We start from the raw sequence: 509,548 nt of genomic DNA on the forward strand, positions 1-509,548 counted from the left end.
GCTGTAGCTCTGATTCGACCCCTACCCTGGGAACTTCCATATGCCAAAAGCGCAGACCTAAAAAGCAAAAAATAAATAATTTTTAAAATAAATACAATGGGATATTATTCAGCTGTTAAAAAAAGGAATAAAATCAGAGTTCCCGTCGTGGCACAGTGGTTAACGAATCCGACTAGGAACCATGAGGTTGCGGGTTCTATCTCTGGCCTTGCTCAGTGGGTTAAGGATCTGGCATTGCTGTGAGCTGTGGTGTAGGCTGCAGTCGTGGCTGGGATCTGGCATTGCTGTGGCTCTGGCGTAGGCCAGTGGCTACAGCTCCGATTCGACCCCTAGCCTGGGAACCTCCATATGCCGCGGGAAGTGGCCCAAGAAATGGCAAAAAGACCAAAAAAATTTTTTTAAATTTTTAAAAAGAATAAAATAATGCCACTTATAACAACATGGATAGACCTAGAGATTATCATACTAAATGAAGCAAGCCAAAGACAAATATATGATATTGCTTATGTGTGGAATCTTAAAAAAAATTATATAAATGCACTTATATACATAACAGAAACAGATACAGATCTAGAAACAGATATAAAAACATTTATGGTTACCAAAGGGGAAAGGGAGAGGGAGGGATAAACTAGGCATTTGGGATTAACATATACACACTACTATACATAAAACAGATAAACAACAAGGACTGACTATATAGCACAGGGAATTATACTCAGTGTTTTGCAATAATCTAAAAGAGAAAGAATCTGAAAAAGAATATATATATATGTGAATGTGAGTATAACTAAATCATTTTGCTGTACACCTGAAACTAACACATTATAAACCAACTGCACTTCAATTTTTTAAAAAAGAAAGATGTTTCTTTGTTCTAAAAATCTTCTATTGGCTTTTTCCCTCAAAGAGGTACCCCTTCCCTTCATAGCCCTCATCCCCTAATACCTTCACTCTTCTTCCATTCCAACCACACTGGTCTCCAAGTTGTTCCTCAAACCTCCCTGGCATGCTCTGTCCCATAAGTTTTTCACTTGCTAGTCCCTCTACTGAGTTCATTTCTCTTCCCTTCTTGTTCCTTCAGGTCTTTACTTCTTCCTGAGGCTTTTCCTGACTGATCTATCTAAAATCTTACCCCACACACACCTACACCTTTCAGCTTTCATATCCCAGTTCCTTGCTTTTCTCAACAGCTATTACTAACTTTCTTTCTTTCTTTCTTTCTACACATGTTATTTTGTTTGTTTTCTGTAACACTCAGTGTAAGTTCCATGAAAGGAGGTTTTGATTTGATTTGTTCACTGCTCTATCCAAGCAGCTAGAGCAGTGCTGGGCATATAGTAGGTGTTTAATAAATATTTGTTGAACAATTTGTTGAAATGCTATCATGTCACTGTTTTATTCAAAACACTTCAGTGATGTCCTATGGCTAATAACAAGGTTCTCAAACCTTTTGGTCTCAGGATTGCCTTCACGCTCTTAAAAGTTATTGAGGACTCCAAAGAACCTTTGTTTATGTGGATTATATCTATTGACAATTACCACACTAGAAATCAAAGTTGAGAAATTTTAAAATATTTACATATTAATTTATTTTAAATAATAATAAATGTGTGAATATCGATAACATTTTAATGAAAAATAACCACATTTTTCAAAACCAAAAAAAAAAATTTAGCAAGAATGATATTGTTTTACAGTCTTGAAAACCTATTTAAAGTCTGATGTAATACAAGGTAGTTCTACTCTCATATCTATTTCTGCAGTCAATCTGTCATGACATGTCATGAAGCCTCTGCACAACCACATAGTCCACTCATGAGAAAATGAGAGTCAAAAAGAAAAATATAATGTCTGAGTATTATTAGGAAAATAGTTTTGATCCCCTAGACCCACTAAAAGGGTCAGAACCACGCTTGAGAAGTGCTGGCCTAGAGCATGAAGGAGTCCACAAATTCCTTCACATGACATTAACATCTATCCATGCCTTTGTACACACAGTTTCCTTCCCACTCTATATAGCACACTCATCCAAGGCCCATCTCACCTCCTTCCATCTCTAGACAGTTGTTCCCTCCTCTCTACCCCCAGAATATTTTTCTATTCTCTCTTATAGCATATATTATGGTATTTTCTTGCTGTTCATTTAAGCGTCTATCTTCCCAATGGATTATCTTTCTAAAGAAAGCAACTATAACCTAATCTCCTTTATATCCCCTGCCCAGATAGCACCCAAAAGATATTTAATAAATATTTGTGGAATAAAGAAATAAGAAAGATGATGAAGAAAGAGAAGGCTGGCTCCAGTTTCCCTACAGGGAGCTCTGGCACTGATATAATTAATGCTTCTTGATAAGATTACCAACACCTCTTTTATAACATCTGCTCCATTAACTATGTAGTTTACAAACTGAATCCCAACCGTTCATGCGGTCTTCCTCATAAAGTGGAGAGGGCAGGGTCATTAGTTTTATTTTACAAATGAGGAAACCAAGGTCAAAGAGATGAAATGATTTGCCCCAAAGTTCACAACAAATTACTGACAGTCAATATTCTGGTATCTGAATCTAAGTTCAGGGCTTTTTCCATGAAAAAAGGGAAAAGGGAAGTCAGTGCCCTAGTGATTCCATCTTAGAGTGTTACTAAAGCCTCTAAACCTCTTCTTGGGCTGGCTTCACAATGCTCTCTAGACCTTTCCTTAGGGTTACATTTTATTAGTATCCATTTGCTTATACCAACCTCTCCCTTCTTTATCATAAATTACCTACTACAGCTCACATCCACCATCCTTGCTAACTGTCTCATGGACCACTTTAGCCCTACCTCCTCATTAGCAGTTCAACAAGCATCTGGCATTAGGAGTAAGGAGATGAATAGGACAGATCTTGTCCTTAAGATGCCCAGTCCAGTCTGTTCCTTTTCACTCCTTGGATGTACTGTTTCCTCCTTCTGGAATATACTCTCTCCCAAATCTTTTAACTTTGAGCAGTTTGTTGCTCTTTCCTCAATGTTTCCATAACACTTTGTTCCCATCTCTGTCATAATTTATAATATGTAACCAAAATGACTTGCTTATGTCTGGCTGCCTCCTAGACTGTTAGCTGTTCAATGGGTGTATGCAGTCTTCAGTCTCTGTGAGCTCCCTGACACCTCCAACCCCTCTCCCTCTGCTTGAAATGCTCCTCCTCCTTCCCATATATTCCACAACCCTGATTCCTCAATCTTTTTGACCACTCTTTAGATTAAATATATATGTCTCAGCAGAGGGCCTTTAAGCTCTTGCTCTTTTCAAATCCAATTTTTCAGTTTCAAGCTATCATATTGACCTGGATATCTCCAAAATATCTATTCTCCACCCTCTTCTGAACTCATTGCTATACCCATCTCGGGGAATTTGTGGTCACTTCGGTCTCAGGGGGTGTGAAGTCAAACTCCTTTTCGAGTCCCTCAAGCCAGTTCCTCCTTATGACAACTCCATTTTTGTGAAGAAACCACCACCCATCTTTCTAGACGTGTCATTACTCCAAACTCCTTTCCCTCTTCTTTTTTGCCTGATGTCTCTTAAATCAGTCCCTTCCCTAACCCCCGATAACCATCCTAGAAAAAAAAAAAAAAGGGTTCTGAAGTCAGATCGCTTCAGCTCGGCCATTTATAAGTCATGCCAATTTGGCAAAGTTTTTCAGAGATTTCATTTCCTCATCGTAAATTGGGGATGATAATAGCATCTTTCATAGGGTTTATTTATGAGGATTAAGTGAGATATAATACAGTAAAGGGCTTAGCCCAGTGCTTTTTACATAGTGGACATTTAACAAAGGCTAATTATTTTCATCATTATTTCTCTGTACCTAGATTGCTGCAGTAATCTCCCAAATAATCTCTCTGCCTCCTCTGGTCATTATTTTGTACACTGGGAGGGGAACAAATATGGACCATCTATTAAATGTCAAGTAAGTCATCCTTACAGCAACCTTATGTAGTGATAGCAGGATCTTTTTTTTTTTATAAAAATGGGACAGAGCCAAGATTTGAACATAGGTGTGACTCTAAAGCCTGTTCCCTTTCCATACCTCCAAATTGCCGGGTAATCATAAAACACCAATTTCCACCCACTATCCTGCTCAAAAGAAGAAAAAAGAAAGAAAAAAAAAAGGCCACTTTCAAACACTACCACTTTTATGTCCCTTCAGAATATAATACAAATTCACTTTCCTAGGATTTACAGTCCTGTACTCCTTCCCTATGTCCCAGAACTTTTCTATAGGAACCTTGTGCTTCAGAGAAAGGGATCTTGCCCCAGACACCTGTTGTACACCCTCACCTTCCTGTATCATGCCCTTTCCATCCCTCTTCCATTGTTTCAGTCTAGGCTTTCCTTTAAGACCTAGCTAGAGTTGTCCCACGCCCCAAACCTCGATAATGCTTGTCCTGACCGTCTCAGGCCTCTATCAAGTCTCCTCTGACCCCAGAGCACCTGCCCCTATGCTTTTTGACACTCCGTGTTTGCCGGCCTGTGACTCTTTGCACTTACGTTTTCTCACCAAGCTGTAAACCTCTCCACGTCAGGGCATCAGTCTTTTGTTTGTTTGTTTGTTTGTTGTTTTTTTGGAGAGGGGATTGTTTGTTTTTCTTTGTATCTCAAGTAGCCCAGTGTCCTACATATATAAAGTGTTCAATAAGTATGGGTTGTTTTGGATGAAAGATGATTTTCCCAACTGGTTGATCTCTCTCTCTCTGGGGCTGAGAAAACGAGCTTCACCTTAATTTCACCTAATGCGTCCAGGGCAATCCCCCTGAAACTCTCCAGGGGATTATTCTTTAGTTTCTCAACCCCCTGCTCTCCCTTCTCCGTGGCTACCCTCTCAGCCCCTCTCCTCCAGGCTGTTTCTTTAGCTCATTCCCTCCAGCCTTGCCATTACCCCATGGCAGCTCTTCACACCCCGCCCCCATCTCCTGCTATGTGCCCCCTCACCCCCTCTCCCCCAGGACTATGCCCTTGGCCTCGGACCTCCAACCCGGGATATCCTCCCCTCACAGCCGAGACGTGATTCTATTTCCAAGACTATTTATTTAGCCTCTTCCCCCTCTCTCAGGGCTGCCCCTCGGGCCCCCTTCCTCCAGTTCCACCCCTTTGGACCCTGCCTCCAAAAGCAGTTCTTCTGGCCTCTGCGACCCCCGCCGCAGCGCCGCTCCTCGGCCTGTGTCCCAGGGCTGCCTGACAGCCGCCAGCCCGGCGGGTCTGGCCTGGGTGCTGCCCCCGCGCCCCTGGCCGCCCCCAGCCGGGGCGGGGCGCGCGGAGGCGGGGGCGCGCTGGCGGCCGAGGCGGCAGCGGCGGCGAAGACAGGCGGGCCGGGCGCGTGTCCGCGGCGCGGTGACTCGGCGGCTCCGCAGCCGCTGCAGCGGGAGGACCCGGCCGGAGCCGCCGCCGCCGCCGCCATCGCAGCCGGGCGGCCGGGCCCCGCCGCCGGGATGCCGAAGAGCCGGGGCGGCTGCGCCGCGCCGGGGCAGCAGCCAGCGGGCCTGGCCCCGCGCTGGAGCCGCTGGCGGGCCCCGGGGCGGCTGCTGCTGCTGCTGCCCGCGCTCTGCTGCCTCCCGGGCGCCGCGCGAGCGGCGGCGGCGGCGGCGGCGGGGGCCGGGAACCGGGCGGCGCGGGCGGCCGAGACGGAGGCGCCCTTCGTTGGGCAGGTGGGGCTGGCGCGCGGGGCCAGGGCGCGGGCTCGGGGCCTCCGGGCAGGGTGGGGGGCGGCGCCGGGGCCAGGCCTGGGCCGGGCAGCGCCAGAAGCCGGGGGTGGGGGGCGGAGGGGGTGCGCCGAGGGTCTGCTCCTGGGGTCCGGGCCAGCGGTCCAGGGCGGGGCGGGAGCTAGGAAGGGCCGCGTCAGGCCCCGGCCCCCCCACCCCCCCGCCGGAGCCGCTTCAGCACCGCGGACAGGGGCAGCGGGCGGGGGCGGAGCGGGAGGGTCTGGATTGTTGTGGCGGTGGTGGGGTGGGTGGCCTGCATGACTATGTGTGAGGGAAACCGTACGACGCCTGGGAGTAAATAGTAAGCGCAGCCAGTCTGTTGTGGGTTGGAAGAAGAAACCGAGGATGCTCAAGCTGGAGAGGAGAGGGTGGGGGGAGGGGGCGGGAGACGGGGGAAGGATTCGATCACTGTCTTCATATCTGAAGGGCTGTCACGTGGAGGAAGGATAGACTTGCTCTGCGTGGCCCCACAGGACAGAACTAGGGCCGACAGGGGTGGGGGTAGCGGTTGCAAGAAAGCAAATTTCGCTCAATATACGCAGAAGTTTGTAACAATCGGAGCTGCTCAACCAGCTTGGGAGGCGGTGAGCTGCTCATCACAGCCATGTGCAGGCAAAAGCTCTAGGAGGGGATTGGATGGATAAATGCATAATACCTGCATGGATACAAGCATAATAATAATAATGCCAGCTAGCATTTACTGAACACTCACTGTGTGCCAGGCCTGGTGCTAAATGTTATATGAATTATCTGGTTTAATCCTTGTAACTATAATTCTAATTATTTTCTTCATTTTTACAGATGAGGATACAGACTCAGAGAATTAAGTAACTTGTCCAAGGTCACACAGCTAGTGAGTGATGGAGTTGAGATTCTAACCTAGGCAGGCCAAGTCCAGTCTCCACATTTTTAACTATGACATTATTCCAAGTCACACAATGGGAGAGGATTTGGTAATGTTTCTGGTCTCTTCCAACCTACAGGTCTGCAATTCTGATAAGCGATGTTGGGACAGTGGGTTTTTTTGGCTGAGGAATATCAGAGTGATTGCCTGGTTATCCTAAGAGATGGAGAGTGCTTGTTGAAACTGTTCAGAAGAATCTTAATTGGGCATGGGACTCAGAGAGTCTGAAATCTTGTGCAAAATTGTGTTTGTATGTGCAATTATGTTTTTCTAGGAGAGAATCTCCAAGAGGTACATAATCCCCCCAAATTGGGGTATGTCAAAAGTCTCTAGTCCTGAAGTAATTGTTTTCCAAAGGCCTTATAATTGCTGTTGATTTTAGTGAAAACTTTCCCTATCCTGTGTGTGTTTTCAGCTTTATTTCGTCTCAAAATAATGCTTTTCATGAGTTTATACCCTACACAAAGCAGGATTCCTTTACTCTTCCTAAGTGCACAGGGTGAGGTGGAAAGACCCTAGCCTGAGATTTAGAAGGTCTGGGCTGCTAATCCTACCTTGGCTCCTGGTGGCTTCTGTGACCTTGAGCTATTTCCTTGTCCTCTCTAGACTTGAATTTTACCATCTCCAATATAGAGAGGGAGAGATGATCTCAACTCCGAAACTCTTTTATTCCTATGATATTTCAAGCATTAAGAGAAAGCTATTTGGGAGTTGTTATTGTGGCACAACGGAAACGAATCTGACTAGGAACCATGAGGTTGTGGGTTCGATCCCTGGCCTCGCTCAGTGGGTTAAGGATCTGGCATTGCTGTGAGCTGTTAGGTTTAGGTTGCAGACTCAGCTCAGATCCTGTGTTGCTGTGGCTATGGCATAGGCTGGTAGCTGTAGTTCTGATTCGACCCCTAGCCTGATTCAGACTCCACATGCGCAGTATGAAAGCTATTTGGTTGACTATGTTAGGATTTGGAGAGAAGGTTATGCTACCCACTCCTTATGCTTATCAGTTTTATAAGCTTTGATTATTCCACCTCCCTTAGCCTTTGTCTTTTCATACTTACATTTCCCTCTAATAAGCCACCTCTGGAACAACCACGTTCATCCTCTGGGTCATTTTCATTGCCCTTTTCTGGATATCCTTGGGCATGAAATTTCACTAGGTAAACCTGACCAGTGTCCCCACATGTGGGACCTTGCAGTCTTACACAAAGGAGGATGATTTCCTGTCTGGTTTTCGGGTCCCTCCCTGCTTTTGCCTGTCCTTTTATCAGCCTTCCTGACCCCAACATATTAGGACACTGCCTTTAGGAAACAATCTGCAGGAGCTCCCCGATCCCTTTCCTCGGTCAAAACTGATAGCCTGGAACATAACACCCTATCCGTGGATTATTTTTACCAGGGTACATTGTTACCTTACATTCCCCACGTTGACGCTTATCTGCCATTTTGCATCCCACTCAGTACTTTCCTTCAGCTCACTCTGCTTCAGCAGAGCATCTCCCTACCTGAAAGGGCTCAATATGATCTGCAGTCTTGAAATTTTCACTTTGCTCTACTTCTTCTGAATCACTTATAAAAAATTTAAATCAGGCAAGTCCCAGCATGGTCTCTTGGGGCCCCCTGCATTCTTAATCTCCTTTCATTTAGAAAAGTGACCAGCTTCACCTATTTATTTTCATCTATTTATTTATTGCCTGCTATTGGTTACTTCCTTCTATTGTTTTCTATCTCCGAGTTCCTCTGGCCCTGATAAAAACATCACCCTCAGTTCCATGATGACTCTATTTTCAATTGCTAATATGTTGTCCAAATCTTTCTGAAAGATAATTACATCCACTGCTTCTCTAGACAATTTGCACCTTATTCTCCCCTCATTGAATACTAGTGGATCACATAATTGAAACCTTATAGAAATATGGTTGCTTTTCAGTCAGCAGATAGTGTTGCTTGCTCCTCTCTCTATCTTTAAAGGCCTCTGGAGTCTGACCCCACCCTACCTCCTCACCAGAAGGCTGCCTGCTCATCCATACACATCCTTACTCCAAACAAGCTCTTCTCTCCTTTACCCTAAAACAAACTACCCATGTTTCCCTGGACATTTACACATGCTGCTTGCATCTGCACCTCCACCCGTCCATCTGCCTCCTTTCTTAAAGTTCCTGCTCAAGCCCTGTGTCTCCAGGAAACTTTCCCTGACGTCTCTAGACATTTATTTCTTTCTTTTCAAGGAATCATTCTGAGGTAGCTCCAGCCAGTTTGTCATTTAGTTTTTTTTAATAACTATTAGTTGAGGGGGGAAATGTTGTAGTTCTTAGGCAGGGCCTTCCCCAACCAAACAAAGTGCTTTATGCTTTTCAATCTGGCACAACCCCCAACTCTCAGTGTTCTTTGTTAGTTACTCAGTAAGCATCCAGTGATTATTCTTTATCCTTTTTGACAAAAAGGTACATGGATCTGAAATAGAGGTTCATGGCCATGCAGTAAAACCCTTCTCAGGAATAAGACTCATTGCCCCTCTTGTCCTTCCTTCAGTGAAAGTAGGGATTATTCCTTTTGGCTGTGGTTCTACAGTTACACCCTTGTGTTCTTTCATAACTCCTTAGGTAGGCTATCATCTAGTGGTAGTGACACACAATATTAAGAGGTGGCCATGACCTTAGAGATCACCAAGTAAGCACACAGCAGTACTTAACAGATAGTTCTTGAATTGCTGCAAGTTGCCCAAGGTCACTAGCCTGATAGTAGGTGACTGAGAACTAGAACTTTTCCCTGGTCTCCTGACTTCTTAGTGGAAAGCATTTTCGCTATTTTGGGCTTTGATTTCATAATTCTGATCTTTTTTTACTAAAAGACAAAGCCAGAAAGAAATTCATTCACTCTTTTCCTTTCTTGAGTCTTTCTTTTGCATTTTGCACATCAGGAGGTCCCACTGATTCTCTAATTAGCTTCCTGCATTTGGTTTATTTAAAGTATCTCTTTCTCTTGTTACTAGCTGAGTAGAATGCCCCTCAAATATGTTTTTGACCCTCCTAAGTCCCACCTTGAAGCCGAGGAAGATCAGTATAGGCAGAAAGAGACAAGCCAGTCAGCACAGCCCACATGAGCGTGTGAGCCTGACTCCAGGACCCGGGGATTCTAGACCAGTTTTGAAGGGTCTGCTCTGGACAGATGGAGAAGATTCTTCAGTTTGCACCTGTAGTCAAGGAAAGTTAGAGGCCTGAATGAGTCTAGGGCTCGGGAAGGCCTATTAAGTGCTAACAGATTCCCAAGCCAAAAATGTATTTCAGTGTGTCATGACCGCCAATATATCTTCATTCTTGTCTGAAAAAAAAAAATATTCTCACTGTTTGGAAGTTCTTCCTTTTACCTAACCTGAGTCTAATCTGCTGTATTTTAAATGCTTTCCCTCTTATTCTTACTGTGTTTTCCCCTATCACTTTAATAGCTTCATATTTGTAACGTGCTTTGCACCTTTCAGACACTTTCATGTGCATGGCCCCACTTGATCCTGGCAACAACACCATGAGGGAGATAGGGAAGATACTGTCCTTATTTTATAGAGGAGCAAACAGAGACTCAGAGAGATGATGTGACTTGTCCACACCTTGTCCAGGGACCCACATGTAGCTAATAAATAGTAAAGCAAGGACCAGAAGCTGAATTTCCTATCCTAGATCTGAGGTTTCCCCTCAATACTTAAACAGTCCTATTCTGTATTACTGTATTAGCCTTTTAGCCAGTCTTTTTTACTTTCAGGTATATCCCACTCCAGTCATTAAAAGAGGTCACTTCAGAGCAAATAAAAGAAAATCATACTTGTACCAAAGAGATTAATCTTAGGAAATACCTAGCCTTATGATAAGTATAGTTTAAACTCAAAACCAAAGGAACTAATTCTTAATACACTGTAGCCAGTGACTCCTCAGGACCTAGCACAGTGCCTGGCACATTCTAGAGGCTTAATAAATATTTTTAAATAGATTGTATTGTCTATGTCCCTCACCAACTTCTTTGAATAGTACTTGGCATACAAAAGTCAGTGCATGTTTTGGAAAAGAACAACTGTATACTAGCAGTTTAAAAAGATCTGGGGGAGCAAGGGGGAGTTGATGAGGTTGGGAAGTCAGAGAATGTTCTAGGAAGAAGGTAGTATCAAAAATGAACTTTTGAAGGAGGAAAAGGACAAAGAACAGTGAGTGGGGCAGTCCAGGCAGAGGAAAAACATGAACTAAGACTCCACAAAAGTACAGGGCATATTTAGGAAACAGTAGAGAATTTGATGTGCCTGAGGCCTTGACTTATTCTATTTCCAGTAAGAGTGTTTGAGAAGAGGCTGGAAAGGAAGGCTGAGAGCAGATTGTGAAACTGGCTTTTATCCAAAGGCTGAAGGAAGTCATGAACAGTTTCTGAGCAGAGAAGTGACCTGCTCAGAGCTGTGTTGAGGAGGTGGAGGCTCCCAGGCCTGTTTCCAAGTTGCTCTGGGGACTGGCCCCTGCTCCAGGTACAATTAGCTTTCATAGTACAACTTGGGTCTGTGTACCTGTTTTAGCGTGTGGATAAAAACTGTGCATCCCAGCTCTGCCCCCCGCCCCCACCCCCACCCCCAACAGATTTTGGAACAAATCATTTGGTTCCACTGGACCTCAGAATTGATTTCATTTAAGTCCTTTCCTCGTCTTTCTTCATCACTATTTCTGATTCATTTTTTTTAAGATTTTTCTTTTTTCTATTACAGTAGACTTACAGTGTTCTGTCAATTTCTCACATCATCCTCCATCATATTCATTATAAAGGGCAACTTTGAACTAGGCTTTGATGATCTATAGGATAGCAGCAAATACATATACAAAAGCACATGTACAAAAGATAATGTTTCTCAAAGATCAGACACATTGTTATAACAAAGTAGGTAGAGAAAAGCAAGGCAGAGTTATTAACAACTTTGTTAGCAATAATACTTTTAACTCACTTCTGTACCACAAACACACGCACACCGTTCTCTGTGCCCTAAAAGCAATGGACCAGAAAGAGCCATCCTTAACCTCCCCTTCTCTTTACCTGTCTCAATAGAATCAGCCACCAACCCTAGCAGTTCCACCACCTGAACAGCTCTTCCCTGAGGCCACTTCTCTCCACCACCACTGCCTCCACTTTAGTCTAAACTTCCATCATGTTTCATCTGGATTCCAGAAACTGCCCACCCGATCAGTTTCTCTTGTCTGCCTCTAATCCTTCTTCTCACAGCAGACAGATTGACCTTTTAAAAATAAATCTACACAGGGGTCAATTATATCTGAAGCAAATATGGCAAAAGCCAAGATTTAACAAAGCCAGTTGATGATTATCCAAGGGTTTTTAAAAAATTCTTCTTGTACCTTTTTGAATTCTTGCAATATTTACATTAAAACTTTCTTTTAAATAAAAAAAAATCTGATCATGTGACTCCCACCCTCAACTTGCCTAAAATGGCTTTTAGAATAAAGGCTAAACTAATTATGACTATACTATGGCCACTTCTCTTAATTTTTATCATGGAAAAATTTCAAACACACATGAAAGTAGAATGAATAGCATGATGAAGCCTCTTGTACCTGTGTGACCAAGACCTCCCCACCTCTCTGCTCCTTTCCATACCACTTGTTCAGTAACTCCAGCCAACCTGGCTTTCTCTCTCTTTTCCTAAGATACAGGCTCTCTCCCATCTCAGGAATTCAATGAGATACTCTTTTAACTAGGTTGCTCATTTTTTGACCTTGACCCTTACCTCTTCTCCTCAAATACAGGTCTCAGCTGAGATGTCACATCCTCTGGAGGCCATCCCTGACATCACAGCCTAGATTTTCTGTCACACACTTTTTTTCACAACACCTTCTCCTTTGCCTTCATTCCGCTTATTGCCATTGGAATGACACCATTATTCTTTCCATGTCTATCTCCCCTCCGGGCTGTGAGTTCCATGATGAAGAGTTCAGTGGGAGTGATGGGCACAGAGACCACTCCTACTATCAAAGATGCTATAACAATGAGAGCACAGAGGAAGTCCATTTAACCCTAGGTAGTGCTCCCAGGTGAAGTGGCCTTCATGGTGCATTTTGAAGGATATCTAATAATTTGCCAGGGAGAGGCCAATATCCATGTGGGAAAGGCCTGCTAGGGAGGGGGGATGAAAAAAGGCACAGAGGAAAGAATTTGCAGGATGTGTTCAGACCACAACGATTCAGTAGCTAGAGGAGGGGATACTTGGGATGGGCAGTAGAAAAGTAGGACATACAAGGCAGAGGATAAGGCTAGAAGGGTATACTGGCACTGGTTTGTGAGGCTTGTTGACTGCTGTGCTGAGGAGCTTGGACCTTAAGGCTGGTGTCGAGGAACCAGAAGGGCAGCTCCAACTCAATCCAATGAAGCTAAATTAATAGAACTTTATATAAGTACTTGGAAGTTATCTAGTTCAGCCATCTGCCTGTTTCAGCAGAGAAACTAAGGCCAGACCATGATATTTTTATTCCTTTTTCCCTTTCCTTAACTCATCAATAGGTCAAGCCAGAAAATGATGGCTGATTTACAGGAAGGCACTGGAAGGGGCGAGGAAGACTAGGACTTCTCACTTCTCAGAGAGTGAATGATGAGAACATAGCCACACTCCTGGCCATGGGAGGAAGCCTCCCCAGAACTGGAAAACTCAGCCCAATGCTGACCCAAAACCCCAAATGTGCCACCTCCCTGGGCATGGTCTTGGCTGTGGTGGCCTCTTGGGAGTGGGCCAAGGACATTGTGTAGAGTGCCAGGGAATTCCCGCTAATGCACTTACCACCCACTCAAGAGATGGTGGCAGCCAAGAGGCAACGCTGCGCCATTAAGGTGTTTGTCAAGAAGCTAAGTTGGGCGTTGTGGGCGATCCTCAGGGCCCTTTTTAGACTCACTGTAAGTGAAAAAAACAAAAACACAGCATTTAGAGGCAAACCAGAGCTAGCGTGGAAGGTATAGCATGACAGAGAGAACCCTCCCTAGAGGCAGCCACACTAGCCTCAGTTTTCAGCTCCTGCACCAACTTGCTCTGTGATTTTGGATACGTTATTTCTCCTTGAGTTTTATTTTTCTCATCTGCAAAATAAGCTTGTCAAATTGGATGATCTGTAAGTATTTGTGGATGGGTGCATTTTCTAGATCCTTGCATCGTTAAGCCTTCAAATTTGAAGTACTAAAGAATTAGTTATAGGAGTTTCTGTCGTGGTGCAATGGGATCAGCGGTGTCTCTGCAGCTCCAGGACACAGGCTCAATTCCTGACCCAGTGCAGTGGGATCTGGCACTCCCACAGCTGCAACATAGGTCACGACTGGGGCTCAGATCTGATCCCTGGCCTGGGAACTCCATATGCCTCGGGGCAGCCAAAAAAGAGAAAAATAGTAGCAAGCAAGGCTAGGACCAGTGACAAGGTTGTGTGGGTAGAGGAGGAAGCAGGGTTTTGGTGGGACAGAAGTTGGAGGGAACTACCACAGTGATAAGGCTGTTCTCTGAGGAGTCACCAAAGAGACACAGTGATTTGGTCTGGTAGCAATGACCAAAGGTGTGGGTGAATGTGGGGGCAAAAATGCAGACAAAAATATTGTGAGAACACTTATTATGTGCTGGGATTCGTGAAATGCTTTACATGTATCTGTTAGCTTCTTATTGCTACTGAAACAGATTACTGAAACAAACTTAGTGGCCTATAACCACACAAATGTGTTGTCTTACAGTTCTGAAATTTATCATTTCTTTTGTTAAATTTTTTTATTATAGTTGATTTACAGTGTTCTGTCAATTTCTGCTGTACAGCAAAGTGCCCTAGTTATACATATACACACATTCTTTTTCTCACATTATCCTCCATCATGTTCCATCACAAGTGACTGGATATAGTTCTCTTTTTTTTTGGTCTTTTTGTCCTTTTTTTAGGGCCACACCTGCAGCATAGGTTCCCAGGCTAGGGGTCTAATCGGAGCTGTAGCATCCAGCCTACGCCAGAGCCACAGCAACACCAGATCTGCAACCTACACCACAAATCACAGCAACGCCAGATCCTTAACCCACTGAGCAAGACCAAGGATCAAACCCACAACCTCATAGTTCTTAGTCGGATTCATTTCTGCTGTGCCACGATGGGAACTCCCATGGATACAGTTCTCTGTGCTATAGAGCAGGATCTCATTGCTTATAATCGTTTCTTATTTAATATCACCTTACAGTCTTAAGTTTGAAATGGGATTTAATGTGACTAAAATCAGGATGTCAGCAGGGCTTCATTATTTTTGGAGGCTCCGGGGGAGAATTCATACCTTACCTTTTCCAGCTTCTAGAGGCTGTCCACATTTCTTGGCTCATGCTCCCATTTCAAAAATGACATCACTCTGACATCTCCTTCCTCTGACCCACCTCTTATAAAGATTACATTGAGCCCACCTGGGTGGTAATCCAGGTTACTTCCCCCAACCTGAAGATCCTTAACTTAATCACAACTGTAAAGTTGTCTTTGTTACATAAGGTAACATGGTCATAAGTTTTGGGAACTAGGATGTGGACATCTTTGAAGGGTCATTATTTTAGCTATTACAGTGCATCAGTGCATCATCTAAGTGAGTCCTCCTAACAACCCTTCTTTTAGAATCCTCCATGTAGCAGATGATGGAAAATAATAGCTTAAAGAAGTCAGGTCATTTACTCAAGGACACTCAGCTGGAAGGAGCAAAGTTAAGAGATATTTGGCATGTGGTGGTACCTTGGTCCCAAGTCTTTTCAGGTACCACCCCACCCACCTCCCAAGTGTATAGGGACTAGAGTCTCACTGTCTGGAGGACACTGAGAACCAGGCAGGGAATCTGAGGTCCTGAGACACAGATCAGGGTCCTTGGAATCTCAGTTCCCTGAATGCCAGACAGGGAAACTGAGGCCAAGACCCACTTGTAAGGACTAATATGGCAAGGAAAAAGGAAGGGTGATTTTGGGCCACACTTAATGCCAGTATGCAGTGAGACAATGTGATGTCCAGTGTTGTAGTCATAGTTGCTGATGGGCCATTTGCACAAGTTAGGACTGGCCAAGGAGACAGGTAGGTGAAGGACCCAGGGCTGAGAGCAGAGCCAAGGCACAGAGGGCAGGGGCTGGCTCTTGAGCCAACTTTAAAATAGAAGGCTTTTCCAAATGAGCAACATGCTTCCTGTCCTAGTAAATCAGAGGTGATGTCCAACATAACATGCCCATTTCCTCGTGGCAGAGGGTCATCCCTCCCAGCAGTCCTTACTGAGGTGGTGCTCAAACTTTAGTAGAGAAGAGAACAGAATCACCTTAGATGCTTGGGGTTTTGTTGTTGTTGTTGTTTTCTCTTTCGGCCGCCCCATGACATATGGAGCTCCTGGGCCGGGGATCTGATCCAAGCCACAGTTGGGACCTACACTGCAACTGTGGCAATGCTGGATCCTTAACCCACTGTGCAGGGCAGGGACCCACATCCCAGTGCTCCAGAGACACTGCAGATCCCTTTGCACCACAGCAGGAACTCCAGCTGCTTGTTTTTATTTCATTTTATTAATTTATTTATTTACTGCTTTTTAGGGCCATACTCATGGCATATGGAGGTTCCCAGGCTAGGGGTCAAATCAGAACTACAGCTGCTGACCTATGCCACAGCCACAGCAGCGTGGGGTCTGAGCTGTGTCTGGGGCCTACACGACAGCTCACGGCAGTGCCGAATCCTTAACCCACTGGGCAAGAGCAAGGATCAAACCTCACCTCATGGTTCCTAGTTGGATTCATTTCCACTGCACCATGACGGGAAGTCCTCCAGCTGCTTATTTTTAAATGAGCAGATTCCCAGTTACCAACCTCAGAGAGTCTGATTTTGTAGGTCTCAGCTCAGGTTTGGGAATGTGTACTTTGAACAAGCTCCTCAGATGATTCGAGGTTGACAGCCATGATGCACAAGGACTGCGCACTGAGAAATACTCAGTGTTCAGGGCTGTAGTGCTGTGAGGTGTTTAGAGTTGTTTGCCACCCATCAGGAAAATAGCAGTGATTATTATTGCTATCTTTTACTGAATGCATCATGCCACATATTATGTTATTTGATCTTCACAAGTGTTCCATGGGGTACATGCTGATGACATGATGCAGATGGTCATGTAACAAGTAAATGGGAGAATTAGGATTTGACCCCAGCACGGTCTGTCTCCAGAGTGTACACTCTTAACCATAACCCTAAATATTCTCTCAAGATAGCTCCTCACAGCTCACCACACCCCATGGGAAGCCCGTTCATGTCCTCTTGGTCAAAGTAGGACACCAGCTCTCCTTCTGAGCCTCATCCTAGGAGGCTACTGACTGTTAGGTCTGTGCTTTCCCTAAAATGCTGAGTTTAGGGTTGCAAGGACCCTTAGAGAATAACCAAGGCAGCCCTATATGGCAATCCTTTTATAATAATGGTTCTCAACATGGGACGGTGCGCCCACCCTCAAGAGAACTTTTGGGCAATGTTTGGAGACATTTCTAGTTGTCACAGCTGAGGAGGTGGTGCTGCTGGCATCTAGTTGTAGAAGCCAGGGATGCCGCTAAATGTCCTACAGTGCACAGGACAGCCCCCATCCCCCAACAGAATTATCTGGCCCAAAAAGCAATAGTATAGAGTCAGGTCCAGAAACCCTGTGCTATAGCAAAGTCTGATTCTCCCTCAGCACTTCAACTTGTATTCATTCAATAAACAGGTATCTATGCCACGCCCTGTGTTAGGTGTGGGGGCACAGTGGTAAAGAAGACACAGTGTGGGCCCTGCCCTCAGGTGCTGTGTAGTCCAGGAGATGAAGCAAGAAATTCCACGTGATCGCAACACTTGTGATAAGGATGTACAAATCAACATATTTACCAAACAGAAACAGACTCACGGCCTTCAAAAACAAACTTATGGTTACCAAAAGGGGAGAAAGGTGAGGGGGAGGGATGGGTTGGGAGTTAGAGACTGGCTATGCACACTACTGTATATGGAGTGGATGGACAACAGGGACCTGCTGTAGAGCACAGGGAACTCTGCCCAATATTCTGTGATAGTCTATATGGGAAAAGAATCTGAAAAAGAAGGGATATGTGTAAATGTATAACTGATTCACAGTGCTATACAGCAGAAATTAACACATTATACAACAACTATTCTTCAATAACATTTTTAAAAATGAAAAAAAAAATTGTGATAAGAAGAGTTAAGTGCTGACCGGGGATGTAGGAGGAACTCCTGAGTTAAGGGGTCAAGGAAGGCTTCCCCAGAGAAAGAGAGAGGAGCATAATCTAGACAGAAGGAACTATGTATGTCAGGGTCTGGAAGAATTAGAGCACACTAGAACCCAGAGCGCTAGATGGGGAATGGTACATGAGGTTGCAGGGGTAGTCAAGGCCCACATCACGAAGCCTCTTAATCCTTTTTAAAGTACCGAGGTATTCCACAGAAAAGAAACTCATGGACTTGGAGAACAGACTTGTAGTTGCCAAGGGGGAGGGGGAGGGAATGGGATGGACTGGGAATCTGGGCTTAATAGATGCAAACTATTACATTTGGAGTGGCTAAGCAATGAGATCCTGCTGTGTAGCACTGGAAACTCTATCTAGTCACTTGGGATGGAGCATGATGGAGGATAATGTGAGAAAAAGAATGTATATATGTATGTGGGACTGGGTCACTTTGCTATACAGTAGAAAATTGACAGAACACCGTAAACCATCTATAATGGAAAAAAATAAAAATTGTTTCTAAAAAGTTTAAAAAATAAAAAGTACCAAGGTGTAACTGACATACAAAAAGCTGCACATATTTGATACACACAAGTGAATGAGTTTGCAGATAAGTACGCACCTGTGAAACCATTACCACAATCTATGCCATAAACAAATCCATCCCCTCCTAAAGCTTCCTCCTACCCTCGTTATTTCTATCACCACCACCATCATCGTCATCATCATCTTGTGCTAAGAACACTTAGGATCTGCCCTTTTAGCAATTGTTTTAAGTATTTAATGCAGTATTGTTAACTACAGCCACTATGCTGTACAGTAGTTCTCCAGGACTTATTAATCTTGTATAACTGAAACTTTGTACCTTTTGACTAATACCTCCTGTTTCTCCCTCCCTCAAAAGCTCTTGAGGGAAGGCCCTCGAAGTTGCCTGAGGGTATCTGCACTTTCTCATCCCTCTTCCTGGAACTCCCGCCTCTCCTTCAGGTCTCTTTGCTCAGATGTCACTTTAATGGAGACCTTCAATGGAGTCCAATTTTATAGAGACATAAATCATGCTCTATTTCCTTACCTGACTTTATTTTTCAGAGCACCCTTTACCAAATTCATCTGTTAGACTGTAGCCAGAAAGTAACTAGAGTCTTTTTGTTCACTGCTACATCCCAGAGCCCAGCACACAGTGCCTGGAACACAGTAGTGGGTCCTCCGCAAATACTTATTCAATGAATAGACCGAAACAGGTTTGAGGAGTTCCCACTGTAGCTCAGCGGAAATAAATCTGACTAGCATCCATGAGGACGAAGGTTCGCTCCCTGGCCTTGCTCAGTAGCTTAAGGATCTGGTGTTGCCATGAGCTGTGGTGTAGGTTGCAGACGCAGCTTGGATCTGGTGTTGCTGTGGCTGTGGTGTATGCCAGTGGCTACAGCTCCAATTCAACCCCTGGCCTGGAAACCTCCATATGCCACGGATATGGCCCTAAAAAGACAAAAAAAGAAAGAAAGGAAGAAAGAAAGAAGGAAGGAAGGAAGGAAGGAAGAAAGGAGAAAGAAAAAGAAAGAAAGAGGAGTTCCCGGGAGTTCCTGTCGTGGCACAGTGGTTAACGAATCCGACTAGGAACCATGAGGTTTCGGGTTCGATCCCTGGCCTTGCTCAGTGGGTTAACGATCCGGCGTTGCCGTGAGCTGTGGTGTGGGTTGCAGAAGCGGCTCGGATCCCGAATTGCTGTGGTTCTGGCATAGGCTGGTGGCTACGGCTCCGATTCGACCCCTAGCCTGGGAACCTCCATATGCCGCAGGAGAGGCCCAAGAAATAGCAAAAAGACAAAAAAAAAAAAAAAAAAAAAAAAAGGAAGAGGTTTGATATTTAGGAAGTTGAACCAATAGTTTTTGGTAAAAGATGATGTGGGTCAAAGCGAGGGAGGAGACATAGGTCATATGAAGCTTCTGGTTTAATAGCTGGGTAGGCACTGGGACCATAGCCTGGCATAGAAATCAAAGCAGAAGGGTATTGGGAGTTCCCATTGTGGTGCAGCGCATCTGACTAGTATCCATAAGGATGCGGGTTCAATCCCTGGCTTTGCTAAGTGGGTCAGGGATCCAGCGTTGCCTTGAGCTGTGGTGTAGGTTGCAGTTACTGCTCGGATCCCACGTTGCTGTGGCTGTGATGTAGGCCAGCAGCTGCAGGTCTGATTCGACCCCTAGCCTGGGAACCTCCATGTGCCTTGAGTGTGGCCCTAAAAAAAAAAAAAAAAAAAAAAAAAAAAAAAAAAGAAGCAGAAGGGTGTTGAGCTCACCGTGATCCCAGAAAGGAAAAAGGATGCCTGTGCAATGGTCTGACAGTGGGGAATGCCTGGTTTCAGATATAACTGGGTTTGAATCCCACCACTTATTAGCTTTGTGGCTCTGGATGATTACTTCTCTGAACCTCGGTTTCTTCATCTGCAAGTTGGGGATCCTAATTCCTCCCTTGTGGGGTTTTGCATTCTAGAGGCCTGGCACTGTGCCAGGTATATGGTAGCTATTATCAGTTACTATAATTAGAACATCTCTGTTAAAAGTTCTCTCTCTCTCTCTTTTTAGGGCTGCTCCCTCAGCATATGGAAGTTCCCAGGCTAGGGGCAGAATCGAAGCTATAGCTGCCAGCCTATGCCCTCACAGCAATGCCAGATCCTTAACCCACTGACTGAGGCCAGGGATCTAACCCATGTCCTCATGGATATTAGTCAGATTTGTTAGCACTGAGCCACGACAGGAACTCCAAAAGTTCTCTCTTCTAATGAGTCAAGATCTATGTCCTGTGATCTCCTGGGCTGGTCTTAGTTTGGCCCTCTGTGCAACCAGAATAAGTCTCCTTCATCCATAGCCATTTGGCTTTTTGAAGATGGTCATGTCTGCAGCATCCCTCCCTTCTCCAGCCTAAACATCCCTCATCTTTCCTCATGGGTCATGGTGCCTATGAGAGGCTCCCTCACTCTCCTGGCCACTCTCCCTTAGTCATGCTCTAGTTTGTCACTGTCCCTCTGCATAGACAACCTCTAGAACTGGACTTGGACCTCTATGCATGTTGAGGTCAATGCCTTGTTCCTGTTACTCACATTGTCACCCTAGATTATTTTATGACCTCAGCTACCCAAACTCTTTGATTCTTTTTTTTTTTCCTTTTTGTCTTTTTAGGGCCACCACCCAAGGTGGCATATGGAAGTTCCCAGGCTAGGGGTTGAATCAGAGCAGTAGCTGCTGGCCTACACCACAGCCACAGCAAAGCCAGATCTGAGCCAAGTCTTCAACCTACACCACAACTCACGGAAATGCGGGATCCTTAACCCACTGAGCAAGGCCAGAGATCGAACCTGAGTCCTCATGGATACTAGTCAGGTTTGTTCCCTCTGAGCCACAACAGGAACTCCTGATTCTTTCTCATTCTGGTCCTTGTTTCCCAATTTGACCCCTGCCTGCCTGTCCCTTCCTTCTTTGAAGACTTCTCTGGCCTTTCTGACAAAATCTCCTGACCCACTTCATTCCTGACCAAACACCAGATCCTCATCATTCTCCCATGCCTTCTTCAGACCTATGCGGTCTAGTTTGGGCTCACACCCAACCAATGCTGCCCAACACCTCCAGGAGACCACACTGTTTAACTGATCCATCTCTCCCCTCCCCCATGGCCATCTCTGTTTTCCGAGAGCAAACGGCAAGCACCACCAGTTGCTTTTGCTTCTTGCCGCCTCCATTGACACTTCTAATCTCACCACCGCCTCTGCTGTCTGCCGCTCCCTTCCCTCTTCGGGCCACATTTTTTTCTCCTTGTTATTCTCCCCTCTCTCCTTTGCCTGCCACTATTGCTGAACCGCTCAGCTTTGGCTTCTGGGAACCAAAATCCCGCCCTCTAGCCAGCGGACCAATCAGGATGTGTTGTCTGTGATCTCTACATCTTCGGTTCAGCCCAGCTATTTTGGTCCACCCCACCCCACCCCCATTCTGAGATCTTTCTCACTTTCCTCTGGCTTTACACCTCTTTCAGCACTTAAAGCGTGACAGACATATTAGAATTGGTTAACTGAGCTATAAAGGTTAGATTTCTGATGAGGCTGGTGATTGATTAATGGATCCAGGTGTGAAAAGAAGAAAGGTAGGTCATTCTGTTTAAAACTGAATGGGGCTTTTTTTCCTTTAGTGGATTTTATTTACTTATTTATTTATTTTCAGGTGGGACAATGGAATCTAATGCCTCATCAAGCAAAGGAGGCAAACCGCAATAGACTAAATTTCAGCAAAAAAAAAAAAAATTTCAGCCTCTAATAGATACCAAGGATTGTGCTTGGTGCTTTCATGTGGATTACTCATTAAACCTTCCCAAGATGAAATCCCTTCCTTGGTACCCTGACAGTGCCACTTAGACCAACTGTTCATTCATTCAGTATTTATTATGCCAGGCACTGTGCTAAGCACTGTAGCAGATACAAAAATAAATGACAGTCTCTGTTCCTTGGGAACTCAATCTAGTGGGGAAACCATATCAACCAATAGGTATGATACACCATGGTAGTTGGGTTTAGAGTGATAGAGAAGTAAAACACTGCAGGTGTGAAGAAGGCAAGGTTTACAAAGATGCATTTGCTCACATGCATAAAGAGAATGGGCTTTGTCAGCAGCAGGGACAGGCTGGAAGTGTGAAAGGGCGGGGGATGTTTTAGACTTGGTGTGACTCGGGGGTAGAAGACTTGCCACATCAGGAACTTCTGCCCAGAGAAGTTGGAGGTTTGCCTGGGTCATGGAGCAAGTGAATGGAAGAGACAAGTTTAAACAGTAGAAATTAGAACTATGGTCCCTAATTCATAGTCCTTAGCCTCCCACCCTGTAACACACATACACAGACACACACATACACATGCACACATACAACCTAGGTCCAATCTCGATGCCCTGTTCCCTGGCTTGGAGCTGTCTTTAACCATCCCCCTCCCTCTTTCCCTCTCAGGGGTTGGCCCCTGAGCTGAGGATATTCCCCAGTGAACCTGGGAGGAAAGCAGAACCCAGAGAAGGCTGATCCATTCCAATGTTTTGTCCTGACCTAGACATTTGCCTAGGACCTGAGTTCTTAGAGCCTAACTCCTGAGAATCCTCAGATAGACTCAGTGACTTCATAATGGATCCTGATTGGCTTTGAGATGCTCTTTGCTTGAGTATCCAAAAAGGGAGCTGAGTAAACCAGGTTCCCCTTTACTGAGTAGGAGCTGCTTTCAATGCCCCAAAGTTTTAGAAAGCTGGAGTGAGTTTATGCCAAAAATTCCCTGTCTCCTATCTCCTACCCTAAGTAGTATGGAGGGCAGAATTAAATTCCATACTAGCTTGGAGGTAGGTGCTCAAAAAATACCTGTTGGTTGACTGGTTTGTCAGAAGTATCTGTTCAAAGTTCACCAGCTATTTCCCAAATGCCATATTTCATCCCAGGTGGATTTTTAGAGAACTAAGAGAATCCACAGATAGGGAGGAAATGGATTTTAGATTTGGACCCCACCACCTTTTGGAAAGGCTTAAGGCAACTTACATATTGAAACAATGTTTTTAACTGAGACTTTTAAGGATGAAACATAACTTGGTGGTCAGAAATGTAAAAAAAAGTAATAGCTGCTTCCAAGGAGCACCATGCTCACCACTATACTAAAAATTTGGCTGAAAGATTCCTGGCAGAAAGGCCAAAAAGAAAACCACTGGGTTACCCAGTGTGCATGTTCTGAAATCAGAATGCATACAGAATCTCCTGTAGGGAAACCATTTTCCTCAAGCTAAAGTTTGATAGAAAGTGATTGTGACTGGTCCCAATAAAACTAAGTGACAGGGCGAAGAGAAAGTAGTTCAAGTCAGCTGTCATCTCTCTGCACGCAGGGCTCCCAGCGCTGGGGGAGAGATGGTCATGCCCGTAGGTCACCTAATAGCAAGCAGACTTGACTGCGGCAGAACTAATCCCCTCCCTGGGACCCACGAGGACTGGCTCTTGGTCCAGGGGGAAAGTGGGAGGATAGGATGACTAGATTTCAAAAGGCAGAGAAGGAGTCAAAGACCATGTTTTCTGCCTTGATTTTACAAAAGATAACAGAGACACCATCCCAAGGAACAACAAACAAATCATTTTTGAGCAATTATATGTCAGGTATATTCAATCATTTCCTCTTGACAGTCCTGTGGAGGAGGTTATTGTTTACATTTTACAAATAAGGAAACTAAAGTTCCGTTTGTCCCAAATCCCACAGCCAGCAGGTGGTGAAATCAGGATTTGATCTCAGGCCCGAGTGCCTCTTCCCCACTATACTACCCTGTGTATTCAATCCAACAATTCTCCAATGAAGTTTCCATAAATAAAGAATGTAGTGTGGCCTTCTGGCTGTGAGGGGCTGAGGAATACAGGGCAGAGACTTAATGCTTTGATAACATAACTGACCTGGGAATAGAAGCAGGAGCACCTGGATGAATGGATGGGTAACTTGTCACGTGCTCCTGTGACATCCGTTTCCAGATGTTCTACTTGAGCTTTTTGGCTGGTTTGAGACCACAGTCAAGTCACAAGTGATTCTCTGTGATTCGTCTACTTTGTGAACTTTGCTAAGTGATGTATCTCCACTTCCCTCCTTTCCAGTCCTCCATGCTCATCACCACACTCCTCTTCCCCAAGTTCCAGACTTTTTTTTTAGGGCTGCACCCGTGGCATATGGAAGTTCCCAGGCTCAAGGTTGAATTGGAGCTACGGCTGCCAGCCTACACTACAGCCACAGCAATGCAGGATCTGAGCCACATCTGTGACCTACACCACAGCTCCTGGCAACACCAGATCCTTAACTTACCGAGTGAGGCCAGGGATCAAATCCGCATCTCACGGGTACTAGCCGAGTTCATTTCTGCTGCACCATGATGGGAACTCCTGTTCCAGCCATTTTAAATGCCTCTCAGAATATGCCATGCTCTCCAACACTTTCAGGCAATTGCATGTGCTGCATTCTTCAAGCCTTAGCTCAGTTTTCATCTCTACTTAGAAGCCTCCCCTGAGTTCTCCTTGCTCCCCATCCCCACCCCACCATGTGGATAAGACACCTCTCCTTTGTGCTCCCATGGAGCCCTCTATACACTTGATTTTTAGTGCTAATATTTTCATGATGGGTTACTTGTCGGTCTGTGAGCTCCCTATTCGTCCCTGTATACCCAGAGCCTCGCACAGTGCCTAGCAGGTAGTAAGCACTCAATAATACTTGTTAAATGGGCACAGTGAACAGCTACTGTGTGTCAGGCACTTCCTGGGCACCAGATAGAAAGAGATGAGTAAAACACAGAGTCTTCTCTTGAGGAACTTGGAGTCTGATACGTAAAGTAATGATTAGAGCCCAATATTATAAGAGGTATACTGTCTATCACAAGGGATTTAGGGAGCACAGAAGAGGAAGAAAATAACAGGCTGGGGAGTGAGGCAAGTCTTCCAGAGGGAGTAATTTATAGACTGAACCTTAAAATAATGAAAGATTTTTGCCAGACTCAGAAGTATGCCAGGCAGAGGGGGAAACCTACAAAGGCATGAAAGAGATTCAGTGTTTGGGGAAGGACAAGAAGTATTGAAATCCTGTGCCAAAATTTAGAAGGAAAAACATGTTTTAGATCTCCAACCTGAAAGAGATAAGGTTGTCATTCTGTTGTGGATATTTTAAGACTTTATTATTCTATTTTGTTTTTAATCAGTCAGATGGATTCCATCACAAGGCGATAAAGATGTAATAGCCACATTGGGTGAAATAAATAATAACTTATTTATAGTTTCTGATCTGCCTCCTTCCAAAAATGGTTTGGTTTGACTTGTTGTAACAGACACATCCACTATAAGACTGTTGATATAGAAACATGAACAAAACTATGGATAGGAAGGGCAGAGTTCCTACTGTGGCTTAGTGATAACGAACCCGACTATCCATGAGGACGTGGGTTTGATCCCTGGCCTCATTCAGTGGGTTAAGGATCCGGCGTTGCCATGAACTGTGGCGTAGGTTGCAGACTCAGCTCAGAGCTGGTGTTTTGTGGCTGTGGCTGTGGCTGGCAGCTGCAGCTCCAATTTGACCCCTAGCCTGGGAACTTCCATATGCCACAGTGCGGCCCTAAAAAGAAAGAGGAAAAAAATCATATATGGGAAGGCCATAGTACAGCTTTCCAAGATCTTTTTTCTTCATTAGCTCATTTGATCTTCAAGATAATCCTCTGAAGATGGGCAGCACGTTCAAGTGTGGTGTAGAGACCAGCGGGTAGGTGTTCTCCTTACAGGACATGCTTGTGGAATCCACAGGCACACGGGTGTTTTCCCCATTCTCCAATCAATGCCACGGGTATTTCCTCAGGTTTCCATCTCTTATGCTTGTGGGCAGAAATGATCATCTTTATTTTTTCTGTCCAGATTCACTATTTGAACTTCTTCACCCAAGCTACTTTCAGATTCTCTTGCCCTTTTAAAGTTTTTCTCTTCTTTTAAAAAAATTTTAATTTTTTTTTTTTTTTAAGGGCCGCAACTGTGGCATATGGAAGTTCCCAGACAAGGGGTTGAATCAGAGCTGCAGCTGCCAGCCTACACACAGCCATAGTAATGCCACATCTGGGCCTCTTCTGCAACCTCCACCACAGATCACAGCAACGCTAGATCCTTAACCCACTGAGCAAGGCCAGGGATTGCACCTGCATCCTCAGAAACACTATGTTGGGTTCTTAACCCGCTGAGCCACAACGGGAACTCCATCTTCTTTAAAAAAAAAAAAAATGTCTCCATGCATAAAACTTAGAAAAGCACAGAAAAAGAAGTCCTCCATGATACTATAACAAAATGTATTAACATCCTTTTTCTATTAAAAAATTTCTGACATTATTTCAGACTTCCAACAAGTTTTTAAGAGTAGAACAAGAATTCCTGGATACCTTTCACCCAGATTCCCCAACTCTTAACATTTTGCTACATTTTTTTTCCCTCTCTCTCTCCTTTCCCTCTCTGTGTATATAGTTTTTTTTCCTGAATCTGTTTAGGAAAACGTTACAGACATCATACACCCTTATGTAAGCTGGAATACTTCATGCGTATTTCCTAAAAACAAAAAATTTTCTTACTTAACCATATTATTGTTTTTTAGCCTTCTAGGCTTTATTCTATGCATGTATTTAAGTATTTATATTTAAATTAAATAATACATTGTTTTGCTTATTTTGTTTATATTTATTTATAGTGGCTTGCTTTTTTTTTTTTTGGAGGAATTAGCAATAAAGATTGTATAATCTCACGCCAGTTAATATTCTACAACATGAGTCTTTAGCAGACTCTGACTTGGATCGCAGTGGATTTCTGGGTGGCAGAGCATTTTAACAGGCTGCTCTACGTTCAGAGAAGGAACTGTTCTTGTGTTTTTGCATGTGTACTCATATATCAGTAGAAACCATGGAATCAATGGTAAAGAGACAGGATAGTGGAAAGCCTGGAATGCAATTAATCTTTATTCTGTAGTCAGTAGAGATCCAATGAAAGGTTTATAGCAGAAGAGTAAGCCAACAAGAGCCTTGTTTTCTGGAGGTTAATTTGACAGCGTTTGTAGGAGGAACTGAAGGAGGAAGAAATCAGAGAATGAGTCCAACATTCCCTCGGGTAAAACAATCCCTAGTTCAAGGGCAAGTTTCTGCCCAGGTAGAACAGAGGCTTCTCCAACATAATGCATCTTTCTTTCACATGTCTTTCAGAACTGGTTAAAGTCCTATGGCTATCTGCTGCCCTATGATTCACGGGCATCGGCGTTGCACTCAGGGAAGGCCTTACAGTCAGCCGTCGCCACTATGCAGCAGTTTTACGGAATCCCAGTCACCGGTGTGTTGGATCAGACAACAATCGAGTAAGATTTGCATAGGACATTGTACCTTTGAACTTTCCAGACTTTCATTTGGGTTCACATTTGTCATAGCCACGTCTGTATACGATGCCCATCCTACCTTCCTGCCTTTTACTCCTGCAACCCTGGAGGGCATACCCCAAGGGGCCCTTTCCTATGTAAGCTGGGGATGTGCTCTGCTGAAAACTTGCTGTGTGACCCTGGACAAGACTCCTAACCCTTCGCATCCTGTTTCCTTAACAGCGCGATAAGGGATTTGGTTATAGATGGTCTTAAATCTCCTCTGACTCTGATGACTTGTGGGGCTGTGAGTCATCTCCATGGAATTCCCTCAGATGTATGTGTCTCACTTGATATAGAACTCTAGAATGATAATGAGTTGGCAAGTCTTGTTCCACTTTTCTTATTTATCAAGTATTTGCTGAATACCTGTGTGTGCCAGGCACTGGACTTGGTCCTTGGATCCCTCCCCTCCAGAGACTCACCATTTAGTGAAAAACACCATCCCATCATCAAAAAAGTCTACAAATAATAAATGCTGTAGAGGGTATGGAGAAAAAGGAACCCCTCCTACATGATTAGTGGGAATGTAAATTGGTACAGCCACTATGGAGCACATTCCTTTAAAAAATTAAAGAGAGCTACCATATGATCCAGCAGTCCCACTCTTAGGCATATAACTGGAGAAAACCACAATTTGAAAAGACATATGCACCCCAGTGTTCACTGCAGCACTATTTACAATAGCTAAAACATGGAAGCAACCTAAATGTCCATCAACAGATGATGGATAAAGAAGATATGGTGCATACATATAATAGAATATGACTCAGCCATAATAATACCATTTGCAGCAATGTGGATGGACCTAGAGATTATCATACTAAGTAAAGCAAGCCAGACAAAGACAAATATAACATGATATCACTTAATATGTGGAATCTAAAAAAAAAAAAGATACAAATGAACTTACATGCAAAACAGAAACAGACCCACAAACACAGATAACAAACTATGGTTACCAAAGGGGAAAGTGGAGGAAGGGGTAAATTAGGGGGTTGGTATTAACATATACACACTACTATAGGGAGTTCCTGTTGTGACTCAAGGGAAACGTATCCAACTAGGAACCATGAGGTTTCGGGTTCAATCCCTGGCCTTGCTCAGTGGGTTAAGGATAGGGCATTGCTGTGAGCTGTGGTGTAGGTCACAGAAGCAGCTCCGATCCAGCATTGCTATGGTGTAGCCATATAGCTGTAGCTCCAATTTGACCCCTAGCCTGGGAACCTCCATTTGCCTTGCGTGTGGCTCTAAAAAGCACACACACACACAAAAGTGACTATACACTACTATATATATAATAGATAACAAGGACCTATTGTATACTGCAGGGAACGATACTCAGTATTTTGTAATAACCTATAACACAAAATAATCTGAAAAAGGAATATATACATGTATATAGGTGTGTGTGTATATATATATATATATATGAATGAATCACTTTGCTGTACAACTGAAACTAACACAACATTGTAAATCAAATATACTTCAATTTAAAAAATAAATAAATAAAAACTCCATCATCTAACTCCTCCAGTCTAGAACTCAGAAGGAAACACTGAGTTTTGGGCAGACACTTAGATAGTACATCTGCCTGCTTCTATGATGTTGCAAGTACAGCGGATTCCTTAGCCCTGTGGCCTCACGGGTGAGCTGGTGAGAGCGAGCCCAAGCACCTCTCAGAGCCGAGGTTATTTGGAGGGCTTTGTGCAAGGCCTCATGGCAGCGCATCCTGGGGCGGGAGTGCTGGTGTCTCTGCTGAGGCACCACCTGGCCTTGGGTTTTGCTTGGTTCCAAAAAGCCCCAGGCCAGTTGGATAGGGTTCAGAGAGTGGCAGGTGGCGGGGAGAGGGGGAGGCAGAGGGAGGGAGGAGAATGGCATTTCCCACTTGCCTTTCTGCCCCTGCCTCTGAGCTCATGCTTAACCCTAGACCTAAGCAGGGAAGGTGTTTGAGGCTAGAACTTAGAGACCTTAGTTTCAGCTCCAGTTTCAGCTGTGACATTGGACAGACCTGGTCTCTCCCAGGGACCCTTCCAGATCTAGCTGAGCCTTGCTATAGTAGAGGTGGCTCCTGGTTCTCTTCCCAGAGACCATCAGTGAAAGGAAGTAGATGAGTACCTTAAAGTATAATTTTTTGAGTGTCTACCTTGGGGAATGTCACACACTATTCACTCCTTCATTCATTCAACAAACATAGTTCCTCTAATCCAACCTTGTGCTAAGCACGAAAAAACAAACAGACAAAAAAGCTCCAGCTTTTGTTAAATTGCATTAATAGTTCATTTATTCTTTCAGTGAAGTTCCAGTCCTGCCTCACTGTTTGCTATATTTTGCCTGTCACTCAATTTATCTGGGTATCTTTTCCCTCCCTGTAAAATGGAGATCAATAATTTCTGATTACCTCACATAGTTGTTTTGAAAATCAATTTTTTTTCAAAAAAAAAGAAAATGAACACTGTGAAAATTATACATGTTTCTACCAATGCATATTTTTGTTATTGGTATGGCTTTTATTATTGATTTCTGAGTGTAGACACTTTACGAGCATACAAAAAATGAGTAAGACCTGGTTAAATCCCTCAAGGGGCTTTTAATATTTGGTTAAAAGAGTCTCTGTCTCCTTTTCTCTCTATGGCCAAGGGCAACTGCTTTCAACAACTGCAAATGAGGTCAGACTGTTTTCCTTTCCAGCGATTTCAATCTATAGTTGAGTGGGCTGGTCGTTAGGGCAGCACAGAGACATAAAATGCAAAGATGGCCCTTCCAGTCAGCCGTGATCTTTTAAATCTCCTACCCTGGCCCCTATTTTATGTCTCCAGTGAAGTTTCAGGCTTACTGTTCCCTAGTGCAACTTAACCTGACAACAAACAGTTAGCAGGATTTACAGAGTTCCAGGCACTGGGCTGGCTTCTAAGGACACAACAGTGAATATGACACAGTTCCTGTCCTCTAAGAATTTACTATTTATTAAAGGCAATAGGCTAATAGATTCCAAATCACAATATAGTAGGGTAAGTGCTGTGGGCAATTACACTCCAAGTCCTGCAGTTGTTCAGCTACTTTATGAACACCTACAGCGCCAGGGAATTTGTCCTCTGCTATGCCTCTCTACCGTGGGATAGTTCCCATTCATTCAACAAATCATTCTTGAACACCTTCTGTGTTGGGCACTGTGCTGGCACTGGGGATCCAGGCAAGGTTCCTATCCTTGTGGAGCTTCGACTCCAGTAAGAGAGACAAAGAATAAATAAAAAGCTAGAGTTCCCATCGTGCGTCAACAGTAATGAACCCAGCTAAGTATCCATAAGGACGCAGGTTTGATCCCTGGCCCCACCCAGTGGGTTAAGGATCTGATGTTGCCATGAGCTGTGCTGCAGGTCACAGATGCAACTTGGACCTGGCGTCACTGAGGCTGTGGTACAGCCTGGCAGCTGCAGCTCCAATTCGACCCCTGGCCTGGAAACCTCTAAAGCAGGGAGTAAAGGGATGGAATTTCGTTTATGGAGCATTTTCACCTAAACCCCTTCCTTGGGGGCTCTCCACAAGCTAAGACCAGCAGGAAAGATAATTCCCATTTCTATTTTCAGTGTTGCTGATGAGGAAACTGAGGCTCACACTGCCCAGGCACCTCTGATTAGGGACGGAGCTGGAATTATCAAACCCGTCCTCTGACTCCCAATCCGTCATGCAGCAGGGCTTCTCCATATTCGTTTAGAAGGGAGCGACCTAATAAATCCATCCGTGGATCTTGTTGCTGGAGGGGACCCTATCATAGCCAGGGGCCCCGCCTTTGGGTTGAGTGTGCACGTGGCGTTCAGCCTGGGACAGGGCAAGGCGGGGGGTGGGGGGGAGGGGCTGTGCAGTGCCTTCTAAGAGTGTTCAGTGACCACAGTGTTTGTGTGTGCATGTGTCCTCTCTCTGCCCAGGTGGATGAAGAAGCCTCGATGCGGGGTCCCTGACCATCCGCACTTGAGCCGCAGGCGGAGGAACAAGCGCTACGCCCTGACGGGACAGAAGTGGAGGCAGAAGCACATCACTTACAGGTGCCTTGACTCCTGTGCCTCCTCCCGGGCTCTGGCTTCACCCTCACTATGTTTTCTCCTGGCCTGAGTTTCTGAGGCTCATACTGTAGGTGGCTCTGAGATCAAGGCCAGGCTCTGAAAGCCTATGACTTGTTCCTCCCTGTGGCGTCCAGAGGATGCCGTGTCTCCAACTTCAGGTTTATTTGGTCATGGGCTATGTTGTTTAGATTCCTGTTGTTTTTAGTTACGGAAAGTAGGGGTACGGCTTGTTCAGTAACTTTCACCTGAGATAAAGAACCATGGCTGAACTCATCCTCCCTATGACTGCTTGCCAAACCCCACTCCCTCTGATCTGGACCACTTCCCCACTTAGCCTGATGGACTTCAGCCAAGATTCCTGGCACAGAGTTCCAGTAGTTTCTTAAGGAGTATAAAGACCTGGGAACCCAAGAGCAACAGTGTCATTCCTTGACTCTCTGGGGAATCCAAGAGCAAAGCAGGAAGCCCAACAGGTGACCAAAGGCAGAGACGATGGAACCCATCACGGCAGATACAGACATCAGGATTCAGAAGGGGTGGGGCCGGGACCAGGCACAGAGCAGGCTCAGGTGGGCCCTAGTCAGCACCTCTCATGTCTCTGATTCTATCTCAGGTGGATCCCCCTGGGTTCAGGAGCAGGATCTAAGACAGAGATCCTTACTTAGAGTTGAACCAAGGGCTCTCTCGCTCACAAGCGATAGAGACCAGAATAGGATTTTTTTTTTTTTTTTCCGGAAATCTGACAAGAGAAGGGAACTTAAGAATCTGGGTTAGAAACTGGATAGACTCTTAGAGTCTGCTAAAGAGGTAGAGTAGGTCAAAAGAAAGAAGAGCTATAATATAAGAAAAGAGTGGATATATCTGTATGACTGAGTTACTTTGCTGTACGGCAGAAATTGGCACAACATAGTATATCAACTATACATAAATAAATAAATAAATAAAAGAAGAACTGGCTTCTAACCCATCTCTTAGCTTAACTTCTACCACACAACCTCTCCGGGCTTCAGGTTTCTTACTTATAGAATGGGTGACTAGCCCTTGCCCCGGTTGTTCATGAGGCAGAGCAGGAAGAAGTGGTGATGCCCCCTTGTCAAGAACCATGCATCATCCATATGGTAACCTTAAATAGATACACCAAGAACTGACCCAGTCAGATGCCACCCTACCCCAGCCTCTAGGTAGACAAACAGTAGTAGTTGGTGCCAAAAATAATTTTTTGCCACACTTGTGGCATATAGAAGTTTCTGGGCCAGGGATCGAATCTGAGCCACAGCTACAACAACACAGGACCCTTAACCCACTGCAGGACCAAGGATCAAACCCATGCCACTGCAAAGACACTGCACCAGATCCTTAATCCACTGTACCACAGCAGGAACTCCAGTGCCAAATATTTTTTAAGGGACATTTCACTTAAATTCCCCACTGTTTAAATGTTTTTATAATTTTTATAAGTGTACATGTTTTATGCCTCGGGAGAAAAAAAATTAAAATTTAGAAAATGTCATGCACGGACAATTTTTTTCTACAAATTCGACATGAACTTTTTCGGAGATCAAATATAAAACACTAGATAAAAGACAGGGTTGGGGACTGAGAGCCTTGCCTACCCAGCCTCTTCTTCAATCCCTGGGATACCTCACAGAATTCTAGGACTCAGAATTTGAAGATCACTGGCCCACATGGCCTCTGATGTTCCTTTCAGCTCTGCTAGTCTCTGATTCTCTGTCTATTCCTCCCTGTTGGTCCTCTCCTCTCTCACCAGCATTCACAACTACACCCCAAAGGTGGGTGAGCTAGACACGCGGAAAGCTATTCGCCAGGCTTTCGATGTGTGGCAGAAGGTGACCCCGCTGACCTTTGAAGAGGTGCCATACCACGAAATCAAAAGTGACCGGAAGGAGGCCGACATCATGATCTTCTTTGCTTCTGGCTTCCATGGCGACAGCTCCCCATTTGATGGAGAAGGGGGATTCCTGGCTCATGCCTACTTCCCTGGCCCAGGGATTGGTGGAGACACTCACTTTGACTCAGACGAGCCATGGACATTAGGAAATGCCAACCATGACGGTAAGGCTATGAGGGGACGGGGGTCAGCTCTAGGTTGCTTGACTGTCAGGGAAAGAAGCCTTGAGGAAGAGCTTGAGTTCCCTGGATTCTAGGGCTTCTTGTCCAAGAACTAAGAACCTAACTAAGAGGGTGGGAACTGTGGTCTGCAACATATTCAACACTTGATCCATCAGGGTCAGGGCCAGGGCCAGGGTCAGGGAGATGAGTCATATCCTCAGCTAATGGTCTGATTGGACTGAGTCAGGAAGAGAGGTTAGGCCATGAATAAGAAGATAAAGTTGATCCATCAGAGGCTGAAGAAAAAGCTTAAAAAGCCATTAAAGCTGAAAGTGGTAGGCTCTGGCCAGACTGATGAGGGCTTCAAAGGCCATTTTGTGGGAAGATGTGACTCTCTCCCTTATGTCAACCTCACGGGTGAATAACAGGCCCCATAATAACTCCAGCATCCTCTGTGCAGGAACACTACTCTTCAGGTTACAAGAGCTCCTACCAGTACTTACTCACAAGGCACCTGCTTAGTAAGCAGGCAAGTGGACATCATCATGCCCACTTCTAAGATGAAGAGTTTGAGGCTCAAATGGCATAGCTGATAGCTGGGCCTCAAACTGTAATTCAACCACCTGGCATGTGATGGGGTGAACTGGTGAATCGTTCATCCTCAGCCTCCTCATCTGTAAGAGGAGGAGCTGGATTAGGGGACTTCTAAGGCCCCTCCAACTCTAATGTAACATGGAGACAGATGTCTACATAGGTAACCCTGTTACAAGGCAGACTATAGTGAAGGATGTAGTAGAAGTACCAAGAAAATGCAGCAGGAGTCTAGAGGAGAGAGGGACAGAGGATTTTATTCTAGTCTATTTTAGGTTATAATAGATTAGAATTAGTATGTTAATATTCTAAGGCCCATGTCAAGTGTTTTCCACATATTATATAATATGTATATGTTATTATTATCCCCATTTTACAGATAGGTAAATGGAGGGATAACAAAACAGTAAGGAACCCACAGTTGGTGAATGCTGACATAAGGCTTCAATCCTGGGCATTATAACTCCAGAGTCCATATGCTTGGCCACCATGCCGTTTCCATGGCTCTCAAACTTCAGGGCACACTAGAATCGCTGAGAAACCTTAAGAATGCAGATTCCAGCCTCCAGGCCACTAACCTCTTGCCATTCTTATTCTCTAGGTCTGGGGTCAGACCTGAGAATCTGCACATAGTCTAGTAATTTCCCAAGTGCTTCTGATACAGGCATTCCATTACTTTGAGAAACACTGTCTTAATACCCAGGGTTTCCCTAACCTGCCTGATCATTAGGAATCAACTGGGGGAGTTCCTGCTATGGCACAGTAAGTTAAAGGATCTGGCATTGCCCCAGCTGTGGCTCAGATTCCATCCATGGCCAGAGAACTTCCATATGCTGAAGATGTGGCCATTAAAAAAAAAAAAAAAGAATAGACCAGGGTTCTTGTTGCAAACATGGATTCTAGGCCCTTCCCCTGGAGATTCTCAAGCTTAGGCAAGTTTGGGAAAACTAGGCATTATCTTTCCTTGGCAATGCTTCAGGCTGAGAACAGATTTTATTTATTTTTTTGCTTTTTAGGGTCGCACCTACAGCATATGGAAGTCCCCAGGCTAGGGGTTGAATCAGAGCTGCAGCTGCTGGTCTACTCCACAGCCACAGTAATGCCAGACCCGAGGCAAGTTTGTGACCTACACCACAGCTCACAGCAACACTGGATCCTTAACCCACTAAACGAAACCAGGGATCGAGCCCACATCCTCATGGATACTAGTTGGATTCATTTCCACTGAGTCACAAAGGGAACTTCCTGAGAACAGATTTTAAAGGCCCACTTCACAGAGACTGTGTCTGCTCTCTGTAGATAAGGACTGCCTGCTTGGGAACATTTCATATCATTGTATGGATCATTTATCTCGACTCTTGGCCTGTCTGTCAAAGGGAGGTTCAGGAGGTGGTTTGGCCAAGGCGCAGCCTAGGCAAAGTTGCAAAACTGCTAAATTTCTCTTTGCCCCCTGCCCTCTTCTTTGGTCCCCTTCCCTACATCCAGCTCCATTTCTTCAGCCCCAGAATCCCTTCCCTTATGTCCTGGATGTGTTTCCTGGCTTTCTGAACACCTATACTTGGTCTTATTCTTGGATCAGTGTCAATGAATGGCGGTCTGTGCTAACTGATAACGTATGAGGAGAAGAGAACTAACATTTCTGAGCCCCTGTTGTGTGCCAGGCTCTGTGAGCTGATAACAGTCACAGCCCTGATAGAGATAAATGATTTATGAAAAGCTGGTTGCGCTGGGAAGACACTCCTCCTCTTCCCTGCCCCTCCCAACCCTGGGTGTGCACTTCCCACAACTGTTCCTTGCTAGTGGAGACCTTGGGCCAGTCTCAATATCCAGGCACCCTCTCATCTGTCCCACCCCCTCCTGACGAATGACTGACAATTTGGATAGAAATTCCAAGATAGCTCATGTCTTCTTTGGACGAGAGTCAGGACTTTGTTCTGGAAAACCATGCATGAACTAACTATCCAGATGCAGCTCATAACCACAGCAACAGCCTCTACGCACTGGAATGAGAGGTGGCCCTAGGACAGCTTTTGCAAGGAGATTCAGAATTGATTGAGCACCTGTATGTTATCTCATTCCATTTCCACATAAACTCAGCAAGAGCATGAGCGCAGCCTCCTGGGAACTTTTTGTTTGTCGGTTTTCTTCTCTAAATTTCCATTACAGAAAATATCAAAATCTCAAAGTAGGGAGAATAATCATATGAACCCCCCAGGCACCTATCACCCTGTTTCAGCAATTATCAACATCATATCAGTTCTACCTCATGTACCCTCCTCCCACCACCTTTATTTTTTGATCATGTATTTTATTTTTTTAGGGCCGTGCCCACGGCATATGGAAGTTCCCAGGCTCTGGGTCGAATCGGAGCTGTAGCTGCAGGCCTGCACCACAGCCACAGCAACTCAGGATCCAAACCAACTCTGCAACCCACACCACAACTCACGGAAATGCTAGATTCTTAACCCACTGAGCAGGGCCAGGGATCGAATCCAAGTCCTCATGGATACCAGTCGGGTTCATTACCGCTGAGCCACAATGGCAACTCTCAGGTGATGTATTTTATTTTTATTTTTTATTTTTTGGTCTTTTTGTCTTTTAGGGTTGCACTTGCAGCATATGGAGGTTCCCAGGCTAGAGGTCAAGTCGGAGCTGTAGCCGCCAGCCTACACAACAGCCATAGCAACTCAGAATCTGAGCTTCATCTGTAACCTACACCACAGCTCACGGCAATGCCGGATCGTTAACCCACTGAGTGAGGCCAGGGATCAAACCTGCGTCTTCATGAATGCTAGTCGGGCTCGCTAGTCATGTATTTTAAAGAAAATTCCAGGCACAACATCATCTCACCAGTAAATACTTTAGCACATACCCCTAAAAGATTACTTTTAACACAACCACAAACTCATTATCAAGCCGACAAAATTCACAATATTTTCTTAAAATCTAATACCCAGTTTGTGTTCATTTGCCCAAATTACCCCAAAGATGTCTTCTACAGTTGTTTGCCTGCATCAGGATCCAAACAGCATCCACACATCATTCATGGATTCGTCTCTTAAGGCTTTTTCCACTTATAACAGTCACCTTGCTTCTCCTCCTCTCGACCCCGCCATGTTTGTTGAAGAAACCGGTCGCTTTTTCTGAGTATAGTCATTAGACTTGACAAGATTCAAGTTCACTTTTAACATGTCGCTCTTACCCATACATCCTGACTATTGATAATTAGATCTAAAGGCCTGACTAGATTCACTTTTTTGGCAAGAATGCTTCCTAGGTGGGCTGGTCCTCCCACTGCATCACACTGGGAAGCGCGTGTGAGGCAGCCTGTCCCACTTTTAAGTGTTTAGGTTGAGTGGTTGGTTCAGGTGTGTCAGCCTGCCCCCAACATTATAAAATTCACCTGGGGAACTTTTATTTTTAAACAGCTTGCCTAAGCCCTAACCCCAAACTTCTGAATCAGAATATCCTCCACCTGTGTGCTTAAAAGACTCTCCTGGAGAAGCACTGGAATGCAAAGGCGATTCTGATTCTCCACCTCTTTGGAGTCTATGTAAAGAGCCATCTGGCCCACCACCCCTTCCACCTGATTTCGGGGAGACCTCCAGGCACCCTCGGTCCTCATCGCTTTCCAGGGAGTCAAGCAGTGAAGTCAGCAGAATTCATTTAGCTCTGCTGGGGAGGGACCCCAGCCCTGGGCAAGGTGACAAGACAGAAAGAGTCATCAAGACCAGCCCTTCACAGGGGAGAGTCCTTCCACAGTTACTTTAGTGTCTCCTCCTGGGAGCTAGACCCAGCAGGGTAGTGAGGAAAGGAAAGTTCTGAGCCAAGTTCACATAGGAAGTGGCAGAAGAATAGAGAAGGAAACCAACATAACAGAAAGTTCCCAGGAAATTGTGCTCAATCCCTGGCTGAGTGTAATGTGGAAATTAAACAAGATAACATACAGGCACTCAATTAATCTTGAATGTCCTTCCAGAAGTGTCCTAGAGCCATTCCAGTTCATAGGGGTCTATGGCTGTGGTTATGAGCTGCATCCGGATTGTTCATGCTTGGTTTTTCCAGAGCAAAGTCCTAACTCATCCAAAGAAGACATTAACTTTCTCAAACTTAGGACTCTGAATTTTTAACAGTTGCCTCTGTTGGTTCTGCAGCAGATGGTCCAAAGACCACACCTGGGAAAAAGACTGAACATCTGGCACTGTTCTGTCATGGCTGCTGCCACCCTTATCTTGACCAACAGGGAGCTTTCCCTCAAGGAGCTCATAGTCCTGGGGCAGTAGAGAGTGTGCGCTCCCGGCTGAGATATAGGTTGGAAAGCCATCAGTGCCAGAAAGATGGTTCAGATATACTGCTGGGAGAGTGTGAAGGAAGCACTCACTGCCAGTTAGGGAAATCAAGGAAGACTTCCTGGAGGATGTGGCACTGAGCTGAACTTTGAAGAAGTAAGGCTGTTCCAGGTGGAGGAGACAGCACTGGCAAAAGAACAGAGGCAAAAGGAAATGCTATAACCTTTTGAGGGGGTTACAGGAATCAATGAGATGGAACTCACTGAAAATGGAGGTCCCAAGAGAAGCGAATGGAGCAGACAAGTTTCCACTGAGTAGCCAAGCAGACTGTTGGGTGCTTGCTAGGAGGCCCAAGGACTTGAGCTCCCAGCTCAAAGGAACGCTCCCTATTGAGGATGCTAGCCTTTCACACACCACTCAGCATGACCCTGCTAATTAACTGTGATAGTTCTATGCCTGGAGGCGATGTGAGTGCTTTAGGTACCTCTCCTCATTAATCTTCACCCCATTCTTATGATGAAGATACAATTATTCCCTTCATTTTACCGAGGAAGAGATTTAAAATGTCACACTGCTAAGGCATGACAGAGCCGGGATTCATGGCAGTCTAGCTCCCAGGGACCACACTTCTGACCACTCTGCCTCTCTGCCCCTAGTGGCCTCCTGCCCACTGAGCACGGGTCTTCTCCAGCCCTCTGCTTTCCCCTCACTCCAGGGAGTTCTCCTGCCCCTCCCCAGAGTAGCCCCCACTTATCAGGTCTCTTAGGCTTCTGTGCAGTAGGATGCCAACTCCCCAGCTCTCTGCCTTTTGGTCCCTAGAACAAACCCACAGGCCCCCTTCCTTCAAGGGCTTACTCCTGTTCTCCACAGAGATGCAACATTGAGGCTAACAGAGTAAAAGACACAGGCTGAGGACAAATATTTTGAGCTTTGCCAGGTGCTCAGCCCTAGCTCCCTGGTTCTCCACTGAGATCCCTGTCGATCCCTGAAGAAGGGTCTGTTCAGGAGACATAGGCCTGAACAGCTTGTCCTGGGTCGCAGAACAGGCCAGGAGCAGAGCCAGGACTGGACCCCGGGAAGCGGAGCTGCCTTCCGCTGGCTCAAGCAGCCGCCTTTGTTTGGGATGGAGCTCAGAGATGAGCTCACCCTTCCCTGCTGCCAGAGGGACCAGGACCTGAGGAAGGAACTGGGGGCGGCCTGGCCTCCTTATGCCAGCTTGCCCTGCCCCAGCAGAAGGCCAGCCCCAAGCTCTTGGCCAACCTTGCACTGGTCCTGCCCATCCCCCCTACACTGAAGGCACTGGTTGTGTCAGCCGAGCAAGCTGCAGGCATGCACCTGTGCGACCAGGTCTGCCCCTCAGGGCTCTTCTCTCTTCCCAAGACCTTAGCCAGGAGGGCCACACACAATTCCAGCCTTACCTGGCCCCATGGGGCCCTCAGCCGGGTTGGGTAGGACAGTTTTGCCTGTGACAATGGGGCTGGGAGTGGGCGTTAGGACTTCTGACCACCTCCTTGGCTCCTGGCAGCCTCCCCTGTACTTTGAGGTGGCAGGAATGGACTGAGACATGCTTTAGGGCTGGGCAGTGGAGGCAGGGCTCAGAGGGCCTTCAAATGCCAGAGGTCAAGGCAAACAGAAATCTATGATGGGACATACCAGAGTCAGGACTGTTGATTCAACAGCCTGACCAATCCTCCGCCCCTTGCATTTCTTTCCCAAAGCCAGGGTTACTTAATCCCCCCAATATCAGGCCTTGCCCTGTCCCAGGCCAGATCCAGAAGCTCAGGGGAGTTTCCAGAAGCTCGGAGAGTTTCTAGAAGCTCAGGCTTTAAGAGGATCTGGTTGGAGTTCCCATCGTGGCTCAGTGGTAACGAACCCAACTAGTATCTATGAGGACACGGGTTCAATCCCTGGTCTTGATCAGTTGGTTAAGGATCCAGCATTGCCATGAGCTGTGGTATGGGTCACAGACTTGGCTCAGGTCCTGCATTGCTACGGCTATGGCGTAGGCCGGCAGCTATAGCTCCAAGTCCACCCCTAGCCTGGGAACTTCCATATGCTGCGGGTACAGCCCTAAAAAGACCAAAAAAAGAGGATCTGGTGGCTGGAACTTCAAAGGCCTTGTGCTTCCTTTCTGGTGAATAGGTTTGTTTTAGTCCCCAAGCTTCTGTCTTATGCAAGGTAACAGCAGCAGCTGCACAGTGTCACGCCATTAATACCTACTGTCTTAGCCAATCCTCACACAGCCCTGTGAGGCAGGTGTGATTTCCCCATGGAACAGATGAGGAAACTGAGGCTCAGGGGGTAGACCTTCTGGCCAAATTCACAAAGCTGGTGGGGGGAGAGCTGGAAATGAACGAGGCCTGTCTTGTTCAAGGGCCCAGGCTCATGACTCCTATGACATGTGGCTGCCTCGGGATCCCGTGTCCCACTTTCAGCACCTGGACTTTGTTTTCACTCACATTTGAATCCGTGCCTTGGTCTTGGCCTTCGTTCAGTTCTTTCAGGACTGAGAGATGCCGCACGGCCGAGGCCCCGCCTGCCCCTGGGTCTCTGAAGATGACCACCAGCCCGCCACCCCCAGGATTCCCCTCTGCCCATCCCACTCCCTCCGCCTTGGTGCAGACCCTCATACTGGCATCCAGACAGACCCTAGTTATCTCCCTGCCTCTGGTCTCATCACCCTCTAATCCCTCCTCCCACTGCAGCCAGAGTGATTTCATCGTGTCACCACCCCCACTCCTGCTTAAACTCCCCACTGGTCAAAGAGCCAATCCAGATTTCTTTGCATGGCATCACAAGCCCTGCCTGCCAGCCTGGCTGACCTCATCTCCCTCTGGCCTTCCCCTCCTGCTTTGTTCCAGAGCCAAGTGGAATGAAACCGCGTGTCCCTGGATCTTGTTTACAGCATTCCCTCTGCCAGGAACGCCACCCTCAACCCGCTTCCTCTCCTACCCACTGAGTCCATTCTCCCAACTCATTGCTTATCTTTCGCAACCCAACTGAAGGCTCACCTTGATGAAGCTTTCCCTGAACATTTTCCTTCAAATTTTAATGGCTCCTCCCTGTGTGGAATCCTCTCTACCATTACTGACAGCTACTGAAGTGCCTGGAACACTAATTTCACTTAGTTTGTGTCTCTGTCCCTATCTGCCACTATATGGAGAGTTCTAGAAGGCAGGGATGTGTCTGATTTCTCTAAATGTCCCCGGCACAGGGCCTGGCACAAAGCTTTTGCTCGCATTTGCTGAAGTAAAGGACTAACTGGATGACACCTAAGTGGGTACCTCCCCCTCCCCTTCTCCACAGGGAATGACCTCTTCCTGGTGGCTGTGCATGAGCTGGGCCACGCGCTGGGACTGGAGCACTCCAATGACCCCAGCGCCATCATGGCACCCTTCTACCAGTACATGGAGACACACAACTTCAAGCTGCCTCAGGACGATCTCCAGGGCATCCAGAAGATCTACGGTGTGTGGCAGGGCAGACGGGCCACCGTTCCTTCCCTGGGGCTGGGCCATGACTGCCTGCCTGGGCGGGGAGGGGGCAGCTGCTCTGTCTCTGACCTCTGTCTGACCTTTAGAGACCTCTGATGTCTTTGCTTAAGCAGAGGGGGCAAGGCTGCTTACCCACACACACACATTTGGGTAACCTGGCAGGGCAGGTCTGAGCTGCAACTGGGAGAGACACCCGCTCCCTCTTCTCTATCCACCTCACCTTCCACACACCTCCTCTCACCTCCTGGGTTCACGTCAAGGGGTCCAACCTCTAGCTAAGAGATTCACGTATCTGCCTGAGTAATATGATACAATGCGATGGATATTATTACCAGAGCTTTTTTCTTAAACGCGAAAAGAGAAACTAGGTTGATATATCTTGATAAGATATGAGAAGGCTGCTACCCCGTTCTCAGTTCATAGTTCTGCAGGAAGTTCTTGTTTTTGTCAAGTCACTTGTGAGGGGAAGACCAGTTTACTTGAGCACATGCATGTCCACATAGCATGGCCCCCCCATGTGCAGCATGGGAGGAGGACCTCACAGAGGAGGTGGCCCCACCCAGAGCCTGGAGGATGGACAGGATATCCACAGGTGAAGCAGTGGAGGACTAGACTGGAAAGGGGGATGGAGGGGTGGGAACTGGAAGCTATTTTGAAAATGAAATGCACTGTATTTACTGACAGATTACAAATGAGTGTCAGGAGAAGGACTGCCCCAAAGTTCTTGGCTTTTGTAATTGTAGAGCAGCAGATTGACCTCTGTAGCTCAGAGATACAGGCTGGGATATTGATTTGGGATCTTTGGTGTCCTAAGGTAGTCATAGCAACATGCGGCTATTAAAATTTTAACTTCTATCAATTAGAAATAAAAGTTCAGGAGTTCCCGTCGTGGCTCAGTGGTTAACAAATCTGACTAGGAACCATGAGGTTGCGGGTTCGATCCCTGGCCTTGCTCAGTGGGTTGAAGATCCGGTGTTGCCGTGAGCTATGGTGTGGGTCACAGATGCGGCTCGGATCCCACATTGCTGTGGCTCTGGCGTAGGCCGGTGGCTATAGCTCTGATAGGACCCCTAGCCTGGGAGCCTCCATATGCAGCGGGAACGGCCCTCAAAAGGCAAAAAGGCAAAAAAAAAAAAAAAAAAAAAAAAGAAAGAAAAGTTTAGATCTGCCACACTAATAACTAGTTGCTCATTTCAAGTACTCAGTAGCCACATTGGCTAGAGGCTACGTATGGGACAGTGCAGATATAGAACATTTATGTCATCACAGAACATCCTATCAGAGCAATGTTCCAACAGAGAGTCTTTAAAGCCATGAACTTGGATGAGATCACATAGGTAGCAATTCTCAACTTGGCTGCCCATAGAATCACCTTGGGATTTCAATTTTTAAAAATACTGGAAAAAAAAAATTTTGGAGTTCCCGTAGTGGCGCAGTGGTTAACAAATCTGACTAGGAACCATGAGGTTGCAGACTGGATCCCTGGCCTTGCTCAGTAGGTTAAGGATCCAGCATTGCAGTGAGCTGTGGTGTAGGTCACAGATGCGGCTCAGATCTGGCGTTGCTGTGGCTGTGAAGTAGGCTGGTAGCTACAGCTCTGATTCAACCCCTAGCTGGGGAACCTCCATATGCTGAAGGTACAACCCTAAAAAGACAAAAGCCAAAACAAAAAATAAATACTGATACCCAGCCTTCACCCCCAGAGATGTGCTTTTAATTGGTCTGGGATGCCTTCTGAACATTGGGGGGATCCCCAGGTGATCCTAATATGCAGCCCAAGTTGAGAAGCCCTGATCTAGGAAGCAAAATAGAGAAGAGAGGAGAAGAGGACCCAGGGGCAGGCCAACCTTTAGAGCTGGGAGCAGCAACCTTTAGAGCAGCAAAGGAGACTGAGAAGAGTAAGAAAGAAGAGCCCAAGAGAGTAAGAAAACCAAGAGGGTGCAGGGTTTTGAAGAGAGAAAGCATTTCAAGGAAAGGGTTTCTATGATCTTACCACTCAAAGTGTGGGCCTCAGGCCAGCAACTTTGACATCACCTGAGAGTTCAAGGAAATGCAGAATTGCAAGCCCCATCCCAGACCCTCTGAGTCACAATCTGCATTTTTATCAAGACCCCTGGATAATGCATATGGACATCAAAGTTTGAGTCAAGTAACTGCTGGATTTGGCAACACAGGTCACTGGTGATCCTGACAGCAGTTTCAGTGGGTGACAACAGGGCAGAGGCCCTGCTGGAACAGGATACAGAATGACATCGAGGAATTCCCACTGTGGTGCAGTGGTAACGAAACTGACTAGTATCTATGAGGATGTGGGTTTGATCTCTGGCCTTGCTCAGTGGGTTAAGGATCCAGTGTTGCTTATGGATGTGGTGTAGGCCGGCAGCTGCAGCTCCGATTTGGACCCCTAGCCTGGGAACTTCCATAGCTGAAGGTGCAGCCCTAAAAAGACAAAAAAAAAAAAAAAAAAAAAAGAAGAAGAAGAATGAAGGGACAAGTACAGGACACTGAGCCTAAGAAGGGATGAAAGATGAGAGTTCTACTTCTTTTTTTGCTTTTTAGGGCTGCAGCCTTGGCATATAGAGGTTCCCAAGCTAGGGGTCAAAGTGGAGCTGCAGCTGCCGGCCTACAACATAGCCACAGCAACTCGGGATCTGAGCCGAGTCTGTGACCTACACCATAGCCCACCACAACACTGGATCCTTAACCCACTGAGCAAGGCCAGGGCTCAAACTCGTACTAGTTGGGCTTGTTACCCCCACTGAGCCATTAGGAACTTCTGAGAGTTCCTACTTAATGGCTATTTTCATCTATTTTTTTTTTCAAAGATCAGGAGAGTAAGAAAAGGGAGAGGGGACAGGATGTCTGGAGTGACAGACTTGTCTCAGAGCTTCCAGGGTGATGATGAGGCAATGGCAGTGGGAGGCAGGGAATGGCTGCCCCCCATCTAAGATGCAGCCCCTCTCTCCAGGGCCCCCCGCCGAGCCCCTGGAGCCCACAAGGCCCCTCCCCACGCTCCCCGTCCGCAGGATCCACTCACCGTCTGAGAGGAAGCATGAGCGCCAGCCCAGGCCCCCTCGGCCGCCCCTCGGGGACCGGCCAGCTTCACCGGGTGCCAAACCCAACATCTGTGACGGCAACTTCAACACAGTAGCCCTCTTCCGGGGTGAAATGTTTGTGTTTAAGGTAGGACCTGGGTGCTCCCCTCCCATAGGGCGGGAGAAAGCTGGTGGGATTAGGCCTGCTCTGGGGCCTGGATGGGAGCTGGCCCAACGGAGTGTCTTCCTGGTACCTCTGGGTGAATGGACTTGTTTCCAAGAAGGAGGAGGGAAGACTGGTGACTCTACCGCTTCCCAGGGATTAACACTGGGGGGAAGTGCTAGAGGCCACCTTCTGGTCTGTGACTTTGAGCAAGTCACCTCCCTTGTGTGGACCTCAGTTTCTCCATCTGAAAGCTGGGGGGTCATTTCTCTAACGAAGGGTGTATGAAGATCAAATGAGTCAGGGCTGAAAGATGGCAGCCTGGAGTACTAACTGGGCAGTGGTGGCTGAATCTGTCTCCAGATCCTTCCAGGGCTGAGAGGCTGGTTCTGAGGAGTGCCTGACTGAGCTGGCCAGGCTGCATCTTGTCCCCTGTCCCGTTCCTGCCCCTCTAGCCATAGGCTGAGTGGGTGGCAGCCTGCTAGGTATGTTGCAGTTGGGGCCTCAGGGAAGCAGACTCTGAGACAGTGTTTGGAAGGCAGGATTTTGACTAGGGAGCACCTTTGGGATCCATATCTGTGGGAAGGAGGGTGGGGCAGCAGGACTGGGCAGCAGGAGTAGATAAGCAGCAACCAAACCCCCTGAAGACCCCAGCTACCCCCACAGGGAGTTCTGGAGCTAGAATGGTCCGTCAGAGTTGTCCCATGTTGGGCCCCAAGTGGTTCATTCAGTCCCTGGATGAGGAAAGGCATGACCTTGGGGGAGCTCTCTGAAGCTGAGACCATCCCAGGGAGGCTGATGGTTGAAAACTGTCTGTTGACCACACTCCCAGCCACCAGGGCAAGAAGCCCTCCACCTAAGGCAACCTGCACAGCATGTCTCCGTCACACTGGATGGTTGTGGAGGGCTGCCCCACCCCCCTTGTGGAATTCTCCCCAGTAAGCTTTGAGCTCTGACCAAGCATCAGGCAACAGGGGTCAGCCCCAGTCCCACTCTCACGGAGTGGCTCTAGGAAGGTCACTTGGCCTTCCTTAAGACTCTGTGCATCTCAGATCTACTTGAAAGGAGTTGTGAAAGTCAAAATAAGGTTTAAAAAACTGGATGTGAAAGTACTTTGTAAAACACTTTTTTGAGGGGGAAAAAAAAAAAGCAGCCCTTTTCTAGCTTTCGTACCATCCTTTACATATCACATTCATCCTTCTGCACCCTTGGATCCTCCAATTGAATGGTTCCTTGACAAGTATGGGTTTTCTCATTCCCATTTACACCTAAGAATATTGAGGTCCGGGGAGGTTACAGGCCTCACCCTGACTGCCTACCAATCAGGGCTGCATAAGGCACCATTTGAGAAGCAGCGCTTTTCCCACTCTTAGCCTATTAACCTATCATTTACTCAACATCAACTATGTGCCCGGTACTGTTCAGGGACTTCACCTCTAATCTCTCATCTGATCCCCCATTATGACCCCCATTTGCAGGTGAGGCTCTTTAACGTCTGTGCCCGAGTTTATGCAGCTGTTAAGTGGAGGACACTGAATGTACACCTGGAGCTTGGAGGAATCACCATGGCTTGCTTCTCAGGTCCTTGCCCTGCTGGATGGAGCCAGCCATGGGGAGGGCTCTCTGCTCAGGCTCAATGGCCACCCCCTGCTTCCCACGAGCCTGGGAAGCGGCCTCACCAATGTCAGTGACTCTCCGCTGCCCTCATGTGGTCATCCTAGGCCCCAGCATCATTCCTCCCAGCTCCCCCACACCTCTGCCGCCCACCCACCAGGCCGGTCTGCTGTCTGCTGTCTCTGTCTCATGGCCCCTCTGGAAGCAAGAGTCATGGGGAGCCCTACATGAACAGAGCTGATGAGCATCCTGTCTTCCTCATAGGGCTTTGAAAGTTAGAAGCAGTAAATGGACAAGCTTCACGGAGGGTTGTAAGGCTGGGCCCAGGGGCAGGTGTTGGGTTGTTGGGCCCCTGGGATGAGATCACTAGGTTTAAAGTCTATGCCTCTTTCTCTCCTTGCCTTAACCCTCAGGATCGCTGGTTCTGGCGCCTGCGCAATAACCGGGTGCAGGAAGGCTACCCTATGCAGATCGAACAGTTCTGGAAGGGCCTGCCTGCCCGAATAGATGCAGCCTATGAAAGGGCCGATGGAAGATTTGTTTTCTTCAAAGGTAATGTGGCCTGTTCAGAGGGCTGGTTCCCTGCCCTTCTCAGGACCCCTTTTTTCTACCTGTAAACTGGGGTGGGACCCCTTTTTACCACCTGTAAACTCTAGCCCTAACAGAAACACTGACATCTGCCAGGGCAGATTCCTGCAGGCAGGGAGATGAAGTCAAAGAGTGACTGTTGAGGTCTGTATGTGCCAAAGTTGGTGGAGTGACAAGTCTCACTCATACAAGGTAAAGAAAGGATGATACCAACAACTGAAGACCATCCAGTGCTCCATGGAAGGCCATGCTGTCAGTTCTATAAGGCCTTGAGGGAGGAGGTCACACAGGCTTGAGAGGTCAGGGAAGGTGGAAGAGGAGCTGGGTGTCCACCCTGTGCTAGGTTGTTTCACTTTGATTATCTTGACCTGGGCCAGGCCTCAGAAAGGTAAGATACAGATAGCTAGTGAGAAGCAAGGAACGCATTCTGAGGAGAAGGAACAGCATAGACAAAAGAGTAGTTCAAAGGGCTTTAGAAGACCCAGCAGGCAGCAGTGGAGCCTGATGAGATAGCTGTGAGAGTGTCCTGGAAAGGTGATTTGGCGGATAGTCTTGGGGAGCCTTGGCTGCCTGGCCAGACTGTGGTCTTGATCCATGAGGGCAAGGCTGGAAGTTCACTGTTTGTTTCTGAGCAGCACAGAGCCTGAGGCAGAGGCAGGGAGGCCATTTCTGAGATGGTTGCTTGGAGTTAAGGAGAGGGATGTCTGTAAGGTACAGACCAGGGAGGCAGCAAAGCTAGATTTAAAAAGCCTTCTGAGAGGCTGAGTGCTGAGAGGAGAGGAAAAGAGAGGGTCAAATGTGATGTCTCCATCATGGCCACCCTGGGAGGCAGAAAGGCAGTGATGGAGGGAGCCCCCTGTGGTGAAGATGAAGAACTCCAGAACCTCACGTGGAAATGCCCAGAAGCCAGTGGGTGATCAGAGTCCGGGGAGAGTGGCTGTGGGCCGCAGCCTCAGAGTTGGGGTATCATTAGTGGAAGATGGGAGAAGTACTAGTTTGTGTGAAGCCACGAGAAGCTGAGGTCATCTGGAGAAGAGAAAGGAGCAAGTCACCTGAAAGGAGAGAGGGTGGGGCATGGAGCCTGGGCAGCATGGGGCAAGTTGTCCAGGATCTGAGACTGGATTCTGGCTTCTTGCCCCCTAAACTCTGCCTGGGCCAAGGGCCCTCGGACTCCCCCCACCAAAGGGATCAAGAAGGCCTAGGGCTGCTTCTCCCAGACATTCTGGCTCCATGAATGACTTCAGTCCCAGGAGATGATGGGCAAGCAGCTCTAACCACAACCCCTGGTGCTGAATGACTGGGGAATGCTAATCCTGGGCTCCTCTTGGCCACAGGTGACAAGTACTGGGTGTTTAAAGAGGTGACGGTGGAGCCTGGGTACCCCCACAGCCTGGGGGAGCTGGGCAGCTGTCTGCCCCGAGAAGGCATTGACACGGCTCTGCGCTGGGAACCTGTGGGCAAGACCTACTTTTTCAAAGGCGAGCGGTACTGGCGCTACAGCGAGGAGCGGCGGGCTACAGACCCTGGCTATCCCAAGCCCATCACGGTGTGGAAGGGCATCCCACAGGCTCCCCAAGGGGCCTTCATCAGCAAGGAAGGATGTACGTGAGCACCCACCCAGGTTGGGCGGCGGGGGGGTCTCATTTCATGTGGGTCTCATCAGGTGTACACTCAGGATACCCAGGTTTGAGAAACACCATCTGGTGGTAAAGACAATTGCTTCATATCAACCCACGTTCATACAGTAAATTAATCCTCTCTTACCAGCTGCCAAGTCACAATTTCTCATCTGCAGGGATGATGTGCAATTGAGAGATGTTTTCATAGATTGATTTCATTCCCTCAGACAGCATCTGTCAGTGGTCCCAGGTGTATGCTAGGAGTTCCTCGAGTTATCAAATCTGAAATGATGGATATGGTGGTTCAAAGGTGCCTTTTCACCAGGCTTGAAGATAAAAGAAGACTTTTTGTGAGACATTCTGAAACTCCTCTTGGGGGCCAGGCTGACTCACAGCCTCTCTCCCCACCAGACTAGAAACTTCTCAAGAAGAGGGGCTAAGACTTGCCAGGTACAGAGTGGGTATCCATGAATGTTTATTGAATCCACCTCCACTGATCTGGTCAAAAGCACAGACTCTGGAACCAGCCAGGCTGGTCTCATATCCCACCTCCACTACTTACTATGAGTTGGGCAAACTCAGTTTCTTCATCTATAAAATGGGAATAATAATGGTACCTATCTCATAGGGTTTTATGAGGATTAAGTAAGATAAATTATGCAGAGCACTTCGCTCATGCCATTTAATTTTTAGCTGTTATCACCATCATCATTTTGTTAGTATGTCTTAGTTTGTGTGGAGTCATTCACGCACTCCATGATAATTACTGAGAGACAACTTGTGTGGCAGGGCTGGGATGAAGCTTGGAACAAGATTTGCATTGCATCCCTGGCTCTCAAGGCAAAAAAATAAGATGGCAACAAATGCAATAAGGGAAAGCATGTGTGAGAGAGCATCTAGGCAGAGGACTGTTAGAGAGGGTCGTCAGGAAGGGCTCTCCAAGGAGACTGGTAAGAAAGGTATCTGCCATAGGGCAGAGCGGCTCTTTGCTGGCTCTCCTGTTACCTTATGCTTTACCCACATGGTCTCACTTTCTGGGAAGCCTCAGAGACAGGTGACATCAAGAACTTGAGCCAATCAAAACCCCAGCCAGGGGAGCCAGCCAATAGGAGAGTCAGACTGATTCACTTTACATCAGTGGACTGGCTGGGCCGATAAGGCTACTGCGGGGAGCCTTGTGGTGGCTGCCAAGCCCTGCTGCCTCCTTTCCTTTTAGCCCCTCCCCCCAGCAGGGTCCCAGCGACTCAGCAATCCATGTTGTGAAGTCACATGTGCCAAGCCAAAAAAAGCTGTGATAACTGCAAAGAGGTGGTGTCCGCTGATGACAGGAGAAATCTTGCTCCTAGCCTCCCTTGGCCCAGGAGCTGGCTCAGCCCTGGAGCTATGGAGACAGTGTCGGCCAAACTCTAAGTTGGCTTGATCTGACTCAGGCGGGGGGGGGGGGGGGGTGTTATGGGCACAGTATGACAGACCTTTGACCCCAGGCTGAGAAGGGTCCTGTCTGTGGCTTCCCAGCACCTTTGAGAGGACAGGGTGGGCTGCTCCAAGTCCTGGGTGCCTCTCTGCAGCTGGCCAGGTCACACTCCATGACCAGCCACACTATTTTCAGGATGTGCCAAGCACTGCCTGCTTCCCACCACCTCATGTGCCCAACTGTTTCAGAGCCTCTCTTTGCTCCTCCAGGGTGAGAGAGACGCCCCTCCTCCACACTGCCACAGAACCCTATGCCCTCTCATGCTGGCCCAGAGTGGGTGCAGGGAAGTGTCTGGAGTGGTGATGCTGGGCTGTGTTTCTACAGATTATACCTACTTCTACAAGGGCCGGGACTACTGGAAATTTGACAACCAGAAACTGAGTGTGGAGCCAGGCTACCCACGCAACATCCTGCGTGACTGGATGGGCTGCAACCAGAAGGAGGTGGAGCGGCGCAAGGAGCGGCGGCTGCCCCAGGACGACGTGGACATCATGGTGACCATCAATGACGTGCCAGGCTCTGTGAATGCGGTGGCTGTGGTCATCCCCTGCATCCTGTCCCTCTGCATCCTGGTGCTGGTCTACACCATCTTCCAGTTCAAGAACAAGGCAGGCCCTCAACCTGTCACCTACTATAAGCGGCCAGTCCAGGAGTGGGTGTGAGCAGCCCGGGGCCCTCTGTCCACTCGGTCTGGCCAGCCAGGCCCTTCCTCACCAGGGTCTGAGGGGCAGCTCTGGCCACTGCTCACCAGGGCCAGCAGGGCCCTAGGCTAGGGGTCATGTAGCTGAAGCGGTAGTACGTGGGCCTAGGCTGAGCGTGGGGCAGGGAGTGATGGCGGCTGTGCCCCAGGGTGGGTGTCTGGCACCCAGTTGCCAGCCTTCTGTCCTGGGTAAACTGCTCCCTACTCAAGGGAATAGGCCAGGCCCCATCAAGAGGCAGGGACCATGCCAGGAGGAGGCCCTGCAGTCACTGAGTCCTTGAGGCACCACAGCTCCTACCTGGCTGGACCCAGCACCTTCTGTGGGAAGCCAGTACTAGTGCTCCCAGCCCCATGTGGGAGATGCCACCAGTCCTGGTCCCTCATTGCCAACACCTGCTGGTCAGATGTCCTCCCAACCCCACCCCACTGTCCTCCAAGGCTACAGGACCCCTGCTGCAGACACAGTGGGCAACGAGCCTGGGTTTCCCTGCTGGCAACAGCAGATCCCTCAGGAAACCTGCTCCACGCGTCAGGGTCTCCTCTGAGACCCAGGATTTAGGGTCACATGCTGCAGGCAGGGCTGTGGCCCAGCTGGGTCTTAAAGGACCCAGCTGTCACATCGTGAATATTTCAATGTCCTGTCACTATTGTTTAAAGTCCCATTCTGCAAAGGCTGCTTGAGGCTTTAGGTGAATTAGAGGTGACTGTCTTGGTGATGAGGCCAGCCCTTCCCCCCAACGATAAGGACCAAGGTGCTGTTAAGGCCATTCTAGTGCCCAGACACCCAGGAGCTGGGCCCTGCTACTGAGGCTAAATTAGGGCTGGAGCAGGAGCTGACCTCACCTCAGGAGGCTGATTTGAGTGTGTAGCTGTCCACTCTCCTGTCCCTCCCCATTTCCCCAGTCCCCATCCCTGCTCCAGCTGGTGGCTTGTGGCCTCAGGGCTCAGCCTGACTAGTTTAGGTGAGAAAGAAATGGCTCCAGGCCAACACTCTCATGGCCTTGGCATAAGGGGCCCAGAGCAGCCTTCTGAAGTGCTTAAGCCCACACCATTAGCTACCCTAACACCAACTCAATCCCTCAGCCCAGAAGCAGTGTTTATACCATGAGCTCAGCCCTTCCTAACCCAGCTCTTTGGGCCCATCATCCTGCACTGCTATTTGGAAAAGGGCACCTTCAACTGGTAAAGGCCCCAAGCCTAGGGGCCTGGCCTTCACTGTCTCTGGTAGGAATTCCTAGGGCTCAACTTGCCTCACTCCAACCTGGTAAGAGGCAGCCCTGTGTGTCACTAAGGAGCTGTAGCCAAGATCGGGGGTTCAACGATGTCTACTGGCTCTCTGCCAAATCCAAGAGGAGGTGTCAGTCTTCAGGATGCTGGCAGGGCCTCTGAGCCTACATGGGCCTTGTCCCCACCCTGCTGCCTCTGGGCTTTGGGTCCACTTAACCTGTAGCAGACAGGGACTCTGGGAGCTGTCTTGAGCAAAATCTCTCTTGTCCCAGAGGCACCTATATGGGTCCACTGTGTTCCCTGTCATCATCCTTCTGTTTTTTTTCTCATTTTGGCCAAGGGCGGGCTCCCTGGGGCGGGTGGGGAACAACTGCAGAGATATTAGTGATTCATAGGTTTGTACAGTGTTTTATACTTTGCAAAGCACTTTATTAGCTCACCCCTGTTCACTCACATGTAACTCATGTAGGCCCTGGGAGCCAGGGCTAACTCTCACTGTGCCCTCAAATGCAGCACAGAGAGGCTGTTACTTGCCCTGGCCATCCAGTGAGCCAGCTGGGCCTTGGGTCCCCACCCGTGGACCCCTCTAAGGTCCAAGATGAGATCAGAAGTGTCTCTTTTATCCATCTTTTCTTGGCCTCCCTTCTCCCCTTCCTGGTTCCTCTCCACTCCTCAGGTTGGTGCTCTCACTTCTTGAAAGTTCTAGGCCCCCCAGGCTCCCCACTGGCTCCTGGTACTACTGAGGTCAGCTGAGAAAGAGCAGGAGATGGAGGCAGGCAGCCCAGGCTGCAGATGTGAGGGATGCAGGGCCAGGCCCAGAAGGGCTCAGCCTGGAGGCTTCCAATCATGGATTCTCCTGCCATGTAGTCATCTGTTTGTCCATCATCCCAGGACAGGGCAGACAGACAGAGGGGCAAAGCACTGGGGGCCCCAGAGCCCAGCTTCCCCTCAGTCTGGGGAACATCACAGCATTTCAGTGTCAGTCACATTTTAAACTGATCAGCCTTTGTATAATGTTTTTTAAATCATTTCTAAATAAAACAAAAATACAGAGTATGTCGTTTCCCTGGGATGTGGGAACAAGGATCAGGGTTCTGAGAGTGGACTTAAGAAACTTCTGAGAGTCAGGGCACTTTGGGGAGTTTGGAAGCTACCCCACACATGTCATCTGCCAGCCTAAAAATGAAATGCACCCTCTCTCCAAAAGGCTGGCCCTGGAGGCCCTCTGTTACGGGGTCCTAGGAATACAGCCTGATAATGCCAGGGTGGCACCCAGGATGGTGGAGCAACTTCCCCCAGGAGACACATGGGTAGGGTCACGGTCACAAGGTCTTTTCCGAAGTCAAGGTGCATGGTGCCACAACCAGGGACAAAAGCAAGAGCCCAGTTCTTGGCAATAAGGGACAGAAAGGGTGAGGTTAGGTCAGCAGCCTTGGGGTCTTCATACCAAGAGCCCTGGCCTGATTCTGGATGCCAGTGAAGGGAAAGGCTAACCAGGACGCAGTCGTGTGGAGAGACTGTGGAGTGAGGATGTGCACGAAGGTCTTCGCGGGTTTGGGTGCAGGCTGAAAAGCGAACAAATTCAGGGTAGCAGAAGGGGCCAGAGACAAGACTGTGCCCCATGGCGAGGCTGCAGAAGCTTCCTTCCAGTCCCCTCCAGTCCCCCGACTCGACTCTCCGCAAGTCTCCGAGGTGGGGGGAAGGTGAGGAAAGACAAGGACCTGAGAGGGGCCTGACCAGGCGAGGCGAGCCAGACGACAGGAGGCGGCGAGTCAGTCAGTACCAGGAGGTGCAGGCTATGAGGAAGCGCACGTCGTCCAGCGGCCCCCAGGGGCTGGGCTCGGGCTGGGGCTGTCCAGGGCCCTCAGGCGCCGCGGGCTGGAGCTCGGGCTGGGGCTGGGGCTCGGGCTGGGGCTGGGGCTGCGCCGGCTCCGCGGTGCCCAAGCCGCTGCTCAGCTGAGCGCCCATGTTCTGCATGAGGAGAACCCCGTGAGGTGCGCGGCCGGCCGTACACCACCCCGGCCGCAAGCCGGCGGCTCCCCGCCCGGGCCCGCCCCTACCTCACACAGCCAGAGCAGGTTCTGCGGATACCAGCGGTAACCTCCGCCCACGTCGCGCCTGCGCAGACGCCCGGAGGGATTGGCGTCGCGACGTCACCACGCACGGGCCCCGCCCTCGGGGACGAAAAGTTTCAGGGCACAGGGGCGGGGCCCAACAAACCCGGCCCCACCCGCCAGCATCCGGCCAGACCTGCCCCAGAGTCCCTGGGCCCCGCCTCGCGAGAACAAGGAAACACTGGACGCCGCTCCAACCAGCCCTGCTGAGGAAAGGGCTTGCCGAGACTGGTCTGAGATGGTCCTGGGCGCCTAGGAGCCAGGCCAGCAACCTCCACCCACCCTGGCTCAAAGCTAGGTGCCCCAGAACAGCTCAGGAGCCTCACACCGTCCTAAGAGAGAGGTGAAACAGATTCTCGTCCTTTGAAGAATGTGCGCACTTCACCTCACCTCAAGTATGAGGCTGAAGTTGTGTGGAAAATCAAAGAATTACAGGGGAGAATACTTCTTCCTCTTGCTCTGGGATGAAGCCACTCATTTAATGAGAGGGGAGTGGGAGACTACAGAACTAAGGAGTGTATGTGCTTCCTACCCCGCTTTCCCCTTGAACAATGACGGGGGAGCTGAATGCGGGCAGAGGTTCCCCAAACAACACATTCAGAATGGTCAGAGGAAACTGCCCTTTAATGGGGTGGCACAGGACAAAAGAGCTCTCAACCAGAAGCCACAGGACCTGCCAGCCAGCATGATGTGGCAGATTTTTACATTAGCTATAGATTCAAGAGATGGGCACAGGTGAAGGGCTGGGCATCCAGCCACGAGTCCAAGTGAGCTCTCTGCCACTGCCCTGCCAGCATCCAAGACAGACTGGGTGGGACGTGAAGAAGGAGCCCAAGTCCAGGGCCTGGAGCCAGGGAACAGCATGGAAGGTGACTCAGGTGAGGCTAGAGAGAGAGGAAGGAGCATTGTCAGTAGGTGCTTCACAGAGCATACCTCACCCTCCACTCTCAATGTGCTTCCCTCCACCCTCACCCCAGGACCTCTGCTTCCGCTCAGCCCAGAAAAGCCACACTCAGAGCCCCTTCCAGATTCCACTGCTCCCATGAGTCACAAGTCTAGAACTCTCAGTGTTTAAAAAGTAAAAGTGACTTCTCCACTCAGGTGGGTCAACTCAATAACTTCCACAAACCCTTACTGATCACAAATCAGAGCCTCACAGGTCAAGTCCAACAGCCATTAGACAAGGGAACAAAGGGGCTCAAAAGAGAGGAAAGGACATGCCCAGGCCACAAATTCCCCATCGGCAGGGTTTGGGGCCAGGACATTCTTCCTGAAGGTGATAATCATGCATATGATTATAAAAATGAAGTATGGGAGTTCCCATTGTGGCACAGCAGAAATGAATCTGACCAGGAACTATGAGGTTGCAAGTTCAATCCCTGGCCTTGCTCTGTGGGTGAAGGATCTGACATTGCTGTAAGCTGTGGTGGCTAGGATCTGGCGTGGCTGTGACTCTGGCGTAGGCTGGCAGCTGTAGCTCTGATTGGACCCCTGGACTCCATATGCCACAAGTGTAGCCCTAAAAAGCAATAAATAAATAAATAAATAAAACAATTTAAAAAATGATGTATTTCTAATTGCCTACCTGACACCTTCCTTGTGAGGTCTCCTGGGCACCTCAAACTCAACAGTTTCAAAACCAAAATAAGCTAAGGAGTTTTTGTCTCTTCTTTTCCAAAACCAATTTTTTTCAAGATTTTTTTATTTTTTATTTATTTATATTTTTAATTTTTTGTCTTTTTTTCAGGGTCGCACCTGTAGCATACGGAAGTTCCCAGGCTATCGGTCAGATTGGAGAGGTAGCTGCCAGCCCACACCACAGCCACAGCAATGCCAGATTCTTAACCGACTGAGCAAGGCTAGGGATCAAAACCCACATCCTCATGGATACCAGTCAGGTTCGTTACCCCTGAGCTACAAAGGGAGCTCCTCCAATACCTACTTCTTTACCTATCTAACTGCAATGCTGACCAGTGCTGCTGACTGTAGGCAATTCTGCCTGGCAGCCTCTAAAGTTTCACCATTAAATGCAACACTTGCTGTAGGTTTGAGTAGGTACCAATTATCAAATTATACAAATTTCTTTCTGTTCTTAGGTTGCTAAGAAGTTTTTGTTGTTGTTGTTCTGTTCTTTAATTAAATAGTTAATTGTGAAAGTACTGTTTTCTTATGAGATTCCAAGTCCCAAAAAGGGAGGATTTATTTTATTCATCACATCATACTGTCTGGCACATAGTAGGTGCTCAAAAAAGAAGCTGTTGAGCAAATGACAAAACCACTGGTACCATTTTCCTGCTCAGACCCTTTCACCTGCTCTCCAGTGCTGACAGCAGAGCTTGTCAATGTGGTCTCCAAACTGCCCCCACCAGAATCACCCAGGGAAGATTATTAAAACAACCATACCTGGCTGGGTCCCACTCCAGACTAAGAGAATCTGTCTGCGGAGTGATGCCAGGAATCTACCCTAACAAGTATCCCAACATAGACCAGAGGACAAAAAACAAGTCTACAGTCAAAACTTTCTGACATGGACATTCAGAGTCCACAACACTCTGGGAATAAAACCTTTCCCCTTCACACCTTTCACACTTCCCCATCTCTGGGTCTGTCTGAAGTGCTTCCTCACCCTATCTTTGCATATCCAATTATCTTCTCATTCCCTGAAGCCCCGATCAAATGATCTGCCCTCCACAAAACCTTCCTGGATTCCACAAAGTGTCTCATGGGAACTTCTGAAGCCATGTAAGGCACCAGATATTTCATCTTTGAAGTGGCTATGTGGCCACTACATCTTTTTTTTTTTTTTTTTTTGTCTTTTTGTCTTTTTGTTGTTGTTGTTGTTGCTATTTCTTGGGCCGCTCCCGAGGCATATGGAGGTTCCCAGGCTAGGGGTCCAATCGGAGCTGTAGCCACCGGCCTATGCCAGAGCCACAGCAACGCGGGATCCGAGCCGCGTCTGCAACCTACACTACAGCTCACGGCAACGCCGGATCGTTAACCCACTGAGCAAGGGCAGGGATCGAACCCGCAACCTCATGGTTCCTAGTCGGATTCGTTAACCACTGCGCCACGACGGGAACTCCTGGCCACTACATCTTCTCTTACCTGCTGCACTGAGTCCCTCAGAGCCATGATGTAGCACAAAGTTGCCTAACTATCCCACATGGAGCCTTGTCCATAGGGGTCAATGACCATCAGGCTACTAAATGAATGAAGGAGAGAAAATGAAGGGAAATTTTGTCCCTGGTAAGAAAGGAGTCACTTTCTTACTACTACTGGCCACTTGCTCTACTTTGGAGTTTCTATCCTATGCCTTGAGAAGGAGCCTAAATGGAGCGGTGGGGGTGGGGGGAATGCTAAATATCCAGCACCTGCTGCTCTTCCAAAGGAAGAGCTTCTAGAGCCCACCACCCCAATATCTCCAGGGTTAAGGCCAAGAACCTGCTTTTGTTTTGAATCCACATAAGTCCAGATGACTATGATTTTGATGCCATCCTCACAACCCTGAGTTCCTTAGGCACCTAGGGTCGCCTCAGTTTCTAAAAGCAGCCTTCCCTCCTTCCCTCAAAAAAGCTCTCTTCTGTCTACTGGCTGGAAACACCAACACATAGGATGATACAAACTACAAAACAACGTGGTCAGTTATAAAATAAGACAGACAGAGAGGGGATACACTGAACCAGAGTCTTCAGAGATGGGGATAGGCAGATACCCAGCACTGCTTGCTAACTATACCCTGTGCCTGCTCAGCAGTGTGCAGAGGTGGCCTCACATGCAGAAGAAATTACCAGTACTAATACAGCGTGGCTCCCGTTACAGGCAGCATCTCCCTCCCCTCCTCTCAAAAGGAGAGGCCCATATACCTGTCAATGAGGGAATCCCGCATGCTGGTAGCAATTGTGCTAGGCTGGGCTTCGTTCAGCTTGAAGACACTCTCCACCACTGACAGCTCTGTGCTGGTTGTGTCCAGGCCACAGAAGGCACACCAGTCATTCACCACCATCCCAGCAGCGATCACCTCGCTGCCTCGGTTCACAGTGCCCGCCTGCCAAGGGACAGCTCAGTGTGAATCTCAGCACCAACAGCCAGTCTCTCCCCTGCTTTATGAGGATACTCACCAAACCCTGCTCCCTGACCCTCAGCCCCAACCCCAAACTGTGACAGGTAATAACCCAGATTCCTGAATACTGGGCAAAAGGGGTCTGCTCCAGCAGAAGACAGGGGCCAGAGAATAGGAATGCTTACCACAAGGGGGACCTGAAGGAGAGAGGACAGCTCATCCTGGTCTTCGATTGAAGTCTTGGGATGCACCAGCCCGCCCTGATTGCTGAAGACACAGTAGCTTCCTACCAGCACCTGATCAGCCACTGTCTGCCTGAAGACTTCAACCCTGAGCACATCAGCCAGGATTTCTTCTGTTTCCTGTCAGCCAAAGGTGCAGTGCTTGGGCTAAGAACAAGCTGATCAAAGAACCCAGGGCCTCCACACCCAGATCCACCCAGGGTGTGACTCCCTAAGCTTCATTCCTCTGCCAGGTAGCTGCATGTGGAAGCTCGCCCGGAAAAAGGAGGGAATACAACTTGGAGCAGAGTCTAGGCCAGCTATGGAGTGTCTAATATCCACACATGCCCGAAGAGCCAGAGGCTGGTCTCCACATGACCCTCCTTCCCTCTAACCCACATTCAAGAGTCACCTTGCAGGACCAGATGGATTAATTTCCCTGACTCTGAAAGGATTAATACCCTCCTTAGCTTCTTCCTGACACTGATCACAATATTCCAAAGAGTGCCTGAACTGCAGGAGCCCAGATATAAAAAGAGACTGCAAGAGAGACCCCTAATTCCTGCCTGATAGGCAAAAACAGTGGCTAACCACTGTCTATGCTAATAGCCTGTGACTCTGGGCCAAACTGGGCTGCCTCACCCTGTCCAAGTCTGGGTGGACTAAGGCCACGTAGTCGTTGCAGGTGGTGACATTGCCCAGGGCTGAGAGCCGTTCTTCTACCCGCCGGATCTGCACTGAATCCGGGAGGCAATTGCGAATGTGTTGCAGCTCCTGATCGGTGGTGTTGTTGGGCACCAGGAGACCATGCCTGTTCCCTGGAGAGACCCATATTAAGAGGGATGAGGCAAGGATGGACCATGAATACAAAAGAAGCCTGCTGAGCCCCAAGGAATCTGCCCAGAGTCAGTGGCCTAGGAGAGAGGACAATCTAATCTTCCCTCACACTAGGTGTGGAACTGGGTGATTCACCAGGCTTCTTTGAGTCTTAGCTTCCTCATCAGTCAAATTAGATCATTAATTCCTACCTCTCAGGATCTTCGTTAAAAAGGAATGAAACAAGTGTAAAAGTGAAACCCCTTAATGTTATTGGTGATTACTATGATCCAGAAGCCCCTTTGCCAGGGATGGCCCCTGATCTTTTGGCACTTAAGCCTGGTCTGGCCCGGGCCTGAGGGATTCTGCAATCTCCGGCGATAATAGATGAAAGCCTGGAAATCCCCGGGTCACTAAGGGTCCCTTCTAGGGAGGCGCTGGGAAGCTCCACGCCCTCCCTCGGCGTCTTCCATCCGGCTTACCCACACACATGCGGCCGATGATGCGGCAGCCGGCGATGGACGCGTGAACCACGGGAATGGTATCGGCCAGCTCTCCCTCGAATACACTGTAGAGACATGAGCTCGGTGGGCACAGGAGCCTAAGGGCCTGAGCCCTCCCTCTGCCGCAGCCCCCGACTCCAAGCACTTTTCCCCGCCACCCACCCATACAATACCCGCGGGCCCGGACTCCCTTCCTACGCACCTGTAGAAGTTCTCTGATCCTCCGATGGCCACCAGGCAGTAGGTGTTAGTAAGTTTGGCAAAGCAGCCGATCTCACAGTTGTTCTCGAACGACGCTCGGACCGCCATGAGGCCTAAGGGTTGGGGGGACGGGAGTTCAGGCGCGGCGGATCCTCTCCCGGGTCCAGCCCCTGGCCGCTGCGCGTCAGGCCCGCCGCGCCCCTCCCTGGCCGTCTCGGGCCCTCAGACCTTGGGTCCCGCCCACCGCGCCCCTCCAAACTCTTCCGCCCCGAATCTTTGGGCCCCCACCGCTCACGACGCAGGGCGGCCCGAGCTGAGCCTTCGGTCTCTCGCCACAACCGCTCACCAGGTAAACGCAATCTCCACACGCGACAGCAGTCCTCCCCAACCCTCCTTAGGTCCCCGTTTCCGCCTCAACCCTAGGAGACTTCCGAGAGAGCGCGGCACACCCAGCCACGCATGCGGCCACTCTAGCTCTGGCCTCCGAGCGGACTCTATGGTTGCAAGTAATAGGATTGCGACCCCACCTGGCCCCGCCTCCAACAAAGCTCGCATTCATTCATTTGCTCATTCTATCAGGAGCTAGGTAGAAAGTACGTCCGGACCAATGCTGGTTGGACGTGAGGCCTCAGAATGGAGGAGTTGGGAGTTCCCGTTGTGGCTCAGCGGGTTAAGAACACGCCTAGTATCCACGACGATGAAGGTTCAATCCCTGACCTCGTCGCTCAGTGGGTTAAATGATCCGGAGTCGCCTCAAAGTGAAGATCGCAGCAGGGGGGCTCCGGATCTGGTGTGGCTGTGGCATAGGCTGGCAGCTGTAGCTCCAATTCGACCTCTAGACAGGAATTTTCATATGCGGCAGGTGCGGCCCTTAAAAAAAAAAAAAAAAAAAAGGATGTCTTCCAGAAGATGGGTTGTTTGATGAAAGTATTTATTGAAGTAAAGTCTGTGGAGGAAGAGCAGGTGTGGGGAGGTGAGGGATAGAATGAAGTGCGGGACAGATATTCAGGCCTGATCTGGAACCCTGGAGAGACTGAAAGGCTGAGATTTGGGACTGAAGCCTGGGGTGGATGAGGAAACTCATGGAAAACGTGTCCACTAGGCAGAAGTGAGACCTGAGGCCGCGACAGAGGCTGAGGAAGGAGGTGCGGCCAGAGAAGTAAAGGAAACCATTGCAGGGGGGAGGATGGATAAAGCAGTGTCAGGGAGGACCCAGAATGGGCAAGGGTGTGGGGGCTGATGAGCTCCCACTATGTGCCCCTAGCACGTGCTTAATCACACAAAGCAGCCACTTTCTGCTCCCCCTCCCCCCCCCTTACCCCACCCCTCCCCACTTCATAGAAGGTAGCTATCAGGAGACCTGCTCTGGTGGACTGGAGGGCATGAATTTGGCCCACATTTTATAGAATCTGCAAAAGCCCCAGAGTCTCTCAGAATGTCACTCACAGAGAAGGCATAGGGAAGCTTGGAGCCCCTATCCTCCCCCCACCCCACCCCCAGCCGTCTGCAGCCATCCACTCTCCTCCATCTGGGAGCCCTCCTTGGATGATGCCCTTCCCCAGTCCCCAGCCTGCAGTTTTATAACTACGCCTTCCTCAGGATACACTAGGCTGCGACTGGGTCATAGCATGTCCACTTTTATTGATTTGTATCACATATACAGTCCCCGGCAGGTGGCAAGCTCAGGAAAAGGACCCTATCTGAGGGAGCCTATATTTCTAGGGACACTCAGCAAAATGGTGTGTGTGTGTGTGTGTGTGTGTGTGTGTGTGTGTGTGTGTGTCAGACTCTGAGTATCCACGACCTCCCCATCCTCCCCAGTTCATCTCAGACCCACTCCCTCAGTCCTCTCCCAGGCCTCTCTTCACCTGGTTACTTCTACCAGGAGTTCTGCTAACCCTCACCTCCATCTGTCCAAATTCTTCCCACCCTGCAAGGCTTGGCTCAAAAGCTGCCTCTTCTAAGAAACTTTCTCACCACTCCATCATCACCACTACTCTTTGCCCTCCTTTCTCTACCACCTTCTGTCACTGGTTAGCTTTTAATTAGTTACAGCTCTGTCTTGCTCACCAATGGTTTATGCATTTAATCCTTGTCTCCCAGGGACTGAATCTGATGCTTTTGTCAGCCTTATGGTATGACAGCATAGGACTGGATACACAGCTTACAAAGAGACACTGGTTGGTGCATGCACGCTTGTTTGTGTGTGTGGTTATGTGCATATTTATGGTCGATGGATCCCGAATGATCTATGGTGTGCACGGAATGTAGCCATTTATTTAGCCGAATGGCATTTACTGAGTACCTATAACTAGAATCCTGAGTGTTTTGGTTTATTGCAGGGACTGCATTGGTGGGTGTGCAGTTTGTGGCTGTGCATCCTGTCAGTGTGCTGTATATATTGTGCAGGCATTTGGAGGTATCTCTATGGTATATGGATTTCAAGTGCATGGGGACATGTGAACTGTTGATATTGTGTGTCCTGTCTCTGCAGAAACACAGTCATAAGAAATTAAGAGTCAGAGACACAGGTTTGAGCCCCTGCCACTTACCTGGACCTGATTCCAAGTAAGTCATCAAACTGGCTGGGTCTCAGCCTCCATATTTATTTATAATATAGGGAAGATAATACTTATGATCCTAGAATTGTATAACTACTAGATGTCTATCTTGTCGGGTGTTGTGAGGATGAAGGATAAGATGTAATGATGTGATGTGCCCAGCATAGTGACAAATGGCAGGTGCCAAGTAACCGTGGCTTCTGTTTCCCTGTGTGTGTGCATGTGCGTGTGGGCAAGAATCCTGAGCTGAGGGAATAGCTAACCTGGGCTTCTAGATTCCCTCTCCTCCCCATACAGCCCCTGCCCAAGCTCCTACCCATGATTCTGGGACCTGAGCAAAACTAGAGTTTCAGTAGATGGAGGACAGTTAGGTCCTTTCTAGGAGCAGGACTAGGACTCAAAGCGGCTTCGGAGCAGCTTGAACTTGGACTTGTTGTACTTAGTGATGAGGTCCAGTTTGCTGTGGCCCAGGGTCAACCGTTTCTCATTCTCAGACAGGCCGTTGCTATTGCCATTGTGATGGCCACCTGTGGGGCCCCGTAGGAGGCCAGGCTCAGGTCCCTGCCTGGTGCCCTGCAATTGATGATACTTGGTGATGAGGTCCAGCTTGCTGTGGCCCAGAGTCAGCCGCTTCTCATCCCCAGAGTCCACTCCAGCCTTTCGAGCAGGGCTTGGTCTGGGGACATCATTGGGCCCAGGACCCTCGCCCCGGAATGGGCCAAACTTTGTGATGAGGTCCAGGTGGCTGTGGCCCAGGGTCTGTCGTCGCTCGTCTGGACCCTGCTTGCCCGTCCTGGCTGAGGAGTTGGCTTCTGGGGTTACTCTGGAGTCCCCAGCCTTGGAGGACTGTACCAGGAGGTCCAATTGGCCATGGCTGTGGTTTGGGGACAGTCTCTTGTCCTCTGAGGTCTGATGGCCAGGTCGGGGGTCACCTGACTCAGGGACACCCCCAGCACCCTGGGCCTGGGGCAGAAGATCCAGCTGGTTGTATCTCTGATTTGGGGCCAACCGCCTGTCCTCTAGGACCTGCTCACCAGGACACAGGTAACCTGAGTTGGGGGTCGCCCCAGAATCAGGGCCTCCTGCCTCTCGTCCTCTGGAGAAGGGGACGAGAAGATCCAGCCGGCCATGGCTCTGACTCAGAGACACCTTATTCTCCTCTACTGCCTCCAGGGCTGAGCCTGGTACCCAGCGGCCTCGTGGGGGGCTAGGTTCCTGGCTACCTGGGACCCCGTTCTCTGGGAGTCGGGACAGAGGTGGGACAGCCCGGGGAAACAGGAGGAGGGGACGAGGGCGAACAAGCAGAGGTGACCCCCCTGCCAGATTCACGGGGCTAGTGCTATCGTGGTTGAGGGCAGGGGAGGACTGGGACCATGGGAACGCCCCCAGCTTGCCCAGGTTGGCCCTGTAGGGCCCTAGGAGGGGGCCATGGTTAGCGTCTGACAGCTGGCGTTGCAGGGCTGGCTGGCCATTGGCCTCACAGTGGGCAGAGCCCAGGGATGAGGATCCCATACCCGTGTCACTGCTGCCACCGCCTCCTGGCAGAGCGAGAAAGGAGGAGTGGCCTACGTGAGGGGAGCGCTTGATGCTACTGAGGCTGGTGCTGGAGGGCGACGAGGATGTGCTGGGAATGCCAGGCCTGAAGGCCAGGGCCACTGGGCGAGGGCACGGTGCCCTGGGAGAGAGGGCATCTTCGCCTCCACAGAAGCCCTCCACGGGCCTTGACTCGGCATAAAGACAGCGGAACTCCCGGTCAAAGTCTTCCACGATGCGGCCCCTCAGCTGTAGCACCATGCTAGTGTGGGCCTGACTGCAAAGCCAGGTGAAGCTGGGGGCAGAGGGTCAAGGTCAGGAGGCAAAGTGCAGGACCAGGGGGCTAGGCAGGCGTCACAACCAGGGGAGCAAGACAAAACCACCACCACCATGAGGGCCCATGTGAGGGGGCAGAGCTCTGACTTCAGAGTGTGTGCCAGCTCTAGCTCAGCTTAGTCCACTTGGGCATGCAGTTTCCCATCTCGATCTCAGCTTCCCCATCTGTAAAATGGACCAAGGTTCCCTGAAGTCCCTCCAATTCCAAGGTGCAAGAGTTATTTTCTATGTCAAGGGCATTAAAGCAATCCTTCCACAGAGTAAGCTCCTCCAGGGCCTCATCTGGAGCTGTCTTTCTCCCTACAGTATCCTCCAAGTCCAGCACCATGCCTGACACACTGCAGCCACTCAGTCCATCTTAGAAAGGATAGAGGAAGGAAGGAAGGAAAGCTCAAAGCTGCCAGATCCCAGGTGCTCACGCCAGCCAGTGGCCCAGCCCCAGACACACACCCCATCCCTGTTCTACCCACTTACCTGTAGCTGCCCGCCACCACCTGCTCACAGTCAATGATGATGAACTTCTCCAGGGTCTGTCCCGTGAAGCGGCGGCCTGCCTTGCTGCAGTATGTGTCCCCACACGTGCTCCGCACACGCATGTTCTGGCCCGAGGAGGGAGGGAGGTGGAGGTGACCTTGAGAGAATGGGGCTCAAGCCATGTCTAAAATCCCATGGGCTCTGACCAAAAATGGCTAAGATAACGTGGCCCCACACTCCCATTGATCCCCCCTCAGTGCTCATGGACCACACAACTGAATCTTCTACCCTCTCTGACTCCCCACCCACCCCCTGGTTCCTGCCCCCGACCCTCGCTGACCGGCAGGTGCCCTCCATTGAGGTCCATCTTGTAGCACATCTCCAGGAAGTGCCTCAGGTGCTCCTGAGCCAGGAGCAGGTAGACGGGGACACCACGCCGGCTTGAGGCCTCCATGAGGTCACAGAGAAGTTCCATATCGGTGAATATGTCCATCACCACAGCTATCACCTAGGAAGGAGGGGCGGAGCTCAGCCTAGGGCCCGGGGCTGGAGCCCAGGAAAAGAGCTTGGGACTGAAAAGCAGCAGGTCAGAGCCTGTGAGAACATCTGAATTTGGAGGGCTTTTGGTGGGGATCCAGCCTGGGGAGGTTATTTTTGTTTTTGTTTTTTTTTTAGGGGCTGCACCTGCACTATATGGAAATTCCTGGGCCAGGGGTCAAATCAGAGCTGCAGCTGCTGGCCATAGCCACAGCAACTCTGGATGAGTTGCAGCTGTGGCTTACACTGCAGCTTGTGGCAAAGCCAGGTCCTTAAACCCCGGGGCAAGGCCAGAGTTGGAACCTGCATCCTCATGGATGCTTTGTCGGGTTCTTAACCCACTGAGCCACAATGGGAACTCCTAGCCCAGGGGTTCTTGGCTTAGAAATAAGGAGATTTCACTGTCTTGAAGCCCAAGAATTGTTTGAAAGTTTTAGTGTGCACTTTTCTGAGGATGCTTTTTTACCTGTCATCAGATTCTCAAAGATGTCTGTGGATCAACTGCACTAGTCTAAAGCTCTGCTCTACATCTGGGGAACCTGAGGACCAGCGGGGGAGGAAGACTCAGAAGCAGAACCCAGATCCGATTCCCAGTGCAGCTCTTCACACTCCCCCCAATGACTCTACCTGGAGCTCCAGCCAGGGACTATCTGACGGAGGCTCACTTCCCAAGGATCAGAGCTGCAGGTCAGTTACTGGGGGTCTTCAGTGCCCTTTGCCAGACCCACCTCAGTTTCCCACAGAGCTGCAGAGTTTGGCGTGCCATCTTCCACCCAGAGACTCCCTCACTCCCACCCACGCTCAGTTGAGGTGCTGGGACTGGCGACCTCCCTTATGTCATGGGTCGCCTCAGAGAAGCCCTGAAAACCCCCTAGTGCAGCCAAGCCCCTGACCACCTCTTCTTCCCATTGCACTGTCCACCACGAGCCCCTCCTCTCCCAGTCCCGGCTGAGAAGCAGGAGGTGCAGAGCCACACACTCCAGCTCTGGAGCCAGACAGAAATGGGCTCGAACCTGCACTCTGCTACTACTTCCTAACTATCTGGCCTTGGGTGGGTTGCTTCACCTCTGGGATCCTCAACTTCCTAGTCTGTTAAATGCAGATGATGCTAGCTGCCTCACAGATAGTAGGGAATTGAATGTGAAAATACTCGACACACAATGGAAGCTCAATAAATGTTTTTTTTTTTCTGCTGCCTCCTTCGCAAACAAGGACATTGGGCTGCAGGGAGAGGAAGCACTTCCTGAGATCACTCTGAGGGCCAGTGACAGCCCAGAGTGAAAGCCTAGTCCTGGCTTGGAGTGGAGGGTCTAGATGGGAGCTGGGAAGCCAAGGCACTGAGGGATGCCCTCGTCCATGGCACAGGCCTGGCCCGGGGGGTGAGTGGGGGGACAAGGACAGATCAAAGGGACAGGAGTGATGACAGCAGCCACTTCACTAATAACCCCATTCCCAGTGCCAATCAGGTCTGGCCCTCCCCTGCCTGGGGCATAGGGAGGCTTGCCTGGGCAGCTCTGGTGGTACCAGTGAGATCCCAGCCCCTAGCATTTGCAGCAGGTGCTCTTTGGGCTGCTCCCCAAGCAAGGGCCCTGAGTCTAACCTGGGGTTGTCTGATCCATTCTGCTGCCTCCTGAATCAGAGGTCAGGGATCCAGGAGTGCTAGCCTGTGACTGGAACCTTCTCAGACACCAACACTCCTACCTGCTCTCCTGCTTCTCTTTTTCCTGAGCTCTCGCTCCCTTTCCCTGGGCCCAGTCAGCAGCCTCCACTCCTCTTTCCTTTGGGTACAGAGCTAAAAGCTCAGCCCTCAAGGCCACGCTGAGGCCCAGGCACCAGTGCCCCTTCCCCTGCTTCAGGCCCAGCTGGAGATACAGTGGGAAAGGGGTGAGGTGTGGTTGGGACCATGTATCAGGAGGCAGGATTGTGCCTGGGGTCCAGGGCCTGAATCTAGACTCCTCTCCCTGAGCCCTGGGTTCTGTTTTAACAACTGACTGGACCTCCTTGAGTAAGTCCTAGCCCCTCTCTGGCTTCAGTCTGCTCCCCTCAAAGTCAAGGGGATGGCTCAGATGTTCACCAAGGTTAGGGTTCCCAGCCTGGTCTTTAGGCTTTTTGAGAATCTGATGAAGGCCAAGGACCTTCTCCCAAGAAAGAGGATCCTGCTCTGCAGTGAGCACCACTTTGCATGCATTTTCAGGGTGTTTGCGGGATCCTTGGGGCCCATCCCCTCTTCTATGCTTATCATAATGTCCTTGATTGCCAAGGGGTTACCAAGGTAAAAACACATGCCCACCCTCTAGAAGCCTGTGATCTGCTAGGAGGCAAGGGTTCTCATCCCAGTGCTGCCCTCAGCTGCTGCATGGCCTTGGGCTGGTCTCTAGCCTTCCCTGGGCCTCGATTTCTACATCTGTGAAATGAGTGTCTCAAGAGATGAGGCCCTTACCGTGCGGGCCTGGCTGAAGAGGAAACGCAGAAGGTCCTTGATGCTCTTGGCCTTGTCCCGCTGGAAGTGGACCACAGCCTGGGTGGGGCTAAAGCCTGTGGCCTGTGGAACCTCTGGCCAGCCCAAGTCCAGGTCTGGGGGGTCTGTGTCGGACGCCATGGGGAAGTAAGTGCCCGAGGTGACTTCGGAGAGCAGGCTGAGGCGGTCAGGCCCCGAGGCCTCTGGTCCCTGGGCCTCGCTGAGCTCTGGGCCCCCACGCACATGGCTGGTCATGTAGTCCATGTCCAGAGCACTCAGGAAGGGCAGCTCCCGCTCCTCGGAGATGACCCGCAGGTAGGCAGCTTCGCCCCGTTCCAGGAGGGCGTCGGCCGCCAGCCGGGCCGCCTCACTGTGCTGCAGCACCAGGGGTGAGCTCTCCCGCCACCAGGGCCGCTTCAGCTCCTCCACTCGGCCCCGCAGGGGCCCCGCCATGCCCTCAGCACCCAGACCCCCAGGCCCTGGGCCTCTGAATATGTCTGCCCACCGGCTCCCCTCACCCTCCAGCAGGCTCCATGGTCTTGCACCCTGGGCTGCCGGCAGCAGGAAGATTCCAGCAGAACAGCCTCCTGCCGGCCTGCTGTGTGTGTGGCAGGGCCCGCAGCCTGTTGTTACCCTAAGTCAGAGCCATGCTCCGCCCCATTGCCCCTGGCCTCTGGAACCTGTCGGGTCAGCCTCACCTGTCTGCCTGCTGTTGGGACTCGCCCGTCCAGGGAAATAGCAGGCCCTTAGCACATACTCCTTCCCCCCCGCCTGCTCTGCCCCACCCCGGCACCACCTGCCCCATCCCCACCAGGCTCCTCGCAAGTTTCCTCCAAACCCTGACCTTCCAGAGTCCCAGTGAAAAATGCTCTTCAGATGGCTGTGTTCCCAACAGCCCTAACTCCAGGGAAGCTCTTGATCTGCGGCCAGACCCCAGTCTTCCCCGCCTCCTCAGGAGTCGAGTATTAAATGGTTAGTGAGAAAGCTTTTTGAGAGGATGGGGGTAAGGGACTTCAAGCTCTGGAGGCAGACAGGGCAGGCAAGCTTCTGTTCTCTGCCCCCAACAAGGGCCTTAGTCCCAGAGTCCTCAGGAGCATGGGTGGGGAGGCTTCGTGCTGGAGAGGAGTCAGCAGATGGCAGCTGGTGAGGAAGGGAGGCCAGGCAGAAGTGGTCACAAGGGTGTATGGTGCCAGCCTGAGGCACCACCTTTCTATGGAGGGACAAGTTCCAATGAGGATGACGGGGACAGCAGGAGACCTTGCTTAGTACTGACTGCACTTGCTCTAGCTGGCCTGTGATCCTGTTCAGACCAGACCCGGGTTTCTCTATGCCCATAGAGCTTCACACGAGGCTCAACATATGCACAGAGGAGGCGAGAGGGGGGTGTGGTTGGAGGCTCCCTGCATCAAGCTGGGCCCTGGGAGTAAAGCGAGTGAAGCTAGGGCTGGGGCACCTGGAAGTGATGGGCTCAGGACAGGCAGGGGAGAGCCGTGGGCCGAGAGCAAAAAGGCTGGGCCACTCCATCCCACCCCAGGGGCAGGGGCAGACACCAGAGCACCAGGTACTCTAAGAAGGCCCATCCCTGGGGTGAGGGGCAGGGGTGTGTGAGTAAGCAGAGCGAGACGGTGGGAGGGAAATGAGCTGTGGGGTAGCCAAGGTGGCAGGGCCTTTATCTCTGGATTTGTTAAGGGGGAGAACAGGACTTTATCTGGGTCAGGGAAGCATTCCTGGGAGGGGAGGCAGGCATGTTTCTATGTGGCTCAGTTCCTGTGTTTATCCCTTAGTTCATATATGTCTACCTAACGGTACATACTTTGGGTTCCTTTTAAAAATTATTTTTAGCAGTTCCTGTTGTGGCTCAGTGGGTTAAGAACCCAGGTAATATCCATGAGGATGCAGGTTCGATCCCTGGCCTTGATCAGTGGATTAAGGCATCCAGCGTTGCCGTGAGCTGTGGTGTAGGTTGCAGACATGGCTCAGATCTGGCATTGCTGTGGCTGTGGTGTAGGATGACACCAGATCCTTAACCTGCTGAGCCACCGGAGAACTCCTGTTTATGTGTTCTCGTGTATGTGTCTGGGTGCATATCTATTTGCATGCATGAGCATCTGGGCAGCAGGAGTAGTCTTTGACCCTAACTTTGGACTGTGGTACTAGGCATCCATGCAAAGGAGTTCAACTGAGAGGGGCAGGGATGTAAAGACTGAGCTGAAAAGGGCTCCAAGGGATCCCTGATATCCTGATAATAAAAGCATGTAAGTCAAATTAGATCCCCCAGGCTCCCTATGGGCTGAGTGGGTGAAGGGCAATGGGAGGGTGGATGGTACATCCTAGCCTTGGGTCTGGGCCTAGGGGTGGGGGCCCAGGGTGATGGGAGCCATACAGAGAACAAAGCCCAGCCCCTGGCTGCACTGTGTCAGGCATAGGCCCTTAATAACTGTTATTAGGAGGAAGAAAAATATTTTCTTGTCCAAGAGGTGTGTCAGGCGCCTGCCTGGCATCATTCTGCCATCCTGGGGGCCACTTAGCCTTGTCTCTTCTCTCCTACAAGCCAAGAGGCGCCTGGGCCGGTGACTGTCATGTGGGGGTTGTGGGAGCAGAGGCTGGGCTGCAGCAAGCTGCACTGATGGCAACACTGCTGCACACTTTTACGTGGCACCTCTGGGTCAGGGGAGATGAGATTCCTGGGAGCAGCAGCCAGGGGTAGGTGGGGAGCCTGAGGGGAGCCTTGAATCAAGGCAAAGTGACCTAAGAACTAGACACAGAGGCAGGTAAGGAGGCTGCCTCAAGCGGGGTATTCCAGGATGAGAAAGATTTCTGGACAAGAGTGGCAAGCTGGGTGTTGCAGGCTGGAGGCCCAGAGGGGCAAGCTGGGTGTTGCAGGCTGGAGGCCCAGAGGGGCAAAGGCATACTTCTGAAAGAGTTGGGAGCGGTGGTGCAGGGAAAGGCCATCTGGAATCATGGTCTGGAAAGGGCCGGGCTGAGACACAGAGGTTGGCCAGATCCCTAGAGTGCTATTTTAGGGTAACTTAGGAAGCAGTCCCCCGGGAGAGAGTGGCCCGAAGCCCCAGACCCCTGGGAACAACCCAGGTGGTGTGGCCTGCTGTTCTTGAGCACCACACAGGCCTTCGGGAGGCCACACTGGCTCTGGCACTTAAGGCGTGTGTCGAACAATCACAACTGAGTCACAATGGCTTAATCTTCTTCACCAGGTTGTTGTAAGGGTACGTGGACTACTCCATGTCAGGTGCCTTAGGAAGACAAGCTCAGTACGTGCTGAATTCAGGGCTTTTCCGGACAGGAAAGGACAGGGGCGCAGTGAGAGCCTGATGGCAAACGAAGCAGCACAGGAGGAGCTCCTCTTGGTCAGTCTCTGGCCGCTTCCAGACCAAAGGCCGGTCCTGAAGGTGAACATGGCCCCGGGCCATGTCTGGAGCATGGCTCTGAGATTTGGCCGTATTCCAGCTCACGGGAGCCTCCAGCAAGCAGGATCACAAAGTAAGGAGCTGGGCACCCTATCCTGGAAAGGTGGCTGTGTCTGGGTCCAGGAGACACTGTGATGTTGGGGTCTCCCCCACCCCCAACCTTCCCTCCACCCCCTCTACCCATCCATCCACCTTGTCCCATCCCACAGTGGGAGACCTGTCCCCACTCCCTAGTTACCAAAAGGGGAGGGAATTCCCACTACACTCTCCTGAGGGGAAGTGTGAGAGGACTGCTCTCTCTCCGGCTCCATGCTCCCCAGGGGAGGGGAATGGCTTGTCAGGTGGCTTAAGGAAGCAGCTGGGCTCAAATATTTCTGGGTTTCTCTCTGTTCCGCTGTAGGCAAAAGTAGCATATTCTCCACTGATCTACATCCTAAAATTTCAGAGGAGATTCTGCCCCTACAAGGGAGACAGGTCTGCTCTTTTTTTGGGGGGTGAGGGTACATGTTTAGTTTGGGGAGTAATATCCTCCATTTGGCCAGAGAGCAAAAGCTATATTCTCCAATCAGCTTTATCAGAAATAAAAATAAGACTGGTAAAGCCACCATTCTGATGTCCATCTGTCTATCCCTTGTGTCATTTCTTAATTTATTCTGAACTTGGGAAGGGAAGATATCTTACCTACTCATCTCTTAAGCGCCCAACATTACTGATCCAGCCATGCCCTCCCCTTCCGCTCTGTCCATCCAATCCACCCAACCTGTAGCTAATGCCTACCTTAGGCCAGCACCATGGTCCAAAGATGAGTAAGACTTAGTCTCTGCCCTGGAGGAACTCACAGTTTAGTGGGAAAGGTAGACTCATAAGTAATTATAAGCCACATGTTAAGCCAAAGTATAAACCAATTGCTTGGGGTTTAGAGTTCATGAGCCATTCTGGAATCTTAGAGGAGCCATGTCCCAGCCTCCATCCCCAATTAGAGTACAGCCCTTGGCAGGCTCTTTCTCAGATGGTGACTGGGAGGTGAAACAGCTGTTTCTGGCCGCAGGGAGAGAGAAAAAGAGGGAAGAAGCCAACACAGTCAATGGTTCTAGTTCCCGGCTGTGAGACCTTGAGTGAGGCTCTCAAGGCTGCAGCCTCCTATCTGTAAAGCAAGAGTGCTGGGCTGGAGGTCTCCAACCCCTTCCAGTACTCACATTGTAATCTATCACATGTGACATTACAGGTCAGGGCTTGAAAGATTCCTTTCCTGGAAACTTCCCAGCCATGATCCCCAAGACCTTTCCTCTCCTCAACAGAAAGACGGAGGACCTGGGCAGGGTCTGAGCCCTGGGTTCAGCAGCATGGCTCAAGGGAAGTCCCCTGGAAGCCACGGAAAACTTTTGTGATGAGTGGGTAGGAGATCATGGCCAGGGCCTGAGGTCTGGCCTACCCCTCCCTGAGGCCAAACACATGGAGCAGGAGGGCAATGCACAGTGGGAGGCAGGCGGGGGAAGAGGCTGGAAGGGAGGCAGAATCAGGCCAGCAAGTAGAGGGCTGCACCCAAGGAAAGAGTTCAGACACTCTGGGACTGTCATGCTCTCAGCCCATGGACCTGCCAGCTTGCCTTCCTCCCCCTTCGCCCCAGTGACCATCAACTCTAGGTGCCCGGCATCAAGGCAGTATAAGCACTCCCTTCGCTCTCGGCCCTCACCCCAGCCATCACTTGCCCCCGTTCTGTCCTCCAACCTCTTGGTCTCAGGAAAGGGTTCCCTCCTCCCCTCCAGTCAGGCCCTTGTCCTCAAGACCAGGCTTCCACTTCCAGAGGGATCTAACAATAATTCCTCACATTTGTGGCAAGTTTCCTACTCCACTCATTGCTTTATGTTTAATCAGACTCCTCCCCACCCCTACCAACATCTTCAGTTTTTTCCCTGTGTTCTCCCAACCCCTGCCAGATTTTCTCCATTTCTTCTCATCTAGGCACCTCCCAAGATACCACATCTGCTGCCATACCCTGCTCTCATCTTGCTCCTGGAAGCCTAAAGCCCTTAAGCTTCACCACTTGCTCCTCAGCCCCTGAGCTCTGTAGCATTAAGAGCCCCCCCACCCCTTCTGGAAGCTCTCCTCTCCCCTGGCTTCTACCCGATTCCACCTCCTGTGCTGGTTCCCGCTCTTCCTACCCCACACACCACCCCACCCCACCCCAGTATAAGCTTTCTCCCACACCCACCCTGATGCCTGGTCTACCCTCCCCATTTCACCTTTGGGAACTCATCTAGCTTCATGGTTTCAGGTATCCCTTCTATTCCCAAGGCAAGGCCAAAGTCCTTGGCCCAGAGGTCCTAATCATCCCCTGAGGTCCAGACCTGCCTCCTCGGTGGCATCTTCCACCAGACCAGCTCCCCATACAGATACAACCAATATGCACCAAAGCAATGGTGTGGAGCTCAGAAGACACGAGACTGTTCAGCTTTCTATGAAGTGGTTTCTCCTTAGTGGATGTAAGTGCATGATGGAGGCAGCAGCTCTTCCTGTCTTTCCCAGGATACTATAATTAGCACTCAAAAAACCCACAATACGGGAGTTCCCATTGTGGCTCAGAGGGCTAAGAACCCAACTAGTACCCATGACAATGCAGATTCAATCCATGGCCTCACTCAGTGGGTTAAGAATCTGGCGCTGCTGCAGGCTGCTGCATACGTAGGTCACAGACATGGCTCAGATCCCATGTTGCTGTGGCTGAGACACAGGCCTGCAGCTGCAGCTCAGACTTGACCCCTAGCCTGGGAGTTTCCATATGCCACAGGTACGGCCCTAAAAAGAAAACACAATCACAATACAAGGAGGATTTTTCCTTTCAAGTCTCCTCTTGACACCAATTATCTTCCTGCTCCCAGGAGAGCTCTGGACGGCTCTTCCTTCAGATTCCACATTCAACGAGGCACTGGGTCCTGATGATTTGTTTTCCCTGCAATATCTCTGAGGTCTGAATTTCCTTTGAATTCCTACAACCTCCCCAGGCTCTCAGGCCTTAGAAGGCTGTTATCCCTTGCTGGCTGCACCCATCTGCCCTGGACCTCACGGTGCCTCTTCACTCCCAACCCTGCCAGATGCAGCATTACCCAGGTCACCCTGCATCGTGGCCCCACTGGATCTCGATAACTTTCTTCTCTTGGCGACTGACTCAGCAGGTCCACCTGAGTCTGAAGTTTCCTGCTCTGTGCCGCAGATCTCACTTCCTGTTTTTCTTTCTACCTACCTTGCCCATCCTTTATGTCCCAATTCCCTTCAATGCTTCCCTGAACCTTGAACCTGAACCCCCTTGTTCTGATTTTTCCTGTTAGTGTGTGTATGTGCCCACAGAAGCCCAAATGGCTGCAACACTGCTTTAGGTTTCCTTCTACATTTTTTTTTTTTCTTTTTAGGGCTGCAGCTACAGCATATTGGAAATTCCCAGGCTAGGGGTCGAATCGAAGCTGCAGCTGTGGGTTTATGCCACAGCCACAGCAATGCTAGATTCGTACCGTGTCTGTGACCTACACCACAGCTTGTGGCAATACCAGATCTTTAACCCACTGAGTGAGATCAGGGATCGAACCCACATCCTCATGGATACTAGTTTGGTTCATAACCTGCTGAGCCACAATGGCAACTCCTCTTTTTACTTTTTAATGGAGCACAACTGACCCTTTTCCCACCTAGTACTCTTTCCTGGAACTAAAAGCACAGAACCACCTGAGTCTACATGCAGGGAAAATCTGGGCCTTTCTGAGCTTCAGTCTTCAACAAGTAACATGAGCTTATAAATAACTTACCTCACAGAAGTATCACTCAGGATTCAATGAGGTATTAAGTGAAAATACTAAGCAGTGTCTGGCACAGAAGAGAAATGCAAAACATACTGGCTGAATTGTGACCTGGGCTTTAACCTCAGCTTGATGTAAGACAGCAGTATGTATGTATGTATGTATGTATTTTAGGGCCACACCCATGGCATATGGAGGTTCCCAGGCTAGGGGTCTAATTGGAGCTGTAGCTGCTGGCCTATACCACAGCCACAGCAATGCAGGATCCAAGCCACATCTGCAACCTACACCACAGCTCCCCGGCAATGCCAGATCCTTAACCCACCGAGAAAGGCCAGGGATCAAACCTGCCTCCTCATGGATGCTAGTCAGATTCCTTAATCGCTGAGCCACAACAGGAACTCCAAGACAACAGTATTTATGACTCTTAAAATTTTAGGCGAGGAGTTCCCATTGTAGCTCAGCAGGTCAAGAACCTGACACAGTCTCCATGAAGATGCGGGTTCAATTTCTGGCTTGGCTCAGTGGGTTAAGGATCCAGCATTGCTTTAAGCTGCAGTGTAGTCACAGATGTGACTTGGATCTGGTGTTGCTGTGGCTGTGGTGTAGGTCTTAGGTGCAGCTCCAATTCGACCCATGGCCCAGGAACTTCCATAGGCTGCAGGTGCAGCAGTAAAAAGAAAAACAAAAAATTTAGGCAAAACTGAAATTTGCTATGTTGTCCTGTGTTTCTCATTTTAAAACCCTATAATATAAATATACATTATATATACAAATACAATAATCTCTGAAGAGTAAAAATGTTTGCTTCTTCTGAATAAGTATAATTCCTTTTATGTGACCTAAACTTAAACCTTTCCCATTTCTTCCTTTGGCTTCCAGGAAGCTCAGAGAAAGGTTTTACACTCAATTGCACTCAAGTATAGTCAGTTTCCTCGCTGACCTGCAGGAGGCAGTGTGGGGTGGGGAGAGAGCAAGGGCCTGGGGCAGGGGCTGGAAGATGTGGGCTGGAGCACTCTAGGCCCCTTTCACCCTGGGTAAACCTCCAGGCGTCTCTGAGCCGCAGTCCCCTCTCCTGGGTAAGGGGATAAGTCCGAGGAGAACAATGCCTATTTAACAGGACTGCTGTGAGACTACATACACATGAGGTCATATTATAAATTGCCAAAAAAGTCATAGGAAAGTTGGTTATTAGCAGCCTAGGTTTTCAAACATGAAAACCCCTCTCTCCACTTCCAATACTTACTTCTTATCCTTTGAACTCTGTTTTAATTGTTTTGCAGCTGTTAACGCTTAAGTCTCTTAATTTACTGTGATCCTTTGTGGAAGTTCACAGAGTACAAAAAATGACAAAATTATTCTTAGAGAGCAATCACCCTGAGGGCAAGAAATCACATCTTTCACTTGTTCTGTAGAATAACAATTTACAATAAAAAGCAATTAGCTATAGAAAGAACATTTGGTTTTCATTTTTACACAAAGGTCAAAGGAATTGCTTTTTTTTTTTTTGCTTTTGCTTTTTAGGGCTGCACTCATGGCATATGGAGGTTCCCAGGCTAGGGGTCTAACTGGAGCTGGAGCTGCCGGCCACAGCCACGCCAGATCCAAGCAGCATCTGTGACCTACACCACAGCTCACGGCAATGCTGGATCTCAACCCACTGAGCAAAGCCAGGGATCGAACCCGTAACCTCATGGTTCCTAGTCAGATATGTTTCCACTGAGCCACGATGGGACCTCCCAGAGGAATTGTTAAAGTAAGCAGAACTATAGAAGAGACTGAGAGAAAGATACAGAAAGGGGCTTTTTATTGGGCTTGTATGGATACTGATGATTTAGTTACTGATTCTTTTTTTTATCAAAGGTTATGCCAATGCCTACTATGGTCCAGGCCCCCTGCTGGATGTTAGCAAAACAAAAGTGACCAATCCAAACACCAGCATCCAAAAGGCAGGCACAGTGCAGGATGGCGGATGGATATATAAAAAAATGTTCCACCAGAGAACACTGCCTGAGGCAGACAAGAGAGAGGGTACTTGAGGACATGGGAATTCTTTAGTCAGAAGAGGATTCTAGGTAGATAAACACAAAGAAGAGTCTCTTCAGGTAAACCCATGTGGCTCAGTTTGCTCAGAGAAGAAATAGGTTAGAGACACAAAAACAAGTCGGGGTTAAACAAAGAGCCTCGCAACATCTGAGGAGCCTGGATTTCATCTTGAAGCGGGGAGGGGAGGGTGTGTAGTCAGTGAAAGATGCCCCCGGCCAGGAAGTGAAGGCTTTGGAACATCACAGACATTAACAGGTCAGTGTGGCTCCAGAGATTCCCATCATGGTTCAGCAGTAACTAACCCAACTAGTATCCATGAAGATGCGGGTTCGATCCCTAGCTTTGCTCAGTGGGTTAAGGATCCAGTGTTGCCATGAGCTGTGGTGTAGGTCACAGATGAGGCTCGGATCCCATGTTGCTATGGCTGCGGCTGCAGCTCTGATTTGACCCCTGGCCTGGGAAGCTCCATATGCCAGGGTGTGGCCCTAAAAAGACAAAAAAGAAATAAATGCTCCATATGACAGGCTGCAGTGTTTTTGATGACTACTCACCTTATGGAGACAGCACTTGGCTGTGCAGGTGGGGACCATCTGCTGCTGGAGGTACGCATTTAGGGCCCATACAGACATAGGCCAAAAGGGATGACGAGAAGGAGAGCTACGTTCTGGACCAGGGCTGGACTAAATGACCTTTAAAGTTTCTTCTGAATTTGAGATTCCACGATTCTAAAGTAAGCCCAGTAGCTAAACTGATGCTGCGGGCTGAGATCTGTGGTTGGGGAGCTGCCCTGGGTAGCAAATGGGTTAAGGCTCAAATAACTTTTATATATAAATTAATGTGTAGAGTTGGGAGCCAAAATCTGTTCCATTAATTTTTCCATCCATTCCAGGAGCAGTTAGGTACACACTGTAAAGTTTATTTTGGTGCACGGTATACTTCACTCCATTAAAAATAAATTAATCAGCAAATTCCTGCCTGGCTCAGCTCTGGTTTATGTAAATAGTGCCCAGCTGTAATGAGTTACAAGGTGTTATTATCTCACATACACAGAGGAGGCTTCACTCTAGAGCTCCGCGTGCAACAAAAGCATCTTAAATAAACTCAGAGAAGGCGGTTTGGTTTTGTAATGTTTTCACAGAAGTGGGATATACCTCACCCATATAGAGTTTCTTTATATGACTCATTTTATTGCAAGTTAAATGAAGGAAGTTTGATGTGGGGGGAGGAAGGGCAAAATGGTCCTCTGCCCCCTTCTTCAATTTAAAGAAAATCCCCCAAGAGATGACCTGTACTCACAGGGAGGAGGGGACTGGTCCCCAAGAGCTCAGACCAGGATGGCTCTTGCAGCACCTGCTCCAGGAGCTGGGAAGGGGGTAGAAGGCTGGGCATGGGGCTGGGTCCTGGGATCATACCACTAAGTCAGGAAGAATGTTCTCCTCTTCTCCCCACTATAGTATATAAGGGGGAGCCAAGAGAGGAAAGATGGCATGGGCCTCACCCCGTTCAACAGCAGGCTGTGCCTTGGCCAGAACGGCGACATCTCCATGAAATGGAGGCAAATTAGCAGCAGAGACCCACCTGGCCCTCACCCTCTCCCTGTCTCTAAGTGAGCTAGGCGGTGCGCCTCAGCTCAAGGCATCCACCATCGCAGGGAGGTTTCTAAAAGACCAGGGAATAAAGAGCTATAGCAGAGATAAGTCTCTGTTTCTTTTAATGGCCAACTCAACCCAATGGTTCAAAGCCAGAGGACAGAGAGGGTTACCCGTCTTGATTCAGCAGTGTTACGAACTGCTCTCAGGCCACAGTGGGCCCTTGGGGGTGGGGTGGGGGTCCCCCCTTTCCAACCTACCCTCATTCCCTTCTGTGGCTTTTGGGGAAAACAGTCAATCACATAGTCCTGGAGGGGACTTGGGGAGTATGTGCTGGGAAGCTCTTGCTCAGGGCTTCTGCTGAGGGAGAGGACACTCCAGTACAGCTCAGGGTTCTCCCAGCACTGTATCCTGCTAGATCAGACTCCCTGGCATACTAAGAGGAAAATCAACACAAATGGGGCCAGGTATTTGACAGATGCTGTTCAAAGGTCAGTTCAGGCCACTTTCTGCAGGATCCTGCGCCAAACAGGCACCTCTCTTCTGGCAGTTCCTCAAAGCTAGCTGGCCAGCTTTTCAGCAGGACCCCGCATCAAAGACCCTCGTCGTTATAAGTTGGGGAATGGGGCTTCAGGACGCTCTGAGGATTTTTCTCCACTAGAGGGCGCCAGCTCACCTCCCCTGTCAGAAGCAGATCCTCACCATTCATAGAGTCCAGGTACTGTATCTGCAACCAGGAGAACAGGAGAGGAGGGACAAGGGCAGGGCAGACATGAGGTGGGATAAGGAACCAGTCTCCCAGAGGAGCCTCTCATGGGTTGGGGGCATGAGGGGTTTCTGACCATCCCAACTCCCAGACCCGGGAGGGTCTATGATTTCTCAGATTATTTCACTTAAGGGAGTTTGAAGAAACAAGTCACTGGGAAAGCTTCCCCAGACTTTTTTTTTTCCCCAAGAATTTCCCATTGTGCCTAGGAATGGACAAACACACAAGCCTGACTTTCTGGACTGTTAAGAACTTTCTAGGGAGGGGATATATGTCCTTGGGGTAGGGGTGTGTGTGTGTGTCTGTCTGTCTGTCTGTCCGTCCATTCCGGGTAGTGATGTTACCCAAGATAAGCCAATCCCCTTCTCTGAGGTTTAGTTCCCTTGTCTGAGAAAGGGGACAGTAACAGTAACTGCACCCCATAGGACTTAAGTACACTGTTGGCCACTGGAACTTTAAAAAAAATATACATGTCTCTACTGTCCTCTAGTGGGCCCTGACCCCATGGTTAGTGGGCCCCAGCTGCACCCCTCTGGGATGGCCGGGAGAGTTTATACCCCTGAACAAGGTGGAGGGGACACCTGTGATCCAATGAGTGGCCAGGTCTTAGGTGATAAAAGCCATCTCTGGGAGAATTCCCAGGCTCCTGCTAAGAAGGAGGGCAACAGATTGAGAAGTGCTTTCAAGAACAGGCAAAATCTAGGCTGAGATCTAGGGATCAGAGCAGCAGTCAGCACTGGATTCAGAAAGATGGGGCACCATTTGGGGGTGAGAAGGCAACTGCAGGGGAAAGGGGAGGTAGCAGGAATCCTCTGATTGACTCCCTCTGCCAAGAATTCCTTCACTTCCACTGCTCCATTTTCAGGCTGCTGACCCTCAAACTCATCCCCAGTCTCTGGCATCCACCTCAGCTCTGGATCACCACAGGCCCAGCTGTCTTCCAGTGCAAGGAGATCAACTGACTCTTTTTCTTCGCTAAAATCCACTCCCCTTTCCAATTACGCCATTTCTGCTCTTAATGCCACCACTCTGCCCATCCCCTGGGTTGGTATCTCAATATAATCAGATTGCTCAAGACACCTATCAGACCAACTAGCATCATGGCACGGGATTCACTTGCTCAGAGTTAGCCCCTCCTTTCTTTAGTCCCCACAGCACTGTTCCTGTCTGGATAGAATCACAGACCGACTTATTCCAGGGTTAGCCTTGTGCCTCACTGGCCTCCTTGCCAAATCATGAGCTGGATCCTTGAGGCCAGGACTGGGTCTTACTAATTTCTGCTATTTCAACAGAGTGGCTGGCATAGGAGGTACTCAAAAGGTTTGCTGACAGAACTGGGTCCCCTTCAAAACTTGCAGCTTCCCTAAAAGTCCCATCACTGTTGTCCTATCGCCTTCCTCTCACTGGGGCAATATGGGACTTCTTCAGGCCCTCAGAGAGGTCCCGGCTTGCCCTGGTCGTGGCCCCTGGCACAAGCCCACCACAGAAGATGGAAAAGTTGGGCTGGTCTCTCAGAAAACACAGCATTTGCTTTGCCAATTGCTACTCCTGTCTGAGGGCGAGTCCAGTCAACAGTGTGAGTCTCAGAATTCTCTGTGGGTGGGGTCCTCTGGCCACAGTGCCTTCTTCCCGGCTCTGGCAGATTTGAAAAATGGTCAAACAGAAGTCCTGGCTTCTGGGGTTCTCTGCCCTCTGGGTCTGAAGAGCCCTAGTATGTGGTTTTTCCAGTAATCAACAAGCTGGTGCTGCGGGCCCTGTGTTCTCCCGGGAGCCAGAGCCTGGCCTTCCGTTTCCAGGCTGTTGGAGGCTTGAAGGCCGTGGGCACAGGTGAGTAAGAATAACTGTGAGGTGAGGCCCCTTCTGCTCCAGGGGCCAAGCCCATGAAGCAAAGGTGTGACTCATGGGACAGCCTGAACTGATGAGCTGTCTGGGGCAGCTGAGGCCTCTAGTGGCCACATGAATCACCTGGCTTAGGGTTCTAGGCCAGCTGTGCAAAATGGCTCATGAGAGACCCTGGAAAAGCCTGTATGTGCCTCTTCCCTGCCATTTAGCTCACTCATCTCTAAAGTATGGAGTTCCCATCAATATATCATCAAGGGGCAGAGAACAGGAGTGAGTTCTCCACGGGCTTGAAGAAAACTATGCAGTTAAGCAGTCCTCACCCAGACTTCCTCTCAGAAACTTTGGTGTCAGGGAGCCCTGGGCAGCCAGAAGGGTGAAGAATGAAGTGAGGGACCCTGCCTGACTACAAAGAGCACCCACTGGGAAGAGACTTATGGGATGTTGTGGAATGATGCCTGGAGCCCAATCCTGTTAGAAGCCAGGAGCCAGGAACAAACTCCTGGGGCTCAAAGTGGGTACACAAAGGGGGCTACAGTGGCTGCTCTGTACCCCATGCAGACTATGTGCCTAGGACCTAGGATAGCACTGGGCACACAGCAGGCAGTGAAGGGACGACTACAGGTTTATGGAAGCAGGAGACAGCTCAGTGCCCTTTATTCTTCTCTTCCTGCTCCCCGACCCCTGGCCTGGCTCATGGCTGGAGCCACAGAGGTTGAGCTTCATCAGTGCCCACTGCTGATGTAATTTGGTCAGAACTCCCTCAGGCTGGGGCTCTGGGAACTCAACCTTTCATGATCCTTTGAAAGGCCAGTATTCTCAGACCTCAGGAAGGCCCTGATGTCCAGGAAACTCTGGAGGGGAGTGGAGGGACTGCTCACCTGCTTCCTCACATACTCCACCAACAATTCAAGCTGTCGAGGGTCTTCACATTTCTGGTTGAAGAAGGTTCTCCAGAGGGCAGCAGCCAGCCCACGATCATCTGAAAGGATCCCCTGGAACAGAGAGCACAACAACTGGTTTTCTGGGGAGTGTGGCAGCACCATGACACAGACGCTGGGGATAATGTGAACATGCTAGCAACCACAGAATCAGTTCAGAGGGACCTTACAGACACCATGAGAGGGAAGTGGGGCAGCCACTCCATAGAGCTGGAAGGGATCTTCAGAGAGCATCTGTTCCAACCTGTTCATTTTTTTTTTTTAACAGTACTCAAATTTTATTTTTACTTTGCTTTTGCTTTTTTAATAATTTTAATTTTTTTCATTATAGCTGGTTTACAGTGTTCTGTCAATTTTCTACTGCACAGCAAGGTGACCCAATCACACATACATGTATACATTCTTTTTTCTCACATTATCACGCTCCGTCACAAGCGACTAGACATAGTTCCCAGTGCTATACAGCAGGATCCCACTGCTTATACATTTCAAAGGCAATAGTTTCCATCTATTAACCCCAAATTCCTAGTCCATTCCACTCCCTCCCCCTCCCCCTTGGCAACCACAAGTCTGTTCTCCATGTCCATGATTTTCTTTTCTGTGGAAAGGTGCACTTGTGCCATATATTAGATTCCAGATATAAGTGATGTCATATGGTATTTGTCTTTCTCTTTTTTTTCTTTTCTTTTCTTTTTTTTTTTGTTTTTGGTCTTTTTGCCATTTCTTGGGCTGTTCTCGCGGCATATGGAGGTTCCCAGGATAGGCCACCGGCCTACACCAGAGCCACAGCAACGCAGGATCCGAGCAACCTACACCACAGCTCATGGCAACGCCAGAAACTTAACCCACTGAGCAAGGGCAGGGATCGAACCCGCAACCTCATGGTTCCTAGTCGGATTCATTAACCACTGTGCCACGACGGGAACAACTGTCTTTCTCTTTCTGACTTCACTTAGTATGAGAGTCTCTAGTTCCACCCATGTTGCTGCAAATGGCATTAGTATTCCACTGTGTATATATACCACATCTTCGTAATCCAATCATCTGTCAATGGACATTTAGATTGTCTCCACGTCTTGGCTATTGTGAATAGTGCTGGAATGAACATGAGGGTGCATATGTCTTTTTTAAGGAAAGTTTTGTCTGGATATATGCCCAAGAGTGGGATTGCTGGGTCATATGGTAGTTCTATGTATAGTTTTCTAAGGTACCTTCATACTGTTTTCATAGTGGTTGTATATTTTTACTTTGTATTATGGCATATTAGAAATTTATACAAAAGCCTAGAGATAAGCAAAGTGACACTTTTTTGCTTTAGGCTTTTTTTTTTTGGTCTTTTTAGGGCCTCACCCGTGGCATCCAACCCATTCATTTTATACAGAGGAAGAATGTGGGACCCAGAGGGGCCAAGTGACTGGATAATAAGGTTGATGCCGAGCTGCAGCGGATGTCTGATGGACCCTCCTGAGCCATGCCTCCCCCTACTGCACTGTCCAGGCTCAGGCAACACTTGAGAGGCCAAGAAAAGAAATGGTAACAGCAGTGCTTACATTGCTGTCCACAAGAAATGGGCTTAGAGTATTTTTAGTGTGTATATGTAAGTATGTATACATATTTTTTTTTCTTTTTGGCCACACCCATGGATGGCATAAGGAAATTCCTGGCCCAGGGATCAAACCCATGCCAATGCAACAACCCGAGCAACAGCAGTGACAACATTGGACCCTTAACCTGCTGCACCACAACAAAACTCTGTGTATACTTTTTTCTCAGGAACAGAATTGAGTGTGGATTGTGCCTTCTCTCCTGGTTGGAGGACACACATCTGCAAGGCAGCAAGCTCTTTAGGGAAGCGAGCCCGGTACCTTGGCCTCACTGTTGCCCAGCACTGAGCTGGCTATGGCTGGCTCAACCTCTCCCTAAGTGAGAAATGGGCTGTTCGGCAGCACTGCCATGGGCAGAGGGAGTACTCAGAGCCTGCGTGGGTGCTGAACACTGTCTGGCTGGGCACAGAGGAGTGAGAGCTCTGTTGGGAGGCCCAAATATCACAGAGACCTGAGTCATGGACTAGGGCCACATTCTAGCCTGGAGCTCTAGGGAGGGAGAAGGTAGGGTTCTTGCTTCCTGGGCAAGGGTAACTAAAGGGAAAGGCCTTGAGAAGAGCTCTGTCCAGGTGCCAAGGTGGTGTGTGGAACCAAAGTGCTGACTGGGGCTTGGAAGTCAGAAGGCTGGATCAGGTCGTAGCCCTGCCACTACCAAGCTCAGAGATGGGGAGCAATTTACCACACCGCGTCTCAACCCTCTCATCTATGAAACAGTTTAAAATGCCTGCCCTAGGGAGTTCCCAGCGTGGCTCAGCAGTAATGAACCCGACTAGGATCCATGAGGATGTGAGTTCGATCCCTGGCCTGGCTCAGTGGCTTGGGGATCTGGCATTGCCATGAGCTGTGGTGTGGGTCACAGATGCTGCTTGGATCCTGCAGTGCTGTGGCTGTGGCAGAAGCCAGTAGCTCTGATTCAATCCCTAGCCTGGGAACTTCCACCTGCTATGGATGTGGCCCTAAAAAGCAAAGCAAAAAAAAAAAAAAAAAAGCCTGCCCTATTTACATCATCTTAGCATTATAAGAGGTAACATAAAGGTATTTTGTTAAGTGTAACATGTCAGGTACAAAGGTTAAGAGCTTGTTTTGGCATGCAACTGTGAATATAGTTGAAACAACACTGGGATCTAGGGAACAGACCACCTGAGTTCAAATGGCAGCTCTGTCATTTAATAGCTGTGTGGCCTTTGGAGAACTACTAGCCCTTCCTGAGCCTCAGTTTCTCATAACCTAAACAACATAAGAATACCTATTTCACAGAGCTGTGAGAATGAAGAGATGATGGCCATTACAGGCTAAGTGGTAAATCATTACACAAAGGCCCAGGATCACTTTATTCGATGTCATGTTGTGGGCTGGCCTCCAGGGCACTGCGGTACTTGAGGTCTGGCTTGAGGTCTGTTGCCAGGAAGGGCCATGTCCAGTATGGGGTACTGACAGTTTGCTGGAAAAACATTACCCCTGTCCCAAATGTCCCTCCTAAATGCCCCTCCAATTCCACAGCTTAAGAGACTATCCTGGCACAATGGCTGAGTCAGGAAAACCAGCTTCCTCTGGCAGATGGGGCAGGAGCCAAGGACAAGCTCAGGCACATCACCGTTCTCCAAGCTATTTGCTAACACAACAGCCTGCCTGTGTCTGAAGTGCCCTGGGCACATGCCGGAGTGCTGCTGGCAGCGACTCATATGTGCTACACGAGAAGGAATAGGAGTGGGAGGGAGGGTTATGAGGACTTAGAAAATGAGCCCAGAGCACAGGAAAGCAAAAGCCTTGGGAGCCACAAATAGGCTTGGCGATGGGTGAGACGGCTGGGAAGGGGCAAGTCCGTAATCAGGCAGGAGGCAAAGGATGGCTCAGGACACAGATTAACAGTGATAACAACCTGACTGTTCCTGACTGTCAAGTTCCTTCACACATCTGGCTCCCATGACTACCTATGGCAGGAAGAACAGATATTATTACCCTCACTGGAAAGATAAGCACACTGAGGCTTAGCGCTTCTCTGGCTACCTGGGGGTAGGATTAGAACCAGAATGCATGGTGAGGTCGAAGGATGGTGCTTGACTAGCTCTGGTTAGGAGGCAGTACCTGGCACAGAATGGGAGTGCAATATGAAGGGCTGAATAAATCCACAAGCCAATTCAGCCTTCTCTCCACCATACTGCTAGTAAATCGGTGAAAACAAATGGGAGACTGGTCTGAGAGATGAAGCAGCAAAGAAAAAAGGGTACCTAGGAGCCAAAATTTAGTTTGTACAGCAATTTCCCCATAATCTACTAGGACGCCTACTTGTTTTCCCTCACGATACCAAAAAAAAAAAAAAAAAAAAAAAAGCATCCTTCAGGAAATTAAGACATGTCTAGAGTAACTGAGAGGAAGCCAAAGGGACTGTCCTGGCCCTACAGAACCCTGGCTATAATTAAGGGTTTAAAGTGGTAGAGTCTCAATGAGGTACCACTTCACATCAGTCAGAATGGCCATGATTAATAAATCTACAGATAACAAATGCTAGAGAAGGTATGGAGAAAAGGGAGCCCTCCTACACTGTTGGTGGGAATGTAAACCAGAACAACCACTATGGAAAACAGTATGGAAGTTCCTCAGAAAACTAAATACAGAACTACCATACGATCCAGCAACACCACTCCTGGGCATATATCCACACGAAACTATAATTGAAAAAGGGACATGCACCCGTATGTTCATGGCAGCACTATTCACAATAGCCAAGACACAGAAACAGCCTAAATGTCCACTGATAGATGAAAGAATGTGAAGGAATTCTCATCGTGGCTTAGTGGTTAATGAACTGACTAGTAACCATGAGGACATGGGTTCAATCCCGGGCCTTGCTCAGTGGGTTAAGGATCCGGTGTTGCTGTGAGCTGTGGTTTAGGTCGCAGACACTGCTCGGATCCCATGATGCTACAATTCCGATTTAGCCCTTAGACTGGGAGCCTCCATATGCTGTGGGTGCGGTCCTAAAAGAGACAGACAGACAGACACACACACACACACACACACACACACACACACACACACACAGACGATGTGATACATATATACATTGGAATACTACTCAGCCATAAAAAGGATGAAACAATGCCATTTGCAGCAACATGGACACAACTAGAGATTTTCATACTAAGTGAAGTAAGTCAGAAAGAGAAAGACAAATACCATACCATATCATTTATGTGTGGAATCTAAAATATTGCATAAATGAACCTATCTAAAAAATAGAAACAGACTCACAGACATAGACAACAGACTTGTGGTTACCAATAGGGAAAGGGGAGAGAGTGGGATGGAATGGGAGTTTGGGGTTAGTAGATCCAAACTATTACTTTTATTTATTTTTTTATTTTTTTGTCTTTTTGCTATTTCTTGGGCTGCTCCCACGGCATATGGAGGTTCCCAGGCTAGGGGTCAAATCGGAGCTGTAGCCGCCGGCCTACGTCAGAGCCACAGCAACGCAGAATCCGAGTCGCGTCTGCAACCTACACCACAGCTCACGGCAACGCTGGATCATTAACCCACTGAGCAAGGGCAGGGACCGAACCCGCAACCTCATCGTTCCTAGTCGGATTCGTTGACCACTGCGCCACGACGGGAACTCCACAAACTATTACTTTCAGAATGGATGGGCAATGAGGTCCTACTGTATTGCACAAGGAACTATATTCAGTCTCTTGAGATGGACCATGATGGAAGATAACATAAGAGAGGGAATGTATATGTGTGCATGTGTATGTGTATGTGAATGTATATGATACAGTCACTCCGCTATACAGCAGGAAAAGGCACAACACTGTAAATCAACTATACTTCAATAAAACTTTAAAAAATGAAAAAAAAAAAAATAAAGTGGTAGAGTCTCACTCAGTGAAGGCTGATTTGACACCACAATGCGCTTAGCATGATGCTAAGTACACAGAATGACAGTGATATGGTCACAGCTCACAGGCAGCTTGCAATCTAGTTGAACGGACAAAGCTAGTATACATCAAAGAACAGCACAGAATTAAATCCTGAAGAAAGAAGTTCCTGTCGTGGCGCAGCGGGAACAAATCTGACTAGTAACCATGAGGTTGTAGGTTCCATTCTTGGCCTCACTCAGTGGGTTAAAGATCTGGCACTGCCTTGAGCTGTGGTGTAGGTCTCAGGTGCGGCTCAGATCCTGATGTGATGTAGGCAGGCAGATGGAGCTCCAATTCAACCCCTAGCCTGGGAACTTTCATATGCCGCAGGTGCGGCCCTAAAAGAGAAAAAAAAAAAGTTTGGAGTTACAATTGTGGCTCAGCAGAAACAAATCTGACTAGCATCCATAAAGACACAGGTTCGATCCCTGGACTCACTCAGTGGATTAAGGATCTGGCGTTGCCATGAGCTGTGGTATATAGGTTGCTCAGATCCTGAGTTACTATGGCTGTGGTGAAGGCTGGCAGCTACAGCTCCGATTTGACCCCTAGCCTGGGAACCTCCATATGCCATGGGTGCAGCCCTAAAAAGACCAAAAAAAAAAAAAAAAAAAAAAGGAGTTCCCATCATGGCTTAGCAGAAACAAACCTGACTAGTATCCATGAAGACTCAGGTTGATCCCTGGTCTTGCTCAGTGGGTTAAGGATCCAAGCATTGCCGTGGTGTAGGTTGCAGACGTGGCTTGGATCTGGCGTTGCTGTGGCTGTGGCTGGCAGCTACAGCTCAATTTGACCCCTAGCCTGGGAACCACCATTTGCCGTGGGTGCAGCCCTAAAATGACTAAATAAATAAATAAATAAATCCTGGAGAATGAGCAAATGCCAATCTGTACAGGGTGACTCTGAGGAATAGTCAACACATGGTTGGCTCCTCACTCCTCAGACTTAGCTTCTGTGACAACTCTTCAGAGACCTTACCAGTCCACACTAAGCACATCCCCGTTACTCTCTATCACTGCGCTCTACACATAATTAGGTATTTATTTGCTTATTGACTTGTTTACTGCTGCCTCCCAATTAAAAGATAAATTCTGCTGAGAATAGAATCAGATTATGTCTTTTTTTTTTTTTTTTTTTGCTTTTTAGGGCCACACCTGCGGCATACGGAGGTTCCCAGGTGAGGCGTCCAAATGGAGCTGTAGCTGCTGGCCTACGCCACAGCCACAGCAATGTGGGATCCGGGCCTATACCATGGCTCATGGCAACGTTGGATCCTTAACCGACTGAGCAAGGCCAGGGATTGAACCCGCAACCTCATGGTTCCTAGTTGGATTCATTTCCTCTGTGCCACAACGGGAACTCCCAGACTATGTTTGTCTTATTCATCAATATATTCCCAGTGCATCGCATGTGGCAGGCACTTAATAAATACCTATTAAATGGATGGATAGATGCTAAGATTCAGAGTGAAAAACACAGACCTAGAGAGGTCAGGGAAAGCTTTGTGGAGAAGGGAGCCTTAAGAATGGAGACTATTTGGAAAGCTACAGGACATTTATCAAGAGAGAATATCAGTTCACTAAACATATACAAAGAGAGTGCTTACAAAGTGCCAGGCCCTGAAAGCTCAGATCCAAGGCTGACTCAGCTACTGGGCCCCACCTCCTTCTCCAGGACAGCCCCAATCAGACAGGGCATATCTGTGGGGCGGTGAGGTAGAGAGTCTCACGCAGAAAGAAGGCTACACAACGGAGGGCAATGGGAGATAAAGGTGGATAGGATATGTCACAAATGGGGACAGTTTACAGAAGGCCTGGGAGTAACACGGAGGAATTTGAACCTAATGTAGCAGAAAACAGCAAAGTCCCAAAAGTGCACAATCCAAGCAAGATTCTAGGAAAAGGGTGCCACAGAATAGCACTGTCCAATCGAACTTTCTGTGACGGTGGAAATGTTCTAGAGCTGCACTGTCCAATACAGCAGCCCCAGCCACACACAATTATATGAGCACCAGTGTGACTGAAGAACTGAATTTTCAATTTTCATGAACTTAAATCAAAATAATCATGTGTGGCTAGTATTGGCCAGCACAGCTCTAGAACCTTGTGACTCCCTTCTGGTGTGGTCGCTGCACCCCATTACTTGCAGCTTGTTGGCAATGCAGAATCACAAGCCTCACCCTGGAGTTGCTGGGTCTGAATGTGATTTTTACCTAAGTCTCCAGATGATCTGCATGCACATTTTAAAACAGAGAAACTGTTCTAGAACTAAACATTAAAATTACTTGGGGAATTTTTACAACTACAGATGCCCACTTATATTAATTATATCAGAACCTTTGGAGGGAGGGCCCCAAATAGTGGTATTTCTAAAGCATCCCAGGTAATGAGTACATTTCCTAAACTTTCCCACTCTGAAAATTCACCTGGGTGCTTGTTGAAATACAGGCCCTACCCCTACTGAACTGGGATCTTTAGTGCAGTGCTTGATAACTAGATTTAAAAAGCACCCCAGATGGCTCCTGTGCTCCGGTACGTTTGAAAAATGGCTCTGCCAAGATGGACTGGGATGGGAGGACAGAAGAGTTCAGAACACCTTTATTAATACTGGTGAAAGGAATCAACTGAGCCATCTGCCATAATGTCTGCAGGCAAACACTAACAGAGAGAAAATGATATTTCTTCAATTCTAAGCCTTATTCTTTTTTATACTGTAAGGTGTCTGAAATCAGGATGTATCCAAGTTAACAGTTGATAAATAGATTTAAGCAGTGTTTCTCAATTCCCATCCCACTCCCACAAAGCTCATGTTAAATTAATGTGTGTGGTATGCAACCTTAATTGCTCTCTTACAATTGAGGATTAAAGCTGAGGAAACTTCAATCTTAACTAGTCCTATGACCCTCAGCAAATATTTAACTTAGCTCATATCCTGGTTTTAACTATTATCTTCAGGCTGATAACATTTCCTCTAGCCTGAACTCTAGTTTCTTTCTTTCTTTTTCTTTTTTTTTTTTTTGCTTTTTAGGGCCACACCTGTGTCATATGGAGATTCCCAGGCTAGGGGTTCAATCAGAGCTACGGGGGCTGGCCTATGCCACAGCAATGCAGGATCCAAGCCTCGTCTGTGATCTACACCACAGCTCATGGCAACACCGGATCTTTAAGCCAATGAGCAAGGCCAAGGATCAAACCCGCAACCTCATGGTTCCTAGTTGGATTCACTTCTGCTGCGCCACAACGGGAATTCTTCTAGTTTCTTATTTTCATCCTTTACTCATTTCTTCCCTTCCTCACTCTTCACCTACCATGTGCCAAGCACCATGCTAGGCAAGAGAAATACAAACACAGTGCTCCAAGTGCTGTGGAGTCAGGAAGGCCAGGAGGAGTTGAGCCCATTTCCCAAAAGGGATGCCACTCAAATGCATATTTGTAATTAAAAATGGTAAAACTTATGCTATTTAAATTTTACAGTTAAAAATGTAAAACTTATTTAAATTTTACAATTAAAAAAAGAGATCGATCTAAATGTTCTGATACAAGATACCCAAGAGGGAGTTCCCGTCGTGGCGCAGTGGTTAACGAATCCGACTAGGAACCATGAGGTTTCGGGTTCGGTCCCTGCCCTTGCTCAGTGGGTTAATGATCCGGCGTTGCCGTGAGCTGTGGTGTAGGTTGCAGACGCGGCTCGGATCCCGCGTTGCTGGGGCTCTGGCGTAGGCCGGTGGCTGCAGCTCCGATTGGACCCCTAGCCTGGGTACCTCCATATGCCGTGGGAGCGGCCCAAGAAATAGCAACAACAACAAAAAGACAAAAAGACAAAAAAAAAAAAAAAAAAAAAAAGATACCCAAGATATACTTCTCTGTGAAAAAAGCAAGTTGCAGAATAGTAAATGTAGTGTAACTCTCATTTGTATAAAGGAAATAAATATACAGGTGCTTGTATGTGCACAGGTAACATCTGTAAGGACACCCAGCACACTGTTAACAAAGTTCTCCTCTCGGGCAGGGAATTGGGCAGGAGGGGGAAAAGGCTTTCTATTTTCTCCTTCAACCATTTACACACAGTTTCATGAGTTTTTAAGATAAGTATGTATTGTTTTTTAATCATTAAAGCCCCCAAAGGTGTGTGAATTGTCTGGCAGACCATGCTGCTGAGGTGAGCATGTCTTCCTCTCTCTGGAGGCATGAGAGGCTGAGACAGTGACTGATTTGCCTTCGTCCCTCCATTCAGCACCCACAAGCACTCAATACATGCTGATTAGCTGAATGATCTGACAGTAGTATATATAGTGCTTTCTTTTTCAAGTACTAGGCAAACTGCTGGGCACACTCATTCCAGTTGCTGAGTCAACGAAGATGAAGAAATAAATACTAAACCATAATGGCAAGCAGTGACAATGGTCCCCGACGCCGCTCTCAGAGATTCTCATCAAAAGCCTTTGTTGGGGGAGGCCACTGTTCTGCCTAAGGCTTAATGAATAATCTTACCTCATCATAGCCCAAGATTGCTGCATAGAAATTATTTGTCATAAGCATCATGTTCTTCTTCAGGATATAGGAATTAACCTACAGAAACAAAATGACAAAAGCAAAAGTATAAAAGAAAGGAAAAAAACCCAAAAGTACGACTATTGGCTCTTAGCTGTCAAAGACACTTAGCAGAACAGAGAGAGGGTCCCTAACAGATTAAACTGCCAGTCCATCCTAATTTCCCTGATCTGTCAGGATTCTCCCCAATTTGACAACTTCTTTTAAATTTTGGTCCCAAGTTATACAAAGCAGTAACTCAGTTTTATGAACTGAGCCCAAACTACACGTCAGGCTTTGTGCTAGATCTTATGACCACAAAGTAAGAGAAACGTTTCTTAACTGCAGGAGCGAACAGTTTAGTAAAAACAGACATGTAAAAAATAATCACGTTGCAATGTGTTGCCTCAAATTCTATCCCCAAAGTGGTGAGTGATAATGAATTTTAGTACAAATGCTCTGGGAGGGTGCTGGGAAGAGCTCTCTAGGAGGTAATGTTTAAGTGGACCTCTGAGGAAGAGGAGTCTGATGAGAGAGTCGGGGGAGGAAAGAGACATTCTGGACACAAGGAATCAGTTGCACAAAGGTGCATAGGCAGGAAAGAAAACAGGGAGAGCCAGGGAGGACGAATGGATGGGAACACTGGAAAGGTAGGTTAGAAGCAGGTTAGGAAATGTCTTAAGGGCTACTCAAAGGGGCTTGTTGGAGTGAAGGACAAAAGAAGGAAGTGGTCAGAGGTGGGAAGAGGAGGAAGAGAGGCAGGGCTGTGAAGAAATGGAGGAGAAAGGTGGACCCCTGAGGCTGTGGAGGAGGGGAGAATAAGATGGGCTAAAGTGTAAGGCTGTTAATTTAACAGACTGTTGTACAAATGCAGTGCCAGTGAGACTGTTGCGACTCGGTTAGAACTCCTCTCAGAGAAGAGCCAGGTGTGCCTTCAGAACTTAGAGTGCAGTTTATGGCACCTTCAACTGCATAAACTTTGACCTCTAAGAATATGCTTGAGGAAAAGGGTCCATGTTTCATTCCTCCCCGGGATCCTAGTAGAAAACCTTGTATAATGTGTAATACATAGAAAGGATTCATTGACCACTAAAACGGACAAGTTTTAGAAACCACCCAACGTCATTTGGAACTTCACACGGAAAATAAGATTTGTGCTTAATAACCATGAACACTGCCCACAATCATCTCCGTTTACTGAGTACCTGTTATGGGCCAGGTGCTTTATGGACATCATCTCCTCTGTCACCAGAACTTAAGTAGATATGCTACAGTCACGTTTTTATAGACACGGAAAAACTGAAACTCAGAGAGGTGAAGTGACTTGCTCTAGATCCCACAGCAAATTAGTGATAAAGCTGAGATTAGCATCCAGGTCAGTTTGAATCCAAAGTCCATGTTCCTGACATTCCATCAGGCTCTTGCCTCCAGGAAGATATTTCACTTTGGATCATAAATCAAATACTGAATGATTTCATCCTGGGCTTCATAACTGGTCTCTGAAGAAGGGCAGATAAGAATAGTGAAAGGATCTGGATTTGATCAGAAAAGAGGTTGAAGTCATAATTCTGCTGTATAGGATGCAATCTTGGGCAAGTTAAGTAATCTGAGTCTATATTCTTGTCTTTTTTTTTTTTTCCTTTTCTTTTTATGGCTGCACCTGTAGCATATAGCAGTTCCTGGGCTAGGGGTTGAACTGCAGCTACAGCTGCTGGCCTATGCCACAGCCACAACATGGGATCCGAGCCGAGTCTGCAACCTACACCACAACTCATGGCTACGCTGGACCCTTAACCCACTGAGCCAGGCCAGGGATCAAACCTGCATCCTCATGGATACTGGTTGGGTTCTTAACCCACTGAGCCACAAGGGAACTCCCTATGTTCTTATCTTGTAAATGCCCTACAAAGAGGGCTGACCTGAAGAGCAAATGAATTAGCATGCATTCTGCTTCTATTCTGTTTTATTCTATTCTATTCTCCTTCCCTCCTTCCTTTCTTCCTTCTTTCCTTCCTTCCTTCCTTCCTTCCACAATGTATGCCGAAAGCCTTGGCAAGCTGCAAAGTGCTCTGCAAATGCAAAAGGAATTATGAGTAATACCTTCTGGTTTGTTTATATAAAACTAAACCTAGCTCCAATACTTTATAGTCATGGACAATTTTCAAAAAGGAAGAGAGAATTGTGAGGCTCAAGACTGGAAAATGTGAGATTGGATGCAGTGGTTTTGCAATCCATGACCTTTCCCACCTCACCTTCACCCCAGGCCAAAATAGCCATCCGTCCTTTGTGTTCCCAGAGCTCTCTGCCCACCCTTCTCTTGGGGGCACAACTTAGTTTAGGGTTGCTTTTGTACCTGTCTCTCTCACTAGTCTGTGAGTTGCTCAAAAGTCACAAGGAATTCTGATTAACCTTAGCAACCCCAGCACCTAGGCCAGGGCTTGGCCAGAGCAGGGTTTCAGACTGGCATGCCGATGATCGAATCCTCACAAGGGCTTGAGTGCCACAACATGGCATCCTTCTGTTTGATGCTTTTTTTTTTTTTTTTGCCGCCAAGTACCTTCCATGTTTCTGAAATTTCAGAAATGCCAAACTTCTCACTGTACCATCTTCCAGAATGGGCTAATAAGGTAAAGGAAGAGTCAAGAAACAAATCAGAGTTAGAGTTAATTCCTCTGTAATGAGAGGATGGGATGACTACCCAGACTTGTTGATATCCGTTTGGGAGCTCTCCCTACACTCATACTAGCTATTCTCCTAACTGTGCAAGACGAACCACAGCCATAAAGAGATGACATTAGAGAGGTCAAGCCAAAGGCAGCATGACATCAAACCAGTAAGCTTCAGAGCTGGAAGAGCCCTCAGCCATCACCTAGCTCATCCCTTTGAAGGAAGGATGAACTGAGACTCAAACACATCAAGTGTCAGAGCCAGAGTTAGAACCTGTTTTGGGAGGAGTGCTTTCCCTACTTCACCATGTGCAGGACATTTCCAGAGGCCACCCCCACATGCATCTGCAAATTTCAGTTCTTGCTTTCCAACAAGGTTTATTTACACACAAACATACTTTCTCCTCTTGGGATGCACCTGCATTTGGCTGGCTAGTGCCCAGGAAGAATGGAGAGCAGAAGCAGAATTCCTTATTAGCAGGATCCTCTGCCTCCTGGTCCTGAATTCTAACTCCAGTGACCTGTAGGCTGCCTCCTCACCTCTAGCTGAGTGACGGCAAGCTGCCACAGCTAGGAATGGTTTTCAGATATCATCATCCAGGCTGGATTAGATCATGAAAAGGGCCCTTCCTGGAAGAGAGTGGAAGCTCTATCAGTACAGACACATGATCTGTAGGCAACAGGTGAGGGTAAGTGAGAGCAGCTTCCTGAACCACTGGACTCGCCCTGAAGGGCCCTCCTGGCCAGCCCAGCAGCTGAGGGGAGCTGGATAGGCCTTCTGGTGAACCTCTGTTGGGATTTTATTCCCTCACACTTCTGTTTGCTGGTGTGCAGCTTCTGTGTCTGCACTGCCAGACCACTCCATAGGGAGAACCCTGCCCGTGAGTACAAAGATGGACAAACCAGATGAGAAACCTTCTCTAGTTAGTGTTGGGTTTTTCTCTTATTAAACTCTTATCCTTTCCATAATGCTTTGCTTTTTATAAAAACCCATACATATAGCACCACCACAAGGAAAAGGTTCCTTTTATATCAGTTACTCATATTTTCCCATTTATTTAAGCTATTAAAATTCATGCAGATATTTTATAAGCCATCAGGATTTGGTGACTGGTATTACTGAATGTTTAATAATAAACTAAACAGAAGAAATCAGAGGGTTAAATGATGACTGCAATTCCTGTAATGACTTAATTAAATTTTTATTGAGTACATAAACTATGATGTCATTTCTAGCCAACCATGGGTCTGCTTTCCTAGCATGTCACAGGGTGGGAGCACTCAATAGGAGGCTAGGCTAAATGAGCAGCAAGTCTCAGCTGAAATGGGGAGGGGAGCAAGGCTCATGTAACACACTCAATAAATTATCCGTTCATTTTTAAACAAAGTCCATGAGTTATAATATATTTGCCATGCACTTTTTATGACATAATAAAAATGTTACCTTAAGGATTACTTAACACATACTACAAATGTTATAGCAGAGGCAGGCACAAGGGGCAAAGAAAACAAACATGAGCAGGCCAGGGACGGGTCCTGGAGTTTACGTCCCAGGGGGAACAGCAGAGTATATTAAAAAAGGGAATGCAAAGATGGGGGTGAGGGGGATGCAAGAGTTCAGGGTTACTAATCAGCAGATTAATGAATGAGACAACCAGAAGGAACCCCAGTAAAGCAGTAATGAATCTTGCAAGGCACATGTTTAATTAGTGTAGTATTCTCAAGGAAGAATATTTGCTTTAAAGATATGCCAGTTCATTTGAGGCCATTTCACTGCCCTCCTTCCCCTTTTCCCATTGCTACTCTTAAAGACGTTTATGTGACTGCTTAACAGAGCAACCCGAATATGTGGAAGGAGGGACTGATGGAGGATCAAGTTTAAACTCCTCCATGAGTTCTACAAGCTTCTTCGTGATCTGTTCTTGGTTGTCCTTCCTGTCTCCCCACTTTTATCTTACCTTCAGTCAGAGTAAACTGTGTGAAATTTCCACACACATGTCATGCTCTCCTATAGCTCTGAAGCGTGCTGCTGCCAGGAATCCGTCTCCCTTCTTTATCCACTGGGATGCTAACTCCTCCTTATCCTCTAAGACTTAGCTTACAAATTATTTCTTCTGAAAAGCCTCCTCTCTCCCCAGACTACAGGTCCTACAAAGTGATTCAGAAAAAGGTCCCATAATTCACTGTTTACCATGTGCCAAGAACTATGCTAAGAGAGTTATACACATACGAGCTCACTTAATGCTTCCCAGAGACTCTACAAGATAGGTTTTATTACTATCCCCACTTTGGAGAAGAGGAAACTGATGTTTGGGAAGGTTAAGGTTATACAGCTAGGGAATAGTGGGTCAAGATGAGACTACAGAGCAGTTGACTCCAATGCTTATCTCTGTCAGAACAAATACCATACACAATGTGGCTGCCCTCTTGTATGGCCAACACCTCAGGTTGCCCATAGAGGCAGGGCTAAATGTTAACATGGTCTTGATAAACACAACTCGGGTATTTCCAATTCCAATGGTAGCTAGAGATGGGCTACCAGATGAGTCATCAATAGCCAATTACTAATATATCAGACATCCCTAGTGTAAGCTAAGCCCCACTGCTGGATAAACTGGGGGGGGGGAGGTGTAGTTATGGTGTAGAAGGGGAGAATGGAAGAAGGTTGGTATGGGCAACATGAAAACTGATAAGCATGAAGGTAAGAATAAACTTTAAGGCTGTGGAGACAAAGCTGCTACTGGTAGCAGGCTAATACAAAAATTTGTTGGAATGAATGATAAAGGGTGCCTAGAGTTGCTGACTAAAGCATAAGGAATATATCAAATTTACCATAACAAAGTACAAAAAGGTGGCAGGGCAGGTTTTAGTTGTCTTTCTAGTGGTTAGTAGTGACATCCTCAACACTTTGAAATATCAACAGCATGAGCTACAGTCATTGCACAGTAACAGGCTAATGTGCACTGAACATCAGCAAGTCTATTTAAATTTAATGTTAGAAATGAGCTCACTGTGCAATATTATGTGAAATACATAGATACAGGTGAAAGCACAGAGAAGGGCACATGGAGAGACCAAATCTACATGTGTGCATGTAACTCACTTACCTGCATTATGACTAAAAGATCTAGGGAGGATCTTTTTAGCAAAGATCATAAGATGTAACAGATAAGACTCTGCGTGTGCATATGTGAATGTGTGCACACACATGTGCACACATGTATGCATTAGGCAGGCCCCAAAAGAACTGTGTTAAAACCAAGAAGAAAAGAAAATATGAAAAGATAGACAATCTTTTTCCTTCTTGAGAAAATGATGTCAACATTTGAGTAAATCATGTTCCTGATGTGATGAAAAGCCAAGCTAAACAAGGCATGAGATAATCCTTACATCTCATTTTAATACGTCACTTCAAACTTAACACACTAAGGAGGCTTGCTACATTGAACCTCCTCCTAAAATATTCTTCCTTATGTTTACTTATTTATTTGTTTTTAAAGTCCCAGTTTTACTGCTTGGTATCTGAATATTCAAGATCTACATAGCCTGATAATGTCCTGAAAAAGAAGGTACACAGCTTTCAATTACTTAACCTTAAATTTCTGAATGGTTACTGGACCCTTTTCCCTAGGCTTGGAAAAGAGCAAAACAAGAGATGGCTGTTTTTGGAAATTACAGTCATTTACCCTCTTGACAAGTCATTCAAATACACCAGTAAGCCCATAATCACCTTGAAAAGAAGCTCATGAGGTGCATTAAGTTCCTAGGAAGATCACACTATCATGCCGTTTTAATTTTCCTTCATGTCAAGACATACAGATAAGAGGGAGATAGCTATAACCTATTCTAATTTCTGAAGTGTTTGATTGTATACCATAGGGCAAGTCTTATGAACACTCCAGAGGTGTTGACAGTGGCTTCAAAGAAGGGCTGTTTTAACAACAGAACTGATGGCACAAAGTCTGAAAGGAAGCAATACCAGAGGGGTCTCCAATGAAAATCTGTACTGCTAATAATTATGAAAGTGGTGGCAGTAATGGTGAATATACATCACATTTGATTTGATAATGTTTTCATGCATGATTTTATTTGTGTGCCTCACAACCATAATAACTTTGTCCTCCAAGAGCTCATAGCATAACTGGTGCTCCAATTCTATAAACAAGGAAACAGAAGCTTGAAAATGTTAAGTAATTTGCCGCAAAGTTACACCCTGATGTGTGCTAGCAGTGCTGGAACTTTTATCTCAGACAGCTGGTACCTAGTAGCTGGTACCTCTAGTATTTTCTCTACACAGTCACAGCTTACTGCTTCTGATAAGTCATATCAGATGGAGAACTGGAGTTCCCTGGTGGCCTAGGGATTAAGGATCTGGTGTTGTCACTGCTGTTGCTGCTGTGGCACAGGTTCAATTCCTGACCCAGGAACTTCTGCATGCGGTGTGGCCAAACCAAAAAAAAAAAGAATCACAGAAGCAAAAAGCTAAAATTGTTGATTTTAGTAATTTGGAAAACAAAAAATGGAAATGACTTTAAATTACTGAAAATTCACTAACACCTACCCTTCTGAAACTATTCCAAAAAATTGCATAGGAAGGGACACTCCCAAACTCATTCTATGAGGCCACCATCACCCTGATACAAAAGCCAGACAAAGAAAATTATAGGCCAATTTCACTGATGAACATAGATGCAAAAATCCTCAACAAAATACTAGCAAATCAAATCCAACAATACATGAAAAGGATTGCACATCATGACCAAGTGGGATTTATCCCAGGGATGCAAGGATTCTTCAATAATTGCAAATCAATCAGTGTGATACACATTAACAAACTGAAGAATAAAAACCATATGATCCTGTCAATAGATGCAGAAAAAGCCTTTGACAAAATCCAACACACCCATTTCTGATAAAAACCCTTCAGAAAGTGGGCATAACGGGAACCTACCTCAACATAATAAAGGCCATATATGACAAAACCACAGCGAACATCATTCCCAATGGTGAAAAGCTGAAAGAATTCCTGCTGAGATTAGGAACAAGACAAGGATGTCCACTCTCACCACTACTCTTCAACATAGTTCTGGAAGTCCTGGCCACGGCAATCAGAGAAGTAAAATAAAAGGAATCCAAATTGCAAAGGAAGAAGTAAAACTATCACTGTTTGCAGATGATATGATACTACACCTAGAGAATCTTAAAGACTCTACCAGAATAGACTCTATCTATTCATCAATGAATCTGGCAAAGTCACAGGATACAAAATTAATACACAGAAATTGACTGCATTTCTATATACTAACAATGAAAGATCAGAAAAAGAAATTAGGGAAGCAATTCCATTTACTATCACATCAAAAAGAATACAATACTTAGGAATAAACCTATCTAAAGAGACAAAAGACCTATACTCTGAAAACTATAAGACGCCAAGGAAAGAAATCAAAGATGACACAAAGAGATGGAAAGACATACCACACTCTTGGATTGGAAGAATAAATTTATCAAAATGACTATACTACCCAAGGCAATCTACAGATTCAATGCAATCCCTATCAAATTACCAAGGACATTTTTCACAGAATTAAAACAAAATATTTTAAAGTTTGTTTGGAAGCACCAAAGACCAGAATAGCCAAAGACATCCTGAAAAAGAAAAATGGAGCTCGAGGAATCAGGCTCCCGGACTTCAGACTATACTACAAGGCAATAATCATCAAAACTGTATGGTAGGAGTTCCCGTCGTGGCGCAGTGGTTAACGAATCCAACTAGGAACCATGAGGTTGCGGGTTCGGTCCCTGCCCCTGCTCAGTGGGTTAAGGATCCAGTGTTGCCGTGAGCTGTGGTGTAGGTTGCAGACGTGGCTCGGATCCCGCACTGCTGTGGCTCTGGCGTAGGCTGGTGGCTACAGCTCCAATTGGACCCCTAGCCTGGGAACCTCCATATGCCGCAGGAGCGGCCCAAAAAAATAGCAAAAAGACAAAAAAAAAAAAACAAAACTGTATGGTACTGGCACAAAGACAGAAATATAGATCAGTGGAACAGGACAGAAAGCCCAGAATTAAACCCACGCACCTACAGTCAACTAATCTATGACAAAGGAGGCAAGAATATATGATGAAGAAAAGACAGCCCCTTCAATAAGTGGTGCTGGGAAAATTGGACAGCCACATGTAAAAGAATGAAATAGATCACTTCCTAACACCATACACAAAAATACACTCAAATTAAAGACCTAGATATAAGACCAGACACTATAAAACTCTTAGAGGAAAACACAGGCCAAACACTCTCTGACATGAACAACAGCAACATCTTCTCAGACCCACCTCCTAGAGTAAGGACAATAAAAACAAAAATAAACAAATGGGACTTAATTAAACTTAAAAGTTTCTGCACAGCAAAGGAAACCCTACACAAAACAAAAAGACAACCCACAGGAAGGGAGAAAATATTTGCAAACGAATCAACTAACAAGGGATTAATCTCCAAAATTTATAAACACCTTCTGCAGCTCATTCCAAAAATACAAACAAACCCACCAAAAAAGGGCAGAAGATCTATACAGACAATTCTTCAAAGACATACAGATGGCCAAAAAAACACATGAATAGAAGTTCAACATCACTAACTATTAGAGAAATGCAAATCAAAACCACTAAGTACCACCTTAACATCGGCCAGAATGGCCATCACCAAAAAGACTACAAACAGTAAGTGGTGGAGAGGGTGTAGAGAAAAGGGAACCCTATTACACTGTTGGTGAGAATGTAAATTGGTGCAACCACTGTGGAAAACAGTATGGAGATTCCTCAGAAAACTAAAAATAGAATTACCATTTGATCCAGCAATCCCACTCCTGGGCATCTATCCAGAGAAAACCATGACTTGAAAAGACAGATGTACTCCAATGTTCATTGCAGCACTACATACAATAGCCAGGACATGGAAACAGTCTAAATGTCCATCGACAGAGGAGTGGATCAAGAAGACGTGGTACATATACACAAAGGAATATTACTCAGCCATTAAAAGGAACGAAATAATGGCATTTGCAGCAACATGGGTGGGCCTAGAAATTTCCATGCTAAGAGAAGTCAGTCAGACAATGAGACACCAACATCTAATGCTATCACTTACATGTGGAATCTAAACAAAGGACACAATGAACTTCTTCTGCAGAACAGATACTGACTCACAGACTTTGAAAAACTTATGGTTTCCAAAAGAGGCAGGTTGGGGGGTGGGGGGATGCACTGAGGGTTTGGGATGGAAATGCTATAAAATTTGGTTGTGATGATCGTTGTACAACCAAAAATGTAATAAAATTCACTGAGTGATAACAAATAAAAATTAAAAAATAAAGTGTTGAAAAATCATCCTAGAAACAAAATGAAATTCAGCAAGATCAAATGCACAGTAGCATAAGTAGACCTAAATAAATAAACAAATAAAAGGATGAAGGAAGGGCCTAACTAGGTAGTCATAATTAAGACCTAGGAAAATAATCCCTGATCATGAGCTGATAAATGAGAAATGCAAAAAGGTAATAATAAATGGACATATAAAAAGAAACACAATATACAAAGGTCATAAAGCTTTCTTTCCTCTATTAGTGTAATAGTCAAGAGTCTTTGTTTTAGCTACAGTACTTAAAAGAATATGAAGAAACCAGAGAAATTTCAATGAAGAATGTCAGATGGGAATGACCACATTGGGTTTGCACTGGTCACAAGCCAGGACAGCAGGTTTTATGGCCAACAAAAACACTCAGAGGCCATTTCATGGGTTGGCCTGGTTGCTTACACCATCAACCTCAATGGATCAGTAGATCTTGGAAGTATTCTAATTTTGTCTGAGGTGAAAATCACTCTCTCTGAATCCCTTCCTTAGAAAGCCTTCCTACTTGCTCCCAACTCCAGATGAGTTAGTAGGCTGCTTATCCTGGAAACTTGTCCCCCCACACAGAAATAGTCTACTCAGATTCTTGTTTCCGAGTAGAAACATCTAAAGATAAAAGATAGCTAAAACTGGATCATCCCAAAGAGACCACCAAATTCCTATTACTAACCCTAGGGTCCCTGACCTTCCTTGTATCTTTCCTTCCTAAGGCCTCTTTTCCATTCTGGGAGCCTTAGTTAGCCTCCAATAAATTCCTTTGTCTGCTTAAATTAGCTGTAGTGTCTGTGACTTGCAATCAGTGGATATAGTGTCATTTATAAACTCAATAAAACTTCTCCACAATGATACAACATTAGTTAAAATTTGTCAAATGCCTACCATGAGCAACTGTATTAAAAACTTTGTGTTATCTCTTTAATCTTCACAATAATCCTAAAAAGGGAGTGTTATTGTCCTCATTTTATAGAAAAAGAATCACTTCGTTTTCTGTGAAGTCTTTCAAGCTCTCCTAAGCTTGCTGCTTTTTCCTTCATGTGGTTTTCAATATTTACACCAGGAAGACTTACTGTGTTATTTTAATAATCTGTTTACAAGTTGCTCCCTCAACTCACACTGCATTAGACTGTGAGCTCCTTGAGGGCAAAGACCGTACAATACTCAGCAAGTGTCTGTAGAATGAATCAATGTAATATTTCCTGTCATAGTTATCTCTTATATTATTGATGCCATGCACTTGTACAAATCGTTAAGAAGCTCCCTGAGCAACTGTGTATACATGCTCCTGCTGTTTTCAAACACAACTCTACTCTAGCCTGAGGAGGCCCAACTTCTGTCCTTTCAGTCTGTCTTCACATGACCTCTGAAACTCCACACCCCTCTCAAAGCAATCCCTTCCACTGAAACAAGTTTCAAGATCATTTCTATTTCCACTGCTACCATCTGCTAGAGTTCTAGATTTGGAGTCAAAATACATACGCAAGCAGTTTAAGGTAAAAAGGAGAGATTCTCATTGAAAAGAAGAGCTTCGCGACTGTCAGGATAAGAAAATATGAAGTTGGCAACGGAAGTTTTCCTCTCACTGGTCAGTCTAACAAGATAATAGCCAAGACTCTCTGACATGAACAGATTACACATTAACAGACCTTTGATCCTTGACTGCTCTGTAACAAATGCTATGGAAGACTTTCTAAGAAGTGCTTTTCTGCTTACATTTCCAAGTTTAAAAAAGGACTGATGCCCTGCAAATAAGTGCCAATACATTAAAGTTTAAATCAGGCTTTGGCTTTCTGTCATTAAACATAAGATTTAGAAAGTTGAAAACAGTTTAATTTATTAGGGGTCACTAATGGCCAATAAGCAAGATAGAACTAATCAGCAAGACAATTATCTTAAGTACAAACAAAGGATAATTCCATTAACACCTACTAGGATGGCTATAATTAAAAAAAAAAAAAAGGAAAATAACAAGCATTGGTGAGGATATAGAAAAACTGCAACCTTCATGCACTGCTAGTGGGAATGTAAAATAGTACAGCCACTATGGAAATTTGTATGGTGATTTCTCAAAAGGTTAAACATAGGGAGTTCCTGTCATGGCGCAGCAGAAACAAACTGACTAGGAGCCATGAGGTTTCAGGTTCTATCCCTGGCCTCGCCTCAGTGGGTTAAGGATCTGGTGTTGCTGTGAGCTGTGGTGTAGGTCGAGGACATGGCTCGGATCCTGAATTGCTGTGGCTGTAATGTAGGCTGGCAGCTGTAGCTCTGATTAGACCCCTAGCCTGGGAACCTCCATATGCCGCGGGTATGGCCCTAAAAAGCAAAAAAAAAAAAAAAAAAAAAAAAGATTACACATAGAACTATTCTATGATCCAGTAATTCCACTCCTAAGTATATATTCAAAAGAACTGAAAGGTGAGACTGGAACAGACATTTGTATACTAATGTTCATATCAGCATTATTTATAGTAGCCAAAAGATAGAAACAAAGTGTCATTAACAGATGAACAGATAAACAATACGTGGTATAAACATTCAAGGGAATATTTATTCAGTCCTAAAAAGGAACAAAATTTTGATATGTAAAGAGTTCTAAGCACAGCTGCGTAGACAGATTTGCCATTGTTGTTTTACTGAAGTATAGTTGATTTAGAAAGTTGTGTTTCAGGTGTACAGTAAAACGATACATACAAAGTATAGCAAAGAACATATATATATATTTTCAGATTCTTTCCCATTGTAGGTTATTATAAGATATTAAATATAGTTCCCAGCACTACTGGACAAATTTTTTTTTTTTTTTTGTCTTTTTGCCTTTTCTTGGGCCGCTCCCATGGCATATGGAGGTTCCCAGGCTAGGGGCTGAATTGGAGCTGTAGTTGCCAGCCTACGCCAGAGCCACAGCAACGCGGGATCCGAACCGCGTCTGCAACCTACACCACAGCTCACGGCAACGCCAGATCCTTAACCCACTGAGCAAGGGCAGGGATTGAACCCGAAACCTCATGGTTCCTAGTCGAATACGTTAACCACTGCGCCACGACAGGAACTCCTGGACAAATTTGTTTTTTAAAAGTACAAACCATTCTTCCTCTTTCTGACATCTCTCCTTGCCGTCACAATGGTGTGCATGAATGCCCTGGCTGATGCCCTCAGGAACATCAACACTGCCAAAAGGAGAGGCCAATGCCAGGTTCTTATTAGGCCATGCCCCAAAGTCATCGTCAGGTTTCTAACTGTCATGATGAAGCATGGTTACACTGGCGAATTTGAAATCATTGATGATCCTAGAGCTGGGAAAATTGTGAACCTCACAGGCAGACTAAATAGGTATGGAATTATCAGCCCCAGGTTTGATGTGCAACTCGAAGATCTAGAAAAATGGCAGAATAACCTGCTCCCATCCCGTCAGTTTGGGTTCATTGTACTTACAACCTCATTCAGCTGGCATCATGGACCATGAAAAAGCAAGAGGAAAACACACAGGAGGGAAAATCCTTGGAATCTTTTTCTAGGGATGTAATACATATATGCAAATGAAAAGTACAAACCATAAAGTTGAGTGAAGGACCAGAGGCAGGAATGTCAGAGAAGGCTGCTGCAATGGCTCAGGTAAGGGTTGGTAAGAAACTGAGTTACTGTAAGTGGCAAAGGAAATAAAGAGGAAAAAGCCCAGCATGATCACAGGATTTGATTACCAAGTGAATGTGGAAGAGAAAGTGAGGCCATGGCTTGCACAGAATCAGACCTCACTGAATGCTTGCTGAAAAAAACAATGCAACCATTATAAGCAATCGCAAGTTGATGACTTTCTGACCCTGGCAGCACTAAGCGTAGACAACCAGTCTTGTAGGGTTTTAGCAATCACGGTGCCCTCAATGTCTCCTCTGTTGTGGTAATGGAAAATCTTACTTGGACAAGATGTAATATGAGCAAGATGTGTATTTAGCTTGAGCCCGGCAGGCGTCTCCAGTGGAGCAGCAGTATAGCACACCAGGGCCTAGGAGCCCAAGCCCCTTTCCCAGTAATGTGTTCACGACATGTCAGTGGCCATCATTCCTCTGGGTCCTCTGCATTCTACCTGTAGCTATGAGGTCTGATTTCAGTTAGGAAAATGATGCCGACACACCTAGGTTTCCAGAGATACTTGCACGCTCCCAGTTGCACCCTGGACCTCACGGTTGCATCTGTAAGTGCAGAAAAGCTGCAGGCACAACTTTGCTTTTTAAATGATTTTTCTATTAAATTTAGGCAGACTGTGGACAGTGGAAAACTACAGGATGCTTGTTCTCCATCAACATTAGCCACCTCTAATGTACAAGCCAAAGAGTTGAAAACGGCTAATTAGCAAGTTAGAGGTTCTTTGCTAATGGAGCCTGGCACTGTCACTTGTTCTGGTGCTAAGGATTTAAACAACCTAGAGGACCTACAGGCAACAGTGAGCTCAATGACCCCCGCCAGAGTCCTTTCCTACTAGTTCCAGAAGAGACATCATGTTGCCTGGACAGCAGCATCTTCTCAGAGGATCCAAAAATCTAGCCCCTTCCCATCCTGAGATTCCTAGTCCTTTTATCAAAGAGTCCTGTCCTCTGCAGTAATGGGCAGCAAAAGAGACTGGATCCCCTAATTAATGGAATCATACATGTTAACTGGTGGATCCAGCTGGGCAAAGGAGGTCAAACCAAAGTCTACAGCCCTGAACAGTAAAGTGGACATGTCCATTGCTCTGTATGGATCAGAGAATGCATGTTTTTCACTGTTGTTTCCTTACTGCTTACTGTTCAGAACCATACAATTTTCAAAATACTGACCCTGTGGCAATCTGAGTAAGAAGCTGTTCCCTGATGTAGAGATGAGGAAACAAGGCTCAGAAAAGTCAGATGACTGGACTAATTATCACTCAGCTCATAAATGCTCAAGATGCTCACAGAAACAAGGTGTTCTTTCTCCTAGTCCAAGGTTCTTTTATCTTAAGACTCAAACAGGAGTGACTCAAAGACTCAAAAAGGAATTTTGTGGAGTTCCTTTTGTGGCTCAGCAGGAAACAAACCCAACTAGTATCCATGAGGATGCGGGTTCGATCACTGGCCTTGCTCCGTGGGTTAGGGATCCAGCATTGCAGTGAACTGTGATGTAGTCACAGACATGGCTTGGATCTGGCGTTGCTGTGGCTGTGGTGAAGTTCCCAGACCCCTAGCCTGAGAACTTCCATATGCTGAAGGTATGGCCCTTAAAAAAGCAAAAACAAACAAACAAAAACGTCAAACAGAATTGCCTTTCAGATGATAGCTTATAGAATTCTGTAAAAGTATCCTGGGAATGGCTGGGCCTGGATTCTGGGCAGGAGTGATAAGATCACTCCTGTTCAAGCAATGAGGAAGCCAAGAGGGAGGCAAGGAGTAACATTCAGAAACCCCCTGAAAATGGAACGGACACTTGGCCTTAGGAGCTCTGAGAGAGATCTCATCTCTACAGGGCAATTCTTTTCACCCTCTTTTGTCCTGTATAATGTTCTTAAAAGGATAAGCATTTTACAAAGGAAAAAGAAAACCCCTATTGGAACACTTATCTGTTAAAGAGATGCTCTGTCTAGTGATCCGTATACAAGTCCCACTCAGACCTAAGAAATGCTCTGAAACCTAAGTTCTGGGCCCAAGCAGCTCTATTTCTCCACCTTGTGACTCTGGAGTCTTGTTTTTTCCATCCAAACTATGCGAAATTGCCTTTCTTTTTTCTTTTTACGTTACCACATGAGATAAAAATGCTAGCAGTAAAGTTTATAGCAGCAAATAGCTATCTCAGTCCCAGGTACTATTCAAAGAGTCTCACACGTGATAACTCATTTAAGGCCCACAATAAAGGAGGTAATACAGCTATCCCTATTTCACAGAGAGAAAACCGAGATTAACACAGAGATTAAAGATCTTGCCCAAGGTCACATAGCTGGGGAGGGACCTGAGCCCAAACAATCTGGCTAAAGTGTCCAAGTGCTCTCACCACTGTGATACTGCCTTGGAAGGGAGGTGACAAACCCAACCAACTCCTCCACCTGAGGCAAGGGCCTGGCAGTGTCCCCCCTCCCTTCAGCACCTGGAGGCTGCCTATGTCCTGTGCCATCCTGCTAGCACTCTCACCCCTGCTCTGGGACAGGTTCTCTAGGAAGTCTCAGCAAAAACAAAACAAAACCCAGGTGAACTCTATCTTACTTGTTCATCTATTTGGTTTGGAACTTAACCTACAAAAGATTCAACTTCATTTTTCTTCTTGGCATAGACTAGATCATAAACCCTGTAACATCATTTCTCTAAGGTATACTCTTCACCAACGGCACTTAAGGATTGGCATGTGGTGAGAGACCAACATGTTCCTTGAAAAAAAATAATAAATGAGTGAAAACAATCCTTCATAGAGCCACGCAAATTAATGCTGCTGGACATAGTGGGAAAAAGAATTCAGTAATGCCATCATCATCCAACAAATGTATATTTGTGCTAGCCATGCACCAAGCACTGTTTTAGGAGTTAAGGCTACAGCAACAAACAAGAGGCAATTCCTGAACTCCTGGAGCTTACATTCTAAGAAGGGAGGAGGGGTCACAGTAAGCAAAATAAAATATATGATGTTAGATAGTAATTTCGTGTCATCACCCTAATCCTGTCATTCAAGGTCCCTAAGACGAGAACTGCCTGTGTGTAGTGTAATAGATGTGAGGATACATTTGGAGCCTGCTGTTGCTAAAAGTTGGTAAGCACTGATGTGAGGTAGGAGAAACTACTCAAGGACAGAACCAGGGCTGTTTGATGGAAGCTTTACTATATAAATTCCTGGAGGACAAGGCCAAATGGTCCCATCAGTATCCCCAACACAACGCAGGTACTAAGTGAACACTTCATGATGGTGCAGGGCATCTGGGTACTGTACGGAAGGGAGAAAGGGAATCCCCATGCCTCCACATGGATCACTCTGCTTTGCACCATCTTGCCAGATGAGAAAGAGTCAAGGGGATAGTTGAGGAAAATTAATCAAGAATATATTATTCCGAATATACTTTACCTAGCACAAATGTCTCAATACCTGTGTCAATTCTTGAAAGGATTATCTTTAATTCATTCTTCTCTTCCCCTTGAAGCTTCTTGCAATCCAACAAAATTACTTGTTAAATATATCAAGGGCAGAAGCATTTCCTGTGTACTTAGAAAGTGCCTTGCTCTGAGCTGAGCCCTAAGGAGGTTACTCAAGGATGCCCCATGACCCTTATACTTAAAAAATTTATAATCATACTGGTAGAAGAAGACACAAATGTTAATCTGGATGCATTAGGAAAGATTACAAGAGAAGACAGCAGAACATGGACAGGCAGAAACTGGAAGAAAAGCTGGGCAGACATAAGACATAAAATGATGGTGAAGGACAAGGAGCCTTCTCCTTGTCCTTCACTGGTTAAGGGGTATGGTGCACATCTATCATGCAGTGGGGAGCCCTTGTGGGTTTCTGTGTGATGAGTATTTGACATAAGTAGTGTTACAAAAGATGAGCAAGGCTGTTAAATGATTTGCATGATGGATCTAGGATGAAGAGAGTCAAGGGGGGGTGGTGACCACTGAAGGAGCAGACAGTGAATTTAGGTGAAATGTGGGGACCAGTTCTGAGGGTAGGACAACTGAAGTCCTGATAGCGGTTGTTTTAAAGAAGGGCCCCTTGTAGTTCTTCCTGCTCCTTTGAACACCAGAGATATCACACCTACGACACATATGGCTGACACTCAGAAAAGATCAGCTAAAACAATGGCAATCGACATGGAGGAAAAAAGTTCCTGCTTTGCAGCTAGGTCTCTGCAGCTCTAACCAACCCCATAGGATCATTCAGCCAGCACTTCAGGGGAACAATCGGGAAGAAGAGTGTTATAGCTCTCTCACCAACGGATCCAGAAATACTCACAACACACCCAGGGCAGCTGCAATCAATAAAGAGCTCCTCTGTATCCTGGGTCTGATCTCTTGGCTTCCAGAACTTTTTTACATAGCAATCCTGACTTTAGCAGAGCCACTGCCCTCTAGTAGTGTCCAGTGCAGGGATAAATCCACAGGGGAAAAGAGCAGACAGCTGCCTATTCTGTGGTAGGATACGAAGTGAAGGGCAATATCAGTCTTGCCTTACTCCAAGAGCTCCTCATGGCACCACTGCAACCACTCATTCCACACATGCTATTTACAAAAAGCTTCCATTCAAATGCAATGTCATCTGGGACCATTAGAACATTCTTTCTATTAGCATTCATCGACAATTTGGTGTTAAAGTTTATCAGATAAGGCAGTAGTAGGGAGCTGATTCTAATGAGTTAAGAATAGACTGAGGAGTTCCCGTTGTGTCTCAGCAGTTAACAAAACTGACTGGCATCCATGAGGACGCAGGTTCAATCCCTGGCCTCGTTCAGTGGGTTAAGGATCTGACGTTGCCATGAGCTGTGGGGTAGGTTGCAGATGAGGCTCGGATCCCGTGTTGCTGTGGCCCTGGTGTAGGATGCCGGCTATAGCTCCGAGTGGACGCCTAGCCTGGGAACCTCCATATGCTGCTGGCGCGGCCCTAAAAAGACAAAAAAAAAAAAAAAAAAAAAAGACTGAGTTCACTCACTCATCCACCAACACTTGATAAAGGCCTATTATGTACTAAGCACTGCACTAGACACAGGAACACTGACCTTAAGAAAGACCAAAAGAGGTTTGTAAGATAGGAAGACAAAAATGGATGAGTAGGGTAGCTCTAGGGAACAGCAAAGTTGGTAGAATGATGGCAAAGGTGATGATATAATATAATGAAAAGAGCAATTGAATGAATCAGCAGTGAATTTTAATTTTTGCCCTGTTACTAATATGTGACACTGAATAAGCCATTTTTCTCTCCAGGACCAAGTGTCCTCAACTGGAAAAGATTAAATTAGGATTATTCTTGTGGAGAGTTCTCATCGTAGCTCAGTGGTAACGATTGCAACTAGTGTCCATGAGGACGCAGGTTCAACCCCTAGCCTCGTTCAGTGTGTTAAGAATCTGGCATTGCTGTGAGCTGTGGCGTAGGTGGCAGACACAGTTCAGATCCCGTGTTGCAGTGGCTGTGGCATAGCCAGCAGCTGCAGCTCAGATTCAATCCCTAGCCTGGGAACTTCCATATGCCATGGGTATGGCCCTAAAAAGGCAGAAAGTATTATCCTTTGGTTGTCAAAATTCTGGGGGATTGCCAGGCACTGAAGTGGCACAAAATATAAACACTGACTGCTTAGCAGTTCTGATCAGCCCAAGCAATCTGGACTTCCCTAAGCCTCTGGGGGTCATCACCAAGTGGGATTCTTCTGACGTCCACATCTACCCACTGCTTCAAACCAGACAACTCTAGCACAATCTGAACCCTGCATTTGTCCCCAAACCACTCTAGTCTCTTTGAGCTAAGGATATTAGGGACAGAGCCAGTTCTTCCAGAGCTACAGGGCAAATTACTATTTACTCTTATAAATCTATCCCAGGTCAGAAAATTCTTTTTCTTTCTTTCTTTCTTTCTTTTTTTTTTTTTTTTTTTTTTTTTTTTTTGCTTTTTAGGGCCACACCCTCTGCATATGGAGGTTCCCAGGTTAGGGGTCTAATTGGAGCTGTAGCTGCTGGCCTATGCCACAGCCACAGCAACACAAGATCTGAGTCGAGTCTGTGACTTATACCACAGCTCTCGGCAATGCTGATCCTTAACCCACTGAGCGAGGCCAGGGATCAAACCTGCATCCTCATGAATACTAGTCCGATTTGTTTCCACTGCACCACAACAGAAACTCCAAAAATTCTTATCTCAGAGATTTTTTTTTTTTTTCCCCTGAGCTGGAAGGGTCCTTAGAAATAATTTGGTCCAGGCTCTTCATCTGAATCTGATTAGTGGTAGAACCAAGTTTAATTCCCTGCCCTTGTAGCTCCAAGACCAGTGAGTGGTTTTTCAACTCTCCCATCCTCTGTTTCCTCTAGAGGGAGGATCCTCTTTGGCAGGCAACTCAGCTGGAGGACCAAAACCACAGTAGATGATAAACATCTTCTGTCTTTGAAAGAGAAGAGGTATAGCCATAAACAAATGCGTTCAAAAGACCAAAGAAAGTAGAGTTCATTTGAAATCTGAAGAATTTTAGCAAAAGGGCATAGGACAAGGATGAAAAGCAGTAGAGTGGGGACCCTTAGAATTCCACTGAACGCTTAATGGGAATTGTCTCTTACTTGTCCCATAAGCAGGTACAAAAGACAAGCCTGCTGATTCTTAACCCCAGCGGCTAAACTACCCAAGGCCCAGAAAAGGGGCAACACACACAGTTTACACCTTTTATTATTCTGATAGAAATTTCTCTCCAGGGAGCAGAAAGGGGTCAAAAGTCCAAAACCAAAATTATATATCTTTATAAGTCAGAGCAAAGAAGCATTACAGCAGACAGTTATTATTAAAAAAAAAAAAAAAGAAGAAAAGAAAAAAAAAAGCCTCAGTGAACAGAGCAGAGTAGGAGGTGTTAGAAAACTCACTCCCAGTAATTTATTTGCTGGGAACCACAAAGGGCTTTCCCAAGAACAGCAAAAACACCATTAATTTCCCCAGTACCTTCCTTTCAAAGGACTCCAAACACTTCACACATATCGTTTTAAACTGTCCTCAAAGGCTCCAAAATAAGGGGTTACTATTTCCCTAGGTTCAGATGGAGAAACTAAAACATTCATGCCAGCCCTGTATACCCAAGTCATCCTAACAGATTCAGCCAACATCAACTGAGTGTCTGCTATATGCACGTGACCCATGCCAGGCAGACTGGCGATTCAAAGACAAAAGACATGATCTCCATCCTCCAGAAAGTCAGAATCCAGTGAGGCATGACAAGTGTGTACATAAATCCTTTTGAAATAGGGCAGCCTATGCCAACTAAGTGTTATAGAAAAGGTTCAAATTCAGTGCCCATTTTATCAAATGACTAAAATGTGCCATATACTGTGCCAAGTCTTTACTAACATCATATTAAGTCACATACTGTGTGGCTTAGAGAGAAAGAGATAAGAGGTAAAGAGACTTGCCCACAGTTTCAAGACCATACTATGGCAGAGCAGGATTAGCACTCAGGTCTGTCTGGCTCCAAAAGCCCCTATGATGGGAGCCAACTGCTTGGGAAAATGGCCTTTGGACAATTTAGCAGAGAGTGCGCACTCCTTAGAGGGAAAGAACGGAACACAGGAGCCATCACTGGGTTGCTGGGGAAATGGCCTGTTTCCTCAGCCCAAAACTGCATATACATGTGCTAATCTGGATTTTCCATCATAGGACTGTTCTTGTGGGTCAAGAAGCCAAAGGCAAGTGTCTTTTAGAAAGGAACAGAGCTCTCTCTGGGCAAAGAAGTGTTGCAATGTCCTGAGCACTTCATGTTCTGTTGGAGGGCACTGAAAGTGGATCCAGGAGTTCCCATCATGGCTCGGCAGTAACAAACCCAACTAGTATCCATAAGGACACGGGTTCCATCCCTGGCCTTGTTCAGTGTGTTAAGGGTCCAGTGCTGCCATGAGCTGAGGTACAGGCTGCAGACAAGGACTGGATCTGACGTTGCTGTGGCTGTGGCATCGGCTGGTAGCAACAGCTCCAATTGGACCTGTAGCCGGGGAATTTCCATATGCCACAAGTGTGGCTCCAAAAAGACAAAAAAAAAAAAAAGAAAGAAAAGAATAGAAAAATGCATCCAGGCCAGAGGGTGCATGATCTCCTGGCTAGCTGGCTGTGACAGAAAGTCAACAGCCTGTGGGAGCAGGGCCTGGTAGTCACAGTATACATGCTAGCAGAGCATCCTTTTCTCAGAGCTGGAATGGAACTCCTGCAGGGGAAGAAGTCTGCTGGTGACGGCTCGGCAGAGCTCACCTGGTGGGGGTAACCTTTGCCTCTTTTGCCAAGGAACAAAGATAGTGCCAGACTTGGAAAAAGAAGAGCTTATGGGACAGCAGGCTACTGCCCCTAGACCAGACAGATTACAGAGAGCAGAGTCACCCCTGGGGAATCCCTGGGTCTTAGCAAGGGCCAGGTTAATATATATTATACATATAAAAAACCTCTACCTTAAGCCTCTGGGACATGAAGCAGATGGGGGAAAGAGAAGGCCCTCCAAACTCTGGGAGCAAAGTTGAGCCTGGACTAAGGAAGTCCAGTCTCCAGTCTGCAGTCTTCCCATTTAATATGCATGATCTTTCTGCAACTGTTTTCAAATCTTGATCTCAACCTAACAAAGCAACAACAAAAATGCTTTGATGGGTAAAAGTGAAATAGTTAAGTAATAACGTGTCTGTCAGAAAAGGAGGATAATGAATAATTACATCAAAATATCTACATAAGGGAAGCTCTCTGTACTTTCTGGAAGTCATGGCAATGGGAAAGCAGGATTGTTACACCATTCTCATTGTTAAATAAAGAACCACAGAAGTTCATCAGGGCAGGGAAAGTCGTTAATTCTAAATGCAGAGAGGCTCATATACACACGAGTGAATGTGTATGTGCACACACGCTTATACCATTTCTCTTTCCAACAGGAACAGGGCAAACAGCTCTCCAGAGCCCTGCTGCCTCTCTGACACCACACTACCGCTGCATGCAATGAAGTACTTCAACAGTTAAAACATTTTTGTGCCAATATTTTAAGAGTGCAGAAGGTTCCAAATTACATGTAAAATAAACAATGCCAGACTGTGAAAACTCTTGGCTGCAACGTTCTGTGATGTTAACAAGAGTTTCTTTATTACTGTAACCTTTCAGAAGTGAATAAAAATTATTTCTCTGCCCTAGTTTTGCCCTCCAGTAAAAAGGAAGAGAACAGTGACCATGGAAAGAGCTGTACAATGACCTCTCATGACGGCTAGGAGGCTGGGAAGGAGGCAGTTTAAAACACAAAGCCTTCCATATATGTTTCTAGTCAAAGGTTAGAATTTACATTGTGCTATACTGATCATATTGTAAAATTTTACATTCTTGATGTTTTTATGTAACTAAAACCTTTAGGTGGATGAAAGGGCATCTGCAAGAGACCAACTAAGCTACTCCTATGGAGAAAACCCAAATCTTCATCAAGACTCCTTAACCATTCAGTGAATCTCTGTACTCAGAAATTGAGTCTGAGGTGCCCTTAAAAATCGGAAGATCTATGGGTGGCTAGGACTTGTTGGAGGCACAGAAAGATCTCAAAATGGAGCTAGTCTAGATAATCTGTTTTTACCATTGCAGGAAAAGGAGGGAAAAAGTCCCCAAAGGCAAACATGCTTGTGTCCTCTCACACCTTTCTGCCTTTACCCACAATGTTCCTCTGCCCAGAATGTTCTTGTCTAGCAAACATTTATCTGAAAAGATACAACCTAAATGTCATCTACCCCAAGCTTTTCTCCTCTGGGCAGAGCAATTTTTAAACATCATGATCTCTTACAATTATAATCACCTGTCTGTACGTTTGTCTTCTCCTACTAGACTGAGGAGTCAGGGACAGTATCTTTGTCATCTTTGTATCTCTAGTACCGAGTAGAATACCTAGAAATTAGCAGACCCCAATAAAATGGATGGGTAGATGGGTAGAACCTTGTTTGCGTCTGGGAACAGAAATCAGACAGAGAATGATGAACTGCTAAAAAAACAGAACACAAGCTCTGGGATTTCACACAAGGCTAGCTTTTCAGACTTTCACAGAGTTGCAGGACGTTAATTCTGGAAGAGAATTTAGAAATCATCTAGCTCTCCTCCCCAGAGAGGTGAGATGACATGACTTACTCAAGCTCACCCAGAGAGTGGCTGGGCTGGCCAGAACTCCTGCTGTTATACCACACCGTCCCTTCTCTTTCATTTCTTTCTTTCTTTTTTTTTTTTTTTGTTGTTGTTGTTGTTGTTGCTATTTCTTGGGCCGCTCCCGCGGCATATGGAGGTTACCAGGCTAGGGGTCCAATCGGAGCTGTAGCCACCGGCCTACGCCAGAACCACAGCAACGCAGGATCCGAGCCGCCTCTGCAGCCTACCCCACAGCTCACGGCAACGCTGGATCGTTAACCCACTGAGCAAGGGCAGGGACCGAACCCGCAACCTCATGGTTCCTAGTCAGATTCGTTAACCACTGCGCCACGACGGGAACTCCCCTCTTTCATTTCTAAAACTTTAAGTATAAATATTTATTTGGCAATAAGATGAGCAATATGGTTAAGACTACAGATTATGAGAATGTTATTGCATTATAAGCAAATGAACAAGGGATATCACACTAGGAATTCAAATTTGAAATAAAATACAATATTAGAGGAGCTCCAGTGTAGCTCAGGGAGTTAAGGATCCAGTGGTGTCACTCAACGGCCCCGGTCACTGCTATGGAGCGAATTCAATCCCTGGCCCGGGAACTTCCACATGCCCCAAAACCAACTAACAAACAAAAACCCAAAAAGCCAATATCTGAGTTACTCAAAAAACTAAACAGCATACTATATGACCCGGTAATTCCACCGTTAGGTATATACTCAAAAGAACTGAAAACAAATGTTCAGATAAAAACCTACACATGAATGTTCACAGTAGCATTACTCAAAAATGTCAAAAATGGAAATAGCCTGAATGTCAGTAATAGAATGATGGATAATAAAATGTGGTATATCCATACAATGGATTATTCATAAAAAGTAATAAAGTACTGAAACATTCTATAACATGGATGAACCCTGCAAACACTATGCTAAGTAAAAGGAACCAGACACAAAAGGTCACATATTATATGACTGCATTTATATGGAATGCCCAGAATAGGTAAATTCATAGAGATAGAAAGCAGAGTAGCAGTTGCCACGGGCTGAGGGGAGGAGCAATGAGAGTGACTGCTAATGGGCATGGGGTTTCTTTTCGAGGTGATGAAAATGTTCTGGAATTAGACAGTGGTGATGACTGCAGAACACTGTACATTTACTAAAAAGCACATTCAAGGAGTTCCCATTGTGGCTCAGCAGTTAACAAACCAGACTAGTATCTATGAGGACACAGGTTCGATCCCTGGCCTTGCTCTGTGGGTTACAGATCCAGTGTTGTAATGAGATGTGATATAGGTCACAGATGCAGCTCGGATTCTGTGTTACTGTGGCTGTGGTGTAATCCAGCAGCTACAGCTCTGATTTAACCCCTAGCCTGGGAACCTCCATATGCTGTGGGTGTGGCCCTAAAAAGACCAAAAAAAAAAAAAGCACATTCAAAATGGTGAATTTTGGGAGTTCCCGTCGTGGCGCAGTAGTTAACGAATCCGACTAGGAACCATGAGGTTGCGGGTTTGGTCCCTGCCCTTGCTCAGTGGGTTAATGATCCGGCATTGCCGTGAGCTGTGGTGTAGGTTGCAGAGGCAGCTCGGATCCTGCGTTGCTGTGGCTCTGGCGTAGGCCGGTGGTTACAGCTCCGATTGGACCCCTAGCCTGGGAACCTCCATATGCCTCGGGAGCGGCCCAAGAAATAGCAAAAAGACAAAAAAAAAAAAAAAAAAAAGGTGAATTTTATGCACATGAAATTATGTCTTTTGGGGTGGGGGGCAAGCCTGTGGTATGTGGAAGTTCCTGGGCCAGGGATCAAACCTGCACTACAGCAGTGACCAGAGCCAAGCAGTGACAACACTGGATCCTTAGCCACTAGGCCACCAGGGAAATCCTAGTTTTCACTTTTGAACTAAGCAGAATGAAAAATCTTAAGCAATGGTGGGAATGGGAAAAAGCTGTCCCCTTATCCAACATGCTGGCCTCATTTTAATTTATCTTAAGCCCACCTTTCTGCCTTTTCACCAGACCCCTCCCCCTCATGCCCTTCTCTAGGAACACATCTAGGTGTCTCCTGAATTCATTTATTGGGTTTGCCACGCACAGCATAATACTGCCTTTGTTAGGCCTCTCCGAGCACAGTGTTCAGTCTCAGTGTTCCTCTACTCTTAAAAAAACATAACCAAGGAGTCTCTGAAAAATAATTGTAAAATCAGCGAAGTTAAATTCAGACGATGTGGAGACATTCAGACTCTAAATGCTGGAAAAAGAAACAAATTCGCAACATTGTTAGCATTCTCATCTGTTTTTTTTCCCCCTTAATCTCTATCAGTTCTGTTGAGAAGGAAACCTCTGCTGTATTGGATTAGAAATACTGAATAAAAGGGCCTCAGGCTTGGGACTGCACTGAAGAAATGGAATGCCTCTAGATTCACAAAGAGCTATCAATTTGGTCTTTGGTAATAAGACAGGGGAGAAGGAACTTGCTATGAGGTTGATTTCTACCCTCCACCACAGAGATATATATCATCCTATAGCAAAGTAGACGCTGGACTGGGAACCAGCATATCCTAGCATTGGTTCTCATTCTGCTGTTTCCTAATTGCATGATCTTGGGCAAATCAATTAACTTCTCTGGGACTCCAGTTCCCCCCACAGAAGTGAGAGAGTGGGAACAAATCTATAGCCCTTAACTTGAGACGTGTATCAAAAATCTTCTGGGGAGGTTTTTCAAAATACACACATCTAAAAAAAAAAAATAAAAAAAAAATACACACATCTGAGCACCTTCAGATTAAGAGAATTCTCTGAGGCTGCTAGTCTAATATTCTAAGGTTCAGCTACCCTATAAAGCGGATTAAAACTATAAATGATGGGAGAGTCAGGGAACCCATGTGTCAGGGCTGGGAAGAATGAACCTTTTTTTGGGGGGGGGGGATGAGTAAGAGAAACTGAAATCATTCATTAGGAGTTCCCGCTGTGTGGAGTTCCCATCATGGCTCAGTGGTTAACGAATCCGACTAGAAACCATGAGGTTGCAAGTTCCATCCCTGGCCTCCCTCGGTGGGTTAAGGATCCAGCATTGCCATGCGCGGTGTAGGCTGCAGACTCGGCTTGGATCCTCCATTGCTGTGGCTGTGGCGTAGGCCAGAGCTACAGCTCTAATTAGACCCCGAGCCTGGGAACCTCCACATGCCGTGAGTGCTGCCCTAGAAAATACAAAAAGACAAAAAAAAAAAAAAAAAGAGTTCCTGCTGTGGCACAATGGAATTGGTAACATCTTGGGAGCACTGGGACATAGGTTTGATCCCCAGCCTCGCACAGTGGATCAAGGATCCCATGTTACCACAGCTGCGGCTTAGGTCAAGACTGCGGCTTGGATCTGATCCCTGGCCTGGGAGCTCCATATGCCATGGGGCAGCCAAAAGGGGAAAAGAAAAAAAAGAAAGAAATCATTCATTTACTCAGCATTTGGAAGACAGTGCTGGCCAGACACTAACAGAAGCAAGTACATATGCTCACTCCACCAAGTATATGAGTGGTGACTACATTAGGCACTCTGTATAAGACACTATGAATCCTAAGATCCTTACCCCACTTAATGGGCATGACCTACACAAACCCATAATTACGGTGCAGGATGATATCTCAGAAATCTGCGCAAAGTGCTGCAGGAATAGAGATAGGGGAATAGCCAAGAATACTATTATTACTGTGAAAAGCTTCTTGGAAGAGGTACTATCCAGCTTATCTTCTAGTGCCATGAGCAGGGGAGACACACGGTGAAGACCACTTCAGAGAGAGAGAACTGCATGAAAAAAAGCACAGAAGCATAAAGGAACATGAAATACTATAGCAAAAGTGAAAATGAGTGGAACAGGTGTGCGCGCGTGCGGGCACACACACATGCTTGAGCATGAACATCTGAGTATTAGAAACGCTTGTTGGAAATTAGATTAGAGAAGTAGGCTGAGGCCAGAATGCAAAGGCCCTTCTCCCAATTTTTCACTTTGAAAAGCTTCAAACTTGTTTTTTTAACAAAGATGTAAGAGTAATACAACAAAAACTTGTATGAACTTTAGATTCACGATTGTTACTATTTTGTGACATTTGCTTTCTCTCTATCCATTCACATGGACTCTTTTCTTTTGCTAAATCATTTGAAGCTATCTAAACAATTTCACCCCTAAATACTTCATCTATCTTCTAAGAACAAGAACATTCTCCAATATAACTATGAAGGGTTCTACACGCCACTGCTAGGAAGCTTGAATTTTGACCCTCGGTGATCAAGACAGAGGAGGGACTTAGAAAGAAAAGCAGCCTGGGGAGTTCCCACTGTGGTGCAGTGGGTGCAGAATTGACTACAGCGGCTCATGTTGCTGTGGGGGTGTGGGTTCAATTCCTAGCCCAGTGCAGTGGGTTAAAGGATCCAGCGTTACCACAGATGTGGCAAGAGGTCAGAGCTGCAGCTCGGATTCAACCCCTGGCCTGGGAACTTTCATATGCTGTGGGTGTGGCCATTCAAAAAGAAAAAAAGAGGAGTTCCCGTCGTGGCGCAGTGGTTAACAAATCCGACTAGGAACCATGAGGTCGCGGGTTCAGTCCCTGCCCTTGCTCAGTGGGTTAACATCTGGCGTTGCCGTGAGCTGTGGTGTAGGTTGCAGACGCGGCTCGGATCCCGCGTTACTGTGGCTCTGGCATAGGCCGGTGGCTACAGCTCCGATTCAACCCCTAGCCTGGGAACCTCCATATGCCGTGGAAGCAGCCCAAGAGATAGCAACAACAACAACAACAACAACAACAAAAAGACAAAAGACAAAAAAAAAAAAAAGAAATAAAAGGGTTCCCGTTGCGGCACAAAGGAAATGAATCTGATAAGCATCCATGAGGATGCAGGTTTGATCCCTGGCCTCACTCAGTGGGTTAGGGATCCAGTGTTGCTGTGGCTGTGGTATAAAGAAAGAAAGAAAGAAAAGAAAAGCAGTTTATATGGTGGCAGAGTTCAGCAGTGGGGGAAAGTCCAGAAACTAGTTAGGAGGCCAGGTACAATAAAGGTAAAATGACGGGGACTGGCATGAGGCAATGGAACTGAGGAGAGGATACAATACAGAGATATTTGGGGAAGAAAAATGATAAGACAACTAAATGAAGAGGATGAGGCAGTAGTTGAGGACAACTCTAAGAATTCTAGCTTGAGGGACACTGGATTGGTGGTGATGACATCAGAAGTGAGAGGAGGTCCCACTATGGCGCAGCAGGATTGGTGGCATCTTGGAGGCACCCTTGGGACGAGGGTTTGATCCCTATCTGGCACAGTGGGTTAAGGATCCGGTGTTGCCGGGAGCTTCGACTTAGGTCAAGACTTCAGCTCAGACCTACCTGATCCCTGGCCCAGGAGCTCCATATGCCGTGGGGGTGGGGTGGGGGGAGTGAGACAGAAAACACAGGAAGAACAGGTTCCTGGAGCTCTTCATCCCGTCTCCTGAGTGAGATTTATCTGGGAGTAGCATGAGCGACCCCTGAGAGGTGTGGAAAATGGCTTTAGCCTTGCCTGATGCACACAGCTCTAAGCAGTATTACAACTAAGGTACAAAAGACATCGAATGGGCAAGATACCCAGAGAGATTGGAGGCAAAAGAAAAGGATTCGGGTGGAGAGGTAAACAGTTCTGAAATGATGACCTGAGCTGGGAATACTTAGCTCGAGGAGTACGTAAGAAGGTATTAGGGAAAGGCAGGACTATGCCAGTGCACTGAGGCAGTCGGGGCTTTGAAAAATAGAATTAGGTCACTGTTTCTCCTACAGAAATTCCATGAGGTAAACTGAAGATAGAAAAACAGGATCAAATTCACTTATTTATTTGGTCAAAGCACATTCATTGAATGCTTACTAAACACAAAGCTCCACTGAGGCATGGTAGAAGTACAAAGACAAACAAGTAGGAGAGTTCCTACTGTGGCAAGGTGGGTTAAGGATCCAGCATTCCTGCAGCTGTGGCTTGGATTGGATCCCTGGCCTGGGAACTTCCATATGCAGCGAGGGCGGCCGAAAAAGAGAAAAAAAAAAAAAAAAAAAACCCAAAAAACAAACAAACAAAAAAAGGAACTCGACCTCAGGAAACTCATAATCTATAACTGAAGGTAAAATGACCACGAGAGAGATAAATGACCATTGTGCACAGGTAGCAGTTTCATGCTTTATTTAATTTCAAATACAGAACAGTTTATAACTTCTCCCTCTTTTTTTTGGGGGGGGGGGGCACATGTGCAACATATGGAAGTTACCAGGCTAGGGGTTGAATCGGAGCTGTATCTGCTGCCTGCGTCACAGCAACACAGGATCTGGGCTGTGTCTGCAACCTATACCACACCTAAAGGCAACACCGGATCCTTAACCCACTGAGCGAGGCCAGGGATCAAATCCGTATCCTCTTGGATATTAGTCAGGTTTGTAACCACTGAGCCACAACAGGAACTCCCTACAACTTCTCTTGCAGGGACACTCCCTAGACTGAAGTGAATCCAGTATGCCACTCAAAAGGACAGGTGACCTGAGCCAGCAAACTGGCATTCTAGTTGTATGCACCTAGGCTTCCAGTCAGTTAGAAAACCACTTAAAGCACACCCTCCATGCACTCTTGCTACCTCACAAGGTCTGAGGATAGGAAACTTATGTAGAGGATGGAATGCATCTAGTCTAGGGGTACAATCTTCAGGTGGTCCTGCTTAAGTTCATGAGCCAATTTCAAAATTGAATTGCTCTGCCTTCTAAAAATTTAGCCTTCTCTCCCCTAATAAATAAGTATCTACCCCAACAACTTAGGACATTTTAAAAACGTTCAACAGAACAGTTGATATTGGAAAACAAACATGTATTCTTATTTTAAAGGTTTCGAGCCCAGGGGATTGCTCTGTATTTACACTCCATCATTCATATTACTGGCCACAAAAATTATACCCTAAGGTGGTTCTTGCCTTTTAAAACAAAACCTTTAGGGAGTTCCCAATGTGGCCCAGTGGTTTATGAACCTGACTAGTATCCACAAGGATGTAGGTCTGATCCCTGGCCTCGCTCAGTGGGTTAAGGGTCTGGTATTGCTGTGAGCTGTGGCGAAGGTCACAGATGCGCTCGGATCAAACTTTTGGCCGTCAGTTTTAATTCTGGCCTAGGGATACAAAATATAGCAAAAAATTTTACTTCATGGTAAAACAGGAGTTTGAGTGAAGATTTTTGTAGGGGGAGAGAGGGATGGGAATGAAATTACAGAGGCCTGGAAGGAAATTTCCAGAAAAACTAAGGTACGTGAAATTCTTATTTCTACTGTCTTTTATAGATTTAAAGCCTTTTCTGGTTTAAAAATGTAAAGTACCTTACGTATAAATGGTTTTTTTTTGATCAAATAATTCCACTAGAAGATGAGGAAGCATGGACAAAGAGAAACTGAGTAGAGATAATTTCTCATTTCTTTGTCTTCCAATATTTTAGAATAATGGGCAAATAAATATCCTCAGAATAAAAAGAACAGCTCTCCATCCCACTTTTTCCAACACTTATAATGGGCTTCAGAAACATCCTCTTTCCTCAGATACTTACTGGGCACACATTCAGCCAAGGAGCAAGGAGAGGCATTTTAGAGAACACAAAGAGGGATGCAGGTGATCCCACCCCCAGGAATTTACCCAGAAGGGGCCAATACACATGAATGACGGTGATATAAAATAGAGACAGGAAGATCCAGAAGGGTCCAGATAAACTATGAAGGTGCTCACAGCGAAGGAAAACCGAGATCGGCTTCCAATTTGACAGGGAAAGATGTGAAGGAATCGGGGCTGGCGTGTTGGAGCAATCTAGGTGTGTACACCGCATGAGGAAAGACACAAGACAGGAAGAGCAGGACATTCAGCTTGGCTGCAGTGAAAATATGTGAAGCAAGGAATGAATGTTATGTTCACTGAGTGTTTACTATGCGCCAGGCGCATGTGCCAGAGGTTTCTCATATTTAAGGTTCAAGAAGAGCTGGGGAAATGAGTTTGGAAAGGTGGTCTGGAGTATGATCACAGAGGACCTTGCAAAGCAAAACGCTGGTTCTGAAAAGCAAAGCAGAATCTCACAAAGGAGTCCGGCTCAGCCCACAGCTCCTCCACCTCTTCCTAGGCCCTCTGCACCATTCCATCAAGCAGCTCTGCTACAGAGAGAGCAGGAGACTCTGGGACAGGAGATTCATCCTTATGCTGGAAGGATGCTAGCAAGAAATCATCTGACATCCTGCTGAGTCAACTGGCATGCCAGGGACCACTGATGAAGATAAACTTGCAATTTCTTAACTAAAGGCCATTCCCACCCCCTCCCACCTTGACTCCATGGTTTGGAAAGCTTAAACCTGCTCATTGTAAGCCACAAGGTGGAGATGTCTGGCAGGGCAGAACTGAGAGGAAGTCATTTAGCCAGCCTAAGGTTACCATTAACACTTTGAGCCGCTGCCTTGAGCTAATTTTTGTGTTTGTTTTTTAAGTTTGGTTGAAATGTCACAAATGGAAAAATTAAGTAAAGCGCTGGGTTAGCCACAAGACTGGACACACCTGGCTGCAAACCCAGCAAAAGAAACTTACTTCATTAGTAGGAAAGGCAGAAAGTGAAATTTACATCTGAAATCTGCCTGCACCAGGAGAAAGCTCTGAGGCCAAAGGCGCTGTCTGTTTTTACAGCTGTGTCAAGTCTTAGTTCTCTACTCTTAGCAACACTCAGGAGTGAGGCAAGGGCCCAAGGAAAAATGGTCTCCAACCTCTTCAGCTGCAACTCAGCTCACAAAGGTTTTTAAGAACCAGTTAATGAAATAAAACAAGACCAGATGAGGTGATATAATCAACTTTATTTCCACAGCTAATTTATATGTTTAAATCCTAAATAATGTTTTTGTAAAGTCAGAACACTCTAAATTATTGACGTGATTTTGTAACCTCAAATTTAACACTTGCTTTTTATACCAGCTTCACTGATGATATATGAGACTGACTTATTTTTCACAATAGTTGGGCTCCTAAAAAGCTAGTAAAAAGCAAATTTTTGTAAAGTGAAAAATTTCCCACTGAATGAGACTGGAACTCAAATTTCAAAGGATTTCTTGATCCAAATTTCTAATGTGTCATTAATTCACATTCTCAATCTCCCCTACACCAATCCACTCGAGTAATGGCCTCTAAGAATTCTTTGGCATGAGAAAAATCACCACTACGTTGATCAGTCTTATAAATTCTACTTTTTATAGGAGTTTTCTTAAAGATGTACACCTGGGATGCCAAGTAACACAGAAATAGATTTGCAAATTACCACCTTCACATCATAGGTTTTCAAAACTGAAAAGAAACTTGGAAATCATGTAGCCACTCACCCCAAGTTTTACTTTGTTTCTTTAAAACCAAGAAATTGAAACACAGAGGAGAAGATTTGCCAGGCAGGGTCAAAACCAGGCCAGCCTGGCTCCTTCTGTCTGTTACTTTTCTCCAGACCAATCTTCCTATTCTTTAGGCTATACACACACCAAAAACTGAGGTCCCCTTCACACATACACACAGACACATGCGTGCATGCGCACACGCACAATCACACAACTTAGAAGTGGTTAACACATAATTTTCTTGCTTGTATAAAGGGTGTCTGTTTATACCATGAGATTAGAATGGGAGGATCAAGTCAATTATAATAGAAACGCAATAATACTAATTCACAAACTCTTTTAAATTTCTATTTTAAATCATATTTATAGTCTGTGTAACTAAACTGAACCTTGGCATTTCTCTTCATCAAGGCAAATTTAAGAGTCTTCACTTTGGGATAATTACGGATCACCTAAAACCTTGCTACTCAAAGTGCGGCTGCCTCTTCCTCAGCCTGTCCCTCACTCTCACCTTCAGGTATCACCTGAGGTTTTTTAGAAGTGTACTCTCTGGAGTTCCCATCGTGGCACAGTGGTTAACGAATCCAACTAGGAACCATGAAGTTGCGGGTTTGATCCCTGGCCTTGCTCAGTGGGTTAAGGATCCGGCGTTGCCATGAGCTGTGGTGTAGGTTGCAGACGCGGCTCGGATCCCGAGTTGCTGTGGCCCTGGCTTAGGCTGGTGGCTACAGCTCTGATTAGACCCCTAGCCTGGGAACCTCCATATGCCGAGGGAAGCGGCCCAAGAAATGGCAAAAAGACAAAAAAAAACCAAAAAACAAAAAATGGAAGTGTACTCTCTGGCCCCACCCCAAACCTACTGAATCAGAATTTATATTTTAGGAGTTCCTGTTGTGGCTCAGTGGTTAACGAACCCGACTAGTATATGTGAGGACTCGGGTTCGATCCCTGGCCTCACGCAGTGGGTTAAGGATCTGGCGTTGCCATGAGCTATGGTGTAAGTCGCAAACTCGGCTCAAATCCTGCATTGCTGTGGCTGTGTTGTAGGCGGGCAGTTGTAGCTCTGATTGGACCCCTAGCCTGGGAACCTCCATATGCCATGGGGGTGGTCCTAAAAGGCAAAAAAAAAAAAAAAAAAAAAAAAAGAATTTGTATTTTAACAAGATCCCTGAGTGAACTGTAGGAACATTACAGTTTGAGAAATGATGATCTAACACACTCCTCTATAAGACAGCACCTTATCTGGAATAACTCATATAGAAAAAAATGGCTGGATAAAATGGAAGGAAAAAAAGGAAAGGCTAATCCCTACAGGACTGCATTGATGTACACTTGGACAAGAGAACGAAACAAGTATGATCTCTCTCACAAGGAAGCTGGCTTTAAAACAATTTCAGAGGCTGAAGTTCAATTTATTTATCCATTCAACAAGTATTTATTCATCTAATGTGTACTGTGTAAACAAAAAACTGTGGATAAGACAGGTTTCCTGCCCTTATAAAGCATATGGTCAAGTAGACGAGTAAAGTAACAAAGGAGAAGGTTCAAAGTGTTGAAAATTGTGATTTGGCTGTGGCGTAGGTCGGCAGCTGTAGCTCCGATTAGACCCCTAGCCTGGGAACCTCCATATGCCATGGGTGTGGCCCTAAAAAGACAAAAAAAGAAAGAAAATTGTGATGGAAATATATACACATAGGCCCAAAAGGAAATTCATTTGGGAGTGAAGCAAAAGGTTCCTGTGTTCCAGGAGTCGGCAATAAGCTCTTCAGGCTGGGGAGAGCTGTGGCCCACATGGCTCTAGAAGTCCAACTTCCAGCAAAGTTTAGGCAACAGTGATATGGCTAACTAATAGAAGAGCTACTGTGTAACTGTGTGACAGGGAGCCAAGGTTTTGGCTGGCTAGTGGTATGACTGGTCATCATTAAATGGGATGGTTTGAGACTGCCAGCACTACCCTATATCCACTGTGTGCTGCGACAGAGTTGGGTTGTAAGTACTTAAGGACACGTGGAACACTCAGATGGAGGAATAGCTCAAAGGCTGCTGATCCCACTCTGGACAGCTAAATATCAGTAAGGCATGACAGCGAGAAAAAAGGAAGAAAGAAGCAGAGTACAATTTCTAAGACAGGTGAATACTGACTCCAAAACAGATGATGATGACAATTATGACGATGATAATGATGACGACGGCAGCTAAAACTCTGAAATACGCTATCGTCTTCTCAGAAAGAACAGAAATGCTTCTGGTCTGTTGTTCCAGAGAAAGCCATGTAAATGATAATGAAGCTATGTAAAGGTGAACCCACATCTACTGTACTTTCTCCTTTTTTTTTTTTTCTTTTAGGGCTGCACAAGCAGCATATGGTAGTTTCCAGGCATACGGAAGTTTGAATTGAAGCTGCAGCTGCCAGCCTGTGCCACATCCACAGCAACATAGGATTCAAGCCGGGTCTGCGACCTATACAATAGCTCATAGCAACACCAGATCCCTGATTCATTGAGTAAGGCGAGGGATCAAAGCCACATCCCCATGGATACTAGTGAGATTTGTTTCTGCTACACTATGACAGGAACTCCCTACTGTAGTTTCTATACACACAGTTCGTCCAAAGACATGAGAATCTGAAGATACCTTCAACCCAGATTCTCGGCATCATGATTTATTTTTAAAGATTAAAAATTTACACACAGAGTAAGCACAAGATACCATTACACAATAACATAGGAAGTATGTGAAAATAATCATAGTAAGTAAAAACAAAACATGGGAGACGATCTTCCACTTAATTCTCATGTAGCACGTAAAGATCTCCAAGACATATTGTTGAGTAAAAAAAAAAAAAGTTGCATTTAAGTATATAGAAGATGATATGATATATAATAAAATATATACGCTAAATCAATATTACTTATTTTCTATAGATAACATGGGAAAGTCTTAAAAGATATACACTAAAGTGGAACCAGTGGGAGTTCCTGTCGTGGCGTAGTGGTTAACGAATCCCACTAGGACCCATGAGGTTTCGGGTTCAATCTCTGGCCTTGCTCAGTGGGTTAAGGATCCGGCGTTGCCATGAGTTATGGTGTAGGTTGCAGACACGGCTTGGATCCCACGTTGCTGTGGCTCTGGTGTAGGCCGGCAGCTACAGCTCCAATTCAGCCCCTAGCCTGGGAACCTCCATATGCTACGGGTGCCGCCTTAGAAAAGACAAAAGACAAATAAATAAATAAATAAAGTGATTATTTCTTGAAACAAGGTAACTGGCCAGGATCGAGACTGATGATTAAAGGGATTTCAGCCTTAATGAAAACATTCTGAATTTTAAAAACAATTATAAAGTAAAAACACAGCTAAGGAGTTCCCATCATGGTACAGCAGAAATGAACCTAACTAGTATCCATGAGGACACAGGTTCAATCCCTGGCCTCGTTCAGTGGGTGAAGAATCCGGCACTGCCATAAACTGTGGTATAGGTCACAGACGCGGCTCGGATCCTGTGCTGCTGTGGCTGTGGTGTAGGCCGGTGGCTACAGCTCCGATTTGACCCCTAGCCTGGGAACCTCCATGTGTCGCAAGTGCAGCCCTTTAAAAAAAAAAAAAAAAAAAAAAAAAAGCCAAGATGGAAAACAGTGTGTACAGTATAAGCCCATCTGTGTTATGTTAAAAGAATACATTTATACATTTGTATTTGTATAGAAAACAACTAGAAGAATATACATTAACTATTAACAGGAGTTGAATTGGGGAAAAGACCCTTTTACTGGTTTTTTACTGGAGTTCCTGTTGTGGTGCAGCAGAAACGAACCCGACTAGTATCCATGAGGATGCAGGTTTAATCCCTGACCTTGCTCAGTGGGTCGGGGAAATGGCATTGCCCTGAGCTGTAGTGTGGGTCACGATCCGTGTTGCTATGGCTGTGGTGTAGGCCAGCAGCTGTAGCTCCGATTCAACCTCAAGCCTGGGAACTTCCATATGCTGTGGGTGTGGCCCTAAAAAGCCCCCCCAAAAATAAATAAATAAAAGCTTTTTACTGTTTGATTTCTGTTGTATGAACATGTGTGACTTTTATAATACATTTACATTTTACTTACTCCTCAGTCTATAGGGATAAATTTGCTCTGTAATGAAAGAAGCCAAGCTAAACCCATTTTGTGACGCTGTCTGATGGTTCTGCTTTAGGTGTTCCCCAAGCTGGGAGGCAATGATATGGGGAAAAGCAAGGAACTACAATCTACTAAAACACAGTCTAGATATACAAATTGTACAACATATACAAAGGAAGAGATTGCTATTTATATAACCAACTGTCCTAATGTTTTGGTTTTGGTTTTTTATTGTCATCACAATCTATGTTTTATACACACACACACACACACACACACACTCCTTTCTCAGGTTATTAAAGGTACCAGTGCACCTTTTTAGTAGATACCTTTCCAAAGTATTCTAGGTTGTCATTGATCAAGGAGCTTGTTTTTAAGTTCCTGAGGACAATGCAGCCCCATGTCAGGGTCTTTCCAGCCAAATTCATTGTGAATTGACACACTGGATTGGTGTCAGAGGCATAAGTGTCTTAAAACTGGATTATTATTGTTATTATTTGATTTCATAATTTGCCAAATCCATCTCTCCTATCACCATGACTTGGTCTTAATAATCCCATCTCTGTACACAGGATGGCCTCACACTGACAAACCATGATAATGTGTCTGGAGCACGTCAGTCTCCACAGGGGCAGAAGTGACTCTAGCCAAATTACCACCAGACATCAGGCCATTCTAAAACAAATAAAACTTCAACTAAAGTCAGGCAACCCCTCATTAGAGTCTTCCAGGACCAGAATCTGACAGCACTCACTTACCCCCATGATTCTGCCACGCTGTTCAACATCCTCCCACATAAAATGAACTATGATACGACACATGTATTTCCCACTCCGGCCTTCTTGCTTCATTCGGACTAGACACATCCTGCAAGGGAAGAAGACATAGAGTCATTGGCTGTTTGCATTTTTCACATTACACAGTTCTACTGAAGGTCAGCTCATCTGAGTGATTTTTATCAAAGGGCACAGAATTTAAAAACTGGAAGTGATTTAAAAAAATACTTTTATTGAGATATAATATAGATACTGAAAAGTACATAAATCTTAAGTGTACAGCTTGATGAATTTTTCCATATAATATACACCCGTGTAACCACCACCCAGATCAAGATACAGATTATTTAGAGCACCTAAGAAGATCCTCATACATGAAAGGGACTACTTTTGGTTGTTTAAAGATAAACAAGTCTGCGGAGTTCCTGCTGTGGTGCAATGGGTTAGGAATCTGAATTCAGTAGCTCAGGTTGCTGCAGAGGCACAGGTTCAATCCCTGGCCTGGTGTAGTGGGTTAAAGGATCCAGTGTTGCTACAGCTATGGCAGAGGTCACAGGTGTGGCTCGGATTCAATCCCTGGCCCAGGAACTTCCATATGCCTTGGGTGCAGCAGAAAAAAAAAAAGATAACCAAGTCTGAATCTTTCATTTCTCTGATGAAAATAAGACTTCTAAAGACAGAAAGGAGTTCCTGTCATAGCTCAGCTGTTTTCCACCCCTGGCCGTGCTCAGTGGGTTAAGGATCTGGCGTTGCCATGAGCTGTGGTGTAGTCTCAGATGCAGCTCAGATCCCACGTTGCTGTGGCTGTGGTGTAGGCCAGCAGCTATAGCTTCAATTGGACCCTAGTCTGGGAACCTCCATATGCCACAGGTGCAGACCTAAAAAAAAAAAGCAAAGAAAGAAAGTAGGAGTTCTCTTGTGGCATAGCAGCTCTGGCCACTGCTGTGGTGCAGGTCTGATTAATCCCTATCCTGGGAACTTCCGCATACCACCGGTGGGGCCGAAAAAAAGAGGAGAGCAATTTGCCCAACACCATACAGCAGTCTGTAAAGGTGGGTATAGTACTGTGCTGTCCAATATGAAAGCACTAGGTACATGTGACTACTGAGCACTTTAACTGTGGCTAGTTCAAACTGAGATGTGGTATAAGCTTAAGATTTCAAAGATTTAGTTCAAGGAAAAAGAATACAAATATCTCAAAATTTTCATATTGCTTACATGTTGAAATATTATCAGTATTGAGTTAAAGAAAACCTTATTAAAATTAGTTTCATATTTTTCTTTTTACTTTTTTAAATGGAGCTAGTAGAACTTTTAAATTAAATATGTGATGTGCATTATATTTCTGTTGGGTGGCCCTTATTCAGAATATAGGTCACAGAAAGTAGTATGATTTCATCTGTGTAGTTGTCAAAGGAATGTAATTTCCTCATTAGAATGTAAGTTCCATTGAGGGCAAAGATCAAGTCTGGGTCTTTGTTTTTACCACTGCATATCTCAAGTATAGCATAAACTCAACAGCTATTTGCTGAAAAGATAAACGAACAAAACATTTCAGGGCCAAGTTTAAGATTCTTCCCCCTACACCGCGTTGTCTCTAATCAGTCCAGAAAGCTCTGTGCTTAAGATCTTATATTAAGAACATAAGAATTATATTACATTTTATTAACAAATGCAATATTATATTTAATTATATATATGAATATAAGCAGGGTCACCAACTTTCCAAGCTAGTTCCTAATTTCATTTTTACAACCATTCATATTTCTATTATCTCTTGTCAAATAGTTAATAATTATGCAGCTACAAAAGGACTACTCATCTAAAAGACAATTCCTTCCATAATTATGGAAAATTTGGTCTAAACTGACAATTCTATCTCTATACTCAATTAAGCCTGCCCATTTATTTTTTCTAAATTTTTTTAATCTTACGGTCGCACCTGTGGCATTTCAAAGTTTAAACTGACAATTCTATCTCTATACTCAAGCCTGCCCATTTAATTTTTCTAAATTTTTTTATCTTACGGTCACACCTGTGGCATATCAAAGTTCCCAGGCCAGGGACTGAATCCAAGCCATAGCTATAACCTATGCCATGCCATAGCTGTGGCAACACTGGAACTTTTAACCCACTGTACCAGGATAGGGATCAAACCCACACCTCTGCAGTGATCCAAGCTGCTGCAGTTGGATTCTTAACCCACTGCACCACAGCAGGAATTTCAAGCCTGACTATTTAAATCTGCTAGCAATAGCATGGTCCAATGGAAGGATTCGAGCCTGACTACCTCAACATCTCTATTAATGACTAAGATGGAAAAAAGAAAACATACTTAACAAATTTGTAGATTGCAAGAAGCTGAGCAGGAAGACAAATATGTTGGATGACCCAACCATGAACCAAAAATACTTCAACAGGCTGTATCAGTGGGCTAAATCTAACAGGGATAAATCCAAGGTCTTGCACTTGTGTCTAAAAGAACTGCTGTAGACATACAGGACAGGTGAGTCAGGTCTGTGCGTGGAAAAGCCCTGTAGGGTTAAGTCGACAGTATACAATCAAGGGGGGTCAAGAGGGTGATAATGTTGCCCCCAAAATTAATGTGATTTTTAGATACAGTAATGCAAATATAATATGTTCACAGACAAAGCGAAATTTTCTTTGTTCTATTCAGCACAGGTCAGACTCTACTTGGGATACTGTCCACAGTTTTGAACATCATATTTTAAAGAGACAAGAGGAAGAGATGAAAGATCAGAAGATATTTAACCTGGAGAACATGATAGTTGCCTTAAATATTGTAGAAAAGTGATGAGACTCTTTGTCCAAGAGGTAGAATCAGAACCAATGAATGGGTCACAGAGGAAGAAAGAACTACTCAATGCTGAATGTTGAAAGTAAAAACTTTTTAACAGGGAGTTTCTGAAAATTCGGATAATGGAATGGATGACCTCAAAAAGTAGAGAATCTGCAACTTGGCTATCTGACAGAAGGTTGACTACATGATCTCTAAAGTCCCTTCCAACCTTGGGATTTGCTGATGCTGTGATTCTAAATTTGTAACCTCTGAACTTAGTTAGTGCCTAAAAAATAACACTTTTGTGACAATAAGAAAACAGGTCATGGAAAAAGATTTGGCTACTTTATATCATATAGGCTATATTCCAAGGCAGAAACAAACTGGGCAAAGTTCAACAGTCCTTTTTCATAAGATTTTTCTTAAACTTAACCAAATCACTCATGTCAGCCTCTCCACCTGAAAAGACGCTGTGTGTTTTGATGCTTAAGCGTTGTCAGAGGCCAATTCATCAACAGCAATAGTGAGGTAATGGAATTCTTCATTTATATGAAAATTCTGTAGTTTGTTAATACACCTGCCCTTGGAGGTTTAAAAGGCACAGAGTTTCTCAGACCATAAACTTACTAACTATATCAACATGGACTGAAGTGTTTTTTGCTTCAGAGCAGTTTGTTCTATAGCCCTTAAAGATAACAGTCAAATGGTTAACTGAGTTGAAAAGGTAAAATAAATTGAAGACACTTTCAAGATGCTGACCTCACACTTAATTCACTTATTGAATTATATTTGCATTACTGTATCTAAAAATCACATAGAGTTCCTACTATGTGGAGACTAGAATGATGGTTAACAAGAGTCCACCATCCAAGAAGCAGTTAGTCTCCCTAGGGAAGAAAAGAGCCCTAAAAGAGAATGCAGTAAGTGTGCCAAGAGGAACATAAGAGCAATGGAGTTTGAGAGGATTACTTTTGGCTGAGTGGGATCAGAGAAAGCTTCATGGAAAATGAAACACTTTCCTGGGGCTTGGAAAGATGAGCTGAAGTTGGGCAGGTAAAAGATAAAGAGAATTTCCAGCAGGTGGAACATTATGAGCAAGACAGGGCTCAGCACATGTAAGGGAAGAATGAATACTTAGATTTTGTGCAAGGGCAGGTATAGGAAACAAAGAAAGATGTCAGAAAGGTCATGAAGGGCTTTAAAATGTCAGGCTAAAAGGACTTCACTCAGTAGAAGGAGAGCTACTGAATGTCTTTCAGGAAGAAGGGGTGTAATGAGATCGACGCCTTGGCTTTAAGAACAGATGAGTCTCTCAGAAGTTAACCCTTTCTCCCCAGCCTCATCCAGTAATTAAATATTAGTGTCACCAAGGCTGGAAAAATGACAAATTTGGTGAATATTTACTTTAGTGGAACTATAGTATTCACAATAGTCTGATCCAAAAATTTAAATTCAGTGTACATCTGTCTTTTGAGAGAAAATGCAATAGCAGAGTTTGCTATAACCCGCACCTAATTTTGCTGAGACTAAGAATTCAGAAAATAGGGAGGTCCTGTCGTGGTGCAATGGAAACAAATCCAACTAGAAACCATGAGGTTGCGGGTTCGACCCCTGGCTTCGCTCAGCGGGTTAACGATCCCGAATTGCCGTGAGCTGTGGTGTAGGTTGCAGACTCGGCTCAGATCTGGTGTTGCTGTGGCTGTGGCATAGGCTGGCAGCTACAGCTCCGATTAGACCCCTAGCCTGGGAACTTCCATGAAGCAGGTGCAGCCCTAAAAAGACAAAAAAAAAAAAAAAAAAAAAATCAGAAAATATAGATTCAAGCCTGCTAAATGAAGGGAGGGCAAATGCTGATTACTCCTAAAACACTGTACCTAATTAGTTCAGTAGACAATGAATAGAAAACACTTTCAAATATAAAGTTCTACAGTAATTTTCATCACACATAGTTAAAGTTATAAAATCACAACAGTTTTCTCATCAATAGAAGTATGCTGAAGATTCCCATGAGTTCTGCTAGGAAAATAAGATTCTGGTCCATAGGGCTGTCCATTCATCCACCGTCACAAAATTCAGCTAACTAAAAGCTCAACTATTTCTGCCCTGATTTTGTGAATCGAATTCTCTAAGTAGTGATGGAACATGATGGAGGATAATGTGAGAAAAAGAATATATATATATATATATATATATTCATATGAATTTACATATATATTCGTATATATATGACTGGGTCACTTTGCTGCATAGCAGAAATTGACAGAATATTGTAAGTCAACTGTAATAGAAAAAAACAAAAAATCTTACAAAAAATAAATATATTTTTAAAATTCTCTGGGTAGTTAGAGACAGAAAAGTCATCTTGTTGTGAAGAGCTTTTGCGTTTGTCCTCTTCAAGGAAAAAGCTTAGCTGAAGGCTGGGGCTCCCATCTTAAGACAGTCAGCTGCCTTCACACCAAAAGTGAAGGTCAATTCTTACGGCAGCTAACCTTGAAGCCTACATGTTCTGTCCACCCCTTTCTTTGTTTAGTAACTGTTTTGAATAGATAACACATGCACATGGTAAAAAAAAAAAAAACAACAAACCTAAGTCTCCTTCCTATCCACATCCCCCAACCACCAGATTCTTCTAAGGTAACCACAGTTAGTAGTATCCTAGGAATCCCTCCCCATGTAATCTATACACACACAAGCTTATGCACCATGAACTCTTTTTACATCAATAGCAGCTTCCCTTTTCTCCCCATTTTTCATGGTAGCATTCTACACACACTTTTCTTACACTGAAAAAGCAATCCACTACAGAAGGATAGAGGTGGAGAAATCTCAACTCTAACTCTGTTTTTCATCCACAGATACTACAGTCACCCCAGTGAAACCTTTTTTAGGATAATAGAATTCTAGTAATTTATTTAGCAATTATTTGGATAATGTCTGATCTAGGCTGAATTCAGCTTATCTGGCAATTTTTCCTATTTTAGTATGACTAAGAAATAGGAAGAAACCAAAAAAAAAAAAAAAAAAAAAAGAGTCCTTTAATAGCAAAAATGGATAAGTTCTATAATTAACAGCTAACACAACTATGTGCCAAGCACTGTGCTAAGTCATTCAGATGCATTATTTAATTTACTCCTTATAACAACTATACACTTTATACTGGTGTTCTTACTGTCCCCACTTTATTAGTTGAGAAGACTGAGTCTTAAAGAAGTTAACTTGCCCAGAGTTAAAAAGCTTACTAAGTGTCAAAACTGAGATCTGAACCCTGATAATCTGATCCCAGAGTTATACTGTTTTTCTACCTCTATAATGACTAGAAAAAAATCTTCCAGAATCCATTTACTCTGTTTTTCATTTAATCCTCACAAGGGCAACAGCTAAGTTTCAAAACTAGCATCTTATTAGAAATAAGATATCAGAAGGGAAAGGACTGGCTAACCTGAGTCCTCCAACAGCAACAGCAAATAGTTACTGCTGGCAACCTAAAAGGAAAGAACCTAAAAATGTACTTAAACACAAAAAAAAGCAGTTCCACAGGGAGGGTATAGCTACCCAGTGCAACTAAAATAAGAAGCCTGGCAAATTACAGCTAAGAGTTATCAGAACCTCCTGAATGATCCAGAAAAGGTTAAAATATATCGGAAGGTGAAAAAAAAAAAAAAATGAGTGAAACAAGTTCAAAATGGTAAACGAGAATAAAAAAAAAATGTGATGGTCCTGGTACCTACTACAAAATAAAGCTAACACTTGTCACAGACTCTGACCATACTTGAGTCATTAAGTAAACTTCTGCAATTGAGAATACTAGGTTTTATAAATAAAAGAACAGGACAGTTCTACTTCAGTTTACATCATGAATGCATTCCTCATAATAAATTATTAAATTAAATGTTGAAAGGTCAAATTACATTTTGCTACTGAATAAACTTCATAATTTCAGAGCTCTGTTCTGTGGGGGGACAGGAAGTGGGGAGGGGAGACTTCCATGCTAAAATATAATAAAAACTACCCTTAAGAATGCAAAATAAACTTTAAAAAGAGAATATTCCTTTCAAACCTAAAACTGCTCTAAAAAAATAAAGTCTATTTTTAAAAAAATTTTAAGAGACAATCTATAATTTAAAGATTCTTGTGTTAAATAATTTAATCACTCATTAGAAGTAAAAGTACCTACTCTGAGTATAGACTTAATCTATGCATAAACTATTCTCTGTTTAAGAGCAACTCCAACTGCCCCTCCTGAGGTTGATGATGTTCTTAAACCCACAATTTATTATTGAGGTGTTAAGCTTCACAGTACTATCCATGTCTCTCAGTGATTCCAGTGCCTCATAAATAATACGGATCTCTTTTACATATAAGGAAAGCAAATAACCCAGTTAGTAAAGGAAAGGAAAACAGAAAGCCCTAGTCTGATGGCTCCCTAACATCTCTAAAGGCAAGCAGAGACAAGGGAAAAGGGAAAAAAGACTTGCTCCCTAGGAGTCTCAAAATAAAAATGGGCTAAGATGAAAACGCTGTCTTGCGGCAAAGAGTAATGAGGATTACTATCATTTATTATGTCCTCTAAGACTTGTCACTGTAAATATATCTGCATTCATTCACCTGTCAATGTATATAACTATCCATCTAGTGTAACTGTCCCCATTTCACAGGAAAGAAAACTGACACTCTGAGAAGGTCAGGTAACTTAAGGTTGAAGAAGAGAAGAGAGGAGCTGGAATGAGGCCAGGCCTCCCACTCTGTCCCCCAAACCAAGGTTCTCCCAGGGCAGTGTCAGTGTTGACTGTTTCTCCCATTCTGGGCAGCACAGCTCCCAAAGCCTCTTGGTCCTAGCTCAGACAAGGAGGAACACTGCCTGCAGAGTGCAAGAGAAGGAGAGTTTCCTAGCCACGCTTTCCTCCTCTCTACCTAAATCTGGGAGGGAAGAATTCTTGTTATTTCTAACGCTGACCTCCTGCCATGAACTGGCAGCAACCAGCATCCTGTCTCGCTTGCTCTGTTTGGGCCTTCCGACAACGCCAGTTGTGTGTTGGCTTGTTTCTCCCTCAAGGTAGTTTATAAGCTGCTCAGAGAGAATATGATTATGAATTCAGTGAAAACCAGTGGGCACTCGGGCAGGTTTGTCACTCTGGCTGCTATGAAGGAATTCCAAAGGGACTTTCACGTAGCTTGTTTCCCTTACTCCACCACCAGCTGAGGCCAAGAAAGCAGAGCCTACATGGCCACACTCAAGTTTCAGCAGTGTGCTAATGAATGAGTTTATTTATTTGTGAGCTGGCATGCTGGCCCTTTCCTGGGGCTGTGTACATGGCCATCTCCACCTGGTTTCCTAAACTCCCTCCCCATGAAGCCTAACCTTTATGTGGGGAGCATGGGGGCCACAGGACAGTCTGTGGGCAAACAGACAAGTGGGGCGAGGCACTTCCTGAAGCCCTCTCACCTGACAGTGAGCCTCCTCCAAGAGCTACACCTGGCCTGCGGCCTGCCTGTCAGATCCACTATAAAGAACAAGCTCCTGGGTAGCAGGTACTAGTGCTCTTAGGTTATGCAATGTCGGTAAAACGATGCTGCAGAGGCCTTTGGTTTGGGCAAAAAGCTAACCGTGTGGGTGTTTAAACAGAGCAAATCTGGCTGGTGAAGGTAGAGAGAGGATGTGCACATGGCCAGGGCTCACCATATATAGCAGGTCTGGAGCTGCTGGAATCCGGCATGAACTCGAAAGCCCTACAGCTACATCAAAACTGCTGTGGCGGTTTTAAAGAGCCCTCTTGCAAAAGGCCGAGAGTGTCTGCCAGGGCAGTTCTCTGGCTGGACTGAGACTGGAACCAGTCTGTTGTCCAAAAGACAACCCTTCCACCTCCACACTTTACCTCCTTCTCTTCTTTCCCAGAGGCTTCTTCCCTTAGTCTTAAAAAAAACGTCCCAGTGTTCCCCCATCTTAAAATAAAAAACAAAACAAAATGCTTCCTCCCACCATCCTGTTTCTCCCTGTAACGATCATCCTCTCATCTTTCCTTCTCACTTGGGACGTCTTAAAAAGTAGTTTACAATTAATTCTTCCTCTCCTATTAACTCCCCAAGACCCCATGTCCTCTGGTTCTGGACCCCAGAGTGCCAATGCAACTGCTTTCCTTGACCATCTCCAGGCTGCCCCCTCTTCCCTGTGCTCCCATAAGATCTGTCTGTCTGTTTATCAAACAAAGCACTTATCACCCTGTGTTATGTTCAGAAAGTTTACTTGGTGCCTCCACTCTTTCATATAGTTGGTGGTCAGTGCTATGCAGTTCAAATTCAGGTCAAGAGACTCCCATCCCATGAAGGGGACATGCAGGAAGGAAGCAAAGTGTCGCAGATGGAGCAGTTCACACAGTCAGCTTTGGATTTGGGTCTCGGATCCTCCATTGCTGATAAAGAGGCCTGTGACAAATCCTTTAAAATTACCAAAATCATCTCTCCATTTATAAAACGAGGGAGCTGGACTAGAACTGCAGCTTTTACACTGTGCTCTGAGTTTCCGGGAAGCTACATAAGGGTCTCTTACCAGTGGGCATGTTGGGAGACCTGAAATGAGCAAGGTAGCCCCACCTCTCCAACCCAAATAGCAATCCTTTTATCTATTCATACATTGTGGCTTAGCATAAAATCTCTTTTTTTAAAAGGGCTCTGCTGGTAAAAAGATTGAAAACCATGAGGTCTCTCTGCCTGTAATGCCTTTTAATGCTTTTTTTTTTTTAGCTGCCCCCATGGCATGCAGAAGTTCCCAGGCCAGGGACTGAACCGGTGCCACAGCAGTGACAACGCTGAATCCTTAACCCTCTAGCCCACCAGGGAACTCCCTGCGATGCTTTTCATCCACTCTTTGACTTGTTAACTTCTACTAGCCATTCAGGTGTCAGTTTAAATGTCACCTCTTCAGTGAAACCCTCCCTGAATGACCACCCCCCAACTAAATTATGTATGCCTCTTTTCCCACAGAGCCCTATCACTTACTCTTCTAGCATCTACCCCAATTGTATTTTATCAATGATTTGTTTAATGTCTCTCTCCCATACTCTGAGCCCTATGAGGGAGGGAACAAATGTGCTGCATACAGTAAATTCAATTAGAAAATCAAAGCTACAATTTTATGGATTTATATTCAAGAATAAGCAGGTTCTTAACTAAGTAATAAATAGTATTAACTAATATTAAACATCATTAGCATTAATCAATAATTATGTAATTAGTTACTTGGTAGTTTTAGTTACCAATGAGGAAGGAACTTAATACTTTGAGTTAGCTAGACTCATACTTAAATTTCCTTTCCACCATGTATTAATTCTGTGGGCAGGCTCTTTGACTTTTCTAAATCTCTGATCCCTCATATGTAAGTGGAAATAAAGCAGTTTTTTGGTTTTTGTTTTTTAGGGCTGCACCTCCATCATATAAAGGTTCTCCCCAGCTAGGGGTCAAATCAGAGCTGCAACTGCCAGCCTACACCACAGACACAGGAAAATGGGATCCAAGCTGCATCTGCAAACTACACCACAGCTCACAGCAATGATAGATCCTTAACCCACTGAGCAAGGCCAGGGATTGAACCTGTGTCCTCATGGATACCAGTCAGATTTGTTTCTGCTGAGCCACTACAGTAACTCCGGAAATAAAGTAGTTATGAGAATGTGTGAGCCAACATATGTAAACAAAGTTGTAAAGGACCTAGTAGTTATTATAATTTATGATATATCTGACTTTAAAATAATTTTTAAAAATATAAACTGCATTTTCCTCTCCACTCTACCTCCATCTTAGGCACATTCTTTTTTTTTTTTTTTTTGGCCTTTTTATTGCCACACCCATAGCATATGAGGTATCCCAGGCTAGTGGTCAAAGCCGAGCTCCAGCTGCCAGCCCACACCATAGCCACAGCAACACGGGATCCAAGCCGTGTCTGCAACCTACACCACAGCTCATGGCAATGCCGGATCCTTAATGTACTGAGCAAGGCCAGGAATCAAATCCACGTCCTCACGGATACTAGTTGGGTTCGTTACTGCTGAGCCACAATGGGAACTCTGTCATAGGCATATTTGAATTTTACTTGTTTCACCCCATTTTCTAAAATTAATTTCTGCATCTATAAAAAACTAGTGTTCCATGACAAATTTTAAAACGGAGGTCCCTACAAATCTATGAATACTTAGAACACCAACATAAATTCCACCTCTATATAGCTTACTAGCCAGGGAACTTAAGTAAGTAAACTCACTTAAGGAAACTTAGTAGAAGCACAGCTTTGGTACTCTCATCTGACCAACAGGCAGTGGCCAGGATCCTTCCAATTGCCACAGGAGCCAAGTCAGATCTGAGGCCATAGATAATTTATTTAATCAACATTTAATCAATGTAAACTAGAGTAAGACATGGGACTGAAGGGAAGAAATATATCATTTTCCAAAAGGATAATAAAAATAATTCTTGCTCTCAATAAATTCACCATCCACAAGAAGACTGATACATATACAGCAAAATATAAAAATGTTGTGTGATGAGTGCTAAAACAGAGGTATCCAAAACATTAAGGGAACACAGAAGAACTAAGTCTGCCTTCAGAGGGAAGGGAAGGTGTCAAAGAAGAAATGAGACCTGAGTAGGATACTGAATGAAAACAGATGCAGATACTGAATGAAAAACAGGAGTCTGTCAGGTAGAGAGGAAGGAGAGGGCTTTCTAGGCAGCTTTTCTGAAATTTCTATTACACTGTTTAATCTTTTCTTGCAGGGAAGGGCATGATGGTGGTAGTGTACTTAGAACAGCACCAGATGAGAGAAGTAAAGGGCGCATATTTGGTGGGATATGAATGCCATACTAGGAAACATACTTTATCCTGAGAATAATGGAGAATATTAAAGAGACAGAGAGAGAGAGAGAGAAAGAGAGAGGGAAGGAGAGAGAGAGAGAAAGTGTGTGTGTGTGTGTGTATTAATCCAATTTGTTTTAAGAAGACTGGCATAGGAAGAGGCAAGCTGGAGGCCAAACACCTCAGCTGCCATAGTGATTACTGATCTTGTTTAGCAAAGACAAAGGACACACAATCACAGCAGCTGTAAGCTCACAAGACTACATAACTGATAAGGGCGTTCTAGGAACTGGAGGGGTCCCAGTCTTAAATCCCAATACACACATACACACAAAAACTTGGGAACTAGAAAAAGCAGACAGGATAAGGGAAACATCAACACCTCCTCCAGGGACTAACAGGATATGAGAAATCCTGTCCCTATTCTAACAGCCAACAGGGAGTCATCACCTTTGGGAACCCAAACAAGCTTTCTGGAAAGTCCACTGCCAGGGTGTGTTAGTTTTTGCAATTTTCTTTCTTTTCTTTCTCTTTTTCTTTCTCTCTTTCTTTTTTTGAGGTGGAGCATTCTTTCTATTTTTAAGACTGCTTTCTAAGCCTTCCCACCTCTCCCTCACACTACCACCCACAGTAGCTATTTCAACCCTACACATTTCTAGCAAGATCACTGAGCCCTGCAACACTGGATTTGCCTATTCCTCAGTTACCCTCCTAGAGTGTCAGGCTAAGAGAATAGGATTAGGAGAACACAGCTTTTCTGCTGACTTGGGGTGGTTCCATTATTCCCCCATCTCCTAGAAGACAGTTTCCCCAATTTTTCTTGGAAGATGACAGCACAACTGGACACTAAACTACCTTTCTGGTGATCCTTTCCACTCCATTCCTCCACAAACCTGCCCTGGACACCTCAGACAACTTGGCTGCCCCAAATTCTCCATGTTCCTGTACAGGTTCTATGTGTTGTTCCTAATATTCCCTCAACCTAAAATGCCCTCTTTTTCTCCATCAGAAATTGTACTCACCCTTCATGGTGCATCTCAAATGTCACCTCTACCAGAGAGCAACTCTACCCAATACTACACTCATCCACTAAATGTGGATTTAGTCACACCTCCTTGTCCTCCCATAGCATCTGCTTGAACCTTGGGCATAGCACTTCTGTTACTGTCATCCACTGCAGGCAACTATACTGTGCTTGTTTTCTACTAGACTGTTTCCTGAAGGGGCACGCCACATCATATCCTTCTCTTCAGTGCTCCCCAGTCCTTAACATAAAGTAGATCCTCAATCAGAGTTTGCTGATTCAAGCTAAAAAGCCACCGATTCATCCCACCAAATCCTGCAGATCATGAAAACCAAGGAGGAAGGACAGAGGGGAGACTGAGCGTCGACTGAAAGCAGACAGCCCCCCTTGTCCCACTTCACTGGTGGTGGTACCCTTCAACCTCAGCAAAGAAGGCTTAGGAGGCACCTTTGGAAATGGTGGCTAACTTGAAAGAACTACAAGGAGTTTCAGGGTTCTCCCAGCTGCCATTAGTCAGGTATTGACCTTGGGATGTGGTCACAAGGATTATATTCTTTATTTTGCCATCCACTCCCTCTAACACTCTGATACCTCTGGCTAGTGGGCAATAAAGAGTCTTTCATACAAGCTCTGAATATTATCTTTGAGCTCCTCTGGGAACAGCCTAGCCTCCTTCAACCCTCCCACCTTTCCAGTGAGTAATTCCACAGCGCCACCTCTGCAATCCTCTCCTCCTAAAAAAGCAGTTTTCCAATCAGTACATCCAGCTTCCTCCTCCCTGAACCTTTTCCTAACCTTCGCCATTCAGACAGACGGAAGCTTGACTAAAAGAAGGTACTTTTCAAAGAACAGGTAGCACTAGTAACGGTGTTGATAGTTGCCTTTCTCTATGATCCCGCAGGCACTGCTTATTCAGATTTATTATAGAATTTAGCCATTCCAATTTATAACCATTAAACACATCTTATCTCCCTCACCAGACTGTGAGCTTCTCGACAGAGTTTACTGACTGCCCAGGACACAGTGTACACTCAATAAACTACCGGCTTGACTAAAAAATAACACAAAATAACTGCCACCGTAGGCCTCTGAGCCAATCTCACTGACTATGTGAGTTCAGAAGAAATACTTCAGAGGTGATCAAAACCAAAAAGTCTTTATATAGTAGTCAGCCCTGTGATGCAAAGCTCAGCTGAAGGCAGTCTCAAACAAGGAGTCTTTTGACAGGGCAACCATTCCCCACGTTCCTCAGATGCTATGGTCAAAGTAGTAAACTTAGTTCTCCAGAATTTACTTTCCCAAGATCTGGCAGTTCAATAAATACATTCCCCAGCCCCCACTTCAACGTCTCTCCTATATCCTTCTGACCTTTAATACTGTGTAACATTAGATGAAAAATTGATTTTTTTTGGCTACTTAATTTCCCCTGAAGAAAAAATATACTGTTTAAGGTGTTAGATATTTTTACATGCAACAAACCTGGCATGAATCTAACCTGTATGCACATTTTAGAGGTACAGACGTAAATGTCAGTGCTATAATTTGTTATAGGTTTCTGATGACCAGCAATGAAAATGACCACGGATGCTCACAATTCAAACCACTTTTACGTAAATGTGAACTTTCCTAAAACAGCCAAGGGAGAGAACTTTCCACCCAAGCTCACAGGGTCTCTTAGAGATACTGATAGCATTGTCCACCGGGTTAGGTGTTCTTTGAGAAAACCCTACAAATATTAGTTTCTTTCTGGGACTATGCTTTGACCTTTAATAAAAATGTGCTACAAGACACCAGTTATTAAAATGAAAGGAACAGTTTTTAATGCCTGAACAACTGCCATTTCATATAATCAGCCCTGCTGAAGGCTATACCTTAACAAGTCAGCAGTGTTTTAAAAAATATATATTTGGTGACTTCACTTAAATTGCTCACTTACCAGACGTGAAGCAGAGTTATAAGAAACCATGAATTGAATGTATCAGGCATCTGACACCCTAGAAAATAACAATAAAGTATAAATATGTGAGGGTTTAGAAGAGGAATACGGACTATATTTGAAATATTGGTAGGAATTTGTTCAACTAAAATACATGGCAGTCACAATGCTCTCTGCTTATACTATCATAGAGAGGGCCAGTGGAACCACAAGGCAAACCCATTGGTTGACAGGGTAATGAATAAAGTCAGACAACCAGCCTTCTAGTTCTAGCCCTGTTATCACTTTGCTGTGTGGCCTTGGGCAAAGCCCTTCTCTTCTCTGAGCCTCCGTTTTCTCACTTTGTACAATGTGGCCTGAATGATCTCTATGATTCAACATCCACGTGATTCAATGTGATTTTTCCCTTCTCGGTCTCAAATTCTTTTGCAAAGACACCAGAAAAGGCAGACACCACCTTGCCTACCCCACTTAAATATAGGCTTTTTTTCACTTGAGCCCTGCTGATCAATCTAAGTTCTTCTAGTTTCCTTTTCCTGTTTCCTTTCTTTAAGGTGACCCAATGTGCTACAAACATGCGTATGCTAAATGATACAACCAAACTAAATGATCAGGAGAAAGAAGCAGAACTCTAGGGAGCTGCAGTTCAATAAGGAAGCAGATCATACCTAACGAAAGACCCTTCACCACCCCCAGAAATGACAAAACCAGGTAAGGCTTCTCCTTGGTCTAAGAGACTGAAATTGGGTCCATGCTTAGACACCCAAACCTCTCAGTTTTCAGATCTCTAAGAAATGCCTCTGGCTAGATGAGGGGTCCCCCACCCCAATGAATAAGCCCTCCTTATTACATGACAGAAGGAAAAGCCAGAGCAAGAGGATAAAGAAAAAAGAGAATCAGTGGGAAACTTGGGCCCTTGGAGTAGAATCTGTCCTTTAGAGCAATGACTCAAGAAAGAAATTAGAAATTTTTGAAGCAAACAATGAAGTATACAATGTATGAAATGATAACAAATAGGGGCCACTAAGAGAGAAAACCCAGGGCAGAACTCCTGTGAGGTATACTGGCAACGCCAACAATAAGACAGAGCTAAAATTCATTGCGGGCCCATTATGTTCCAGACATTATAATAGGTACTTCACATGCATGAGCTCCATGAATCCTCCCAACATGCTTATGAGATGGGTATTGATATTATCCCCATTTGACAGGTGAGAAACTGACTTGGAGAGGTCATGACAACTGCCCAAGGTCACACAGCTATGAAATAAGATATCTGGGATCAAATTCAGATCGGCTTGATTCCATACACTGTGATGGAATCTCAAACTGCCTCTCTAATACTAGTATCAGAAACTAATATTTGCTAAGGCCCATACTTCTCATCAGGTCCACTGTTAGTCATGTCAATCCATTATCTCAATTAATCCTTACTTTAACCCTGAAGGAAAACATTACAATCCTCATTTTAGAGATAAGGCTCAAAAAGGCTAAGTAGCTTGTGGGCAGCCACAATATTAAAAAGCCAGTGGCCGGACTGGGGTTTAAGTCCAAGTCTGTCACAAAGTGACACCAAAATATTCTAGTGAGCTTATTGGGAGGTACCCAGCAGCTGTCAAGTGGACTTCCTCTTGGATCCCAGCAGGAGGGAGGTGAAGGCTGGCCTGGCCAGCCATTCAGCTATTAAGACACATGCCATCTGAGAATGGGCCAACCACCCTCCACCTAGAACAAGAATAGCCATGAGAAACTCTCAAGCCCGGATCTGAAGTTGGGTCTTTTTTGGATGCTAGAACAAAACATTAAAAAGAAAAGTTTTCTTGGAAGTCTGTCTTTCAATCTGGAAAATGAAATTTGGCTGCTTCTAAAGGACAATCTGTTCAATTGCTACCTCTACATCAAAGCTCCTCAGCAGCCTCCAGGAGCCTTTCCAATTTTCTCAAAGAGGGAATCAGTTCTTGGGCTGGAAAGCACAGACAGACAGGCCAGCAACTGGACTTGGGTCATAATTTTCCCTCTGGGGGTCAGCTCAGGGCTGAGGATGGGAAGAGAGATGGCATATGACTGACTCCCTATACCCACCAGGGTCAGAACAGAAACCCATGAGGTAAAGCCCTAAAAAACAAAACCACTGAATGTCTGACTGCAAGCAACTCAACAACACAGCCAATTCTTTAGCTTAATGTAATGTATTTAAACACTTCAAAGTTAAAAACTGCTATAAGGGTCTTGCCATGATCACACTCATGCTCCAATACACACTCAGTGCATTATTTTCTGAAGCTAGGCATTTTTTTCCTCAACACTAAATTGGATAAAATTAAATAATTCATTACTGTTATGGGGCAGCAGTATTAACATAGTTATTTATTTAATATAGACTCTGGGGTCAGACATCCTGACTCAAATCTTAACTCTACCTTCTACTTAATATGTAACTCTGGGTAAAGTTACTTTCTCTCTCAGTGCCTCAGTTTTCCTCTCTTTATAAACGGGAGAATAAGAGAATTTACCTCACAAGGTTTTGTGAAGATTAAATGAGATAAGGACTATAGAATGTTTAGCAAAGTAGTTGGTATTTAATAGGTACTTAATCAATATTCACTATTGTTGTTTTTTGGTGAATTATTTAAACACTAGGGTTTAAATTATTTGTGAAAAAACTCACCATTTAAAACTGTATCAATAAAATGACGAACCTCAATCTCTTTTTTCGTTCAAGTTTTAAAAAATACCTTTATCATAAATTTTCACAAAGATGACACATTCGATAGCTAAGTATTAGTAGCTAAAAAAGAGAAATGCAGAATCTCAATCTTAAAATTTATCTATTAAGGAGCCTCCTCTCCAAGGTATGATCTCTTAAGGGCTAAAAACAAAGCAGTTTACAGACAACAGTGTGGAATGAAATATAATTTATAGATTGGTTAGCCACCTCTGCCCAAAGGCTCTTATAACAGGACTAATCTCCAAAGGACGAGTTGGCAAACACTGCGTGCTCACAGAGGGTACACTCATTTATGCCATAAAGACATCATCAGGACATGTTGGAAACAGCAGTGGGCTGCTAAGATATCTCATTAGTCAGAATCCCCAATATCTAGATCTCTGGATCAAGAGCTCTGAATGCTTTGGCTCTGAGATGACAGAGAATCTATAACTTTGGAATTTTATGAGGGCTTGTCCAAGAGGCTGATAGGCATATTATTTACTGAGTAAAGAACTCAATCTTCATGAAATACCATTGGCCTCACTTTTGTTGGAATAGTAAGAATGACATTGACCAGCCACCTGAGGCTCTCTATCCTTTTAAAAAGTTACTGAATTCTCAGGACTATAAATGCTAAACTCTAAAATACCTAAAATCCAAGGGAGCAACAGCTATTTTAAAGACGTAATCTTGGGAGTTCCTGCTGTGGTGCAACGGGACTGGTGGTATCTTGGGACACAGGTTCGATCCCCAGCCCTGAGCAGTGGGTTAAGGATATGGAGTTGCCACAGTTGTGGCTTAGGTTGCAATTATGGCTCAGATCTGATCCCTGGCCTGGGAGCTCCATATGCCACGGGGCAGCCAAAAAGAAAAAGAAAAAAAAAAGATGTTAATTTTATTTCGCTCCTAGGTTTTTGCAACAATAACAAGAAAAAAAGATGTAATCTTGGGAAGCAATATAAATACATTCCCCAAACCTGTCTTGGCCTTTAGAATCCAAGATGCAAGTCAGGCTCATTATTTTATAGATAATCTTTATCTGCCTCTAAATGGTACTTTGCAGCTTTGCTCCCTCTTTTATTCACTAGCCACAGTTTGGAACCACTCTGGTTTGATGCTGACATTTAACCTCGCCACAAAGACAAAGATGGACCACAATGGAGCATAATACAAATGAACATGTTATAGTCTAAAAAGCAAATCTCAAAGTGAGTCTTAGAAAACCTGAAGTAAGGGAGTTCCCACCGTGGCTAAGCAGAAACGAATCCAACTAGCATCCATGAGGACTCGGTTCGATCTCTGGCCTCGCTTAGTGGGTCGGGGATCTGGCATTGCAGCAAGCTGCAGTATAGGCAGCAGAGGCAGCTGGGATTCCGAGTTGCTATGGTTGTGGTACAGGCCAGTAGCTATAGCTCCAATTCGACACCTAACCTGGGAACTTCCATATGCTGTGGGTTCGGCCCTAAAAAGCGAAAAAAAAAAAGGAAGAAAACCTCGGAGTTCCTTTTGTGGCTCAGTGGTTAATGAATCCAACTAGGAACCATGAGGTTGCGGGTTTGATCCCTGGCCTTGCTCAGTGGGTTAAGGATCCAGCGTTGCCGTGAGCTGTGGTGTAGGTCGCAGACGTGGCCCGGATCCCACATTGCTGTGGCTTTGGCATAGGCCGATGGCTACGGCTCCGACTCGACCCCTAGCCTGGGAACTTCCATATGCCGCGGAAGCAGCCCCAGAAAAGACGAAGACAAAAAAAAAAGAAAACCTCAAGTAAGACTGCTGTCACTAAAAATGTTCTACCTCCCCCAGGTAACTACATCAAAGGGCAAAGATAGGACAAAGCTCACTGAGTTGTACACACTTTTTATATATAAACATCAGGTAGCAATACTAATAGAACATCTCATAGAGAGAGAGTTCATTTAAAATTATAAAATACAAGGAGTTTCCATTGTGGCTTAGCAGTAACAAACCCAACTAGTATTCATGAGGATATGGGTTTGATCCCTGACCTTGCTCAGTGGATTAAGAATCTGGCATTGCCATGAGCTGTGGTGTAGGTAGCAGATGCAGCTCAGATCCCACACTGCTGTGGCTGTGGTGTAGGCCGGCAGCTGCAGCTCAGATTTGACACCTCGCCTACAAACTTCCTATGCTGTGGGGGTGGCCCTAAAAAGAACAAAATAAAAAAACTTAAAAAAAAATTTTTTTTAAATAAATTTTTTTTTTTTTTTTTGGTCTTTTTGCCTTTTCTCGGGCTGCTCCTGAGGCATATGGAGGTTCCCAGGCTGGGGGTCTAATCGGAGCTGTGGCTGCTGGGCTACAGCAGAGCCATGCGTCTGCGACCTACACCAGTTCATGGCAATGCCGGATTCTTAACCCACTGAGCAAGGCCAGGGATTGAACCCGCAACCTCATGGTTCCTAGTTGGATTCATTAACCACTGAGCCACAACGGGAACTCCTAAAAAATAAAATTATAAATAAAAAAATATTAAGATGAGTTACGATTTCTGTTTGCAGTTACATTCATTCACAGGAAGTACATCAGAGTAGAAAAATTCCTGGACTTTAAGCCAGATGACACTGGATCAATGCTTGACTAAGGAACTTTGAGCAAGTTACTTTTAGCCTCATTAAGTTTGAATTGTTTCCGAAAACAAAACAAAAATGAAAATAAGAATATATACCCTTCCTATATCACATATTTTTTAACTCCTAAATGAGACAAATGTTAAAATATACCATGTAAATGTGAATTATTAAAACAAATTTTAATAAACTTTTATTTTTATAAAGTTTACAACAGATTATAAATTGAAAAATGATATATTAACATAAATATGTAATAATTGTCTAATTATTCAATACTATAATATTAACTCAAGAATCTTTAATAAGAGGATTGGTTAAACAAAGATAGCTAGTAAACATCCTTTCAAAATAATTACAATAAAAAAACAGAAAATAATTATAATAAATTTATGAGTTATTTAATATTAAATAGATGTCTAGGATGAGGTTTTAAAAAGATATGATGAAAAATACCTAAGCACATGGATTCAAGAAACCATTTTAAAAAATTCAGCTACTGGAGTTCCCGTGGTGGCGCAGGGGAAACGAATATGACTAGGAACCATGAGGTTGCGGTTTTGATCCCTGGCCTCCCTCAGTGGGTTACGGATCTGGCGCTGCCATGAACTGTGGTGTAGGTCGCAGATGTGGCTCAGATCTGGTGTTGCTGTGGCTGTGGCGTAGGCTGGAGGCTATAGCTTCAATTAGACCCCTAGCCTGGGAACCTCCATATGCTGTAGGTGTGGCCCTAAAAAGGACAAAAGACAAAAAAAAAAAAAAAAATTCAGCTACTAATATTAATAGTTTCTTCATCAGGTACAGAGAGAACACTTTCTCCTTTTAGGGTGATTTCTCCTAAAATAAGAAATTGTTAGAGATTAAAAAGAAGCAGATGGGAGTTCCTATTGTGGCTCAGCACTAAAGAACCCAACTAGTATCCACAAAGATGTGGGTTTGATCCCTGGCCTCACTCAATGGGCTAAGGATCCAGCGCTGCTGTGAACTGTGGTGCAGGTTGCAGACGAGGCTCGGATCCTGCCATTGCTGTGGCTGTGGTGTAGGCTGGCAGTTGTAGCTCTGATTCAACCCTTAGCCTAGGAACTTTCACATGCTGCACATGCGGCCCTAAAAAGGAGAAAAAGAAAAAAAAAAAAAAAAAAAAGAAACGTTTTCTTTCCGCACGATAAATAAAAAATGGAAGATAGATACTAAATTAGGATTATAACTCAGCATAGTATTTTCAATTTAAAATACTGATCTGCTGAAATAGTAAAATCAACAAAACAACTTGTATTTGTTTTTTTTTAATAATTTTATTGGAGTGTAGTTGACTTTGAGCATTTGGTTTTAAAAAACAAAATAATTATTAAATAATCAAAACTGTATCTCATTCTTCATTGTTGTTAACATAAAATATATAATTATTTGCTATCCATGAAAAATGTCATGTATATATAGTTAAGTGTTTGTTGTTTTGAGAATAATGACTATTAACACAGATGAGCACAGCACACATTTCCTTTCAAAATCTGTGGAACTAGAAACAACTTAAGCTTTCCCAATGACTTTATAAGTATCTGTTTTAACTGACTCTGTTTATAACTACAACAGTTTATGCCATTAAAATGAATATTGTATCAATACAGACAACTGCTAGTGATGATCTAAACTAGTAAAACACTTTCAGAAAGCAATTTATCAATGAGATATAAATAATAAAATTATATGTGACTTCTGGTGCAACAGACCTTTAACAGAAAGAATAAAAATCATGAGGTATATTCCAAGATTAACTGAAATAATTTCTTCTTTTTTTTTCTTTTTAGGGCCATGGCATATGGAAGTTCCAAGGCTAGGAGGCAAATCAGAGATATAGCTGCCGGCCATAGCCACAGTAACTCGGGATCCAAGCCACATCTGCAACCTATACCACAGCTCACAGCAATGCTGGATCCTTAACCCACTGAGCAAGGCCAGGGATTGAACCAGAGTCCTCATGGATACTAGCCAAGTTCATTACTGCTGAGCCATGATGGGAACTCCAGAAACAGTTATAAACTAGAAATAAAAGAGGAATGATTGGCCAGAAGCTCATGTAAAAATTCCACAGCTGTGGCTGTGGTGTAGGCTGGCATTTGCAGCGCCAATGAGACCCCTAGCCTGGGAACCTCCATATGCTGAGGGTGTGGTCCTAAAAAGCAAAAAAAAAAAAAAAAAAAAAAAAATTATAGGTAAGGAATTCCCACTGTGGCTCAGCAGGTTACAAATCCAACTAGTATCCATGAGGACACGGGTTCAATCCATGACCTCGTTCAGTGGGCTCAGGATCTGGCGTTGCCTTCAGCTGTGGTGTAGGTCATAGATGAGGCTCAGATCCCAAGTTTCTGTGGCTCTGGCATAGCCCGGCACCTGCAGCTCCAATTTCACCCCTAGCCTGGGAACTTACATATGCTGCAGGTGCTGCAGAAGTAAAACAGCATATGTTTACTATATGAGTACACTTATGTAAAAAGATGAATGCATGATGAGGGGGATGATAATGCCAAAGCACTGAACAATTTTTACGTTTTTTTTTTTTTTTCCAAACTTGTCAAAATGTCTTATTTGAAGGGTCATTTTGGCTTTTGTTTATTCGAAGAGAAAAATAAGCAGCTTTTCTTATATATTCTGTACAGGAAAAACTGTCTTAGCAGTACTTTAAAAAAAAACTATCCTACCAAGACACACAAAAATGAAAAGTAGAAATTCATGTTTCTTTTCAAAACTATCAAAAACAGGAGTCCCCGTCGTGGCTCAGTGGTTAAGGAATCCGACTAGGAACCATGAGGTTTCAGGTTCGATCCCTGGCCTCGCTCAATGGGTTAAGGATCTGACGTTGCCATGAGCTGTGGTGTAGGCCACAGATGTGGCTTGGATCTGGCGTTGCTGTGGCTCTGGTGTAGGCCGGCGGCTACAGCTCCGATTAGACCCCTAGCCTGGGAACCTCCATGTGCCATAGGTGCAGCCCTAGAAAAGACAAAAAGACAAAAAAAAAAAAAAAAACAAAGAAAGAAAGAAAGAAAAATATCAAAAACAGTAACTTACTTAGAAAGAATTCCTCAAAGTCAGTTTTCTCCACACAGCTAGTGTACATGCGCAGGGCCGCAATCTTAATCTTCTAGACAAAGAGAATAAAACCAAACTCAAGACATGACCAAGTGAATATTCTAGTGCATTAAATGCAGGTCACGAACTCATATTTTTTCAAATAGAAGGAGGGGTCCAAGCCCATCTCTAGGCAAATTTAATAGCTAAACCAACACAGATATTTCTTCCTTTTCTTTTTCTCTTTTTTTTTTACATTTATTTTTTAAATTTTTTGGGCCATGCCCACAGCATGTGGAAGTTCCCAGGCCAGGGATCAAAGCCAAGTCACAGCAGTGACAATGCTGAATCCTTAACCACTAAGCCATCAAGGAACACCAATATTTCTTTATTTTCTTAAAGCTAGCCATTCACGGACTTAATATTACCATCAAAACATCAACAATATTTAGATGAAATCTCTCCTTTAATTCAACCCACTGTACCACATTTGAGCCTCAAACCACCACTCAGAATGATCCACATTAATTCTTTTTTTTGGCCATACTCAAAAAAAAACTGTTTTAGCAGTACTTTAAAAAAAAACTATCCTACCAAGACACACAAAAATGAAAAGTAGAAATTCATGTTTCTTTTCAAAACTATCAAAAACAGGAGTCCCCGTCGTGGCTCAGTGGTTAAGGAATCCGACTAGGAACCATGAGGTTTCAGGTTCGATCCCTGGCCTGCAGAGGTTCCCAGGCCAGGGATCAAACCTGCATGCAGAGGTTCCCAGGCCAGGGATCAAACCTGCAGCACAGCAGTGACCTGAGCCACAGCAGTTACAACACCGGATCCCCACCCACTAAGCCACTGGGAAACTCCACATGTTAATTCTTTATAATCTGAAACCCTTTATATTAAAAAATTACTTATTCTCCTGACCAAAATCAAACGAACAAAATAAACCCCTCAATCCTTCCATCTTTCCTCAAAAGCACTAATATCTGTTCTGTAAATCTTCGTGTGTGTGAGTGTGTGTGTGTGAAGGGAGGGGGCCATTTTTCCCTATATTTTCCCTTTGATTAATAGAATACTACATTTATAAATAATAGTTTCTAATGAATGTAAAATATAGTAAAAGGATCAACCTTTTGCTAGTCACTGAAACACTAAGTATTCTCTTAGAATCTTGATCTAAGTGGTGGTTTTAATTTATTCACTGAGCCGTATACTTAAGATTTGTATATTTTAGGAGTTCCCGTTGTGGCGCAGTGGTTAACGAATCTGACTAGGAACCATGAGGTTGCGGGTTCAATCCCTGGCCTTGCTCAGTGGGTTAAGGATCCAGCGTTGCTGTGAGCTGTGGTGTAGGTTGCAGACGCTCCTTTGGATCTGGTGTTGCTGTGGCTGTGGCATAGGCTGGAGGCTACAGCTCCAATTAGACCCCTAGCCTGGGAACTTCCATATGCCACGGGAGCAGCCCTAGAAAAGGCAAAAAGACAAACAAACAAACAAAAAAAAAAGATTTGTATATTTTATTTTATGAACATTATGCCTTCATAAAATTAAATCTAAAAATGAAAAATAAATTCTTATGAGTTGAACTGTAGATATGAAGACCAACTCAGTCCTAAAGGAACAAGAATTTCTAGACTTTCAAAATATTTCCTTAAGGATACAATTAAACTAGTCCATCACAAAAGGCTTATAGAAGCTTTTTACTTAAAATGACAGAGAAAAGTACTCAAAGAGAATAACACAACAACTGAAGAAAAACCAATCTAGAATTTTAGTAGAGCTGTTATTAAAGTTCAAAATCACCAAGAATATACTATATCCAATACTATATAATATTCATATTTCAGTTTCTGATGGCAGAAATACCTGTAATACGTCATATGGGGGGGGCAAACAGAACATATAACAAATGGAAACCATATATACTTATATGTGCAGTAATCAGCATTAGAAGCCCATATTTTTTTAATAATCATTTTCACTTTTTCCATTATAGCTGGTTTAGTGTTTTGCCAATTTTCTAGTGCACAGCAAGGTGACCCAGTCACACATACATGTATAAGTTTTTTTCATCACATTATCATGCTCCATCATAAGTGACTAGATATGGTTCCCAGTGCTATACAGCAGGATCTCATTACTAAAAGCCCATATGCGAACAAAAGCCATGGCAAGACACTAAAAAAGAAGAGCAAATTAAACCTACAAGCAGAGTTCCTGTTGTGGCGCAGCAGAAACGAATCCGACTAGGAACCATGAGGTTGCAGGTTCGATCCCTGGCCTTGCTCAGTGGGTTAAGGACCCAGCATTGCTGTGAGCTGTGGTGTGGGTCACAGACACAGCTAGCATCTGGCATTGCTGTGGCTGTGGCTCTGGTGCAGGCCAGTGGCTATAGCTCCAATTAGACCCCTAGCCCAGGAACCTCCAAATGCCGTGGGTGCAGCCTTAAAAAGACAAAAAAAAAAAAAAAAAAAAAAACTAAAAGCAAGCAGAAAGGATGATATATAAAGATAAGAGCAGATATCAATGAAATTGAAAAGAGAAAAATAACAGAAAAGCAAAGAAGCCAAAGCTGGTTCTTTGAAAATATCAATAAAATTGATGAAACTTTAGTAGAACTTATCCAGGAATAAAAAGAAAAAACGGAGAAGATAAAAATTACCACTATCAGGAATCAGAGAGGAAAAGGAACTTCACTACACAGCCTGAGGATATTAACAGGATAATAAGGGAATACTGTGAAAAACTTTAGGCCAATAAATTTGATTACTTAGATGAAACGGACAAATTCATTTAAGGATACTAATTACCACAGCTCACTGGAATAAATAAAGAACATGAATAATCCTATCTCTATTTTTAAAATTGGATTTGTGGTTAAAAACCTTCCCCAAAAGAAATCTCCAGGCTTAATGGCTTTACTAGTGAATTCTATCAAATATCTAACAATACCAAATCTACATAAACTCTTCCAGAAAAATAGAGGAAAGATACTTCCCAGTTCATTCTATGAGCCGACATTACCCTGATATCAAAACCAAAGTCATCAGAAGAAAGCAAAAACTGCAGAACCATAGCCTTCAATGAGCACAGATGCAAAATTCCTTAACTAAATACAACAAATTGAATCCAATGCCAATATTTTAAAAGGAAAAAATATCAGGATCAACTGGGATTTATCCCAGGAATGCAAACTTGATTCAATATTCACAAATCAACCAGTGTAATTCACCATATCAGCAGTCTAAAAAAGAAGCATGTTTAACTTTTTAATACCTGCAGTTCTGGGAAGCACTGGTTTGTACCATCATCAAACAAATGATGTCATTACCCTAATGCTTTGGCCTTGATAGGCCTATTCCTATCCTTGAAACGGAGAGCTGAGGACCTCTGTAAGGTCTTCATTTCAGTCAACAATTTATTAAGCACCTAATTCAGTGCCCAACACTGATCTGGACACTAGAAATACAGTAGTAAACAAAGCACTTAAAAACTACTTTCATAGATCTTAAGGCCTAGTACCACTATAGATACCTTTATAATTTTTAAGTAAAATTCCTAATGGCCTATGAGTTCATTTGCTGTTGTTGTTAACTCGTAATTTCCTTTAGGTCCTTATATATAGTATTCTAGGTTCATAATTAATCACTCTGCCTAAGGAAAGGCAAACTTGCCTCTAAAGCCCAAATCTTTCCTTGAGAAAGAGGTTTTCCCCCACAACACGTTCATGAAGCATTCATTACAAATAATGAAGACCTCATCAGACTGGCCAGTGTATTTATACAGTGCTCATACTGTGGCAATCAGGAGTATTTTATAGTTCCTCACTTTTCCTGCAGCAAAGCCAAACCTTTATACTTGGGTGAGCCATTTTCCTGGACAAATCTCTAAAGCAAGTCCCTTAAGACCATCACACAAGGACTGGAAATAACAACTCGGGGAAAGAACCTCTTCATGCATTAATATAATTTAAGGAGGTAGATGGACTAAATTTCTACCCAGACAATACAAACCGTTCTGGTCCTCAGATGACTTCATGTTTATTTCATTCTAACTTTGGAAGACTTCATGGGTCTACCTGACTAAAACACAAGCACCTAAGACAGCTTTAGGAAATGAAAATAAGCTCTCCCACTAACTGATGCATTTTGTACCATCTTACAAGATGAAAAATGAATCTAGTAAAAGGCTTGCACTAACAGCTGTGTGAGAACTGGAAGGGGCTTGAAGTCATTTGAACTTTCTATTCTGTACCAGAATTCCTTCTACAGCACTCTTGATTCACAGTCAGCTACATGGGCCCCTGTTCAAACAAGGCCAATGGCCTTGTGAGGCTACCTACTCCATTGGAGGACAACTCTTCTTAGATTTTTGTTATAGTGAACATAAACCTGCTTCATGTAACATTCATTAAATATCATCTACACACTGGAAGGCCTCAGATTAAGTCTCTCCATTTTTTTTTTTTTAACATTTGTCCCTCAAATATCTGAGAACCAGCATGTCTTCTCTTTCCCAGCCAAACCATCCCTATTTCCTTCAACCACTCTTCATTCACCACAGTTTCTGAAGCCTTTACAAGCCTCGCATTTTCTGAATGCGTTCCAGTTTGTCAGTGTCCTTCAGACCAGGAGTGACTTTTTGGCTTGACGCTTATCTGGAAACTGCCTATTCAATGACATGTGGCTGAATCTGCTAAATGTTATCTGTATTTTACCTGATATTGCTCCATAAAGATAAGTGAAAAAAGAATGGTTATTTCAGGACAGTCAAATAGCTAAGGAAAAGCTGTATCTAAATTCCTAATTATGGATCTAGAAGAAAAATGGAACTACACATGAGAACATTACATAAAAAGATGGAGGAAAGATGCTGCTAAGGTGGAGAGACAGCATTACTCCCTAATGAAAGACATGTGAAAACACAAAATTCAAAGATTTCTGCTAGTGCAATCCAATACAACTGTCTGCCATAGATTTCTGAGTCAAGATTTGCTGAAAAGGACCCACGATCTTTCAAAATGGAAAGTTACACCTACATTTTCCCACCCAAATTACACTAGAATGTCATACTTTGATGTTTTGATGTCACAAATTTAAAAATGAAGGTTACAGAAAGTAGACACCGCCACATCACAAAATATTTTTTAAATGCAAATATTAGGGACTTAGTTGAGATCACAAGGGAACCAAGAAAAATCAGAGACTAACTTAAACTAAAGTGAAGAAATTTTCCTGATGATTTAGTAATCCTTCAAATGGTAGCCAACTTTCCCTCTGGAATCATAAAAATACAGACGAGACAAAGCATATGGAAGCAACCAAGTGGAACTCAACCATCAAGAAATGAATAAAACAGAAATATTTTTCTTTTCTTTCTTTCTGCTCTCATTTCCCTTTCCTTTTAATTAATTTCTAACTTTCAAACAAAACACCTACTTTAAGTTTTAAATCCAAATACCACAAACCCATTTTTTAATAGAGGAAAAGATTCCAATGAATAAATTACAAATATACCAGGGGTTATGATTTGTCAAAGAATCATGATGTAAAAAAAAGATAACTTTAATGAACATAACCAATATTTCATTAATGATTAAGGAGGCACTTCATAGCTATAGAGCCTTAAGAACATCACTTCAACCTATTATGTGTGTTATCTTCTATAATTTCAAAGCCCCTTATAAACAAAATACTTGTGGAAATACTGTTCAATTTATGTAAAAGGGAAATTATAAAGAGAAGCCTATATTTGCTACAATGAGAATTGTTGGGAAGAGAGCCAGACAATATAAGAAGAAACTAAAAGTGAAGTCCATAATAAAACTGAAATTCTAATTTGAATCCAACTTGTTAAAATGGTGTAACTGGAATAATTTAGTCATTTTGGGCAAAGCTATGATGTTTTCTAGAAAAGTCTTCCCTACTGCTTTGTGTTGGTTTGCTTTAAAATATAACGTATGACATAGGTTTATTCAACATTCTAGCAACCTTGAAAAGTATTAAAAAAGTACTTTTGCAATAATTGTAGGTAATAGCAGTACTAGGAGATAAGAACTCAATGACTGGTTTTTATTACTTTAATTGGTTAGAGGCATTGTTATAAATAAGTTCGGGGCAGTAGTACCTGATGCAGGGAGGACATTTGTTCATTTACAGCAAGTACTATATAACAGATAACATGCCAGGCCAAGACTTGATTAGGAATGGCACAGAAAATAGCCCACCATAAAATGAATTATAACAAATCACAGAATTTATTAATTAATTTTAATTTTAAAAGTGCTTATTAGTAAAAATTTTAAAGAAAGTCAATATAATGACCTAGGGGAAATCACTTACAAAGCATAGAGCATAATGTTTCCTTAAGAATATCAGGATATTTGGCCCATCTAACCACTTAGAACTCATCTATATGGCATATCATGTAGCAAGGGCCTGGAAAGACCAGACTTTTTTTTTTTTTTTTTTTTTTGCTTTTTAGGGCCACACGTGAGGCATATGGAAGCTCCCAGGCTCGGGCTCAAATTGGAGCTGCAGCTGCTGGTCTACACCACAGCCATAGCAACCTGGGATCCAAGCCATGTCTAGGACGTACACCATAGCTCACAGCAATGCCAGATCCTTAACCCACAGAGCAAGGCCAGAGATAGAAACCACACCCTGTGGATACTAGTCAGGTTTGTTACCGCTGAGTCACAACAGGAATTTACTGGATTACCTACTATGAGATACTCCTAAGGAATCCGATTAAGGGAGCAGAAGGAGTATTTCAGCCCCACACACTACACAGATCTGACTTGGAACAGGGAGGTGGGGAGGGGGGCCAAGGGGACAACAACATATTTTGACACTCTCAAAATAACATATGAATTTCACAAAAAGCAAGGCAGAAACTTTAGAACATATTCTATGAGGAGTAGAAAGCATAGCTCAAAAAAAGTGAGAAAAACTTAAAAGCCTTTACCCATTTACTGTATTTCAAAGGTCCAGTGAATCCCATGGCTTCTATTATCTTTGTAAAGGCACCAACTTTCTCCTCAACAGGCTGTGAGGAGTCCTTGGTAGTAGAAAGCTTTTTAACCAAAAAGAAGAGAAACAAAATTAGTTGCAATTTTTTTTAAAGAATGCTTTTACTTCTCATTAGGTCTAAGGACATTTTTTATTGCTTAGATTTTTTTTTTCACCTAGAACTTTTAATTCTTATTTTTTTTTTCCAGTAAGTACCTTATCACTCAGTATAAACACATCTGGAACCTTAACAGATGTCCTCCAAATTTCAGAGCAGACATACCCACCTCACTGATCACATGCCCATGAACCCATGTCTAAGAAATGATAGATCTGGGGTATCAGAACAAAAGTTCTATGGAAAAGAGTACTTTAAAAAGTAAATTTTGGAGTTCCCTTCGTGGCTCAATGGTTAACAAACCCGACTAGGATCCATAAGGACAAGGATTTGATCCCTGACCTCACTCAGTGGGTTAAGGATCCAGGGTTGCCATGAGCTGTGGTATAAGTCACAGAGGTGGCTCAGATCCTGCATTGTTATGGCTGTGGTGTAGGTTGGCAGCTGTAGCACCTATTTGACTCCTAGCTTGGGAATTTCCATATGCCTCGAATGCGGCCCTAAAAAGCAAAAAAAAAAAAAAAAAAAAAAAAATTAATTGTGACCCCAAACTCCCAAAGAACAATTCATAGAAGAGAAATACTCTATTGTTTATTAACATCACAGAAACAAAAAAATACTGCCTGAAAGCAGTCAAAATCCTATAAAAATTGGAAATCCTATAAAACTGGATTGTGATGATCATCGTACAACTATAAATGTAATAAACTGAGTAATAAAAAAAAATAATAATAAAAGTAATTCAAAGCCATAATCAACCAAAGCAGCACTGAATATTATTTATTTATTTATGTAAAATTTTACTGGAGTATAGTTGACTAGAAGCTTTGGCTCTTCTATTTTTAAGGCATCTATTATTTATTTATTTATTTATTTATATTTGGCCATACCTGTGGCATTTGGAAGTTTCCAGGCCAGAGATCAAACCCACACCACAGTAGTCAGTGACCCAAATCAAATCTCTACAGTGACAGCACCGTCTCCTTAACCCACTACACCACATTCCTTGGTAGTTGTTTTTATTACTCAATGAATTTATTATATTTGTAGATGTACAATGATCATCACAATCCAATTTTATAGGATTTCCATCTTACAATCCCAGCGCATCCTCCCACCCCCCCCAACTGTCTTCTTTGGAAACCATAAGTTTTTCAAAGTCTGTGAGTCAGTATCTGTTCTGCAAAGAAGTTCAGTCTGTCCTTTTCTCAGATTCCACATGTCAGTGAAAGCATTTGATGTTGGTGTCTCATTGTCTGACTGACTTCACTTAGCGTGATAGTTTCTAGGTCCACCCATGTTGCTAAAAATACTGGTATTCCGTTCCTTTTAATGGCTGGGTAATATTCCACTGTGCATATGTACCACATCTTCTTGATCCACTCCTCTGTCGATGGACATCTAGGTTGTTTCCATGTCTTGGCTACTGAAAATAGTGCTGCAATGAACATCGGAGTACATGTGTCTTTTCGAGTCATGGTTTTCTCTGGATAGATGCCCAGGAGTGGAATTGCTGGATCAAATGGTAGTTCCATTTTTAGTTTTCTGAGGAATCTCCATACTGTTTTCCTCAGTGGTTGCACCAACTTACATTCCCACCAACAGTGTACTAGGGTTCCTTTTTCTCCACACCCTCTCCAGCACTTATTGCTTGTAGTCTTTTTGATGATGGCCATTCTGGCTGGTGTAAGGTGGTACCTCATCGTGGTTTTGATTTGCATTTCTCTAATAATGAGTGATGCTGAACATCTTTTCATGTGTTTCTCGGCCATCTGTATGTCTTCTTTGGAGAACTGTCTGTTTAGACCTTCTGCCCATTTTGTGATGGGCTTGTTTGTTTGTTTTTTTGTATGGAGCGGTAGAAGGTGTTTATAAATTTTGGAGATTAATCCCTTGTCAGTCGATTCAGTTGCAAAGATTTTCTCCCATTCTGTGGGTTGTCTTTTTGTGTTGTTTAGGGTTTCCTTTGCTGTGCAGAAACTTTTAAGTTTGATCAGGTCCCATTTGTTATTTTTGTTTTTATTGTCAGTACTCTAAGAGGTGGATCTGAGAAGATGTTGCTGTCATTTACGTCGGAGAGTGTTTGGCCCATGTTTTCCTCGAAAAGTTTTATAGTGTCTGGTCTTATATCTAGGTCTTTAATCCATTTTGAGTGTACTTTTGTGTATGGTGTTAGGGAGTGTTCTAATTTCATTCTTTTCCATGTGGCTGTCCAGTTTTCCCAGCAACACTTACTGAACAAGCTACCTTTTCTCCATTGTATATTCTTGTCTCCTTTGTCAAAGATTAGTTGGCTGTAGGTGCACTATACCACATTTCTGAATGTTTTTAAACTCCTGTATTTTTTAGTATAACAAATTTTATTAATGACTACAGAAGATAAAAGTTTTTCAATATACAAGTAAAACTCAAAGAAAACCCTTTTTTTTTTTTTTTTGCTTTTTAGGGCCGCACCTGTGGCATGTGGAGGTTCCCAGGCTGGGGCTGAATTGGAGCTGCAGCTTCTGGCCTATGCCACAGCCATGCCAGATCAGAGCTCCATCTGTGACCTATACCCCAGCTCACGGCAATGTAACCCATTAGCAGGGCCAGGGATTGAACCCGCATCCTCATGGATACTAGTCTGCTTCTTAACCTGCTGAGCCATAACGGGAACTCCAAAAAGCCTATGCTAATGCTAAGCCTCTCCAAATGAAGGCAAGCTATACAACCATAAAGAAATTCTCCAGAAGTTAAATATTACTTTATCTTTACATATAAAAAAAAAAAACCCATAACGTTTTTCTCTAAAGTGTTTTCAAGCAAAAGAGTGCATGCGATCAAAAGTCTTATTCCAATATATAGTTGGTCTTTCTCTTCATATCCTTGTGACCTTGGGCAAGTCGTTATATTTCCCTGAACCTCACCTTCCGCCTTCGATAAAATTTCTTGCCTCATCCAGCTAACAATTTTGCTGAGTTTCAAATAAGAACACTTGTGTGAAAGCACTTTATAGACATAAAAAGAACCTGTAAGTCTCACCTTATTTGTGGTGTGATACTTCCTACTCAGCTGAACATCTACTCCAGGAATCTGTTCTGATCCACCACATGCTAGGGCCTGGCTCATCTGGGGCCACTAGGGGATTAAAAACAAAACAAAATAGATATAAGCAACACTGAGCATTCACTTAGAGGGTTAATATGAGCAGAGCTGCTTCAAAAAATAAAAACTATAGAATCTATCCAACCTTGCTTAACCCAGCTCCTGATGATATGATCACTAAGAGGTTCCAAAATGGGCACCTAGCATGGTGTCTGGTACATGCTCAATAAACAGCTATTGAATACCTGAATAAATAAAGAATACAAAGTACCTTTCACTAAATAGGTACTCAATAAATAGTACTAGCCTCCATCATCACCATCATCATCATTATTAACATCATCAAAATTGTCTTTCTTCTATGTTCACACTGCATTTGAAAGCACTTTGGCAATATAATGCCCATTAGTTACAATTATCATGTGCCAGGCACTATATAGGTGCTTCACATATAGTATATTACATAATCCTCACCATAATCCTATCGGGTTAGTATTATTATAATGAAGACCAATCAAACACAGTTTGATACCTAAGGAAAAAAACAATATACAAGAGACCCTCAGATAACATTATTCACAAGAGTGAAAAACAAGGGAATAAGTCTAATAAGAAAGAAGACAGTTAATTAAACTAAGGTACTCAATGGGAAATCAAGTAGTCAGATTTTTAACAGATTTTTGGGGACCACACCCACAGCATGTAGAAGTTCCCAGGCCAGGCACTGAACCTGTGCCACAGCAGTGACCTGAGCCACTACAGTGACAGTGCTAGATCCTTAACCTGCTGTGCTACAAGAGAACTCCTACTAGGTTTTATTTTTAAAAGAAGTTTTAGGTTCACACCAAAAATGAGCAGAAAGTACGGACAGCTGCCATATACCCCATCCCACACATTCACAACATCTTCCACTATCTGTATCCCCAACAGAGAGGTACATTTTGTTATAGCGGATGAACCAACACTGACACAACATTATTACCTAAAGTCCATAGTTTGCATTAAGGATTATTATTTTTAGCAACATGGAAACACACTTATAATACATATAAAATTATGAGTAAAAACATGAATGCATACGGGCAAGTCTAAAAAGGAACACACAGAAAGGAAAGAGATACTTTGTTATGTTAGTAGAATTATGGAAGAGTTTCAAGAATCGAGTTTCCAAACTCTCAGTAATGCTGATTCCTTTACAGTATAAAGGGATGGGGAAGAAGCAGGAAGAGAGTTCAACTCTGAAAGAGATGAGACACATGAAACAAAAACAAATTTTTAATTTAATCCCAATGAAGGAAAAAATAGAATTTCTAATTGTGGGTAGCTACTGTTTACTTTTCTTTCCAAACAAGGATATTAAAAGATTAGTTAGGATTCTTCTGGTCAGTCCCAAGGACGCTTATGCTTTAATTCATAAGTATCAAGCAAGCTTTGTGACACAGAGACTAAACACAGAACATCTCCCATTACATCACATATATCAATGTAATGGTCCACTAAAACATGAAGCACTTAAACAGGTTCAAACACAACTAACGGCAGTTTAAATGGGCTATGCTGTGGGGTGAGTTCTATTAGGTGACATGATCTTTTTCTTCTCCTAGAGCTCCTGGAGTAACCAATGGATTCCTTATGCAGCTGTCTCACCAATTCCTGTATTTCTGTCCTATCATTCATTATTCATGGGTTAACATCGAACACTATATTGAACTACTCAAGTACCTAGGTATCTAGTACCAAGGGCAACAGCTAGTTTCCCCCTACCTAAACATATCTATAACCATACACATTTACTTTTTTGTACTATCCATTCCCGATCTTGCCCCCCCCAAAAAAAGATTCCCTTGACCCTTAAAAACATTAGTTTTTTACTGTTTAAATCTAAAAGATATCAAATAACTTCCTGTGAAAGACAGAAAAAGACCCAAAATATTTAAATGTCACTTTTTCGAAGAGGCCTTTTCTAATCATTTTATCTAAAATAGTTTCTTATCATCCCATTATTTTCTATCATAGCTGTAGTCTGTTCATTTCATTCACAGTACTCACTACAATGTGCAATTATATGTTCATTTACATACATACTTATTTTCTATCTCCACCACCAAAAATATCCATGAGGGTAGGAACTAGGTATATTACCGGAATCAAGTACGGTGCATTATACAGAGGAAAAACTCAAAATATTTTTTCAATGAACGAACCCAACTATTTGCATAGTTATTTCTTATTATATCTTTCTTTTTTTTTTTTTTTTTTTTTTTTTTTGTCTTTTGTCTTTGTTGTTGTTGTTGTTGCTATTTCTTGGGCCGCTCCCGCGGCATATGGAGTTTCCCAGGCTAGGGGTTGAATCGGAGCTGTAGCCACTGGCCTACGCCAGAGCCACAGCAACGCGGGATCCGAGCCGCGTCTGCAACCTACACCACAGCTCACGGCAACGCCGGATCGTTAACCCACTGAGCAAGGGCAGGGACCGAACCCGCAACCTCATGGTTCCTAGTCGGATTCGTTAACCACTGCGCCACGACGGGAACTCCTTATTATATCTTTCTTATTCTTATCCACAACATGCCATGCATACATTTTTCATTTATCCAACCTTTATTAAATACCCACAATATACTGGCCCTTGTGCCAGGTTTTAAGATAAAAGATAATCCCTGATCTGATAGAGCTTATAATCTTGTGGATAAGAGAAAGAAATCTCACCATACAAGAAACAAAACCAAATGTCACATTTAAAAATGTTTAGAGACCAACTACCAAACACACATACACACACACAGAATGTTAGAAAGAGTTGTTCCAGAAAAATCCAATGGTAAACTCTTTTGTGGGCAGCCCCTCATTATAAGAAATATTAAGATATCACCCTTATTTTTTGCTTCCAAAAAGGTTCTGCAGAGTTCCCTGGTAGCGCAGCAGGCTAAGGATCCTGCACTGTCACTGGTGAGGACTGGGTTGCTGCTGTGGCACAAGTTCCATCCCTGGCCCAGGAATTTCCGCATGCCTCAGCTCGGGTGGGCATGGCCAAAAAAGGAAAAGGAAAAAAAAAAAAAAAAAAAAGCTTCCAAGAGTGAAAAGACCTCCCTGATGTGGAAGGAAGGAAGGAAGAAAGAAAGGAAGGAAAGAGAGAAAGAGAAAGGAAAGGGAAAAGGAGGAAAGAAGGGAAGAACTCAAGAAATTCTTAAAACACTATATGTGTCTGGTCTTTTTAACAAAACTATAAGCTCCACCAGGGCACAGTCTATCTTACACTTCTTTTATTTTCTGTCCCATTGCTCAACACCATTCTGGGCATGAAGTCGGCAGTCAATAAAAACTAGGTGGTTTTTTTTTTTTTTTTTTTTAATAGAAGGACAATCTGGAGAAGGTCCAGAAAAGAACCTCGGGAGTGATCAAAGAGATGAATAAAAGGTCCTAGTGGAAAGGTTAAAATGAATTGAGGTTGTTTAGCTTGGAGAAAAAGCAAGTGAAGAACTAAGGAGTAACTTAGAATAACAACACTTGAGCTGGAAGGAATCTCAGAGATCTTCTAAGTCCAACCTTTTCCTTTCACAGATGAGGAAACTAAGACCCAGGGAGAGGTTGTAACTTGCTTAAGGTAGTTTTAGGACAAAAAAAGTTTTTAGGTTTCAATTTACAAGGTGAGGAGAAAATTTACCCAAGTAGTATGAACATAAATAACAACAAAAATATCAGCTACAATTTGATGAAGATCTCCCATATGCCCAGCACCTAAATGTTTGCTATTTTACTCATGTTATCTCACAAAATCTTAATATTCTTTTAATGAGGGGCTGCCCACAAAAGAGTGTACCATTTGATTTTTCTGGAACAGCTCTTCAAAACTTGTATTATACATTATAGTTTACACATCTCATTTCACATAATAATTCATATTTTATTTGGTTTTAAAACAAATTTAGAGATAGGCAGAGCTGGAACTTCTGACTCTTTTTCTCTTTCCGTAAGACCATGTTTCTTTCTCACCTCTGCCTTTTCACTCACCTTCTCTACCCTACCCACTTTTTTGTTTTTGTCTTTTTTAGGGCCACGGCCATGGCAGATGGAGGTTCCCAGGCTAGAGGATGAATCAGAGCTATAGCTGCTGGCCTGCACCATAGCCACACCACATACAAGCTGTATCAGTGATCTACACCACAGCTCACGGCAACTCTAGATCCTTAACCCACTGAGTGAGGCCAGGGATCAAACCTTCCCCCTCATGGGTGCTAGTCAGATTCGTTTCCACTGAGCCACATCAGCGGGAGCGCCTACCTTGCCCGCTTTTTAAGGCTTATCCATCATCTCTTTTCTAATGGCTCCAGGTCTTTTCTATGTCTAAATTTCAGTTGTTTATTGAAGTATAATAAAAATACAAAAAAGGCGTAAGTCATGAATATATAGCTTAATGAATTACTCCAAAGTAAACATAACCAGCACCCAGATCAAGAAATAGGACCCCAGAGTTCCCGTTGTGACTCAGTGGTTAACGAATCCGACTAGGAACCATGAGGTTGTGGGTTCGATCCCTGGCCTTGCTCAATGGGTTAAGGATCCGGCGTTGCCGTGAGCTGTGGTGTAGGTTGCAGACGCAGTTCGGATCCCACGTTGCTGTGGTTCTGGCGTAGGCTGGTGTCTACAGCTCCGATTCGACCCCTAGCCTGGGAACCTCCATATGCCGCAGGAGTAGCCCTAGAAATGACAAAAAAAAAAAAAAAAAAGAAAGAAAGAAAGAAAGAAAAGAAATAGGACCCTGGAAGATCTTTGATCACCTTCTAGTCACTATCCCTCATCAAGGTTGACCACAGTCTTCACTTTAATCAGCAGAGAATAGTTTTATCTTTTTTTTTTTTTTTTTTAAAGACAAGGTGTTTTGTTTTGTTTTGTTAGGGCCTCACTTGCAGCACATGGAAGTTACCAGGCTAGGGATCCATCTGTGAGGTGAGGGATCGAACCCGCATCCTCATGGATACTAGTTGGGTTCGTTACCGCTGAGCCACAACGGGAACTATTTTACCTTTTAAACATATAGTATGTAATCGCTTGTTTTTGTCTGCTTTCATTCAACTTTGTTTTAGAAGTTCATCTTTGTTATTCTGTAGTAATAGTTTGTTCAAAATGTTATCTCTATTTTTGTTGTTGTTGTTGTTCGGTGGGTCCGAAGCCAACCCTTGTTTTATTAAAATGTGTACAGGGGGAGTTCCTGTCATGGCTCAGTGGTTAGCGAATCCGACTAGGAACAATGAGGTTGCAGGTTCGATCCCTGGTCTTTCTCAGTGGCTTAAGGATCCGGCATTGCCATGAGCTGTGGTGTAGGTTGCAGACGCGGCTCGGATCCTGCATTGCTTTGGCTGTGGTGTAGGCCGCTGGCTACAGCTCCAATTAGACCCCTAGCCTGGGAACCTCCATATGCCGTGGGAACGGCCCTAGAAAAGGCAAAAAGAAAAAAAAAAAGTGTGCAGGGGATAGGAGAGGGCAAGGACCACGTCGTGTTGTGGCAGTGACAGTGTGTGCAGACACCAGCATCATAGCCAGGCTCTACCTTCTGGGGCTGTCCTACAGGCAGCTCTTGGGAACTAGGTCTGGCTGGAGCCTGGGAAGAGACCAGATGAAGCCAGTCTTGACCAGAGTTGGCCATGGCAGTCACACCACCGAAGGAGGCATGGAGAAGGCCACTGGGTCCATTGAACAGTGAGGATTTTTTTCACTGTTCATATTGTCTATTTTGAAGACACTGAATTCTTACATGTGGCTCTGGTGTCTTCCAAATGGTCCCCGCAGGCAGGGAGGCAGTGGCTTACCAGAAAGTAAGCTCTCTGCACCTTCCACTGGTTTTGAAATCAGAAGCCCTGGTGCAGCCAAATTCACAGGCAGAAGCAGACTTCAGGTCCAAACTACCTCGGACAACACACACATATGGGCAACACACAACAACCTTGCGAAGTTGATACTATTTTTTTCCCATTTTAGTCATAAGAACACTCAGCCTCAAAGAAGTAAAGTTCATTAAAGGGTAAAATATATTTAGACCTATCTTCTCTTCCCTGTATCTTGCTGCTTTAAGAAAAACTGAGTAGAGTTTAGTAACAGGCTTATGCATACTTAGCACCCAGATCTTAATTTCTAAATATTCCAAGTACCATTATTCAATAAAAGGAACCAGAGAAAGCACTGACTCTAGGGCTAGGTTCGATCCCTGGCCTTATCTGGTGGGTTAAGAATCCAGCATTGCTGTGAGCTGTGGTGTAGTTCACAGACGTGGCTCGGATCTGGCATTGCTGTGGCTGTGGCATAGGCCAGTAGCTACAGCTCTGATTGAACCCCTAGCCTGGGAACCTCCACATGCTGCAGATGTGGCCATCAAAAGCAAAAAAAGCCAAAAAAAAAAAAAAAAAAAAAAAACCCTCCTGGGCATCTATCCAGAGAAAACCACAACTTGAAAAGACTCATGTACTCCAATGTTCACTGCAGCACTATTTACAATAGCCAAAACACTATTTACAATAGCCAAGAAGCAACCTAAATGTCCATCAACAGAGGAGTGGATAAAGAAGATGTGGTACATACATATCACAATGGAATATTGCTCAGCCATTAAAAGGAAAGAAATAACAGCATTTGCAGCAACATGGATGGACCTAGAATTTATCATGCTAAGTGAAGTCAGTCAGACAGTGAGACATCAGCATCAAATGCTATCACTTACATCTGGAACCTAAAAAAAAGACACAATGAACTTTGCGGAGCAGATACTGACTCACAGACTTTGAAAAACTTATGTTTTCCAAATGAGACAGGTTTAGGGGTATGGGAAGTGCACTGGGGGTTTGGAATGGAAATGCTATAAAATTTGGTTGTGATGATCGTTGTACAATTATAAATGTAATAAAATTCATTAAGTAATACAAAAAAAAATTTTTTTTTTTTTTTTTGTCTTTTTGCCATTTCTTGGGCCGCTCCCGCGGCATATGGAGGTTTCCAGACTACGGGTCTAATAGGAGCTGTAACTGCCAGCCTACACCAGAGCCACAGCAACGCGGGATCCGAGCCGCATCTGCAACCTATACCACAGCTCATGGCAAGGCCAGATCCTTAACCCACTGAGCAAGGGCAGGGATCGAACCCACAACCTCATGGTTCTTAGTTGGATTTGTTAACCACTGCGCCACGACGGGAACTCCCAAAAAAAAATCTTTTAAAAAGCATGTAGAAAGGAACTTGAAGGAGTTCCCAATAACCAAAACATGGGACAATATGATTAACAAAATAAATAATGAGACTAATGGAGAATGAGTCACAGAACAAACTAAACATCCATTAACTCATACTAATACAAATGAATAATTGAATAAATAAACAAATGGAAGTACTTGCTGTGGCACAACAGGATCAGTAGGGCACAGGTTCAATCCCCAGCCCAGGACAGTGGGTTAAAGGATCTGGCATTCCCACAGCTGGCCCAGGAACTCTATATGCCACCAGGCAGCCAGAAAAGGGGTAAAAAATGAATAAATAAATAAATGGAGATGAAGTGACTACTCTTCCTTACAGCAGAATTCCAATCAATAAATGCAGTAGGGGAGTGCCCGTCGTGGCGCAGTGGTTAACGAATCTGACTAGGAACGATGAGGTTGCGGGTTTGATCCCTGGCCTCGCTCAGTGGGTTAAGGATCCGTTGCTGTGAGCTGTGGTGTAGGTCGCAGACGAGGCTCAGATCCCGCATTGCTGTGGCTCTGGCACAGGCCAGTGGCTACAGCTCTGATTAGACCCCTAGCCTGGGAACCTCCATATGCCGCAGAAGCGGCCCTAGAAAAGGCAAAAAAAGACAAAAAATAAAAAATAAAATAAATAAATAAATGCAGTAGGTAATGATGTCATTAGACAATGACTATTAAGCAAGCTTCACAGTAATGACTGCTAGTGCAGTCAGGAATCAACAGAACTACCACATGATACAGCAATTCTACTTCTGAGAGGAGAGAATTCTACCACTAGCCTACCAATGCCCACCATAAAAAAAAAAAAAAATTCAAAACAGGATCTTGAAGAGCTTCCTGCACACTTATGTTCACTGCAACACTATTCACAAAAAAGCAAATATGGAAGCAACCCAAATGCCCACTCACAAAAGAATGGATTAAAAAACTGTGATATATAGATACAATGGAATATTTTACAGACTTAAAGAACTCCTGTCATATGCTATATAACACAAATAAACTTTGAGGACATCATGGAGAGCAAAATAGGTCACAAAAGGACAAATACTATATGGTTCCACTCATATGCAGTATTAAAGTATTCAAAATCATAGAAAAAGAAAGGAAGGTGGTTGCCAACGGTGGGGGGAGAATTTTTAATGGGTATATATTTTCAGCTTTGGAAGATGAAAAAGCTCTATAACAATGTGGATATATTTTATACTATTGAACTGGATACTTAAAAATGGTGGTAACTTTAAGGTTATGTGGGGGTTTTTTTTACCATAACTTTAAAATAATTAATACGGAGTTGCTGTTGTGGTGCAGTGGTTAACGAATCCGACTAGGAACCATGCGGTTGCGGGTTCAATCCCTGGCTCACTCAGTGGGTTAAGGATCTGTGTTCCATGAGCTGTGGTGTGGGTCGCAGATGCAGCTCGGATCTGGTGTTGCTGTGGCTGTGGGGCAGGCTGGCAGCTGCAGCTCCGATTAGACCCCTAGCCTAGGAACCTCCATATGCCGCGGGTGCGGCCCTAAAATAATAAAAATAAAAAATAAAATAAAATAATTAATATGTATCATTAAAAAAAGAACCATCAATGGATATTAAAAGTAATGAGCAAAAGTATGATAAGAAACAGGATTATTTGCATAGTTTCAAAGTATCTTCTTAAAAGATACTTGCTGATTGCAAAACGGATAACAGTAACTTTATAGTACGGAAACTTGACAAACACCAATTTAATAACCAAGTGATCGAGGTTAACATCACCAGTAATAAGACATACTGTCATCATGTTTCCCCTGATATGATGCACCGAGAAGGAAACAGTATCACTTCTGCCAAAAATGCATAGCCTCAATCTAATTTTAAGAGAATGTTAGATGAATCCAAATTGAGAGACCAAAAAAAAGGAACATTAATGGGAAAAAAGGTAAACTAGAATGTGGTTTATAGATTAGTTAATAGTATTACATTAATGTTCATTCCTGGCTTCAGTAAGTGCACTCAGGTTACATAAGATGTTAACATTAGAGGAAACCAGATGAAGGGTACATGGAAATGTTACTATTTTCAAAACTTTTCTTTAAGTTTAAATTCTTTCAAAATTAAAAAAAAAATTAAGTAAACTCATCAAAGTATAACAGAACTTCAAGAGGTTATTTAGAAAAGACAGAGATGAGAGTCCAATGACCCTAGCCTTTTGAAAATGTTAACAGGATTATAGCATTGGACATTAAACTAGAGATCATCTGATACTTACCATTCACCCAGTGAAGGCTACTTCTATGTCATAACCCAACAGTCTTCCAACCATTGCTTGAGTATTTCCAGCAAGAGTAAATTTACTTTGTCAAAATACAGCCAACACATCCCATTACAGCACAATTCTAGTTAACACAAAATTCTTCCTCATTCTGAGCCAAATCTGCCTCCTTGTCAGACATGTACCTGAGAATGTCATTCTGAGGCAGAGTTTTCCAACCAGGAGAACTCAAAGATGGGAAGATGTGCCGGTGAAGTAAGGTCAATATGACAAAATGTTCAGTTTATTTACCTTGGTTAAAATTATACCTTGCCAGCATGAGATGAACAACTCTAAGTTATTTACACGGATGCTTTGCTATAATATTCTCCCAGAGCCTAATACAGTACCTGGAACATATTAGGTACTCAAGAAGTGTTTACTGATTCAAGGGATGAGGCACAAGTTAGAGACTGATATAATGAGTTCTCCCTCCACCATCTCTGTATATATTATTTACAAATGATTTAGAACTATAGGATAAATTTTATCAAAATTTTCCAATGCACACAAAAAATAATAGAATACGGCCCAACTCTGAAAAGAAATAGTTACATGACGACCTAAAGTAGATGCCCTTTCTGCACAAGCATATTCTACATTTATTCAACATTCATTTAGTGCCAGACTTAGTGAGAAGCCCAGGAAACACAGGGGACAAACAACACATGTCCTCAGAACGGCAAGGCTTATACATTAGTTGGAGGTGATTACTCAAATATTTGAAAATATTTATATAAATAAATTATGTAATTAATATATATAACTATCAAAATAATTTTTCATTGCACTAAATATGAAAAAGTTAATGGCTACAAAAGGAATTCATTTATATTGGGAACAAAAATAAATTCCCAGTAGATAAATGGAGAAGTGATGTAAGCATACAATTTTTACAAACCAGGATACAACAGAGAACACAGAAAAATGTTTAACCCTGATGAAGAAATGCAAAGCAAGACAACGCAACATTTTCTACCCAATTAGTTTAAATTTTCTACCAATTAGTTTAAATGTTTCTAAAAAAAAAAAAACACTCAATTTGGTGTTGGACAGCTGCATGGAAATCAATGAAGTTATTAGAACACACCCTCACACCATACACAAACACACAAACTCAAAAGGGCTTAAAGACTTAAATATAAGACAAGACACCATAAAACTCCTAGAACACAGCATAAGCAAAACATTCTCTGACAGAAATCATACCAATGTTTTTTTAGGTTAGTCTCCCAAGGCAATAGAAATAAAAGCAAAAACAAACAAATGGGACCCAATCAAACTTATAAGCTTTTGCACAGCAAAGGAAACCATAAACAAAACAGAAAGACAGACTACAGACTGAGAGAAAATATTTGCAAATGATGTGACTGACAACACATCATTCATTTCTGAAACATACAAGCAGCTCATACAAGTCAATAACAAAAAACAACCCCATCAAAAAATGGGCAGAAGACCTAAATAGACATTTCTCCAAAGAAGACATACAGATGGCCAATAGACATATGAAAATATGCTCATCATTGCTAATTATTAGAGAAATGCAAATCAAAACGACAATAAGGAACCACCTCACACCAGTCAGAAAAGTCTACAAAATACATCATTAAAAAGTCTACAAATAGGACCTCCTGTTGTGACTCAGCGGGTTAAGAATCTGACCAGTACCCATGAGGATGCGGATTCGATCCCTGGCCTTGCTCGGTGAGTTAAGGATACAGCCTTGCTGCCAGCTACAGTGTAGATGGCAGATGCAACTTGGATCCCATGTTGCTGTGGCATAGGCCAGCAGCTGCAGCTCCAATTCAACCCCTAGCCTGGGAACTTCTATATGCCATGGGTGCAGTTATAAAAAGGAAAAAAAAAGAGAAAAAGAAAAAGTCTACAAATAACAAATGCTAGAGAAGTTTTAGATGAAAGAGAATCCTCCTACACTGTTGGTGGGAATGTAAATTGATGTAGCCATTACTGAAAACAGTATGCAGGTTCCTCAAAAAACTAAAAATAGAGTTGCTATATGACCCAACAATCCCATTCCTGGGCATATATCCAGACAAAACTATAATTTGAAAAGACACATGTACTCCTATGTTCATAGCAGCACTACTTACAACAGTCAAGACATGGAAACAATCTAAATGACCATCAACAGATGAATGGATAAAAAAGATGTGGTACATATATGCAATGGAATACTACTCAGCCATTAAAAAGAATGAAATAATGACATCTGCAGCAACATGGATGGACCTAGAGATACGCATGCAAAGTAAAGTAAGTCAGAAAGAGAAATACCATATGATATTATTTACATGTGGAATTTAAATACAACATAAATCAATGAAACCTCAACTTAAGATATAAAGAAAAGACCTGTGGTTCCCAAGGGGGAGAGGGTAGTGGGGGAGTAAGTGATTGGGAGTTTGGGTTTAGCAGAGGCAAACTACTATATATAGGATGGATAAACAACAAGGTCTTACTGTGTAGCACAGGGAGCTATATTCAATATCCTGTGACAAACTATAATGGAAAAGAATATCTTTTTTAAAAAGAACGTGTATGTGCACATATATATATATATATATATATATACATACACACATATGCGTCACTTTGCTGTACAGTGTAACAACTTTGTAAATCAACTCTACTTCAATAAAAAAAATTTTTAAATACCCAATTTACGGAGGTAAAGATGAAAAACTAGTTATATATACCTTGCTTGTGGCAGTATAAATTAAAACAATGTTTTGGAAAACTGTTCATACCCTTTGATGTAGGGTATGCCTTCTAGGGTTATTATTAATAAATAAGAAAAATAAGAAAAACCCCATATAACAAGAAAACAGTAACCAAATTAAAGTCTATAATGGCAAAAAAATTGGAAATAATTTTAACATGAACAAAGACTAAATAAATAGAAAAACATACAGCCATTTCAAAAATTAATTATGAAATCTATCTCACAACATGAATAATGTCTGCTCTAATAAGTGAAAAAGTATCAGAACATAAAATTCTGTGGACATTTGTTAAGGTACCTAAGGAAACAATTTGTATACACATACACACTTTAAGGACTGGAAAAGAACCAGCAGATGCTTTTGGGTTTGAAGTCATGGGTGATTTTTATTTCCTTTACTATTAAATTATTTGTACAATTAGCAAAAATTATGAGAAAAAACTCTCAAGTGGGTTCAAAGTAAACTACATTATAATGAATCATGTGATCGATGGTAAACTAAGGCCTCAAATAATTGTTCCTTGGATTTTATGTTCATAAAAAAGCAAAAGAAACATTTCTTATCCCAAATAAAAGTGGCACAAAGTGGCTACAAAAAGAAAATGAAGAAAGGTTAACTCTGATGAATATCTGGAAACACTCCCAACAGTAAAAATCATCAGACTGTAGCATGGTATCCTAGGCTAAGTTCCACTGCTGGGGTATTTAGAAGCAACACCCTAAACACCATACTGTAGGAATCAGTTCTGAACTGACACCACAGAGATCCAGAATTTGTCTCATGAGGTTTTTCCATCACACAATTCGGTTGGCTAATCTATAAATACATGACATTTACACATACACACTAGCGGTTTTTTTCATACCAAGCAAAGAAACAACAAATCTTACCTGGGAAGTACCAGACAGAGACCTGCTCCACTGTCCCTGTGTAGGAGACACAAGTACCAATCGGCTGCATACTGGAACCCACTGGGAGATGCTAATCCGGTTCCTCTAGAGGAAGAAGAAAATATTTTATCAGGAATCCATATCAGACTCTTTATGTGGAAGGCAAAGAGTGCATCTAAGTTTAGAATTTCTGCCAGAACAGGGCACATGAAAGGAGAATTTCTAAAAATAGGACCAAGACCAAGCCTTCCCATGCTCATCTCTCCAAGGATAAAATGTACTCCTGGCTACTGCAGACTAAAAGAATTCTGGTAATAGCTGACTCAGGCAGGAGGACATGAGTTCCCTCTCAAGAGAGTAACAAAATAAACCTACTTCAGGCATTTTACAACTAGATTATCATTTAAATTAGAGTTTGCAAATCCTTTTCATAAACACTGATTATCTGCTCTTCATAGAATCCCTTCATAGTAAACAGTACCAGGATTACCACTATCCCCAAAAGGATGAAGAAACTAGTGCTGAAATTTTCAGGGTGGGAAAACATGCTTGGGGAACTTGATTTCCAAGACAGAGGGAAATTAAACGGCTGTTAGAGCTGACTGAGGTCCAGTTTTTCCCTCCGACATTAACTGACCTTGAAAAGTCTCTGGACCAAAGTGAAAGGCTAGGCTGGAGAAAGGAGGAGCTCTATCTTGCTAAATGAGAAGCCTGCTTTATTTTATGAACCTGAAATATATTGTACTGTATAAATGGCATCCATCGACACAGCACTGGAAATCTCTATTCTAGGAACCAACTCTGGGGAATCCATGGGTTTCGTTCACTTGGCCTGCAGACTATAGGTCTACCTAATGCAGACTGGATATACAAATTGTTTGAAAACACTTTGCCAAGCATCAACTACAATACTAGAACTCAAAAATCTGGATTCCAGTTTAAACTCAGCTACTTAATATAATCTTTAAAGGTAAGTAAACCTCTACGATGCTCAGTGTCCTCTTAACAATTACTAGTAACACTTAGAAGCACTTACAATGTGCCAGGCACTTTTCTAGGTACTTTACATACATGAATTCATTTAAATCTTATAATCACCATCCAATGACTTAGGTATATTGTTATTATTCCATGTATATGGATAAAGAAAAGAACATATGAATAGGATAAGTAAATTCCCAAGGTTACACAGTTAATAAATGGCCCGGTTAAGATTTGAATCCAGGCAGCCCAACTCATGTATCCATCCATGCTCATTTATGGGATGAAAGGGTAAAGGAAACATCTCCAAAGTCTCTTCTAGCTCCAACACTCTATGACCTAGTCTTGAATCAATTAAAATATAGCATAATACTATGGAAAAAGTCCTATACTTGGAATCAGAAAGCACTGAGTTGACTCTTGGCTCTGCTGTTGGTAAACTACGAATCTTTGTTGCCTCTTTTATAAAATAAATAAAAACCCCTACCTCTCAGGATTTTAAGAGAAAAAAATTAGCAAATGTACCCTGCAACTCAATACATACTAAGTTGCATCTGAATCTCCATTTCCTTCCTGACTAGGCAGGAAGGGCTGGAGGTAAGGTGGAGAAAAGTGTTAAGAATTTTAAACCTAAAGAAGCTTTCTTTTTTTTTTTTTTTTTTGCCCTTGCTAGGGCCACTTCCGCAGCATATGAAGATTCCCAGGCTAGGGGTCTAATCGGAGCCGTAGACACCTGCCTCCGCCAGAGCCACAGCAACGCGAGATCTGAGCCGTGTCTGCAACCTACACCACAGCTCACGGCAACGCCAGATCCTTAACTCACTGAGCAAGGCCAGAGATCAAACCCGCAACTTCATGGTTCTTAGTCGGATTCATTAACCACTGCGCCACGACGGGAACTCCAAAACCTAGAAAAGCTTTCTAAAATGTCTCACAGGGAGTTCCCTTGGTGGTGCAGTGGAAACTAATCCAACTAGAATCCATGAGGATGTGGGTTCAGTCCCTGGTCTCGCTCAGTGGGTTGGGGATCCAGCATTGCCTTGAGCTGCAGTGTAGGTCACAGACGCAGCTCGGATCTGGTGTTGCTGTGGCTGTGGCGTAGGCCGGAGGCTACAGCTCCAATTAGACCCCCTAGCCTAGGAACCTCCAAATGCTGCAGGTACAGCCCTAAAAAAAAAAATAATTAATTAATTGTCTCAAGGTTCTAAAATTGTGTAACTGTTTTCTAAGAGACTACTCACAGCAACTTATGTTTCAAGTGAAAAGAAAAGCTTGAAAATAGGATTTTATTTCAGCTCAAGTCTGACCTGTTGAGATTGTTTTCAACTGAGATTGATTTACTGGCTTTTGTTTACTAATAGCTGACAGATTTACCAGAATTGTTCAATGTCAGATGTTCCTTTCCTAAACACGTAAATATGTGATAAGATCAAATTTCAGCAGATTCCGGCCCAAAAAGGGGCAAGAAAAAAGGTAAGAGGAAATTACAAGTAGGAACAATGCAAACTTCTAGAAGATTTTCTTAAGAATTTCATCATATTTTTTCCAACATCAATAAAATTTGTCTTTGTAATATTTGACTCTACCTGGCCTCATGCCAATACTTCTTATTAGAAGAAAGGAGCAATCAGCTCTGTTCTTTCCTTCTTCAATCCTACAACAACAATTCTTTGTCCAAACCCTTAATTGAAACTGAGGTGTAGCAAAAAAAGTATTTGAATCTCAAGCCTGCCATTAAATAATTGTTACTAGTTACTCAATACTCTGGACCTCTGTTTTCCCTTATGTAAAAGCGGGAATAATAAAAGCTACCTCACAGAAGTGTCCCAAGGATCATCTGTAAAGGCACTTCAATAACAGTAAAACACACACATACACACACTCAAAGGCTTCATTAACTGTTAACAATTGTTACTGAATTATGTAATAAGCTCCTCCTTCCCCAGCAAACTGTCACAGCAGCAAGAGCAATTTACTTGAAATACTGTTTTTGAATCTTTCTCAAAAGCTTGCAATGCCTCCGAGTGCCTCTGTAGTCAAACATAAACACCTGGGAGTTCCCGTTGTGGCACAGCAGAAAAGAATCCGACTAGGAATCATAAGGTTTCGGGTTTGATTCCTGGCCTCACTCAGTCGGTTAAGGATTTAGTGTTGCTGCGAGCTGTGGTGTAGGTCACAGACACAGCTCAGATCCTGAGTTGTTGTGGCTCTGGCATAGGCCGGCAGCTGTAGCTCTGATTCCATTCCTAGCTTGGGAACCTCCATATGCCACAAATGCAGCCATAAAAAGCAAAATTAATTAATTAATTAAACACCTGTCTTTACCAACTGAAATTCTCTAGACCCATCAATACATTTACATACCCTGCCTTGCATTCTCCACAGAGCAGTCCCAAAACCTGACTCATTTTCTCTGGTTTGGGAATTACTGCTCCTCTCCACACAAGCTAATCCTCTTGTAATCAGTTCCTCTGGGACTCTCTTCCTCACTCCTACCCAAACCATGAGCTCTCATTTGCTTCGATAAATCTCCCAAGATTCCAGTTCTGGCTCTACTGACTCTACCTGGTCCTTTTTCCTTCCCAACTCTCCCAACACTTCATTTACAAATATAAATCTGTAGAAGCACTTATCATCCTCTTAAATGCACTAATATATTAGGCCTGTAACAATTAGCAAACTTCAATTCTACAAAGTTCAGAAAAAATTTATAGTCATTTCCAGCAGTTAAAATTATTGCTTTAATTTAGGATAAAATATACACCATCACTAAGTGGGAACTGGTTTTAGCATCGTTTTTGCCTCTTCAACACTTCAAAATTTTAAAGATTGGTTCTATGTTTTTATTTCTCGTACATACTGTAAATCACAGGTGATTTTACATTATATTTCAAAATATTCTGACATATCAGCTCTTTTTGTGAATATGCTTTATATTTTTCTTTTTTTTTTTTGGTGTGTGGGGGGTGCCCGCACCCATGCCATGTGGGAGTTCCCAGGCTACAGGTGGAATCAGAGCCGCAGCTACCAGCCTACGCCACAGACACAGCAACACCAGACCCTTAACCCTCTGAGTGAGGCCAGGATTTGAAGCCGCATCCTCATGGATACTAGTGGGGTTCTTAACCTGCTAAGCCACAACAAGAACTCCTCAACAGTCCACTAACTAGACTGTTTCTTCATGAGGTTTTTAAGATAACGTAGTATTTTCCTTGGGTCACTTGTAAGCTGGAAAAGGCCTTACAAGTAGTCAATTCTCCTATTCCCCATAGTTCTGTTTTGCAAAATGACTAAAAACACTGAGTTATCAAATACTGAACCACTGTTCCTGGGGAAAATACATGGTTAGGGTCCTGTAAGCCTCTGATCACATTTTCATCAACCAATCAATACATGACCTTGTTTTATTGTGTTGCTGTTTAAAAGACACCTTATTTAATATGTTCTATTGATTTATTAACAATGAACTCACAGCCAATAGCACTATAACACACTCCTGAACAAAACTTACCTAACACACAAATTTTTCCACAAGAAACATCACAGCCTTCTTGCACTTAGCAACACTAGACAGCACTTCGGCACTATACTTAGGGGCTATTTTAAATTGGGAAATCACAAACAAAAGCACAAAAATGCAAAAAACATGACACTACATAGACCATGAGAAGGATACTTGTTTATAGTATAGAAGCTGAAACAAGAACTCAAAGTATCATCTCAGCCAGGAATATGCATGTTGCAGTTCAAATTTTCACTCCTCTGCATACGTCCACAAATGACTGCAAAAGCACCATGAGTACTGATTTGGGGATTATAAATAAATTTTAGCAAATATGTGAATTCTCAAATCAGAATATGTGAATAAAGAAGATTGACAACAGTAACCAAATTTTCTACTCTATAATTCTCCAGTGCTATCTATATTCTGAATGTCACTGATGCTAATTCAATTCTATGGTCCAAAGGACAAACACGACTACAGGTTACAAAACTACATGCTACAAATCGATACTTATACAGATAGGAGGAGCAAGAGACTGTTCAACCATTCCTTCGATAAATACTAAATTTTCTGGCTCTTCCTACTTTGTTAGAGATGTCTAATGAGCTTTCAAAAAAATGATTACATATAGGAAGGATTTGAGCAAACAGTAAATAAGGATGATGGGTCACATTTCAGAGAAAAGAATTAACAAATACGAAAAGGCAGAAGGACAGAATAAACCCAGTGTTACTGGGTTGGATTTAGAGTATGAGTTTTTAATATATAAAGAAATCAATGTATGTGTGTTTATGTATATGTATACACATACATAGATTTGCTACTCCTGTACTGATAGGACCTGGAAGCAATGACCCCCACCCCCCACACCTAGCTGCAATGACTACATGTAGCATCTATACTTGGTTTCTAAATAGTAATATTCACTAAAAGGAACTAGCCTTCTCTGGAGAAAAGTTGACTCCTGAATGGGGCTGAAGCCCCTCAAATCTTATTCACAAAGGTTTGGCATTATTTTATTTACCTGGCAGTTCCTTAGAAAACTCCATTTGTCTTGGAACTCAGCTAGAATGAAAACCATTTTCCCCAGGAGCTCCCCAGGAGCACTGGTTGAAAACAGATAGGTGGCAATTGTTTAATTTTGTAGCTGCCTGAAGCAGTGGACAGGTAATATTTGGGGAAAATAATAGGCTAACCAAAAATTTAAAAGGAAAAGCAGGGGAATAAGATATTCATAGGGGGTTTGAAAAGCTCCGACATACTCCTGGGAATCTGAAGGTCATGAAGATGCACAGGGCTGTGTATATGCCAAGAATAGAAAAGACCTGAGACTGCCCTAAGCTCTCATCTCTGGTTGCCCTTGAGGCTCTGCATAAGCAAGAAGTGAAAGATAAGGCAGAACTTCAAATAACTGGCAGAATGTGGAAAGCAAGCCCCAAAATGCACACAGAGCCCTTCAACAAAAACTGAGACTCACTGGTTCCAGGCATTTAAGGAAATGTTCATTCAATCATTATCTGACCACTAATCTAACTAGGCAGAGACACAACAAAGAATATATACTTTGCAGAACTAATTTAGAGTAGTCACTAAATTCAGAGTTGCCACATTATATTACTTAAAATGTTCAGTTTTCGGTTCCTATTGTGCTCAGCAGGTTAGGAACCCAACTAGTATCCATGAAGATGCAGGTTCAATTCCTGGCCTCAATCAGTGGGTTAAAAGATCCAGCTTTGCCATGAGCTGGGGTGTAGGCTGCAGACAAGGCTCAGATCTGGCATTGCTATGGCTGTGGTGCAGGCCGGCAGCTGCAGCTCCAACTTGTAGCCCAGAAACTTTCATATGCCATGAGTGTGGCCATTAAAAAAAAAAAAGTTCAGTTTTCAATTTATGAAACATGTAAGAAAACAAAAAAGCATGGTCCGTGGTCCGTGATCTATATAACAGGGAAAAAAAATCAACAGAAACTGTCCCTGAGGAAGCACAGATATTAGACAAACTAGACAAAGACTTTTGAACCAGCTATTTAAAATGTTTAAGATCTAAAGGAAACCATGTCTAAGAACCATAGCAAAGTATGAGAACGGTATCTCACTGAATAAGGAATACTATTAAAGAGAGAAATTATACCATAAAACAATCAGAAATTCTGGAGATGAAAAGAGCAATAAATAAAATGAACATTTCTCTAGGGGAGTTTAACAGTAGATTTGGGCAAAAAAAAAGAATCAGTGACCTTGGAGTTCCTATAGTGGCACAGCAGAAGCAAATCTGACTGAGAACAATGAGGTTGTGGGTTCAACTCCTGGCCTCGGCCCAGAGGGCTGGGGATCCAGTGTTGCCAGGAGCTGTGGTGTAGGTTGCAGATGTGGCTCGGATCTGACATTGCTGTGGCTCTGGGGTAGGCCAGCAGCAACAGCCCGGATTAGACTCCTAGCCTGGGAATCTCCATATGCCACAGCTGCGGCCCTAAAAAGACAAAACACAAAAAAAAAAAAAAAAAAAAAAAAATCAGTGACTTTGAAGATAGGTCAACTGAGGTATCCAGCCCAAGAAATACAAAGGAAAAAAAAAAAATGAAGAAAATTTAACAGAGCCTCAGAAACCTTCCATCAAATGTACCTATACCATCAAATGTACCAACATAGGTTTAATGGGAGTCTCAAATAGAGAGGAAAGAAACAAAGGAACAGAAAAGATGTGTTAAGAAATACTAGCAGAAGACATCTAAAATTTGATTAAAAAAAATTAATCTATAAATCCAAAAGTTCAACTAACTCCTAACAGGAAAAATTCAGAGAGATCCACAAATAAAAATATCATAGTCAAGCTGTAGAAAGACAAAGATAAAAGAATCTTGAGGAGTTCCCATCGTGGCGCAATGGAAACGAATCCAGCTAGGAACCATGAGATTGCGGGTTTGATCCCTGGCCTCCCTCAGTGAGCTAACATTGCCGTGAGCTGTGGTATAGGTCACAGACACGGCTGGGATCTGGCATTGCTGTGGCTGTGGCGTAGGCCGGAGGCTACAGCTCCAATTAGACCCCTAGCCTAGGAACTTCCATATGCTTCGGGTGCAGCCCTAAAAAGGACAAAAAGACTAAAAAAAAAAAGGCAGAATCTTGAAAGCAGTAAGAGAAGGGATTCATCATGTATAAGAGACCCTCAATAACATTAACAGCTGTATTTCTCCTCAGAAACCATGAAGGCTAGAAGGCAGTGGAATGAAATACTCAAAATGCTGGGGGAGGGGGCAGGGGAAGGAATGGCCAATAAGAATTTTATACTCAACAAAATTAACACTCAAATGTAAAGGGAAAATTAAGGCTTTCTGGATAAACAAAAACAGAATCTGTCAATAGAAGACCTTCCCTACATCAAAAACTAAAGGGAGAACTTCAGGGTAAAATGAGACTTTTTTGTTTTGTGGTGGGTTTGATTTTGGTTTTTTTTGTTTTTTTTTTTCAGCCACACCCATAACATATGGAAGTTCTGGGGCCAGGTATCAAATCTAAGCTGGAACTGCAACCTACACCACAGCTGCAGCAACACTGGATCCTTAACCCACTGCTCCAGACCAGGGATCAAACTGGTGTCTTCACAAAGACAAGCCGGATCATTAACTCACTATACCACAACAGGAAACCCTGAAATTAGACCTTCGACAGTACAGACACTCAAATCCACATGAAGAAATAAAGTGCACCGGTAATAGTTAACTATTTGAATAAATTAAAAATACAGAATAGGGAGTTCCCGTCATGGCTCAGCAGTAACGAACCTGACTAGTATCCATGAGAACAAGGGTTCAATCTCTGGCCTTGCTCCATGGGTTAAAGATCCGGCGATGCTGTGAGCTGTGATGTATATCACAGATGCAGCTCAGATCCTGAATTGCTGTAGCTGTGGTGTAGGTCGGCAGCTGCAGCTCTGATTCGACCCCTAGCCTGGGAACTTCCATATGCCGTACCTGAGGCCCCAAAAAGCAAAGAAAAAAAAAACCCTGTATAAATTTGCTGCCTATAATTATTTTTTATTTTTAATTTAAAAGACAATTGCACTGGGAGTTCCCGTCATGGCGCAGGGGTTAACGAATCTAACTAGGAACCATGAGGTTGCGAGTTCAATCCCTGGCCTTGCTCAGTGGTTAAGGACCCGGCATTGCCATGAGCTGTGCTGTAGGTTGCAGACGTGGCTCGGATCCCACATTGCTGTGGTTCTGGCGTAGGCCTGCGGCTGTGGCTCCAATTCGACCCCTAGCCTGGGAACCTCCATATGCCACAGGAGTGGCCCAAAAAATAGCAAAAAGACAAAAACAAACAAAAAATAAAAATAAAAGACAACTGCACAAAGAAATAATCATTAATCTATATTGAAAGATATTCAATGTATAAAGAGGTAATCTGAATGACAATAACGGCACAAAGGAAGAAGGAAGCAATAAAGCAATATAGGATCAAAATTTTGATATACTATTGAAACCACAGTGGTATTTTTCAAATTAATTATTATAAATTAAGATGTTAATTGTAGTCCCCAGGGCACATTCTAAGAAAATAACAAAAAATATATTAAAACCTTACATCATACATAAACATTAACTCAAAATGGATCAAAGACATAAAACTATGAAACTCTCAAAAGAAAACATAAAGGAAACGTTTCATGACTTTAGATTTGGCAATGATTTTTCTGGATATAACACCAAAAGCAGAGGCAATAAAAAATAGTTAAGTTGGACTTCATCAAAATTAAAACCTTTTGTGCATCAAAGAATACTATCAAAAAAGTGATAAGGGACAGATTACAGGATATATAAAGAACCTCTATAACTCAACAAAAAAACAAACTTGATTAGGAAAACAGATAAAGAACTCAAATAGACGTTTCTCCAAAGATATACATAATGGACAATAAGCAAAGGAAATAAACACCACTAATCATTAGAGAAATACAAATCAAAACTATGAGATCATCATTCACATCCACTAAGATTATGGGGAAAAAAAACGCAACAGAAAATAACAAGTGTCAGAGCTCCCACTGTAGCTCATTGAGCTAAGAACCCGACTAGGAGTTCCTGCTGTGGCTCAGCAGTAACAAATATGACTAGTATCCATGACAAGGGCTCAATTCCTGGCCTCAGGATCAAAAGGTTAAGTATGTGGCATTGCCATGAGCTGTGGTATAGGTTGCAGATGCAGCTCAGATCCAACCCCTAGCCTGGCAACTTCCATATGCTGCATGCATAGCCCAAAAAAGAAAAAAAGGAAAAAAGAAAAAATGAACCCTACTAGTATCTGTGAGAATGTCGGTTTGATTCCTGGCCTTGCTCAGTGGGTAAAGGATCTGGCATTACTGTGGCTGTGGTGTAGGCCAGCAGCGGCAGCTCTGATTCAACCCCTCGTCTGGGAACTTCCATATGCAGCAGGTGTAGCCCTAAAAAGAAAAAGAAAAAAAAAAAAGAAAATAACAAGTGTTGGCAAAGATGTGAAGAAAATAAAAGCCTTGTGCTTTACTGGTAGAAATGTAAAATGATGCAACTGTTGTGAAAAGCAGAATGATGACTGCTCAAAAACTAGGAGTTCCCAGAGCTCCCTCGTGGCTTAGCAGGTTAAAGAGCCAGCATTGTCACTGCTGTGGCTCTGGTTACAGCTATGGCAATGGTTCAATCACTGGCCCAGGAATTTCTGCTGCTGCAACCAAAATAAAAAATAAAAAATTAGGAGTTCCTGGTGGCCAAGCAGGTTAAGGATCCAGTGTTGTCACTGCTGTGGTGCAGGTTTGATCCCTGGCCTGGGAACCTCTGCATGCCATGGCCTCATACAAAAAAAAAAAATTAATCATAGAACTGCCATATGATCCAATAATTCTACTTCTGAGCACATGCCCAAAAGAAGTGATAACAGGGACTAGAACAAATATTTCTACACCCATGTTCATGGTAGCACTATTTCATAATCGCCAAAAGGTATCCATCAACAGATGAATGAATAAACAAAACGTGGTATATGCATACAATAGAATATTATTCCTCCTTTAAAAAGGAAATTTTGACACACTACAACATGTATGAAACTTGAGACCATTAAGTGAAATAAACCAGTCGCAAAAGGACCAAAACTATATGATTCCAGTTATACAAAGTACCCAGAGTGGCCAAAATTTTAAGACAGAAAGAATGGTGGTTGTGCAGAGCTAAGTAGAGTGGGGCATAGGGATTTATCTTTTAATAGGTACAGAGTTTCATTTTTGCAAATGAAGGGAGTTCTGTGGATGATGGTCATGATGAAAGCAAAACAATGTGAATGTACTTAATACCACTGAAAATCACTTAAAATGGTAAATTATGCTATGTGTATTCTACTACCATTTTTTTCTACTACGATTTTTTTAAAATCCAGTATGGCTTTCTGCAATTTCTACTATTTCCAAAGAAAAGCAAAAATTATTACCAGTGCCCAAGATGGCTCATAAACCATAAGAAAGTCTCATAGCACTGTTCAAATGTCCTATTCCTATGCTAGAGCTACTCAGCAATATCAGTATTTTAGTTCAGTCCTCCTTCCCAAACTCATCAGGAGAAGGGTAAAAACTGGTCAAAAAGACAGAAGGCAAAAGGGGAGACTAATGAGACTGTTTCAGGAATACTACCTCTCAGTGGTTCAATTTTCTTATCTGCAAAATGGGGTAATAATAGCCTACATTTTCAAAGGGCCGTCATAAGGATTAAATAAGCTCGCAAATGCACTTCCCATGGGAAGTGCCCTATAAATGCTGGCTATCAATATTACTGCTCAAGAAATCCCAAAGTTTTATTTCAACTACAGCCTCTATTTCAGCTCTTTTCTGAACACCAAATCTACAGCTGCAAAAACAAGAAAATGAACAAAAATCTCCAGCTAGATTGTCTCAGTTAAGAAGCCCCCCCCCCCTTTTTTTGCTTTTTTAGGGCCACATCTGTGGCATATGGAAGTTCCCAGGCTAGGGGTTGAATCAGAGCTACAGCTGCCAGCCTAAGCCACAGCCAGAGCAAGGAGGGATCCGGCAATGCCAGATCCTTAACCCCGTGAGTAAGGCCAGGGATAGAACCTGAGCCTTCACGGATACTAGTTGGGTTCGTGACTGCTGAGCCACAATGGAAACTTCTCATCCTCAATTTTAAAAATTTAGGGAACTATACTCAGTATCTTGTAATAATCTATATGGGAAAAAAAATCTGAAAAAGTATAGATATTTATGTATAACTGAATCACTGCTGTATACCTGAAACAAACACAACATTGTAAATCAACCATATTTTAAAAAATAAAAATAAAAAAGCTGGAGTTCCCGTCGTGGCGCAGTGGTTAACGAATCCGACTAGGAACCATGAGGTTGTGGGTTCGATCCCTGGCCTTGCTCAATGGGTTAACGATCCGGCGTTGCCGTGAGCTGTGGTGTAGGTTGCAGACACGGCTCGGATCCCACGTTGCTGTGGCTCTGGCGTAGGCCAGTGGCTACAGCTCCGATTCAACCCCTAGCCTGGGAACCTCCATATGCCGCGGGAGCGGCCCAAGAAATAGCAACAACAACAACAACAAAACAACAACAAAAAAGACAAAAGACAAATAAATAAATAAATAAATAAAATAAAAAAAAATAAAAAAGCTAATAAAGCATGAATAACTAAAAACTAAAAATTTAAATCAGGAAAAGAGTAAATGCATCCAAAAAAAAAAAAAAACTTTAAAAATAAACCTTCCCTTTGTTTAAAATACTTAAATGGACCCCTCTGCCTCAAGATAAATCTCCAACTCCTAACCGTAATATGTAAGGCAACACTTCTGTCTTTTTCCCACAAGTGCCCCTCAGCCAAAGAGATTTACTTACAGCTCTTTGGTTGTTTAACACAATAGTATAAGCTAATGCTTCTCCTCTATGCCCTTTCTCCTCTCCCCCATCTAATGTTCTCTCATTTAGTTCAAACATCTCCCTGATGAATGCTTGTCCTCAGGCTGGGTTAGGTATCTTTCTACTCCGCTACCACAACAACTGGTTCAGGCTCCTATCACAGAATTTCAAGAACTGTAGTGGTAGTTTTCTTTTCTGTCTCTATTAGATTATAAACATGAGAATAAGGTCTATGTTTTTCATTTCACAGTCCCTTGGAGAGTTCCTAGAATGCAGTAAACACTCAACATAGTTGCTCAATTAAAGGGAAGGGAAGGAGTTCCAGCTATGGCACAGTGGGTTAAGGACTCGAAGTTGTCTCTGTAAGGATGAGGGTTCGACCCCTGGTCTCGCTCAGTGAGTTAAGGAACCTCGTGGTCACAGACGCAGCTCAGATCTGGTGTTACTGTATCTGTGGCATAAGCTCCAGCTGTGGCTCTGATTCAGTCCCTGGCCCAGAAACTTACATATGCCACAGGTGCAGCCATTAAAAAAAAAAAATTGGACTACAGCAGCTCAGGTTGCTATGGAGGCACAGGCTCTGGTTTGATCCCTGGCTCAGTGCAGTGGGTTAAAGGATCCAACACTGCCATAGCCATGCCGTAAGTCACAGCTATAGCTCAGATTCAATCCCTGGCCGCAGGTGAGGCTGTAAAAATGTTAAATAAATAAATAAATAAAGGGAAAAAAGTATTTAAAATGTCGTTTGTATAAACTCTTTCTCTGATCAACCCTATCAAACTTACCCTTAAGAAAATCTGAGGCTCAGAGAAGTTAGCTGATTTGCTCAAGGCCACACCCATTGTAAGTAATGGGGCCTAGCTTTCAAACAAGACTCTTTTGACTCCTAGACAGGTGCATTTTCCTCTATTTGTGAATTCCTCACAGTGCCTACCCCAAATGCCTCTTTAGCATAGCTGATTAATAAATATCTGCTTTCATGTTTACTGTCACTCTCTAGTTCTAAGGGAATTTCTGTTGCTTTGCCACACATTATATTGCAACATATAAGAAGACTTTGAAGAATTACAGTATACAGTATAAAGTGAAAGTGACTTTCCTTATCTAAACTTGTTTTTTTACCTAAAAAGATGACTGGGAAGAGATAAAGAAGAAAAATTAAAAATTCAACTAATAGAAGACAATTAGAGAAGAGGTTTCTATGGATGCTACCACCTAGGAAGAAATGAACCTACAACCCTCCACATGCTGAATAGCAAAAAGATTTAAGATAGCTGGGGCACCCACAAACTTCCAAGATGAATCAATGTATTCATTTCAGGCCTATAGCCCAATAAAATTCTCATCTTTCCCACCCATATACCCATCTTAAAAACACTCAGGACATCCTATCTGCCATTTTCTCAGCAGTCCTCAGATCTGAATCAATTTCTGCCCTGGCATCCACAACCACTTCCGCCAAGTGGAATCTTTCCATAGATGTCAGGAGCTACTCTTCATACATTTACTAAGCAACAATAGAGGGCTCTGCACTGTGCTAGGCTGACAAGGAATACAAGAAGTAAAATCTTATATCTATGCAAACCATACATAAAAACATTTAAAATAAAAGTTTCTAATATCACAACTCAAAAGATAGCTACAGGCAGGACTAGTCAGTGACTGCTATAAAAAAAAAATGTCCTTGACCCAGTTTTTGAAAGACTTGATAAAATTATAAACCTTCCCATCCCTCCATGATTAGGAACCAAACTCTGTAATGTCCTTTTTTCTGTTGCCTCTTTCGTTCTCTTTAATTCTTATAAGTCACAATCTGCTAGAAGGATCATGACTGAATCTCAAGAAGTGCAGTACCTTCCCATATGGGTGTTAATTAGTGGAGCCTTCCTCACTTATATCGTTTATTCCTGCAACAAATATTTTACGGAACATCTAGATGTGCCAGACACTATGCTAGGCAAAGTAAAAACGGCAGATATGACCCCAGTTCTCAATCCAATAGTTTCTAATAGTATTCCACTTAACTGTACGGTAAAGTGCTAGATACCCGATCTCTGAAACAAACCCAGAGAACCTCAGAATCCGAAGGACCTGCACATTTACGTCCTTGTTTTGCCCATGGCGACTCTGATGTCAAAAAGTTACTTGCCCAAGGTCATCCTGTGCATTAGTGACAGAATAGGAACTAGAACCCAGGTCTCCCAAAACTCCAGTCAGTGCCCCACGCGCTGCCTCTCTCCCTGAGGGGAAGCCGCCACAGGTGGTGACCGAAGAAAAGCAAACTTGAACAAATTTAGGTCCGAGGTCACTCCTCGCCCTTCTCCAAAGAGGGGAAAGCCACGGCCGAACCAATGGTAGTGGGAGATGGGAAGCTGCCTCAGTTTCCCCGAAGACAGGCGGCCGCGCATTCTCGCTACGGCACAGGATCCGCGCCTGCATTTCCATCTACTTGCTCTCGCCCGGCCCTCTCCGACTCCAACCCCGGGGCCCGGAAGGCGGCAGCGCAAAATAACTCCTTCACTCACAAGGACTCGCACCAGCAACGCCATGTTTCTCGACAACCATTTCCGGGTGAAGGGTGGGCTTCCGGAGTCCCAGCTGCCGCCACCCCTTCACTAGTTTGCCTTTTCGCCGGCGCGTGCAGGACAAGGGCAGCGCAGGCGCACAGAGGGCTCTGCGCACTCGAGCGCGCGCTTTCCCCGCTTGCAGGAGGAGGCAGGGCACCCGAGCGCGGCCGACCGTCAGAACCTGCGCGCGCGTCCCCCGCTGAAATCTCTGTCGGACACGTCACAGAGGCTTAAATTATGTACGCACAACCCTCTGCTGCGGGCTTTTCATAGTTCACTCCTTAACCCCACACTTCATCCAGTCTCAATCCTCAGCACCGCCTTGTCGGAGTCCCTGTTCCCCAAGACTATACCCACGATTTCCCCCCTTTTCACTGGCGGCTGAAAAAAACAGGATCTTGGGGAAATCCCAGGATTTAAGGGCTCCCTGCTAGGAGCCTGCGCCAGAGGAAGAACACAGGACACAGAGGAGTCCTGAAAGTCAGGGGTAAAGGGCGGTCACATGCTGACCCGAGACCTGAAGAAGGAACTTCAGGAGTTTCTGGTTGGTCGGTTGTGATTGGGGGCATCTTTGAGTATTGATAGAACAAGAACATTAGTATGAAGATGAGGATACAAAAGAAAGACTCAAGGGCGCAGGGAGTTTCCACAGGAGGTCTCAGGAGCAAATGGCCTTGGCTAGAGGCCTTGGGATCATTGCATCCCAAGAGCAGTAGAGGAGAGAGGGTTGTCAGTGCTTCTGGGGTAACTGGGAGCAGAAAGGCAAGATGTTGAAAGACTTCCTTTGGGGGGGAGGGCTCTTTTTAATGATTTTTATTTTTTTGTATTATACCTGGTTTACAGTGTTCTGTCAATTTTCTACTGTACAGCAAGGTGACCCAGTTACACATACATATATACATTCTTTTTTCTCATATTATCATGCCCCATCAAAAGTGACTGGATATAGTTTCCAGTGCTACACAGCAGGATCTCATTGCTTATCCATTCCAAAGGCAATAGTTTGCAACAATTAACCCCAAATTCCCAGTCCATCCCACTCCCTCCCTCTCCCCAAGACTTCCTTTTCATTCAGTCAGCATAGCCTATTGAAAGTCCACTATGTGCTGGACATAAGACGGGTGTGGATATTGGCTTCCGGAAGTTCATAGAGTGCTGGGCACACAAAATTCCGGTAAGCCAATGAAAAAAATAAAATAATTTTAAAATGTGGTAAGTGCTACGACGGAAACAACAAAGAGCTAAACTAAAGAATAACATGGGGGGAGTTCCCCTTGTGGCTCAGTGGTTAACGAATCCGACTAGGAACCATGAGGTTTCGGGTTCCATCCCTGGCCTCGCTCAGTGGGTTAAGGATCTGGCCTTGCCGTCGGCTGTGTAGGTCACAGATGCTGCTCAGATTGTGCACTGCTGTGGCTGTGGCATAGACTGGCAGTTGTAGCTCCAATTAGACCCTAGCCTGGGAAACCTCCATATGCTGTGGCTGCAGGCCTAAAAAGCCAGGTAAGGCCTCTCTGAGGAGGTGACATCTAAATTGAGATACAAAGGACAAGAAGAGCTAGCCATAGGAAAGTGTTTCTGAACGTGTTTATCTATCAGCAAATACTGGAAGGAGAGAGGGAAAAGAAGATTCCAGGACAAGAGTCCTGAGATGAGAAAAACAAAGCTTTGTTTTAAGAATCCAAAGAGGAACTGTGTGACCTTGAAATTAATCTTACTTTGAGTTCCTATCATGGCTCAGCAGTTAAGGAACCCAACCAGCATCCATGAGCCTCACTCAGTGGGTTCAGGATCCAGCAGTGCAGTGAGCTGTGGTATAGGTTGCAGACTTGGCTTGGATCCCTCGTTGCTGTTGCTGTGACATAGGTCAGCGGCTACAGCTCTGATTTTTTTTTTTTTTCTTTTTTTAGGGCCGCACCCACGGCATATGGAGGTTTCCAGGTCAGGGGTCCAATCAGAGCTGTGGCCGCCAGCCTATGCCAAAGCCAGAGCCACAGCAACTTGGGATCCAAGCCCTGTCTGCAACCTACACCACAGCTCACGGCAACACTGGATCCTCAACCCACTGAGCAAGGCCAGGGATCAAACTCGCATCGTCATGGATGCTAGCCAGGTTCATTAACCACTGAGCCGCAACAGGAACTCCCTACAGCTTTAATTTGATCCCTAGCCTGGGAACCTCCATATGCCATGGGTGCAGCCTTAAAAGACAAAAAAAAATAAAAGAAATTAATCTTAATTTAAAGAGATCAGTAAGATGGATAGGCAGAGACTAAATTTTGTGAGGACTTCTAGATGATGTCTAGATTTACTTATTTTTTCTAAGTATTGTAGGAAGCCATCGGAGGACATTAATCAAGGGAGGGCTAACTGGTTCATGTTTAAGACATGAACTTTGACTACTATATATAGAATGGATCAAAGAAGGTGACGTGAAAATGGAAGACCAATTAGTAGACTGATGGTCTCCTGATATTCATGATTTTAATATATAGATTTAGTTTGGTCTTTATACAGAAAATTAAAGATTTCCCTCATTCATCTTCCATATGAAGAATTTTATAAGCCAAAATAAGTTGCTTTCTCCCACTCAAGTGGACAGCTTATAAGTGCAGTATTGAAAAACAATGCTGTAGTGCTCCTACACATAAGTTGGGACAAGAGGCATCATACATTAAAAAGGGATAACAGCAACATTCTTGTTAATGATTCAAAAGCAAATACAGAAGTTCCCTTGCGGTGCAGCAGGTCAAGGATTCAGCATTGCTACAGCTGTGGCTCAGGTCACAATTGCATCAAGGAATCGATCCCGGTCCCAGGAATTGGGCCACAAATACAGCCCAAAAAAAAGAAAAAAAAAAAAAAAGGAAGCAAGTTTGATACAAAAACTATTCAAATTTAAGACCAGGGAAATAATTAACACAAGAGATGATGAACCAAGATGGGGGAGAAAAAAGATTGAAAAGATTGATACCCAATTTTTTTTCGAGTGGTTTTTTTTTTTGGTTTGTTTGTTTTGTTTTGTTTTGTTTTGTTTTTTGTCTCTTTAGGGCTGCATTCGCAGGTGCCCAGGCTAGGGGTTAAATCAGAGCTATACCTGCTAGCCTATGACACAGCCACAGCAATGCAGGATCCGAGCATGTCTGTGACCTACACCACAGCTCATGGCAACACCAGATCCTTAACCCACTGAGTAAGGCCAGGGATCAAACCTGCGTCCTAATGGATGCTAGTCATATTCATTTCCCCTGAGCCTCAACAGGAACCCCCTCTATTTTCTCTATTAACTAAGTGGGAAAGTTTTTCTTCTCAGAGGAATGTAGATGGTATAAGAGTGTAGCTTAGAAGAGAGAATAAAGTTTAACATTTAATGGAGAATAAAGAAGAAGGCCAGATTCAGCATTGCCACAGCTGTGACATAAGTTGCAGCTGTCGTTCGGATTCCATCCCTGGCCTGGGAACTTCCATATGCTTCAGGTGCAGCCAAAAAAAAAAAAAAGGAAAAGAAAAGGGGGCCAGTGAAATATAGAGGATCTAATTGAAGTCATAAATTTCATTAATTTTAAATTAAAAGATGATATGATTATACTCTCTTCTAAAATTTAGCATGTTCCAGGAGTTCCTGTCATGGCTCAGCAGGTTGAGAACCCTATTAGTATCCATGAGGATGTGGGTTCAATCCCCGGGTTCGCTCAGTGAGTTAAAGATCTGATGTTACTGTGAGCTGTGGTGTAGGTCGCAGACACGGCTTGGACTCAAGTTGCTGTGGCTGGAGTGAAGGCCAGCAACTGCAGCTCCGATTGGACCCCTGGCCCAGGAACTTCCTTATGCTGCAGGTGCTGCCCTAAAAAGAAAATAATCATAATAAAATCTAGCATGTTACAGATAAAGCTAAAGTCCTTTTGACCATCACCTTGAGTCCCAACCTTCCACCCTCTCCAGAATTGAATTTCCTTCCAGATCTTTTTTAATGCGTTAACGTACATACACATTTCCCTTAGAAAAATTATATCATTCTGGTTGGTGTGGGTTTCTTTTCTTTTTTTTACTTAATTGATGACATACTTATGCTTCTTTTTGCTGCTTCCTTCTTTTTACTCAAGTTTCTTTTTTCAATCGATTTGTTGCTCTCTGTATATCTTCCTTTTAATAGGTGTTCTATCATATGATATAGATGGCATATAATTTGTTTCCTTTTGTTGTTGTTCTTGTGACCAATATTTCCAAAAATATTCTTGTATACTTGGGAGTTCCCATCGTGGCTCATCGGAATCGCATCTGACTAGCATTCATGAGGATACAGGTTCGATTCCTGGCCTTGCTCAATGGGTTAAGGATCTGGTGTTGCCGTGAGCTATGGTGTAGGTTGCAAATGTGGCTCAGATCCTGAGTTGCTATGACTGTGGCATAGGCGGACAGCTGTAACTCTGATTCCACCCCTAGCCTGGGAACCTCCATAAGCCGCAGGGGCAACCCTAAAAACAAAAAAAAAAAACAAAACAAAACAAAAAAAAAGGGAAATATTGTACACTTAAGAGCAAATATTTTAATGGCACCAATCTAATTATGTGTGATTTTTCTTCAGAATCATTTACTAGCCTGGGATTAGCAGAGGAAAGTGTTGATAGTTGGATTCAATAAAGGATTTTTTTTCCAGATCATAGAATGGATGTCATCAGTGCAAAGAAGGTGATAATATTCTCAATAAAAAGTTTCAAGTGAGTTCCCAGGTACCTCAGTGAGTTAAGGATCTGGCATTATCACTGTCGTAGCTCTGAACTGCTGTGGCAGGGGTTCAATCCCTGGCCCAGGAACTCTCACCTGCTGCAGGTGTGGCCAAAAAAAGAAAAAGATTCAAGTGACAGGCTAGGAAATCTATACAGTAAAGGATATAAAGAGAGGAAGAGGCTGTTAGGAAAGAAAAGGGGAGCAAATGAGTAAAAGAAAATGTCATGAGAAAAATTGAAAGCTTAAAGGGTAAGAAATTGTGGTCAGATTTTTTAATTTAAGGTTTTAGGATTAGAAGTGTTCTGAATAGTGACAAAGTGGAGGGGTTTCACTTTGGAGGAAAGTGGCTGAAGCAAAGTAGATGTGAAAAACCTGGAATGGAGGCCCTCAAAGAACTGAGAGCCCATGACTTAGGATGGGTCACTTAGAATGATGGGTACTTAGAATTATGGCTAGATTTGGAATGAAGAGACATATTCTATGTTGTGACACCAATTTCTACAGTAAACAAAGGGTATTCATGAGGTTGGTAGTACCTTAAACATATAGCATAAGCCTTAAAGGAGCAGCAGGTAGAGGGGTAATGACTTGAAAGTGATACTGGAAATCAGGTGGATAAGACTCTAACTACCAGTCTATACACTGATTATGGAATAAGAACAATCAGCATCCCAGAGGAGGAAGGCTACAGGGCAAGTAAAACTCAGAGTGAAAATCCAGGTTTCAGTTAAGACAGAAGAATGAACTTTGTGGGAACAGGCTGAGGGTATAGACAAGTTTGTCTATTGTGGGACCTGTAGGGGTTGCAGGTTCCCTAAGATCCTCACAGTCCTCCTCCTCCTGCTCCTTGGCCTCAACCCCCGGGGGCAGCTTGGCTTCTCTCCATGCCAGGGCTCATCAGCTTCTTGTTCCCCAAACACTCAGCCTAAAGCCCCAGCCTTCTCCATGTTCTCCCAATGTTCCCTCTCCATCTATTTCATTTTTCTCTTTACACTGCTTCTACCCTTCAGAGTTCCCATACTTCCTTATAGACCCCATATTAAAATTTAGTTACCCATTGAAGAAATGTATTTGCTTTTTGAAGTAGGTGGAGCCCTGGGCTGTCCCCTCCTTGTTCCTGACTCACCACTGTTTGCTCTCGCCAAGGAACAAGTCGGTCAGGAAGCTGCACAGCCACGGCTTTTAAAGATACCCAAAAGACTCCTGTGGAGCCGGAGGTGGCGATTCACTGGAATAGAATCACCCTTACCAGCCACAGTGTGAAGACTTTGGAGCAGTTATGTGCTAACCTGATCAGAGGTGCAAAGGAAAAGAATCTCAAAGTGAAAGGACTAGTTTGGATACCTACCAAGACTCTGAGAGTAATTACAAGGAAAACTGCATGCGATGAAAATCCTAAGACTTGGGATCATTTTCAGATGAGGGCCCGCAAGTGACTCATTGACCTGCACGGTCCTTCTGAGGTTGTTCAAAAGATCACATCCATCAGTATAGATCCAGGAGTAGAGGTTGAAGTCACAACTACAGATGCTTAAGTCTGCCTTTTTAATAAATTGATACCCAATAGTTTAAAAAAAATTTTAATAAAGCTACATATTTGGAGTTCCCGTTGTGGGTCAGCAGACACAAATCTGACTAGCATCCATGAGGATGCAGGTTCAATCCCTGGCCTTGGTCAGTGGGTTAAGGATCTGGCATTGCTGTGAGCTGTGGTATAGGTCGAAGATGCGGCTCGGATCCTGCATTACTGTGACTCTGGTGTAGGCCAGCAGCTGCAGCTCTGATTCAACCCCTAGCCTGGGAACCTCCACATGCCACAGGTGCAGCCCTAAATAGATAGAAAGAAAGAAAGAAAGAAGGTAGAAAGAAAGAAAGGAAGGAAGGAAGGAAGGAAGGGAGAGAGAGAGATGGAGGGAGGGAGGGAGGGAAGGAGGGAAGGAAGGAAGGGAAAAAAGAAAAGAAAGAAAGAGGATATTTGCTGAGTATTTACCAAAATCCAGGCTCAGATACGAAAATACAGTAGAGAATGAAAATTCCTGCCTTCATGGAGTTTGTATTCCAGTGAAGAAAAACAAACAATAGGTAATAACTATAAGCTAATGTCAGGTAATGGTAAATGCTAAACAAGACAGGAATAAAAAGTGATAGGGGAGGTGTTTTTTAAAATAGGATGGTTAGGTAAAGCCTCATTGAATTTGTTGAGAAATGTGAATAAAATGAGAAAGTGACCCATGTAAATATCTTGGGAAAGAGCATGCCAGGCAGAGAGAACAGCAGGTGCAAAGGTCCCAATAGGAGAGAATGCTTGGTGTTTCCATGGAAGAGCAAGAAATGTATCATTGGCTGGAACCAAATGAATAAAGAAGAGTATGGCAAGGGATGAAGTTGACAAGGTGGCCCTAGAGGCCAGATCATGGAGGACCTTATTGGCCATGATAAAGACTTTGGATTCTGTTCTAAGTATGTGCTGGTATAGGTGTAGAAAAATCACTGGAAAGATGCACTAGAAACTGGTAATGGTAGTTATGGCTGCCAATTCTAAGGAGGAGGGCTGGGGGACTAGGAGTTCAGGTCTGGATGACAGACATAGTTTTCACTACATCGTTTTTGTCTTGTTCGAAGTTTATACTGTATCTATATAATTACCTTTAAAATTGAAATAAAATGTATCACTCTCAGCATCTTATTCTGAAAAAAATTCATTCATTGGTTTTATGGAAAACACAAAGTAGAACTTGGTCCTTGCCCTCAAGTATATTATGGCTGTGGGAGTATAATACATAGTCATAAACTTTTTAAAAGACAACGCAGGAGTTCCCATCATGGCTCAGCGGTTACCGAACCCAACTAGGATCCATGAGGATGCATGTTCAACCCCTAGCCTCACTCAGTGGATTAAGGATCCTGCCTTGCTGTGGCTGTTGCTCCAATTTGACCCCTAGCCTGGGAACCTCCATATGCTGTGGGTGCGGCCCTAAAAAAAAAAAAAATAAAAAATAAAAAAATAAAAAGCTAAACTATAAAACTCTTAGAAGACGTAAGAGTAAATCTTCCTCACCTGTGTTAGGCAAAGCCTTTGTAGATAAAACATCAAAAGCACAAATAAGGATTTCCCGTTGTGGCTCAGTGGTTAATGAATTTAAATAGGAACCACGAGGTTGCAGGTTCAATCCCTGGCCTTACGCAGTGGGTTAAGGATCCAGCATTGTCGTGAACTGTGGTGTAGGTCGCAGACATGGCTTGGATCCAGAGGTACCGTGGCTCTGGCATAGGTCAATGGCTGCAGCTCCAATTCAGCCCCAGCCTGGGAACCTCCACATGCCACAGGTGCGGCCCTAGAAAAGACAAAAAAAAAAAAGAAAAAAGCACAAATAACAAAAGAAAAAATATATAAATTGGACTACAGAAAAATTTAAACTTTTTTGTTGCAAAAGATAGATAGCATTAAGAAAGTGAAAGGATTCAATAAGTAGTGCTGGGAAAACTGGACAGCCACATGGAAAAGAATGAAATTAGAACACTCCCTAACACCATACACAAAAGTACACTCAAAATGGATTAAAGACCTAGATATAAGACCAGACACTATAAAACTTTTCGAGGAAAACATGGGCCAAACACTCTCCGACGTAAATGACAACAACATCTTCTCAGATCCACCTCTTAGAGTACTGACAATAAAAACAAAAATAACAAATGGGACCTGATCAAACTTAAAAGTTTCTGCACAGCAAAGGAAACCCTAAACAACACAAAAAGACAACCCACAGAATGGGAGAAAATCTTTGCAACTGAATCGACTGACAAGGGATTAATCTCCAAAATTTATAAACACCTTCTACCGCTCCATACAAACAAACAAACAAACAAGCCCATCGCAAAATGGGCAGAAGATCTAAACAGACAGTTCTCCAAAGAAGACACACAGATGGCCGAGAAACACATGAAAAGATGTTCAGCATCACTCATTATTAGAGAAATGCAAATCAAAACCACGATGAGGTACCACCTTACACCAGCCAGAATGGCCATCATCAAAAAGACTACAAGCAATAAGTGCTGGAGAGGGTGTGGAGAAAAAGGAACCCTAGTACACTGTTGGTGGGAATGTAAGTTGGTGCAACCACTGAGGAAAACAGTATGGAGATTCCTCAGAAAACTAAAAATGGAACTACCATTTGATCCAGCAATTCCACTCCTGGGCATCTATCCAGAGAAAACCATGACTCGAAAAGACACATGTACTCCGATGTTCATTGCAGCACTATTTTCAGTAGCCAAGACATGGAAACAACCTAGATGTCCATCGACAGAGGAGTGGATCAAGAAGATGTGGTACATATGCACAGTGGAATATTACCCAGCCATTAAAAGGAACGAAATACCAGTATTTTTAGCAACATGGGTGGACCTAGAAACTATCACGCTAAGTGAAGTCAGTCAGACAATGAGACACCAGCATCAAATGCTTTCACTGACATGTGGAATCTGAGAAAAGGACAGACTGAACTTCTTTGCAGAACAGATACTGACTCACAGACTTTGAAAAACTTATGGTCTCCAAAGGAGACAGTTTGGGGCGGGTGGGGGGATGCGCTGGGATTGTGAGATGGAAATCCTATAAAATTGGATTGTGATGATCATTGTACAACCATAAATGTTATAAATTCGAGGAATAAAAATTTTTTTAAAGGAAAATAAAAAGATACAGAATGGGAGAAAATATCCACAAGTCGTATATCTGACAAGGGACTTGTATTCAAAATACACAAACAACTCTATAACCCAGTAATAACAAGTAAACATCCAATCAAAAATAGGAAAACGAGGAGTTCCCATCATGGCGCAGCAGAAACAAATCCGACTAGGAACAATGAGGTTTCAAAAGAGAAGTACAAAAGAGGCTGTGAACTCAATAGACTCAACTGAACATAATATGGGTGCCTAAGTACAAATACAAATGTGGGAATTTCCGTTGTGGCGCAGCGGAAATGAATCCAACTAGGAAACTTGAGGTTGCAAGTTCAATCCCTGGCCTCACTCAGTGGGTTAAGGATCAGGCGTTGCCGTAAGCTGCAGCGTAGGTCACAGACACAGCTTGGATTTGGTGTTGCTGTGGCTCTGGTGTAGGCTGGCAGCTACAGCTCCAACTGGCCCCCTAGCCTGGGAACCTCCATATGCCAAGGGTGCGGCCCTAAACAGACAAAAACAAAAACAAAACAAAACAAAAAGCAAAAAAAGGAAAACAATTTGAATAAACATTTCCGAAAAGAAGGTATGCAAATGGCCAACAAGCTAATAAAAAGATGATCAACATCATTAGTCATTAGGGAAACACACGCAATGAGATACCACTTCACAAGCCTGCTAGATGGCTATAATCAAGCAGACATATAACACAAAGTGCCGGCAAGGATGAGGGAAAACTGGATCCCGCATATATTGCTGACGGGAATTTAAAATTGTATAGTTGGGGGAAAAAATGTAATTGTAATGTATACATGTAAGGATAACCTGACCCCCTTGCTGTACAGTGGGAAAATAAAAAAATTATTTTAAAAAAATTGTATAGCTGCTTTGCAAACTGGTCTGACTGTTCCTCAAAATGAGGAACATGGAGTTACCATACGACCCAGTGATTCCTTTCCTAGGTATACATTTAAGAAAAATTAAAGCATACCCACACAAAAACTTGTATATGTATGTTCATCACAGCATTATTGAACCTAAATATCCTCCAAGTGATGAAATGGATAAATAAAATATATTTTATCCAATAAATGGATTATTATTCTCCAATAACAAGGAATGAACTACTGATATACTATAACATGGATGACACTTGAAAACATTATGTTAAGTGAAAGAAGTTGATCACATGAGGCTCATACTGTAAGAGTATGATTCCATCTCTATGAAGGGTCCAGTCACACAGTCCCATGGTCAATCTCATGACCAGAATTGTTTTAGTTCTGAAATTTTTTCTTTCTTTTTTGGCCACCACTTGGCATATGAAGTTCCCAGGCCAGGGATCAGATCCTAGCTGCAGTTACAAGGTACACTCCAGCTGCAGCAACGCCAGATCCTTAACTACTGTGCAGGGCGGAGGGGGCGGGGGTAGGGGGGAATGATTGAACCTGAATCCCAGTGCTGCAGAGACAACACTGATCCCATTTCACCACAGCAGGAACTCTTGAAATTTTTGATTTATTCCATTTTGAGTTCTCACAGTCCTTTTTGTTTGTTTGTTTGTTTTTTTAGGGCCGCACCCACGGCATATGGAGGTTCCCAGCATATGGAGGTTCCCAGGCTAGGGGTCCAATTGGATCTGTAGCCACCGGCCTACGCCATAGCCACAGCAACTCAGGATCTGAGCCACGTCTTCAACCTACACCACAGCTCAGGGCAACTCCAGATCCTTAACCCACTGAGCGAGGCCAAGGATCGAACCCGCAGCCTCATGGTTCCTAGTCAGATTCGTTAACCACTGAGCCACGACAGGAACTCCACACCATCCTATTTTTTTTCCATTCACTCCTGGTACACTTGTCATTCTAACCAGTTGAGACTTCCAGGCTTTTTCTGTCAACACTTTCCTCTCTCTCCTTCTATCTAAATCAGACCATACAACCTGTCACTTTGTCTCTTACCAATACTAACTTCCTTGCTCAAATGTCTTTCTATTCCACCCACCTAGGAAGACCCCATGCTTGTAATTGCCCATTTATTCCATGCCTGTGTCAAGATTACCAAGTACAATTAGAGAAAATCATGCAAGGAGAATATTGGTACCACCAAATATGGTTACCAACCTTTATTAGGCTCTACTCTGACTCCCTTCTCCAAAACTACTGTTTATAACTATATTAAGTTCCTAGGGCTTCCATAACAAAAACCTACAAACCGGATGGCTTAAAACAATGGAAATGTTTGTCTCACAGTTCTGGAAACTAGAAGTCCAAAGTCAAAGTATTAAAAAAAAATATGGGAGTTCCCGTCATGGCGCAGTGGTTAACGAATCCAACTAGGAACCATGAGGTTTCAGGTTCAATCCCTGGCCTTGCTCAGTGGGATCCGGCGTTGCCGTGAGCTGTGGTGTAGGTTGCAGAGGCGGCTTGGATCCCACGTTGCTGTGGCTCTGGCGTAGGCTGACAGCCACAGCTCCGATTAGACCCCTAGCCTGGCAACCTCCATATGCCGTGGGAGCGGCCCAAGAAATGGCAAAAAGACAAAAAAATAATAAAAAATTAAATATTAAAAAAAATTTTAAAAAACACAAGTCAAAGTTGATGAGAATATGCACTGTCTGAAGGCTCTGGAGGAGGAGGATATTTCCTTTCCTCTTCTGGTCATTGCCAGTAATCCTTGGTGTTTCTTGGTTTACAGCTTGCATAACTCCAAACTCTGCTTGTGAGCACATGGTCTCTCCTTTTGTGCCTGCATCTGAGTCTCTTCTCACCTTATAAAGATTCCAGTCATGTTGGATTAGAGTCCATTGTAATGATCTTATCTTTTCTTTTTCTTTCTTTTTTTTTTTTTTTTTTTTTTTTTTTTTTTTTTTTTTTTGGTCATGCCTATAGCATACGGAAGTTCCTGGGCCAGTGGTCAAACCTGCACCTCAGCAGCCATCCAAGCCACTTCAGTAACAACCCAAGATCCTCCACCCCTTAGATCTCTTCTAATGACCAAGATATAATCTTAACTTGATTACATCTGTGAAGATCCTTCTTCCAAATAAAGCTATATTCGCAGGTTAGGGGGGAAGGAGGTTTGGACTTTAACTTATCTTTTTGAAGGATATAATTCAATCCATAACAGGAACCTGTTCCACATTCCTTGACTCTGGTCCCTTCCTACTGTCTCCGAACAGATAGCCTCACCTCCTGCTTCACAGAGAAAACAGAAATTAGAAGCCATCAGATGAAACAACTTCCCATCACCAAATTAATAAACCTGCCTTTATCATGTGCTTGTATCCTTTCTATCTTTTTATCATTTCATGGAAAAATTGCTGTTTTTCCTATTTAAAGCTGACTTCATAATAGTTCTTCAAAAGGTGACGTCCTCTCAAACTCTGCCGCTCCTTCTCTGCTATCTTGTTTCCTTGTTGTTGAATGGCACTCCGTCCCCCTAAGTCACCCAGCCAAAAAAAAGCACAGGATTCACCCTTGACTCTGCTTCTCCCTCACTCTCTCCATCCCAACCCTCCTCAAGTCCTGCTAACAGAGCAGAACCACAGTTTCCTTGGGTTTGTATAGGACATGTCTATTAATAAACCCCACATTTGTATTTGCTTTGTTTTGTTTTGCCTTTTGAGGGCTACACCCGTGGCATATGGAGGTTCCCAGGCTAGGGGTCTAATCAGAGCTGTTGCCACCAGCCTACACCACAGCCACAGCGATGCGGGATCTGAGCTGCATCTACAACCTACACCACAGCTCACAGCAACGCCTAATCCTTAACCCACTGAGCGAGGCCAGGGATGGAACCCATATCCTCATGGATACTAGTCGGATTCATTTCTGCTGCACCACAACAGGAACTCTCACATTTGTATTTGTACTTAGGCACCCACATTATATTCAGTTGAGTCTATTGAGTTCACAGCCTCCTACGACACTATCTCTTTTCCTATCTGAAGTTGTGAAATCATTCTTCTTCACATCTTGCACTTGTATGGGTGGTTTCATGCGTTCTGATGTGTAATTTGACTCTCCCTGGTTTTATTTCATTTTCTTTGATTTAGCCTATTATGTTACCATCTTAGTGTCCTTTGGGATTTTTGTTTTCTCCTTCATTCATGAATGGAACTTGAGGGCATGGTCATTGCAAGAAAAGAGTATTCATGTTAAGTGCTAAGCACAGTACCTGGCATATAATAAGCCCTCAATAAACATTGTAGTTATTATTATTATCTTAAGACTCAGTACAGTGTTTGGGCCATAGTAGACTCTCGATAAATATCTATTGGCTAATAAATGAAAAGATGGATCAACGACAGATGGAAAGAAAGAATATCCCCTCTCCTGTATCCCAAACACATTAAATTTATTATTATTATCCCTCTTTTACAGTCAGAGAAAATGAGGCTCAGAGAGGTTAAGTAACTTGCTCAAAGTCACTCAGTCGTAGAGCTAGAACTAGAACCCAGATCTGACTCCTAACCATATATGACTAATCCTTCTCTACTCTGCATCTTCACATCTGTATTCAGATCAGAAGACGTAGCTATGAAATCCGAGTGAAGTCTAAGAGGCTTCCCAAGATTGTGTGTTTCAAGCCCTAGAAAAGTTGATTCTCCTGCTTGTGGCCCTGGGACACAGTGGTGTAGAAGGGGCCAAAAGATGGCATCAGAGCCCTGGGGGGGGCCTCACCTCTTTCCTCTCCTCTGGGCCTCCCATTTTCCCTGCTCTAAGCTATATGCTTAGTTATTTCTCCATAGGAACTAACACTACTCTGTAGCCCCAAGGAGATACTTTTAAGACCAGTGAGCCAAGCCCAGGGAAAATACTTGCCAAGACTGGGGTCTGTGGTATTGGGGGTCCAGAAAAGTAGCGAGAGAGCTACAAAGAAGACTGAGAATGTCCGGAGACCTGCAGGTACCTCTCCGGATTGTCGGCTTCCTCATCTGTGAAAATGGAGGAGGATGGAGATAATATTCCTTGCTCTATCTACTTCACAAGACTGTTTAAAGCACAATAATGATAACAGCTAACATTTATTGAGTGCTCCCTCTGTGCCAGCTACTTACTGTGTTGTGTGTCTTTCGTATCCTCACAATTAGCCCTATGAAATAAGTTCACCTGTACAATTTCATAGTATAACATGATATGATGTGTTATAATATGATAACATAATATGAGATTGTTCAGCCTTTCCTCCTCTTCCACCCCCCCAAAAAAATTGAGGAAATCCAGGTTTGTGGAATTAGGCTTACTGCCCAAGGCCTCTAAGTGACAAATCTTGAAATTTGAAACTTGCCTGCCTTTTGAGCCCGCCAGAGCTGTGAGACCACAGCTGAGAGAGTGTTTGTGAACCCTAAAGAGTGATATGTCTTGTCCCCTTTGGCTCAAGAATATCCTCTACAAGGATGCTGCTTGTTATGATTGGGACTGGAAGTAGGTACCTGGTGGAGGCAGTTGGACAGATCAGATGATTAGAGTGGAAGAACTGTTCCCATCAATGATCTGACTGGCTCCCCATAGTCTGGCTGGGAAATGCAGGCAGGTACACATTCTGAGCGGTTCTTTGTGAGAGAGTTTCTAGAACAGATAAAAATGGGAGGGGAGCTCCTAAGGCATCAAGCCAGAGCCACAACAGTCAGTTCAGCTCCTGGGCCTTCAGCAGGAAGAGCACCATGGCTGAGATGCCATGAAGCTCTCTGATGGGGGAAGGAAGGGAGAGCTCCGATCCGTCAGACTTTCTAAGAAACTGGGGATGTCCGGCCTAGGAGATCAGTGCATGTGGGAGCTGGCCCCGCCTGCGACCCCTTCATCCCCTGCCTCTGTGGTCTTGGGTGTCCAGCCCCTCTGCTTCCATACTGTTCTCCCTGTATCCATAGCCCACTGCTTGGCTTCCCCGGTACTTCCCTTCCAGACATTCTCCTGTTACACACACCAGAACCCTGTCTGCCGTGGCTGCTCCTTTGTTTACTTCCAGAGTTCTCAGGCCTGCCACCAGCCAAACACAACGAAACCTGGCCAGGGAAGGCTGGGCTCCAGGCTCAGGTTGGCCCCTCAGGGAGAGGGAATGGCCTCCAAGCTAGGGAGGCATCTCAAAAGGTAGGCTGCCCCCTGCGCTGGGCTCTTGCTTTGGGTCCTGACAGCCTGGGTTTCAGGCCTAGAGGGAAGGGCCACAGGATCTGCCCATGGCTGGGCAGGAAGCCTCGCTGTTGAAACAGCTTTGGCTAGGAGCCCTGGGAATCAAAGACCCAGCTGGAGAGAGGTGGGGAAAATTTTGAGGCCCGCTGGGTGGGAAACAGAGGCCTAGGCTCTCTTCTCCTGGTCCTCCTTCTCTTCATCCAGGCAGAACCAGGTCCCAAGCCCTTGGCATGAGGACCCAGGTGCCCAAATTTCCCTACCAGGGGGCTGTGTTCCCCTCCCAAGGGTCCATGCCTCACTCTTTCCCAAAGGTCCTAGTGGAAAAAGGAAGTGGGCATTTACTCTGGACCAAGCCCCAAACAGGAAACACTGTCAGGAGATATCTGGCATTGGTGTACCTAAGGTCGGTAAAGTCAGTGGGGACATTCCTCATCTGATGTGTAATTATGTATGTATCTAATGTATAATGTAAAGGGATCGGGCTCCAACTGTTTCTAGAGCAGGGGTGAAGCGGTAGGACATGTGCCCAGCTGGAAGATAGCAGGGCCATGTGAGGAACAGTGGTCAGTGCCAAAAAGGAGATGTCCCCAAATGGGAGGAGGAGCTCCGTGGCAGCCCAGGTTCCCCAGTGAGAGGCAGAGGGCCCTTTAAATGGTCACCAGTTGATTCTGCGGTATGAGGTGAGGAGGATATGGATGAATGAAGTGGGGTGATTTTTTTTTTTTGTCTTTTTGTCTTTTAAGGGCCGCACCCACAGCACATGTAGGTTCCCAGGCTAGGGGTACAATCATAGCTCCAGCTGCCAGCCTATGGCACAGCAATGCCAGATCTGAGCCATGTCTGCGAACTACACCATAGCTCACGGCAATGCCGAATCCCTAACCCACTGAGTGAGACCAGAGATCGAACCTGCAACCTTGTGGTTCCTAGTCGGATTCGCTTCTGCTGTGCCATGACGGGAACTCCTGATGTGATTTTTTTTAATAAAAAAAAATATTTTAATTAAAAAAATTTTTAATAAAAAAAAATTTTTTTTTAGGGTCACACCTGCAGCATATGGAAGTTCCTGGGCTAGGGGTGGAATCAGAGCTGCAGCTGCTGGCCTACACCACAGCCACAGCAACACCAGATCTTTAAGCCACTGAGTGGGGCCAGGGAGCAAACCTGCATCTTGCATAGTAGGGTTCCTTACCACTGAACCACAACGGGAACTCCCGAGTATGATTTTAGAGCACATGAAATCTCCAATTGCGTTCCCATTTAGGAATCCATTTTGGAAACAGCAGACTTGACTAAGGAATGTCAGAAAAGAAACCTAACTCTGTTTCCAGGCCCCAATGGAGCTGATGGAGCTCTAGACCAAAAATGGGAATGGGGTTAGAGGTAGCACTGGCCCTGCTCAGTCTGTGCTTTCTGACCCCTTCTGCTTCAGGCAGCCCTCTTCCCCTCTCTGGGCCAGCCATTCTTTGAAGGGTCACTGGGTCCCCTGGGATAAATAAGAAATCTCCACGATTTTAGGCACAGTTTTGCTTTTTATCTCATCAATGTACATTTTAATCTAACAGTCTAATAGCCTCACCCTCCTCACCCCTGCCCAAGCCCTCTTCCCCTCTTTCCCACAGCATCGCATCTGCCCCAGGGGCAGAAAGTCACCAGGCACAATGGCAATTCAAGGAGGAGGTGGCTCGTGTGGATTTCCCAAGGAGAGCCCTCTCCGGGGAGTCCAGAGGTCAAGAAGGCCCGGGAAGGAGAAGGGCAGATTCTCATTGGAAAACAAAGTCTCCTGGGTCTCAGTCCCATTCAGAGTCTGGCTCCCTGGGCCTGTCCCCATCAGTCAGAGCAGCAGAAGGGCAGAAATCCTCAGAGAGGGGGACTTGTGGATAGAAAGGGACTTTTGAGCCAAGTCCCCTTCAGAGAGTGAGCAAGGATGTTGAAATCCCTTTTCATGCAGGCTTTGTAGATGTTCCTGGCTGTAGCTTCCCAACCCCCCTGTGATTCCAGAAGCGTGGGGAGGGGCTCCTGTGACCAGCACCCTGGGGATGTGCCACCCAGGAAGACAGAGGCTACCTGCAGCCACAAGACTCCACGACCATGTCCTCATACTGCTTATAGACCACATTGTTGGCAGAGTCAATGAAGAGGATGCTGATGGGGCTCAGCCGCGTGGGCACACAGCAGGTGGGTGGCGTGGACTCAGGGTCCATGGAGTTCATTAGGGTCTGGATGACCGCATGGTTCGTGGGCTCCAAGTGGGAGCGCAAGGGGAACTCGCATAGCCCCTCGCAATGGAAGGCTTCATACTCAAGGGGAGCGATAATCCAGTCATCCCAGCCCATGTCCTTGAAGTTGACGTGCAGCGCCTTCCGACTGCAGCGGGCCTTGGGGTTCTTGCTGGGCCGCTTGCCCTGGCGCGTGGCTAGTGGGGCCCGCCGTTTTCGCCGCTGGCTGAACAGGTACTCATACACGGTCTTATCATCCTGGCCAGAGCGGGCCTTAATTTCATTAAAGAACAGGTCTCGTTTCTTGGTGCGGCCAAACACCAAGAACAGGGCCTTCTCGTGGACCTGCCGGGCAGCCCGGTCAAAGCCCAGGCCACGGAGGTCCACGGCCCGGCCCCGTTCCCAGGCCTCCAGCTCCAGGCACAGCTGGGCTGAGTTCTTAAAGTTTCGGAAGAGCTTCCAGATGTCGAACACCTCCCAGCCAGATCCATCCAGGCCTGGCACAGAGCGCACATCCAGCAAGGCTGCCGGCTGTCGGCCGCTGGGGCAGCTGGACAGCTTCAGCTGGGCAGCCCGCCCGATGCCGGGGGCCACTGGCTTGGCCGTGTCTGAGGGCTTCTTCCGCAAGATCCGAAGCTCGGCCGCTAGCAGCCCATCCTTCTCCAGGGCGCTAATGTCAAACACGTACCTTTGCTTCCTGACTGCAGGACCTCGGTCATCTAGAGAGAACACCCAGAAGTCATTCCCTACAACCTCACCAGAGGGCTGGTCACCTCAAGGTTTCAGGGGAGGGCCACAGCTTTCTCCCCACTCCCAGAGCTTTCTTTAACCTCTTTCCCACTCTGACAGAAGCCAAGACCTAAACCACTGAGAGCCTTTTTCAAAATAAGGGAGCTTCCTATGCAGCCAGCCAAGTAGAACTGTTCATCTGTAGATGTGGCTATGGCTGATTCGATTGACTCTGGGTGTTTGAGTCAATGCCATGCATAGCAGAGGTCCATCAGCCTTAGAACTGCCTTCTATCTATCCTTCTCCCATCTGTTATCTATTATGATGTCTCTCTGGTAAGATAGGTGGGGTGCGCATCATAATGAACCCTGTTTTTCCAGAGAACCTGACGCTCAAAGAAGTTAGGTAACTTGCTCAAGGTCACCCAACTGGGAAAAAGTAGAGTTGGAATGCCAGCCTAGACCTTTTTATACCTGATCCTGAGCTGTTTCTGCTATATCATATCTTAAAGAAGATTTTTGTGTTCTTTTTTTTTTTTTTTTTTTTTTTTTTTTGTCTTTTGTCTTTTGGTCTGTTGTTGTTGTTGTTGCTGTTGTTGCTATTTCTTGGGCCGCTCCCGCGGCATATGGAGGTTCCCAGGCTAGGGGTTGAATCGGAGCTGTAGCCACCAGCCTACGCCAGAGCCACAGCAACGCGGGATCCGAGCCGCGTCTGCGACCTACACCACAGCTCACGGCAACGCCGGATCGTTAACCCACTGAGCAAGGGCAGGGACCGAACCCGCGACCTCATGGTTCCTAGTCGGATTCGTTAACCACTGCGCCACGACGGGAACTCCATGTGTTCTTGTTTTACAGATGAGGCACAGAAAGGGGGGTGACTTGCCCAAGGTCACACAGCAAGTTCACAACAAAGCTGGTCTCCAACCCAATCTTCCTGGCTTCCCTGTGTAATGATTTTGTTCCAAATGTTTCTTCCTCTACTGGGTGTGTGACTATGTGTGTATGTGAGTGACTGTGTGTGTGTGTGTGTGATTGGGTTCACATGTGAGTATGAAAAGTAATGTATATTTAAGTGACATGTTACATGCATGTATGATTGGACTGGTGTGAATATTTGAAGGGTATGTATGTATATGTGTATGTATATACATAAGAAGATTCCATGTATATATGTAAGGTATGTGTGTGCATTTGTACATGTGTGTATGATTCAGCAAGTATGTACAAATACAGGGCTGTATGTGTGTACAAGCTCAGTAGTTTGTCTGAATCAGCACGCCCTTCTTCCTAAATGCCAATTCGCCATTGGGAAGCATTCGTAATATTGCTCTAGAAGGTGACTAATTAGGCCTTTAAACTCCCCATCTCCCCCTCTCCAAGCTCCCTTAGAGCTGGGGGCCACAAGGACTTATTTTACGATTCCCCAAGGGGTCACAGCTTTCTCTGGCTGGGCAGGCAGCCAGGTCACCTCCCCCACCTCAGCCAGACCTGCTGCCTCTGTGCCTCCCCCACCCTCTGTCATTCCCCCACAGGCCAGCTCTAATGAGGAGCCTCCTCCACTCTCTGACCCCTCCCCCACCCTGCCAGCCAAGGTCCTAAGACTCACAGAACAGAGCATACGGGCTGCAAGCAACCCTAGCAATCAGGTCCACCTCCCTCTTCACGCTTATGGAGAAACCGAGGCCCTGAGAGGAGAAGGGCCTTGCTGAGATCACACAGCAAGTTGAGAGAAAAAAACCAAGACAGTAATGCTAGGTGGGCAGAGGGAGAGGGGAACAAATAGTCTCCTGGGTTCATTTTAACACGATCTGTACTTAAGGCAGGACATAAAGTTCTTGTATTTGAAGGGCTCTCAGAAAACACCCAGTTCAACCTCCACAGAGTTGTACTGATGGGGAAACTGAGACCCCAAAGGGAAAAGGGGCTTTCCCTAGGTCACCCTAGGTCTATTGTCCACCTGCCCCCCTCCCCAAATATCTAAATGACATTCCATAACTCTAAGATGCCTCATTTACTATGTCCACCTCTCCTGCCTTCTCTGCCCCCTAGGAAGTCAAAGTTGCAGAACCATGGGTATCTGAGATTAATTTCTCTCTCTGCCATTCAAGAAAACTACAAAACCCTGCAGCCTGGAAAGTCTGGCCAACCCACGTAAGAACAGAGCATGACCTGGTAATCAAGAATCTTAGAGTCTAGTCCCCAACTCTGTCTCATCTCCTTCCCAGGCTCCAGAACCCCCCTCTGCACCTTTGAGGGATGGCACTGGGTGCCCTCCAGCACTCTGTGCCAGCAGCCTGGGACCTGGTGTGTGTGAGATACCCCCCCAGGCCAGGTGCACACACCATCTCCCACCAGTGCAGTGTCAGGGCTCTGAAAGCCCCCTCCACGCATGCAGATGCCCCTCCCTCTGAGCCATGCCCCTGCCACCCCGCCCCCCTCACCTTGCCCTTTGTCAATAAAGCTGGTGATGGTGTTGGCCAGGCCAGCCTCCAACTTCACGCTGCTGTTGCCTCCCTTCCTGTCAGCATCGGACAGCGTCCTGTACAGCGAGAGCATGTACTCGTGGGGCGTGATGGGGGGCGGGCGGAACGGCTCCTTGGGCTCTCGAGGGGACCCAGGCTCTCTGGCCTTCTTCAGCAGGAAGGGACTAGGGACAGATCCTGCCTTTTGGGGTGCCTTACCCCCAGGAAGCTGTCCTTTGGGGGTCACAGTCCGCGTTGCAGCCTGCCTTGTCTGGGGAGGGTGTCCTGGCTTGGGTTCAAGGCCACCGGATCTGGGGGGCAGCTTTTTGGGTTCATCCTTCTTGGGCTGTGTCAGGCCTCCTGTCTGCCCGGTGCCCCCCTTTGCCCTGGCATTGGTGGCCCCCCCACCATAGCTGTGACCCCCTGGCCTGAAGATGTTCTGGGCCAGAGGGGGCCTCTCCTTGGCTTCTGCTTTGGCCAATCCTGGCCTGGCCCCCTGGGGTCTCTGGCCCAAGTCAGGGGCACCCAAGACAGTGCAGATGAATTCCAGGTCCAGCCAAGCCAGGTGCCAAAGCAAGAAAGTGAGGAGTTTGGGGAGTCTCATCCTCTGGCCAGCCGCTGAATGACACCAAAGAGAACAGCGACAGCAGCGAAGGTGCCTCTGGTTTGGCAGGAAAAACCATGAAAGGAGTGGACCCTCAAAAGTAGCGGCAGCAGCAGTAGCAGCAGAAGGAAAGGCTTTCTCCTCAGTCTGAGACTCTTGAAGTCTGCCGGGCGTGTGTTTGTATCCAGTCCCATAGTGGAAATGCTCTCGTATCCAGACGTGCACCGTCTCCAGTCAGCAGCTGAAAATAACTCGTTCTTGAAAGGAGAAAGCCGACCGCCCCCTTTCTCCTGCACAACTGACTGAGGGCTTGAAGGAGCCTTGTATAAGGCTGAGGGATTTTTCCAAGAAGGAAGAATGGCGTAATGCTGCCTGTGTGCTCCAGTTTTTTTTTTTTTTTTTTTTTTTTTTTTAAGTTTTGAATCCTTTCCAGTGAAAATACTTCTCTCTCTCTCTCTCTCTCTCTCTCTCTCTCTCTCACACACACACACACACACACACACACACACACACACGCCTGCAGGTGCTCAGAAAAATCTTTTACAAACCTGAGCTCAGGAATTGGAAACGGAATTCCAACCCAAACCAATTTAATTACTCTCTGATGTCATGCTGTCTAAACTCATTTAAGTGCGATATATTTATGTGAAAAAAAATCACCGCTGCCCTCTGAGGCCATGGCTCACGGGGGCTCTTGGCACGGAGCCTCATGGGGGGATTCTAGGCTTAGGGGGCCTCTCAGACCCACGGAACAGACTCAAAGGTCTTCACCTCCACCTCATGGGGCAGCCCACCCCACCTTCCTGAGGAGAGATGCTGAGGAATGAACTCAAAGATCTTAAGCCCCAGAAGCATGAGGAGTGTGGGTTTTCAGTTAAGTCCTTGGGGTGTTTTTAAAGCAGTTTCAACCTTTGCGTCTAGTCTGGGACCTGATTTGTTGTTGGGGGGGGGCAGCACAGATGGCAGCATTTACACACAGTTTCTTTTATTTTAATAAACTTGTGGTGACCCAGAGACAGAAAAATATCAGTACCCACTGCACCCCTCCTAAATGCCATTGACTGAGCTCAGATGGTTTCTTTGGACTTGTGGGGGGGGTGCCACCCCTGAGCCCACTCCTTGGATGGAGGCAGGTCAGAGTGTACCTCATTACCACCCCAGCAAAGACAGACTCAGTTTTGTTGGGAGGGAACTGGCTAAGACCCCAGCCTGGGGCAGCAGCGGCCCCTGCAGGAAGCTAGAAGAATGATTTCCCACACGATGCTTTTCTGATAGCTTGGGAAGAAGTCTGAATTCCAGCTGGACTCGTGAGAGAAAACTATTCCCTTTACCTGTTCCCTCCTTTCACTCCCACAACTGGAGGAAGTCTTCCTCATCCCAAGAGGTTCAGCTGAAAAATTGCCTCCTCCCAGAAGCCTTCCCTGAGCCCCTGACGGAGCCAATGACCCCTTCTTGAACATTTCGATACATTTGTCCCACTGTGGAGGGGTATAGCACGGGTAGAAGCAGTAGTCAAACAGCTTTCCTTCTTTTTATTTTATCATTTTTTTTCTTTTTAAGGCCAAACCTGTGGCATATGGAAGTTCCTGGCTAGGGGTCAAATTGGAGCTGTAGCTGCGGCATACACCACAGCTGTGGTGATGCCAGACCCAAGCCACATCTGCAATCTACTCCTCAGCTTGTGGTGACACAGGATCCTTAACCCACCGAGCGAGGCCAGGGATCGAACCTGCATCCTCATGGATACTAGTCAGGTTCGTTATTGCTGAGCCGCAACGGGGACCCCCAAGTGATATGTTTTAATACAAAAATGGGGTTTTTTTAATTTTTTTTTTTTAGTTTCCATGAGGATTTGGGTTTTATCCCTGGCTCAGTGGATTAAGGATCCAGAGTTGCCACAAGCTGCCAAGTAGTTTGCAGATGCGGCTGGAAACCGGTGTTGCTGTGGCTGTGGCATAGGCCAGCAGCTGCAGCTCTGATTTGACCCCTAGACTGGGAACTTCCAAATGCCACAGGTGTGGCTGTTAAATTTTAAAAAAAGTGGCAACTCCTCTCCACCATGAAGCCTTCCTTCATCTACCAGGAAATACACATTCCTGAATTGCCGTATCTCATTTTCTGTGTCCCTCTCCACTTTGGCAGCTCAAGGACTACCCAGTTCTACCACTGTGCCCCACTCAGTCATGAACACAGTTCATTTCTTCTACTTGGTGTACTTTTTTCATATTTAAAAATCATAACCTAATTCCTTATAACAGTAGTAATTTATGTATATGCCTGTCTCCCCCATTAGATTATGACTAGACCGGCACCATATTTATCTTTCAATTATTCCCAAGGCTGGGCACACGGCCCAGTATATAGCAGGTTCTTAATATGTGTCGTATGGATGAATGAATCTCTAACTGGCCTTTATAGGCAAAAGCCATTACTTTCTTTCTTCCCTTTTTTTTTTAAATGGCCACACCTGTGGCACATGGAGGTTTCCAGGCCAGGGACTGAATCCAAGCCACACCTGCTGGATCCACTGTGCCAGGCTAGGGATCAAAACTGCACTTCTGTAGTGATCAGAGCTACTGCCGTCAGATTCTTAACCCACTGTACCACAGTGGGAACTCTGAAAGTCCTCATTTTCTACTTTAAGGAATAGTTACTTGTCAACACATTGTGCCTTCCCTGCTGGACTCTGAGTTCCTTAAAGGGAGGGATTCTGTCTTGCCACCTATTAGGGACTTTGTAAGTTTGAATGAGTGAATAAGTGAAGAGATGAATAAATCAAATAATCAAGACATTCCTTAACATGGTTTGATAAAGAGTAAGGGCTCTGGAGACCAACAGGCCTGGTTTTGAATTCTGAATTCTAGTTCTGCTATATGGCTTAGTGCATCATGTGCTTTTTGGAAGCTTCCTTTCTCTTTATTTCTTTTTTTGTTTGTTTGGGGGTTGCACTGGAGGCAAATGGAGGTTCCCAGGCTATTGGAGCTGCAACTACTGGCCTACACCACAACCACTGGCCTACGCCAGATCCAAGCGGTGTCTGAAACCAACACCACAGCTCACAGCAATGCCAGATCCTTAACCCACTAAGCAAGGCCAGGGATTGAACCTGCGTCCTCATGGATACTAGTCAGATTTGTTTCCACTGAGCCACAACGGGAACTACTCTTTGGAAGCTTCTAAATTTCTCTGAAACTCTGAACAGGAATCATGACAGTACCTACCTCACAATTGACAGTAGCTATTCAATGAAATAAATTATAAATAGTGATCTGCGGAGTTCCTGCTTTGGCTCAGTGGAAATGAACCTGACTAGTATCCATGAGGACACTGCATTTTTATCTTTTTTGTCTTCGAAATAACCCTATGATAAAGGTACTCTTAGCACCCTGATTTTGCAGGTGAAGAAATTGAGGTTCGGAAAGGTTAAATTACTTTTGAAGCTTAATTCCTGCTCTGACACAATTTATACCAAAGAATCCTAACCTGGCTTCTAGAAATACAAGAAGTGAAAGGGTGGTAGGAGCAATTATGGTATTCTTGGCTTTCAGTCAAGGTCTCATCCAATGGGCTGGGACTTCGGGGACATGGAGGAGTCTCAGAGCAGGGCTATTATTTGAGGACCAGGGAACTACAGAAATGGGGTGGGAGTGGGGACAGGGGACTCTGAGCTTGCTTAGAAGGCCCTCTCCAGGGAGGAGCCCAGGGGACTGGCCTGGCTCTCACTATAAAGGTGACTAATCGCTTCAGTCCCCTCTGGTAATTGCAACCAGATGGCTGCCGCTGGCAGCGCTTCAGTCCCAACATGTTTAATTATGGGGACGCAGAGTCCCTCGGTTCCCTATGTCCCCCTACCTCCCCCTCTCCTGTCAGCAATATTAATGTCAAACTCGAGGTAGAGGATGGGAGTCTTGGGAAGCCACTGGCACAGAAATAATCTTTATAGGCCCTTCTACCATGGAGAGCCTTTAACTTTTATACATGTTTCCCTCTTCGTCTCATTGCCACTCCACACAACATCCTCTGAAAGTCAGTAGGACAGAGTATTATTTATACCCATTTCACAGGTGAGCAGTGAACTGAATAACCATCATTATAATCATTATTCTTTGCTTTTTTTTTTTTTTTTTTGTCTTTTTTGCCTTTTCTAGGGCCGCTCCCGCAGCATATGGAGGTTCCCAGGCTAGGAGTCGAATCGGAGCTGTAGCCACTGGCCTACACTACAGCCACATCAACACGGGATCCGAGCTGTGTTTGCAGCCTACACCACAGCTCACGGCAACACTGGATCCCCAACCCACTGAGCAAGGCCAGGGACTGAACCTGCAACCTCATGGTTCCTAGTCGGATTCATTAACCACTGCACCACGACAGGAACTCCTCTTTGCTTTTTTCAAGCACTTAGCAATTTTTAATTTAATTTAATTTATTTATTTTTGGCTTTTTAGGGCCGCACCCGTGGCATGTGGAGGTTTCCAGGCTAAGGGCTGAATCAGAGCTGCAGCTGCCGACCTACACCACATTCACAGGAATGCAGGATCCAAGCCGTGTCTGCAACCTACGCCACAGCTCATGGCAATGGTGGGTCATTAACCCACTGAGCAAGGCCAGGGATCACACCTGCATCCTCACGATTAGTATTTGGATTCATTCCGCTGTGCCACAGTGGGAACTAATTTTCAATTTTCAAAGTGACTTCAGGAGTTCCCACTGTGGCTTAGCAGAAACAGGTTGGACCAGCAACTGTGGTATAGCTTACCACAGCCTAAGCAAGCTATGGTATAGGTTGCAGATGCAGCTCAGATCTGGTATTGCTGTGGCTTGGCATAGGCTGGCAGCTACAGCTTGGATTCGACCCCTAGCCTGGGAACCACCATATGCCAAGGATGCAGCCCTAAAAAAAAAAAAAAAAGACAAAATGGCTTCATACTCTTTATGCTATCTAAATCTCTTATTTCTCATGGAATTCCCATTGTGGTTCATTGGGTTAAGAACCCAACATAGAATCCATGAGGATGTGGGTTCAATCCCTGGCCTCAATCTCTGAGTTAAGGACCCCACATGGCTATAAGCTGCGGCATAGATTGCAGATGTAGCTTGGATCTGGTGTGGCTGTGGTGTAGGCCAGGAGCTGCAGCTCCAAACTGACTCCTAGCTGGGAACTTCCACATGCCGCAGGTGTGGCCCTAAAGAGAAAAAAGAAGTCTTTTATTGGAGTCAGTTCTGCACAGCACAATGGCTAAGAGCATGGGTTGCAGGATCAAACCACTTTGGTTTGCATCCTGGCTCAGCCACTAACCAATTGGATGACCTTGGGTATTCATTCACTTATGTACTTAATTATCCATCAACTACTGGATGTCTACCATGTGTTACATCCTGGGCCTGAGCACTGGATGTCTAGAAGTGGATAAGACTACCACACCTGTGCTCACATTCTGGTAGAAGAGATAGACGAGCAAATAAATGTATAATTTCAGAGAATTCTAAGTGCTGTGAAGAAAAATTAATCAAGTTCAAAGAACTGTCTACTTTAGACAGGAAGGTCTCTTTTAGGAGGTGATGTTCGAGCAGAGATGCAGGTGTAGTAAGAGAATGAGCCACACAAAGTCTGAGAAAAGATTGTTCCTGGTGGAGGAAAATGCAAAGCCCCTGAGGCATGAATGTGCTTGGCATATCTGAGGACCCGTGAGAGGTTGGTGCCACTGAAACAGAGTGAGCGTGGGGAGAGTGATAGGAGATGAGATTACATCATGCTGGGACCACACTGAGAATGGCCTTGCAAGCCAGAGAAAGGAAGTTGGATTTTATTTTTAGTGCAGTGGAAAGCCCAATGGAGAGTTTTAAGCAGATTTGTCTAACTTGAAACACAATGATTAAGAACTGGGCTACATTGGAGTTCCCTTGTGGCTCAGCAGGTTAAAGATCCAGCACTGCCACTGCAGTGGCTCTGGTAATTGCTGTGGCGCAGGTTTGAGCCCTGCCCCCGGAACTTCTGCATGCCATGGGTGCAGCCAGAAAAAAAAAGTCTGGAGAGAACTGGGCTAGCTGCCTTCAAACCCTTGATCGCCCAGCTGTGTTATCTCAGGCTAATTGTTTAACCCATCTATGCCTCAGTTTCTTCATATATAAGGTGAGGTTAATAATATACCTACCTCATAGAGTTGTTGTGAATTTTTATTGTAAGTTCCTAGAACAGTGTCTCATGCATAGTAAACACTACCTAAATGTTACCAACTATTTATATCTTTTAAAAAAATAACTTCTCTGATCCTGTTTCTTTACCTGTAAAATTAGGATAAAAATATCTGATTCACAAATTGCTTATAAGAAATAAATGTATTTATATATGGAGAGCACCTTTCTTTCAGTGACAGCATATAGTAGATGCTCTATAAACTATGGTTTTAAAAAAAATTCAGTTGTTAGTATTTTTCTTGTTCGGAAATGAGGAAATTGAGTCTTGAAGGAATTAAGTGATTGACACAAGGTCACATAGCCAGAAATGATCAAGGTGGGACTCAACCCAAGCACATGACTCTGAATCCAGGGCTCTTCCTCAAAGCAAGAAAGAATAGATCTTTCCTGGCATCACCTTATAGGAAAGGCATTGGCTGGGAGGACAGCCCAGAGTCCCTAGCCCTCTCCTCTGTGCTTCTTATAATCTGTAGGGCCGGGACCATCCCCATCCAGGGAGCCCAAAGAGCCCCAGCAAGAGCAGAGCCACCTAATGCTCCCTACAATCATCATTCCGGTTTGTATTGTTTAAACATCCCAGGAGCTATGACGCCTCTGGGATCTCCTCCACTGAGCTCTCAATGGCTCCCCCAGCTGAGCTTCTCAGGAACTGTACCTTGTCAGGTGGATCCATCCCACTCCTTGCAGATACTATAATCTGGAAATTGTGTGGCTGTATGTTTTTTTTTTTTTTTTTGTCTGTTGCAGGTGTGGTACGCAAACAAAGTAACCAAACATTTTCACTTTTATTCTTTAATATATTTTTATTTTAAAAGTGTTTTTAAAAATTTTGGAGTTCCCATCATGGCTCAGTGGTTAACAAATCCGACTAGGAACCATAAGTTTGTGGGTTCGATCCCTGGTGTTGCTCAGTAGGTTAAGGATCCGGTGTTGCCATGAGCTGTGGTGTAGGTTGCAGATGCGGCTCGGATCCTGCGTTGCTGTGGCTCTGGCATAGGCCAGTGGCTACAGCTCCAATTCAACCCCTAGCCTGGGAACCTCCATATGCCGCAGGAGCGGCCGAAGAAATGGCAAAAAGACCAAAAAAAAAAAAAAAAGTATTTAAAACATTTTAAAAAGTAATGCATATTATGGAGTTCCCTGGTGGCTCTGTGGCTTGGGTCACTGCTGTGGCGTGGGGTTGATCCCTGGCCTGGGAACTTCCTCATGCTGTGGGTGCAGCCAAAAAAAAAAAAAAAAAAGGTTGCATATTAGAGGGAAAAGTTATACAAATTTACAATGAAAAAAACCACAAACAGTACAAGAGAATATACAGGAAGTCCCCCTCCTTCCCACCCCAGACCCCCAGTCTTCCAGTCCATCTCAGACACGACCACTCTCGTCAGTATTCTGGATGATTTTCTATGCACTATAAGCTTTGAAAAATACTTTTTATTGAAGTATGGTATCTGCACTGAATATATTTTAATTACAAAATTAAATCATGCTCATTGTAAAAAAATAAAATTGAAAAAATACCAGATTTTATTAAATTAAAAGAGGCTGCTCCCCAATCTGTCTCCCTAGGGATAACCACTAGGGTTAACAGTTTGGGACCTGGAAAACATTGTCATTCTTGAGCTCAGAGACCTCAGATCCTTCCACTCCTCCCTCCCTTCATTTAATTTTATCTCCAACTTTGCACGTAAAAACTCTAATAGGTAGGTATTATTATCCCCATTTGTAGCTGAGGAATTTGAGGCTCAGAGAGGGGATGTGGGTTGCTCAAGACACAAGGCAGATTCAGGAGTTCAAACCTAGGTGAGTATGTCTGCCCCCAAGACTAATGTCTTTCTACCATGTTCCCCACCTGGTTCCTGTCCAGATTCATAGAGTTTAGGTTGCTGTGTGACATGAGGCACAAATAGAATCTCAGGTTAGAATAAAATTAAGGGCTTATTCTTTGAGGAAAGAGAGGACCTGGTCCTATGGGAGCCATCCCTGAGCATCCTTTTACTGCCCAAGCCCTGAAGAGGAGTGAACAAATGCCACCCACTTCAGGAAATGTCAAGCTTGGGTGAGTTCACACTTTGAGTTTGACTTGGTCAGTGGGAAAGGGGAAGGACTGGAATAAGACCTGCCCACTGTGACAGGGTCAGGGCCAGGGGAGTGGAATACCCAGCTGGTGGAGGGGATTGTATTGTTGTCCAATTATCCAATCTAAGGAGACTCATAAAATCCAACCAAGTGGGAGAATCAGCAAGAGTGCCCAGAGGAAATCCCTAGCATTCCCCAAACATCCATGCTTTTGCACATCATTGTTCCATGCATACTGTTTGGAGTGCCCTTCTTGCTTTTGTCAGCTCTGCAGATTTATCCTTCATAATCAGGTTATAATGTCACCTCTATGAAGCCACCACTCCCTCTTCATAGAACTTACCACCTTATAGGTGAGTGAAATTTACACTTTCCCACCTGCCTCCACATGAGTCTGTCGACTAAGGCTGTAGGCAAGGTCCATGAGTTATTGTTCTTTGGGTCTCTCCAGTCACTACTAGCACAGGATTTGACACATAGTAGGTGCTCAACCAATACCTGTTAAATAATAAATGAATGGACTCTGATGGAAAGCAGCAAGTTTTCACAATCTACTACAAGATGCTATATTCTTTTTTTTTCTTTCTTTCTTTTTTTGGCCATCCCTCAAGTTAACGAGGGATCAGATCAGAGCCACAGTCTCAACCTAAGCCACAGATGTAGCAACACCAGATCCTTAACCCACTGTGCCAGGCCAGGATCGAACCTGCATCCCAGTGCTCCCAAGATGCCGCCAATCCCTTTGCACCACAGCGGGAACTCCAAGATGCTATATTCTTTTTGTGCCTCCAGCTCTGCTTCAGAGAGTTAGCCTGCAGTAAGAAAGATGGGAATGATTGTTTTTGTTTGTTTTCAATTTTTCTTGTCTGTCATCCTCAGCTCACTTCAGTTGCTCAGGGTGTTGACATGGAGAGGAAGATAGAGAAAGGTGTGGGAAACGTCTCCTCTAAATTAGTATCATGGCTGGCTTCGTGCTTTCTGAGTTTAGCAGATGTTTATAGCTATTCCTGTCCATCAACAAAGCATCATGGAGTGCATTTATGGGTTCTTCAGGGGTTCCCTGCTGGGCCCCTCTCCTGCGCTCCCCCTAGCAAAAGCATCTCTATTGCCAATAGTCATCTGTCTTCTTACTTCTGGAGTCCCTTTACACCTCTAGAAGGCCCTACTGACCAGGACCCACGATGGGCTTATGCAGGCTCTCTTCCTTTCACTTAGTCCACATCTGGCCTACAGAAAACATTCCCTGACAGATTCTGGGAGAGCAGGACAATCTCAACATAGCAGCGCTCTCCTGGGTCCACCATCAAAGCAGTTATCAGGCTTGTTTCTTGCTGATAGACTTCCTGGACAGGAGATAGATCCAGTCATGCTCCCAGAGTGCAATGGGGTCAGATTTGGCACCTCAAATCCTCCTGGAATGCCCCTCTCCTGGTCACTTGGCTTCGGCAGTTAAATCTTCCCCAAGAAGATATGGGGGAGGGGTGTCTCATAATCAGAAATATCTCCACACAAATTCTTTATCCTCCATTCTCTTGAAATCATAGATAAAGGATTTAGGACTTAAAACAGATATTGGGCTATTAAAACATAACATATACAATTTTTTTTTCTTTTTAGGGCCACACCCAAGGCATATGGAAGTTTCTAGGCAAGGGGTTGAATCAGAGCTACAGCTGCCGGCCTATTCCACAGCCACAGCAATGCCAGATCTGAGTCGTGTTTGTGACTTACACCACAGCTCATGGTAACACCAGATCTCCAGCCCACTGAGTGAGGCCAAGGATCAAACCCACATCCTCATGGATACTAGTCGGGTTTGTTACCTCTGAGCCACAGCAGGAACTCCCTGTACATAATTTTAAAAAGAAAGTCAGTCAGTCCAGGCAACCTCTTGACGTGGGGCAGGGGGAATATGTATAAATAATGAGCAACCCTGGGATGTGGGATCCACATTATAGTCCTGGAACAGGGTTAGGATATAAAGCATGTTCCCAAACATGGAATTTAGGATGTAAAAAAAGAATCCCAGTTCACCTGAAGGGGAACAGTGCTGGTTTTCTTTCAACTGACCTGTTGTCTCTCCCTCCAATGCAGCCTCCTTTGAGGCCTTCTCCCCACTCTAGTCTGGTTTGAACATGGCCAGACTCTAATTGTGGCTAGATTGTCTTTTCCCAAAGAATTCTTGGGTCCCAAGCAATTCAAGGGATGGATATGAACACCCTTTGGTTTGTCTCAAGTGTCCCTGGTACGTCATAGGCTGTTTGAAGGCTGATGTACTTTCAGAGCCTACAGAACCTCTGGGGGGAATGTTACCCACTCTCAGGCATCAGCTAACTGCAGTTTCTGCTCTGGCCCAGACAAAATACCCAGTACTGGGTATTTTTCTGGCGTATAGTTGACTTACAATGTTGTATTAGTTTCAGGTGTAGAGCAAGGTGATTAAGTTATACATATTCATATATCCATTCTTTCTTCCCATCTAGCTTATTACAGCATATTGAGTATATTTTATTATGCTTTAATACAATTTCCAACTTGCTGTTAATACATAGTATTATTATCTAATACTAATACATATAAATAAATGTTTGCTGGGTGAATGAATAAATGAATGAGGATATGTATTAATGAATTATTTTTACTAAGATTAAAGATTCCTGTTTGGTTTTAATCACCTTCTATTCCATTTGCCCTTTGTTGATATGTCTTGATAGTCTGAAACCTATGTTTATTCCTCTTTGTCTTAAAATGTATTGCGCAGTATGTAGATGGATTTTATGTCCTTAACCTTTGTAATACTGGGGCTGATTTCATTCAGCCCATGGATGATTTTTTTTTTCTTTTCTTTTCTTTTTAGGGCTGATCCTGCATCACATGGAATTTCCTGGGCTAGGGGCTGAATCAGAGCTGCAGCTACCAGCCCATACCACAGCCACAGCAACTTGGGATTAAAGAGCCCCATCTGTGATCCACACCACAGCTTGCGGGAATACAGGATCCTTAACCCACTGAATGAGGCCAGGAATCAAACTCACATCCTTGTGGATCTCAACTGGGTTTTTAAGCTGCTGAGCCCCAACAAGAACTCCATGGAGACTTATTTGGCACCTAATATGTGTCAGGTTCTATGTTAAATGCTAAGTCAGACATAGTCTTCTAGCCTCAGGAAACTTAAATTTTAGAGAGGGAGAAAGATAACAGGTAAACCAAAAAAAAAAAAAAAAAGTAGGAAATACTATAAAAAGAGCACTGTGATAGAAAATGATAGGGTATTACTGTAAATAGCATGGTCAGGGAAGACCTAACTGATTTGAGACCTGAAAGAGAGGAAGTTATCAGCTAATCCAAGAGCTCTGGCAAAACTGGCCTAGGAGATGGCAAAGCATCTGCAAAAGCCCTGAGGTTGGTGTGGGTAACATTCCAAATACTGCAGTGACTATTCTTGCACACAACCTGTCAGGGGACCATCTTCTTGGGGTGGATTCCCACACAACTGAGTCTTTGTATCTTTTTTCTCTGTCCAATGTCCTGGATGTTTTTTCTTCTCTTTCAAGATAGTTTGCTTTTCAGATTCATTGTCCTCCCTCCCTGCCAACTTACTATTTTTTTTTTCCCTCAAGGTAACTATTAAGAATTTATTTTGGGAGTTCCTGCTGTGGCACAGCAGCAACGAATCCGACTAGGAACCATGAGGTTGTGGGTTTGATCTCTGGCCTCGCTCAGTGGGTTAGGGATCAGATTAGACCCCTAGACTGGGAAACTTCACATGCAGGGGTGAGTGGGGCCCTCAAAAGACCCCCCCCCAAAGAAAGAACTTTTGTTCTTTTAGGAGAAAAGATACAATATAGCTCTTATTGAAGTGCTCCCTTCTCAGGTTCCCTTTGGCTGTGCATTGCCTGTTTCACTCCTACTACCCATCAATCCATCCGTTCACTCAGCACTTACTGAGCACCTATTTTGTACCAGCCTTTGTGCTGGGTGCTAGAGATACACAAACTTATGCTATGCTTCTCAAAATGTGTTCCCAATGCATCATAATCACTCAGGGTATTTGCTGGAAGACACATTCCTGGGCTCCATGCCTGGTTTACTGACTCTCCATGGGTGGAATCCAAAAGTCTACATTTTGGAGTTCCTGTTGTGGCTCAGTGGTTAACAAACCCAACTAGTATCCACGAAGACTCAGGTTTGATCCCTGGCCTTGCTCAGTGGGTTAAGGATCCAGTGTTACCATTAACTGTGGGATCAGTTGCAGAGGAGGCTCTGATCCAGTGTGTCTGTGGCTGTGGGTGTAGGCTGGCAGCTACAGCTCCAATTCGACCCCCAGCCTGGAAACCCCATATGCCACGGGTGTGGCCCTAAAAAGACAAAAAACAAACAAAAAAACTCTACATTTTAAGAAATACCCGTTATTGTTTTTTAATCCCAATTTTTTTGTCTTTTTTTTGGGGGGGGTCCCAGCCGCGTTGTCGAGGTACACCACAGCTCAGGGCAACGCGGGACACTTAACCCACTGATCGAGGCCAGGAATCAAACCCGCATCCTCGTAGATACCAGTCAGGTTCTTTACCTCTGAGCCACTACGGGAACACCCCAACTCAAATTTTATTTTTTAATTTTTATTTATTTTTTTGGCCGCACCCAGGGCATATGGAAGTTATTGGACCAGGGATAGAAACCGGGCCAAAGCAGCAACTTAAGCGACTGCAGTGACAACGACAAATCCTTAAACCGCTGCACAAGAGACTCTCCAACTAAAATTTGAGAACCAAGGAGTGGAAAAGAATGGCAGGTAAATAAAATTTACAGCTCTAAAAAAGTGCATTGATAATCCATGTGCAAAACACGCTCTAGAGTCCTCTAGAGAGAGTCAGGCTTATTCAGAAAATTATATAAACTGTAGCTCTCCAGTGGGATGCAGGACATTCAGGCAGTCTCCGGTGCAAAGTGTATTCAAATGACATTAAGTAATTATATTATGAATGTTGAGTAGCCTGAAGCTACTTGGAGTTTCGGAGATTGAAGCTGAGTTTTGCCGCGACCAGGAGCCAGTTTCCTTCAGCACGTAGTTAATTGTACTCAGGTTTGGGAGTGGAGCATTGCGCAGGCGCATCTAGAACGAGGCGACCACACACATGCGCCGTATGTAACCTCGAAGCCAAAAGGGATACGATTGAGGGCAAGTGTTTTCTGTTACCGAAACTTCCTTTGCTCAAATAAGCAACCCTGGATGTCTCCATTTCGGGCGAGGAAATCTAACGTCTCTTAACATAATCCCTTCTTTTCTTCTGGGCCACTCTTGTAAAACAGCTGCCAGTACTCAACATGGCGAGAGGCCCCTAAGGCGATGCAGTCCTCTCTGGAGCGCCGGCTGGAGCGGCAGGGCTCTCCGAAAGGGCGGGAGTTTGGGGGGCGGGGCCTGCGCCCCAGCCACTCCGTGAGCCCCCGCCCCGCCTCCCCCGCCCGGCCTCAGCTGCAGCTTCACCGACTCCCGCGCTGAGGAGCACCCTGGGAACCTGCGGGAGCGGAGCGTGGTGAGGAAGGGCCTCAGGGGCGGGCGGGAGGTACCCGTGTTAACGGTCCAAGGCCCAGCGACTAGGGTGCTCCTGGGAATCCCATTCGGGCAGCGGCCTCCGGTTTCCCAGAAGAAACTCAGAGGCCCAAAAGAGGCTGGGTCCTGTTCTGGGGCTCTGGCCCCTGGCCTCCGCGTCCTGCTGTTGCTACCGCTCTGGGCTCCAGACCTTGCAGAAAGGGAGCTTCCCGACCCTGGGGTTGTCAGGATAAGGCGCTGCGCTCTCCTGCGCGTCCCGCTCCAGGCTCCCAGGATTTCGCGACTTCCTCTGCCCTTGGGGCTTTGCATGTGACTGTCCGAAAGTCCGGTCCTACCCGCCGCCCCACTCTGGAACTCTCATTCTTCGGGACCCAACTTAAGTATCACTTTTTCAGAAACCTTACCTCGTCGCTTTCTGAAGGCGCCGTAAGCTCACTGCTGGGTTTTTGCACTCTGCGCATAGTTACTTTTCCTGCTCCTCTTTGGCAGCCGTGCACTTGTTGGGGCGTTATGCCTTCCGCTTTTCATCCCTCTCCCAGGATCTAGCACGTGATGATGATAATAATATAGCTCGCATTTACTGAATAGTCACTAAATGCATTACACATAAAGGCCCATTTAATCCTCACAGCAATTCCACAAGGCGGGTTCTGTAGGCGTGAAGAAACTAAGGCACTCAGATCAATTTCCTGGAGTCCCACAACTGTTAAGCTGGTGGAGCCGGGATACAAATTCTAGACTCTCTGTCCCCAGAACATGTGATAATCCCTAGATTGCCCTAAGGTTTGGTAAATGTCTGTTGAATTGGAGTTCCCACCGTGGCTCAATGGAATTGAATCTGACTAGCATCCATGAGGACGCAGGTTTGATCACTGGCCTCACTCAGTGAGTTAAGGATCCGGTGTTGCTGTGAGCTGTGGTGTAGGTTGCAGACACAGCTCGGATCCTGCTTTGCTCTGGCTGTGGTGTAGGCCAGCAGCTAAGGTTCTGATTCGACCCCTAGCCTGGGAATCTCTATATGCCTCAGTTGCGGCCCTAAAAAGACACACTCACAAAAAAAGTCTGCTGAATTTTTACATTAGGCCCATGAGTTATGGAGGCCAGGATTACGATGCACATGAGAAGGCTTGGAAAGAAGAATGGATGTCCCCAAATATACAGTGAGTTCATGACTCTGCGGCTGGCCCTCTGTCCTTTCAGTCACACTCTACCTTTCTTTGGTCCTTTTCCGTCAGAGAGGTGCAGACTTAGACCTCATCATTTCACAACTTAGAAAGTGTCCCTCACAGAGCTGTGATTTCATATCTCATGATTTAGGAGACAGCATAATGTAACGGAGAGGGCATAGAATTTGGAACCAGACTGGGGTTCAGTCTTTGCTCTGCTACTGTTGAGTTATATCCCTTACATTTTTTGGAGCCTGTTTTCTTGTGTAAAATGAAGGCAATAATTTCATCTCAAAGGGTTTTTTTTTATGAAGATATCAAATAATTGTGTGAAGTGTGCCATACAAACTACATGATCTGGGTTTTGTTTGTTTCTGTTTTGTTTTACCTTTTAGAAGGTTATAGAACTGTCAGTTTGTTATAGCTCATGTTGCCTAATGGTCTAATATTCATTCATTCATTCGTCAAATATCTAATGAGTACCAGTTATAATACCAGGCACTGTTTTAGGAGCTGAGAATACAGCAGTCAATAAAACAGTATTCTTGCACTTGGGAAATGTATATTGTGTGAGATATATTATACATAATACTCAGGAAGGGACAGATAAAGTATGTAAGGTAAATAGGAAAATAGTAGAGTGTGAGGAGGGGTGGCGGTATTTTATATTGGGTGGTTAGGGAACAGCTTACTGAGAAGGTGACATTTGAACAGAGACCTGAAGGTGGCAAGGGAGTAAATCATGAGGATAATTGGAAGAAGAGGACCTGGATGAGTGTATGGCTTAATGTGTTCCAGACACATCCAGCAAGGAGGGCTGTGTGACTGGAAGGATATGAGCGAAGGGGAGAGGCGTAAGGAACGGAATTAAAACAATCAGAAGCTGGGATCAAACAATTAGGATCTGGTAAGCCAATACAGTGATTTTGTCTTTAACTCTTGATTAGCCACTGGAGGGTTCTGAGTGGCATAATCTGTCACTGTTTTAAAAGAATCACTCTTGACTATTCCAAGAAAAAATAAATTTCAGAGGCAATGTGGAAGTATTGCTACCACCGTGGAAGCTTTTGCAGTTGTCTAGGTGTATTATTGCTATACAAAGAATTACCCCTAAATTTGGCAGCTTGAAACAACAATCGTTGATTGTCTTCTAAAGTTGTGGGTCAGAAATCTGGGAGCAGTTCAGCAGTTCAAAAGTTGAACTGCTGTTTCTTAGGCTTAGGATCTCTCAGGAGACTGCAGTCAAACTGATGGCTGGTCTACTCCCAAGATGGTTCCTTACCCCTGGGCCTCTTCATAGGGCTGCCTGAGTGTCCTCAGGACACAGCAGAGAGAGAGAGAGAGTGGGGAGAGAGCCAGAGCTAGAGGGAAAGCAGGCCATTTATGACCTTGTCTTGGAGTCATTTCTACTTTATCCAGCTCTGTTAACTTTATACCAGTTCTCACTCAAGGAGAGAGAATTAGTTAGGCTCCACTAATTCTTGAAAGGAGGTGTATCAAAGAATGTGGACATACTTTAAAGCCGCCACACCAGGCAAGAGAGTGACTTGGCTTGGGATGATGGTGGGTGTGGGTCAAAAGTGATAGAAACTGGTAGTGGCTATAGGATTTGCTGCTGGATTGGTCATAGGGTGTTGGAGAAGGGAGCAAGTATAACTGTAAGGCTTTTGGCTTGAACATCCAGAAGGATGGGATTGATTTCGTCATTTTTGTCTTTTTTTTACCATTTCTTGGGCCGCTCCTATGGCATATGGAGGTTCCCGGGCTAGGGGTCTAATCGGAGCTGTAGCCACTGGCCTATGCCAGAGCCACAGCAACTCGGGATCCAAGCTGTGTCTGCAACCTACACCACAGCTCACGGCAACACCGGATCCTTAGCCCACTGAGCAAGGCCAGGGATTGAACCCGCAACCTCATAGTTCCTAATCAGATTCGTTAACCACTGAGCCACGACGGGAACTCCAGGATGGGATTGATTTCAGAGAGACAGCAGTGAGTGATGGCTTGAAGGGAGATCTTAATTCTCTGCTCAGGAATTGAACCTGGGCAGCTTGGAAGAAAACTAGGAATCCTAGCCACTAGACCAACTAGAGGCTGAAAGCAGAATTGCCCTGATTCTTGCCCCCTGTCGAAAGCAAGAATGTTTCAAGGAGGCAAAGTCTGTAAGAACAGGTATAGAGTTCATACACAGTATAAAGTGTAGGCGAGCACACAGAGAAGTAGTCTGCCTCTCTAAGGCAGAAGTAAAGCAGTAATATACACCCAAAGGAGAAGTGAGAGTGCAGGTGTCCCCTTGAATGAGGAGCACACCAGAAAGGTGATTTAAGTCACTTATTCACCATGCTGTACAGTAGGAAAAAAATAATGTATTGGGGAAATAAAAATAAATAAATGGGGGGGGGAGTCACTTATACAGGACAGATCTTCCAGGTCTTTGTCTTCCTTTGGCCAGTTATCTTATTTTATTTTTTACACCTGACCAAATCCAGGATCCTCCTGAATCTGCATGCACATCTTTTGGCCAAGATGGATTCCAAAGCAAAGCATGGTGGGAAGGTTATTTAGACTTATGGCCTGGCACCCCCTCCCTTTTTGAGCCAGAGGGTCTCCCTGACCCTGAGAATGGGGAGTACGTGACCTCTTTTGATGCTGTCATTACCATTGTTTAACAAGTTCACAGGAGACAAGTACCAGTTATTTGCCTTGTGCCCGTGGTTATTTCCATCTTGAAATATAGATAGTGGCTGGTTGCAAATGTCTATCCTGGAGTCCATCTATCTCCTGCTTCAGAATTACCATTTATTGAATCAGAGGACCAAGAGTTCACTTTTGGACAAGCTAACTTTTGAGAAAGTACACATCTATGTGGAGAATTTAAATAAATGTTTGGATTTAGTAGGGAAGTGTGATGTTCCAGAGGGAAGTGTGGGCTGGAGATAGAAAACTGGGAATCATGGGTGTATGGGTGCAATTTTAAGCCATGAAACTAGGAGATTAATGTAGGTGAAGCAGTCTGAAGCCTGAGCCCAAAATTCAGATGATGGTGGAGAGAGGGGGAGCCTTGGAAGGAGGAGGAGAGAGAGATACCCACATATGATTTTTTTTTGCTTTTTAGGGCTGCACCTGAGGCACATGGAGGTTCCCAGGCTAGGGGATGAATTGGAGCTATAGCCCCTGGCCTACACCACAGCCATAGCAACTCGGGATCTGAGCCGACCTACACCACAGCTCACGGCAACAACAGATCCTTTACCCATTGAGTGAGGCCAGGGATTGAACCCGCATCTTCATGAATCCTAGTTGGGTTCTTTAACCGCTGAGCCACGAAGGGAACTCCCCCACATGTGACATTTTTATAAGGAACCGTATACTTTTTTTTTTTTCCCCTGGAATAAGAAACAGAAATGGTCTCTGTATGGAGTTCCTGCCGTGGCTCAGAGGTTAACGAACCCAACTAGTGTCCATGAGGTGGCAGGTTCGATCCCTGGCCTTGTTCAGTAGATAAAGGATACGGTGTTGCTGTGAACTGTGGTGTAGGCCAGCAGCTACAGCTCTTGATTCAGCCCCTAGCCTGGGAACGAACCTCCATATGCCACAGGTGTGCCCCTAAAAAGACAGACAGACAGAAAGAAAGAAAGGAAGGAAGGAAGGGAGAGAAAGAAAGAAATTGTCTCTCTAGACATAGAGAGTTTTTTACTCAGGAAATAAAATGTTTGTGCCCTCAAGTGTTTTTCCTTTTTTTGCTTCCAGTGCAAGTTTTGTTTAATAATAGCAGTCCTCATCTTAGTCCTTGCAACATTTACACTTCTACTCCAATTTTAGGTGGTGTTGCTTTTATTTTAAATTTGTTTAAATACTCCTTTTAGAGGAATTTGGATGAGAAGAGACTATAATTTATGTCACTCCTCTGTCACTCTCCATCCTAGGTCCTGAGATTTCTGCCCTTCCCAGGCTGGTTCCTAGCAAAAGTAGGATGTCAGTTTTGTTCATTTCTGTACTGTGGCTGGCTACCTGATACTGAACTGGATGGAATTTCTGAGTGTTTATGGGATGAATTAACATATAAAAGAAGTGAATCTTTTTCCTTTCCCTGCGGCAATGTTAACCTCTGTTCAGTGGTTTACAATTTATAAAGTACAGCTGACATCCATTATCTCATTTGAATGCAATCCCGTCTGTTACCTTTTGCGGATCACTGACCTTTTCCTTTGCTGAGGGACATTGAAACCTCTCTTTCTTTTGGAGTTGTGCTAGTTTATTTATTCTCTGGGTGATCTGACAGTGTGTTAATAAAAGGTGGTGAACGGTGTCCTGAGGGAGCTCAGAACTAAATCTCAATTTCAGAAAAATTCCTGATGTGTTTTTTTCTCTATTCCTTCCATCTTTTTATTCCTGTTTTAGTGAATTTCCTTTTGGAGTTTGAATCATAAAACAATTCAAATCATTTTTAAAATAAACTTTTTTTTAGGACAGTTTTAGATGTGTGGAAAAATTGCACAGTACAGGGTTCCTATATATCCTGCACCCAGTTTCCCCTGTTAGTAACATCTCCCAATAGTGTGGTACATTTGCTACAATTTCGAATCTTTTTTTTTTTTGCCATTTCTTGGGCCGCTTCCGTGGCATATGGAGGTTCCCAGGCTAGGGGTCGAATCTGAGCTGCAGCCACCGGCCTACGCCAGAGCCACAGCAACGCAGGATCCGAGCCGCGTCTGCAACCTACACCACAGCTCACGGCAACGCCAGATCCTTAACCCACTGAGCAAGGGCAGGGACCGAACCCACAACCTCATGGTTCCTAGTTGGATTCGTTAACCACTGCGCCACGACGGGAACTCCTCGAATCATTTTTTGAGGTAAATGGGGCATACAAGTAAAATATAAACAAAATGAAATCACTTCATCTCTGTAAGCCTCAGTTTCCTGATCTATAAAAATGAGAGGGTTGGACTAAATTTTTTAATTAATTTATTTTTTGTCTTTTTAAGGCCGCACCCATGGCATATGGAGGTTTCCAGGCTAGGGGTCAAATTGGAGCTTTAGCCACAGGCCTACGCCACAGCCACAGCAATGCCAGATCTGAGCCACGTCTGCGACCTACACAACAGCTCATAGCAACGCCAGATCCTTTAACCCATTGAGCAAAGCCAGGGATTAAACCTGCATCCGTATGGATACTAGTCAGATTTCATTGCCACTGAGCCATGACAAGAATGCCCTAAATTTTTAAATAGCTCTAAAATTTTTAAATTCTCTGCTAAATTAAAATAATATTATTGTTTTGGTTTTTTTTGTGCTTTTTTTTTTTTTTTTTTGGTCTTTTTGTTTTTGGTTTTTAGGGCTGATTTGGAGGCATATGAAAATTCCCAGGCTAGGGGCTGAATCAGAGCTAGCTACACTGCCGGCTCTACGACAGAGCCAAGCAACTCGAGATCCCAGCCTTATCTGTGACCTACACTACAGCTCATGGCAACATCGGATCCTTAACCTGCTGATTGAGGCCAGGGATCAAACCCACATCCTCATGGATCCTAGTCAGGTTCATTAACCACTGAGCCATAAAGGGAACTCCCAAAATAATTATATAATTCTTATATAATTCCATTTCTTTACTGAAGTGTTACTATCACTTTCTTAAATAAGGTATACACATTAACAGCAGCCTTATTCTAATAAAAGGTTTTAGGAGTTACCATTGTGGCTCAGCAGGTTAAGAACCTGACTAGTATCCATGAGGATGCAGGTTCGATCCCTGGCTTCCCTCAGTGGGTTAAGGATAGGCATTGTTGCAAGCTGTGGCCTCGGTCGCAGTACACAGCTTGAATCTGGCGTTGCTTTGGCTGTGGTGTAGGCCAGTACCTGCAGCTCAGATTCAACCTCTAGCCTGGGAACTTCCATATGCCAGAGATGCAGTCATAAAAAAAAAAAAAAAAGGATATAATATGAGAATTCTAGGAACTATGGGAGGGCTGCCTACATAGTAGATTAGTATAATATACATAAATATAATATATGGTTACAAATATATATTAAATATAATGTATAATATTATCATACTAAATTGAATTACATGAAATTATCATTTTATAGGTTAGAAAAATGGAAATAATGGCAATTTCATAAGGTTTAACATAATGCTTTGGGGGTAGGGATCTGAAGGTAGGTTAGAGAATCTGGGGTTTCTGAGACTCTGCAAAAGCCTATCCCGACCCTCACAGTTTTAGGAGAGAACAGACTCTTCAGGTCTCTTGAAGCAACAACTCAGAGCTATCTAGTTAGCAGTGTTGGCAGTGGGAGCTGTTTCCCAGAAGGTTTGTGCCTCCGACCGGAGGAGGGGGATTGAGCCAGCATTTCAGAGCTGTGGTGATTTGGGTGACACAGCCTTGGTGGAAAGGAAAGGCATAAAGGGAGGACGTTGGAGTACTGACCCAGTGGATCAGCCAGGAAGAGGCAGCCTGGGGTGTTGGTGCCAGTAAGCCTTTACTGGGGCCACTCCACTCTTCCTACTTTATGCCCTTTCCTTACTGAGTACAAACTGCAAACCCAGGTATCTTCAGCTACCCAGGAGGTAATATAAATTAGTTTTCCTCTGTAATTCTGTTAAAAACAATAGCATAGGAGTTCTCTTTGTGGCACGGCGGAAGTGAACCTGACTAGGAACCATGTGGTTGTAGGTTTGATCCCTGGCCTCACTCTGTGGATTGAGGATCCGGCATTGCCGTGAGCTGTGGTGTAGGTCACAGACGCAGCTCAGATCTGATGTTGCTGTGGCTGTGGTGTAGGCTGGCAGCTGTAGCTTCAGTTAGACCCTTAGCTTGGGAACCTCCATATGCTGCAGGTGAGGCCCTTTAAAAAAAAAAAAAAAAAAAAAAAAACCCAACAGCACAAGTACAATGACATGACAAGTGAAATCTGCTATCTAAGAGAGGGAGAGGCTAGCCCCGGGGGGGGGGGGGGGGGGAGCCCTAGACTGAGGTGAAGTGGTGAGCGCATGCCCTATCTAAAGTGGGTGGACGGTTTCACTGCAGCTGGTTGTTGCCTTGTAGCAATGTGGGTCAAGGGTCACTAGATCTCTTGATTTTCCAAAGGAGTCAGAAATAAGAATTTTTATGTTCTCCCAATGGTAAATGTTTGCGCCTGACTTAAATTCTTAAAAATCATTGTGTATTGGAGTTCCCTGGTGGCCTAGCAGTTAAGGATGTGGCGTCACTGCTGTGGTGTGGGTTTGATCCCTGGCCCAGGAACTTCTGCATGCCATGGGCACAGCCAAGAAGCAAAAAACAAACAAACGAAAAACAAAAACATTATATAGGCAGCAATGATTGAGAAGAGCCAGCAGTCCACATGTGTAACCATGGCCAAGGGTTTAGATCTGCCAAAAGTGTGGCCCAATGCATTCCTTATCATTGTTGCCAACCTGCTAGTGACCAAAATGAGTAAAATGCATTAGTCAGCTCCTGCCTTTGAGGGACTCATAGATTAGTGGAGAAGATAGACAAAGAGTAATGATAAGATGTAATATAGGTATTCTCTATATAAAATATTAAATGTATATCTATGGCTATGAAAGTGATGAATTAATCCTAGATACATCTGAGAGGACATGATAGAAAGTGGCATTTGAGCCAGGTTGTAGGGGATCAGCAGTTAGGTGCATTAAAGGGATATGGGGCCCCTGAAACTCCCGCTGTATGTGCATATGTTATATTTGCATTTGCTGTATATGCCATTTTCTTCAGCTTGTGAATGACTCATGCTGCCAGGGAGGCAGCTCTCTAATAGACCATTTTCTTGTAGGTAATTGGAAATAAAGATATTCCTCACCCCTGCCGGTGGGTGGCTCAGGGTTGATAAAATGGGAGACATCTAACCTTCTGCCTCCCCCTAGGTTATCCTGTGTTTTAGAGGCCTAAGAAACTCAGAGGCCGTGGAGCTGGGTGCCCTCATTTTTGGATGAGGAGCCTGAAAGGGAAATGGCATGCTTGAGGTCATAGAGCCCACTAGAAGCAGAGCTTGGATGAGCACCCCCAACTTTTGCCTCCCCATCTCCTGGGTACCTCTGAAGTCACTGGTTAGGCTGGCCTCCCCCACCTGCTCCCATTGTCCTATCCTGGCCCAGTTCCTGGTAGGTGAAGAGGGCAGCCATCCTGCTGAAGCTGGTTCCTTCCCTCTCTTTTGGATCCCCTGCCCGAAAGGCCTGCTGCTCTATCAGAGAGTCAAATTACTTGTATTCAAATCTCTAGTCAACTAAATGCCAGCTGTATGAACTCAAATTGTTTAATCTTTCTGATTTCTTTTTTGCTTTTTTTTTTTTTTTTTTTTTTTTTTAGGGCTTCACCTGTGGCATATGGAAGTTCCCAGGCTAGGGGTCAAATCAGAGCTGCAGCTGCCGGCCTACACCACAGCCACAGCAACACCAGATCCAAGCTGCATCTGTGACATATACCACAGGTCGTGGCAATGCCAGATCCTTAAACCCACTGAGTGAGGCCAGGGATCAAACTGGCATCCTCGTGGATACTAGTTGGGTTCGTAACCTGCTGAGCCACAGTGGGAACTCCCACCTTTCTGATTTCTTAACTGAGGTTTCACCTTTGTAAGCCTCAGCATCATCCATATATAAAGAGCTATACTAGTACCTACACTGAAGTGTGATAGGAGGGCATTGGAGGGTTTCATGATTCTTTTTTTTTTTTTTCTTTGTTCTATAAGTAGTCATCATTTTTTTTTTTTTCTCTTTTGTCTTTTGAGGGCCACACCTGAGGCATATGGAGGGTCACAGGCTAGGGGTCAAATCGGAGCTGCAGCTGCCAGCCCACACCGCAGCTCACAGCAACATCAGATCCTTAACCCATTGAGCAATGCCAGGGACAGAACCTACAACCTCATGGTTACTAGTCGTGTTTGTCAACCACTGAGCCACAGCGGGAACTCCGGTGTCATAATTCTTGTGATGCCAGAATGACATCGTGTGTGTAAAGCACTTAGCAAAGTGACTTATACATAACTTAACAAGTGGTAACTATGATGACGATAGTTCACATCGTTCACAGCCCCCCAGGTTAGGTTAAAAGCCCTTCTGTTGTCTTCCCTTACCATCCTGCAGTGTCTCTATTATTACTGCACAGACCACATTGTATTGTAATTATGTCTCTTTCCCCTGCTAACCCAAAAGCACCTTCAGTGATTCAGTCAACAAATGTTAGAGTTCCCTTCATGGCTCAGCAGTTAATGAACCTGACTAGTATCCATGAGGACATGGGTTCAGTCCTTGGCCCTGCTCACTGAGTTAAGGATCCAGCATTGCTGTGAGCTGTGGTATAGGTCGCAGGCATGTCTCAGATCCAGCATTGCTGTGGCTGTGGCTAGGCTGACGGCTTCAGCTCTGACTCGACTACTAGCCTGGGAACCTCTAAGGCGCGGGTGTGCCCCTGAAAAGACAAAAAAAAAAAAAAAAAGTTTATTGAGCACTATGCCAGGCACTAGGGATGCAGTGGAAAACTCTTGGTCTAGCGCGGAGTTCCAGAAGGCATGCCAGGAAACACTAGTCCTGTGCGCTTGTCTCACGGTCTAATAAATTGGAGAAAGATGCTCATCATAGCTCCCCTTTAGCAATTAGGTCCATCTTAGCCTTTTAAAAGCTCTGAGGGGTCCTGTGGTAAAGGAACCTATTTACCTGTCCAGGCCAGCTTTGCCAGACCTAATGAGTGTTTACTGAATAAATGTGAGTCATCTAGACAGTTCTTTCAACTCCACTGTGTGCTTTGGTCCCCAGCTCCAGAGGAGGTCCAAGGGACAACAATGATTCGTGACCCTGCTGGAAGCAAACAGCCTCTGGCTACATAAGGGCCTGTGGGCTTACTGTCTGGTTCCTCCATGGAGACAGGCCGCCCCAGGCTGAACAACATGAAGCCCCAACCACTGCAGCTGGTGCTAGAGGAGCAAGTGCTGGCGCTGCAGCAGCAGATGGCAGAGAACCAAGCAGCCTCCTGGCGGAAGCTGAAGAGCTCCCAAGAGGCACAGCAGAGGCAAGCAACCCTTGTGAGGAAGCTGCAGGCCAAGGTGAGGCAGCTGCCCTTTCAGGAGGGAGAAAGAGACCACGTGGAGCTGGGGGCCGAAGAGGGCAGGAATGTCCTAATAAAGAGTTCTCCTTTGCTGCTCACAACTTCTCCGTGAACTACTCTGGCATCCCTTTCCATGATGACCTTCACAAGGGTTAGTTGTCTAGGTTTGCTCTCCCAAGTCTAGAGCTAGGACTTGACCCTGGGTGTTCTGGTTCCAAAGCCCATGAACTTACTTCTCCTGCGTAAGAGTTTTATAGAATGTATTAAATGTCCACATGGAAACCGTGAGATGTTATGGCCTCACCTCATTATCACCCAGTCCCTCATTCACAGCAGGTTTGCCCACAACCCTTGGGGCCTTTGCTTTGGGCTGTTTGCATCTGCCTGCTTACTGCCATGATCTCTGTTTCTCTTAGGTGTTGCAGTACCGGAGCTGGAGCCAAGAGCTGGAGAAGCGGCTGGAAGCCACTGGGGTGAGTGGGGCTGTTCTGTGCTCCTCCTGAGCTCCTCCTGAGGGCTTGTTTGCTGACTGAGGGAGGCTGGGGTATGATAAGGTGAGGCTTGGTAGCAGTCTGTCTTTGTCAGCCCTTGAGAGCTTTATCACACAGATACCTTCATCAGACCTAACTATTCCTAGCCTGTCATATTCCAACCCTTGGCTCTCTAATGCCACTTTAGGAGACTTAATATTATCACATTGGAAATGATGTGGAATCCAAGGGAGGAGATGCATTTTTCCTCCAGAAGGTGTCAGTGTTTATCTGTCATAGAGAGATATTGCACCCTTGCAGGCCTGGAAGAAGAGTGTGTTCATGGCAGAGGGATTTCTTTGTGCTATTGGCTACATAGAACTGGCTTTCAAAGACCCATCTGCCTTTGTTCCAGCTCCCTCTCAGCACCTTCTCACATTACTCTTGGAAGAGTTCTCTCAGAGGAAGGAGAGGAGCAAGACTACTCCATACCATCCATTCTCTGTAGTCCAGGCATCCTTAGGCATTATCATAGAATTATGTCACTTAATCTGCGAAGCAGCTTTCCCAGGGGAATGATACCACCTTCACTTTGCAGCTGAAGACTTTGCAGCTCAGAGAAGTTATAACTTCCCAAGGTCCAAAAAGTAACGTGGTAGAAGCCAAGGCCATTAGTGAAAGCTGTATCATATACTTCTCAGGTTGAAAGTTCTTTTTTTTTGTCTTTTGTCCTTTTAGGGCCACACCTGTGGCACATGGAGGTTTCCAGGCTAGGGGTCTAATTGGAGCTGTTGCTGCTGGCCTACGCCAGAGCCACAGCAATGCCAGATCCAAGCTGCATCTGTGACCTATACCACAGCTCACGGCAACACTGGATCCTTAACCCACTGAGCGAGGCCAGGGATCAAACCCGCAACCTCATGGTTCCTAGTCAGATTAATTTCCACTGCGCCATCATGGAAACTCCAGGTTGAAAGTTCTTTTCACTACCAAATGCTGTCTTTCAAGAGAAGTCCCTGGTTCACTTTGGGAGAGAGGGATTGAGGAGAGAGGCAGATTGCCAAGAAGGAGGACAAAGAACATGGGCTGCTATAGAGATGGTATCAGGGAGTTGGTCTGCAGGGTGTTCTCTTTGGAGGTAAATTAGGCTTGTTTTTGTCTGGTTAAGGCACCAATCCCTCAGAGGTGGGAAAATGTGGAGGAGCCAAACCTGGAACAGCTGCTAATCCGATTGGAGGAGGAGCAACAGAGGTGATGGGCCCCAACTTTCTGGCCTGGGTAGTTGGCTGGCGGGTGGAGAAGGTCCATGGGAAACCTCTGTCTTGAGGGCTAATGTGCATTAGAACGAAGGACTTCAGCCTTCAGTTCCTGGCAATGGAAAGTTCCAGTGGTTGTCGTCTTATTCCAAGAGGTCCAAGTGTTGGCTCAGACCTTTATTTTGTACTTGCTCCTATCCCTTCCCAGTGCAGGTGTGAGAGTCTAGCAGAGGTGAACACCCAGCTTCGGCTGCACATGGAAAAAGCTGACGTGGTGAATAAAGCGCTTCGGGAAGATGTGGAAAAATTGACAGTAGACTGGAGCCAGGCCCGGGATGAGCTAATGAGGAAGGAGAGCCAGTGGCAGATGGAGCAGGAGGTAAGAGAAGCAGGGGCTGGGAACAGTGAGAGGAGGACTTGCACTCTGGGCACTGCCCTGGTCAGTGCTGGAAGGGGTTAACTTCAGGACTTGGATGGAAACCTAACTGTTGTTAAAGTCTCTGGCTGCGCTCACCACTTGATACTGGCAGCTCTGCCCTGCTTGGGCTGTCAGCTTACTTCTGTTTTTACCTGCCCAGTCGAGGTTTTGCTAGCAGGTAGCGTGACACCAAGCCACTCTGTTCCTGCATAAGGACTAGCTTAGATTTCAGATGGATCTTAAGATTTATTGCCCTCCCTCCTGGAAGTCTGCGATTGAGATGCTAAGGAGGTAACTATTGAAATTGAATGAGGAAGAAATTTTTAGAACCCAGTTAAAGGAAACTAATGTTTCCTGAGCCTTTGCTCTGGGAGGATATTATGCTGGGTGATTTACATATATCATTTAATCCTCATTTTATAGTCTGTGGTAACGTTGGTAATAGCTACCATTTGTTGAGCAGCTATTGTTTATCCTTTTCTGATCTAGCTCGAGGAAGGCCATATATCATCTCAGTCCCTTTGACCTATTGAATCCCACTGCTGACCTTATTAAACACCTCAGCACCAGCTGAATATAGACTCCCATTCATAAAGTATCCCTGTAAGCCCCTCCTTCCTTTCCCCAAGAGTCGGGAGGAATCCAAGACTCCTGTGTTGGCCAAAGATGTCCTCTGCCCTTTGATATGACCTGGGTTTCTGAACATACAGTTCTTCAAGGGCTACCTGAAAGGGGAGCATGGTCGCCTTCTCAGTCTATGGCGGGAGGTGGTGACCTTCCGACGTCACTTTCTGGAAATGAAGTCAGCCACTGACAGGTCAGTGTGGGGATAAGATGGGAGGCAGTTTGCCCCTACCCATTCTAGACTTAGGGCGGTGGGCTGCTGTAGAAGGGGGGATCAGGCTGTGGGGAGAAGGCAAAGGTGGAAGATGTGGTGGGGAGGGATAGTTTTATTGGATTCAAATGATTTTTCCTAGACCTGTTCCTCAGGCCTCACTGGGCCTGACCTCCGCACTCCCTTCTCTGGTGCCTATTGGAATCTGCTCTTTCCTTGCTTGTTCTCAGAGACCTGATGGAGCTCAAGGCTGAGCACGTGAAGCTCTCTGGGTCCCTGTTGACCTGTTGTCTGCGCTTGACTGTGGGAGCACCACAGGCCCGGGAATCCACTGGATCTGGGAGGCTGAATGGGAGTGAACCATCCCAGCTGATGCTGCTACTGTCTAAGACCCAGGAGCTGGAGAAGGAAGCCCATAAAAGGAGCCAGGAGTTAATACAGCTTAAGAGTCAAGGGGATCTGGAGAAGGCTGAGCTTCAGGATCGGTGAGATGGGCTGGGTCCTAGGAAGGGAAAGCTGAGGGAAAGGTGCCTCCCCTAGGGAGTTCGAGATAGTTGGGGGAGGGGGAGGATATGCAGATCATTCCTTCCACAGAGGGGAAGGGGATGTGCCAGAGAGAGTCGACTAATTTGAAACCCAGTGCCACAGTTGGGGCCACGTCTGCCCTCTGCCCTCAGACTCTCTTACAGCTCATTTTCTCTCCTGGTGACTTACAGAGCTGGCTGTCAATCTATCAATACCAAACTACGGAATTCCCCTTGTGGCACAATGGAAATGAACCCAACTAGTATCCATGACGATGCGGGTTTGATCCCTGGTCCTGCTCATTGGGTTAAGGATCTAGTGTTGCCATGAACTATGGTGTAGGTCACAGATGCGACTCGGATCCCACATTGCTGGGGCTCTGATGTAGGCTGGCAGCTGCAGCTCCGATTCAGCCCCTAGCCTGGGAACTTCCATATGCTGCACCTGCAGCCCTTAACAAAACAAAACAAAACAAATACCAAATTACTTGCCATTACCAGACGAGCCAAGTTCTTGCATGCCTCCCTCTGTTCTCTCTGCAGTATCCTCAAAGGCATAGTTCAAACATCACTTCTCTTTTGACCTCGATAACCTGTTAAATTACAATGTATGGTCTTTTAGGTCAGAAGACCAATGCTTGTTACAACATTGATCTCATCGATTATTTAGTTTTGGGGTATTTTTGTTTGTTTCTTGGTTAGCTTTGGTTCTTGTTTTTTTTTTTGATAAAGTAATTTTTAAACAATAAGAAGAGTAAAGATTTTAAGTAAAGCTCCATTTGAATCTCAGGGCAAAGGTCAGTTTTTACCCCATGGCTAGGGTTGTGTCACCACCTGTTGGTGGCGTAGTTGAGTTGCAGGGGTTTTTTGGTTTTGTCTTGTCTTTTTGTCTTTTTTAGGGCCACACCCATGGCATATGGAGGTTCCCAGGCTAGGGGTCTAACCACAGCTGTAGCTGCTGGCCTACACCAGAGCCACAGCAACGCCAGATCTGAGCCACGTCTGCGACCTACACCACAGCTCATGGCAACACCCGATCCTTAACCCACTGAACAAGGCCAGGGATTGAACCTGAAACCTCATGGTTCCTAGTCGGATTCATTTCTGCTGCGCCACAACAGGAACTCCATGTTGCAATTTGTCTTATTTGGGTTGTGAAGGTGCTGGGAAGCACAAGGACAGAGACCATGTCTTAGTAATTTTGTGTCCTAGTGTTTTGTACTTCACCTGCCATATAGTAGACACTCAATAAATGTTTATTGAATGATACAATAGTTAAATGAATGACCATACAGAGGATTAAGGCATCTGCAGCTCCGATTCAGCCCCTAGCCTGGGAACTTCCATATGCTGCATCTGTGGCCTCTTGAAGATGATACAGAATAAAATTAGGACTTTGAAACAAAAGATTAAGCTCCTAAATGACCTTCATTCAAGAAGTATTTATTTAGCTAACCACACAACACCAGGTACTGAGCTCTGGGATATGTTGTTAGGTGATAAAGATGTCTGGTGATTTCCCTGAACTTTGAGGTTAATTTTAGGGAGGTTGACTGTAATCTCTCCCAAATTGCCCCTCCTTTTTTCCCATCAGTCAGAATCTTGGGCTGGAGGGACATTGGGACTATCCCATGTGGCAATTCTGATATTCTTATTGGCTTCAGGATGCTTGACTTCAAGATCAAGCGGGGCCTGGAAGGGCCTGGGCCAGGGCTTTCCTTCAGCTCTCGGGCCCCCAAACACGTGTTCCAGCCCTGAGATGTGGTAAATCCCTGCATGTGTCTGAGTGGCTTTTGGATTCCCCACCCCGAATTCAAGGCTATAATGTCATGTTTTCAGGGAGTGCAGGGGTTGGGGGTGCCCAAGGGACTTTGGGGAGGCTGCAGTGGGGATGTCTGTATTGGGGCAGGGTGTGCTGCCCAGTAGCTCTGTCCACATCAGTGGGTGCCCCGGTGACCCTGCTGTGCTCTTCTCTCCAGGGTGACCGAGCTTTCTGCTCTGCTGACCCAGTCTCAGAAGCAGAATGAAGATTATGAAAAGATGGTAAAGGCTCTGAGAGAGACAATGAAGATCCTGGTACATGATCCTTTGTTCTGGGGAGGAGTCGGGTGTGGGCCTGTAGCTTCCTGTCCTCTATGGATAGAAAGTGCAGGATACCAGTTAAATATTCCCTTGATGAAATCTCCCTAAAGCTAAAGGGTAAATTTTGGTTGAATCTGAAAATTAATGAATTCATCCATTTGTTCATTTAATAAACATTAGCTGTCTACTCTCCCTACCGTATTCCTGGGGGAGCTTCCAAGGTGCACATGTGCAGTGGGCCCTCCTCCGAGACGGTGGGACACACATGAAGAGGCACCCTGGCGAAGCAGGCGGGGATGTGTAGAAAGGACTCAAAACCTAGTCATATGGGAAACAACTGAGGAGCATGGTGATGGAGAAGAAGGGGCTTGGGAGACATGATAGCTGCCTTCACATAACAGAAGGGCTGACACTGGGGAAGAGGTTGGCTTATTTAATGTTCCCCAGGGGAGTGCAAGCACTGCCAGTGACTAGAAACTACAAGGTGGTAGAGCTTGGCTACAGCTAGAGCTGTGTGGTAAACAGTCCGTCTTGTGAAGGAGTGAGGTTAGTGTCACTGGCTTAACATCTGCCAAGATATTATCAAAGGGATTTTCTAAGGTTGGATGTTAGAACCTCTGGCTTGATTCCATGTTTCCTTCCAAATGTCCTGGGATTTTCAGATCTCTGATTTTGGGTGAGTCCTGCACCCCTATCCATATGCACATGCCTAGTCTTCTCATCCAAGCTGGGATCAGCTGGGAGCCAGACTTGCTTACACCTTTGTGATTCCTTTTTGTTCAGGAATTTGCAGGCCCTACATAATGTAAATGAGTAAAATCGATTCAGCTGTAAGAATCGTGGTTTTCCAGTGGTTTCATATTTAGTTTTCGCTATAGCAGAAGACACAATCTCAACAGCAAGGAAACAGGAGTAGTGGGGACTGCAGGACCCTGAAGAATATATGTCCCATCTGGAGGAAGCATCCACTGTTCAACTTCAGTAAATTACTGCCGTGTAGGAATGGTGGCTGGTGTGGCCCATTTGTTAAGTTTTTAAGCCAGAAATTCAGATTTTTATGAATTTTTATGAATTTCATAAAATCTCTCAATTTACAAATGTTGGTTCAAATTTTGCATAGGCAAAACTAAAACATAGCTGCAGGTCTGCATCTTCTGGCCTTCACTAGCACAGTAAAGTAGGAAGAAGAGGAGGTCTTGAGAGTTTGAGTTTATTGCTGGCCTTGGGACTAGAGGTTTCTCTGGCTTAGCCTTAGGTCTCAAGCATCAATTTGATGTTCTGAGACAGCAGCCATCCTTTATCCCATGATAGCTCACATTTAATGAGCATTTGCTTTGTGCCAGACACTGTGTTAAGTAATTGACATGACATTTTTTCATTCAAGCCTCAAACAAATCTGTGGAGTAGTTGCTATTAATTATTCCCGTTTTGAAGAGAAAGAGGCTCAAAGGAGTTGCCTAAAGTTACCAAGCTAGTTAGTGATAGAGCACAATTTCTAATCTAGGCCGTCCACTTTGGAGCTCTTAATCCCTTAATCTGAACTCTTAATCACCACCTCACATTGTCTTCAGAGTCCTGGGACAGCATCAGTATTCACATGTGGTCAAGGGAAAAGTGGGGTTGACAGAGGAGACAGAATGAGAATCCAGTTGATTTGGGGTATAGAATGATAAATTACCTTCTGAGAGTTTGGCTCATAGGTTCTATTTTGTTTCTTGTGCAGGAGGCAAATCATGCAGAGTTAATGGAACATGAGGCATCTCTTAGTAGGAATGCCCAAGAGGAGAGGCTGTCTTTACAGCAAGTGATCAAGGATATAACCCAGGTACTGGGGACCCACGGTCATGCCCCATTCCTCCCCAGACTGTCACGTCCTCCCAGATGTGCCTGGAGGAGTTTGGGTTTCTGAGGATGAGTTCTGAGTCTTTGGAGATAGGAACCCTAAGGGGTAGCTAACCGTAAGATAGCAGGCCCTCTCTTACTGCCAGCTGCACGTCTCAGGCCAGCAGCTGGATTCTGGTCTTTGTTACCTCAGTAGCCTCTTCCTTCATTTATTCATGGAGTGTTCAAGAGGTACTCTAGCCTTGTCACTTTTCCTGGGTTTGGATGAGGTGAAGCATTGAAGGAACCCATTTTTTTTGCTCCTCCCCATACCCTCATCCCCCGCCCCTGGGAGAGAGGACCTGAGAAAGAAAACATCACATTTCTCCAGGCTGGAGTTGTTAGTCTTCTGATTGGATCCTAGGCCTTGGTCAGTAGGAGGGTGACCCTGCTGTGTTGGGTTTCAGGCCATGGTAGAAGAAGGGGACCATATGGCCCAAGGCTCTGGTCACGAGCACTCCTTGGACTTGGATCCTAGTGGCTTCTTCTCCCAGTTTGATTCCCAGCAGCCAGACAAGGCCCTCACTCTGGTGCGTTCTGTGTTGACTCAGAGACGCCAGGCTGTGCAGGTGAGAACCCCAGCACTCCTCTTCAGCCACAGGGATGAGTGTCTAGACTGCCTCGTGCCCTAGGCGCCCTCCCAGCCTAGACTGCCCCTTTTGCTACATGGACCAGTCATGAAGTCTTTTGTCAACACCCGGAAGTGCCCCCTAGAATCTCTGCATCTGCACAGTTGTGCTGGTGGCTCCACTTTGCAGGCAGTCTTTACCTAGCACCATACAAAGAGGGGCTCTGGGAGAGTGGGGGTGAATGTTCCCCAATTCTAAAGAGCCCGACCACACTTACCAACAACCCCCCTCCCCCAGTTGTACATTTGAAGATGATGGACGCTGAGACTTTGGGAGCCACAGAAACCAGTTATCTCTCATGCCACAACTCTACTGGCCACAACTCTATTCAAAGCTTACCCTTGTTGCACCAGCACCCAACCCCCTTGGCCCAGCCCTACTTTCAGGTTTCTGCCTTCCTTCCTTTGCCCTGACTTGTTCTCCACCTCACTTCTGTTACTGTCCCTATGCAGGACCTAAAGCAGCAGCTTTCAGGCTGTCAGGAAGCTGTGAGCTCCTTGCAGCAGCAGCATCATCAGTGGGAAGAAGAGGGTGAGGCCTTGAGACAGCGGCTGCAGAAGCTCACCGGGGAGCGGGACACCCTGGCAGGGCAGACTGTGGGCCTGCAGGGGGAGGTGGACTCTCTGAGCAGGTGAGCGGGGGCTGCTCATCCCACCCTTCCTCCCAGGCTCAGTCCTCACTTGGCCGTCTACCCATCCCATTCGTGTGTTTGGTTGGCTGACCCTGTTCCTCTCGAGACTCAGGGCTGCTCAGAGCCATCTTGCTTTGTGTTCTGTTTGTTCCTGCTCACTCAGTTTTGGGTCTTTGCAGTGATTAAAAAACAGTTTCCTGCTCAAAGGGAAGATCAGATATTCAAAGGAAACAGACACTCCTCTCCTTTGACCCTGTGATGTGTGCTTCCAAGAAGGATTTAAAATCCTTCCAAGGTTCTAAGGTTTCTGCTCACCTCTGAGCTCCTTCTTCCAGGGAGCGAGAGCTCCTGCAAAAGACCAGGGAGGAGCTGCAGCAGCAGCTGGAGGTGCTGGAGCAGGAGGCCTGGCGACTACGGAGGACAAACATGGAGCTTCAGCTGCAGGGCGACTCTGCTCAGGGCGAGAAGGAGGAGCAGCAGGAGGAGCTGCACCTGGCTGTCCGAGAACGGGAGCGCCTGTAGGTGTGACCAGCCCCCTCCTCACTCAGGCTTGATCTTCCCCTCCACACCCTTCCCTCTGAGCCCCTTCTCTTAGAAAGTGGAATAAATTGAAGCCTGGCATGTGGTGGGTTCAGATTAGCTGACTACTCCATCCTTTGCAGAAAGATGAATACAGAAGGTTCATCCAGCTTTGCCAAGCACAGAAGGTCTGATGGGCTCTGGGGAATACAGAAATAAGATACAGGCCCTGATCTCAAGCGGTTTGCAGTCTAATGGGGAAGACAGACGAATAAACTGTGGCCATATGAACTATGAGCAAAATAGAACTTCAATCTAGGTCCTCTGAGAGAACAGGCATCACAGTTAATTATTGAAAGCTTCATGGGAGATGGGGGAACCATTGGGCTGGGCCTTGACATGTTTTGATCGGTAGAGTGGGATAAGGGCTAAAGGAACAGATTAGCAAAAAAAAAGGAGGCAGAAATGTTCATGGCATGCTCAGAGGAGGCTGGGCTGGCCAAAGGGCAGGATTTAACCTGGGAAGTATGGAAGATGAACTGGTCAAGAAAAGGAATTCCAGAGTAAAGAGACCCAGTTAATCTGTAAATTCCTCAACATGATAACATAGAAAAGGCAAGGAATTTAAGGCTGGGCAAAAACTTGGTTTAAATTATGGCTCTGGGGAGTTCTCTTGTAGCTCAGTGGGTTAAGGATCTGGCAATGTCACTGCAGTGGCTTGGGTCACTGCAGTGACATAGGTTCAGTCCTTGGCCTGGGAACATCCACGAGCTGTGGGCATGTTACAAAAAAATATATATATATATGTTTTTGCCACTTGGACAGATTATTTGTACAAAGGGGATGATAATATTTACTCTGAAAGGGTCATTGAGATTAAAGCAGTGTTTTGCAAATACCAGCACAGAGCCTTGGCATATGGTAGGTCTTCAGTAACTGGTAGCAGGGACTGTATCTTCTTGCCTTTGGTACATCCCCTCCTCTCCTGTTCTCTAGCTCCTTGCACCTAATAGGCACAAAGAATAGAATATTGAGAACCACTATAAGGATCATCACTTGTGCAAGGAATGGTCTCCCCAAGAAAAAGAATAGGCAATCCACAAAGATGATTTTCTGTTTTCAAATTTAATTTAAGTTGATAATACATTTATTAATATTTATATGACTTTCAAATCAGACTCTTTTAAAAGGTATACTCAGAGAAATCTCATGGAATTCCCGTCATGGCTCAGTGGTTAACGAATCCGACTAGGAACCATGAGGTTGTGGGTTTGATCCCTGGCCTTGCTCAGTGGGTTAAGGATCTGGCATTGCCGTGAGCTGTGGTGTAGGTTGCAGAACGCAGCTCGGATCCTGTGTTGCTGTGGCTCTGGCATAGGCCAGTGGCTACGGCTCTGATTTGACCCCTAGCCTGGGAACCTCCATATGCTGCGGGAGCGGCTCAAGAAAAGGCAAAAAGACAAAAACAAAAACAAAACTCAGTCCCCTCTTGCTTCTGTGGATAACCATTTAAATTCATTTCTTATTAATTTTTCCAGTGCTGCTTTAAGCAAATATGTACACATACTCTTATTTACCCCAATTTCTATCATAAAAGGTAGTGCACTGCATATACTGTTCTGCACCTTGCTTTTTTCATGTTCTATGTCTTGGAGATCTTTCCTTATCAGTTTTTAGAGATCTTTCTTCATTCTTCTGCTTTATAAAGGCAATTATATTCCTGTTATCTTTTGGGGTGTGGCCACTACCTGAGATTTCCTCAAGCCCCCTCTCTTTCCCATCTTAGTCAGGAGATGCTGGCGAGCCTGGAAGCCAAACAGTCAGAATCTCTCAGTGAACTGATCACCCTTCGGGAAGCCCTGGAGTCTAGTCGCCTAGAAGGGGAGTTGCTGAGGCAAGAGCAAACAGAAGTGACTGCTGTGCTAGCAAAGGTGCGTGGGCCTTGCCTTCCTGGCTGGGTGGGCGGGTGGCTCAGAGATTTGTATTTCTAGGAAAAGGGCATGCAGCCTGCCTCATTCTTCATCCTGCAAGCTGTGGCCCTTCCTGCCTCTTCCCTCACTTCTGCTTTGGGGTTCTGTTCCTCCCAACTGACTTTCTATATTGGAATTAGAATGGTTTACATTCCTTTTTTTTTTTTTTTGGCTGCACCCACAGTTCGTGGATGTTCCCAGGCCAGGGATCATACCCTTGCCACAGCAGCAACCCAAGCCACTATAGTCACAATGCTGGATCCTTAACCTACTGCAACCCAAGGGAACTCCCTAGAATGGTTTTCTAAAGTATAAATCTGGTTATATCAATCGCTTTTCTAAAACCATTCAGTGGTGTCCCAGCTCCTTGGTGCCACATTCCACCTGCTCAAAACTGTTTCTAGCTTCCTCTTCCCTCCAGATTCCTGTCTTAATAAACTCTTAACTCTTAATAAACCTTCACTCCTGCCACACAGCACTAATTGCATTCTCAGTTCTACCTCCTCTTTTGTGACTTTTAATACTTTGACCACCTCTTTCCTCTTCTTTTAACCACGCAATGTTCCTTATCCCTCGGTGCCCAACTGAAGTGTCAGCTCTCCTATCAGGCATTTTGGATTTTCCCAAACTGAATTAATGCTTTCTTTGAGGTCCCAGGGCACTTTGTGCCTACATTGTCTATGGTATTGTTATAGTTGTAGAAGTTTATACATCCTGATGTCTGTACCTCTGTACTGAGTTCCTCTTTTATGCCTCAATGAATGAATGAATGAAGAGGAGAGTTGTTTAGAATGTAAGGGAAGAGGTGTTCCCGCTATGGTGGAACAGGATCGGCGGTATCTCAAGAGCACAGTGACACAGGTTCAATCCCTGGCCCAGCACAGTAGGTTAAGGATCTGGCGTTGCCGCAGCTGCAGCATAGGTGGCAATGGCAACTGCAGCTCGGATCTGATCCCTGGCCTGGAAACTCCATATGCTGTAGGGTGGCTGAAAAAGACCAAAGACTGTAAAGGAAGGAATGAAGTATTAGCTGATCTCTGTACAAGGGAAGCAGCAGGTGTTGGGAATGTGAGCTGCTCACTGTTGCAGGAAAACTGGAAAAGGAAACTCTTTAACCCTCTTGTTTTTAGGCAGAACAGTCTATTGTGGAGCTGTCAAGTTCTGAGAACAGCCTGAAGGCTGAGGTAGCTGATCTTCGGGCTGCAGCTGTCAAGCTCAGTGCCTTAAATGAGGCTTTGGCCTTAGATAAAGTTGGACTGAACCAGCAGCTTCTCCAGGTGAGCAAAGATTTCTCTGATCCACTGGGTAGGGCTGAACTCCAACCAAGGGCAAGCAGTGACAGACAAAGCTAATGCCTATGACAAGGAAGAGTTCTTCAGTGGATCAGCATGAGACAGATCAGCTCCCAAATGTAGTCCTGGAATGAGTGAAAGGAACGTTTACAGTACAGAATACAGCAGAGACTATAAGACCTAGGTTCAGCCATTAAAAATAGACCCCTGGTGGAGTTCCCTGGTAGCTCAGCAGGTTAATGATCTGGCCTTGTCACTGTAGTAGCTCTGGTCGCTGCTGTGACGTGGGTTCAATCCTTGACCAGAACTTCCGTATGCCACACATGTGACCAAAAAAAAAAAAAAAATAGACCCCTTTTACATCTGCAGCAGAACCACCTTTGGGCTTTAAGGTAAGATCATCAGGACTAGGAAGAAGGCCCATGGCCTCTAGAAGGAAGGACATGGTTTTTAATCCTATTGTTTGAGATACCAGCAACCACCAGAAAAGGATCTGCTAAAGAGCCTAAATCTCAAAGAATCTCCCCTAGAGTTTGCAAATTTAACATGTCTCTTCACTACCCTTCCTCCCTTGAGCCCCAGAAATAATCTATGTTCCCTTACACAGAATTCTGAGGACAGGATTTTGCCTTTTTTACCTGTTCCCAGCATCAACCCATCTAGTACTTGGAATAAAGGTCCTAGACCGAATGAGTGCTCAGTCCCCATCTCTTATAAGCACTCCCATGTTTATCTTTGAGCAGATGATGTCTCACTTGTATTTCCCTCTCAGCACTTCATCTCTAAACTGTAACCCTTTGCCTTTGATGCCCTTCCCTTTTTGGCCAGTAGTTAGAACAGCAGAACCAGTCTGTGTGCAGCAGGATGGAGGCAGCAGAGCAGGCAAGAAGCGCTTTGCAGGTGGGCCTGGCAGAGGTGGAGAGGAGCAGGGAAGCGCTGTGGGAAAAGAACACTTACCTGGAGGCTCAGCTGCAAAAAGCAGAGGCGGCCAGGGCTGAGCTGCAGGCAGATCTCAGGGGCGTCCAGGAAGAGAAGGAAGAAATTCAAGAGAAACTAAGCGAGGTGAGAAGACAAAACTGCTACTGTCCCATTGAAGTATAAGGCATGCTCACTGTCAAAAATGAAAATACTAGGAGTTCCCGTCGTGGCACAGAGGTTAATGACTCCGACTAGGAACCATGAGGTTGTGGGTTCGGTCCCTGCCCTTGCTCAGTGGGTTAATGATCTGGCGTTGCCGTGAACTGTGGTGTAGGTTGCAGATGCGGCTCAGATCCCGCGTTGCTGTGGCTCTGGTGTAGGGCGGAGACTACAGCTCTGATTAGACCCCTAACCTGGGAACCTCCATATGCCGCGGGAGCGGCCCAAGAAATAGCAAAAAGACGGAAAAAAAAAAAAAAAGAATTAAAAAAATAAATGAAAATACTATAGAGATGATTCAGAAAGGGGAACATCTTACTTCCTAGAAATGACTAGTTTGGGTATATTTTCCGGTTTTTTGAACTCCTGGAGGAATCCTCCAGATTCCCTACTGCTTCACATCCATCAGTTTGAATTAGATGCCTCTCCTATGCTCTGATAGTACCTTATGTTTTTTCAACTACCACAGTCTTTATGCCGTATTTATGTTTACATGTCTCTACCATTAGATCGAACGCTCCTTGAAGGCAAGGCTATTTCTTACTAGTTTTTATTCCTCCAGTTTTTAGCACAATGTCTAACACATAACAGGGGATTCACCAAGTTTTTTCTGAACCAGTGACCCAAACTTCTCATGCTCTAAGAGTTACACATAACTAATCTCCCGTCTCAGAGTCCCTTTCTCAGGGCCCCAATCACTTTCTTCGTGGTATTGTGTATGTGTCTTGCTTCTCCTTAAGACTAAAAGCTCCTTAGAGGTAGATCTCTTGCTGTTTCTGGGGCAGGGGGCTCTATGGGTTGGTCAGAGAAATGGATAAATGGCACTTCATATGCATAGACAATGCTCAGGGCTCTGAGATTTGAAATGCTGGGATTAGAATTTCTGAAGAGCCAGTGGCCCTACTCTGGGGATGGCAGCCCTGGGAGCGGGAGTTGGGGGGGGTCCTGCCTCTGCTCTGTATCTCATCAATTACTTCCCCTCAGGCACATCACCAGCAGGAGGCAGTCTCAGTTCAGATGGAGCAGCTGCGTCAGGAGGCAAAGCGGCAGGAAGAGGTGCTCGCCCGGGAAGTCCAGGAGAAGGAGGCTCTGGTGCGGGAAAAGGCGGCTCTTGAAGTGCGGCTGCAGGCTGTGGAGCGGGACCGGCAGGACCTCTCTGAACAACTGCTGGGGCTCAGGTAGAGCCAGACCCAGTTTCACCAGGGGCAGAGAGAGCTTTGCAAGGCAAAGGGTAGCCAGCTTAGTTCCCTGCCCAGAGTATATGGGTTCTAAATGAGTTATGAATGTGTAATTGCCCCATTAACTTCTCTGGATGGCCAGTAGTTAGAACCCACCTCCTCTTAAGGAAGGGTAAGGGGCTTCTTGGGTAAGAACTCTCCTGATTCCTGAACCTGACAGCTCGGCCAAGGAGCTTCTGGAGAACAGTCTGTTTGAGGCCCAGCAACAGAATTCTCTGATAGAAGTCACCAAGGGGCAGCTGGAGGTCCAGATTCAAACTATCACTCAAGCCAAGGAGGTAATCCAAGGTGAGACCCGACCTGGGATGGGCACACTTCATCCGTGGGGATGTCAAAAGCCAGGGAGACAGTGGGAAGCTATTGGAGCCAGGCCCAGGGCTTCTGAGATGGGAGTTACTCATGAGAGAGGAGAGAAAGGAGTGAAAGGTGGAGAGCAGAGGCTCAGAGATCAGATCCTGTCCCTGGTGTCTTAGGGGAAGTGAGGTGCCTACAGCTGGAACTGGATACTGAACGGAGCCGGGCAGAACAGGAGCGGGATGCTGCAACCAAACAGCTGGCCCAGGCTGAGCAAGAGGGGCAGACCGCCCTGCAGCAGCAGAAGTCAGCCCATGAGGAGGAAGTGAAGGGGCTCCAGGAAAAATGGGTAGGTAGTGGATGTGGCCAGGAGATGGGAGAGACAGACCTGGCCTCCTGTCAGTGAGTGCTCCACCTGTTGACTCGTGGACCAGATATTGCTGCCTATAAGAGTGAAATCTGAACAGGACTAGTTTGGTTGGTCACCAAGGTACAACATCCAGCTTCCAGCTATTATAATATATGAAAAACACTGATGATAATTGTTGGCATATAGTAACCTCTATATTTGTGTTAGCTATTATTATTGTTACTATTTTTGTAGGTAGAGAGAATTAAGAGTGGATCCTGGCCAGTGTTGCCATGAGCTGTGGTATAGGTCACAGACGTGGCTCAGATCTGTTGTTGCTGTGGCTTTGGCATAAGCTGGCAGCAAAGAGCTCCAATTAGGCCCCTAGCCTGGGAACCTCCATATGCTGCACGTGCGGCCCTAAAAGGACAAAAGACAAAAAAAAAAAAAAAAAGTGGGTCCTGGGATGTAGGATTGATAAAATGGCTCCAGGGTATAAAGGGAGCCTATTCTCACCAAATTCAAAACTGTGTTTCTTTTGATTTTTACTTATATAATTTAGTCCATCTGCTTTTATTATGAGTATATTTAGATTTATTTCCACCATCCTGTGCTGTTTATCTTGCCTCTACCTTTTGGGGAGGGGAGATCACCTTTCTTAACTTCTTTTAGAGGGTTAAATTGGATGATTAAAAAATTGTATTCTTTTCTCCCCTCTTTTTTTCTCTCTGTTACTTTTTTTTTGGTCTTTTTAGGGCCAAACCCGCAGCATATGGAGGTTCCCAGGCTAGGGGTCCAGTCGGAGCTGTAGCTGCCGGCCTACACCACAGCCACAGCAACACCAGATACAAGCCACATCTTCGACCTACACCACAGCTCATGGTAACGCTGGATCCTTAACCCACTGCGTGAGGCCAGGGATCGAACCCACATCCTCATGGATACTTGTCAGTTCGTTAAACTGCTGCGCCACGACGGGAGCTCCTCTCTCTGCTACTTTGGATGATGTATACTTTGTTTTTATTCTTTTAGTTCTTTAATATTTTAAATAGCATACTTAAAAGCTCAAGTTAGGAGTTCCCGTTCTGGCTCAGTGGTAATGAACCCAATTAGTCCATGAGGTTGGGGGTTCAATCCCTGGCCTTGCTCAGTGGGTTAAGAATTTGGCATTGGCATGAGCTGTGGTATAGATTGTAGACGTGGCTCGGATCTGTTGTTGCCATGGCTGTGTCATGCACCAGCAGCTGCAGCTCCGATTTCACTCCTAGACTGGGAGCTTCCACATGCTGCAGGTGAGCCCCTAAAAAGCAAAAAAAAAAAAAAAAATCAAGTTAATCAGTGTATTTTTTCCTGAATGAAACAAGGACCATAGAACATTTTACCTATATTTTTATCCTTTTCACCTGTGTCTAATCTGCTATACAGTCTATTCACCAAGTTTTAAATTTTACTTATTAAATATTTTATTTCTTGATGTTCTGTTTAGTTATTTTTTCAGATCTTTATGGTCATTTTTTTGTGTCTTTTCCCTACTTGGTATTTTCAGTCCCCTCTTTTATTCTTTAAGCACATGAAACTTACTTCTATGCTGTCTAATAACTCCAACAACTAAGATCTTTTTGAGTCTGTTTCCACTGACTCTTATTCATGGCCTTGGTCCCTATGTGTTTTGTGATTCTTGAATTGGAGCTCATTTTCTCTGGAAATGTTTCTGTGAGAATCCATCTAGGCCTGAGGTGACGGAGATTTTGCTCAGAAATTTGCTTTTGCTTCTAGAGGAAGCTGAAGGACTAGCATCTCATGAGTGCCTTGAAGTAGAATTTCTGTATAAAGTGTTTTGGGCCTTATTCGGGCCTTGAACCCACATGAAGACCAGCTTATTTTTATGGTGATGAATTCTCATGGGATATATATATATATATATATATTTTTTTTTGGTCTTTTGTTGTTGTTGCTATTTCTTGGGCTGCTCCCGCGGCATATGGAGGTTCCCAGGCTAGGGGTTGAATCGGAGCTGTAGCCACCGGCCTACGCCAGAGCCACAGCAACGCGGGATCCGAGCCGCGTCTGCAACCTACACCACAGCTCACAGCAACGCCGGATCGTTAACCCACTGTGCAAGGGCAGGGACCGAACCCGCAACCTCATGGTTCCTAGTCGGATTCGTTAACCACTGCGCCACGACGGAACTCCAGATCCTCTATATTTCACTGGCCCCCTTTTCTTTTCCTTTTTTTTTTTTTTTTTTGGCTGCACCTGAAGCATATGGAAGTTCCCAGGCCAGGGATGGAATCCGAACGACAGCTGCAACTTATGTCACAGCTGTGGCAATGCTGGATCTGGCCACGACGGGAACTCCCTATATATATATTTTTTTTAATTTATTTTTAACCCTGCATGAAGGTTAAAACAAACAAATTTCCTTGCTATTCCCTTATGTAGGGTGTTTTGTTTTCCTTCTCCCTCACTTTCTCTCTTTCCCCTTTTCTTCCCTCTGTCTCCCCTCTGTCTCAGGTTTATCTTTTTCCTGGAGACTATAACCTAGGGCTGGACGAGTGTTTCTGTGAGGGGCCACAGTGGGCCTTGCAGATCCCACAGTCTCTGTCACAGTTACTCTTCTCTGCTGCTCTAGTGCAAAAGCAGCCACAGACAGCAAATGCAAATGAGCCTGGCTCTGTTCCAATACAACTTTATGACTGGACACTGAAGTTTGAATTTTGTATAATCTTCACATGTCACAAAGTCTTTTTCTTCTTTTGACTTCTTTCAATCATTAAAAATGTAAAAGCCAGAGTTCCCTTCTGGCTCAGCAGGTTAAGGATCCGGTGCTGTCCCTGCAGCGGCTTGGGTCTGCTGCTCTGGTTTGGTTCAGTCTCTGGCCTAGGAACCAACACATGCTGCAGGCATGCCAAAAAGAAAAAAAAAAGTAAAAACCACTCTTAGCTCACAGGCAATACAGCAACAGGAGGCAGACCAGATTTGGCCCACATGCCATGGTTCCCTGACCCCTTGCCCAGCCCTTTGGAGGTCCAGCCTTATGTGGAATCTCCTATTGGACTTTGTCTTGTTTTCTTTCCCCACATAGTGAGAAAATGAATTTCACAGTTACTAGGTATTGCAGGTGCCTCTGGTTCTGTGCTCATTTCCTTCCTTAGATCACTAGTCTTGCTTTGATTTGGGCTCCAATGAAGTTTTCATTATTTTTCCACTGGCTCAGCGACACATTAAAATATATGCTTAGTAGTTGGGCTTTTTATGTGGTGGTGTTTTTTTTTTTCCTGCTGTTTTGCAGGTGGAGGGTTTAAGAGATCTTGGATGTCAGATTTCTGGAAATGGAAGTTGACTTGTGCTTTGTGTATCTGTGATTTGACTGTTGTTATAAGGCAGACTTGTTGGCAAGATGATAGCCAGAAATTTGCTTGTTTTTAGAATTATGTGTCTAGATACGGTAGGTATTTGAAAATATTTATTGAATGACCAGTGTCCAGAGGCAGTTCGGTTTCTCAGCAAAAAATCAGGCATACCACCCACTGAAAACCTTACAGGTAAAAGAAGGCATAAAACTTGTGAGTGATGACTTACACCTGACGTGGCCTTGATTTCCGTGGAAGGACTGACCATCTCATGGCTACACCTGCATAGGAGGTCCTCTTCCATCTTTCTTTTCTTCTTATTCATAGAATCCCCTTGGCTTCTGATTGACTTTGTGATCCCTCTACTGATTGAGAGGGTTGATTGCCCTCATAACTCTTGAGAGTCTCTTTTTTGGTTTTTTGTTGACTGCACTCTCGGCATGTGAAAGTTCCTGGGCCAGGGATCAAATCCATGCCACCACAGCAGCCCAAGGCACTGCAGTGACAATATCAGATCCTTAACCCACTGAACCACAAGAGAACTCCAAGAGTCTGTTAGTTTTAATGATGACTTCCTTCTCCTGGAATCTTAACAATTAGAAAAACTCTTAGGGGTTATATATTCTCCATGCCTGAATCTGCTTTCATAGTAGTGATAGTGGATACTTATTGGGTACTTCCCATGCCAGCTGCCATATTGAATGCCATTCACATTATTTAAATAGTCTACACAAGCACCTACTGAGGAAACTGAGACTTAGAGAAGGCACTCAGGGTTACCTCGCTAATAAGTGGTACAGCAGAGATTAACCATTTCTCAGCATCTCTGCTCTGTCCACTCGACAACATCCCTTCTGAGGGTTGCTTGGCTTCTGTTGTATTCCATGAATAGCTGCCCATTTCTTTTTAGATAGATCTAGCTATTAGAAAATTATTCCTTGCAGAGTTCCTACTGAGGCTCAACAGATTAAGATACCGACTAGTATCCATGAGGATACAAGTTTGATCCCTGGCCTCGCTCATTAGGTTAAGGATCTGGCATTGCTGTGAGCTGTGGTGTAGGTCACAGATGTGGCTTGGATCTGATGTGGCTCAGATCTGGTGTGGCTGTGGCGTAGGCCAGCAGCCACAGCTCCGATTTGACCCCCTAGCCTGAGAACTTCCATATGCCGCAGGTGCGGACCTAAAAAGACAAAAAAAAAAAGAAAGAAAGAAAGAAAGAAAAGAAGGAAACAAATTATTCCTTATGTTGAGCCAAAATCTATTACCTGAACAAAATCAGTCTTATATTTGCTTGAAATTTGCTTTTTATTTTTTTGGACTAATATACTTTATTCTGATATCTTCTCTAATCTTAGGAGGAAGCATTTTTTTCCCCATGCTTTCAAGTTCCTCCCTCAGCATGGCTGTTTTCCTCTAGACATGTTGCACATCACACATGAACCAGAGTGCAGAGTATTCTGATCCACTCTAACCAGCAACACTTGACTGTTACTTCCTGGGCATCACAGAGTTAGCTCTTCTGGTAGCTATGACACACCGCTAACTCATGAGCAAATAAATCAGTTTTGGGTTTTTTTTGTTTTTTTTTTTTCTTTTTTGGCCACCCCAAGGCATATGGAGTTCCCGGATCAGGGATCAGATCTGTGCCAAAATTTCAGCCTAAATCGCAGCTGCGGCAATGAAGGATTCTTAACCCATTGTGCCCGGCAGGGGATCGAACCTGCATCCCAGAGCTCCAGAGACTACCAATCCTGTTGTGCCACAGTGGGAACTCCATAAGTCAAGTTTTTTGTAAAAGTACTTACTACTATTAAAATTCATCTTTCTGGGGTTTCTGGCACCATGGGATCAGCAATATCTCTGGAGCCCTGGGATGTAGGTTTGATCCCCCACCTGGCACAGTGGGTTAAGGATCCTGCATTACCACAGCTGTGGCATAGGTCACAACTGTGGCTCAGATATGATCCCTGGCCTGGCAACTCCGTATGCAAAAAAAAAAAAGGAAAGAAAATTCATCTTTCCCATATTCTTACAGTTGGCCTCTTGAACCAGAGTGTGCCATTTGATAGTCATAGCTGTTCTGTAACTGTGGTGTTATAAATTGATGTTCTTAAGCATCTTAAGAGTCCAGTAGCTGAAGTGTGATTCATTCGAGCAATGTTGAGTACTTACTGTATGTCAGGCACAGTGCTGGGTGTTGAGGATATAGCTGAGAGTGAAGTCCATGTAGTTCTCCTAATGGAGCTTAAAATCTTGGGGGAGCATAGGTATTAAATGAGTGAGTAAGGGATTATGGAAGTTCTATGAAGAAAAAGTGCTGGGTGTTAGAAGAATAACAAGGGGGACCGTTTTGAGTATATGGCCTAGGAAGGTGTCCCTGAAGAAGTGTTATTTAAGCTGTGAATGGCCATGGGGTGGGAAGAGTGGTCCAGGTAGAAGGAAAGCATGAGTAAAGGCCTTAAGGAGTGGAGATGTGTGGTGTTTTCAAGGACCTGAAAGGAGGCCCATGCAGCCAGAGTGTAGCAAGTGAGGGGAGAGTGCACAAGGCGGTGTTGGAAAGGGGCTAAGCACCAGAGGCATTCCCACTCCTGGGTGGGTAACTGCAGACTTACATACATTTTAAAGGAAAGGTAACATCCATAGCTGTTAGCTGCTGAGCACTTTCTGTGTGCTAAGCACCACCTTAAGTGCTTTACGTGGCTTGCCTCACTCCTCAAAGCAACCATAGGCATATACTCTTGTTATCTCCATTTTTTGTCTTTTTAAGGCCACACCCATGGCATATGGATATTCCCAGGCTAGGGATCAAATTGGAGCTACAGCTGCCGGCCTACCCACAGCCACGGCAAGATGCAAGATCCAGGCTGCACCTGTGACCTATACCACAGCCACAGCAATGCCGGATCCTTAACCCACTGAGCAAGGCCCGGGATGGAACCCAAATCCACATGGATACTAGTCGGGTTCGTTACCACTGAGCCACAGTGGGAACTCCACTAGTCAGGTTTTTAACCCACTGAGCCGCAACGGGAACTCCTCATCCCCATTTTTATAGATGAGGAAACTGAGGCACAGAGATGCAATAGAAATTACCTGAGGTCACACTAGTAGTGTTGGGTTAAAGACTGTAACCCAGGCAGCCCAGCTCCAGAGCCCTTCCCACCATCCTGACATCCTGATGGCCAGGCTGGGTTGGTCTGGGAGATCAGGGAAGCTTTGGTCACTGGTGGATCTCTAGGAGGACCAGGATGCCCCATCCTAAAGCTCTTATTTGTGTTGGAGACATCCTAGCTAGGAGCGGCATGGCTTTTTGGGAGGCTAACCCTGCCATCCTGACCAGGAGGGGGCAGCAGACGGCGAGCCTGCCACCTCAGTGCACTTTTACAACCAACCATGACGCAGTTGCTTTAGAATAACAGATATTTGTAGCTCTTATTAAGGACAGTTGCACTTTAGAGAACACTTTTATGTGTATTATATCATTTGATCTTTTATAAATCTCATTTGATTCTCATAGAATTTGGTAAGGTAGGCAAGGCAAGGATTAGCCTCACCTCACAGGTGAGGAAACAGGCATAGGGAGCAAGGGACCAAGGTCACACAGCAGGAGAGCTGTCGACTTCTTACTCTAGCCCAGTTCTTCTGCCTCCTCTCCTTGCTCATGTGGGCCCCGTGGTGTTTACTTTATGTGCCCAGGAGAAAGAGCGTGCCTGGCACCAGCAGGAACTGGATAAGGCTCTGAAGAGCCTTGAGAGGGAGAAAACGGAGCTGGAAATGAGGCTGAGGGAGCAGCAGGCAGAAACAGAGGCCATGCGGACGCAGAGGGAAGAAGAACGGGCTGAGGCTGAGAGCACCCTGCGCCAGGTGGGAAGCTGGGAGGACTGGCTGTGCTGCCACCCTGTGATATCCTTCCTACCTTTGGCCACTTCCTTTTCCACTCCCAAGAGAGGTGCTGCAGGGCCTTCCAAGAGAGAACATAGCTCCCACTCTGCGGCCCATGAGCAGGTGATCGGTACTGTTAGCTGCAGGGCCTCAGTATATCGTATTTCCTGAGGGCGGGCTGACTTTTACCACATCCTGTCAGCTTGCAAACCAGTGGCAGTCTTCACACTTCCTGGTTCTCAACCAGTGGGTCCAGATCTTCCTTTGCCCTCTGCCCCTACCCCGTTTGCCAGAGGAACCCTAGAGCAGCTGGTGTGTCCTTGTGGCCTAGGGAGTGAGCATGGTGACCCCTGACCCAACAAGCCCTTGCTCTCCTGGCCCTCCCCAGATGCAGCTCGAAACAGAGAAGGAGAGAATGTCCCTCCTGGAGACACTGCTGCAGACCCAGAAGGAGCTGGCAGATGCCAGCCAACAACTGGAGCGGCTGAGGCAGGACATGAAGGTTCAGAAGTTAAAGGAGCAGGTATGGAGGATGGTCCTGGGCAGGGAAGAAAAGGGAACATCGATTTACTCATTCAATACTGACCTGCTCTTTGGCACTTCTTTTTTTTTTTTTTTTTTTGCCTTTTCTAGGGCCGCTGCTGTGGCATATGGAGGCTCCCAGGCTAGGGGTATAGTCAGAGCTGTAGCCGCTGGCCTATGCCACAGCCACAGCAACGCGGGATCCGAGCCGAGTCTGCAACCTACACCACAGCTCACGGCAGCGCCGGATCGTTAACCCACTGAGCAAGGCCAGGGATCGAACCCGCAACCTCATAGTTCCTAGTCTGATTCATTAACCTCTGCGCCACAATAGGAACTCCATCTTTGGCACTTCTTTGCACCAGACCCTGTGCAAGGTGCTAACACTTGACCAACAGAAAGGTGTGGCACTGTGGTGAACGCAGTAGGCATGGGCCCTGCCCTCTGGGACCTTATGTTTTAGTGCCAGAGCAGACACAAAACAAGTGAGATAATTATAGGTTGTGATAAGGGCTGTAAAGGAAATGAATAGGATGATATAATTGGGAGTGATTTAAAGGAGGCCACTTTGGACAAGGTGGTCAGGGAGGGCCTCAGTAAGAAAGTGACCTTTTTTTCTTTTTTGCTTTTTTAGGGCTGCACCCATGCGTATGGAGGTTCACAGGCTAGGGGTCCAGTTGGAGCTGCAGCTGCCGGCCTATACCACAGCCATAGCAACTCGGGATCTGAGCCACGTCTGCAACCTACACCATAGCTCACAGCAACCCCGGTCCTTAACCCGCTGAGCAAGACCAGGGATCGAACCTGTGTCCTCATGGATCCTAGTCAGATTCGTTTCTGCTGCACCACGACCGGAACTCTGAGAAAGTGACATTTGAGCTGAGCTGTGAAGGTTAAAAAGAGCCAGACCCATAGAACAATAGGGATGAACCTCGCAAGTGTTAATGCTGAGTGAAAGAAGCCAGTTACCAGAAGCCACACAGTGTATGAGTCTACTTATAGGAAATATCCAAAGCAGGCAAATCTATAAAAACAGAAAGTAGATGAGTGGTTGGGAGTGAGGATGGGGCTAGGGAGGATACAGTGTTTCTGGGGTCATGAAGTGTTCTAAAATTGATCATAGTGATAGCTGTACAACTGAGAATATACTGAAAACCATTGAATCATATGCTTTAAATGGGTAAATTGTAGGATATGTGAAATAAATCTCAATAAAACCATTAAAAAGAAAAGAAGCCAGCCATTTGAAGAACAGCTTAGACAGGAAATAGCTGTCATAAGGGCCTGAAATGGGCAGAATGGGCCTGGGACAGTTCAGAACAGACAGGAGGCAGCATGAAGTTCAAAGGCAGGAACCCTCCAATTTTGTTCTAAGGGCAGTGGGAGCATGTTGAATAGTATTTAAAATGCCAAGTGGGGAGTACCTGTTGTGGCTTAGCAGATTAAGAACTGTCTAGTATCCATGAGGATGAGGGTTCGATCCCTGGTCTCGCTCAGTGGGTTAAGATTCTGGTATTACTGTAAATTGAGGTAAGGTCACAGATGTAGTTCAGAACCGGCATGGCTGTGACTATAGTGAAGGCTGGCAGCTGCAGCTCCACTTCAACCCCTGGCCCAGGAACTTTCATATACCATAGGTACAGCCCTAAAAAGAAAAATAAGAATCCAAGTGGGACATAGTATATATATATATACATACACACACATATATAATTTTTCTTCCCCACACCCATGGCATATGGAAGTTCCTGTGCCAGGGATCGAATCCAAGCCACAGCTGTGACCTACACCACAGCTATGGCAATGCTGGATCTTTAACTTACTATACACTGCACTACAGTGGGAACACCCTATAAACATAATATGTTTACATATGTATAGTATATATATAAAATACTTCAGCTGTTGAGTGGAGAATTGTATGTGCACATGGGTGTATGGACACACATGGGTGTGGTGGCATGAAGTGGAAGTAGAGATACCCAGCAGAAGGCTGTTGCAGTGGTCTGAGACCCTGGTCAAGAAAGCCTGGGTAGACAGTGCAGTTGGTGAGGGAGGAGAAGGAATAGGAGGTGAGGACTTGAGATGACAGAGCATAGTGGAAACAGCATGGATAGCTGGGCCCTGCCTTAGCTTTTGCCAAGCCAACTAAAAAACCAGTTTTTATACAACATGAATTTCAAGACCAGACCCCAGTTGAAGCTTTTCTCTTCCTCTTGATGGTCTTTTCTCTTTGCAGGAGACCACTGGGATGCTGCAGACCCAGCTCCGGGAAGCTCAGAAGGAGCTGGAACAGGCAGCCCAGCAGCACAGAGACAGCCTTGCTGCCCTCCAAGAAGAAGGCCGTGCCCTGCTGCAGGATAAGATAGACCTGCACAAGCAGGTCCCTCCTCCTCTCTCCCGGCCCCACAGCCCTTCCCCAGCACAGGCAGGCTCTCCCACTCCTTCCCCTAGGATGAGGGGAGCCCTGGCTCTGCTGTCTGAGCTTGGGAGGGGAAGGGAGGCCCCAATACTGAGTGGAAAAGTGAAGGGTACTCAGAGTTGAGCACATGCCTCCCAGAGCCCTGGGGTAGTTAGTAAGCTCTCTTGGTGGGAACCACAGACCTCAGATTTTCTTGGGCAGCCCTGGTGTCAGTTGTTTTTCCATCCCATAGATTGAGTATTTTTATAGTTTTGTTTTTTATTTTTTTAGTTTTTTGCTTTTTAGAGCCACACCCATGGCATTTGGAGGCTCCCAGGCTAGGAGTCAAATCGGAGCTACAGCTGCTGCCCTACACTACAGCCACAGCAACACAGGATCTGAGCTGAGTCTGCGACCTACACCACAGCTCACGCCAATGCTGGATCCTTAACCCACTGAGTGAGGCCAGGGCTCCAACCCACAACCTCATGGTTCCTGGTCAGATTTGTTTCCACTGCGACATGATGGGAATTCCTTTTGCAGTATTTTTAAACATACTTGCTCATCACTTGGCCAGAATCATATTCGGCCAAGATTTTTATTTGTGCCTTTATACAGTGAATGTGAGGCTGAGGAGACAGGTGATGAGGCTGAACGGTAGTGGGAGAGGGAGGTGGTTAAGAACAGCATGTAAGAGCTGCAGAACCTGGGCTGGTGACTGGTAAACCTTTCAGGACCCTAAAGCCCTGGGTGAGAAGCATCCTCCCATGACCTTCCGCCCTTGGTCCTCATGCCCTTGACTTTCTAGGTGGAGGACTTGAAGTCTCAGCTGGTTTCCAAGGAAGACTCCCAAAGGCTGGTAGACCAGGAAGTTCAGGAGAAGCTGAGAGAGGCCCAGGAATGTAGCCGAATTCAGAAGGAGCTGGAGAAAGAAAAGGCCAGGTAGGCTGGACAGGCCATGGAGTTGGTTTTTGCCTTTCTGAATCCTGAAGTCACTGTGAGGTTACAGTTCTTTTGCTCGGGTCATCTAACCTCTCATGTCTCCAGCTCTGGGCTATACAGGTAGCTGTGTAAAGAGGGCTTGGATCCCGTTTTCAAAGCTCACACTTCATTCATTTAGTAAGTATTTAGAAAACACGCGTCATGCACCAGACATCGTGCCAGGGGTTAGGGATATAGCGATAAACAAGATAGTGTGGTCACTGCTCAATAGAATGTATAGTTTTGCGGGGAAGACATTAATCAAATACTCCCCAAAGTAAAGTATTGCAGATTATGTTACCTGATGTGGAAGAAAGAAATGAAAGGCAGTGGAAATCCACTTTAGATAATATGTTGGGGAAGGCCTTTCTCAGGAGGTTGTATTTAAACTGACCACTGAAGGATGAAGTGAAGCCAAGCTCGCAAAGGGGTGGGAGAGTCCCATGCCATAAAAATGGGAATCATGAGAAAAGGCTCAGAGGCAGATCAAAGCTGGGGGTGTTTGGTGAAATGGAAAGTGCCACTGACTGGAACCAGACAAGCTCAGGTCATTGAGTACTTTTAGGCCCTGACCTGGAGCTTATAGTTTATTTTAGGCTTAGTAGGATACCATTGGAGGGTTTTACATGGGGAAATTGACACAATCCAATTTGTGATGTATTAGAAGGGGTAGTGATGGCATGAAAGCTCAAGCATGAGATGAGACCACTCAGAATGAAGGGCCACATCTATTCTTGGCTCTCTAGGGGTGTGAGGGGGCAGAAATCCTTGTGTTGATGAAAACAGAGGCAGAAAGACCAAGTAGGAGGCTAGTATAGTTGTCCAGATGAGAGATACCAAAGCTGAACTGAGGTAGGGTAGTAGGGAAGGGAGGAGAGGAAGGGTTTAAGGGGTGTTGAGGAATTTGGAATCAGTTATATATATTCTTAGAGTGGATATGGGTGGGATGGAGGGAGAATGGTGTGGTATGATTAAGGCTTCTAAAGGTGGTTGGAGGTACCATTCACTGAGCTAGGGGACACAATGAGGGTGACTGGGGAAAGGGGAGATGCACAGAGGATGGGAAGAATTGGATGTGTTGAATTTGAGGTGTTGTATAGATATTTCTAGAATTTTCCAAAGAAGAATAAACCATGAAGTTGAAATAAGGTATCATAGGCATAAAGAATCTGGGAGCATTCAGTAGGTGCTCAATAAAAGGCGGCTTTCATTGTTACATTGTAATCATCATCATTACTGTTTCTATTTTAATTATGAATGCTATGTTGGAGCAGTCAGATGAGAGGCCGTTCTTTCCCTGAGAGAATGGCCTAGCCCTCTGAGCCCTCTCTTTTTAGCCTGACTCTGTTGCTGGTGGAAAAGGAACAGAGACTCCTTGGTTTACAAGAGGCCGACTCCATTCGACAACAAGAGCTGAGCTCCCTGCGCCAGGACATGCAGGAGGCCCAGGCAGGGCAGAAAGAGCTCAGCGCCCAGGTATTTCCCTCCCCACTATTCGTCCTCTTCCTTGGTGATGGAAGTCAGGCTGGGATGTCAGCAGACCCAGCAGGTGGGAGAGAAGCCAGGATGGGGCGGGGTGGAGCTTGGGAACCTGATTCAGAGTTGAGAACAGCCCCTGTAGGGAGCCCAACGGCTCAGAGTCTAAAGCCCAGAGGGGCAGAGCTCACGCAGGCCTGGTTCAAGCAGAGCCACTGCCAAGTGTGCCTGGTCTAATGGCAAGACACAGCAGGGGGAACAAGTGTTATTTCAGATCAGGTTGGTGGTGGTGGCAAGAGGACTTTCCGGGGCTTGGTCAGCTGACAGCAGGAGCCCAGACCTGTGTAGAGGGGAATGATGGACCTGGGCAGGGAGTGGCCGGCAGGGCTGAGAGTGAGACAGTAAGAGCTGGACAGTAGACTGCGGTAGATGAGGACCCAGGTCTGGTTGTTAGACAGTGCTGAGTATGACTCCCAGCTCTACTGCTTACTGGTTGTGCAGACATCCCTTTATTCATCCATAAAACAAGGATGATTGTTCTTTTTTTCATTTACAGTGATTTTTATTTCTTCCATTATAGCTGGTTTACAGTGTTGTGTCAATTTTCTACTGCACAGCAAGGTGACCCAGTTACACATACATGTATACATTCTTTTTCTTACATTATCATGCTCCATCGTAAGTGACCAGACATAGTTCCTAGTGAGATGATCGTTCTTAATAGGAATATATAAAGTGTCAGGAACAGTAAAAGCATTCAAAAAATGGTGGTCATTATTATCATGACCGGTCTTATTAGGCTCAGTATCAGGGTTTCAGACAGAGTTCTTTTTTTTTAATGCCTATAATCAGTTTATTAATAATTAACAAGCACTAGAGAGTTCTTTTTTTAATTAAAAATTTTTATTATAGCTGATTTACAATGTTCTGTTAATTTCTGGATGTAATTCCCCGTGCTATGTGTCAGGACGTCATTGCTTACCCATTTTAAATAAAATAGTTTGCATCTACTAACCTCAGACTCCCAGTTAGGCAGAGTTCTAATCATGGCAGGGAGCTGGCATTGTTGCCAGGGGGACCAGGGCCAGAGCCCATTTGAATAGCCCAGGCCCATATGTTAAGAGTCAGTAGGTCAGTGTGCAGGTCAAATCCAGGGTAATACTTGTTCCAGAGGCCTCCCTACCTGCTGGAGAGCTGAGCCTACTTAAATCCACCTAGCCCCCAAGACTGAATGGCGTCAGGCCTAGGAGGGTCTGAGGAGAGGGTGTCCATTCCCTGCCCAGAGTGACCACACTTCCTCCCTGGCAGGTGGAATTACTGAAGCAGGAGGTGAAGGCAAAGGAGACTGACTTTCTGGCCCAGGAAGCGCGGCTGCTGGAAGAGCTGGAGGCATCTCAAGTAACAGAGCAGCAGCTACGAGCTTCCTTGTGGGCCCAGGAAGCCAAGGCCGCACAACTACAGCTGCGACTGCGCAGCACAGAGAGCCAGCTGGAGGTGCTGCTGGCAGAGCAGCAGCCTGGGCACCAGGCCCAGGCCCAGCTGGCCAGCCTTTGTGCTGTCCTGCAGCAGGCCCTGGGGTCTGTTTGTGAGAGCAGGCCTGAGCTGAGTGGCGGGGGAGACTCTGCTCCCTCCCTCTGGGGCCCTGAGCCAGGTGAGGCAGCCACCCAGGAACCCTGTCCTTTTGTCAAAGCCAGGACTATCTCCCAAGGGAAAAGCAAAGGGAATGCAGTTCCTTAGGCAAGACTGCATCAAGGCTAAGGCCACAGACTCTGAAATTAATTCAATCAGAGTTTGAACCCAAGCTCTGCCATTTGTTAGATGTATATCCTTGCACAAGTCACCTCTCCTCTCTGAGCTTGATTTTCTCAACTATAAAATGAGGATGTAGGAGTTCCTATCATGGCTCAGCGGAAACAAATATGACTGATATCCATGAGGACACAGGTTCGATACCTGGCCTCGGTCAGTGGGTTAAGGATCCAGCATTGCCATAAGCTGTGGTGTAGGTCGAAGATGTGGCTCGGATCTGGTGTTGCTGTGGCTATGGTACAGGCCGGCAGATGCAGCTCCAGTTTGACCCCTAGCCTGGGAACCTCCATATGCTGCGGATGTGGCCATAAAAAGACAAAAAAAATTAAAATGAGGATGTAAAAGGTACTTTCCTTGGGAGTTCCTCTTGTGGCTCAAGAGGTTAGGAACCTGACTAGTATCCACGTAGATGCAGGTTTGATCCCTGGCCTCACTCAGCGGGTTGAGGATGTGGCATTGCCACAAGCTGCAGCGTAGGTCACAGATGTGGCTTGGATCTGGCATTGCTGTAGCTGTAGGATAGGCCAGCAGCTGCAGCTCCAATTCTACCCCTAGCCCGAGAACTTCCATATGGTGCAGGTGTGGCCCTAAAAAGAAAAAAAAAAAGTACTTTCCTCTTGGGATTTTTCTATGAGATGACAGAAATAAAATCACTCCCACAATTCCTGGCACTTATTAAGTGCCTATTAAATGATAGCTGGCATTATCTCATTCCCATCACAGTACCCAGCACTTAGGTATACAGACAGTGCATGATGAATGAACTGCTGAGGGTGGTTCTTTGAGGAGAGGAGGGATGGGTGGGAAAGTCAAGGCCATGTCTGGGAAGTGTGGCTGCTTCTTCTCATAGTGCAGCCAAGTCAGGGGGTGTCTTTCTCACTTTTTCAGACCAGAATGGAGCTAGGACCCTTTTCAAGAGAGGGCCCCTCCTGACAGCTCTCTCGGCTGAGGCGGTGGCCTCTGCCCTTCACAAGCTTAACCAAGACCTGTGGAAGACTCAGCAGGCCCGGGTATGTGTCCCTGCTCTCCTTCCTCAAACTTTTCACCTCCTCTGAAAAAGGCTTCTGAAGCAGTTTGACCTGTTTTATTCCTAACATCAAGTTGGCATGAGTTCCACCTCTGTCATTTACTACCTGGCAACCATGAATGAAGCCTTTGGCTTCCTGGGCCTTGGTTTCACTGGTAAAGTAGAGCACATCGTGCCTGCGTCCCAGGGCTGGGAGGATGAAAGGAGCAAGGGACTTGAGTGAGCCCTGTAAACCGTGATGCTCTACAGAGGTGTGATACTGTTTGGCATTGCTTCCCTCACAGTCATGAATTGTTCTTGGTGCCAAGACCTCCAAGAAAAACCCACAAATTGAGGACAATTCTAGGCCTAAGACTGAACTCATTGTCCTGCAAATTCCACCTCACAGTGAACCTAGCAGTCAGTAAAAATTGAGTGCCACTGTATGCCAGCCACTTTGAGCTGGGGATACAGAAAGGAGGAAGACCTGCTTTCTGCCATCAAGAAGGCTCATGGCATGGCTGAGGAACCAAACTGCATCCTAAGATAAAGCAGGACTGATAGAAGTAATCGGATCAGTAACAGATGGTCATGATGACAGTAGGAAGAAGGGATAGAGCATTCTGACTTTCGGAGGGTCAGAAAGAAGGAAGCAATGACCTTTAGCTAAGCTTTGAAGTAGGCGTTTGGGAAGAGGAGAGGCAGCTCTGGGCTGGGACTTCAGCAGGAGTTCTGCTTCAAAAGACAGACCTGTCAGAAGGGGCACCCAGGCTCCAGTCAGTTGGAGCAGAGCCTGTCTTCACTTCAGGGAGCCAGTCACACACGAGCGCGGAGGTAAATAACCCAGCAATCTGGGTGTAAGTTCACAATGGCAGACCCCATGGCTGAGGAAGGAGAGGGCTCAGGCCCTGGACTGGTTAAGGTGAGGAACTTGGGTTTAGTCACACCTCTTCTTTCCCAGGATGATCTGAGGGATCAGGCCCAGAAGCTGGGACAACGTCTTACTGAAACAGAGGCCGAGAAGAGCCAGCTCCACACAGAGTTGCAGGCTCTGCAGAGGCAGCTCTCCCAGAACCAGGAAGGTGAGGGGCTCAAGGCAGGTGGGAATTTGCAGGGAGGAGAGAGGAAAGGCAGGAAGCCCAGAGGGGCAGGATCAGGCCTGGCAGCCACTCCACTGCTTACCCACAACTGTGAGAAGATACCTAGAGGTGTCTGCAGAGGGGCGATAACCCCCATGAATAATTTTTTGCTTCCCCTGGCCGTCGAGGGCCGTCCTGGAAGGAGTCAGGAGGAACTGACTTGGTGAACTGAGGGAAGTTGCTGGCTAGGCTTTGGGTTTTTTTGTCTGCAGGTTAGAAAACTGGGAAGCTAAGGCCAGGTCTATAAGAACACTGTAAAATTCTGTATGTTTTATCATTTATCAACATTACTTATTTTGTCATTTCCGACTATGTTCTCAAAATCTTTGACAGCACAAGGATCTTGAGCTTGTTTGGGATATGGGAAGAAGGGGGAATGTGAGGAGAGCCCATCTGTGCCACAGCCAAGGGCTGGGAAGGGTGGTGACTACTTGGAAAGGAAGAGCGGGGAGGGTCTTGAGGCTCAAGGCTCTACTACAGAAAAGAAGACAACTTGGGGAGTGGGTCTGGGTCTTAAAAGTATCCCAAAGGCTCTCTGAGAGCCACACACGTAGAGCTGGTTTCTGATGCATTTTGCAGAAATGGAAGGCACCCAGCAGGGCGACCCTGGTCTCTAGGAACCTCTACAAAACCACAGAATTGGGGGCTGGGGAGTTCCTGTTGTGGTGCTGCGTTAACGAACCTGACTCATATCCATGAGGATGCAGATTTGATCCCTGACCTTGCTCAGTGGGTTAAGGATCCAGCGTTGCTGTGAGCTGTGGTATAGGTTGCAGATGTGGCTCGGATCCTGCGTTACTGTGGCTGTGGCGTAGGCCAGCAGCTGCAGGTCCCATTTGACCCCTAGACTAGGAAATTCCATATGCCACAGGTGTGGCCCTAAAAGCAAAAAACAAAAAAAAAAATTGGGGCACTGGAAAGGACCTCCAGCATCATCTAACTCCAGCCTGCCTAGAATCCAGGGTTGGGAATCTGTGTGGTCAAGATGAGAAAGTGTTGGGCTGATTGTCAGGCAGTGCTGGAGCTGAATGGCAGATGCAGGCACAACTCTGGAAGCAGCAGGGAGCCTAGACAGACAGGAGCAGCTGGCAGATGAATGCTGTCTCCATGAAATTGGATGTAATTCTCTCCTTCTTGGCCTTTTCCCCCCATTGATTCTGTTTCCCACCTTCCACCTGCCTCTGTCTCCCTCTTTTCCTCCACTCTCAATCATGGGCCTTCCTCTGCTACCTCTTCCCCCAAGAGAGATCCAAGTGGGAAGGAAAACAGACCTCCTTAGAATCTGAGCTGGTGGAACTGCATGAAACTGTGACATCCTTACAGAGTCGCCTACGGCAAGCAGAGCTGCAGGGAATAGAAGCCCAGGTAAGACAATACTGGTTTGAGGGAGGGGGTTGCTTCAGAGTAGTCCCTCAGGGCCCAGGCTCTAGCACCCAGGCCCATCTTGGCCTGTAGTCATACCCCAGCCATGGGCAATGCCCAGCTTCCTTCAGCAAGTGTCTCAGTTTCTCTGGCTGTCCCCAAGTTCCCAAGAGCCAGTGAATCCTCTTTCGACTACGGCTTCCAAATTGAGGTTGAGATTTTTGTCCCTTGCCTTTAAGGACCAGAGTCTGAGATGGCTCATTTGCACCATACTTTTCCCTCTGAGCATAGCAGAGTCCTGGGATGTGGTAGGCATGTTCCTTGACAGTATCAGCCTAAGTAGAATGCTCAGTTCCCTTTGCCCAAGTTCTTGACAATGCTGATGTACAGAGGAAGGAAAGGAAAATTCTGTTTGGAGTGACAGTTTCAGGGAAGTGAAGTCCAAGGTGGTTTTGCATCTTGTTTTCCAGAATGAGCAAGAGTTACTGCAGGCAGCCAAGGAGAACCTGACAGCCCAGGTGGAACACCTCCAAGCAGCTGTTGCAGAAGCCAGGGCTCAGGCAAGCGCTGCCGAGGTCCTGGAGGAAGACCTCAAAACTGCACGCTCAGCCCTGAAACTGAAAAGCAAGGAGGTGGAGAGTGAGCGTGAGCGAGCCCAGGCCCTACAGGAGCAGGGCGAGCTGAAGGTGGCCCAAGGGAAAGCTTTGCAGGAGAATTTGGCTCGCCTGACTCAGACCCTATCTGAGAGAGAAGGGGAGGTGGAAACTTTGCAGGGAAAAATCCAGGAGCTGGAGAAGCAACGGGAAATGCAAAAGGCTGCTTTGGAGGTGCTGTCTTTGGACCTCAAAAAGAGGAACCAAGAGGTGGATCTGCAGCAAGAACAGATTCAGGAGCTGGAGGAGTGCAGATCGGTTTTAGAGCATCTCCCCATGGCAGTCCAGGAGCGAGAGCAGAAGCTGACTCTGCAGAGGGAGCAGATCAAGGAGCTCGAGAAGGACCGAGAGACACAGAGGAACATCTTGGAGCATCAGCTTCTGGAACTTGAGAAGAAGGCCCAAGTGATTGAGTCCCAGAAAGGACAGATTCAGGATCTGAAGAAGCAGCTGGTTACTCTGGAATGCCTGGCCCTGGAACTAGAGGAAAACCATCACAAAATAGAGTGCCAGCAAAAGACAATTGAGGAGCTGGAGGGCCAGAGGGAAATGCAGAGGGCAGCTCTGACCCATCTGACACTGGACCTGGAGGAAAGGAGCCAGGAGCTGCAGGTACAGGGCAGCCAGATCCGGGAGCTAGAGAGTCACAACAGCCTCTTGGCAAGAGAGCTCCAGGAGAAGGACCAGGAGATGACGTCCCAGCAAGACCAGACAGAGGAACTGCAGAGGCAGAAGGAGCATTTGACACAGGACCTCAAGAGGCGGGAACAGGAGATAGTGCTGCTGAAGGAGAGGATTCAGGTCTTGGAAGATCAGAGAACCCTACAGACCAAGATCCTAGAGGAGGACCTGGAGCAGATCAAAATGTCCTTGAGGGAGCGAGGCCGGGACCTGGCCTCGCAGAGGCAGCTGATGCAGGAGCGGGCAGAGGAAGGGAAGGGCCAGAGTAAAGCACAGCGCGGGAGCCTGGAGCATATGAAGCTGATCCTGCGTGATAAGGAGAAGGAGGTGGAATGCCAGCAGGAGCATATCCAGGAACTGCAGGAGCACAAGGCCCAGCTGGAGCAGCAGCTCCAGGGCTTACACAGGAAGATGGGGGAGACCAGCCTTCTCCTGACCCAGCGGGAGCAGGAGATAGTGGCTCTGCAGCGGCACCTGCAGGAAGCCAGGGAACAGGGAGAGCTGAAAGAGCAGTCACTTCAAGGTCAGCTGGAAGAGGCCCAGAGGGCGCTGGCCCGAAGGGACCAGGAGCTCAAGGCCCTGCAGCAGCAGCAGGCCCAAGGCCAGGAGGAAAATGTGATGGAAAAGGCGGGCTTACTGCAGAGAGAGCTGGAGCAGGCCCACGTGACACTGAAGGAGCGCCAGGCGGAGCTTGAGGATTACAAGGAGCATGTGAGAAGGCTCCAGGAAGAGCTGGCAGTGGAGGGGCAGCGGGTACAGGCCCTGGAGGAGGTGTTGAGTGACCTAAGGGCTGAATCTCGGGAACAAGAGAAGGCCCTGCTGGCCCTCCAGCAGCAGTGTGCCGAGCAGGCCCAGGAGCACGAGGCAGAGGCCAGGGCCCTGCAGGACAGCTGGCTGCAGGCAGAGGCTATGCTCAAGGAACGGGACCAGGAACTGGAGGCCCTGCGGGCAGAGGGCCTGTCTTCCCAGCATCGGGAGGAGGCTGCCTGTGGCCAGGTGGAGGCTCTGCAGGAGGCCCTCAGCAAGGCTCAGGCTGACCTGCAGGAGAAAGAGCAGCATCTCCTTGGGCAGGTGGAACTGAGCCGCAGCCTAGAGGCCAGCACGGCCACGTTGCAGGCTGCCCTGGACTCCTGCCAGGCACAGTCCCGGCAGCTGGAGGAGGCCCTGAGGAAGCGGGAAGGTGAGGTCCAGGTCCGGGACCTCCGATACCAGGAGGCCATGCAGCAGCTCCAGCAGGCACTTACCCAGAGGGATGAAGAGCTGAGACAACAGAGGAAACAGGGGCAGCTCCTGGAGAAGTCTCTGGCCCAGAGGGGCCAAGAGGATGCAACCCAAGAGAAGCAAGAAGCAAAGCACGAGAGAGAAGAGGAAGAGATAAGGAGCCTTCGTGAGAGTCTGCAGGAGCTACAGCTGACTCTAGCACAAAAGGAAGAGGAGATCCTGGAGCTGAGGGAGGCCCAGCAGAGGAAGAGTCTGGAGGACTTGTCTCACAAAGGCTGCCCAGGGAAGGAGCCGGCTACAACATTTGATTCCTTAGGGCCCAGGCTGCAGCGGGAACTGGAGCGACTACAGGCAGCACTGAAGCAGACAGAAGCCAGGGAGATCGAGTGGAGGGAGAAGGCCCAGGATCTGGCGCTGTCCCTGGCCCAGAGCAAGGCCAGTGTCAGCGATCTGCAGGAGGTAGCCCTGTTCCTGCAAGCATCTGTTCTGGAGCGGGACTCAGAACAGCAGAGGCTGCAGGTGAGTCACTCGGTGGTAGTAAGGGTCAGGGCCAGAGCCAGGTCTGCCTGGGCTCAGGGGCTGTCTGCACCTCAGGGTGTGAGAAAGCTGAAGTCACGAGCACCTCCAGGAGAATCCATGTTTTGTGCTGTTGTGGGAGATCCAGACAGAATAAGTTACCCACGGTCGCTGGCCTCGTAGAGCTTACGGTCTAGTGGAAAAGCAATTATAAGGCAGGACCCACCTTTCCTGGGGTGGGTCCCCAAAGGCTTTCTGGTAAAAGTGGTGTTTAAGGTTAGATCTTAAGGGACCAGTAAGGAAATAGCCCAAGCACATGTTGTGGAGGGAGGGAAGAAGAGAAAAAAAGGAAGAGAGCATAGAGTAGATGTGAGGGAGTTCAGGCTGCCTGTGACATAGAGACTCCCCCTTGGCCAGAGAAGAGAGGACAGCAGGAGGCCCATCATTTAGGGCTTGTCAGCATGTTAAGGACCTGGGTGACCAGTGGGAAGTGGATGAAGGGTTTGGGGAAGGAGAGTGATACGGTCAGATGTGTAGTTCAGAAAGATGGCTCAGGCTGCCGTGTGGAGCACCTGTAGCTCTGGGGAGACCAACTAGGAGGCTGTAAGGGAAGTCAGTGGGGGGTATATAAGTGTGATGGAGACACCTGCGTGGACCTAGAGGTTCCTAGGACTTCTAGCAATTGATCACAGTTGATTCTGGCTAAGAGATAAAGGGGGTGAAAAAAAAAGAAAGAAATCAAAGAGAACACCTAGGTTTCTGCTCACTGGGATAAAGGCCAGTTTGAGGAAGAGGAGTGGATAGTACGGGTTGTACCTGTGAGGCATGCAAGGCACCATGTCAGTGGGTGGATCTGTGAAGTGATCTGAAGTTGAAGGATGGGATTGATGCTAGATTGAGACTTTCGAATAGAGACTTTGGAGTTGTTGGCAGTTAGGAAAAGTGCACTCCTTTGATAGAATGTTGAGGTGACCGTAGGGGATAACACTGAGCCTCAGGGCAGGGGCCATGTCTCAGTAATCTTTGCAACCGCACTGAGCACAAGATCTGCACAAAGTGGGCAATCAGGAAAGCTGGGTTAACTGTTGGACATAGAGAGTTATTATCCCTTTTGCCAAGATGAACCCAGCCCATTTTTTCCTGGGAAATTTACTCTATTTCCTGGTCCCTTGACCTGGGCTGAGCCCCAGAGAACCCCTTCCCTCATCTCAGGCACACAACCCTGCAGGGAATTGCCTTCTGCAAGCCCCAAACACTGCTCTGATTAAAGGGCCATATACAGGGAGTTCCCATTGTAACTCAGCAGGTTACAAAGCCAACTAGTATCCATGAGCATACAGGTTCAATCCCTGGCCTCACTCAGTGGGTTACGCATCCGGTATTGCCATGAGCTGTGGTGTAGGTAGAAGACACGGCTCGCATCTGGTGTTGCTGTGGCTGTGGAGTAGGCCAGCAGCTGCAGCTCTGATTCGACCCCTAGACTGGGAACTTCCATATGCGGCAGGTGCAGCCCTGAAAGAAAAACGGGGTGGGGTAGGGGAATAAAAGGCAGTGCACAGACAGTGGGTTACATTTATGAACTTTAGAGTCAAGCTCTTGGATTTGAAATACAGTTTTCTACAAGTTATTAGCCGTGTGACCTGAGGTCAGTGCCTTTATTTCTGTTTCTTGGTTTTCTCATTGATAAAATACAGAATGATAGTACCAGCCCCATGGAGCCATTCTGAGACCAAAAAGAGAATAAAGTGCTTAGGAAAAAGGCATTCAATAAATGGAACTAAATTCTTTTCTTTCAGGCACAGAAAGTCAGATACGTAGCTGAGTGGGAAGGCGCTTCCTGTTCATACCATTTACTCAATAATGTAGTTCAGGTCAGAGTCCTCCCCTTCCCAAAACACTCAAATCTTTCAGAAACAGCCCTTCATCATAGTAACATCATTTAAAAAAATTTTTTTTTATTTTGCTTATTTTTTTTTAGGGCTGCCACTGAGGTATATGGAGGTTCCCAGGCTAGGGGGTAAATCAGAGCTACAGCTGCTGGCCATAGCTGCAGCCGCAACACCAGAGCCAAGCCGCATCTTCGACCTACACCACAGCTCACAGCAACACCGGATCCTTAACCCACTGAGTGAGGCCAGGGATTGAACCCATGTCCTCATGGATACTGTTGGATTCATTAACCGCTGAGCCACGACAGGAACTCCCCTTTTTTTTTTTTTTTTTTTTTTTTTTTTTTTTTTTTTTTCAATTTTTTTTTTTTTAGAGCCACACCTGTGGCATACGGAGGTTCCCAGGCCAGGGGTCGAATTGGAGCTACAGTTGCCAGCCTACTCCACAGCCACACTAACACAGTATCCAAGCTGCTTCTGCCATAGCTTGTGGCAATGCCAGATCCTTAACCCACTAAGCAAGGCCAGGGATTGAACCCATGTCCTCATGGGTACTAGTTAGGTTCTTAACCCACTGAGCCATAGCACGAACTCCAGCATCATTTTTTTTTAATTGAAGTATTTACAGTGTTTTAGGTGTACAGCAAATTGATTCGGTTTTATAACTATATATTATTTCTCAGATTCTTTTCCATTATAGGTTATTGCAAGATATTAAACATAGTTCCCTGTGCTCTATATTAGGTCTTTGTTGTTTATCTATTTTATATATAGTAGTGTGTATCTACTAATCCCAAATTCCTCTTTTTCCTCTTCCCCTTTCCCCTTTAATAAGTTTGTTTTCTATGTCTGTGAGTCTGTTTCTGTTTTGTAAATAAATTCATTTGTATAATTTTTTTAAGATTCCACATGTAGGGGGAGTTCCTTGGTGGTTTAGTAGTTAGGACTTGGCACTTTCACTGCTGCAGCCCTGAATCAGTCTCTGGTCTGGGAACTGAGATCCTACATCAAGCTGCTGCATGCTGCAGCCAAAAAAAAAAAAATTAGATTCCACATGTAAGTGATTTTATGTGGTATTTGTCTTTCTTTGACTTGCTTCAGTAAGTATAATAACCCCTGGGTCCATTGATGTTGCTGCAATTGGCATTATTTTTTTTTCTTTCTTTTTTTTTTTTTTTTTTGGCTGCATCTGTGGCACGTGGACGTTCAGGCCAGGAGTTGAACCCACACCATAACAAAGGCCACAGCAGTGACAATGCTTGATCCTTAACCCACTGAGCCACCAGGGAACTCCTATTTAATTTTTTATGGCTGAGTAATATTCCATTGCATAAATATACCATGTATCTTTTTTTAATGATTTTTATTTTTTCTATTATAGCTGGTTTACAGTGTTCTGTCAGTTTTCTACTATACAGCATGGTGACCCAGTTACCATGTCTTTTATATACATTTGTCTGCCTAGAGACATTTATATAGTAGCATCACTTTTTTTTTTTTTTTTTGTCTTTTTGAGGGTCATACCCGTGGCATATGGAGGTTCCCAGGCTAGGGGTCTAATCAGAGCTGTAGCTGCCGGCCTACACCAGGGATCTGAGCCACATCTGCGACCTATACCACAGCTCACAGCAATGCTGGATCCTTAACCCACTGAGAGAGGCCAGGGATCGAACCTGAAACCTCAGGGTTCCTAGTCGGGTTCGTTAACCACTGAGCCACGATGGAAACTCCACATCACTTTTTATTTTAAGCATCTTGTATGCTAGTCACTGTTACCCTCAGTTTCTTCCACAACAACCCTGAGAAGTAGGAACTGTTATCTTCACTTTATAGTTGAGGAAAGCAGATAAGAGAGGCTAAGTGACTCATCCGAGGTCATCTGGCGAATAAAGGGCAGAGCTAAGATTAGACCTGAGCAGGGCTGATTCTAGAGCAGTGCCTCATACTACTGAGCTCCTTCTCTCCCAGACAGCCCCCACCCACAGGGGACACTCCATTCCTCTTTTCTGTCTCGCCTCTCAAGACATTACCATTTATGACCCGGAGGTGCCTAGAAAATGTCTAGCACTGGTTTCCTCATTTACGTAAAGGGCTTTAGCCCCAGAGGCTTGATCTATGCTTCATGTAGTCATTTTACAAATGAGGTAATTGGGGTTTAGAGAGAGCTCATACCTTGACCCAGTTCACAGCCAGTAAGTGGTGTCAAAATTCTCAGCTCTATGTGACTCCTGAGTCTGTGTTCTTTCGACAACACCTAGTGCTCCAAGTTGTTACTTAGCTTATGGGAGATCCAAAATGAGACAGGTTTCAGTCCTAACCCTCCGTGTATCCTTGGGAAGAACCCTCTCTTTTCCTTTATCAATCTGTAAAATGAAAGTTCTGCACTAGAATTGCTCAGAGGTACCAGGAAAAATAAGACTATAACCTGATGAGAAAATTGTTGAGGATGGAGGGTGGAGTGGGTCTGGATGTGAGGTTGTCACGGTGCAACTTTGCTCTACACCTTGATACCCCAGGATGAGTTGGAGCTCACCAAACTCACTCTGGAGAAAGAGCGACTCCACAGCCCAGGCCCGAGCAGCAGAGCAGAACGGGGGCCTAGAGGAGAGCCAGGTGTACAACTGGGAGAGGTGAGCTGGGGGCCTGGTGGGAACAGATGGCCTAGAAGGAGCTCCTGTCCAGGGGCTTGTCCCCATCCTCTGGGAATTCAGTCCCTGAAGCCCAACCCTGCCAGATTGGTCCTTTGCCCTCTATCTATTCCCCACCTGTTTCAGGGGATGCTCAGATGAGACTGACAAGTCTCTCCCACAGGTCTCGGGAGTGAAGACTGAGCCTAGTCCTGAGATGGAGGAGAGGCAGCTCTGGGAACAGAGGCTTGAGCACCTGCAGCGAGCGGTGGCTCTCTTGGAGGTTGACCGAAGCCAGCTGCAACAACATAACGCCCAGCTGCGGACCACCCTGGAGCAGGTGCATAACTCCTATCCTTAGCTCCCTGCCCAGGCCTGACAGGCACGTATGTCTTCTAACACAACCCCCAGAGTAGGGGGTCATAAACTCTAGCCCAGGGACCAAATTCACCCTGCTGCCTGTTTCTGAAAATAAAGTTGTAGAGGGACACTGCAATAGTGGAGTCAAATGGTTGTGACAGAGATTCCACAATGCCCAGAATACTGCAGAAAAGGTGTGCTGACCCTGCTTCAAAGGCCCAGGAGGCTGGCTCCGGCTCCTCTGCCCCAGCAGCACTTTGAACTCCAGCCTGGGCGTTCGGCTTCTCACGACTGCCAGCCCCTCACAGGCACACCCACACTCACACTGGCTTCCTCAAAAAAGGCAGCTCTCCTCTAGCCCTTGAGTCTAGCCCAGCCCTGATTTCTCACATCTTGGCAGGTGGAGCGAGAGCGGAGGAAACTGAAGAGGGGTTCCATGCGTGCATTGCGGGCAGGGGACCTGGAGAGCGGTGAAGCCACGGCACCATCACCCATGCAACAGGTTTATCTCTTTTCATTGACTGCAGCCTCAGGGGAGTTCAAGCCCTGCCGCCAGAAAGAGCCCTGTGCAGTGTATAACCCAGGCTACCCTTGGAGGGGAGAAGCCACTTCAGCCAATCCAGAGAGCCCCTCCTGACTGGTTCTGCCCTACCCAGCACTGTCCCTGACCCAGGAAGGAGGCCCTACATCAGTGGGTAGGGCTGGAGTCAAGGCTGGCAGCCCTGCATGCTGAGGAACCCAGCCTTCTCTGATGTCCAGTCTACCTGCTACTAGACCAGTGCTTCAGGCTCCCAGGATCACGGCTCATGGGGCTTCTGGTCTATCCCAGCATGTAGATATTGGGTGGTGCTTACCAGACCCTAACATGCCTAGGAGCTTGACAGCAGCTTTGTGGACCTCAAAGAGTTCCTCGTTCTTTGTAATACTGAGTTTATAGGATAAGGATCCATGGTATTTTCTGGGGCCAGAAGGATTTGGAGGAAGACACCGTACACCAGCACTCTTTTGCTGAGTTATGCCCATCAATAGACAACCCTGGGGCCTGGCAGGTAGGGACCGACTCCGGTGCCTGAGTACCTCCCAGCTCTCCATCCCACTTCCTTTAAAGAGAGCTTCCCAAGAGCAGGCCCTTTGTTTTGCTTCCCTTCTGCGTCCTTAGCTCATGGCCCAGGGCTAGCACAAAGCAGGTATATGGTGTACTTTAAATGAAGAGGTGCTTCAAGTCAGTCCCATCCAAGCCCTTGGGACATTTGGCATCGGGTCTCCATGGGTGTCACCTCTTGGGCCGGTGGAGCCTATCCTTCCTCCAGGGCCGTGGTGCCCCATAGAGTTCAATACGAGTTCAGGCACTTCCAGCCCATAGCCCCTGCTCTGGTCCCCAGGATTGTGAAGAGGCCTGCACAAACCTTGTTCCAATAGGAATGGCATATGTCTTCCACAGGATGGAAGAGGAAGGCAGAAGGGCTGCTCAGATGCCAAGCACATGGTTGAGCTGCAAAAAGAGGTATGTTCCAGCAGGATCCATTTTCTAAGTCCTTTTTCCTCCCTTACACTCAGGCAGCAAGGCTTTGGTGTCTGCTATGCACTCGACCCTTTGTGCACCTCCAGCAGGGAGAGGGGAAATAGTTTCTGCCTTCAAGAACTTCAGTCCTTGTGGGAGGCAAGCAGGGCCCAGTCCCAACTTAACCTCCCCTACTGAATATGCTTGGAGGGGGAGGGGGAAGAAAGCATACTCCAGGCCCCAGACCTCCAGGCTGCTACTGAGGAAAGAAAAGGAAGAAAGCTGAGGAGCAGACAGAAGATTCTACAAGGACAGACAAAAGCAAGCAGAAGCATCCTGGCATCCTCTGCCCCCACATGCACCCTTGCAGACAAGAGAGTTGCCAGCACATTGGGCAGAGTAGCCTGACACCAGCACCAGGATCCACCCCAGAGCTCAGGTCAAGCTCAGGGAGACTAACCAAGTGCCTTCTTGCCTCTTAGGTCTCACCTAAAGGTTCGCCCTGTTTTTCAAGGCCCAGGAGTAATTAGAACTCTGGGATTTTGATTTCTAAGACTGTTTCAGAAATCAGTGGTTAGTCACTACCAGCAGAGCCTGACTATATAGCTAGACCTAAGCCATTACTTTGAACTCTGTTAAACTCATACAAAGAAATCACTGAGACAGGCACCTTAGGTGTAGAAGTTAAGGAGGCCCCACTGTTAACCTGGAGGCCTCCTTAAAGTTCGAACCCAAGGGGCCTCTCTTGCCTTACCCTAGTCCTGGATGTTCCCTGAGCTCCCAAAAATGTCACCTCCTGGTAGTCTCAGAATACCTATTTGAGAAATGCAAGGGTCAGTCAGTGATTTTCAACTCTGGCTGCACATTAGAATCACCTGGGGAACTTTGAAAACATACTGATGCCCAGGCCTCACCTCTGTATAATTCAGTCAGAATATTTCTTAAACTTTCCAAAGGGCACACGGTGGGACTTTCTGCAGTGACTAGATTCTGTGTCTTGATTTAGGTAGTAGTTATACATGGGTATGTATATTATGAAATTTGTCAAAATGTACACTTAAAATCTGGTGTTTTATTACATGTCAGTGGCCTCTCAGTAGAGTTGCTGAAGAAATCTGTTGTTTTTTAAGCTTCACCTTTGAGTCTCCTGTGCACCCAGGATTGACAATCACTGATTCTCTGATCCCAGCAGCCCTTCCCCAACCACTGTAAAGCCTGACCTGAGGTTCGTGGCTGTGGTGGAGTTGATTCAAATGCTGGTCTGACAAGTGCCACAGGAGCAGAGCACGAAGGGTTGGGGCAGCCTCCCCATCCTCCACTGCTTCCCCCTCTTGGTTTTCCTGCCCCCTAGGTGGCCCTCCTGCGAGCCCAGCTGGCCTTGGAGCGGAAGCAGAAGCAGGACTACATTGCTCGCTCAGTTCAGACGAGCCGTGAGCTGGCGGACCTGCACCACGGCCTCTCTCACTCCCTTCTCGCTGTAGCCCAAGCCCCCGAGGCCACCGTCTTAGAGGCCGAGACCCGCAAGCTGGACGAGTCTCTGACTCAAAGCCTGACATCCCCCGGGCCAGCACTGCTGTGCCCCAGCTCCAGTGCTGCTCAGACTGCCTCCAGGTAGCAGTCTCAGCCAGGGCAGGACGTGGGCCAGCCTGGGAGGCCACAGACAGATGGCTTGTCGCCTGGGTCGTGGCCCCTCCACACAGCTGCAGGTTTGCCAAAGGAAGTTCTGGTTCTGTTACCCAACCTGGGAGCCCCAGGTCTGCTGGCATTCCCAGGAAGAGGGAGGGAAACCTGCAAGGCTGGGAGAAGGCCCCGGCTCCCATGGGAATGAGGCAGGTCACACTTGATACTGGCCTGCAGTCACCCACAGAGTGCCTTGCCCTGGCCACGGGGCATCTACTGAATCTCGTCCAGAACTCATTACAATACACCCTGGGTCTTTGTGTTTGTTCTCTGCTGCTGCCTCTACTGGGTAGCTGGGCAACAGCACATCAAAGGCATCTATCAAGGAAGAATTTGCTAAAGATTCCTGTGAGATGGCATGAATTTGTCATCTGCCTGCATTCTGATAGAGAAGGGGTGCAGAAGATACACAAGACAAAGCCCCTGTCCACAGGAAGCTTGAGCCCAACTGACAAGAACTGGCAGAACTTCATTGATGAGTATAGTTTCTGTGTGCCGACCAGAAGTGCTGTAGAAATGCCAGCAGCTGAGGAAGGAAGGCATGAACTGGCCCCTGAAGTCTGGAGAGGAGTTAGGAGGGGTTGCTAAGCATGCTGGTGAGAAGACTGGTCTGTGTGGCAGAGTGCACTGGGGCTGAGGTTGGATGGGTAGGGAGGGAGGTGGTGGAGGGTCTTGGGATCTAAATTTGAAGTCATGGATAATGAGGACCACGTGTTCTTTACTTAAAACATGTGCTGGCGCTTCAAAAACATAGAGTTGACATTTGGCTAAAGTCAGTCTCTTGAGTTCAGAAGTTCTGCCTGGCCTCATTTCTCTACTGCTCTGGGTGAATGCCCTTGGAGTGTCCCTTTCTGAGCACATTGCTGGAACCAACTTAGTCCAGCCAGGGGTCAAGCCAATAAGTGGGAAGGACTGTGGCAGGATTGTCAGTTATGGCCTGACCCTGGTGGAGGCATTTCATAGGCTTAAGACCTCTTGTTGGCAATTTCCTGAAAACCTGAGAGAGAACAGTTTTCTTTAAAGAAGCAAGGCATGGGAGTTCCTGCTGTGGCACACAATGGGATTGGTGGTGTTTTGGGAGCTCTGGGACACAGGTTCAATCCCTGGCCCCGGCACAGTGGGTTGGGAATCTGGCATTGCCTCATTTTCAGCTTAGGTCACAACTGCAGCTCAGATCTGATCGCTGGCCTGGGAACTCCATATGCTGCCAGACAGCCAAAAAAAAAAAAAAAGGGCAGCAAGGCATGACCTTCCTCTGACTGCACCCCCAACCATAATCTGGAATTCCTCTTGCCTGAGCCTGAGGATGGCCTTAAGACCAGCTAAGAATGTAGGGGTTTGAAAGCAGCTCCACAGTCACTCAGACCTGCTTACCCAGGGCTCAGGTCTCATTATTTCCCATTGCACCACATAGAGGGAGCTTTGTTCCACAAACCAGTGTATGGGAGAGATACTCAGTAAAAAATTACAGTTTTGGAGTTTCTGCTGTGGCTTAGTGGGTTAAGAATCCGACTGCAGTGGCTCAGGTCATTCTGGAGGCACAGGTTCAATCCCTGGCCCAGTGCAATGGGCTAACAGATCTGGTATTGCTGCAGCTTTGGTGTAACTCATAGCTGTCGCTCAGATTCAGTCCTTGGCCCAGGAACTTGCATATGCTGCAGGTACGCCCATTGAAAAAAAAAAAAAAAGTTATAGTTTATACCCCCCAGAGCTAAATCTGGGGCCCTAGAGATGTTGGCTGGTCCCTTCCTCTAGTGGGATTTCCTATGGCTCAGAATCCTTATGTGGCCCCATGCTAGGAGTTATCAGGGACAAATTAGATTTCTCTGGGTTCCTTATCATTTTTGATCCCCCAATTCTGGCTCTCTAGTTTCTTTTCTTTTCTTTTTTCAGTCTTTTTAGGGCTGCACTGCGGCATATGGATTTTTCCAGGCCTAGCAGTCTAATCGGAGCTGTAGCTGCTGGCCTACGCCCCAGCAACATCAAATCTGAGCCGCATCTGTGACCTACACCACAGCTCATGGCAATGCTGGATCCTTGACCCACTGTGTGGGGCCAGAGATTGAACCTGTGTCCTTATCGATACTGGTCAGATTTGTTAACCGCTGAGCCACGACAGGAACTCCTGGTTCTCTAGTTTAGAGGCTGACAGAGGGACCTTGGTTTTTGCCTTGCAGTTTTTTCTCAATACCATTATCTGTAGTTCGTAAGCCAAGGCCTTAAGCCCCACATACCTTCTAGGAACACGGGAGAGAGATTTCAGCAGTTGAAAGACATTTTAGAGGCAGCCAATAAGGTCTTCATTCAGTAAAAATCTGTTTTTGCTCCTCCCTTCCCATTCAACCTTCAAGAGCCCCTCACCCCTGCCTCTAGACCTCAGGCTAGGGTCTCCCCTTCCAACAGATATTCACATCAGGGTTGGCCTTTAGTTCAAAGGCAGGCTACAGTCTTGCTCTTAACTCTGCTTGTGAATGATTTTCTGCTCCAACTTTGTAAAATACACTTTCTTTGACCAATAGTAGGATCATCCGTATGGAGGGTCCCACCAGTCACGGAGCCAGTTGCTCTTTTCATCAGCTTCAAACCTGAATTGGAGAAGCATGAAGAAAAAAGAATGGGTCTTTCAGGCAGGACCCAACCTTGCCTCAGGGCATCAGGCCAGTGCTTCCTTCCGCTCTTATCCCAGGCAGCAGGCTAACCAAAGCAGTGAATCCTGCGGTGGGGAACTGTCTGACCATCTAGCCTACTCTCATGGACACACTTGAGGATGGTGTGACTGATATCTAGAACCTGGGAGAAAGGAGGTCAGAGCTGAGCGTGGATGTCTCCATCCACAAAACCCTCCGCCCTCCAGCCTCCTTTTCTGCTTTGATTAGAGCTGGTCCAGGCCCAAAGTCCCGGGAGAGAAGGCGACAAGAGTGGAGTCAGAGTCTGGGCCGATGTTCTTATTCCCAGGGAGTGCTGGCTCTGGTGGGTGCAGCATCCTCTTCTCTCAAGGAAACTCCATGTGTGTTAGAGCAACTATCACCATGTCGCAACCTAATTACCTTCTCCTCCCTTCATGGGACTAGCAGCCCCTTGAAGGCAGAAAAGCTGCTTGGCACAAAGTAGAAAAGGCGAAGCTGGTGGTATATGCTGGGGCCGAGGGCAGGGGAGAGGGTACAGTCAGACTGCAGGGTGAGGACAAGATCCAGTTTACACCAAAAGACTGAGGGCAGTCTGCTCCAGCCCTGGGGCCTGCAACTTTCCATCTTGGCTCAGGACCATTGCAGCCCACGCTAGATCCGGAGGCTTCAATACCAGGAGAACGTGGGCGTTCCCGCCAGGTCATGGGCATTCTCAGGTACCTTATATGTAGGAAGGTTCTACTGTCCATGTTCTCAGAGCCTAGAAGTGGGGCCTGGGTCATTCTGTAGAGAAAGGAAAGAAAGTCAGGAAGGCCCTGGGGCTCACCCTCACCTGCCTGCTCTCCCACAGTGCAGTGCAGCAGGTGCTCGTCAGTGGTTATCCCATATTCTGAAGACCTCACATTCTCGAGTTCCCACTGTATAGCCCAGGCCTGGCATAGATGGACTCAGGATCTGGCCATAGCCTGGGTGTCTGCTGGAATAATTCCTCCTTGGCCACCTGGAATTGGGGAAGGTTGCCTAGGGTTGGGGTTAACATGGGTGCCTAGGGAGAGGAGACAAACCTCTTAACACATCACCCCTATGTTCTACCACAGAGGGGAGCCTGGGCCCCATTGGTGTAGATTGGTGTAGAGAAAGGGGCCAGCAGAGGCGGGTGAATGCAGCCCAGAGTCCAGGACTTCTGGAGGCAGGGTAGCTCTAACTCCATCAGGAGCTTCAGGGCCCATCCGAAGGGCTAGGCAAACCAGGCAGACCGCCCTGCTGGTGGAGGCAGGCTAGGATGATGCGGCACCCTGGTGAGCAGCTCTAGGGGCAACAGAAATTCCAGGAGCACTTGTGGAGGAGGGGATACCTCACCCACAAAAGCAGCAAGTCTCCCCCAGCCTGAGACTTTGCATGCAGGCCTCATCTCAGCCCATGGGACAGGCCCTTAGGCAGCTGGTTGGTGTAGTTGTGTTCCCCGTGTCTGTCTCAAAGCCTTGGAGAGGGGCCTGGTTCACCCCAGAAGGGAGGGCTGGGTGGACATTTGGAGGAGAAGGATTTGGCCTAACCTCCTTGGTCTCCACCTTTTGTCCTGCACCCACCTGGGGACCATATCTGCTGGTCAATCTTGGAGCTTAAGCCAGAGCCACACAGGTCTGGCATCCCACACGGCTCAATGGGTTCTGGGATTCTCTAATTGGCTGTTGATTTTGACTCTGAAACTCCTTTTCTGATTCAGAGCCCTAAAGTTCATAGGAGCACAGGAGGGAGGAATTTAGGGGTTTATCCCAAACTCCCACCATCTGTAGAAGAAGGGTAGCACTTGGGATCATGAAGAGAGATGGGCCTGGCACTGGGAGCATAGGAACTGGACAGAGACCAAGGGTGTGCGCTGACCAACCACAAGAGCAAAGCATCAGAGGACTTGGCACTTCTGACCTCAGCATGGGCTCAGTGTCCATTCTGAAGCACTGGTCAAGCCAGACAGACTCTTCAGGAATGTGGAAGCAGGCAGAGCACTCATGGACCCCAGATGAACAGGTACACTTTCTCTCTCTCTCTCTCTCTCTTTTTTTTTTTTTTTTTGATTTGGCCCATGCCCACATTGTGTGGAAGTTCCAGGGCCCAGGGGTTGAACTGGCACCACGGCACTTACCTGAGCCACAGCAGTGACAACACCAGGTCCTTAACCCGCTGGGCCACCAGGGAACTCCAACAGGTACACTTTTTTGAAGAGTCCCTGGGGCCGTGGCAGGTCCTTGAGCGGATTCTGGGCTTCTTATGGAAGTCACTCTGGCTGGACTCCTGGTCAAGGAGGGAGGCCATCAGCCACAGTGTAGCACACAGGTAAGCTACCAGACTCTGCTTCAGGTATGAAACCTTCATCTCTGGCCTGACGATGTGCCCCAGCAGCAATAGACTGGCTCTAACACCAAGAACTGGGAAACTGGGAAGGAGGATGGGTGGGAGTCACCAGATGTCCCCAGCTTCCCGTGTCCTGGTAGCTTCCATTCCTCCCCAGCCCTTCACACCACACCTCCTCTGGCCATTCCAAGCCACCTGCTAACCACTAAAAGGAATGCCTCTTAAGTCCTGGGCTGGAGGCTGAAAGGATGGTACAGCTGATCATTGTGTCCTCTGATCTCCCAGAAGAGACTGGTGCCCAATGAGGTCTTTCGTGCCAGCTCAGTTGTATAAGGGGCCTTATCACAGAGAACGTACTATGACCTCCTCTGCACAGGCATCTTGGCAAGCACCTCCGCCCCTTCACTTTGGTGTTCAGCCCAGAGCCCAGCTGACAAGGGAGGTTTGGAATTTAAGCATCCATTTAAGCAGGAGGGCAAGGGGGTTGTGGTTATGAGCTGGATCTAGTGTGGATGAGCAGCCGGAGATTGCAGGCTGGGGGCGGGGCGGGGGGGGAGAGAAGGAGCCATTTGGAACCTCCTGGGTCAGAGAGAATTTACCATTTCGACAAAAGTGAATATTTACTATAGCCAACCCTTAAAACCTCTTGGGTTGCATTTTTTTTTGGGGGGGGGGGGACTTGCTACTTGTTTCAGGTAAATACCTGAAAATTTTCTCAAAAAGAAAAAAATCACACAGAACAGCAGCGTCCTGCCACCCCTGACTCCTTACCCTGAGGCCCCTCCTCAGAGGCCTCCCCTTCTAACTATTCTGGCATGTGCTTCCATATCTCTAAATAATACGCTTACACTGCTATATCATGATATTTCATGTAGACTATCTGCTATATATGATTATGTGATTATGTTTAGTAATAACCACTTGGTCGTGTTGTAACTTTAACAGTGGACCTTAACTACTATTTCTCATTCTATCCTTAAGACAAAAGTTTCTAGTTTTGGCTCCAGTTCCAGCAAAGTCATGAATTGAAAGATAACCTGAGGAGTTCCTGCTGTGGTGCAGTGGGATTGGTGGTGTCTCTGGAGCACTGGGATGCACCTTCGATGCCATAGCTTTGGTATAGGTTGCAATGGTTCTGATCTGACCTCTGGCCCAGGAATTCCATATGCCACAGGAGTGGCCAGAAAAAAAGATAACCTGAAAACTGTCCTATGACAAAAATCTAGAACTGCTGGTCAAAACATAGTGTTAATTTTTTTAATGGCATTTATTTTTGAATGTGTAATATGAGTCTGTGGTACACAGTTCAAAAAGTACAAAAAGTAAATGACAAGAATCTGTCCTTTGGTTATTCCCAGTCTCTTCCCAGAGGCAACTACGGTTCCTAATGTGTATCCTTCCTGAGTTAATTGGTAATTTTGCAAGCACATATATAGACAGTGTTTTAATAAAAATTGTTTTATTTTTTATTTTATTTTATTTTTTGTCTTTTTAGGGCCACACCCACAGCATATGGAGGTTCCCAGGCTAGGATTCCAATCGGAGCTGTAGCCTCTGGCTTACGCCACAGCCACAACAACACCAGATCTAAGCCGAGTCTGTGACCTACACCACAGCTCATGGCAACGCCAGATCCTTAACCCACTGAGCAAGGCCAGGGATGGAACCCATGTCCTCATGGATGCTAGTAGGGTCCTATTAGGAATTCCCTTTGTAGCTCAATGGTTAAAGAACTCGACTAGCATCCATGAGGATGAGGGTTCGATCCCTGACCTCACTCAGTGGGTTAAGGGTCTGGCGATGCTGTGAGCTGTGGTGTAGGTCACATACTCGGCTTGGATCTGGTGGTGTGGCTGTGGCGTAAGCCAGCGGCTATAGCTCGGATTAACCCTAGCCTGGGAACCTCCATATGCTGTGGGCACAGCCCTAAAAAAGCAAAAAAAAAAAAAATTTAATACAGAGCAGTAGTTAAATATATATATATATATCTAGGAAGTCCTCAGATGCCAGAAACGAAAAGCAAAATCTAAAACAGCATAAAGAGTATCTGAGCTGCCTAATGGGCTGCCCAAGAATTTAGGAGTTTAATGCTCATGTGGATAGAGGACCTTGATCTCAGAGGAAGCAGAGAATTGGAATGGAGGCCCCAACAAAACACTGGGAACCTCAAAGAGCTGAACCTTCAGCAGAAAGCTGGGCTAGAAAAAAATTTACCTGCCAGCATTGGGTGAAATAAGGAAGCTTATCTCGATTTTTATCCAATGGGAAAAGAGCTCCCCCACAAGACTCAATCTGGGCCTGCACTTTGCATGGGGTTGGCTCTAAATTTGCACCACCTGCATGATCCAGGAGACCAGGCAGAGAAATTAATGCAAATATTGCCCCTGAGCTATGGAAGTCAAGTCGGGCCTTTCCTCCCTGACACTGTCCTTGCAGGTAAGAGAATCAGGCCAGGATTTTATTTAGTACCAGACTGGTCACAATACAACTTCTTCTTGCCCTTTACCCCTAAATGGCCCCATCGTCCTGCTGCTGCAACCCCAACACTCTCCTGTATTCACGGCCAAAGGACTAGAGTCACACGAGCTGACTTCCGTTTCTGCTTCTGTGCTGTGCATGGACAGAACCTTCTTGGAGCAGTTGGTCTGATTAACATCCTCCCAGTAATGGGACCACTTTCCTTGCTTTTCTGATTCAAATCCAAATTGGACATCCTGGTGGGTGAGAGAGGGAAGTATGCCTCAGCAGGCTGAATCCTGTCTTCATCCCACCTCCCTCATTCGAGGTCGAGGGTGACAGGCTGTCTCCTGGAGCTGGCACAAAAACAGAGCTGACCTCCAAGGAAGACAGACTCTGAATACACAGAATGACCCCAGAGCCCAGAAACGAGCATTAACCAGCTGAGGAAGAGAGAGGATTCCCCAGGGAGACAAGAAGAGGGCATTCCAGACAGAGGGAGCCATGTGTGAAAAGGCACGAGGCAGATTGTATGTTTGGGGAACATGGAGAAGCCCGATGTGCGAGCCTGGGAGAGATGGGAGGGGCAGGGTCCCATCATGCAGGGTCTTGGAAGCTAGACAACTTTTTAGACGCTATGTTAAAGGCATAGAGGGGAAAAGTTTAAAGTGAGGAAAGAACAAGAATCTTCCATTGGGTCACAGGTGTGCAAGGCACAGAACAGAGCCACAAGCCCTGGGGATGGATACTGACCCTGTTATCCAGCCTGTTGCCCTAGTTGTACCTGAGGAAGGTGGGGCTGATCACCAGGACCTGGGGAAGAAGTGGGAGGAAGCCAACCTGGGACCCTTCCCACAGCGGCCTGAAGCCACATCTTTCTGCCTCCCATCTGCTTAGCTGATCTTTTCTTTCATTCTACTAGGGAACTGGACCATCTTCCAAAATCTAAGGGAGAATTAGGAGGTGGGGAAGTTTCAGCAGCTCCTGAGGACTGGGAAGGTCCTGCAGGTTCCCCCAGTAAGCCAGGAGAGGGTCTCCCTGGAGCACCTCTGTCATCCCCTGCAGTGACCTCTCCATACTGCCCCCCACCCTGGTACTAAGAGTGTCAGGGTTCCCAGACCATCACCTCCTCACTCAGAACATCTGAAGTCCAAGCCAGATCAAAAAGCTTCGGCAGCAGCAGCAGCAGCTGTCTCCAGGAACCCTGATCCCTGGCATTCCTGTGGGAGATGAAGCATCCTGTGGTTTGGTTCCCCAGTGTCTCGAAGCCCTGGACAGGGACCTGGTTCATCCTGGGAAGGAGAGCAGAAACTGACAGAACTCTGGGGGCTGGCCTGACCCTCCTGTCCCCTGCCCTATCCTCGGCACCCACCTGGAGACCACACTGTACTGGTTGACGTTGCTATGGAGGCTGGTGGCCCTCAGGATCTTTGAGTTCCCTGTCAATGCACAAGATCCGCAGAAGAGATGGAGATGGCTCACTGAGGGCCTGGGAATTGCCTCCAACAGCTTCTTCCACACTTTGCCCAGTTCACTTGCTGAGTGCATGCCCTGAAAACAGTGGGAAGGAGGAGATTGGAGGCTGGGACCCAGGTATCGGCTCCCAGTGGAAGGAAAGCAGACCAGGATGAATGAGACTTCCATCTGGAGGTAAGGGGTTGAGGCTGTGAAGCCGGGAGGCACACTAAGCCAGGGCCAAGGGCAGGGGTTTGAGCTGGAATGTGGAAGTGGGCTGGGCCTGGGAAGGATGGGGCGGAATGACCCTGTGTTGATCACTGACCAGCCACCAGAGCACAGCATTGGGGCTTGTGGACTCTGCTGCTCCCATCAAGTATCCCTTCATCTTCTGGTTGCCTGCATCAAACTGGTCCCTTCTGACTGTGTCGTGGCAGAGAGAGTAATTGAGGGTCCTAGATGGGTAGCCACTTATCCTGCATTTGAACCAAGGGCAGCAGCAACGCCATGGCACCATGTTTATCCATTTTTCCTGGGGTGCCCACTCATGCTTCGGATCCAAGCAGGGGACCATCAGCCACAAGATGAACACCCAGAAGACCCACAGGACAAAAATCTGCCACGAGCGCTTCATGTCTGGCCCAGGCGATGGCTCCAGGGTCTGGTAACTGACGGCTCCTCTACCTGGTTCTTGGAGGGATAAGGAACTGAGGCCACAGACAGCCCCCCAACCCTCCATCCTCTTGGCCTCCATGGCTCCCCAGCCCTTCACTGCACACTTCCTTCCAACCCCTCATCTCCCACCTCCCTTTCCATTTGCTCACCTCTAAAGAGGACTCCACTGGGCCTGGGGTAGAATGTGTGAGGGCACAGAGATAACATATGTGTGTCCCTGTCCTCCTGGCAGGAGGAAACTCTCAGTGGGGTCCTCCGTGCCACTGCTTATATCACAGGTCTCATCACAAAATACACATTGTGACTGACCTCCCTCTTTTAGGCTGCCTGGACCAAGCCACCACTCTATCCTGTCTGTCACAAGCAAGCTGCAGAAGGACAGGCACTGACCTTTTCTGTCTTCTTTACCTCTGAGTCCCTAAGACAGACTCATTTCATAAATATTTATGGGATACATGAACAGAGTTGAGAAGGAACCTTAAATACTATTTATGTGTGATGCCCCCTCTCCAATTGAGTAACTTCGGTTCAGATGTCTCTTATTCTCTAGACCCCATACCTCACCTGTCACACCTCAACTTAAATGTCTCAGACCTGTCACCCTGAACAAGCCTGAGCCTGAATGCATGATGTTCCCTTCAAACCAGTCCCTTCCCAGTACTGCTCTGTGTCAACAGATGTTCCTCCACACAGCCCGTTGCTGAAGCCAGAAACCCCTGTGCTATACTTGATTCATTCTTCCATCTCCTATGATTTCCAAATCCATTTTTAATCCATCTGTTTCTATCTCCAAATCATTCTTCATCTCCAGTGTCACTGCTTAATTAAATTGTAGCCTGTGGAAGATGTTAAAAAACAAAATGAAAAACTTTGACTTGTTTTTAAGGTTTCAGAAAAAGGGGTGCGTGTGTGTGTGTGTGTCCAGAATCATTTTATTTAAAAAAAATCAACGTGATTTCTTCCACTGGATGAGAACAGTAGGACAGTTATCATAACTAGTGAAAATCTGCATTGGGTATTTTACAGCTTTAAAATTCACCAAAAAATCTGAGTAAAGCCCATCAGCTAATTAATTGTATTGTGCCAATGTCAATTTCCTGGTTTGGATAATGTACTGTTAATACCATACGGTTAGATGCTACCATAAAGAAAAACTGGGTGATGGGTACATGGGACCTCTCTTTACTATTTTTTTGCAATTTATTATGTGCCTATACCTATTTTTTTTTTTTTTTTTTTGTCTTTTTGCTATTTCTTGGGCCACTCCCACGGCATCTGGAGGTTCCCAGGCTAGGGGTCAAATCGGAGCTGTAGCCGCAGGCCTATGCCAGAGCCACAGCAACGCAGGATCTGAGCCGCGTCTGCGACCTACACCACAGCTCACGGCAACGCCGGATCGTTAACCCACTGAGCAAGGGCAGGGACCGAACCCGCAACCTCATGGTTCTTAGTCGGATTTGTTAACCACTGCGCCACGACGGGAACTCCCCTATACCTATTTTAAAATCAAAATGTTTAAAATCATCTAGAAAAAGATGCATAGTAAACTTTGTGTTTTATTTATATCAACCAATATATTTCTGATCTTAAAACACTCAAAAACTTACCACTTAAACAATTTTAAAGTGTACAATAATTCAGGAATTCCCATTGTAGCAAAGAGGAAACGAATCTGCCTAGTATCATGAGGATGCGGGTTTGATCCCTGGCCTTGCTCAGTGGGTGAAGGATCCGGGGTTGCCATGAGCTGTGGTATAGGTTGCAGATGCAGCTCGGATCTGGCGTTGCTGTGGCTCTGGTGTAGGCCGGCAGCTGTAGCTCCGATTCGACCCCTAGCCTGGGAACTTTCATATGCCATGGGTGTGGCCCTAGAAAAGACAAAAAAATAAAAAATATAAATGTATGACTCAATAACTCAGTAAATTTATACAGTTGTGCAGGCATCACCACAATCCAGTTTTAGAGCTGATGATGGTGCTATGAGTCTTTTTTTTTTTTCTTTTTATGGCCACACCCGCAGCATATGGATGTTCCCAGGCTAGGGGTCAAATTGGAGCTTCAGCTGCAACTTACACCACAGCTTGCAGCAACTGAGGATCCTAAACCACTGAGCAAGGCCAGGAATCTAACCTGTATCCTTAGAGACAACATCAGGTCCTTAATCCACTGAGCCACAATGGAAACTCAGTCTAGGAGTCTCAATTCTGCTGAATTGTGTTCTCATGTGTTTCTAACATTAGATCATGTGCTCACCTTTAGCAGAATTTATCCCTGTGAGTGCTGTGTGGCTTAAATTGAGTGTGTTCTCTCAGAGCAGTCTCACATTTGCTTCTACCAGGCACCCTCAATTTTACGATGACTTCAATAGTTGGGAGCTTCCAGACTAAGCAGAGAGCATAAATCCAAACCCCAAATATGAGGACAAGCCTGTGATTATGATGTTCCCACAAGGTTTAATTTTATGTGTTTTTGTCTTCCTATCCAGGACATAAGACCATGTCAAGCATTGTCCTTCTCTTCCTAACCAGGGGGACAATTTTTTTCTAGCCTATCCTGTTCCTATATGTCTAGCTCTGGCAAGACTCCATCTTTTTATTGAGACTTCATCTCCTCTCCCTAAGTAGGCATCAATATTCAATATTCAAAGAAAACCCCAGTCCCAACTATTTTGACAGTGATTATAAGGCAAGTACAATATGGTCATGGGAGAATTCAGATTACATTGACTAAAAAATACATTTTCTACTCATTTATTTGACTCTAATAAAAAAATTCACTCCCAAAACTTTCACTAAAACTAATGTAGCATCTTACCAAATTACAGCTCTAACACATATTACCCTCCAATGTACAAGATCATTTACGTGAAAGTGCTTTGTAAACTGTAAATATATGTGTTAATATGTTATTATGTGCTTAAAAAAAAAAAAGAGTTCCCACTGGTACGATGGGATTGGCAGTATTTCTGGAGAGCTGGGGCACAGGTTCCATCCCCAGCCTGGCACAATGGGTTAAGGATCCAGCATTGCCACAATTGTAGCTCGGATCTGATCCCTGACCTGGCAATTCCATATGCTGCAGGGCAGCCAAAAAAGAAAAAAATAATAAAAAAGGGAGGGAAGGAAGGAAGGAGGAAAGAAAGAAAAAGAAAGGAGGAAAAAGAAAACCTAGGTCTATAGATTACTGACACACCATAGTCACCATTCCCTGTCACATCCCCAGAGCCACAGAGTCAGCTTATAAATTTACTGCTCTTTTTTCAACCCCTTCACTTTTAGCCCTGGAATTTCTCTTCCTTTGATACCACTCAGGAAAACAAAGAAATCCTGTTATTCAGCATTTCAAGCTATTTTACCGCAGGAAGTTTTCCAGAATTGAGTCTGTATGTTACTGGGACCAGAACCATTACAATTAATTCTCTCATTGGTCATTGTTTTGTGACCTTTGTAATGACTTAAATGGTGTTCTACAAATATTCAGAGAAGGTTCTTCCTTGAATGGATTGCACCATAGTGCAAATAAAGTATTTGCCTGAGACTCTTCTTAACCCAGTGCTTCTCAAACTTGAGCATGCATCAGGATCACATGGAAGACTTAACACAATGCTGGCCCTCATCCTCAGAGTTTCTGATTCGGTTTTTGGCATTTCTCCCAATTTCCCAGATGATGCCAATGCTGCTACTCCAGGGACCACCCTTTGAGAATCACTGCCATAGCTTAATGTATCCAGCCAGCAAAGTATTTAGCGGAGAACTGATTCCTTTATTAAAACATAAGCTCATATTTTAATCATATTTCTGGTTTCTGAAAAGGGGCTTATAACTTTTTCTTTCCACAGTGTGAGATATCTTCCTAACTGGTATCTCTGCTTCTGTTCTATCCCTTCTTCACACATCAACTGGCATGACTAATTCCCTGCTTGAATCCTTAAAATGACATCCCACTGTATCAGAACAAAATCCAGAATCCTCACTCATCTCACACATTTTCCAATTCTGGCTTTTTCCTGTTCCTAGAATTTTCCAAGTTCCATCTTGCCTCAGGACCTTTGCACTTACAGTTTCTCTTCCTGGAGCACATTACTCTCTCCTGCTTCTACCCTCACTTCACCTCCCTGGTTTCCTCCCTTTCTTTCAGGCTTATTTTATTTTTGTTTTTAGGGCCACACCTGCAGTATGTGGAAGTTCCCAAGCTAGGGGTCGAATCAGAGCCTATGACACCACAGCCACAGCAACGCAGGATCCCAGCCACACCTGCGACCTACACCACAGCTCATAGCAATGCCAGATCCCTAACTCACTGAGCGAGGCCAGGGGTTGAACCCGCATTCTCCTGGGTACTAGTCAGATTCATTTCTGCTGCACCACAACGGGAACTTCCAGGCTCATTTTATTTTATTTTATTTTTATTTTTAAATTTTTTTTTTTTTTTTTTTTTTTTTTTTTTGTCTTTTTACCATTTCTCAGGCCGCTCTCGCGGCCTATGGAGGTTCCCAGGCTAGGGGTCGAATCGGAGCTGTAGCCACCAGCCCACACCAGAGCCACAGCAACAAAGGATCTGAGCCGCGTCTGCAACCTACACCACAGCTCACGGCAATGCCGGATCCTTAACCCACTGAGCAAGGGCAGGGACCGAACCTGCAACCTCATGGTTCCTAGACGGATTCGTTAACCTCTGCGCCACGACGGGAACTCCCCAGGCTCATTTTAAATGTCATTCATTTGGGGCTCCTTCCCTGGCCCCCAGATTACTGAGATCCCAAAGAAGCTCTCCTACTTAGGCCCTGAGATAACCCCCACCCCCCACCCCGACACAGCTGTTATTATTCTTCCTTCTCAGGTGAAAGCAGTGGGGTTTCTACACTGCGACTATTGTTTTCAATCCAGATTCATTGAGATTTCTCCCAAGAAAAGCAGAACATGTAACAGCTACAAATTCATTTATTTAATGAGTTAGGAAATGTTCATTTATCAGGGTCTCGAACACAGTGAAGGAAGGCTGTGACTGGGCAGGATGAACCATGAAAGGGCCTGAAACCTTCCCCCTCTCTGATCAGGCTTGTAGGCTGCAGCTCCAGATGACCAGTGACCCTCTCTGCCTGCAACTCTATGGGCAGAGTGAGGCACTCCTGGGCGGGCCTCAGCTGCTTCCAAGGCTGGAGGATTCCCACCTCGAGGGGGAGGGCTGGAGCATCAGGGGGAAGCCTGACATTGTGAGAAGTTCCCAACTGGTCAGTGCCTTGGTCTCCTGTGACTTCTGTGTCATGGCCACCTGAAAGAATTCCAAAAAGGAAAGGAGTACCTAATTCTGGAATTCCTAAAACAGAAAATCCTCCACCCTTGTCCCTGTTACAGTTCCCTGTTTTTTCCTTCACTGTATAAGGCATATCCTGCTTTATTTAGGTAGTTTATTATTAATTAATTTTCTTTTTTTCAAAAGAATTTTATTGTGTTAAAATACATCTAAAACTTGCCATTTTAGCCATTTTTAAGTGTACAGTTCAGTGGTAGTTGTTGTTTCTCTCTCCCTCTCTCCCACTGAAAACTCCTGGGGGTAAGTATAACCGTGTGTCCTAATCACCACGGCATTTCTTTTCTTGTTTTATCCTTGCACCCGTGGCATGTGAAAGTTCCTAAGCCAGGTATCAAATCCGAACTGCAGCTGCAACCTGGAAAATAGGAAGAGCTTGATAAATGTATTGAAGAAGTGAAGGAGTGAGTCACTCAGCATGGAGCCCCACTGAGGGAGGGCTTGGAACTCAAACATGAATGTGAAACCAAGCAGGATCCTCTGGCGTTCCTGATACTAATCCTTTCTGTGTCTTCCCTGGCCCATTTCTCTGTAGAAAAAAAGCTTCATTCAGGAATTCCTATCGTGGCTCAGTGGTTAACGAGTCCAATTAGGAACCATAAGGTTTTGGGTTTGATCCCCGGCCTTGCTCGATGGGTTAAGGATCCGGCATCACCATGAGCTGTGGTGTAGGTTGCAGACGTGGCTCAGATCCTGCATTGCTGTGGCTCTGGCATGTGCTGGTGGCTACAGCTCGGATTCGACCCCTACCCTGGGAACCTGCATATGCTGTGGGTACGGCCATAGAAAAGATTAAAAAAAAAAACCCAAAAGAAAAAAAAAAAACCTTCATTCAGCCTCTGTGAGACCTTACCTGAGTTCCAAAGGACAGGTTAAAAGTTGCTAGTTAGGGAAGGGAGGGAATGCAGAAACCAGGGAGGAGCAGTCAAGAAGTGGGGGTGCAGCCATGGGGAAGGGTCCTGGTTCCTCCACCAGGAGCATGCATAACAACATCTTTGAGTTCTTCTGCAGGTGGAGGAAGGTAACTTCAGACTGAGCACAATATTGCTGGAGCACAGCCTTGTTACCTCAGGACCAACCAATCAGAGGAAAGTCACACACCCTGCACCCTTACCGCAAATTTTGCCTGCCTTTTCTGGGTCTAGCAGTGACCATCCTTTTAGGCCTTCTGTTTGGACCTTGTTGTTTCAACTGCTTACAAGGTTTATCTCTGGAGTTCCCTTTGTAGTTCAGCAATTGACAAACCTGACTAGGATCCATGAGGATGCAGGTTCGATCCCGGGCCTTCCTCAGTGGGTTAAGGATCCAGCGTTACCATAGGCTGTGATGAAGGTCGCAGATGTGGCTGGAATCCCGAGTCGCTGTGGCTATGGTTGTAGGCCAGCAGCTGCAGCTCCGATTGGATCCCTAGCCTGGGAACTTCCATATGCTGTGGGTGTGGCCCTAAAAACAAACAAACGAACCCCGCATGGTTTATCTCTGACAGGGCCAGCAGTTTCAGACTAAATTGTTAATACAAGAGTGGAAGGCAATTTCAGGCACGGAATCTTGATTTAGATCAGGTGAAGAGAGACTTCTATTCTACGAGGTAGGACTATGTCCACACCCAGCGGGCAGTAGCTACAGAAGAAAGAGACTTCTAACCCAGTTTCCAAGAAGTATCTTGAGTAGGAAGTCTCTCAAGAGAGAGTTGTTAGGGAACCATTGACCAAAACTACCCACCTTGGCCAAGCACAATAATAATGGTTTGCATGCGCTATCTCACAACAGGAGTTCTTGATAAGGAACAAACTAACCGGGAGAATCTGGGAGGGGCCAAAAGGAGGAAGGAGGTGCTGGTCCACAATATGTCCTACCAACTTCCCAGAAACCTTCATGCTGAAATCCATCTTCGCTGAGAGATGTGAGTACTGCCAGGAAGGACCCTAATACAGACCAAATACAGGTACAAGTAAGATGATTAACCAGAAACAACCTGGAAAGCTAACCCCATTATCATAAACCCTGAGACTGCTAGACACGTGGGAGTTCTCCTGTGTTCCCTTACCCTGCTGCCCTCTGCCCAGGTGCCCCTTTTCAATACTTTTGTTTTGTTAGTAGGTATGTCTCCTCAGACAATTGATTTCTGAGTGTTTTGACAAGAGCCCATTCTCAGGCCCTTGAAAGGGTCCCCCTTCTGGTAACAAATGGGCACAGAATGGACATGAGGCAGAAAGGAGAGGACAATTTCTGTTATGGTTGTCCCTAGGCATCTATCTGAGAATAAACTTCTCTTGCACTTGGTGATGGTAGCTAATGCATGGAAAAGACCCAGGCTCGGGAGACAGAAAAACCAGACTTTGGACCCCAGCTTTGCCCCATTAACTACCTCCATAACCTTGGGCAAAATCCATTTCTTTGCTTCCTCATCTATAAAGTAAGGTTTGAAATAGCACCTACTTCCCAGGGTTGTTCTGATGTAGAATGGATGACAGCAGTTGGCATATTGTCAGTTTTCAGTTAATATGAATTAGTCCTTTCCTTCTCCCCTTCCTGGCAAACTCCAGGGACAGAAGGGGGACTCAAGCTTCTCTTGAGTCAGACTACTACAAGGCACCCAGCTTGTGTCCCATCTCCTATCCCTGGAAGCGTTCCCTAACCCAGTTTATCAGTCACTTTTTCCCAGGAACTCTGCCCACTGTCTGCTGTACCATCTCTTATCAAAGCTCTGGTCTGGAGTTCCCGTGGTGTCTCTGTGGGTTAAGAACCTGATGTGTCAGGTTCAATTCCTGGCCTCGCTCAGTGGGTTAAGTCTCCTGCATTGCTACAAGCTGAGGCAGAGGTCACAGATGTGGCTCAGATCCAGTGTTGCTGAGGCTGTAGCAGAGGCCAGCAGCTGAAGCTCAGGTTCCACCCCTAGCCCAAGAACTTCCATATGCCACAGGTGCAAGCTAAAAAAAAAAGCTCCTGAAATGATGCCACTGAAATGATTTCACCATGCACCTCTACTAGCCATGCACTGAGAGGCTGTTTGGGTAAAATCAACCCAAAGGCCCTGGTCTCAGAGCACTTTGAGGTCCAGAAGTTTGGAACCAGGCCTTGCCAATTAATGCTGTGATTTAGGACAAGTTACTTAGCTTCTCCATGCCACAGTTTCTCCTCCAGAATATGGATATAAAAGTCACACCTAGGAGTTCCTGCTGTTGGACAGTGGGTTAAGAATCCAAGTGCAGCGGCTCAGGTAACTGTGGAGGCAGGAGTTGGATACCCAGCCCTGCCCTGTGGCTTAAAGAATCTGGCATTGAGAATCTGGCATTGTCGCAGCTTTGGCAAAGATTCAATCCCTGGCCTTGGGTGTAACCATTTAAAAAAAAAAAAAAAAGTCACATCTACTTTACAGGGGTGATTCTAAAATTCTAACTGCAATTCACCTGGGAACAATTCCTAGCGTTTCTGATTCAGCAGGTTTGTGTTAGGGCACGATAATTTGCGTCTCTGATTAGTTTCAGGTGATAATGAGGCTGCCGGTGGGGGACACTTTGAGAACCATTGTTCTAGGAGGTTCCAAGTTGTTCCAAGGGTCTGGTGTGAAACTCGGGGCGCAATTCCCGGCATAAGGTAAGTGAATGATGCTATTATTGTGCCTACGTAGCAGATTCCCCCTCGGGTTATCCTGCTCCAAATAAGGAACCCCACCCGCCCCACCGGAGCTCAAGATCCCGGCCTTGAAGGCAGCGCAGAACACAAATAAGACCGGCACCCAGAGGGCGGGGCGACCCGAGTGAGAACGCGAGAGAGGGGTGGGGCCAAGCGTGAGATTTTCTGCGCCTGCGTGAGGAAAGAGAGGGGGCGTAGCTCAAGCGCTCGGCCGGAAGCGGCAGGCCGCGGGGGCGGGTCCGCTGGCGTCCCCTTTCCGGCTGGTCCCCATGGAGGCGCTGGGGAAGCTGAAGCAGTTCGATGCCTACCCCAAGACTCTAGAGGACTTCCGGGTCAAGACCTGCGGGGGCGCCACGGGTAGGCCGTGGCGGGGTCAGGGTCGCTGGGAGAGAGGTCTCCTAGAGTTTGGCCGTGGCTCCTGGAACCTGCCCGGCCTGCTGGGGGCTGAGGGAGTGGAACAGAGGCCGTTCTGACTCTCGCTCTTTGCCCTGCAGTGACCATTGTCAGTGGCCTTCTCATGCTGCTACTCTTCCTGTCTGAGCTGCAGTATTACCTCACCACTGAGGTAAGGGGCGGTGCCTAGCACGTGGGCGGGGCTTGGCATTCTAGGAATATGAGATTTAGTGATGGGAAGAGGAAAGGAAAGGCTTGGGGCCAACTCTTACTGAGGTTGTGCTGCCCCAGGTGCATCCTGAACTCTACGTGGACAAGTCCCGGGGAGATAAACTGAAGATCAACATCGATGTGCTTTTCCCGCACATGCCTTGTGCCTGTGAGTACCTCGCCATAGGTGGGAATTGCAGGTTCCAGGGTTCTCAGGTGGGCCTCCAGGTTCAAGCCTCCAGTCTTAGGTTCCAGACTGGACCCCAGGACAACCTCCTTCCCCTCATCCACTGCTGCCCCAAGACAAGCCCAGCATCCCCTCACCCTCCAAAACCCAGATTCCCTGTCTTTAGGATCCCAGTCCCTTACCCTGACTTCCTGCTTCCAGATCTGAGCATCGATGCCATGGATGTAGCTGGGGAACAGCAGCTGGATGTAGAACACAACCTGTTCAAGCAGCGGCTAGATAAGGATGGCATCCCCGTGAGCTCAGAGGCGGAGCGTCATGGTAAATGGGGGCAAGAGGCCAGATATCAAATTCCAGAGCTGGGCTCTTCCAAGCCCTACTTTCTGGCAAGTGGGTGTGGCCAGCCCAGTGACAAAAGAAGCAACTAGAACCCACAGAAGTCAAGTGGCTTTGCCTAGGGTCCCCCCTCCCCCACCGGCCCCGTTAAGAATCAGAGTGGACTGAAATCCAGGTTTCCAGCCTGTATGTATTAAGAAGAGTACTCTACATGGCTGTCATTCTTAGCGGACCCCCAATCCCTGCTTATTGTGGTTTGAGTAACAGAAGTTTGAGGATCGGTTCTATGTGCTGTTGCCTTGGCAGAACTCCTCTAGGTGAACCCAAGCTTCTCTGGGTGTTTGCTTCCACACTTCATAGACAGAATTCAGCCCATAATGATATTCCCTTTGGAATGCAGGATGGCTTAAGGTTCTTGCATGAAATTGCCTGAGTTCAGATGTAGCTTTGTCTCTTGCTGTTTGTGACCTCAGCTCTTAAGTTAGTGATAAACAGTAGTACCCACCACTTGGAATTGTAGGAGCAAATAAAGTTAATATGTGTACAAGGCCTACTAGTAAAGGGTGGCTGTTCACTTTTAGCTTCTATTCCTCTCTCCAGGTGACCTCCCACTGCCTCCATTAACTAAGTTTCCCTCCATAACAAAACCTTCTTGAAAGCTATGATTTGTCACACCTTTGGGATTGTTCTATTCATGAGCTTTATTATGTGTTTGTTCAACAAATATATGTTCAACACCGGTAAAACCCATAGAATTTGCGGTAAGATTGATGGGTCAAGGTTGATTCTAGGGCTTTGGTCTGAGCAAATGAATGATTTGATGATCAGAGAGGAGGAAGAGGATTTCTGTGTGCATTTGAGAGAAGCGGGGGGATATTGTGTATCCACTACTATATAACAAATTACCCCCAAAACTAGTGGCTTAATACAACAAACATTATTTTCTTCAGTTTGTGTGGGTCAGGAATTCAGCAATGGCTTGGTTGGGTTGTTCTGACCATTTCAGTTGGCAACACAGAGGTCATTGGAGACTGAAAGGAATTGTTTTGGTACCGCTGGGGATGAAAACCTAATTAAAGAGAAGAAAAGGATGTGGAGTCATCATATGTGGATGATCCTTCCAGGAGTTTTGCTATAAAAGAGAGCAAAGAAGTAGGGTGGGGGCTGGAAGAGAGCGCGTGTGCAGTGTGCGTTGGTGGGTTTGGTGGTGAGATTGAGGTTCAATTGCTTCTCTTTTTTTTTAATGGAGATTGAAAGGAAGGTCATTAGCTCAGAGTGAAGAAAGAGAAAGGGATTTTTGGAAGCCTAAGGAGAGAGAAAAAGATATAAATTCGTCATCCTGAAGAATGGGAGCGTGAACTGAAGTAAAATTGGCAGCAGTCTTAAGGGAGGCATAGGCAAGAAGTAGACGAGAACTCAACTAGGATTTGAGTTTTGCTCGGCTTTTACAATGAAGAAAGAGAGAGGAAAAAAAAACAAAAAAGGAGTTCCTGTCGTGGTGCAGTGGTTAAGGAGTCCGACTAGGAACCATGAGGTGGCGGGTTCGGTCCCTGCCCTTGCTCAGTGGGTTAACCATCCAGCGTTGCCGTGAGCTGTGGTGTAGGGCCAGTGGCTACAGCTCCGATTCGACCCCTAGCCTGGGAACCTCCATATGCCTCGGGAGCGGCCCAAAGAAATAGCAAAAAGACAAAAAAAAAAAAAAAAAGAGAGGAGCAAGTGAGCCATGGTTTATGGGCAAGAGAATAATTACAGCAGTGGATCATAGAATTTATTTTCCAGCCTTGTGGAGGTATTATTGAAATATAACATCAGGTAAATTTAAGATATACAACATGATTATATTGTAAGATGATTACACAGTAGGTAAGACATCCATTACCTCACACACTTAACCTTTTTTGTATGTGTGGTGAGAACATGTAAGAGCTACTCTCAGCAACTTGCAAGAATACATACAATATTGTTAACTACAGTCACTGTGCTGTACATTAGATCCCTAGAGCTAACTCTTCTTACAACTGAAAGTCTGTACCCTTTGACCAACATTTCCCCATTTCCCTCACCGCCCCCACCCCCCAGCCCCTGGCAACCACCAATCTACTCCCTGTTTCTGCAGATACAGATTCTACATATAAATGAGATCGTACAGTATTTGTTTTTCTCTGACTTATTTCACTTGGTATGATGCCCTCAAAGTTTATTTATGTTGTTGCAAACAGTAGGAGTTCCTTCTTTTTTTTTTTTTTTTTTTTTTTGTCTTTTTGCCTTTTCTAGGGGTGCACCCATAGCATATGGAGGTTCCCAGGCCAGAGGTCTAAGTGGAGCTGTAGCTGCTGGCCTACACCAAAGACACAGCAACGCCAGATCCAAGCCACATCTGTGACCTACACCACAGCTCACGGCAATACCGGATCCTTAACCCACTGAGCGATGCCAGGAATCAAACCCACAACCTCATGGTTCCTAGTCGGATTCGTTTCTGCTGCTCCACGACAGGAATTCCCAGGATTTCTTCTTTTTAATGACTGGATAATATTCCATTTTAAATATATACCACATTTTCTTTATCCATTCATCTAATGATGGACACTTAGGTTGTTTTCATGTCTTGGTTACTGTGAATAATGCTGCGATAAATGTGGGACTATAGCTATCTCTTCAAGATACTGATTTCTTCCTTTTTTTCCTTCCCACCCTCCCTTCCTTTTTTTTTGTATGTAGACCCAGGAATGGGATTGCTAGAACATATGGTAGTTCTGTGTTTAATTTTTTGAGGAACTTCCATATTGTTTTCCGTAATGGTTGTACCAGTTTACATTCCTGTGGCTGTGGCATAGGCTGGTGGCTACAGAACCGATTGGACCCTTAGCCTGGGAACCTCCATATGCTGCAGCTGTGGCCCTAAAAGACAAAAAGACCCCCCCAAAAAAAAAAAAAAGGAAAACTGTCTGTTTGAGTTCCCTAGTGGCCTAGTGGCTAAAGATCTGGCCTTGTCACTGCTGTGATGAGGGTTCAGTCTTTGGCTTAGGAACTTCTGCCTGCCACAGGTGTGGCCAAAAAAGAAAAGAATAATGTCTGTTAGAGTCCTTTGTCCATTTTTAATTGAATTAGTTGAGTTTTTTGCTATATATCATTTGAAAATATTTCTCCCATTCCTTATTGCCTTTTCATTTTGTTAATTGTTTCTTTGCTGTGCAGAAGCTTTTTATTTTGATGTAATCACCACTGCTTATTTTTGCTTTTGTTGCTTGTGCTTTTGAAGTCATGTCCAAAAAATCAATTGCCAAGACCAGTCTCAAGGATTGTTTCTTAGGTTTTCTTCTTGGAGTCTTAGGGTAGCAAGTCTTAAATTTAAGTCTTTAATCCATTTCAAGTTAATTATTGTGAGTGGTGTAAAATAGGGTACAATTTCATTCTTTTGCATGTGAATATCCAGTTTTCCCAACACCATTTGTTAAAGAGACTGTTCATTCCCATTTGGACCGTGAAATTTATTTATTTTTTTTTTCTTTTTTTTGGTCTTTTTGCTATTTTTTGGGCCGCTCCTGCGGCATATGGAAGTTCCCTGGCTAGGGGTCTAATTGGAGCTGTAGCCACCGGCCTACACCAGAGCCACAGCAACGCAGGATCCAAGCCGAGTCTGCAACCTACACCACAGCTCACGGCAACGCCGGATTGTTAACCCACTGAGCAAGGGCAGGGACCGAACCTGCAACCTCATGGTTCCTAGTCGGATTCGTTAACCACTGCGCCACGACGGGAACTCCTGGACCGTGAAATTTAAATGAGGGAAGTGAGGACATGAAAGGGTGATAGTGTCCATGATGTCAAAGAACTGGTGGAGTTTGGGTGCCAGAGAGAGAAAGCTGGGGAAATGATGATAAGATTGAAGACTAGGATACTTGAAATTGAATTTTGGAAGGTTAATGGTAATTGGTAATAACTCTGGGTATGAGTATGGAAATGGGTGTATAGGGTTAGATGACAAAATAAAAAGAGGATTGGAGGGCAGAAGGTCAGGGTATTGAATATTGAAATCACCAGTTACAGTGAGGTAGTTAAAGGCAGGGAGCCAGGTGCAAAGAGACCGAGGAGAAGCACCATGGTTAAGGGCATACACTTTGGAATTAGAGTTGAAATCTGCCACTTACTGGGTTGCATTAGGCAAAATCACCTTTCAATTCTGAGCCTCAGCTCCTCCTCAAGTACGATGGGAATAATAACCTCCACCTTCACAAAGTCATTGTGGGGCTGAAAAAAGACAATATATGTATATGTAAAGTACACAACTATACTCAGGTAATATTTAGTATTTGCTGTTACTGTTTTATTACTGTTACCTTTATTAAAAGAAATAACAGTGTAGAAATACTTAGTGCTTGACACTTAGTATGTACTATGTAAATATTAGCTATTATAATGTTTATTATTCTTAAGCCACAGGCTGAAGGGTGCATGCAGGGATTGGGAGTACAGATCTCACTGTGCCTGCCCCCAGCTGATACCCCTGCCTCTGCCCTCCCCATAGAGCTCGGGAAAGTCGAGATAAAGGTGTTTGACCCTGACTCCCTGGACCCCGATCGCTGTGAGAGCTGCTATGGCGCTGAGACGGAAGACATCAAGTGAGCCAGACTTGGGCAGTGGTGGGGAACAGCTCCCACCAGGCACTTTTCGTTGGTCATCCTCAGCCTGTGTTGGACCTTGGGGGTAGGGAGGCCGGACCAAGAATTTAGACAAGATGGTCACCGATGCTGGTGCAAGTGGCTGAGGCTCTGTGGCCGGGCCCTGCCTGGGGGCTGCAGAGCAGGGATGAGGTTGAAGTGGTCCTTGCTCTGTTTCAGAGGTAGTCTCTGGAGTCCAGCTGCCTGATTTCCACCCATGTGTCCTTGGGCCAAGCTACATAAAACCTCTCCTGTGACAGGGGATGATAATATTACCTTTCTCAGAGGGTCACATAAGGAGTAAATATATTCTGTTTGTGAAGCACTGAGCTGGAAGGCCCAGCCCGGGTTATTAAGCCCTCAATATGTGGCAATTGCTGTTTTGTTTCTTGGGCCCTGGCCCCTGAGAGGCTGATTCAGCTGGTCTAGGGTAGGGCCTGGGAATGTGTATTTAAAATTTTTTTATTTAGGTAACATATATATGAAATAAAATTTACCACTTTAACCATTTTCATGTGCGCAGTCCGGTGGCATTAACTTCATTCATAGTATTGTAAAGCCATCACTACTGCCTGGTCCAAAACTTTTCATCATCCCAAACAAAATGAGAATATGTATTTTTAATAGTCCTGCTGAGGAAACAAACTTTGAGAATGTTTGGTGGTCAGGAATGAGGCTGGCAAGGCTTCATTATTGGACAGAACCGCTTTATTTCCCAAGATGCCAGCATTATTTTTGTGCCTGTTTGACACTCTTACCCCTGCACCCCATCTCCGACAGGTGCTGTAACTCCTGCGAGGATGTGCGGGAGGCATATCGCCGTCGAGGCTGGGCCTTCAAGAACCCAGACACTATTGAGCAGTGCCGGCGGGAGGGCTTCAGCCAGAAGATGCAGGAGCAGAAGAATGAAGGCTGCCAGGTGTACGGCTTCTTGGAAGTCAACAAGGTACAGGAGGACCCGAGGCAGGACAGGGCCAGCGGGGCTGTGGGCTGGCCCCACTCCACTGTGAATCGAGGGCCCACTTGTCCTCAGGGGACAAAAGGAAGGGCGGAAACAGCTGGGGAAAGAGAGGGTTATCTCCCTTACAGGTGGCTGGGAACTTCCACTTCGCCCCCGGGAAGAGCTTCCAGCAGTCCCATGTGCATGGTAAGTGATCTGCATCAACCGGGAGCTTCACTTCCAGACCCAGGTTGAGTTTGAATGCCCCTTTGCCTGCCTGATGCTCTTTAGTCTTTGGCCCAGAGCAAACCCTCATCTCAGGGTTTGGTAACCAGTTAAGAGCACAGCTGAGGAGCCAGACTGCCTGGCTTCAGATTTCAGTTTTAGACCTTACTGGCTATTTGAAACTTGGAGACAGTTTCCTTTTTGAGCTTCAGTGTTCTACTTTATAAAATGGTGATAATAATACTGATTTCCTAGGCTGTTTGGGCAGGGTAAAGATGATAGCATGGGAGTTCCTGCTGTGGCACAGTAGGTTAAGGTCTGGTGTTGCCACAGCGGTGGCATAGGTCACAGCTGTAACTCAGATTCAGTCCCTGGCCTGGGACCTCCCTATGTCACAGGTGCAGCCCCACAAAAAGCCCAAAAAACAACAGCAAAAAAATCCTCCAAAATATGACAGCACAGAGCCTGGCTTGTGATAGGCATGTGTTTAAATGGTAGCCCCAATGTCAGATGACCTGTGTGTGAGGCTTTAGGGAAAGCAGAGCTGGTCTGGAGCCCAGGTTCTGCCTTCCCAGAGCAGTGTCATATTTGGGAAGTATCGAGTCCTACTCAGTTTCTCCTATAAAATGGGCCTGAAATAGTACCTACCGTACAGTTGTTCACAGGTGTGAGTAAATGAAATTTATTCTCATTCATTTATTCATCCATCCATTCTCTAGATATTTAGTAATCACCTGCTGTGTGCCATGTACTAGTCTAGGTGCTAAGAACACAGTAGTGATCAAAGCAAAGTTCCCTGCCCTCAGAACAGCCTAGTAAAGAAATAGACAATAAACAAGTATATAAATTATATGGTACATCAGATGTTTTTAAGTAACATGAACCCATAAGAGGCAGGATAAAGATGATGGGGGTGAGAGGCTTGAGAGAGAAGTTATGTGTGTGCCGTTTCATACAGAGTGGTCAGGGAAAGACTCTCTGATGGGTAATGTTTGAGCAAAGACCTGAAGAAAGTGAAGGGACCAGCCGCATAGAAGTGTGGGAGAAGCGTTTCAAGCAGAGAATGGAAATCCCTAAGGCAGGAATGGGCTTGGTGAACTTGAGGTACCAGTACCTTGAGAATTAGGGTGCCTGGGGCTCAGTGAGCAGAACTGCGGGGTTAGGAATAAGGTGGGAGTGACAGGGGCGTGTCAAGTGGGGCCCCCAAGAGCCTTGTAGGGACTTGAGCTTTTACCCTGTGCCAGATGGTAGGGCTCTGAAGGAGGCTGTGGCAGGGCTCTGAAGAAGTGGTGCATGATCTGATTTAACTTCAAAAAGTAGGAGTTCCCTTCACGGCTCAGGGGTTAACAAACCCGACTAGGATCCATGAGAATTCAAGTTTGATTCCTGCCTCACTCAGTGGGTTAAGGATCCGGCATTGCCGTGAGCTGTGGGGCAGGTCACAGGCATAGCTCGGATCCTACATTGCTGTGGCTGTGGTGTAGGCTCGCAGCAGTAGCTCCAATTCAACCCCTAGCTTGGGAACTTCTATATGCCCTGGGTGCAGCCCTAAAAACAAACAAAAAAGCAAAAAAACCCCACAAAACTTCAAAAAGTAGGCAGCATTCTGCTGTGTGAAGACTGTGGAGGGGAGGACAGATACCGCAAGGCCAGCTGGGAGGCTGTCGCAGTGATGGATCCGGGTGCCGGATGATGGGGGCTGGGCACAGTGGCAGTAGAGGAGGTGAGAAGTGATTGTATATATTTTGAAGGTAGAGCTGAGAGGAGTTCCTGTCGGGTGGGAAGGTAAAGCAAAGAGAATGACTCCAAAAGTTTTGTACTTGAGCAGCGAGAAGGATGAAGTTACCATTTAGTGAGGCGGTGAAGACTCAGAGGAACAGGTTTAGATGGTTGGAGTGGGGGACATAGAGCTGCTTTCAGCATGTCCTTTTAGATACCCAGGTATCAGGTAAGCAATGAGTTATTCAAATGTGGAATTCGAGGCAGAGGTCTGGCCTGGAGGTACAAATGTTGGAGTCATCAGTGTATTTAAAGCTGTGGAACTGGATGAAGGACCTTGCAGGTGGAGGTGAGGGTAGGTGGTGAAGAGGAAAGCTCAGAGCACCAAGCACTGGACCCCCAGCTTTAGAGGACGGGGCTCAGGAGGAAGCAGCGGAGGAGCCTGGCAAGAAACACAGAGCCCTGGCTTGTCCTGCAAGCCAAGAAATGGAAGTGTTTCCAAAACCATATCAGATGCTTCTGGATGCCAAGTAGAATGATCATTGGGGGTATAGCATGGTAGTGGTCTTTGTGACCTTAACAGAGCAGTTTGGGTTGAGTGCCAGGGAGCAGCCAGTGAGTGGGTTCAGGAGGGAATAGGAGAAGAGTTGGAGCCCATGAGTGGAGACAGCTCTTTTATGGGGTTTGTTCTAAAGGGAAGGGAGAGGAGTCCCCTGGTGCCTCAGCAGATCAAGGACCTAGCATTGTCACTGCAGTGGCTCAGGCCACTCCTGTGGTGCAGGTTTCACCCCTGGCCTGGGAACTTCCACATGCCATGAGTGCAGCCAATAAATAAATAAATAAATAAATTTTAAAAATAGAGGGAAGGGAGAGAGTGGGCTCTGGCTGGAGGGAAATAGGCAGTGGGGGGCGCGGGAGTGGTTTGTCAGATGTGTGATGCCGCCTGGTGTTAATATGCTGTCAGATATTACCTGCTGAGGAGGGCAGAAGTGCTGCTCCCGAGAGGGAGGACATTCCCTGGAGTGAGGTCCTTTAGGAGGAAGAGACAGAATCTAGGCCTTAGCTGTGTAGAACGCCCTTACTTGGCAACAGGAGGAAAGGCAGACTATGTAGGTATGGGTGCGTTGGCAGCTGAGTGACATGGCCACCAGGAGTTGTGACAGGGCCATCATCGTATAGGAGAGGGAGACAGTCACTGGCTAAAGCCCTGGAGAACCGGCGTGAGAGGACTGACCAGCAGGTCTGTGTGTGTCTCCGAGAAGTTCAGACAGATGGAGTAGGTGGTAGTGTCATTGCCATGAGCTGCAAAACTGGAGATTTTTAGGGAAAATCAAGGGATAGTGATCTGGAAATGGCATTGAGGAACAAGGAGAACCTCTCTTAAGGTTAAGGAGGAAGAGGGTATGGGAGAGAAAAAGCCCCTGCCTGGGGGGCTGCAAGGGAAATAGTGCCTTCAGGGAAGAGCCAGGCTGCGGTCGGAGCACAAAGGTGAGGGAATATTTGGAGGTTGGAGATGTTGGGGTTTTGCTGTTGAGTAATAGGGCCCACGGGAGGTCTCAGAGGGATGGGAGACAGGATCGTACTTGAGAATGGATAGAGCCATCTGGTGACAAGACTCCAGAGGATGTGGGATGACCCAGAAGTCTTGAGCTGACCAGTGATAAAGCTCAGCAGGAATACCAGGCCCGACGGAGATGGCCCTGCTGGTCTTTCAGGCAGTCAGGGGTGGGGGGGATGAGGCTGAGTGTTGGGGCGGGGCAGGTAGATAGATCTGGAGGGGCTGGGGAAGGGTGGTCTCTCTGAAATCATGGGAAGATGATTGATGTGGAGCTGTGGGCACAGCGCCAGTGGGAACTCAGAAGGGTGGGTGCTTCTCCACTTCTCTGTCAGAGTCAGGGAGCCCAGGACAAAGGGTGCACTGTTCCCTAGAGGGATGTTCGAAGGGAAGCTACAGTTGTCCATGGCCAGAGCCTGAATTGAAGGCCTGTGAGCTAGTTTCTGACATCGTGTTGATTTGGGAGAGGAAAGGGGAAGACTGTAAAGTTTACCAAGGACTTTCCCATCTTAGATCCTACCTGGTCCTCAGGACAGCCCTGTGCAGAGGAGAATACCAAGGCTCAGAGAGGACAAGTGATTTGCCCAAAGTCACACAGCTAGGAAAGTGACTCTTTGAGCTCTAGGTCTTTTGTCTTCCTAGGCCACCATACTTCTGCCCCAAGCCCCCTTGTACTCTTCTCTGGCCGGGGAAGGGCTCCTTGGGGGAGGGGCCTGAGGAGAGACTTATTAGCTGTGTCTGGACCCTGCTGCTGAGGCAGGAACAGTCCAGTCTTCCCTTCTACCATGTATCTTGCTCCATTGTTCTCATTGTGAAGCTCTCAATCTTTTTTTCTTTTCCTCTTCCTCTCTGCTTCCCTCCCCCATGCTGCAGTACATGCTGTGGAGAGTAAGTGGCCCTGCCCCCCAGCAAGGCCAAGCCCCCATTTCTGGGGCAGCCTGCCCACCCAGGATGGGGAGAGGTTTGGATGGGCCTGGGATGGGGTTCTTCTCTGGCCTGGCTGCTGGGTGGACTATAAAAAGCTGTGGGATATATCTTTGAGGTGGGGTTCCTTGTAGCAAGAGGGATCAGGGTTAGAGGGCAGGAAGAACTGTTCTGGAGCAGAGGTACAGGGTGCCTGTGGGACTTCCTTCGGTGGCTTGAGGGTGGGGGCAAGGAGCCAGGGAAAGAGCTTGGACCACATTCTCAGGTCCCATCTCACTTTGGGGCTCAGTGATTAGCCATCAGCTCTAGTTAATAGGAGACCAGAGTCAGTGGGTTAAATCCTGAGATGCAGGCAGTGCCTTGGTGGGAGCAAAGGCCTAGAGTGATGCCCATGAAGGGCTCCCTGTAGATGTCAGGGTAGAAGTGGGGCCTCTAGTGGCCCTCGCTGCGCTCTAGCAGGGCGAGGCTGGTGAGTGAGTGAGGGGTGGAGAACAGGCAGGTCACAGCCCAGAGGGAGGAGTGAGGAGGCCCCGGTGAGGGTCTGGGAAGCCTGCTCCACTGAGTGACCCCTTCTCCCTTCTCTCCTAGTCCATGACCTCCAGAGCTTCGGCCTTGACAATGTAAGTACTGGGTGGAAACCATGGAGGACAGATGGAGGTGGAGGCGTGGCTGCTGTTCTCATTCTCTGTAGGGACATCCGGGGACAGGGGAGCAGATAGAGAAATATAAACCATATTCTGGCAGGGGACGCAGTCTGAGGGGACTGGGAGCGACTTTTGAACTGAAATCTATGTAGGCTGGAGACCGATGGTATTGGACAAGAGCATCTGGGCAGAGGGAGCCTGGGGGTGATGTCTGGAGACAGCATGGCACTTGGGAAGCACGGGGCCACTGTGGTTTGGTGAGGCTGGAGGGTTGGCAGGCCATGCCAGGGAGTCCGGTCTTTCTCTCGAGCAGTGGGAAGCTGTTAGCTTGCTTTAAACAGGGTCAAGATGCAATCAAATTTGCGTTTTTTTTAAAGATCCCTCTAGTGGCTGAGTTTGATCTAGACAGGAGCAGGACAGGAGCTGGGAGATCTGAGCCCTCCAGCCAGTGCCTCCAGGCAAAGCCAGCACCTGCCACACAGGGCCCATGCCCAGTCTGTGTTTGCCTCCTGTGTGGGTGCAGCCAGAACCTCAAACTCTGGAGCCCCAGGAGCCTGTAGACTGAGGAAGGGGTTCCTGGGTGGGGGCTGAGAATGGAGGTGAGTTCTCCCAGGCAGGGCCCCTCCTTCCCTCCACCTGCTCCTCACATCCACTCTCCAGACCCAGGTGCCCGTCAGCTCCTGTCCTCAGGAGCCTTTGATGGGGTGCGGCCTGGGGCCTCGGGTGCTCTGGGGCCCAGGCACCGGTGTTGCTTGCAGATCAACATGACCCACTACATCCAGCACCTGTCATTCGGAGAGGACTACCCGGGCATTGTGAACCCCCTGGACCGCACCAACGTCACCGCACCCCAAGGTAGCAGCCTGGGAGGTAGCCCCCAGCTGCCAAAGCCCTGCCTGCGCCCACGCCCACACCCAGTGCTCTCTTCTCCCTGCAGCCTCCATGATGTTCCAGTACTTCGTGAAGGTCGTGCCCACGGTGTACATGAAGGTGGATGGCGAGGTGAGTTGGGGCGCTCAGACATCAGAGCCCCTCTTGGGGCCAAGCACTTGAGTTCCTTCAGCCTGGGAAGTGAGGTCCTGTCTTAGCCCCCGTGATAGTGACAAGCTGAGGCTCAGCGAGGGTAGGTGATTGGCCCTCACAGCCGGAGCACCAGGTCCCAGGCTGACAGGTTTCAGAGCACTTTTCCTACTTGCCCAAACTGCCTGCATCCATGCCTCCAGGGTCCCCTCTCTGCCTCACTGTCCCCTCTGGTCTGCCCTGGGCTGGGGTGAGCCAGGCTCACCCTCTGTGCCCCCTCCTCCCGTCTCTGCTGTGGCCTGTGAGCAGCATCTCTGCAGACTAGTAGAGAGCACGGGACTGAGGCCAAGAGGAGGGCAGGCCCAGCCTTGCCAGGGGCTGCTGATGCACCCTCGGAGGGCTGCTTCTCATCTCTGGACCCCCATCAAGAGGGTGCTCCCAACGTAGCTGGAGTGGTGAATGGTAAAGAGCTAGTGACTGGAGGGGAGGCTGGGATGGGAAGCCTGGAAGAAGACATGTAGGTGGTCCTCAGGCCTTGCAGTGTCTGTCCCAACACGGGGTCTCGTTTTCTCCTTTACACGGTTGAGGCTCTATAAGACAAGGGGCAGGTACAGGGGTAGGGCTGTGGGGGGTTGGGAGTCAGGTCAGCCTTGTCCTGACCCAGGCTCCTCTCCTGCCTCAGGTGCTGAGGACAAATCAGTTCTCTGTGACCAGACATGAGAAGGTCGCCAGCGGGCTGATGGGTGATCAGGGGCTTCCTGGAGTCTTTGTGCTGTACGAGCTCTCGCCCATGATGGTGAAGCTGACAGAGAAGCACAGGTGAGGGTGGGGGAAGGGAGGGGCCTGGGCCTGCAGGGGAGTGGGGTGCCTGCTGACCCTCCCTGCCCTCTGCCAGGTCCTTCACACACTTCCTGACGGGCGTGTGCGCCATCATCGGGGGAATGTTCACAGGTCAGAAGCTCAAGGGCATCCTTTTGGGGTTGGGGACATGGTGGGGGGTGTGAAGCTTGGCTTTGGTTGAGGGGGGAGGGGCACTTCAAGGGCTAAGGGGAGAAGCTAGCCTGGCCTGGCGTGTTAGGTGACAGGGCCCTGGAGGTCAAGCCAAGGGCCCAACTGGGCCAGTGCCAGCCCTTGTCTCTCTCCCCAGTGGCCGGACTCATCGACTCTCTCATCTACCACTCGGCTCGAGCCATCCAGAAGAAAATTGATCTTGGAAAGACGACGTAGTTGTCCCCTCCCCACTCTGTTCCCTCCTCCTCCTGTTTCTCTTTGGCCTTGTGGTCATTTTCCCAGCCTCTTGTCCTTCCCTCCAAACCCCTATTCAGAGGTCGGTCACAGCCCCAGGTTGGTAAATGTATTGATTGTGATAGTACTTGCTGGTCTCTGTGTGGTTCGTGGGTCTGGCTGGAGCCTGGGAACAACCCCTCATCACAGCCACTTGTTGAGGGCAGTCAGGACTGACAAATCAGAGCCAGATGCCTCTGGGAGTCCCACCTGCACATCCCCTGCTTAATAGGGCCTTATTCAGACCAGACCGATGTCCACCCCACAGCCATCATCAGTCCCTCCTGCACTGTGGTCTTTAAGCCTTTTGGGTTCAGCCCAGGGCTAAGCTGGACTGTAATAGGATGAGTCCGCACGGCCCCCAGGCTTGTGAGTTTAAAGCTGGGGCCCCTCCCTGCTATCCTGGGCTCAGTCACCAGATTCCCTCCTACTCACCTTGCTCTGTGCCAAGCCCCTGCTGTGCTGGTGCCCGAAGGGTCCGGCTAGGTCCTTTGCAATATCCTAGGTGGACACAGAACTGAAAAACAGGGAGGGAAGGTAGCAGTGGCCATTCTGGAGCAGAGCTAGCATCAGACCCCGGCTTTGAACCTAGTCAGGGCTTCCCATTACAGCCCTTGAGAGGTGCAGGGAACCGCCCTGAGATCCCCCCACAGCACAGCCCGGGAACCAAAGACCTTAATAGCTGGTCAATTCAGCTGATCATTTCTCAGGGAGTTACGATGTAAGGCAGTAGTGGGGGGAGATGCGGACAGAAAGCAAAGAAGGGCAATGACAGCAAAACCACTGGAGGCAGACAGACCCAAGACCCAGCTCTGATGTGGTCACTTATAAGCTGTGACCTTGGATGTGTTATTGGTGGGCATTTGTCACATCTTGCCAGCTTTGTTTTTTGGTCACCCGGGAACCATTCCCCCTTGTTAACGGTATCCAGTTTCCTCTGGGGACCTCCCTGCATACCCTGTGAGGTTATGTGATTTGGGAGGAGGGTGGATCTCCCACCCTAAGCTTCAGAGGAGGGCCCCAGTCAGTATAACCCACCCCTCTGGCCCGGGTGACCCAGAGCCCATGGCTCTGGCAGGACTAGGAGAGCTTTCCTTCCTTCTGGACATGGTTATGGGGAGACGTGGGATTGCCGCAGCCCTCCTGCACTTCCAAGGAGAGATCTTGTCTGCAAATAAGCTTCCCCTGAGGACAGCAGTGCCAACCTTGGAGGCAGAGAACCAGTCTTGGTGACATTGGAACCCTGTGGCAAACAGCACTTGAAGCCAGCCAAACCCTGGGAATTACAGCTATGTAAGTCAAATTCTCTCTTGGCTTAAGTCACTTTGGGTTGGGATTTCTATCACTTGCAACCAAAAGCATCCTAAGTAATCTGCCTACTCTTGGGGTTGGTGGAAGTTCACAAAGCACATAAAGGATTTCACTATCTTGGCAGCCGTGGCCGATCAGGTTGGAGGGACCCAGCCATTGGCCAGCTTGCCAGGCTTGCACCTCCCACTAATCCTGCTCCTCATGGGAGCAGGAGCATCAGGCAGGCTGGGCAGAGGGCACGACATCTCAGTGGCAAACCCCCACCAGGTCCTATTCCTGGCACACAGGCAGCCCCCCATCCTGTGTATTCATTAGTCCAATGAATCCCAGCACCTGAGGCCACCCAATAACATCTCTGTTCTCTACCCCCAGTATTATTTATTCTCCACAGCATGTGTTCAGGTGACAGAGTGGATGCTTGATAAGGGTTACTCGGAGAAAGTGGTGAACTCTGGCAGGGTTCCTACTGGTGGGAAGGACAACAGGAGCAGGAGTTGAGGCGTCGACATTGTGGGACGAATGTCCAGGGTCAGTCAGGGTCCTTGGAGAGGGTGGAAGATGACCCGGCTGATCTGGCCAGGCATGGTGTAGAAGACGAGGAGGAGGAAGATGGTGATGAGCGCCAGCAGCAGCAGCAACAGCAGGATGCGCCAGTACCGGCGCCAGATGAAGAAGACGAAGGTCTTCAACGGGTTCACGAACCAGTTGAAGGAGGTTTTGGGGCGGCTGTGGGGGGATAGGTGGTGGTAGTGATGAGGAAGCCCCTGGCCGCCCTTCAGCCTTCCCCAGGCTCTGGCCCGCCTCCTGTGCCGCCCACTCACTTGGGCTTCTCCAAGGGCTCTGGCTCCTTGCGTCCCTTCCCCACTGGCCGTTTCTCAGCCTCCTCCACAGTCAGCAGCTCAAACTCTGCCTCTACTTTCCCCTAGAAAAGGGGGGAACAGAGGCCACGCCCTTAGGCGGGCTCAGGTCTGGCCCCTGCCTGGCCTGGTTCCTGCCCCGGCTGTACCCACCGTGAGGATGTAGATGTTGCCTCCTGCGTCCTTGAACTCTAAGTCTTCTGGCCGGCCCCTCCTCCTCTTCTTCCTCTTCTTGCCAGCTTGAGCCTCCCGCTGCTCCCGCTCCTCATCCTCTGGCTCTCGCAGCTTCACCACAGGCCACCAGCCCCGCAAGCGGCGACAGCGAAACAGATTACACCTTGGCCCAGCCCCTTCCCGGGCCAGCCGCACGGAGCAGAGCTCAGGGCCCCGCGCCCCTCGCACCATGTCTGGTAGCTGCAGCTCCAGGGACCCTGTAAATCCAGAGTTCTCTAGGTGAGGCGGGAGATCAAGGTTTATCTGAGCCACCCTCCCTTCCCTGAGAACGACACCAAGGAATCAGAGCCCGGGGTTGACGACAGGCTGGGGGAGGAGGTGGCACAGCCAGATGGGAAGGCGGGGCATCAAGACTTAGGATGTAGTGGTCAGGCCACAGCTGTGGACCACACACCACAACCCAAATGTCAGACCCTGATGAAACAGCCCAGGATGGGACCAGACTGCCAAAGCAGAGACTACAGGCCATGGATTGGTGTATAGAGTAACCTGAGCTCAGGTCAAATCAGAGGACTGACTTCGAGTGGGAATGGAGGTTATGGCGCTCAGGGCTGAAGAAGCTCAGTAATTAGGCCAGAAAGCAAAGGTTTGATGACCCTGGGTCTGAAATCCAGGATTCAGGGTCGGGTTAGAGAGGCAACCCAGGGACAAGGGGCAGGGCAATGAGGGCAGAAAGTGGGACTTGGGGCTGAGGTAGGAGGGCCCCTAGCCAGTACCGAGGAAGTCGTTGGCGGAGATGCGGTCATAGTCCCAGACCTGCAGGACCAGCACAGCCGGCTGCCGGAACTCAGCTTCCTCCAGGGCGGAGGGTCCAGGCCGGCGCCGGATGCTCACCTCGCGCTCCGTGGGTAGGTAGTCGAAACGGAACACGAAGCGCCAGTTGAAGTTCCCCTCCCCAGTCAGAGAGTTGAAGTGAACGTCCGTCTCCTGCTTGTCAGGCTCCAGCCCCTTCACCCAGCTGGAGTCGGGAAGGGTGCAGGCTGAGGGGTGGGCATCTGTGCCTGGGCCAAGCTGGAACCGGCTCCTCACCCAGCCTGCCCCTCCACTCACCACCAGCCCAGTCCCTCCACCCAGCTGCAGCCACTGTCCAGGGCCTAGGGGACAGAGCTCTGGCTCAGCCCAGGGCCCAAGCCCCTGTTCTCAATCTCACCTCAGTACACAGCCACGTGCCCGGCCCAGCCTGCAGGCCCACCTTTTCACATAGATGTCGCTTGACATCTCTCCGGTGAGCGGGTTCACGTCATCCAGAACTACATCCTCCGTGTTCCAGATGATGACTCTGAGCTCATAGCTGAGGGATGGGTTGGGGGAGGGTTTTCAGACTCCAGAGAGGGTTCCCGGGAGGGGCTGCAGGAAGGACCTGGGCAAGGGCCACTGGTATTCACAGAGCACCCGATGTGTGCCCAGCTGGGTGACCAGGCAGCCCCAGGTATCACTGACACCCCAGCCACTGCAGACGGTACCCAAGGGTCTGCTGACCCAAGCTGGGCCAGTGAGGTTCTCCCTCCATACATTTGCAATCAAGACCTCGAAAGGTTATCATAGCATCAGATGCAGAGCTGGAATCACCACAAGCCAAAGTGCTGTGCGAGCAAAGACAAGTAGGAGAAGGAGAGACCGAGAGGGGATGACAGCATGAAGCCCCTGAGGTACAGAAGGAGAGGCTGCAACACTCTTGATCCTACCCCAGACAGCCTGGTCCTTGGCTGTCATGAGTCCTGGATATCTGTTGTTTTCTCTTGCCCAGTTATCAGTTTCCTCTCATGTTTTGACAGCACCCTTATCTTCTCCAGGCCACCCCTACTGCTGTCGATCTGTGTGACCCTGTGGGGTACACCATCCCCTACCTGGCTCCAGAGATGGGGTCATCACCTAGAACATCACCCAGGACCAGCCAATCAACATATTACAGCCCCCTGATCACAATGATTGGTTCAGGAACCAGCCTTTGACCCAAGTTGGTCTGATGAGAGCCAGCCCAAAACTCTTGCTCTAACTGGGAAAGAGGTGTTTACTTTTCTGCTCAAGTAGTCCAGTCGGTAAGATGTAAGCCTGATACTGTTAAAAGCCAGGCACCCTTATAAGCCACTCTGACCCCAGCCTGCGAAAGCCTCCCTGAAGAGTGACACCAAGGAAAGCAAAGCCAAGAGATAGACAGTGACAGCCTGCTGACAACATCTGAAGTGCATATGCCCTCCTCTCAGGCTCAGGTCAGAAGGGAGTTGGTTGGTATTTGCGTGACAGACACCCAACTCACAGTGGCTTATGAACAAAAGGAAATTTAATGGCTCACCTACCTGAACCCTGGGTCAGTACTGCCTGCTTCAAGGTAGTACAAGGTAAGATGTGCCTGCCCGTGGAGGAGGATCCAGGACTCTCTCTCACCTGATTGGCTGCCGAGGCTTGATATCCACTGGGGGTGGGGCAGGCACATCTCGTGGGAAGATGTCAATCCACATGTGAAGGGATCCCTGCCAGCACAGGATGAGGCTGAAGGGCCTTGGTGGGGTCCCACCTACCCTAAGGGCCCTGTCATCGGAGGCTGCACCTTGCCCCAGGTGGAGAGAAGAGCTGGGGGTTAAGAGGGCAGATCCTGAGGGATAAGGAAGAATGTGGAGTCTGAAGTGCAGGGTTCCAGGCTTAGCCTGGGGGTTCAGAGATGAGGCCCCAGAAGTGGAAGCCTGAAATCAGAAGTGACATCTAGTGTTCCCCAGGTCCAGATCTCAGGAATCTGGGGTAGAGAACAGGTTGGGAATGCCATGTCTGAGCCTTGGTGACCAAGGGGTAGGGATCCTTCAGAACTAGGATCCAAGGTGGGGTTATGGAGTCCGGGATGGAAGACCAAGTCTGAAATGGGGATGCTGGGAACCAGGATGAGGAGCCAGAGTCAGAAGTGGCAGTGCTCAGGGAAAGAGCATCCAGGGATGCCAGGTCCAGGACCAGGTGGGAGTCCTCTCTCACCTGCAGCAGCCCTGGGCTTCGGGGATGGTAGAGGGGTCGTGTTTCTACATGCTCAGGTACCAGCTGGATCCCAAGCCTTGGCATCTCCTGCCAACGCCGCAGCACCAGCAATGCCTGGGCCTCCTCAGGGACCTCACTTGCCACTTTGGAGCTCCCTCCACCTGCAACAAGAAGTGTGTGAGTTTGGGTTCCGCACAGTTCTCAATTCTTCCACCGCCCCTTAAAAGATGCTCTAGGCTGAGGCAGCTACTGCTTAGGACAAACCCTACCTGGGCTGGGAGGGCAAATCCACAATGCACAGAAAGTGGAGGGATACTTCTGTAAGAAGCCAGTGAAGGGCCAGCAGTCACAGGGACAGTGGGATTGGAGGGGCTGTGGCCTTTGTGCAGGCCTTGTTTAGAGAATACACTACTGGCCATTTATGAAATGTGAGCTAAATTCTATAGCCATATTGTATGTTGTATGGGACCCCTTATGGGCCACTCTGTGTCCTCAATTACTTAGGGCTATGAGGTGGTCCACTAGGGCTCTTTGGGGATCTCACGCTCACCAACAAAGACCATTTTGTCTCCACCATTGTCCTTACTCAGCCAAACTCACCTCCTCTGCTTGCAGAAGGAGGTGGGTTCTTTGGGGAGCACACTAGCCTGGGCACCAGGGACCCCGGTAACTTGTTCTACCACCTTGCTCCACTGTCTGGACTGTTCAGCAGAGAGAGGCTGGTACCTGGGGGCAGAGTCTCTGGCGGTGTCAGAAAGACTTTGCTGCCCACCTTGACAGCTCCAGCTCGGTATTCAGGAGCAGGGAGGCCACAGCGTTGGCACAGCCCTGCCAGGATCTGTGAAGGCCGGAATGCATCACGCCAGGCATTGTACCCACCCCTGAAGGCAGGAAAAGAAGGTACCTCAGTTGGATCCAGCATATGAACATGACTGGGGACAGGTGCAGGGATGGGACCCTTGAAGACACGGGATCCAGGTTTAAGTTGCATGGCGGACAGGTTAGTCCGTGCTTACGGTAACTGTGAAAATTAAATATGCATGCCAGGTGTTCCTATAAAGGCGATATTGATATAATTACCTCCATTTTTCAGATGAGGAAATTGATGCTCAGAGAGGCCAAGTGACTTAGTAGTCACAGGACCCCAACTCCCAAGCCCATTTCTTGACCACTAAGCCATAATGTCTTGGTCGAGGGTGAGTCCCCCTTCTATGAAATCAAAGGATCTGGACACACAGGTGGGATGTGAGCTTGAATGTCTTTGGTCAGACTTCGAATGGCTCCTGAGGGCCCTGCTGGACTCACATGTCATACTGGGACGCCAGCCCACAGTTTGCCCTGTGGTGGCTGTAGAATCGGTTTTCCAGATCAATGTGGGTCTCTCCGATGAGGTCATCAGAACCCACAAGGTCATGATCAAACACAGCCACAGTCAGCTCTGGCTCAGCAGGGAGAGAGATGCTGAGCTCCAGGACCCTGGCCAGGAGAGAGCAGGGCTGGGAACATCTCCATGCCTAGGAGGCGATCTTGTGGGGGTAGGGGCGTGAGGGGACGCAGCAGCCTCTGTCCATTCCGCCCCCATCACCACACCAGCTGCGTGAGGGAGAGACACAGGGCTAGATGGCAAAGCTGCTCCTATTCCCCAGCCCAGGCCCCAGCCTCACTCTCCAAAGATGGGGTTCAGTTGCTTAGGGATGTAGCGCTCCTTGGTGTCCAGCCGCTCCCGGCCAGCGCTCACCACCACGTAGGGGTCTGCTTTGCCGTTGGGATCTGCCGGAGCCAGGTTGGTAGCCTAGGGAGACAGGACAGGGTGAAACTGAGAGAAATGTCATTGTCATAACCCAAGGTTGTCCCTGCTGGACCTTCTCTCCAATTAAGTGGCAACAGGAAGTTACCGAGGAGAGATCTTCCACTGCAAGGAGTTAGCTGAGAGGTTGGATAAGATGATCTTTATTTTCTTTTAAATTAATTATTGAAATAATTAAGACACAAATCGGTGTAAAAAAATATAATGAAACAAAGATGGCTCATGGAATGTGGAAGATGAATAAGGGACCTACTTTATAACTTTCCATATCAGTTGATTTTCATTTTTTACAATGAGCATATTTTACTATTTAAATTAAAAATATTTTAACTAAATAAAAGTGATACAATGAGCATGCATGTGCCCAGTTTCATAAGTAAAACTCTATTGACAAATGTCCCCCTAAATCCTCTTACCTGACTTAATTTCCTTTCATCCCTTAAGCAGCCAGAACCCTTTATTTGGTATTTCACTCTCACAAAAAAAAAAAGGTAAAAATACTTTTACTACATATACATGTGCCCTAAACAACACATAGCACTATTTTGCATAATTTAAACTATATGTATTTTTTTTCTTGGCTGTACCTGCAGGATGTAGAAGTCCCCAAGCCAGAGACTGAACCTGCACCACAGTAGTGACAACACTGGATCCTTAACCAGCTGAGCCACCAGGGAACTCCGAGAATCTTCCATTTTACTAAATACTGCCAGCCTGTCTCCAAAGTTGTTATAGCAGTTTACATTCTGTGCCAGGCAGAACGCCCCCCACAAAGATGTCCAAGTACCACTGCCCTGAGCCTATGTATATGTTACTTTACGTGGTAAAAGGGACGTTGCACTAGTACACCTGCTCACCCGTACTGGGACAGACAGAGCTCCACAGCTGCCAGGGCTCCTGTCTAATTGCACCAGTTAAAGGGAGGGAAATTAGGAGTTCCCTATGGAACAGCAGATTAAGGATCCAGTATTGAAACTGCAGCGGCTTGAGTCTATGCTGTGGCACAGGTTTGAGCCCTGGTCTGGGAACTTCTACTTGCCATGGGTGAGGTCAAAAAAAGAAAAATAGGGACTTCCTGTCATGGCTCAGCAGTAACGAACCCAACTAGTATCCATGAGGATGTGGGTTCAGTCCCTGGCCTTGCTGAGTGGGTTAAAGGATTCGGCATTGCTGCGGCTGTGGCGTAGGTCAGCAGCTGTAGCTCCGATTCAACCCCTAGCCCAGGAACTTCCATATCCTGTGGGTACAGCCCTAAAAAGACAAAAAAAAAAAAAAAAAAAAAAAGAGGGAAATTAGTTTTTCATGGTTTTAATTATTTGTCTGTCAGATTACAATGAGAGTATATGATTTTTAATAGGTTATTGGCCACTAGAGTTTCTTCTGTCAATTGCCTTTTCACATTTTTCTCAATTTTTCTTTTTCTTTTTTTTTTCTGTCTGCTCCTTAAAGATTTATGGGAGAGGAGTTCCCATCGTAGCTCAGTGGTTAATGAATCCAACTAGGAACCATGAGGTTGAGGGTTTGATCCCTGGCCTCGCTCAGTGGGTTAAGGATCTGGAGTTGCCATGAGCTGTGGTGTAGGTTGCAGACACAGCTCAGATCCTGTGTTGCTGTGGCTCTGGTGCAGGCCGGCAGCTACAGCTTCGATTAAACCCCTAGCCTGGGAACCTCCATATGCCGCAGCTGTGGCCCTGGAAAAGAAAAAAAAGAAAAAAGAAAAAAAGAAAGATTTATGGGAGTTACTTACACATATTGCAGACACTAACCGTTTATTGCTTGTGCATAGGGTAAACACCTGCCCCCAGTCTGTGTCCTGTCCTATCATTTAATTTTAAGTGTTAGTGGATGCCCGGAAGTTTAATCTGAATGTAGTCACAGGTATCGTTTTTTCCCTGATTTATGGTTTGTACTATTAGGAAAACTTCCCCACATCCAAGATCATAAAGATATTTAAACATTTCCTCCCAGTTTCGCTTTTCATAGTCAAATATTTGATTTATCTGGATTTTTTTTGTGGATGCTATATAAGGTAGGAGTTTCATTTTATTTTTTCCACATAGAGAATCCATTTTCACGGGTCATTTTTAGAACACATTTCCCCCCACATGCTCTGCAGTGCTAACTCTGTTCCATCTATGTCTGTGTCTGTTTGTTGTTGTTGTTGTTTTGTTGTTTTTGTCACACCCACGGCATGAGGAAGTTCCTGGGCCAGGGATCAGACCCAAGTCACAGCAGTAACAATACCGAAGCCTTAACTGCTAGGCCACTAGGGAACTCCTAGTCCGTTTTTAAAATTTCTACCTTGTCCCATTGGCCTAATCATTTATACCCATGCCAAACCCGCACTGTCTTAATTACTGTAGCTTATAATAATTCTTATCTTTCTACATTGTTCTTCAAAATTGTCTTGACTACTCTTGGTACTTTGTTCTTTCATAGAAATTTTGTTTGTTTGTTTGTCTTTTCTAGGGCTGCACCTGAAGCACATGGAGGTTCCCAGGCTAGGGGTCTAATCAGAGCTGTAGCTGCCAGCCTACGCCAGAGCCACAGCAACGCCAGATCCGAGCCGCATCTGCGAGCTACACCGCAGCTCACGGCAACGCTGGATCCTTAACCCATTGAGCAAGGCCAGGGATCGAACCAGCAACCTCATGGTTCCTAGTCAGATTCATTAACTACTGAGGCATGTTGGGAACTCCCCATAGAAATTTTATAATTAGCTTCCTAATTCTAGGGTAGCAGCACTTAGGCTTGGGCCTAGCTTAAAGGATATGCTATATGGTTTGAATACCATTCTCCCTTTCTTTCCACCTCTTAACCATCACTTTTTTTTCCCCCCTTTTTTAGGGCTGCACCTCTAGTACATACAAGTTTCCAGGCTAAGGGTCAAATCAAAGCTGCAGCAACTGGCTACAGCCACAGTCACACCAGATCTGAGCTGCGTCTGCAACCTACATCACAGCTCATGGCAATGCCAGATCCTTAACCCACTGAGCGAGGCCAGGGATCAATCATGGATACTAGTTGAGTTCGTTACCGCTGAGCCACAACAGGAACTCCCATCCACACTCTAGTTAAACCAGTCCCTTTAGTTTCTAGTTTATCCTTCCTATATTTCTGGTACACAAAGAAACAAATATGTATTTTCTTGAATTTTTTTCTTTCTTACATGGAGAGCAGCTACTGCAGGTACTCTTCTTCCTCTTTTTTGTTTAATGGCCACACCTGTGGCATAGGGAAGTTCCCGGGCCAGGGATTGAATCTGAGCCACAGCTATATGATCTATGCCATAGCTGCAGCAATGCTGGATCCTTTAACCCACTGCACCAGGCTGGGGATTGAACCTGTGCCTCCATGGCGACCCAAGCCACTTCAGTGGGATTCTTAACCCACGGTGCTACAGTGGGAACTCCAATAAGATATGATTTTTAAAGGTCCTCCATCCTTAGAAATTGTATTTTCTTATTTTTTGTGTAAATGAGAAGTCATCTGGACCTTCTGCTTCTAGCAAAAGTGGGCAAAAACTGCCTACTTTTTATAGTCTCTTGTTCTCTGCTTATAAAATAATTTTAAAGTTGTTTATATTTCTAATGTTTGAAAATTCTGACATCCAGACCCCTTAGAGATCTAATTCTCCTTTGTTTTCTTTCTAACAACTCTTCCTCATAGTTTTCTTAGAGACTGTGAAACCAGATTTGGTGATCTAAATCTAGAGTCTTGTGAAGCCTGATTTGGGACCGTTTCAAGCCAATCTCTTGGCTTTGAGTTTTCTGGACTAAACAGGTGATGAAAATTCAGGTCATAAATCAATGTGAGGGTAAAACTCTAATAGTAAATAATTAGGGAAGGCATTTTTTCTATTTCCCCCAATCAGAACAGAGGCTAAGGCAGACCATTTTCCTTAAAGGCTTCCTTTGGCCCACCTTTCATTGAGAGCAGAGCCCTTCCTGGTGCTGCTTCATGCAAGGATCTTAGTTGTGTCTTCTACCTGGACTAGGCTCTCAGATGTTAGAATCTAAGGCTTGGGTCCAGGTATGGACAAATCCTCTCAAGAGAATGACTTCAGGGTTTGTTCAGGGATTCCTGCTGTTTTCCCATTTTGGCCCATTAGGAATTCCCTTTCTTATGAGCTTAGTATTTGTGTAACAAATTGTTTATCAAAGGAGTTCCCTGGTAGCCTAGCAGTTAAAGACCTGCCATTGTCATTGCTATGGCATGGGTTTGATATCTGGTCAGGCAACTTCCACATGCTGAGTGCATAACAAAAAAAAAGGGGGGGGGGATTGCTTATCTAGCACTGCTGGATGTATTTTATCAGGAAGTTATTTCAGACCACCAAGTCTGCAATGTTGCTAGAAGCCAAAGGTCCAGTTTACTACTGTCTAACTTACACACTCTAGGATGCTTAGATTATGGTAGAAGAGTGTCACAGAATGTTTCTTTACTTACATCTTAGTCAGAACTCCCATATGTAAACTAGATAAAAGTACTTCATGTGCTCTAGTGCTGGGAGTAAAGGGGCAGCAACCTACTCATCCCCTTGCTCCCTGAGACGTCTTTAAGGAAATTTCAGGGCCCTTGCCGGGTGCCCCATGCAAACTGCAGCAATGGGAGGCCCATGCTGTACCAAAGTATCTGACGAGAGGCCATCACAAAGCTTTTCACGCAGAGCTGCGCTCCTCCTGGAATGATACTCCCTACTCTGTGGGACTAGAACTATGAGCAAGGGATCAGGGGACCTAAGCTCTAAATGCAGGTTCTGCTGTGAGCAAGCTGTGTGACTCTGGGGAGTCTCTTAATTTTGTACCTAAGATTTCCTATCTGAAAAATGAAGAAGCTGGACTCGGATCCCTTCAGTCTGTAGGTTCATGTACATACCTTTCCAGGAGTTAGAAGCATGCCAGGCCAGTGGATGCTCACCTTTACAACATACACTCTGACCAGGAGCTTGATGGGCCGGTTCTGTGGGATCCCCCGGGAGATCTGGGGCTCAGAGAAGGACATGGCCTCTGCTTCAGGGTAAATGAGGAGGGAGCCCTGGGTGGGTCGGGGGTGAAGCAGAAAAGATACTGTTAAGAGAGTCTTTTCCTGCATCCCCATCTGTGCTCCCTGGACCCCTATTCCTTCCCCAAACATACCTTGAACTTGCCCACAAGGTTTCCAGATCCTTCTTCTGCTCCATCTCCATCCTGACCCCTTTGCCCTCGGTACAGGGGAAACACATTCAGCCAGTCTTCAAAGTGGTTAAACTCTTCCTCTAGGGAGTGGTTGTAAATCTGAAAGACGAGGGCCTCAGTGACAGCCCAATGTCCAGAATCCAAGCAGAATCCCCTCTCAGCCCCCAGTTACCTTCAGAGTGGCGATTGCTTTTTTCTGGAACACGGGGCCTTTGATTTCAGCTTCCCCCTGGTCTTGGGCTTCCCCATCCACAGATATGAGGTTAACCCCATCTGGGAACAGCAGAAGTGCCCCATTAGCAATATTGGCATTGGGAGAGGGGGAGAGACAGAAAGAAGGGAAGCAAGAAAGCATCATCTCTTACCTGAATCCCCTGGATCATCCATTTCATCCTCATCAAAGTTGGTCTGAAATCAAAAGTCAGGTTAGAGATTCTTCCCTGCACTTCGCCTCTCTAATCTACCCCTTTTCCAGGATAGAGAGTTGGGAAACCTGAGTTCAAGTTACAGCTGGGTAAGCCACTTGCATTTTCTTCTTTTTTTTTTTTTTTTTTAGGGCCGTATCCAAGGCATATGGAAGTACCCAGGCTAGGGCTCGAATCAGAGTCACAGTTGCCAGCCTATTCCACAGCTACAGCCACAGCAATGAAGCAACACAAGATCTGAGCCGAGTCTGCAACCTACACCATAGCTCGTGGCAACACTGGATCCTTAACCAACTGAGCGAGGCCAGGGATTGAACCTGCATCCTCATGGATACTAGTCAGGTTCTTAACCCCCTGAGCCACAATGGGAACTCCTGCATTTTCTATTTTTTTTTTAAGTTTATTTCCTGATTTTATTTTTTTGGCTGCACCTGTGGCATGTGGTAGTTCCCAGGCCAGGGTGACCCAAGCCACAGTAGTGACAACACTGGATCCTTAACCTGCGAAGTCACCAGGGGATTGCGCCACTTGCATTTTCAAAGCCTTAGTTTATCTACAGACCTGACATATAACCACCAGCTGCATGTGGCTACTGAGTACTTGAAATGTGGCTGGTCCAAACTGAGAGGCGCTAGAAGTGTAAATACACACCAGATTTTAAAGACTAGTATAAAATAAGAATGTAAAATGTCTCATTATTAATTGTTTATGATGGTTCTTGAAATGATACTGTATTCCTGAAATGATATTGTAGATGTACTAGGTTAAATAAAATATATTACAAAAATCAATTTTGCCTGTTTCCTTTTACTTTATTTATTTATTTATTTTTTGGTCTTTTTGCCTTTTCTAGGGCCACTCCCGCAGCATATGGAGGTTCCCAGGCTAGGGGTCTAATCGGAGCTGTAGCCGCCGGCCTACACCAGAGCCACAGCAATGCAGGATCCAAGCCGCGTCTGCAACCTACACCACAGCTCACAGCAACGCTGGATCCTTGACCCACTGAGCAAGGCCAGGGATTGAACCCGCAACCTCATGGTTCCTAGTCGGATTCATTAACCACTGCGCCATGACAGGAACTTCTCCTTTTACTTTTTTTTTTTTTTTTTTCCCACTGTACAGCAAGGGGGTCAGGTTATCCTTACATGTATACATTGCACTTACAGTTTTTCCCCCACCCTTTCTTCTGTTGCAACATGAGTATCTAGACATAGTTCTCAATGCTCCTTTTACTTTTTTAATGTGGCTCTGGCCAATGCTAAAATTACATATGTGGCAGGGTTCTCATTGTGGTGCAGTGGGTTAAGGATCTGGCCTTGCTGTGGCTCAGAGTCAGTCACTGGCCCGGGGACTTCCACATGCTGTGGGTGCAGCCCCCACTGCCCCCAAAAAGGATAATGGCGTTAATAATCCCCAGCTTCTCAAAGATGATGAAAGATGAAGAAGAGAAAAGATGGCTGGCACAAAGAGCTCTGAAAAAGTGTAGAGGTCCATGTTTGATGAGATGCTTCTTCTTGCCATTTACCCTTCTCTGCCTCCAGCCCCCCACCCTCAAGACCCGCCTCTGCCCTCACCTGCCCCTGGAGCTCCTGGAGCGATGCATAGTACTTGGACCACCAGTCAAGCTCTTCGGGATCTGGGATGTCCTCCTCCAGCCCTGGGCCTTGATTCAAGAGGCCTCCCAGAGGGAGCTTCTTCAGAGGAGCCTGAGGGAGCAAGAACTCAGCACCACCCCCAAGCCCTGCCAGCCCCTTCTCCAGCCACCCCCATACTCCATCACCTTCAGGAGCCGTCTTGGTATCCCCGCTTCAGCCAGGAAGGGATCTGGGGACCTCTGCCCTGAGAGGGGATAGAAAACACCAGGAGGAGGTCAAGCAAGTAGAAGTCAGACTCCTTGCCCCACTGGAGGGTCCCCGAAGCCATATTAGCCAGGAACCAGACAGGAACCATCTGTCTGGTGGCCTGTAAGGGGAAGGCCCCTTACCTTGAGGTCCCTTGGGCACCAGGTCCTCTGTATCCTCCTCTCCTTCCTCCTCAGGGGGCTCCTCATGACCCCGGAGTGTGAATCTCAGCATGTGGGGGACAATGTGGGAACCCACAAGCACTGTGCGGCCAAAGGCCCGGCGCTCAATAACCAGGATGCTGAGAGGGGGCTGCAAGTAAGGCTGCTCTGGCAGGTCCTGGGGGTAAGGAGAGAGGACCTGTGTCTCTCCAGGTTCGGGGAGGAGGGAGAGGCAGCCGCTGAGACGGATGAAAAAACAATACAGCTAATCTGCATTTGAAGCCCACAGCCTCACTGCACCATCTCTGGTGAGTCATTGCCTTCTGAACTGATTTCCCAGCCAAAAAGGGGACACAATCCTGGATTGGAAAGACTATGGTAAGTATCACATGATATATCAGGTACAAAAGTGCTTTGCAGCCTACAAAGTACTATCAGAAGCATGAGGGGGGTTTTTTGTTTTGTTTTGTTTTTTGTGGTTTTTTTTTTGTCTTTTTAGGGCCGCACCCGCAGCATATGGAGGTTCCCAGGCTCAGGGTCCAATCGGAGTTGTAGCCACCGGCCTATGCCAGAGACACAGCAATGCTGGATTCAAGCTGCGTGTGCAACTTACACCATAGCTCATGGCAACGCCACATCCTTAACCCACTGAGCGAGGCCTGGATTAACCCGTGTCTTCATGGATGCTAGTCGGGTTGGTTAACTGCTAAGCCATGACAGGAGCTCCAGAAATGAGGTGGTTGTTGTTATCATGATGCAAAGGACCAATGCTTAGTTTGCTAATATAGATTCTGAACCATAAAACTATGTATAGGGCCTTTAACCCAGAAATTCTACATCTATTGTTGGATCCTGGGTGGGGAGACAATTGTTATAATACCACTATATTGATGGTTTTATTTTACATATATGTGACAGTTACAGCACAAAGGAGGGAGGAGTAGAGTTATAATGAAGAAGGCTTCTCTATTTTACTGGAACTAAATTAGTATCAATCTAAAGTCAATTAATTGTTCCCACTCCTGGGCATCTATCCAGAGAAACCATGACACGAAAAGACACATGTTCTCCAATATTCACTGCAGCACTATATACAACACCCAAGATATGGAAACAACCTAAATGTCCATCGATGAAGGAGTGGATAAAGATGTAGTACATATACACAATGGAATATTACTCAGCCATTAAAAGGAAAGAAATAACGGCATTTGCAATAACATGGATGGACCTAGAAATTATCATGCTAAGTGCAGTCAGTCAGATAATGAGATACCAACATCAAATGCTTTCACTTACATGTGGAATCTAAAAAAAGGACACAGTGGACTTCTTTGCAGAACAGATACTGACTCATAGACTTTGAAAAACTTATAGTTTCCAAATGAGACAGGTTGGGGGGTGGGGGGATGCCCTGAGGGTTTGAGATGGAAATGCTGTAAAATTTGGTTGTGATGACTGTTGTACACCTATAAATGTAATAAAATTCATTGAGTAATTAAAAAAAGAAAAAGTCAATTGTGAAAAATCAGTATGTATACTGTAATCCCTAGAGCAACTACTAAGTAAATATCAACTAAGGAATTAAAGCAGGACATTAATGATTATTTAATACCAAAGATGACAGTAAAAGAGGAACAAAGATATGTGACACTTACAGAAAACAAACAGCAGAGTGGCAAATGTAAATCTAACCATATCCATAGTAACAGCAAATGTGACTGTATTAAACATCTCAATCAAAGACAGAGATTGTCAACTGGATTTTAAAAAGGTGCAACAACACGCTGTTCAAGAGACACTCTTTAGGTTGAAAGTAAAATGATGGGGAAACATATACCATTCATACACTCACCAGCCCCTGGTGTCTCAGAAACTAGATTCCTTTGACTCACACTTCATGACTTTGGCTAATCCACTCATTCAACAGAGCCAACAGAGCACCACCAGTTGATGAATTAACTGGGGATCAGCAAATTATTGCCAGTAAACCAAACCTGGCTTGCTGCCAGTTTTTATAAATAAAGTTTATTGCTGCTGTAGAGCACAGGGGACTATATCCAATCGCTTATGATAGAACATGATGGAAGATAATATGAGAAGAGGAATGTATGTATGACTGGGTCACTTTGCTATACAGCAGAAACAGAACATTGTAAATCAACTATAATAAAAATGTTTTAGTAAAGTTTTATTGGAACAGTCATATGCACTCATTTCCTTGTTGCCTAGGGATGTTTACAGGCTACAGTGGCAGAGCTGAATGATTGCAGCTGAGATTGATGGCCCACAAAGCCTAAAATATTTAATCTGGCCCTTTGTAGAAAGTTTTGTGCCTCCTGGGTTAATCTGATGCAACCAGCTGGGAATTCACCATCCCTGCACCCTCATTTCTCAGCCCAGGACTTCTTGCCCCCAGCCCATGGCCGTACCACGGTCAGATGCCTGACAAGCTCAGTGAAATTGGGCTTCTCACGGTAACTGGCCAGGACCTCGGACTCCACACGTTGACCGGCCACCTCCAGTACAACCTGGGGCTGCTCCACTTCGAACAGATGCACACGACCAAGGCCCCTTAGACCCCAGAACAGAACCTGGGGTTGAGAAGTGAGAGGTTCAGGAGCCTGTACCTGACTGAGGGGCACCCAGGTGTGGGGATGGGAGTGAGTGCCCAGTGCTACCTCAACTCGGAACTCCCTGAGCACCGGGCGCACATGGGGAGGCAGGGACAGGCGTCCGGAGAGGGGCTCCACCAGGGGTGCCAGGTCCTGGGGCTCCACATCACTCGGCACTGAGGGCTGCAGGGAGCAAGAGAGCAAGGGTCAAAGAGGAATTAGGCTAAAGGAGAGGAAGCCTGGGCTCCAGGAAGAGAAATGTAGGGCTGCTGGTGAAAAATAAATTCAGCGGATGGTGACAAGGCTGGATTGGTGGCGGGGGGCGGGGAGGGGTGTCTCAGGGAACAGCCGCGTATAGGAAGGAGGATGGGTGTCTGAAGTATGAGGATACCCCGCAGCCTGGTTCTCTGGGGATGGAGGCAAACCTAGGGTAGGTCCATTCTAGTGCTCCCTGGAGTTGGGAGGTCCCATGAGGTGACCTTAGGACAGATCTTCAGCCTCCCTTCTCTAGGGGTAAGGGAGTTGGAGGGGTAACCCTGGGACATGCCCACACCCCTGAAGCTGGATGACCTAAAGGAATAGCAGGTGGGGTCCACCGCCTGTGCCAGCGAGACCACAGCTCTCTGACCTCAAGCCGGCTACTGTAGTCCAGTTCGATGAGTTCAAAGGTGGCGATAAGTTCCCCAGCTGCCCGGGGCCCCTTCCTCAGGGGGAAGAATTGCAGCTCAGGCCATTGGTAGGGGTCCTCCATCAGCTTTACCCTTGGGGCAGCCAGAGCCCTTCCCAGGAACACAGGGGGTCCCTGTGGGGATCAAGGCAGTAAAGACAAAAGTAGAAGAGGCTCAGGAGCCAGGGGAGGGTGCATCAAGGCAAGGAGAGGGGGTCCTTGGGTGTGGGTACCCAGGCCACACTCACAAACTTATTGTGGTCAAAGACACTGACAACCACTAGCGGAGGCTCCTCCTGCAGGTGCTCCCGCCTCCCATCCACGATCAACTGATCAAACACCAAGAGCTCATCCCACAGGGGGCTCAGCGTCTGCTCCAGGACCTTGAGGGTCACAGAGAGAAGGAGGCGACAGCAGGAGTCAGAGGAAATCCTCACCCCTAAGACCCCCTGGTTCTACACCAACCCCTAAATCAGGACGGTCTGATTCAGTATCCTGCCCTGAAAATCCAAGACAGGAAGAGAGGCTTTGAGCCTTGGAAAAAGCTCAGCCCCCACCCCGCCTTGTCTCCCACAGCCCCTCCACCCACACTCCAGCCCGGCCCTCACCCGTGTGGTCTGGCACTGCGTAGAGATAACGACTCGAGCAAAGGGGTCCGAGAGCCCACTGTCATCTGCTGCCAACACACCTCGGGCCTGGTACAAGTGAGCCCGGAGCTGGAAATAGCTGAAGTCTGGGGTGAAGAGAAGGAAGGGGCCGTGTTAGCTCAGGGACCACTGCAGTCCCTGATCCCACACCCCTCTGAACTTCCTGATGAACATCCAGCCCCATATCCTGAGCAAGCCCAGAGCTGGGTTCTGGACCTCCTGGGCCTGCCACCCCCACGCCCGGCACTCACCATCCCGGAACAAGCTGCGGGGCAGCCCAGCTGAGGGCTCAGGCAGCAGGTCCAGGGGGAGCTCGGAGGTGCAGGCCTTGGCTTGCTTGCCCAGCCCCAGCCACAGGAAGAGCTCCAGCTTGGCACAGACCTCACCAGGGGCTGCCCCAGGTGCCTGTTGTGGGGAGGAGGCATGTGAGGGCCCACCTCTTATTACCCCAGCTAGACCAGCCATCTGGCTCCTCCAAGGCAGGCCCTAGTCTCTGTATCACCAGCTCCCTAATCAAAGGGCACTCCCTGTGCCTCGCCTTACACCCTCTTCGTGCCCTCCATCTGACACCCCATTACCCCTCAGCTCCTACTCCCTATCCCTCCTGCCCCTCCCCACAGCCCAAAACTATGCTCTGAGCTCTGTACCCCATGCCCCACACTCACCACCTGTCCCCTCAACCCCAACGCATTTAGATTCCCTGTCCCTACCCCAGTGTCACAGCTTCTCACCACTAGGGACCCCTGCTGGTGTCTATCCCAGGGACGCCTCATTTAGGAACATTTTGCCTCCAAATCAGCTGTACTTATAAGGAACTAATTAGTCACGCTCCCATTTTCATAACCTTTCCCATCTGTCAGAGCCTAGTCAGCAAAAGGGCCAGTTCAAGCCCAGAGACGACAAAATTTGGTGTTTATCTCACATCAAAGTGCACCTGGGTAAAGGCACAATCTCCTTTTGGCATTTTCAATAATTAAAAACTGCTCAGTATACTTTTAAAAATAATAAGAATTTTAAGAAGTTTCCTCATGGTGCAACAAGTTAAGAATCCCATGTTGCTGCAGCTGTGGTACAGGTCACAGTTGTCGCATGGGTTCAATCCCTGGCCCAGGAACTTCCATACGCCGCAAGGGCAATCAAATAAATAAATAAATAAATTTAAAAGAATTAAAGTTTTTAAAAATTTAAACTATTTTAAATGTTTGTTTATATATTTATTTATTTTTTGTCTTTTTGCCTTTTCTGGGGCCGCTCCCACGTCATATGGAGGTTCCCAGGCTAAGGGTCTAATGGCAGCTGTAGCCGCTGGCCTACGCCAGAGCCACAGCAATGCAGGATCTGAGCCGCATCTGCGACCTACACCACAGCTCACTGCAACGCCAGATCCTTAATCCACTGAGAAAGGTCAGGGATCGAACCCACACCCTCATGGTTCCAGTCGGATTCGTTAACCACTGAGCCACAATGGGAACTCCTAATTTTAAAAAAAAAAAAATTGAAAAACTGAAAAAATTATAAATAAAACTTTAAAAAAAATCAAAAAAAAAATTTTTTTTTTTTTTTTTTGGCTGTGCCTATGGCATGAGGAAGTTTCCAGACCAGAGATCAAAACCACACCACAGCAGTGACAATGCCAGATCCTTAACCTGCTGAGCCACATGGGAATCACAAAATTTATTTATATTATTTTATTTTTATTTTTAGGGGCCAGACCTGCAGCATATGTTACTTCCCAGGCTAGGGGTCAAATTGGATTAGCAGCTGCCAGCCTATGCCACCGCCATGGCAACTCTGGATCTGAGCTGCATCTGCAACCTACACCATAGCTCACAGCAGTGTTGGATCCTTAGCCCAATGAGTGAGGCCAGGGATCGAACCCACATCCTCATGGATACTAGTTGGGTTAGCAACCCACTGAGCCACAATGAGAACTCCTAATTTTTTGAATAAAAGCTTTTTAATTTAGAGTTTGGGGACCCCCTACTGGGCACCACAGGCTTCCACTCCAATGTCTGTGCTACCCTGTGAGCCTCACCCCACCCTAGTCCCCAGCACCATCACCCCCAGGACCCCTCACTGTGAGCAGCAGACTCTGGATCTTCCCGCAGTCCCGGCCCCGTTCCTCCTCCACCACAGAGAAGAGCACATCCTGGGCAGGGATCCGGGCCCAGGCCACACGGCGCCGCCCACTGAGCATCCAGACCAGCACATCTGGGAGAGGAGGCTGGGGCTGTGGGCAGAGAACTGGGTTACAGACGTGAATTTGGAGTTGAGACCACCTGCTCCCAGAGGTTCCACTGGACGGACAGGTCAGATGTCCACCTCCAGCCTTGACCTCCCCTTGAACCTCAGATCCATCTGGTGACCTGCCACTTGGACATCCCTCCCCTGGATGCCCCACAGGCCACCTCACACTCAAAATTCAACCTTTCTTTTTCCAGTCTCCCTTGTTTGTGAATTATAGTAAAATATACATAACATAAAATTGACCAACTCAGCCATTTTTCTGGTTGTGCCCAAGGCATGCAGAAGTTCCCAGTACAGAGCTAAAGCTAAGGCAATATTCAATGATGAAAATTCTTAAAAATTCAAAACAAATGTACTTCATAAAACTTTATATGTCACTTATGGACGAATTTCAAAGTATATTTAGACCTCTGAGAGAATTTCAGGATGTGATTAACAAGCTAATTTCTAATCCATTTATTCTATGACACCTACTTTACTGAGCCATATAATTAAATTACAAATAATATATATTTTTAGTAAATGGGAGGAAAAAAAGTTCCCAAGCCAAGGATAGAACCTGCGCCACAGCAGCAACCTGAGCCAGCGCTGGATCCCTAACCCACTGAGCCACCAGGGAATTCCTCAACCACTTTTTTTTATGGACACACCTGTGGCATATGGGCTTTCCCAGGTATTGAATCAGAGCCACAGTGGTGACCTACTCCACATCTGTGACAACACTGGATCCTTTAACTTACTAGGCTGGGGATCAAACCTGCACCTCTACAGTGACCCAAGCCACTGCAGTCAGATTCTTAACTCATTGCACCACAGCAAGAACGCCTCCTCAATGCTTTGTTTTTGTTTGCTTTTTAGGGCCACACCTGTGGCATATGGAGGTTCCCAGGTTAGGGGTCAGATCAGAGCCACAGCCACTGGCCTACACCACAGCCACAGCAACACTGGATTCTAGCCACATCTTCGACCTACACCACAGTTCATGGCAACACCAGATCCTTAACCCACTGAGCAAGGCCAGGAATTGAACTTGCATCATCATGGTTGCTAGTCAGATTTGTTTCCACTAGGCCATAACAGGAACTCCCCTCTCCTCAACCATTTTTAAGTGTACTGTTCAGTAGTACATTAACACTCCTGTGCAACCATTGCTACCGCCTCCTTCCAGAACTTTTATCATTGGCAAAATGGACACTCTACCCATTAAACACTAATTTCCCATTTCTTCCTCCAGGCCTGACAATCAGCATTCTACTTTCTCTCCATGAATTTGATGACTCTCGGTACCTCACATGAGTAAAATCATAAAGAATCTGTCGTTTAATGAGTGGCTTTTTTTTTTTTTGGCCACCCTGCAGCATATGGAGCTCCCCGGCCAGGGATGGGATCTGAGCCATAGCCAAGAACTAAGCCGCAGCTGCAGCAATGCTGGATCCTTAACCCACTGTCCTGGGCCAGGAATCGAACCCAAGTCCCAGCACTCCCAAGATGCTACAGGTCCCCTTGCACCATAGCAGGAATTCCTGAGTGGCTTTTTTTCACTTAGCATAAGGTTTTCAAGATTCTCCATGTTGGAGCATGTGACAGCCTGATTTCTTAACTTTTCCCTCCTTTCAGCCTGATCCCTGCCCCGCCACATGGTCCCCATTCATATCAGCCAAAGACCTGGGCTGGTTTCATCCTTCTCCTCCAACATCTAATCACCAAGTCCTGCCAGCGTCCCCCTGTCCTCCCCTCCTCACAGCCCTAGACCAAGTACATCCATTCTTGTCCAGACCACTAGGACAGTCTTCCTGTCTTCAGTTGTCCCTTCCAACTCATACTCAACAATGAACGGCTGGATTGCTCCCATCCTCTGGGTCTCAGTTTCAGTGCGACCTCTGCAGAGAAGTCTTCCTGACCACTTTATGTAAGTAGGTTCTCTCCTGCCCTCTTAGCCTCTGTAATATCTTCCTCAGCAATCCCTGCAGATCATATTTTTTGTATTTTTTTAAGGGCTGCCCCTGCGGCGTATGGAAGCTTCCAGGCTAGGGGTCAAATCAGAACTGCCTTTGCCAGTCTACACCACAGCCATAAAACAACAGATCCAAGCCCTGTCTGCGACCTACACCACAGCTCACAGCAACAACAGGTTCTTAACCCACTGCGTGAGGCCAGGGATCAAACCTGCATCTTCAAAGGACACTAGTCAGGTTTGTTTCCATTGAGCCACAATGGGAACTCCAGTGATATTTTTCTTATTAATTTAGGATGCATAGTCTGGCTTTCTCACTAGAACATACTCTCTGAAAGAGCGAGAAACACGGCAGGATCCCCAAGGCCCCATACAGAGCCTGGCATAGAGTAGGACTTCAAATATCATTGAGTAAGCAAACAAACAATAGCTAGAACTGAGCACTCCAAAGCTGACTCTCTCCTTTCCCTATTCAAAATCATCTTGCCTGACTTGCATCTCCAGGAATATCAAGAGCTAGGAATTGACCTACTTCTTGGAGTTCCTATCATGGCTCAGCGGTAACAAATCCAACTAGTATCCATGAAGACGTGGTTTCGATCTCTGGCCTCGCTCAGTGGGTTAAGGATCTGGTGTTGCCATGAGTTGCTGTGATGTAGGTCACAGATGTGGCTTGGATCTGGCATTGCTATGGCTGTGGTACAGGCCAGCAGCTACAGCTCCAATTTGACCCCTAGCCTGGGAACTTCCACATGCCATACCCGAGTCCTTAAAAAAAGACCTACTTCTTTTTTTTTCTTTTCTTTTTTTTTTTTTTTGTCTTTCTAGGGCTGCACCCCTAGCATATGGAGGTTCCCAGGCTAGGGGTCTAGTCACAGCTATAGCCACGGCCTATGCCACAGCCACAGCCACACCAGATCTGAGCGGCGTCTGAAACCCACACCACAGCTCACAGCAAGCTGGGTCCTCAACCCACTGAGCGAGGCCAGGGATCGAATCCGCAATCTCATGGTTCCTAGTCGGATTCGTTAACCACTGAACCATGATGGGAACTCCAAAAGGACCTACTTCTTGCCAAAAAAACCAACTAAAATCACTTGGTAAAATAATTTAAGGTATTCATTGAAAGCAGTGGTGAAATAATTAGAATAAAGAATCATTATACCAAGCTCTAAATGAAGAAGATAGGAATCCAGAGACATTAACAGAATATTTCAGCAATTTTTGCCACAAGGGCATTTGCCAAACCTGGCAAGCCTGAGCTTTTCATGACCTGGCAGTGAGTAAAAACAATATAAAGAGCCCTGATTATCACTCAGGACAGGAGCCTAACAGGATATACCTGAAAACTAGAAACCCAAAGAATCATGTTTTAAGGATCAGGATAAACTATAACTGAACTTTCCCCACACTTTCACACCCAGTGAACTACAAGGAGAGTCATCTGGCTGCGTGAAGTAGTGGGAGCTGGAAATTGTCCCTGAAAGGAAAAACTGCAATCTGGTTTTCTCACAGTGCCTGGGTGTTACCAAACATCAAATTTTAGTTTGAGGTGATCAAGGGCAAAGTCAAGTCAAATGTTTTCTGGAAGAATTATTCCAGGACTCAAAGAAGTTCCACAAATAATTTTTTAGATTAAAGCAACTAAGTACAGAAGGAAATAACCATGAGAAAGTATCAGCAGTAACAAAGAACAAAACCAAACTCCCAAAAAACCAACTCCTGGAATCATCTGACATTATGAAAACAGCTCTGCTTACTGTGCTTAAATAAAACAAAAGACAAATATTCACTGGGAATAAGAAACTGTGAAAAATAATGGTGGATTTGAAAAAATAGAACTTACAAAAATAAAAAGTGTAATGAGTGAAATGAAAAATTCAACAGAGGCTCTTACAGAGCCTCCTGATTTTCAATCAAAAAGCCAAAGCAACTTGATGGGGAAAAAAAAGAAACCTTTTCAACATATGGTATTAAAATATCTCAATGTCCATATTTTAAAAATTGAATTTTGACCTATATGTCACACCATATACAAAAATTAACTTGAGGTCAGAGGCCTAAATGTAAAATCTAAAACCATAAAGATTTTATGGTTCTCCTAAAAGCATAGGAGAATACTTTTGTGGCTTGGAGGTAGCAAAGTTTTCTTTTTTTTTTTTTTTTTTTTTTTTTTTTTTGTCTTTTGTCTTTTTGTTGTTGTTGCTATTTCTTGGGCCGCTCCCGCGGCATATGGAGGTTCCCAGGCTAGGGGTCTAATCGGAGCTGTAGCCACCGGCCTACGCCAGAGCCACAGCAACGCGGGATCCGAGCCGCGTCTGCAACCTACACCACAGCTCACGGCAACGCCGGATCGTTAACCCACTGAGCAAGGGCAGGGACCGAACCCGCAACCTCATGGTTCCTAGTCGGATTCGTTAACCACTGCGCCACGACGGGAACTCCCAGCAAAGTTTTCTTACACAAGTAAAAGAAAAGTTTTCTTACACATAAAAGAAAAACTAGATAAAATAGACTTCAGCAAAACTCTCTTGTGATATCAATTATTTATTTTAGCCTATACTGTTTGTTCTTTTATACAAAAAATCCAGGCATATAATAAAAAATTACAAGACATAGGAAAAGCAAAAAATGTGACCCATGATTATAGAAGAAATAACGAGCAGAAGTAGACCCATAAATAACCCGAATGTTGGTATTATAAGACAGGGATATTAAAACAACTGTGACCAAAATTCTAAAGGATCTTGTGGGAAAAATAAAGAGGGTTAAAAATGAGTAATTTCAACAAGCATGAAAACTGGAAATAAAAGAACTAAAATATGATATCAGGTAGATAGTTCTACTTTAATAGTTGGAGATTGCAATATATTACTTTCAATAGTGGGTAGAGGAGTTCCCGTCGTGGCTCGGAGGTTAACGAATCCGACTAGGAACCATGAGGTTGCGGGTTCGATCCCTGGCCTCACTCAGTGGGTTAAGGATCCGGTGTTGCCGTGAGCTGTGGTGTAGGCTGCAGACACGGCTCGGATCCCGCGTTGCTGTGGCTCTGGCATAGGCCGGTGGCTACAGCTCGGATTCGACCCCTAGCCTGGGAACCTCCATATGCCGAGGGAGCGGCCCTAGAAAAGGAAAAAAGACAAAAAAAAAAAAAAATAGTGGGTAGAATATCTATACAGAAGATCAGTAACAAACTAGATGACTTGAACATTATAAACAAACTAGACCTAACAGACACATATAAACACTCCATCTAACAACAGCAGAATACACATTCCTCTTAAGTGCACACAGAACATTCAACAGGAGAGATCATATGGTAGGTCACAAAACAAGCATCAATACATTTTAAAAGACTGAAATCATACAAAGTATATTTTTCTGACCAAAGTGGAATAAAATTACAGATCAATCATAGAAAGAAAACAGGAAAATTCACAAATATGTGAAAATTAAATAATGCTCTTAAACACTGCATCAAGTAAGAAACTACAAAGGAAATTAGAAAATACTTAGAGATGAATGAAAATAAAAATGTAACATACTGTGCAACCACTAATGGAAAACAGCAGGAGGTACCTCAGAAAACTAAATATAGAACTACCAATTGATCCACCAATCCCACTCCTGGGCATATGTTAGGACAAAACTTTCATTTGAAAAGATACATGCACCCCTATGTTCACTGCAGCACTATTTACAACAGGCAAGACATGGAAACAACCTAAATGTCCATTGACAGATGAATGGATTAAGATGTGGTACATATACACTCTGGAATACTACTCAACCATTAAAAATAACAAAATGGGAGTTCCTGTTATGGGATAGCAGAAACAAATCCGACTAGTATCCATGAGGATGTGGGTTTGATCCCTGGCCTCAATCAGTGGGTTAAGGATCCAGTGTTGCCATGAGCTGTGGTGTAGGTCACAGATATGGCTTGGATCCAGTATTGCTGTGGCTGTGGCATTTGTCAGCAGCTACAACTCCAATTTGACCCCCAGCCTGGGAACTTCCATATTCCAAGGGTGCAGCCAAAAAAAAGAAAAAAAGAAGAAGAATGAAATAATGCCATTTGTAGCAACATGGATGGAATTAGAGATTCTCATACTAGGTGAGGTAAGTCAGAAAGAGAGGAGTTCCCGTCATGGCACAGTGGTTAACGAATCCGACTAGGAACCATGAGGTTGCGGGTTCGATCCCTGCCCTTGCTCAGTGAGTTAACGATCCAGCGTTGCCGTGAGCTGTGGTGTAGGTCACAGACTCGGCTCGGATCCCGCGTTGCTGTGGCTCTGGTGTAGGCCAGTGGCTACAGCTCTGATTCGACCCCTAGCCTGGGAACGTCCATATGTCGCAGGAGCAGCCCAAGAAATGGCAAAAAGACAAAAAGACAAAAAAAAAAAAAAAAAAGAGCGAGAAAGACAAATACCACATGGTATCACTTTTATCTGGAGTCTAATATACAGCATAAATAAACCTATCTACAGAAAAGAAACAAATTCATGGACATGGAGAACAGACATGTTGATGCCAAAGGGGAGGGGAAGGGAGTGGGAGGGACTGGGAATTGGGGGTTGGTAGATGCCAACTATCATATTTGGAGTGGATAAGCAATGAGATCCTGCTGTTTTGGACAGGGAATGTATCCAATCACCTGTGATGCAACATGATGGAGGATGATCTGAGAAAAAGAATGTATGTATATGTGTAACCAGGTCACTCTGCTATTGAGCAGAAATTGACAGAACATCGTAAATCAATTATAACAAAAAAATTTCTTTAAAAAGGAAATAAGAAAACTTAACGTACCAAAACTTATGGCATGCAACAGTCTCCAAAGAAAATTTATAGCTATAAATGCCTACATAAAAAAGAAGAAAGATTTCAAATCAATAACCTAACTTTATAATTTGAAGGATTAGAAAAACAAGAGAAAACTAAACCCAAAGCTAGCAGAAGAGAGTAATAAAGATTAGAGTGGAGTCAGAGCTTCCGTGCTTGCCTGCTTTCCCCTCACAAGTGTCCTATCTTATATATCTATTTTTTGCCTAAAGAAAAAAAAATAAAGTTTAGAGTGGAGAAAAATAAACTAGAGAATAGAAAAAAATAGAATCAAGGAAACCAAAAGTTGGTTCTTGGAAAAATCAACAAAACTGGCAAAACTTTAGCTAGACTGACAAAGAATAAAAGAGAGATACAGACATAAATAAAATCAGAAATGAAAATGAGAATTAAACAAAATAAAATGAGGAGTTCCCATCATGGCTCAGTGATTAACGAATCCGACTAGGAACGATGAGGTTGCGGGTTTGATCCCTGGCCTAGATCAGTGGGTTAAGGATCTGGCATTGCCATGAGCTATGGTGTAGGTCACAGATGTGGCTCATATCCCATGTTACTGTGGCTGTGGCATAGGCCAGCAGCTACAGCTCCGATTCACCCCCTAGCCTGGGAACCTCCATATGCCGCGGGTGCAGCCCTAGAAAAGACCAATAAATAAATAAATAAATATAAATAAATAAAATAAAATGAGAACATTCCTAGAAATATAAAAATTATCTAAACTGACTCAAAAAGAAACAAATTTCAATAGACCTAAATAACGAATAAAGAGATTGAATTAGCAGTCAAAAACCTCCCAAAAAAGAAAATCCAGGACCAAATGGCTTCACTGGAGAATTCTACCAAACATTTAAAGAATAGTTAACATGAATACTTCTCAAACTCTCCCCCAACAAAGAAAAAGAATAAATATTTCCTAACTCATTCTGAGCATTACTCTTATACCAAAGATAGACAAAGACATCATAAGAAAACTACAGAGTAATATCCTTCACGAACATAGATATACCTCTCAGGAATAAGTTCCGAACAAAATATTAGCAAACTGAATCTAAAAGCATACAAAAAGGATTATAGGAGTTCTCTCGTGGCTCAGTAGGTTAAGGATCCAGCACTGTGACTTCTGTGGCTCTGGTTACAGCTGTGGCTCGGGTTTATATACCATCTGAGGAATGCTACAGTGGTTCAACCTAACAATATCAATTAATGTTAAATATCACACTAATAGAAGAAAAAAAAACAAATGATTATCTCAATTGATGCAGAAAAGGCATCTAACCAAATCCAATATCCTTTCATGATTAAAAAAAAAAAAAAAAGTTCACTCACTCAGGAAACTAAGAACAGAACTTCTTTAACCTGATAAAGGGCATTTATGAAAAATCTACAGCCATCATTATACTTAGTAAAAGAATGAAGCTGAGGAGCAAAACAAAATGGAAATTTGCAATTTTGGAAAAATTGTCTCTTGTATCAGCCATTTTGAACTTGACAGCTTCCCAACACTTAAAAGACTTCTTTTCTTTCTTTCTCTCTCTCTCTCTTTTTTTTTTTTTTTTGCTTTTTCAGGTCACACATGAGGCATATGGAAGTTCCCAGGCTAAGGGTGAAATTGGAGTTGTAGCTGCTGGCCTATACCACACAGCAATGCAGGATCCGAGCCGCATCTGCAACCCATACCACAGCTCACAGCAACACCAGATCCTTAACCTATTGGGCGAGGCCAGGATCAAACCCAAGTCCTCATGGATCCTAGTCAGGTTCGTTACTGCTGAGCCACAATGGGAACTCCCTAAAGATTTTTCTGATATTGACTGTGATATGAATGAAGGTGATTTCTTAATACTGTATAATGAAATACATCAACATTTAGAAGGTATGCATAATTCAGGGTACCACATTTCCAACTGACATATGAATGGGGATTCAAAATCATGCAAGGATAACAGATAAAAGGACAAGATAGACCAATTGATTTTAATATTACAAAATATAAAAATTCTTTGCTAAATATTTGCAAAAAATGTAAAGCAATGGCATTGTTCTTGCTAAATTTTTGTTTTGGAGAATACATTTATTTTTCTAAAAATATTATTTATGTTATCTTACAATAGGTTTACTATTCTTATTTTTCTGTGGATGTGTGCTTTTTAGGACTGCACCCATGGCATGTGGAAGTTTCCAGGCTAGGGGTCAAATTGGAGCTACAGCCACCAGCCTATCCCACAGCCACATCCGAGCTGCGTCTGCAACTTACACCACAGCTTATGGCAATGCTGGAATCCCAACCCACTGAGTGAGGCCACGGATCAAACCCGCAACTTCATGGTTCCTAGTCGGATCCATTTCCACCGAGCCACAACAGGATCTCCCCACTACTATTGTTATTTTTAATGGATTAATAATTTTTTATTTCTTGGGTTTTGAAATTTTTTCAGTGTTAATTCATTCATATAATAGTAAACATCAGTAGATACTCTATATAAGCAAAAGATCTTTGGGGTCTCCAGTAATTATAAACTGTGTAAAGGAGTCCTGAGACCAAAAAAATTTGAGAATCACTGCCCTAGAGAAACTCTTGCACTTACAACCAGGACATGTCCAAAAGTGGAAACACTGTTTCTAATCTCATCTACTGGAATCAAGATACATATCCATCAATAGTGGAATGGGTAATGAATTATAATCATATAGTGGAATATTATACAGCAATGAAATGGACAGATTACAGCTACATATAATAATATACCTCACAAATATAATATTGAGTTAAAAAAGCAAAATAATATAAACAGTATTTTACAAAATTCAAAGAATAGCAAAACTAACCTATATTATTTCAGGAGGCATATTTGAGTCAGAAAATGTTTTTAAAATGTCACTTGACAGGTTTTCATTCCAAATAAATAAATAATTTTGCAATGAATTCACTAGAAGGTCTCTATCCCATATCTCCTTCCACTACTCTGCCTTCCAGCTGTACCTTTGCACATGCTCTTCATTCTTTCACATTTGCCAAACTCCGACTTGCCCTTCAAGATCTGAGACCAATGTCCAACTCCTCAGTTTTGACCCTGAGGACATACTGGCCCTAGTGCTCAAAACTTTCCCTGCCTTTGGGAATAACTGAGTTTCAGAGTGAGGCAGAACTGACTTTGAATTCTAGCTCTGCCACTTAACCAGCTATGACATGATGGATCAGTCACTTTCCGTCTCTAAGCCTGTTTCTGAACCTGTCAAATGGGGTGACATCTTCCCAAGGTTGTTGCATCACACAAGGTAACACATGAAGAAGCATAGCAGACAGAGCATTCCAAAAAGATGAGCTCCCTTTATGCGTCACATGTGTTGTGTTTAGAGCTTCAGACTAGGGAAATGTACTCTCAAATCTTCTTCCAGAGATCCTGAATCTTCCCTGCATCCCCGGTGGGCCCTCACTTGCTCCAAATGGAATTTGGTCCTATGCTCAGAGCAACAGGTCCCACAGCCTGACATCAGTCCACAGGATAAATATCAAGTCGCCCCTGCCCAAAGACTCTGGAAAGCTGAGGGAAAAGGGTATTTTGGGGAGGGGAAATGGGTGGCAAGGCATTACCTCCTGGGCCAGGAAGCGCAGTTTTGCCAGAAGCTTCTTGGCCAGTGCCACCTTCTCTTGCATGTTGCTCTGTCTCAGACCCTGTAGGAGCTGCAGTCCTTGCTTTGCCAATATGTTCTGGAAGGGCAGGAAGAGAACATAAGTAGAGGGCTCCTGCTGGGTGCCCCTGATCCCCCTTTCCCAGACCGTACCAGGCTATGCACCAGCAGTTTCCCTCGGCATCGATCCAGGGTGTTGGGCCGGGTCATCGTCCTGCGCTCGGCACCCTGGCAAAACTGTCTACAAGACCAGGGGCAGGCATGGCAGACAGGAGTCAAAGGAAGGAACACCAACCCTTAGGGGCCACCTCCCTCAGAGCAGGCCTCCTACACCCAGCCTCCCTCATAGCTCCTCCTTGTCTTGTTCTCAAGGAGGCATCCTTCCTTAGCCAAGGATGGCTTCTGTATTTGGACCACTGCCCAATTCATCCAGGACAGCCTCACTCTGGAGCCCAGAATTCGGTGGTATTTAACTATTTACTGCCCTGGGCACTCAAAGTGTAGCCCAGGACCAACAGCATTGGTATTACTTACTTAGAACCCCAGAATCTCAGCCCCACCCTAGACCTGCTGTGTCAGAATCTGCAATGTTAATTTGTTTCTTTTTGCGGACCCACTTGTGACATATGGAAGTGCCAGGGCCAGGGGTTGATTCATAGCTGCAGCTGCCAGCCTATGCCACAGCCACAGCAACACAGGATCCAAGCCACATCTGCAACCTGCTCTGCGACTTGTGTCAATGCCAGAATCCTTAACCCACTGAGCAAAGCCAGGGATTGAACCCAACAAGCACTCCATGAGAAATCTGTATGTTTATACCCTGAGGGATTCAAATGCACGTTAAAGGCTCGGATGGGCTGTACTTGACAGCTCCAACGTTGACTAATGATAGTTCGAACATTACATGCTTAAACCAAGTGCATGAGTTCCGATGACTGCCCACTCCCTCCCCTCCCCCGACAAAACTTCAAAGTCATCCTCTACTGTTCTCTCTTTCACTCACACTCCACATCAACCCCTCAGCATATCGTTTAGGCTCTACTTTCGAAATATATTCAGAATCTGACCACTTTTCTCCTTTTCTCCTTTTCCAGGACCATGCTCATCCAAGCCGCCATCACTTCTCACCTAGGATGACTGCAATGGCCTAGCTGCTCTTGCTACTTTTACTCTAACCCTCCCCACTAAAGAATATTCTCCAAACAGCATCCAGAATGATGTTTTCAGTGTTTTCCACACCATTTCACTCCTCTCCAGAAGCTTATCATCTCAGAGTAAAAAACAAAATTCTTAAAATGGCCTAAAAGGCCCTGCTTTCACTGTTTTTCTTTATCTCCCTGTCCTCATCAAGTGTTACTCTCTCCTTATGCACGACCCTATAGTCACACTGGCCTTTTTGCTCCTCCGCGAATACACCAAGCCCATTACCACCTCTGGGCCTTTGTATTAGCTGCTCCCTTTGCTAGAATGTTTGGCCCTTAGTGGATCCTTCCATGGCTCACTCTCCCCTTCTTCATTCAGGTCTTTGCTCAAATGTCACCTCTGCACAAACCTTCTCTGGTCATCCTGTCTAAACAGCCGCCGCCACTTTCTCCATCCATGTACTCTGCTGTATCTGTCTCTAAGTAGAACGTAAACTAGGTTGGGGATTTCATTTTGATTATGATTGTATTCTCAGGCCCTGGCACCTGACAGATGCTCAAAAAGTATTTGTTGGGTAAAGTACTATGATTTTTGAGATATTATATTTTGAGCCTTTTTTGAGCCCCAATGATTTCTTAACTACTTATTATGGGAATTTTCAAAAATATATAAAATAAGGAGATTCTGCCATGGAATCTAGGTTGGGGATCCGGTATTGTCTCTATAATGGCATGGGTTTGATCCCCAGCCTGGTGCAGTGGGTTAAGGATCTGGCATAGCCACGGCTATGGTGGAGTTGCTTGGATTTGAGCCCTAGCCCAGGAACTTCCACATGCTGTGGATATAGCCTACACACACACACACACACACACACACACACACACACACACACACACACACACATATATTCTTATATATATGTAAAATGGGTGACTCCAAGGATTTTCTACCTAAAACTGCTCCCAGAGCTTATCCTTTTAACTTTCTAATGCTCCCACTTCTATTGGCAGAAATAATCTGACATAAAATAAGAATATGTATCATATATATTATACATAATATAAAAAAATAACATGGAGTTCCCGTCGTGGCGCAGTGGTTAACGAATCCGTCTAGGAACCATGAGGTTGCGGGTTCGGTCCCTGCCCTTGCTCAGTGGGTTAAGGATCCGGCGTTGCCGTGAGTTGTGGTGTAGGTTGCAGATGCGGCTCGGATCCTGCGTTGCTGTGGTTCTGGCATAGGCCAGTGGCTACAGCTCCGATTCAACCCCTAGCCTGGGAACCTCCATATGCCGCGGGAGCGGCCCAAAGAAATAGAAAAAAGACAAAAAAAAACAAAAACAAAAACATAACATTATATATAATGTATAAACAATATTAAATAATCTGATATAAAATAACATAAAACTGATAAGTGTCAAAACAGCACCTATTTGGAGTTCCCTTGTGGTGCAGCATGTTAAGGGTCTGGCGTTGTCACTGCAGCAGCTCAGGTCATTGCTGTGGCATGTGTTCAGTACCTAGCCTGGGAACTTCTACATGCCATGGGTGTGACAAAAACAAAACAAAACAAAAACACTTGCACTTATTAACACTTACTATTGATCAAAAACTGACAGAAGAGAGAATTCCTGCTATGGCACAGGGTTAAGGATCCTACTGCACTGGCTCAGGTTACTGTGGAGGTGTGGGTTTGATCCCCAGCCCAATATAGTGGGTTAAAGACCCCCATGTTGGAGGTCCCTTCACAGTCCAGTGGTTAACAAGCCTGACTAGGACCCATGAGGTTGTGGGTTCGATCCCCAGCCTCACTCAGTGGGTTAAGGATCTGGTGTTGCCATGAGCTGTGGTGTAGGTCACAGACATGGCTTGGATCCCATGTTGCTCTGGCTGTGGTGTAAGCTGGCAGCTGCAGCTCCAATTTAACCCCTAGCCTGGGAACTTCCATATGCCTCAGGTGCGGCCCTTAAAGAGCAAAAAAAAAAAAAAAAAAAAAAAAAAAATCCATGGTGATGCAGCTGCCTCATAGTTCGTAGCTGTGGCTCAGATTCAATCTCTGGCCCAGGAACTTTCATATGCCATGGGTGTGGCCATAAAAAAAAAAAAAAAAAAAAACCTGATAGAAGAAAAAAATCTTCTTGACAAGATTTAGATCCACAAAATTGGATTCAGGGAAACTGGAGTGGTATATATAATAGTCACAAAAGAAAACCACACTGAATAAAGCTATAAATAACAAAATATGATACAGGCAAAATTTTGTTGAAATTTCCTTGCCTAAGAATAATTTTAGTAAGAAAATAACTTCAGTAAAGTGAAAATGGTAACAGTTTAATGGCACTGTATGGAAAATTAGGCAAGGAATTAAATTAGATTAAAGGTGGTTGCTCTTTTGAAGACACAGAGACTACAGACAGAGAAGAGAGCCTTACAGTGAAGCCCTGGGACATAACTGCATGAATGTTTGGAATATTTAGAGGTCAGGAAGATAGGGAGCCAGCAAGAGATGAGAAGGAATGGCCAGGGAAGCCAAAGGAAAAAAGCGACATGGAAGTCAACAGCAGAGTTTTTCAAGACGGAGGGTGGGGTCAGCTGTGTTCACTGACACTGAAAGGTTGAGGAAGATGAGGACAGAAAAGTGACCACCAACAACCAAGCCTGCTAAGTCCTCCTCTTCCACGCTAAACTCTATCTACTGGAATTTTCCAGGTCTTCAGATTTGTCTTTTTTTTCTGGCCCCTAAATGATCTTATCCAGTATTGACATTCCCCAATTTTACATTTCCTGCCTTGAAGTCTCCACAGAGCTCAGCTCATATAACAGCCTAGCAGACATATGTCTGATGGACGTCTTTCTTAAAGTTAACGTGTCCCCAAATGTGCTTCTGATATTCCCTCCACTCCCATCAGACTGTCTCTTTCTCTTGTTTTCCATAGCTCAGTAAAACAGCACCATCTGATGACATACTGTGCAAGCCACAATTTGGGGAGTCATTCATGACTCTCTTTTGCATATTTTCCTTGTCCCCCATACCCATCCATTAGCAAGTCATGAGGTGTCACTTTCAAAGTCCAAAATTGCCCTTGAATCCATTCCTATCATTCTGTGTCCATTGCAACCACCATAGATTCAATTCCTCACTGTTGGTCACCTGAATTATTACAATACCCTCTTTAGTAATCTCTCTGCTTCCTCTCATATTGTCCCTCCCCCAATGATCCTTTTTAAGGATAAGTTAGAGCATATCCTTTCTCCTGTCAAAACCTTCAGTGGCTCCTCATCTCACTCAGAGAAGCATCCAAAGCTGTTACAACAGCCTACACATCTCCCAGAGGCCTCTCCCTACCATCATCCTCCTTTCCTGCTACACCCTCCAGCCTCATCTGCCCTACTCACTCTGCTGCAATCACACTGGTTCCCTTGCTCTTCCTCAAACATATCAGGCCCTTGCACATGCTGTCCTTTCTGCCTGGAACACTCTTTTTTTTTTTTTTTTTTTTTTTTTTTGTCTTTTTGCTATTTCTTTGGCCGCTCCTGCGGCATATGGAGGTTCCCAGGCTAGGGGTCGAATCGGAGCTGTAGCTGCTGTAGCTGCCGGCCTACACCAGAGCCACAGCAACGTGGGATCCGAGCCGCGTCTGCAACCTACACCACAGCTCATGGCAACGCCGGATCCTTAACCCACTGAGCAAGGGCAGGGACCGAACCCGCAACCTCATGGTTCCTAGTCGGATTCGTTAACCACTGCGCCACGATGGGAACTCCTGGAACACTCTTTATTTCTTTTTTTTCTTTTTACAGCCACACCCACAGCATATGGAAGTTCCCAGGCTAGGAGGTGAATCAGAACAACAGCTGGCCGCCTATATTGCAGTCACAGAAATGCCAGATCCCAGCTGCATCTGTGACCCACACCACAGCTCACAGCAACACGAGATCCTTAACCTACTGAGCAAGGCCAGGGATCCAACCTGCGTCCTCACAGACACAATGTCGGGTTCTTAACCCACTGAGCCACAATGGGAACTCCCTGGAACACCCTCACAGACATGGATTGCTCCTTCATATTCTTTTTTTTTTGTTTGTTTGTTTGTTTTCCTTTTCTAGGGCTGCTCCCGAGGCACATGGAGGTTCCCAGGCTAGGAGTCTAATCGGAGCTATTGCTGCCAGCCTACACCACAGCCACAGCAACGAAGGATCCAAGCCGAATCTGTGACCTACACCACAGCTCACGGCAATGCCAGATCCTTAATCCACTGAGCAAGATCAGCGATCGAACCTGCAACCTCATGGTTCCTAGTCAGATCTGTTAACCACTGAGCCACGATGGGAATTCCTCCTTCATCTTCTTTATTGAAACACCATCATGGCCTCTTCTCACCACCTTTTCTAGAATTGCAACACCTCTCTGTAATACTTCCTTGCTTTGTTTTCTCCCTAACAGGCCAGGGATCGAACCCACATCCTCATGGATATTAGTTGGATTCTTAACCCACTGAGCCACAAGAGGAACTCCCATAAATATTTATTGAATAAACAGATAAACAACTCTTTTGAAAAGAGGACTGGAGAAACACTGAAGTACTTGAAGCAGGTTATGGAAACCAGGGCAGTGAAGGTCAAAGATGGAAGTGGCCGGACAAATACACATGTTTACAGAAATGACCTGGGTAACTAGGGAATAGATGAAGCTTCAGGAGAGAAAGTGGACAACTGCACGTCCAGTAGGTGAAAGGAGATGACCTCAAGATCACAGCTGTGGCTCTGGGAGCAGGACACTGCCTCTGCTATAGCAGGAATGAAGGAGCAGATGGATGCAGAAGCAGGCAAGATGGTAGACTGGACAGAGAAAGGTGAGGTTTTTATTTTCTCCATGAAGTAGGAAAGGAGATCATTAGCTGGAACAGGTGTGGAGGAAAGGCGCAGGGAAGATTTGAGGAGAGGGAAAAATCAGTAAGCGTATAGGAGCTTGGGAAAGGGAGTTTATTGGAGGGGAGTGGCCTAACCCCCAATAATTGGCTCCTCATTCTTCTATAAATTTAGTGCTGAGCAGATGTAACTTCAGGAGCCTCTGGGTCCAAACAGCTATCATGAGTCTCCCTCACCCTGGAGTTGGCCCAGAAACAGGCAGCAGGGAGGGGATACTCTCAGCTCACCTGCTCCCAGCCACCAGCTCTTCCAGCGTCTGCCTCAACCGCATGCAGGCTCCAGACCCCGGCCTGCGCTGCAGACTCTCAACCTCCTGTAGCCCTTGGTCCTGCGCAACAAGGTAAGAGGGTCAAGGTCTTAAAGGTCCAGACTCCTGACCTCGTTTAGACCACATCCTCATCCCAGGGCTCTGCCCATTCACACTGCACCTCTTGGTCCTGCTCTTCTTTGACTCCAACTAGTTGGTGCTTGTTTTTCAAGCCCCCTACTGGGTCCATGGCCATTAGGCTGGGCCCCCAGTAGCCCTATCCATGTTCTTCACCCAGCTTCTTCCTGGATCCAATAGTTCTGAATTCCAGCTCTCCCACATTTTCTGGCTTCCTCAGTTCACCCAGAAGCTGTGCTCTTTGGTCCTCTGGCCTTTCACCACTGAGGTGCTGGGTCCCTGGCTGGTGCTTTACCCATTATCCCCTCCAGTACTCCTTCACAGGCCATGGTCTCCCAGACCCCTTATGTCCTAGCCTCTCCCTGCATGCACCTGCCTCACTCTCACCAGCCTCTCAGCCACTTTCCGCACACAGTTACTGCTTTGCAGGCGCCATGAGTGATCTTCCCAGCGGCTCCATACACGCACACAGGGCTTGCGGTGACGCAGGGGCAAGCAGAAATATGGCCTGGGCCAGTTGGGGAGGAGCAGAGTCTATGTGGGGCAGTCCTGGGCCATTGGGGATCTCCCAACATCTTCCTTCCAGCCACCATGAGCACTCACCCACTGCCATCCATGGGCTCAGGCTGCTGTGCAGGGGTCCCCAGCTCTTCCTCCTCCACTGGCCCTGCTCCCTGGTCCAACTCCAGCAGAGGCTCTGCCTCCCCTGCCACACTCTCTGCTCCCTCCCCAGGCCTGGACCCTCGGCCCAACTGTTCTTCCTGGCGACCTGCACGACCTTCCAGGAGCAGCAAGGGTCAGCAGGTGCCAGGCTGAGGGCCCAAGGGTCAACTGTCCCTCCCAGGGGCCTAAGTCCAAAACAAGAGCAGTCACTCTCAAACTCATAGCACTCAGGGTTTCGGCTAGGGCATGCAACATACCAATGGAGATCTCGAAGCTGATAGGCTGGGAGGCCATGGTGGGGTCAATCATGGTGGCCTCGAAGAGCACAGCGAAGAGCAAGAAATCTTCGCAGGGTGCCAGGGCGTTCTAGAAAAGAAAGGTCAGGCTGGAGTCAGTCCCTACCCTCCCAGTCGGAAGCCAGGACTATGCTTGGCCACAATGACCACAGAAAGTCATTGCTACCAAGGCCTAAAAGATTCACTGATGGTGTCCTATCTCCCTCTGGGCCTTGCTGTCTCAACCCACTGGATGCAGAGCTTAGTCCTCCCTGGCTCACCTCTGATTTGTCAGCCCTCCTCCTCTGGTACGTGTATATACACAAGAGCACATGTGTACATACTGTGGTCCAGGCCCCCTAGTTGAGAGACCCCCCCCCCCTTCCACGTTTAATGCCTGGGAGCTGGTTACACACTCCAAGCTGCAAGTGACCCTTCTCCTTCACTAAACTCCAGCCTTCACCTCTGGCAGCGGCAGCAACTCCTCCACCTCCACCTCCATTGCACTAGGAATCTCAGGTGCATCAGCACTGGAGCTGGCATCCAGGTGCTGCTGAATCCCCACTGGAGTCTGGCCTCGCTTTGCTTTCTTCTTTTTTCTCATGAGCCTGGATAACCTGGACCCCTGTGGGACCTGGGGAGGCTCAGTTTCAGCTCTCCCTTCCAACACTTCCATGGATACAGCGATCAGCAGGCGGCCACGAAACCAAATGCCGTGGCCAAAGCCTTCATTGAGATTTTGAAGACTATCCCGGAGTCCGCCGCTGGGGGGCGAGCCATAGAGAGATATCCAGGTCGGGCCGAAGGTGGGGTTAAACCCCGCTGTGGGAGGACAAAAACAGGGTTTTGGAGGGGACATGGAGCAGGTGGATACTAGGTCAGTCTATGCACCACATCCATAATTGTTTCCTGCAAGAGCAAAGGAGGAGAGGTGTCAGTTCGGGCCTCAGCCACTCTGGAAGGGAAGTTCGCCAACAGCTGTGGACCAAGATGTGAGAGGGCTTCGAAACCTGTTCTGTTCTCAAAGGCGCTGCGGACAGATGGAAGGAGCCTCTAGGGGCGTAGCCAGAACCCTGGAGGTGCAGTGAAGATTGAGGCAGAGCTACAGGTAATCCCTTAAGGGTCGGAACAAGGCTTGTTTTAGTGCGTGTAAACTGTAGGGAGAGCAAGGCTGGAGTAATTACTGGATATGCAGCTGTAGTTAGGATTTTGTCAGCGAAGCCAAACCGAGGGTAGTCTGGGGGCGACAGGAGAGGCTCTGAGGACAAGGGTCGGCTTGGAGCAAGGTTGTTATGTGGGATGGACCTGACTTTCTAAGCGGACCTGGGTTGTCGGGTTGGAGTTTGCTGGCGGAGGGGGGCCGGGAGGAGGCGGCACGCATCTGCCAGATGCACTTACCTGCGCGGCCGGGATGCGAGATCTGCCTCAGGTCCAGCACGTGCGTGGCTAGGGCCACATCGACCAGGGGCGCGTCGTCTCGCAGTTGCAGACGAAGGCTGCGCGTCAGCGGCGGGAAGAGCTCCACGAAGCTCAGCTGTTCGTTCCACTCAGGCGCCGCCGCCTCGCCGCGCACAGAAGTCTCGCCCTGAGCGCAGCAGCGAAGACAGGCAGAGAGGGGTCAGCGCGGGATCAGGGTTAGTGTCCACCGAGTGGGGACGGGCAGGACTTACCTGCTGCCCCAGGAAAGACACTCGCACATAAGGGTCCACGAGGACGCGCTGGTCTTGCAGGGCGCGGGCCAGGCTGCCCAGCAGCCCCGGGCGCAGCGCCGGAAGCCCCTCGGCGCGGTACACGCGCACGCGCAGCCGCGCCCACGGCCTCTCCGCCGGCACTCGGCGCGGCAGCAGCAGGTTCCTAGAGGAGCCGGGCGCTGAGCACCCCGAGCCACCCGGCACCCCGAGGTTCGGCCCCTGCCCATCTCCGCATCCCAGAGGCCACGCCCCGTCCTACGCTCCCCTTCCCCACCTCACCCCAGCTCACTTCTCAATGTCTGAACTGTGTCCTGGGCCAGCGGGTGGCAGCGGAGCGGGCAGGTCTCCGCGCGCCCTCACAGACAAAGTGACCTTGACGAAACCTTTGGTCCCCGCGCGGGTGTCCCGGGGGTCGTGCAGCGGAGCCCATTTCTGGTAGAAGTGGCCGTCTGGGGACGGAGGAGCCGGTCACAGGGGTCAGGGGAAGCCAGTGGGATGCACGATGCACGGGGAGGTGATAGGGCTATGATTCAAATCCGGCTCAATAGGGAGGAGCGGGAGTGTGTGGAGGTCAGCCGAGAGATGTGATTGCTGTCTCACTAGTTAACACACTGGACTCAGGGCCCAGAGGGTCCTCTCCTCTTGTCCGCGCAGATGAGTCTCAATGAGGAAAGAGTTAAGTACCTGGTTGGTCGAAGATAATGCCCAGGTCCATCCTGAAGGTGCCTATCTGAGTGGCCATAAAGGGAAGCGTCTGCGAATGGAAAGCCTGGGGAAAAGTGGTGTTAGTCCTGGAGATTGGGCATCTCCCCTTCTCTGACCGAAACCTCCCACCCCTACCTTCCTCACCGTGATCTCCAGCAGCAAGTCTTGGAGGCGAAGCCGGGTCTCATGAAATTCAAACAAGAAGTACTGGGTTGAAATGAGAAAGCAAGAAAGGTGAGAGAAGCTTATAAGTCAAGGGTTCATGCCAGCTGGTCCTGAATTTTTTTTTTTTTTTTTTTAGGGCCACACCCACAGCATATGGAGGTTCCCAGGCTAGGGGTCAAACTGGAGCCATAGCCACCACCAGCCTATGGCTCAGCCATAGCAATGCAGGATCTGAGCCACATCTGCAACCTACACCACAGCTCATGGCAACGCTGGATCCTTAACCCACTGAGTGAGGCCAGGGATCAGACCAGCAACTTCATGGTTACTGGTCTGATTAGTTTCTGCTGCACAACAATGGGAACTCCTCCTGGCCCTGACCTTTTGCACACAAGCCCTACCCACCCCAACCCACCTCCTCTTTGCACTCAAAGTGCCCCCAGCTTCAGGCCTGCATATTGGCTAACTTCCACCTAGGCCACGTCCCCTCCGTGGACAGTTCTTAACTTAGGTCCTGACCACTCTCTCCTCTCCGCAGCTTCCTTGGTTGCACCCACCTCATTGTAGAAGGGACAGTTGGTCCCACGCTGCGTGGCGGTCACTCGACGTTGCTCCCCAACACGCACAGCCACATAGGGGTTAATGTTGACTCCCACCAGCTTCTGGGCCTCAAGCACCGTGACCCCCACCTGAAGGGTGCAAAATGAAAAGAAAAGGACATCAGGCCAGCCAAGATAGAACATGTGTGGAGGCCAGGCAGCGTTTCCCAAGGGTCGGGGCTGGAGGGAGAGCAGTACCTGGAAGTCCTGCACTCTGGATATCTGGAAGGGATCCCCACAGGCCAGGCCCCGAGCTCGGCTGCAGAAAGGTCTATGTTCAGCTCTCACTTCACCCACACCCTGGCACCCGCCCTTGCACAGACATTCTTGTTTGGTGCCGATGATAAGATCTCTCCCTCTGAACTTTGGTTTTGTCTTGCTTCCATCTCAACCCTACACTCAGAATTTGACTGGAACCGTAAAACTATTCATTCAATCAACAAAGATTGATTGAGCACCTACTGTGTGCCAACACTGTTCTAGGCACTGTAACACTGCCCTGAACAAAAGAGACAAAATTCCTTGGCTTTGTCAGGATTTTATCACCTAGGTGAGCTCTGGAAGCCATGTGTGAGCCAGTGTTACTGTGTTTGTGAATGTGGCAGTATCTATGCCTAGGAATGAATGACACTTGACCCCAGGATATCCACTCCTCACCCCTACCCTGGGACCATGTATTTGTGAGAGTGGGTAGGCATGGGCCTGCATTTGTGTGAGCAAATGAAGTTGACACACTGGTAGGCTGTGGGAGCAGGTGTTCAGTGGGTACAAGTTACCTCTTAAGGGGGCTGAACACGACGCCAGAAAGCTCCACATCAGGCTCATCCTCCAGCTCCAGCTCCAGCTCCAGGTCCAGTTCATTGTCCTCATCATCTTGCTGACCTAGGCCTCGAGCTAGCCTGCGGCCCAAAGCCACTGCCCGCCGCTCCAGCCGGGCCTCCCCAGGCCTGACAGGAAAGGCCCTCAAGGAACATGTCTGGGACCTATCACTCATCTCTGGGTACCCATCTCTGACTCCCCTGCCTCTAGGTCTGATGCCACTGATCCAGGACTGACCCTTAGCCTGGGAGCCCTCTAATTCCAGAATTGACCCCTGATTTCTAGAACTGACGTCTCATCCTGGAATTGGTGCAGTATTGATACCAGACCCAGGGACTGACTCCACCCCACTGGCTCCTAATTCAAAAACTGACCCTGTAACCTTAGTTCATCCCCCCATACTTACTCCAGCTCTTGGAAGCCCACATTGGGAATGATCAGCTCTGAGCTGGGAGAAGGAGAAATGACAGGAGAGGGGCAGGTCTGACTATGAGCTACAACCCCAGCAGCACTGATTCAAGGGTCACCAGATCCAGTGGATCCACAGTGGAACTGGGTACCACGTCTCCCTTCCCAAGGCATGCCTGAGCCTTGGTTAGGTGGGTGGGAGGGTTACCTGTCCCGGATGGGTGCTCCAAAGTCCTCTTCTGCCCAGGCTCCAGCTGTGCCCTCTGGGGGCTGGTACTTCAGGTCAAGCTCCACCTGGATCTGAAACCAGATACGTAGTGTGCCTTGGGCTCCTCAAACTGCCCTGAGGCTAAGAAAAGCCCAAAGACAATCCCTTTTACTCCATCTATAAACCGAGAGACGCTCCTGGCCTGCATCTCTGGTGACTTGTGGTTCCTCTCTGATCATTAATAATAATGACTTTTCAGATATATTAAGAACTTACCATGCGCAAGAAACCACTTGAAGAGGCCCAACACAACTCCAAAATTCTCTCATCACTCTTAGAAATCCATTAATGTGGCCTTCACAGCTCAGCATGGTCTGACCCCTGCCAACTTTTCCAGTCCTATCTCTTATGAGGTCTGCTCCGGCCCTGCACCCCAGTTATGCTCTCTCAGGGCACTGGGCTTTTACATATGCTGGTTCCTGTGCCTGGAACATTCTCTCCACCCACTTAGTTAATTGCTATCATCCTTTAATTCTAAGCTGAAACACTACTTCCTCAGGGAAACTTTTCTGACCCCCAAATAGGTCCTTCCCAGCCCACCTACCAGTTCTTTTTTTCTTCCTATCAGCTGCTTTGTAAAATGGCAATTTTACATTTATTTGTGTGAATGTTTGTTTACTGTTTGCTTCTCTCCTTAGATATGGTACTCTAAGCAGACTTGTCCTTATCTGCTTTTCCTCACCACTCAATCCTCATTGCTCAGTGTGGCACATGGCTTATAATCAGAGCTCAACAGTTGATGACTGACTGGATGAAAAGCTCAATAATCTGACCTCACATAAGATAAATGAGGGAACAGCCTAGAGGAGCTCAATCACTTGTCCAAGATCTCAGGTGGACAGTAATGGACTTGAGATTTGAACCCAGGTCCATTTCTACCAGGCTATACTGACCCTCCATGGAACAGGAAAATCCAGCCAGGTTCATCTTGGTCTCCCACAAGAACTGCACCTGGTGCAGGGTCAGGGAGCAGCACAGAACTCCCTATCTTCCCCCCTTGCTACACCCCTCAGAACTGAACGTGGTTCTTGGCCTTGAGTCTGTAAAGAAAGGTGCCCCGGCCTAGGGGCCATATTACCACTCCTGTCTGGGTCTGGGTTTTCCCCTTAGAAAAATGGAAGCTGCTAACTAAGGGACTCTCAGGCTTGGGGGTGGCAGGCTGGGGACTGGTGGAACTCACCCGGGACACTCGCAGATTCTTATCCACTAGGGCCTCCCGCAGCACCAAATGCCCAGCACTCTGTAGCTGCTGCAGGGAGATCACCAGGGTCCCCAGAGACCTAGGGATGTAGCATGGAGCAGAAGAATGACCCAGAAGAATGGCCCCAGAGCCACCCCTCCCCCTACCTGCATCCTTGGCTGCCTAGGCCTACTCACCTGGGGCTGAACACATGGCTACAGTTGACCACCTGTATAGACAGACACTCCCCAGCCAGTGGAGCCCCATAGTGTGGCCAACGGAACAGCTGGAAATAGAAGGAACCTTGTGACACCCAAAGCTGGGCTGATCCTGACCTAGAATCCAGAGCCTATTCCCAACCCTGAAACAGGAGCTAGGCCTACAAGCTTAAGGTAGCTCTATGATATCCTAAACTTAGAACCAACCTTCCCAAACTAGGGGTGATCTGGGGCTAAATACCAGTGAAGAACTAATCCTCCCAGTCTTGCTTCTGACTTGTTCCAGACTGAGTCTAACCTGTCAAGCCTGAGACCAATCCCACCTCTTGACACCAAACCTCTCCAAACCCAGGAATAAGCCCCTGGCCCCAGGATGAACTCAGATGGGGCACATATCAGCTTCTCCACATCCAGAACACAACCCCACTGACCTCACCGATGTCTGCTTCTGGACCACAGTGAATTCTCCTTGTTTTCTGAGTAAAACCTGCCCAGAATTGAATCCAGTCATTTATCAGCTCCTTCCCACCCCCACACATAAAAAATCAGCCCTCAACCCATCCTTGACCCAGGGTCCAATCTGCCTGGATTCACCTTTAAAGAGAGCTAGAAGGCAGGGAGGAAGGGAGACAGGGGACAGATGGTAGAGATGCCAAGGGATGGGGTCGAGGGCCAGGCAGATGGAGGAACTAGAGCTCCCCAATTCCAAAAGTCCTTAGAGCAGCCCTGCAATCTCACCTCGAAAGCTAAGCCTCACTTGTCGGTCATGAGTGCCTGGCAGTCCTGTCAGTCGCCGCACACATACAGTCAGAGCCATTGTCCCAGGGCCACTGGCTCTGCCTCTGCCCTCCTGCCCTCCTGCCCACCTGCCCGCCCACCTGAATCGCCTCTGACTCACTGGACTCACCCAGCAGGTTCAGCGATCCCTGCCCTTTAGTCAAACACAAAAATCAGCAGGCCTGGGGGTCATGGGTTAGGGAGGGAGTGGGAGGACAGAGAGATAGGGGTAAGGTCCCTGAGATCTGTCCTCCCTGCCTGCACCAGCTTCAGCCTCTATCCTGCAGCCTTGTGGGGTGGAAGCTGGGACAGGGCAGCAATGGAGGCAAGGGGAGAGGGCAGGACCCCCCGCCTGGTCTCCACTAGCCTATGAGGCATTAAGGCCTTGGGGCCCCATCTTCTTCCTACACTTTTCTGTCCTCAGTGCCTAGCTCAGTGTCGGGTACATTGTAGACCCTTAAAACTGGCTGTATGGATGGATTAATAAGTGAATCACCTTGCCCCCAACATTATCATGTGGGCACTCAACACATTTATTGAATTAATGAGTGATTGAATGTGTGTCCCTATCATGCTGGTGTTCAAAATACTTCCTCACCAAAAGTCAGAGGTCCTTAATCTTGGGTTTACTAGTGGAACTGTAGATGGTCTCAGGAAATCTGCAAACCATTGAAATTGTAAAAATTTGAGCACATGTACATGTTTCTGGACATTGAGCTCCTAGCTTAGGTTAATAACTAAAACAGATGTGCAGTACTTTTTTCAAATGAAGAATTACTGTATCTCACTGAACCTATGGGTGACAGTGTGTTGAGTGCATTTCACAGACAACCACGACACCACCGATGTAGAGGATTTGTGCTATGCCACCCTGGGGGAAGGGGGTGCAGCTGCAGAGGTAATTAAGACATGTTCTTTGTCTTTCAAGTAGCTTCATGGACTCCAACATCAAACAAAGCCTGGAAAGACTGCACTCCCCATCAGAGCAGAAGAGAGTCAGAGCCAGACTGCTCAGGGGAGGGAGGTCAGAGGGGCTTCCTTGAGGAGGAATTTTGAGGAGTGGGGCAGAAAAGGATATCTAAGCACTGGGGAGGAATGAAGGGTGTGTTCCAGGACCTGTGATTTGTTCAGTTTGGCCTGTGTATGAGAAATGTATCAGGCAGCAGCAGCAGATAAGATTAGACAGTCAGGGAGTTCCTGTTGTGGCTCAGCAGGTGAAGAATCCAACTAATATTCATGAGGAGGCACGTTCAATCCATGGCCTCGCTCAGTGGGTTAAGGATCTGGTGTTGCTGTGGCTATGGGGAAGGCCAGCAGCTGCAGCTCTGATTTGGCCCCAGGAACTTCTCCATCTCAGTACAGGTTTCCCTTGCTGTCCTAAGGTGAAACGGCATAAAGCAAAGAAGCAATCACTTTACATCTTGCTATTGGATGCACAAAATAAATCAAAACAAAGCGCAGATGCTTCCCAGACACAGTTCAAAGCTATGGGGGCTTGATGCTGAGATGCTGAATATAGTTCTTGGAGAAGGAGCTTTGCAGGGCCACTCTTGCTGCTCTCTTTACAAGCTGCCTTTATAACAACTTGCTGGAAATGGTGTTTTCACTTTTTGCCTTTCTTTGTGAAAGTGAAAATTTTTCTTTTGATTAGCAAAAATAGGTAGGTCTTTCGTAAAAGTGAGGGATATCTATACTGAGGTTGGAAAGTCCTGTTCTGCCTATTTCCCAGATATAATGTGTTCAAATGAGTTTTGGGGTCTATAAAATACCAGATAAGAGGTATGGGTTTTTCTGTTTCTAAGCAAGGTCCAAGTTACACCCCAAGGCCCTTAGATGTTGGGAGAGGGCTTCACCTTCCTGTTTAACAGATGGGAGCTGTCAAGGGCAGAGAAGGGACAAGAATTCTCAGCTTTTAGTGCCTCAGCCTTTTCCTCTCTCCCTCCTCTGTGTCATCTAATCAAGCAAGGTATTGATGCCTCTGGAAGCTAACACAGGTGCCTCATCCTGGTAGGTTCTCCCGGCCTCAATCCCTTGAAGAACTACCACTTCCACTTCCTAACACTCCTAAGGAGATAGGATGTGGCAGAAGGAGGACTAAACCCCAGGGCAGGATTTTGGAATTCTAATCTCTATCATGCATAGGAAAATCCTTTCCCCTCTCTGGACCATTTTACTTACCTGTCTAATATGCACAGGATGAACTGCACTGCTTTTCAGGTATGGTCCTTAATCAGGATCACACATGTAGTTATTAGAAATGCCATTCCTACTCCCATTCTAGTAATGCTAAATGAATTTCTGTTAAGCTGCACCCATACTACTCTGTTGCACAGCAGGAATCTGGGAACATCTGGTCTCTTGGCTGTGACCATGTGTGATTCCTCATTCTGTTCTAGGTGACTAAGAGACTTAAAAAGACTTTAGACTTTAGAAGTGCCATGGATGATCCCTTGCCCCTTCTTTTTCTTTTTTCGCTTTTTTTAGGGCCACACCCGGGGGGGGGGCGGGATGAAAATTTCCAGGCTAGGAGTTGAATCGGAGAGGCCAGCCTACGCCAAAGCCACGCAGGATCCAGCCGTGTCTGCGACCTACACCACAGCTCACAGCAACGCTGGATCCTTAACCCACTGAGCAAGGCTGGGGATTGAACTCGAGTCTTTATGGATACTAGCCAGGTTCGTTACCGCTGAGCCACGACGGGAACTCCCTTGCCCCTTCTCAACGTTCATTTATTTGTTCACAAATATTTGAGCACCTTTCACATGCTAGGCCTATCCAGGTGCTGGAGGATACAGTAGTGAACAAACCCCAAATCCCTACCTTCATAAAGTTTACTGTTCTAGTGGGAGTGTCAATGAAGAAATGAATAAATGAAACACATAGCAAGTTATTAGTCCTGAGGGAAAAAACGACGCAGGAAGGGGAATAGTGCTGTTTTACCTAGGGTGTTTTGGGAAGTGCTGTGATGTAAAGCACTGCTTGCTTTATGCCGGGCATAAGACGGACTGCCAAGGCTCCCAGTGACGTCGACTAGCTCTGTGATGCAGTCAGGGCGTTCCGTAGAGACCGTGGCCTCCTCTATGAAGTCAACAGCTGGGTCCAGATACTGGGCAGAGGGTAGGGGCAGACCGCAAGGCCCGCCGGCTGCACGCAGCGTCCGTGGGGACCGGGCGGTGCGCACCGGCTGAAGGAGGGCCGAGGGCCTTGCTGGCTGCGGCGTCGACTTGGGCGTCCGTGAGGGGACAGCCTGGGGTCAGGATGCGGCGGAGCCCACGCCCGGGCTCGGCTGCATCCCCGCACAAGCACACGCCCAACTTCTACAGCGACAACAGCAACAGCTCTGTGAGCGTCACCTCGGGGGACAGCTGCGGGCACCGGTCAGCTGGGCCGGGACCCGGGGAGCCCGAGGGCAGGAGAGCCCGGGGCTCGAGCTGTGGTGAGCCCGCCTTGAGCGCTGGAGTGCCCGGAGGAACCACATGGGCTGGAAGCTCTCGGCTGAAGCCGGCGCCTCGGAGCCACAATGCGCAGACCGCCTGTGGCGCGGCAACCGTGAGGGGCGGGGCCTCGGGTGCGGGCGGGGTCTAACCTGGGTGAGCGGAGGGAAGGGGTGGGGCCTAAGGGGCGGGGCTTGGCATGGAAGCAGGATTAAAACTCTCTGGGCACCTCCCAAGGGACGGAGACTGTAGGGTGAAAAGGGGAGGCACTAATTAAGATGCCCCAAGGGGTTGGCCTCGGTGTGGTGGACGATCCTGGGAGGGGGCGGGGAAAATCTTGTAATTGAGCACCACTGAGGAGGCACGGCCTCGGTTTTAGCAGGGGTGGCTACCAGGGAAATGAGACCCATGGTTGAGGGCGGGGCCTCCATTTGGGGGTGGTGCAACAGTAAGGCTAAGCTTCGGGGAGGCGGGGCCTCACAGTGCTGAGGAAGACCCAGGATGGGGATTGCAGTGGGACCAAAAAGCCTCCCCGATTTCTGGGCTGGGGAAGCCGTGATCAGGTCCCAGGGAAACAGCGGGCCTGCGGTGCCCCAGGCTCCAATGGAGCCCTTGGGCTCCCGCAGAACCGGCTGGCCCTCCCATAGTCTCTGAGGAGCAGCTCGACCTTCTCTCGACTCTGGATCTGAGGCAGGAGATGCCTCCCCCGCGAGTGTCCAAGAGCTTCCTAAGTACGGCCCAGGCCAGCCCAGATCCCCTCTGACCCTCTGGCTCCCTCCGAACTCCATTTCTCACCTCTGAGACCCTGTTCTTAGTTCTGAGCAACATCCCCCACCCACCCCCGCCTATGTCTGGTTCTCCAGTCCCTTCCTTGAGCCGGATCCACCTTCTCTAAAAATGAGAATCTGACTCATTCTCCCTGCCCCCATCTAATTCTCCTAGCCCATCCCTCTCTTCCTAAGCCTTAGGCCCCTCCCTGAGCCCCCTTCCTAAACCCCTTCTGAATCTCTAACACCCTGCTCTGTAAGCTCCTCCTCATCTCCCTTGCTCCCTAAGCCTAGTCCCTTCTCTAAGCCCCCTCTCCTCTCCTCAGGCTTACTCTTCCAGGTGCTGAGTGTGTTGTTAACCCTGGTAGGAGACGTGCTGGTCAGTGTGTACAGGTCAGAGGGAGGAAAGGGGGAGCCCCAGGGGCTGCTCTTTGGAGGGGGTGGGAGCAGGGCCCCACCCGACTGAGGCTTGAGCCAATTCACACCTGTGTTCACAGGAGCTGGGTCTAGGACCCTGGGGTGGGGGCTGTGGGGTTCACTAGGATCTCAGGGCCTCAGCCTCCCTCCGGTTCTTCAGGGAGGTTTGTTCCATCCGCTTCCTGCTCACGGCTGTGTCACTGCTGAGCCTCTTTCTGGCAGGTGAGAGGGTGGTGAATTCCCTGGGGCCCCAGCCCTGGATGCTTTGGAACCAAACCTGGCACATTTTCTCTTATATTCTTCAGCCTACTCACTCTCTTCAGAGGCTCACAGCTTTCAGTCCCCTTTTAGAGCTTTCTAGTCCCCACCTCAGACTCAGCTGCCTCAAGCCTCTTCTCTCTTCACTGTCCCTTTATGCCAGGAAAACCCACTCCCTTCTCCTCCCCTGAGACCACTCCTCTTATTCTTCAGGACTCTGGTTGGGGCTCCTGTACCTGGCCCCTCCACTGGAGAATGTGAGTTGGGGAGACTGTGTTCCAGGGTGGGTGGTTGGAAGGCTATGAACCTGGAGGTTGTGGGGAGTCTCCTGGGCTGCTGGGAGGTGGGCAGTGGTGTAGGCTATAACACTAGGGAAAGGCTGGATATAAATGGGAGGTTTCTGGGGGATTGTTCCCAGAGGTTCTGGAAGGTCAGGGAAGCAGGTAGGCTGTCCTAAAAAATAAGGCCCTTTGAATCTGGCCGCTCCCACACGGGGAGAAGTGGGTGGGAGCTGAGCAGCACTGTATTTTTTCCCTCCTTCCTCCCTCCAATAGGAACCTAAGGAGATGCTGACTCTAAGGTGAAAGAGGGCATCTGGGGTGGGGATTTGGGGGGCTTAAAGGTGCTTGTGGCGGAGGTCCTATGGGAAGTGTTCTGGGAGACAGGGAGCCAACTGTACAGAGCCAACCTCTTGCTTGCAGAGAATACCATGCACAGGTGCACTCCCAGGGGCAGCAGCTGCAGCAGCTCCAGGCTGAGTTGGTTAAACTCCACAAGGAGGTGTCCAATGTTCGCGCAGCCAACAGCGAGGTGTGCCCTGAAAACGAATCCTGCTCTCAGAGCTGTGTCCAGGAGCTTCGCCCGGGGAGCTAGGTCCCTGTGGCTCTGCCCACAGTTCCCGCCCAGCGTGGAGCCTGCTTTCTGGGTCCTGATCCTTAAGGCTCAGCTCAGAACTTGGAATTAGGAATTTCTCCTGGGGCCCACAAAGTCTATCCCAGAGAACTCTACCCCCCCCCACTATAAAACCAGTGCTCAAGCCCATCTCTCCAGGCCCCGCCCTGTGTCATTTCAGAGAGTGGCCAAGCTCGTATTCCAGAGGCTGAATGAGGACTTTGTGCGGAAACCCGACTATGCGCTGAGCTCTGTGGGTAAGACCCAGAGGCACTGACAACTCAGAAATACAGACAGACCTATGCACATGCCCAAGGAGACCCACCTCAGACACTGCCCCAGTTGTCAGTCAGGCCTGGGAGCCCCTGAGTTGTTTCTCCCTGCTCCAGGAGCCTCCATCGACCTAGAGAAGACATCCCACGACTATGAAGATATGGACACAGCCTACTTCTGGAATCGCTTCAGCTTCTGGAACTATGCACGACCGCCCACGGTTATTCTGGAGGTGGGCCTGGAATCCCAGCAACCAGGGGCGGTACTCTGGGGAAGGAACCCATAGCTCCCAGGGGTGGGACCTGGCTGAGGTGAGGGCGTAGCGCCAGGCGAGACCCTGCTGGGCAGAAGTCAGCCTGGCTGGAGGCAGGGCCTGGCTTGGTCAGGGCGAGGCTCTGGGTGAGACACAGCACAGTGTAATACTGGAGAGTCCTGGCAGTGCGAAGGGACTGGGGCCCTGGGCAGAGACACGGCTAGGGTTAGAGACCTGGGCTGGGCAGATGATGCCATAAAGCTAAGGGCAGGGCCTACCTGAACCACTACCCAGACTGGTGAAGTGGAGCAGTTGCTCGGTCCTGTTTCTGATGGTGTCTATCTGCCCGCATGCAGCCAGATGTGTTCCCTGGGAATTGCTGGGCTTTTGAGGGCGACAAGGGCCAGGTGGTGATCCGGCTGCCGGGTCGCGTGCAGCTGAGCGACATCACTCTGCAGCATCCACCGCCCAGCGTGGCGCATACTCGGGGAGCCAACAGTGCCCCCCGCGACTTCGCAGTCTATGTAAGTGGGGCTGAAGCCAAGGAGGTGGGGGCTTTTTGCCTAGAAATCATCAGGTAGCCATGAAAACATGCTGCTGAGTCTTCCCCTGTTCCTCCTTTGGAGATATTACCACTTGCCTCTCAGGGCTGCTGTAGGTTAAAAATAATTATAAACATACCCAAATATTAGTTATGGTTTATTGACTGCTTACTCTGCAGAGTTCTTTACATGAATTATAGCTCCTTGCATGCACACAAACACCTACGAAGTGGTATTATCTCCCCCACTTCACAGATGAGGATAAGGCTCAGATAGAGGAAGTAACTTGTCCAAGCTCACACAGCTAACAAATGGCCAGACTGAAATTTGCAACCTGATTTTTTGAACCCACATTGCACACTACACTATCCTATACTACACGAAAAAAATAAGAGTATGTATACAGCTACTGAACATGTAGAGCCTCAACAAAGTTACTCTCTCCCTCCTCCACCTGGGCTTCACTGTTCCTCCACTCACTCTTCACCTACCAGGGCCTCCAGGTTGATGACGAGACTGAAGTTTTCTTGGGCAAATTCACCTTTGATGTGGAGAAATCTGAGATTCAGACTTTCCACCTACAGGTATGTTTGTCTCTGGGGGTGAGGGTGCTAAGAGCATGGGATAGTGAGGGAAGACTGGGGAGGAAGGCAGCCTTTGGGAGAGCAGGCCTTGGCATGATCCATTTGTCTCCCCAGAATGATCCCCCAGCTGCCTTTCCCAAGGTGAAGATCCAGATTCTAAGCAACTGGGGCCACCCTCGTTTCACGTGCTTGTATCGAGTCCGAGCCCATGGCATTCGAACCTCAGAGGGGGCAGGAGATAATGCCAGAGGGGGGCCCTATTAAACATGCTGATTGTTGGAGAGTGGAGGTCTGTGCGGAAAGCTGGATCAGTCTATCTGTTGGGGAGGTGTTCAGTTGCCTTTGGTGTATAAATACAGTGTGTGTATGTGGGGGGGGGGGGTTTTGTCTACAAAGGCGCCCTCTTCTTGGAGAAGTCCAGATCAGTATAGTAGTGATGGCGGCAACTCATGTTTATGGAATGCTTACAATGTGCACACGACAGTACTTTGGATGTTACATGCACTGCCTAACTAATCCTCACAACCACAGAGGGGAAAACCACTCTGGTCAGGAAAGCTGCTCAGAGTTACAGAGAGAAGAGTCATGTGACAGTGGACCCCAAGCTTACCTTCCTCCAGAGGCCACACTCTCTTAACTGCAGAGCTACAAGGCAGCATGGAGCCATGCATGTGTACCTTGATTCTCACACCCCACCCCACCCCCAGCCTCTGGGAAAGTCTCCCAACTCTTGCTAGGTACAGGTGGAGGAGAAACTACCCCTTTTTCTTCAGGTAAAAACTAGGGAGACTTGAGAACCTCTAGGAAGCATCTGAGTTAAGTCGATGCAGGCCTCAAGCAGAGAGAGGATGCTTCAGAAAACAGGATAATTCATTTACTGATCCAAGAACTCTTCACTTTGAGTCAAAAGTAGAATTGGAGGACTAAATGATGGTGGAGACAAGCATCAAAGAGGGCCCAGTATGAACAAAGAAACAGGCAACATCTTGACTGCTAGGATCCTTTCCATTGTGTTCATGTTTTAGAAGAATATACAGACTATTAACAGTGGTTACACCTCTAGGAAGTGGAATGTATGTCTGAGAGTGGAACATGTATCCATCTATTTAAATTTGGGAGGGGTATTACTTTTGTAAATCTAAAACAATGAAAAAAGATTCTACTGAATACGTTTAAAGCCTAAGGTTTTCTGACTAATGAACTAGTAAGCTTTTCTGGAGGGCAGTTTCACAATGGGAACCAAAAGTGTTAAAAATTTTTTATACTCTTTAATCACAGCAATTCCATTTCTAAGAATGGATTGAAAGGATACATAGATATAATGAAAGTTAATTTTTTTTTGTCTTTTTGAAAAGTTAATATTTTTAAAGATGCTCCTCACACTGTTGTTTATAAAGGAAAAAACTGGAAATAATACCTAATAAGATAAGTATGTTACAAAAATATGTAGCCAACAGAAATGGTTATATAAGGGGATGTTTAATGCCATGGAAAGTAATTAATGATATATGGATAATTTCTTAAGAAGTAAGCTAGATTGGTATACATAAAATTTTAAAATTCCCATATCAAAAAAGTTATACAGGAGTTCCCTTGTGGCACAGTGGGTTAAGGATCTAGTGTTGTCACTGCAGCAGTTCAGGTCAGTGCTATGGTGTGGGTTCAGTCCCCAGCCTGGAAACTTTCCAATGCCGCAGGCACAGCCAAAAATGCCCCCCAAACAAACAAAAACAGTTTGACCAAAAGATACTATGCATGAAGACAAAAGCCTGAGAAGAGATGTTATCAACATGTATAAAAGACACAGGATTAATAACTGAATAACTCTAACAGAATAAAAGCTATAAGGACGACAACTATAAAAAAGCTATTCAGAAGAAATACAATTCACAAATAAACAGATGAAATGATACCTAGCCTTCATAATTAAATTCAAACTAAAAATGATGTATGTACTATTTTGCCTATCAAATTAACGAAACAGGTTTAAAATTGCTATGAAGGGCTTCACAGTATCTATTAAAATGTTAAATATTCGCAACCTTTTTTTTTTTTTTTTGTCTTTTCTATGGGACACATATCTTAATAAGGGATTGTCTAAATAAGCTATAGTATACTCATGCACAGAGTAACATATAGGTATTAAAAAGAATGAGGTCATGGGGAGTTCCCATTGTGGCACAGCAAAAACGAATCCAACTAGTAACCATGAGGTTGCAGGTTCCATCCCTGGCCTCGCTCATGGCTTAAGGATCTTGCATCGTCTTGGGCTGTGGTGTAGGTTGTAGATGCGGCTCTGATCTGGCATTGCTATGGCTGTGGTGTAGGCTGGCAGCTGTAGTTCTGATTCGGCCTCTAGCCTAGGAACCTCCATATGCCACAACTGTAGCCCTAAGAAGCAAAAAAAAAAAAGAAAAAAAAAAAAAAAGAAAGAAAGAATGAGGTCAGGAGTTCCTGTTGTGGCTCAATGGGTTAAGAACCCGTCACAGTGTCCACGAGGATATGGGTTCAATCCCTGGCCTCCCTCAGTGGGTTAAGGATCCAGCACTGGTGCAAGCTGCAGTGTAGGTTGCAGATGTGGCTTGGATCCCAAGTTGCTGTGGTTGTGGCATAGACCAGCAGCTGCTGCTCTGATTTGACCCCTAGCCCGGAAACTTCCATATGCTATAGGTGTGAACATAAAGAAATAGAAAAAAAGAATGAGGTCAGCAATAAGTTATAATGGGTAAAATACCCAAAATATAATTTTAAAACATTGTAAACAGTATAACAACTATTTTAGAGAAAAAAAAAATCTGTCAGACCTAGGAAATACACCCTGCTCCATTATCTGTTTTACATTTATATTTGAAATAATTTCATACTAACTAGCATATATTTTTAAAACATTTTAAAGCATGCTAAAATAGTATGTACAGTATGATCCCAACTTTGTAAAATAAAAAACATGTATCACTATAAATATGGATAAAGGATTAAAAATATGCAACAATTATTTTATTGGGACACAGGGGTTTGGGTGCTAACTTATTTTTTCCTATAATGAATATATGTATTAATTTTCTAGTAAGAAAAAAAAAATCAGTTGGAGTTCCCTGGTGGCTCAGCAGGTTAAAAATCCAGCATTGTGGAGTTCCCGTCGTGGCGCAGTGGTTAATGAATCCGACTAGGAACCATGATGTTGCGGGTTCGGTCCCTGCCCTTGCTCAGTGGGTTAACGATCCAGCATTGCGGTGAGCTGTGGTGTAGGTTGCAGACGTGGCTCGGATCCCGCGTTGCTGTGGCTCTGGCGTAGGCTGGTGGCTGCATCTCCGATTCGACCCCTAGCCTGGGAACCTCCATATGCCACGGGAGCGGCCCAATAAATAGCCAAAAAAAAAAAAAAAAAAAAGATCCAGCATTGTCACTGCTATGGCTCAGGTTCAATCCCTGGCCCAGGCCACTTCACACACTATAGGCATAGCCAAAAAAAAAAAAAGAAAAAAGGAAAAGAAAAAAATTAGCTATTAAAAAATTCAGGGAGTTCCGGAGTTCCTATTATTGTTCAGTGGTTAACGAATCCGACTAGGAACAATGAGATTGTGGGTTCGATCCCTGGCCTTGCTCAGTGGGTTAAGGTTCTGGCGTTGCCGTGAGCTGTGGTGTAGGTTGCAGACGCGGCTCAGATCCCGCGTTGCTGTGGCTCTGGCGTAGGCTGGTGGCTACAGCTCTGATTAGACCCCTAGCCTGGGAACCTCCATATGCCACGTGAGCAGCCCAAGAAATGGCAAAAAGACAAAAAAAAAAAAAAAAAAAAAAATTTCAGGGAGTTCCCATCATGGCTCAGTAGTCATGAACCTGACTAGTATCCATGAGGATGCAGGTTCTATCCCTAGCCTCGCTCAGTGGGTAAAGGATCCGGCACTGCTGTGAGCTGTGGTGTAGGTCAGATATGCAGCTTGGATCTGATTTGGTTGTGGTGCAGGCTGATAGCTGCAGCTCTGATTAGACCCCCTAGCCTGGGAACTTCCTTATGCCACAGTGTGGCCTTAAAAAGACAAAAAACAAAAACCCCAAAAAACCAATAAGGCTATTGTAGCCTATTTTTAGGCCTAGAATCTCCACTGCTCCATCCTTCAGGAAGTCTAGCATAGCCCCTGCTCCATCTTAAAACACCCCCGGCCAGCACTTTCCACTTTTCTGTGCTCCCAGCTCAGCTCTGCTCTGAGGCAGGGCAGGTTAGGTGTTTGGCTTACATTTACTGCATTTTCAACAAGAGTTAGTGACTCTAGATATCTGGCCAGAAATACCCAATTTCTTTGAGTGAGGAATCCTTCAGTCAACAACCCCTAAGGTCAGCAAACAAGCTCAGACAGAAGCAAGCATGGCTAATCACAGATTCCCACCCCAAACACAAAGTGGTAGCAAACAGTGTTCTTCATTGATCTTTATTGAATGAGGGGCTCCTGGGCAAGCCAGTGGGATGGAGAGGAGGAAGTATAAAAGTACAAAACAGAAAGTGCAAGCACTGAGGAATGTGTGTTCAGGGTTGGGGGACCTTGGGAACATAGGATTGAGGACTGGCCACAGTCCTAAGGAATCTAGGCCAAGGGAATCTAGGCCTGAGGGGCCTGTGCAGGGCCCTTGGTTGGGGGTGGGAGTGGCTTGAATGGAGCCCAACCTTGGGCCTTGAAGTAGGAAACCAGTTGCGTGGGTACTTCTGCAAGTACAGTCTGCGCCAATGCCTCTCGAGGGGCCTGCCAGGAGAAGAGGGTCAAGTTCAGTGATGGCCTATAACAGCTTCCCAGGGTCAACAACATTTCATACCCAAGAAAGGATACAAAATCCAAAACCCAACGCTGTCCCAGGCTCAGATGAAAGGGTAAGTATCCCCACTCACAGCAAGGAGAGGTGGAAGACTAAACTCCCAGATCTGTTCTGCTCCCAGGCTTGTCTCTACTTACATTCTGAAAGCGGCGGTAGGGCACAAATTGCACTATGTCACGAGCAGCTGCCTCCCCGGAGCGTGTATGCAGGGGTCCGCCATCAGCGTCCAGTTGCTCCATGGCCTCGAAGTCAGCACCACCCACACCCACGATGATCACTGACATGGGCAGGTAGGAGGCTCGAACCACAGCCTCACGTGTGGCCTCCACATCTGTCACAGCACCATCAGTTAGCAGCAACAGCACGAAGTATTGCTAAAGGCAAGTCCATTCATATTACTGAGGAGGACCCTCTAAACCTCCCAGCCACACATTCTCCCACTGACAAGTCTCTTATTACATACTCCTCAAGGGAGCTAGTGACCACGTCCACCCCCCCACTACCTCCCATGACCCTCACCGAGGCACTCTTCTGATGAGCAGCCTGGGCTGCAAACCTGGCCACATGGTTGATGATGGGTGCAAAGTTGGTGGGACCATAGAGGCGAACTTGGGGTAGGGCCTGGCGGTAGGCATCCACAATGCCCTGGATGCCTACAGAAGAAAGGCAAAAAAAAAAAAAACAGTGTAAAATACAGGGACTCATGGGTTTGAGGCAGTCCTGACATTATCCTCTTCTGGCCAAAGAGATTTGGGAACTTGTTTCATTCAGTCACCCCTGTAACCCAAGGTTAACCTTATCCTACAGATGAGAAAATTAAGGCCAAAGAGAGGAAGGGCATGTGCCCTAAATCACAGCTTGAATTAAAACACAGATTTGGGGGTATCCCCCTGAACAAATATAAGAGAGTGGAGTATCAGATTATAACCCACTTAATAAAAAAATAAATTGCAACTCATTTGATAAAATAAGAATCTAGAGGGATATTAAATAAATAATGGGAGAGAAGGGAAAGCTCTTCCTTAATGTAGAAGGAAAAAGTACAGAATCATTTGATAATCAGAGATAATTGATTCAGGCAAGTATCATCAAGGGATGCAAAAACTAGAGGGAAAAATTGATGAGTGACTTGATATTTATACAGCCTCAAAGAATCCTCCCAAAAGGTACTTACTATTAACTTAAAAAAAAAAAAAAAAAAAAAGATCCACACACCTATGGTCAATTAATAAACTGCTGACAAAACAAGAATAGACAATGGAGAAAAGACAGTCTCTTTAAGTGGTACTGGGAAAGCTGGACAGCTGCTAATGATGTTAGAACACTCTCATACCATACACAAAAGTAAACTCAAAATGGCTTAAAGACTTAAATATAAGACATGATATCATAAAGCTCCAAGAGCAGAAAATGGGCAGAAGTTTCTGTTGAGGCCCAAACAAACCCAACTAGCATCTAGGAGGACACGGGTTCCATCCCTGGCCTCACTCAGTGGGTTAAGGATCCGTATTGCCATGAGCTGTGGTGTAGGTTGCAGGTGCGGCTCAGATCCTGCACTGCCATGGCTGTGGTGTAGGCTGGTAACTACAGATATGATTCCACTCCTAGCCTGGGAACTTCCACTTGCTGCAGGTGCGGCCCTAAAAAGCAAAAAAAAAAAGAAAAAAGGAAATATCTCTGGGAGTTCCCATCATGGCTCAACGGAAACGAATCTGACTGGCATCCATGAGAATGCAGGTTCAATCCCTGGCCTTGCTCAGTGGGTTAAGGATCCGGCGTTGCCATGAGCTGTGGTACAGGTTGAAGACGCAACTCGAATCTGGTGTTGCTGTGGTGTAGGCCGGCTGCTACAACTCTGACTCAACCCCTGGCCTGGGAACCTCTGCATGCCGTGGGTGCAGCCCTAAAAAGATAGGAAAAAAAAATCTCTGACATAAATAGTAGCATTGTTTTCTTAGGTCAGTCTTCCAAGGCAATAAAAGCAAAAATAAGCAGATAGGACCTATAAGCTTTTGCATAGCAAAGGAAACCATAAGCAAAACAAAATGACAACCTATAGATTGGGAGAAAATATTTGCAAACGACAGGACCAACGAGGGCTTAATTTCTAAAACATGCAAACAGCCCACACAATGCAGTAATAACCCAATCGAAAAATGGACAGAAGAGCTGAAAAGACATTTCTCTAAAAGAAGACATACAGAGGGTCAATAGGCATGTGAAAAGATGCTCACCATTGCTAATTATTAGAGAAATGCAAATCAAAACTAAAATGACATATCACATCACACAAGTCAGAATGACCATCATTAAAAAAATCTAGAGGGAGTTCCCGTCATGGTGTGGCAGAAACAAATCCATCTAGGAACCATAAGGTTTCGGGATTGATCCCTGGCCTTGCTCAGTGGGTTAAGGATCCGGCGTTGCCGTGAGCTGTGGTGTAGGTCACAGACGCGGCTCAGATCCCGCACTGCTGTGGCTGCAGTGTAGGCCAGCGGCTACAGCTCCGATTGGACCCCTAGCCTGGGAACCTCTATATGCTGCAGGTGCAGTCCTAAAAGACAAAAGACAAAAAAAAAAAAAAACAAAAAAAAAACTACAAATAATAAACACTGGAGAGGGTGTGGAGAAAAAGGAACCCTCCCACAGTGTTAATGGGAATGTAAACTGGCAAAGCCACTATGGAAAACAACATGGAGGTTCCTTAAAAAACTAAAAAAAGAGTTGCTTTGTGATCCAGCAATCCTACTCCTGGGCATATATCCAGAGAAAACTCCAATATGAAAAGATACATGTAGGAGTTCCCATTGTGGTGCAGCAGAAAAAAATCCAACTAGGAACCATGAGGTTGCGAGTTTGATCCCTGCCCTCGCTCAGTGGGTTAAAGTTCTGGCGTTGCTGTGAGCTGTGGTGTAGGTTGTAGATGCGGCTAGGATCTGGTGTTGCTGTGGCTGTGGTGTAGGCTGGCCACCATAGCTGCAATTCGACCCCTAGCCTGGAAACCTCCATATGCCATGGGTGCAGCCCCCCTCCCAAAAAAGACACATGCACCATGCCATAGCAGCATTATTTACAACAGCCAAGACACAAACCACAGACAGACAAATGGATATAGAAGATATGGGGGAGTTCCCTTGTGACTCGGGGGTTAACAAACCCAACCAGGAACAATGAGGATGCAGGTTTGATCCCTGGCCCCACTCAGTTGCCATGAGCTGTGGTGTAGGTTGCAGACACGGCTCAGATCTCAAGTTGCTGTGGCTGTGACGTGGACCAGTGGCTTCAGCTCCAATTCGACCCCCTAGCCTGGGAACCTCCATATGCCGAGGGTATGGCCCAAAAAAGAAAAAGGAATAAAATAAAAAGTGAAAAAAGATGTGAAATATATACACATACACAATGTAGTATTACTCGGCCACATAAAAGAATGAAATAATGCCATTGGCAGCAACATGCAAGGGCCTAGAGATGATCATACTAAGTGAAGTAAGAAAGAAAAAGACAAATACCATAGGAAATCACTCATATGTGCAATCTAAAATATGATACAAATGAACTTATTTACAAAACAGAAAGAGATTCACAGATACAGAAAACATATTTATGGTTACCAAAAAGGAAAGGAGGTAGAAGAAGGCTAAGTTAGGAGTTTGGTATTAGCAGATAAAATCTCCTATACATGAAATGGATAAACAAAAGGGCCTACTGTATAGCACAGAGAACTAAACTCAATACTATATTCAATATCCTGAAATTGAAACAAATAATAAGTTATAATGGAAAAGAATTGGAAAAAAGTATATATACATACATGTATAAAGTATATATAAGCATATATTTATATATATAAATACTTTTCCTTTTTTTTTTGGCTTTTTATAGGGCCACAACTATGGTATATGAAAGTTCCCAGGCTAGGGGTCGAATTAGAGCTGCAGCTGCCAGCCACAGCCACTGTCACAGCAACACCAGATCTGAGCCTCGTCTGTGACCTACACCACGACTCACAGCAACACTGGATCCTTAACCCAATGAGCGGGGCCAGGGATCGAACCTGCATCCTCATGGATCATAGTCGGGTTTCTGCTGAGTCACAACGGGAACTCAATATATATATAAATACTGTCTGTACACAAGAAACTAACACAACATTGCAAATCAACCATACTTCAATATTTTTAAAATTTAAAAATTACATATAAAGAAAAAAACAAAAAAAACAGTACTTGTAGAGGAACCTGGAGGACTCCCTCAACCCAGTCATCAGTGATCCAAGTTAATAAGACTGGTAAGAGGATAAAATCAACATCATGTGCCTCCTGAATTGGTGCCTCTTGACATGGTGCTCCAAGAAGAATACACAGCGTTGCTTCTGTGGTATTCCCATCAAAAAGTATAATCTGGAGTTCCTGCCATGGCGCAGCAGAAGCAAGTCCAACTAGGAACCATGAGATAAAATATTCAAATTTAAGGAATCCAGATGAAAGAAAACAACAACCACCTGTGACCAAGGTCCTGACCCCTGATCTTCAATGATCTGAATCCGTATAACTATTCTTACAATTTTTTTTTTTTTTTGTCTTTTTGTCTTTTCTAGGGCCACACCCAGAGCACATGGAGGTTCCCAGGCTAGAGGTCTAATTGGAGCTGTAGCCTCCGGCCTACGCCAGAGCCACAGCAATGCCAGATCCAAACTGCGTCTGCGACCTATACCACAGCTCACGGTAACGCCGGATCCTTAACCCACTGAGTGAGGCCAGGGATTGAACCCGCAACCTCATGGTTCCTAGTCAGATTCATTAACCATTGAGCCATGATGGGAACTCCCACAACTTTTCTCTAAATCCAAGCCCATGTCAAAATAACCCAGGTCAGATCAGTTAGGTCAAGTTTTCCATTTCAGCTTGTTGCTAGTGCGCAAGCTAGGGAGACACAAGAGCTTGGGGCAAAAAGTACCCAAAAAGAGTATTCAGGGAAGCACCAAGGCTTTCACTGATGCCCAGATAAGTCCCTGTGAGCTTCTAGCTAAGAAAATAATGATAATATAACAGCTATCATTTAGAGAGCACTCAGTATGTGTTAGGCTTATTGCTTAAAATTTACCTTCATACACAGCCTCTTAAATACTCAGTATCCTACAATATTTAACCTCATTATGAAGCCAAGGCACACAGAAGCTAAGCAACTGGATCCAAGTCACGTGACTAACAAGTGGCAGGATGAAAATTTGATTCCAGAGGCCTAGCTCTAAAATCCATTCCCCTGGACAGTGAAGCCAGGTATATATTCCCCCACCCCCATTTTCCCTTGCCTGTATAGGCTTGGCCCTCTAGAGGTGGACAGATATGCCTTACACTGGAGGATGGGGGTACTTACCTGCACAGTAGGGGTTACTGGGGTTGAAGTTCAAGGCAAATTCATGGGAGACCTAAGAGCAAGAGTGAAAATGAAGTTCCTTCCCCATCACCACTTTTGTGCTACGAAAAAGGGCATTATGGTATACACTAAGCATCTTATAGGAGCTATTTGTTACACACATGCCTGCAAGGATGCCTTCCTGCAACTCCTCATAAAGCTAAGTGCCAAGCAGCAAGTTTACCACATTCCCCAATATCAGGACCTGAAACTAAATACATGAGTAGGGGAGGGGAAGAGAAAACTCACCTGCCAGTCAGGGGGTACCTGAGCCCCAAATCCAAATGCTGGGAACAGCTTGTCCCTGTGGGAAGACAATGAGTCGGGGAAGAGGCAGTGAGAGGATTATGAGCACAGAGGCTGAAAGAGTGGAGGGGGGGCAAAAGACAAAGTTACTTACGAGTCATAGTCCTGAACCACGCTGCCCACACTCCACAGTGCTGTCAGGTACTCATTGACCCCTGTTGGGCTCAGGTAGTGCAGAGAATCAGGTGAGGAAGGATCTCCATTGGAGCCTGTGAAGTCCACACCCACCTGGGAGGAAGGGAGAGGGTGAGCTGCAGGACACCTTGAACCCCAGATCAGTTCTCTTGTCCATGATAAAGCAACTTACAGTGAAGTTGATTTGACAGCCTCCCATCACATAGTCCAGGAATGAATACTCTGTTTCTACCTGAAGATGAAACCAGGGTCAGAGCTGGGATGAAGGGGTTGGGACCATGGCACTTAGGAGTCAGACACTGGGACACATGAGCTACTGTCATACCTGACAAATCTTGACACGGACTATTCCAGAGTTCTTGTAGCTTTTCTTTTTCTGCTGTTTCTCAGGGTGGATGCATTCAAACTCAGCCTGATAAGGAAAGAATAAGTAGGATAGAAAACTTCCACAGCATCAGCCAGGACTGCAGCTGCCCTGTCCTCCCTGTTCTCCTGGGGCTGTGGCCCTCTCAGCCCACATCAACACCCCTGCACTCACCGGGACTGCCTGCAGTTGGGCCAAGGTAGTGTGGAAGGTACCAATGAGATCATGTGAACCATCGCTGTCATAATCCGAACATCGCACCTGGGAGGGAAGGTGTGTGTGTATATAAAGACCCGGAGGCAGGTGGCAGGTGAGAATAAATCCCTCCCCAGGCCCTCTGCCCCTGCTCAGTCCATTCAGGAGGCAAGCTCCTCACCTGGATGGGTGTACTGGGGTCTCCCCCACAGAAATGCTGAAAAGGAACAGAGAAGCGCTTCCAAGTAGGGTTCAGGTTGTTCTTGATGACCTGAATGTGGAGCACAAGGCCTCCAGTGAGCTCTGGGTTGGCACGTGGGGAGCTGCCATCCTTCCCTACCCATATGCACTCTCTCTCCATGAGTGACGAGCCCCTGGAGATTCTCTCTTACCCCACCACACCCAATCCCAGATCACCTCACACCTCTGATCTGTATGCCAGGTGCCATTTCCCATCACCCTGGCGGAAGAACTCCAAGAATGGATCTGATTTCCCCAGGAAGTCCTGTCAGTAACACAGAGATGCCAGTTATAAGATGCAGGCAGAGACAACCACTATGAAAGACCATTATTCACCCCACCCAACACACAATCCCTGTCCACCTAATTCTTGAACCCTAGAGCTTGCTTCCACACACCTTCTTATCTAGGTTTCTGGCCTCCACCTCCATGGTCACTACTCGACTATCCTTCAACTCCTGAGCTGAGACCTAGATCAGGGAGGCAAGAAACTTTATCATCTCATGAATTCCTCATTGATATAAGCACCCCTACCCACCTGGTAGAAATCTTCCTTACCGTGATGGTCCCTCGCCCAGCAGGTTTTCCAGGCTTCAACATCAAGGGTAGAGTTAGTATCTGGCTGGATACAATCTGGGACAGGGCAGAGATGGACAGGATATCAAGATCTCAGGCAAAGTTAGGTCCTGGTTAACCTCCACATCCAAGTTCCAAGCAGGCTGGGTTATCCGACAGGGCTCTTACTTATATCTGTGTCTGGAGGATTCTAACCCCCTGGCCCTACATACCTGTCCTAGGGAACACTCAGCCCCTCCTAGGAAGTCATCATCCCCCAGCTCAGGCGTCTTATTGTCTATGTCATAGATACCAAATCGGAGTTTTTGAACCGTTTCAAAGTGGTACTCAAGCTGCAGAGTCTTGGAGAACTCAGGGCTCGAGCAGTTCCGTACTCGCTCTGTACGGCCAAGCTGTGGGCAGAAGCCAATAAGCATTACAGTCATGGACCCTCCACTCCAAAACAGCCCTAGCCTCCCACCACAACTCTCAACCAGTGGTCCTCTCACCTCAGCCCAGGTGCCCCCTCCTACATCCTGTAAAAGGACACAGAGTGGGTCAGACTTGGAGCCGATGTCCTTGTCAGTGAGGTGGTCACATGAAATGGACAGCTGAACCAAGGTCACGCAGTGGGCCATCTGAGGAAAAACGACCCGAATCAGACACTGAGGACCCTTTTCCACCCTTCCCTGATTATAGGTCCCAAATTGTAAAGCCGCCTGGCTTTACCGAGGCAGGATTGAGTTTGTGTCCACTCCCACTGACACCCAAGGAAAAGAAGGCTCTATAGCTTCCATACCCCTCCAGTCCCCTTGCGTAAGCTCAGCGGGATGGGACATGGTGGTTACAACCAACGCTGGTCCACGAGTATGATGGGAAAATGCAGAAAAAGCGTACTCGCCTCTATCAACAACTCTGACCTCAAATTAGTCCCCACCCCCAAATTGGTTCTAATCCCAATAATGCTCCCCAGACTTGGATCTCCAACCCTCAGAAACCAACGAACCTCACTCCGATGCCCTTATTAGCCCCAGATCAGGTCTTAATTCAAGTTCCAAACCCAGCAATGCCCCAAACACAACCATGACACAGATCCTGCTCCCCAAAGTCTCTTCCTCATAACGACATCCTGCTAACCATGGGGCCCTACATCTTGGGGTAGAGTTAGGATCTCCACACTGATTCTCCTAGCCTCTAATCAGCTGCTTATAGCCAAGTCCTCACAATGTACACTATCCAGTCCAAGCCATCATAATCTCTCACTGGACTTGTGGCACTGCCTTTTTTTTTTTTTTTTTTGTCTTTTTGCCATTTCTTGGGCTGCTCTCGCAGTACACGGAGGTTCCCAAACTAGGGGTCTAATTGGAGCTGTAGCTGCTGGCCCACACCAGAGCCACAGCAACGCGGGATCTGAGCCGCACCTGAGACCTACACCACAGCTCACGGCAACGCCGGATTCTTAACCCACTGAGCAAGGCCAGGGATTGAACCCGAAACCTCATGGTTCCTAGTTGGATTCGTTAACCACTGAGCCACAACAGGAACTCCGGCACTGCCCTCTTTAATAGGTCTCCCTTATCCTATGCCATCCTCATCTCTACTCCCTTATCCTCACATTAACAGGCTATTCTCAACACAGAAACCAGAGTGATCCCATTAAAATGTGATTCAGGCCATTGTCATACCTCCCCCCAAACCCAATAATGATTTCCCATTGCTTGAAAAAAATTCAAACTCTACAATGGCCTACAAGGCCTTAAAAGATTGAGATCTCGATAACTTATCTCCTAACACCACTCTTGCTCATTCCATTCTGCCCACACAGGTCTGGTTGTCATTCTTCAAATAAGCCTGTTTCGACCTCAACACCTAGAATGCTAATGCTCTTCCTTCAGGTACCCCACACAGCTTGCTGTTCCCTCACACCCTCTAGGTCTCTATTCAAAATCATCTTCTCCATTTTTTTTTTTTTTTTGTCTTTTCTAGGGCCGCTTCCCACGGCATATGGAGGTTCCCAGGCTAGGGGTCTAATCGGAGCTGTAGCCACCGGCCTACATCAGAGCCACAGCAATGCGGGATCCAAGCTGAGTCAGACCTACACCACAGCTCACAGCAATGCCGGATCCTTAACCCATTGAGCAAGGCCAGGGATTGAACCAAAAACCTCATGGTTCCTAGTCAGATTCGTTAACCACTGCGCCACGACGGGAACTCCTCATCTTCTCCTTTCCTGGCCACTCTAAAATTTCAACCCTACTACCACTTACATATCCCATACCCATGTCCTATTTTCTTCTCTTTACCATTTATCACTGTCTAATATTCAAACTAAATACACATGTTTTTCCCACTGGAATGTAAATTCCATGAGGGAAGGGATATTTGTTCTGTTCACTGTTCTATCTCAAGCATCTAGATAATAAATATTTGCTCAATGAAGTCCAAAGAGCCATCTTCAGCCTTCACCCCCAGCTCAGCCATCTCCAAACTCACTGTAAATCAAACAGCAACAAGATTCTCCGATTCATCCATTTCCTCTGCTAGAAACACTATCTTCTTACATGGATCACCATGACCCCTCCTCCTAAGTAACCGGAACCGTTATCCTCAGGCTCCTCCCTAACCCCCCTATGTTCCCCCTGACAGATACCACCTGCAGACCATCTGTACCAAGAGTGCATACAAGGTCAGATCTCTCACCCAGCTTCACTCAACAGTATTCCTGGTTTCCTGGCACTACACTCAAGGATGCCTCCAATCTCAACCTCCTATAAACCGACCTTCAGTCAGTCCTTACCCCAACCCAGCCCACAGTTAGTGCTGCTGCCAGCTTCATGCCTCATGTTCTCCATCCCAAATGCTGTTATCAACCCAAACTGGAATGATTCTTAAGAGTATTCCTTCACATACTGTCTCTCCATAGCACCTCAGCCTCTGCTTCAATGCATCCAATGATAGAAAACCCACCATTCTTATTATCCAGCCATCAAAAACCCTGCTTCATAAAGCCCTACCTAAGGAATTCCCACTGAGGATAATAGGATCGGTGGCGTCTCTGCAGTGCCAGGACACATGTTCAATCCCCAGCCTGGCACAGTGGGTTAAGGACCTGACATTGCCACATCTGCAGCATAGGTTTCAACTATGGCTCAGATCTGATTCCTGCTCCAGGAAATCCATATGCTTCTAGGCGGCCAAAAAACAAAAAAAGTCCCACACAAACCAACCCAAGTGTGTTGAATTGTCACTTCTACACGTTGTCTTATTTCTTCCCCAACCTAAAATTCTACAGGAAAACCTTACCCCATCTTCCTGAGAACCATCTGATCCCTGGAAGCAGTGAATCCCAAGCTAAAATCTAGAGAAACAGCCCCAGCTCTTTTGCATATTACCACTAGAATGTGGCGTTTAGACTTCTGACCAGCCTGATCATCACTTTGGAGGTTCCACAAGCATCCAGGGTACAACACATACTCCCAAGGGAGGGAGGGGGACAACAACTTCCCCCAAATCATAGTCTGACTCCATGCTTCTCACCTCACATACTCTCTCAGGCAGTGTTGCACAGTATGGAGACAAATGAAGACGCATTTCACTATTGCACAGAAGAATGAAAAACCTGAGGCAGCTTAAATATCTGTCAATTAGGTGGTGACTAAGTAAATTATGGTACATTCAAACAATGGAATGCCAAGTAGTAGGTAAATAAACAGGCAGAACTGTATTATACTGCTATTGTAAGAAAAAATAGTTACAAAAAATGGCAAAAAGTATATAACCCCATTTTAAACTTCAACTATATGTGTATATACAATCGGTTTAAATACATACACAAGATAAATATGCACATGTAAAAAAGAGAAGACACACCAAATAAATTCAACTTTCATGTATACCTCAGAGGAGTAGAATAAAGGTGAGAAATTTAATTCTATATACTTCTGTATTGTTGCTGTATTTTATACTGTTTATTTTGTATTTTTAAAAGGGACTCTAGCTTTTTGCCCCCAATCCACATCTCAAGTCCTCCTGATTATTCATTCTAAGCCCAAAGCCTCTACACCATCAGTTCAACTTCTACTTCACTTAGGGCTTCACTTTTCTTGCCTCCTCCCTAGTTTTTCCATCCTTATCAGTGCCTAGTCATTCTTAATTCCAGCTTCCAGAAAGTCTCTACTCTAACTAGCAACCATGTTTAGCTGCCCATGGCTCTTAGGTTTAAAGCCAAACTCCTAGCACAGCCACCTTAGGGCACAACTCCAGAATGAACATTTATAAAGAATTAAGTAACTATGTAATAGGATGACACTGTATCTGTAATTCAACCTTCAAAGCCCTTCTTAGACTCTTCTACCTCCTGTGATTCTACCACTCACTCAACTCGTCAAACAAACCTATTTTAGGTTCCTCAAACACACACATGCTAGTAATACCTGACTTTCCTACCCAGCAAATACCTTTTCATCCAAGATTATGCTATGACATTAATCCTTCATGAAATCCTGCCCATGTTTCCCAGGTAGGATTTATTCTCTCTCCTCTGGACAACTGCAATGGTTTCTTCACCAGTTTTTCACATAAGCACACGTGTATGTACGTATATACACAAACACACTGCTTGTCAGCCCAACAGAAACCAGCTCATACCATTTCTCTGATTAAAACTTTAGAATGGCTTTCCAAACACTCAAAATAAAATCCAAAGTTCTCTCCATGGTCTACAAGGCCCTGCAAGACCTGACTCATGCCTAAAATCTAGTTATGCAAGTATATTCCAGCTAGGTTTCATTTCTGATCCACATATACTCAATATCAATCTCATTCCCCATCTCAGGGCCTCTGCACTGTCTTCCCCATATATGCTCCAAAAAATAAGCTGCATTAGAGTAAGATCTATGTCTGGTTTGCCTTTCTCTATAGCTACAATACCTACAATAGTACCTACTCTATAGTAGGTACTCAGTAAATATTTAGTGACTTAATACTGAAACCACTACATTGGGATTTTCATTTCTGTCTACCCTCATAATCTGAGTTCCTTGGAACTAGGGCTAGGTATTATTTCTGTATCCCTAATACTAGTACTTAGTTGGTACTCATAAGCACTTGCTGAATAAATGTTAAATGTGCTTCTGCTCAACTCAAACCTTCATGCCTTTTCCATTTGAACTGATGCCCAGCAGTAATATGGAAGTTGTAGTCTTCTACGACTGAGCTTTAAAATTTAAGTGCAGGACTCAGAACTCAATGTTAAATGTCAATTTAAAAACTGACCCCCAAAATGATCTGATACTTCATATAGGAAAATACATGAACTGGAAATAAGCAAAGGCAGAAGTGATCAATGGCATTAGTCATCGGGGAAATGCAAACTAAAACCACAATGAGATACTATTACATACTTATCACATCAGCTAAAAGTAAAAAACCGACAACACCAAAGGTTGACAAGGAATTCTCATACCTTGTTAGTGAAAGAATTAAATGTACCACTATAATGGTCTGGCGGCTTATTAGAAAACCAAACATATACCTAGTCTGAGAGCACTTACACTCTAGATTTTTATCCAAAAGAAATAAAAACATTAAGTCCACAAAAAGATTTGTACATGAATGTTCATAGCGACTTTATTTATAATAGCCAAAAACCTGAAACAACCCAAATGTCCAGCAATGAGAATGGATAAACAAATCGTAATATGTATGTAGATGTAATAGAAAGCTACTAAGCAGAAAATAGAAACTAACTATTAATATCTATAACACAGATGAATGTGAAGCATAAAATGCATAATTATACTTAGAAAGTTTAGGAGAGGCAAAACTTTTGGTTTTGTCTTTTTAAGGCCACACCCTCAGCATATGGAAGTTCCCAAGCTACTGGTCAAATCAGAGCTATAGCTGCCAGCCTACACTACAGCCACAGCAACACCAGATCTGAGCCGTGTCTGCAACCTACACCACAGCTCATGGCAATGCCAGATCCTTAAGCCACTGAGTGAGGCCAGGGATCGAACCCGCATCCTCATAGATCCTAGTCAGATTTACTTCTGTTTAGCTACAGTGGGAATTCCAGGACAGGCAAATCTAATCTATGGTGAAAAAATTCAGAATAGTGGTTGTTCTTCCCCTGTCCCCCAGGGGATGGGCAGGTATTAAGTGAGAAGAGGCAGAAGAGAATTCTAGGGAAAACATAAAAGTTCTTTACCTAGATAGGAACATGTGTCACAGGTGAATCTGTCGTTTTCATCTAATATATACATCTTGCTGTATGTAAATCTTATCAGTCCTCCTGCCCCCAAACCCATCAACAAATATTGAACACAAGGTAAGGCACACTGAAATGTTTTTAAGTGAAGTGTGTTGAAGCTTTGCAACTTCTTTGAAATACATCAGAAATTAAAATGGTTTATTGAGGGAGTTCCCTGGTGGTCTAGTAAGTTAGGTTTCAGTGCTTTCACCACTGCCACACCAGTTCAATCCCTGATCTGGGAACTAAGAACCCACATCAGATTGCTGCAAGGTGCAGCCAAAAAGAGAAAGAAAGAAAAAGGTTTGTTAAACGGTGAAACAAATACAGAAAAATTTAAATTGTAGAATCTAAATGGTGGATATATGGGAATTCACTGAATAATTTTCTCAACATTTTTGTATGGTGAAAGTGTTCATAATAAAATATCCGGGCAAAATTTAAATGGAGGACTCCAGTTTATCCCTGATAAAGGCTTTATTGCGCAGTATAAGAGTATTAGCAGTACTTAAGTGTGGTGGTAAGATTACAGGCAACAACTGTAATCTTCCCCTCACTCTGTAACTTCTCAAAGAGCCCAGAGAGAGATGCTTTTGGTCTGGGGCAAACACATGCAGAGGGCCAGGAGTTCTTCCTGAGCTAGGCCCCAATTTCTGGCAGACTAGAGCATTCTTTTCTAGTCTGTTACCATTTCTAACACATTCTCCACAACTAGCCCTAGACTTTTTTTTTTTTTTTTGGTCCTTTTGGGGCAGCACCCATGTCAGATGGAAATTCCCAGGCCAGGGGTCGAATTGGAGGTGTAGCTGACAGCCCACACCACAGCCACCATAATGCAGGATCCGAGCTGTGTTTGTGACCCACACCATAGCTCACAGCAACACCAGATCCTTAACCCACTGAGTGAGGCCAGGGATCGAACCCGTGTCCTGGTGGATACTAGTTGGGTTCGTTATCGCTAAGCCACAACGGAAATTCTGGTCCTAGTCTATTTTCAGTTTCTTCTCAGCTCAGACTAAAACCCCAACCAGAGTGCTGTGGGCCCATGTGTTTCTCAGCATATGAGGCAGGATTCCATTCTGAAAAGTTAGAGCCTCCTGGATAAGTATGGGGGTTTTTTGTTTTTATTTTTCCCACAAATCTGAGTCTTTTACCTTCTCATTGGGATTAGGAACTCTTACAAGCAAATCTTTTTGGCCACACCTGCAGCATGTGGAAGTTCAGGGTCAGGGAATGAAACCGAGCCACAGCAGTAGCCCGCGTCACAGCGGTGACAATGCTGAATCCTTAACCCACTGTGCTACCAGAGAACTCCAGCAAATCTTTATAATATGTAATTTTTTAACTTTTGAGTCATATTCTCTTTAAATTATCTACTGCATGGGAGTATTAATCTCTCCCAAGTCTTGTTTATCTCCTTTAAAATCTACCTCTGGTTGGAAATCTTCTGTAATGAAAACTCTTAGTTCAGGAGTTTCCGTGACGCTTAGCGGGTTAAGGATCTGGCATTGTCATTGCTTACTGCAGTGGTGTGGGTTCTCTGGTCCAGGAACTTTTTCATGCTGTGGGTACCAAAAAATAAATAAAGCTCCTAGTCCATGTCACTTTTTTGTCCCTTTAACAGCTATATACTTTATACTAGACTCATTTACTTTTCATCTAGTGTCATTAATCTCATGGAATTTTTCAGCTTCCTTTATAGGACTGGAATTTAAAAAAAAATTACTAAAATAATCACATTTGAATGAGTCAATAAGAGAAGTCTTAGAAATTTTTTCATTTATTCTTGTCAGAGAGATCTGGCTAATACTTGCCAGGCCTTTGTGCATTCTCTTCCTTTTGTCTGGCTGTACCTTTAACAGGCTGAAGTTCCCAGGCAAGGGATCAAACTTGCACCACAGCAGTGACCACAGCTTGCACCCAAGCTGCTGCAGTAACACTGTATCCTGAACTTGCTGTACCACAAGGGAACACCTGAGTACTCTCTTCTGAATCAGCATGTCTTGCCTGGATGTCTGTTAATAGTTTTTCTTTTTTAGGGCTGCACCTGTGCCATATATACAAGCTTCCAGGCTAGGGGTCAAATCAGAGCAGCAGCTGCTGGACTACATCACAGCCACAGCAACTTGGGATCTAAGCCACATCTGCAACCTATACTGCAGCTTAACCCATGAGCAAGGCCAGAGATCAAACTAGAATCCTCACGGAGACTATGTCAGATTCTGAACCTGAGAGCCACAACAGGAACTCCTGTTAATAGTTTCTTAACCGTTCTCCCCCATATCTATCCTCAAGTCCCCTCTGATCTGTTTTCTATGTTTTTTGGGGTTTTGTTGGTTTTTTTTTTTTTTTGTCTTTTTAGGGCCACAGCTACGGCATATGGAAGTTCCCAGGCTAGGGGCTGCATTTGGAGCTGCAGCTGCTGTCCTATACCATAGCCACAGCAATGCAGGATCTGAGCCACATCTGCAAACTACACCACAGTTCACGGCAACACCAGATACTTAACCCACTGAGCAAGGCCAGGGATGGAACTTGCATCCTCATGGATACTAGTCAGAGCCACAACGAATTTCCTGTTTTCCATATTAAAGTCAAGTATCAACCCAACAAAACCCAGGTTCTCAAACCTAGCAAAATGTGTATCTTATCTACTTGCTTATCTTTTTCCCCTTGAGACTATAAATTCAATAGGGGTGGGACCAGATCTGTCTTGTTTCCATTCCAGTGACTCACAACAGCAGGTGCTTTATAATGGCTAAATTAATGCTAAGAAAGGAGTGGTAATCCAAGGAGCCTCACAAATAACCCAGATCTAGCCCTGGCCTGCTGCTGAAGCCATCAAGGGAGAAGTAAGTCTTCCAGGAACATCCAGTACAAAAGACTACCTTGTTATCTCATCTCTGTATGCCCCCATAATCTGCACCTTTCCATATGGTGCTGGCTGGGAACTACAAATGGAAAAAACTGAATATACAGGTTTTGCTTTCAACTACTTGGAGTCTCACTCCCTTCACTTCCCCTTGTAGGTTGCTTTCCTCTGCTTACAATCCCTACTGCCAACCTTAGTGCTTTCCAAGCTTCATAAACTGACGGGCACTTTCCCCACCGTTCCTTAAAGAAGCTATACTCTCATTTTTATAACTTAAAAATTCACAAACTGTCAGAAATTAAAAAAGGAACTGAGTTATCAATAATCTTATCCAAGTTCTTCAGAGCAGAAAGGGAAGATGAAATTTAGCTAAAGAGATACATGGTTAAGTAAAATGAGGAGTAGAACTCAAACATCCTGACTGTCACTCAGTCTAAGACTTTGGACTGTAGTTATACCCTTCTCTACTGAAAGAACCTTCTCTTTTTATTTAATAGCAACTTGATATGGTGGGCAAGAGTATGGGTTCTGCAGTGAAGTGACCAGGCTTCAAGTACTGAAATTACTCCTTTCTAGCCACAATGAGGTATTACTACGAATTCACCAGAATATCTTATCTATGTAATTTGGGCAAAATATTTATTGTGTCTCAGGTTCCTCAAGTGTAAATGGGGGATTTACACGAGTCTGTATGCAAGGTGCTTAGTATAGAGTCTGATACTACTATTACCAATAAGTGTTACCATTATTATCCTTCAAGCCTAGTTTTCATGTGCTCTTTTCATGATCTTTCCAGCACTCAACACCCTCTAACTCTGTGCTACTATCCACACATCTGTACCCTGTTAGTTTCCAGCTTCTTACCTGTCAATGAAATAAGCTTCTTTAGAACAAACACTGCTTCAGTATCTCCTAACACAGAGCACAGACCTGAGCATATAATGGGAATTCAAATATCTGAGGATGCTTGCAGCAGCATGCTAAAGCAGACTTGTATGGATTGCATGAGAGAACTGTAAAGGAGTTTTGTAAGCAAGTGCCCTGGGTAAGTTTTAAACTACAGAAATTCGCAAATGCTAAAAATCCAGGCTTCCCTTCCCCCAGCTAGCCAGTTTACCAACATAAGACTGTTGATAGAGGATCCCATGTTCTGTCATTAGGAAGTAACTACTAATCCTTCATTTTCTTTGGCTTCCCCTGCCTCAGAGACTCTAACTCAGCTCTTTATAAATCCAAGAACCTATCTTTCCTCTGGGATATAGCTGGATCCACTTCAGTGCCAACTGAGCTGAAACTTATCAGTCCTTTCTTGCTCAGGAGTTACACTGCCTTTCTCCATTCCCAAAAGCCTAAAAAGGAAAGGCATAAGCCTTCAATCCCATTTCCAGGCTGTGAGGAGGAAGACAGCACCCATCTGGATGGCAGGATCACTCTCTCAACAAACCAAAGCCATGGTTTCACCCCATGCTTTTCACTTTCACGCCTACCATGGCATGGTGAAACAGCTCAAGTGCGGATCAAACCTTGAAAACAAATCAGGAAATTTTCCATAGGCTCCCAAAAGGCAGAACACCACCCACGGAGTACTCTCTTCCCGTAAGACTGAAAAGACAAACTATACCCATAACCACCATAACCATGTTCTTTTCTGCTCAAGGGAAATGAAGAAGATAGACAAGTATTTCTACCCTGCTTCTCTAACTTAGGGATTTCCCAAATTTAAATCAGCAGCCTCAGAGAGTCCTCTTGGGTCACAAACTGAACCAAATATGCAAATCCTTACTACAAAATTATACATTCTGTATTCATACATATGACTAAGGAGCTGCTAAAATTGTGCCGATAAGCTAAAACTTTAAGCAATAATTTGATTTAGATCCATATATTAAGAAGTCTGGCTACCATGCAGTATTTGGCCCAATTCTATAAAGCTAAAAATGTGCACGTTCACACAAAAAGTGAAAAGTGGGAAAACATGGTGTACTAAATGGTCACAGGGTTTACCATCCTGTTATATTCTGTGAAGATCGAAAAGTTTGGAAGCCACTGATCTGACTCCAATGTCCCCAAAAGACATCAAAAAATGGACAAATCCAACCTGAGTCTAACTCTCCAAAGGGACTCTAGCTTGAGAACAGAATAGATATGAGGAAGGAAGCAAACCATGAAGGAACATGTGGACTTCAAGCACGACAGAACTATATCAGTGCAAAAGTTTTTCTTTCTTATGTCTCTGAACATGCTTACACAAAACCTCCACCTTCCTACTTCAAAGCAAGCATTTGGAGTACTGACACAGGCTGGAGCCCCTTCTCCATCAGGCTCAGGACCCATGACAGAAGAATGCTGACAGTGGCCTCCCATATCTATCCCCCCAGAAGTCAGGAAGATGCAGGAAACAGTTGAGGGAGGGGCTCTGCCTCTGCAGTCATGCAGGCAATGACTGAATGATCTCGTTCACCCCTTTCTAACAATGAGACCATGGGCAAGTTATTTTACTTCTCTTTGCCAGGATTTTCCCATCTATAAAGCAGAAATAATAGTAATGCCAACTTTACAGGATTATTGTGAGGATTAAATGAGGCCAACCATGGAAGTGCCCTGTCTGATCCAAATCATAAATGGATCCTTCTGTGGCATGATTATCTAAACTTGTTGGTTCACAAGACACCCAGGAGGAATGCCTGTGGCCTACCTGCTCCAGAGGACCTAACTGGCAGGAAAGGGACAGCCCCTCAAAAGGGAAATGAATACTTCTCCCCTTTTTCTCTCCTAATGAAATTCTCAAGATTAAATAAGTAACCGCTGCCACTTGAAAAAAGTAGTAAAGAAGCCAGCAAAATTCTGGTTTCTCTTTCAGGGGTTTAAGGTTCAAATTAACTACAGAAGTTTAAAACAGGATATGAGATTATCGAGCTTAACCCCATTTTGTTAATTAATTCCATTAATCCCACTGAAGACAGAGAAAGGAAATAGCTAGTCTGCAACACACAGTAATTTGGATGAACCACAACTTGATTCCTTGAGGATGTGATTTCCACCCATTTTACCAACGGCTCACACATTGTAATCCAGTTCAATCTGAAGTCCACTAGACCACTAAAAGAGCAGTGAGGGTCACATGGGCTCTTCCCATGACCTACATTAACCAACCTTGCACACAGATGAAAAATAGGTCTGCATCCATCACACATTCTGCCTATTTGTCTGCCAGGGCAGGAATGGAGGAACTGTAGTACTCCACATTTATAAGACTTTATCAAAGGAATAAATTTTAAATGACAAGTGCAAATACAGCAAATGAAGTAGAATTTGCTTCAGGAAAATGTGATTTATACCAAATTCTTGAAAGAACACTTACTGGGCAGCCGCTTCTGGCTTCATCCTGCCCTGCTGGAATATATATATACATAACTACTTTTTTTTTTTTTTTTTTTTGCACCCATGGCATGTGGAAGTTCTCCGGGCCAAGGACTGAACACTTACCACAGCAGCGACCCTTGCCACAGCAGTAACAATGCCAGATCCTTAACCTGCTGCACCACTGGGAAATACTGGAATCTACATACATATATTTTTTTGCCTTTTTTTGGGCTGCTCCCGCGGCATATGGAGGTTCCCAAGCTAGGGGTCAAATCGGAGCTGCAGCCACCAGCCTACACCAGAGCCACAGCAACGCAGGATCCCAGCAGCGTCTGTGACCCACACCACAGCTCACAGCAACGCTGGATCCTTAACCCACTGAGCAAGGCCAGGGACCAAACCCACAACCTCATGGTTCCCAGTCAGATTTGTTAACCACTGCGCCAAGACGGGAACTCCCTGGAATCTGTATTTTTTATTTATTTTTTTGTCTTTTTGCCTTTTCTAGGGCTGCTCCCACAGCATATGAAGATTCCCAGGCTAGGGGTCTAATTGGAGCCGTAGCCACTGGCCTACACCAGAGCAACGCGGGATCCGAGCCACGTCTGCAACCTACACCACAGCTCACGGCAGCGCCAGATCCTTAACCCACTGAGCAAGGCCAGGAATCGAACCCGCAACCCCATGGTTCCTACTCGGATTCGTTAACCACTGAGCCACGACGGGAACTCCTGGAATCTATATTTTTAATCAGTGTTCTCTATTGCCTGCAAGAGTGTCTAAGACAACAGTACTGGACTACTTTCCTTAGCATCTCCAGGGCAAGGGCATCGACAAAAACTTGTGTATCTCCACTGTGCAAGATCACCAATGGCACAAAAAGAGCTGAATGAATGAACAAAAGGAGCAGACCAGAGCCCTTGAAAAAGAAACCTACCTACTTCTGGTAACACAAATACCCCTCACAGGACTAAATGTACTTGTGATACATGGGAGATCTTAAGATGGGTTGCTCTTCAAAATTTGCATGTTAGAGGAGTTGAGAAATAAAAAAAAGGATTCCAATGAGGAAACTACATTAATGACCCACTGATCTGCCCACTTGCCACTGCGGATAGGGCAGATTCTACTTTTGTGGCTGTTTCTGTGCAGAATTAGTAATTTTACAATATAAAACGATTACCTAGTTAACCTCTGGTATGGCCCATAAAAAAAGGTAACTGAAGCAAGTTCTCCCAAAACACCTGCAAACACAACAGGAGGGGCAAAGATTAGGAGAAATACAACAAAGTCTGAATACCCAAAAGTAAAGAAAAGGCAGAAATAGGCAGAACTAAAAGAGAAACGACAGGAGATATATATTTTTTTTATATTATAAATGTGCGCTGTCCAAAAGGGACGCTCCTAACTACATGTGGCTATTGCGCACTTGAAATATAATTATTCAAAATCACAATATGCTGTAAAATACACACTGAATTATGAAAATTTAGTACAAAAAAGATAGCTCAATAATCTTGTGTATGCTGAAACTGTTAACACTTAAGATCTATTGAGTTAAATAAAATATATTAAATTTCACTTAACATTTTTAAAAGTGGCTACTAGAAATTTTTAAATGATATCAAGTGATTCTTATTTCTATTGGGCAGTGCTGCCTAATAAGATCTCCAAAGAGCAGACATGAAGGAGGAAATTTTCTCTTGCTTTGTGAATGCGGAGTTGTGTTGTTCAATACAGTAGCCATGAGCCACAAGTGGCTATTCAAGTTTAATTACCATATTAGTGCAGACTGGATAATATTCTGTTGTATAGTGCTGATCTAAAGGAACAAGAACCAACAGGTGAACACTGCACACAGAAAAGCTGTTTATTTCAGGTAGTTAGCTATGCATATAAGTGGTTAAACTGATGGGGAAATTCACTTAATTCTGGGTGTTTATGACTGTCTCATTAGAGCATTTGTTTATAAAAAGTGTTTTCTGACAGCTAGTCAAAAGGTTATTTAAAAGATTCTATCCCTCTGCTAGGCCAGGACACCCCTAGAACCAATCCTAGCCTGACTTCAAGATACACTGCTGTTATGGGACAACTTTTAAGAACTTTCAGGACAAGCACAATTTTAGAGACTGCCACTGGAATCCCTCACACAATTAGTCATTTCGTTGTACTAAATTAACATACCATTATCCCCAAGAACCTCGGTTAGAGATCACACCTCCTCTCAGCTTATACATAAGGCTTTCATTACACTTGCTTCTGTCTGACCATTTAGCAAGTGGCCAGGAATCCCTTTATCCTGTTCCAGTGGAACGTTGAATGTGCACTTACTTCCATCATTTAAGTCCACCAGCCAGAACTTCAAGAACAGGGACTTATTTTACTGCTATGGCTAAGCTATATATCCATGAGAAATTGTCTTAAAAGCTCGGAGGCAACAGATGTTTCCATTCCAACCTGTCAATTCAAGTCATAGAAGCAAGGGTAGAAAGCTGTGAGGTGAACTCACCCCCACACTCCCATCCCAATTAGGATAAGGCTAGAGACAGTAATGAGAGGGCTTCCAGCTAAGTAAAACTCATAGTCCTGGTTACCAGCAGGCTTACTTATAAGCAGGTAAAAGGTGAAAACAGGCAGCATCAAAACAGGGAATAAAACACCAAGGGACAAGCCTGTCTGAACATAGTACAGCTCACTATACTGTAATACTGGGATGTTGTATGCTTATTCAACATCTTTGATCTGTCCATATTGAATTATGTTCTCTTGCTGGTCATGGCTCTATATTCCCCAAATAGTCTCCTCCTCCCTCTCTCAATATGAAATGGCAAGCCATAAGTTAACTAGGAAAAATGACATGGTAAGTTACTGAAGTCCAAATGTCCAGAACAGCTGGGGTGCCAAATCCGATGCTCTGCTGGGCTATTCAACCACTTCTCTAAGGCTGGTGTTTGCTTAATTTCTATGACTTAATGATGAACATTTTCACTGGGAGGAGGTCCCTGGGACTCTTGTCAGAACTCAAGGACTATGTTATCATAATAAGCACTATGTTCCTGCCCTGAGTTTCAAGAGTACTACCCTTCTGCCCAGGGAGCTGGAATGTTTGCACCAGGTGGCTTTTTGCTCCTTCAGTGGTAGAGCAATATGCAGAAAAGCAGTGCCACCTTAGTTGCTTCCTATGTCGAGCCAGAAAAGGAGCCATATTCTAGGATGCTTGTGAGATCCTCTGGCACAAAGTAGTTCAAGGCACCAAGAATAAATGTAGGAATAGCACAGTAAAGAGTAAGATTTACATCAGCAGGCACCAGTAAGAGACGAACCTGCTTATGTTGTTGAACAGAAGTTTTCCCAGAAAAGCCACTACAGCATCAGAGAAATATGCCACCACAAGAGTATACTCTTTCTGGAACATTTTACAGTAAGTCAATGTGATCTATCAGATTTTATGCTAAAAAAGACAAAAGTGAAATCAAGCATTTTTTTTTTATTAAAAAAGAGAGCCATAAGTTTGAATTCTACCATATCTCATACAAGTTCTACTGCCCCCAACCCCAATTTTGGCTGCCCCACAGCATATGGAGTTTCCAGGCCAGGGACCAGATCTGAGCCACAGTCTCGACCTAAGCCGAAGCTGTAACAATGCCAGATCCTTAGCCCACTGTGCCAGGCTGGGGACCAAACTGGAGTCTCAGCGCTCTCAAGAGGCCAGTGATCCTGCTGAGCCATATGAGAGCTCCTACAAGCTCTACTTTTAAGGGGTTAAGGAGAACAATGGCGATGCATATAATTGAGGCTATTTCTTGCAGTAAAACAACATAAAGCAGATAACAATGAATTACACAAGTTTAGGGATCTCTCCTGAGCAAGAAAAGGAGATATATTAGCACAAATTCCACCCCTTTAAGACAGTAAAGGTCATTCTGAGATATCCTTAAGGCAGCTATCTCACTCCATGATTTTTCAAATTCTTAGTCAAACTGTCACGATTTTAAAAACAGCTTGGCAACTACCTGGAATTAAGCATGTATGTCTAGTCTAAATCTCTCTAAAACAAGTTGAGTATTCAAACTCACATACAGGCTAAAATAAAACTCTTCAATGAAAAAGATAAAAGTTATAAATCTTTTCCAAGAGCTCTAAAAGGAACAGTCCACCAACTTCTCTGCAACTCCAATCCAGATTTTTTAAAAAGACTGTGGAGTTTTTGGATTTTTTTTTTTCTATTTTTTTCCCATTAGAAGTTGAATATGGAAGGGATAAAACCGAGGGCATCAATGTCAGAAAGCAGCAATATTTTTTATTCCTCTCTCCTCTTCCACCTCAAATACCACACATACTAACGCAAAAACAAACAAGTAAACAAACAAAAAAAAAAAAGAAAGCCCTAGAGGTATGTGTAGCTGAACGTATTCTGAAGATTCCTTTTCCCATTTCCTAATTGTTTTTTTTAAAAGACTATTCACAGCCCCCTTTAAGACCTTTTGTGAAAAGAAGCATCTGGTTTCCAGTACTTTCTGAGTCCACATAACGAGCGGCTTGCTAGCAAAAAACACTTAAGTCTGAAAAAGTAGATACCACAGATTTGACCTAGAATCAAGATTCCTCCCTGCTGTTCCAGGTATCCTCTTCTTTCCACACTTTAGCATTAGCAGACAAGGATAAGCAACAATTATTACCTCCAAGATCATCAAATCCATCTTTCCAAAGGCACAAAGTATTTTCAGGAATTTAAAAAACAAAACAAAACAAACACCTGATAATATATAGCTCAGTAGAATATTCTTGTACAGTTGAAGCATTAAAAGCATCAGCCTGTTTTATTTCGTGACAAGTTTATTGAATAGTATTCTTCATCTATATAAACAAAAACCTCTGCTGAATGAAGCCAAGGCAGTATTTGCTAGCAATATTGTGGCCATATTAGTAACGAGTCATTTTATTGTGTTTGGTTTCTAAAGTCTGTACTACTACAGAACTGCCAGTAAAACAACTTAGGTGTTTGTGAGAATGGGAAATAAATACATATATGTATTTATTTATTTTGGCTGTGCCTGCAGCATACAGAACTTCCCAGGCCAGGGATCAAACCTGCACCACGACAGTGACAACGCCAGATCCTTAATCTGCTTAAACCACCAGGGAACTCTGGGAATTAATTTTTTAAAGTGATCCCTGGCAGAAATTCTTTTCAGAGATCTGACTAGCAGCAATTTACAGTTTCTTTACTCACTTTTAAAATGTTCATGAATTGATGAATGGATTTATTTTTAAACACGTGACCCACACCTATATACAATGACAGAATTCAATAAAAGGGACTTTCACTTTAAGACTTTCATGCATTCTTATTTTTATCCAGGGTATTTCCACCCAAAATGTATGTTTGCTTACTTCCATACACAGCCCTAGATTTTCATCCAGTGAGTTAAGACTGACCATAGACTGTTACTCTCTGAAATTCTGAATAAAATTTCCTAATGGAATTTCCACTGTCATTGCTTTGACAACTTGGAACACAAAGCTAGAAAGAAACCACATTTCACTTAACAGTGTAGGATTAAAAAAAAAAAAAAAAAAAAAAAAAAAGCCACTCATAATTATACATCCAATCTACAGTATAAACACAAAACACACCTCCAAATTTTGCTTGTGAACTAAATGTTTCGCTAAAGTTCAGAGAAAGTTTACAAATTTGCTTTTTTATAAAGTACATTGTGTAGATTTCTCTAAACCTTTAAACTAAAAAGAAAGGGGGGAGAGGGTTAAAACTAATGGAAAAGATTCTCTTCCATTAATGTCAGTCACCAAAAAAAGCAATAGAATTTACACATAAGATTGAAAATACCATAATAATGTTTACAAATGCACACAACTTTGAGCAAAGCTTTACAAATCCTTCATACCATACAAAGTAAATAAGAAAATAACTTAAATTCATTTTCACCCCAATCCTAGTTCTTACGAGAAAATTTGTGGGAAGAGACGTAAGAATACTTTCACAGAACATATTTTCGAGAGTTTTTTTTTTTTTTTTTAAATTCAAACTCCAATGCCCAGAACTAGATGAACAGTATGCTCAGCAATTAGCGCTATGTTAATAAGTCTCAGATACACAACAATCATGTTCCAGAGGGCAAAGCATTTAATTACATTTCACAACAAGAGATGCACTGTTGTGATTCAACCAAATATGAAAAACAATTCTCTCCAATTTCTACACAAACCACTATTTTCTTAATTTATTTAATTTGATGAACAATGAAATCAAGTTTTCCTTTGTAGCATTTATCTAAAAAGTAGAAATAACAAAGTAGTTGCAATAAAGTATATGCAATATTTAATAAGATGTACGAACACATAGCCAAAATAAATTGTGAAAAAAGATAAAAGACTTTCATCTTCAAACAACCCATTTTTCTAAAATGAAAATAGTCAGCTTTCCAATGGGGAAAATAATCTGCAGTTGAAATAAGACTTGCAAGCAGCGCTGAAGTTTTTTGCACTCTGTCTTTGGAATGAGAAATGATTACTTAACAGAAAACTTAAATTGAACAGCATATACAAAAGTCATATTGCTTTTTTAGCTGAGGAGACAATATCTATTGATCCGTCAAAGCAAATTTGTATTCGTGAATTACCAAAAGACCCACAACACAGCCATTTCTTCTTTGAAAGTCTAAATAATCCTTTCTCTAAACAAAAAATCCTGTACTGTCAATCCTCTAAGATTGTAGTGATGAAAAGGCTTTCCAAATCTTATCACAAATGAAACTGTTGCCACTCTTAACTCTTAAATTATAAACAACAACACTCTATTTCAGTGTTCCACTGAATTGCAATACCAAAAAGGCACTATTTTTTTTTTAAATAGGAAATACTTCTTTTAAAAAGCTGACCCCTTTGTAAGTATATTGATTTGCAGGAAATGTTGGGGATGTTTCAAACCAAGAAAGAAGCCCATGTAAAAGACAAAATCTGTTTTTCATGATACCTCACTGATATCTCATTCCATGTTTATGATATAATGTAACACATCTTTAAGAACATTTTAACTAAGAAGGAAAATAACCATAAAGTAGAGCCTTTTGTGGCAGTGAGCAGGACACTGTAAGGCAAATGTTTTTGTGATAAGGACACTCACCAACCAGAACCCATGTGGTCCTCCTGCCTTAGTGTCCTGAATGCCAAAAGAAAAGAGTATGAAAGGGCAAGGAGTCTCAATTCTCTCCCCTTTGGCAGCTGCACTTGTACTCTTTATGAAGAGTTTTTGTAAACAGGCTCCTGATCAAACAACCAGACCAAAAAGCCTCCAAGTAACAGGATTAAATGCTTATCAATCTATAGACCAGCTTATGCATCTTTTATTCTATAACACTACTGGCTAACAAAGCTAACAATTTCAACCTCAATTTTAAAAACCTAGATATTATAATGTTTTCTTACAAATGGACCCTCTTTAGTTACAGTCAAAATTTGACATAAATTTGGGACACAAAGAAATTGACAGAACATTAGTCCATCTTGGGCAAGAATTCAAATCAAGCATCTTAAATAAGATGATTATTAAAAGTGGCTTCTGGTTTTCGATGCCATCCAAACAACATGAACAATTTTTAAAACTGACTAAACTAAAACTTGGCGGTCAAACCAAAAAGGCTCTGGTAGGTAGAGGACTCCGTATTTTATTTTTGTGGCAAATATCTTATTCCACACAGTTTTAAGTGTGACATTAGAAATCAAAGTTCAAGGTTATAGCACAAACCACGTGTGGAGTTTTATATATAAAAAAACAACAAAACAGTTCTGCTCATTTACAAATGAGTCAATTGGGCAAACAAAGCAGCAACTTCAGAAGCAGGACTGTCTATACAGCAAGAACCCTCAAGAAGCAATAAAGGTACATACAGTGAATCTGTATACAGAGATTTTATTCAATTTTAAAAGAAAATGAGGACTTTAGACAAAGCTTTGATCCTATAACAAAGCAAATCTGTCCAACTTTAAACCAAATTCCAAGAGTAGCCAGCTTCTATTTTTCAGCAGCTGGCAAGAGCACCCTTAATGAGCTCTTATGACATTTCTATTTTCTTCATCCCATATGGTATAAAACAAAAACAATCTAGACTCCTTGATAAGCTTTATGTGGTCATTTGAGTTTTACAAATGGTTTCTCTAATGATACGCCAAAATCATTTTTGTGTTCTCTCAAGACAGCTTTACTGTCGGCTTTACATACAGCAATGTTTATCCTGGTAGTGAGTCTTCTGTAAACAGTCAACCAATGTTCTATGTTATGGTAACCAATCTATATGCAATTGAAACAATCCACAGGTTCTAACCTGGAAACACTAGGAAAACAATCTGAATGCATTAATCACAGCACTATGAACACTATATCTACCCTATGAAGAATTGATATGAACAGCTACCCTAATACAAGTTTTACTTTCCTAGAGCCAATAGGTCTGTCATTTAAGTCAATGACAGCAGCTGTGGCTTCATCCCGAGATTCAAAAGCTACCATAGCTTCACCTGTGGGCATACCTTTTTCATTGTATTTTAAACACACTGAGCCTGGAATCACTTGATAGCCATAAAAGAAATCTAAAATCTCATCAATAGACACAGTGAAGGGCATGTTCTGTACTTTAATTACTGTTGGTCCTGGTTTTCCAGAACTAGATCCAAAGCCAGGAGGACCACCAATATGGATTGGGCCAGGGCCAGGGCCAGGGCCAGGACCAAATGCTGGAGGCCCACTCAAATGCCCGGGGGCACTTCCAAGGCCAGGAGGGCCGCTTCCAAAACCAGGGGGACCACCTAAGCTACCAGGGCCATTTCCAAAATTCTGAGGACCCCCTCCAAATCCTGGTCCACTTAAATTATTTGGTCCACCTCCAAAACCTGGAACATCCAGTCCGAGACCAGGCAAACCACTATTTCCAACTGAAGGCATTCCAGGCCTAGCATCACCAAAGGCCCCTCCTAATCCTGGAGGAGGGAGTGGTGGCCCAAATGCATTTGACCCACCAAAATTACCAGGAAAGTTAAATGGAGGTCCATTGTTGGCCTCCTTAGATCCTACAGTCAGGAAGGCATGTTCTTCACCTCCTGCAGTAGGTATTCCCGCACCGGGCAGTCCCGTACCAGGCATCCCCACACCAGGTAATCCCGCACTGGGCATTCCCGCACCTGGCATCCCTGCACCTGGCATTCCCGCACCAGGCATTCCCGCACCGGGCAGTCCTGCACTGGGAATTCCCGCACTGGGAATTCCTGGAACTGCAGGATTACCTGGCACAGGCATCTTTAACCCTTTTTTCCCTTGGGCAGGGGGATTTTTCTCAATCTCTCTCATATCTTCTAGAGTAACTACGTGAACAAAAGCTTCTCTCCCATTAAGTTTTTTACGGTGTAAGCGTTCAGACTTACGTGCGTCATCTTCATTTTTAAACTGAACCAATGCCTGTCCTAGACCTTGCCCATTGTTATCAACAAGAACATGTACAGCATTTTCATCCACTGGGATTCCTTCTAGGAACTGAAGAACATCCATCTTGGTAACGCTGAAGGGAATATTTGTTATATGGGCACAGACTTTGGCAGAGTTGACATCCCCCTCTGGATTTAACATCATTTCCCTCTGGTCATAGCTGAAGTTCTGCAGTCTTTTTCGAATCATATCTATCTTTTCTAGCATACCTTTCTTAGTAATTGGATGAACTTGAATAAAGCGATTGCCCATATACTGTTTATGACGACATAGAGCAGCCTTATAGTCAGCCTCATTCCTGAATTCTACGAAGCCTTCACCAGTTGCTTTCCCATTGGGTCCATAAGCGATATAAATACTATCTTCCACAATATCCAACTTTTTAAAAAAATCAATGACATGTTTGTTTTCTGCTTCAAATGGTAGCCCTTTCAAGTAAACACAAAAACCAGCCTCATGTGGTGATCTTGACCTTGACCTTTTCTGCCCACTGGGCGATTTTGACCTGGGAAGTGTCTGAGGAGGGGGATGGGTTTGTCCAGAAGGTCCTATACTTTGCTTAAAAGTGATATGGCCTCCAGCAGCCACCCACTGTCTTTCTGTGGCAGGACTAACTTCCACATAACGTTGAATCATCAGCATTCTGTTTCGTTTCAAAGCTTCAAATGTATCTTGAGGGGAGAGAAACTTAACCAATCCATTCCCATTATTTCGACCTACATGATCTTTCAACAAATGCACTGCATCGACACGGAGCCCATGGAAAAATTCTCTGACATCATTTTCCACTGCAGAAAAGGGCATTCCATGCACACTGACATACAAGTCATCAGGGTTGATGGGAAGTGGTTTCACACTGCTTTGAGAGTTCATCTGGACAGGGTTAACAGGATTCAGTGGACCCAGAAACACAGGGTTCAGGTTATTGTTCAGATTCATAGGTGCTCCAGAACCATTCATTCCAGCAGGTAGAGGTGCCACAGGTGGCGGGTTCAAGGGTGGCATGCCTGACATGGGTGGCAGTGGGGTCATGGGTGGCACAGAAGGGACTGGGGGTATTGGGGGAACAGGAGGCACGGGAGGCAATGTAGGTACCGGAGGAGGAACTGGTATTGGGGGAATTGATGGCATTGGTGGCAAAGATGGCATCGCTGGGATTGGAGGAATTGGTGGCGGCGGGACTGTGTTCATCGGAGAGGCTGTGCTCGGAATGGTTGAGCTAAACGTTGGGCTCCCAAAGGAAGCCCCCATATTTGGAGGAGCCGTTCCTATACTGGCTGTGGAAAATGTCTGTATGTTTTTGTTGCTTTCATGAACAGAAGTGGCGGCAGTAACTACACTGGGTGAGGGATTATTAAAGTTGGGTACCGTTGTAGGCAAGTTTACCCTGCCGCTCATTCCTGAGCTAGGTGGCGGTCCTGATCTACTAGCATTTGCTGGTGGTATATCTAAGTTGGCAGTTTCAAAACGCCTACGACTCAGTTCAATCATATTCTGCATTTCCGTTTTACTACTCAACAACAGTGTTACTTTTGACCCTTTAATTGTACCACCTGTGCGCATCATACCAAGCCTCGCATCTTCATCAGTGGCAAAAACGATGAAAGCCTCACCCAGTTCACCCCCTACAATATGCACGCCCCCATCAGGGATGGTCAATCCAGAGAAGAAGTGGCGAATGTCCATGGTCCCCGCCACAATTGGGAGACCTTGCAAACGGATGACCACAGCCATGCTGCGCTGAAACCACACACACCTGCAGATGAGAAAAGGCAACGGCCAGGTCAGACACCAAGTTTTTAACTACAAGAATGACCAGCTACCATATACCATATTAGGCCCTCAAATAGTCCCTCCACCTATAACAAGCAATGTCATTTTAAAAATCTGGATATTCTGAAAACTGAACATGATATGCCATTTACAATGTAAAACCCAATTTCAACTTCCAAAAGGCATTAATTCTAGAAATAATTAGAAGTTCAACCCCAAGACTCAAAGTTTCAGGAAAAAACAACCAACCACACGACAGTAAAATCACAATTACACCATCATTCAGACCACTAATTATTCAATAAGATTTAAAAGAAATGTCTAAGTCAAATCAAGAAACAAAGTTTAACAATCTACAGGGAAAAACAGACAAAGGATGTATCAAAGTTAATATTTAAAACTGGCTCAGGGAGTTTCCTTGCGGCGCAGTGGTTTAAGGATCCGGCATTGTCATTGCAGGAGCTCTGGCTGCTGCTGCAGCATGAGTTCAATCCCTAACCCAGAAACTTCTACATGCTGTGGGCAAGGCCAAAACAAACAAAAGTCCTGACTCAACATCTTCCTTATAAACTTGCCAACTTTGGAAAATTATCGGTATCATTTATGTGGCTCAATCTCAAAATCCAACAAAAAAAGCAGAATACTAATGATTTTCAAATAATACCTCACACTAAAGCAGATTCAAGCCTCAAATGAGAATTGATTCCATGTTTCATTCTAAAACTCTTCTAGGGAATTCCCACTGTGGTGCAGTGAGTTAAGATATAGTTTTGTACCTGTGGTGGCACGGGTTTGATCCCCAGCCCAGCGCAGTAGGTTAAGGATCTGGTGTCACTGCAGCTGAGGCACAGATTCAATAACTGGCCCAGGAACTTCCATATGCCACAAGTGCAAGAAAAACAAACACAAAAAAACCACCACCAAAACATAAAACTCTTATTTGTCTTATAGCTTTATTTATTAAAGAAAATGACATATGGAATTATTTACTACATATAAGGTTAAGTCACACTAAGTATCCAAAAGAAATACTGAATAAAATAGCCAAAGTATTAGTTACCTGTAGTCATCGCTCCAAAAATAAGAACCTGGTTACAGTGCCACATACCATGGCTGTTTTAATTAAAACTCAGGTCCAATTACTCATTCTCAAACATTCTGCTGCTTCTTTTTTTAAAGTGTGAATTATCAGGGGAGGGCTGATAATGAAAAAGAGGTTTTTTTTGTTTTTTAACTAGTGCATGAGCTTTATTCAGTAAACCAACATAACTCCTGTGGAATTTCTCAGTGCTCACTAATCTCCTTAACGTCCATTTTGATGAAATTAAAAGAAAAGTTTCTCACAAATAAAATTTCTATATTTCTAAGAGTAAATGTAATGGAAATGCTATAAAATTTGGTTGTGGTGATTTTTGTATACCTACAAATGTAATAAAATTCATTAAGTAAAAAAAAATTTAGCTATAACATTAAAAAAACAGCAGTGGTAAGAACTTACACTTTCCATTATAACTGCATAGATAAATATTGTAAGGATAACAAGAAACCAATAAAAGTATTTCTAAGAAGCAGAAAAAAAAAAAGCATAAATATAAAGGCGGTCCTTTGTAAAGTGATCCAAAAATTGGGACTGAAAAGAAATACTAATTTGAAATGTAAGTGGCCGGCAATATAGTGTTTTCCAAGCCATTTTAAAAATCGACTTTTTTTTTTTGCCTTTTTTTTTTTTTTTAAAGGGCTGCACCTGAGGCATACAGAAGTTCCCAAGCTAAAGGTCGAATCAGAGCTACAGCTGCCAGCCTACACCACTGCAGAGCAAAGTGGGATCCGAGCTGCATCTGCGACCTACACCAAATCTCATGGCAACGCCGGATCACTGACCCACTGAGCAAGGCCAGGGATTGAACCTTCATCCTCATGGATACTGGTCCGATTTATTTCCACTGAGCCATAAGCTCCTAAAAATCAACTTTTAAATATAAGCCTCTTAAACTGGTTCTGTGACATTCCGGAAATTACAAATTATTCGAGATTTAGTTTCATCACTTCTCAAACAAGAATATTAAAAGAGCAAAGTTTCCTGCTGCAAGCTCTAAAAATTCTATCACTCCATGAAAGCAGTTTTTCAATGTCAGATATTATATGGATACTAACTTGAACAAACAAAATCTGCAATTATATCTAAGTATTATACTTGCAGTACACAAAAGAGAAATACATTGTTTGGCTTTGATAGTTTTCTCTCACACACATACGCAAAAATAAAAGCCACCTTCAAATTTAATCCAGAAAGGTGGTCTGGCAAATAGAAAATGAGACATACAAAACACCAGAAATTTGGGGAGAGAAAGGGGGAAACTTTTCATTTTTGGTCTGCAAGAGTCTATAAGAAAAATTAATACTAAAAATCACACCAACAGACTCTTTTTCCCTTATTTACTACTTAGCAGTCTACAAGAAGTTCATCAAGAAGGTTCCAATTCATCAAATCAAATTCTCATTCCTTGCTAACTCTAGAATATAGGCTATATGCAAAATTGAGATGCTATTTCAGTTCAACTTCAAAAATCACTTAATCACTAATTGGGGGAAACAGCATGGATAATCTAGATCCCCAAAACTTGAGCGAGAAAGAGATGTTAGCTTGCATTAGGACAATAAAAATGGGAGCTTGATATGGTCCCAAGAGTTAAATATAGGGCTAAAGTGAAATACACACTAAGTCTTCAATCATCTGCAACTGAGAAGAAGGATTTAGTAAAAGTCTGTATGGGTACACATGAAAACCTGCTCAGATAACTATCTAGAAAAGGGCTGAGGAGTAAACCAAAGTAGAGTATAAGATTTATTCATAAAGCCACCTAAAGAGGAAAAGTTTTTAGATTCTGAAAAACATGAAATAAGAACCTGCCATTCTAAGTACCTGTTTAACAGATGAGTCACTTCAACCTATCATGCTTAAAACTCTTACAAGAGGGTTAGATTCCAGTCATTAAGGTTCCACCTAAAGTCAAAATCTGTAGTCTAAAACATATGTCCCTATACCTCTAAGTAATATTAAAAAACCATACCAATAACAAGCACCTATATTCATAGTTAGTCTAGAATGTGACTGAGGGAAAAACCAGTTACTTACTGCCTAATTATCAGGAATTCAGCAGGAGAAATCCATCCATAGAAAACTGACCCCCAAAGGAAGCATCTACTCCTCAAGACACCCAGTCTACCCACCCCCATCCCTCAAATAAACTTGTTTTAAAAAAAAAAAAGTTTAGTTATTACACATATTTTCATGTTATTTAATAAACTACCTCATTTTGTTTTGTATAAAAACAAACCCTCTATTCAAAATCTCTTACCTGATAAAACAAGAGATGTATTTTCTTAACAAGAAGTAGAGGCCAAGTCAATCCTGTGGGCAACCAATTAAAACCAACTTTTAGACTGCAATAGAGAATAAATGGAGGCAAAAATCAATGCAGGAAACACAAAACACGCACAGGCCACACTGAACTGTATATTATGAAGGCGAGTCTGAAACCACCAGAGTACTTCATTAGGAGGCATTAAAAAAAAAAAAAGTTTCCAAAATCCCACACATTATTTGGTGTTGCTTTCAAATTTGATTATCTCTCAAAACATTATATATTTACATACATGAAGAACGTGTCATAAATTAGCCAAGAATGAATCAATCAAAACTAAAAGTCATAAAACTCGGTTCCACAGCTGGTAATTGCTTTAATCACTTAAAGATTAAACCAGTCCATTAAATTCCATAACACAAGTCCAACTGAGACCTATTTCCTCAGGTTCACACCAAATTTTTGACGAAGAGGCACAATAACAGTTCTTGGATAAATTAAGTCATCAATTCAAGGGTGGTCATAGAAATTATTGCAATTATTCTTTCAGTGTATTTTCCTTTGTACCAAAATAGCATCAAACATCAAAAAACATAAATGAAGTGAAAGTTCTGGCTATAAGGGCTAATTCCTAGTTAAAACCACTGGAGTTCAAAATATTAAGGAAAAGTGCTTTTTCTTCTAACACCAAAACAGTTCCAAGAAACTCCTTTAAAAAAACAAACAAACTCTAAAGTCTGGCATATTAAGACTACTTCCCACAGCAAAAACAGGTCACTCATCTTTCACTGGAATTTCTCCCAAACAGGTGAAGTTATAGATAATTCCCAAGCAAATGATTAGGCACCTATATTCAAAAAAGAAGAAAACTGTCCCTGTTAAGTATTAAGATTATCAATAGAAACCTACAAAGAATGATGACGCTAATATGTGACTATCTTTCAAGATCAAACTACCACCAGTGAGCTTAATATTCATCACCAGAAAGTTTAATGTATCAAAAAGTTTTAGTGTTCCTCCAAACTTGTCTAAAGAACAAGATAAACATCGTCTAGACGACCACACAAATTACTAAAGAACAGTGAGATTTTGCCACAAAAATCTATGTTAACGTCATAAACAATATTCAAAAGCCCAGAGCACTGTGTTAATCTCATATATGTTGCACCGACTGAACCAAATCAAATCTAAAATTTTAAAACTCTTCATTTAAAAGCTACATATAGTAGCTTATCTATTGATCACAAAAGGAAATGTGAAACAGAAAAAAGCTTGCTTTACATAAAGTTTATGCTCAAAGAGTAAGAGTGTGAATCATTGCAGTATTTATTTCTAAATGTACAGGTTTGACTCTGTGAGCCTCAGAACCAGGGTAATTTTCTAGTTAAGCATTTGTGATAAATAGATGATCCCTACTGGAGATTTCAATTCAAAAGGTCTGGTTGGGGCCACAACATGTGTGTGCCCCCAAGGTAAGGAAACAGGTTCCTCAGCCTCCTCCCTTCCAGACCCAAGCAGGAACCATATGTTCACCTGGAGAGGAACAAACTCAGGGTCGGCCAGTTAAACGCAAAAGAAACATTGCTACGTCTACTCTCAAAAATGTCTACAAGGCTGCCAGAAATTACTGCAACACAGAGAAAAAAAAAAGGCACACCTGATTTTGGTAAATCCCTAGTTCAAGTATAACATATTCAATTTAAAGTACCAAATCAATCTAGATATAAATTGTTAATTTTTCCTATTTCAGCAAAGGGAAACTCCATCTCACCCCACACCAAAGAAAAGTACACAGCTCAGGCTAGAAGCCAGAACTTCATCACTCTTGCTGTTATACTTCTTCCTTCAAACATAAACTAAGAACTGAAATACTTACTTGTTTTCAACACTTTGTAAAGAGCGTAATAATTTAACAGAGGTAGTACTGTTTTCCAGGAACCTATGCAACCTTGTGTTCTAAATGTCAGCTAGGGTACGAAGGGTATTAAAAATGAAAAATTCACTCCAATCACCTGAACCTATGGTGAATTTTAGAAGGATTAAGACTAGAAACAATTCTAAGCAACAAAATATCTAAAATACATGTTTTACCTATTCATAGAGCATAAGAGAAGTGAGAAAATGGGCTTGATTTCCTATCAAATCCACTGATAGAAACATTTCGGAAGATCTAAAACGAGACGCTTGCTTTAGTGTACTTTTCCACTTTATCTTGGGAATTAATCCACATAGTAGCTTTGCTTCCACTTTACAAATGCCAGATACATGCACAACTGCTAATATGTGCTATAAAAATTAAACATATTATGATGACAAAACAGATTTTATTTACTAGCCATTCCAATCACTTGAAATTTCAGGTTAAAATGTCTGACAACAATCCTCTTTTATCAGGAAGCCAAGGCACAAACCAGAACTTGACCATTTCCACTCTTCATCTGGTAATAAACATCCAAAATTAAGTTTTAACTTTGTTCAATAATCAGTTTTAATTAACAAGAACCAGGGACAGCAGACCTAAGTACTTCAGATTCAAAGCAAACAAAAACCAGCACCCTTCAAATGTTCACCTCAGAGATGAGCAACAGAACCAATCATAATGGGCAAAATGCAACAAGCAGCATAATCACATTATGGTAGGCATTACAGAAACGCAGCTTCAAATTGATTTTGTCCCCATTCCCAAATAGATCACATTTCTTATTCTGGTATCATTCTTTTTTTTGGTTTTGTTTGGTCTTTTTAGGGCAGCACCCTCAGCTTATCTAAATTTCCAGGCAAGCTGTCACATCAAAGCAGCAACCACAGGCCTACGCCATAGTCACAGCAATACCAGACCTGAGCTACATCCACAACCTACACCATAGCTTGCCACAATGCCAGATCCTTAATCCACTGCGCTAGGCCAGGGATCGAAACTGCATCCTCGTGGATACTAATGGGGTTCTTAACCCGCTAAATCACAATGGGAACTCCAGATTCTGGTATCATTTTTAATAAAACAATTTTTCTGACACTGAGGGAGCTATAAGCTTTTGATACCATAATAGTCAACTCTCCCATTAACCTCCAGTCAATACTCAAAAGGCAGCAAATAAAAAGACATTTCTAAATATTTACTCCTCTTGCCAAAAAGACAATATCAAGTTATTTTTCAGTTCCAATGTCAACAAAAATGTTCATTACCTTATTTCACTTAAACTACAAAGAAACAATGCTTCTTCTAAATTACCAAACCACATTCACTCTCACTACTGGTTTAAAGACATAAAAGCTGGCTTTAAACTTAACGAACTAAACTCTATACAACCCAAAAGGTGTATGTGTGGTGGTGGTAACATCTGACAAAACTATAAATGAAGTTATTTTTTTTGCTTAGTTGATCTAAAACATTTAACAACATTCATTTATTCTACAATTATTAAGCACTTGTGGGCCAGGCACGAGATTACAGAAATGAGATTTCAGAAACAGACAACAGTCCCTGCATTTTAGGGAGTGATATCTAAAGTATCTTTTGTGCAACCATTACTGATACTTTAAAGTTCTTCCTGGAGTTCCCGTCCTGGCGCAGTGGTTAACGAATCCGACTAGGAACCAGCCTTGCTCAGTGGGTTAAGGATCCGGCGTTACTGTGAGCTGTGGTGTAGGTTGCAGAGGCGGCTTGGATCCCACGTTGCTGTGGCTCTGGCGTAGGCCGTGGCTACAGCTCGGATTCGACCCCTAGCCTGGGGACCTCCATATGCTGTGGGAGCGGCCCTAGAAAAGGCAGAAAGACAAAAAAAAGAAAAAAAAGTTCTTCCTACACCTATAGAAGAAAATATTCATCTAAACTGAAATGATGGAGTGACTATCTACAAAATGGAATAAAAACAGCATGAACACTGTCACTGGATTCTAGCACCTGGTGTTCTACCAGCCCACAAAGTCAAGTTTCGCATCTAAAAATTGTACCAACAACCCCAAACTAATTATGCAAAAATTAAGTTATTTGGCATGTCAAAGCAAGTGAAAGAAGCCTGAAGTTTTCTGGTAATAGCACATAACAATATGTTCCAAGTTACTACCACAATGGTTTCTGAAGCTTCACATTTTTTGCCTAACAGATATGGAAATAAGAAAACCTGAAATTATGCATTACAATCCATAAGCAAAATAACCAATATTTAATCAAGCATATAAGGGTAATATAAAATGCATTCCCTGTTTCATAAAAATTTCCACTAATACTAAGCAAATCCTCAACTTTTATATAAACAAGCCAAACATTTCATTTTCTTCAAAAATTACCATAAAATTATTTTAACGACCTGTAACATTTCTTCATAACTTTTTAATATTCTTGGAAAATGCCTGAACACAATTTCCTTCCACTAAATCCATAAATCCACCATGCTATCAAAACTACCATATTTCAAAAACAACTACAACCAGTCTTATGTTATATTTCTGCAATAGAAAAATAAAATGAAACGAGAACAGCCTCTATGCCCAGACTTCTAGGATTCTTTTTCAATTGTGAATGCTCTGAAATATATTAAAAATGTAAACTAGATAAGATCCGAGGCAATTCGTGCTTCTGGTACTGCATTTTACAAAAATTATACAATTTAAAACCATTCAAGCAAGCTCTAAGAGAAATAATCATCACAAGTCTCTCCTTCAACAAAACCTTAATCGCAATCACATTTTTCTTCAGTAGGTTATATTGACAAGCATCAAGCTAATCGTGAATAATATAAAATGGTTCCTGCCAAGTATCCCAATTTACATCAGATCATCTCTAGGAATGCGGAGCCAAGCAGGGTTTTAGGGTCCAGAAACCTCTCTTTCGGAGCCTGCAATTCTTAGTATACAACTCTCGGCACATTTAATACTGAATAACCCAGAATAACTCACCGGAGCTCCTGAGATTTTTCACTATAACGCACACTCTGGAAGCACCCATAAAGTCCATGCATTTAACAATCTGGCAGCTCAATCTCCTGCACTAGTGTCCATCCCGGTCAATAACCTGTAGCTTCTCAAAGCCCCTCCCACCCAGTTCACATGGCTGCAAACAAGCACCTCCAGCCTTCAATAAACTCAACTCACGCTCCATCAAAATCGCCCACTCCCTCCCGAGGGACAAATAAAGGTGGTGCACTTAGCAGCAACTTCCCTACTTCGGGACCAAGGGGCTGACACATCACTACCATCTTCGGAGACCCCCACAATGCCGGGGCTGGTTTCTCAAACTGCGGACACCCCGAAGGTAAGCTCCGCCCCAAAGCTGGGCCTCGGAAGCGTTTCTCGACAAAACCCCTCCACCTTCAGACCAAGAAGGCAGCTAGTCCGGACTTCCTTTCCAAACTCGCGGGAGGGCACGTACTACAGCTCCTTCCCCACAAATGTGTTCTAATTGCAGTCCTCTTTTTCTGAGAGGCCGCAAGGGCATCCTTTCCACTTCCGGTGGAGGGAGTGTCCTCAATACGATTATCTCCTCACTTCGGGGCAGTTATAATTTCTGCCCCCATGTTGGGGCATAGAGATTCTGGTTGATTCGGGATGTAGTGTGTTTTCACTGCAGTTCCCGTTGGTTCGCAGGCCGCCAAGCCACCCAGCTCTGGACGCCTCCCTTTCAGTCCACGGGACGGTCCTGGCTAATGCCTCATCCCCTCTTCGGCAAGCAGACCTATACTCTTTTGTCTTTCCTGCATCCTCTCAGGCCCGAGTGGCGCAAGAGGCGCCCCAGACCCCCCGCAGCCATGCCCCAACCCTTTTGTGTGGGGCGTTCGCTGCGGCGGGCTCCGAGGCCTCCGAAGGCCCCGCCCCGGGCCACCAAGGGGCGGCTCGAGCCCCGCACAGCCCCGCCCGTTCCGGGGCTGCGGGAGTCTTACCGGGGAGAACTGCGCGGCACCCGAACCCAGACCCGAGTTACCCCCCGCGCGAGTGCCTCCGCCCCGCGGTCGACAGCCCCAGCCAGAACGGCTTCCCGGAGCCCAAAGCAGCCACCACCTCCTTCGCCGCTTCACAAGATGGCCGCCGGCCCGCTCAACATCTCCGCGTTCCAGAAAAGGCGGGACAGCGTGGTTGACGTAAAGGGGCGGAGCGACGCAGACGCGCTTAGGTTTTCCAGCGAGTTCCCGGAAGTCGCCAACGTCTGTGGCGAGCGGAGCGTTGAGTTCAGTGCCTGCGACTTAGGCGCACTAGCCCCGCCTTAGAGGAGTGAAGCTTCACGGTAGGATCGCAGTATGTGACTCCAGGTTTTGTGCAGTTGCTTCACTTCTTAGAGCCTCTGCCTGAGGGAAATACTGCCTACCTCCCAGAATTGTTTTGAGGATTAAATGGACCACACAGCGGTATCTAGTTCTATTGATGATGCCCTGACAAATGGACCAAAACCTAATTCTTTTTTTTTTCCCCATCAAAAATTTTCAGTCCTGGAGTTCCCATCGTGGTGCAGCGGAAAACGAATCCGACTAGGAACCATGAGGTTGAGGGTATGATCCCTGGCCTCGCTTAGTAGGTTAAGGATCTAGCATTGCTGTGAGCTGTGGTGTAGGTTGCGGACGCAGCTCAGATCCTGCGTTGCTGTGGCTCTGGCATAGGCCGGCAGCAACAGCTCCGATTAGACCCCTAGCCTGGGAACCTCCATATGCCGCGAGTGAGGACCTATAAAGGCAAAAAGGACAAAAAAAAAAGATTCAATCCAGGCGTTCCTGTGGTGGCGCAGCAGAAACAATCCGACCAGGAACCATGAGGTTGAGGGTTTGATCCCTGGACTCGCTCAGTGGGTTAAGGATCCAACGTTGCCATGAGTTGTGGTGTGGGTCGCAGACGCTGCTCGGATCTGGCGTTGCTGTGGCTGTGGTGTAGGCCGGCAGCTACAGCTCCAGTTAGACCCCTAGACTGGGAACCTCCATATCCAGGGAGCTTTACATTTTTTTTACCCAGTTGTCATTAATCCCTCCATAGCTGCACTTCAGTATTATTACTATAACTTACTTTTGGCCTTGCCTACAGCATGCAGGCAGTCTACAGCCAGGGATGGAAACTGCATCACTGCAGTGACCTGAGCCACAGCAGTGACAACACAGAATCCTTAACTGCTAGGCCACCGGGGAACTCCAAATATTATTTTATTATAGAAAAAATTATTCTCCTGTTGCTCTGGTCCTAGCCCCCCAGACACCACTCCCCCTGCCAATACCCCATTTTTTGATTAATGTTACCATAATTGAACTAATCTCTCAAATCAGAAAGTGAGGAATCAATTGACTTAAAATCAGGGACTAAATTCATAAAACTCCCAACAAATCTGGGAAAGATCTATGTGGCAGAGTAGCCTGGTGCTAGACCAGTATGACTTGAAAAAACCAGGCCATACTTTTAAACAAAATCTATACTTTCTTATATATATTTTTGCAGCTATAGTATAATGTATTAAAAACAAAACCTGCTAAATACAATGTGGTATCTAGGATTGGATCCTGGAGCAGAAAAAGGGCATTAGTTAGAAAACTGGTGGAATCTAAATAAAATCTGAAATTTAGTTAACATTAAGGGCCAGATGTTAATCTCTTGGTTTTGACAATCCCAGTTTTACGGAAGATGTTAAAATTAGAGGAAATTAACTGATGGATATGCAACTCTGTACTATCTTTCTCTAAACCTGAAATTATTCAAAAGTAGAAATTTTATTGAGAAGTTCCCACTGTGGCACAATAGGATTGGCGGTGTCTCTGCAGTGCCAGGATTGTAGGTCACAACTGTGGCTCAGATCTGATCCCTGGCCCAGGAACTCCATATGTTGTGGTGCAGCCAAAAAAGAAAAAAATCTATTGAAGCATCTACTGTAGTTCCATCTCTTTCCTCCCTTGTCCATCTATATTCACCCTACTTTAGCCTAGTGGCTTTCAAAAATTTTTTTGACAATCACTCACCTGAGAAATACATTTGCAACCTGTATATACAGTAAAATATATAATCAGGAGTTCCCATTGTGAAACAGTGAGTCAATGATCTGGCTCCTCTCTGTGGTGTTGCCAGTTTGATCCCCAACCAGCACAGTGGGTTAAAGATCCAGCATGGCCCCAGCTGTGGCATAGGTCACAGATGCAGCTCAGCTTCGATCCCTGGCCTGAGGAATTTCCATCAGGTGCAGCCAAGAAAGGAAAACAAAACAAAACACAACACAACAAAAAATATATATAAGGAAGTTCTTTTGTGGCACAGCAGGTTAAGGACCTGGTATTGTCACTGTAGTGGCTCAGGTTGCTGCTATGGCTCAGGTTTGATGCCTGGCCCAAGAACTTCCACATGCTGAAGGCATAGCCAAAATAAAATAAAATTTAAAAAAAAATAAAATTTTTGAAAGGATAACATTCAAATATATAACCAAAATAAAATACTTAAAATGTTTCATGTACTGTAAATTTTTTTCTTTCAATCTTTTTATTGTTGGTAATTTCCTACCTAAGGTTTCAGACACAACTGGAAAAAAATCTACTCTGGCTGTTTCAGCCCTCTATTTGTTTCTCAGTTTCTCAAACATATCATGATTTTTAATGCCTCATGACCTTTGTTCTTGCCATTCCTTCTCATTTCTCACTCATCCTTAGCACTTTTAAGGGCTAGAAATCATGTTTTGGAGTTACTGTCGTGGCTCAGTGGTTAACGAATCCAACTGGGAACTATGAGGTTGCAGGTTTGATCCCTGGCCTTGCTCAGTGGGTTAAGGATCCGGCGTTGCTGAGCTGTGGTGTAGGTTGCAGACTCGGCTGGGGTCCCACGTTGCTGTGGCTCTGGTGTAGGCCTGTGGCTACAGCTCCAATTAGACCCCTAGCCTGGGATCCTCCATTTGCCATGGGAGTGGGCCAAAAAAATGGCAAAAAAAAAAAGAAATCATGTTTTTGCTTAATTAACACCTCTGCCAGCCTGTGCTATAGCCACAGCAATGCCAGATCTGAGCCTCGTCTGCAATGTACATCACAGGCTGCAGCAACACCAGATCCTTAAGCCATAGAGCAAGGCCAGGGATTGAACCTGCATCCTCATGGATACTAGTTAGGTTCGCTTCCACTGGGCCACAACGTAACTCCAACACCTCTTCAAGAAAGCTTTCCTAGTACACCCAGCATAGTATGTTCTCTCCCTCTTACTTCCTCTTAACAATTTTATTTCTGCCTTAGCACTCATCACAATCTATAATAGCCTTATTTGTTTAATTCTTATTGTCTCTCTACTAGAATGAAAGCTCAATGAGGGTCTTTTTTGGTCCTGTTAACCAGTGTATCCCTAATATTCAGAATAATGTCAGGTATCTGATAGGCACCGAAATAGCTGAATGAAGAGAGAGGCAAGCCGACTCACCTATGGAAATCAAGTGGAGTGGTATTCTGCTCCACAATTCCCCAGTACAGCTTGGAATTCTCCCTGAGCCTCTCATGAAGTCACAGAATAAATAGAGGAAGGTGATTTTATTTCTCAATATGCAAATTAACAACTCTTTTACAGAAACATAAATTACTAGAATAATAAGTAGAGTCATGTACATATTTCTAACTCTGTTAGGTCAAAGGAAAGGAGGACAAGGACACAAAGGAAACAAGCCTTCTAAGAAACTTGCTGTTCAGTCTACAGTCAAAATGAAGAGGTAGCCTTTGGAGCCACAAGAAGATTAAATCATAGTTGATTATACTTGTTTCTGAATGAATCAGTCTCTCTAAGCAGTGGTAAGCAACAAGTCAAATGTCCATGTACAGCGTCAGGGTCCCTGAACAAAGAGTCTTATTCCAGTTCCTCTGGCTCGCCCCAACAAGGATATGGACATGTCCAGCAGCAATATCATAGCATATATCCCTCTTGTTTCAGGATGAAAACATCTACTCACTATAAGACCAGAGAAGGACTCCTGAAAAGAAATGGGGAGTGTTCCCCACCAAGGGAGCTGAAGCCGGAGAGTTTTCATGTGTTTGTCTCGGAGGCAGGCCAATGCTGAAGTCAACAGAACTATATCAATTCTGGTTTGAACATGGAGCACCCACTGGGTGTAACAAAGTGCCTGGCTGTGCATGGGTTGGTGAGGCAGGAGGAGCCAGGCCAACACAAAGTCAAAGGCCCATTCTTCTAGTGTTGGGTCCACTTGATGCTCTTGAGGTCAATGCCATCCTGCACCATCTCCCAGAGAGGGCTGCCAAAGAGAATAGGTATTTTGATGAGTGAAGGTTTAGGAAGCAGCCAGAACTGGCTCCTAGACCATGAGCCCTGACTTGCCTGTATCTGTCCTTGTCTCTCCTCCACCTCCTTGCCCTAAGAGATCCCAATACAAGAAGTTAGCAAGTCTTTCTCTGCTATATTTAAGTCCTCGTCAGCTCTAACCTCTCCCCAGCTGCCAACAGGTACCATGTACCCCAGGCTCAAATCCAATGGGGCCAAACCAACAGTGACAGGTGACGTTATAGTCATGAAACTCTCATCCCACTCATGAGAGACTACAGATAGTCTCCCTGAGGGAGCCAAGACCCCAGGGACCTGTGTAAGCAGCAAGGTTCAGGTTCTTTACTAACCTCCAGCACTTGCTTCTCGGTTCTGCCCTCATTCTCAAGGGATAGAACTTAGCCCTAAATCACACCCTTACCCTTATCCAGTTCCTGCCAGCTTCATCTCCCCTGAGTTGGTCTATAATTCCAATATCCCTGGCTCCAATTCAAAAAGGTATCTTGGATCTTAGACCTGGGTATCCATCTCATATAAGGACTACTACTGGGAAATCGTTAAGCTCTGATCCGCTTCAGCTTGAATGACTTAGACAATGATCCCAAATCAGATATAACTTTAATGTGTTATAACCATGGGATTTTAGTTTGGATTTCTCCAGTTAATTTTCTTATGCCCAATTTCATTCTTTTTTTTCCCCAATTTCATTCTCTCCTTGGTTTATCTCTCTCCTTTACACTATGTATTTCCAGCATGTCGTTCTAGCTCCTTCCTGTTCCTTCTCTTTAAGGAAGGTCATTTATTATCATAGGCTCACAAAATAAAACTCTGGCTGAGGGCTAATGAGACCTGGTTGAATTCAGTTTGTAAAGGGTTAGAAGGAATAAGGTTAAGATGCTAAAACCGGAGTTCCCATCATGGCACAGTGGAAATGAATCGGACTAGGAACCATGAGGTTGTGGGTTCAATCCCTGGCCTCACTCAGTGGGTTAAGGATCTGGCATTGCCATGAGCTGTGGTGTAGGTCGAAGACGCAGCTCACTCAGATCTGGCATTGCTGTGGCTGTGGTATAGGCCGGCAGCTCTAGCTCTGATTAGACCTCTAGGCTGAGAACCTTCATATGCCACGGGTGCGGCGCTAAAAAGACAAAAGACAAGAAAAAAAAAAGATGCTGAAACCACATGGATAAGAAGAATAAGTCTTTCCTGGCAGCCTGATCAGTAGAAATTCCTTCTGAGTATGCCGGAGAGTACCAGAAAGCTAATCCAAGAAGGAATCCTAAGCCTAAGAAAGCTAAGCAAGCTGCAAGTTTAAGCAATACACCTAGACCCTGTGAAGGAAAATCCAGAGCCCAGAATCACATGAGAGAGCTCACAAAGGGAAGCTGGTAGATACCTGAACTTCCTCACTCTCACCAACTAGACCAAGAGAATCTTGAAAATCAAACTGAACCAGGAAAGAGCTCTGAAAAAATGTAGAGCCCTTAATGTTCCCATGAGGAAGTAGAGTTCTATGGCTACTAGGGAAACCCCTGGTGGCGGCTGGCTGGTAAGGATCTCTTGACCTTTATAAGCATCTTTTTTTTTTTTTGCTTTTTTAGGGCCACATCCATGGCATATGGAAGTTTCCAGGCTAGGGGTCGAATCAGAGCTACAGCTGCTGGCCACAGCCACAGCAACTTGGGATCTGAGCTGCCAGCCTACACCACAGCTTATGGCAATGCCGGATCCCCAACCCGCTGAGCTAGGCCAGGGATCGAACCCGCATCCTCATGGATACTCATTGAATTCATTTCCACTGCACTACGACGAGAACTCCCTTTTCTTTTTCTTTTGTTTTTTTTTTTCTTTGAGACTTGAACAGCACAAGTTATATTCACTGGCCAAAGAATGGAGAAGCAGGAACCTAGTTTGCAAATCAACTTGTTAATTCAATTTGGGCAGAGACACCAAATATATACTACATGCATCCTTACAAAGAAAACTTTGAGTACAGTTTTTAACCTTTTGAGTATCTGATGAAAACCATTTCCTCCAAAGAAAATGCACAACTGCAAAACACTAAGCATACAATTTCAGGGCTGTCATGTACCTCCTGAAGTCCAACCACAGAACCCCAATTAAAAATCACAGGAAAATAGGAGTTCCCATCGTGGCTCAGTGGTTAACGAATCTAGCATACATGAGGACGCAAGTTTGATCCCTAGCCTTGCTCAGCAGATTAGGAACTGACATTGCGGTGAGCTGTGGTGAGGGTCACAGACATGGCTTTGGATCCTGTGTTGCTGTGGCTATGCTGTAGGCTGGCAGCTACAGCTCCAATTTGACCCCTAGCCTGGGAAACTCCATATGCCAAGGGTGGGCCCTAAAACCAAAAAAAAAAAAAAAATCACAGGAAGATAAACAAGCTATAATGGAAACAATAAAAACTATTATAAAATAAAATTTTAAAAAAATCAGAGGAAGGAGTTCCCATAGGACTGGTGGCACTGGGACACAGGTTAAACCTCAAGGCATGGTGGGTTAAGGATCCAGCGTTGCCACAACTGCAGCATAGGTCACAACTGTGGCTTGGATCTGACCCCTGGCCTATGAACTCCACAGGCTGTAGGGTGGCCAGAAAAGAAGCATTCCCATCGTGGTTCAGTGGGTTAAGAACCTGCTGAGTATCCATGAGGATGCTGGTTCAATCCCTGGCCTCGATCAAGTGGGTTAAGGACCTGGTGTTGCCATGAGCTGTGGTGTATGTTGCAGATGCTGCTTGGATCTAGCATCACTGTGGCTGTGGTGTAGGCTGGTGGCTATGGCTCTGATTCAACCCCTAGCCTGGGAACCTCCATGTACCGCAAGTTTGGCCCTAAAAAGAAAAATGAAAACAACAACAACAACAAAAAACAGAGTTTTCCTAAACTTAGTCTACAAATTATGAATTTTGTATTAATATCGCTATAATGATAACTTAATACTATCAATAAAATAATGAAAAACATTGGAACTTATGTAATTATTTAGTTCTTAAAAACACTTTTTCATATTCTGCAAACAAGTAGCCAAGAAGATCCACTTTCTTGCTTTGTGGAATCTCTGTATCCTAAAATCCAAAGATTCGCAAACTTTGGTTTCTGGTAGTGTGGGGAAGAGAGAGAGGCCAGCACTGCAATTTCTTCCAAAAGGTCTCTGGTAAGCAACTATAATGGAAAAAATAAAAATCATTTATGAAAAAAGAACAAAAGGTCTCTGGCACCTCATTTCTCGAAGACGCTTCACATGATGAATGCACTTTTCCACTGTGTAGTCCACTTCCTCCTCAGTAGTGAAACGGCCAATGCCAAACCTGAAAAAGACAGAGAGGAGCTCTGCATCAGACCTGTGACACTAGGGTAAATTCATTCAGTAAATACTCAATGAGGATCTACTCTACAAAAGACACGAAGAGAACACAGTCCTTCTCCTCTAGGGCAGAGTTTCTCCAAACATGGTCTGTGGACTACCTGAGAATCATCTAAGAAGTTTCATATACCTCCAAACCTAGTGAATTAGAATCTCTGAGTGTGGCACTCAGACCTCTTCATCTTTCACAAACTTCCCAGGTGACAGCTCCAATTCAACCATTAGCCTGGGAACTTCCATGTGTCACCAAGTGTGACCCTAATTTAAAAAAAAAAAAAAAAAGAAGGGATAAGGGAAACCAGATTGAGGAAGACTCTAAGAGGAAAAGAATAACACAAAACAGGACACCTTTCTTTTTTTTTTTGTCTTGTCTTTTCAGGACCGCACCTGCGTCACATGGAGGTTTCCCAGGCTAGGGGGCCAGTCGGAGCTGTAGCCGCTGGCCTACGCTATAGCCACAGCAATGCCAGATCCAAGCCCTGTCTGCCACCTACACCACAGCTCATGGCAACATCGGATCCTTAACCCACTGAGCACTGCCGAGGATCAAACCCGCAACCCCATGGTTCCTAGTCAGCTCGTTTCCACTGCACCACAACGGGAACTCCAGGACACCTTTCATAAATGCTGCAGCTCAAGTGACTGACCTGATAGAAGAATGAGCTAAATCCTCATCAGTGCCAATTGCTCGAAGGACATAAGAAGGTTCCAAGGATGCAGAGGTGCAGGCACTGAGGAAAAAGACAGAGTCTTGCTGAGTTCATCATCAAATATGCTTTGGGCTACAAACCCCCAGTCTTGCTCCTACCCCCAGGCCCCTGGAGTCATACCATGGAGACAAAAGAGGCATTATAATCTGATAGAGCCCAAGGGCTGGATGTTGCCTGCACTTTCTAGGATATGAACCTAGCTACTCTGGGCCCTGCAGAGGATAACCTCCTTGAGCAAAGATATTGCCAAAGCATGACAAGGTGTGATACCACACGAGGTGGGTCTGACAAGAGGCAGCAGAGGACCATGTGCTTACTCCCCTATGACCAAATACACCATCTGGAGCAGCCTAGAGAGCAGCTAAACCCTTGGCAGCCTCCAGAGCATCCTTGAATTCTGGAGGCCTATAACAGAACTACCAGAATAACACCAGAATAGATACATGCACCTCCCGGGACCATAAAAAACACAAAATTCTACCACGAGAAGTCCTTCTGGGTTGGCCAACTTTAGCTTGTGCCTAGCCAGCTAAAAATAGGTACTTACCAAGTGACTTCTACTCTGAACCAAGATCTATTTTGCCTGTCACCTCCACAATGGAAACTTACAGGCTAACTGGCCCTGCCACACTCTCTGTATCCAGTCCAACTCACCTCCCTGAGGATAAGGCGACATCCTTGAGTGCCATTAGCAGACTTTCCCCTTCCACATATGCAAAGGAGAGGTTGATACAGCCTGGAAGAAAGAAATGCTATAAGAGGAATCTCATGGAGTTCCTGTTGTGGTGCAATGGGACTAGAGTCACTATGGGAATGCTAGGATGCATGTTCGATCCCTGGCTTGGCACAGTGAGTTAAGGATCTGGCATTGCCACAGCTGCAGCTTAGGTCTCGACTGCAGCTCGGATCTGATCCCTGGCCCAGGAACTCCATATGCCTTGGGGTGGCCAAAAAAGAGAGGAAAAAAAAAAAAAGAGGAGTCTCAGAATCTCAGGCTCTTCCAGATGGGGACAGAAAGGGCACATCCATCCATACCTGGGTAATGGTGCTCGGGGTCTCCATTCATCACCACGTCTGGAAGGCTCTTCATGATCTTCTGTATCAGTCGCTCTGCTAACTTTGAGATCCGCTTGTGGTCATACTGAGGAGCAGGCAAGGGAGGACTGAGCACTGTGACCATTAATAGCTCAGAAACACACAGGACGAGGAGCCCTTCCCCGTGCCCAGAAGTGACTGTGCATCCGACCCACCTATAGTCCTGTGTTACTAATGGAGACCACTATATGCCCAGCACTGAGCACAGCACCTTGTATGCAGAAGTGCTCAGTAACTGGACACATGGCTCTAATAACCCAGAATAAATGAACTGACAACTACTGAAAGGCCCTGGATTTTGGAGCCCATAACACCTCTCACAGAACAAGATGCCAGCAGCACTGGGACAAAAATGGTATTCCTAAACCTCCTTTTCTGGCAAAAATCTGACTCAGTCATGCTAAAAGCCTCTAAATAGGAGACAGAGCACAGGGGAAGAACTTGCGAGAGGGAACTGCTCTCCCCATACCTCCATCTCTTGCTGTGCCACCTCACACGCAGCCCCCAGCCCCACCACCAAGGGTGTGGGGACTGTCCCAGACCGCATACCCCGCTCCTGCCCCCCTCCACTCTGCAGGGCCTCTACACGCACACGGGGCCGGCGGCGAATGTAGATAGCACCAACCCCTGGGGAAAGAAAGTTGTTACAAAAAAGAGAAAAGGGAAAATGCAGATGAAACAAAATATCACTTTTCAAAGGGGTTAAAATACTGTTTCAACTTTTCTGTAAGTCTGAAATTTTTCAATGTAAAAAATATTGGAGGAAAAGAAGAAATAGCAGCAAAAGCATAATAATTATCAAAACTAAAACTATTTAACATCAGGGAGTTCCCTAGTGGTCTAGTGGTTAGGATTTGGCACTTTCACCCAGGGAGTTCCCTAGTGGTCTAGTGGTTAGGATTTGGCACTTTCACCGCCACAGCTCAGGTTCAACCCCTGGTCTGGGAACTAAGATCCCACATCAAGCCACATAGAGCCACTACATGTCACAAACAAAAAATCTAAAAAACAAAAATTATTTAACAGCACGAAGGTAACTATCAGGAGTAATGACCAAACTAGTTTAAAGTAGCTCCCTATGTATGTAAAAAATGACATCATGCAACGCACTATTATCCATAATAGCAAAAAACTGGAAAAAAACTCATCATCAGGAGAATGGGCAAATAAATTATGGTACACTCATGACTGAAATACAAAGCAGGTGTATAAAAGAAAGAGGAAGCGCCTTCTTTACTACCACTATAAAATCTCCAAGACAGGGAGCAGTGAAGGAAAAAAATAAACCTCTGGAGTTCCCGTCGTGGCTCAGTGGTTAATGAATCCGACTAGGAACCATGAGGTTGCGGGTTCGGTCCCTGGCCTTGCTCAGTGGGTTAAGGATCCAGTGTTGCCATGAGCTGTGGTGTAGGTCGCAGACACAGCTCAGATCCCTCGTTGCTCTGGCTCTGACATAGGCCGGTGGCTACAGATCCGATTAGACCCCTAGCCTGGGAACCTCCATATGCTGTGGGTATGGCCCTAGAAAAGACAAAAAAAAAAAAAAAAAATCACTCCAACATACACTGTTACAGAACTAGTTAAGTGTGAATGATATCTGTACTTCAAAGAGGAACAAAAAAAAAAAAAAAAAAGATGCACTGTTAGGTGAAGATGCAAGATGCAGCACAATGAGTATAGCACACTGATGTTTGAGTAAAAAGAGGAAGGGAGAAAGTATACATGTGCTTGTAAATGCATAGACTAAATCTAGAAAAATCCTCAAGAAACAGCCCTTCTCCCCAGGGGGAACTACACATCTTGGAGACAGGAATAAAAGATTTTCCATGGAGTTCCCATCGTGGTGCAGTCGTTGACGAATCCGACTAGGAACCATGAGGTTGCGGGTTCGGTCCCTGCCCTTGCTCAGTGGGTTGACGATCCGGCGTTGCCGTGAGCTGTGGTGTGGGTTGCAGACGCGGCTCGGATCCCGCGTTGCTGTGGCTCTGGTGTAGGCTGGTGGCTACAGCTCCGATTGGACCCCTAGCCTGGGAACCTCCATATGCCGTGGGAGCGGCCCAAAAAATAGCAAAAAAGACAAAAAAAAAAAAAAAAAGATTTTCCATAGCATACTTCTCTGTGGCTTTTGAATTTTGAACCATGCTACCTTGTCCAAAAAAAATAAAAACATTTCGAAGGAAGGTGCAGGTAGTTGAGAAAACTTTTTTAAATTTTTTAAAAAATTAAAATCGAGGAAAAAAGGGGGAGAAATCAGAATGGAAGTAAAAATTATCACAATCTCCCAGGGTCTACCAAAACTTAAAAATGTGTACAACTTGTATTGCAGCAACATGGATGGAACTAGAGAATCTCATACTGAGTGAAATGAGCCAGAAAGACAAAGACAAATACCATATGATATCACTTATAACTGGAATCTAATATCCAGCACAAATGAACACCTCCTCAGAAAAGAAAATCATGGACTTGGAGAAAAGACTTGTGGCTGCCTGATGGGAGGGGGAGGGAGTGGGAGGGATCGGGAGCTTGGGCTTCTCAGACACAACTTAGAATAGATTTACAAGGAGATCCTGCTGAGTAGCATTGAGAACTTTGTCTAGATACTCATGTTGCAACAGAACAAAGGGTGGAGGAAAAAATGTAATTGTAATGTATACGTGTAAGGATAACTTGATCCCCTTGCTGTACAGTGGGAAAATTAAAAAAAAAAATGTGTACAACTTGTGATACAGCAAATCCATTTACTGAAATTTCCTGTTAGGATATGACCATGAATGTACAGAGACATTCACTAAGTAGCCAAAGGTTTCAGAATAGAGCGAGCACTTGCTGAAGGTTATCTTCTCCCACACAGAATGACTATTGAGGCAGAGATTGCAGGTACTATAAGAACTGAGGGAATGGTTCCCAAATTTATCATGAAGGAACCTAGTTTCAAAATAATCTATAGGAGTTTTTGCTGTGGCACAGTAGATTAAGGATCTGGCATTGTCTGTGTAGCATAGGTTGCAGCTGCAGTTCAGATTTGATCCCTGGCCTGGGAACTTCCATGTGCCGCACGTGTGTAAATAAATAAAATAATGTATGTACCAAACTGCATTTACTAAGAATTAGTTCACTTCCCCATTAAAATAAAATCAAATTCAAGTATCCTGCACTATATGAACCTCTGCATTTCCTAAGCTCAGAGAGCAAGTGCTCAGATACTACATATGGATAGTGAAGGATACCATGCTATCTAAATCCATTTGGATACTGAGTTTGAAAAGCAAGAGTTTGGCTAGTGAGGGATATCTGTATACATTAAAGTGCTGATCACAGCTTCTGCTCAATATGACTTGGTTTTATCAAAACAGATTTATCTACAATAAATGCCAATAAAGGCAATGTTATAGTTAAAGATAGAAAGCCTGTTGGGCTTTTAAAAATGATAGCTCATTGGGGTGTGATGACTGTTGCACAAAATAAATAAATAAATACATAAATAAAATAGGGAAAAAAAACAATAGCTCGCAAAAATGCTCCTAACGATCTCTGTGAGCCTTTAGAAGAAGTCATCTTACATACTTCCAGGAGCTACCACAGCTTTTCCCACAGGATGTACATGGAGATGACACGACCCACAGACACAGAAAGTGTACTGGCATAACCAACCACCACAGGTCCTCGCCCAAGAGACAGAGGAGGAGCTATTTGGTTTTGACGGCTACCTCCATAAAAGAGAGGATAATAGTCTCTTCCCAAAAGAGGGCTGCAGAGGCAGAATTCCAGCTACAAAACATTCCTAGGGCAATAGGACCATAGGAAACAGAGAGAGACATAAAAGGGCATACAATCTTCCCCTAAGGCTAAAGCAAGACCCATGGGAATGAAGGACTCAAAGAATATTGCCCTCGGAGTTCTCTGGTGGTGCAATGGGTTAAGGATTGGGCATTGTCACTGCTGTGGTTCAGGTTCGACCCCTGGCCCAGGAACTTGCACATGCCACAGGTGCAGCAAAAAAAATAAAAATAAAAAAGAAAGAAAGAAAGAATATTGCTATGCATATCACAGTGGGGCAGACAAGAACACTGGACTTATCTAGCTAAGTTGGTATGACAAAACCCCTTGTTCCTCAACCAATTTAACATCTACATGCTAAGGATTTTCTAAAGAGACCAGTTAAGAACCATCTGCTATACAGTAACTGCTAGAATGTACAAATAGGCTAACAACACATTCCTCAGGGAACTCTGAACGTACAACTCCCTGAGAGGAATGATAGTCCTAAATGAGTCCCAGGAACAGCTGTCAAAGGGTTTGCTGGGAGATCCAGAGGAAGAACTCTAGGAGGGACGGGTACCTTTGGGACCATAGATTTTGTGACCACTGATGCTCATAAGGTCAATTTTCATGTCATTGACATCGAGAGGGATTTTTCCAACAGCCTGGGCTGCATCGGTATGGAAATATACCTTTCTGGAACTGCAAATCCGCCCTGAGAAAATAAGGAGAAGAACCAGAGCACAGAATTAGGAAGTGACCTGGTAGTGGTTCCACAACGTACCATTAATTCTAAGGTAAAATTATATCTAGCATTGGACTCTAGCCATATAATAAACCATTTCTCTCTCCTTCCCTTTCTCTCCTTTTGCTTCTGTCTCTCATTCTCAGTTCTAGTGTCCTAGACTTGAATAAATAATGGCAAGAGCAAAGCACCAAACCAAAACACCCCTGATATTCTGATTCATAAGACTCTTCACACATCATTAACATTGGCCTTTCAAAAATATCAGATTAAGTATTAGATCCTTTTTGATCTCAAAGAAGTGAATTTTAACAGATATATTTGCTTATGTACTTAAGAGGTTACAGGGTGAGTTTCTCTGGCTCTAAGTGAGCATAAAGAGATGTTTTAAAATGAAAAAGGTGAAGAGTTCCTGCTGTGGCAACAGTGGATTAAGAATCCGCCTGCAGGAGAATCTGCCTGTAGGTAATGAACCAGACTAGTATCCATGAGGACAAGGGTTCCATCTCTGCCCTTGCTCAGTGGGTTAAGGATCTGGCATTGTCATGAGCTGTGGTGCAGGTCTCACATGTGGCTCGGATCTGGCTTGTCATGAGCTGTGGTGCAGGTCTTACATGTGGCTCGGATCTGGCTTGTCATGAGCCGTGGTACAGGTCTCACATGTGGCTCGGATCTGGCATTGCTATTGCTATGGCATAGGCCAACAACTTACAGCTCCGATTCGATCCCTAGACCGGAAACTTCCATATGCCTTGGGTGTGGCCCTAAAAAAGAGACCAAAAAAAAAAAAAAAAGAATCCCCCTGCAGCGTCTTGAGTTGCTGTAGAAGCGCAGGTTCAATTCCCAGCTGGCACATTGGGTTAAGGATCTGGTGTTGTTGAAGCTGTGGCTCAGATTCAGTCCCTGGCCTAGGAACTTCCATATGCTGTGGGTACAACAACAACAAAAAATTAATAAAATAAAATGAAAAAAGTGAAAGAGGAGGAGGAAAAAAAGGTGGAGGTTTTTAAATTTTTTTTTTTCTTTTTTGGCTGCTCTGTGGCATATCGAAATCCCAGGCCAGGGATAAGATCTGGGCGACAGTTGCAACCTAAACTGCCACTGTGACAGTGCCAGATTGCCAGATCCTTAACCCACTATACAGGGCTGGGGAACAAACCTGAGTCCCAGCGTTCCCAAGAGGCCGCTGATCCTGTTGCAACACAGCAGGAACTCTGTGGAGATTTTGTTTTCAGTACTAACTACAGTAAAATGAAAACATAAAGGATACTAGACTTAGATTCAAATGCCAGCCACGCCATTTACAATATATCCTTGAACAAGGGACTGGAGCTCTCTTTCCCTTGATTTCCTTACTGCATTCTATAAAGTGTTACAGCTCATAGTCCAGTCCTGCCCCTCACATGGATCCCAGCGGTGAGCAAGCATCAGGGTTTACCCGCAATACTCACCTATTTCTGCGATGGGCTGCTTCACTCCAATCTCATTGTTCACAGTCATGACCGAGACCAGGCTGGTATCTGGCCGGATGGCAGCCTCTAGTTCCTAAGAATATTGGGAACAAGGACGATATACAGTATGAACAAAGTACTCCCTAACGCAGAATGTAGTCAAGCTTAGTCTTGAAAAGGGGCCTTTCACTACACAACTTCAGAGTGGGTACAATTAAAATAGTGACAACAGGAGTTCCCGTCATGGCACAGTGGTTAACGAATCCGACTAGGAACCATGAGGTTGCAGGTTCGGTCCCTGCCCTTGCTCAGTGGGTTAACGATCCGGCGTGCCGTGAGCTGTGGTGTAGGTTGCAGACGCGGCTCGGATCCCGCGTTGCTGTGGCTCTGGCATAGGCCGGTAGTTACAGCTCCGATTCGACCCCTAGCCTGGGAACCTCCATATGCTGCAGGAGCGGCCCAAGAAATAGCAAAAAAAGACAAAAAAAAAAAAAAAAAAAAAAAAGAGGGGGGAACCCTTCCTAGGTAAGGTTGTCAAAGCAAGCAGCAAAGAACAAAGTAAGCAGTGAAAAAGGTTACTACACCAAGGTAGGGACCACATCTGACTCAAACATTTACCTTAAAGAAACTTACTAGTCAGTCACACAACATCTGTTATGCTTTCCCTGACACTGGACTAATGTAGGTTCTCAATGCTATGTGTCTTTCAAACTTCTTTACAGCATATATCCCAATTGGTAATTATTTCATTTATATGTTTGTTTACATATTAACCATGCCCTTCACTAGAATGTCCACTCCCTGAAGGCAGGGATTAGGCTTGTGTTGTTCACCTCTCTATCCCCAGTGCCCAGCACGATAACACAATAAATACTACAAAGTAAAAGAAAGGCACAAAGTATTATGAGGAACAAAAATACAGAAAATACATGCTGCTAGCAGTCCTAGAACTAGGCTTCACTTAGCCTAGTAAAGAGACAGACATATGTATACAATAGAGCAGAGAAGTAAAAAGTCATTAAGTAATTATATAAAATAAGCTAAAAGGGGAGTTCCCCTTGTGGCTCAGTGGAAATGAACCTGACTAGTATCCATGAGGACGCAGGTTTGATCCCTGGCCTTGTTCAGTGGGTTAAGGATCCAATGTTGCCAAGAGCTGTAGTATAGGTCACAGACGCAGCTCAGACCTGGCATTGCTGTGGCTGTGGTGTAGGTCAGTAGCTACAGCTCCAACTGGACCCCTAGCCTGGAAACCTCCATATGCCATGGGTGAGGCCCTAAAAAGACAATAAATAAATAAATAAATTAGAGAGAGAGAGAAGATTAAGGCAAGTCTGGAAAAAAGAATAGATCAAAGGTGAGGATAAATTTGAAGATTGGGCCAAAACACCACTGGTTAGGGCACATTAGGGAGCTGTGAAGGCAGTATGGCTAAAATGGAGGGTTTTATGAAGAGGCACAAAGGTTAAGAAGACGGAAACAGATCTATTTCAGTCTACAACCAACACATGTATTCTGAGACCAGTACAACCCCAATATCAAAGTCAGACAAATATATCACAGGAAAACCACAGATCCATATCACTAATGAATACAGATGCAAAAATCCTTAACCAAATACTAGCAAACCAAATCCAGCAACATATAGGATCACAAAGGATCACACATTGTGACCAAGTAGGATTTTTTTTTTTTTTTTTTTTCATTTTTGGCCATCCCACAGCATATGGAGTTCCCAGGCCAGGGATCAGATCTGGGCTGCAACCTAAGCCACAGCAGCAGCAATGCCAGATCCTTAACCCACTGTTCTGGGCCAGGAATTGAACCTGTGTCACAGAGCTCCCAAGATGCTGCTGATCCCGCTGTGCCACAAGTAGGATTTACCAAGTAGAATTTAATCCAGGAATACAAGTTCAACAAACAAAAAAATCAGTGTATATAACACATTAACAGAATAGAGAGCAAAACCACACGATCACCTCAATAGACACACAAAAAACCACTGATAAAATCCAATACCCATTCATGTTTAAAAAAAAATAATTTAACAAACTAGGAAAACTTCCTCAACCTGATAAAGGACACTGATGTAAGAACAGCCTTGAAAAATCTACAGCTAAGGGAGTTCCCATCGTGGTGCAGTGGTTAACGAATCTGACTAGGAACCATGAGGTTTCGGGTTCGATCCCTGGCCTCGCTCAGTGGGTTAAGGATCCAGCATTGCCGTGAGCTGTGTTGTAGCTCAAAGACTCGACTTGGATCCTGCATTGCTGTGGCTGTGGCATAGGCCAGCAGCTATAGCTTCAATTTGACCCCTAGCCTGGGAACCTCCATATGTCGCAGGTACAGCCCTAAAAAGCAAAAGCAAAAAAAAAAAAAAAATCCACAGCTAACATCATACTTAATGGCGAAAGCTTTCATCTAAGATCAGGAACAAAACAAGGGTTATCTGCTCTCACCACTTTCATTCAACTTTGTACTAGCTTCATTCAACTTTGTACTAGAAGTTCTTCCCAGGACAACTGGGCAAGAAAGAAAAATAACAGGCCTCCAGGCTGGAAACGAAATAATAGTAAAACGATCTCTATGACAGGGCTCTGTTTATAAACTATATCTTAGAATTTGTCCAGGGATGCTGGTATCCAAAATCTGGTGGACACGATGCTTGGACCCACTACTCAAAATGAACATATAAAGATATGGGCCAAAATGGAAAATAATCTTCACAAAAACTACACTTCTTTCAGAGGATAAGAAATATCAGCAGAGAAGTTCCCAGCATGGCTCAACGGTTAACGAACCAACTAGTATCCATGAGGACGTGGGTTCGATCACTGGCCTTGCTCAGTGGATTAAGGATCCAGCGTTGCCACAAGCGGTGGTGTAGGTCAAAAATGCAGCTCAAGGGGCTCTTCTCCCCCGTCCCAGTAACCCTGGGAGCTGTCTGCTTTCCTTTAATAAAAACTTTGCTTGTTTGCTGCCTGTGTGTTCACGGAGTACATTCTTCGACCGCTGTGAACAAGAACCTGGATTCTGGTACTATCTTTCCGGCATCATCCTTTTGGGGGCTCATCGGGGATCCGATCCAATACATCTGCACTCACAAGGTAAGTGGCAGCAAGCTTGCACTTTCTACTTCTTTTCAGTTTCATCTGACTCTGAAAGGAGGGTGACTGTGTGAACGAGTTTATGACCGGCCAGAGATGGATGAATTACAAGGCAAACTTTCTTTCCCATTCCCCCTCTCTCTATGCACTATAGCCTTTGTAAAATATTTGGGAAATCACAGTTACCATATTCCTGAAGGTCAGCAATTGTTAAAAGGCATGTAAAAAACAAAATGTTGTTTTTGTGAATTTTAAAGGGTGATAAAGGGCTTAAAATAACTTCTCAGGGCAGCGTGAAGCATTGTGATAACCTCTGAGTGCTGTATGAGTGATTGTGTGGCCTGATTTGCTCGAGCTTCAGGTTCGAGTTTGTGGCTCGATGGCCTTAGTGGCTACAGAGACCGAGTGGGTCCTAACCTGCAGTTCCGCGGGGACCTCATATGGCTTATGGCTGTAGCGGACTCTGAGGGTTCTCTTTCCTCCCTGTGAGTTCAATCCAGGTTTGAAGCAGCCAACTGCTAAGAGGCACCTGAACTCCCGAGAGATGGGCAGTCAGGTGGACATCTAGATGGCCACCTTCTGAGAAGGGGGCACCCTCCCTTGTTTTGTCTGCACACCCCGCACAGGGCAGGCACACAGGGTGGGACCTAACCCAGAAATCCAGGCAAAGACTTCAAAAGGATTTTCTGGAGATTATGGTGTCAAACTAATCTGATCCTTTATCATTTCCTTTGTTATTACCTCAAATAGAGCTGCAGGGGGTTGGGGGGGGGCAAGGAAACAAACCTCTAGATGTTAAGACCACCCTGAGTTGTTACCATGCCTATGGGGGGGAAGTAGTTAATAACTGGCATTCATCCAACCTAGGCCAAGTGTTTAGCCTCAGAGCCTGGGCAAAGTCAGCTTTGCTTTTTGTTATTTACTTTCACCCTGATTAGAGAAGTCGACAGCTGGTTTATCCAATCTACTTGTTAATTGTGGCTTAGGAACTTTCCTGATATTAATAGAGAGGGATGTCATCCTGTATGCCTGAGTTTTCTTCACCTCTGTCCAGAGACAGGCAATGGACAGGGACGACGGGAAGAGAGGCTACGCTGGTAAAGAGAGGCTGAGCTGGTAAAGAGTCAGACTGAGGTCAGATGGGACATTTGACCACTAAGGTCTAGTCCCTCCTAGGAGGGGGGAAGCCCTCACATAGCTGAGAAAGGACAGTAGGCGCTGGATGCTGGTCTTTTCTCTCTTTCGGATGGGAGCCACATCCTCGAGCCTGGTGCATGGCTCAAAGGCAACTCCCCTGACATGTGCCTTGAAGAACTGGAAAAAGTTTGACCCTGAGACTCTGAAAAAGAAATGTTTAATTTTCTTTTGCACAAAAGCCTGGCCACTATATAACCTGTCAAATGACAGCGATGGCCACCTGAAGGCTCTCTAGATTATACTATTCTCCAATTAGACCTATTTTGCAGACGAGAAGGGATATGATCAGAGGTGTCTTATGTTCAAATCTTCTTTACAATGAGGGAAGACACTGCACTGAGGAAGGCTTGTGGACTTCCTCAGTACATTATGCCAACTCCCTCCGGACCCAGGTGCCCACCATATCCTCACCCAACTGGGTCAGACCCTCCAGAAATTAACCAGCCTTCTCCAATGCTGCCCAAGGCTCCTCCTCTTCCCCCTCCAGTGCCAAAGTTATATCCCTCTTTACTCCTTTTACAAGAAGTAGCAAACGGAGAATGGGGACCAACACGGGTCCATACACCTTTTTCACTTCAGGACTTAAGGCAAATGAAAACAGATTTGGGAAAATGTGCTGACAACCCAGATAGATATACTGAGGTCTTTCAGGGTCTCAGGCATTTCTCTGAGTTAGCCTGGAAGGACATCATGTTATTACTAAAACAGACACTGACTATAAGAAAAAAAAAAAATAAAGTCTTAAAAAATGCTCAAAGCTGGGGGAGATGAATGGTATGCTGTAAATGCCAGAGGCACATTAGGAGAGGTACCAACAAGATTCCCCACAGGATGTCAGGCAGTTCTTATGAGCGATCCCAATTGGTCTGCCGATGAGGGGGATAACAACAATTGGCATAGGAATCATTTTATTACTTGTATAGTTGAGGAATTAAAAGCCTCACAAGTAAAGCCTGTTAACTACTCCAAACTATTGGAGGTTTGTCAAGAGGAACGAGAAAGTCCATTGGTTTTCTTAGAAAAACTCAGAGAGGCACTGAAAAAACATACACCAATGGACCCAGAATCAATGGAGGGCCAAATAATTCTAAAGACGAATTTATAACTCAATCGGCACCAGACATGCAGAGAAAGCTCCAAAAATTGGCTTTTGCCCTGATCAGGACCTAGAGCTCCTCCTTAGAGTAGCAACTCAAGTATATTATAATTGGTACCAGGAAGAATGAAAGGAGAACAAGAGGGGAGACAGAGAAAAGGCTGAGGCTCTAGTTATGGCACTACAGGGAGTCAACCTGGGAGCTTCCAAGGCAAGAGGACTAGGGCAGAGACCTAAGCCCAGAGCCTGTGTCCTCTGTGGAAAAGAGGGACACTTCAAATGGGAATGCCCCAAGGCTCAGACCACAGCACCTAGGCTGTGTCCCATACGTCAGGGAGATCACTGGAAGAGGGACTGCCCCAAAGATGAAGGCCCCTGGGTAGACCCCTTGCACCCAGGATCAAGACTGATGGGACCCAGGGCTTTCCATATTGGCTCCTGTCCTCATCACCACCCAGGAACCTTGGATAACTCTAAATGTAGGAAAACAGCCTATCAACTTCCTCTTGGATATGGGAACCGCCTTTTCAGTGCTCCTCTCCAACCCTGAGTCCCCCTCAAATAAATCTGTCACTCTTCGTGGTATTTCTGGCAAGCCTGTTACAACATTTTTTACACAACCTTTGAGTTGTGACTAGGAGTCCATTTTCTTCTCTCATGCTTTTCTGATTGTTCCAGAGAGCCCAACTCCTCTTTTAGGAGGAGATATTTTGTCAAAGGTTAAAGCCTCAATTCACATGACAAAGGAGCCTAATCAAGGTTTATGCCTGCCTTTGATGGAAGCAGTACCCTCTGAGGCACGACAGGAATTTACCCCAATCATCATAAAAAACCTAAAGAAACAGGGATTACTAATTGAATGTAACAGCCCCTGTGACACCCCTATATTGGGAGTACAAAAGCCTAATGGGGATTGGCGCCTAGTTAAGACCTCCATCTAATAAATGAGGCAGTGGTCCCATTACATCCAGTGGTGCCCAACCCCTACACTCTCCTCTGACAAATTCCAGAAACAGCAGCTTGGTTTATGGCATTAGATTTAAAAGATGCCTTTTTTCCTGCATTCCCTTGACTAAGGCTTCGCATATATAAATTCTCAAAATATGGAAGGGATCTAACTGGCCAGAATTAATTTTAGGTTCACATAAAATATTTTAGGGAAATATTCAGTATTAAATTAATAACATATTAGAATTGAAGTTTGTTGACCTAATTAACAGACATGTTACAGTTATCAACATTAAGTATAATACCTTATTGTATCTAGGTTTAATAAAAGTCAAACGAGACACTCAGTTATTAAATAGAAACTAAAGGTATTTAGGACAATTAATCAGTATGTTTAGTGCCACCCTAAGATGTTCTCTATAAGAAAAATAAGTGTTTTTAGAAATTATAAAAGACAGTCCGTGGTTGCTTTAGAAAAGTAAAAATGTGTCTGCTTTCAATAAAGAAGGAATGAGGAATGGAATTGCATTTTATTAAGGCAAATAAAGATTGTCTTTAGCAGACTGCTCTGGTTGGAAAATAAGGGACAGACTAATACGGATACAGAAAGTGATACAAGGTGTGTGGGAAGTGGACATTGAGAAGAGAATTTTGTGCATGCTGGGGACTAAGTTTAGAATAAATTTAATTGAGTAAATTAACCTTAAAAGTAAGATGCTGCCATAAATCTTACTCCTCACAAGGACAAGTTACTTGTGCTACCATAAAATCTAAATGTTGTCTATAAAAAAAAAAAAATGTTGTCTGTATCCTGATTATTAACAGAATGTGTCTGATTCCCTGCAGCTTTTGGAGCAGCCCTCTGGAATTGGTTGATCTCCTCCTCCTGGGGAAAATATTTCCTCACCATAGTCATCACTGTGATCTTAATCCTCTTATTCAAACCCTGTATAATTAATTTCATTTCTCATTTCATTACATCCCGATTAGAAGCTATCATACTTCAAGTGGTGATGGAAGGGGTACCCAGTGTAATGTATCGAAGCCCACGCGACTATCCCATGAGTGGAGACCTAACTGCTTTCCCCTAACAACACCCCTTTTCAGCAGGAACCAGTCAGAGCGGTCCTAGCCGTGCCCCCCACAACCCCCTGGCAGTTAAAGTCTCCAACTCTAGAGGGGGATTGAGGCAGAATATTAACTCAAGTAGTCCATGTAGGAGCATGGGCTTCAATGCATTATTTGATATGGCCATTGATTAACATTAGTGGCTTAAAGTTTCTAGGGAGTAACATCCCCACAGGCCTTGTTTACTATAGGGAGTGTATCTACACCCAGATGCACATTAATCCCTAATCCCCTGTGACTCAGTTTATGGGAAGAAAAGGGCAAGGAAACTGTGAGACTTATGGGGCATTTCCACCCATAGGACCCTACTGGACAAGGACTGGTAGAGGTAACTAAGCAAAGCCAATGGGAGAAGACCACATCTCTCTAGATCCCCCCAACTTTAAGGAATAAAAACCCCTATAGGACAATTGAGAAAAGGGGCTCTTCTCCCCTCTCCCAGTAACTCTGGGAGCTGCTTTCCTTTAATAAAAACTTTGCTTGCTTGCACAAAAAGAAAAAAAAAAAAAAAAAAATGCAGCTCAGATCCCATGTTACTGTGGCTGTGGCATGGGCCGGCGGCTACAACTCCAATTGGACCCCTAGCTGGAAACCTCCTTATGCTGCAGGTGCAGCCCTAAAAGGACAAAAAAAAAAAAAAAAAAAAAAAAAAAAAAAAGAAAGAAAAAGAAAAAAAGAAAGAAAGAAAGAAAGAAAGAAAGAAAGAAAAATCAGCAAGGAGAGAAGGCCAGAGCTTTCCCATGGTGAGTGTGAGTCTCTGGCACCCTGCACACATGCCCAGGGCTCTCACACTGACCAGGAAGCTCTGACGAAGCTGAGAAACAAATCCTCCAGAGAAAAGCAAGATGGTACACACTTAAGCGAACATAATCTTGATTTCACTGCAAGGCCTATTTCTCTAGATCTAAACCCCACCCTCACCATTACATCTAGTCCTTCAAGCTCCAGCTGAGGCTAAAAAGATAGATTTACATGCTGAAACCGAGTTCCTCCTATTTTGTTTCTCTTACCTTCAGGTCGATGATCCCACTCTTCTTCACTGGGAGGTAGGTGACCTGAAAGCCCTCAGCTTCCAGTGAACGGCAGGAGTCTAAAACACATTTGTGTTCTGTCTGCGTGGTGATCAAGTGCTTTTTCCGTGACCTATAGAACCTGGCCACCCCCTAGAAATTGGTGGTGGTGGAAGGAAAAAGAATATACTCAGAGAGATGGCCATGACTTCCATCCCTGTTGCACTAAGTAAGTGGATGAGGGCAGAATGCTCCAAGAACAACTCTGACACCAACTGCATGTCCTACAATTCAGTTTAATTTTGACACTAACTATCCCAAATTGGTGCAAATCTCACAGGTTAAGAGCCTTAGTGCCACAAAGCTGCCTCCATTTTAGATGCCAGTTTCAAAGTTCAGGAGTCACCAGCCACCCACCCATATTTCCCCAGCTTCCCACAAATATAAGGCTTCCCACAGCTCCTGAGGTTCAATAATTCTCTATGACTCATAGAACTCACTAAAAAAAAATACTTACTATTATAGATTTATTATGAAGGACACAACTCAGGAACAGCCAAATGGAAGAAATGCACAGGGTGAGGCCTGGGGCCCCATGGGCACAGAGCTTCCATGCCTTCTCCCTGTGAATCCAAGCATGTTACCTTCTAGCACATGCATGAGTTCAACAACCTGGAAGCTCCACTGAGTCTCGTTTCCCAGAGTTTTTATGGGGTTTTGTTTTGTTTTTTTGGTTAAGCCCTTGGCATGAGGAAGTTCCCAGCCAAGGATCGAACCTACCCCACAGCAGTAACTAGAGCCACAGCAGTGCCTACACCAGATCCTTAACATGCTGAGCCACCAGGGAACTCCTATGGGAGTTTCTTTACACAGGCATGGCTGATTAAATCATTGGCCATAGGACTGGACTCCATCTCCAGCACTCTCTCCTCCTCAGACAAAAGTAACAACACGCTAATCATATTCTTGGTCTTTCTGGAGTGGCCAGCCCATCTCTTGAAACTATCTAAGGGCCCACCATGAGTTATTTCATCACCAGAACTCAGGAATGGTCCAATGGGGATTGTTATGAATAATAAAAGACATTCCATCAATCAGATCACTCCAAGGGTTTTTGAAACCCTGTGCCAGGAACCAACAACAAGGACCAAACATATTTTTTATTACACCCCAGGTGGAAAATGTGAATCATTCCTATCGTTGCATCCCAGGAAAAATCTGAGGCCAGGGAATGAACCCACAAACTCATGATTCCTAGTTGGATTCGTGAACCACTGAGCCACGACAGGAACTCCCAGATAATCATTTATAAAGATGTCTTACAACCTGTATTCAGAAACTTTACCATGATTCCTCTTTGGGAAATTCACTTTAGGAAAATATTTCAGAGAGTTCCAACTGTGGCTCAGTGGTAACCAACCCTATTGGTATCCAGGAGGATGTGGTTCGATCCCTGGCCTAGCTCAGTGGGTGAACGGACCCGGCATTGCTATGAGCTGTGGTGAAGGTTGCAGATACAACTCAGATCTGGTGTGGCTATGCCTATGACTTCGGCTGCCAGCTGCAGCTCTGATTCAACCCCTAGCCTGAGAACTTCCATATGCTGCAGATTCAGCCTTAAAAGACAAAAAAAAAAAAAAAAATTTCAAAGGATAGATGAAGCCATTAAGACAAAATATGCTTGGAGTTCCTGCCACGGTGCAGCAGAAACAAATCTGACTAGGGATCATGAGGTTTCAGGTTCAATCCCTTGCCTTGCTCAGTGGGTTAAGGATCCGGCATTGCTGTGGCTGTGGTATAGGCCAGCAGCTGTAGCTTCAATCAGACCCGTAGCCTGGGAACCTCCATATGCCACAGGTGCGCCCTAAAAATACAAAAAAAAAAAAAAAGACGCAATATGCTTTCGTTATATTTACAATCCCTAAAAATTGGAAAAATTAAACACATACAATCATAGAGAAATGAATCGTAAATTGCAATAACACAACTCCATGAAAAAGAATACAGTTATAGGAGTTCCTGTCATGGCACGGTGGAAACAGATCTGACTAGAAACCATGAGGTTGTGGGTTCGATCCCTGGCCTCACTCAGCGGGTTAAGGATCTGGCAGTGCTGTGGCTGTGGCGCAGGTTGGCAGCTACAGCTTGGATTAGACCCCTAGCCTGGGAACCTCCATATGCCATGATTGTGGCCCTAAAAAAAGGACAAAAGCAAAAAAAAAAAAAAAAAAAAAAAGAAAGAAAGAAAGAATTCAGTTACACTTAAAAACTATAGAGTTTTAGATGCAAACCATTCCATTTGGAGTAGATAAGTAAAGAGATCCTACTGTATAGCACAGGGAACTTTTTATCTGGTCACTTGTGATGGAACATGATGGAGGATAATGTGAGAAAAAGAATGTGTGTGTGTGTATATATATATATGTATGTATGTATGTATGACTCAGTCACTTTGCTATATAGCAGAAGTTGATATAACACTGTAAATCAACTATAATAGAAAAAATAAAAATCTTAAAAAAAGTTATGGTGTTTGGAGTTCCCACTGTGGCACAACAGGATCAGTAGCATCTTGGGAGTCCTGGGACACAAGTTTGATCCCTGGCATCACAAAGTAGGTTAGGGATCTTGCCATGCCTGTGGCTTGGATCTGATACCTTATCCAAGAACTCTATATGTCACAGGGTGACAAAAAAAAAAAAATGTAGTTTGAAGTGGAAAAGCATAGATATGTTATTAATGGTTACAGAAGAATAAATCTGGCAGGCTACAGTATGTGAAAATATTAAAAGCAAATTCCTATGTACATATAAGTCGTTTTCTAGAACAATATTAAACAGAATCAGTTCAGAATTAACTGCAAAGCAGGACTCAAAGTCAAAATAGGGGAGGAAGATGGAGAAGATTTACATTTTATTTTAAACCTTTCTATAGAGTTAAAAAAAAAAAAAAAACCTCAGAGTTCCTATTGTGGCTCAGCAGGTTATGCACTAAACTAGTATCTATGAGGATGCAGGTTCAATTCCTGACCTCACTCAGCAGATTAAGGATCCAGCATTGCCATGAGCTATGGTGAAGGTCACAGACGAGGCTCAGATTCCAAGTTGCTGTGGCTGTGGCATAGGCTGACAGCTGCAACTCCGATTCAACCCCTAGCCTGGGAACTTCATTATGCTGGAGGTGTGGTCCTAAAAAGCAAAAAAATAGAGTTCCCATCATGGCACAGTGGTTAATGACTCTGACTAGGAACCATGAGGTTGTGGGTTTGATTCCTGGCTTTGCTCAGTGGGTTAAAGATCTGGCGTTGCTCTGAGCTGTGGTGTAGGTTGCAGACACAGCTCAGGTCCCACATTGCTGTGGCTCTGGCATAGGCCGGTGGCTGCGGCTCCGATTAGACCCCTAGCCTGGGAATCTTCATATGCTGCGGGAGCAGGCCCAGAAAAAGGCAAAAAGACAAAATAAATAAATAAAAATAAAAAGCAAAAAAATAAAAACAAAACAAAAACGAATAAACAAAAAACAAAGACTATGTTCTTAAGGATAAGGGACATAAAAATGAAAACATTTAGGAGTTCCCGTCGTGGCGCAGTGGTTAACGAATCCAACTAGGAACCATGAGGTTGCGGGTTCGATTCCTGCCCTTGCTCAGTGGGTTAACGATCCGGCGTTGCCCTGAGCTGTGGTGTAGGTCGCAGACGCGGCTCGGATCCTGCGTTGCTGTGGCTCTGGCGTAGGCCGGTGGCTACAGCTCCGATTCAACCCCTAGCCTGGGAACCTCCATATGCCGCGGGAGCGGCCCAAGAAATAGCAACAACAAAACAAAACAAAACAAAACAAAAAAAAAATGAAAACATTTAAAGTTCCCTCTCCCAACTTCTCAGTTACCCACAGTATTGACTCCTCTAACAGAAAACAGATTATTTACTCTACCCATCCAGGAGACTAAGGGGAAAACTGCCACAACTGCTCTTAGCAATCCTTGACATCCAGGGTTGGGAATCTGTGGATACTTTCAAAGCAAACATTTTCAAATTTTTGAAAATGCATCCCATTCCAGAAATAACCATCATCTTTGGGGGGACCTCCTCCCTAACTGTCATCTCTACAGTATGAAGAAAGGATGTTTTCCTGCTGGATTGGGCAAAGTGTTGACGACTCTGGAAACCAGGCCAGTGTAGGCCTCCTACACTCAGTTCCAGGTCAGAAAAACCAATACTGGCCACACAAATTGAGAGACAATGGTGAGAAGGGGTAGAGCCAGAGTTGAACCTACAGCATCCCACAATTTATCAGAGCCTTCGTATTTACACAAGTGACCCTAGCAACCAGGCCCAGTCCAAAGTAATTATGTTCATGAAACATCGACATGACTACTCAGAGTGGAATTTTACTTTTGTTAGTACCGACGATCTATATATCCAAGGACAGAGTGACTAATCTCAAACTGAAAAATCAAGCAAATGCCTGAAGAAGTCACCATAGCAAAGAGTATTTCAAAACGGGGACATCTAATGGAACAGGAGGAACTTGCTGCAAACTGATCTCATCAAAAAGAAAGCGAAAGGTGAGAGGAAGGCAGCCCTGAAATCACAGATATAAAGGTGAAGCTGGTAACAAGTAGCAGAGAAACATGCCCAATTACAAGTGTTTTCTAGACTTCATTGTGATCAAAAGGTTGGGGAAAGTTGAGTCTCTGAAGTAGCTATAGTCCAAAACACCAACTGGTTAGTGGTCCAAGAGCTAGCTCCTTTCCTATCCAACTACCTCACTGAAATCAACAGAAGCAAAGAATTAAGATAGAGTAGACTGCAAAGGGTTGAAGGAAGTAACAAGTCCGAAAGAGTGTATGTCTGTCTCTCCTCCCAATAGGGTTAAAGTGGGTGGCTGGGAAATATATATATGAGCCTAAACAATGTCAGGACACCATCTCGAGGTAAGGAACGCCCAGATATGCCCTCAGATTCCCTTCTCTTACCTTAATTGCTATGTTGTTGGATTCAGTAGCACCGCTAGTGAAGATGATCTCACGAGGATCGGCCCCAATCAGAGATGCTACTTGCTACAAGCCAAGACAAGAAAGAGAAATAAGTTCCCTAGGCAGGAATGCAGCTGCAGACACAACTAAGAGAGAACTCTGGAGCAAGAGGAGCTCCGCTGCATTCCATCAACTGCTCAGAAGCAGCTCTGTACCCACTAGGGTCAGACAAGGGGCTAGATTCAGCTACATCCCAAATTCCAGATACTTTTCCAGCCCAATACAAAATAACAATAACTTTGGTGATTTGGAAAAAGCACTTATTGAGCCCTTAGTATGTATGGCCATTGTGTTAGTAAAACACATATCGCCAGAACTGTCTGATTGTCTGATTGAATCTACCAAATAACCCAAAGGAATAGGAAGTTTACAATCTCCATTTTCTCTCTTCCTTTCTTTCTTTCCTTCCTCCTTCCTTCTTCTTTTTTTTTTTTCCCCACACCCAGACTAGGATCAAACTCATGCCACGGCTGTCATACCCAGACTAGGATCAAATTCATGCCACGGCTGTCACCTGAGTCACTGCAGTAATAGTGCTGGATCCTTAACACATTGAGCCACAAGAGAACTCCTACAATTTCCTTTTTTAATGTAGGAAATTGAAGGTTCAAAAAATTAGACAACATGCCAAAAGTCATTTATCTAGGAAATGTGGGATCTAATCAAATGTCTTCAGAGGGATTCCAAAGGCCTGCTATTTGAATCTCTTCCTGAGAGGGGCCCCAAACCATTTCCACCTTCATTCACAGCTATCAAGAAAGAAATGCCTCCCACAAGCAACTGAACCTCTGACATTAAAACTTCTGATATCAAAAGCTCCTTGAGTCTTCTGTACTAACCTGGCGAGCATGTTCCATGGCTGCCTCACTTTCCCAGCCATACGCATGTGTCCGGGAGTGTGGGTTCCCATAGTAGTTGACTAGGTAAGGAAGCATGGCATCAAGCACCCGAGGGTCCTGAGCACAACAGAAGAGATCAAGATCAGTCTCCTTGAACCCATAGTTAACTCAGGCCTCCCTCCATACCCTAAAACATGCCCAACCTGTCTCAACACACTTCCGACCCTTCAGAACCTGCCCCGATTGGGCCTCAAACATTCTTCCATCCTCTCAGGTACTAACCAAGTGCTGGTTTAAAATACTCCTTGACAAAACCCATCTTTTTTTTTTTTTTTTTTTTGCTTTATTTAGGGACGCACCTTTGGCATATGGAAGTTTCCAGGCTAGGGGTCAAATTGGAGCTGCAGCTGCCAGCCTATGCCAGAGCCACAGCAACACCAGATCCTTAACCCAATAAGCAAATCTAGAGATTGAACCCACATCTTCATGGATACTAGTTGAGTTTGTTACCACTAAGCCACAATGGGAACTCCCCAAACCAATCTAAGATTATTCCACCATCTCCTCAGATAATCTACAAACATTGCCTTGTCCTGACAGCCATGCCTGCAAGTGTTTCCACTCCTGCCAAGCAATGTGATCTACAAGGAACCAGGACATGTCAGAGTCCCTGTGTTGATGGAAACTTGCATTAATATTTAAGCGTTTATAATGTGCCACAATTTATTCTAAGAGCTGCTTTATGTCTTTTAACCTGTTCAAGGAGTTCACATCATGGCTCAGCCATAATGACCTGACCAGCATCCATGAAGATGCAGGTTTGATCCCTGGCCTCGCTCAGTGGGTTAAGGATCTGGTGTTGCGATGAGCTGTGGTGCAGGTCACAGACATAGCTTGGATCCCACATTGCTGCGGCTGTGGCATAGGCAGGCAACTGTAGCTCCAATTGGACCCCTAGCCTGGGAATCTCCGTATGCTGCAGGTGCCGCCTAAAAAGACAAAAGACAAAAGACAAAAGACAAAAAAAAAAAAAAAAAAAAAAAATTTTAAATAACCTATTCCATACTTGCACAAATCCACAGTAAGTGGATTAGTGCAGCTAATTCCAGATCCTATGCTTTAAACTACTACGAGTGCCTCCACTGAAGTGATTTGACCAAGGTCAACAGCTTGTAAGTAGCAAAGCCATTTCTAGTGGATTACAACTCAAGCTTCCTCACTCCTGGTTCATTGCATTTCCCAACATACACTTCTCAATGGCTCTCACTTCTACAGAGATTCAGCCATTTCTGTGCACTGCCACTTCTATGGTATAATTCCTATAAACAGTCCTGGGGAAAGCTGTCCCTCCATCCTTACCAGAGGAGTTGTAGCTTGCACATCCATATACAGAGGCCGCAGCACTGGCTCTGCCTCCGGAGCAGTGACTGCATCCGAGGGAACAGCAGACTGGGGAGCATGGTCTACAACTGACAAAAAAATGGAAGGGAGTGGCCAAGTGAGAGAGAATGCAACTTTGTACATAGAACATCCAAGAGAGCAGAAGGTAAAAGCTGGATCAAGGTGTGTTAAGTTGAAAGGATACTGAGGTCGAATCTCAACGTAAAAGGAAACAAAACATCAGAAAACTTGAGCAGAGCTTAAAAAGAGGTGAGGGAGAGAGAAAGAGTTCAGGGAGGGGGATGTTGAGACATTAAAATTGCATTGTTGGGAGTGGTGAGACCTGTGAAAGAGCAAAGCCATTGAGAATGAATGTGGAGACCATAGGTCAGGGTTTTTCTTCAAAGGTTAGGAGCTGGACGACCAGCATCTCTAAAATTTGGGCAGGAGAGGTCCTAAGGCCAAGCTTCAAGGGCTCTGAGGGCCTGCGGGGCCGGATCTGAAGTGCGGGAGGGGGAGGGGGCGCGCAGCGAACTCAACCGTTCAGAGGGCCGGCCTGAGAAAGTTTGAGGGGTGCACCTAAGAGGAAGAGTCAGAGGGGCCGGGTAGCTGGCGGAAGAGGGACGCTCCTGAATATTCAGTTGCGCCATATCACACAAGGGAAAGATCGGCGTCGCCAGAGAAGTGTCAGCGAGCGGGCCAGGGAGCGTACCGCGCAGGCGCAGCCCCCGAGTGGGCGACTTGGCCCTCGGCCTGGCAGCGGCGAGCACGGCTGCGGCCACCCGCCTCGAAGCGGTTCGCAGTAGCATGATCCTGGCGGCAGAAGCCCCCGCCCGAAGCGGCCGCGGTCCTCGGCTACCGAATCCCGGAAGTACAACTCCGCGCTCCGGAAGCGATTCTCGGAGCTGTGCTATACGCTCCGCCTCGCGTTCGGTGTGAGACGTAGAACTCAGCGACTGAGGCCACGAGCGAGGTGAGGTGGGGGTGCCGCGGCGCGGGGACTCAAACGCTAAGAGGGCAATGGAGTCGGGCTACACCCTTATTTCCCCTTACAGATTTCCCCGAGCCCTTGGGCCCACTCTTCACCCTAGCTCCTCCCGCCCCCGCTCTGGTCTCTGGCTGGCGGCTAGGCCCGTACTTCCCTAACCTTCCAACCCCGCAGATGCCTGTGGCCGTGGGGCCTTACGGACAGTCCCAGCCAAGCTGCTTTGACCGCGTGAAGATGGGCTTTGTGATGGGTTGCGCCGTGGGCATGGCGGCAGGGGCGCTCTTCGGCACCTTTTCCTGTCTCAGGTGAGGGGGGCGGGCGGTGATCTCTGGGCGGGACTACCAGACTTTCTCGGTCCACACCACTCACCACTCGACCTGCAGCCAGGATAAGAGCCTACTTACTCCAATTCCCTCTGGCCTTTAACGAGCCAGATTTTCTAAACACCTTCAGTCTGGGAGGACAGGTTGGAAGCCTAAATGGTTGAATATGAGCTCTGACTTTAAAACGCTCTCTGGCCCTTACTCATTCTGTAACCTTAGGGAAATTGGAGCTTGCGTTTCATGTGTAAAGTGAGGTCTGTAACTGCTACCTCATAGTTTAAAGGATCAAATCAGAGCACACACAGAATGTGGCATATGTCATGTGCTCAATAAATTGTATTCCTATTGTGTTAAATATTATATTTATTTCCAATTGCACATAGCAAACTTGCTGATTAATTTCACCTTTCTGGGAGTAGAATGTAGAATGTCATTTTCACACCTAAGAGAGACTGTATGGATCTTAATAAATTAAAAATTACTATTTAGTTCCTGTTGTGGCTCAGTGGAAATGAATCCGACTAGGAACCATGAGTTTGCGGGTTCAATCCCTGGCCTCGCTCAGTGGGTTAAGGACCTGTTGTTGCTGTGGCTGTGGTGTAGGCCAGCAGCTGTAGCTCCAACTGGACCCCTAGCCTGGGAACCTACATATGCTGGGGGTGCGGCCCTAAAAAGTAAAAAAAAAAAAAAAAAAGAAAAAAAAAAACCATTTATCGAGCACTTAGTGCCCATCTCTGTGCTGAATGCTGTTAACAACCCTGTTATGATCCCTATTTTACACTTGACACAGCCTGTGAATTGCTAATCTAGTTCTGGAATCCATGTATGACTCCCCAATCACTGTTTTAATGTCGTCTAAAAGACAGATGTTAACCAGATCATATATACTCGGGAGGTAAAAGCAGCACAAAAATACAGTTTCCCTTTCCATGTTCTTTACACTGTTTCTGCTGCCTCCCACAATCTGAAGACAGTTGAATCCGCCTAGAGAACCTGATGATCCTTTACCCACCTCATGTGAAATGTCCTGAATGGCCTGATTATAATTAAATTGAAAAGGGGCAGTTAATTTCCCCATTCCCTCTTGTATTTTTGTTCCCAATTGGCCCCATCTTGATTTCCTCCTCTCAGGATCGGAATGCGGGGTCGGGAGCTGATGGGCGGCATCGGGAAAACCATGATGCAGAGTGGCGGCACCTTTGGCACATTCATGGCCATCGGGATGGGCATCCGATGCTAACCAGGGCAGTGGTTGCCCACTACATCCAGCCTCTCCAATCAGTCCCAGCCCATGTACTATAATAAAACAAACCTTTGAATATTGAGTTTCTTTTGGAAGCATTTTTCTTCTCATATGCAGCCTATTACAGTTAAGAGAGATGCACTAATGAGGTTTGGTGTCTTGTTTCACTAACCTGAAACATTTTTTGGACTTTCCATAGGTTACAGTAAACCTTATTATTGGACTCTTTAATAAAGTTAGTGCTATCAGACTGTCTTTCACCTTTAAAATAGTGGCAGGTCTAGATCTTCTCAAGGTCATACTGAAAGGTTAACTTTTATTTTCAAAAAATTGTCCTTCATATGATTTGACCAGAAAAAAAAAAAAAAAAATTCCGACTTTTGTAGCCTCAAAAGGAATACATCCCCATGATTTTCAAAAGCTGACACTGACACCTCCACCCCATTTTACTAACTGGCTTATGGTAGTTTCCTAGTAATGAGAAGCACCCCTCACCTGTAGAGGCAAAATAATTCCTTGACATTCTTCTAAGCGGAGCTGCCCTCCCAAGTATCTGTCACTAACGTCGTGGTGCAGTGGTTAACGAACCACGAGGTGGAGGGTTCGATCCTTGGCCTTGCTAAGTGCGTCGAGGATCTGGTGTTGGTGTAGGCTGCAGACACAGCTCAGATCCTTGCTGTGGCTCTGGCGTAGGCCAGTGGCTACAGCTCCAATTAGACCCCTAGCCTGGGAACTGCCATATGCCACGGGAAGCAGCCCAAGAAAAGGCCAAAAAAAAAAAGGAAAAAGAAAATGGTAATAAATGTTACACAGAAAAATAACCTAACTGGAATATTTGAGGGCACACAGACACTCAGAATCCAACTGCAATCAAGGACAAACCAAAATAGCAATGGAAGAATACAAATTTCACAACCAAGTGGTTGTTATCCCAGGAACTAGTATTACTTAAATGACCTGAGAATAGCCATTTAAATTGTTTGGCCACACTTGCAGCATATGTAAATTCCCCAGCAAGGGATCAAACCCGTTCTACCAGTGACAATGCCCGATCCTTCCAGTGACAATGCCAGATCCTTAATCCACTGAGCCATCAGGGTATTCCAAGTTATTCTTTATTATTAAATGCCTAACAAACTTGCTTTGGGCATCATTTACAACCCAAACTTCTTTCTCAGGTGGTGGACAAACTTGTCACCTCTTAACAGTATTAAATGCCTAAGGGCACGTTTGCTGTCCCAATTCCCTAGAAAGGAATGACGAAAACAAACCTGATAGTACTTGATTCAAGAATAAAATTTTTAATTATTTAGATACTTGGAGACTTTGGAAAGAAAAAGTTGACATATATATATCCCCCTGTGACCATGAACACTTACTGCTACCTAGTGTTCAAAAATAGTTAACTTGACTCTTGAAACTTAAGTTAAATAACTGAACCAAATAAGGGAATTACAAAAGTCCCACAACAAAGTTGGTAGATAGTTGTAATGCCTTCAAATTCAAACTAAGTATCTTGATATAAACCTGTAATACTTGTGCTTCAACCCTAACAGTACAGTAAAAACAAATAGGCAGGTGAGGAAATCGGTAATGGGAAGGAGCAATTAGGAGCAACCTAGCCTACTCAAAAAGGTTCAACCTACACATACAAACTCGAAGCAGAGTTCAGAACACAAAGTGTTTGGAAAGCTTGCTGCCCATGTAAAGTAAAAGCTTGACAAATGCAATTCAATTTGGGAAACCAGTTTTAACTTACAAGCTTCCATTCAATTCTTTAAATAGCAAAGCAATTTTTCCCCCATAAAGATGCTCAAGACAACAAAGGGGAGAGGCCTGGGCAAATCTGTATGGTTTTCTTTCTGAAAAATTCTTCAGCTTTCTTTCATACAATACCCCAAATACGAAGTATAGTAGAACTAAGGTGGACTAAGGAATGTACAGGGGCAACTTAAGGTCAACAGTTTCACTAAGAATTTTCCCAAAGAGGAAAAAGAAACTCTAAAAAGTCAAAGAAACTAATATTCTACCTTCAAGTTTCTATGACTTTAAAACATTTCAAAAATGAAGATTTCTTGTGGCCTTTTTACGAGAATTTTATTTGAGTGGTTCTTACAAAGATTGTTGCAATATGAAAGTCATTTGTTTGATAGAAATATCAAGCTGTCTTGTCAAACACACTGAAGTAACCCAAAAATATATTTCAGAGCTCACAGAGCTTAAAAAGAGCAAAGATTATATGCAACCAGACAAAACCTATTTCTGCATTTCCTATCTCTTGCTCAGACTGCTTTGCTTACCAGACTGTCACTAAACATCTTGAGGAAATGCAGGGATCATTTTGTTTGGAATCTTAGACACACTACAACACATAATATTTACAAAGAAACTTTTACAGATACATTAATTGAAAAAGATACCATCCAGAAATGTAATTTGAAATTCCTTTCCTTGCCAATTGGTCAGAATGCAGGATGAGATGTTAATCAAACAGCCCTTTTAGCTGCCTTAAAATTCCACAAACTGTATTCCAGAAACCTGTTAAACCATTAACCAAATATCAACATTAGTGAAATGTAACTGCTGTGTAAAAAGTTAGGCTTCTGAAACATTAAAAACATCATTGCATCCCTGTCTGCCTTTTTATGTTAAGCACATTTGTCCCCTAGAACTATTCCTATATATCCTTAATGTAATTTTCTACATGTACAATTAAAAGGCAGAACAAGAGAACAGCTTTGTATACAGTGGGATTTGCTATTTAGGGAGAATGAGCACACTGCATTCCTGTTAACATTTTTATTTTTTCAGGTAACAGGAATTGTATACAAATGACAGTAGACCCTTGCCTCTTTATTTTTATCTAAATAAAAGATAACTCAGGATGAATTCTCAAGAAAGAAAAAAAGCTATGTACATAAGGGACTATATTTTCCTTCATCGTCTACTTGGAACCAGTAGTTGTGTTGCTGTCATAGAATCAGGAAAGAGGTTGTGATAAGTTGGAAGAGGTACATATGCTGCTGTAATCATTTTACCTGTTGAAAGAAACAGATATGAGGGTTTAGCATCTTCACTTAGATGACACCATTAATAATAATCATTCAGAAAAAAAGTCAAACTCACCAGCAAACCACCTGCCATGCAGTGCATTGACAGCAGCAATGGCTGCAGCAATTGATGGGCACTTCACATACACATTGCCCTAAAATAAAACAAAAAAGGTTAAAAGTGGTGTGGTATACAACATAGTTTCCAATAGGTTTATTCATGTTACCTGCAGAAAAATGAAATGCTCTATAATGACGTGTTTCACTAGCTACTATATATACCTAGAATCTTACTGAAAATAGTTTATCCTCCCTCTTCTCCCCAAAACTGGCCTTGTTACTATCTTCTGGTTTGAAAGATGCTAAACAATGAAATCAAGGTGCCAGAACGTCATAGCAAGCTTTGAACACTAACCAGCACCTCTGCTAAATGATGACCTGATCTACTTCAACTATTTGAAAGCATCTCTATTTTGGAGGGGGTGTACTTATTTAGTCAGTATGGTAAAACTTCTTTTAGGAAACTACAAAAATTCCCTCTAAGGAAACTATGCCCCAAGAATGTGAAAATAAAGAGATCAGAGAGTAACAATTTCTATTAAGAATACCTGAGCTGAATTTTTATCGACATAAATATGAATAACTCCTCCATGCTTATTACATTCTTCAATCACATCATCTTTGATCTCTGTATCCCATCCAACTTCTTCTTCTCTGCAACAAAGTATTAAGTCTATTAGACCCTACTCAAACTTATATAATATAAAAAAAGACACTTTCACCAAGCTTATCACCATTTCATAGGACTAGAAAAAAGTATACTGGTGATAGAAACTCATACGGATACGGGAATTCCTGTTGTAGCTCAGTGGTAACGAACCCGACTAGTATCCATCAGGATGCAAGTTTGATCTCTGGCCTAGCTCAGTGTGTTAAGGGATTGCTGTCGCTGTGAGCTGTGGTATATACAGGTTGCAGACCTGGCTTGGATCTGGCATTGCTGTGACAGAGGCTGGAAGCTACAGCTCTGATTTGATCCCTGGCCTAGTAACTTCATTATGCCACAGGTGCGGCCCTAAAAACAAGGAAACAAACAAACGGATGCAAGCTTCACATAAAACTGCTAGATATAAATGCAAAACAAAATCTGCCAAGCTTACAACTGACTTTCAATCTTGCAATTATTTCTAATTTGCATAAAAATAATTATACTAAAAGAATCAAAATTGTTGCAGTTGAAACATCCTAAATGTTAGCTTACACATTATAAAGATTAAAACTTTCACAGCATACCCTTCTGAACTTGACCAAAGTAAAATACTTACGTTTGAGGGTTAAACATGTTAGAGAGTTGGAAACACTGTGTTGCAAGAGGTTGAACAGAGGCAGCTGCAGCTAATGCTGAAGCTAAAAGAAAAAAAAAAAAAGAAAGAAATCAGTTTCATGGAAAATGCATCAGAATATCCCTCTAAATAAAACAAAGCCAAATATAACCACTGAACCCAAAGTGGGAAATTAGGGTATTCAATCACTTCACTAATTCTCTGTAGCTGATAATACTATCAATGTACCAAACCCAGTTTTATTTTGTCCATGCCCAAGGTACATGAAGTTCCCCAGGGCCAGGGAACAAACCCCAGCAGTAGCTACCACCTATGCCACAGCTGCAGCAACGCCAGATCCTTAACCCACTGTGACAAGCTGGGACATAAACCAGCATAGCCAGAGACAAGCCTGAGCATTAACCCACTGCACCACAGCAGGAACTCAAGAGTTTTATATTATTATTTTGGCTGTGGTGTGAGTCTTAATGTGGGATCTGGGATTGAACCCAGGTAGCAGTGGAGAAAGCAAAAAATCCTAACCACTAAAATAAGGGAACTCAAGGGAGTTTCATTTTTTAAGGGAAATTAAACCTTAAGTTAGCGAAAATCCATTCAATTAGACAAATTATCAATACAAAATCAGGGGAATAAAAAGATTTCGTAGGACTGCTGGGAGTTTATACCCCAAGAAGGGGATGATGAAAATACAATCTTTAAAATTCCAGCTAAATCAGAGTATGTCTGTATGTGTGTGTGTGTGTGTGTGTATATATATATATATATACATATATATATATATACACATACACACCTTGTTGAATTTCTTAGGTTTCTGCCCATGAATATATAGTTACATATTTTCTTTCAAAAAGACGAAGTTTTTGAAAAGAATATACATGACATCATCCAAGTATTTAAGATTTAATGTCCTATGACTACAAACCTATTGTAAAATCAAACTAAAACTTTAAAAATGATTAGGTCCCGTTTTAGCAAGAGAAACATTAAAATGAGTAACATGTATCCATAAATTAATTATGCATCCATAAATTTAAAAATTATGAAAACTACTAGAAATTAACACTAAGGAGCAAATTCAAACCCATTGGTTTTAAATGAGAACATTTTTCAAGGTAGATGCTCCACTGCCTTTACATGATATAGGAAACATTACCACCAGTAGCAGTTATAGAACTCACCGTAATCATAATATTTGACCAAATTTCATTCCAATACATAACAAATATAAATAAAGCTACGGATAAAACAGTGCATTAGAAATGAGGGTAACTGCAATGAACAATAACTTGAGGAAACATCAGAAATATTACACTGAACAAAATTTAGGGCTGTGTATGAAATACATTATAAAAAATCATTTCTGATAGGACCGCAAATATTTTTTTTTTTTTGGCTGAACCTGTGTCATGCGGAAGTTTTGGGTCCAGGAATTGAACCCCGCCACACCAGCCACTGAGCCACAGCAATGACAATGACAGATCCTTAACCCTCTGAGCCACCAGGGAAGCCCCTACAAGCGCTTTTTGCTTCCTTAGTTTACTTCAATAAACAAATTTTTTTTTGTTTTTGTTTTTTTTTTGTCTGTCTTTTCTAGGGCTGCACTCACGGCATGTGGAGGTTCCCAGGCTAGGGGTCTAATCGGAGCTGTAGCCACCGGCCTAAGCTAGAGCCACAGCACGCCAGATCCGAGCAATGTCTGCAACCTACACCACAGCTCACGGCAATGCCGGATCCTTAATCCATTGAGCGAGGCCAGGGATCGAACCCGAAACCTCATGGTTCCTAGTCGGATTAGTTAACCACTGAGCCATAACAGGAACTCCCAACAAGTTGTTCGTCTTTCAGAAAATGCTCAATAAAATAAAAATGCTAAAATAACATGGCAAATTCTATTCGAAAAAAAGATGCAAGAGTGCTAGTGTTACAATGAAGACAAACGAAGCCCACTATATATACCTTATCATAAACAAATGGAAGTAACCTTGGAAAAAATACTAGAAGGTCATTATATGCTATGAATACTCAAAAATATTATTAAAGGTATGATTGAAATATCCCAGCTCAACCTAGATAAATGCAGAAAACAATGAATTTAACATAGAAATACAGCTAAGAGAAAAATCCACCAATTCTACTTTTAAAATCTGTTAGAAAAAAAAAGATTGAGTACAGTTGTACATTTGCTGGAAGAAGTAGTATACATACATTTAATTCCTGACTATCACGGAACAAGGAGATCAAGGACAGACCTTTATCTTACAGAATAATTTCCCCAAACAACTTATATACTGTAAGACCCTATTATACTTATTATACTAAGTATACTATACTATACTAAGTCTTACAAAACTGTAAGACCAAACCACCTCAATTAAAATGCTCTATTAAATGACGGATTTACTAGGTAATTGGAAAAAATAGCCTATTTTAGAAACTATTTCTATCTCTGACATCTGCATGCAATTTAGTTCTGGATAATATCACTCACTGTTTGGTACTTCTTACACAAATCACTGGTATTAGAGTCAGTATTGTATTAACTGGGCAGACTCCATGTTTTGAAAGATTTGTCTAAAAAATGACAAATTTCATTTTTTTGCCATTTACATGAGTTATTATAATCAGAACAGAAACATACAAAGGTAAAAATAATTATAAGCAAACTAAAACAAAAAGAGGCATGGATATTTACTATCTTTACATCTGTGTAATTGTAATGACTTGGATTAGGCCTTCTAAATGTGAGTCACCAGACAGCTGTAGTAATGACACCATATGTCATTCTTACAAAATTAGGCCTAAAATACAAACTACAATAATAACTATATATACAACTGTCTTGCTACATTTACATCCACATCAAAAACAAATAAAAAACTCAACTCACCTTCAGTCTGTTGGGAAAGTCTTGTTTGCAAATCTATAACAAAAGAGAATTCTACAGCTCAGTGCAGGAACAATGAAGAGCCTCAACTAACAGGGTAAATGTCAGGAAAGTATTAATAAAAGAGGACTATGGTAGCAGGGTTTATCATAAGGTACTTATAGTAAAACCTGGCAGCCAAACCTCCTTCCCCATTCCTCATTGACAAGGCTTTGGGGGCCTTTTTCTTCCTCTGATCCTAAGAAACTTACTTACGCCTCTCTCTTCCTATTCCTACTACTATTCCACATCTCAAATGCATTAGTCTATACTACTCTCCACATGGGAATAATGGGAAATGGGGAAAGGGAAGCACACCGGTCAGAAAATGCATGAAAACCCTGATCTTGAGAATTCAATTCCAAGTACTTGGGATATTTGACTGTTCTATCAGTGTCAGTAAGCATTTTTAAAAGATTTACAGTAAAACAGTAAATACTGCAATAGTACAGGTGAAACACCTATTAAACACTTTTAATAACCTACGAATTAAGTAGCAGGAATATCATCACTGAAAAAGACACCATTCTAAGCGCACATGAATTTTCTTTTTAAGTAAGAGCTCTTTTAAGTTTTGGAATGTCAAATCTAGCCCAGAAGTTAGCAGTTTTATTAAGTCTGTTTCCAGGCCTAGTCTGGATATTTAATTAGGAGCAAAATCTAATCAGATTTACAATAATTTATCAAATACAAGAATAATCTAAGTATCCAGTCTGTATTAAAAATAAAAATGCTAATTTTTACCAAGGTTTTTTTTTTTTTTTTGGTCTTTTTGCTATTTCTTGGGCCGCTCCTGCAGCATATGGAGGTTCCCAGGCTAGGGGTCGAATCGGAGCCGTAGCCACCGGCCTATGCCAGAGCCACAGCAACGCGGGATCCGAGCCACGTCTGCGACCTACACCACAGCTCACGGCAACGCCAGATCCTTAACCCACTGAGCAAGGGCAGGGATTGAACCCGCAACCTCATGGTTCCTAGTCGGATTCGTTAACCACTGCGCCACGACGGGAACTCCCCAAGGTATTTTTTTTGGCTGCTGAGGCACACAGATTTTCCAGGCCAGGGATCAGATCTAAGACACAGTTGCAACTTATGCCACAGTTTGGCAATGCAGGATCCAAAAACCCACTGCGTGGGCCGTGGACTGAACCTGCACCTTGGCATTTCAAGGACACTCAATCTCCCCACTCCACAACAGCAACTACTGTCTCATATAATTGTCAACATTCTACATTAGAGGCAAATTACAAGAAAACTGCCAGCAAGTAAGTGAAAACAGCAACAACTCTTGAGTGCCATAATATCTTGAAGTTTATTTGCTACATTTACTTTACCCTTTCATTAGTAGGTAGGCACTTGACTTGCTTCCACATCTTGGTGATTGTAATACCACAGTCATGTGGGGTTCTAAGTATCTCTTCAATTCTTATTCTCAATTCTTTTGGGTATAATATATATACCCAGAAAACAACTGATGAATCATATGATAATCCTGCTTTTATTTATTTATTTTGTATTTTTAGTGCCCCACCTGCCACATGCAGAGGTTCCCAGACTAGAGGTTGCACAGGAGCTGTAGCCACTGGCCTATGCCACAGTCACAGCCACGCCAGATAAGAGCCGAATGTGCAACCTACACCACAGCTCATGGCAACGCCGGATCCTCAACCCACAGATGAGGACGGATCAAACCTGCATCCTCATGAATACTCCTAGTCAGGATTATTACCACTGAGCCACAATGGGAACTCTCTGAAGTTTAAGTTATAATAATATGACAGAGAAATTGTTTCGATTCAGTAATCTAATTTTCAATAACATGTGATTCAGCTGCAGTCCGTTATTACAATTCAGGTTTTCTTTTGAGTACAGAAAATGATCATAAAACATGGGCAAAGTTGCAAAGGGATCTGCATCCCAAGTTACATGGGGATGTAAGAATACCTGAGTTCTAGGTGCTCAAAATTGGCATCTCAGGGAGTTGCAGAAATGTAACTGGTGTATACTGAAGGAACTTGAAGACATGACCATAAAACACTGTCAATAAACTTTAAATTATTACACAATTTGTCTTTTCCTAAAATGGGAAAGAATGTATAGATATCAGAAATCCATGCCATATTAATGTATAAAAATCCCTATCAAAATTTCAAAAATGATTATTCAGGTCATTTGTGCCAAGCGAGGAAACAAAGCATGGGTTTCATTAAGTTTAGTACTAACTTATCTTTAAAAAGACCTGTTAAGCTTCCTGAGTAAAGACATGGATATTGAGATGGAGCACTCTTGATATCAAAAAAAAGCTTTAAAGGGCTTAGGGGACAATGGCCTCAAATATATCAACACTGAAGGATTTATTTCAACAAGGAATGTATGAACTTTCAACGACTCTCTGAAGAAAAATACCCAGTTATGTAAATTTTTACCTAAAAACTGAGTGTTGATTATTAATGCAGTTGTAACAGCAATTTAAGGGAAGTTTTAAGAAAACAATCAAATGTTTTTTTCCCCTTTTATGGCTGTCCCCACAGCATATGGAAGTTCCCAGTCTAGGGATCAATTCAGAGCCATAGCGGAGACCCTCGCCACATCTGCAGTAACACCTGATCCTCTACTCACTACAGGAATTGAACTGGCACCTCTACAGCAACAACCTGGATCATTAACCTACTGCGCCACAATAGGAACTCCAGAATCGAATTTTAAAATCACCTTTCAAATGGCTTATTCTAAGCAGTCCATAAGTACATTTATAATTTTCATCTTTAATATAAACTACCCAGTGAGTATGCCCAGAGAATTGTCATCATTCACTTTATCACAGGAGAAAATAATAGGTGAGGGAAAAAATACTATCTAATAATGAAAATCTTCAATTAGGCATATATATACTGTTTACAACAAATCAATACATTTGATACGGCACCCAAAATATAACATAAGATTGTTAAGAAATGAATCATGTCCTTGCATTAAATCCCTCAAGGTACACACTAACCTCAAATGAAATACCTAAAATACGTAAACAATCAAGCATTTCTCTAAACTACTCAAAGAATGACCTGAACAATGGGAAATAATACAAGGGTACAGTTTTCAGGTAAAATAATTAACTTTCAAACTACAGACTAGGATATAGTTCTGGAAGTGATGGGTTTAATATCTTCTTTAGTATCTTCAATTACTGCAAGTGGCATCTATGAGTATGTGATCATTGTGAAGAAATTAAATGTCTAATACTTGTTCAAAAAGTCAAAATAAACAAAACAATAATTTAAAGGAAACATTCGTCAAATGACTCAAATAAAAAAATGCATTAATGCTTGTTTTTTTTTTTGTTTTGTTTTTTTTTAATTTTTACGCCAGCATGTGAGGCATATGGAAGTTCCCAGGCTAGGGGTCAAATCACAGCTGTAGTTGCCGGCCCTACGACACAGCCATGGCAATACAGGATCCGAGCTATATCTGCGACTAAGCCATAGCTTGAGGCCAACGCCGGATCCTTAACCCACTTAGCAAGGCCAAGGATCAAACTCACATCCTGACACTATATTGGGTTCTTAACCTGCTGAGCCACAATAGGAACTCCTATCAGTAATTCCTATTTCAATATAAATCATAGTTTGACAAAAAACACAAGACCCTAACGGCAGGTTTTCTAAAGCACTCACAAACTCCAGATATTCACTAAATGAGGAAGATGGTAACACCCACCTCTCTAATAAATGGCAAAGAATAACATACAAGCAAAAACAATCCTCTACTTTAATGCTTTTTAATTATCAAAGAACCAACTCATAATAGAAAATAGCCATACTTTCATCGGTTAGTATTTCCTGTCATCAAAGTCTGAAATACAAGAAGTGGTTCTCATTAGATACTCTAAAAGCAAATCTTCAACATTTCAAAATTCAACACTATCCTAGTTCATAGGTTTGTAAAAGCAAATTTCAGGCCATTGAGCCACAACCAAGATTAGAACATGTGTTTCATAAACTGAACCACTAAGTGTAACTATCTGTCATTTTCTCTTTTCCTGACCTCTCTGGAAAATTGATTCCCTAACTAAAAATCTCAAAATACAATTGCCCTTTGAACAACTTGGGAGTTAGGGAATCCAACCACCTGGGCAGTTGGAAAGCTGTATGTAACTTAGTCAGCCTTCTATATCCTTGGTCATTCAGAATTCACTGATTTAACCAACCACGGATCACATGGTGCTGTAGTATTTATCATTTTATTTATTTATTTATTTAGTCTCTTTGCCTTTTCTAGGGCCGCTCCTGAGGCATATGGAAGTTCCCAGGCTAGGGTTCTAATCGGAGGCCACTGGCCTACACCAGAGCCACAGCAACTCGGGATCCGAGCCACACCTGCAATCTACATCACAGCTCACGGCAATACTGGATCCTTAAGCCACTGAGCAAGGCCAGGGATTGAACCTGCAACCTCATGGTTCCTAGTCAGATTTGTTAACCACTGAGCCATGATGGGAACTCCTGTAGTATTTATCATTAAAAAACAACAACACCCATATGCAAGTGAATTGTTGCAATTCAAACATGCATTAAGAGTCAACTGTATTATGTACTAGTTTAGAAAGCAACTTTTTTCTGTACTCTTAATATTGTTATTATTTTAAATAAAGCTTAATTTAAAGGCCTCTGGTAGCTTTCTAAACTCAAACATTAAGAAAAAATTTTTCCTCTCAAACAATATCAACTTTGGGGTCTTCAGTGAAAGTGATATATTTTAAAAGATGTAACAACTTACAGCAATTTCAATTAAACAGTATACAGGGTTCAAAAATACCCTGAAAGATTATTAATCATTAAATAACTATTTTCTATTTCAACTTCCTTATGTGAACTCTTTAAATTATAGGCTAAAAGTACTTGATGAATTGAATTCTCAGTAAGTCCTTTTAAATTCAAAAATTTGGCAAATTTTCGAATTAGGTGAAAAAACAATGATTTCCAATAGAAAAGATTCAATTCCTACCTGCCACAGCACCAAATGCCAAAGAACCACTCATTTGCAAAGCCTGCTGTGCTGCTGGTGGGATCTGCAAACCTGTACCTGTAAAAGAATATTAGATTTTCAAGTCCTGCTTTATTAAGAGTGGGAAAATTCTTGATTTCCGGGTGCTGAATACCAAAATCATGTCAATAAAACATGTGGTCTCTCAGTAGCTGGTAGCTGGAACAGGGAGATGTTTCCAGGACCCTCTCAAAGTCTAAGGTCCCTTACATAAAATAGCATGATACATACAGTCTGTCCTTTGTATTCATGGATGCAGGACCTACATATATAAGAGGGCCAACTGTACAATCAGGATATAGTATAAGCTCTGCAACTTAATTTATTCTGAAGTATGTGAACATAATTATTAAAGAAAGCAAAAGAATTCTAAAACATGTGAGGTGGTACTCAAAAAGCAGCACCAGAAGGTAAGATTCCTTTAGAACGTTAAGGCACGGAATTTCACCTATAAAACTACAAGTGCTGCTCAAAGATAATAAAGTCAATCCCAAAATAAGAAAAAACCTTTCCCATTGACTTATCTGCATGGTCACCTTTCTCACTAACATATCCACAACTATCATTCACAACACTAGAATAAACTTACCTTCTGCCAGTCTTGCCATTAATTGGAGACGACCAGTTGTTCCCAAGTCAATTCCAGTCCTTTCCAGTTCGTCACTGTCCAAAAATGAGCTAGCACTGGAAGCATCAGTACGTTCAGTAACATGACCAACTTTCATTGGCCTTCCTGCGAGCTCAAATCCATTAAGTTGTTCCAAAGCTTTCTTGGCACATTCTGAATCAGAAAACTATATAATTGACAATGGAATAAAAGTCAAGTAATTAGTTCACTTATACATGCAACGTAAAAAAGTGCATACTTATTAAATCTAGTATATTCAATAATTAAATCTGGAAAGATAATGTAAAAATTTCAAGGAACAAGTAATATAATCTGAATTATCAGGCCACCAAAACTTAGAAAGATTTGTTAATGTGGTTGTTTAAATGGCAAAATATTATCAGGTTAATGAGACTTGTCTTTAGGAATACAAAAATTTAGTAATAAAGTGTGAAAAGTGATTTTTCAAACATCAAAATCCCCTTTAATATGCTAGGATGAAGTAAAATGCTTTTTTCTCTCATAAAAGTGAATATTCACAAAAAAAAGTTCACTCAGGTTTTTTTTTTTTTTTTTTTTTTTTTTGTCTTTTTTTGCTATTTCTTGGGCCGCTCCTGCGGCATATGGAGGTTCCCAGGCTAGGGGTCGAATCAGAGCTGTAGCCACCGGCCTACACCAGAGCCATAGCAACGCGGGATCCGAGCTGCGTCTGCAACCTACACCACAGCTCACGGCAACGCCGGATCGTTAACCCACTGAGCAAGGGCAGGGACCGAACCTGCAACCTCATGGTTCCTAGTCGTCGTTAACCACTGTGCCACGACGGGAACTCCCTCACTCAGGTTTTTAATGCAGCGTGGATCTGATATTGTTGTGGCTGTGGCATAGACCATCAGCTACAGCTCCAATTTGACCCCTAGCCTGGGAACCTCCATGTGCTGTGGGTGTGGCCCTAAAAAGAAAAAGAAAAAAAATCTTGGCTGTATCCACAGCATTCAAAATTACTGAGCTAAGGAGTTCCCATCGTGGCTTAGTGGTTCACAAACCCGACTAGTACCCGAGGATGCAGGTTCAATCCCTGGCTTCTCTCAGTGGATTAAGGATATGGAGTTGTCATGAGCTGTGGTGTAGTTCACAGACATGGCTCATGTTGGGGTTGCTGTGGTATAGGTCAGCAGCTACAGCTCTGATTCAACCTCTAGCCTGGGAATTAACAAATGCTGCAGGTGTAGCCCTAAAAAAACAAACAAACAAAACAATCAAAAGATGTTACTGAGCCAAGGATCAAACCCCTGATGCAGCAGTGATAATGCTGCAGGATCCTTAACCCACTGGATCTTATAGGGAACTCTTAAAATAGTCTTAATTTCAGGATACAGACACAATAAAACTTTAAATTCACATGGTCTGGTTTTAATTTAATGGTAGAACAAGATATAATGTCACTAATTCCACGAGTTATCTTTCACTAGAATGTACAATTGCTTAAAAATTGAACAATTTTTCCATTATTTAGGCAGTAACAACTACAGAAGGTTATATGCACAAGACCCTGTAAACTTACACAATCTAGCTTTGCATACAGATCAGTAAGTGACCATTCATACGTACATTAAAAAATTAAAATCCTTTGGAAAATATGCCATCATTGTTTACATGACACTCGGTGTTTTAGTGAAAACTGTCGATTGAGCAAATATTCAAGCACTAAACCTATTATACAGAACACTAAACCATTTAGATGGTAAATAGAATGAAATATTGAAAGTGGCATGTAAAATCCACTAACCACTTTATTTTTAATGATGGTGGGTGAGACCATGCTAATGTTACTAGGAACAAAACAGTATGTTATCTTGCTGTTTTATAAATAACTTCTTTCATCAATATACACTGAGGCAAGTAAAACACCTTTGATGAATGAACACATTCTCATTACTATGGGATACGTTTAGATGTTACATTAAATTTGTAAAGGAAATACCTTTTTTTTTTTTCTCTTTTTTTTTTTTGGTCTTTTTTGCCTTTTCTAGGGCCGCTCCCTCAGCATATGAAGGTTTTCAGGCTAGGAATCGAATCGGAGCTGTAGCCACCAGCCTATGTCACAGCCACAGCAACGCAGCCACGTCTGCGACCTACACCACAGCTTACAGCAATGTCAGATCCTTAACCCACTGAGCAAGGCCAAGGATCGAACCCACAACATCATCGTTCCTAGTCGGATTTGTTAACCACTGAGCCACGATGGGAACTCCCTATTCTTTCATTTTTTGTTTTAAGGACAACACCCTCGGCATATGGAGGTTCCCAAGCTAGGGGTCGAATCAGAGCTGCTGGCCTACACCATAGCTCACAGCAATGCTGGATCCTTAACCCACTGAGCGAGGCCAGGGTTCGAACCTGCATCCTTATGGATACCAGTTAGATTGTTTCCAGTGAGGAACAATGGGAACTCCGACAGTTATTACTTCTTGATAAAAACTGGGAACTCCATATTCTTAAAAGGACAGCAATGGTGACAAATACCTGTGTTTTAAACCACACTTTCCAAGCTTAGAAGTTAATTGGAAAAATAGCTATCGTGTAACTGGATTGCATCATAAAGTAATCCATGAAGTTTACTTTTATTTTTTATTTTATTAAAAAAATTTTTTTAAGGTCACACCGGTTTCCTACGACATTTCCAGGATAAGGGTCAAATAAGAGCTGCAGCTGCCAGCCTATGCCAAGCCACAGCAATGCCAGATCTGAGCTGCATCTACAACCTACACCACAGCTCACAGCAACAGCAGATCCTCAAACCACTGAGTGAGGCCATGGATGGAACCTGGATTCTCATGGATACCAGTTGGGTTCGTTACCACAAGCCCCAATGGGAACTTGAAGAGTTTACTTTTAAAAGGTACCTATAGGTGTTCCCTACGCAGTCCGGCGGTTAACGAACCCAACTAGGATCCATGAGGATGAGGGTCTGATCCCTGGCCTCGCTCAGTGGGTTAAGGATCCAGCACAGCTGTGAAATGTTGTGTAGGCTGGCAGCCGCAGCCCCAATTCAACCCCTAGCCTGGTAACTTCCATATGCCATGGGTACGGCCCTAAAGGCCCCCACTCCCCCAAAAGGGGTACCTTCATTCACAATTATTATGGCTGCCACTTCATACCCTATTTAAGGGAATAGGCTTCAGTGGTCAGCAACAAATACTTGCAATAAGGTAAGGCTGTTCATAGTTGTATGGTATGGCCAGGTAAAATGGATTTTGAATAAAACACAATTCCAAGGGACCTTAATGCAACTGACAAGGAAACGTCACACACACAAAAAAAGTCAAGAAGAGTGACTTCAGGAGTTCCTATTGTGGCTCAGTGGTAACGAACCCAACTAGTATCCATGAGGACTAGGGTTCGTTCAATCCCTGGCCTCACTCAGTGGGTTAAAGGATCCAGCACTATTATGTGCTGTGGGGTAGGTCTCAGATGCGGCATAAATCTGGAGTGGCTGTGGCTGTGCCGGATGCTGGCGGCTACAGCTCTGATTCGACCCCTGGTCTGGGAACTTCCATATGCCACAGGTGCGACCCTAAAAAGCAAAGAAGTGTGACTTCAACTACATGAAAAACTGGCGAAGCAAAGTGACTATGAAGAAGACAAGTTTCATATTTGGTAGACTTTTAGCTGAGAATTGACTACTGAGAGCAAACTAATTTAAACACTCCTGAAAATACTAACTATACCCCTTTCCCTACAACCGTAACTAATCTCCACTATCAATAACTGTTAATGTAACAATTTTACAACAAGCTACCCAGATCGAAACCTTAAGTCATAATGTTAATCATGGTAACTGCTTACTGTAATAAATCCGTATCCTTTGGATCGACCAGTTTCACTATCCATCATGAGCTGGATACTTTCAATCTAAAAACATAAACCACAATTAGTACTTATATAAGGCAAAGGAGGAGATAGAAGTATTTTATTCATTGAAACATGATTTAAAATGTCTTCCCCCCAGCCCCACACCTAAAAAAATCTTCTGGAGTCCTAGAAACTCTTTAAAAAAGAAGTTATGCACTATGGAATAGGAAAAATGTTAAAACAATCTCAGTAAAATCTGGAGTTCCCACTGTGGCTCAGCAGAAACAAATCTGACTAACACACATGAGGACACAGGCTGATCTGGTGTTGCCATTAGCTATGGTGTAGGTTGCAGACCGGGCTGGAATCCTGCATTGCTGTGATTGTGGCATAGGCCAGCAGCCCCAGCCCCGATTTAACCCCTAGCTTGGGAACTTCCATGTGCTGTGGGTGCGGCCCTAAAAAGACAAAGAAAAAAACTTCACTAAAAATCTGATATCCTTTTAAAAATACAATCAGAAATGAAGTTAACTTTTCCTTCACATTATGCTAAAAACACCAAACTTCAATTCTCAATTATGCCAGACATAATAAATTGCCCATACCTATGGAACAGTTAACTTTTAACTGTTGGAATAATTGAAAATAACACTAGATGTGGTTGATGGTTGCACAACTCTTTGAACATACTACATGTTTACCTTGAATGAGGGAATTATATGAATTAATCACAATATTCCAATTAAGCAGACTATACATGGAAAGCATGAAAAATTAAAATAAGCCCCCATGTATTTCTTCATGTTCTAGTTGTTTCAGGAATAATCTTTTTGTAATGACTGATCAACTCATTATAATTATGATTTGTGCAACATTTGTATGTGTACATTTCCAATAAATAAAGCACCCACAAATATCAACACTCAAACTTTTTTATAACTATTGACACTTAAAACAGTATAACAAAAGGATTGAGTGGGGCAGTGAAAAGAAAATGAAAAGTATACCCAGGGACAGCAACAATGAAGCAGGATACTGTATCGGTAGCACAGGAATAAGATATTTTTTCATGGTCACACAAAGAAACTTTTTTTATTGTCTTTTTGCCATTTCTTCGGCTGCTCCCGCTGCATATGGAGGTTCCCAGGCTAGGGGTTGAATTGGAGCTGTAGCTGCTGGCCTATACCAGAGCCACAGCAACACCAATCCGAGCCATGTCTGAGACCCACACCACAGCTCACAGCAACGCCAGATCCCCAACTGACTGAGCAAGGGCAGGAATTGAACCCGCAACCTCATGGTTCCTAGTCGGATTCACTAACCACTGCGCCGCAACGGCAACTCCACACCAAGAAACTTCTAAACCAGAGCATACCAGTAACATTCATTCTAAATCTCTTATCTAAAATGAGGACAGTCGGAGTTCCCGTGGTGGCGCAGTGGTTAACGAATCTGACTGGGAACCATGAGGTTGCAGGTTTGATCCCTGCCCTTGCTCAGTGGGTTAACATCCAGCGTTGCCATGAGCTGTGGTGTAGGTCGCAGATGCAGCTCGGATCCTGCGCTGCTGTGGCTCTGGTGTAGGCCAACGGCTATAGCTGCGATTCGACCCCTAGCCTGGAAACCTCCATATGCCGCAGGAGCGGCCCAAGAAATGGCAAAAAGACAAAATAAATAAATAAATAAATAAATAAATAAATAAAATGAGGACAGTGGTTAATGAACCCAACTAGCATCCATGAGGACTCGGGTTTGATCCCTGGCCTCGATCAATGGGTTAAGGATCTGGTGTTGCCTTGAGTTGTACCATAGGTCGCAGATGCAGTTCAGATCCTGTGTTACTGTGGCTCTGGTATAGGGTGGTGGCTACAGTTCCGAATGGACTCCTAGCCTGGGAATCTCCATATGCCAAGTTGTCACAAATACTTTATAGAATCACCCCATCTCATTTGAACATTAATCTCATAGAAACATGACAAAGCAGATGAACAAAAATCATGCAGTTAACAACTGTTTTAAGATCCTGTTTCAGATCCAGTGAAAAATTTGGACCTTACCCTTCCAAAAGGCTCAAAGATTCCCCGAAGCATATCTTCAGTTATGTTAAAGTGTAATGAGCCAACATAAAGCCTCATAGGTCCAGCACTTCCCTTTTGTAGATTGTTTGCCATTGCTGCAGCTCTGTTTTTTTCTGCCTACAAGTTAGATAAGACAAAATGCACATCATACACATCCATTTGCAATGAATAGATACAGTTTTATTAAACAGAGCAGTAAACCCCACCCAAACCTTAGGTGTGCTTAATGACAACTGATGTCAAAATTACATTAAATTATACATAAAAGCACAAATATTGTATGACTCCACTTACATGTGACTCTAATTAATGGCATTTTAACATACACTTATAATGGTTGAAATAAGTTTTAAGTTATACTACACATTTTACCACCATAAAAAAATTTTAAGTTATGTTTTAAGAGTACATACAAAACTCACATATAAAGCGATTACGCAAAGCATTTCATACATGAAATGTGCTTAATCACAACTACATTATGACAAATCTAAACCAACACCAGACATGTTAAACGCGGAACGTTTATTTCCTGGAATTGTTAAATGCATTCATTATTCAGTAACATGAATGTGCTCTCTAGATCACTACCCATTTTGAATGTATTTACATCAATATAAATCAAACCAAGTAAACCATTCAGTTCATCTAATTTCTCCCAGACCAAGTCCTCGAAGAAAGCAGTCCTTAATTTACATTCTACCAGAAGCTCCTTTTCTTTTAACAAACTAGGGCAACGTAGAACATTTTATATGTAGTCAAACGATAAATACCCACTATTACAAACTCCTACATCACTAAGCAGGACCTACCATAGGACCATAATTAAGAGCCTGATAGAAGTGTAATTGCAATTTCACTTTAGATATGGTTATACATTTTGTGCCTAAGGAATGATGTAAGCTTGATTAAGTAACCATATCATTTAGGAGGTATGGAGTACTTATTTCAGGGGTTTGAAAAGCAATTAACATAGCATTGTTATCTTGTATTGCTCAAAAATATTCTTTACATCCTATATTCTCCACTGTAAATAACTGAGTTGCCAGGAGGTAACAGAAATCAACTTCTTTAGTACAAAAAGCTACTGACAAAAAGGCTAAAAATACTTTCATAATATATTCATGCATGAAAATATCCCAATTTTTCCATACATAAATGAACAAAATTATTAACAATTTTTCTAAAGGCAACACTCAATTATTGTGGACCATGAGCAAAGAAGAATTAAATCAAATTTATCTTAACAGATACTCTCAAAATAAATTAGTTCAAAAGAAATGATAGAACTGACAGCTAAGCTGTTCAAACTACTCTTAACATTATACAAGATCTTATACAAGCATGTATTTTAATACAGTGGAAGTATTAAACTTGTAAAAAATGTCAAATCATGCCATTTGAAAGATATGAAGGGTAAAACATGTTCTTGGATGGTTTTATCTCCAAATAAGTCATTACAAATCAATATACTTCTAAAACAAGCCCTCCAGTCTCTTGCTTACAACTTGTATTTAAATGGAATAGGATGATATTGAGAACACACCTTTACCAACAAAATCAAGGTAAAAAAAATTTTTAAAGCTACCCTGAGAACATCTAGTAAGTTAGTAAGTTGCGATTACGTAAGGCACAAGGCACTACAGCACAACACTAAGCAATAGCAGATTTCTAGCACTATCAATGACCAAACCCTTAACCAAGAGAAAAAAAAAATTACCTGTGATGCCTGTACAATGATTGGCACTCCTAAAACCCGCTGGCCAGTTAATCCTATTGCTAGAGGCACTGAGCTAACATCAACAAACTCCACATAAGCAATTCCTTTGGAACGTCTTGAATTTCTATCAGAAATCATCCTCACATCTCGAACCTGAAAAGAAAACACACACTTAACAAAAGTTCTGTTTGAGAACCCATTCACAATAGGCCTAACTTAAAGAGACAAGATGCAATGATACTGCAAAGCAAGCCACTGAAAAAAATTTAAATAGGTAAATTCATAAGCCCAATTCATTTACCAACGTCTATCAACTCCAACAGTATAAACTTTCAGGAAGGCAAAAAAAAAAAAAGTATCAAAAGTAAATTCCCAGGGGAATTCCCGTGGTGGCTCAGTGGTTAATGAACCCAACTACAATCCATGAGGTTCAATCCCTGGCCTCACTCAGTGAGTTAAGGATCCAGTGTTACCGTGAGCTGTGGTGTACGTCAAAGATCAGGCTCAGACTGGCATTGATGTGTCTGTGGTATAGGCCGGCAGTTGTAGCTGATTCGACCCCTAGCCTGGGAATCTCCATATGCCTCAGGTGCAGCCCTAAAAAGAAAAAAAGAAAAGAAAAAAAAAAAAGGACAAAAGAAAAAAGTAAACTCCCAGAATTCTCTGGTGGTTGAGTGGTTAAGGATGTGGCATTGTCACAGCTATGACTTGGGTTCGATCTGCATGTTGCCCCCACCCCAATTCCCTAACCAAACCAAAAGTTTTGGAGTTTAGTTATTTTCTCATTTCATCCGTCTTCCTGAAAATGCCATTTGCAACTTGTTCTTGTGAGCTCCATAAATAGGCTAGGATTAATTACCTTTCCTACTGTGGAGAAAAATTCTTCCAAATCCCTTGGCCGAATTCTTGCTGCCAGCTGCATGCAGAAAACAGTCCTTGCATCTCTTTCCTCAGGAGTTAGATTATCAATAGGTTCCCTAACAGGAGTAAAGAACATGAAATTAACTTTACAACTTAATCTTTTAAATTAACTTTTAATGCACATTCTTCAGTAAAAAGAATAAACTTTAATTAAACTATTGTCACTATATTCCCAAGCCCATTTCCCTATGATGTATATGAAATGGCCATAAAATTAATTCAGTGTGACTCAATGTCTTTAATATCCTAACAGTTTTTTTTTTTTTTTTGTCTTTTGTTGCTGTTGTTGTTGCTATTTCTTGGGCCGCTCCCACGGCATATGGAGGTTCCCAGGCTAGGGGTCGAATCGGAGCTGTAGCCACTGGCCTACGCCAGAGCCACAGCAACGCGGGATCTGAGCTGCGTCTGCAACCTACACCACAGCTCACGGTAACGCCGGATCCTTAACCCACTGAGCAAGGGCAGGGACCAAACCCGCAACCTCATGGTTCCTAGTCGGATTCGTTAACCACTGCGCCACTACGGGAACTCCTCCTAACAGTTTCTAAATGCTTCTTCTGATACTACACCTTTTATTATCAACACCAAAGTCCACTGGTCTCTGTCTTACAAATGGTGCTTTTTTCAGGATAATAAAGGGCCAATCAGAAGTCTGGGAGTTTAACAACAGTCACAAGTAATAACCCTTGACTACCCACCAATGTTAGACTAGTCTAAAATTAGTAGCAAGGATGATTTCCCAAAAGGAAACCATAAAATGAAATTAAGTTTCATAATCACAAATGATAAACTTGCAAGTAGAACAAACCCTAACTGATTTGAATTTTATTCCACAAGTTGAGATAGATATATGGAATAGTGAGGTAGTTGTTGTCTAAGACTCCACAAACGCACTATCCAACAAAATGTCTCTTGATGGTTAAGGAAACAGCAACAATTAGCAAATCAAAAATGAAAAGCAGATTTATCTACACAAATACCAGTAGTGAAATTTATTTTACTAATTTTTACAAATAGAGTACACTTCTAAATTTACAAAGGGAACTAAAGTCCCAAATAAACGAAAAAAGTAAAAGAGCACAATAAATGAAATTTAACCTCATGAATTTCAGAGAGAAATAGCTGTCTATTGTTAACATCATCTTTTAGAAAGTATCACTAAGATTAAGGTTCTAAGGGAATTCTTAAAAATGTAATCACAAACATGATTCTTAATTTAACTGTTGACATTCTCACGAAGTTCTTCTCAAATACTCCACCTACCAAACTAAAGTACACTCCCTTGAGAAATCAGGTAATCTTAAAACCTATGAAAACAGATGTACAAAGCTGACTAGATCCAAAGAATGAGAAAAGGGGATTTTCTCATCAGAGAAAACTAAATATTAAAGCATAAAACCCCTCAATAAGTTACAAAGAGAGCTTTGAACATTAGCAAGTCTATCACCAAATCCTAGAGTTGGAATCAAGCAAATAACAAAACAAATCCAAAGTTAAAAGGTACTCTTTTAAGAGAAGCCTTAGCATCAGTTAGAAAACAATGCTACCATCATCTGGAACAAAATGTTCCATGAACCAAAATGGTAGATGGGACAGATATGTTACCTTTATTTACTTTACAGAAACATTCAAAAACATATTACTAGTGAAAAACAGATCATTTCTCTTAAGATTTTGGAAATTACTATTCTCAAGGGAGCATAATGACAACTCGTGTTCAACTATTTTCTCACAAGTAGTTAACTGAATACTTCCAAAGGAAAGTTTTCTACAGCTGCCATATTTAAAATTTTTAGTTAATACAAAGGAGAAATAAAAGCAGAGTATCTATACACTAAAATGGTAATTAATGCTCTATTCTTTCTTATATGCAGTTATTGAAAACTTAGAAATTCACAATAGCACTCAAACTGCAAAAAAGGAGTCAAGATTTAACAATCCAAATTATGAAACGTCATTAAACTTAACTGTAGCATAAATTTTAAAAACTTATAATAAAAAAAAGCTAAAAGCTCAAAAGAAAAGAAAAAGTGACAATGGCTACCTGACAGGGCTCTTGTCTTTTCTGAATGGACTTTTGCTTCGGGAGCGTCGTCTGCTGCAAAGTTAAAAAGTTTCAAAAGTTACCTAAACAAGTACACCACATTAGTTCCTTGAAAAACAATTTAAACAATTCAGAAGTATGTTTAAAAACCTTAATTTGATGCTATGAGGCAACCCAATCTTTCCTCGGATGGCACTGTTAAATTTTGGTCCGGAGCTAAAAAGGAAACACAAAATTACACTAGTTACAGGGTTAGGGTCTTGCTAAGATCGCGTTCATGCGCTCTCCAGCAAGTTTAACATTGTTCAGGCTGCTTGTTTTCCACCTCAATTATGAAGAGGAAATAAAGAGACTTTTCTTCTCTTAACTCTATCCCAAGCAAACTGCTCTTAGTTATCCATCCTGGACCACTGAGAGGTGCCAAGACCAAAGGTTTTCAGCCTCAAAATTTATAACATGAAAATGCTCAATTTTCAGCCTAGTCTTCTTTAATTGTATATTATGAATACATTCCTGAGGTTTAAGGAAAAAAACACAACGTAGAAAATTACCCTGAACTTCCCTCACACCAAGAGTTACTGTAATTAACAATTCAGTGTGCATCTCTGCAGATTCTTCCTCAGGAATATACATATATAAATACACATATGCAATATTCATGTCCTCTTGTTTGAGGAACTTCTTTTTTAGAAGGTGGGGGACTAATTATTCACATAATCATGTAACTCCAACTTCCCATTTAATAGTATTGAGTCTCAGAGACTGCATATAAATATATTTAGCATGCCATACACTTCAGTCCTTTGTGACAAAATAGTCCATAATAAAGATGTGAAGGAAGTTCATCAATTCTTCAGTAAAACTATTTTTTTCAGGACTTGACATATTAAAGGAGTGTTTTCAAAAAAGATCACAAAAGTAACATTATAAAAAAATCTTTATTCTGTAGTCTAGAAAATTCTAAAAAGGCCCAGTAGTTTATGGGCCTTTTATTTTAAAAAACCAAGCTAACTTAAAAGGATAGGGTCAGATCCCTCAGTGCTCATCCTGCTATCCTTTACCAGAAGGGTAGCAAAATGAAAATTTCTGGTGGTCTTTGATGAAAACGTTAGGATTTGTTTTCATGGACTCCACATGTACCTATTACCACCCAAGCCGTTACAAATAAAATTGTATTAAATGGGTCCTTTACAAATCACAGTAATAGTGATAAATTAAGAGTATACATTTATTGGATAAATAAGAACCTATAAGCTATATCCTTTCCCCTTTATTTGTAAAAGTGTCCGTTACTACTTTGGTAGTTAAAAAATCAACCTGAAACCAAATATAAGAATCAATCATTTTTAAGTCAGACCAGGATCACAGGCTGACTTTGAGTAACTCATCACTGATCAGAGGTAATCAGTGATCATTCAGAATTTATTAAAGGTCCCCTCCATTTAGCTCATTCTGTTACAAAAGAATGCAGTAAATTTTGATAAACTGTATGAAAAGCAAAGTATTTTCTAATAAAGCACTCAGTTAAAATAACATTGTGGTCCTTTTCCAGCTGTTAAAAACTTTGTAAAATAATCAGCTAGGAGGACCTTAGAGAACAAGGAGCTCTTTTATTGAAGAGTCAGAATCACAACTCATAGTGTTACTAACTTTATCAGCTTCAAATAACATCAAAGCATTTCATTGATAGCAGCAAGTATTGTGAGTGCTTTAACTTACATTCTCTTCTCCTTCAAGACTCATTAACAGCTTATCTGTTAGTGGTTACCGCCTTGTTAAAAGATGAGAAAACTAAAGCTTAAGAGCGTTTAACTTAAGAGCGTTTCTTAACCAATAAAGTCGAGGCTAACTCAAGGACTATTGTTCTCTGAATTTCATCTTAAACCATTGAAGTTTTAAAGAGAAAACTGTTAATTTTAATATATCCTATCCCATCATTTACAACAGTATATTTATTAATAGGAAAGAACACCATAAAGCACTAGGGATTGTGGGATTCAATCTCTACTTGTGGGCTCTTTCAAAAGTCATTAATACAGTTTAGCTTTTAAAAAATGATAATGAAACATTTCCAACTTGTTTAAATAACCACTTCTGAATTTCCATGGTAACTTAACCTTCAAAGCACTTTTAGTGCCCTTTTATTGTTCCAAAAAAATATACAAAGATGTGTGATGAGCCCCCAATATAGTCATTATCAAGAAGCATACACTAAATTCAACTGGTCTGCCATTTCAGCTGGAAACAGCCACACAGACAAGTTGGTTAACTAATTACATATTTGACTAATTATATAAACTTGTAATTTGCATCTGTCAGATTTTTAAAAAATTTTAAATTTATGTTCAGTAAAGAATACTGTAATAGTTCACACACCTTTAAGCTTTCATATATTTGGCATTACAGTAAATATCTTTTTTAAAAAGCACTTTAATGCTTTAGTCTAGTTTGAATTGGCATACAGTTAAAATATTTTTAAATGGAGTTAACAAAAAATACTCTGTATGCCTAGTAAAACAAACGTTATGTATCTGTCCACATATTTACTTCTACTGGACTTTTCAATGCCAATATCCTTACTTAATACTTTTACAGTAATCATATTGAAAAATACAATTTCACAATTCAAATCGAGCAGGTTATATTGCTATCTGGATACCCAGAGAAATCTGTCAAACCAGTATCATCATAATTTTATCTACATACTAAGGACTCCTGTAGCGGCCTCTGAATCTTCTATCTCGACTTCTTGATCGGCTCCGTCTCCTTTCTTTGCTTCTACTTCGCTTCCTTTCACGGCTTTTGCTCTTTTTCCTTTCTCTATCTCTACTTCGTTTCCGTTCCTTACTTTTGCTTCTTTTTCGCTCATGACTACGACTTCTGCTCTTGCTTTTTTTCCTCCTGAGAAGAAAAAAATTCACTGTTACCTGGCTGGTTTAACAATCTGCCAAAATATACTTCCTCTTATGGTCAGAAATTTTATCTTTTTGTAATTTTATTTTAGTATTTTTACTATCATACAGTGATACATAATCACTTAAAGAAAAATAATTCCTGGGTAAGGTAAACACAACGCCCCACCTTTGCCTTCTACTAGTGAAAATCAACAGTCAGTTGACAGTCGTTTGAGAGTGCAGGAACTATTACGATCTTTTTTGAGTCAGGTATAACTTTAACAAAGAAAGGGCCTGCTGGTTGGTATAGATCAAAACCTGAACTTTTAAATATAGTCTGACCATCACGTAAGTGGCCAACAATATTACCGTAATTCACAAAATACAATAAAAGTTTTAATAGAATAACATTAAGTATTGGTGCTGGATCTTATATAAAAATTGTCATTATATACACTTTTTTCAAGTAGGCCATTTTTGACCCAATTCACACATACGTATTTTAAACTTTTAAAAGGCCATACAAGCACACTATTTTGCTTTTCATAGGCAAAATTACAAGTAATGACAAAGGACAATAAAACTAATGCAGTAAAATGCATTCTGACACTTCAAGACCTTACTTAACGTAACCATTTCAGATATTTTCTTTTAAAAGTTATGTGTACACCAGATAATGGAGTATGCCATTTTTATGTCAGTTTATACAAGCCTGTGGGGTACAATCAAAACAAGAATCAACACCTTTTTAAGTCTTTTTAAGTCAAACTCTGAAAGGTAAAAAAGCCGGTCAGTCCTATCTTTCTGTTCATTTCTGCATTCTTCACAGCATACCACCCAGTCATTTCATAATTATATCTTATAATCTGTACCTCTGTCATCACCCAAATTTTACTTAGAGGTGCCTTCAGATATTCCAATATAAATTGAAAGACATTTCAAAATAAACTTATCCACTAAAATGTCATTCTGTAGTGGCAAAAGATTATTACACATTTTGACAACTCTACATCATTTGGAAATTTAACTGTTTAGTCCTTATTAAAGCAAAGTTAGCACAAGAGCAATTGACGTCTGCCTCAAAACCTGTAAGCAGGTCATCTTAGAGTGCATTGAAAATAGAAAATGAAGACACCCACCTTCTGGAATCTTGAAACCCACACTCCAATCACAAGGAGATGTAGAGCTTTCCAAGGAGGCAGAAACTTTGTCTAAAATTTCAAGATAATCCACCTGACTGTCAGAAATGTATATGCTAGGTAGCACATGACAGAAAATTAGGCTACACTCGTTACTTATATAGAAGTTATCAAAGCAATGCCCAGAAGGGCAACAGACAACATTCCAACTTTGTTGCCTAAAAAACCTAACACTATCTCATACACTAAAGAATACTGTTAGCTATCATCGAAAAGTCCTAAATATTATCAACTGGGGACAAAGTAAAAGCAACTCCATCCCCCACAAAAAGAACAGACAAAATAAAGTTTTGCTCTGCTCACAAATGGCCCACTGCAGAGAGGCAGCCAACCTCCCAATTTACCTCTTTTTAGGCCCAATATTCATTCTGCCAAAGGAAAGGATTCAAAAATTGAACTAATTTTAACTTAAGGTCTTCCTAGGACTTTTTATAAATGAGCCCCCACCCACATCTGAAGGCAACCCCAGACAGGTAAACAGACAGCAACATACTAAGACACTCAGAAATACAGTCTTCTTTATAAAAGCCCAGACAAAAATTTAAGGGTGCAAGAAAGCAGTATATACTTCTCTGTAACAAAAATGAAGCTTCAAAGAACATTAAGTTAACTAAAGAAGGGTTATCAAAATCCACACTAATAGTCAAATCCTGTTACAACTTAAAAGGGACTTTCCAAAGTCTTTAGTGGCAGTGGAATTTTGTACTGAACATCATTGAAGTAAATGGTCCACTGGGCTGGGCCTTTGGACTTTTTGGTTATATGGCCTCTGCTGTAAAGGTGTTTTGCTATAACTGGATTTGACCTCTTCCATGTAAGAAGATCTAAATTTTAAATGCAAAGTACTCTGGAAAATAAGAAAAAAAAATAGAAAAGTCATTTATTCCAAAATTTATAATCCATACCACAGTAGCCAATATATTTCAACTGTGTCATGTTATTTTTTTTTTGAGTAATTACTTTTTTGAGTAATTCCTAAATAGCTTAACTGAATGTATGCTGGCTTAAATTTTGCAAGACTGGGTACACTAACAAATAATACACCCACGAAGGCAAGCTCAGGTGCTTAAAAAGGTATACTTTACAGTCTTGCCAACCTCAGGGGTATAGCTCTTCAGAAGAAGGCTAACAGATAACCAATTATGTTTTATTAAACTTAGTTCCTTTTACTATTACCTGTACATAACTGAATGTATGTACTGAGAATTACTGGTTTTGAAAAGTAGTATTTGCTCAACTCTCAATTTCTCAGAATGTGCATTTTCTTACTACCTTAAACTATATCCCAATACTCAATACTTTAAGGAAAAAAAAAAGTTTTAGGATGAAAAATGCAACATGGCATCTTCCTTTGGTTAAGAGACTTAATTTATAATAAAAACTAAAGCATAGAATATTTTGCTTGTGTTATAATTTATCTATCCCTAAAAATAAAAATTTTCTTCTAGATAACTTTCAAATTAATTTCACATTAATTCCCTTTAGAAAAAAATGGGTGATCAGTTCTTGACTGTGAACAAGTGAGTCATTTTTTAAATAACCTTTAACTGAGGATGAGAAGTCTGACAGAAATAATCTGTACGTTTAAAAAGAAACTAGATGATAGCCGAAGTTCAGAAAAGGTTCCTTTAAGAATCCTATGGCCAATTAAAGAAAACTGTCCATTCTTCTATTTAGTCCCATAAGACTCTATACATTAGATATATAAAGACCACTAAGCACCAGTCATCGAGAGCTCGATGCTAAATTTCCTTATAAACATTGGTAGTCTTAATGAGCATGGCTGCAGGATAAAAACAAGCATAAAACGGAGATGGAGTTAGTAGCAAGGAATGACATCTAAGAATGGTAGGACAAAGGCATGTGCCCTATAGTGCATGTCTCATTCCTTTGGCACTTAGGGTGAGATCTTCATTCACCCACTAGGTCTGATATCTAGATACTGAATTAACCTTGAATATCCCTTCCTAAATTTTCTAAATTCCTAGAATTGCAAATCAGAACTATTAATTAGGAAACTTCCTTGGGTAAAAGGTCTAAAACCAGAGAATATTAAACTAAACTATGCAATGATTGGTTAATTACCTCAAATCTCTACAATTCAAGACTAAACCCATGCCAATACTTAAGGGTTACTGGCGAAGAACTCTAAGTCTCTCATCTAAGCAGAAAAAATACAGGACATTTTCTACAAATTGAATCACTTTGATCCAATTACTACCACATTATTCTACAAGGTTAGGTTATTATAAGGATATTGGTGTAGTAAAGCATGAACAATCCAGTCTGACAATTTCATCTATTTTACGAAATTATATTAACTTATGTAACAAAGCCACTGTGAGCATATTGAAGTAGTACATTGTGAAGCAATTTAAGCTCTTGGAAGAGCCAAAAAGAATCAAATAAGTGGCTTAATTTTACCATTTTTCAGTAAATTATGAAGTCATGAGCATAACCAAATGTTTGACTATGACATCACCAAGGCTAATAAAACAGCTTAATGTTTATAAAACACTAACCACTGAATCACTAATTTTAGAGCTCAAGGAAAACTCCAAGAATAGGATCTGATCTCATAAAGTGGATCTGGTTTTACACTGTTTATTTAGAGTTTTTGTATATTGTATTCTGTTCTAGTCTGCAGCAAGTGGATTCCTATTAAGGGTTATTCATTTAACCCAAGTAACATGCATAAATATACAGTCTTTTAAAACTCCATTCTCATTAAGTCTATCAGTTGAAAAAGCTTAAGACTAGAAAGCCACATTAAGAGGAACATTAAGAAGTACTTAAATATGCTGTAACATTACTACAAAAAGAGCCTTTAAAAGCATCAAGGGCCATAAATAATTCACGGCTCTGACTCCTTCAGCAATTTAGAGCAAAGGATTCTTTTCCACAGGCTGGTTACTACCTTCCACTTCCTAACCCATCGATCTTCAGTTGCTACAACAGTTCTATTGATAACATCACTAAATAAATATTAAGCCATACTTAATAACTTTAAGACAAAAGACAAGCTCTAAATACAGCAACTCTTATCCGGATTGTCATGGATGGACTTATAATGGCAAAGTGTCCAAAAGGTCCCTGAAACCATATCCTGAAATCTAGGGAAAAAGTCCATTGTTTCACATCCTCAAATAGTGTCTTGAACCAAAAAGTAAAGGAGATCCACTTTTCTAAAACAGTCAAAGAAAAGCTTCAGGAGGAAACCTTAGGTTTGATGCTTTAGCCACAGGAATACAACTTAAGATTTCAATCACATAAAGTTCCCCCCAACCCAGGTCCCTTCTTAAAACTTACTTTTTGCTACGTTCTTCATGGCCGTTAGCACTGCTCAACTTGTTCTCATCCTAAGCAGGGTTGATAGAAGAACATCATGAGGACGAAGTGGTAACATTTCAAGTTGTCAAAGGGTAAAGGGAACAGGAATAAGAAAATACAAAACAATTTTAAAACTAATTACTTATTTACAGTTTAACATGGAAAGCTATAAAAAAATTTAGATGGGTATGTGTTTAACCACTTTGTTGCTTACAATTAAGTCATCAAGATACAAAAATAAAAATGCATATTAACATGTTAAATTTTATTTTCTTATATAGTTAGATATTAAGTTATCCAGATATACAGTGTTGAAGTGGTTAAAGAGAATTTCTATAAAACATGAAGTCCTGTTTTGAGTTTTATTCCATGTGCTATGGCCCCTTTGGTCAGTACCATGGCTCTATTTCTGCCTAAGCCCCAAGTGGCCATGCTAGCAGCCAGCCACTATCGATTTCCTGTGACCGATGCCATTCCTGAGATCTTCGCCCATTTCCGTTGGAGGGTTGGGACTGTAAGAGCTTGATGCCACCTCTGTCACACATCTCGCCCTGAAGCAAACAGGGATTCACACTGCTTTAGTAATGTTGACTTCCAAGAACCCAAGAAAGTCAATTAATAATCCACCAGTCCAGCCTAAACATTTCCTACTTCCATACCTGTTTACATGGAATTACAACCACGTTAAACTAAGACACAGAATCTTAACATTAAAATAGAAAGTAGCTCTTCAAGAGTCTAAGCATTATGAAACTACACACAGTATTCAAAGCTTTAAAGAATTCATCCAAATTGGTACCACATGGTCGAGCTATACACTCCAAAACAAATGTATTATTTTTAAAAGCGCAATGTTTATTTTAAAAGTTTGATCACATCAGTTATAGGCGTATAAGTGCTAACTTACAAAGCTTACAGTTTTCGACATCAGTGATAATGCATGCAATACTGCTATTTTCACCACCAACCGGTGAAAGAATGAAACACACTATTTCTACTGTGATATTGAAATGGGTCAAAGGCTATATTAGCCGAACTAATTCCTTTGTAGATTTTAGTGTGAAATATTATGGCAGGGACTAATTAAAAATATGGAGAACAGTAAAAACAGTCATTAAGTGACTGTAAGTTGTGATACTGCCTCTTTTGCTTTAAGAAATTTTTTGTCTATTCAGGGATCCAAGAATTTTAGTAATTTTTAACTGAGCAGCAGATGCCTGTTTTAACATTTACTATCACCAGTCTTATATGTAGGATAAATTTTAAATCTCACCCATGTCTTCTTGTAAGACTTGTCTTATTTAAAGATTTGCTTGCCACAGACTGGTTATGCTTTGTTATTCTTGGACCCCTGCTGTTTTCCCAAACCACTACATTCACCTTTTTGCTATACCAAACTGGAGCTGGTAATTCTTAGTTGAGTCATTTTACCTAGGGGACCACGGTACAGCGATAAGTCACTCAATTACTACCTTATGATTGACAGTTCACACTGGAATCAAAGGTGAATTCATGGGAGTAGAGGTGAGATATCGTTAGGCAAGTCTACAAAGAGAGATAGATGGGCATTTATTCATCACGCTGAAGTGAAACTACTGCACAATATTATTACATCAATAGCATATATTTACTTTTGTAAGTTATAGTAATGCATCTCTGATAAGATAAATCAAGAGGGCTCCGGGAGGTTAGTCTACATTTCAGCAGTAGTTTCGTGAATATTGCTAAATTAAGAAATAGATAAACCTCACCGACATGTTTTTTCTCACCTTCTTGTAAGGAGCCTCAAGCATTGCTTCAATATCAATATCGTCTGCCATTTTCTCTAAACGCCTAGAGTTAAGAATGAAAATTAAGTGAGTAAACATTTAAAAATTCTGCCAGATTTCCTTCTTACCCGACGTACTCCAAAACTTAACAAAAGCCACAAAGATTGATTCAAGTGGGACTTTAGCAGGCTTGGCAATCAAACATGAAATGTCCCCAAGACCGGTAACGCTAAAGCGGATTAACTACCCGATTTTTAAAAATCCTACTTACTCAAAAACAGAACCCAAGACCAACGAGCGAAAGCGCCTCTTTCCGCGCAAAACCCGCGCTGCCATTTTAGGGGCAAAGGGAAACTCCCTTAGTTGGGAGGGGTTGTGTGCCATGGCAGCGTTCGGCTGGCGCCATGTTGGGAGGTCGCGGCCGGCCCAGGCCTCCAAAGGACAGGTCCCCATCTGCCCGCGGCCCCTCTAGAACCCGTACCACCCCCAAACTCTGAAATCTCCCCGACCGGAAAAGGGCGCGGTCGCCGAAATTTAATCTATTTCTGGAGAACTGCTCCCCCACCCCAATCCCGCCGCATGAGACGGCCTAAGAAGTGCCCATCAACCCAGAAAAAAACCAAACTCAAAAAAACGCTAACATTATGCGAATCCGCGACGCCCCCTTACCTGCGTGGCCTTTCGGGCCCCTGCGGTGCTTGGGTTCGGAAAGAGGGGGGCTGCTGCTGCTGCTGCCGCCGCTGGTGCAACTGTTAAGCCGCTAGGCCCAGGCCGCGATACCGCCCAGCCCGAATTTCGGGCTCCAAGAGCGGATAGGCCCAAACGAATCTAAAAGAAACAATGGGATTAAAGGAGCCCACGCGGGAGTTATGGATGGCGGCTTCGGCAGCACCGGATCCACCCCTGCGACAGCTTCGGCAGGCTCTCTGAAATGGCGGCCGCTGCTTCCCCGTACTCACATTCAGCAACACACATACACACACACAAACACACGGGGCCTCACAGAGCCCTCAGCACGGGCTCTCGCGAGACGTTGCCCCTACTCCTAGGCCAGAAAGGCCAAAACATCGCGAGAATAAGCATGGGGCCCTAGTGACCATAGCCCAATCTCGCGCAATGATTGCGCCACAGATATTCCCATCCCCCACCCGGGGAGCCGCTTTTGACTCCCCCCTCCAGATAGTCTTCCTCATCTCGCGAGACGGCGCGAGTCGCTAAACGCGAAGGCAGTTGGTGCATTTTTTGTCAATCTGATACAAAACTCTAAGCTGAATGGAGCTCTGTGGTTGCCGCCTCCTCGCGACACCACCCCATAACCGTCTGAAGGTTTCTCCCTCAGAGATGACGGCTTCTCCCCTCCCCCGCGCCCCCCACCTAGATGTCCGTCAAGGTCGCCATAAAGCGACCTAATCCAAATGGTGGATGAATAAAACGAAAACGAAAATCATATGTGGATTTTCCGGCAGGGGCGAGAACGGAGTGAAAATCATGTAAGAGATAAGGCAAGAGGAGATGTACAGGGGCAGGGGGCTAAGGCTGTAGAACAGAAATTGGGTTTCCTCGGCCTTTGGAGCCACTGGACTAAGGCGCTGCGTCTTCTGTCGATCTTCAAAACAGTAGTGGGAAAAGGCAAAGAGAAGGTGAAAAAATACTGCTTTCCTTGGCAGGGGACCAAGTTTGTGCCCTCCGAATTTATAGTCTGGCCTTGTGTCAGGGTTGCTATTGTTTCTTCAAAAATATCCCCCATTCCCCTGGGACTTGGACCCTCCCTCCCAGATGCCTGGCAGAGTATATAGATTCACCACTTGTTCTTTGAGCTACAGTGCTGCAAAAGAGAGGGGAGCAGACAGGTCACTGACCATAAAGCTTTTACCTCTAAGATAAAAATGTTTAGGAGTTCTCCTGTGGCAAAGGGGGGTAAGGAGCCCTCATTTCTGCTGCAGCAAGTATTGGATCCCCACCCCCTACCCCGGAGCAATGGGTTAAAGATCCCAAACTGCCAGGGTTGCCGTAGCTGCAGCTCGAATTGGATCCCTGGCCATGGAACTTCCATCTGCCACGGGTGTGGCCAAAAAAAGGAAAAAAATTTTTTGAAAGAAATAGGTAATTTAAAAGCAAAAAATCTTGAAGAAAACTTAAAATATGTTAACAGCTTAACGGTTGAGGGCAAAGATTTGAAATGAGCTTGGGCAAGTGCTCCAACACTGAGTAACCTTGGACAAATAAACTAACCTATCGGAGCCTCTCCTTCATTTCCTCCTATGAAAAAGGTTATAGTTAATAGGCTTAACTTCTTGATCCTGACCTAGGTGAATAATGCTTAACAGCTATTTCTCATCCCTTAGCCGCATACCAGCCAGGTGGATATTGGATGTGAGTGAATGAATGAATGGTCTAATAGGAGTATAGTGAGGATTAATGTGATAGCTGTAAAATGTTTGGCTAATACTTAATCATCAAAAAAGTTATGGGAGTTCCCATCATGGCTCAGTGGTTAGTGAACCCAGCTAGCATCCATGAGGACTCGGGTTTGATCCCTTGTTCAGTGGGTTAAGGATCCCTTGCCGTGAAATGTGGTATAGGTCACAGATTTGGCTCAGTTCCCAGCATTGCTGTGTCTCTTGTGTAGGCTGGCAGCTACAGCTCTGATTGGACCCCTAGCCTGGGAACCTCCATTTGCCACAGGTGTAACCCTAAAAAGACAAAAACAAAAAAAAAAGTTAACTTAGGGAGTTTATGCTGTGGTGCAGTGGGTCAAGGATCTGGCGTCTCTAGGGTGGCCTTGAATTAGATCCCCTGAGCTGAGAAATGGGTTAAGGATTCCTCATTGCCCCAGCTGTGGTGTAGGTCACTGCTGTGGCTGGGATTCGATCCCTGACCCAGTAATTCCGTTATTTGTGTGGGGAAAAAAAAAGTTATTTCTAAACAAAATTATTTAGAGCAAATGTATGTGTTAAAGTGACTTTCAGGGAATTTCCGTTGTGGCACAACAGAAACGAATCCGACTAGTATGAGGATGTGGGTGTAATCCCTAGCCTTGCTTAGTGGGTCTGGGATCCAGCATTGCCTTGAGCTGTGGTGTAGATAGCAGACACTGCTCAGATCCCTAGTTGCTGTAGCTGTAGCGTAAGGCCAGCAGCTGCAGCTCCAATTCAGTCCCTAGCCTTGGAACCGCCATATGCTGCAGGTGCGGCCCTAAAAAGCAAAAAAATAAAGCGGCTTTCAATTTTAAGTTAACTATCAGCTGTTTCTTTTAGAGAGTTAATAGATTTTGCATAATTAGTAATATTCCCTCAACTTCTTTTCTTTAAAATTCTGATCTCTTTTCGTGACTGTGCCCACGGCATGCAGAAGTACCTCAGCCAGGGATCGAACTCAAGTGCCCCAACAGTGAATGCCAGATCCATAACTTACTGTGCCACCAGGGAACTCCATTAAGTGCATTTTAATCCAGTTTTTCTTGAGAATTTAAGGCTGACATATAAAATTTGCCTTATTTATGGATCTAACTAAAATTTTAGAATCATCTTCACTTTTTCCCATTAAAATTGAATTAAGTTTTGGAGTTCCCTTCGTGGCTCAGAGGTTAACAAACCCGACTAGGATCTGTGAGGATGTGAGTCTGATCCCTGGCCTTGCTCACTGGGTTAAGGATCTGGTGTTACCGTGAGCTGTGGTGTAGGTTGCAGGCACGGCTCTGGTCCCTCGTTACTGTGGCTGTGGTGTAGGCCGTCAGCTGTAGCTCTGATTCAACCCCTAGCCTGGGAAACTTTGTATGCCGCAGGTGTAGCCCTAAAAAGAAAAAGTGAAAAAGAAGAAATAAATAAAATTGAGTTCAATTCTAGTTATACTTAACTCCCTTCAAAAAATCAGTCCTCCCCCCCCCAAAAAAAAAAATCAGTCCCGTTCATGTTAGACAAATTTCCTCAAATTTAGTATGCTTTTATCAATTTAACATGATGTTATTATTTTTGAATTCTTTAAAACTTTCCCAAGTACGAAAACAATTCTTCTAAAGGCAAGGATTGGGTGTTTGGGATTAGCAAAGGGAAACTACTATATATAGGATGGATAAATGACAAGGTCCTACTTTATAGCACAGGGAGCCATATTCAATATCCTATGATAAACCATAATGGAAAAGAATATGAAAAACAATATATATGTTATAACTGAGTCACTTTGTGGAAGAAATTAACACAAACATTGTAAATCAAATATACTTCAATAAAATTAAAGTAAAATTAAAAATTAAAATCACAAATAGCGTTTTAAATTTCTTGAAAGATTTTACTGTAGTCTCTAATACCTTTCCAATGAAAATCACAAATCTCAGAGTTCCCATCGTGCTACAATGGACACGAATCAGACTAGGAACTATGAGGTTGTGGTTCGATCCCTGGCCTCACTAAGTGGGTTAAGGATCTGACGTTGCCGTGAGCTATGGTGTAGGTCGCAGACTTGGCTCCAATCCTGTGTTGCTGTGGCAGTGACGGAGGCTGGCAGCTGTAGCTCTGATTAGACCCCCAGCCTGGGAACCTCCATATGCCACAAGTGTGGCCCTAAAAAGCAAAAATAAAATAAAATCACAAATCTCAAGTCAATTAATCAGACATTGTTTATTTTAATTTCTGGTATGCCAAGTTCCATTAAACAGTACAATTTAAACACAGCTATAAGAGTTTCTACGGTGGCTCATCGATAATGAACACAGCTAGTATCCATGAAGACAAGGGTTCCAGCCCTGGCCTTGCTCAGTGGGTTACGGATCTGGTGTTACAGTGAGCTGTGATGTAGGTTGAAGACGGGCAGCTTGGAGCTGGCATTGCTGTAGCTGTGGTGTAAGGCAGCAGCTGCAGCTCTGATTTGATCCTGGGAACTTCATATGCTGTAGGTGCAGTTTTAAAAAGACTACATAAATAAAAACACCTATATACAAGTATTTTTGACCTCCCTCCCCCATCATCCCCAAAGCATATGGAAGTTCCCAGGCCAATGACAGGGGTGAAACATGCACCACAGCGGTAACCAGAGCCATAGCAATGATAACACCAGATTGTTAACCTGCTGAGCCACCAGGGAATTTCCAGAGGTTTGTTTTGCTTTGTTTTGATTGAAGTATTGTTGATTTACCATGTTATATTATTTCCAAGTGTACAATATATTGATTCAAAATTTTTATAGTTTAATTTTTTGGCTACACCAGCAGCATGAAGAAGTTCCTAGGCTAGGGATCAAAACTGAGCCACAGCAGTAACCCAAGCTACAGCAGTGGCAACATGGAGTCAAACCACTAGGCCAACAGGGTACTCCCCAATTATTTTAAATTTAACATTTTTCAATATTTGCTTTACAACATATCTATTCATTTACCTATCCCTCTTTCTATCCGTATATCCAGCTTATTTTTTTTTTCTTTTTTTGACTACATTCATGGCATATGGAAGTTCCCAGGCCACAAATCAAATCAGAGCTGCATCTGCCACAACCTATGCCACAGTATCCTTAACCTGTTGTCCCAGGCCAGCAATGCCATAGAGACAAGCTGGATCCTTAACCCACTCCACCACAGCAAAGACTCCCAGTATTTCATTTAAAATGAGACACAACCTAGAATAGATTTATAAGGAGATCCTGCTGAATAGCATTGAGAACTATGTCTAGATACTCATGTCGCAACAGAAGAAAGGGTGGGGGAAAAAACTGTAACTGCAATGTATACATCTAAGGATGACCTGACCCCCTTGCTGTACAGTGGGAAAATAATAAAAAAATAAATAAATAAATAAATAAATAAAATGAAGCGTTGCTGGAGTTCCCATCATGATGCAGTGGTTAACAAATCTGACTAGGACCATGAGGTTGCAGGTTCGATCCCTGGCCTTGCTCAGTGGGTTAAGGACCCGGCGTTGCCGTGAGCTGTGGTGTAGGTCGCAGAGGCGGCTTGGATCTGGCGTTGCTGTGGCTCTGGTGTAGGCCAGAAGCTACAGCTCCAATTCAACCCCTAGCCTGGGAACCTCCATATGTCATGGGAGTGGCCCTAGAAAAGGCAGAAAGACAAAAAAAAAAAGAATAGAATGAAGCGTTGCTATGGCTGTGGTGTAGGCCAGCAGCTGTACCTCAGATTAGGCCCCTAGCCTGGGAACCTCCATATGCTGTGGGTGCGGCCCTAAAAAGCAACAACAAAAAAATTAAAATGAAGGGGAAGTTACTGTCCTGACTCAGCAGTAACGAACTTGACTAGTATCCATGAGGACTCAGGTTTGATCCCTGGTCTCGCTCAGTGGGTTAAGGATCCGGCGTTGCCATGACCTGTGGTGTAGGTCAAAGACCTGTAAGACAGGGCTCAGATCCTGTGTTGCTAAGGCTGTGGTGTACACCAGCAGCTGCAGCTCTGATTCGACCCCTAGCCTGGAAACTTCCATATTCTGTGGGTGTGGCCCTCAAAAGACAAAAATTTAAAAAAAAAAAAAAAAAAAAAGTGAAGGAAGGGCAGAAACAAGCTTCGAGGGCCAGAGAAAGTAATATATTTTATTCCAAAACATCCTTGATTTGACAACTGGAGAAATGGGTAAAACATTGCAGATTAGGAGGCAGAGTATTCTTTAAAAACATCTGGTAAGAGAAGCAAAAAGAAATGCATTCAAACATAGCACTGCAAAAAGATTTGGAATTTAAGCAAATCTAGCAGTGGAGAGGAAGTTCCTGCTGATAGGCATTACAAGTTGGAGACTGGAAAAAATAAAAAACAAAAGAATCATCAATCCGGAATGATTTCTTAGTGTAAAGTAGGTGATTCTGTGTTATTAGTGAATGACAATGAATAGCCCAGAAAGAGAGTGTTCTGAAAGAATGAATCTAACAGACTCAGTTTTTTTTTTTTTTCTGGAGGTCCTTAACAATCATTTTCTGGAGGCAGCCCAAGGGGTCATGACTTGCACAAGGATCTCCAAATAATCAGGTCCTAACTCAATATAGAAATGAAAGAGCTTAGAGTTCCCTGGTTGCCTAGTGGTTAAAGATCTGGCATTGTCAATACTGTGGTTTGGTTCACTGCTGTGGCACAGGTTCAATCCTTGGCGCAAGAACTACTTTATGCAATGGGATGCGGCCAAAAAAAAAAAAAAAGAGTTCCCGTCGTAGCACAGTGGAAACAAATCCAACTAGGAACCATAAGGTTTCAGGTTCGATCCCTGGCCTTGCTCAGTGGGTTAAGGATCCGGCGTTGCTGTGAGCTGTGGTGTAGGTCGCAGACAAAGCTCGGATCTGGTGTTGCTGTGGCTGTGGCTTTGGCGTAGGCCGGCAGCTATAGCTCCGATTCAACCTCTAGCCTGGGAACCTCTATATGCCGAGGGTGTGGCCCTAAAATGACAAAAGACAAAAAAATTTTTTAAAATTTTTTAAAAAGTTAACTATAAAATTAACATATGACTCAGCAATTCCACGTCTAGGTATACATATACACACAAGAGAATTGAAAACATCTTTTCAGAGTTCCCATTGTGACTCGGAGGAAATGAATCTTACAAGCATCTATAAGGATGCATATTCAAACCCTGGCCTCATTCAGTAGGTTAAGGATCCGACGTTGCCACAAACTGCAGTGTAGGTTGCAGATAGGGCTTGGGTCCAGCATTGCTGTGGCTGTGGCATAGGCCAGCAGCTGCAGCTCTGATTCAATCCCTAGCCTAGGAACCTCCATATGCCACAAGTACAGCCCACCCCCCCCAAAAAAAGAGGAGTTTCCATTGTGCCTCAGCAGTAACGAACCTGACTGGTATCGGGTATTCGGACACAGGTTGGATCCCTGGCCCAACTTAGTGGGTTAAGGATCTGGCGTTACCATTAGCTACAGTATGGGTTGAAAATGCTTCTTGGATCTGGTGTTGCCATGATTGTGGTGTAGGCTGTCAGCTGCAGCTCTGATTCATCCCCTAGCCTGGGAATTTCCATATGCAGAGGGTGTGGCCCTAAAAAGACAAAAAAATGAATAATAAAAATTTTAAAAAGAAAAGAAGGAAGTATTGATACATGTTATAAAGGAAATGAACCTCAGAAGCATTATGCTGTGTGAAAGAAGCCAGACAGAAAAAGTCACATATTACATGACGCCATTTATTTGAACATTCAGAATAGGTAAATCCATAGAGAAAGAAAAGCAGAATAGTGGTTTCCAAGGTTTAGGAGGATGGAGGAATGGGGAGTGACTGCTTAATGAAGATTATATTTCCTTTTGGGGTGCTGAAAATGTTCTGGAACTAGCTAATGGTGATAGTTGCACAAATTGTGAGTATAGAAAATGCCAAAAATTGGATACTTCAGCATGGCTAATTGTTAATTTTATTTTGTGTTTTATGAATTTTGCCTCAATTTAAAAAAAAGAAGAGGAGTTCCAGTCGTGGCGCAGTGGTTAACGAATCCGACTAGGAACCATGAGGTTGTGGGTTCGGTTCCTGCCCTTGCTCAGTGGGTTAACGATCCGGCGTTGCCCGTGAGCTGTGGTGTAGGTTGCAGACGCGGCTCTGATTCCACATTGCTGTGGCTCTAGCGTAGGCCGGAGACTACAGCTCCGATTGGACCCCTTGCCTGGGAACCTCCATATGCTGCAGGAGCGGCCCAAGAAATAGCAAAAAGACAAAAAAAAAAAAAAAAAAAAAAAAAAAAAAGAAGAAAAAGAAAGATGAGATGGATAGATAATGGGAGAGAGGAAGGAAATAGGCATCTTCTAAGGACCTCTAGAGCAAGACGGTGCAGGGAAATAAATGCTTCCTGCTTTCTAGAACACATCTTTTCTCAAATTTCCTTATTTTTTTAGGATATTGAAATAATTTTTTGTCTTTTTTTTCTTTTTAGGCCTCATCCACGGCAATATGGAGGTTCCCAGACTAGGGGTCGAATCAGAGCTGTAGCCATTGGCCTACGCCACAGCCACAGCAACACCAGGTCTGAGCCGAGTCTGAGACCTACACCACAGCTCAGGGCAACGCTGGATCCTTAACCCACTGATCAAGGCCAGGAATCGAACCTGTGTCCTCATGGATACTAGTCAGATTCATTTGTGCTGAGCCATGATGGGAACTCTTGAAATAATTTCTTTTCTTTTCTTTTTTTTTTTTTTTTTTTTTTTTTTTTTTTTTGTCTTTTTGCCATTTCTTGGACCGCTCGTACGGCATATGGAGGTTCCCAGGCTAGGGGTCCAATCAGAGCTGCAGCCGCCAGCCTACGCCAGAGCCACAGCAACGCGGGATCCGAGCTGAGTCTGCGACCTACGCCACAGCTCACGGCAACGCCGGATCCTTAACCCACTGAGCAAGGGCAGGGACCGAACCCGCAACCTCATGGTTCCTAGTCGGATTCGTCAACCACTGCACCACGACGGGAACTCCCTGAAATAATTTCTTAAACAAATATATATTGAATTTCTATTGTATGTCGTTCACTAAACTAGGTATTGGGAGAACAAACAATGGCATACAAAACATTCATTGTCCCTGTCCTCCTGAACCTTACAATCTAGCTGAAGGAGGCAGGCTTTCATCAAAAGATCTTATCAGTGAAGATGTACAACTGTTACAAGTGCTACAAGAGAAGAAGAGTATGGTGTTAAGAAAGTATATAAAAGGGAGATTTATTGTGAGAAAGAGCATTTAACAGGTGAAGAACATTCTAGTCAAAGAATTGAATCTACAAAAGGCTTTGTAGGAAGCAGATGTACAGTGTCTTTAAGGACCTGCATGTGGTTGTAGCAAAGAACCTTATGAAGAGCCAGACCATGCAAACTGCCTTCTTTTTCTTTTTTTTTTAATAATTATTTTAATTTTTTCCATTATACTTGGTTTACCTTTTTTTTTTTTTTTTTTTTGGTAGTCCCAAGTCATATAGAGTTCCTGGGCCAAGGATTAGACGTGAACTGCATCTTTGACCTACACCACAGCTTGCAGCAATGCTGGATCCTTAACCTGCTGAATGAGGCCAGGGATGGAACCCACATCCTCCAGACACTATGTCAGGTTCTTAACCTGAGCCACAACGGGAACTCAACTTTATTTTTCTTTTTGTTTAAGCCATTTTTGTTGTTGTGGTTTTGGCTGCACCTGCAGCATATGGAAATTCCCAGGCCTGGGATCATATCTGTACCAGAGCAGCGACCCAGATAGCTGCAGTGACAATGCCAGATCCTTAACCCACTGTGCCACAAGAGAACTCCTGTTTAAGCCATTTTTTAAATAGAAGTATAATTGATTCACAATGTTACGTGATATCTTTTTGTCAGTTTGCTTTTGAAGTATAATTGACCTACAAAAGTGTTAATTCCTGTTACACAATATAATGATTCAATATTTCCATTTCAAAATGTTCATCACAGTTAAGTCTAGGTATCTGCTACAATACAAAGATATTACATAATTATTGACTATAGTCCCCACACTATGTTTCATGCCCAGTGACTCATTTATTTTGCAACTGAAAATTTGTATCTCTTAACCTCCTTTACTTATTTCTCTCTTCCCCTGAGCTCCCTCCCCTCTGACAATCACTTGTTCTCCGAATCTATGACTCCATTTATGTTTTGTCATGTTTATTTGTTTTTAGATTCCATGTGTAAGTGAAATAATACAGTATTTGTCTTTCTCTGACTTATTTCTCTTAACATAATACCACCTAAGTCATCCTTAGCACAAATGGCAAGATTGCATTCTTTTTTGAGGGCCTAAGTAATATCTCACTGTTTGTATACCGCATTCATCTATTGATGGGCACTTAGTTTGCTTCCACGTAACTTGGTTATGTAAACAATGCTGCAGTGAACATAGGGGTGCACATATCTTTTTGAATTAGTATTTTAAATTTCTTTGGATAATTACCCAAGAGTGAATTTGCTGGACCTAGTAGTTCTGTGTAAAAATTTTGAGGAATCTCCATGTGGTTTTCCATGGTGACTGCACCAAATTGTATTCCCACTACTAGTGCACTAGGTTTCCTTTTTTTTTTTTTTTTTTTTGGTTTGTTGTTTGTCTTTTTTAGGGCTGCACCTACTGCATATGGAGGTTCCCAGGCTAGAGGTCTAATTGGAGCTACAGCTGCCGGCCTACGCCAGAGCCACAGCAATGCCAGATCTGAGCTGCATCTTCAACCTACACCACAGCTCATGGCAACGCCAGATCCTTAACCCACTGAGTGAGGCCAGGGATCGAACCCACAACCTCATTGTTCCCAGTCAGATTCGTTTCCGCTGCGCCACAAAGGGAACTCCGAGATTTCCCTTTCCTCCACATTTCGCCAACACCTACTTGTTCTCTTTTTGATGATATCCATTCTGACAGATGTGAGGTGATATCTCATAATTTTTAAAAATTCAATGAACTTTATTATCTTTGTAGTTGTATAACCATCATTACATTAAATGTATGTGAGCTATTATTTTTGCTATTTATGATTTTATCCAACTATGTGTACCAAGACCCTTTTTTTTTTTTTTTTTTTTTTTTTTTTTTGTCTTTTGTCTTTTTTTGTTGTTGTTGTTGTTGCTATTTCTTGGGCCGCTCCCGCGGCATATGGAGGTTCCCAGGCTAGGGGTCGAATCGGAGCTGTAGCCACCGGCCTACGCCAGAGCCACAGCAACGCGGGATCCGAGCTGCGTCTGCAACCTACAACACAGCTCACGGCAACGCCAGATCGTTAACCCACTGAGCAAGGGCAGGGACCGAACCCGCGACCTCATGGTTCCTAGTCGGATTCGTTAACCACTGCGCCACGACGGGAACTCCCCTTTTTTTTTTTAAGTAAAAGAATAAGAGTTCCTGCTGTGGTGCAATGCAATTGGCATCGTCTCTGCCAGTTTGCTCTCCTGCCTGGCACAGTGGGTTAAAAGATCCTGCATTGCCACAACTGTGGCTCAGGTCACTACTGTGGCTCAGATCTGATCCCTGGCCCAGGAACTCCATGTGCCTTGGGGCAGCCAAAAATTAAAGGAAAAAAATGCTGAAGTACACTTACCACATTTCCCCTTGTAGATTCCCCTTTGTCTGTTTCAGTCAACTGGCCTCTTTGCTCTTCCTTAAATACCCAAGGTGCATCTGTGATTCTTAGAGGTTTGGCATTTGCTGAAGCTCTTCTTCAAGGCAGATGCAGGTCATGTTCCTTCATGTTTTCTTAAGGTCATAATCAGATGTTGTGTTCTCAGTAAGGCCTTCCCTGATCATCCTATTTAAAACGGAATAGCTCCCTAACTACTTATTCCTCTTTCCTACTTGCAGCACTTGTTGTCATCTGACATACCATGTATTTTTTTTATTTGTTCATTGTCCATATCTCACAATTAGACTATAAGCTCCATAAAGGCAGAGATTTTTGTTTATTTTGTTCATTATTATATCACCAGGGCCTGGAATACTAACGGTGTGCTGATACATTTGCTCTAAAAAACAAAACAAAACAGAACAAAAAAGAGGAGTTCCCATTGTGGTGCAGTATAAATGAATATAACTAGTATACATGAGGATCCAGGTTCGATCCCTGGCCTTTATCAATGGGTTAAGGATCCAGCATTGCCATGAGCTGTGGTGCAGGTCGCAGATGTGGCTCAAATCCCATGTTGCTGTAGCTGTGTAGCTGTGGTGTAGGCCGGCAGCTACAGCTCTATTTGACCCCTAGCCTGGGAACTTCCATATACTACACATGTGGCCATAAAAAAGAAAAAAAAAATTCTTAAGTGTGATGGCATAAATTCTATACTATCTACTATAACCTATTTTAAGCTACTAACCGAGTATGTAATAATCAGCTCTTGCAAGCTAGTTCAGGTTGGCTCCAGCATTCCACTGTATGTCTGTGACACTGAGTGGGTTATTCAACCTGATTTAAGTCTCAGTTTCTCAATGAAATATCTGTGGGATAATAATAGAACCTACTTGGAGTTATTGTTGTGGCTCAGTTATGAACCGAACCAGTATCCATGAGGATGCAGGTTTGATCCCTGGCCCGGCTCAGTGGGTTAAGGATCTGGCATTGCCTCGAGCTGTTGTGTAAGTCACAGATGCTGCTCAGATCCCGTGTTGCTGTTGCTGTGGCTGTGGCGTAGGCCAGCAGCTGCAGCTCCGATTTGACCCCTAGCCTCTGGGAACTTCCATATGCCCTGAATGTGGCCCTAAAAAGCAAAATAAAAAAAAAAAAGGGAGAAGAAGAAGAAACTACTTATAAAATTATGGCAAAAGTTAAAGGAGTTAATACAAGTAAAGCATATAAATCAGTGTCGGCACATAGTGTTATTATCATTATATATTTATTGTTATTTCCACCATATCCCACCAAACATTGATTTTTCATTTCCAATTATTTCTGTTGCATTTTCCAATGTTCGTAACAGATTAAACAGTTTATCCAGTTCTGTTGCATTCTTTAATCCATCAACTTAATACCTAGTTTTTTGGCCATGATTTTAACCTAGAGGTATAAAATTGTAGAAAAACTTCTCAAGATGTTGACTTATTATTATATTTTCCCCTGTGTTCGTGACTATTCATTGATTTTGACCCATTGCCCATTGGCAATTCTGATATAATGGAGTAGAATACAGTTTCCCTCTGCAGGCTTGGGGAGCAAAGAGTCCAGGAAGCCTTTTTGTCTATCCTACACCACTTTCTCAGTCTGTCCAGAACTCTCAAATTGCCTGTATCTCCCTACCTTGAAAATGTCTATCTGTAAAGATGGTTTTTTTTTGTTTTTTTTTTTTTTGGCTTTTCAGGGCCACATCTGTGGCATATGGAGGTTCCCAGACTAGGGGTCGAATCAGAGCTATAGCTGCTGGCCTATACCACAGCCACAGCAATGCAGGATCCGAGCTGTATCTGAGACCTACAGCACAGCTCATTGCAATGCCAGATCCTTAAGCTACTGAGCAAGACCAGAGATCGAACTTACAGCCTTATAGTTCCTAGTCAGATTTGTTTCTACAGTGCCACAAAGGAAATTCAGAACATAAACATCTTGACAGGACTTCCTATCATGGTGTGGCTGAAACGAATCCGACTAGGAACCATGAGGTTGTAGGTTCGATCCCTGGTCTTGGTCAGGGGGTTAAGGATCTGGCATTGCCGTGAGCTGTGGTGTAGGACAAAACTGTAGCTCCGATTTGACCCCTAGCCTGGAAACCTCCATATGCCATGGGTGCAGCCCTAAAAAACAAAACAAAACAAAAACAAACAAAAAAAGATGTTTATGTTTAACTTCCTCTAGGAAGGTGGCCTTGATTATGTCCACCTGTGTTAGACTCAGTCAATCCCTCATGATTGCTCGTCTTAGACTATAATTTAATTTTATTTCTTGTACATTTGCCTTCACTACCAGATTGTGAGCTACCTGGGAATATCAACTGCTTTTCCTTTATCTCTACCCTCCAGTTCCTAACATCCTACCTGGAATATGCTGGGTGCTTACTGTTTGTTGAATTAGTTGCTGTTGCTTTGAAGATGCATTGGTACAGAGCCAAACTGAGGAAGGATGAAAGAACTTCTCCGAAATAAAGCACAATTAAGTATAGAACAAGCAGGGCATGTTCTCACACAAGCAGGAATTCTGTATGATTGGAAAGTGGGCTGTGTGGGCAAGTTTGAGAGTCAGAGGAGACTTGGAAAGATAGATAAGGGCTAATTTGTGAAGAGTTTTCTGTGTTCTGCTAAGAACAGTAGCAGTAGTGTGCTTGAGCAGACTCATAGCAGCTTATGAGCCAATTAATAAGTGTCTGGGAACTTTGTGAGCCAGTTGATCTCATATTAGTGCTTTGAAATCAGCCACAGAGTAATTACATCATAGATATCACACATGCTACATATCAACCTTTTCTTTTTTTCTCGAAGAGCTAGTTATTCACAGACCACTGAAAAGTTTTTAAAAAAACATTTAAAAAGTTTGTTAAATCTCATAAGATTGGAGGAGTTCCTGCCCTGGCTCACGGAAACGAATCTGACTAGCATCCATGAGGATGCAGGTTTGATCCCTGGCTTTGCTCAGTGGGTTAATGTTCCAGCGTTGCCGCGAGCTATGGCGCAGGTCACAGATGAGACTCAGATCTGGCGTTGCTGTGGCTGTGCTGTAGGCTGGCAGCTGCAGCTCCAATTCCACCCCTAGATTGGGACCCTCCATGTGCTATGGGTGGAGCCTTAAAAAGACAAAAGAAAAAAAAACCAAAAAAACCCCAAACCCCTCAAACTCATAAGATTGTTATAAAGATTAAATAAGAAAATACATTTGTACCAAAAAAAAAAAAAGAAAGAAAATAAATTTGTACAGTACTTAGAGTGCCTGCTGTAATGGAAGCACTCCAAAAATATCATTTGATATTATCATTCATGTAAAATATCAAGCACCTCTTATACGCTGGGCATCATTTCATGCATTGGGGATACAGCTGTAAACAGAACAAAGTCCCTGCCCTCAAAAATTTTAAATTCTAAAAATATGAAACAGATTATTATTATTTTTCACTTTTTCAGGGCCACACCTGCGGCATATGGAAGCTCCCAGGCTAGGGGTCTAATCAGAGCTATAGTTGCCGGCCTATGTCACAGCCACAGCAACACCAGATCCGAGCCACATCTGTGACCTACACCACAGCTCACAGCAACACCGGATCCTTAACCCACTGAGCAAGGCCAGGGATCGAACCCACAACCTCGTGGTTCCTAGTCGGATTCGTTTCCGCTGGGCCACAATGGGAATTCTGAAGAGTGGATGATTTGGTATGTTTTAAAAGGATCGTTTTGCTCATTATTACTATTATGTTATAATGGCAACTTGAATCGTTTTGAGAATAGGCCAGATTGGAGAGAGACTGAAGACAGAGGAACTAAGGGAGGCTCTACCGAGGATTTGGTTAGTTTAGGATTAATAAGCATGAGATCTGGAGTTAAACTGTCTGTGCTTAAATTATTCATGGCAATGTGACCTACTATGAGTAACTTAATGTCTCTGGGCCTCCATTTCTTCCACTACAAACTGATAGTAAATAGAAACTCTCTTCAAACTCTCTTCAAGAGTTATTGTGAATATTAAATGAAACAATTCATGTAAAATGAATAGCACAGTGCCTAGCAAACAGTGAATGTTCAATAAACATTGTCATTACTTCCCCCCCGCCAAAGGTGGTAAAAACTTGAAGCAGAATAGGAAGGGGGGACAGGCAAAGGTGAATGAGCAGGGGTAAAAGAAAATTTGGAAAATCTGCAGGGAATATATGTATAATTTATTTTTCCATCTGGCCTCTGAAAAGTCAGAGGTCTTACCCCAACTTATGCGGTGGTAGGAAAGAGGCTCTCTGGGGCAAGTAGAGTTCTGAGTGGGCAGAATCCAGCTCTCTGTACATTCATAATTTCATCATTGGGGTTTTTATGACACCTTTAATTTGTACGTTCAACAGGCTTCTGCCTCTATTTTATGTCCTGGAATTAAAAGGCTCACCTGAAAATAAAAGGAGATGAGTGGGAGAAGGAGGGGTGATAATTTATAAGAAAACTTTGAAGAGAATAAAGGCCTTAAAAGTGCTTACGAAGTAGGAAGGGGGAAAAAAAATAAGACAATGATGTAGGCAAGGAAAGCAGAGAAATTGGAGTAATGTGTGAAAATATTGTGATTACCAGTTTTCCATAATTTTCATCCAACAACTTTTTTTAGTGGTACTATTTAGAACCTGGAATTTGGAATCTAAGTTGGACTAAAGATCTTTTTTTTTTTTTTTTTTTGGCCACACCTGTGGCACATGGAAGTTTCTGCGTAGGTGATTGAATCCAAGTTGGAACTGCAGCAATGTTGGATGCTTAACCTGGGCTTGAACCGGCGCCTCCACAGAGACAAGCCAGATTATTAACCCACTGCGCCACAGCAGGAACTCCTTCAGATACTTTTTTAGGCCCAAGGAAACTGGGTTGGGTAGAGTGAAGTCAAAGAGGTGAGATTTCATACCCTCAAGTGTGTGACAACAGAGGGGCAGTGAACTTTGGGTCTTAGTAAGTCAGTAAGCAGGCTAGGAGTCCTAAGGGGTGTGAGGTACGGCATCAATTATCAATGTTCTTCAACCGCCTCCCCCTACTTCTTTTAACTTCAAATGCACATAATTGTATGATACACTCAATTGCTTGAATTTTTCTTCCTTTAGCCTCAACTCCCTGTCTCATTTCACTTTAGCCCTGAGACCACCCATGTGTATACACGCATTCACAGATAGAATATAATTTTTTTTTGTTTTTAAGGGCTGCACCTGTGGCATACGAAAGATACCAGGCTAGGGGTCGAATTGGAGCTATAGCTGCCGGCCTACACCACAGCCACAGCAAAGCCATATCCGAGCCACATCTGCAACCTACACCACAGCTCATGGGAACGCTGGATCCTTAACCCACTGAGCAACGCCAAGGATCAAACCTAAACCCTCATGGATACTAGTCAGGTTTGTTACTGCTGAGCCAAAACAGGAACTCTGAATTTAATTTTTTTTATGTTGTTGAATTTATACTTATTCTCCCCCCCCCTTTTTTTGGCCATGCCAGTGGCACTTGGAAGTTCCTGGGCCAGTGATCAAACCCAGCGGTGACCTGAGCCACAGCCCTGACAATGCTGGATGGACCCTGAACCTCTGAGTCATCACAGACTTCTTAATATTTTCTTTAATGGCTTGTCCTTTGTATGTCTGATGGATATTTTCCCCTACAGCAAGATTATCAAGATAACTCCCAATATATCTCTTTTAGGAATCCCCTGGTGGCTCATCGGGTTAAGGATCCAGAGTTGCCATTGCTGTGATTTTGGTCACTGCTGTGGTGCAAGCCTGATCCCTAGACTCAGAACTTCTGCATGACACATGTATGGCCAAAAAAATAAAAAAAAATAAAAAAATAGTGATGACGTGTGATATACATGGTTGTGGCAGTGGGTTATATACATTTCTAGCTGGATAACTGGAATGTCACTCATTTTTCTATTAGAAATGCAAGTAAGTGAAAATAACATTATAGGGATAATCTTGAAACTATTTCTATTTCTTAAACTATAAAAATAAATTGCTAGACTCTGTATATACATATACATATACATTTTTTTTTTTTTTTTTTTTTTTTTGCCACTCGAGGCATATGGAGTTTCCCAGGCCAGGGATCAGATCTGAGCTGCAGTTTTGACCTAAGCTGCAGCTGTAGCAACACCGGATCCTTAACCCATTATGCTGGACCAGGGATCAAAGCTAAATCCCAGCACTCATAAAATGCAGGCACAGCATCTACTCCACAAATTGCTGGATTTTAAATGTTACAAGTTAACAGATTACTTGTGACACATTTTGCAACTCTGGAGTTATATTTTTTGGGAATCTGTAGGGAGGAACCTGCAATCTCTATCAAAATTATAAACGCATATAACCCTGTGGCTCATATCTGTCATTTAGAGAATTTAGACTACAGTTAGTTCTGTCTGAGATGTGTGTTGTACTATTTGTAAACGGAACATAGCTTTTTTTTTTTTTTTTTTTTTTTTTTTGTCTTTTTGCCTTTTCTAGGCCCGCTCCCTCAGTATATAGAGGTTCCTAGGCTAGGGGTCGAATCGGAGCTGTAGCCGCCAGCCTACACCACAGCCAAAGCAACGCGGGATCCGAGCCGCGTCTGTGACCTACACCACAGCTCACGGCAATGCCGGATCCTTTAACCCACTGAGCAAGGGCAGGGACCGAACCCGCACCCTCATGGTTCCTAGTCAGATTCGTCAACCACTGAGCCACAACGGGAACTCCCTGGAACATAACTTTTAATTTGCCAGAGTTTGGAATCAAGTCAAATGCCCTTAAATAGAGGACTGATTAAACAAGTACATCAAAAATAAATAAATAAATAAATAAATAAAGTACACTCACACAAGGAATACTATGTAGCAGTAAATTGAAACAAGATAATGAGAAAGTTTTTTTTTTTTTTAATTGCCTTTTCTAGGGCCGCTCCCTTAGCATGTGGAGGTTCCCAGGCTAAGGGTCTAATCAGAGCTGTAGCCACCGGCCTATGGCATGGCCACAGCAATGCCAGATCCGAGCCATGTCTGTGACCTATACCATAGCTCACAGCAGTGCCAGATCCTCAACCCACAGAGAGAGGCCAGGGATCGAACCCACAACCTCATGGTTCCTAGTTGGATTCATCAACCACTGAGCCACGACGGGAACTCCAAGAAAGTTATTTTTAAACCATTGTACAAAATGTACATAACATGTCCAAAATGTGTAGTTTAATGAAAAAAGTAAGGTGGAGAACATCATGTATAAATGCTTTTATGTGTGTAAAATTTCAAAATATATTTGGACTTATATTCAAATTTGTTTATACTCCTAGAAAAATACTGTAAGGATTCATAAGAAAGTAAGAGTAGTAGTTACCAATGGAAACATGACAAATGCGGACAAAATTTGAAGGAGATTTTGTATTGTATACTTTTATTTATTTTGTCTTTTGAGGGCCACACCCACAGCATATGGAGGTTCCCAGGCTAGGGGTCCAATCAGAGCTACAGCTGCTGGCCTATACCAGAGCCACAGCAGTGCTGGATCCTTAACCCACTGTGCAAGGCTAAGGATCCATCAAGCCTGCATCCTCATGGATACTAGTCGGGTTCGTTAAGCACTGAGCCATGATGGAAATTCCTATACTGTATACTTTTAAATAATTTCTGACATTTGAATCTGGGACAACATGATTATTTAAAATTAAGTTACAGGAGTTCCCATAGTGGCGCAGTGGTTAATGAATCCGAGTAGGAACCATGAGCTTGTGGGTTCGGTCCCTGCCCTTGCGCAGTGGGTTAACGATCCGGCGTTGCCGTGAGCTGTGATGTAGGTTGCAGACGCGGCTCGGATCCTCCGTTGCTGTGGCTCTGGTGTAGGCTGGTGGCTACAGCTCCAATTAGATCCCTAGCCTGGGAACCTCCATATGCCGCAGGAGCGGCCCAAGAAACAGCAAAAAGACCAAAAAAAAAAAAAAAAAAAATTAAGTTACAGGGAGCTCCCACTGTGGCGCAACAAGGTTGGCAGTGTCTTGGGAGTACTGGGACATGGGTTCAATCCCTGCCCAGCAGAGTGGGTTAAAGATTGGGCGTTGCTGGAGTTCTGGTCGTGGCTCAGTAGTTAGCAAACCCAGGGATTGAACCCATGAGGATGTGGGTTCAATCCCTGGCCTCTGTGGATGTGAGTTAAGGATCTGGCATTGCCATGAGCCATGTTGTGTGTAAATCGCAGACATGGCTCGGATCCTGAGTTGCTGTGGCTCTGGTGCAGGCTGGCGGCTACAGTTCTGATTGGACTCCTAGCCTGGGAACCTCCATATGATGGGGGTGTGGCACTAAAAGACCTAGAAAAAAAAAAAAAAAAGAGATCTGGTGTTGCCACAGCTTCAGCTTAGTTTCTGGCTATGGCTGAGATCTGATCCATGGCCCATGAGCTCCATTGGGCCAAAAAAAAAAAGAAAAAAGAAAAAAAAAAAGGGAGTTCCCATTGTGGCTCAGTATTAAGGAGCCAGACAAGTATCCATGAGGATGTGGGTTCGATCCTTGGCTTCACTCAGTGCGTTAAGGATCCAGCATTGCCGTAAGCTGTGATGTAGGTTGAAAATGCGGCTTGGATCTGATGTTGCTGTCGCTGTGGTATAGACTGGCAGCCATAGCTCTGATTCAACACCTAGCCTGGGAACTTCCACGTGCTGCAGGTGTGGCCCTAAAAATCCAAAAAAAGAAAAAAAGAAAAAGAAAAATTAGGTTACAAGAACTTTGGGGAGTGAATTAGAGTCTAGCATATTTAGAGACTATTTTTTTAACTGATGTCTTTATAACTTCCATTCCTATAGTCCCTAGGACTAAACTTCTCCCCCTTTTTCTTTATCTCTAAGTTGGCATGAGTTTCAACCTACAAGAAACAAGTATTAAGTATGTTTAAATTACAGGGAACAGTGCTAGGTACAGGGGCTCCCAAGGGATAAAGGAGAACAGGACATGGTCCCTGCTCTTGAAGTGAGCCAGGTGGATACTAGTGGCTAGGACAAGAATACGAAATGTTCTCCTCTCTTCCCCCCCTTTCTCCCTCCCTCCTTATAATCTTGCAAAATGCTGGAAATAGAATGGAATTCCTACTTCATTCTCCTCCCCTTCACTTGGAGAGGAGGTACAGCTTGAGGAGCTCAGGAACTTTCCATCAGGCCCAGATTGGAGGGACCTCAGACCCACGCCAAGACTCAACCCACTTCCCTTGGGCCCCTGGTGCCTTGTGGAGGTTCTTGGACTCTCAGATGCTGCTGTGACTGTGGTTTCCGGCTTCCTGAGTTCTCACACTCAGCTGGGTGCTACAGATATCCCACCCCAGTTCCTGCTTTGGAGACTGACATGCTCAAGCTTGGTGATACTCTGAGTACATGGGGGCTGTGGGTGTGAGTCACAGCTAAGGGGCTTACTTTTCTGTTTTAGTTTTCCCCCTTCCCCTTGACAGACCCTTTGTAAATGCCTTGGGGTTGCATAAGGACAGAGTATAAAGGTTTGCTGGGTAGAGTTGAGAAAGATCAGTTTTCTAATTGAATATCCTATCTCATGTCTTTAGTTCTGCTTCTCTTTAGCTAGAGACATTTTGAATACTCCAGATAATTAATCTAGCAAGAAAGCAACTGGAAAATAATTTATATACAACTTTGCAGCTTATGATGCACTTTCTCACATGATATTTAACTGTGATAATTCTGTGAGTGAGGGTTAATATTTCACACCACGTTACAGTTGAAGAGAAGTGATGCTTAGGGAAAGAAAGGACATTTCCATGCAGGTTTTTTTTTTTTTTTTACAGATTTTATTTTCCCACTGTACAGCAAGGGGATCAAGTTATCCTTACATGCATACATTTTTTCCCCCACCCTTTGTTCTGTTGCAACATGAGTATCTAGACATAGTCCTCAATGCTACTCAGCAAGATCTCCTTGCAAATCTATTCTAAGTTGTGTCTGATAATCCCAAGCTCCCGATCCTTCCCACTCCCTCCCTCTCCCATCAGGCAGCCACAAGTCTATTTCCCAAGTCCATGATTTTCTTTTCTGTGGAGATGTTCATTTGTGCTGGATATTAGATTCCAGTTATAAGTGATATCATATGGTATTTGTCTTTGTCTTTCTGGCTCATTTCACTCAGTATGAGATTCTCTAGCTCCATCCATTTGCTGCAAATGGCATTATGTCATTCTTTTTTATGGCTGAGTAGTATTCCATTGTGTATATATACCACTTCTTCCGAATCCAATCATCTGTCGATGGACATTTGGGTTGTTTCCATGTCCTGGCTATTGTGAATAGTGCTGCAATGAACATGCGGGTGCATGTGTCTCTTTTAAGTAGAGTTTTGTCCTGATACATGCCCAAGAGTGGGATTGCAGGGTCATATGGAAGTTCTATGTATAGATTTCTAAGGTATCTCCAAACTGTTCTCCATAGTGGCTGTACCCACGCAGGTATTGAATGTCTCTGGTGCTAATGTACACGCTGATGTGCATGTAGGGTTTCATTGTGGAGTGTGTTAATTTTATGGCTATCCATTTCTCTTTTTAAGTTTTATGGCTGCATATTCAGCATAGGGAAGTTCCTGGGAGAGCCACAGCTGAGATCCCAGCAACAGTGGGATCCTTTAACCATAGAACAGGGCTGGGGAATCAAACCTGGATAAAAGTGACCCAGCTGGTATAGTCAGATTTTTAACCTACTGTGCCACAGTGGGAACTCCAAGCTGTTGAGTGGTAGAACCACAGTTCCTTTTTTTTTTTTTTTCTTTTTTCTGGCTGCCCTGCAGTATAAGGAAATTCCTGGGCTAGGGATCAAATCCAAGTCGCAGTTTCAAACCATGCCATAGCTGTGGTAACGCCAGATCCTCAACCCACTGCACCATAGCAGGACCTCTACACAGTTTTTTATTTTTCTTTTCTTTTTTTTTTGCTTTTTAGGGCTGCACCTGCAGCATATGGAGGTCCCAGGCTAGGGGCTGAATCAGAGCTTCAGATGCTGGCCTACATCAAAGGCACAGCTACATAGTATCTAAGCTGTGTCTGCGACCTACACCACAGCTCACGGCAACGCTCGATCCTTAACCCACTGAGCAAGGCCAGGGATTGAACCTGTGTCTTCATGGATGCTAGTCAGATTTGTTAACTGCTGAGCCATGACAGGAACTCCTCTTTTTTTTTTTTTTTTTTTTTTTTTAGGGCTGCACCCTCAGCATATGGAGATTCCCAGGCTAGTGGTTGAATTGGAATTGCAGTCGCTGGCCTATGCCACAGTTAATGGCAAAGCTGGATCCTTAACACGCTGAGCGAGTTCAGGGATTGAACCTTTGTCCTCATGGATGCTAGTTGGGTTTGTTAACCACTGAGCCAAGATGGAACTCCTCTACACAGTTCTGTAATGACTGGAGAGAGTCTAGTCTCTGGAGTTAAGGCTCTTGTACATTCATTCTTTCACTCATTCACTCTACCTCAACTTTTAATGGAATGCCTATTTCAATGAAGAAAGCTTTCAACCTAAGAAAGAATTTGGAGGTTAAGACCAGCTACTAGTTGGAGTTCCCTTCGTGGCATGGCAGAAACAAATCTGACTAGGAACCATGAGGTTGTGATTTTGATCCTTGGCCTCACTCAGTGGGTTAAGGATCTGGCGTTACTGTGAGCTGTGGTGTAGGTTGCAGACATGGATCGGATCTGGCATTGCTGTGGCTGTGGCACTGGCCACCAGCTGGAGCTCCAATTGCACCCCTAACTTGCGAACCTCCATATGCCATGAGTGTGGCCCTGAAAAGCCAAAAACAAACAAACAAACAAAAAAATACCAATTACTAGTGAAACACTGGGAAAGACTTTAAGGCAGAATCATAGATATTGTTAAAGAGGAAGTGGTGAGACCTGGACTTTAGACCAGAACTTTGCAAACTAGAGTTTTGTGACTAGCAGCCAGTGACTGCTCAGTTCAGAAGCTACTAAACCAGGTTTCTGCAGGTTTTTAATCAGGAAAAGCTTAAGTCCCAAGGTATTTTATTCATATTTGTATCAAGTCATTTTTGCCTGGCTAGCATCAGTCCTCCTCTCTCTTTTCATTTGGGGGGATATCCTTAAGGGCAAATCTCTCCTCTCTTCCCTTGGCAGCCTGGACTAATCCATGTGATCTGAGATTGACCAATCAACATCAGCTCCTGGCCAAGACTTTGCCTCTTGAGTGAGTGAGTCAGACAAAGAGATGTTAGGATTGAATCCCAGTTGTGGTGTGTGGTGCTGCTGGCAGCAGAAACTCTGCTTCTTGCTTCTTACTGGAGCTGTGCTTGTGCCCCTTGTTTTCTAAGTCTGCCCTCTTGTCCATGCAATGTATTTCCCTCCTAATGTATTTCTCTTTTGCTTGTGCTTGCAACAGTGTCAGTGTTTGTACTTGCAACAGACAAAAAGAATTTTAATTTACAAATTGTGAAGATTTCTTTTACTGGGATGTAAACTCCTTAGGGACAGGGCCTAAATCTCATTCTCTTCTGTGTCTTTGATACCCAGCTCAAGCTCAACTCAATAGGTGCAGGTTGAATAATATAAGAAACATGTTATATTTGTTTTATGAGGCTGCGGATTCTAGGCATTGCTGATGTTGTAGGCAAAAATTCTCTGTAGGCTACAACGGCCACAAAAATCTGAGCAATTTCATGTTAATAAACAAACCCAGAGGATCCTGGGTCCTTTCTTTCTGTATCTGAGTGTTTCGCTTGGTTTACACAGGTAGTTTTGGTCCTCAAATTCTAGAAGTTATTTGTTTTTTAAAATACAGAGCACTTCACTAATTTGCATGCTATGCTTGGGCAGGAGTCATACTAGCCCTCTCTGTATTGCTACAATTTTTGTATATGTGTTGTCAAAGGGTGTATGGCTGAACCTTTTGTCTCTGATTTCCCAGAGCTTCTCCCTAAGTACTGCCCTCTGCCTTGACTACCTCAGCCCAGGAAATACCCTCTTCAGTCTCTAGCCCAGATTTGAAAAGACCACTCCTACTGAGTCATATCGTTAAAGAAGAATCTATTCATTATTTTCAATTATCTTTTTTTTTCTTTCTTTTTTTTTAGGGCCACACCTGTGGCATACAGAGGGTCAAACTGGACATGCAATGCTGGTCTACACCTCAGCCACAGCAATGTGGGATCCCAGCTGCATCTGCAACCTACATCACAGCTCACAGCAACACTGGATCCTTAACCCACTAAGTGAGGCCAGGGATTGAACCCATGTCCTCATGGATACTAGTCGGGTTTGTTACCACTAAGCCACAACAAGAACTCCTCAATTATAATTTTTTCCCCAAATATTCTCTTTCCTTTCATTCCTTCCAAAGATACACAGTGAGCATCTATTTCTCAGGTTCTGATAATTCAGTACATACATGATTATCCCTAACTGTAATTAGGGAAAGAGACAAAACCAAGAGAACAAAGAAATAATTACAAACTGTATAAAGTGCTCTGCTGAAAATGAAGAGTGGTAAGGTAGAGAACAATTGCCATGTGGGAGGCATGAGATTGAAGTGGGGGCACTTCTAGATAATGTAATCAAAGAGGACCTCAACCACACTTAGAGTGAACTTATCTTCAACAAAGGAGGTAAGAATATAAAATGGGAAAAAAACAGTCTTTTCAGGAAGTGGTGCTGGTAAAGTTGGACAGATGTATGTAAAGTTAGAACACACCCTCACACCGTGTACAAAAATAAACTCAAAATGAATAGCTTAAAGATTTAAATATAAGACAAGACATCATAAAACTCTCAGAAGAGATCATAACGAAAACATTCTCTGACATAAATCATACCAGTGTTTCTTAGGTCAGTCTTCCAAGGTAACAAAAATAGAAACAAAAATAAGGGAGTTCCCATCGTGGTGCAGCGGTGAATGAATCCGACTAGAAACCATGAGGTTGTGGGTTCGATCCCTGGCCTTGCTCAGTGGGTTAAGGATCTGGCATCGCCGTGAGTTGTGGTGTAGGTCGCAGATGCGGCTTGGATCCCACGTTGCTATGTTGCTATGGCTCTGGCGTAGGCCAGTGGCTACAGCTTCGATTCGACCCCTAGCCTGGGAACCTCCATGTGCCATGGGAAAGGCCCAAGAAATGGCAGAGACTAAATAAATAAATAAATAAATAAAATAATAATAAAATAATAAAAAACAAAAAACAAAAATAAGGAAATAGGATCTAATCAAACTTACAAGTTTTTGTTAAAAAAAAAATGAAGACAATCTGTGGAATGGGAGAAAATATTTGCAAATGATGCGACCAAAGGCTTCATTTCTAAAATACACAAATAGCTCATTCAACTCAACAACAACAAAAGAATCCAATCAAAAAATGGGCGGAACACCTAAAGAGACATTTCTCTAAAGAAGATAGAAGAGAGTTCCCTGGTAGCCTGGTGGGTTAAGGATTCGGTGTTTTCACTTCTGTGGCTTGGGTTCAATCCCTGGCCTGGGAATTTCTGCATGCCATGGACTAGGCAAAATTAAAAAAAAAAAAAAAAGAAAAAAAGAAAAGAGAGAGAGAAACAGATGGCCAATAGGCACATGGAAATGTGTTCATCATTGCTAGTTATTAGAGAAATGCAAATCAAAACTACAATGAGGTACCACCTCACATGGGTCATAATGGCCATCATTAATAAATCTTCAGATAACAAATGCGGGAGAAGGTGTGGAGAAAAGGTAACCCTCCTACACTGTTGGTGAGATTGTTAGCTGGTGCAGCCAATATGGAAAACAGCATGGAGGTTCCTCAGAAAACTAAAAATCAAACTAACATATGATTCAGCAGTCCCATTCCTGGGCACATATCTAGGAAAAAACCATTATTTGAAAATATACATGCACCACTATGTTCATAGCAGCACTATTCACAATAGCCAAGACATGGAAACAACCTATGTGCATCAACAGATGAATGGATAAAGGTGTGGTACATATATACAATGGAATACTACTCAGCCATAAAAAAGCCACTGAAATAGGAGTTCCCATCGTGGCACAGCAGAAACGAATCTGACTAGGAACCATGAGGTTTCAGATTCGATTCCTGGCCTTGCTTAGTGGGTCAAGGATCCGGTGTTGCTGTGGCTGTGGCATAGGCCAGTGACTGCAGCTCCAATTGGACCCCTAGCCTGGGAACCTCCATATGCCGCGGGTGCAGCCCTAAAAAGATAAAAAAAAAAGAGAGAATGAAATAATGCCATTTGCAGCAACATGGATGGACCTAGAGATTATCATACTAAGTGAAGTAAGTCGAAAAGAGAAGGACAAATATTATATGATATTGCCGAAATGTGGAATCTAAAATATGACATAGGAGTTCCTGTTGCAGTGCAGCTGAAATGAATCCGACTAGTATCCATAAGGATGTGGGTTTGATCCCTGGCTTTGCTCAGTGGGTCAGGGATCCGGTGTTGCCATGAGCTGCAGTATAGGTCGAAGACCCAGCTTGGATCCCCTGGTGCTTTGGCTGTGGTGTAGGCTGGCAGCTGCAGTTGATTTGACCCCTAGCCTGGGAACTTCCATATGCCGTGGGTGTGGCCCTAAGAAGCAAAAAAAAAAAAAAAAAAGACACAAATGAAGTTATCTACAAAAAAGAAAGCCTCACAGACATAGAGAACAGATGGTAGTTGCCAAGAGAGAGGGATGGCAGGAGAGTCTGGGGTTAGCAGATGCATTATTATGTATAGAATGGATAAACAACAAAGTCCTATTGTATAGCACAGGGAACTATATTCAATATCCCATGGTAAACAATATGGGAAAGAATATAATAGAAGGTATAGGAGAATGTATGGGAGGTGGTGCAGCAGGTTAAGGATCCGCATTGCTGCAGCTGTGGCACAGGTTGCAGCTGTGGCAGAGGTTAGATCCCTGGCTGGGAACCCCCACATGCCAGCAGTTTTGGTCAAAAAAAAAAAAAAAACTATATATGCGTATCACTGAGTCACTTTGCTGTACAGTGGAAATTAATACAATATTGTAAATCAACTACTCTTTAATTAATACATTTTAAAAAAGAAAAAAAATGTGAATTAAAACCATAATGTGCTACCACTTCACACTCACTGGAATAGTTATAACAATAGAAAAACAGAAAAAAAAAAAAAGAAGACTTCACTGAGAAGATGACAAACAGATCTTTAAAGAGTCAGATTTGCCAAAAGCAACAGCCTCGTCAATGGCCTAGCACCTGGAAAGAGAATGGAACCAAAAAAATGGACAGCAGGTCATTGTGGCCAAAGGGTTAGCAGGGAGGAGAGTATTTGAAGGAGAGATTGGTTGTTTTAAGCAGGGGGAGTGACATGATTACATTTACATTTTAAGAAGTGCAATCTAGCGACCCAGTTTTTCCAATATAAAATAAAGTCGTTGTTGCCTTTCTAAAAAAAAACAAATGTTTAGCATTTCTCTTTAGGACTTCCCAAGTCTCATTGGGAAAGCATCTCAGACCCTTCTGAGGCTTCCTCCTTAATCCTTTGAGGCAGAATACAGCTCGTCTCCACACCAGCTATTGGAATCCTTTCCAAGAAGTTAATGAGGTAAAGTGGAGGAGAGATGAGGGCAAAAACCCTGAGGCAGGAACGAACCTGGCTTGTTTGGGGACCTGAAGGATGCTAAGATCTGAATGTGTGAGAATGCGAGAGAGG

General features: G+C 44.8%; 15 protein-coding genes and 2 pseudogenes across 56 annotated transcripts; 7 read left to right on the forward strand and 10 right to left on the reverse strand.

The window, feature by feature from the left end:
* On the forward strand, positions 4,420–53,818 carry MMP24 (matrix metallopeptidase 24). Its single transcript, XM_021077693.1, has 10 exons — positions 4,420–4,452; positions 4,987–5,685; positions 27,632–27,780; positions 31,767–31,883; positions 33,670–33,974; positions 42,158–42,319; positions 45,314–45,528; positions 47,571–47,709; positions 49,080–49,346; positions 51,163–53,818. Exons 1-10 carry the CDS (start codon positions 4,420–4,422, stop codon positions 51,498–51,500), a joined length of 2,424 nt encoding a protein of 807 aa, XP_020933352.1. The 3' UTR covers positions 51,501–53,818.
* Positions 55,485–61,108, reverse strand: EIF6 (eukaryotic translation initiation factor 6). Of its 2 annotated transcripts, none has more exons than XM_021077274.1 (7): positions 60,969–61,108; positions 60,682–60,793; positions 60,459–60,544; positions 59,803–59,978; positions 59,125–59,301; positions 58,743–58,924; positions 55,485–55,763 (listed from the first exon to the last, which is right to left on the reverse strand). In XM_021077274.1, exons 2-7 carry the CDS (start codon positions 60,786–60,788, stop codon positions 55,754–55,756), a joined length of 738 nt encoding a protein of 245 aa, XP_020932933.1. In that variant the 5' UTR covers positions 60,789–60,793; positions 60,969–61,108; the 3' UTR covers positions 55,485–55,753. The 2 variants fall into 2 exon arrangements, with proteins under 2 accessions (XP_020932933.1, NP_001230506.1); NM_001243577.1 differs by having other exon boundaries at positions 55,486–55,763; positions 61,027–61,085.
* Positions 62,175–70,513, reverse strand: FAM83C (family with sequence similarity 83 member C). Its single transcript, XM_021078085.1, has 4 exons — positions 68,562–70,513; positions 65,925–66,092; positions 65,585–65,709; positions 62,175–65,069 (listed from the first exon to the last, which is right to left on the reverse strand). The coding sequence occupies exons 1-4, from the start codon at positions 69,030–69,032 to the stop codon at positions 63,632–63,634; spliced, it is 2,202 nt and encodes a 733-aa protein (XP_020933744.1). The 5' UTR covers positions 69,033–70,513; the 3' UTR covers positions 62,175–63,631.
* Positions 78,734–192,544, reverse strand: UQCC (ubiquinol-cytochrome c reductase complex chaperone). Of its 2 annotated transcripts, NM_001172364.2 has the most exon segments (10): positions 78,734–80,154; positions 82,914–83,027; positions 92,985–93,062; positions 131,143–131,251; positions 145,763–145,820; positions 154,124–154,196; positions 161,090–161,197; positions 164,273–164,368; positions 177,487–177,591; positions 192,391–192,432. In NM_001172364.2, coding segments are annotated over 10 exon segments (900 nt in total). In that variant the 5' UTR covers positions 192,415–192,432; the 3' UTR covers positions 78,734–80,019.
* Positions 106,105–106,765, forward strand: LOC100627485 (annotated as a pseudogene).
* On the forward strand, positions 192,935–198,695 carry LOC100523162 (annotated as a pseudogene).
* GDF5 (growth differentiation factor 5) lies at positions 210,044–213,996 on the reverse strand. The gene is given in 2 exon segments (NM_001244297.1): positions 210,044–210,918; positions 213,372–213,996. Coding segments are annotated over 2 exon segments (1,500 nt in total).
* On the forward strand, positions 226,914–289,986 carry CEP250 (centrosomal protein 250). 11 transcript variants are annotated; one of them, XM_001929408.4, is made up of 35 exons: positions 226,914–227,801; positions 228,901–228,978; positions 229,783–229,891; positions 238,760–239,046; positions 239,465–239,521; positions 240,687–240,769; positions 240,988–241,153; positions 241,903–242,009; positions 242,258–242,512; positions 244,531–244,627; positions 246,357–246,458; positions 246,922–247,083; positions 247,596–247,774; positions 248,110–248,292; positions 250,080–250,224; positions 251,394–251,540; positions 252,387–252,617; positions 253,677–253,870; positions 254,091–254,218; positions 254,404–254,573; positions 261,626–261,793; positions 262,200–262,334; positions 264,573–264,716; positions 265,543–265,676; positions 267,053–267,191; positions 268,500–268,842; positions 269,889–270,010; positions 270,968–271,088; positions 272,389–272,510; positions 272,978–275,581; positions 279,984–280,097; positions 280,279–280,434; positions 280,855–280,956; positions 281,896–281,958; positions 283,307–289,986. In XM_001929408.4, the coding sequence occupies exons 4-35, from the start codon at positions 238,861–238,863 to the stop codon at positions 283,568–283,570; spliced, it is 7,323 nt and encodes a 2,440-aa protein (XP_001929443.1). In that variant the 5' UTR covers positions 226,914–227,801; positions 228,901–228,978; positions 229,783–229,891; positions 238,760–238,860; the 3' UTR covers positions 283,571–289,986. The 11 variants fall into 11 exon arrangements, with proteins under 11 accessions (XP_001929443.1, XP_013840761.1, XP_013840760.1 ...); XM_021078256.1 differs by having other exon boundaries at positions 226,916–227,801; positions 281,837–281,958; XM_021078257.1 differs by lacking the exon at positions 283,307–289,986 and adding an exon at positions 281,392–281,503 and having other exon boundaries at positions 226,916–227,801; positions 281,896–281,947.
* On the reverse strand, positions 290,534–294,409 carry C17H20orf173 (chromosome 17 C20orf173 homolog). Its single transcript, XM_021078264.1, has 3 exons — positions 292,849–294,409; positions 292,441–292,619; positions 290,534–292,288 (listed from the first exon to the last, which is right to left on the reverse strand). Exons 1-3 carry the CDS (start codon positions 293,275–293,277, stop codon positions 292,174–292,176), a joined length of 723 nt encoding a protein of 240 aa, XP_020933923.1. The 5' UTR covers positions 293,278–294,409; the 3' UTR covers positions 290,534–292,173.
* Positions 302,020–316,330, forward strand: ERGIC3 (ERGIC and golgi 3). Of its 3 annotated transcripts, none has more exons than XM_021078263.1 (14): positions 302,020–302,105; positions 302,639–302,709; positions 302,829–302,916; positions 303,136–303,255; positions 307,799–307,892; positions 308,712–308,877; positions 309,021–309,078; positions 313,244–313,258; positions 313,883–313,914; positions 314,697–314,793; positions 314,876–314,940; positions 315,641–315,777; positions 315,854–315,909; positions 316,106–316,330. In XM_021078263.1, exons 2-14 carry the CDS (start codon positions 302,662–302,664, stop codon positions 316,183–316,185), a joined length of 1,056 nt encoding a protein of 351 aa, XP_020933922.1. In that variant the 5' UTR covers positions 302,020–302,105; positions 302,639–302,661; the 3' UTR covers positions 316,186–316,330. The 3 variants fall into 3 exon arrangements, with proteins under 3 accessions (XP_020933922.1, XP_003483993.1, XP_003483992.1); XM_003483945.4 differs by lacking the exon at positions 302,020–302,105 and adding an exon at positions 302,312–302,501; XM_003483944.4 differs by lacking the exons at positions 302,020–302,105; positions 313,244–313,258 and adding an exon at positions 302,334–302,501.
* On the reverse strand, positions 317,308–363,126 carry FER1L4 (fer-1-like protein 4). The gene is made up of 45 exons (XM_013985330.2): positions 361,810–363,126; positions 361,503–361,558; positions 361,051–361,139; positions 360,854–360,953; positions 359,614–359,705; positions 359,404–359,445; positions 358,955–359,125; positions 358,377–358,437; positions 358,137–358,268; positions 357,559–357,621; positions 357,394–357,478; positions 356,999–357,158; positions 356,689–356,872; positions 356,417–356,603; positions 355,482–355,840; positions 355,001–355,109; positions 354,684–354,858; positions 354,468–354,588; positions 353,923–354,023; positions 347,778–347,865; positions 347,587–347,703; positions 337,023–337,175; positions 335,197–335,350; positions 334,907–335,031; positions 334,547–334,681; positions 334,260–334,433; positions 333,698–333,814; positions 333,449–333,610; positions 330,999–331,194; positions 330,795–330,853; positions 330,589–330,720; positions 328,955–328,997; positions 328,762–328,862; positions 328,551–328,688; positions 328,333–328,449; positions 323,270–323,397; positions 322,911–323,081; positions 322,332–322,486; positions 321,606–321,766; positions 321,030–321,115; positions 319,837–319,935; positions 319,361–319,602; positions 318,564–318,841; positions 318,375–318,475; positions 317,308–318,279 (listed from the first exon to the last, which is right to left on the reverse strand). Exons 1-45 carry the CDS (start codon positions 361,886–361,888, stop codon positions 318,087–318,089), a joined length of 5,991 nt encoding a protein of 1,996 aa, XP_013840784.1. The 5' UTR covers positions 361,889–363,126; the 3' UTR covers positions 317,308–318,086.
* On the forward strand, positions 364,542–369,553 carry SPAG4 (sperm associated antigen 4). 2 transcript variants are annotated; one of them, XM_003134418.4, is made up of 12 exons: positions 364,542–365,416; positions 365,909–366,013; positions 366,376–366,442; positions 366,627–366,688; positions 366,938–366,981; positions 367,279–367,304; positions 367,426–367,534; positions 367,797–367,872; positions 368,005–368,120; positions 368,498–368,665; positions 369,178–369,267; positions 369,382–369,553. In XM_003134418.4, the coding sequence occupies exons 1-12, from the start codon at positions 365,107–365,109 to the stop codon at positions 369,529–369,531; spliced, it is 1,323 nt and encodes a 440-aa protein (XP_003134466.1). In that variant the 5' UTR covers positions 364,542–365,106; the 3' UTR covers positions 369,532–369,553. The 2 variants fall into 2 exon arrangements, with proteins under 2 accessions (XP_003134466.1, XP_005672951.1); XM_005672894.3 differs by having other exon boundaries at positions 365,325–365,397.
* CPNE1 (copine 1) lies at positions 373,679–414,379 on the reverse strand. Its single transcript, NM_001143703.1, is given in 16 exon segments — positions 373,679–374,003; positions 374,211–374,447; positions 374,593–374,726; positions 379,450–379,501; positions 379,738–379,792; positions 379,889–380,022; positions 380,102–380,161; positions 380,255–380,341; positions 380,468–380,554; positions 380,670–380,759; positions 380,913–380,993; positions 381,127–381,198; positions 381,287–381,361; positions 381,517–381,696; positions 381,793–381,921; positions 414,282–414,379. Coding segments are annotated over 15 exon segments (1,614 nt in total). The 5' UTR covers positions 414,282–414,379; the 3' UTR covers positions 373,679–373,862.
* On the reverse strand, positions 397,262–414,494 carry RBM12 (RNA binding motif protein 12). 6 transcript variants are annotated; one of them, XM_005672896.3, is made up of 3 exons: positions 414,400–414,494; positions 408,397–408,481; positions 397,262–405,020 (listed from the first exon to the last, which is right to left on the reverse strand). In XM_005672896.3, exon 3 carries the CDS (start codon positions 404,996–404,998, stop codon positions 402,197–402,199), a length of 2,802 nt encoding a protein of 933 aa, XP_005672953.1. In that variant the 5' UTR covers positions 404,999–405,020; positions 408,397–408,481; positions 414,400–414,494; the 3' UTR covers positions 397,262–402,196. The 6 variants fall into 6 exon arrangements, with proteins under 6 accessions (XP_005672953.1, XP_020933924.1, XP_020933925.1 ...); XM_021078265.1 differs by having other exon boundaries at positions 414,323–414,472; XM_021078266.1 differs by having other exon boundaries at positions 408,397–408,449; positions 414,323–414,463.
* On the reverse strand, positions 417,849–446,369 carry NFS1 (NFS1, cysteine desulfurase). 2 transcript variants are annotated; one of them, NM_001136510.1, is given in 13 exon segments: positions 417,849–418,576; positions 421,847–421,936; positions 422,640–422,723; positions 423,357–423,438; positions 423,738–423,843; positions 424,267–424,424; positions 428,140–428,274; positions 429,756–429,849; positions 438,242–438,394; positions 443,217–443,300; positions 444,116–444,232; positions 445,475–445,584; positions 446,208–446,368. In NM_001136510.1, coding segments are annotated over 13 exon segments (1,374 nt in total). In that variant the 5' UTR covers positions 446,305–446,368; the 3' UTR covers positions 417,849–418,512.
* ROMO1 (reactive oxygen species modulator 1) lies at positions 446,411–448,131 on the forward strand. Its single transcript, NM_001097462.2, has 3 exons — positions 446,411–446,468; positions 446,658–446,788; positions 447,938–448,131. Exons 2-3 carry the CDS (start codon positions 446,658–446,660, stop codon positions 448,044–448,046), a joined length of 240 nt encoding a protein of 79 aa, NP_001090931.2. The 5' UTR covers positions 446,411–446,468; the 3' UTR covers positions 448,047–448,131.
* RBM39 (RNA binding motif protein 39) lies at positions 449,331–481,993 on the reverse strand. 21 transcript variants are annotated; one of them, XM_021078275.1, is made up of 19 exons: positions 481,495–481,993; positions 480,826–480,889; positions 480,529–480,601; positions 479,036–479,085; positions 475,667–476,573; positions 474,340–474,534; positions 471,784–471,849; positions 471,634–471,687; positions 469,528–469,645; positions 468,669–468,821; positions 466,928–467,065; positions 464,865–464,930; positions 460,998–461,202; positions 460,370–460,447; positions 455,333–455,383; positions 452,425–452,506; positions 451,708–451,813; positions 451,176–451,254; positions 450,128–451,087 (listed from the first exon to the last, which is right to left on the reverse strand). In XM_021078275.1, the coding sequence occupies exons 9-19, from the start codon at positions 469,588–469,590 to the stop codon at positions 450,987–450,989; spliced, it is 1,122 nt and encodes a 373-aa protein (XP_020933934.1). In that variant the 5' UTR covers positions 469,591–469,645; positions 471,634–471,687; positions 471,784–471,849; positions 474,340–474,534; positions 475,667–476,573; positions 479,036–479,085; positions 480,529–480,601; positions 480,826–480,889; positions 481,495–481,993; the 3' UTR covers positions 450,128–450,986. The 21 variants fall into 21 exon arrangements, with proteins under 21 accessions (XP_003360012.1, XP_020933938.1, XP_020933940.1 ...); XM_021078274.1 differs by having other exon boundaries at positions 475,667–475,738; positions 481,495–481,798; XM_021078269.1 differs by lacking the exon at positions 475,667–476,573 and having other exon boundaries at positions 479,036–479,607.

Source organism: Sus scrofa, chromosome 17, assembly GCF_000003025.6.
Source record: "Sus scrofa isolate TJ Tabasco breed Duroc chromosome 17, Sscrofa11.1, whole genome shotgun sequence".
Classification (NCBI taxonomy): domain Eukaryota; kingdom Metazoa; phylum Chordata; class Mammalia; order Artiodactyla; family Suidae; genus Sus; species Sus scrofa.

Bases quoted from the DNA above. Each gene is read 5' to 3' on its own strand.
- RBM12 (XM_005672896.3), bottom strand. From the start codon at position 404,998: ATGGCTGTGGTCATCCGTTTGCAAGGTCTCCCAATTGTGGCGGGGACC.
- CEP250 (XM_001929408.4), top strand. From the start codon at position 238,861: ATGGAGACAGGCCGCCCCAGGCTGAACAACATGAAGCCCCAACCACTG. The intron at 247,084-247,595 runs GTGAGAACCCCA...GTCCCTATGCAG, and splicing joins AGAGACGCCAGGCTGTGCAG to GACCTAAAGCAGCAGCTTTC. The intron at 267,192-268,499 runs GTATTTCCCTCC...CCTCCCTGGCAG, and splicing joins AGAAAGAGCTCAGCGCCCAG to GTGGAATTACTGAAGCAGGA.
- C17H20orf173 (XM_021078264.1), bottom strand. From the start codon at position 293,277: ATGGAGGCCAAGAGGATGGAGGGTTGGGGGGCTGTCTGTGGCCTCAGT. The intron at 292,620-292,848 runs GTCAGTGATCAA...CACTGTTTTCAG, and splicing joins ATGCTGTGCTCTGGTGGCTG to GGCATGCACTCAGCAAGTGA. The intron at 292,289-292,440 runs GTGGGTGCCGAG...CATCTCCCACAG, and splicing joins CAGTACAGTGTGGTCTCCAG to GAATGCCAGGGATCAGGGTT.
- ROMO1 (NM_001097462.2), top strand. From the start codon at position 446,658: ATGCCTGTGGCCGTGGGGCCTTACGGACAGTCCCAGCCAAGCTGCTTT. The intron at 446,789-447,937 runs GTGAGGGGGGCG...TCCTCCTCTCAG, and splicing joins GGCACCTTTTCCTGTCTCAG to GATCGGAATGCGGGGTCGGG.
- RBM39 (XM_003359964.4), bottom strand. From the start codon at position 480,876: ATGGCAGACGATATTGATATTGAAGCAATGCTTGAGGCTCCTTACAAG. The intron at 469,646-471,633 runs GTAGCCATTGTC...TACTCCTGTTAG, and splicing joins AAAGACAAGAGCCCTGTCAG to GGAACCTATTGATAATCTAA. The intron at 455,384-460,369 runs GTAGGAATTGAA...ACTGAGCTGTAG, and splicing joins GGCATTTGGTGCTGTGGCAG to AATTCTCTTTTGTTATAGAT.
- ERGIC3 (XM_003483945.4), top strand. From the start codon at position 302,414: ATGGAGGCGCTGGGGAAGCTGAAGCAGTTCGATGCCTACCCCAAGACT. The intron at 303,256-307,798 runs GTAAATGGGGGC...CCCTCCCCATAG, and splicing joins CTCAGAGGCGGAGCGTCATG to AGCTCGGGAAAGTCGAGATA. The intron at 314,941-315,640 runs GTGAGTTGGGGC...CTCCTGCCTCAG, and splicing joins ACATGAAGGTGGATGGCGAG to GTGCTGAGGACAAATCAGTT.
- FAM83C (XM_021078085.1), bottom strand. From the start codon at position 69,032: ATGGCGGGGCCCCTGCGGGGCCGAGTGGAGGAGCTGAAGCGGCCCTGG. The intron at 66,093-68,561 runs GTAAGGGCCTCA...CCTCCTTCCTAG, and splicing joins TCTTCAGCCAGGCCCGCACG to GTGATAGCTGTGGTGATGGA. The intron at 65,070-65,584 runs GTAAGTGGGTAG...CTCTGCCCCCAG, and splicing joins GTGGTGGCGGGCAGCTACAG to CTTCACCTGGCTTTGCAGTC.
- FER1L4 (XM_013985330.2), bottom strand. From the start codon at position 361,888: ATGGCTCTGACTGTATGTGTGCGGCGACTGACAGGACTGCCAGGCACT. The intron at 358,269-358,376 runs GTACTGCTCTCC...TGCACCCTTCAG, and splicing joins CCAGAGTGCAGGACTTCCAG to GTGGGGGTCACGGTGCTTGA. The intron at 319,936-321,029 runs GTGAGAGAGAGT...CCCATCCCTCAG, and splicing joins AAGCCTCGGCAGCCAATCAG to CTATGAGCTCAGAGTCATCA.
- EIF6 (XM_021077274.1), bottom strand. From the start codon at position 60,788: ATGGCGGTCCGAGCGTCGTTCGAGAACAACTGTGAGATCGGCTGCTTT. The intron at 59,302-59,802 runs GTGAGGCAGCCC...TTTGGCTGACAG, and splicing joins TCCACCCAGACTTGGACAGG to GAAACAGAAGAAATCCTGGC. The intron at 58,925-59,124 runs GTAAGCATTCCT...GTCCCTTGGCAG, and splicing joins TCCTTCAGGTCCCCCTTGTG to GCGGGCACTGTGAACCGAGG.
- NFS1 (XM_005672887.2), bottom strand. From the start codon at position 446,304: ATGCTACTGCGAACCGCTTCGAGGCGGGTGGCCGCAGCCGTGCTCGCC. The intron at 444,233-445,474 runs GTAAGGATGGAG...TGTTGTGCTCAG, and splicing joins TGCAAGCTACAACTCCTCTG to GACCCTCGGGTGCTTGATGC. The intron at 424,425-428,139 runs GTACCCGTCCCT...TTCTTTCCCCAG, and splicing joins CAAAATCTATGGTCCCAAAG to GGGTTGGTGCTATCTACATT.
- UQCC (XM_021077328.1), bottom strand. From the start codon at position 192,414: ATGGCGTTGCTGGTGCGAGTCCTT. The intron at 161,198-164,272 runs GTGAGACTTACA...TTGGTTAAAAAG, and splicing joins AGTATCACACCACAAATAAG to CTTTCTACTACCAAGGACTC. The intron at 80,155-82,913 runs GTGAGCAGTCCC...TCCTGGTTGCAG, and splicing joins TGGAGTATGTGAGGAAGCAG to ATACAGTACCTGGACTCTAT.
- SPAG4 (XM_003134418.4), top strand. From the start codon at position 365,107: ATGCGGCGGAGCCCACGCCCGGGCTCGGCTGCATCCCCGCACAAGCAC. The intron at 367,305-367,425 runs GTGAAAGAGGGC...TCTTGCTTGCAG, and splicing joins AAGGAGATGCTGACTCTAAG to AGAATACCATGCACAGGTGC. The intron at 369,268-369,381 runs GTATGTTTGTCT...TTGTCTCCCCAG, and splicing joins TTCAGACTTTCCACCTACAG to AATGATCCCCCAGCTGCCTT.
- MMP24 (XM_021077693.1), top strand. From the start codon at position 4,420: ATGCTTGTCCTGACCGTCTCAGGCCTCTATCAA. The intron at 4,453-4,986 runs GTCTCCTCTGAC...CCTCTCCCCCAG, and splicing joins CCGTCTCAGGCCTCTATCAA to GACTATGCCCTTGGCCTCGG. The intron at 27,781-31,766 runs GTAAGATTTGCA...CTCTCTGCCCAG, and splicing joins TTGGATCAGACAACAATCGA to GTGGATGAAGAAGCCTCGAT.